The 568713-nt window shown below is 45.6% G+C and overlaps 5 protein-coding genes and 1 pseudogene across 10 annotated transcripts; 1 reads left to right on the forward strand and 5 right to left on the reverse strand.

Annotated features, from left to right (window-relative positions):
• Window positions 1–10975: 10975 nt before the first annotated feature.
• LOC310852875 (small ribosomal subunit protein eS25 pseudogene) lies at window positions 10976–46218 on the reverse strand (annotated as a pseudogene). Its single transcript, XR_014568567.1, has 2 exons — window positions 45755–46218; window positions 10976–10990 (listed from the first exon to the last, which is right to left on the reverse strand). The product of XR_014568567.1 is annotated as a small ribosomal subunit protein eS25 pseudogene (transcript).
• Window positions 44172–79125, reverse strand: ANXA3 (annexin A3). The gene is made up of 13 exons (XM_083756827.1): window positions 78978–79125; window positions 75015–75052; window positions 71376–71463; window positions 65874–65968; window positions 62933–63046; window positions 61328–61418; window positions 56227–56306; window positions 54532–54588; window positions 53529–53622; window positions 53293–53388; window positions 49235–49293; window positions 47398–47520; window positions 44172–44577 (listed from the first exon to the last, which is right to left on the reverse strand). Exons 2-13 carry the CDS (start codon window positions 75027–75029, stop codon window positions 44518–44520), a joined length of 972 nt encoding a protein of 323 aa, XP_083612953.1. The 5' UTR covers window positions 75030–75052; window positions 78978–79125; the 3' UTR covers window positions 44172–44517.
• A 2388-nt stretch (window positions 79126–81513) lies between these two features.
• Window positions 81514–437689, reverse strand: FRAS1 (Fraser extracellular matrix complex subunit 1). The gene is made up of 73 exons (XM_083756149.1): window positions 436294–437689; window positions 421535–421566; window positions 296395–296502; window positions 294612–294704; window positions 290083–290236; window positions 288406–288539; window positions 282342–282425; window positions 280221–280322; window positions 279943–280134; window positions 272176–272265; window positions 268484–268631; window positions 266906–267049; window positions 264082–264216; window positions 249934–250077; window positions 243140–243280; window positions 237944–238084; window positions 234037–234210; window positions 231209–231349; window positions 228708–228851; window positions 210051–210203; window positions 209320–209466; window positions 207194–207340; window positions 203491–203631; window positions 199263–199406; window positions 195204–195344; window positions 194081–194351; window positions 191733–191817; window positions 187292–187618; window positions 175624–175774; window positions 168566–168744; window positions 166085–166201; window positions 163543–163657; window positions 161834–161971; window positions 156251–156283; window positions 154420–154551; window positions 152676–152801; window positions 151083–151330; window positions 144102–144253; window positions 142702–142864; window positions 142255–142387; window positions 141854–142044; window positions 141281–141434; window positions 139194–139457; window positions 137722–137910; window positions 137031–137150; window positions 136140–136319; window positions 134719–134843; window positions 133944–134084; window positions 133297–133524; window positions 132659–132772; window positions 127713–127863; window positions 124912–125071; window positions 122389–122551; window positions 120731–120977; window positions 118821–119165; window positions 117090–117250; window positions 115117–115264; window positions 112372–112577; window positions 111282–111438; window positions 110211–110411; window positions 108770–108957; window positions 108387–108662; window positions 106942–107174; window positions 104831–104991; window positions 103529–103743; window positions 98255–98405; window positions 95608–95715; window positions 94650–94809; window positions 93120–93236; window positions 90372–90538; window positions 89252–89457; window positions 87259–87405; window positions 81514–85258 (listed from the first exon to the last, which is right to left on the reverse strand). The coding sequence occupies exons 1-73, from the start codon at window positions 436367–436369 to the stop codon at window positions 84662–84664; spliced, it is 11991 nt and encodes a 3996-aa protein (XP_083612275.1). The 5' UTR covers window positions 436370–437689; the 3' UTR covers window positions 81514–84661.
• Window positions 437690–480445: 42756 nt separating this feature from the next.
• Window positions 480446–499396, reverse strand: MRPL1 (mitochondrial ribosomal protein L1). The gene is made up of 9 exons (XM_083756799.1): window positions 499282–499396; window positions 495915–496020; window positions 494517–494772; window positions 493765–493848; window positions 492517–492588; window positions 489593–489704; window positions 487590–487690; window positions 484810–484891; window positions 480446–480900 (listed from the first exon to the last, which is right to left on the reverse strand). Exons 1-9 carry the CDS (start codon window positions 499316–499318, stop codon window positions 480734–480736), a joined length of 1017 nt encoding a protein of 338 aa, XP_083612925.1. The 5' UTR covers window positions 499319–499396; the 3' UTR covers window positions 480446–480733.
• Window positions 499397–506695: 7299 nt separating this feature from the next.
• Window positions 506696–549875, forward strand: CNOT6L (CCR4-NOT transcription complex subunit 6 like). Of its 5 annotated transcripts, none has more exons than XM_083756589.1 (13): window positions 508741–509136; window positions 513384–513426; window positions 535056–535177; window positions 536229–536415; window positions 537065–537150; window positions 537797–537886; window positions 539274–539342; window positions 540870–541027; window positions 541585–541739; window positions 541985–542136; window positions 543350–543577; window positions 544964–545166; window positions 546324–549875. In XM_083756589.1, the coding sequence occupies exons 1-13, from the start codon at window positions 509058–509060 to the stop codon at window positions 546534–546536; spliced, it is 1785 nt and encodes a 594-aa protein (XP_083612715.1). In that variant the 5' UTR covers window positions 508741–509057; the 3' UTR covers window positions 546537–549875. The 5 variants fall into 5 exon arrangements, with proteins under 5 accessions (XP_083612717.1, XP_083612716.1, XP_083612715.1 ...); XM_083756593.1 differs by lacking the exon at window positions 508741–509136 and adding an exon at window positions 509200–509318 and having other exon boundaries at window positions 513384–513466; XM_083756591.1 differs by lacking the exons at window positions 508741–509136; window positions 513384–513426 and adding an exon at window positions 506696–507032.
• Window positions 549876–552646: 2771 nt separating this feature from the next.
• LOC310852882 (C-X-C motif chemokine 13-like) lies at window positions 552647–562212 on the reverse strand. Its single transcript, XM_083757018.1, has 4 exons — window positions 562090–562212; window positions 555791–555929; window positions 555622–555705; window positions 552647–552934 (listed from the first exon to the last, which is right to left on the reverse strand). The coding sequence occupies exons 1-4, from the start codon at window positions 562154–562156 to the stop codon at window positions 552925–552927; spliced, it is 300 nt and encodes a 99-aa protein (XP_083613144.1). The 5' UTR covers window positions 562157–562212; the 3' UTR covers window positions 552647–552924.
• Between the last annotated feature and the right edge of the window lie 6501 nt (window positions 562213–568713).

The raw sequence follows: 568713 nt of genomic DNA on the forward strand, positions 1-568713 counted from the left end.
TAGCTGTCATAGCTTCCCCCTCCCACACCCTCCCAAAGAATCCTGGGAACTGTAGTTTGGTGAGATCACGTGCTCCCATCATGAAACAACAGCTCCCTGTGTTCTCTGGAGAGAAAGAATGACTACTGAACAACCATGTAGGATGCAAATTATGCACTACTAGTGCTGTGTATGGCAGCTGTTACAAGCTTGCCAATTTGAGCATCAGGTCCATTTTCTTTGTATCAGAAGAAAACTTTCCTTTCCACCATTAGCAGCGATGATACGCGTAAAACACAGTTTACCAAGGGATGCTACGCACAACATAAAAGGTAAAGGGACCCCTGACCATTAGGTCCAGTCGTGACCGACTCTGGGGTTGCGGAGCTCATCTCGCTTTATTGGCCAAGGGAGCTGGCATACTCCGGGTCATGTGGCCAGCATGACTAAGCCGCTTCTGGCGAACCAGAGCAGCGCACGGAAACTTATTTATTTGTATCATGCCCATCTGGCTGGGTTTCCTCAGCCACACTGGGCAGCTCCCAGCGGAATTGTAAAAGCACGACAAAAAAACAAAACATTAAAAACTTCCCTGTAGATGTCTTCTAAAAGTCAGATAGTTGTTTACTTCCTTGACATCTGATGGGAGGGCGTTCCACAGGGCAGGCGCCACTACCGAGAAGGCCCTCTGCTTGGTTCCCTGTAAGCTCACTTCTTGCAGTGAGGGAACCACCAGAAGGCCCTCGGAGCTGGACCTCCGCGTCCGGGCTGAATGATGAGGGTGGAGACGCTCCTTCATGTATATTGAGTATTCAAAGTCTGCTGCAAAAGAAACGTGATTTAGGGACCCTGAGACACTCCCCAACATTTTCTCCACGGGGAAATCATCCTACAAAGGTTATCCTGAACACCCACTGCTGTGGGGGTGGAGGAAAAGCATGCATTACAAGTCATGCTTTCCTATGATTCAAAGCTTCCTCTCCCTTTGATGTGGCTCAGTCATGAATGAACGAGAATTAATAAGCAATCAAGGGAGATCATCTCATCCGTTTGGATGGTCAGTTTCTGTACACCTGCAGAGAGGTAGGGAAACTGGTTTGCCCCGTCTGTCTGTGGGTGGGATGTGTACAAGCGGGGGAGTTACCAGAAGAGTTTGCAGTCAGCTGGAAAGAATTGCAGAACAATTTCTGGAGAAAAGCTGTTCCTTTCGGATAATCACAGTGAGCTGCTTTCCTTGCAAATATGGTACTCCTTTGTCATTCGAGCTCAGCCTATGTATTTCCTACAATGAACAGCTTCATTATTCTCTTACCTACATTTGTCCCTTTCTGTGACTGCAACAGGTAAAGCCTGCTCTCCAACCGAGACTAACTAACCAAATATTGCTCACTCTGCAGACGAAAAGGTTTAAATAGGTAATTGACCTTGTTATTACTTTCCAGCCCCTAAGAAGCAAACCATGGGCAAAGTACAGTGGTACCTCAGGTTAAGAACTTAATTCATTCCGGAGGTCCGTTCTTAACCTGAAACTGTTCTTAACCTGAAGCACCACTTTAGTTAATGGGGCCTCCCACTGCTGCTGCACCGCCAGAGCACAATTTCTGTTCTCATCCTGAAGCAAAGTTCTTAACCCGAGGTGCTATTTCTGGGTTAGCAGAGTCTGTAACCTGAAGCATCGGTGTTATGTACTGAGTTGAAGAGGATCCAAAATGCAGCAGTCTGATTGGTCCTAGAACAATAGAATCCAAAATGCAGCAGTCTGATTGGTCCTAGAACAATAGGATTCAGAATGCAGCAGTCTGATTGGTCCTAGAACAATAGGATCCAAAATGCAGCAGTCTGACTGGTCCAAGAACAATAGGATCCAAAATGCAGCAGTCTGACTGGTCCTAGAACAATGCAGCAGTATGATTGGTCTGCAGGAGCCACCCAATCCAGCTCCAGATGGAAGTGAATCCACAACCTGATTGGCCTACAGGAGAATTCCGGAATTAGCCAATCACGTGAAGCCCATTGTGTAAATAATGTATATAAAGCAGATACTTTGGGGAAACATTCATTCCTCCTCAGCACTATGAGCTGAATAAAGAGCATGAAATCCACTCTCGACTCTGAGTATATTTCAGTCTGTAACCCGAGGTACCACTGTATATGGAAGTAAGGAAGTCACTAGGGGGGAAGCCCTGGTCTTCACCCCTAAATGCCTGACTCCAGACAGCAAACACCACCAATCCATTTAATATAATTCCGGTATTAAAAACAGAGCTTGAATTAATTAAGAACAGAGCTCATGTCATTTGGCTGCCTCCACTCTGGTGAGCTCTTCTGCTTCTGGTTCTTTAATTTCTTTTAATAAAATCAATCAATTGCTTTGCTAATCATTTTAAAATGGAGCAATTAAGCAGCTGGTGCTCCTTGCCCAACCTGCTGCCCTCCAGCTGCTCAGAACTACAGCTCCTATCGGAAAGGACCAGAGCTCAGTGGTAGAACATCTGCTTTGCATGCAGAAGGTCTTGGGTTCAATCCATGGGACCTCCAAGAAGAGCTGGGAAAGGCTCCTGGAGAGCTACTGCCAGTCAGTGCAAGCACTACTGAAGTAGATAGGACATGGTCTGTCTCAATATAAGTCAGCTGTGTTCCACCCCGGTCAGCATAGCTGTTTTGGCTGCGGCTGATGGGAGTTGAAGTCAGAACATCTGGAGAACATCGGGTTGGGCAATGCTCAGCCAAAACTGCCCTTTAATTGTCTGGCTTCCATTATAATCAAATGGGCACAATATAGAGGTCATAATATTATGCTAGAAGATTGGGAAAGGTTATGGAAAATTGACCTAAAATTTACAGATTGTTCTTTGTTGAAAGAAAATTATATGAAGATGATGTATAGATGGTATATAACACCAGTGCAGCTAGGAAGAATGTAGAAAACCAATTCATTTTTTTAAAAATATTTTTATTGCTTTTGAGAAATACAGAAAAAAGAATAAAGAGTAGTTATGAGAAAATAGAATAGAAAAATAACAAATTTCCATATTCTTTTTCCATCCATTCTAAAGGACTTCCCCACATCCTCCAAACCCTGCGTTCCCTGTCTTATAAAGCATCAGCAATTTGTTAACTTATTTCAAAGCTTATTGTATCTTCCATTTTATCATGTTCCCTAATTTCAATTTTACTGTAACCCAATTCTTATATGCTTTGTATTAAACACAATAAAGTTGTTTCATTATTTTACCTCTAAATTCTTGTGTCTTAATTTTCATTTCATTAACTTACATTTGCTGAAGCTAGAGTTTCCTGAAAAGTGCATTTTTTAACATTCATACAGCTTATAGTGTTTTTTCAAATAGTCCTTAAACTTTTCCCAGTCCTCCTCAATTGTTTCTTCTCCCACGTCTCGGATTCTGCCAGTCATTTCAGCCAATTCCATATAGTCCATCAACTGCGATTGCCATTCCTCCAGGGTGGGTAAATCTTGTGTCTTCCAATATTTTGCGATCAGGATCCTTGCTGCTGTGGTAGCATACATGAAAAAGGTTCTGTCCTTCTTAAGCACTCTCTGGTCCACCATGCCCAGAAGGAAGGCCTCTGGTTTCTTAGGTAAGGTAAATCTCAGTACCTTTTTTAGTTCATTATGGATCATTTCCCAGAAGGCCTTCACTTTCGGGCAGGTCCACCAGAGATGAAAGAATGTCCCTTCCGCCTCTCCACATTTCCAACATTTGTTGTCAGACAGATGATATATCTTAGCTAGCTTGACTGGGGTCATGTACCACCGGTATACCATTTTCATAATATTTTCCTTCAAGGCAGTGCATGCCGTAAATTTCAAACCGGTGTTCCATAACCTTTCCCAGTCTACAAACATAATGTTATGCCCCACATCCTGAGCCCATTTTATCATAGCGGATTTGACTGTCTCGTCCTGTGTATTCCACTTAAGCAGCAAGTTATACAGTCTCGAAAGTAGTTTACTTTTAGGCTCTAACAATTCAGTCTCTAGTTTCGATTTTTCCACCTGGAATCCAACTTTTTTGTCTATTTTAAATACCTCTTGAATTTGCGCATAGTGCAGCCAGTCTCGTACCTTAGTTTTCAATTTCTCCAAGCTTAGCAACCTCCAATTGTCTCCAATTTTTTCAATTATTTCCCAATATTTAGGCCAATGGGCCTCCATATTAAGTCTCTTACGTGCCTTGGCCTCCACCGGTGAGAGCCACCTCGGAGTCTTACTCTCCAATAAGTCTTTATATTTTGTCCAGACCCTCCAAATTGCTCTTCTGACAATATGGTTTTTAAACAATTTGTGCACTTTAACCTTATCATACCACAAATATGCATGCCACCCAAACGCATTGTCAAACCCTTCCAGATCTAGGACGTCAGTGTTCTCCAATAAAATCCAATCTTTCAACCAGCAGAAGGCTGCAGATTCATAATATAGCCTCAAGTCTGGCAGGGCAAATCCCCCTCTTTCTTTCGCATCAGTTAATATTTTAAACTTTATTCGGGGCTTTTTGCCCTGCCAAACAAACTTAGAAATATCCTTCTGCCACTTTCCAAAACATTCCACCTTGTCCACGATCTGTAGGGCCTGAAACAAAAATAACATTTTCGGCAATACGTTCATCTTTACAGCAGCTATTCGGCCTAACAAGGAAAGTTTCAATCTTGACCATATTTCCAAATCTCTTTTGATTTCTGACCAACATTTCTCATAGTTATCTTTAAACAAATTCAAATTTTTGGAGGTCAGGTACACCCCTAGGTATTTTACTTTTTTAACCACATTCAACTCCGTTTCTTTAGAGAACTCATCTGTTTCTGTAACTGTCAAATTTTTTGCTAAAACCTTGGTTTTTTGCTTATTTAACTTAAACCCCGCCACCCGACCAAAGTCAGAAATTAATTCTAGCACTCTTTTAGTACTGGAGACTGGTTCCTGAAGTGTTAATACCAAGTCATCTGCAAATGCTTTCAATAGAATGTAGAAAACCAATTCAAACGTGTGTTGGAAGTGTAAAGAAAAGGAAGGGACCTTTTACCATATGTGGTGAGACTGTATATCAAAAGGTTTTGGGGAAGACTCTCCTCCTGCAAGAGAGGGGAGTGGTTGCGGTCAAGATCCGGACTACGCCTCAAGCAGGGCGCATTAGCCCCCTGCCTCCCACTCACCTGGCTGGCGCCCACGCCCACGGCCAGACACCCAACCAGGTGCCTGCGAGGTGGCGTGTTTAAATTGCTGTGGAGCCATCTTCCCGGCCTCACTCTTTGTCGTCCCATTGCGAGTCACCCATCCTCCACTCCCTTAAAGCTCAGGGTCTCAGTTTTCTTTTGGCCTTGCTATGGACCTTAGGTTGGTCGCCCTGGTTGTCCGGGGGGGGGGGGCTGGTAGGAATTTTTCCATTTGGCATTAGGCTTCTTGGTTTTTTCGCCTACCTCGTAGCAATCGTCACAACTTTCGTGGTATTGGTGGGTAGGTTAGGCATTGGAATAATGTGTTGTGGTGTGTCGAAGGGCTAGGTGTGGCCATCGCCTACGCCTTCAATTTTTGGGTATTCCGTTAAAGGAATCCAGCGGTCGTGTATTCTGTCCGATGCCTGCGTGGCGGGAGGCCATGGCACGACCCTCGGTGACATGAGGAGAGAGCTTATAGTTGGATTAGCATCAACAGGCTCCACCTACTGGTGAATAAACCCCCCTGTTTTAGACTCACCCCTCTCTGAGGGGGTGGAGTCAGCTGACGTAATCCAATGCCTAAGCCAATACCTTTTCACTTGCTGTAATCAATAAAGTTGTGGCCTTTTCTTGCCCATTAACCTTATATCATGTGTCCTTGTGTTTTCATTCCACTATGCGGAGATCGGGTCCTCGAACCGCAAATGATATACAATGAATTGAAGAATATGTTCCATCTAACATTTGTTTAAAAACCTGAAGCATTTTTGTTAGGGATTGTAGGAAAAGACCTGCCAAGGAAATTGAAAAATATTTTCATGTATGCGACAACCGCGGCAAGAGTCTTAATAGCACAAGGATGGAAGAACGAGGAAATCCCGACTTGTGGCAAGAAAAACTGATGGATTATGCAGAATTGGCAAAACTGACACACAAACTACGGGACAAGGATAACTGTGACTTTAAAGATGAATGGGAACCCTTTGAAAAGTACCTAAAGAAGCAACAAAATGAACTGGACTCCTTGGCAGGTTTTGAATAAACACTCACAAACTTTTATTGACAATAGCTAGTTAGATAAATTAAGGATATATACAGTTTTGTAACATGCAGAGAAAAACATTTGTTGATAAACCAGAGAGAGGAGCTGAGGGAAGTCCGGGGGGGGGGAGAGGGGAGGGGGGGCTATTTTATGGGGAGGGGGAAAGGGGGGAATTAAGGATGATATGTTTTTTGATAAAATGTCTTGTTGAAATTCCATATATATATATATATATATATATATATATATGTAAACTTAGCTGGCCTCCATTATTTCTCACTTTTGCCCCTGTAGCCCAGCTCACATATTTACCTCACTGCATCCCATTCAGACTCTCAATCTCCTGTGAAGAGCCAATAAGACAAGTTTAAGGCTGCTTGCGAACACACAAACACCAGCTGAGTCATTGCTATGCTTGTGTTTACTTCAAGAGGAACAATTGCACATTGTTCCCCTCTTTTTTTGTAAAGGCACATTGTAACCATTCGCCACCCACCAGAGATCTATGGGGCAGACTCACGGCTTGAACGCTGGCACAGTGGGGAGTAATGCAGAAGACTCAGCAAGGTAGGGGTGACTTTTTGACTAAGCTGGGGATGCAGGTAAAACGCCCACATTTCCAGAGCACCTTCACATCCTTTGTCAGCAAGAAAGCAGCTACAGTACACGTGTTTTTGGCATCGGAGGAGATACACAACGTTACTGAGTCTATTGAGCTTTCTGGGTTCCCTTAATTACCCCCTTTCCTGCTTAAAATGCAGATAGGTTGTTCTTTTTCTCAATTTGGATTGAGGCCAGTTTTGGAAAAATGCATCAAATTGTAGCATGTCCTAAGAAATTGCAGGATACAGTGGTACCTCGGGTTAAGTACTTTATTAATTCGTTCTGGAGGTCCGTTCTTAACCTGAAACTGTTCTTAACCTGAAGCACCACTTTAGCTAATGGGGCCTCTTGCTGCAGCCACGCCACCGGAGCACGATTTCTGTTCTCATCCTGAAGCAAAGTTCTTAACCTGAGGTACTATTTCTGGGTTAGCGCAGTCCATAACCTGAAGCGTATGTAACCCAAGGTACCACTGTAGATACAGGATACAAATTGTGGCTAATGTCATGTGCATGCCTCTTCCAACACATTTGATGCCGAGTCACAGCCTTAGAAAGAATTGCGTGCTCCACAAGGGCAGAAAAGGAGATGTTTGAAAGACAGGTGGAATGGTGCTGAGATTTGAGTGGCTTGTAACTCATACTGTTAATCAACTTGTAACACCAGCTTTAGATGGATTCCGTCAGCAATGTGGTACCCTTGGGGACAATGGCACTCTTCAGGTCTTTCCCTGGTTCCAATGAAGCCTCTGAGCTACCCCCCCCCACCTCTTGATCACATACCCTCCAACATTGATCAGATGAAAATAGGGACATTTCTCCCTCCCTCCCAACTGACCCTCCTCGACCCCACATTTTGGGGGGTTCCTACCGCAAAACATTTCCTATCAGCAGAAGGGTGAGTGCCACCAGCACTCTCTTTGGCAATCACTCGTAGCCGAGTAAGATTGTCTTCCATAAACACAGTTTTAACAGTGAGTCTGTAAGTGACTGTGGAGGCCAATTCTGGATCCACACATCCTTCCACAGTGGGGAGATTGGTTTCTGGGCGGGAGTTGATCATGATGTGGATTTGCCAAGTGTACCTTCCTCCTAGCATGTTTCTCCCTTGCGTCCTGAGTTCGAGCGTCTTCAAAGCCCATGACACCTTTGGTAAAGGCTGTTCTCCAATTGGAGCTCTCGCAGGCCAGTGTTTCCCAGTTGTCAGTGTTTATACTACATTTTTTTAGATTTGCCTTGAGACAGTCTTTAAACCTCTTTTGTTGACCACCAGCATTACTCTTTCCATTTTTAAGTTCAGAATAGAATAGTTGCTTTGGAAGACGATCATCAGGCATCCACACAACATGACCAGTCCAACCAAGTTGATGTTGAAGAAGCATTGCTTTGACACTGGTGATCTTTGCTTCTTCCAGTACATGGGCATTAGTTCGCCTGTCTTCCCAAGTGATGTGTAAACTTTTCAGCGACACTGTTGATGGAATCTTTCAAGGAGTTGGAGATGGAGATGGCATTATGCTTTCCATTTTTAAGTTTGGAATAGAGCAGTTCACCAGCACTACACCAAAGGGACACAAAAAACACACCCTCCAAAGACTCCTTGCGTTCCAATCCGCTCTCTCTTTCTTCCTGCCCAGGGCAGCCATGCCCTCTGCCTGCCTGGCATGTCACACAGGGCTGGATCTAAGCAGCCTCTCCTCCTCCTTGCCTCTGCAAGCTGCCCAAGTGAGGAGGCTGGCAGCGACAGCTATGGCGAGGCCATGGAGAGGCAACAGAATGCTCCTTTGTAGCTGCCACTGCCACCACAGCTGAGGATAAGTGCCAGCTCCTCCTTCACCCTGAGCTTGGCAGCACTGGTGGGGTAAATAGGGACATTCCAGGATCACATCAGAAGCTGGGATAGCTTTCATAATTCTGGGACTGTCCCTGGAAGATAGGGACACTTGAAGGGTATGTGATCCCCGGAGGGGATCATTGCATGGAGCTGAAGGGGGAAGACAGGAAAAGCGACAGTTTCATGCACTTCCTCATTCATCTCTGTGTGCTCTTCAAGGCTCGTATGAATTCTACTGGATCTAACATTTACCTAGGTGATCCCTTTCTCTTCCTGCCTCTGTAGGTGGGGTGTGGAGAGAAAAGAAACCCCAGGAGGTGGTCCCATAGCCCATGGATAGGCAAACTGAGGCCTGGGGGCCAGATCTGGCCCACTCACCTTCTAAATCCGGCCCGTGGATGCCCGGGAATCAGCGTGTTTTTACATGAGTAGAATGTGTCCTTTTATTTAAAATGTATCTCTGGGTTATTTGTGGGGCATAGGAATTCGTTCATTCTTTTTCCAAAATATAGTCCAGCCCCCCACAAGGTCTGAGGGACAGTGGACCGGCCCCCTGATGAAAAAGTTTGCTGACCCCTGATTAGTCCAAATATGCCCCATGGGTCTAAACATTTCGGCAGCTCCTGCATTAGCGCCACTTGGCTGGAGCATGTGATATGCCTAGCTGCAAGAGGGCCAGGGAAGTTTTGACTCTGGAGCATGGATCCAGGTGTGGGCCAATGCATAGGCCTGAATCTAAGCCACTGCCAGCCCCCATAGGCCTTCCTGCTTATCCCCACAGGTGCCCAAGCCAGCCTGTTAATAGCAACTCCCCCAATCTACCACTCACAACGAGCCACTTCCCCCTGCCTTATGTTTCATGCATAGCACTGCATCTTCCACTGTACACAAACAGGCACACGGATTCTCGCAGGGGGATTCCTGTTTCCACGCTTCACATTTCCAGTTCCAATTAATAACAGAAAGGGAAGACCACATCCATCTCCTCTCTTCCTCTTTGTCACAGTGCCAGTCGAGGCCAGCCAATAAGCGGTCAATACTGATCCTGAGTTTTAATTACCTAGAGGCAGCTGGCTCACAACTTTAAAACTTTAAAAACAACTGCAGGAAAAGAACCTCCGTCTGGTTCTGGCCAGCTTCATTCCCGCCTGCCAAGTCAGCAAAGTCTGCGTCCGAATGTGATGCAAACCTCGGTTATTTTTCATTTCTTTTGCAAGCAAGGCTCTGGGTGAAAAGGGTTGCTCATCTTTCCCTTGACTAAGGAGGAGTTTGCTTGAAAAACTGTTAGGCGTTCATTTGTGAGCCAACGGAGTCGAGTGCCTCTAAGTACAAGAGAGAAAAGAAGTGCTTAAATTGGCTTCTGAATTTCAACGTCCCGCTACAGTTATGAGAAACACAGTACAGGATAAATCCTCCAGAAATCGGAGGCAGTACGCCTTCAATTGTGCCTTGCACGTTGTCTTCCCAGAGGCATCAGGGAAAGATGGCTTTGGAACTAGTAGTGGGGAAATGCAAACCATTTTGTGATGTTCTTAGGGTCCTTTGCTGTCAGGGCTGGAGTCAGACGCAGGTCAGCAGGAAGAAACAGAGTCAGTTACTGTATTTTTCGCTCCATAAGACGCAGCTTTTCCCTCCTAAAAAGTAAGGGGAAATGTGTGTGCATCTTATGGAGCGAATGCAGGGGGAAGGCAGGTGGGGAAAGCCCCCAAGAGCTGCACACAAGCTCCGTGTGGCTCTTGCGGGCTTTTCCCCAGGAGGGAGAAGGGACTGACTGGCCGCGTCAGCCCTTCTCCCTCCTTGGGGAAAAGCCCCCAAGAGCCACACACACACTCCATGCGGCTTGTGAAAGGGAGCGCTGAGCAGAACCTAGGATGCATGCAGGCTTTGCTCAGCACTCCCTTTAAATAATATTTTTTTTCTTGAATCCCCCCTCTAAAAACTAGGTGCGCCTTATGGTCAGGTGCACCTTATGGAGTGAAAAATACGGTAACTCTTTCTTCAAGGAAACAGCACACAACTCAGCAAAACTTCCCGGTGGGTCTTGCCCCATAATGCACTTGCCCCATAATGCCCCATAATGCACTTGCCCCATAATGCCCCATAATGCACTTGCCCCATAATGCCAGGACTGAAGGTCCCTGCCCTTCTAAGGCTCCTCCTCTCCCGGATGTTTCCCAAAAGCCTCAAACTGCTTCTGTACACCTCTGGTCTCTTTTCTACCCTCCACATTATTCTGCATGTTCTAGGAGACCAACAGGGAGGGAAGATTGTCACAGCAGGAGAGGGAGACTCCCAGGAATCTTCAATAGTCTACTGGGGGCCCCAACCTCTGCTTCAACTGCAGAGTCTTAACTGCTCCCTGTCACACACTCTTCCTGCTCACTAAACCCTGTTTCCCCTTCAGCATCCAGCACCTCCTTCCAGTCTTCCCCTCTGGCCTCTCCTCAGTGTCCCACCACCAATGCCCAGGTTCTGAACCTTACTTCTCTGGGATTTCACTTGGTGGTTCCGCGCCACTCATCATTGTCCACCCACCCCCTGACACTTGCAAGGGACCTGTCCCTGGGGTTCTCAACCCCCCCAGCTACTTCCCTGAGTCCTGACTTCCCCTTAAGAAAGGGGATAGGGAGCCTTTTCTAAAGCAAAGGCCACCTTTTCACCTGGAAAATCTTCCAGGGGCTGCATGCCAACAATTGATGAGGCCAGAGTCAAAAGTAGGTGGACCAAGAAATGCAATTTTTATGTGTGGGCAATAAGCTCATTTCCATGCACACCCATCCATTCCTATCCTCCATACACACACAACCAAGAGACATTGTCAGAGGTCCAGGACATATTGCAGCAAAGGAAGAAGATGAGGAAGTAGGGGTCGTGAGGGGCGTGGCCTGAAGGGAGTGGGTGTGACCTGGGGAGAGGGCATCATCAGGGCCAGATTGAGAGGCATAGAGGGCTTCATGGTCCTGAGTTTCTCTACCTGTGCATTGAAGCATCCTCTGCCACCACTGACTGACTTAGGCAGTCTCCTCCAGAACTTATTTTATTCTGGGCATCATGAACTGTGTTCATGGAATCATCAGGTCAGTGATACATGTTCTTGTGAAACATTGACCTCTTATAAGCACTATTGCCAGCTCCTCAAAAGATTCCATCAACAGTGTCTCTGTAAATTTTTACACATTACTTGGGAAGACACGTGAACTAATGTCAGTGTTCATCAGTGTTGAAGCAATGATTCTTCAACATCAAGTTCGTTGGACTGGTCATGTTGTGCAGATGCCTGGTTATTGTCTTCCAAAGCAATTACTCTATTCCAAACTTAAAAATGGAAAGTGTAGTGCTGGTGGTCAACAAAAGAGGTTTAAAGACTCAAGGCAAATCTTTAAAAATGTAGTATAAACACTGACACTGGCCTGTGAGCGCTCCCGCTGGAGAACAGCCTTTACCAAAGGTGTCATGGGCTTTGAAGACGCTCGAACTCAGGACGAAAGGGAGAAACGTGCTAAGAGGAAGGCATGTTTGGCAAACCCTCACTGTGATCGACTCCCACCCGGAAACCTATGTCCCCACTCTGTGGAAGAACGTGTGGATCCAGAATTGGCCTCCACAGTCACTTACGGACTCAGTGCTAAAAGCCTGTTTTGGAAGACAATCTTACTCGGCTACGACTGATCACCAAAGAAGAAGAAGACATGTTCATGAAGTCAAGGGATACATTAAATTAGACTGAGGTCCACAAGTTGCCAACCCCTGGTATCAGCGCTGAGCTCTTTTGTTCCACTACCGTCTCCTGTTTAAAAAGCAGTGGTGAGGCATACCACAAAAACCACGATGGCTCTGTCGTACCACTTTGAGCGCTCCGAAAAAAGAGGAAAACAACTATCATCTGTCACCAGCTGTAAGTCTGGGCTTGATGTTATCCTGTGGAGGAGGAAGGAAATGGCAGAAAAGGAAATGCCCTTGTCAACTTTTGCAAAAGAAGCCTGGCACAAATTTACTTGGGGGGTTTTCAGATTGCCTCGATGCGGATGTGCCTGAACTTCCATCCAATTGTGCCTAGGAGACTATTTGGGCCCAGTCCACTGAATCCCTATTTTAAATCCTTGGGGCTCAGCCCTAGAACTTGTTAAACGAGAGACCAAAGGAGAGAGTATTTTGGAGCATGTGCAAAAGGTCTTCCTCTCAACATCACAAGCCTCCAAAGAGTCATGAGTAATAAAGAGCAAAGTATCTTGGTCAGAGATCAAGGCTTTGGAGAAATGTTTATGCTCCAGCACTGTTTATTTAATCGTGTGTTTCTTTATGCTCTGAGGACACACCAAGAGCGCATGAGAGAAATGCAAAATAAAACACTTGGAGGTAGGGATGTCGCAGAATTCCAACAAAAACCAAAATGGGATCAGCAATTGGCAAGGCTCACTTATTTGTCCCATGTCTGGAATGGGTATCAACCCATCCAATGTGATCTTTGCTGCTGTTGATTTCAATCCACAAATCATATGCAGCTGATAACCTATTTGCATTGTGTTTCCTTTCTGCAGAAATGAATGGAATAACGGAATTACAACATAACTTACGTAATTAATTACATATTTTAGGTAAGTTATGTAATTTGGCCACAGAGGACACCAAGATGAGTCACTTTGGTTTCGGTGGAAGGTGAATCGCAGCAGAATAGTGCAACAAATATAGGACAGAATGCAAAACGATGCCTTCTTACATAAACCCCTAAATGGAAGGAAAATAAATTTTCAAAAATATTTGAACATAGTATATTATTTTGTGGTTCTCTGCCGGGTACCTAGCTTCTTATTTTGGAGCTGGATATCATGGCTGCAGTGGTGTAACTAGGTAATTTTAGAACCTGGGACTCGGCTATATTAGTAAGGAAACAGCGTTTTGAATGCATTTATAAACATGCAACAGCAGAAGGCTACAGAGAGTAAAAAGAATTTCTATGCGATTTTCCATAGTGTGTGTGGGTTTTTTTGTGTGTTTTTTTGTTATAATGACTTAATTTCTGACTTATTTATAGCGGTTTTGTCCTGTGTGTAGATCCACCATCGGACAGAGGGTATGTCCCTATTCTGCAGGAAGAATTTAAGCATATGTCATAAATCTGTAGCAGGTGTCAGCCAGCCAGACCCAATGTCCACTGCTGAGTTGTGGATGTTTCCAGAACGCATCAGCATTTCAAAATTGAGTTCATTGAAACTGATTTGGCGTTTGTATGCTCATCTTTAAGCTACCGTATTTTTCGCTCTATAAGACGCACCAGACCACAAGACGCACCTAGTTTTTGGAGGAGGAAAACAAGAAAAAAATATTCTGAATCTCAGAAGCCAGAACTGCAAGAGGGATTGCTGCGCAGTGAAAACAGCAATCCCTCTTGCTGTTCTGGCTTCTGGGATAGCTGCGCAGCCTGCATTCGCTCCATAACACACACACACATTTCCCCTTATTTTTTAGGAGGGAAAAGTGAGTCTTATAGAGCAAAAAATACGGTATCTCTCACACAAGAACTTGCTCCCATGGAAGTCAGTGATGGCCCAAACTCCAGCTGGTGCAGAATTCTGCAGCCAGGTTGCTCACTGGGCCAAGATGGTTTGAGCATATTACACCCATCCTGGCATGACTGCACAGACTGCCAAAGAGTTTCCAGGCCAGTTCAAAGAGCTGGTTTTGACCTATAAAGCCTTAAATGGCTCAGGACCACAAAAACCTCAAGGTCCGCCTCTCTCCATAGGAACCTACGCAGACCCTGCAATCATCATCTAAGGTCCTTCTTCATGTGCCTTCTTCATGAGAGGTCCAGAAGGTGGCCACACGAGCAGGGCCATCTTTAGCAGATGTGGCACTGGGGTGCAAATATCCACTAAGCGCCCCCAAATTACCACTGATGGGGGGGCAGCGAAGCTGCGCACTGCTAGCCATGGAGGGGGGTGTGCAACTCTCCCCCATGCCGCTGTGGGACAGCAATCCCTGCAGAGGCTTGGGAGGGATAAAATAAAAATATTTTATTATTATTAAACATTTCAACACAGCAATTTATCAAAAACATGTATGCTACAACAGCAGCAAGGATACTTATTGCCAAATGCTGGAAAACCCAAGACTTGCCCACACTGGAAGAGTGGCAGATGCAACTGATGGACTATATGGAACTGGCCGAGATGACTGGCAGAATCCAAGACCTGGGAGAAGAACTGGTGGAGGAGGACTGGAAGAAATTTAAGGATTATTTACAAAAACATTGTAAATTGTATGAATGCTAAGAAAGATGTAAGATTGGTAGTAACAGGGCCCCAATAAATTAGTAATAAGAAAGACAAATTTGAATGTAATTGGAAAAAAAGATAAATTTCGGATAAACAATATTTTACAATTAAGTTTTAACAAAAGAGTTGTTAAATTTTAAAATTTGAGAGTTTAACACTGGGAAATTTTATTATATAAACTAAATTAAGTTAATAATTTGCTGTCAAAATTCATGCGTTTAGAAAGCAGGAACAAGAGGTGCGAGGAAGTCCAAGGAAGTGTATGAAATGTGGATATTTGAAAATGTTATGTTATTATGTGCTTTTTATTGTTAAATAAAACCTAATAAATAATAATAATAATAAATTATCAAAAACATATCAACCTCATTCCCCCCCCCCCATAAATTTCCCTCCCCCCTCCCTGAAGAGAACCCACCCTCCCACCTCCTCCCGGACTTCCCTCAGCTCCTCTCTCTGGTTTTTAAATACGGTACATGTTACTCTCTGCATGTTCCCAAATTGTAATGATCCTTAATTTATCTCTCTATATGTTACCAATGATACGTTTGTGTCTGTTTATTCAAAAACTGCCAAGGAGATCGGTTCATTTTGTTGTTTCTTTAAGTACTTTGTAAAAGGTTCCCATTCTTCTTTAAAACCTCAGTTGTCCTTGTCACGTAATTTATGCGTCAGTTTTACCAGTTCCACATAGTCCATCAGTTTCCCTTGCCACTACTCTTTTGTCGGGATTTCTTCATTCTTCCATCCTTGTGCTATTAAGACTCTTGCCACGGTTGTCGCATACATGAATACAGTGGTGCCCCACAAGACGAATGCCTCGCAAGATGAAAAACCCGCTAGACGAAAGGGTTTTCCGTTTTTCGATGCGCTTCGCAAGACGAATTTCCCAATGGGCTTGCAATTTTTTTTCACTCCCCCCCTTTTTCTAAGCCGCTAAGCCGCTAATAGCCTTTTAGCCGCTAAGCCGCTAAGCCTTTAATAGCCGCTAAGCCACTAAGCCACTAATAGCGCTAATCCGCTAATAGGGTTGCTTCACAAGACGAAAAAACCGCTAGACAAAGAGACTCGCGGAATGGATTATTTTCGTCTTGCGAGGCACCACTGTATATTCTTCAGTTTCCTTGGCAGGTTTTTTCTCTACAATCCCTAACAAAAATGCTTCAGGCTTTTTTACAAATGTTAATTGGAACATTTTCTTCAGTTTGTTATATATCATTTCCCAAATTTTTAAAATTTCACTACAATCCCACCACATATGATAAAAAGTTCCTTCTTTTTCCTTACATTTCCAACGTATATCGGAGTCAGTTTTATACATTCTTGCTATCTGAACTGGTGTTATATACTGGGCATAGCTTCCATCCTAAGCATCTGCAGGGATCACTCTCCTCCTATGGAGGCTTGGGAGGGAAGCTGCACACCCACCAACCATATGTTGACAGGGCGCAGCTGATGGGCGTGCACATAGGCGCCGACTCCATGGGGCCTGAGGGGGCCCGAGCCCCCTCAAAAATTTGTTTTGGGGGGCTCTGCCCCCCCAATAATTTAAGAAAATTATTAGTTATATTATGCTTTGTAAAATCACAAAATTATGTTGGTATTTTTTATTTTCCTTGTTTGACGATAGTTACCTTTTAAAATACATTCAGTAATGAGTTAAAACAAAGCCACTCCCGATCTAGAGAGGGGGTGGGGTTGTGGGCTCTCGACCCATCAACAATCTTGCGGGGCTGGCGTCAGCCCTGCGAGAAGCGGGGATTCCCCCTAGCTCATTAATATTCACTGCCCACGGCGGCAGCCAATCGGCTGCCGCAAAGGGCGGGCCCTCACAGGTTCACTTAAGGTCGGGGCAGCCCGGGGCTCGCCCCTTTCGTTCCCCCAGCAGCAGCGGTTTGGAGGTCTTGGGCCCCCCCTTTTTATAAGTCGGTATGGGCCCCCGCCCCCCCCAATATTTTTTATAAGTCGGCGCCCCTGGGCGTGCAGGGAAAGGGGAGGCCGCCAGCAAAGCCACACAGCTCCCCCACTCACTAGGGCGCCCCTGAGAGGCCGGTGCCCTGGCGCAACGGACCACTAAGCCGTATGGGAAAGACGGCTCTGCACACGAGAAGGGGCCTTTCCTGTGCTGGCTCCCCACTTGTGGATTGCTCTCCCCAGGGATTAACGTCATTGAGTTGCTTTGACAGGTTAATGGAAATCAATTCGTTTTCAAATTGTTTTGCTTTTCCTTTAAAACCCTCTAGCCTCTCTCCGCCTCTCTCTCCCCTCCCTTTTACGTTAGGAATCCTGAGACTCATTCTGCTGTGTCTGCAGACTCAGACGTGTGTTGTTATGGGCTTTGGGTACACCATGTATTTTTCTTTCCCACTACTTCTGGATTTCTCATGTGGAGACAGGGAAAAGCTGGCTCTAGGCAGCATATCATAACTGTGGTATTGGGAGTTTTTTGCCAGCTATTTCTGAGATGATTTGCAGATGGATTCCGGCTCCCTCCTTTTCTGGGTTCCTCCAGACCAGCCAATTTATCTTAAACTTATGTATGTGTATTAAGTGTGATTGATGATGCATCTGGTGATTTTTCAGTTTTACATTTTTTATTGATTTGTTTATTGATTTAGCCTACTTTTGCATTTGTATTTGTTATACTTTGTGTGTGTGTGTGTGTGTGTGTGTGTGTGTTGCATTAACCATTTCACTTATTTGGGGGCCTTTGAGCCAAAAAACCTGGTACTGTATATAAATAAACCAATGAATGGATGAATGCCTTAAGTAATCATGCTGATTTGTTTGCACAAAGCTTATGCAGAGGTTAGATTATATGCAGTCTTGAGAATTCATTCTGGTTTGTTTGGAAGGTGGTCCCACGACAGTAAGCATTCATTCTGATTTGCTTGTGGGGTGTCTGTCTTCCTGTTAACCATTTGTTTGTTCTATACTTTTCAATTCATTTTCCCATCACTTTTGTAACTGCAAAAAATCTGTTGCACTAAGCCGACAGAGTGCTTTCAATCACTTTAGTTGTGCAAATCTAAATTCCCCACCATGCACTTGGCTCCCTCATGCAAAATGCACTTGGTTTCTTCATAACAGCACAGGCAAATCCTCTTCAAGTTCTACTTTGCTGACGAGGGACCTAATTCTCTACATCTAATCCCAGTACCAGATAAGTGCTTCAGATGTATTCGGATCCTAAACCCTAAGCCAGGGGTAGGCAACCTAAGGTCCAGGTTCCGGATCTGGCCTAATCGCCTTCTAAATCCGGCCCACGGATGGTCTGGGAATCAGCGTGTTTTTACATGCTTAGAATGTGTCCTTTTATTTAAAATGCATCCCTGGGTTGTTTGTGGGGCCTGTCTGGTGTTTTAACATTTAATTTTAAATAAAAGAATGTGTGCTTTTATTTAAAATGCATCTCTGGGTTATTTGTGGGGCATAGGAATTCGTTCATATTTCCCCCCCTCAAAATATAGTCTGGCCCCCCACAAGGTCTGAGGGAGAGTGGACCGGCCCTCTACTGAAAAAGTTTGCTGACCCCTGCCCTAAGCCTCTGGAGAATGTTACCATAGCTCTGAGCTGTAGGACAAATGCCATGCAGTATCTTCCTGTTAACATGCAATTGCACCAACAGACATGTGGGATTGGCCTCACTTGTGCATTTGCACAGAGCCAACCTCTCTGCTGCCTCATCTCTCCAGGGAGGCTAAAATGGTGGCCCTGCCCCACCCAAAGTGTCTCTTTTGGATGGAACCCTAAGCTCCTCACCTTGCAGTTCAAAAGCATACCCAGAATAGTCCCGCAGAAACAGAGAATTATGGAATTGTGGAATCAGAGTTGGAAGGGACCCTGCGGATCATCTAGTCCAACCCCCTGGAATGCAGGGATATGTAGTTGTCCCATGCAGGGATCAAACCTGCAATCTTGGCGTGATCAGCAGCACACTCTAACCCAGGGGTCAGCAACCTTCTTCAGCCGTAGGCCAGCCCACCGTCCCTCAGACCATGTGGGGGGCTGGACTATATTTTTTTTACGGGGGGGGGGGGGTAATGAACGAATTCCTATGGCCTACAAAAAACCCAGAGATGCATTTTAAATAAAAGGACACATTCTACTCATGTAAAAACACGCTGATTCCCAGACCATCCGTGGGCTGGACTGAGAAGGCGATTGGGCCGGATCTGGCCCATGGGCCTTTGGTTGCCTACCCCTGCTCTAACCAACCGAGCTATCCAGCCTGAAGACTGACCACAGCTGAGGGTAGCTAATGCTTACTGTTACAGAATGAAAAAGGTATTTATTTCAACTTCTAACCAAAATGATAGATAGATAGATAGATAGATAGATAGATAGATAGATAGATGATAGATAGATGATAGATGATAGATGATAGATGATAGATAGAGATAGATAGATGATAGATAGATAGATAGATAGATAGATAGATAGATAGATAGATAGATAGATGATAGATAGATAGATGATAGATAGATAGATAGATAGATAGATAGATAGATAGATAGATCGATAGATAGATAGATAGATGATAGATAGATAGATGATAGATAGATGATAGATGATAGATAGATAGATGATAGATAGATAGATAGATAGATAGATAGATGATAGATGATGATAGATAGATGTTACCAGAAGTCTGGTAAGCAGCATGGATTAGGCTAGATGAGGTTTCTTTCATTTTCTTTTTTAATACTGATGTGACTGTTCTGATCTACAAGTCAAGCTAACAAACAGTCCCTGAAACAATGAATAAAGGCTCCTTGTGTGTTTTCACACTCCGTTGTGTTGGAGATTGTTCTCCCAGAGCTTTTCTTCTGAGCTTCCTTCCCTTCTCCATCCCGTCCTGGTACCTTACTTCTGTTGAATACACACAGGCACAGGGGCGGGGGGACCTCCCTGTTATCTCTGCCAGCTGCTGGTTCCTTTGCCTCTGAGCTCATCAGCTGACCCGTTGCTAAACGCTGCCTTATCACGGTCAAAACCAAGAAGGAAGGGGGGGGGAGAGACAATTAAGAAAACATGGATGACGTTTTTCGTTTTCCCACAATCTTTCGTCAATGCAGGCCCCGTAGATTTCTGCTGTCACCATAATGCCACCATTTCCCCTTCTAAAACATCAAGCCAGCTTTGGAACTTTGGAGTTAATAAAAAGCCAGGAAAGTCACGTAGAGTATCTCTGAAGGATGGGGAAAAAAATTTGCATCCAGCTCCGACCTTCAAGGGTTTTGGACCATCAGTACAAATCACTCTGAAATGTGCTGTGAATGGAAAACCTTTTAGAGATTGCAAAAACTCACCGGGGAGGCCAAACATAATAGAAGGCCAAACTGCACAAACCTCAGGCAGAATACGTTATCCTTTCCACATGCTTCCACTCTGTCCCGTTCCACAGCTCCTTTGCTTAATATAGATTTTCTTTTTAATTTTTTTTTGTGCATAAGCATTAAGAGACTAGCTCAGACCCTCCAAGCGTCCATATTTTCCAGGGAAGTCCTTGATTTAGAGAAGCTGTCCCGATTTCTGATTTGATCCCGGAATGTCCCACTTTTCTTTAGGATGTCCCTATTTTCACTGGAGAAAAGTTGGAGCATATGGAGTTATCCGACGCCTGAACCATCTGAATGCAATTCTGTATAGGGAAGTTATTTTAATGTTTCATTAAGTTTTTATATATGTTGGAAGCTGTCCAGAATGGCTGGGGCAACCCAATAAGCTGTGTGGGGTATGTTGTAAACAAAAATCTGCCCTTTTCCCCTTATGGGGTATCCAAGAGCCCATATAGAGTCTTTATGTAGGTTCTCTATTGGTAGGAGAAAATAACAGAGGCCAGCCAGAGAATATTGAGAAGCAAAGCAGCTAGTATGCCTGATCTTTATAGATCTGTTGCAACAGGGTGCTCCCCTCACACACAGGAAAGGAGGAGGAACTAGAACAAAGGTGTGCCTCCCCTTATATAGACTGTCAGAGCTGCCTCTAGGTCCCAGCTCACAGAGGACCAACGCCCGGTTGATGTAATGTACAAAAGTCTTTATTGAAGTTTAGTTTCCATTTCAAACCCCAGAGCGTGCAGCCCTACGTCTTGACTCTAGATCGGCGAAGTCCCCTCTGAGTCACTATCCCTTCCGCACCAGTTTAAGATCCTAGCCCGGCTCCACCTCCTGCGCTGTTCCTTCCTCCTCTGGGTCCTTCTGCCCCCTGGGGTTTCCTCCTTCCTGGACTCTTCTGACGCTGACCCCCCTGAGTCTTGCCCTTCCTTCCGGCGGGCTTTAGGACCTGGCTCCCTATCCGGGCTACCTGCTGTGCCGCTCGCCTGTACATTTGAACTTGGCGCGCGCGCCCAGCCTGTGACTTTCCTCTTGACCGTTTCCCCGCTCTCCGATGGAGGCGTGGCCAATCCTGACTCATCTCCTCTCGCTGGTGGTGAGAACACTGGTCCTGATGCCTGGGACTCCTCCCCCCCCCCCACTGCGCTCTGGTGGGGAAGCTGGTCCTGATTTCCAACTGCTGCTCAGGGAGTCCCCGCTGGCCCCTTCCTTCTGGGGTTTCCCCCTTGGCACCCCCCTTGCCCTGGCCATCGGCGCTCCTTTCTGTGAATCTTCCGATTCGCTGGAGAGACTCGTGGAATCTCTCTGACCACTGTCACTGCCTACACCCCCCTCGGATTCCTCCTCACTCTCCATTTGCTCCATCTCCTGTGTCTCTGCTCCTGAACCCCTGACATAGACGTTTTGAAATTCCCTGCCCTGGAGCTCAAGACCACCCCCAGAAACACCATACATTCATCACAGAAGGGGTGTAACCTAAGACCACCCCCCAGATACATCATATGTACATCACAGAAAAGGCGGTCTAAAACAGAAATTTGAATGTTGTTTTTCTCCTGTCGTTGTTTATCTCCTGTCTCGCAGGTTACTTGATTGGATACCCTGCTTACTAGATTGGATTGCCTGGGGAGCCTGGCCAGTCTTTTGTAATGATAAATACGTAGTTCTTGGGCCATGTCACAGGCTCACACCCTATTTAAACACAGACATACCCTTAAGGCAGGATTTGTGAAGGAAAAGACAGTGGGGAGGCTTTTCCATTTTCCTTTGACCTTGCAGAGAAAACATTTGGTCAGTTTGGGAATCAAAAATGGTTCCAGGTCGGTCTTCCTGTGCTGATCTATGTCTGTGCTTGGTTGGTACACTTATGAACATTTAACATATATCTAAGACCTCAAAATTCCTATCACAGGTATAAATAGTAAAATTATCATTATGGAATGGGATGTCCCTATTTTCATCGGAGAAATGTTGGAGGGTATGCTAGCTCTGTGCTAGACTATGCTGCTCAGTACCTGAGACAAAATGATGGCCAGTTTTGATATTCAGCGCATCAGGTACTTGAGTGATTGACTGGCTAGGGGAGCATTGCTGGAACTTAATATGCACAGATGCAAAAAGGGGTCCCCTGCACCTTTCGTATTTGTGCAGAAGTGCAAGGAGCCAGGTCCCTGCCCCAAGGAGTCTCCAGTTTTATTTTAGGGCTTGATTTTGTAGTTTTTATCTTGTGATTTTAATTGCGCATTGTAACCTGCCCCGAGACAATTTGGGGAAGGGCAGGCTATAAATACAGATAATAACAAAACGAATGCATTTAAAATTCAACAGAGGCTAGATCAGACATTCAGACCAGGGGTGTAGCAATGGGGGGAGGGCAGCAGCGGCCTTCACCCTGGGCACAAATTCAGAAGGGCACAACTGAGCCACAGCAGTCCCAAAAGTGCCACGAGACTGGGAGGGAACTGGTTCTTCTTCCTGGCCCAGAAGTTTGCATCATGTACAGCATGCATGTCTCTTGGGCGACTGGGTGGGCTGTGAGTGGAGAGCGAGCAACCAGCGAGCCCCTTCCATGTCGGGGCACAGCCCCCCTTGCTTCCCACCCCCTTTGGCACCTCCAGGGGCATAGCTAGATACTCCAGCACCCGGAAGGGTGGGGGCAGGGCCATGGTGATCTGCCCAGGGGGGCACCATGGCAAGCTGCCCATGGAGTCCGCCTGGCAGTCGCAAGCCCCATGCTGCCATTTCAGGCAGCACCGGGGCCCCGAGCCACCGCATCACTCCCAGGAGACGCGTGGCTCAGGCACGCTGTGGGTCAGGCCCCACGGCCTGTGTACCATTTTGTCACCCTCTCAGGGATGACACCGGGGCGGACCGCACCCCCTGCACCCCCCTTTCCTATGCCCCTGGGCACTTCAGGACAGTGTGCCAAAATATCTGCCTTTTTGCAATAAGGAAAGCAATGGCAAAATGCACTGGAAACTGTGGGACAACACTTGCTTTGATGCAATGTTGTCTAACCTCCCTGAAGACAAAGCAGGATAAATGCTCATTGAAGAGCCAACACTAAACTCCCAAATGAAGGTGAGCATTCAATAAACAAGACATCTGGAAGTGGCTTAAGATGCCATCCGATGCTAATGTCTGCCACTGCTGTTGATCTCATTCACACCTGAGCAGTCAGGCATACCTACCCATTTCCCCTCCATCCTGCCCCACTGAGACAGATACCACCGGCCAGGTCCTTCCATGTTATTTCACAGCCTTCCTCAAACTGGTATCCTACAGGTACTGTAGCTTGCATCTCTCATCAGCTTCAGCCAGCATGGCCAAAGGTCAGGGATGATGGGAGTTGTAGTCCAACAGCAACTTCAGGGTACCAGGTCCTAACCAACTTTCAGGTCAATGCTTGGACAGAAACTATGACTTGATAAATTCCTAATTTGGGGCAAGCATCACTTTGGACGGAAACATATGCTGACTTTGAATGCAACCCAAATCGCAGGGACATGATGTGGTCACTTGGATGTTACTTTTTTAAAACCCACATTGAACCTCCCATGCTAACTTCTGTATCGCTTGCATCCACTTCTGCAGCCTCTGTGAAATTAAGGTCTCTATCTCTCCCCCCTCCTCCCCTTGATAAGGATGCTCAGTCGACTGATCTCTATCCAGCGTAACAGAAATAGCTACTCTGAATTAGTGGACGCAGGCCCCTCGGCTCAATTCAAAACTGGGTCAGCAATTATTGCAAGCATTATTGGAGAACACTAGGCATGCCGAGAGAAGCATAGGGCTGGATTAAATGAGCCAGGTCTCCTAGCAGAAGACCATCCGAGGACTTATGCAGCACCTGCAAAATTCTGTAGTATCTGCTGGCACAATGGGCATTTCCCCCCCCCCATCCTCCCCGCCATTCCCCTTGCACCCCATCAATTGGCTTGGGGAGGTTCAGAAGAACCCACAGAACAGCACACAGGGAGAGTAGAGGGGAGATCGTTCCATCAGGAAGACATAAATGTATGTTGAATTGCATTGGATTCGTAATTGTTCTCATGTGTTTTTATTGTTGGTTGTTGTTTGTTACAGCGAGACATTCTACAAGAAGTGATTCACAAATGCCTGGAATCAAATACAGTGGTACCTCGGGTTAAGTACTTAATTCGTTCTGGAGGTCTGTTCTTATCCTGGAACTGTTCTTAACCTGAAGCACCACTTTAGCTAATAGCTGCGCTGCCAGAGCACGATTTCTGTTCTCATCCTGAAGCAAAGTTCTTAACCTGAGGTACTATTTCTGGGTTAGTGGAGTCTGTAACCTGTAGCGTCTGTAACCTGAAGCATATGTAACCCGAGGTACCACTGTAAATAAACATATGGGTGGTGCCGTTTTGGCTACATGGGCAAATTAAATGAATGGGTGCTGCTGTTTTGGCTACCTAAGCAGCAGCACTCGCAGCGTGAATGTCGTGAATAAAGGGAATGATGATCGATTTTGAACTCTCAGCACAGTCTGTACATACACAGAACTTTGTCTGACATATCAAGCTGTGAAAAATAACATTTCGGGGGTCGGGCATGACCTTCAGTTAGTCAAAGAGCTGAGCAAGGAAGCCAAATACATATTCCGAACCAGGGGAGTGCAAACGTGGGCAGCCTTGCTGAGCTGAACCCAGAACTTTGCTCTGTTGCTTTAACACAGGTTTGACTGGAATGCCCAGAACTGCAGCTCTAAAGAGTGCTAATTAAAGCTGATTGAGTGTCAAACAAACAACAAACAACAGTGAAATCTGAATCATAGAGCAGCTGGGGCTCTTCAAAGTAGCAGCATTAGATCAGCAAGGAGAAAGAATTCTAATACAAGTGGAACTTCTCTTTGGCCTCAGATATTAAACTCAAGCATCTAAAATCAACCGCAGTGTGTCTATCCTGTGGAATCGTGCATCCAATTCAATCTTAATTTGGATTCAGTGTTGGCCAAGGGAGGATTAGGATGTTCCCTTAATGTGGCAAAGTCAGCAGTTTTTGCTCTTTTTTCCTTCCAAACTAAGCGGGGTGGGGCATAGCTGTCAACTTACAGATTTGAAACTAGCACAGGTATGTTCAACTTCTGAGCCCCTCTGAGCCAAAGGCAGAAAGCCCAGCCAGCAGCCAAACAAAGCCTCAAGTGGTGGTTCCCACAGTGCAGCAACCCGACAAAGGGGATGCAGCAAGGAAAACCACCATCAGCTCTCCGCTGGGAAGCGCTGAGCAAAGGCGAGTCCCCAGGCAATGCAGCTGATTTGATCAGCACAAGGCATGCAAGCTCCACCCCCCAGTCGTTCTTAGACTCCTTATTGGGTGAGCAACGCAGCCAAGCAACACAACTGGAGCCTCCCTCCTCCCTGGCTGGCCGGCAGGGAGGGAGGGAGAGGAGCTGCTTCCTTTGAAACCTGGGAAATTTAAGGGACATCATCAATAAGGGACAGCAGCGGGACATGGTGGTGGGATAAGGGACTTTCCCGCCAAATAAGGGACGGTTGACAGCTATGGGGTGGGGAGGGAATTAAAACGGTGTGCTTCCCACTTGCATGTGATTGGCTATTATGATAACAGGACTAGATGGGCTGTTAGCCTGACCCAGCCTCCAACTTCTGCCTTTAAACTCCAAATGCCAGCCGCAACAACAACTCTATAAGGTAGGGCAGGCAGAGGAAGAGTGTGTGTGTGTGTGTGTGTGTGTGAGAGAGAGAGAGAGAGAGAGAGAGAGAGAGAGAGAGAGAGACTGACTGGCCACAAACAGATGTAAAATGGAGAGGACCGCAGACTAAGCAGATCCCCGGAGTGCTCTAAATAGCCAGGAAAGTCATTAGCATATTTCAGAAAAAAAGAAGACATGCACTCTCATTTCTGTTCCTGGGCAGCTGACGAAACTGGACTCTCGGTTAACTACACTGCTGCCACTCCATGTTGAAATCTTGCAGCTGCAGGGTTGGAACGACAACATGGCCAGCTGCCCTGGCTACTCCTAGACACCCCACCCCGGCCCATGACCAATGGCTTTTGAGGCCACAGTGATATCAGGTGCCAGGGGAGGGGGGAGGAAGGAATCTAGGGCCACAGCTGGATGTTTTGTGGTGATGAGGCCTAAGGGGTATGCCCCGGGGTGGGGGAGAGGCTTCAAGTGAATGCAAAAGGGCAAAAACTTAGAAATAACCAAAGAAAAGAGGGGGCTGTAACTGCAAGTAGTCTAATGGCTAAGTTAAAGTTATTTCGCCTGCAATCCAATACAGTGGTACCTCGGGTTACAGGCGCTTCAGGTTACAGACGTGTCAGGTTACAGACTCCGCTAACCCAGAAATAGTACCTCAGGTTAAGAACAGTTTCAGGTTAAGAACGGACCTCCAGAACGAATTAAGTTCTGCACAGTCGTACCTTGGATTCTAAATGCCTTGCAAGATGAATGTTTTGGCTCCCAAACGCTGCAAACCCGGAAGTGAGTGTTCCAGTTTGCAAACGTTCTTTGGAACCTGTTGTGGCTTCCGCAGCTTCTGATTGGCTACAGCAGTTTCCTGCAGCCAATCAGAAGCTATGCCTTGGTTCCCAAACAGTCGAAAGGACTTCCGGAACAGATTCCATTTGACTTCCAAGGCACCTTGCAGTGAGCCTCATCAAATTTAGTGGGGGCTTACTTCTGAGTAGACCCATCTAGGACTGCAATGTTATAGCAGTAAATGCAATGAAACTGGTAAAAGTAAAAGCAAAAGCCCAGCCCTCTTTTAAAGCCATCACTGTCTCCTTTGGGAGAAAGTTCCATCGTTTAATGTGTGAAGTATCACTTTCTTTTATCTACCCTGAATCTTCCCGCATTCAGCTTACTGGATGTTCACAGATTCAAGTGTTACTAGAGAGGGAGAAAAGGCTTTTATCTGCCAACGTTTTCTGCGCCCTGCATAATCTATAAACGTCTATCATGTCCTCTCCTACTTAGAACGCTGTCAATTGTGTGCACCAGGCGAAGGGAAACTGGAGTCTGACTTGGGAGAGCAGAGCAGTGATTTGGGGGGATCTGCACCAGGAAAGAGGCAGGGGAAGCTTCAGAGCTGGAGTGGGGAGCACAGGAGGGGGCAGAGGAAGAAGTAGGTCAGGCAAGTGAAGGGCCCCCACCCTCTCCTGTACCTTTGTCTCCCAGAACCAGGAGAGGGTTGAAGAGGGAGGAGCAGAGGCAGCTTCCACACAGGAGTAGTCATCTTCCAACAGGGCCTGCAAGACAAAGCTGTTCCAACAGGCCTTTGGCCAAGGCACAGTCTGACCCCCTCCTTTGGTAATCCTCATGGAACTCTAGCCCAATGGTTGCCATTAATTTGATTTTGAATTGATTTTAGAATGAGTTGACTTTATAATGCATTTCAATTAATTGATTGTGATTTTATGTAAATTGTGTTACTTTTATTGTTGTTAGCTGCTCTGAGCCTGGCTTCAGCTGGAGAGGGCGAGATATAAATAAAAATTTATTATTATTATTATTATTATTATTATTATTATTATTATTATTATCCAGCTGTGTGCATGCAGCCCATCAGGGGAAGCCAGTGTGGTGTAGTGGTTAAGAGCGGTGGACTCGTAATCTGGTGAACCAGGTTTGCTTCCCCGCTCCGCCACATGCAGCTGCTGGGTGACCTTGGGCCAGTCACACTCCTCTGAAGTCTCTCAGCCCCACTCACCTCCGAGAGTGTTTGTTGTGGGGAAGGAAGGGGAAGGAGAATGTTAGCCACTTTGAGACTCCTTAGAGTATTGATAAAGCGGGATACCAAGTCCAAACTCTTCTTCTTCTACACAAGATCTACCCACCCGGGAAGAATGGCAGACGAAGGTGATGGAATATATGGAATTGGCTGAGATGACTGGCAGAATCTGGGACCAAGGAGAAGAGTTGGTGGAAGAAGATTGGAAAAAATGTAAAGTATATCTTCAAAAATATTGTAAAATTAAGGATTGTTAGAAAGAGGTTGGAAAAAGAAAATTATGTGGTTTTGGTAAAAATGATATAAAGGATTAAGTAACAATGAATTGATGAAAGAGAGAACGTAAAATTACAATATATTAAAACAAATTATTAAGATAAAAACAAGGTGGGAAGGATTTGCTGAAATAACAATTTGAACTAGAATACAAAAATGGGAGGTGTGAGGAGGTCAAGGAAATAAGTAAAGGAAGAAAGTTTTGTAAAAGTTTAATCTGTTCTTTTTCTTTTTTAAATGATTGTATTTTTTCTGTCTTTTTTCTTTTTCTTTTTTCTTTTTGTAATCTTCAAAATTCTGAATAAAATATTATTAAAAAAAACACCACAAACTCTTCTTCTTCTAAATGCACTGGTAGAGAGGTAGACTCTGCACATCAAATAGGAATGCAAACAGTTGCTAACATACTGTAAACTTGGGTGTGGACGTGCCCTTAATTTAATGGCAACAGGACTGCCTTCTGTTTGTTTTTCATCTTAAAGGCAGCAGAAAGCAACTAAGGCAAGGAGACCTTTTCTGTGTCATCAAAATTGTTGCTTTGGAATTGCTTTGACCTCTCCGGTCTGCGAGGAAGTTAGCAGCAGGGATGCAAAAGGCCGTTGCTTTGCAACTGAGCTGGCGGGAAAGGAGGAAGAGAAAGGGCAAAGGGCAGAGCAAGCCAGACCACAGAAGAGGGGAAAACAGGAAACCTGGGGCATGACGGGCAGCCCAAAAGGAAAGCCACAGCTGTTTCCTTGCAAAGCTCTTTACACAGATCCTGTAAAGAGACCCCAAATTTTGGCAGAGTCGTCTTCCCCTCCAATACTGATGGGCACAAACATTTGCATCATGGGCTGTTACAGAGTTTTTGGGAGGTTGGAATTGGTAGAAGTGCCAGAGTTATCATTTCTGATTTGCCTTGCTGATCATTTGTTGTCACGCATGTGTGTTTGCACATGCATGCGCTGCAAGAACTTCATAGCATCATAACTTGTCATCCAGGAAGCAGAAGGGAGTCCTATCAACCACTTATGACTGGATAAACCTCTTGTTCTTCTAGCATGCCTGGAACTGAAAATTGCAGGCAGGAGGGGTTTCAAGCAGGCCAGAATGCACACAACTTATTGCTGTTTGTGTGTGTGTGTAAGTTTTTTTAATAAGATCTAAGCAGAGGGGTTGGCTAATGTGTTTTTGAACTCTAGCTCCCACCATCCCCAGCCAAGTTGACCAATGGCCAAGGATGCTGGGAGTGTAAGGCAACGGCTTAGCCACTGTGACGTTAACTTATGAGAGTGCTGGAGGTGAAATAGTTAAACAGGTTACCCAATCAGAACCCAGGGGGTGGAGTCAGAGGGACTATAATACCAGCTCTGGGAGGGGCAAAGGGAGGAGTTCATTGGGAGGTTGGTTGGAGTGGGAGTGAATTGGGATAGAGTCTGTGGGCAGGTTGAGTTAGTGTAGTGAAATAAGCAGAGTCAGGAACAGCTAGGGGCTAGGAAGACAAGTAAATATCTGAGAGGTGGTTTGGTGAGTGAGAGCAGGTAGCGGAAGTTATAGGTCTGGATAGGCACCCCATGATCGTAATTGACCGATACCGTTTATGAAACCACCTGCTTGTTAAACTGCAATAAATAAACAGAAGTTTATGTTCCAATTTAACCCTGACTGGACAGAGAGAGAGAGAGAGAGAGAGAGAGAGTTATTCCTATCTGACACTTATTTGTCTAGACCCAAACTGCACTCTCCCCCTGTTTTGTGGTGGGAGGCAGGGATAAGGAATCCATTACCTTCCAGATGTTGCTGGACAACAACTTCCATCATGCCTGGCCATTGGCAACAAACAGAGTTATCTGGACACAAAATTCAGGTGCTCTTGAAAAATCCATTTGGAGGCAGCCTATTTCTGAATACCTGATGCTGGGGGCAAAAATCAGAGCAGAAAGACTTTTGCCTTCAAGTCTTCCTGGTGGTTTCCCAAGAATTAGGCTGGATCTACACACAAGGGGGGGAAACGCTATAAATAAGTCAGAAATTAAATCATTATAACAAAACAGGGGGAAAATGGCATAGACAAAGTTTTGGGTTCTACAGCACTATCTGGCGTTGCATGTTTATAACCGTTATAACATTACAGTGGTACCTCAGGTTAAGTACTTAATTCGTTCCGGAGGTCCGTTCTTAACCTGAAACTGTTCTTAACCTGAAGCACCACTTTAGCTAATGGGGCCTCCTGCTGCCGCCGTGCCGCCGGAGCACAATTTCTGTTCTCATCCTGAAGCAAAGTTCTTAACCTGAAGCACTATTTCTGGGTTAGCAGAGTCTGTAACATAAAGCGTATGTAACCTGAAGCGTATGTAACCCAAGGCACCACTGTATAACATGAGCAATGTAGCTGAGTCCTTAAACAGATCAAACACATTATTGTTCTTAATGGTTGCACATGGTCCACAAAGTGACGGCTCTGTTTGCTGCCCTCCTCAAACAGTGTCCTGGCTTGCTTCCTCCAACAAATGAATCTGGATGCCCATCGTTGCCATAAGAAATTGCTCAGCTGAAGCAACAGCTTCCACGTTGCAACTTAGCAACACCCTAAGCTGCAAAGCCACAACTTTATAAATGTACATTCAGGTATATTTACCAATCTACTGGGCAATGAAATTGCTGACGATGGGCAGCACTGAAGACTTTGTTTCTGCTTCAGCAGCATTTGGCTTGAACGATCCTCATAAATCACTCAAAGCAAAGAGCTCTTTAAAAGGTTTATGGAGTGAGTGCAGAGCAAAGGCCTCGCTGTTCCGTATCAAAACTCCATAAACAGAAGTTTTCCACAAGCTGGTTTGAGAATTACCAATAGTCCAAGGTGTCAAATATTCCGTCTTACTTCCTTTTAGACCGCACTAGACATTATGGCAGGGACACAGGTGGCGCTCTGTGGTTAAACCACAGAGCCTAGGACTTGCTGATCAGAAGGTTGGCAGTTCGAATCCCCACAACAGGGTGAGCTCCCATTGCTCGGTCCCAGCTCCTGCCAACCTAGCAGTTTGAAAGCACGTCAAAGTGCAAGTAGATAAATAGGTACCACTCTGGCAGGAAGGTAAACAGTATTTCCATGCACTGCTCTGGTTCGCCAGAAGCGGCTTAGTCATGCTGGCCACATGACCTGGAAGCTGTACGCAGGCTCCTTCGGCCAATAAAGCGAGATGAGCGCCGTAACTCCAGAGTCGGCCATGACTGGACGTAATGGTCAGGGGTCCCTTTACCTTTACCTAGACACTATGGCAAATGTGCAGCTGCCTCTTTAGGATTGCCAACTTTTCACTTACAAAATTCAGGTAACTGGGCAGTTTCTGCATGTGATTTAGAGGGAAGTGAGGGGCAGATGGGGTTTGTCCACCTGGGAAGGGAGCCCATCTAGGAGAAGGGAAACTATGATCCTAAACCTCTACTGCCTTGCAAGATATTTTTGGGAGGAGAAAGGGCTAAGGAGTAAACCCTGCACAAATCTAAAGTGGAGTCCCTAAAACAGCTGGATGGCATCTTGTACTCCTCCTTCCAGAAAGTCCTGAAACCAAGCTGGTGCCAAACTTTTTGCTCTGCTTTCCTTTGGGCAACATCAGTGGGACCAAGGAGGTGGGGGGTGGGTCTTGTCTTCCAGACACACTGCCCAGGCTCCCTTTGTTGTTGCTTTAACTATTTATTTTGTGCTATTCTCCTGTATTTTTAATCTTGTGAACCACCTTTGGATGAAGGGCGGTAGATAAATTTAATAAATAAAAATAAATAATGGTTAGGGTGTCAGACTACAACCTGGGAGACCAGGGTTCAAATTTCCACTCAGCCATTAAGCTCACTGGGTGACCTAGAGCCAGACAGGATCTCTCAGTCTAGCCTACCTCACAGGGTGGTCCTGAGGATAATATGGAGGAGGGAAGAAAGATAGTTTATTTGGAGGAAAGGTAGGATATATATCAGGAGTCAGCAAACTTTTTCAGTAGGGAGCCGGTCCACTGTCCCTCAGACCTTGTGGGGGGCTGGACTATATTTTTTTGGGAGGAAATGAACAAATTCCTATGCCCCACAAATAACCCAGAGATGCATTTTAAATAAAAGAACACATTCTACTCATGTAAAAACACACTGATTCTCAGACCATCCATGGGCCGGATTTAGAAGGCAATTGGGCTGAATCCAGCCTGTGGGCCTTTGTTTGCCTACCCTCGATATATACATAAGAGACAACATGCATGAATGTGAGATACAGTTTAAGCACACACAATAAGGGAAACAATTTGAAATAAGTCTTTTTAAATAATAATAATCTTGCACTATGGTTGTGGCTTTTACACACACCAACAACTGGCTCTGTTTAAGAAAACATTTGGATCGTTTCTTCATCTGATAAGCTGGAACAGCTCCTTCACCTCCCCTGCTAGTATCTAGTAACACAAAACCACCCAGTTGTGGGGGTGCTGACAAGAGGTGGGGCTGAGCAAGGGCTGCTGGAAGACAGATAGCTGCTGGGAACAGCTCCCTCCATCTCGCCTCAGCTGGTGACCCCCAAACAGAAACTCTGCAAACAACAGCTGGAGGGGAAGTGCTCAGTTCCTGCCCATCAGGTCCATGCCTAGAACAGGCAGGCCAGTCTCCTTGCTAAGAGGGAGAGGGAGGGAGGGAGGCCGGCTGGGAAACAACGTAAGAACAAAATAAGACCCGTCTTGTTCAGCATCCTTTTCTCACAGTGGTCGACCAGATGATGATGAAGAAGAAGAAGAAGAAGAAGAAGAAGAAGAAGAAGAAGAAGAGGAGGAGGAGTTCGGACTTGATTTCCCTCTTTATCACTACCCTAAGGAGTCTCACTGGAAGGACAGGTTGTGAAGTTGAGGCTCCAATACTTTGGCCACCTCGTGAGAAGAGAAGACTCCCTGGAAAAGACCCTGATGTTGGGAAAGATGGAGGGCACAAGGAGAAGGGGACGACAGAGGACGAGATGGTTGGACAGTGTTGAAGAAGCTACCAGCATGAGTTTGACCAAACTGCGGGAGGCAGTGGAAGACAGGAGTGCCTGGCATTGGGGTCACAAAGAGTCGGTCACGACTAAACAACAACAAATGTGTCACAGCAGCCTGCTGAATCTGGGGAAGAACATTAGAGCCACCAGAGTGGTCTTGGAACAGGAAGCCCTGGGTTTGAACAGGAGGAGGAGGAGGAGTTTGGATTTGATATCCTGCTTTATCATTTCCCTAAGGAGTCTCAAAGCGGCTAACAATCTCCTTTCCCTTCCTCCCCCACAACAAACGCTCTGTGAGGTGAGTGGGGCTGAGAGACTTCAGAGAAGTATGACTGGCCCAAGGTCACCCAGCAGCTGCATGTGGAGGAGCGGGGAAGCGAACCCGGTTCACCAGATTACGAGTCCACCGCTCTTAACCACTACACCACACAGGCCTGTGGGGAACCTGCTAGCAGGATTCAAGCACTTGTGCAATCTCCCCTCCTGTGGCTTCCAGCAGCTGATATTCAGAAGCATTGTGGTCCCTGATCATGGCGTCAGAGCATAGCCGTCATAGTTAGTAGCCACTGACATCCTTCTCCTCCATGAATTTGTTCAATCCTCTTTTAAAGCCATCAAAGTAGCCATCACTGCCCCGCGGGAGAGTGAGCTTCACCGTTTAACTAAGCACTGCGTGAAGATGTACTTTATAATAATAATAATATTTTTTTATTTATACCCCGCCCTTCTCGGTTCAAAAACTGGGCTCAGGGCAGCTAACAACAAATTTAAAACACTTAATTGTAAAAGCAGCATAAAATACAGTATAAAAACATGAATAACAATGAAATTCAAAGTTCAGAAATCAATTTAGGGGAAATCCATCTAATAAGCATTAGATAATCCCCAGGGCTAGCTGGCTGAATTGGGCCAGCGAGGAGGCCAGGGGAGAATTAGCTGTGGGGTCTCAGAGCGGGTAATCTTCATAAAAGGGGAGGGGGAGGGAAGAGAAGGGAAATAAAAGATCAGGCTGAATTCAAATTAAAGGCCAGGCGGAATATCTCTGTCTTACAGGCCCGGCGGAAGACGGTTAAATCCTGAAGGGCCCTAGTCTCATGGGACTGAGCATTCCACCAGGTAGGAGCCATCACTGAAAAGGCCCTGGCCCTGGTGGAGGATAGTCTGATTTCCTTAGGGCCCGGGACCTCTAAACTATGGTTATTCATGGACTTTAAGGTCCTCTGCAGGGCACACCAGGAGATGCGGTCCCGTAAATACTTTATCTGCTGTGAATCTTGCAACATTCAGCCTCATCGGATGTCTGCAAATTCCAGTGTTACGAGAAGAGCTTTTCTCTCGGCCCTTTCTCAACGCTGTGCATAATTTCATAAACTTCTGTTGTGTCACCTCAAACTCGTCTTTTCTCTAAACTGAAAAGTCCCAAACGCTGCAACCGTTCTTCATAAGGCAGTTGTCCCATTCCCTAGATCATTTGGGTTGCCTTTTCCAAACCCAAGAAGGGTCTGGATCAGCCCAATGGCCCATCTGGTTCAGCATCTTGTTGTCACAGCGACCGACCAGGTGTGTATGAAGGAAATCCCCAAAGCATTGTTCCTGAGCTCTGCTCCTACCCCTTGCTTGTCTGGCTGGAGAACAGAGAGGGGTGTGTGTAAAACTAGCAGCCTATGCAAATGTAAAATTTACATCCCTTGCCCCACCCACTTTTGTCTCTGCACCGCCCACTAGGGGCGTGTGTAAAAGGTTGCTCAGAAAGCAATGTGACACTCAAGTTAAAAAGTGTTCTGCACCGCCAGCCACTACAACAACAACAACAATTTATTTATACCTCGCCCTCCCCAGTCACACCAGGTATAAAAACAATTGATTAAAATACAACTTAAAAACAAGATTAAAATACAACATTAAAATGCAGCCTCATTTCAGTAGAAACTCAAATCAAAAACTTTTTGGGGATGAAAACGTGAAATCTTTCACCAAGGCCAACTATCCAGACTGGTCCTACGTGGGCCAGAAAAAAAGCAAGGGAAGTCCCCAAATAGGGGTTCCATCACAGAAGGAGAAAGGAAAGAGGGGGAAGGGATCAAGTTGATTCCAAGCCAAAGGAATGGAATCTTTTGGCTGGTATTGACTGTCAGTATAAGCCAGGGGGACTATATTGAGGAAGGACAAGGTACTATTAGTTTTTGTCCTGGTTTCAATTATTTTGCTGGACTGCGTATTTTAAATGTGTTCATATTCTGGTGATAGAATATAAGACTTTTTGTGGGGAGTGTCTCAAAAAGAGGATAAATGTATGGAATGAAATGAATGACACTAAACGATACGAAATGAAAACTTGGCCCAGTCACCATGCAGGAACTCCTGTCTTTCAATTTGGTATGTTTAGCCGATTTGCCTAAAAATCCAGTGCTGTAACGACAGTGAGAGAGTCGCCTCACCTGCTTATCTTGGGAAAAATATTCCCTGTGAAAAGCAGGACTGGCTGGATGGGAGAGGGAAAAAAGTCACACACACCCCATCTCCAACAAAAAAATAATAATCTAGGAAAGTAATTAAGATTTCATGTGCATCTGCTGCAATGCTCCACTTGTTTTGACTTCATTAACCGTCAGGGGATTTTGCTGCAGAAGTGAGCCTGCGCCTCTGAGCAAATGTAACTAATCCAGGGATTTCTGTAACAATGAGTGGGTGGAATTTCAACGCAGACTCTTGTATCTGAGGCATGAAAAAGACTCTTTTGTAGGTCGCTCCTTGTCAGCCGAGGGACTTTACACTGAAAGGAAGAATGCAGGGTGGGTGGGGGTGGAGAATGGGATAATTCCAGCCCGGCTACTGCGGTGAAAAACCCCTTTTTGTCGCCTGAAGTGCCAGATTCCAACTACTGCAAGGGAAAGTTGGCTTTATGACATGAACCCAGCGCAATCCGCCCGGCTCTCCCCTCACCCACCACACTGCCGCTCCCGGTATAGTAGCTCATTAAGCAATTCGCTGAGTAGCCCTTTTCTCTTCCCCGCTGGCAGAGAAGGCTGCGTTCAGATGGCCATCGCTGGGCGGACGCAAGCGGCGCTGCTAGCGCAAGGTTGCGCAAGCCACAAAAGGAGTTGCTTTCCTTGGCAGATCTCCGAATCCCGACTTATTAAGGCTCTGCCAACCACTTTTGTCCTTGACAAGTGACTCTCTCCGCCGCCAACACTGGCGTCTCTGTGTGAGCCTCTTCTGTAGGGTCTGGTGCTTTCCAGGACAATCTGGCCCAGCGAGAAAAAGCTGTGCTGTCCTTGGGCGAAGACCGTGGTCGCCCTTCAGGAGAACACCCCGAGCTGTTCGGTGGAACGGGAGGAAGGAGAAAATCGGAACGGATGGTTTCCCCCGCAACAGATACAACCATAAAGCAAAGCTCTGGCAATATGCTGACCTTCAAAGAATGTGTGGGGACAAGATAGATCTCAGCATGGTTTGCAATGGTTTTGGCATCCACTGGTTTAAAGTAAAGGTAAAGGGACCCCTGACCATTAGTTACAGTTGTGATCAACTCTGAGGTTGCGGCGCTCATCTCGCTTTATTGGCCGAGGGAGCTGGCTTACAGCTTCCGGGTCATGTGACCAGCATGACTAAGCCGCTTCTGGTGAACCAGAGCAGTGCATGGAAATGCCATTTACCTTCCCGCCAGAGCGGTACCTATTTATCTACTTGCACTTTGAGGTGCTTTCAAACTGCTAGGTTGGCAGGAGCAGGGACCAAGCAACGGGAGCTCATCCCGTTGCGGGGATTCGAATCGCTGACCTTCTGATCAGCAAGTCCTACGCTCTGTGACTTAACCCACAGTGTCACCCGCGTCCCTTCTATCCACTGATTTAACCACCACCAAAATAGGGGCTTCTGTAGCCTTTCCCATAAAACCAGGGTACTAAGAAACTCAGAATGGGTGGGGGAACAGGGGTGGGTTTTTGTGAAAAATGAAACTTTTCAAACTAGGCTAGAGCAGGGGTCAGCAATTTTTTTCAGCAGGGGGCTGGTCCACTGTCCCTCAGACCTTGTGGAGGGCCGGAATATATTTTGAAAAGAAAAAAAAAATGAACAAATTCCTATGCCCCACAAATAATCCAGAGATGCATTTTAAATAGAAGCACACATTCTACGCATGTAAAAACACACTGATTCCCAGACCGTCTGCGGGCCGGAGTTAGAAGGCGATTGGGCTGGGTCTGGCCCCTGGGCCTTAGTTTGCCTACTCATGGGCTAGAGTTTCGGCAAGTGCCCCCCCCCCCCCCCGCCGTCCACCAAGCACAACTCAAACATTTGTGTTCATTTCCCTAGTGCAAAATGTAACAGCCATATTGCTTTCTGATGTATGCTTTTTAGACATCTTGCCATTCCTTTGCCAATTGCACCAGCAAGCAATTTTTCGTACACATTAGTTGGCTGGGGGACTGCCTTGCAAAATTCAGAGGTGCATGAAGGTTGGAGGAATGCTGTTTTCCAGTTCACATATTGGTTCAGAAAGTGCAAGTTCACCAGATCCCTCTTTAGATGTAGGTTGAAGCAGCTTTCTTGCCCATCCCTGATGGTGACCTCCTGCGGCCCCAAACGCAAACAATAAACACCTGTCTGAAAGCAACCTTTGTCCTAATAGCTGAACTGACTCTCCTGCTGTAGACAAAGCATTTCTCCATATAGGAGTTGCTGGGGGATGACACCTCTACACCTCCATTTCCCCTGCATTTGGGCTTCCCCGAGGTATTGGGCTGGCCACAGGTGGAAGCAGAATACTGGGTTAGATTGATTTCTGGCCTAATACAGGACAGCTTTTCTTATATCCTTAACTCAAGGTCTCTGGAAAACTCAGAAGGCAGGCCTGAAAGCAATGGCTATTCCCTTTTTAGTTGCAACCAGCTCAGGAGGTATACTGTCTTGAACCATGGAAGTTTCATTTAGCTGCCATGGCTAATGGCCACTGAGTGATGTGAAATCCTAGAGCTTGTCAAGTCCCATTCAGAAGCACCTGAGCTAGTCAGAACATGGCAGCCAAAACTGTAAGAGAGGGGTTGGGAAAAGCTCAGGGCCAGTGGCCAAATGCAGCCCTGCAGGGCTCAAGTTTTCCCCCCAGACCATGTCCTACTTGAGCACTTTTGCCTGGCTGGAATGTGTCCTTAAACTCTGACCATGCTTCTTGGCTGCCGGAACGGAAGATGATGGGGGGGGTGCATATAGGAACATCCAAGGTTGTTGGGGTTTTTTTTGCATGGTTGGAAAATTCCTGTTGATGGCATTCTACCATTGTACTGTTGAGAGTGTATTAACTTATGGTCTCTCTGTGTGGTTTGGGAGCTGCACGGTCAGGGGAAAAACAATGCTGTCCAGGGTTGTAAAGACTGCGGAGAGAATAATTGGGTGCACTCTTCCCACCTTGGATCAAATCTACGCTTCCAGGTGCCATAAGAAAACTGCAGAGATAGTGCAGGATAGTGCACACCCCGGAAATGATCTCTTTCAGCTTCTGCCTTCTGGAAGAAGGTACGGGGTTATAAAGACTAGGACTAGCCGCCTAAGAAACAGTTTCTAGCCAAATGCGATTTTGATTTTAAATGTAGTGTAAGGTAGTCTCTATGGGAGTATATTGTATTTAATTATGGGGTATCAGAGTTTTTAGGGGGCTAACCAGGCTGGGATAGCTTGTTGGTTTTTGAATGTCTGATGTAGATTTTTTTCAATTTCGTTGTTCTGTATGGGGCAATGACAATAAAAATTATCGTATCAGAATGCAGGCTGCTGTACAGGCCACCTCCATTGCCCCACCCACATTTGCACCTGGCCCCGCCTACTGTCATGGATTGGTTGGACACCGAGTAATGGTGGGAGGAACCAGCTGGGGAACCCCAATGGGAAGAAGGCTCAGAGCCCGGGGATTGGTGGTGGGACGATGATGAGTGGTCAGAGGGAGAAGAAGCTTTGAAAGTTGGAGAGTGACAGGGCTTAGTGAGCTGGGGAAGTCTGTGGCAGAGAGAAGTCCAGAATCAGGATCGGAAACTGAAGCAAGGGAGGAGGGAGGCCAAGAGGCAGAGATGAGTCCGGGAGCCATGTGTGGCTCCCTCTTCTGCTGTGACAAACTTCCCTCCCTGCCTGTCTCCCAGCACCAGAAGAGGCATAAAAAAGGCAGAGAGGACTTAGACAGGTGGGCAGGTTCAGCAACTGGTTCACGGGGGCAAGACCTGAGTTGCTGTGCCCATTAGGCCTGACATTCCTGTGCAGATCCTGTAAAGGTAAAGGGACCCCTGACCATTAGGTCCAGTCGTGACCGACTCTGGGGTTGCGGCACTCATCTCGCTTTATTGGCCGAGGGAGCCGGCGTTTGTCCACAGACAGCTTCCGGGTCATGTGGCCAGCATGACTAAGCCGCTTCTGGTGAACCAGAGCAGCACACGGAAACGCCGTTTACCTTCCCGCTGGAGCGGTACCTATTTATCTACTTGCACTGTGTGCTTTCCAACTGCTAGGTTGGCAGGAGCTGGGACCGAACAATGGTAGCTCACCCCGTCACGGGGATTCGAACCGCCTTCTGATCGGCAAGTGCTAGGCTCTGTGGTTTAACGCACAGCGCCACCCGTGTCCCTTGTGCAGATCCTACTTTGGAGTTAACTCGAACATTCTCTGCATGGTTTACTGCTCGCCCGCCCCTGGCATGTGGCCCCCAAAAGGCTGCCCATGAGGGAATATGGCCCTGATGATGAGTTGAGCAAAGACATTTATATGAGTGGCACTTGCTGACCACCCTCCCACCCGCAGCTGCTTTTGTTCCTATCAAGGATGCTCCCCCATTCAAAGCCGTGCTCCAGTGTGCTGCTTCCGTCGGTGTTATTAGGGCCATTCATAAAGGGAAATCTCGCACTGATCTATTCCCAGCGCTCTGTCCTAATCAGGGCAACGTCTTAATTGACATTGCCTTGCAAGCCCCAAAAGAGAAGAATCTTGCAGAAAAGCAACACCGCCGAGGTTGGCTGCTTTGAGGTCCCTGCAGCACACAATCTAGGCCAAGCTTTCGCCAACTTTGTGGCCTCTGGCTATTTTGAACTACAGCTTCCATCAGCCCCTGCTAGCCCAGACCACCTCATTATCTGATGGGCTACAAGTTCTGAAATCTCTGGCAGAGGAAACCTCATGCCTTGCACCCCTACCCACAAGAAGCCGGCAGGATAAGGAACCGGCATAGATCGAGCCAGCCCTGGAGCGAAGAGCTCATCTCAAGCATGCCCGTTTCAGTAGAATCCCTGGGAAAGTGTAACATGTAGCCCAGCCACACCACTGGAGTGTTTTTGTTGGCATTTGACTGTCTTGAGAGACAATGGAGTGTGCTTCCAAGGGTGAAGTCAAACTACTGTGTTAGCAGCAGCAAAGTGACCTCCTCAGGGTGCAAGCCTGGGAAGTGTGTAGAGAGGTCCTAGACTGGTGGTCCACTCTTGGCCTGCTGGATGTGGTTGAAAGGAAGGCAGAGCAATATGTAAGGCTGGCCAGTCGAAGCCGTTTCTCAGGTGTGGCCACTGTCGTACGCTGACAGCTTCTAGGAGCCACAGGTAGGAGCTGAGTGCAAGGTGTGGACCAAAGGTGGACAAACTAGCCTAGGAGGAGCATGATGTGTGCCTCACCAGAGGTACGACCCCTCCCCAAACACCCCTCTAAAGTGGTAGTCTAAGAAAAACTTCATTGCTACAAATACTTTTTGCTTAATATAGCAGAGGAGCCTGAAAACAGGGTTAAGCCACAAGCATGCTGCCACCTGGTGGCAACTCATGAAAGGAACATCTGATTGCTGCCAACAAATTTCATTTAGCGTTAGGAAGAGAGAGAATGCTGTTTTGCCACTGCTAAGGCTTGCTCTGATTCCCCCAGCCTGGAATGATAATTTGGGAGTGGGCGGGCAGGGAAAACAGTGCCGTGGGGGGTGGGGAGAAAAGAAACAGCTTGCAAAATGTGAAAGAAACTGGCTGCAACAGTAAGACAACCCCCCCCCATCCTTCGCGCTCCTTGGTGGTGACAAGTGAGATCTAACCCAAAGGTCTGGCGGCCACAGCTGCAAGAGGAGGAAGTTGGAAGTGCGAAACAGAGAAGAAGAAAAAGGAGAAGCAGTTTAGCTGCGGTATAGCAGCAACTTCTGTTTTTCCTCTACAGTTTGCAGAGGACCAGGGGAGGGGGGAATTTGGACTGTGTCTTTATCTTGGACCAAAGTGTACGCAGCCCCCACAAGCACACATGGGGTGTATAACTCAACAGGAAAGACTCCTGTGCCCCAGCCATAGCTGTCAACCATCCCTTATTTGGCAGGAAAGTCCCTTATCCCAGTGTCGTGTGCCGCTGCTGTCCCTTATTCATGATGTACCTTAAATTTCCCGGGTTTCAAAGGAAGCAGCTCCTCTCCCTCCCTGCCGGCCAGGGAGGTGGGAGGCTCCAACTGTGTTGCTTGGCTGCGTTGTTCACCCAATAAGGAGTCTAAGAACGACTGGGGGGTGGAGCTTGCATGCCTTGTGCCGATCAAATCGGCCGTGTTGCCTGGGGACTCGCCTTTGCTCAGCGCTTCCCAGCGAAGAGGTGACGGTGGTTTTCCTTGCTGCATCCCCTTTGCCGGGTTGCTGCGCTGTGGGAACCACTGCTTGAGGCTTCGTTTGGCTGCTGGTTGACTAAAAACCCTTATTTTGGCTGTTGATCCCTTATTTTCGAGGCTGCTGGTCCCTTATTTTCAAATCTGTAAGTTGACAGCTATGGTTCCAGCCCCAACTGAAATGAATCGGGAGCAGAACAAGCTTCCTCCTGGATTTTGCTCCAGGCCACTCAACACTCTCCTTAGCTCTTCTTTAACCTTGCTTGTTTCCGGCAGGTATTTCTACTTTAATTGCAGGCATTATTGTCCCTGTTTAGAGTTGGTGGCCATTCAAACCTGCAACTCATTGCCCTCTGGCCTACAAGATCTTCTTGCATCACCCCTAGGTATGTGAGGGTCTCTTCTCTGTGTGTGATTTCTTATCGTAAGGTAGAAAGCACTCTGCACAAGCTCAGTGGCACCTTTAAAACTACAGTGGTACCTTGGGTTAAGAACTTAATTCATTCTGGAGGTCCGTTCTTAACCTGAAATTGTTCTTAACCTGAGGTACCACTTTGGCTAATGGGGCCGCCGCCACTGCATGATTTCTGTTCTCATCCTGAAGCAAAGTTCTTAACCCAAGGTACTATTTCTGGGTTAGTGGAGTCTGTAACCTGAAGCGTATGTAAACTGAAGCGTCTGTAACCTGAGGTACCACTGTACAGGTGTTTCAGATCTGAAACCTTGGCACCAGGAATAGGTTAAGGAAAGAGGACTAAGCACGGGCTTCTGCAAAGATAACCCTAATTCTGACGAACTTGTCTGAAAAAGCCTGTGATAATGAGGTCTGGAATACTCTATGTGTATCAAGAAGATCCATTTCCTTCCCAACTTTTCTCCTCCTAACAATATCTGGGTTCAGCATCCTGAATCACAGAACTGTAGAGTTGGAAGGGACCCCGAGGGTCACCTAGTCCAACCCCCTGCAATGCAGGAATCTCAGCCAAAGTAGCCATGACAGATGGCCACCCAACCTCTGCTTAAAAAGCCCCAAGGAAGGACAACCTCCACAACCTTCAGAGGGAGACTGTTGCACAGCTGAACAGCTCTTATTGCCAGAAAGTTCTTAATGATGTTTAGCTGGAATCTCATTCCTTGTAACGTGAAACCATTGGTTTCAGTCATGCCCTCGAGGGCAGGAGAAAAGAAGCCTGTTCCATCTTCCATGTGACAGCCCTTTAGATATTTGAAGATGGCAATCACATCTCCCTCTTAGTCTCCTCTTTTTCTGGCTAAACATACCCAACTCCCTCAACCATTCCTCACAAGGCTTGGTTTCCAAATGCTTTATCATCTTGGCTACTCTCTTCTGCACGCATTCCAGCTTCTCCTGGTATGCCCCGTGAGGACCTTACGGTCCGCAAATAATAATATCTTGGAGGTCCTGGGCCTCAAGGAGGTTAAACTGGCCTCAACCAGGACCAAGGCCGTTTTGGCTTTGGCCCCAGCCTGGTGGAATGCCCTATCGCAGGAGACCAGGGCCCTGAGGGACTTGATATCCTTCTGCAGTGCCTGCAAGACTGAGCTGTTCCGCCTGGCCTTCGGTCCAGGCCCAGTTTGACCCCCCCATCTATGGGACCCTGTAAGTTATCTTTGGCCCTTTTATCGGCTCATGTGGAACCAACATGGATAGCCAGCCCTGATGAATACTTGAGGTTCCCGACCCCTATGGTTGTAATTTCATGGGCAGTCATTTAATTTTATCCTGATTCTAATTTTTAAGCTGTATTTTAATCAATTGTTTGATTGTGTTTTAATGTACAATGGTACATCAGGTTAAGAACTTAATTCGTTCTGGAGGTCTGTTCTTAATCTGAAACTGTCTTTAACCTGAAGCACCACTTTAGCTAATGGGGCCTCCTGCTGTTTCTGCACAATTTCTGTTCTCATCCTGAAGCAAAGTTCTTAACCTGTAACCTGAAGCGTCTGTAACCTGAAGCGTATGTAACCCGAGTACCACTGTACTTGACATTTGATGATAGCCACCCTGAGCCCGGTCTTGGGCGGGGTATAAATAAAAATTTACTTACTTACTTACTCAAAATGTGTTGCCAGTTGGCAGTGGGCCACTTCCTTATTGCCAGCTTTCCTCTCTCCCTCTCCCCAAGAATCTAACTTATAATAAAGTCAGTGTCAGCTACATCGATTCTGCAATACAGCTTGAAAACCACAATGGCTGCACGATGCTTTAGAAAAAACAGCAGCATGTGCTGATAAGCTAGATCTTCGCATATAAAAGCAATAATAATATGGGGGTAAAGGAATTTTTTTTGGCAGGGGGAAGCTGTATTCAAATTGTGAGAGAGAGCGCTAGATACTGGATATATACAGCTCATTGATTTATATCTTTCATATATCTAGGCAGATTCCAACCTCATGGGCATCAACGATTTCTTTAGTGCCAGCAGATCTGGCCCGTACAATTTCGGGCGCAGGTTTCATCCGACGGCGCAGCGTGTGTGGCGGCAAATGTCATCGATTGCCTGGAGGGAGGTGCTAAAATAAGCATCTGCTTGTTACGGAGCCTAATTGAGAAAGCGATAAAGAAAACGCAGTGGCAATTTTGCACTCGTTTAAACATTCAGAAACTCCGCAGAAAAGGACTGCAGAGCAAAGCAGGAAACTCCAGGGCTCGGCGTTTCTGCCCGGACTTCATCCCCATCAGTCATCTCCACCACAGATCCTGAGCAATGTGGCCTCATAATCTCCAGAAGTGTCAGACTGCAAAGGGGGTAAAACAAAAACCAGTCAGGAAGCCACATTAAAGAGGCACGCTTCAATCTCTTCACATGGTAAATCCATTTATAGACAAAAGCAGCACTGCGCTGCAGTTATGGCTGCCGGGCCACATCACCCGTTAAACTAACTACCGTATTTTTTGCCCTATAGGACGCACTTTTTCCCCTCCAAAAATGAAGGGGAAATCTGGGTGCGTCCTATGGGGCAAATGCAGGCTTTCGCTGAAGCTTGGAGAGCGAGAGGGGTTGGTGCGCACCGACCCCTCTCACTCTCCAGGCTTCAGGAAGACATCTGCAGCCTAGGCAGCCCTGTGGGAGTTCCCGCAGGGCTGTCTAGGCTGCAGATAGTAGCCTGCTTCCTGGAGCAGAGCGCATCGCGCGCCAGACAGATATCCGCAGCGTGGGGAGCCCTGCAGGAGTTCCCCGCAGGGCTCCCCATGCTGCGGATAGCAGCCTGCTGCCCGGAGCGTGGGGCACCCTGGAGCAGAGCGCCCCTCGCGCCGGCAGACATCGGCCAGCCCCACAAGCTCGGGGGACAGCAGTGAGGCGCAGCGCCGCCATCCCGCTGTTCCTCAACCTGGTTTGGTTTCCCCGACCTGCTTTGGGGGGGGAATAAAGGGGGGGAAATTCCTTTATTTCCCCCCCAAAAAACTATGTGAGTCCTATGGGACGGAGCGTCCTATGGGACGAAAAATACAGTATGCCATAGAGCAAGACCCAGGCCATGGGAGGACCATTAAACTGCGCAAAGGCTTTCCTGTCTAGCAAGAGAACGTTGCTGCTATAGAGAGAGTGCTGGCGAAAGGAAACCTTTAAAAAAGACATCTGGATCCCCCATAAAACCACCACGTTAACAGCTGAGCTTGTTTTCCACTCAACATGATAGCCCGGGGAGGCCCTCATTATCAGCAGACATCTGGGCAGAGAGCTTGTCTCCGCAGTCTGTCTATCCGCAGGCTCAAGGAAGCCTCAGCTTTTCCACTCACGGGCATCTGCATATGCAAACATGGTTGCTCTCACACAGATTTCCACCACCTGTAATATTTACTTTTGAGTTTTATTTTTTATTTTTGTAGTGGTGGTTACAGTTTTAAAGCATCTTCATTCCCCCCACCCAGGAGTTCAAATTATTTTATTTTAGTTATTTACAGAGTCTAAACACCTCCCAAGAACCTTTTATATGTCCTTCTCAGCAGCTGGTGCATCTCCCCCCTTGGTGTTTCGGGTGTAGACGACCTGGGCTCTGTGCTTGGACACCAGTTTGATTAGGCCTTTGCTGAGAAGTTCCTGTAGCCAAGGAGCCTCGAATCTTCAGCCTTTCAGAGACCACAGCAGGTGTGATGAGTTTGTAGTTTGGCACCTACTTGCACAGCTTGTTGTAAGTAGCTTTGTCAAACAGAACAAGGTTGTTCAACTTTCCCTTACTTTCTCTTACTTTCCCTTTGGACCACTTCTTCTTCTTGGCTTTTCCACTGGACTTGTTGACGGGGTCCTTGTCCTTCTTGGCCAACTTGCCCGCGTCCTTCTTCTTCTTATCGTCCTTTGGCGTCATGGTGCAGTCGGAGCAGCTACCGTCGCTGCTTCTCCCTCAGCGACTTCCAGCCAGAAGAGCATCTTCATTTTTTTTTTGATATGCAGAAAATGCATAGAGGACACAGGGCTCTGGCGACCTTTCCTAGTGGCGCAGATCAGCATGACAAGCTAGACTGGCTGAAAGTCCCTCTTTTGCACAAAGACTGAAAAGCCCCTCTTTTGCATCTGGGGGGGGGGGCGCAAGAGGCTAGCTTCTGGGTGACCGAAAATAAAGCTTCAGACGCTCCAGTTCCTGTGAGTGGGAAAGCTTCTGCAGAGCTGCCTGCCACGATTTCGTATGTGACGTTTTCACATCACTGAGGACCAGAAACTTGCTTTAAAAAAAAATGATAGCAAAGGTTCTCAGGGATTCTATGCTCACGGCCCAGTTCAGGAAAGTACTTAAACATTTAGCAGTGTGTTCACTTATGCTGTCTCAGAAGAGCACTCAGCATCTTGAGCGAAGTCATGTTTTGGCCAGTCATTTCACCTTCTCACAAACCTCTCCAATAGGCAGCATTGCTCAAGCCCAGAAAAGCGTGAAAATGTTTAAAGCCTGCAGCACAACCCCTGGTTGCCAGCTAGAGTTTGGTAGGTTTACGGGACTCGGGTGGCACTGTGGTCTAACACCACTGAGCCTCTTGGGCTTGCTGATCAAAAGGTCGGCGGCTCGAATCCCCGTGATGGAGTGAGCTCCCGTTGCTCTGTCCCAGCTCCTGCAAACCTAGCAGTTCGAAAGCACACCAGTGCAAGTAGATAAATAGGTACTGCTGTGGCAGGAAGGTAAACGGCATTTCCGTGTGCTCTGGTTTCCATCACGGTGTTCCGTTGCGCCAGAAGCAGTTTAGTCCTGCTGGCACATGACCCGGAAAGCTGTCTATGGACAAACACTGGCTCCCTCAGCCTGAAAGCGAGATGAGTGCCACAACCCCATAGTCGCCTTTGACTGGACTTAACTGTCCAGGGGTCCTTTATCTTTACCTTAGGTTTACACATGCTATCAGGGCTGAGAGAGGACTGGTCTACTGTGTCATAGAACCCATCTGTGAAGAATTAAGAGAGCCCGGGTGACGTTTAGGGATCTGCCCCAAGTAACAGAGGACAGAAGTTCCATAGCTTCCATCTGTCTCTGCTTCCCCACAGTGTCTTTCACTCCAAGACCAAAGAAGTGGATTCACACACAGAGAGAGAAAGAGATCTGGAATATAGCTGAAGCGATTGAGGTACTCACTTTAATAGCAGAATACAAGGAGACGCCGTACAGTTTCTTATATTCAGCTCGAATATCCAAGAGGTCAATCTCTGACCTGGATGCCAGAATTCTGTTCAGTGTGAATTCATCTGTCCCAGCCCCCTATCAACAAGGAAAGGGATCATCATCGTCATTATGATTATTTATAAATTTTGTATACCGCCCAGAGTAGTTTCAACACAATATAAAAACACAAAAACACATAATAAAAGTAAAAACCCAAAAGAACCCAGTAACTCCCCCTTCCATTTAAAAAAATTGTTTCATTTGCGTTTCAGAGCTACAGACCCTGTACTTTGAAAAGCACACACACAATTCACGTGTTTTGCAAAAAATGGCAGAAAACGTCCCTCTAATTCAGGGATGCCCTGCCATCCTCCAGATATTGTTGGACGTCATATCCCATCATGCTGGCTGGGGCTGATGGGAATTGGAGTCCAACGGAGAGCCCTATAGAGGCTCCTCCCCCCTACCTTTGTTTGGCAAGGCTGCTCCATAGCAACACCACCTATACAATCCTCACCAGCGCAGAGCTTTTTCCCTTGAAAGATTCAGTGCTACGCTGCCAAGGTTCCGAATTCAGAGAGGTATTGTCCTTGCGGTGTAGGACCGGCCGAGACCATTGCACATGTCTTGTTCTACTGTCCATTTTATGAAGTAAAAGGTAAAGGGACCCCTGACCATTAGGTCCAGTCGTGACCAACTCTGGGGTTGTGACGCTCATCTCGCTTTATTGGCCAAGGGCTAAGCCGCTTCTGGCGAACCAGAGCAGCGCACGGAAACGCCGTTTACCTTCCTGCCGGAGTGGTACCTATCTACTTGCACTTTGATATACTTTCAAACTGCTAGGTTGGCAGGAGCAGGGACCAAGCAACGGGAGCTCACCCCGTTGCGGGGATTCAAACTGCCGACCTTCTGATCTCTGTGGTTTAACCCATTTTATGAAGTAATCAACGACAAATGTTTGTGCCTCAATCTGAAGGAGAGGCTAAACTGTTCTGATTCCTACAGGGTTTCTCTTTTTATTGAATAGCTGCGGAAATGGCAGTATGGAGAAAGGAGCAGAATATGGGAGCAATGCCATGAAACTATGCAGTGCTGGATTTATGTATAAGCTAAACAAGCTATAGCTTAGGGCCCCACTACCTTGGCCCCCCCATTTTTTCCACTATTAATATACTTCTTCTTAATTGTATTTCAGTTCAACAATTACGTTGATAAAATACACATTTTGTTATGTGCAAATGGCTATTACAGTGGTACCTCGGGATGCAAACGGGATCCGTTCTGGAGCCCTGTTCACATCCTGAATATAACGTAAGATGCGACAGTGCGTCTGCGCATGCTCGGGTAATGTTTCGCTGCTTCTGCGCATGTGCGTGACATCATTTTGACCATCTGCGCATGTGGCGAAACCTGGAAGTAACGCACTCCATTACTTCTGGGTCGCTGCGGAGCGCGACCCGAAAGTGCTCAACCTGAGGTGTATTTATCCCGAGATATGTATGTCCATAAATTACCATATAATATTCTACACAAAAAACGGCGAGAATTTGTTGTTGACAAAGGAAAGCTGGACACATAAAGCGCCCCATTACCTTCAGTAGCTTAGGGCCTCATCAAACCTAAATCCGGCCCTGAAACAATGTTGTCATAAGACCTGAGTGGTACTTTTTAACCTTATAGTTTCATCTCAAAGCATCTCCTTCTGTGAACAGATGCCAATTGTATGTTTCGACCCAAATATTCCTGTTTCCTTTGTATGCTGATAAAGGTTGAACGACAGATTTAAGAAGGTAGCATCTTGTGTCCTTACCTTCAAAGACTTGTGCAGCCTTTCAGCAAAGAATGCTGGAGTGTTGTTTGCACATTTGACTATCAAAAAGAAAGAAAGAAGAGGGTTAGCAGTTGACTCCATTATTGCATTTTCTCTGCTGGAACAGCTATGGAGGAGTGCCAAGGTTGTGCAGAAAAGTGAAATTGGTGGGCAACCACAGCGTTTGCAAAACATCCAACCCTTATTCAGAACAGATGCATGTTAATGCATTCTGTTCGGTGCTTGTTTACAATGCCTTTGTCAGTATTTTTTCTTACTGCTGCCCCCTCGTGGGTAATTATGTTAACTGCATTTGCACATAGTGATGTATGGAAGTGAGAGCTGGACCATAAAGAAGGCTGATCACCGAAGAATTGATGCTTTTGAATTATGGTGCTGGAGGAGACTCTTGAGAGTCCCATGGACTGCAAGAAGATCAAACCTATCCATTCTGAAGGAAATCAGCCCTGAGTGCTCACTGGAAGGACAGATCCTGAAGCTGAGGCTCCAATACTTTGGCCACCTCATGAGAATAGAAGACTCCCTGGAAAAGACCCTGATGTTGGAAAAGATGGAGGGCACAAGGAGAAGGGGACGACAGAGGACGAGATGGTTGGACAGTGTTCTTGAAGCTACCAGCATGAGTTTGACCAAACTGCGGGAGGCAGTGGAAGATAGGAGTGCCTGGCATGCTCTGGTCCATGGGGTCACGAAGAGTCGGACACGACTAAATGACTAAACAACAAAGCATTTGCACAACTCTGAAGACTTCCTTTAGAACAGGTCAAGCCGTCTCCCAAACTCCATGAAAATGCAATGGAAGCTTCCATTTTCTTGCAAGTACTAAACTGCATTTGGGGAGCTTCTGAATGTGCTCCCCCCAATTTTTTTTTAAAAAAATTGACACAATTGCACCATTTTAATTTTTTTTTAAAAAAATCTGCTTGAATGCTTTTGGGGATTTTTGTTTTTTGAGCTCTGAATTAACATGCTGTGGCAAAACTGAGCAGGTTTATTCATTTATTGGTGTGGGGGGAGAGAGATGAAGATAACAAAACTTACCCATTGCATCAGAACATTTACAGTTAGCAAAAGGGCTTTAATTTTAGGATTCAGAACTCAAAATATGCCACCCACCTAGGTTTGGGTGTCAAGCATTTTCTTTTGTTCTGCCCTTGTTAAAAAAGAAATTCACTGTAAAACACACATGCAATAACAGAAATAGAAGCACAGTTAAGTGCTGCAGTACTAAAAGCTCTAGGCCTTTCCCCTTCCCTCTGATGAAAATTTTATTATTTATACCTTACCTATCGGACTGGGTTGCCCCAGGTATTCTGGGCAGCTTCCAACATATACAAAAACATAATTAAACATCTATATCTATTTTTTAATAACTATTTCTTAATTTTCTAAAAAGATAGCATCAATATATACAATATATATAAAAAAGAAAAAAAAATCATAAAGAATTAAACCAGAATTAAAAGCTCCAGGCCTTGATCATAGCCATCAATAAATATAAAAGTCAGTTGCCTGATATTCCATCACGGCCATCAGAATAGCATGGTTGGTAGAGTATGAGACTCTCAAGGGTCGTGGGTTCGAACCCCACGCTGGGCAAAAGATTCCTGCATTGCAGGGGGTTGGACTAGAATCAGTGTTTCCCAACCTTGGGCCTCCAGCTGTTTTTGGACTACAATTCCCATCATCCCTGACCACTGGTCTTGCTAGCCAGGGATGGTGGGAGTTGTAGTTCAAAAACAGCTGGAGGCCCAAGGTTGGGAAACACTGGACTAGATGGCACTCATGGTCCCTTCCAACTCTTTTTATGCTTCTGTGCTTCTGTATGACTAATCGCCAGGTGCATTTTAGTGCTATGGGCAGAGGTTAGGCTGGCCTCAACTAGAGCCAGGGCCTTCTCGGCTGCGGCTCCAATCTGGTGGAACGCTCTGTCACAAGAGACTAGGGCCCTGCGGGACCTGACATCCTTCCGCAGGGCCTGCAAGACAGAGTTGTTCCACCAGGTCTTTGGCCAGGGCGCAGCCTGACTCCCTCCTCTGGCAACCTGCTTAGAATCTTGCTTAATTAGTTGCCATTAATTTGATTTTAATTGATTTTTATAATGAAATATTTTTAGAATGTGTTTTTTAGAATCTGATTGTTTGATTGTTGATTGTTGTTAGCCGCCCTGAGCCCGGCTTCGGCTGGGGAGGGCGGGATATAAATAAAATTTATTATTATTATTATTATTATTATTATTAATCTTATTTGACCGAGCATGGGGATCAACAGGCACCAGGAACAAAAGTGAGGGAGACCTCAAAAGGCGCAAACATCACATTTGTGGAAATGTACCCCAAAGTAGGCTTATAGTGCCTGCCACTTTTTGAATTAAGTCGCTCTTCCTCAGAGGCAACTTACTCCGAACTGGCTGGCATTTCCTGTGGCCGATGGGAGGTAAAGGTAAAGGGACCCCTGTCCGTTAAGTCCAGTCGTGGACGACTCTGGTGTTGCGGTGCTCATCTCGCTTTATTGGCCGAGGGAGCCGGCATACAGCTTCCGGGTCATGTGGCCAGCATGACTAAGCCGCTTCTGGCAGAGTGGTACCTATTTATCTACTTGCACTCTGACGTGCTCTCGAACTCCTAGGTTAGCAGGAGCAGGGACTGAGCAACGGACGCTGACCCCGCCGTGGGGATTTGAACCACCGACCTTCTGATCGACAAGTCCTAGGCTCTGTGGTTTAACCCACAGCGCCACCCATGTCCCCGTGGCTGATGGGAATCATAGTCCAAAACAAAGGCACTAGGTTGGGGAAGGCAGACTCACACTGTGAGCTGACTAACACAGTGGACACTCGGGTTGCGAACGTTATCTGTGCGGGAGGCACATTCGCAACCCGTGTCTGCGCATGCACGGGTCACGATTCGGCGCTTCTGCACATGCGCAAAGTGCGATTTAGCGCTTCTGTGCATGTGCAAGTGCTGAAACCCAGAAGTAACCATTCCGGTACTTCCGGGTTCGGCACAGTGCGCAACCTGAAATCGCGCAACCTGAAGTGTCTGTAACCCGAGGTATGACTGTAGTTACCGTATTTTTTGCACCATAACACTCACTTTTTTCTTCCTAAAAAGTAAGGGGAAATGTCTGTGCGTGTTATGGAGCAAATGCCTATGGATGGCGGGGGGATCTGCTGTAGTCATGAGCAGAGGATCCATGGTTCCCCTTCCTTCCCTCCTCCGTGGCTCGCTTTGAAACAGCAAAGCGGGAGAAGAGCCGCTGAGTGGGGAGGAGAGAGGGACAGAGAGCCTGCTTCTTTAAAGGAGCAAAGCGGGAGGGGAGAGGAGCCGCTTACACTCGTGTAAGCGGCTCCTGTCTGGTTGGTTCCTTTAAAGCAAGCAGGCTCTCTGTCCCTCTCTCCTCCTCACTCAGCTCGCTACATAGCAGCAAGGTTTTTCAGCTAGCTAAGCCGGGGATGAGCGGGGAGGAGGGAGAAAAGCAGAGTCTGCTTGCTTTAAAGGAGCAAAGCGGGAGAGGAGAGGAGCCTTCTCCCCTTATACCCCTCTTCTTCATTATTAGTAGCATCCTTCTCCACCCACCCCACGCGTGCTCCTTGTCCCTTGAGTGCTTTTCCTTCCCTCCCCACTTAAAACGTGGTTACAAAGCACGGATCCACATGGATCCTCAGGATTTTTGCACTGGGTCACCCCAAATTCACCATCAGATCACATAGCATGTCCATGGCTACATCTTGCACCAAAAAAATCACGCACCCACTGTTGCCTGGTGCCACAGTGGTGCAAAAAGTGGTTACAAAGCATGGATCCACATGGATCCTCAGGATTTTTGCATTGGGCTACTCCAAACTCACTGTCAGATCACATGTCTGTGGCCACAGCATGAACCACAAAAATCATATATCCACTGTTTCGTTTAGAATATTTTTTTTCTTGTTTTCCTCCTCTGAAAACTACGTGCGTGTTATGGTCTGGTGCGTGTTATAGAGCGAAAAATACGGTATATCTCACACAGACACATTTCCCTCAAGTCCTCCTTACCTATGGCCAGCAGCAGGTCTTCAAAACTTCCTGAGGTTTCGCTCTGGATGCTGTCTTCCAGTTTCTTCCCACTGATATTTCTGTATTCTTCAAAGGCTTAGGAACGACAAGAGATAAGAACGCCAGCGCTGTTAAGGGGCACCTCCAGGCGGTAGAAAAATTCGCAAGACTTGCCTATTTGCCTCCCTTTACTGAACAGCAGAGAAAAAGAGAGGACCCTCAGAATGGTTTCTTACTTAGTTTCAGCTGAGGGAAACTGCTGAAGCACAGAACCTCAATGAATTTGCCCTCGTCGGTCCCCCACCTCTTCTCGCCTGCGTTGTACAGGATCTAGAAGAAGAAGAAGAAGACTAGAGATTAAAAGCTTGCCTGTATTCTTTGCCTGGTCTCTGTTGCATTCTAAACACTTCCAAGATAGCTTAGCAAAGGAGGAAGCCTGAGGCTCATGCACCTTTAGTTGCTGAGGGAATTTCAGCCCCTTCTGCAACTATTAAAAGTGCAGAAGCCCTCAGGAACCAGGAAGACGTTTTTTTAAAAAAATAAGAAATGGGGAAAATATATAATTTACCTTAAAAACCAATGTAAACAATTAAAATTATTAGTCAAGTTGGAATAACACTTATAGTTTCTCCCCTGGTCTCCTTGCGAGTGAAAAATACGGTATTTCAATTAATTGATTGTGATTTTATGTAAACTGTGTTATTGTTACTGTTGTTAGCCGCTCTGAGCCCAGCTTTGGCTGGGGAGGGCGGAATATAAATAAAATATTATTATTATTATTATTATTATTATTATTCACTTCTTTCCAACTCTCCAGTGTCCTTTTGGAGATGCAGACATCCCACTGCCCCCCCCCCAAATGCTTCTTCAGAAGGATGGAGCAAGCCCAGCCCTGCACAGCTTACGATACAACATGATACGATAATCTTTATTGTCATTGTCCCATACAGAACAACGAAATTGAAAAAATCTACATCAGATTTTCAAAAACCAACAAGCCAGCTACCCCAGCTATCCCAGCATGGTTAGCCCCCTAAAAACTCTGATACCCCATAATTAAATACAATATACTCCCACAGAGACTACCTTAGACTGTGTTTAAAACCAAAATCGCATTTGGATAGAAACTGTTTCTCAGGCGGCTTGCTGGCTCAGAAACTCTAAGAAACGTTTTTAAGCAGCTCAGAAACTTCCTGATTGGCCAAACCTACAGCCGACACCTTTCTGAATTGCTATTACCTGAGCATCCTTCTTTGCTACCTGCTCATCCGGTCTTTGGTTCTCATCTCTTCGGCCCTGTGAACACATTGAGAGAAGTTTTAAAAGCTAAGTAAAATAAGAGCACTCGTCACATTAAACAGCATTTGGTGCCAGCCCTGTGTCACAAGCAAATGGGCGATGGAGAACAAACATGACAAGGTTTCTGTCAGGGAACTGACATTGGAGCCGAGTGGAGCGCCAAGGCTCCCTAATGATGCCAGAGAGGGAAGCAGCAAGGTGAGAGAGAGAACTTCCGCTGGGGAAGGAAACCGAGGTGACACCAGGAAGAAAGGAGGGGCTGAGAGTACTTTGGAGGGGAGCCTCCGAGACTCTTCCAGTGAAGTCAGTGAGGAAAGTGCAGGACCACCACTTGGCACACCCACTCTGCGCAGAAGGCTTCCGCACAGAGAAGCGACGAGGAGATTATCTGTTAAGGAATTCTTATGTTGGAGGAAGTTTAGGAAACGCCCATTGACGGATTCTGCCAGTGATTGAGACAGTCGCATTTTTAGGGCTGTCAAACCGGGAAAAGGTCCAGCTACGTAGCCAGCTCGGAGCAGTTTGGAATTTACGCTCAAGCAACCCCAATTCCCACTACAGTTTCCTTTGCAGGAGGGCACAAGACTTAGGGCCCTCCTGTAGCAATGGATTTACGTGCAAGTGGCGCTGTGGGTTAAACCACAGAGCCTAGGACTTGCTGATCAGAAGGTCGGCGGTTCGAATCCCTGCAACAGGGTGAGCTCCTGTTGCTCGGTCCCTGCTCCTGCCAACCTAGCAGTTCGAAAGCACATCAAAGTGCAAGTAGATCAATAGGTACCACTCCGGCGGGAAGGTAAACGACATTTCCGTGCACTGCTCTGGTTCGCCAGAAGTGGCTTAGTCATGCTGGCCACATGACCCGGAAGCTGTACGCCGGCTCCCTCAGCCAGTAAAGCGAGATGAGCACTGCAACCCCAGAGTCGGCCACGACTGGACCTAATGGTCAGGGGTCGCTTTACCTTTACGTTGAGCATGTTAGCCTGTGGTCCAGTCTCCCATGGGTGATGCCCCCACCCCAGGCAACAGATTTGGGGGCAGGAGAAGGGTCAGCTGAAGCTAAGGGCTGTGGTAGAACATCTGCTTTGAATGCAGAAGAAGGGGTGGAATTTGGTAATATGGCACCCTGGGCAGGAAATTTGTTGCCCACCACTAAATATTTCTTCTTTTCATAATAATTCATTTGGGTACTGTTGCTTTTGATGGATCTTTATATGGTACCCATTTAAATATAGGTTTTATAATCATCATTATTTTGTGCCCCTTTGGCTTGGCACCCCGTGTGAGGGAACTCCGTGTAAGGTGGACCAATGGTTTGACTCAAGGCAGTTTGCTACGCTCTGAACTGTGTAAGAGCCAGAGTGACCAGTTATATTAAGCCAATGCAGCTGTGGAGTTCAACATTTATCTCATGCACAGCCTTCTTCTGAATGTGCTGTCATTATCAGAACTCAGAGCTGGAGATCAACAGCATTTCGACCCAACATTTGCCATAGGGCCTGTTGAAAGAGAGGTGTAGAATCCCCAAAAGAAAGAAATACCACAAATAAGCTAACGGATTTGGGAATCTTGTAATCCCAACCTGGCCGTAAAGGGGCAAGGCACAGATAACAAGAGAATTGCTGGACTCTCTCTTACATCGGCCAGAGTTAACAGGGCTTGTCGGAAGTCGCCAGATGTGTCGGAGCTGATGTCATCCCCGAGGCTCTTCTTATAAACTGGAAAGAAAAAGCCTATAAGTAAAATTTCAGGAACAGTAAGAAATGCCATGTGTACGACAATTCCCAGGCTGTAGATGCGGGTGGCACTGTGGGTTAAACCACAGAGCCTAGGACTTGCCGATCAGAAGGTCGGCGGTTCGAATCCCCGTGACGGAGTGAGCTCCCGTTGCTCAGTCCCAGCTCCTGCCAACCTAGCAGTTCGAAAGCACACCAAAAAGTTCAAGTAGATAAATAGCGGGAAGGTAAACGGTGTTTCCGTGTGCTGCTCTGGTTTGCCAGAAGCGGCTTAGTCATGCTGGCCACATGACCCGGAAGCTGTACGCTGCCTCCCTTGGCCAATAAAGTGAGATGAGCGCAGCAACCCCAGAGTCGGTCACGACTGGACCTAATGGTCAGGGGTCCCTTTACCTCCTAGACCACATCTTTAGCCTCGCAAAGGCCACAGAAGTGCCAATCTGAGTCCTCTTGATTCCACAACTCTAATTTTGGCCCACAGGCAAAGAGAGGCTGCCCCACACAACTGAAGCCTTCTTTTCCATAATTTCAAGTATTTATTTTTTTAAAATGCTTCCCATCTCACAAAAAATCAGCAACAAGTTTACCCAAACTGGTTCCAACCAAGTTTCTCCTAACAGTTTAAGGAAGGGCCAGACAGCTGCTATGCCTCAATAGCCTAAATCTGAAAGATGCCTTTTGCCTGACAATGGCCTTGGAGCATGGAGGAAATTTCTAGAAAGGCCTTAATGGCTGAACTTTATTCTTGGAAGCTACGGACCACAGGCTAACATGTGTCCTTCTGGAGAAGCTGCAAGGTATCCTGGAGCTGGATAATGAAGGTGCTAGATGTGGGAGGAAATTCCACAATTTAAGGGCTGCCACAGAGAATGGCCTCTCCCAGGCCACCCCACTCACCCTAAACCTCTGGAGAACCGGCAAGGATCTTTAGTGGCTGGAATGGACCTGCTTAAATCACCCTGCTGTCATCCCAGTTAGATAATATTCTGCTAAAGGCAGATGTTAAGTCAACCCTTTTTTTCAGTTGAAGAAAGGTACGGCTTTGCCTTAGAGTCAGTCCCAAGGGGCAGATTATGGGCCAACTTCAAAGCCATTAAGGGAGCATAGAGTCTACCGTCAAAAGTTCTTAACACCCAGTGCAGTGCAGTGTTTAAAGCAGTGGTGTTGAAACTTTTTTCAAAGAGGGCCGGATTTGATGAAGTGAAATAAACTGCCACAGGGGCCGGATTATACTGACTGGCTGGCCAGATTAGTGTCAGCTTCGCCTTTGAGCCGGTGCCAACGACTGGGCTCAACTTCTTCAGCCCCGACTGGGCCAGGCGAGCTGGGAAGGCACTTCCAGAGAACTTCCACTGCGGGAAGCAGGTCTAAGTGCAATGGACTCACAACTTTGAGCTGTGAGCACCAAACTCAGTTCCAAAGTCCAAACGGAGCACAGCAGAGTATGAACTACACAAACGACAGCTCTGAAGCATAACTTATTTATTCTTTTACAGCTACTGCAAACTAAAATAAACTAGTAACTAAAGACTAATGACTACCGGAGGCTACTGGACTGCATGAGTGTTACAGTTGCTTAAGCAGTCATCTTATCTCTACACAGATAACACTCAGGCTCCCACAGACTCAGGCTGGAGCGGAAGAAGCGACGAGCAAATTCCACCCCCTCCTTTCTGAAAACATTGTCAGGAGAATTGGGATTAAATTTATAAATAAGAAAATGCACGATAAGGAAAGTGATGTAATATGATAATGACTGTGATTTGGTTTTTTGAAATATTGATATTGGAAACTGCTACAGATAATTACTACGAAGAGACTCGAGGAAGTCAAATACTATGTTTATGAAGATGGATGGTACTTAATTGTAATTAATTAAGTGGCAGTATGCTGTATTGTATGTTTTTATTTTTTTCCTTTTTTCTATCTTTTTTCTCTTTTCTCTTTTGTTTGTCACTGTTAATTCTTTTGTATTATGCTTATTTGCTGAAAACAATAAATATTATTTGGAAAAAAAGAAAACATTGTCAGGAGATTCTTGCAATGGGAGGGGTGAAATATCCACAATTAGGCCCCCGAAACGAACTTTGGACATGCCTGGTTTAGAGTGTAATACTAGGACCTGGGAAAGCGGGGTTCAATTCTGACTTGGCCTTAAGCTCACTGGGTGGTCTTGGGCAAGCTGCTGTCTCTCAGCCTAACCTTCCTCGCAGGGTTGTTGTGGGATTCACTGAGGAGCGAGGAAAACTTTGTGCTTGCTTTCCTTGAAGAAAAAAGGTGAGATAGGGACGCAGTAAATGAATAAACATAAATTTGTACTTCTCAGCTGGCTGGCTTAACGCAAGGCGGTGGTCAAGTAGCAAACCGCCTCTTCTGAAACTTGCCTGCTCATCCCCCAACACACACACTCCTCCTTAATTGACATTTCTCAAGCTTGGGTCCCCAGCTTTTGTTGGACTACAACTCCCATCATCCCTAGCTAGCAGGACCAGTGGTCAGGGATTATGGGAGTTATAGTTTAGCAGCTGGGGATCCAAGCTTGCGAAACACTGCCTTAATTCAAGAGATACACTTCCTATTGCTGTGTTGTTGTTTAGTCGTTTAGTCGTGTCCGACTCTTCGTGACCCCATGGACCAGAGCACGCCAGGCACTCCTGTCTTCCGCTGCCTCCTGCAGTTTGGTCAAACTCATGCTGGTAGCTTTGAGAACACTGTCCAACCATCTCATCCTCTGTCGTCCCCTTCTCCTTGTGCCTTCCATCTTTACCAACATCAGGGTCTTTTCCAGGGAGTCTTCTCTTCTCATGAGGTGGCCAAAGTATTGGAGCCTCAGCTTCAGGATCTGTCCTTCCAGTGAGCACTCAGGGCTGATTTCCTTCATTCTGATAGGTTTGACCTTCTTGCAGTCCATGGGACTCTCAAGAGTCTCCTCCAGCACCAGAATTCAAAAGCATCAATTCTTCGGCCATCAGCCTTCTTTATGGTCCAGCTCTCACTTCCATACATCACTACTGGGAAAACCATAGCTTTTACTATACGGACCTTTGTCAGCAAGGTAATGTCTCTACTTTTTAAGAGGCTTTCTAGGTTTGTCATTGCTTTTCTCCCAAGGAGCAGGCGTCTTTTAATTTTGTGGCTGCTGTCACCATCTGCAGTGATCATGGAGCCCAAGAAAGTAGCTGGACAGCTGGACAGAATTCTGAGGGCCAAATGGAAAGGGCTGGAGGGCCAGAGATTCCCCCCGCCTGCTTTTAGAGGACATTGCCAAGCAATTAACCACAATCGCTCGCTTGCAATGCCAGCGGGCCTCCAAGAAGTCCATCACGGCTCAATAAACGTGCTTTCCAAACTTGTGTTATTTGCCTGGCTCAGCTTGCAGGGCTCCCTATTAGAATACAACGTGCTCAAGCATGCAGCTAAATGCACTCCTAGTGAAAAGCTTTACCCACTTCACCAGGAAAACAGCCATAAATCTTCCAGATATTAATCAAAGCCATGGGCCTCGCTGCTACCCCCAGAGCTGTACCGGCTCCAAGTATAGACTCCGCTGGGCTGGCTGCATTAAACTGTCCAATCCATCATGCTCAGCTTCTCTACAGCTCAGCAATTCATCTTTCTGAAACACAGCAGAAGAGGATCCTTTCCAGGAAAGGACCTCTAAGAACCGAAGCAATCTGGCAATGGGTTGCAAGGAGGAAGACCTGCCAAGCATCCCAGCAAGCAGAAAAGTGGCCAGCTGATGTTAGCCCAAACTGAGTAAAGGGGATGAGGGTTTAATACAGTGGTTCTCAACCTGTGGGTCCCCAGATGTTATTGGACTACAACTCCCATCATCCCTGAGCTCTGGCCTTGCTAGCTAGGGGTGATGGGAGTTGTAGTTCAACAACATCTGGGGACCCACAGATTGAGAAAGGCTGGTTTAATAGCTACTCGCTTGTTCCATTGGTTTCATGACAATTACAGGTACAAACCAGTTGACTATAGACACAGACTTGGATTGGACAAATATATTGATATCCGGAAAGCATTAATACACAATGTGGTGGGTTATTGGTAACCATATTTAGATTAGGATAATAATGTCACTTATATCTATATAATAACCTATAGCATTTAAATTTGACTTTACTTAATGTGTTACATTGCCCTTTTGGCCTTTCTTCTTTTCTCTCTGTTTCCCTTTCTTCACATTCTCTTTTCTTTCTTTATAAATGAATACATAAATAAATGAATATTCAGAACAGGTTGCTGGAGAAGACCCCACAGAATCTGTATATGTAGTTGAACTTAAGAGAATCAAGCCAGGCGAGGATACAAACACTATCAAGAAAAGGGATCTGACTGCCCCAAAACTTTGCACAAAGGGTATTGAAAGTGTGATCACGTCTGAACGCCCTTGACAGCATCAAAAAGCACAAAAGCCATCCTGGAGGCCCATTCAAAAGGATGTCTGGAAGGGCCCCAACTACATAAGTACTAGAGGACTGGAGAGGAGTTTGGCCCCCATTCTTAAAGTGGCTAATTGACACCATGGAGCCGGGTTTAATGAATCTTGCGATATATATTTTCAAAGGGCAAAGCAGCTAAGATTTATAAGGGCCTGACACATTACTCCAGGCTGTTTAAGAGATTGCTCAGATACCTCAGGATAACTTTGCCAGATTTACTCCTGAGATTTATAACATTATTGACTCATCAGAGGACCAAGTCAGTCAGCTTCCAAGAAGCCTCTGTTTGCAGGGAAAGACGATGCTCAAAATCTTGGTGGCTAAAGGAGACGACATTCCAATGCAACAGACTAGCTTCTGCCTGCTTCATCCTCTCCACGCCAGCCCAGAATTGCACTCCTCAGCTATCCAGCAAGAAAAGGTCTTCTCCCCACCCAACCTCTTGCAATGACTGAAGAAACCTCTTTGACCGATCTCCAGCTAGTATTGTCTGCCGGAAAAGTAGCATTACAGCACCTGCCTGACTAGAATCCCTTCACTCAAAGTCATTGTTACCTGTGTAATATGCCTGGGCTACTTCTTTCATTTGCTTGCTAGTCCTTGAGGCCAGGATCTCGATCAGAGCCTGCTCATCCGTTCCAGCACTCTAGAAGCAAAAAGAAGAGGAAGAGGATTTGTTTAGCCTGGAAAAGAGGAGACTGAGAGGAGATCGTGTGGCCATCTTTAAATATCTCAAGGGCTTTCAGATGGAGCAAGCTTGTTATCTCCTGCTCCTTGAGGGTAGGAACTGAACCAACGGCTTCAAGCTACAAGAAAGAAGATTCCAACTCAACATTCGGAAAGACTTTCTGACAGTAAGAGCTGTCCATCAATGGAATTGTCTCCCTCGGGAGATGGTGGACTCTCCTTCCTTGAAGGTTTTTAAGCAGAGGTTGGAATGCCATCTGTCATGGATGCTTTAGCTGAGATTCCTGCATTCCGGGGGGCTGGACTAGATCATAGAATCATAGAGTTGGAAGAGACCACAAGGGCCATCGAGTCCAACCCCCTGCCAAGCAGGAAACACCATCAGAGCACTCCTGACATATGGTTGTCAAGCCTCTGCTTAAAGACCTCCAAAGAAGGAGACTCCACCACACTCCTTGGCAGCAAATTCCACTGTCGAACAGCTCTCACTGTCAGGAAGTTCTTCCTAATGTTTAGGTGGAATCTAACTCTTGGGGTCCCTTCCAACTAAGATGCTATGATTTAGGCACTTTCAACTGTAGGTTTCCATTGTAGGGCCTCCTTGGGGATCTAGCATTTAGCAAGCTTCTGAAGAGCCAAAAGACAAAATGTCAACAGAGGTGATAACATCCTGAAGATTCATGGCAGCAGAAGAGAGATGGACTGAAGACAATTCAGCCAAGAACTCCTGAGCTCCTAAGTGACACCAACACAAGGGCTTTAAGTGAGCGCTTAACTTTTTCACCGAAGCCACAGGGGGCTTATCATTCCCTTGACTGCACCTATCGGGATTAGTTAACACCGCTGGCGAACAGTCAGTGGTGTGAGCTAACAGTTTAAATGGGTGCCGAAAGCATCGACCAATGAATTGATCGATCCATTAACTGCTGGTCCAAAGTATGGATTTTGGAACTGAGCTGCCCTCTGAATGGATTGATGGCATTGAGAAAGATATTTACAGCACATAGCGTCCCAGTTCATTGGCACAAATGTGATGGTTTTTGTTGGGACAGAATGTCATGCCTGAATCAGAACATCTGTGTGTCCTCTGGGGCCAAAATCCAGAGAAGAAGCATGCATACACCAGAGGCAACTGTATGGAGAGGTGGAGCTGTGCTTGCTCTTCCTCTGCTGAAGAGGCTAGCTGCTGCTCAGTTTTATGGAGCGGCTTGTCTCCTCCGTCAAGTGACAACTGCTGCAAGGGAAATGGCAGGCAGAGGTCTAGCTTTGAAAGTGGCTGCAACCTCCACTTGCCTTTTTCTGAATCCCAAACCACATGCGAAGACAACTTCATTTAAAATGAGACATTCTCGCAATGCGGCATGGCCATCTTTTAATTTCCTCAAAACAGCAGCGGAAGCAAAAATATATGGCAAGCGAAATTTCCCAAACGAGTAAATAACAGAAGGCGCAGCGCTGTCGTTGTACACTTACTTTCATGGATTTCTTCAGTTGTTTAGCATCAAACACTGCCGGAGGCGTTACAAGAGCCACCATTATACGCTCCAAATTGCCAGAGAGATCCCCCTTCAAAGCCTCTTTCATATCCTTTTCAAAAAGAGAAAGAAACAGAGCTGTCAATGTTTCTCGCTGTCAAAAATCCTATCCAGACTCCAAGGACGGTCTGCCCTTTACAACAGAGATAAACCGTCCACTGAATCTCTCTTTTAATTGTAGTTTCATTCTCAGTGAGGACAAAACCCCATGCCTGGGCAAGGCCACTTCACACAGCAAATTAGGCAGCCGAAATTTGTTTTAATTCTGGTTTTAAATCTGGGCTGCACATGGTTTCATTCCATCACTGTTGCAAGCATGGCTTGTTTGTTTTGATGTCTTTCATCACTGATGCTAACATTTACATGCTGCGTTTTTAAGAATATGCTTTGTTTGCAAGGTGCTCAGCAAATATTTACTGATGGGTGGCTATGTCAATTTAAAATAATGAGAGCAGAAAGAAAATAAACACACATGGGAGAGTGCAGTGCGCAAGGAATGACTGCTCCTCCATCCAAAAGATCCTTGCAGCTGGAAAACTAGGAGAAGGTTGTCTAAATGGAAGAAAGAGAGAGAGGGAGGGAGGGAGGGGAGAGAGAGAGAGAGAGGGAAGGGGAGGGAGGGAGGGAGGGAGGGGAATCCATCATGTGTCACCTACAGCCTGAAGTGATCCAGCCATGCAAATTGATAATTAGATCTCTGCCTCATCCTGGACTGAAGAGACCTGACCTCCTTGTCAGGAGCTCAGCCTACTCTCGAGTAGGACCTTGGCAGAGACACATGCCCGATTGGCATGTTCTCTCCCTCCTGGTTGATCATTCGGGAGCTTCATTAGCTTTCTTCAGCCTGAACATCACAGCGACCAATGCCAACCGACACAGGCACACTTAGGGATCCACAGAGTCTTCACAGTTTGTGCAACAGACCTCAGCAACTCAGCATTTTGGCTAATCTACTTTATTTACATATGAACACACACGGAGCACTGCAACACGGCTCCCTCTCTCTAGCATCAGACAGCAAAGGGAAAAAGACAAAGGACAATAGTCCTACTTCACGGAACACAGTAACACAAACATCCTGTCTTCGTCACTTCCCACCTTGTGGAATCAAAACATACACCGTCATGTGACAGACAACAATCCCATGACAGCAATCATGGAGCAGGAATTCTAACACGCCTAACCTCCCAGGGATCCTCCCTAATCCACCCTGACTGCTGATAGCATATGGCAGGCTTCCTCAACCTCGGCCCTCCAGATGTTTTTGGCCTACAACTCCCATGATCCCTGGCTAGCAGGACCAGTGGTCAGGGATGATGGGAACTGTAGTCTCAAAACATCTGAAGGGCCGAGGCTGAGGAAGCCTGGCATATGGCTTCATAGTTCCCCACCCATGTGTCCTGCTGGGCACAACACTTCAGCCCTACTTTCAACTGCCCCCTATTGCCACCTCCTTCACCACCCTGTTTCTGTCCAGTCCTTAAGGAATTCAGGATGCTATAAACAGGCTGGATCTCAAGGTAGCTTTGCAAGAACAACCAACGTTAGTCTGAGATGACACCATCTGCAGCAAGCTTCATGGCTGAGTGGGGCGTCTTGAAGCCCAGTCTCCTGCTTCTTACATTTGATAAGAACATAAGAAGAGGTGTGCTGGATCAGGCCAGGCTATCTAGCCCAGCATCCTGCCTTACAGTGGCCAACCAGATGCCTATACCATATGTCTGAAAGCAGGATTCCTGTATAATGGCCTTCTCCCCTCCTGTGGTTCCCAGAATCATTACTGCATCCGACTTCTTGGCTGGACGCCATTGGTTTCCCTCCCCTCCTTGAATTCATCCAATCCCCCTTTTTAAGCCATCCAAGTGGGTGGCCATAACTGTCTCTTGTGGCAGTGAGTTCCACAGTTTCCTGGGAACGTTTATATAATTTAGCAGAGTTTAAACGATCCCCTGTTTAAGTTTATGCAGCGACAAGCGGGTTGCTAACTCATTTGAGTCCTACCAATAATTATACCTTCCTCGTTGATAATCCCTTTCTGTCCCTCTTAAAGAAAACACACATGAATCTGCATCATATTAATATAAAATTCTTTACTATCGGATTCATTCAGGTTTACAGAGTTGTTCCTGAAGGCAGGCTTAGGTTACATAACAGATAGACTATATACTAGATCAGGGGTCAGCAAACTTTTTCAGCAGGGGGCTGGTCCACTGTCCCTCAGACCATGTGGTGGGCCGGACTATATTTTTGAAAAAAAATAATGAACAAATTTCTATGCCCCACAAATAACCCAGAGATGCATTTTAAATAAAAGGACACATTCTACTCATGTAAAAACACGCTGATTCCCAGACCGTCCATAGGCCAGATTGAGAAGGCGATTGAGCCGGATCTGGCCCCCGAGCCTTAGTTTACCTACCCATGTACTAGACAGTATTGAGTAATGAGAAGACTGCATCTGAGCAGTTACCAGTTAACACTCCTTGCAGCAACCGACCTGTCTGTCCTGAATCTTCCAACATTCAGCTTGCACAGAATCTGTAGTGTTATGGGAAAGCATGATAAACTTTTCCCTATCGGCTTTCTTCTATAATTCTATACAAAACCTACAAAATCAGGACTTGAGGACTTCTTGGATCATTCTTTTTCTAGTTCCTTCCCTTTGACCTTACTGCCTTGGGTGACCCTGCTGGGAGTAAGAGATTCCCGACAGCTTCGCTCACAAGGGTCATAGGAACGTGCAAGCCCACTCACCACCACAAGGTGGTGATCCAGCAAGTGAGCAGTCGCATTTAATGGTGTCATCACAAGAGAACACCCTCCCCCCCTTATTCCTGATGGGATTCTTTTGCAGCCTAGAGATCATCTCCGAATCATACCTTTCCCGCAGCTGCCCTGTACTCCTTCGCAATCAGCTGCCGCTGAGCATTCGATCTTCCCGTGAGGATGTCGATCAGGGTTTTTTCATCAGTGCCTAAAATGCAAAACAGAACCGATTAAAAAAAAAAAGTCTAAAAAGTGGTTCAACTCCCAGGCTAAAAAAAATCAGAATAATCACATTCAAATGATGGGTTTAAACCCACTGCAATCTGCTACTCCCTACAACATATTTTACTGATTTGTTATTACATTTATAGCCTACCCTAAATGAAGTTGCATTTTAATGTTTTAATGTTGTATTTTAATCTTGTTTTTTAAGCTGTATTTCAATCAATTGTTTTATATTTGGTGTTAGCCATCCTGAGTGGGGAGGGCGGGGTATAATTAAATTATTATTATTGTTGTTGTTGTTTAGTCATTTAGTCGTGTCCGACTCTTCATGACCCCATGGACCAGAGCACAACAGACACTTCTGTCTTCCACTGCCTCCCGCAGTTTGGTCAAACTCATGCTGGTAGCTTCAAGAACACTGTCCAACCATCTCGTCCCCTTCTCCTTGTGCCCTTCATCTTTCCCAATATCAGGGAGTCTTCTCTTCTCATGAGGTGGCCAAAGTATTGGAGCCTCAGCTTCCGGATCTGTCCTTCCAGTGAGCACTCAGGGCTGATTTCCTTCAGAATGGAGAGGTTTGACCTTCTTGCAGTCCATGGGACTCTCAAGAGTCTCCTCCAGCACCATAATTCAAAAGCATCAATTCTTCGGCCATCAGCCTTCTTTATGGTCCAGCTCTCACTTCCATACATCACTACTGGGAAAACCATAGCTTTTACTATACGGAACTTTGTTGGCAAGGGGATGTCTCTACTTTTTAAGATGCTGTCTAGGTTTGTTAATAATAATAATAATAATAATAATAATAATAATAATAATAATTACCTTTTCTCCATGGAGCTCAAAGTAGCACACATACTGTAGCTCTCCTTCCTCTTTCATTTTAGCCTCACAACAACCCAGTAAGGTAGGTTAGGCCAAGAGACTATGCCTGGCTCAGGGTCACCCAGCGAGCTTCAGGGCTGAGTGAGGATCTTGTCTCCCAGGTCCTAGTCCAACACTCTAACCACTACACCTCGCTTCCCTGTTCGTGCCAGGAGTGTTGTAGAAATTGGCCTACTGCACACAGGTGGAGTTTGCCCTTCTTTCTTCCATCCATTTGCTCTGGCCCCGCTCAGAAGCCATGTGGCCCTTGAAGGATTACCTAGGAGGGAATGTGGCTCTCGGGCTCACAAAGGCTCCGCGTTCCTGCTTTATGCCCAAGAAAAAGGAAAACCCTGGTCCTAATCTTGTGCACTACTCAGGACTGGCTGCTGCCAGGCTGGGTGTCAGGAGCAGGTCAGCAAAAACTTAAAAAGTGCCAGTGAAGTTAACTCTTATCCAAAGGAACAAAACAGCTGGAGTGAGGCTTGAGGGAGATTTATAGAAATGGGGTGGCAGGATGAGAAGGAGCTGGAAGGCCAGAGTGGGGACCCTCAGGAAGAAGAAGAGCTTCTGGATCATTTAACTCCTGTCAGGGAGCATTGTGAACAGACTGAGAAATGTTTGAAAGCTCAGGAACGTTTAGAGGAGTGCAATGCTCAAATGTCATCTAAGTCCCCATACGGAGGACAAGTGTACAGAGAACTCTTTGACTTCTTGCATGCAAGAGACCATTGTGTGGCTCATAAACTCTTCAGCAAATTGAAATAAATATAATATAATATTTAATTATATAAGCCTGTGTCCTCCTCATGCATAGCCGCTGAAAACCTGAGTCTGTTCAGTTTGAGTAAACCTGCAGCTCTGCACCCGTGATATGAAAGTGAATGCAACTAGCTCTCTGGGAATTCTGAGAGAATTTAAGAATTGCCAGCAGGAAACATCTATGTTATGTAGGAGATTTGCAGCTGCTTGACGAAGTGTTTCTGTAGACTTCAGATATTAAAGATATTTCCTGTCAAATGTGAAGGGGGGAAAGAAACAAAACAGCTCAGGAGGCCAGCCTGCTGAGCACAGCAACTCTTCCAAGTAGGTCTTGCCGCAATGAGTCAGTTGTGAGGACTGAAGGTTCCCACTGTCCCACAGTTGCCTAAGTCTCCTCCTCCCTCAGGACCTTCCGGAGCAATCTGAGACTCTGTTGCTTTGTCTTCCTTTGCTCCACTCTCTTCATCCCTCTTCTGGTTCTTGGAAACCAGTGGGGACGGGAGCTGGTTGTAGCAGGAGGGGAGACACCCATGCCACTTCACCAGCCAGACTCATCTCTGCGTCTTGGCTCCCCTCCTCTCCAGCCTCCACTTCTACCTCTGAGTCTAGACTGCTCTCTGCCACAGCCTCTTCCTGCTCACTAAACCCTGTTACTGCTCCAGCTTCTGACATCTCCTCCTCCCAGTCTTCTCCCTCTTCCCCCATCTGACCACTCATCATCCCCTGGCTCTGAGGCATCTTCTCTTGGGGGTTCCCTGGCTGTTTCCTCCCACCATCCCTCTGCATCCAGCCATGACAGCTGCCACAAGCCCCTCAATGGCACAGTATGGCAACCCCTGCAGAAATGTGCATTGGAAGAGCACCCACCAGTCCTTTTGTGATACTCTATAGGCTGGACGACTTTAAAAGATAAATCAACGAATTCACAGAGGAGAGTTCCGTCGATAGCTATTAGCTATCAGAAGCAGATCACAAAATAATGAATTTGGGTTTTCTGGAAGGGATAAGACCAGGACATGAGATTTAATTAATTTATGACTAATTATTGGATGCAGAAATGCCAACTGGAGGGAGGGGGGAACTGAAGCTATCACCGAGTGGGAAATTAAGTGCAGAGCTTTAATTAAACGTGTTGTGTTAACTTATTGGATCAATGGCACAGAAGGGAAAAAGGGGAAACCGTGGGAAAATGAATTGTTTAGATAACTTTGTTCTCATTCTTGTACAAGCAACTCTGATTAGGCTAGAATGAATGGAATTAAATTCAAGAACTGCAGGTCATCATTTCTGTGGACCACAGGAGAGTTTTAATTGCTAAGCTGGCATGGAATAATTAGCTGTTCGTTTGCAACTGAGTCAAACTCACTGAAATCAATAGCCTCAATTTTCATGTTCACCAATTTCAATGTGGGCGTGCTCTGAATATGACTAAAACTGGGAAGGGCCATAGTTCAGTGGTAGAGCATCTGATCTGCATGTACAAAGTCCTGGGTTCAATCTCCAGGTAGGGCTGGTGGACCACCTTGTCTAAAATCCCGAAGAGCTGCTGCTGTCCAGTGTAAGCAACACTGAATCTGATGCCCCAATGGTCAGACTCAGTATAAGGCAACTTTCTTTGACTCACAGCTGTCCATGGAGGCACAGGTCAATTCTGTGTCCAGGGCAGCTGTCTAGTTATCTCCTGCTTGGACTACTGCAATGCGCTCTACATGGGGCTACCTTTGAAGGTGACCCAGAAACTACAACTAATCCAGAATGCGGCAGCTAGACTGGTGACTGGAAGCGGCCGCCGAGACCACATAACACCAGTCCTGAAAGACCTACATTAGCTCCCAGTATGTTTCCAAGCACAATTCAAAGTGTTGGTGCTGACCTTTAAAGCCCTAAACAGCCTTGGCCCTGTATACCTGAAGGAATGTCTCCACCCCCATCGTTCAGCCTGGATACTGGGGTCCAGCTTCGAGGGCCTTCTGGTGGTTCCCTCACTGCGAGATGTGAGGATACAAGGAACCAGGCAGAGGGCCTTCTCAGTAGTGGCACCTGGCCTGTGGAACGCCCTCCCATCAAGGAAATAAACAACTACCTGACTTTTAGAAAACATCTAAAGGCAGCCCTGTTTAGGGAAGTTTTTAATGTTTGATGTTTTATCGTATTTTAAATATTTTGTTGGAAGCAGCCCAGAGTGGCTGGGGAAACCCAGCCATATGGGTGGAGAATAAATAAATAAATAAATAAATAAATAAATAACTGAAGTTTGCGATAATTTGCGTTTTAGTGTCATTTTGTTTCACAGGCTATGCAAACAAATTGTCAGCTGCTATGACTAATGTTTACGTACCTGATACATATGTGTGTGTGTTTTAAAAATTAATAGCGCTGAAAGGGTTTTTGAAAGGTCATATAGCAAAAGTGAGGGGCAGGTGGGGCTCATCAACTTGGGAATGTATCCCATGTAGGAGAAGGAAACCTCTGACACTAAATCTCTGCTGCCTTGTGGGATATCTTTGAGAGAACAAAAATGTGAAAGAGTAAACCTGCAGAAATCCATAAGACGGTTGGATGGCACCTTGCCAGCGTGGTGTATTGGTTAAGAGCGGTGGACTCGTAATCTGGTGAACTGGGTTCACTTCCCCACTCCTCCACTTGCAGCTGCTGGGTGACCTTTGGCTAGTCACACTTCTCTGAAGTCTCTCAGCCCCACTCACCTCACAGAGTGTTTGTTGTGGGGGAGGAAGGGAAAGGAGATTGTTAGCTGCTTTGAGACTCCTTAGGGTAGTGATAAAGCGGGATATCAAATCCAACCTCTTCCTTCTGGAAACTCCTGCAGTCAAGCTGGTGCCAAATAATTTGCTCTGTGTTCCTTCCATCAAGAGGGGGCGGGTCTTGTTGTCTGGGCAGCCCAGGCCCTCCATCCACACTGCCTAAGCTTGCATCCCAGAGAGGTTGCTTTGCTGCTGCTAATGCAATGGGTTGACTTCCCCCCTGGAGGAACACTCCATTGCCTCTTGAGACAGAGGGAGGCCAATGACTGTTAACAGATTTCCCAACAGATACAGAAAGTTTTTACTCCTGCTCGGGGGGGGGGGGGCAATTTGCATCAGGCTCTTCACATGAGTGGGTGGCGCTGTGGTCTAAGCCACAGAGCCTAGGGCTTGCTGATCAGAAGGTTGGTGGTTCGAATCCCTGCGATGGGGTGATCTCCCATTGCTCGGTCCCTGCTCCTGCCAACCTAGCAGTTCGAAAGCATGTCAAAGTGCAAGTAGATAAATAGGTACCACTCTGGTGGTAAGGTAAACGGTGTTTCTGTGCGCTGCTCTGGTTCGCCAGAAGCAGCTTAGTAATGCTGGCCACACGACCCGTAAACTGTACGCCGGCTCCCTCGACCTGTAAAGCGAGATGAGTGCCGCAACCCCAGAGTCGGCCACGACGGGACTTAACAGTCAGGGGTCCCTTTACCTTTACCTGCTTCACATGAGCTATGTGGATGGACTCTACTGGAGACAGAAGGGTCAACTAGGGAAGCCCTCAGGCTGATCCGAAAGTTAATCTGGGATTATCAGTGGTTGCTTTGCACAGTATCCTGCGGGTGACTGCAGGCATCAAAACCACAAAATCTGGTGCAGCGCTAAGACAACATGAAGCAGGCTGAGCCAGATGCAGAAGGTGGTGTTTATACAGAAATCCTAGGGTGAGGCAACATATGACCAGGTCTTCTTCCTGCCTGCCTGAAACAGAGAAGGACGCAGAGGACCGAGACCACTTACCTATTCCCCGAATTGCTTTCCGAATTGCTTCAGCATCTCTTGATGCATTAAAGCCAGGAGCATCCCGAATCGTTCCCCTAGTGCCAACCTAAAATAGGGAGAGCAGGGGGAAAGGAAGTGTCTATTATTATTATTATTATTATTATTATTATTATTATTATTATTCCAAAAATGGAAAACGAGCAAGGTCCCAGCTAAAGAAGAATGGCAACTTAAACTGATGGAATATGCGCAGCTTGTGGATCTAACATATAGAATAAGAGAACAAGAAGAACATACATTTAAAGAAGATTGGAAAATGTTTATCGAATATATGGGGGGAAATTGTGTACACTTGAAAACGTTGGCAGCATTAAGATAAATTCAACAGTGTAAATAAGTTTTGATGAATATAATAAAGGAGAACCATGGGGCAGGGTCCAGGATGCTCAGATTACTGCCACCAGACCTCCCCTTTCATGATGTAACAGTGATGAAGTTTGGTGGGTGTAACATGGGGGTTAGCAGCTAATAAAAGTTGGGGTCTTCTTTTGTTCAGGGCTTCCATCTTGTTCCACCTTGTGGCAGGTGGGAGTCCTGTCACGACAGTCTTCAATAAAGACCAAGCCTACTGGCTGCTGTTTTACTCTGGTATTCCTGGCTGGTGTCCTTGTTTTTTTGTCCAAGGGAGCCCTCAGATTTCTCCGTTAACATTATCAAGACATTAGCTCCTCTAAACAGAGCTATAAAAGTACCTTAATATACAAGTTAAGACATTAAACAATAAAATTTATAAGCTAAAATTATCACATGGCCACTGATATATTAAAAAATAAGGTTAATTAGTACAATGTGCAATTATATTCGGAGTTTGGTGATAAAGATAGAATATAGATTGATGTAGATAGGGTCAAATAAATTCATCTCCTTTACAGCTACCTTGGCTATATAATTTGCTCTAATTTTCCTAGTGGCATTTGCAAAGAGTGCTACATGCTAGGTCACATACTTATATGTGACTGTGAGGAGATATAAAATCATGTCAGAGGGGTTCTGGCCAGGGGACCTTGTCATTATAGGTGCTAAAAATCCTTCTCTTGCTTCATTATATAAGGGGCAGCACAAGATATAATGCATAAGGTCCTCTACTTCAGGACATCCTCTAATGCAGACACGTTTGTTTGTTGGTATGCCTCTGTGTCTCCCATCTCTATAAGCAGAGTTTACTGTATTTAACCGTGACTGTGTAAAAGCCTTCCGAAGTTGCACAAAAGTCAATTCATTAAAATAAGATGTATGTTCATAAGCCTCTCTAAGTTTAAAATAGACAGTATTTTCCACTCTATAAGACGCACCAGACCACAAGACGCACCTAGTTTTTGGAGGAGGAAAACAAGAAAAAAAATATTCTGTATCTCAGAAGCCAGAACAGCAAGAGGGATCGCTGCGCAGTGAAAGCAGCAATCCCTCTTGCTGTTCTGGCTTCTGGGATAGCTGTGCAGCCTGCACTCACTCCATAAGACGCACACACATTTCCCCTTACTTTTTAGGAGGGAAAAAGTGAGTCTTATAGAGCAAAAAATACGGTAATGGGGCAGCAAACAAATCAATTTCCTGGCCTTTTGCTTATAAGATCTGATCTAACCAGAGGAGGCCAGAGGAAATTCACTTGGGTGTGGATAAGGGGAAAACACACACACACACACACACACACCACAGGAACTTATGAGCTCAGCCATTCAGGAATGTTGTCTTAGTTCATCCACTGGAAATGAAGAAATAAAAGCGAAGCAGTTTTCCTGATGCCAAAATCCTGCCTGCGTGGGGCTCTGAACATGCTCAAATTCAGCCACAGTCAAGAACAATGAAAGGCACATGCAGCTTGCACATTCCTGAGATTGCTGGTGCAGCAGTGCGCGCTGTGCGTGCTAGGCTGAGAGGAAGAGCTGGAAATGTGCAAAGGGAAAGCCAATCCTTCACATCATGGAGACAAAGTGCGGTTGAAGCCAGGTAGACAGTGAGCCAGGGAAGTCTTGCATGTGGGCATTACTCTGCTTTGTACACATTTGCTGGCTCCAGGATGTTTGCTGAAGTGTAGACATGAGCTGCTGTCTCCATCTTCTGCTTCCTTCCTGTTTCTGTAACAGACTAAACTGCCTGTGGCTCTTCAGTTCCCGCACAGCAGCCTTATCCTACTTGGCGCCTGCTAGCAGGGGCTGATGGGAGTTGTAGTCCAAAGCTGAGGGAACACACCTGGTTGAGGGACCCTGCTGTGATAACCTTGACAGAACCACAGCCTCACTGTATCTAAAGTGCATGGATGTCGTAGCCACATCCCAAATGTATTTGGAAATCCTTCCAGAAAAACTGGCCAGGCCAGTTTTTCAGGTCACGTTCCAGCCCTATCACCTCAGCAGGGCCCACATACTTGACAACCCCCCCCCCCCATTTTAATTTTCCACAGTGCCCCAGAGTGTTGCCACGTTGGTCATTCTGGAACATTCTGGGAAATTAAAATGGCAGCTCATAGTTGCAGGATGTTGCTCTCGGGTAAAGACACCTAGAGAGGGCACATCAATGTTACCAGAGAGTGCCTCTCCTCAAACCTAGAGACAGTTCCTGAACCTGATTTTTCTGTCACCCTGGGAGCCACTTCTCAAATTTCTTCCATGGCGATATTTTGCCCAGAGAGAGAACTCGGATGTGGGAAACATTTGCTACAAAGCCAAGGCTCTCGCTAGCATTGAGGAAGAAGGCCCATCTTTCATAGCTTATTCTCTTCTCCCTAAAAGAAAAGTGACAGCTTTGGAGCTACAAGATTAAATGTGGGGTTCCCCACCCCCCACCTCTGGGATGAGGAGTGACTCTTTGCAAGTTAACGTAGGACTCCTGCTAACGAGAGGAAAATGGAATAAATTTCCAGAAAAATGAACGAATGAGTGAGCAAATGAATGAATAGTAGTGCAATCATCACATTAGAAAAACCGTAACAGTTTAACCACATGAGTCTGAATCCATCTTTCAGTTAATTACCCTTGACTGAGAGGTTTGTTACAAATTCGACAAAGAAAGGAAGTAGAGCAAAAATTTTCATAATCGGCAAGATGATAGTCTGAGGTTGGAGGAATACAGACCTTAGAAAGGACTACAGCTCAGTGATAGAACACATGCTTTTTAGGCAGGAGGTATTAACTGAGTCATGTTCATTAATTTCAATGGGTCTAACTCTGAGTAAAAGTTAGTTGAATACCACACCTGTCTGAAAATACACCCTATCTAGAACTAGAGAGGTGCTGCCACTCAGTGTGAACATTACTGAGATAGAAAGACTAATGGATTTGACTTTGGTGCAAGGCAGCTCCCAATGTTTCAGAATTTGCTTTTAGATGATGCCCTTCTCAGAAGAGGCTGGCTGGCTGGCTGGCTGGCTGGCTGGGATACTACCAGACCTTAAGCAAAGCTGTGATCTCCATACTAAACAAATAATTTCATTATCCGGCAATAGTTTTTCAAAATGGCACATGAGCAAAACAGGCAGAAGTGTGCCATGCAAAGGACTCAGACTTTCTGTTTTCTCTCTCTAAAGTTCAGTCTCCAAGCAAACAGAGATGATCCCAAATGCACAAGAGTAAGGTATGTGGACGACATGATTTTACTCACCCAAACAGAAGCCATTATGATCTTCTCTCAGAATGACTCTGGAAGAATAACCAGATGTTAACAGAATGCAACACTGGGCATGTTATTATAAAATGCACTAACACAAGTAAAGATGCATGTTCTTGTAAAAACTCATCTTTTCCACTGGGCTTTCTCTGACTCCTATGATCAGACCTGGATTAATGTGTATGAAACTCCTGAATCTCTTTTATTTGCTCTTACCTGTTTTTATACAGTTGGGTATTTTTAGGGTCTATTTTTAACTTAAAGAACATTGTTTTTATATTGCACATAGTGAGCACTACTTAAGAGATTTTTTGAAATATTAAAGGGCTTAAAAATGCTATAAAATAAAATGAAGACAATTAGCAGTCCGTTCTTTCCAATACATTCCTGCGGTTGCTGCTGAGGGTATCCAAACCCCGTTCTGCACCTTTTAAGATTCACAATAACTCTACATCTATAAATCTATAGTGAGGCCTGCACACACACTGTGAAACTGGCAACAAAAACCAGCTCCCTCTGACTGTTGCGGTCAGTTAGCTATGTCTTCCTGCACTCCGTTCCACCACAACTGTTTTAGGCACCATTTTGCCTGAATGAAGCAAAACATTGTTTGTTTCCAAACCATAGTATCAGGTCCTGATTTGAGAAGAGAACTACAGTTTGTACAAGCCACAGTTTGCTACATTTGGACACAACATCAACAACCCTCCCAACTGCTGCTTCATGTTTGCAAAGTGTCCATTCCCATTCATTCCCGCCCCCACCCCCCCAAATAAACAGGCTTCTGAAAAACTCTCCATTCTGGCCTGAGTCACAGGCGACAGGGAATGAATAGCAGAGGGAATACACTGTATATCTAACATCCTCCCACCCATGGTTTATTTTATCTTTTTACCCAGAGAACTTTGGAAACTGTCCAAGCTCAAATACGCAACACAGGAAAAGGCGTATTGACTCAGATCCTTAAACAGAGATGTTCGTTTGCCACAAGTACACAGGGCTTAAAGCATAAAGTTAGCTCAGTGTTTTGCTTGGGAGAAATTTGCCCCACCCAACCTGAAGTTATGGAAACAAGGGTTGCAGAGGAGTAAAAGCAGAACCTTCCTCTGCTTCTCAAATTCAGGCTTAGTGAAGAAAGGACACACCAGGGGCAACGAGGGAAAAGCCATCTCTTCAAATGTGGTTCTTCCCCAGTATCATATAAAGCACAGGTGGGGTTCTGGGTTTAGATAACCAATTGGGTATGCATGCAAGGCATGCACCTCTCCAAGCAGGGCTCACTTCAGCACCTGATAAAATATGCTGCTTTGAGGCAAACTCTAGGCAGTTCCAGATTACTGTTATTTTTTTAAAGTGATTCTGTCACATGCCAACAAATTAAGGTTGCACACAATCAAAGGCACTGCTGATCAACAAATCTGCTTTTAAAAAAAAATTGAAAAGGAAAGTAGCAATGCAATTTACTAGAAAATACGGGATAGCCATTGCTTCATACAGTGCTGTCTAACCTTCCCACAAACAGATCAGAATTAAAGGAGTCTAACCAGCCCAGACACCATGTGCAAACGACTCAGGAAGAGTGAAAATCAAGAGAATCATAGAATTGTAAATCTGGAAGGGACCCTGAGGATCAGCTAGTCCAACCCCCTGCAACGCAGGAATTTGCAACTGTCCCATATGGGGATTGAACCTGCAACCTTGGCGTTGTCAGCACCACGCTCTAACCGATTGAGCCAGCCACTGCTTAGCATACAGGTCATTTGGAAGCAACCTGTGGAGGTAAGCAGGGCAATGAGGGTTCAGCAGCCCTTATCAATTCACTTCTTTTCTTCCTGCACTGAAGTATAGCCTGTGTAGATGACTCAAGCTGGCTTCAGACTGTCATGGGGTTATTAAGAGTTTATCAGCCTCCACTATCTCTCGGGGCTCATACAGATTGTTGGTTTTTCAAGAGACCAAGGTGTAAGGCACAAAGGCTCAAGTCCTGCACAGTCATATAGCAGGTTTCCCAGGGAGTTTTACCAGGTGTTGATCAACACAGTCTCTGGACAAACTTAAGAGCATATTAGCAGGGAAAGTTAGGATTACTCCGCCCATACAGAATTCCATCTGTTCCAACACACACTCTCCAAAAGCGGCTAGTTGAAAGAAGGCGTGGTTAAAACTGCCACCATCACACTTCTAACCACGGCATCATATTATATACCAAGATATCCTGCCAAGGTTTCATTAACGTAGGGTTGCCATACTTCAAAAAGTGAAAACCGGGACACAAACATTGTAAAGCCTTTTTTGGCAAAGTTGTTGAGGTTTTTTTCCTTCTGCAAAATCTCCAAAAAGGTAGTTATGAGCTATTTTAAAGGAAATTCGCCAAAATATGCACTTCCAACATACATTGCCATATGTCCAGATTTCCCCAGACATTTCAGTGATTTCCACCCAGACACTGTTTTCAACAGCCAAATCCTAGCTATGTCCAGGAAATTCTGGACATGTGGAAGCTCCAATTAATGTCCATTATGGATAACAGCCACAGATAGACTGATGCTCCATGAACTTCTCTAATCCTTAAACCAAATCAACTGTCCAGATTTTTTTACATGGTATAGTCCTCTCAGGACCACCCTGTTCCAAACTGCAGGTGTGTGCAAGTGTGTGTACAGTCATACCTTGGGTTGAAGTAGCTTTGGGTTAAGCATTTTCGGGTTGCGCTTGTGCATGTGCAGATGCTCAAAATGACATCACATGCATGCGCAGAAGCAGTGAATTGCAACCTGCACATGCACAGACGCACGGGCGTGGGTTGTATTCGCTTCAAGATGTGAACGGGGCTCCGGAATGGATCCCGTTCGCATCCATAGGTACCACTGTATTATATATTATGAAGCTCTACCACATTCCCTGCACACAGAAACCTTCTCCCACAAATGCTTGCTTTCCATGAACAGAGAGGCCTTTGATCTGAGCCAGATCACAAGAATGCAGTTCCACTCAGCTTTACCTTGGAACTGTTACAGTCACAACTGGAGTGCTGCTAACATGTGAAAGAGCTTCATTCACCCATGATTCCATCCCTATGAGTCATCATGCCCTTTCCCTGCACATTAGCAACACACAATAGGAAATATATCCTGCACCCAGTGGCGTAGCGTGGGGGGTGCAGGGGGGCCGGCCGCACCGGGTGCAACTTCTGGGGGTTAGGGTGCGCAAATCCACGGGTTAGGGGGCACAAATCCACGGGTTAGGGGGTGCAAATTACTTGCCTTGCCCTGGGTGCTGACAACCCACGCTATGCCACTGCCTGCACCTCAGAGAGTTTCAAGAAAGCTCTAACAAAAATGGGCGTGGGGAGGGAGAGGAATCCCAAACCCATATTGGGCAATATCTATATTAGGACTGAGGCTGTTGTATCAAACCAGGCCAGAGATGGAAACCCATCGGAAGTCCTAAACCAGGCTTGTCGGAATGGGGGTGGGAGTTTCTCCCGCTGCACCCCCCGAAGATTCTCCAGGCAACAGGAGTGTGAACTTGGCCCCGCGACCGTGGATGCCTGGAGTCGTGAGTGCCATGGCCCTGGCACGGAATTTTGTGGGTGCTCAGCTTGGGCATCCAGGGCCCCGGGGAACTGACACCTATGTTCCCCATCGAACGTTGCCTGGCATAGGTGCCGGCTCCCTGGGCCCCTGGGTGCCCAAGCACCCACAAAATTCAGGAGCTGGCACTCCTGGTGGGGCAAAACTGCTGCCCCAAGCGCGCAACGCGCACCGTTTCCAATAATCCCAGGAAGAAGCCGCGACGGCGCGCCAAGAAGGCGCGGCTGGGGCGCCTCGGGCTACGGCACCGGGCGAAGCGCGAGAGGTGCGGCACGAAAGCGCGCCCCGCACGCCTCAATGGGGTCCCCCCGGAGCCTGAGAGGTGGGGTAGAAAGTCAGGCGTCCCTTGCTCTCGATGACTTACCCGCCAACACCAGCCAGACGCGCCCTAGGAGCCGCGAGTTTGCAAAGGGGAAAAAGCGCCCCGGGAGTGTAGCCGCTGCCGAGGGAAAGTTGCGCTCCGCCCTCGCTCAGCCCCACCTGCTGGGCCACGACGCCGGGGATGGAGGCAGGGCTCACGGCCGGCCCATCCCAGCTCGCTGTCGGGTTATTTCTCGTCACTCTTGGTCTCGCTGCAACCCCGGAAGAGCCGGGAGGCTCGAACTGCGGCGACGCTCCTGCGCTTTGCTAAGAGTTTTGAGGCAGGCAGGCATCCCACAGGGAAAGCTCTCCGCTTTAGCACGACGGCTCTCTGCCTTTCTCTGGGCTGCATGGCTGCTGTATGAGCATCCCATGTATTTGCTCAGTGCGCGGGGGCTTGGCCAAAAAGGAAAGGGGCGCCAAAGCCAAGGGGAATTAAAAAATAAAGGGCGTGTTTACGCAGCTGCAGAGTTGTTTTTCCATTAAGTGAGGAAAGTGATAGGGGAACGCGCTGGAAAGCGTGGTATGGCAATTGCTTGACACCACGTCGTCTAATCTCCCCCTAAAGAAATCTGAATGCTCCATAGTACCGCAAAGTTTGTGCAAACTTATGGGGGGGGGGGGTGTTCAACAAATGGGTCGTCTGGAAGCGACCTGCGGACTGCAGGCTACTTTCCAGCCATGCAACATGCCAGAGGTGTCTTAACTCCTCACCACCCAGGCACACAAGAAGAATTATCACAGAAGATTGTTGCAGGCAGGAAAAGATGGCATGGAGCAGTGCTGAAGAGAGGGGAGGCCCGAGGAGAATCATAGAATCATAGAGTTGGAAGAGACCACAAGGGCCATCGAGTCCAACCCCCTGCCAAGCAGGAAACACCATCAGAGCACTCCTGACATATGGTTGTCAAGCCTCTGCTTAAAGACCTCCAAAGGAGGAGACTCCACCACACTCCTTGGCATCAAATTCCATGTCGAACAGCTCTTACTGTCAGGAAGTTCTTCCTAATGTTTAGGTGGAATCTTCTTTCTTGTAGTTTGGCTCTGGGCCAGACGTTTGGCTCTGGGGCCTGAAGTTCCCCACTCTGCTTTATGATACTGCAAAGGTACAACCCTCCTCTTTGTAGCCTTGGCGAACACACTGGGCTGCTTTTCTCCCCTGTCTTCCGTTGCCAGCTTACAATATAAAAACACAAGAATATGCTGACGATTGAAGACGGAGATTGAAACTAACAGACTATGCAGAACTGGACAAATTAACTGGGAAAATAAGATATCTTAAGGACCAAAAATTCATCGAAGACTGGGGGAAATTTGTAGAATACCTGAAAAACACATGTGACGTTCAAACAACGTTAGTGGGATTTCAAGAAGCACTGTGAAAGCTGAGATGTATTGTTAAAAAGAAATAAGAGTAGTGGGAGGGAAGATTAATGACAATGCTAAGAAAGGAATGCGTAACTAAGAGGCAGAGATGGATGATTGACAGAGAAGCTGAGGGAAGTCCAAAAAGAGAGAATTTGTTTATCAAAGATTGGATAAAATTGTATATTTGTGTTGTAAATCAATAAAAATTATTTAAAAAAACAACAACACAATAATATATAACATGGTAATGGTGTTGAACAAAATCTGGTCTTGTTCCCTTATGGTCTTGTACACAAGAGCCCCTATAGAGTCCTTGTAGGTTCTCTGTCGGTAGGAGAAAATAACAGAGGCCAACCAGAGAATATTGAGAAGCAAAGCAATTAGTAAGCCTGATCTTATATAGACATTTTGGAGATTCCCTGTGTGGTACACTCTGTGGCAGGTAGAGGGAAGGGCTCTGATACAGTCAAACACGGTCAATCACTGTAAAAGGTGTGAGGGGAGAAAAAGGGTGATATAGACTCCCCCAGAAAAACTATCAGAAAAGGCAATCAGATAAGACATTATCAGACAGGAGATAAACAAAGCACTCAGATTTCTGTTGTAGACCGCCTTTTCTATGATGTAGGTATGATGTATATGGGGGGCGGTCTTGGGCTATACCTCTTCTGTGATGTATGTATGATGTTTCTGGGGGTGGTCTTGAGCTCCAGAGTAGGGAATTTCAAAATGTCTATATAAGGGGAGGCACACTTTTGTTCTGGAACCTCCTCCACTCTCCTGTGTGTGAAGGGAGCACCTTGTTGCAACAGATCAATAAAGATCAGGCTTACAAGCTGCTTTGCTTCTGAATATTCTCTGGTTGGCCTCTTATTTTCTCCTACCGATGGAGAACCTACGAAGGGCACTATAAGGGCTCTTGTGTACAAGACCATAAGGGAACAAGACCAGATTTTGTTTTACAACAATGGACAAAACAATACCACCCCATCTCTCACCCCTGAGAAAGGCCACAGATCGGCCTGTGAGAAAAGGAAGGTTTTTGCCTGGCACCTATGCTGGTGTCTGCATTGCTCTTTACATCTCTGAAATGTTGGTTGAAGGTGAATGTGATGAAATCTGCCTGGCCGATCTGGGTAGGTCTGTGCCACCAATTAAGATTGAAAGGCAAGTTCAGTTGAAAAGTAACCAAACGTGGTTTTTATTAGCAAAACAAAAACCCAGCAACAATGCAGAGAAAAGGGTATCATGGAAATAAAAACCATTCGTCCCGTAACAAAATGACCAATGCTCCAGAATACATAAAAAGGCGAGTTTCAAGAAAATGGGTTGACAGCACCAAATGAGATTTACTCAGAGCAACTTAAAAGAACTTTCTCTCGGAATGGGGGAAGTATGCATATCGAAAGGGGGTAGGACTTGTATGCCTGCAGGCCTCAAGACTTGAACATTTGGTGACAAACAGCAATATGCAATATCCATGTTCCAGCAGTTGTACAATTTAGGAGAACGTATGTGTGCTTATTGTCTCTTGTTTCAACAGCCTTGCAATCATTATTCGTATAGCAACACCAATGTGCAGGATGCTCTGTACTACTACTGAGATGGATTTTCCATGGTTCCCCTACAGTTTTGCCAACGCCATGCATACACAATGTGGGCATTCCAGGACTAAGTAACTTGGCACGAGTTCTTGCCTGCCATGCCAGAGTAACTCTCCTGCAGTATCATTTTTGTTACCGTTTTATACTACCTTTCCAAGGAGCCCAGAATGCCACTCCGGGGGGGGGGGGAGTCATCCCATTTTAACCCTCACAACCACCCTGTGAGGTAGGATAGGCCTAAAGACTTGCCCTAGATCAACCAATTAGCTTGGCTTCTGAGCAGAGACTCATTGTGGTGTAGTGGTTAAGAGCGGTAGACTCATAATCTGGTGAACTGGGTTTGCTTCCCCGCTCCTCCACATGCAGCTGCACACTTCTCTGAAGTCTCTCAGCCCCACTCACCTCACAGAGTTTTTGTTGTGGGGGAGGAAGGGAAAGGAGAATGTTAGCCGCTTTGAGACTCCTTAGGGTAGTGATAAAGTGAGATATCAAATCCAAACTACTCCTCCTTCTCCTCCTCCTCCTCCTCTTCTTCTTCAAACCCAGGGCTGCCTGTTCCAAGACCACTCTGGCGGCTCTCATGTTCTTCCCCAGATTCAGCAGGCTGCTGTGGGCCCAGAGGTTTCAATGTATGCAATGAACTCCGCCACCCACATTCACTTCGATGGAGGGCAGGGTTCGTTGGTCTCAATGAATACAGCTCACAAAGGCAGGGGCTACGTGCATTCAGTGGTGTTGCGTATCAGGCTCTGAAGTGGGGCAACAGGCTAGACCTTGTACACAACATCCTGGTAGCGAAAGCTCCAGTCCCAATATGTATGATGGTTTTATGTCAACGCAAATGGCCTTTCTCCACCAAGGGTCAACCCACTCATGTGAATCGTCCAACAGAATGTTCACTTCACTGTTCGACAAGCCCTGGGGAAAGTCTTCAGTCCAGGGCACACAGGGGAACAATCTGAACACAGGTCAAAGCATTCACAAGACTTCTTCAAAGCATCACGGATGTTGCTTAATTATGAATGGCAGAAACTGTGAATAAACGGGCCAGTGTGTGTCTGAGGGAAATCCAATACTGCCTGTTGGCATCGATCAAAACATATACAAAGTGATTGCATGAATCAAACGAAGTAAAGCAACGATTACAGGTCTTTTGACACTTTCAAGTGTGCATCTACAGAAAATATATTGGCAATCTCAGCCAGGTGAAATATTCCACCACGGTCCGTCAGCTTCATAATTGTCCCCAAACCAGCCGCTATGATGAGACTGTCACAGCAGATTTGCAGCAGACCAAACAGTAATGAGATTAGGCACACTGCGTACAATGCATTTAGACCCAACATTTCTGAAATCAGAGTGGCTCTTCTTCAATATCCACAAATATTTGCTCATCTCCTATGGAGGTCACTGTATTTAGGTATGTGCAATCTGATCTTCTGTATGCTTACTCAGGAACAAGTTCTTTGTTGTCAGTGGTATGTATATCCAAGTAGGTATGCTTAGGCACTAACAGCAGAACGTAATTGTTCTACAATCTATTCCAGGCACTGAAGTTCCAATGCATTTGTGAAGCTCCCTCATGAAATGATTTCCCCATTCATGTCAAGGGAGGGAGCCAACCCACAAACATACACTCCTTTCCGTTTGCACATTGGCTCACCCCACTGAAACAATTGAGAAAGCCTGCTCTGCTTCGATTTCTGGGTGTCCAGTGGAACACTCGTGGAATTCTGGACTGGAGAAAATTCAGAAATGTATGACAATTCGGACATTTGAGAAATTAACATTAAGTGTTTCTACGGAGGAAGAAACCACTTCTTCTACTTAAGTGGAATATTACCCAGCACATTTTTGGCACTAAATAAACAATGGGAGATAGCCTGCTATTCTGAATACAACTTAGTTGGGCATCACCAAATATATATGGCAGTGGTAGTTCTAGTATTAGTGGTGATCAGATCTTACTTTTGCTCAAAGAGAATGCATTATACATTTGGCTTAACATGTTACCTGCACCATGACAGCAGGAAGGAAGGAAGGAAGGAAGGAGAGAGAGAGAGAAAGGATAATTAGCAACTAAAATGAACTTTAAAAGCTGAGACTTCTGTCATGTGCGACTGGCTCAAAGAGAAGCCCTTAAATCACTGCCCGCTTTCACTTTCACTCAGGAGTTGGAGAACCGGTGTGTAGATATGGTTGAACCTGAGTTCCAATGTGACTGATGCAATAGTGGCTGCGAGAGGAAGCAGTGGACCACAACAATTACCTGTTGCTTCTTCCACCTCCAAAGAAGCCTTTGCATTCGGCACCCTTCTAGTGTTTAATCAACCCCACTGTGCAGTGGAAGATACAGGAAACTGAGCACTGGAGGCTGGATGGGTGTGTGAATGGAATGCTGTCATCCAAGAGACTCAATTCAGCGCCTCAGCGCAGGTCTGCTTCTCAGTGAGGTAGCTCCGTTGCGGAGTGGAAGCGTGCAAAGACGTGTCGCTTGTTCACCGCTCAAGCAAACAATGACCAAAAAGGTATCACTCTTCCCTTTCTCTCCCCACCACCCACAAAGACCGCTACAAAAATATCAGGGATGGTTTCTTTTTTTAAAAAAACCAACAAACCATAGTTTTCCCCCACCCCCACCCCGGCTCCAATTTCCTTTGTACAATTTATAAAAAAGATATTACAAAAAGGAAAAAGGAAAGTTGTGCACGGGCTACTAGACTTCTGTTCCGTCGTGTAAATTGTTGTGGACTTTCACCGCCAAGTTCACCTTCTTAACCTTTGCCCCTTGGGCCTTGTAGGCCCCATCGCTTTCACAGAGTACGTTCAGGTTCTTCACGGTGCAATACTGTCTGTTGACGTTCTTCTCGACGCCCTCCGTGTTCCTCTTGGCGGCCTCCACTTTGGTGTTGAGAGGATACTGCTCCACGGCGTCCCTCACCGCCTTTTTCTTTTTCCTGTGCTTCCGACACTTCCTGGTCATGAAGCAGAAGACCAAGAGAACCAGCAGGAGGAGCATAATGGCCGCGAAGGCGCTGCCGATGGACGCCCCTGTCTGCGACAGGGAAGCGGCGGCCACTGCCTCTTGCTGCTCCAGGTTGAGAGACTTCATGTTTGTGCCATTCTTGACCTGGTCTCCTTCATTGTCGTAGATCAAGGAGTCATCTAGAATCAGGCCACCCTTAGGGCCTGCAAGGTCCCGGCGGCTGCGTCGCAGCTGCTGCGCCAGAGAACGTGGCACCCGGGGACCCGCGATGGTCTCAGGGCCGATGACGTAGATCACTTGGAGGTACCATTGATGCCCGGTTTCCACCTGTTTGAAAAGCACAAGGAGCACACAAAAATAAACTTTAAAAAAATGTTTTCACTAGATGCTTCAGTGAAAACCCTCACTGCTCAGCCCCCAAACCTAACTTTTCAGTTACTGGATAAAGGGAATTAATAGTTATTTGTTTATTCCTTATGTTTTGATAGCACCCCCTTGAAAGGCACTTCCAGTGATAAAGATACAACAAGGAGCACTCAACTGTAAATGGAAAGGAGGGAGCAGTAGAATTCCAAAAACAGAACTATAATTCCAGACAATTGCCCTTCGTAAGCATATTACTAGACAGCATCTTAAAAAGCAGAGACATCACCTTGCCAACAAAGGTCCGTATAGTTAAAGCTATGGTTTTCCCAGTAGTGATGTATGGAAGTGAGAGCTGGACCATAAAGAAGGCTGATCACCAAAGAATTGATGCTTTTGAATTCTGGTGTTGGAGGAGACACTTGAGAGTCCCATGGACTGCAAGAAGATCAAACCTCTCCATTCTGAAGGAAATCAGCCCTGAGTGCTCACTGGAAGGACAGATCCTGAAGCTGAGGCTCCAATACTTTGGCCACCTCATGGAAGGGGAAGATTCCCTGGAAAAGACCCTGATGTTGGGAAAGATGGAGGGCACAAGGAGAAGGGGACGACAGAGGACGAGATGGTTGGACAGTGTTATCGAAGCTGCCAGCATGAGTTTGACCAAACTGCGGGAGGCAGTGGAAGACAGGAGTGCCTGGCGTGCTCTGGTCCATGGGGTCATGAAGAGTCAGACACGACTAAACGACTAAACACAAAGCATATTACCCAGGAACCTTCCCCCAAAGGCATCTATGAGAAGCGGTTGTCTGACAGTCATGCTCCCTTACATAAGCGTATTCAAGAAACAGATGCCAAACTTTAGAAAGGTTCCCTTTCATTTTCAGATTAATTTTATATACATAAAATTTGGTTTCTCAAATTACAGTTTTATAATCACATATCCAACATACAACATAAAGACAAGATTCCATAGAATCTCCTGGACTTCCCTCCTCCCCTTTGTGGGTCCTGTTGTTAATCATTTCCTCCTGCATCTTTTATAATAATCCAAATTGTTCACCTCTTCATTATATCCAAAATTCACCATTAAACTACGAGTGTTATTCCAATCCAACCAATATTTTTAACTGTTTACAATGGTTTTTAAGGTAAATTATAAATTCCCCCCATTCTTTATTAAAATTTTGGTTTTCCTGATTTCAGATTCTTCCGGTCATGTTTGCCATTTCAGCATAATCCATCAACTTAATCTGCCATTCTTCTCTGGTCGGGACTTTATCTTCTTTCCATCTCTGGGCCCAGAGAAAAGGACAGATGCTGAAGCTGAGGCTCCAATACTTTGGCCACCTCATGAGAGGAGAAGACTCCTTGGAAAAGACCCTGATGTTGGGAAAGATTGAGGGCACAAGAAGAAGGGGACGACAGAGGACGAGATGGTTGGACAGTGTTCTCGAAGCTACTAACATGATTTTGACTGCGGGACGCAGTGGAAGACAGGAGTGCCTGGTGTGCTCTGGTCCATGGGGTCACGAAGAGTCGGACATGACTAAATGACTAAACAGGAACAACAGGTATAAACCCATTTAACAGAGGATTGACGCTACTCCCTTGGGCAGATGAACCACCTGCCCATAGTGCCATCTCGTCTCATCTAAGAAAGATGGCAGTGCCTATGAGCACACACCAGCCTTTTTCAACCTGCTGCCCTCTAGATCTTTGGAACAACAACTTGCATCAGCTCTACCCTTGCTGCGATGACTGGGGCTGATGCGAGTTGCTTTGCAAAACATCTCAAGGGCATCATTTTGAGCAAAGTTGGCATACCCAGATCCCCCGCTCCCCCTCAATTTCCACACACCGAACAATGAGAAGGCATAGATTCTAGTGTTCCATTGCACAATCAATTTGTAGAATTAAAACCATGACATTTGCCTGGGACATTTGCCTTGTATCCCCCTCACCTTGTAGAGGGCATCCACCTTCATGATGAAGCCGTCCACGCCAGGCATGCTGCTGACCAGGTGGAAATCCGGCAGCTCAGAAGCAAAACAGGCATCGAAAGGTACATCATGGAAGTATTTGTCAGTCGCTTCTGGCTGAGTCCTGTCCTGGAATTGGAAGGGAGCAGTAGCCCATGATTAGAAGGTAAATGGAGACAACATGCTCTTAAGAGAGCAGGCCTACACAGAAATGCATCATTGTCCAAAGATGGCTCCCTGGAGAAGCAGGCAGCAGGTTGGCCAAAGGGGAGAGGTACACAACTACTGTGTGCTGATCCGTATCTTTTTTCCTCCTAGCTAATTGTCCCAATCTATTAAGTTCAGTTTGTTTAACTCAAGTTCTAGTCCAACAGGACTTTTGACACTTGTGTAACTACTGTCAGTCTGCATTTCTTGGTGCAGAAAATATTGATCTAATGTCTAGAGATCTTTCCTGTTCTAATTAATTCAAGAGGGTTCTGAAAGTTTCTTTGTGTGAAAGAAACAAGCAGAAGGGTCATGATGTTTGGGTTATTCCTTCAGAGAAGCTGAGTACAGCAGGTTTAAACTGGTTCTCTAATCTCTTTCTTTCAAGGTCATGCAGACTATAATAGTAAGGCCAGAAGGAGCCTGAGTTTCACTTTCTCTTTCTCTCTCTTTTCATTCTGGTGTGGTGTTCTCTACATAGCATACTCAGTGTTAAAGTTTAGACATTGTAAGATACTCTAAGTTTAAGTTAAGACTGCTGCAACTGGATTTCTTATGGCCATTGCCAATCCTGGATGTATTGGACTTGTGACCATTATGCTCATTTGCCTTCAGTAGCAGTGAAGCTCTGCTGGATGAAATATAATTGCCTCTGGTCTATTTTTTTTTTAATCCTGCAACGTGTTTAAGTTGTTACTCTGCTAACTATACAGTACATTGGAATCTACTCTGAATCAATATTGAGTAGAATTTCAATGACAACTACAATACTAAAACCAACAGAACGACTGTCTGGGGAGAGAGGAACAATGATCAGTGTGGTGTTTCTTCTTAATTCACCACACTTCCCGCTTCTCTCATGGAACTAACAGTAATTTGCATCTATTTAGGACCACTGGCCAACCGAGCCCAGTGCTGTCTGTTCTTGATTGGCAGCAGTTCTTTGGGGTCTCAAGTAAAAGGGCCCTTCTCAGCTCTGTTACCTGAAATTAGAATCACAGAATTGCAGAGATGGAAGAGACCATGAGGGTCAATTCCCTGCAACACAATAATTTTTTTGCCCAAATGGGGCTCAAACCCATGACCCTGAAATTAAGAGTCTCATCTTTCAACCTTTTTTCCCCAACTTCAGATGCCCTCCAGATATTTTGGACTACAATGCCCATTGTGCTGGCTCTGGCTGATGGGTGTTGTAGTCCAGGTGGGCAAAGTCTGGTCTAATTCACCTTTGAGATCGCTTCCAGCTCTATGATTCTATTGACATTTTGCTGTCTTTTAATAATGTCCACCTGAGGCAAATTTGACCTTGCCTGATGCTGGGGGCCAGCCTTGGGTTTTAGCAAGACGTTGCACTGCACTGTAGTAACATATACAGTGGTACCTTGGGTTAAGTACTTAATTCGTTCCGGAGGTCCGTACTTAACCTGAAACTGTTCTTAACCTGAAGCACCACTTTAGCTAATGGGGCCTTCTGCTGCTGTCGCGCCACCAGAGCACAATTTCTGTTCTCAGCCTGAAGCAAAGTTCTTAACCCAAGGTACTATTTCTGGGTTAGCGGAGTCTGTAACCTGAAGCATCTGTAACCTGAAGCGTCTGTAACCCGAGGTACCACTGTAACTTGGTAAATGTATCTTCAGAGGATCCCTTCTGGATATCCTTTCTGTCCCCCTGCCAGACGTGTGGTACAATGGCTGTCCACATCTACCCTAAGCCCAGGGTGGTTGCCCTTCAAAGCCTTTCCCCAAGATGCTAGAGTTACACAATGTACCAGCAGCAGAAATCTGTGCTTCAGGTGTTTGCTGGGTTGGATGCAGCCATACTGAGGACCCTCGTTGTAGATGGTCCCTGTCGGGTCAAAGAAAGGCACATAGCCATCGTTCCCTGTGCAGAGATAGACTTTTTCCAGCTGCAATTTGTAGGCAGAGTTGAGATTCTGCTCAGGATTCCACATCACGCGGCCGTAAAGGATTTGGCCTGAGGAAAGAAAACACACAGGACTCAGGCTGAGTCAATATTTGTATTTATATATAGAGAGAGAGAGAGAGAGAGACCAGGAGTTTGTGTTATGAAAGAGGAAGAAACACTTTTCTCTATGCCATGTATAATTTTATAAACTCCCCCCTTTTCATCTATTTATTTTTGACAAAGTAATAATCAGAAATAAATAAGAATAAAAATGTGCACCTGAAATATACTCAGAGTCGCAAAGTGATTTCATGCTCTTTATTCAGCTCATAGTGGTGAGGAGGAATGAATGAATGTCCCCTCAAAGTATCTGCTTTATATACATTATTTACACAATGGGCTGCACATGATTGGCTAATTCTGGAATTCTACTGTAAGCCAATCAGGTTGTGGATTCACTTATATCTGGAGCATGATTGGGTGGTTCCTGCCAACCAATCATATTGCTGCATTGTTCTAGGACCAATCAGACTGCTGCATTCTGAATCCTATTGTTCTAGGACCAATCAGACTGCTGCAATTTGGATCCTATTGTTCTAGGACCAATCAGACTGCTGCAGTTTGGATCCTATTCAACTCAGTACATAACAGCACCCCACCAACAAGACCATTCCATTGCAACTATCCAACCTCCCAAAATTTCAACCCCCCTTTGAGCCCTTTCCTATTTAACAGTACAAATTCTACAAACACCCTTTTCCATGTCTCCTCAAAATCATGTCTCCTGCATATTCCCCCATCTTAACCTTAACAGCGCATGCTAATTTATAAACCTTAATCGTGTCACCTCTTACCAACCCAGGCTCCATTTCATTTAGACAACAGCTTTTTATCACTGCCTCTCCTTTTTCTGCAGTTTCTGCTGGGCAACAGGCGATGCCAGGAAACCGCAAGCCAATCCAGCCAGGAAACGTAAACCCTACCCTTTGAAAAAGCTCCTTTGTAGTCCATCTCTGCCATGGACATTTCCGATTTGGTTGGGTCCATCAAAAACACCTTCTCGTTGTTGCAGAGCTGAAACTCTGTGTTCAGGGAATACACCACGGGGACCGGCCGGTTAGTTTGCTGGAAGGCAATTGGGATCAGAAATCTAAACGGGAGAGAGGAAACAAGAGAGAAATGGCCTGTGAGACAATTTCAGAATGAGGGCAGAGTGGAAGGCACACATTTCCCCAGGTCTGCCCTGTCCTACTCCCCTTTGCAGCCCCACAATCAGGGCTGGATTTAGGTTTGATGAGGCCCTAAGCTACTGAAGGTAAGGGGGCCCTTTATATGTCCAGCTGTCCTTTGTCAACAACAAATTGTCACTGTTTTTTGTGTTGCATGTATGCTATATGGTAATTTATGGACCTAATGGGTATCTAAAACCATTTGCACATGTTGCCATGCAACCAGTCCAGGCAGAATGCTGTTGTTGTTGTTTAGTCGTTTAGTCGTGTCTGACTCTTCGTGACCCCATGGACCAGAGCATGCCAGCCACTCCTGTCTTCCACTGCCTCCTGCAGTTTGGTCAAACTCATGCTGGTAGCTTCGAGAACACTGTCCAACCATCTCGTCCTCTGTCATCCCCTTCTCCTTGTGCCCTCCATCTTTCCCAACATCAGGGTCTTTTCCAGGGAGTCTACTCTTCTCATGAGGTGGCCAAAGTATTGGAGCCTCAGCTTCAGGATCTGTCCTTCCAGTGAGCACTCAGGGCTGATTTCCATGAGCAAACCAGTGATATTTCAGGAAGCAGGCTAGCAGGCGGGGCCCATTACTTACATCATAGGAGCCTACACAACACAAAACACTGTTGCTGTATGTAGGTTTTTGGGTTTTTTTAATCTTATATTTTGGAAATTTACATTCATTTGTTTTTTCCTTTACAGTGGTACCTCGGGTTAAGAACTTACCGTAATTCATTCTGGAGGCCCGTTCTTAACCTGAAACTGTTCTTAACCTGAGGTACCACTTTAGCTAATGGGGTCTCCTGCTGCTGCCGTGCCACTGCCGTGCGATTTCTGTTCTCATCCTGAAGCAAAGTTCTTAACCCGAAGTACTATTTGTGGGTTAGCAGAGTCTGTAAGCTGAAGTGTCTGTAAGCTGAAGTGTCTGTAACCCAAGGTACCACTGTAATTTTCTTGGGGGGGGGCCCAAGAGAGTGGGGACCTAAGCTATAGCTTGTTTGGCTTATACGTAAATCCGGCACTGCCCACAATGACCGCTGTCAACTTGGACAACTGACACCGTGACACCGATTGCCCTGTGCACTTTTGCCTCTGGGTCTATCAACAACCTGAATGTGGCCCCCACCCTGTTGCCCAAGAGGCAATACGGCCCTGAAATTGAAAGAGGCTAGTTGTTCTTAATATAGCTCATGCCTCCTACAAATTGCATGTCCGTCCCCCCGAAAATAAAGCCTATTGCCCCAGAGCAGGGCTATTGATGCCCCCTCCTGCTCCACTGGATGGGTTGTTTATTGGATTTGGCCAGCACTAATAAAGTGAGAATATCTAGCATTATTACTCTTCTGGGAAAGAGAGCATAAAATTCAAACCGTTTTCTCCCCTGCCCCGAATGCTTTCAGTTTGACTGCTGGTGTGCTGGTGGCGTTAAGCATCGGCTCCATCTTTGGAAATAATCCAAAGAAGTCTTTTTGAAGCGCAGCACAAAGGAAAGGCTGTGATCCAAAGATCACAGATTTGAGCCTGCTGTTAGCCTGCACAGTGCCAGATTTCACACGCCGTGTCGGACTATCGGCCAGATGCATTTGTAGGAATGCTGTCAGAAGCTTTGTTTGCAAAGACGGCTGTGCCAATATTTCCTCTTGGAGCAGGGAAAAAGAGCATTGCACATCTCAGGAATTGCTATTATTCTTGAGTCTTGGAAAAAAGGGTTTAAACACGTCTCCCTCTTAAATTTCCCCTTTTGTGCTTCTCGTTTCTCTGAATGAACCAGCCAAGTTTTGCTTGTTTTTTGCACTAGCGATTTGTCACTACCTGGACACATAAAAGACGCAGCATTCAAATAATAAATCTGTAAACAACCAGTGAAATCAAGCTGCCCAAGAGGCCATGAAATCTCCTTCCTTCAAATGTTTCCTTTAAACTGTTTACTGTTTATTATGTACTAGCAAAGCGCCTGTCACTAGAAGTGGGGATGTATTTGCTAGGATGCCTTAATGGTGCAGTGTGCTTTGCAAGAAAAGGCTTGTTGAATAACACCCACCCAACCACGATTGTCAAGAACGAGTTTTGCTTGCCGCACGTTCAGCCTCTTGATCACCCTCTGCTATTGTCTCTGAGTCTGGACTGCTCTCTGCCACAGCCTCTCTCTGTTCACTAAACCCTGCTGCCTCTTCGGCTTCTGACTCCTCCTCAACCCAGTCTGTCTCCTCTTCTCCTTTTGACCACTCATCAATCCCCTGGCTCTGAGCCTTCTTCCCCTGGAAGTTCTGCAGATGGTGCCTCCAACCACTGCTCTGAATCCAGCCAGTCCACTCAATGGCCAAAGAAGAACGTGGCACGGTTGGGAGAGTAGAATGGGAGGAATCGCCTTCTGCATGTAGGAAAAGGTGTGCAGGTATCTGTGTGTTCATCCCTCCCTCTCTCTCTCTCTCTCTCTCTCTCTTTACTGATGGATATTCCCAGGCATGGTAAATCAAGCCACAAATAAAATGAGCATCTCCTTACTTTTCTGGAGCATGAGCAGTGCAGGGTAAAGGCTTGTCTCCTGGATCAACCCATGATTGCGTGGGCTGCACTGTGCATGGTATTAAGTAGATGGTGTATTCTCCCGAGTAATCCTTCCTGGAAGCAGAGAGGAAGCACCATAGTTACTGTATTGATTTGCATTGCTATTTATACCCCGAAGTCCTTTGTTTAAGGGCCTGGTGAGCTTGGCCAGGTGAACAAAAGAAACACAGAAATGGAACAGCCTTCTGGGCAAACAATTTACCAGCAGCGTTTGAACCACATATAGGACAGAATATAGGTAATTGGCTGCAGCTTGATCTCTAGAAAAAAACTTTAAGTAGGGCCTGGTTCTTTGACCAGAACAACTATGGATGGCTTTGGGCATCAAGAGGATTTGTGTATCCTGTTGCTACACTTTTGGGTAGCATCTAAAGTGGCAACTCACTGCAGAGAAATGTACGTCTTCCCATGGGTTGGATAGGTGTGTTGACACTTCAGGAATTAGATCAAACACCAAAAGAAGATGAAGAAGTCTCTCTCACATGCAATCTTCCAGGTAATGCTCGTAAGAGATTCCGCCTCCTGATGCTCTCTGCTACAGATTTATTTTCTTTAGTGCACATTTTCTCACTTTGTAGATGCTGCAAAAAAGACCTCTTTGCACTTCCCCGCACAAGCGGCGGGAGCAAAGTGTAACCACTGCACGACCTGATTGGCTGAAATAGTTAAGGAGTAGTACCAATTTTTGTGTTTGTGGGATAGAATTCTTAAGAAAATAATGTGGCTGTCATACTATTCAGCCATCTTTAGTTTCCCAGACCTGAGAATAACTCCATGGCAGGGGGCTAGGTGGGGTGGAACAGGTCCAAATTCACCAGTTTTATTGATGTCAATTAATTTCTAGCTCACCATCCCTTGAAATTAAAGAGAAAGTTCGAATCTTAGGTCCTATGTCTTCTCTGCTCTGCAACTTTGGTCCAGCAGGCAGTTGCAGAGTGTGGAAAGGACAGCAAATCAGAGAAAGTTGCTCTCGTGGAAGAAGAGCTGAACAACAGCCCTCTCAAGTACAAACATGCAGAGAGTGGGTCCTTAATCCCACGGGAAACCTATTGCCATGAGCAGACTCAGCCATATTTCCGACTAACCTCCAACCCGGAAATGTCAGTGAGGCAGTTAGGTGTGCAGAACCCTCAACTGCCTTTCAAAACCACCATTCCTCTTTTGCCAGGAGCAGCCTTTATTTTCTGCCTCAGCCTTTGCTTTTCTCCAGCAGGATTCCCAAAGCCCTTGTCCCCCAAATTCCTAATAACTGGCAAAGCCCACCCTCTGTCCCACACAGTCCCTCCAAAGTCCTAGTGCTATGCATCAACTCATTCCAGGATCATTCCCCTGCTGCCTTCAATGTTATGTCCCCCTGGTTCTGCAAATTCACCCTGACAGAAACCTAGCATCAAACTGAAGAAATCCTGGGGAGCAGTAGGATGGCAGCAGCTTCAGTAGCAGGGTTTTTTTTTTTTTTTGTCTTACCTGCTGTAGGAGCTGGTTGCTCTCCAGAGCTGATAAGGGGAATCGAAAGTCTGGCCACTCCACAAAAGCTGCAGGTCAAACTCCATCCCTCCCAAATGATCAGGAGTCATGATGAAAGACTTTGCATCTGGCAAAGTGTGGTGTTCCATCACAAAGTGCCCTGCATAGAGAGGGGAAAACGGATGTTCTCCTTGATGACAATAGTAGCATTAGCATCATTTTGCTTAATCTAAGGGTCTTAAGGATTTAGCTTCTGAGCCATCTATGAATACCAGGGCTTAGCCCTGGGACAAGTAAAGGCAAATGGGGAAAGGTGTGCCTTAGAGGTTGTAGGGTGCCATCAGGAACAATGCTGTATTGTTTTTTAACACTCGATTGGGAGCCGCCCAGAGTGGCTGGGGAAACTCGGCCAGATGGGTGGGATATAAATAATAAATTATTATTATTATATATGTGGGTGGTGCTGTGGTCTAATCCACTGAGCCTCTTGGGCTTGCCAATCGGAAGGTCGGCGGTTCGAATCCGGGCGATGGGGTGAGCTCCAGTTGCTCTGTCCCAGCTCCTGCCAACCTAGCAGTTCGAAAGCAGGCCAGTGCAAGTAGATAAATAGGTACCGCTGTGTAGGGAAGGGAAATGGCGTTTCCGTGCACTCTGGTTTCCGTCACGGTGTTCTGTTGCACCAGAAGCGGTTTAGTCATGTTGGCCACATGACCCGGAAAGCTGCCTGTGGACAATCGCCAGCTCGCTCAGCCTGAAGCGAAATGAGCGCCACGACACGATAATCGCCTTTGACTGGACTTAACTGTCCAGGGGTCCTTTACCTTTTTCCCTTAGGGTGCCATCATCCTGCAACAACCAGCATCTGCCCATATCTGGGATGAGGCATAAGAGTCAGGGATTCTAGAAAGTGTGACCTTCATCCAAACAGGTTTCCTTGCAGAAATCAAGAGCTGTTTACCTCGGAACTTGGCATGAGTCTTGAACTCAATGACTAGCCGACCATCCTCTCGAATGTAGATCCTTATTATCTGTAGCCTAGCAGAAAGGACGCTGTCGGTCTGAATGCCTGGAGGAAACAAGAGAATCAGCTGCCTCCTTCACAAAGGGATAAAGGAGCATTAATCAAAGTGCACTGGTCCTCCTGTCACAATCCAGCGACAGAAAGAAGAGAGCTAAGCCAGTTTTTAGAGTTGTACTTTGTTCATTTTTCCAAGAACATGAACAAATACAACAATAATAACAAGTACGGTTCTTGTGTCCAACAAATCATAAGTATAAAAGAATGGGAAACAAAGAAAAGGAAAGGGGGGAGGGGACCAGGATCTGGTGAGACCAATCCTATCTAACTTAGAAAGCTTCTGCAGAGGTTTTCATGAGTAGCTGGGAGATTTTCCCTCTCAGTGGACTCATTTACAAACAAGAGAAAAGAAAACCAGCAATTGCATGTCGAGGTCCCCAGGGCCACCCCAATAACTCACACATCACACAGAATTTTTTGTTTAAGATTTTTGGCATAATTTTGACCACAACTTTATTAAAATACAAATTTGTGAGTGGTTGCTTAGGCATTGGTTGCGACTATCTGCCCCCACCATGGGGGACAGACTGACATTCCGCACGATGCGAAAGTCAGAATAGGGGAATACACTTGGGGGTTACGCGGAGCAGGGAACCTGCCCTCACCCCAAATGCAACCAGGAGCTCATTGCTATGGCCTGAGCCCCCTTGACAGAGTGGACAAGCAATAGTTAGCCCCCAATTCCTTTAACGGAATCCCTTGCAGCAGCAGCATTAGAGGGGCAGGCACAGCCAATCCATGCCCCTCAACCAACCAAACCATAAACCAATGCCTAACTGCAACCTTACAAGTTGTGACGATTTGCTACGCAGTAGGCAAAAACCAAATGGCACCAGCCAATCATCCAGATGGACAAAATTCCTACCGGGCCCCTGCCCCAAGAGCAGACGACCCCATGACAGGCATAGCAAGGTCAAACAACCCTAATTCTAGGGAGGGTGGGACGGGCAATCCGATGCACGGGCGAAAAGAGGAAGCCCTAGCCTCGTGCAAGGAGTTTTAGCATTTCTGGCTGTCAATCAACAAATGGCAACATTTTCTTCCCAACAACAAGGGAAGCCCCAATCGCATCAGTGGCCAACGATCAGTTAGCCCGCCCCCAACTTCGGAGTGTCCCGGTGGCCCCCACCGCAACACGTGTTCTCCATGAAGGAGAACACGCTGTGTCAAAGGTCCCAGGTTCCTTATGACCCCTAGCACTGAAGACTGAGAGGATCAGAGACGAAATACAAGGGCTTCAAACATCCAATGTAGGGTCTGATAGATCTTACTGCATTCAGCAGGAAGCATACTAAGTGTGTATGAAAAAGTGTTGGGCCCAGTCACAGAGGCAAAAGACCCAAAGAGGGAGACTTGGGACCCACTTGTTTGGTAATTGTGGAATCTTGTCAAAAAGAATATCCCAGAATTGGTCAACATTAGGATACTGCTACCACATGTGGAGAAAGGTCCCCCTAGTTGAACAACCACGCCAACAGTTGGGCAACATCTCCTCCTTCACGTAGATCAGTTTAACTGGTGTCAGATGCCATCTATGAGTTACTGCTGCCTCCCATATTTTTTCAGATGTGGTTTTAAAAGGGGATGGTGTCAAGTCGAGTCAAGGGTGGTGGTGTCTCCCAAATCTCACTACCAAGCCAGCTTCAGGCCATTAAAGTCCCCCTAAGCATTGGGTTTTTCATTTGATTTAATATTTGTTTTCCTTTTTTCCAATAACAAAAGTTGAGCTCAAAGCGGCTCACAATCATCACCATAGCATTGTTTTCAAAAAAGAATGAGTAAGCACACTTTGCTATATTTTTGGGGGGTGGGGGTGGGTAAATGATATTTATTGAGTTTTCCATTTTAAAAATCCAATCACACCGCATTATATATTCCAAATTATACAAATTATCCAATAATCAAAGAGTCCAAATATTGTGCCAAATTATAAAATTTTGGGTGGGCTTCCCGTGCTCCGAGCTCGAAGTCCCCCTGCACTTTGCTATTCTTAAGCCTGACAAGGGTCACTTATTTATTTGGGCTGCAATCCTAAGTCTCATTAAATACAATGACTTCTGCATACTGTTTGTTGACAAGGCTTATCTCCAGCCTTGGAGTTCAAGGTAGCCAGTGTGGAGAGCCAATGTGGTGTAGTGGTTAAGAGCGGTAGTCTCGTAATCTGGGGAACCGGGTTCGCGTCTCCGCTCCTCCACATGCAGCTGCTGGGTGACCTTGGGCCAGTCACACTTCTCTGAAGTCTCTCAGCCCCACTCACCTCACAGAGTGTTTGTTGTGGGGGAGGAAGGGAAAGGAGAATGTTAGCTGCTTTGAGACTCCTTAAAGGGAGTGAAAGGCGGGATATCAAATCCAAACTTCTCTTCTTCTTCTTCTTCTTCTAGCAACGTAGGGGTCCCAGATCCATCTAGACTCTGACCTATATCCTGCTTAGCCCTACAAGGTTCCTGCCCCACATGCTTTCAAATCATGGGACCAGGCACACCGGCAACGTTGCTTCATAGCACACTTTTGCGCCACAACCACTCACCTGTTCTCCAGAGGACTGTGTCATAGAAGAAGGAAAACTCCATCTCAGTGTGATGTTCCAGAGAGGCCCATCCTCTAGGCGCGGTCACATAAATGTAGGAGACGTAGAGAGGGACATGGACTGTCAGGAAGGACTGAGCTGAATCGCGAACCTATCAGTGAACACAGAGTGAAAATGTTTGCATTTTTCCCCATCCAGGCTTTCCTCCAAAGGAGCTCAGGGCAGCAGATATGATCCACCCAGTTCTTCCTCAGGGCAACCTAGTGAAAAGAGGGCTTGACTGTGGCTAGAGCATGAGGCTCTTAATCTCAAGGTCATGGATTTGAGACACACGTTGGGCAAAAAGATTCTTGCATTGCAGGGGGCTGCATTAGATAACCCCCATCATCCTTTCCAACTACAATTCTACAAGACCAAGAGAGTGACTGGCCTAAGATCAACCAAAGAAGTGAATAGGGGAGACAAGGCTTATCTCCAGCCTTGGAGTTCAAGGTAGCAACATAGGGGTCCCAGATCCATCTAGACTCTGACCAGACCTATATCCTGCTTAGCACTACAAGGTTCCTGCACCACATGCTTTTTAATCATGGGACCAGGCACCAGATATGAACCCCATCAAAGTCCAGCACTCTGTCAAGGGGGTTTGGTGACCTGTGGCTCTCGAGGTATTGCTGGACTACAGCTCCCATCATCCTTGACCATCAGTCAGCTGACTGGGGCTGATGGGTTGGCGTCCACGATCATATGAAGAGTCACAGGTCAGATGAAGTTGATGGACTATGCAGAATTGGATAAATTAACAGGGAGGATTCGAAAGCTGGATTCTTAGAAGACTGGAGTAAATATACAAAATATATGAAAAGTAATTTTAATGAACAGATTACGCTAGCAGGATTGCAAGAAGTTTTGTAAGGAGGGCTATTTGAAATATTGCAAGAAAGACTATGAGGAGATTTAATAGTTAATGATAATTAAGAGTAATAGAGAAATTAAGAAATGCAGAATAAGTGATAAAGAACGGAAAATCATCAGAGGTGTTGACGGAAGTCTAAAATATTTTGTAAGATAAGAAATTATGTCATGTGTCTGTTGGAAATGATATGCCAAAAAAACCAATAAAAATATGTGTGTGTGTGTGTATACCGTATTTTTCGCTCTATAAGACGCACCAGACCACAAGACGCACCTAGTTTTTGGAGGAGGAAAACAAGGAAAAAAATATTCTGAATCTCAGAAGCCAGAACACCGCTGCGCAGTGAAAGCAGCAATCCCTCTTGCTGTTCTGGCTTCTGGGATAGCTGCGCAGCCTGCATTCGCTCCATAAGACACACACACATTTCCCCTTACTTTTTAGGAGGGAAAAAGTGAGTCTTATAGAGCAAAAAATATGGTATGTTGTTGTTTAGTCGTTTAGTCGTGTCTGACTTTTCGTAACCCCATGAACCAGAGCACACCAGGCACTCCTGTCTTCATACACACACACACACACACACACACACAAAGAGTCACAGTCCCCCTGCTGTAACTTCTATACCACACTGGTATTACTAATTCACCACATTTACTATTAATTATGATTGATAGTCTTGAAAAAAACACCAGTGTTCCTTGACTTCATCATCAAACCAGGTTGCTACCTTTGGACACAGACATACCTTTAGGTAGCAGAGCCCCAAGGCCACACAAACTGAAGGCAAAGGCGTTTGACCCACATCTTACTGCTCCAGAGCTCTGCAATCCTTGGTTCCCATTGAGCTGAGGCGGCAAAAGAGAGAGATCCCCGGCCGCGCCAGTGTGATAACGCGCAAGCCACACACCCCTAGGCCAGCCAATTGGCTGGCCAGGGGATGACGCGGCCGGGGATCCCCTCAATCGTGCGGAGGCTGAGAGCCAGCCTCCGTGCATGTGGAGAGGGCGTGAAGTGGTTTTCTCATGGTTTAGTTTTATGCAATTTATAAATCACTCGCAACTAAAAAAATAAATAAATAGAGTCCCAAAGCAATTTAAAACCAAAGGACTACAATAAAAGTCACATAAACATGATTAAAATCTGATTTAATCTGGCACTCAAAGATCTTTTGGAAAGAGAAAGAAAGCAGCAAGGACCATGTTCCGTCTACACAATGCTTTAGGCTGAAACTAACATTCAAAGGCAAGTGTGATTATCCATTTTAGTACAATTCCTGCGCATATGACAGCATCGAGCCACCTCTTCCTTTACGGAGAAGCCCTAAAAGAAATCTGAAAATCCACTTATTTTACTGCTGATTAATAAAGCAAGCATGGCCAGACACCCAGGTGCCCTTTTTATCTTCATCTCATAACGATTTCTATAATTGAGGTGACAGGTGAATAGGTTTCTGTGGCTATTAGCATCACCAAGTAACTATGGTTTCATTCTTCTCCAGTATCGCTGAAAGTCTCCTAATTTAAGGCCAGGGTAGAGGCCATGTCTCTCTTTTCATGCTCTCTACAGAGCCTGAAATGGAGACAAATGATCCCAGGGTATAGCCTGAAGGTGTATGATGCCACCACCTTGCTGAAGCTAAGCAGGGCTAGCTCTGGTCAGCGTCCAGATGGGAGACCTCGTGGAAGCCACAGGCATGCCACTTTGATGCCACAACAGGAGAAAGGTGGGAAAATGCAGGAAAATACATACCTAATAAATAAGCATGCATCCTACGACTACTTAAATTCCAAAGCCCTGTCCCACACTGTTCAGGGGAGCCCCTCTGACCCTCAAGAAAATGTCACCAGTTGCAAACCAGTTGAGATTGCTTCTACTTGGGGTGTTCCCGAGCTAGTACATTTCCAAGCACAATTCAAAGTGTTGGTGATGACCTTTAAAGCCCTAAATGGCCTTGGTCCTGTATATCTGAAGGAGCGTCTCCACCCCCATTGTTCTGCCCAGACACTGAGGTCCAGTGCCAAGGGCCTTCTGGCGGTTTCCTCACTGCAAGAAGCCAGGTTACAGGGAACCAGGCAGAGGGCCTTCTCGGTAGTGGCACCCGCCTTGTGGAAAACCCTCCCACCAGCTGTCAAAGAGAACAACAACTACCAGACTTTTAGAAGACATCTGAAGGCAGCCCTGTTTAGGGAAGCTTTTAATGTTTGATGCACTCCTGTATTTTAATATTTTGTTGGAAGCTGCCCAGAGTGGCTGGGGAAGCCCAGCCAGATGGGCGGGGTATAAATTATTATTATTATTATTATTATTATTATTATTATTATTATTATTATTATCGTTAGTGGAAACAACCTCCAGCAAAAGCAGAGTTTGTATTCAGTGGCCAGGACTTGAATACAAGCCAGGACGGCAAAGGATGGAGCAGCTCCTGATTCTTCTTCTAAAGATTTCAAGTAATTTCCAGGGGGGCAGCCCCACTGAGTTGTCAAAAGAGTAGGCCTGTTCTGGATCTGGCTCATGAACTGGTTCCAAGTCATCACCCCTGCCTGTTTAGTAGGGTCCAGCGGCACATTTACAAATCGAAGGGACTCTTGTGGGCACTTCAGAAGGCTAGTTTCCCAGAAGAACAACCAATGATATTTACTGATGACTTTGTAACTTATAAAGTAGCACTATATGTGTTGGCAGCTAAGAAGATCAGGAGAAAAGAACTAGATAAAATAGTGGTCAATTGCAAAGGTGATTCGGACATTTAAGCTGGCACATTCTACCTGAGAACCCCTTGCTATTCTATTGTATGCAACAAATAATTTTTAGGAGAAGTGATCTTGGTTTATTGTATCTGCAGTGCCTGATGTTTTTATGGTTTTTATGCTTATTGTTGCTTTTCTTTTTGTTCCCGTTGTGAATGATGCCATGGCCTTTGGCTAGTGGAAGAAGAAGAAGAAGAAGAAGAAGAAGAAGAAGAAGAAGAAGAAGAAGAAGAAGAAGAAGAGTAGTTTGGATTTGATATCCCGCCTTTCACTCCCTTTCAGGAGTCTCAAAGCGGCTAACATTCTCCTTTCCCTTCCTCCCCCACAACAAACACTCTCTGAGGTGAGTGGGGCTGAGAGACGTCAGAGAAGTGTGACTGGCCCAAGGTCACCCAGCAGCTGCATGTGGAGGAGCGGAGACACGAACCCGGTTCCCCAGATTATGAGACTACCGCTCTTAACCACTACACCACACTGGCTCTCATAAAGTTTATGACGATGATAAACTGGTGATATTCCGAACTGACAACCTTGCCCCGAAACTGGCAAAATATCTACACCACTTCCCCCAAACCAAACAGATAAAAAAGCAGGCAGACGCCTAAAAAAGGAGGGGGTGGGAAAACCTTCCAGAAACTCATTAAAAAAATAAAATTTGGGAGGGGCAGAGGGTCTTAACAGGTCCTCAAGTTGGGGGGGGGGGTGTCCTGGTGTCCACAGGAATCATACAGTAGCCGCCAGAATAGTTCTAGCCAGCAAATAGAAAGACAAGACAGTACCCTCTAAATAATAATAATAATAATAATAATAATAATAATAATAATAATAATAATAATATTAATTTATTATTTGTACCCCGCCCATCTGGCTGGGTTTCCCCAGCCACTCTGGGCGGCTTCCAACAAAGATTAAGAATACATTAAAATGTCACACATTAAAAACTTCCCTGAACTTCCCTAAAGAAGAATGGATTTATAAACTAAATGAATACACAGAGTTGACAAAATTCACAGCAATTATAAGATCTCAAACAAATCAGAATTTAAAACCAGAATGGAAATGCTTCAAAGAATACATGGGAAAATAAAATGCTGCTCTAAAAAGAATATGTTAATATGCATAGATTAAACATGTAAAGGGGATGTGTGAATATAAATATATGGTTAGCGAGTACAGATTAAGTATGTAAGTATGTAAAGGTGAAAATAAAATCAGAAATGGTTGCAAGAGATGAAGACGAAGGTTTTTAGAAATGCAATGAAATAATTAAATTAAAAATTAAGGAAGTCGAGCAGTGGTGGAGGGAGGTCAAGGGGGGGTAAGATGTCTTAGTTTGTATATGTAGCATGTGTGTTTCTATGTGTATTTGTGGTATCTGTATGTCTTTGTTCATGTATTCCCCCCCATAAAATATTTTTATTTATAAATAAATAAATAAATAAATAAATAAATAAATAAAATTTGGGAGGGGCAGAGGGCCTTAACAGGCCCCCAAGTGTGTGGGGGGGAGAAGGTGTCCTGGTGTCCACAGGAATCATACTGGGGACCCCAGCATTCAATCCAAAAAACCCAATAGGAGATTTTCCTGACTGGCCCCCAGCTGGACAGCATTACCTGGAAGTCTGCAGTGACCGATCCTCCACAGACGTCAATTAATTCTGTCATGTCATAGTACGCGTCAAAAGTCCAGATGCAGCTCTTCAGGTTCAGGTGCTTGTACAGCTGGATGGTCTTTGGCTCTCTCACACTGGGGTCAAACTGGTACGGTCGATCGTACCCGGGTCCCAGAACGATGCTATTGTAGGTCACTTCATCTAGGAATCCAGCTTCTGTGATGGAAACCAGGGGATATATCAAGGTTTCGTTATGTTACGCATTGGTTATACATCAGATCTGCTGTGAAATACATTTCATGTGGGATATATCCAGCCAACATGATTAACTCTAATTAATGCATGAAGGGGTTAAGACCAGAGAGCAAGCTGTCCTGCCAGGCTTAGCTAGGCCACACCCCCTCACCTTGGGAGGAAGGTCTATCAAACTCTTTGTTCTCCTACTTACCACCTTTATTCCACCATGTGGACCTCTCCATTAAGGATGTCTAAGGTGGATGCTTCAAGCTTAGACCGCATGGCTTTAAGAAGCCACTTTTGTGTTTCTATACCTATAATTTAGAAACACGTAGCTTTGGGGAGCTAACCTCAGTTTTACTGCCTGACTTTTCTTGCTGCTGTATGGAAAAGCACATGAATCTAACATGTGAAGATTTAAGTAAACCATTTTCAGCTTACCAAACATGTGGTCTCTTTCTATGCTAAGGGAAGTGGGTAACTTTGGAAGAAACTCAGAAGGGGATAATTTAAAGGTCCAACAGCCTACATTTCCACTTTGCTGCAAGTATTTTTCCCTTCCAATCTCTGCTGGGGCTCTCTCACCATAGAATACTTGCACCAATCTAGGCACCCGGGGGGGAATTCTCCTTTTACTTTACCTACCTTTTATTTCCTTTCTACTTTACCAAAAACCAACATTTCATGCATAAATAGGCCGATAATATCTGCTATTTACAGCATCAGGGTCAAACTGCTCATTGAACACATAGAATGTTTGTTTCAGCATCCAGTCCTGCAAGAAGCTGACCTGCAACCCTTTGCAAGAATGAGGGCAGACGAGGACGATTGCCTATTTCTCTGCCTGCATCTTTGTGCAAATGCCACAGGGTCTGGAGACGTAGGGCTCAAGATACATCACAGGCCAAGCCCCCTATGCCCATTGATCTATGCCCACCTGGAGGTGGTCTTCAGGGCCTCTCTACAGGGACTCCTGCCATCAAGGACCAGACCTGCAGGATGCCAGCAGCGAAACTGCTGCTGCACGAATGCACACATTAAGTGGCAGCAGCCCGTAATTGATTACCTGAGATGCCCTTAAGATCTTGGATGCTGACCAGGTTGGAACAGACATGCTGGTGCCTGTAGATGGATTCCGACAGGAGGAAGTGCAAGTTGTGCAGAGGCATCGTGGAGATGAGAGGGAGCATTCCGTCCTGGTGTGGAATCTGCACTGAGATATGGATTCTGGAAAACCACAAAGCAGCAAGAGTTGAAGTGGGGAGAAGGGAGAGGATGCACTGGGTAAAAGACACACGTATTGCATGAACACAACAAAATGCAAATTGCACTGCCTTGCAGCACAGGACCCTGTTTTAATCCCTGGAAGGACTGGGAATGTTTCATTCCTGAAAGCCCGGGGAGCAGCCGCCTTTGCTGTTGTTTAGTTGTTTAGTCATGTCCGACTCTTCGTGACCCCATGGACCAGAGCATGTCAGGCACTCCTGTCTTCCACTGCCTCCCGCAGTTTGGTCAGACTCATGTTTGTAGCTTTGAGAACACTGTCCAACCATCTCGTCCTCTGTCATCCCCTTCTCCTTGTGCCCTCCATCTTTCCCAGCATCAGGGTCTTTTCCAGGGAGTCTTCTCTTCTCATGAAGTGGCCAAAGTCTTGGAGCCTCAGCCTCAGGATCTGTCCTTCCAGTGAGCACTCAGGGCTGATTTCCTTCAGAATGGAGAGGTCTGATCTTCTTGCAGTCCATGGGACTCTCAAGAGTCTCCTCCAGCACCATAATTCAAAAGCATCAATTCTTCGGCAATCAGCCTTCTTTATGGTCCAGCTCTCACTTCCATACATCACTACTGGGAAAACCATAGTTTTAACTATACGGACCTTTGTCGGCAAGGTGATGTCTCTGCTTTTTAAAGTATCCGTCTAGCAGAGTAGAAAAAACTTTGCTGGATGGACCAATGGCCTGTCTTGGCATAAGGCAACTTTCCAAGTTCATCATTTCACACATGTCTACTCAGAGGCAAGTCCCACCAAGCTTGATGTGTCTTATCCCAGGTAAATGGGTAGAGGGTTGTAGCCTCGAAATTAGTGGCCAGCATCCAGAATTGCACACACTTCAGACCTGCACATGCAATCAACATTGTTCAGCCTGCTGGTTCACTGCCAAATGTAAGAGAGGACCTACATTCAGTTAGCAGCAGGATATTGAGGTGTGGAGGAGCTATTTGAATCCAAGACTCATTCCTAATATAGCAATGCATGAGGGGCTGAAATCTAAACAGCTCCCAATCCCCCCCCCCCAGCTTGCTGATCCTTTCAAAAACAGATTCACTCACTAAGCTAGTTAAGAAATATTTTCACTGATACTTTATTAGCAAAACCTTTTGGTCTATTTTCAGTTTTCAGCCACAAATCCTTTCATTAGCAATACCCTAAATGGTGAAGTGTTTGGAAATTTTTTAAATGTAGACCCCTGGAAATGGATTACAAATGTGTTAACTCTCCCAACACCACCCCAAGTGGCATTATATGCTTGCTGTTTCATCTTTTGATCTTCCCTTCATTTTAAAAAAATGCAGTAAAAGTTCCAAATAAAGAAAGCAGCGACCATTTATGCCTTGCATTCCTTTCTTTCTTCGGGTCAAGGAGAAAAGTTCTGGGTCAAAGAAAGAACCGATTTATATTCAGAACAGACCTCCTCAAATCAAGGGGCTGAGATTTTAATAGTTCTGCTCTGAGTATGACTAATGTTGGATATCATCCTTTATCTTTCTTTTTTCTGAGAATCATTTGGGAGCATTTCTAAAATTAGCATCCCATACTATCTGTACATTTGTCCCCTTGTTCAAATTTAGCTCAAAATAATCCCCTAATACTTTTTCCATTTTTTAAAAAATGGTCCTCTAATAGATCTTCATTTAATCTTCATCTGAAAGTGGTTTGTTTCTCATACTGCATTTCTAAAATTAATGGATTATGATCTGATATTGTTCTTGGCCTTATTTCTATTTTCCTCACCTTTAACTCTAATTCTTTGGATAGCCAAATTCCAACTATCCTTGCACTGGTTTTATACACATTTGAATAAAAAGTGAACTCTCTGTCTAATAAATGTTGGTTTCTCCAAATATCTATTAAATTCAAATTCTCTACCATTTCCCTGAAAGTTTTTGGAAGCCCTCTACCTGTTGGGATGTTCCTTGTGCTTAACATCCAGATACTTCAAAGTGGCAACGAAGGACTGCGCTTGAAACCCCCGGGCTGTTCCAGCCACTATTGGCGTGTGGCAGATGGCGCTGTCTGTCCCAATGGTGACTATGTTGCTTCTCAGTGGGGTGCCGGCGTGGCCAACCTTGTCCACGGCTTTGGCCACGCAGCGAACGTGGAATCGCCGGCTGAAGTAAATGCTGTCCAGCACCTGGGAAGGAAGGAAGGAGAGAGAGAGAGAGAGAGAGAGAGAGAGAGAGAGAGAGAGGGAGGAAGGAAGGAAGGAGAAATGATTCTCAGTGTGGCCTAAACAACTGATAGCCTTATATATATATTTAAATGCTTCAATATATTAATAGAACATTATTACTTTTCTGTCCATCCACATTTAAAGAGGCTTAACTATGCCACATGGGATGCGGGTGGCACTGTGGTCTAAACCACAGAGCCTAGGGCTTGCCGATCAGAAGGTCAGTGGTTCAAATCCCCGCGATGGGGTGAGCTCCCGTTGCTTGGTCCCTGCTCCTGCCAACCTAGCAGTTCAAAAGCATGTCAAGTGCATGTAGATAAATAGGTACTGCTCCGGCGGGAAGGTAAACGGCATTTCCATGCACTGCTCTGGTTCGCCAGAAGCAGCTTAGTCATGCTGGCCACATGACCTGGAAGCTGTATGCTGGCTCCCTCGGCCAATAAAGCGAGATGAGCGCCACAACCCCAGAGTCGGTCACTACTGGACCTAATGGTCAGGGGTCACTTTACCTTTAACTATGCCACGCACATATTAAAACAGTAATACAGAAGTATAAGGCGATGGAAACAAAGCAGAGAAAGATCAGGAAGCCAGCTAGGACACTCTCTGCTCTGATCACCAGCCTCTCCCGTTAGAAAGATCAAAGGTAGCAGGTCAAGGGAGAAAAGCTCTTGCTTGTCAAAGGCAGCCTTTTGCCAACTTGGCAGCGAGGGCCAGTGATCTGTGGGGGACTGTACCAGCCAGGAGGCAAGACTAGAGGCAGGAGAAGCTTCAGAGCTGGAGGGGGAGCACAGGAGGGGTAGGAGGAAGAGGAAGAGGCAGGTCAGGCAAGTGAAGGTCCAGGTGCTTCCCCTCCATCTCCTGCTCCACTGTCTCCCAGAACCAGGAGCGGACTGAAAAGGGAGGAGCAGAGGAAGCTTTCACGCAGGCATAGTCTCTGGCTGTGTGTATGCAGCCCAACAGGGGAAAGTACATAAACTGATGAGTGGTCCCCTGTTGCTGTAACTGCTCCATAGAACGTGGACCTGGGAATAGCTGCCTAGCCGCTAGAATGACATGTGTAGGTATCCAGAGCTATAGAATCGACTGCGTTATCTTTGAAAATAAAAAGTTAACTATTTGCCGCTTGCATTCCTTTGTCTGCAAAGCCCTCTTGACAGTCTCTGCACATACCATGTGATTGACACTGGTGAAGGGAGTGTTGTCTGTAATCGTTTCAAAGGGAGATCTGGCTCCATTCCCGTCCGTGGGCGTAGCCACTTCCCAACTGAACTGTATGGAGGACTGGTTTATCCCAGCGTCGCCGCAGCGCTCTTTCATCACCGAGTACTTGGGGAAGTGAGGGTCGCAAGGCGTCACGCAGACCAACGGGTAGCCCGGAGAGGGAGACTTCTTAGCTCCTTCTTTGGCTTCTTCTTCTACGTGATCATACTCGGACAGTGTAACCACCTGCAGGGACACAATATAAGGCTTGGGACTCCAGGGAAGGGACCGTGCAACTGCAGCTAACGGTGAATCCCAAATAACTCAGGGATCCGCAGGTTAAAGCCACTTACAATAGGAGGGGCTGGCAAAATGAGGCTGCCAGCTGCTTCCTGGTCCAGAATGGTGACGATTGTAGTGGTGATCTCCCCCAGGACAGCTTCAACAGGGTCGTCTGGCCCTAACACCAGGGAAAAGGACTCGTGCCACTCCCTGTCTTCATTGGACATGATCTCTACCTTAAATACGATGTGGTCCACTCCTGCACAAACAGACACAAGAGAGAGGGTTGAGTCAAACCAGCTTGTAATCTGACAGGACTTTTAAATGCTTCCATAAAGCAATGCCGAGGTCAGATCCACTAAATCATTGTGATTAACAACACACACACACACACACCAGTTTTTATCGTAACCCCTTTGGCCCTAATGATGTGGCCCAGGAGCCTTTAGAAAACTAAAAACTACAAAATATAGCATGCCATCTGATGGATTGCTTGGCAGATTTACTAACAGATGTCATGTGAGGATTAATGGCGCCTGTCCGACTTTAATAAAAATCTGTGATCCAAAATATACCTCCCATATTATTGCTGGAGGGCATGTCTGCTTTGATTCTTTACGATACGCACAGAACTCTTGGCCTTGCAAGATTTTCTGTAAGGCCTTTAAGAGTTGCTGAAAAGCCTCACACTAGACGGAGGGGGAACTGGGCCGCGAATGGGAGCAGAAGGGGCCTCGGGAGGCTGAAAACATGGGAGCCAAGGGAACTGTAAGCTGGGGAGCAAAGGAAGGTTGTGGGGATAAGCAAAAACATGGGCCTCAGGAACAGAAAACCACGGGGACAACCAGCCACCATTCAAAGCAATCTTAGTTCCCACTGACTTCAAGAGGACAGCTTTGAGCACAGTGATACCCAAGTGAAATGAATGGACCTTTAATTTCAGCAGGAATATATCCCATGTGTTCTGCAGGGGCTTGGGAGCTGGACAGCCCTGGGATGAAGGAAGCGGACTGGGCAGAGCTAAGGGAACGGAAGCGCTTTAAGGAAGGAGAGTCTTGTATGTCTCCTTCCAGCAACTCTTGCAACCAAGCTGGTGCCAAACATATTGCTCTGCTTTCCTTTGGACCACATCAGCAAGGCTGAGAGGAGGGTCCTGTTGTCTGGGCAGCTCAGGATCTCAATACAAATGGCCCAGGCTTGCACCCCAGGGAGGTCACTTCACTTTGGAGGTGCTATTGCAGCAAAAACAATGTGGGAGGCAGAAGTTACGAGTTACTGGTCTCTGCAGCCACAGCAGGCGCTGTGAATCTCCAGTGGGTTGACTTCACCCCTGGAGGCGCACTCCATTGTCTCTCGAGACAGACAGATGCCAGCAATTCTGTTCCATGTCTTTCGGATATTAGCCTCTCCGGACCGCCCCACCCACAATGGCCTTCAAAGAAAAGACATAAGCAAGCTTATTTTTTGCCTCCAAACAATTATTGCAGAACTCGAAGACTTTCTGTGCTTTACCAGGACTGAACTTGAGGACTCGACTCTTTGGGTAGTAATCAATCCCAGACTGAGCAGAGCCGTCCCGGGTGCTGCAGCGAACTTTGGAGGTCCTGTTCTGGTCCCCTCTCCGCAGCACCTTGACATTCAAGAAAGCAACCCCTTCAGGCCCAGGAGGTTCACGGACTTGGTAAGCAGCTTCCTCAAACTCGATGGTGGGAGCTAGAGAAACAGAAGAAAAATAGAAGCTGCTTGTTTGTGTCTCCAGATGTGCAGAACACTTTGAGTTAGGTTTATACAATTAAAACTATGCATGTGTCTGCTGGAACTATGTAACCAGAATATTGGAGCCAAGTGCTGTATATATAATAACCGTGGCTAGGTTTCTACATGTTCAATTATGGGGAAACTCCCATAAACTAACTAAATATGACTTAGTTAGGAAAATCTGGGAGCAGACAAGCCCAATTAAGTTGAGAGCGCTGTTGAAAAGCAGAGATAAATACTCAGACATTATGCACAAGAGGAATGTGGTGACCCAGTAGATAAAAAAGGAATTATAAATATCTGGGAAAGGGATGGGTTATATGGTTTTTTAAAGTGCACTCAGACTGTAAATAAATACATAAGAAGTTAACTGCGGGTAAGATTTCTTATGAATTGCAGTTAAATGTTACTACTTATCAACTCTTGTGAGCCATTTGTTCTACAAATTGCATTTAAAGGCCAATAGCTATTTGTAAATGTTTGCAAGCTATTTTTAAGTACATTGATTGTTAGGCACTTAAATATGACCTTTTAACCTCTGTGCCCTGGCTCCCGCCCAAGAACAATGATACAGGCACTTTCTTGTTCGTGAAGAAGCAGAGTTTTATTTTAGCAGACTGACGGTGCAAACTCGGCAGCAGGAGGAAAGCAGGAAATTAGCACAGATGCCCCGAGGCTCCAGCAATGCGGCAAGGCTCAAACCAACTAGGGAGAGAGGAGCTTCAGGGTTTCCCAAGCACAATTTAGGGACAAGGCCAGGGGTCAACTGGTCCAGTGGGTCCGAAAACAAGTAAAGGCTGGTGCATGCAGGCCTGCTCCTCTTACCATCTTCATCATTGGAGATAATAATGGAGGCCATATTATTCTTGCCAACTGTAGCCCCACTCCAGTGGTTTCCAAGAGGGTTGCTCAGGTATATCTGAAACTTCTCCTCCGGTTCAAAGGCAGAGTCATCATTAATAAAGATAGTGCAGTTCTTTACCTAGAGCCAAGGATGCCAAGAGTTAAGGACAAGGAGGTAGGTAACCCGGCTAACCTGTTTATTAAAAACACAAATATGCTGCCTCTCCTGCAAAACGTTCATGGCAGCTCCCAGCACAATAATAAAAAAATACAAGAAATCAGTAATAAGTAGGAATATCTGGAAAAAGGAAGACTGGGATAGCAGATAAAATAGCTAATATGCCCAGAACGCTAGCATTGACGGTTAGGCAGGTCAGGTTTTCGCATGCTGCAAACCATTTAGAGAATGCTTTAAAATATGAAGTGGTATATACCGTGCTTTTTTGGGGGGGAGACGCAGGGGTACGCATACCCCTAAACATTTTGTGAATCTAATGGGAGAAGAAACTAATTTTTTTAATTAAAAAAAAATAGTTTCTTCTCTAGCATGGTGAACCGTCAGTTCCATTGAATAGCACTGTGAACCTTCAGTTCCGTTGCTACCCCCAATGGCGGCTTCATTTCCTTTCCCGGTGTTTCCCGAGTCTTAGACAGAAGCGAGCGTTTAATGTGTGAAGCAGTGTGGAATGTGGATGTGTGGAATCAGGAAGATGTTAGTGCACAGAACCCCATGCCAATCTGGAAGTTACTGTGAGCTGTCAGCTATGTAATATGAGGTAATGCATGTTCTTTGTACTTTTGTCAATTTAGTGTATTTATCCCCCCCCCCCCCCGATTTGAACTATAAAATGGTGATTTTCTTGAGTCAAAATGAGAGTACCCTGAAACATTTCTTTTTAGGAAAAACCACTGGGTATATAAATAACCGAAGTAAATAAATGAAAAAGAAAGCACTTTGCAGTGCAGTGAAAGGGAGTGGTAAAGGTTGGCATTCCTAGGCAGGGAATTTCACAAATCGGATGTGTCCACCAATTCATTGGCTGTTGTTTCATTGTGAGCTACATCCACTCACCTTCTCCCCTTTCAGAAAAGTGACACGTGACTCCTCCGTGTTTCTCCTTTCCTCAAAGTCCTCCATGGCTTTCGCTGTCTGGCCCTGGGTGTAGCACCTGACAGACGACTCATAGCTTAAGTCTCCGGTGCGGATGATGGGAATGTGGACGATGCCCTCCTTCTCTTTCACAGGGTACAATTCTTTACTAAATTTCATGTTCGGCACTGCGGAGGGAAGAAGAGGAATCACTCAAACTTCTGCAGGCCTGGCAGAATCCGAGACCAGGGAAAAGAGTCGGCGGAAGAAGACTGGAAGAAGTTTAAAGACTATTTGCAGAAATATTGTAAAATTAAGGAATGCTAGAATGATGCTGGACAGAAATTAAGTAGTTTTCAGCTGTAATGCTTAAGAGATATGGAAAATAAGGTTCTGAAATAAGTAAAAGAACTAATGGTGAGGATTTGCTGAACAAACAATTTGAATTGGAATATAAGAAAGGGAGGTATGAGGAGGTCTGGAAAATAAGTTAAAAGAAAATAAGTAGATGGAAACTCTTTGTGTTTTTAAATTGTTTTTATTTCTGTATTTTTGTATTTTTGTTTTTTCTGTTTTTTCTGTTTTACAATGTATTATTTTTGAAAACTTTAATAAATATCTTATATATATATATAAACTTCTGCAGGCCTACAGTATGCTGAAAAATAAGGGCATAATTCCTCAGAAGCTGCAAGTTCAGGAATGCGTGACTCCTGTTCTAATTAGGTCACAGGGGGTCTTGATGCCTTGAACAGGGGACAGTGGGGTCCAGGCTTTCTGCCACCAGGGTAGGTTGTAGACAAGAGGGAACAGGCAAAAGGTAAAAAGGTAAAGGACCCCTGGATGGTGAAGTCCAGTCAAAGGCGACTATGGGGTTGTGGTGCTCATCTCACATTCAGGCTGAGGGAGCCAGTGTTTGTCCACAAACAGCTTTCCAGGTCATGTGGCCAGCATGACTAAACCGCTTCTAATGCAACGGAACACCGTGACGAAAACCAGAGCGCACGGAAACGCCGTTTACCTTCCCACCGGAGCGGTACCTATTTATCTACTTGCACTGGCATGCTTTCAAACTTTGGCAGAAGCTGGGACAGAGCAATGGGAGCTCACCCCATTGCGGGGATTTGAACCGCCGACCTTCTGATCGGCAAGCCCAAGAAGCTCAGTGGTTTAGACCACAGCGCCACCTGCCTCCCTAAGAGGGAATAGCTGACCTTATGAATGCTACTTTGCAGTGCTTCATCTTCCCATGACCGGAGTATGTGGTACAGATTTCAGGCCCGGTAAGATGAGGCAATCTGAGAACCTACAAGGTGACCACTGGATAGTCAGGGTGACCACTGGATCAGACCAACAGCCTATCTAGTCCATCATCCTGTTTCCCAGATACCTCTGGGAAGCCCAGAAGCAGGGCAAGAGCACAATCACCCTCTCTCATCATGTTCCTCGGAAACCAGCTTTCAGGTGTGAAATGGCATCCAGGTCTGAATGCCTGTGAACCTGGAAGGACTGTATAGCCAGCATGACCAATAGCCACTGATATTCTGATCCTTCCTGCATTCATCTTTATCCTCTTTTAAAACCATGTCAGCTATTGGCAGCCATCCCCACATCCCACGATGGTGAATTCCATAAATTGACTATCCACTGCTCGAGAACCGGAGCAAGTTGCTGCTCAGTGTAAGCTGCACTGCTGCATACTGCCTTGAAAATCTTGCTTGGAGCTATGGAACCACATTAAGGGCAATTCCAGTGCTCAAAATTGAGTACTGGCATTGCCTTCACTTCATATACAGTGGTACCTCGGGTTACAGACGCTTCAGGTTACATATGCTTCAGGTTACAGACTCCACTAACCCAGAAATAGTGCTTCAGGTTAAGAACTTTGCTTCAGGATGAGAACAGAAATTGTGCTCTGGTGGCACGGCAGCAGCAGGAGGCCCCATTAGCTAAAGTGGTGCTTCAGGTTAAGAACAGTTTCAGGTTAAGTACGGACCTCCAGAATGAATTAAGTACTTAACCTGAAGTACCACTGTTTCTAATTTTTATTTAGTCTCTAACAATATTATCATCATATACATTTTTTTAACAAAGTTTATTCTTAATTTCCAACCACTTCTTTCCTGATGTTCGTTTTTTACTTTTTATTAGCTGTTTTATAACACACACATGTTTATTATCTAAACCCTGCGACCGTTAAATCTTTAGTAATCCACTGCTTATATTTCAAATCCTGCCCACGACATCATATATTGGTGTTAATTTGATTAGATAATCCATCTGGGATCTCCATTCCTCCTTAAACACTTTGTCATTATGTCCTCTTAATTCGGCAGTTAATTTCGCCATTTCAGCATATTCCATCAGTTTCAGAAGCCATTCCAATGGGCTTATTCACTTCCAGTTGCAGACAATAAAGAAACAAATTCTGCATGTGGTGTATTCAAACACACTACGAGTAAGAAGCCAGTGTGCATGTACACATTTTTAAATGCCCATCAGCCCTAAGCTTGCCAAGAAAGTTGTCTTACTGAAGCTTAGTTACATAGCTTAGTCGGTAGAGCATGAGACTCTTAATCTCAGGGTTGTGGGTTTGAGACCCACATTGGGCAAACGATTCCTGCATTGCAGGGGGTTGAAACAGATGACCTTTGTAGTCCCTTCAAACTATACAATTCTATGATTCTATGAGCCCCAGCCACACTAAAATTATGTTGACCCTCTTACCATCCTGGAAGGTGTCATTAATGGCCACCATTGCTTGAAAAGGCTTGGCCAGCTCTGCTCCTTGAGGCGAGCTCAAGTAGACGACAAACGTCTCCACCCCTTCGATGACTGGGTACTGTGCATCATCCAGAATTGTCAAGGTGCAGTACTAGAGGAGATGAGAGGAATAAAAAGGCCTACTTTCTTAATATATAAAACCGACCAAACAGGCAGTGCCAGATTTATGTATAAGCTAAACAAGCTATAGCTTACGGTCTCACTCTCTTGGGGGCCCCCCCAAAATTTAAAGGAAAAAAAACTGGATGTACATTTCCAAAATATAAGATAAATTATATATAAAGGTAAAAGTAGACCGTTAGGTCCAGTCACAGATGACTCTGTGGTTGCGGTGCTCATCTCACTTTACTGGCCGAGGTACAGCTTCCAGTGTACAGCATACAGCTTCTGGGTCATGTGGCCAAGCATGACTAAGCCACTTCTGGCGAACCAGAGCAGCGCACAAAAACGCCATTTACCTTCCCGCCGGAGCAGTACCTATTTATCTACTTGCACTTTGACGTGCTTTCGAACTGCTAGGTTGGCAGGAAAAGTATATATACTTCTTCTTAATTGTATTTCATTATTAATATACTTCTTAATTGTATTTCAGTCCAACAATTACTTTGATAAAATACATATTTTGTTATTTTGTTATTTGCAAATGGACTCTTAGGTCCATAAATTACCATATAGCATATATTCAACACAAAAAACAGCGACTATTTGTTGTTGACAAAGGACAGCCGGACATATAAAGGGCCCCATTACCTTCTGCAAACAGGTATGTGTGAGAAGGAATGCCAGAGGATATGAGAGGAGTCGATGGTGTTGAGCTTTTCTGTCACAAATGGCACCTGCTTTCATTTGTGCATCGCTGCTTATCTCAGATGCACGAAGAAACAGCCAAAAACATCCGCACTGTTAGGTGTACCTGAGCAAAGTTCTGTGCATGTCTTTCCCAGACATCTGATACCTGGGGCACAGTTTATTTTCTGGATTATGTAACAGGAACCACGCTGAGCCAGATGTTCTCAGATGACAACTTTCAGGAAGAATTTGGGGGAAGCCAACCAGGGGCTCAAACACAATAATTTTTGATAGAGGAGGGAACTCACCCTCACTGTCTGAAGTTCCTTCCAGCAGCTGCTGGCTGGTGGTCACCATTTCCCCTTGCCAAAAACAATGATAAATGACCACACAGCATTATTCCTCCAGACGTATCTGGGTGCAAAAAAAGGGGGCCCCCGGGGAAGGAGTTCTGAGTGGCGGTGGCAAGTTTTAGTGTGGATTTAGGCTCATCATAACCACCCACCAATGTCTCTAGTTTGGTACTGCACTTTCTAGGTACAATTAAAAATGGTTTCATTCCCATTTTCCAAAACACCAAGCAAACCAAACTGCAGCTATCCTTCAAAATCTGAATTTCTCTGAATTTTGTCATGCAGTTATCCAACCAAAAAATGTCTGCAGAAATGTTAGGAGAATATGGGCATTAAAATGTATATATTAGTGAAAATAAATGTATTATATTAAGGGACATTACTTGTAAAAATGTGCATGTTGAGCAAAAATAAATCACATGTATATTGCTAGAAATGCTCACTAAAATGCTGGCAAATTTTTGTAATGACATTTTTCTTTTTAAATCACAAACTGATGCAAAAATGTGATGATCTGAACTTCAGGCTGGGAAAAATGAGAAAGTCAGAGAAACCAAAACTGACAGTTCCATCCGTCCCTAATTACCATTTCCCCCCTCCCTGATTTAACGTCTAGTTTGGCTCTTTGTTTGATCTGCACCATTTCTGTACAGACTAGACAAGTAAAACACACAAGAAGCATGACACAAATGTGTTTGAATGCTCCTTATGAGACAATGCTTAGTTTGGTTCCAGGTACTAATTGCTCGGTAATAGCAAAAAATGTAGCGATACCTCTTCAGTTCTTCCTGGGCGAAATTCCACTTTCTTGGAGCTGGGTATGTAGTCGACACCTGGAGTTGCCGATGGCGGATCCGATGTCCGAGTGGCGCACCATACGGACGTGGGGGTCGAGAGGTCAGGGCCGTGCCTAGTTACGGGGATTTCAATGATTCCTGCAAGGAAGGGAGAGAAGGGAGGAGTTTGTGGGAAAAGGTGACTATGCTTTATCTTACCATGATGGAGGACACCCACCTGCCCATCACTTGATGTCACCATGACAACAGGTGATAGAACTTCAAAGGATGGAATTTGGAGCACACTCTTAGGGTGCTCTCGATTCCTCCTTTCTTCCTTTGCAGGTGTGACTTGCTTTTAAGCCGCACCTGCAAAGGGTTTTTCTCCTTGGCAGCCCAGCTTGAATCCAAGCACTTGTTTCCTATGCAGAAGATGTCCGGTTCACTCCTCAGCATCTCTAGGTAGGCCTTGCCTGTAGGCCTACAGAGTCACTGCCAGTCAGACAATACTGAGCTAGAAGAACCAATGGGCCAAGGCAGCTTCCTATGCCTCAATTTGCTGGCCCTTGAAGAAATAGCTCCTAGGAAGGTAGCCTAAAAGTCAATGAACACAAAGATTCCTGCATTGCAAGGTTTTGTACTTCAGTAGATGAACCGTGGGGTCCCTTCCAACTCTACAATTCTATAAAAGAAACCATGGTTTCTCTGGTTAATTAAACAACCTTTGGCCCTTTAAACTGGATGGGAGGTTATTGTTACTGTTATTATGTTTTTTGTGTTTTTATTTTGCACACCACCCTGTGATTATTGGATGAATTGAGGTATCAATGAAATAAGAGCTGAGCAGAACTTGAACTCGCATCTCCCCCCATTAAAGTGGGCAGATGCCAAACAGATAGATTCTTGGAAGTGGGGACATTTGGTGCCTTCTTTAGCTATACAGTGGTACCTCAGTTTTCGAATGTCTTCATCGATGAACATTTTGGTTTACTAATGCCGTAAACCTGGAAGTAAATGCTTTGGTTTTCGAACACGCATTGGAAGTCAAACATGCCACGTGGTTTCTGCTGAGTGCAAGATCTGGAGGCTTGGCTGTTGGCTGTTGAGTCCGTGGTTTTCAAATGTTTCAGAACGTCAACGGTTTTCCAGAATGGATTGCGTTCGAAAACCAAGGTACCACTGTAGACTTATGCACTCTTTGAAAATAAACTTGAGCCCCATAAGAAGAGAGCAAGGGTAAAATAATCATAGCTCAGGAATGGCAGATGAAGATGATGGACTTTTGGGAGCTAGTCGACCTGACCGGAAGAGTCCGTGACCAGAAGGAGGAGGAGTACCAGGAGGAATGGAAGAAATTTAAAGACTATTTAGCTAAATATGTTAAGATAACTTAAATAGAATTACTTGCAAGTATCAGATTGGCCTAGGATTTAAATATGTGATGTTATAGAATAATATGTTTAAATTTAAAATGAAAAGAAGGAAGAGGTTAATTGACTAAGTAAATTTTATGTGAAAATAGTTTTGGAAAACCGCTACAATGATATATATGGAAACTCAGCCAGTGGGATTCAAGGAAGTCACCCAACAATGTTAACAAAAGTGGAACTATTACAGTTAGGATCTATGTTTGCTTGTTTGTTTGTTTTTTGATGTTTTCTTTCTGTATTTGTTGATATGTTTGTTATAAATTTGGAAAATTAATAAATAAATAATCCTAGTCTCTCACCTGCATCCTCGCTGACTGTAAAAGTAGCCGTTCCAAGGGACACTGTCGAGGCATCGTTGGGACCACTGATCATGACCTTCGCTGAAGCGATGCTCCCTATGCGCGCATTCTCCGACGCGTCGGCAAGCGCGATTTCAAATTCCTCCTCCTCTTCGTACTCACTGTCGTCAATCAGCTTCACGTCGCAGGTGGTCATGGTGACGCCAGGCCCCAGCACCACGCGGTTTTCATTGGACATCCCCCTGGACTTGAAGTCCGATCCAGACTCTAAGGCATGTGCACTGCTCCCTTTGGCACTTTTGGGGACTGTGTAGCAAACTGCAGACACGGTGCTGCTGGAGTCGCCTGTAATGCACAGCACAGAGTTATACAAAAGTTGCTCTCCAGGACAACTGGTTCAGAGAATCGCAGAGTTGTACAGGTGGAAGGGACCACGTGGGTCATCTAATCCAACCCCCTGAAATGCACAACTCTTTCGCCCAACATGGGGCTTGAACACACAACCGTAAGATTAAGTGTCTCCTGTGTGGCATAATGCTTAGAGGGTTAGACCCTGGAGACCAGGGATGGAATCCCCACTCTGCCATGAAGCTCACTGTGTGGCCTTGGGCCAGTCACCATCTCTGAGTCTAACCTACCTCACCGGGTTGTTGTGAGGATGTAATGGGGAGGGAAAACCTGTACACCACCTTAGTCTCAATGGAAGATAAAGGTGGCATATAAATGTAATAAATAAATAAATATAAACTTTCTACTTTTATATTACTTATATTATTTCTACTTTTATATATACAGAGTTTAGACCCTTAAGTGCAGACTTAGTTTTGCTTAAAAATTTGCTCATGAACTGAAACAAGATCCTACATTTTTGCTTCACACTGTTGTCTGCTGGTTGTCCGTTTGGGTTGATATATGACTTTAATGCAAATTTAGATTCCCTTTTAGGATTTCTACTGCTAGGCTTCAGTATAAAACATTAGTGAATTTTCCTGTCACAGTGTAACACTACATTTATTTCTGAGATATATACTTTGGCCAGATATAAAGGTAAAGGGACCCCTGACCAATAGGTCCAGTCGTGACCGACTCTGGGGTTGTAGCACTCATCTCGCTTTATTGGCCGAGGGAGCCGGCGTACAGCTTCCGGGTCATGTGGCCAGCATGACTAAGCCGCTTCTGGCAAACCAGAGCAGCGCACGGAAACACCGTTTACCTTCCTGCCGGAGCGGTACCTGTTTATCTACTTGCACTTTGACGTGCTTTTGAACTGCTAGGTTGGCAGGAGCAGGGACCGAGCAACGGGAGCTCACCCCATTGTGGGGATTCGAACCGCCGACCTTCTGATCAGCAAGTCCTAGGCTCTGTGGTTTAACCCACAGCACCACCCACGTCCCTAATATACTGAACTGTTAATGGAGGGGCTTGGAATGCTGCTGCTGCTGTGTTTCAAAGTCTGCAACCTTAAAAAGTAAAGGTAAAGGGACCCCTGACAGTTAAATCCAGTCGCAGACGACTCTGGGGTTGTGGCGCTCATTTCGCTTTACAGGCCAAAGGAGCCTATGTTTGTCCACAGACGGTTTTCCGGGTCATGTGGCCAGCATGACTAAGCAGCTTCTGGCTTAACGGAACACCAAAACCAGAGCAGCGCACGGAAACGCCGTTTACCTTCCCACCGGAGCGGTACCTATTTATCTACTTGCACTGGTAAGCTTTTGAACTGCTAGGTTGGCAGGAGCAGGGACCGAGCAACGGGAGCTCACCCCATTGCGGGGATTCAAACCGCCAACCTTCTGATCAGGCTCAGTGGTTTAGACCACAGTGCCACCAGCGTCCCTTAGGATTGTATTATTTACTTGAAGTCAGTTTGCACCGGCTTCCCACCCCCTGCTCTAAGCCGTAATGCAACACACCTTTCCTTTCAATGGGGGCAGAGAGGATGCCAGCACTCTCGCTGATGTGGTAGACTTTCTTGTCAAACTGCAAGGAAGGCTCATCTTCCGCATCGTTGATGAAGACTTTGGCCTCGGTGATGTCCCCCAGCAAGGCATAGGCTGGCATGCTGAGCTCCACGGTGAAGCTCTCCGTGTTCTCAAAGATATTGTCGTCGTTTATCAGGATAGTGCAGGATTTTGTGTCCTCCTGTTCTTCAAACTGAACCTGTGTGGAGCAAGGTTGTGCATTGACTACGTGCAGAGAGGTATAAAAGGCTGAAGCAGACCTTAACTGGAAAACAGGCCTGCTGCTGCTGTTTTATGAGTTCCACGGCAGTGAGGCATTATTTGGGAACGGTCATTATTGACTCAAAAGTGAGGAGGAATTAAAGAACCTTTTAATGAGGGTGAAAGAGGAAAGCTCAAAATATGGTCTGAAGCTCAACATCAAAAAAACGAAGTTCATGGCCACTGGTCCCATCACCTCATGGCCAATAGAAGGGGAAGAAATGGAGGCAGTGAGAGATTTTACTTTCTTGGGCTCCATGATCACTGCAGATGGTGACAGCAGCCACGAAATTAACACCTGCTTCTCGGGAGAAAAGCAATGACAAACCTAGATAGCATCTTAAAAAGCAGAGACATCACCTTGCCAACAGAGGTCCGTATAGTTAAAGCTATGGTTTTCCCAGTAGTGATGTATGGAAGTGAGAGCTGGACCATAAAGAAGGCTGATCACTGAAGAATTGATGCTTTTGAATTATGGTGCTGGAGGAGACTCTTGAGAGTCTCATGGACTGCAAGAAGATCAAACCGATCCATTCTTAAGGAAATCAGCCCTGAGTGCTCACTGGAAGGACAGATCCTGAAGCGGAGGCTCCAAGACTTTGGCCACCTCATGAGAAGAGAAGACTCCCTGGAAAAGACCCTGATGTTGGGAAAGATGGAGGGCACCAGGAGAAGGGGACGACAGAGGACAAGATAGTTGGACAGTGTTCTCAAAGGTACCAGCATGAGTTTGACCAAACTGCGGGAGGCAGTGGAAGACAGGAGTGCCTGGCGTGCTCTGGTTCATGGGGTCACGAAGAGTCGGACACGACTAAACAACAACAACTTTATTGACTTACAGTTGGCCTGGTCTTGACACCGGACAAGAGCCACCAAGCCCAGACTGGCGATGCCCAGTTTAGGTGACGGCTCATGTCTTACTACTCACTGCCACATTTTTCACAGCTGGGTGAAAGGAAAAGGTTCAGCCCACGAAGCTTCTCTGGGCTTGTTACCATGCCCACCTAACACTTCACCCTTTGGGTAAGACATTGTAGAGCAGGGATCAGCAAACTTTTTCAGCAGGGGGCCGGTCCACTGTCCCTCAGACCTTGTGGAGGGACGGACTATATTTTTTAGCGGGGAATGAACGAATTCCTATGCCCCACAAATAACCCAGAGATGCATTTTAAATAAAAGCACACATTCTACTCATGTAAAAACATGCTCATTCCCGGACCATCTGCAAGCCGGATTTAGAAGGCGATTGGGCCAGATCCGGCCCCCGGCCTTAGTTTGCCTACCCATGGTGTAGAGCATTCCACTGTGGATTTTTTCCCCAGGGTGTGCAGCATTTTTCCTGAACCCACCTGGCCTGCGTATTCCACATAGTCCTGTTCTCCTGGCCGTGAAGCTGAGCTGGAAGTGGCAGTTCCCTGCTCCGTACGGCACAGAACAATAGCATATTGTTTGAGGTTACCCGTCCTCTTCACTGTGACACTGATGGAGCCTGCCTTTTCACTGACATTGTAGCTGGAAAGAGAGAGAGAAAGAATGAGTTTTCCCTCCCTTCCATGTAACCAAGGAGATGCAGGCCAGAGGCTGTGAAGTGCACAGTAACCAGTGGGGCTGAATACTGCTAAATTGTGAATTCATGTCCCACTGATTTCAGGGGGCTGAAGTCGATCGCTACATTCAGTTTGTATCGGTTTAATTAATTTCAGTGCATTTGCTTCCTCTCGTTCAGCGAAGAATGTGCAATCTGCCTTAATTAGGGTGATTCGCCATAATTGAATTGGTGCGATCTGACGCCGGGGAAAAAAATAAGTAAATAAAAGCGCCACGACAAAATTCTTCTTGTCAGAAATCTAGTTAGTACCAATCTGGTTGAACAATGCACCCTGTAGTGTGTTGCTCGTTATCAGCTAATCACATGTAAATATTATCTGTTGTAATCTGATCTGTGCGCTGCCTTGAGTTCCCCTTGGGAGATTAAGCAGGATAACAAAATATGCAAGTAAATAAAATAAATGAGTAAATACAGAGGCTGAAGTAAGACAGATCCTGCTGGTTCGTCCAAGTCAGCAAATAGAAAGTTGACACTGTTAACGGAAAAATCCGAGGCTCCCTTGGACAAAAACAAAGACACCAACCAGGATTACTTGGAGCAAAACAGCAGCCTGTAGGCTTGGCCTTTATTGAACTGTTGCAACAGGGTGTTCCCCTCACTTGCAGGAGAGAGGAAAGACACAGAAAAATGGTGTGCCAGACCTTATAAAGACTTTTGAAATTGCCACCCTGTAGATCAAGACCACCCCCAGAAACATCATGCATACATCACAGAAAGGAGGGGTTGAGGGAGGAGTTGTGGTGGTAACCTGAGTGTCCTGTCACCTGGCTGGTTCCCCCTTTCCCCCTCCCCATGAGTACTTTCCAGGTGACAGAGGGGAGTTTGCAGTTTCCTGCCCCCAGAGGGAAGAGCTGATTATTGTCCTGTGCTGAATCCACTCCCATATGCAAGTTCTTTGTGATCTTGATGGTCTTCTGTCTAGGACCATCAGGGTTGGCATAGCAACTGGGCAGGGCTCCTGTGGATGTGCTGGTATGCTCAAGAGATTATGCCTGCCCTGTATCAAGCCTTCCCCATTTTGTAGTCCTTCCTTCATGGAGTAAAATAAAAGTGGAACAGTGCAAATCCGATGTATGGTTGATTTTCTATGAATTTATAACAGAAGCGTAGCGTATGTAGTGTGTGAGTGTGTGTGAAGTTTGTACAAACTGAATGATGGGGGGGGGTCCTGCGACAACCCCATTCCCCCCCCCATCCACAACACACATGCAGACCCACCAGTCTTTGTCTGGGGCAGGTGGCACAATGGTTCAGTGCATCTGGTTGTTAACCGGAATGTTGGTGGTTTGAGCCCAGCCAGGCAGCCCATCCTGCCTGCCCACCCGGTACCCCTGCCGCTTTCCCTTCTTCTTGTCAATGACACACCTATTTTTCTGTCCCTGTACCTCATACATATGTTCCCCTCCCCAAGCTACTTGCTTAGTTCTTCAACTCTACAGTCTCCTCGGGTTGCCAAGATTCCTCCACCACCCCTTTCTGTTTCTTAACCCACTGCACAAGGGCTATTTATTCCACACACTCCCTATCTCCTGGGTCTTCTTGCTGTTCAGCTTCCAGTTCCCAGGTCTCTCTGGCACCTTTGCCCGGGTCCCTGATTTCTGATAACATCACAAAGCTGACCTCCGGAAGTTTTCCCTCCTGTTTAAAGTGACCTCACCCCCTCCCTCCTGTTTATCTACCGTATTTTTCACTCTATAAGACACACTCTTTCCCCTCCAAAAATTAAGGGGAAATGTGTGTGTGTCTTATGGAGCGAATGCAGGCTCCATGGCTTCAGCGAAAGCAACGCGAAGTCTCCGGAGAGCAGCGGGAGCGCTCCTGCTTCGCTCCAGAGGCTTTGGGAGGCTATCCCTGAAGCCAGGAGAGCAAGAGGGGTCGGTGCGCACCGATCCCTCTTGCTCTCCTGGCTTTGCTTCGCTGAAGGGGCGCTGCGCAGAGAGGGAGAGAATTTTTTTTCTTGTTCTCCCCCTCTAAAACTAGGTTGGGTGCATCCTATAGAGCGAAAAATACTCTATGCTCTATTTTAAATATTTATAGATTGCTTTTCTATTAAAACAACACCCAAAGTGGCTTACAAACAATTAAAACGACAATCCTCAAAGGCAAGCAAGCTTCTGTTTGTGAACATTCCATGACATCACAGCAGCAAGGACTTCAGCTAATGGCTGAAGCAGATTAAAGTTGACAGGCAGCTGCTAGAATCTTTAGCATTCTGAAGTGTAGCATACCTTAATTTTCTGTGCTGCTCAGCTGAGTAGCTTACCTGGTGTGCTGAAAGCTGATAAGAGACCACTGGATATGGAAGGTATTGTCAGTGACCACACTGGGTTTGCTGTCCTTTACAAGAAACTGAAAACTGTCTTCTGTCTCTTGAGTCTGCTCCTCGTGTAGCACGTACTCGATCAATCCCAAGTTCACTTCCTCTGTTGGGAAGAGACGCCTCAATGAACTAATCTTCGAACTTAACAATTTTTGCATACGTAGATACCAGCCTCCCCCAACTTGGTTTCCCTCAAGATGTTTTTTTTAAAATGTTTTTTGTTAAGTTTTCTTTAACACAAACAAAACAAAATAAATACACTAATGTTCTACAACCTTATGTACACTTATTTTCCCAACGCTCTATCGAGCACGGACTTCCCTCCCTCCCTCCCTTCAGAGGTTTTCATATTAATTTTTCCCTTTTTCACAGATTCTTAACATCATCCTATTCATGCCATAAGATTTATTTTAATACTACTACAGTCTTTAAACTTCTACAAGTATTACGTACATACTCCACAAATTTACTCCATTCACTTCTGAACTTTGTTTCCTCTTGGTTACGGATTCTGTGGGTCAGTTTTGCTAATTCCACATATTCAACCATTTTTGTCTGCCACTCCATTGATGTTAGTATTTCCTGAGTTTTCCATTTTGGGGCTCCTAAGATTCTGGCAGCAGTCGTAGCATACATAAATAATCTCTGATCTGCTTTTCTTATTTCATCTCCTACCAACCCCAGCAGAAATGCTTCTGGGTTTTTTGGGAAAGTATATTTAAACAATTTTTTTCAATTCGTTGTAAATCATATCCCAAATTGTTTTCATTTTCTCACATGTCCACCACATGTGATAAAATTCTCCATCCTTCATTCTACATTTCCAACATACTTTACTGCTCATTCTGTACATTTTTGCTAGCTTGACAGGTGTTAAATACCAGCGGTACATCATTTTCATTATGTTTTCTTTTAAAGTAGTACACGCCGTAAATTTTAAGCCTCCGTTCCACAGTTTCACCCAAGCATCATATTCGATGTTATATCCAAAATCTATTGCCCATTTTATAATTACTTTATAATTACTTCTTTTGTGTTCCATTCCAGTAAAAAGTTATACATTTTCGATAACCCTGCAGATGTTGTTGAGACTCCCATTCCTGCTTTAGTAGAGCATGCTTTTGAATTATGGTGCTGGAAGAGACTCTTGAGAGTCCCGTGGATTGCAAGAAGATCAAGCCTATCCATTCTGAAGGAAATCAGCCCTGAGTGCTCACTGGAAGGACAGATCCTGAAGCTGAGACTCCAAGACTTTGGCCACCTCATGAGAAGAGAAGACTCCCTGGAAAAGACCCTGATGTTGGGAAAGATGGAGGGCACAAGGAGAAGGGGACGACAGAGGAAGAGATGGTTGGACAGTGTTCTTGAAGCTACCAGCATGAGTTTGACCAAACTGCGGGAGGCAGTGGAAGACAGGAATGCCTGGCGTGCTCTGGTCCACGGGGTCACGAAGAGTCGGACGCGACTAAACAACAACAAAAGATTCTTGATCTTAGGGTCGTGGGTTTGAGCCCCAAGTTGGGCAAAAGATTCCAGCATTGCAAGGGGTTGGACTAGATATCCCTTGAAGTTCCTTCCAACTCTATGATTCTATCAGTCCCAGCCACCATGACCTATTTATTTGCTTATTTAATTTATATACTGCCCTATAGCCGGGGGTTTCAGGGTGGTTTACTGAATAAAATCAAGACAAAAAACCACAAAATACATAATAAAAATAAAAACCCAATAGCCCCCCAAGAATATTTTAAAAGGAAATAGGACGTATATCAGATCAACCAAAGGCCTGGTTAAAAAGGAACGTTTTTGCCTAATAGTGTATAATGAAGGTGCCAGGCAAACTTCCCTAGGGAGAGCATTCCACAGACAGGCAGCCACTGGAGAGAAGGCCTGTCAAGAGACGATGGGAGCTGGAGTTGAACAACATCTGGAGGGTAGTAGACTGAGGAAGTGATATAAGTCATAAGGATATCCTGGTTTCTGGATGTGGCTTGCAAATTGATATAAAATGTTTGAATAAAGCCAGAACGACACAAAGAACTACAAAACAGCCCTGATGGATGTCGCTTGGAGATGGCTCTGAGATTTCTCAGCCTCCTCATTCATTCATTTACTCAATTAGCATTCCCTTTCAAAAAATGCATGCAATGATGGCAGCACGGCCTTCAGTCCTTCCCTGCAAAATTCAGAAGCCCCACTGTGTTGTTCCAATTTGTGGAATGTGGACGGGACTTAAAACCGAACACATGTTGAACTGGCGCAAACCAAATTTAGACCGATTGGTTCTTCCCTGGCCTCCAACATACCGAAACGTAATAATGGTAAAGGTAAAGGTAAAGGTAAAGGGATCCCTGACCATTAGGCCGACTCTGGGGTTGCGGCGCTCATCTCTCTTTACTGCCCAAGGGAGCCGGCGTCATGTGGCCAGCATGACTAAACTGCTTCTGGCGAACCAGAACAGCACATGGAAACGCCGTTTACCTTCCCGCCGGAGTGGTACCTATTTATCTACTTGCACTTTGACGTGCTTTCGAACTGCTAGGTTGGCAGGAGCAGGGACCGAGCAACGGGAGCTCACCCTGTGTCGGGGAATCAAACCGCTGACCTTCTGACTGGCAAGTCCTAGGCTCTGTGGTTTAACCCACAGCGCCAACCACATCCCCCCCGAAAAGTAATACAGTGCAGTTAAAACTATGATGAAGCACATAAAAGGGCAAATGTCTTTCCTAGCATTGCTTTCCTACCTTGAGTAAATGTAGTCACTGAGACTCCTGGCTGCAACTTCTTCTCCACATAACCGTGCTCTGGCCCAGCTGTTATCTCGTAGATCAGCTGTTTGTCGTCTGTATCGGGATCCATAGTCAACAGCTCTTTCTTGGTGATCAGATTTTTCGGCTGGATTGAAGACACAAAGCCAGTGTTTATACACTTATACAGATATCAACAGTTCCTGGGTCTGAGCCAGAAAGCTGGAACTAAGAGTTTATTCCAATGGATAAAGGTTATTCCCTTGGGCTACATTCGTAAATCTGAATGTCCGTCCCTTAAGAACTGGCTCCGAAATCTAACCTTCTCTGAAGGCACCAGAGGAAGAGGTGAGCTGCTTTGGAAGAAGAGGGAGGGAAAAGGAGGGCAAGGAAACTTGAAAGGAGTTATGGAAAATCAAGGCTCCACTATGGGGTCAGTTAAGCAGTTTGATTGTTTATCTATTTATCCAGTTATTCTTACCCTGTTGCTCAGCCAAGATGATTAATCAGTTCAAACCCACTTGGCTGCTGTGATTCCTGTATCTAGGAACACAGAAAGCTGGGACCACTGAGTCCATCTAGTTCAGTGTTGTCTACACGGATTGGCAGCAGCTCTCTAGGGTTTCAGGCAAGGAATCTTTCACATCCCTACCTGAAGACATTGAAGATGCCATTTCCCTATTTCCACAGCAGAACATGTGATGGGAGGAAGCAGAAAGCAGGGTCCAAGGCTGGTATCAGTTTTATTGGAGAAGGAAAACTCTGGTCCTTAACCTCTGCTGCTTTGTGGCCATACTCACTTGTGAGAAAGGCTTCGGGAGTAAACCTGCAAGGAAAAATCAGTACCCACTGCCTTGTGGGATATCTTCGGGAGAAGAGAAGGCTAAGGAATAAATCCATCACAAATTTGGAGTGGAGTCCCTAAAATGGTTGGATGGCGCTCCGTATGCCTCCTTCTAGCAACCCCCTGCAGCCAAGCTGGTGCCAAACTCTGCTTCCCTTTGGACCTCAAAAGGAAGGCTGAGAGGGAGGGGGGGTCTTGTTGTCTGGGCAGCCCAAGACGTCCATACACACTGCCCAGGCTTGCACCCCAGGAAGTTCACTTTGCTGCTGCTAATGCAGCAAAAACAACGTTGGAGGCAGCATTTACGAGTTACCACTCTCTGCAGCCACAGTAAAGGTAAAGGACTCCTGGACGGTTAAGTCCAGTCAAAGGCGACTATGGGGTGTGGCACTCGTCTCGCTTCAGGCCAAGGGAGACGAGAAGAAGAGGAGTTTGGATTTCATATCCCGCTTTATCACTACCCAAAGGAGTCTCAAAGCGGCTAACATTCTCCTTTCCCTTCCTCCCCCACAACAAACACTCTGTGAGGTGAGTGGGGCTGAGAGACTTCAAAGAAGTGTGACTGGCCCAAGTTCACCCAGCAGCTGCATGTGGAGGAGAAGGGAAGTGAACCCGGTTCCCCAGATTACGAGACTACTGCTCTTAACCACTACACAACACCAGCTCTCCAGTGTGGGAGCCAGCGTTTGTCCACAGACAGCTTTCCAGGTCATGTGTCCAGCAGGACGAAACCACTTCTGGCACAAATGAACACTGCGACAAGTGCCAGAGCGCATGGAAATGCCGTTTACCTTCCCGCTGCAGTGGCACCTATTTATCTACTTGCACTGGTGTGCTTTTGAACTGCAAGGTTGGCAGAAGCTAGGTACTGTAGTTTGACTTCACTTCCAGAGGCACACTCCATTGTCTCTCGAGACAGACGGATGCCAACTGGCAAACCTGTTAAATGTTCCTAAGGCTAACTGTATATTGCTATTGGTGCAGGTTTTAGTTATTTATTATTTCTTGTATTTATATCTCACCTTTCCCCCCCCCCCCACCCCAGGAGATCTAGGTGGCATACGTTATTTCCCTCCCTCCTCATTTAATCCTCACATAAACCCTGTGAGGTAGGTTAGGCTGAGAGTCCTATTCTGGCCCAAGGTCACCCAGTGAGCTTTCATGGCTGAGTGGGGATTTGAACCCTGGTCTCCCAAGGTTCTGGTCAGACACACTAACCTCTACACCAAACTGGCTCTTGAAGTCGAAACAAAATAAATAAAATAAAATAATAATAATAATAAAAATTCCTTCCAGTAGAACCTTAAGAGACCATCTGATGGATGCAATACCACACAAGATCTGTACATGGATTGCTTCCACCACAGAATCCAAACGGATGTGACCAGAAAACACCACCGCTTACAACAAAATCTAAAATACCAATAACTAACTTAAAGGTAAAGGTAAAGGGACCAAAGGGATTTTGCAAGGGGTGGGTGGGTAGCAGAAGAAGCCATGGCTATTAAAGTGGTAAAGGTAAAGGTAAAGGGACCCCTGAGCATTAGGTCCAGTCATGGCCGACTCTGGGGTTGAGGCGCCCATCTCGCTTTATTGGCCGAGGGAGCCGGCGTACAGCTTCCGGGTCATGTGGCCAGCATGACTAAACCGCTTCTGGAGAACCAGAGCAGCACACGGAAACGTCGTTTACCTTCCCGCCAGAGCGGTACCTATTTATCTACTTACACTTTGATGTGCTTTCAAACTGGTAGGTTGACAGGAGCTGGGACCAAGCAACGGGAGCTCACCCCATTGTGGGGATTCGAACCGCCGACCTTCTGATCGGCAAGTCCTAGGCTCTGTGGTTTAACCCACAGCGCCACCCGCGCTTAGTTGGTCTCTAAGGTGCTACTGGAAAGAATTTTTTATATTTTTTATTTTATTTTGTTTCGACTACGGCAGACCAACACGGCCACCTACCTGTAACTGGCTCTTGAAAGTTTGAACTAACAGCAAGTAAGGCGGGAAACAGATGTTAGCACCAACACCTATCAACACAGCAGAACTTTGAATTTATTTATTTTTAAAAAGCACCTGCCTTCATTTCCACACCTTTTAATTGGTGATGGAAGAATTGCTTGATTAATCACAGCAATTAATCAAGAAGCGCTTCAGGAACGCAAATGCCAATAGCAGCAGAGTAAGACATCGGAGTGTGCAGGTCTACGGAGTGGGTGGGAAGGAACTGTGCTGTCAGGGACCTTAGTCCTGCAGTTTAAGATGGATGGCTTTGTTTAGCCACAGCTGCTGATGCAACAAGCAGCGGAGCACTGCTCCATCCATCATCGCGGCTGGCAGCATTAAGGAAGAAACACAACTCCCCCTCTGCTTAAAGCACTCTTAACTCCAGAACCACCACCCCCGTTTTTTCAGTCAATACCACATGGCAAGGTTTATAGATTTCATGCCCCAGAAGATCTGGGCAATGAGGCACAGCTGTAAGGACAACCTGTGGGCATTTAATCATCAGCGATGCTGGAGAGTAAGCAAGGAGGCGAGATGCTTCTCCAGCAAGCGTTTCAACCCACGTAACATTTGGTGTGGAAAAGCTCCATGCCAGGCCTGAAATAAAAGAGGAGCTCTTCTCTGGTGAGTCGGGAAAAGGTATCTTCCGTTTGGAGAGGGGGGTTGTCAAAATGCAAAGTGCCCCCACTTGAAAAAAGAAGTGCACACACTCCCATTTTCAGTTGACTGCAGAGTGAGTTTGGGGCTTGTTCAGAATGGGATTTGCCCAAGAACTTGGGTGCTACGGACTCCACTGGGCCAGGCAGCAACCCCAACCCCACAATAAAGAAGAAGAAGAAGAGTTTGGATTTGTTATACCGCTTTATCACAACCCTAAGGAGTCTCAAAGCGGCTAACATTCTCCTCTCCCTTCCTCCCCCACAACAAACACTCTGTGAGATGAGTGAGGATGAGAGACTTCAAAGAAGTGTGACTAGCCCAAGGTCACCCAGCAGCTGCATGTGGAGGAGTGGGGAATCGGACCCAGTTCACCAGATTACGAGTCCACTGCTCTTAACCACTAAACCACACTGGCTCTCAAAGGTGGGGAGGTCTCACAGTGCCAGCCTGGTCTCTAACAGGTGTGTCGTTCACAGCTGGAATTATGGCGTTTGCCATTTTTAATCTATCTAACAGATTCATATCCTGGCTTTCCACCATTTAGATCTTCAAAGCAATTTGCAAGCATGTTTGAATACAGTCTCGGTGGAGGGCTAGGGCGGCGTATCCCATTTCACAGCCTGAGGCAAAACAGGAAGGTGCCTCCCTGCCTCTGCTAGAGCCTTCCTTATATGGGTTCTGCAGCAGCGTCCACAAAGTGATAACAGCAGGTTCAAGAAGATCTCACGGAGCTCTTGTGAGAACTTGCAGAGCGCTGCATTCTGGGTTTCTACCACCCAAGGCGGCTGCTTCAGCCCATCGCATGGGTGTGCCTGCCCTGGCAAGGGCTGCCTTTCCACATAAAATCATAGAATTGTGGAGTTTAAAGGACCACGAGGGTCATCTAGTCCAACCCCAATGCAACTGAGCTATCCAGCCTAGAGCATCTTCCACGTAGAACAAAGGAACAGAATCTCTCGCCCTTCTCCTGATGTCTATGAAGACTCTAGTTGTCTTCAACATCACTGGCCATTTCCTGACCTTTCCATAGTTAAACCAGGCTCAAGGCAGCCCACAGCATCAGAAAATTAACGCCCTTCACTCTTAACAATTGCAAAAATGTAAACAAACTGCAAATGCAATAGCCTAATAAACAATAGCCTAATGAAAAGATCTAAATAAATATAGAATAAATTTAAGCAACCTCCACATACTTCATATTATGGTTTAACAGGGAGGGCAAATCCAGAAGCGGGGCAGGTAAGAATATCTGGGTCAGGAGGACAGGGCTCAAGCCCAAGTAGTCTTCAAATTATATTGCCAATGCAACTTTCAAGACCTGGAAAAGTTGCCCATTTTCTGTTCTGCACCTCTGACACCTATCCAGTAGCCTTTCCCAATTTTCTCCATGCACCAAAACGTGTGACTTGAAAACAAAGCAAACGTGAAAATCTACCTTGCCATCCATGTACTCCAGCCACTGCAGGCCCAAGTTTGTGACAATTCTCGGGGTGCCATCATCCACAGGAAGAATTTCCACTCTGAACAACTGGGGCACAGCAGTCACAAGCTGAGAAAACATTTGTGCTGTTATTTCGTAAAATGTATATACCGTTTGAACGTAACCCCCGCCCTCCCTCTCGAAATATCCAGGAAATATTTCACGGGATTGATTACACCGTTTCTGCTACTTGCATTGCGTTCTGAGGGCAGAATTAGACTGACTAACCCATAATAGTTACACTGGCAGCAGAATCAGATGGTACAACTCTTGCTGGACTGTTTCATTTCAGACTGTTGGTAGGGAGAGCACACATTTGAACAGTCCCCTACGAAATCAAGGAAAACTAAGGCACAGTCTCACAGCCAGCTGAAAACTTACAGGACAGGGAGAAAAGTTCATATCTAAGTCCCCTCCCCTTAACATGTTAGCTTTCTGTGGATATGGAGGGCTCTACCCATCACCTGCCACCCAAAGGGAAGCGCTGAAATTTGCGCTTCTCAACCTGAAGTTGTACAAGCTACATACGATGCTACCGCATGTCAGGGTGGACTCAGACTGAGCTCTAAACCCAGCACAGTTTCCCCACCAACCTCTTTCCCATCCTCCTCCACGACGAAAAAGGGATTGGATCCGTCGGACGCAGTGAAGGTGAAGCGGTCCTCCGGAGAGTTGCTCCCGTCGTGACTATAACTGATCCGGTTCTGGAAGACATCCTCCATTGTGAAGGTGTGGGTCTGGCGATAGCGGTGCCCGTCGCTGGTCCGTTCGATCAGGCCATGCCGTGGCGGCTGCACGATCGTGAATGTGATGGATCTGGCCTGCGAGCAAGAAGGGAATGTGTAAAGGGGACCTGAAGAGCTGGGATCAAGGTAAGTGGAGACTATGCATGTGTGAAAACTCTTCCGCTGCTCCTCCCTTTTCAACCCCCTCCTGGTTCTGGGAGACAGTGGTTCAGGAGAGTGTGGGGACCTTCACTTGCCTGACTTGCCTCTTCCTCCTCTTCCTCCAACCCCTCCTTGCTCAGCCCTCCAGCTCTGGAACACCCCCTGCCTCTGACTCTTGCCTCCCGTCTGGTACAGGGCCCCCCACAAATCACTGCTCCCCTCTCCCGAGTCAGACTCCTTCCCTCCCTTTTCCTGGGGCACACTAGACCCTGACACAGGACAGTTCTTATTCCAAATGGATTCTGCAGAATTCTGCAGTGCTTCAAGGAGGAAAGACACAGAAAGGGCTTCACCTCTGTGTCCATGTCTGTGGCTTTAAGCTCAAACTCTGTGATGGTCTTCCTCACTCCTTCTTGCACCCTCATCCCAGGGCTCTGAACAACAGGCAAAGAGTCGTCTACCGGGTTAATGGTGATGTCAAAATTCTGGCTCACCTACAGGGGAAAACAGATGAAGCGAAAATAAAAACCAGATTCCCATCTAGTGCGACTTGCATGGACAAACTCTGCCTGAGCATTTGCGGCGCTCTTGAAATTTTGCAGGCGGAATTCAGTTGCATACTGGCAAATTCAGGTTCCATTTTGTTGTGTAGTCGTTTAGTCGTGTCCGACTCTTTGTGACCCCATGGACCAGAGCACGCCAGGCCCTCCTATCTTCCACTGCCTCCTGCAGTTTGGTCAAACTCATGCTGGTAGCTTCGAGGACACTGTCCAACCATCTCGTCCTCTGTCGTCCCCTTCTCCTTGTGCCCTCCATCTTTCCCAACATCAGGGTCTTCAGGGTCTTTTCAGGTTCCATACTTAAGTGGATTTGGCAATCTCTTACACAACTTGCCAACTTCCCCCTTTCCCCATAAAATTTGACTAAGTTACGGGGAAATGCCCTGGAAAGTGTGGCTTAAATGACTGCTTTGCACAACGTTGACCAACCTTCCTACAAAAAAATCAGAGTGTATGCTCAATAAACAACTGGCTTTGTATAACCTCCCTGCAAAGTTTGTGCAAACAAATATGGATGAACGCCTGCCTGCAGCTGACTTTTGCCAACAACAAAAGGAAATCCACTCACCTCGTGTGTGCCATCGGAAACAGAGAAGGCAAACGTGTCAGAATGTTTCTCCTCCTCGCTGGTATGGATGTACTGGATGTTGCGGGAGACCAGGTCTGCCTGTCTGAAGGAGCTAATCCTTCTGCCTAGAGTAGCAGGAAATGGCAGGGAAAAGAAAACAGCAGCAAGCTGATGATTCTGCAGTCTTATGGACTAGAAACTTCCCTTAGAGAAACAAAACTGTTTAGGGCTACCCTACTCATGAATTGCGATTGGGTAGATGAGTCACCTACCCCACAATCAACCCAAAGAATAATGCAGAGTAGTTACATTTGTACAACTCAAGCACAAAATTCGTCTGTCGTTCGGGACATAACCCTGGGCATATCAGTGTCCAAGGTGGGAAATCCAAACAACACCCCTTCCCGCAGGAATTGCTTCCACTTCGTATGTGTGCACACACGCAAAAGCAGTGGAGAAGGGTTGGTATAGCACAAAGAGAAGGAACAGTTCTCCAAAGGCTGTCCAATTTTTATTCTGTCTCTGCCCAGCCCATGTTAAGTATAATTGTATACTGAAATGGAAAATAACTCTGCAATGGGCCTGCATGCATACTGCGATGCATGGCATGGAAATTTCCACTGAAGCTAAAGAAGAGCTGAGAAGAGAGCCTAACAGAATAATAATAATAATAATAATAATAATAATAATAATAATAATAATTTTATTTATACCCTGCCCTCCCCAGCCAGGGCCGGGCTCAGGGCGCCTAACACCAAATTCTGTGGTGCTGTATTATGGGACTGTATCTCTGTGCCTCATTCACAAGGTATCAGGATGTATTACAAGTCTATGCATATGCTAATCTGTTGGCTTCCATCTTGGGTGGGGTGACTTTTTGTTCTCAAGCTACTGGAGAGAATGGATGTGCTAATCTCTTCTCTAGGAAAACAGCCTCGGGCTAATGGAGGCTGGAATGAAGAAGAGAGAGAGCTTTGATTTTTAGCTCTGGGTGGAAGATGTTAATAATCTAATATATTTTACCTATGCTGGGATCAGTATAAGACATCATGCATCTATCTGAACGTAACTTTATTGTTTAAAACAACAACAACAACAACAACAACAACAACAACAACAATTTATACCACATCCATCTGGTATAAATGTTTGTTTTGGGTCAACCTCTGTTAGTAAAGCTTTTGAACTGTATTTTCCAGACTAGAGAATTTCTTATTTCAAAGAGTCAGCTTTAATTCACTCAACTGCTTCTAAACACACAATATTAATAATCTCAGTATCCCAGATGGTTAATCCCAGATTGGTTAATGTTCCTTCATCAGGGGAAAATTTTGCCCACCCCTGCCTTTAAAGACCACAGTTAAGTCTTGTCAAGCACTTGGCTTGATATTGCTCCAAAAAAACAGTGAACGTTTGCAAACCTGGTGTTGCAGAGTGCTCTAGGTGCCCCAGCTGGGGTTGCTTAGTAATCCTGTACAGGAGATTACTTGGCTCGCTGTCCTGATCCACAGCGGACAACTCGAGAGTGGTGATCTTCTTCACAGAGTTCTCGTCCAAGGCCAGTCCTGTGTTGACAATGACGGATGGTGGCAACCGATCTTCTGGGAGAATCAGAGGCAAAAGGGTAAGACCAACAGCTTCCTTGCTTCCGTTTTCCTGCCTCTCGTGAATATTCTAAACTAGGCTGCTACCCGGTTAATGAAATCTTAGCCAATTGGCCATATGCGTTTTAGCATATCAATCAGTTAAATTTGCATACATTTGGCATCATCTGAGAACTGAGGAAAAGGAAAAGGGGACTACATCTTCTAAGATGGTGTTTGTCATCTCCACTTTTTACATAAAGGTAAAGGGATCCCTGACCATTAGGTCCAGTCGTGGCCAACTCTGGGGTTGCGGCGCTCATGTCGCTTTATTGGCCGAGGGAGCTGGCATACAGCTTCCGGGTCATGTGGCCAGCATGACTAAGCTGCTTCTGGCGAACAGAGCAGCGCACGGAAACGCCGTTTACCTTCCCACCGGTGTGGTACCTATTTATCTACTTGCACTTTGACGTGCTTTCAAACTCCTAGGTTGGCAGGAGCAGGGACCGAGCAATGGGAGCTCACCCCGTCGCGGGGATGGTAATGGGGAAGCAGGGCCCCATTACTTTCAAGAGCTTAGGGCCTCATCAAACCTAAATCTGGCCCTGCTTCCCCCTCTGCTGAAACCATGTTCCCTCCTTAATTTCCTTGTTTCCAGTTAACAACAGCTGAGTTGCCTTCCTCGCCAAAGAGAAAACAAGGGTTTGCAACAGAATCCCTTGGCCTTACCCATTACCCGAAGCGTAAACGCCTGGTCCGCCATTTTGTTTCCTTCCGCATCAGCCACATCAAAAACGAAAGCAAATATCCCACCGGGATGCCCTTTCTCGTGGCTGTACTCCACCTGTCCTGTGGGGAGATAAAATGAGAATGAGCTTCTGTTACTGTCTTCTTTTCCCAAAAAAAAAAAATTTATTGGTTTTCCACATTTATTACAAAAAAGACATTACAAAACACACAACAAAGAAAAACACTTTACAATACAGTAAGCTAAACACAGAAAAAGAATTATTTCTTCAGATATCTAATTCTCATAACATTAATAACTGACTTCCTCGCATCCCCTCTAACTGAATTTCATTCTATCACCTGTATGGCAGTTCTCCAAATTCATATTTCTAATAATATTGACTCCTAACATGTGTCACTGTCTTCTTGGTGTCTGTGACTAGCGGAGCCACCCAAACAACAGGAAGTCAACGTAATTTTGGGCAGGGTACATTATGCTGGTGTAAACGATCCTTATTCCAAACTCCACTGAGGAGCTAGCCAACTACCCACCTAGCCAGCACAAGCCTGGCAGAGGGAAAACAAACCTTTTTAGAAATCCAGTTTTGTACTAAAGCATCAATCCAGGAATGTGAGACTCAACACATACACTATGGAACTCTCCTGTGGAACAGGGACTGGGAGTGCTCACCTTTATTTATATCTGCCTGTGTGAAGCTTCTCACTGGTCCTTTAGCAGAGATCTGATCAAGTGAATCTCTTTTATGGATACGCAGAATTCCAAGCACAGGGTCTTTCTTCATGATGTATCTGATAGCCAGGTCATCCGAATCGGAGTCTGTGGCCTTCAAGTGCTGGTCTGTAAGGACTGCCACAGAGCCTAAGTGGCAAAAGAAAGTCAAACACCTGCTATTGCTCCTTGCAGAATCATTCTGAATATAATCAACATCTCTGTGGTATAACCACATTCATCCTAGATAAACAGGGATAACATCCCAAAAACATTCAGATAATTCAGAAGTTCAGATAAACAGAATTGTTGTTTTAGATGAGGTGGAAGGGTGACTTGAATGAAGGGCCACAAATGGGAAGGGAGAACTAATGTTTGTGAAAGTTTAAAAGTCTAAAGGGTATTTGATGTGAATTGTGTGTGCTAATTCTTATTTGCTATTGCCCCTTCCCCTTTTTTGCCTCCACTTTCTCTACTGAAATTTACATTGGCTGCATTTGAACATTGCAATAAGCTTAGGGTAGTTTACTTGCTTATATAGGGTCACATGCATTGAAATGATAATAATAGGTGTTGAGCTGTACACAAAATCATTTTAAATTTGCAGTTTAAGCGATGGGCAAATCAGATCAGAAGTAGAGGCCAAATGATGCCGAAGAACAAAATAGGGGAGAGGCAAGGTGTTACCAGAGTTATAGGTAAACTTCAGAGAAGATCTTGCACAGGGCCTAAGTCATGGGAGCATTCTGAAGGCAGAAAATGGCCAACTGTGCAAGAAAGCATTGCAGGCTTAAAACTTGTTGTTGTTGTTGTTGTTGTTGTTGTTGTTGTTTAGTCGTTTAGTTGTGTCCAACTCTTCATGACCCCATGGACCAGAGCACGCCAGGCACTCCTGTCTTCCACTGCCTCCCACAGTTTGGTCAAACTCATGCTAGTAGCTTCGACAACACTATCCAACCATCTTGTCCTCTATCGTCCCCTTCTCCTTGTGCCCTCAATCGTTTCCCAACATCAGGGTCTTTCCCAGGGAGTCTTCTCTTCTCATGAGGTGGCCAAAGTATTGGAGCCTCAGCTTCAGGATCTGTCCTTCCAGTGAACTTAAAACTACTTGAATAATTATTCCTTCTTCCCAAGGGGACCCTGAGAATTGCAGCTCTGGGAAAATGAGCTAAGAAGGAACTCAAAGAATCTCTCAGCCAGACTACAGTTCCTATTTGGCTCTATGAATAAGCTTTTGCTGTTAAAATGATATAAAACCATAATACACATGTAGTGAGTTATAGTGAACTTGGATACTGGATTTTTCTTCACACACAGAATGTATTGCATTAAAAAAAAAAGTTTTTATACAGAGAGTTAAGTTCTGATTGTTCAGTTGGCTGTCAGCATTACTACCACTGCCACAAAAAGTGCAGCTGATGCCCACCCCTTACCGGCAGAAAGTTGCAAGCCCCTGTTCACAACTAATCTGGGTGGCTCCGACTTGGACAACTCAATGGAAAACTCCACCTTCCCAGTCTGCGTGTAGAGGCCGTCGGAGAGTGAAAATCTGAACTCATCAGACTGGACACTGGAACTGCCCAGTGTGTAAATGATTAGTTCTTCCAGGACATCTTGGTAGGTAAAGGTGGAGCCCTCGGACAGGGTTTGACCATTCTCCAAGGGATCCAGATGAGACTGTCTCTTGCGGAGATAACCTGAGAATAAGGTGAACACACCTTTTATCATATGTGATGGTCGTGTAAGGTAATAAAAGCATTCTGGGAAATGATATATAATAGATTTTTTAAAATGTTTAAATTAAATTTTGTAACAAAAAAACAAAACAAAAACAGAGGCTTTTCTACTAGGAATTGTAGGTGCTGATATTTCAAGGGAGCAGAAAATACTCTTTATGTATGTGACGACGGCCACACAGATGCTGTTAGCCCAGAGATGGAAAGAAAATAAAGTCCCTATCAGAGAAGAGTGGCAAATCAAATTGTTGGACTATGCCGAAATGGCAAAACTGACGAAAAGCTCAGGAACCAAGAAGACCAAAATTTCAACAAAGAATGGGGAAAATTTATAACTTATCTTGAAGACCACTGTAAGCAGATGAAAACATTAGCAGGGTTGCAATAACACTTGTAATGTAGCAAGTACTATGGAGTTAACAGAGTTATATAAAACGTGGACTATTGAAAAAGATGCAGTAGAAAAGGTGTAATAAATAGGACCCATGAAGGGGAAGTTGGGAAGATCAGAGATTCGGAAGAATCTTTTAATTGTGGATGTGTGTTGCAATAATTTTATATTCGTAAAATCAAATAACAATTATTTCAAAAAGAAGAAGAGGGAATAAGGTGAACACAACTGAGTTAGGTTCTGCAGACTACATCCTTCCCACTTTCCTATGTCCCAATTGTGCTTCCTATCACCCGTGCTATTCTAGAAAAAGAGGTTCCGGAATGCACCGTGAAGGCCTCTCTCTTTCTCTTAGAAGGACAATGGCACCCCCCTGAGAGGTGCCGGAACTGAGTTCTGGCGTGTTTCCCTTGAAAAAAAAGCTCTGCCTACCATTGTTACTCATTCCTCAATCAATGTTTGACTAACCTATGGAATTAGCTACCAGAATATGAGGCAACAGTCACTAAGAACTTAGCAGCCTTCTGAATCAAGGATGCTTTTGGAAAAACCTGGGTTTCATTTAGCTTGGGCTTTGGCCATCTGAATGAATAAGGTGAGACTCTTAAGCCAGCCTTTCTCAACCTGTGGGTCCCCACATGTTGTTGAACTACAACTCCCATCACCCCTAGCTAGCAAGGCCAGAGCTCAGGAATGATAGGAGTTGTAGTCCAACAACATCTGGCGACCACTAGTTGAGAACCGCTGCTCTAAGCCATGGGTAGGCACACTAAGGCCCTTCTCACCTTCTCAATCCGGCCCGCGGATGGTCTGGGAATCAGTGTGTTTTTACATGAGCAGAATGTGTCCTTTTGTTTAAAATGCATCTCTGGGTTATTTGCGAGGCATAGGAATTTGTTCACCCCCCCCCAAAAAAAAATATAGACCAGCCCCCCACAAGGTCTGAGGGACAGTGGACCAGCTCCCTGCTGAAAAAGTTTGCTGACCCTTGCTAAGCCAAGGTTTTGGGGGTTAAAAATAGGAAGAGCTCGGCTGGATCAGACCAAAAGCCTATCTAGTCCAGCTTTCTGTTCTCACAATGGCCAACCTGATGGCGATAAGAAGGCCAAAAGCAGCTACTGGAATTCAGAAACGTATAGTCTCCATGATTTGGTCTAATCTCCCTTTAAAGGCATCCAAATTGGCGGCTGTCAACAGCATATCTTACAGCAGTCAATGCCATAGCTTAACTGTCTTCTATGTAAAGAAATACTTCCTTTTGTCTATTTTGAATCTTGCACTAGCCTGGATGGCTCCAAGTTCTAGCGTCATCGGACCATTTGCTTGCTGGGAAAACCCTAAAAAAATAATTCGAAGTGCACTTGCTCAGCAATATCAGAAACTTGTCTCTTACCATAAGTGGGTTTCTTGGTCACTACAAAGACCAGTTGGTTGTCCGGAGTGTCCTGGTCTTTCATGATCAAGGATGAATTTGTGATCACCACCCCTGTGCTTTCCTGCACTTTGACAGGCTCCACCTCCATTTCCGGGGGTTCATCATTTAGACGCTACAATAACACAAAGACGTTCGTGGAAGACAGTGCAATCACGCAATGCCACAAATATAAGGGGGTCGGGGATAAGAAATGCAACTAGAAGCTGCAACATCTGATTCAAAATCGGTTTTGCAAATGTAAACACATACGAACAGCTTCGGCTGAATCTGGAACTCTGTTTGTGTGTCCAGGTTTGTTGGGTAAATCTGATTGGCAACTTAATTCTAAGTTTCTAGAACATTAAGGTATCACAAACAGCACAAAACATATCAGCAATTTGAATTAATGTCCCATATTAATATTTGTGGGGTTTCATACATTCAAGCAGGCAAAACTAATCACAGGAGAGGTTTCAGATTTCTAGTGGATAATGCATGCATCCTCTCTAAGCTCAATAGGTTTTATGAATCAAACCCAACAAGTGAGCTCACCTTGATGGTGATATTGACGCTGCTGGTTTCCGATTGGCTGAAGCCATCGCTGACATAAAAGCTAAAGGTGTCCGTGGATGGCTCAATATTTTCATGGACGCTTTGAAAGTAATAGATATGGTTCTCTACCACATCTTGAATTGAGAACGAGAGGTCTGAGCTTGCAGTGTGTCCAGGACCAAGTCGCCTACCTGCAAACACAGCATTGCCAATATGAAATAATACTTTATTTTATTTTAAAATAGTACCACACTTTCAGTCAGAAAGAGAAGACAAATGATTTTTTTTGTTGCTGCTGTTTTTCAAAGATTAAGTAGGATGCACTGCGGAACCTCATCTGCCAGTGTTTATTTTAAGATTCAAAGGAACCACCTTTCCGTTTTTGAGGGTTCCAAACTTACCTGTTTTGGTGTTTTCAATGTACCCATATCTTGGGAAAGATGCGATTGTCACCACTAAGCTTTCCTGGGCAAGATCGGAGTCAATGGTTAGGGAGTGGTGAGCTCTAAGTGGTACCCTCCCTCCTTCATCCACCTGAAAACACAAAAGCAAAACTGAGGTTTACATCTGAAGTTTGCTCTAACATGTGCAAATTTTAATAACATGGGGGAAAGGGCTGGAAACAGGAAAATCTCCCCTCTTCGCCATCAGCTCCTTCCTAGAGGACTGAATCAAGACCAGGCAGTGGTCGATGGGAAATATCTTGCCGCATGAGACCCTGAATAGTCGCTATCTTCTAAGTCCCATTCAGAATTTAAAATGGAGGGTGTTTGCAGTCCAGTCTGTGACAAGCAATGCTCCTCTTACAACTTGGAACCTGCACCCCCAAGTCCCAGCTTTTTACGCACCACAATATGGTCGGCAAAAGTGATGACTGGAGGCTTGCTCTGGCCAGCCGTGATAGTGATGGTGAACATCTGGCTGTCAAGCCGATTCCCGTCCTCGTCGAAAACAGCAAAGTGGAAAATGTCGGTGACTGGCTGACTGAAGGCCTCAAACTCTGTGAGGTATCTGCACAGGAAAGGCGAGAGGAGTTAAGACACAGTGACAGGCAGATGAAAGGCTTTTACATCGTATGCTTAAGAACCTTTCTGCAACAATTTAATCTTCGCCACCGTCTTATCTGCTTGGAGGGAAGGAGAAAAGGACTCGCACTTCCTTGTTACTGGGTGAGACAAACCAACTGGGAAAGCTATGGTCTAACAACTCCAGAAGAAGAGGCAGAAACAACCAAGAACTGGATTAGAGGCAGGAGACATGTTGTTTTCCAGATGAACTACAATTCCCATCATCCCTCACCACTGTCCATGCTGACTAAGGCTGATGGAGGTTTGAAGAGCCACAGGTTCCCCATAGCTAAATTAAGTTTTATATAGCAGGACTGGGGAAACCTGTGGAAGGCAAATATAACATTATATTTGAATCTGACTCACATCAGCATAGTCAGTGGCCAGAGGGGGAATTGGAAGCTTTCACTTCAGCTTTTTTAAGAAGCCACAGTTTCCCATTACATCTGAGTTCCATAAACTGTGGCTTGTTAGAACAGTACAGGATCAAACTGTATTCTGAGCCCAGTGCATTCTGAAACCATAGTTTAAACAAACCACAGTTTTCAGAGCCCAGATGCAATGGAGAACGATGGTTTATTTCAAAGTGGCAGTGAACATTTCTAATTTCATTCTCATGGCTTTTTGGGGAATACATGAGCCCAAAGCATATTTATGATTTCCCATTATGCCTATAGAGGCCCCTGTCTTCAACTCACTGGAAAAAAATATTGCTTTTCTTCTGTGCTAAATTATACTGTACATCATACAATGTTAGAGGTAGTGTTGAGAAGGATTTGGAGTCCCAAAACGCTGTCTGCCTTAGGAGACAGGCACTTTAGCAAATAATTTCACTAGCCATATTCCCCTTAGTTATCTTTTTTCCCCAAGTCCAAAAGCACTCAACAACTTAACACTTTCTTTAAACGGAAAGCTTCTCCATTTTCTCTTCCTGCTTCACATTTGTGCTGGGAGAATAATTTTTATAAGCTTTGTTTGTGAAGCGCTTATTTGCAGTAGTAATTCAGTCCACAAAACATGAAAAGATCAGCACTCAATCATTAGACATTCGGCGAGACAGGCTATAAAAGTATTGTTGATGTTCAGTGCCTGTCCTCCCTGTAGGTGGCACTGTGGATTTCTGAATGAGCAGGGAGGGTTTAGGGTGCCCGGAAGAATTTCGCAAATCTCCCCAGGATTACCTGATTCTTTTATTGTTGATGTCTTCCATTGTGAAATTATAGACTTCAGAAAACTCCTGAGAATGTTGTCCGGGTATTATCCGCACCAGAGTTCCATACATGGGAAGGGAAATTAACTGAATCCTTATCTTGGAATCAGGAGAGTTATTATCCTAAGGAGAGAAGTGAGACGAAAAAGAGCACGAGTTAAGTCGGGCTAAAATGAGGGGAACAAGACCAGGTGGAGAGCAGAACTCTTGTCATTTAGAGTATACATGATTTCTCTCCCTCCTCATTTAAACAACCCTGTGAGGTAGGTTAGGCTGAGAGACAGTGACTGGCCCAAGGTCACCCAGTGAGCTTCACAGCTGAGTGGGGATTCGAACCCTGATCTCCCAGGTCTTAGTCCAACACTCTAACCACTACACCACACTGGCTTCAACCACTTGTGACGTTTCACTGTGCTCATTCTGAAACTTTGCTTTTGGTGCTTTGCACCAGAAGCCAGAACTAGCAGAAGCAGAAGAAACAGTGCAAATATTAAATGTTACGGCTTCAATTAGGCAAAATCAGAGACATTGTACAATGTCCCCCTCTGATTTGAATAATTTCATGCAAAAGTTAACTTATTCAAGGATTGGGCTGCCTGGGCATGAAACAGTCTAGCACAGTGTAAAAACATTCCTGCCTGTAACTGATAGTACATCTCCCAAGTTAGGTAAAGCTAAAGGGACCCCTGACCATTAGGTCCAGTCGTGGCCGACTCTGGGGTTGCGGCGCTCATCTCGCTTTATTGGCCGAGGGAGCCGGTGTACAGCTTCCGGGTCATGTGGCCAGCATGACTAAGCTGCTTCTGGCGAACCAGAGCAGCGCATGGAAACGCCGTTTACCTTCCCGCTGGAGTGGTACCTATTTATCTACTTGCACTTTGACGTGCTTTCAAACTGCTAGGTTGGCAGGAGCAGGGACCGAGCAACCCCCTCATGGGGCTCACCCCCTCGTGGGGATTCGAACCGCCGACCTTCTGATCGGCAAGCCCTAGGCTCTGTGGTTTAGACCACAGCGCCACCAAAATGCAAAGTCTGAGCAGCCCTAAAATTCATTGGATTCTAGGTCTTTGATGCTTAGTTAATAAATTTGCTAGAGGTTGTGGACTCTCCTTCCTTGAGGGTTTTTAAGCAGTGGTTGGATGGCCATCTCTCATGGATGCTTTGTGGGGGTTGGTCTAGATGACCCTCAGGATCCCCTCCCAAGTGTACAATTCTATGATTCTATAAATTGATTCAAATTAGGTTGATCACTGGGGGGCGAGGGAATGCCCTTGATCAGGAAGCAGACTTTTGAAGATGAAAAAAAGCTAATATTTTTTATTGCAAGTACCGACAATTCCAATAGTGGCACTTATGGGGTGGGGCCCCCAACCCCTGTTTCAAAATGAATGAATGAATGCTTTCCTCTTCAGAACTAATGTTCTATTCACAAGCAAAGTTATGCAGATTAGTCAATTAGTCAATTAACGATTAAAACTCATGCACTGAATCAACAAGCTGCATACCAAGCCTTTGCAGCTCAGAATTCCTTAACACACCCGCCACCCTCCTTTTTGGTTTTGTAGTTTTTTCCAAATCAAAGTTATTTTTATTAAGGATTTTGCCAGTAACCTCAACGCGCCAGCTGCAGGCCCAGTTTAGTTTGTCATCTAAATCCTTAAAGAACAGGATGAGGAGATATTTTAGGTGGAAACAGTATTAAAATAGGACCAGCAGCATGAATAGTATGTCCTGCATTCTGACCGTTATACATATACATATATATTTAAACATTGTGTTAAGCAACAGTCCTGAATATTCAAAATGCCAACAGAGTCTTCCAAGTTGGAGCGTCACATGGGATGAGCATAGTGGAGGAACTGGAAACTCAAGTCTTATATACTGTATGCTGTAAGCCGCCCAGAGTGGTTGGGTATAAATAAGAACATTATTTATTATTGTAAGCTTTTCTCTTTAGACCTTCATGGGCTAAATCCATGAAATCCAGACACACATACATACAACTCACAGTATGTATACAAAGACCTCACCTTCTGAAAGAGGAGTGGGACAGTTGCCATTCCCCCCCACCCCAGATTTTGGTAATGGAGAAATGGGAAAATTTGGCAGAGACTCTTAACCCAGTGGTGTAGCATGGGTTGCCAGTGCCCAGGGCCACATGGAGGGGGTGGCTCGGTGGGAGGGAGGGAAATGGATGGAGTACACATGTGATTTCAACTCCCTTATGGCACCCCACATCACCCAGGAGACTGGAAACACAGAGATAAGAAAAGAAGAGTTGTTCTGTTGTCTAGAGAGGTCACTTCCTGGTTCACAAGGAGAAGCCGTTTTCAATGAGCCCAGCGACGGATGGGCACAGTTGTATTGAGGCAACTCCAGCTGTTGAAATTCTGCGCCCCCAACCATTTCGCACTCTGGGCAACCACCCCTGGGCCCTCCATGCTACGCCACTGTCATAACCTCAGGGTTGTGGGTTTGAGCCCCACCTTGAGCAAAAAGATTCCTTCCTTGCATTGGCTTGGACGAGATGACCCCCCCCCCCCCACAATCCCTTCCAAACCTACAATTCTATAATTTGGAGGAGGGTGCTAAACCACCCTGATTCAGGGATGTAGGGGTGGCGAGAGTTTGTGGTAGAGCTCATGCCTTGCACACAGAAGCTCATGGAGATGCAGGATGCAACCCTTGCCAACTCCAGTCAAAACCGTCAAGTTATGGGTGACAAGATGGAAGACCTTTCTCCACGTGAGCCTTTGGAGAGAAACTGCCAGACACAGCAGACAATACTATGAGAGATGATCAGACCCGATGTCAGGCAGCTTCCTGTGAGCTTGTGTTCCTTCCCAGGTGAGCCTACCTTTTGCTCAACACTTCAGCACAAGAGTGACCTGGTGAAGTGGCAATTCCAAGGTGCTTTTGAAAGAACAGGTATGTCAGGCCCTACCCCAAGGAGCTCATACACAAGAAAACTGGGGAAACAGGAGGTGTGAGCAGAATAGGTGATTTTTTTTCATCGACACATACTGTATTTTCCCGTGTATAACATGCCCCCGTGTATAAGATGACCCCTATTTTCTGGGACTCCAAATTAATTAAGGAAATGGGGGGAGATTGCCCACATTTGTTAAGCTTTGGGGGGGGGGATTTGCTCAGAGTTGCCAACAATCATTCACCTGCCTGGCCATCGCTGCCAATCGCCCGCCCAATTGCTGCAGCAGCAGCCAATCAACAGCAGGCCTTGGCGCAGCCATCAATCACCCACCGATTCACCAATCATAGAATCATAGAGTTGGAAGAGACCACAAGGGCCATCGAGTCCAACCCCCTGCCAAGCAGGAAACACCATCAGAGCACTCCTGACATATGGTTGTCAAGCCTCTGCTTAAAGACCTCCAAAGAAGGAGACTCCACCACACTCCTTGGCAGCAAATTCCACTGTCAAACAGCTCTCACTGTCAGGAAGTTCCTCCTAATGTTTAGGTGGAATCTTTTTTCTTGTAGTTTGGAACCATTGCTCCGTGTCCGCTTCTCTGGAACAGCAGAAAACAACCTTTCTCCCTCCTCTATCTCCTGCTCGCGGTTGCCACCAATCGCCCATCCCCCCTCTGCACTATCCTTGTATAAGACAACCCCAAATTTAAACATTTTTTATAATTAAAAAACTATTGTCTTATACACGGGAAAAAAATGCTACTTTGGCTTAGGTCCCATCTGCACTATACATTTGAATCAGGATCATGCCACTTTAAGTAGTCATGGCTTTCCCCAAAGAGCAACTTGTTAAGGATGGTGAGGGTTGTTAGGAGAGACCCTATTCCCCCTCACAGAACTACAATTCCCAGAGTTCCTGTGAAAGCTGTGCCAGATTAAACCCTGTGGAGACCCCTAGGCAGTTGAAATAATTTTTTTTTGGGGGGGGGGGAGGCCCTCATGCGCGTGCTTTGGTGGGATAACATTGAACTAAGGATGCTTGATTGTAATTTTGCTCCAAGATCAAATCAATATTATTTTGATCTGTTGTCACAGGGTCTGTGCCTCCTCTGCCTATTTGGTAAACCAGTGCTGTGTAAAAGGGGGGTTGATTATTAAACCACTCTGGGAATTAGTTGGGGCCGATGGGATCTGAAAGGGAACCAGAGTTAAATCTGTGTCTGTTTAGGTCTACAACCAAGATCAAACTGCTCCATACCAGGCTAGGCATGCTTTCTACCGCCTCCATGGTGGGCCCTCAAACGAAAGAGGCTTAATAGCACCTGACTCTGGGATTAGCTTAATTTTCGTTTTACCTTTGCACTCCACCTCTACCTTCATGTAACAGGCACGGTCCCAAACACCTGGTTAGAAATAAAGAACTCATTCTTCCCCCCACTCGTACGCCTTTTTGGCAGCCGCAAGCAGGACACGGCAGAAAAGGTTGAAACTTCTGCCAAGGGAGAACATTGAGAGGGATGTCGGCGGTTTATGTTACAGCGGTCTCCCTCACACTTTTACGGCTTTGGAATGCAGCCGCTGGCTCCGGGTCAGCTTTTGTCTCCAAATAATAAAACGCGAAGAGAGGCCAGGCTACGTGCCAGGGCTGCGCTAGAAGCTCCTTGAAACGCCGGGGAGAGCGGGCCAAGAGTCACATTTCTCAAGAAACCGCCCTTCACACTTTAACACAATTGTAGGAAGTGTTTCCTCTGCAAGTACACAGGCCCAGGGAGTGTCAAGGAGGCTCAAGCTAATGGCAGGCCCTGAGCCTGGGAAGACATCAAGGACCCTGAGCATCTTCACTGAGGCGTTGCTAAAGGAAGGGAACTGCAAGAAGAATTAGCCAAATGTGCAGAAGACAAACCAGTCATATGGCAAATCCTGCCCTGCACAATAACTTCTGGGTCAAGCTTGGTTCTTTAAGGCATTCAAGTTTGCCACATACCTTCCAACATTTCTCCAGTGAAAATAAAAAGGTAAAGGGACCCCTGACCATTAGGTCCAGTCGTGACTGACTCTGGGGTTGCGGCACTCATCTCGCTTTACTGGCAGAGGGAGCCGGTGTACAGCTTCCAAGTCATGTGGCCAGCATGACTAAGACGCTTCTGGGGAACCAGAGCAGCGCACGGAAACGCTGTTTACCTTCCCGCTGGAGTGGTACCTATTTATCTACTTGCATTTTGATGTGCTTTTGAATTGCTAGGTTGGCAGGAGCAGGGACGGAGCAACGGGAGCTCACCCCATCGCGGGGATTCACACCGCCAACCTTCTGATCGGCAAGTCCTAGGCTCTGAGGTTTAACCCACAGCACCAGTGAAAATAGGGATGTCCTATTATTATTATTGGGACACGGGTGGCGAGATGAGCGCCACCACCCCAGAGTCGGTCACGACTGGACCTAATGGTCAGGGGTCCCTTTACCTTTACCTTTATTATTATTATTATTTCACTATTTATGACCCACCCATCTGACTGGGTTGCCCCCGCCACTCTGAGCAGCTTCCAATACATATTAAAAACATAATAAAACATTAAATATATATTTTTTTAAAAAACCTTCCCTATACAGGATTGACTTCACATGGCTTGGGATTAACTCCATACCCTCCAACATTTCTCGACTGAAAATAGAAAAGAGGGACATTCCGAGATCAAATCACAAACCAGGATGGCTTCTGTAAATCCGGGACTGTCCCTGGAAAATTGGGACAATTGGAGGGTCTGTTGCTGCTGTTTCTTTTCATATCCTCGGACTGTTTTGGCTCCCCAACAGCAAGTGTTCAAAAAAGGACTGAGGAGGTCGTAGTTCAAATCACTGCTCAGTCATGAAACTCACTAGAGTGATCTGGGCCTTTCACTCTCCTTTATTTATTGCAACTTTCCTCCAAGGAGGTCCAAGGTGGTGTGTGTAGCTCTTCATGCCCTCTCCCCAATTTTTCTTCACAACAACCCTGTGAGGTAGGTTAGGCTGAGGGTTTCTGACTGGCCCAAGGTCATTCAGCGAGCTTCACGGGGGAGATTGGACCCGAACCCTGAACTTCCAGGCCCTAGTCCAACACTCTAACCACTAAACCATGCTGGCTTTCTGGGCCTTATCTGCCTCACAAGGTTGACATAAAGATAAAAGAAAGAAAGAAAAAGTGAGCAGTCCTTTGAAACTTGTGAAAGTCATTCCATGTATTACAACTAGGCACCAATGGACATTTTCCTCCTTCTAACGTTTTTAAAACAAACATAGGGAAATGGACAGAAACCATCTAAAACCATCTATAAGTACTCCACAAATGTATGAACTTTGGAACTCCCTGCCTATTGATATCATCCAGGCTCCTTCACTGTACAGTGGTACCTCGGGTTAAGTACTTAATTCATTCCGAAGGTCTGTTCTTAACCTGAAACTGTTATTAACCTGACGTACCGCTTTAGCTAATGGGACCTCCCGCTGCGCCACCAGAGCACGATTTCTGTTCTCATCCTGAGGAAAAGTTCTTAACCCAAGGTACTATTTCTGGGTTAGCGGAGTCTGTAACCTGAAGCGTCTGTAACCCGAGGTACCACTGTGCTCCTTTTGCCACCTGCTAAAAATGTTGCTGCTTAGACAAGCCTACGGAGATGCTTTGGAAGTGGAGGCAATTTAATTTTTTTTTATTATCTTAGCTTTTGTTATGTTTTAAAGTATGGCTCTAAATTTTCTTGATTTTTTTCCTCCTCATCCACGCAATCCAACAGAGCCTGTCTTTGCATGCAGTGGAAGTCCCTAACTCACTGAGGGTTTGAGACCCATCAGCTACCCTCACCTGGTTTACCTGGCCAATCAAAGCTGTTCCCAGGTTGTGGATGCTGTCAAATGTGGACAGGTTGAGGACAAACTACCCCAAATGTGTTCCCCACCAGAGGTACTACCCCTCCCCTAACACCCCAAAAGGCTGACAGGCTGGTACATTATCGAGGCTAAGAGGCTGGAAACAAATGGTGCACTTACTATATAGGCAAAGTGGGATCGGGTGATGATCACAGAGCTTTTAGCAGCCACCGTGATGGCGAGTGAGCAGCCAGGATCCAGCCTGGGGCCTTCGTTGTCGATCAGGGCTACTTCAACTTTCAGTACGGCCATTGCTGTGGTGATGCCATCAGTCACTGAAATCTCCATAGTGTCTTCCGCTGAGGACGAACCATCGTGGATATACTGCAGAGCGTTCCTGGTGACCTCCTCATACGTGAAGGTATCTCCTTCTCAGAAAGAAAGGTTGAAATCAGGAGTTTTCCGTGTACAACATGGTGAGAACTTGGGAAACAGCCTTACTAGAAAAATTAACCAATAAACTGAAACTGACACGGGGACAAATAGAAGAAGATGCCTTCAACCCGGTATGGCTCCCCAACAAGACAATGGCCCAACAAGACAATGACAAAAATCCACCAACAGCATACAAATCAATATGGCTAACCTGATCCAAAACACCCACCCACCCCACTCACACATGAAAACAAAGACCACCACAGCCAACCACAAATGAACAACCACACCCTAGGCCAACCCCAACCTCTCTCACCACCAAAGGAACGCAGGTGAACAGCAAAGAACCTGCACAAGCAACACTGACACCAAACCCTACATATAGTAAGTAAAATAGAAACATCGCCACCCAACCCCACCCCACTCATATTTTCCCCCATCCACCTCTTTCCCCCTATTCTTCCTAATGTCTCAACAAATGAACCCGATTTGTAAAAAAAAAGTGTTATGCAGAAAAAAAATACAAGATGCCTTTGTAAATCAAGAAAATCTTTAATAAAAATACATTAAAAAAGAAGAAGGAAGGAAGGAAGGGAAGGAAGGAAGTTGCCTAATAAATAAATTAAATCCAAACCCCTCCCCAAAAAAACAACATGGTGAGAACTGTGGCGCAACGGTTTGTTTTGTCACAAATACACAGGCACCGAAAAGAGAGACCTCCCAAGAAACGCGAACCCCTTTCTTTAACGATGTTCATGACCCAAATCACGACCTTGTTATGCCAGCCGCTCAATCTTCTCAGTGGAGGAATTACGTTAAGTGCAGTTGTACCTCGGAAGTCAAATGGAATCTGTTCCGGAGGTTTGTTCGACTTTCAAAACATTCGAAAATAAGACCCGGCTTCCGATTGGCTGCAAGAAGCTCCTGCAGCCAATTGGAAGCCGCAGAAGCCCCGTCGGACATTCAGGTTCCAAAGAACGTTCAGAAACCAGAACACTCACTTCTGGGTTTGTGACGTCCGGGAGCCAAAGCGTTCGAGTCGCAAGGCATTCGTCAACCAAGGTACAACTATAATAGGTTGGAATATTGACTATTCATTGGATAGAACAAACACCATTAGATATACTGCCAGATAAGTTGAATGGTTCTTGTATTTGTTTTATTTAAAAAGCAATAAAATTTGTTTTAAAAATACACAAGCCAGGCCACTGTGACACACAGGGGATGTCTACATTCCAAGAAAAATAAGCACACACAGTTTGATGTACATGCCACACATTTTTCCTTACAGATAGATGTGTCTTAGTCTACAAAAAAATAATAATCACACATGCCTACCTGCACTCAGGCGGCTTGGGAACGTGGAGGTGTGCTTGAAGAGATCTCCATGATGAGGAGGATTCACCAATTCAAAGAAAAGGTCTTCAGAAGTTGTGTCCACATCGCTCACTGTCAGCTGTATCCCTGAGGGATCCAAGTAGGGGAAGCAAAATGCATTTATTTGGGTTTTTATCCTCTCAGAAAAGCTGGAGTATTTTAGTATGAGCAGCTTACAAAGGGAGAAGAATGAAGCATGTGACACAAAAACAACACTATAAACAGGCACATCCTCGACCAATGCTAAAAGCACAGAAACCAAAGCACTTACAGTTCCTAGATAATTTGACTAGATTCTGAAAGTTGTCAAAACAACAGAGAATGTGTGCAAATGAACGCTATCAAACGGTGATTTTTGCATCTTGCCCAGTTGATGTTCACTGTCTCCATGCGTTACTGGAAAATGTGACTATTTCCCACATTGGCCAATGAATGTGCATAGGTGAATATAACATGCTTAGGAAACAGGCAGTGTAAGAAATGCTATGTTCATGATCAAGAATGTTGAAAAATTTCGGCAGACATAGAGGTGAAAAATGCTAATATCAGCTTACTCGTCCCATGTGCAGAACAGAAGTCAGTCAGCAAATACGGTCGTACCTCGGTTTTCGAACAGAGTAGTTGCAGAACATTTTGGCTCCTGAACGCTGCAAACCCAGAAGTGACTGTTCCGGTTTGTGAACTATTTTTGGAAGCCGAACATCTGACGGGGCTTCCGTGGCTTCTGATTGGCTGCAGGAACTTCCTGCAGCCAACCAGGAGCTGCGATTTAGTTTTTGAACATTTAGGAAGTCGAATGGACTTCCGGAACAGATTCCGGTCGACTTCCAAGGTACAACTGTATTATCTGTATTTGTTGTTGCTTCCAGACCACAAATGATATATAATTGCTTAAGCCCCACCCCCCACCCCTATTTCCATTGCACTGAAATGAATGGGGTGGAATAACCTAAGAACGACATAACTTCATGATAAGTTCGCCACAGTGGACAGCAAGATAAATGATTTTGCTTTTGGAGGAACTGCAAGAGAAGGAAACAGGGCTACACATGGGGAATAATAATAATAATAATAATAATAATAATAATAATAATAATAATAAAATTTATTTATATCCTGCCCTCCCCAGCCGAAGCCAGGCTCAGAGCGGCTAACAACAGTAAAATAATGCAACATTCTAAAATCATTTCATTATAAAATTAATTCAAATCAGATTAATGGCAACCATTGGGCTAGAGTTCTGAGAGGATTGCCAAAGGAGGGGGGTCAGACTGTGCCTTGGCCAAAGGCCTGGTGGAACAGCTCCGTCTTGCAGGCCCTGCAAAAAGATGTCAAGTCCTGCAGGGCCCTAGTCTCTTGTGACAGAGCGTTCCACCAGATCGGGGCCACAGCCGAAAAAGCCCTGGCTCTGGTTCAGCATTTGTGTTTCACAGGGTGAGAAAGAAGGGCTTTGCACCTTTATACAGTATGCATGTGTGCTTGGGCCCAGGGTCTTTTGCCTTACCATCCCCACTACTGACTCCCTGTTGCTACTCAGCTTCAAAAAAAAAAAAAAAAAAGTGTCCCCAGATTCATTGAAAAAATCTGGTAACCATAGACCAGCTAATTTATGGAAAGATCCTAAGTGGACTGCAATGTGTGTGAATTGCAACTGGGCTGCGGGCTGCAGCTTGAGTCTTCTGGATTTCTTGCTCCTTCTTCTTACCGATAGTGGCTCTGCCTCCTTGGCTGACCTCAAGGACTGGAGCAGTGATCTGGAATAACGGCGATCCATCATCAGTGGAGAGCAAGTGGATAGTAAATGTCATCTCGGGGCTTGTATGTTCTCCATCTGAGACTGAAGGGAAAACCATTTAAATGAATTTGCCTTATATATAAGAACCAGCCCTAACCACACACACACACACACACCCCAATTCTCCCCTGCCTACTTGCAAGTGAAGTAAACACTTGCTTGGCAGGGGGTTGGACTCGATGGCCCTTGTGGTCTCTTCCAACTCTATGATTCTAAATGACTCGCTGCAATTCAAAGTGCCAGTTTTGACCTATAGTGTTACAAATGGCTTAGGATTGGGGTATTTGAAATATGGCATCTTTTATGAATCTATGTACCTATATGCACCCTCAAAGATCAGGTCGGTGGCTACTAGGAATGGTCTTTTCGGTAGTAGTAGAACATCCTCTCCAAACATATTTGCTGTTTCACTGTCTTTTAAAAACCTGGTTTACAATACGGTCACACCTTGGATCCTGAATGCCCCAGAACTTTGACGTTTTGGCTCCCGAACGCCGCAAATCCGGAAGTGCGTGTTCCGGTTTGTGACCGTTCTTTGGAACCCGAATGTCTGCCGTGGGTTACGCGGGTTCTGATTGGCTGCAGGAGCTTCCTGCAGCCAATCAGAAGCCATGCATTGGTTTCCAAATGTTTTGGAAGTTGAATGGACTTCCAGAACAGATTCCATTCGACTTCCGAGGTACGACTGTAGTTTCATTCACCAAACCCCTCTGGTGGGTTTTAATTGCCGTTGGGTTTGGTTGGATATGATATACTGCTCCTTTTGGTGTTGCATATTTGTTGATATGTAGTTGTTTTTTACTTTGTTCCCCCCCCCCCTCAATATTGCTGCCTTGGACATTAACCTAACGTTAAGGCACAATTTTGTTAAAATCATCTTCATCTTCATCTTCATCTTCATCATCACCATCATCACCACCACCACCACCATCATCATCTAGGATGTGTGTCTCTAAAAATCTACCCTCTCCCCCTTTGTCCTTCATAATAAGTGTTTTTGCTAGTCTGTGACAACTAATTTACTTTTATGTAAAGTGTAGGTAAAGGGTTATAATATCTTCAGTAAAATTTATCATTGGTTTTCAACCTCCTCAACCCCCCCCCCCAAAAAGAAAAACTGTCTTCATCATCTGCAGGAAATTAACTAATTCACACTTTTATAGAAAATGCAATCCTCTTCTTTTTTTTTTTTAAAAAAAGCTATAATAGCTTCAGTAACTGTTCCGCCCCCTAAAAATAACTGTCTTCCATTATCTCCAGGAAAGTTGCCTATACGTATTAGGTCAAAGCTTTACTTTCTTATTCTGGAAATCTATTATTTCCTGGCAGAACCCAGCTCTAGAATCCTGAGGCCCACTAAACAGCTGCAAAGCACTGTGATAGAATGAGGACATTTGACAGCAGCAAGGTAAATGAGAAGGGTGTGCTTAAGAGCTTTCTCCTGCCTACTGCATGTCCCTGCATCTTCCTCTCCCTAGTTGGAAGTGTGTGGAGAAAAGCAGTTGGGGGGAAACAACAGGAGGAGGAAGGGTTAAGCACCCCCTCACACGATCGCTTCTCCCTGCTAATTTCCTTTCACATCCCTTGATCTTTTTTTTTCTTGCTAAGATTGCTAATCATGCTGTTTCACCTTCATCGCAAGCTAGGATTTAATCACTGTTATTTTTAAACTAGCAGGTATTAACAACATATTAAACAAGCTCGCAACACGTTAGAAAATGAACCGCAGGGCGATGTGTACCTGTAAAACGAAAGCTGACGGATTCTGGAAGGCCTAGAGGAAATTAAACACAAAAAGAGAACGTAATTGTTTTCAGCGTGTGGCAAAATACAATGTCGCCTGACCTGACCTACAAAACCACTTCAGCTAGTGAGGCCGATGAGATTTGGTGGGGTGAGGTCCAGAAACAAACTCCGTCCATTTTGAAATAATGAGCATATTAAGAATTTGAGCCAATAGCCCCTTGGATTTCAGCTCATCTTGTAAATAAACAGCTCGCTCCAAGTTGGTCTACCTCCTTTCAGAAGCACTGAACATCTGAGGTCAGTGGGAGAAGGCTCATCAGGCCTACAGTAGGCACTAAAACTCCAGAAAAAATTGTGGGAACTCTTACTACCTGCAGCGTTTGAGCCTAAGCCTTAAATATGCCTGTAAAGCACACATGCACCTCTCAAAGAACTGTAGTTTACCCATCACAAAGTACATTTCCAAGCATTCTTAGCAAACAACTGTGCCCAGAATTCTTTAAAGAGAGAATGTGCTTAAAATGCATGGTGTGTATGCCTCTCTTAGATCTAGTTGAAGGATAGCTGACCTGTGGCCCTCCATTTGTTGCTGGATTACAACTCTCATCAGCCCTGACTATCAGCCACGAGGGGTGGGTCTGATGGGAGTTGGAGTCCAATATCTGAAGGTCCACAGGCTAGCAACTCTTGAGCTAGCTCTGTGCCCTTCAACCTTAGGTTGAAGGTTAAGCTGGCTGGGGAGGTTGGGAGCTGTAGCTTGACAACATCCGGGACCCTCTCAGGTTGAAGAACATTGATGCGGCGGAAATATTTTGAAGCATTTCATCTGAAGGCAAACCCAAGAGTCCTTTCGTTAAGAGTGTATTTAGCGTGGGTGTCCTATTCAAGGTCCTATATCTAAAAACGGTCAAGCTGATTGTGTCTCTTAAACTGCCACATGGGCAAAGGATAGGCCCTGTAGCTTCAATCTCAGGCATTTGCAGAGAGAGAAGCAATAGCTGGACAAAAGAAATGGCTTCTGCACTATGGGACACGGGTGGCACTGTGGGTTAAACCACAGAGCCTAGGACTTGCCAATCAGAAGGTCGACGGTTCGAATCCCTGCAACGGGGTGAGCTCCCATTGCTTGGTCCCTGCTCCTGCCAACCTAGCAGTTCGAAAGCACGTCAAAGTACAAGTAGATAAATAGGTACCACTCCGGCGGGAAGGTAAATGGCGTTTCCTTGCGCTGCTCTGGTTCGCCAGAAGTGGCTTAGTTATGCTGGCCACATGACTTGGAAGCTGTACGCCGGCTCCCTTAGCCAATAAAGCAACCCCAGAGTCGGTCACGACTGGACCTAATGGTCAGGGGTCCTTTTACCTTTACCTTTATCTTTATGGTGCTGCACTAGGTAAAGGTAAAAGGTAAAGGACCCCTGGACAGTTAAGTCCAGTCAAAGGTGACTGTGGGGTTGCGGCGCTCATCTAACTTTCAGGTTGAGGGAGCCAGCGTTTGTCCACAGACAGCTTTCCGGGTCATGGGGCCAGCAGGACTAAACTGCTACTGGCACATGGAGGACCGTGGTGAGTGCCAGAGCGCATGGAAATGCCGTTTACTTTCCTGCCACAGTGGTATCTATTTATCTACTTGCACTAGTATGCTTTTGAACTGCTAGGTTGGCAAGAGCTGGGACAGAGCAATGGGAGCTCACCCTTTTGCAGGGATTCGAACCACTGACCTTCCGATCAGCAAGTCCAAGAGGCTCAGTGGTTTAGACCACAGCGCCAGCTGCATCCCGCTGCACTAGACGATTTATATACCTGTTGATAACATGTTTCTAAAAATGGGATCCAAATATTGCTGATTTCTTCCAGAAAGTTCAGTTGGTTAGAGCTTGGTGATGAACGCCAAGGTTGCAGGTTCGATCCCCGCATGGGAGAGCTGTATATCCCTGCTTTGCAGGGGGGTGGACTAGGGGATTGGTCCCCAGGGTCCCTTCCAACTCTACAATTTTGTAGAGTGCAACCTAAGACATCCAGCACTAGCAGAGACTAAAGTTGCTTCCAGATAACCTGTTTATTGAGCATTTCCTCCGATTTGCCACATGAAGCTTAGAGGATGTTGCAGTGAGTGTAATCCCATACTTAATCGTGAATTTTCCCTTCACTTTCCATATTGCAAAAAGTCTGATTGCGATGGTGAGACGGGACTGTTGCACAAGAGCAACTGACTGTGCCAGTATCCCACCCGACTCTCATGCGTAAATAGCAATAGTCCAGAAGCACCCTAAGGCTTCAATTCTACCTACTCAAATTTACGCTGCGGTCTAAACCACAGAGCCTAGGGCTTGCCAATCAGAAGGTCGGCGGTTCGAATCCCCGTAACAGGGTGAGCTCCCGTTGTTCGGTCCCTTCTCCTGCCAGCTAGCAGTTTGAAAGCACGTCAAAGTGCAAGTAGATAAATAGGTACCGCTCCAGCGGGAAGGTAAACAGCATTTCCATGTGCTGCTCTGATTTTGCCAGAAGCGGTTTAGTCAAGCTGGCCACATGACCCGGAAGCTGTCTGCGGACAAACGCCAGCTCCCTCGGCCAGTAAAGCGAGATGTGCGCCATAACCCCAGAGTCATTCACGACTGGACTTAACTGTCAGGGGTCCCTTTACCTTTACCTAAGCCCCATTTAGTTCAACAGGAGTAGACACAATTAGGACTGCAACCTTATTCAATCAAGGCTGCAATCCCTATATTGAAAACAAGTCTAGATATAGATGTTATGGATATAATACCAAGGCATTTTTTTCTCCTCTTCCTACCAGCTCTTGCAGACTGAAAGCTCTGCTTGTGATTTTGTAACATTTTGGTTAGCCCTAAAAGGCATTGCTGCAGATTTACAAGGCAAAAATCTCTCTTTCTCTCGCTGTATGTACTATCAGGGTTTTCACGAGGGACCTCTTCGAAACTGAAACATTTTTGGCCATGGACTGCAAAGCTCCAAAACCATTCTGGGATTGGAATAGGCCTTCTAAATGAACATTCATTTATACTTGTCATTTGCCTCTTCCTTGGGACCGGTAAGAACAATTTAAAAGCATATTTTAAAGAAACGAGATATTTAAAAAACGGTAACAACATAATAAATCCACTCATGGCCAGCTTAAGTATGGGAACCAAATCCCAAAGTTAAAAAAGGCTGAAAAAATGCTCAGATGTGTGCTATTGTATGGTTTCAATTCTAGACGTGTGCTATTGAACAGCTTCCATTCGTTGTCACTGGGGCTTGAGCAGAAGAACTTGCTAGTGAATGGTAAAGGTAAAAGTAAAGGGACCCCTGACCATGAGGTCCCGTCATGACCGACTCTGGGGTTGCGGCGCTCATCTCGCTTTACTGGCCGAGGGAGCCGGCATACAGCTTCCGGGTCATGTGGCCAGCATGACTAAGCCGCTTCTGGCAAACCACAGCAGCGCACGGAAACACCGTTTACCTTCCCGCTGGAGTGGTACCTATTTATCTACTTGCGCTTTGACATGCTTTTGAACTGCTAGGTGGGCAGGAGTAGGGACCGAGCAACGGGAGCTCACCCCGTTGCGGGGATTCGAACAGCCGACCTTCCGATCGGCAAGTCCTAGGCTCTGTGGTTTAACCCACAGCGCCGTACTCCACCTAGAATCATAGAATCACAGAATTGTAGAGTTGGAATGGACCCCCAAGGTCATCTAGTCCAACACTCTGCAATGCAGGAGAAGAAGGGTTTGGGTTTGATATCCCGCCTTTCACTCCCTTTAAGGAGTCTCAAAGTGGCTAACAATCTCCTTTCCCTTCCTCCCTCACAACAAACACTCTGTGAGGTGAGTGGGGCTCAGAGACTTGAGAGAAGTGTGACTGGCCCAAGGTCACCCAGCAGCTGCATGTGGAGGAGCAGAGATGCGAACCCGGTCCCCCAGATTACGAGACTATGCTCTTAACCACTACACCACACTGGCTCTCAATGAAGGATTCTTTTTGCCCAATGTGGGGCTTGAACCCACGGCGCTGAGACTACGAGCCTCATGCTCTTCCGATTGACCAGTCATCTGATCACAGCCTTCCCCACTATGGTGAGATGTCTTGTATTCCCATCTGAAATATAGTGGTTACTTCTAAATTTGCATGTATATGCAAATTTTATGCAGATCCGTGCTTTCTCTTTTGACCACACCAAGCCTCATTTTTTTCCTATCCGTAAATGGACATTTTCTCATTTCAGGCCCATTGGGAGAATTGGGTTGTTTGTTTGCTTTGTGCTTTCAAAAATGGCAGCTGTTTGCATTGTAATATACCCCCGAGATCTATGTCTCGATGTCCTGCGCTACAAATTATTTGACAGTGTGCCAGGGAGTTTCATGAACTGATAATTTTATGTCCTGGTAAAATCCAATGATTTAGTAATATAATTGCTTTTAGATTTCATTGCCTTGGAACACGCAGTCCAACAAATGAGAGACTGTATATATCATCAGAACTGCCACATATCATTTGGAAAGGCATTATAACGAGCTGATCGCATTGCAGATGGGAAGGATGCTGTTCTAACAAAATGGAAGGAACGTTCGGGACAAGAGGTGCCCATGGTTAATATAATTCCCTTTAAAAATGGAATTTCTCATGCAGAGAACATCAGAACAAGCTCCTCCACCCAGCTTGGACTTCCAATCTCTCTCACAAAGGAAAATTCACAACATGTATCTACGTATCTTTCCTTATCAGAATTCTGTGAAAGGAGCAGCTATGGAAAGAGAGATTTGTGTGTAAGAGACTTTGATGCTGAGCAGGTCTTTGAGCCTGCATAAACCCCATATTCAACCCATATTCTGGTTCTCTTAGGGAAGCTATCCCAAATCTGGAGCCCCCAAAATACTTTGGATTACAATTATGAGGAACGGCTAAGGGAGCTGGGCATGTTTAGCCTGGAGAAGAGGAGGTTAAGGGGCGATATGATAGCCATGTTCAAATATATTAAAGGATGTCACATAGAGGAGGGAGAAAGGTTGTTGTTGCCTAACCGAATGTTACATGGGGGAAAATGGAATCACCGTAATCCCAATAAAAGCTGCTTCAGGAGAGTACGGTTTGGAAGGGGGCAGTCGCAGTTTGTACCTTTTCCTGCTCCAAATCTTTCATCCCAAAGCTGCTTCCACCCAACCCAAGCACATCTGCAAAGGTAAGCAGCCCATTGAAACTCATGGAAAGAGTGATTTTGGAGAGGTAACAGGTAGAGAGAGACCAGCTTCTCTGCTCCAATTTGCAATCTCACATCTCTCAATCTCTCTTTTTTAAAAGCAGCCTGGGCTTCGAAATGTACAAGGAGGACTATACAACTTTAGGCTGTAAGTGTGGACTACATGCTTAAATGCGCTGCAGTGCTGTCATATGATAAGCTAGCATGCCAAGAACAAAGATTTGTCTTTTCTCACCTTAGCATCTACTGAAGGGGCATCTATTGAAGCCCTGGTCTATACTGCAAGCTATGGCACTGAATGATGACTACAGGAATGTGCAATGTAGAGATTCCCCCAAGCAGATATCTGCCTGCCCGTGCTACCCAATTCAACTAACTTCTTACCGGCAAAGGAGAATTCCATCAGCTCTCTGATATGAGGGGCTGCAGTAGGTGGGCGGTACACGATTTTGCCATGGTTAATGTCAGCCTGTGTAAAGTACTTTACCGGGGACAGTGGCTTATCCCTGTGCTCCACAATGCCTGCAGAGAGAGGGAGAGTTTCGTTTTCAACACACAGCATATGTTACGTTTCTACAAACATATCTTGTTACCAGATACAGTGCTGATGTCTTTCCTGTATTTCATCCAACGACCACCCAATGAATTGTCAGTTTGTATGAGACTTGAACCAGGAACTCTCTGGTCTATACATTGCCACCTCTAGTGATGAATACAGACGTCACCGATATCAGTTCGATATCAGGAGCTTGTAATTGTAACTCAGCTACAAGGGGAATAGTATGTTCCATGAGTTCTTCTCCAGCTCAGATTTCAATCTCACACAGAGAAGAAGAACCACACTTCCCACTCTCTCCCATCTGCCCAGCCAGTCCTTAACATCCAATATCTCTTGGGAAAACTCCATTTCCCAGGTTACTTGGGCCTGATGTGTTTGCGCAGCGGTGTGAAAACCCCCCTTTCTAATAAGACTGAAGAGAGCCTAATGGGCATCTCTGCAGTTCCTAAGAGAACAAAATATTTCCCTAACCTCAACCTTGACTTGAGAAGGGCTGACTCATCACAGGGGTGATGCCAGCCCTCCAGCTCAATATGCCACTATTTCACTATGCCAGCTCTCCAGCTCAATAAATCTAGTTCCGTAAACTCCACGGGAGACAGAATTCACATTAGGCCTTTTGTCACTCCTCATAACACTTCTGCTGCTCTCTGCACACAACCCACCCCCTTTGCTTGACACTTCCATGCTGTTTATATAGCAGTCACTGCAGCTGGGGCAGGCTGCTCATCCCTGGCGCCTTGCCAGGAGTCATTTCCGAAATGCCAAGACTGTGCCCTGCAGAGTCTTCAGCCTTGCACAATTCTTCCGAAGCATCACGCCAGGTGCCAGAAGGGGGGCCTTGTTTCAGATTGGCTCTGCTTAACCGTAACACATTTTACAGAAAAATAACTCTGCTTAATCTAAGCCAATCTGATTCGAGCCTAGGAATTTCACCATAAATAAAGGTAAAGGGACCCCTGACCATTAGGTCTAGCCAGGCCGACTCTGGGGTTGCGGCACTCATCTCGCTTTATTGGCCGAGGGACCCGGCGTACAGTTTCCGGGTCATGTGGCCAGGAGGACTAAGCCGCTTCTGGAGAACCAGAGCAGCGCACAGACATGCCATTTACCTTCCCGCCGGAGTGGTACCTATTTATCTACTTGCACTTTGATGTGCTTTCGAACTGCTAGGTTGGCAGGAGCTGGGACCAAGCAACGGGAGCTCACCCCATTGTGTTAATTCATACTGCCGACTTTCTGATCGGCAAGCCCTAGGCTCTGTGGTTTAACCCACAGCACTACCCGTGTCCCATAAACAGTGGGTTGCAAAAACAGAGAAAAAGAAGCAATAGTCTCATCCTTAGGATTCACCTGAAGACAGCTCTTTGGTTTTCCCTGAGCTGGCTTAGCTATAAACATTATTCTAGGCAAGTCCTGATTCATTGCTTCTATCCCCCACAATCCATCCCCTCCTTGATGCTTTTTTTTGCCAGTCTCCAGGTTTCAACTGTCAATAAAATAACACAACAGCTCCTTTACTAGGTTATCTTGCCTTGATTTGGTGGCAAAGGTACAGTCACATTGTACACGACTTTCTCAGTTGGGCTCTCCGAGTTGACAAAGGAGAGATGATGGGGTTCTATCGGGGTCACACGATCTTCCAGAGCCTGAAAGAAATTAAGAAGTGACAAGCTGAGACCAAGATGTTTTGGAGAGTTACCCCCCGCTAAAAAACCCCATGAGGGACAAATTAAGGGAGCAGCTGATATACGACAGAGGTAGGGAGTTATATGTCAGTGTTGGGATTGAGTGACTTCAAAACAGAAACCTCATCTATCTGAAAGCATGATGAAGCTAGAATTCTGCCAAACTTCACTTGACCTCCCTATGTAAGTTATTTAAAGCAGTTTTGACATGGCACTGAGCACCTTCTTTCCTGCAGGCAGCAGCCAATCTATTCAGGAAGAATTTAGGAAAGCATCACACAGATTGGATCATGATGATGCAGGAAACCATTTTATGAAGGATAGATTGAAAAGCACGGTCCCTCTGCGCGTGGGCACACACACACACACACACACACACACACACACTGCCAGAGAGCAGGGAGAATCCCATCAGTAAAGCATAATATGTCATTAAATCCTCAAATTCCATAGCAAGCAATTTGCCGTAAAACCCCAGAAATGTTCTGAACAACCAATACTGCTATCATTATTTTTTTGCTTTATAAAAGGATCAAAATCAAGTCACCATAGCATGGCGCAAATAGTCATTCCCACACAGCTGAAAGCTGAATTGGACAAAATGCTTTTATCTTCAGCTCTTGAAGAGGAACTCTAGATGAGTGACTCGGTGTCAGGGACTGGACTGAGGATGAATGGTGGGAGTCACACACACACTCTTTTCCTGAACCTTGCCAAGGGCAGGACAGTACTGATTTAGAACAGTGGTTTGCAGAGGGGCATAGTCCAGAGGGGAAAAGCTGGGAAATACTGGGTGAGGAACAGCCAGAAGAGGAAACACCTGGAGAGGGACAGCTGGCAGATTCGGTGTCCTTGGACAGCATTCCTGACCCCCCTTTGCCCAAGACTAGATGGACTTTGAGAGTGATAGAAAGCCACTTTTGCCCTTCGGATGAGGTGGAGTTGCGGGCTTCACGGCCCCAGTCCTGCGCGATTGGGGGGATTCCCGGCCGTGTCACCTCCTGACCAGTTAATTGGCTGGCTCTGGGGGTGTGGCCTGTCTTATTTAAAGCAGGATGCGACCGGGGATCTCCCTCTTTGCCGCTTACCAGCTGTTCCTGCTTTTCCCACCCTCCCGCCCTTTAAGGTTTTCGTTCCTTGACCTTGCTATGGACCTTGGTTGGTCGCCGTTGAGGACCCTGGTAGGAATTTTTCCACTTGGCAAATTGGCACCAGCCACTTGGTTTTCGCCTACCTTGTAGCAAATGGTCACAACTTTCTTGGTATTGGCGGTTAGGCATTGATCTGCTTATTTACTACCACGACTTCCCTGAAGCCTGACATTCGGGCACTCCTGGAAGTGCCAGCCAGACCCCATGGAGCTGTTTTTCATAGAACCTGGTGCACTATCAACACCGACTCTGCAGGTAGTGTTATTATACTAATCTTTGGCCCAAGCCCATCTCTCAGAGCCACTTTGGCTTTCAGCTGCTAGCTCCACCCATTTTGCATAATAAGGCAAAATGTCTCATGGGAAACGAGCACTTCAACACGTACAACAATAGCCTCTTGGTGTATAAGTCTGCTGGCCACAGACAGGAGTGCTCCTTGGCCAAATGGTTGTAGCCCAACTGTTTGAGCATCAGCTTTGCATGGATAAGGTCTCAGGTTCAATTCCTGGCATCTCCAGGTGGGGCTGGGAGAGTCTCCAGTCTGAAACCCTGGAGAGACAAGTCAGTGTAAGACCTGGATTTCCCAAACAGAGGTTTTTGGACTACAGTTCCCATTATCCCTGACCACGGGTCCAGCTAGTTAGAGACGATGGGGGTTGTAGTCCAACAACAGCTGGAGACCCAAGTTTGGGAAACCCTGATGCTGGTAATTGTTGTTGTTGTTTAGTTGTTAAGTCGTGTCCGACTCTTTGTGACTCCATGGACCAGAGCATGCCAGGCACTCCTGTCTTCCACTGCCTCCCGCAGTTTGGTCAAACTCATGCTGGTAGCTTCAAGAACACTGTCCAACCAGTGCAGACAATAGTGAGTTAGATAGACCACTAGTCTGACTCAATATAAGGCAGTCTTTTTAGATGATTAATCCACATGGGGTCTGCAATGGGACAGGCAGGGGAAGAAACAATATTTTGCAGCCATTCACTTTAAGTAACCTGAAAATCAGTTTAGGATTGTGTGGAGTTAAGCTACACGACCAGGGATTTGTTTTCATATTTCCTGCACTAACAGTGCAGTCTTATGAATATATCTACTCAGAAGCCCCCTGGAGTTCAATGGTGACCAGATACCAGATTGCAGCTTTAGTTGCAGAATATTCTTTACCAATGGATAAAAAAACAAACAGGAAATACAGAGGAGTGACTTCTTTTCACTGTTTATTGCCTTGGGTTGGACTTACAGTCATGTGGAAAGAAGAGCCCAAGGAGATCATGGGGGAATCTGGAGTGTGTGGCAGGATGGCAATGTTGAGCAAGTGCGTCTCCAGGTGGGCTTGTGGGGCGACAGCACTAAAGACCTGTAAATGTGGCAACACAGAAATGAATGAGGATTTTTTTTACACATCATAACAAAGAGGTGCAGCGGCTGCCTTCTAAGGTTTATTGCGTAATCTGCGCATCTCCAAAAATTGCCTTAAAAAAACCAAAAGCCCTCTGCCTGGTTTCCTACAGGCTAAACACTCATTCTGTGCAGGAAGAACATACAAATAGACCAAGTCTTTTCTCAACAAACACCATTGTTGTGTTGTGTTGTTGCACTCTTCAAAAGATTATTAGGGGTCCCTTGATGACATCAATTACAGTCATACCTCAGGTTAAATGTGCTTCAGGTTGAGCGTTTTCAGGTTACGCTCCGCGGCGACCCGGAAGTAACGGAGCGCGTTACTTCCGGGTTTCACCACTCACGCATGCGCAGACACTCAAAATGACGTCACACGCATGTGCGGAAGCGGCGAATTGAGACCCGCGCATGCACAGTCGTGGGTTGCGTTCGCTTCAAGATGCGAACGGGGCTCCGGAACGGATCCCGTTCACATCCAAGGGTACCACTGTATGAATGTCCCTGCGAGTCAGCTTACCAATTTTCTTCTGCGAAGCACATCCAAAAGGGAGCATTGGGATGCTCCAGAACACACTCTCCATTCATGTAAGGCAACCATGAGGTCCCAAAGGCTAGGCCAGAGTGCCATTCATGAACTGAGAATGCACCTGAGAATGTGCCACAGAATGGCGGACATGCATTCTGGTGAGCAGGAATCCCATGGAAGACCAGAAGTTGATGTGCAAACTATGCTCTGAATTCAGAAAGATTGAGAACCACTGAGAAGTGATATAATAATAATAATAATAATATTGCAGCTCAGAATTTCCAACTGCATTCTCTTGAGCAAGAGAATGGGCTCAGAATGTTGCAGCATGGAATGTCTATGGGGACATGGAGAGTTTCCCTCTTGCGGATGGGAACAGAGAGCCCATGTATTCTGCTCAGTTTTCTGGACTGCAGCCAAATGTTTTATCAATGGAACCATGGGAAACGGCAACATTAAAAAAAATATTCCAACAAGTAAATAATAAATCCATAAATTGACTTGTGGGATCCGTTTTTATTAGAGGTCACTGGAAGCGCAGTTCCCTGAGCGCTAACAAAAAAATAATTCATCTGCATTTCCTCCGCAGCGCCAACCCCATTCATCAGGAAGCCGGCAGATGGATTATTGTTTTGCGGTAGGATAGAGCTAGCTGTGGCTTCTCTCCCCTGGCACAATTTACCGTACAATTATGGCCCCAGCAGCAAGGTGCTACAGCAAGGAAAACAGCACCCCTCAGTCATGCAAAATGCATGCAAGTTAACAGCGACACAGCCATTAAATTAAAGATTAGCTTGTTCAACATCCGGCACTTCAACACTTCCTCATTATCACTTATGTTAATTACCTCAGAAATTACTTTAATTGCCTCCCGAGTGCTACCGTAACTGCTTCTATGCGGTGAGGCAAACGTAGAAAACATGGCACACAAGCATTTGAGTTAGCTTAGCCTTTCAGGAGAGTGTTAAACCTAATGAGAGGGGCCTTGTTGAGAAACACAACTTGGCATTTTTTAAAAAAAATAATTAATCGTATCTTGGGAAAGAGGCCTGATAGTAACACAGTTCTATGCCTGCAGGGACTAGGGCTGGGCGATATATCAATATAACATCCAAATCCATATTGTGATATTGGTTTCATAATTTTTGACCTGGCGATATATTGCGAATATCATGATGTGCGTGTGTATGTGTGCTATGTAAAAAGCACAATGTGGGGGAAACCGCAAAGCCAGCCAGTGCCTCTGCGTAGCTCCATCCCTATTTCAAACATTGTGATATATCAGTATATGCAGAGGTAGGCAAACTAGGGCCCGGGGGCTTGATCCGGCCCAAACACCTTCTAAATCTGGCCCGTGGACGGTCTGGGAATCAGTGTGTTTTTACATGAGTAGAATGTGTGCTTTTATTTAAAATGCATCTCTGGGTTATTTGCGGGGCCTGCCTGGTGTTTTTACATGAGTAGAATGTGTGCTTTTATTTAAAATGCATCTCTGGGTTATTTGTGGGGCATAGGAATTCGTTCTTTCTTTTTTCAAAATATAGTCCGGCCCCCCACAAGGTCTGAGGGACGGTGGACTGAAAAAGGTTGCTGACTCCTGAGTATATGGCAAGGTTAGGTTGGTGATGCACCACAATGCTCAAAACCAGATCTATCGCCCAGCCCTAGCAGGGATCTTTGCCAACAACTATGAGGAATCTGACAAGTGCGACTGATGCCATGGCTGGCAAGCGGTCAGGAAAGCAGTTCTGTGAGGGATTAAATAAGCAAGGAGTTTGGTGATGCATAACATGCCTGGAAGCGAAAGGAGTCGCTCTCTGTCTCGGATCCAGAGTGCCTGTACCAGATCACGCCTTCGTTGATGTCTCGCTGTGTGAATGAGGTGGTTGGTGTGGCTCCTCTTCCGTCAGGCAGAGGCTGCCATACTGGCCCGGGGTCATCTGCTGGCATCGGGACCAGGAACACCACTTCACCTGAGGAAGAAGAGATAAAGAGGGAGATGGCCTTTCTGTTAGATTTCTGTTATGCCACTGTGCAGTTTTTGGAGTCACAAGACTCTGTTTACATTCCAGACTGTTGGAAGCACTATTTCTGGGTTAGTGGAGTCTGTAACCTGAAGCATATGTAACCTGAAGCGTATGTAACCCGAGGTACCATTGTAGTTAGAAATAAACATAGCAATGTAGCACATATTTCCAGCTCCTTCTGCTGTCTGCGTAAAGAGGAACGTGCCTAAAGCCTCAATAAAGGCTTAGGTCTTTAATCACCATCAGAGGAGGAGAGCCCGATGGATTTCGGCATCGGGACCAGAAACACAAATTCACCTGAGGAAGGAGAGATAGAGAGGGAGATGGCCTTTCTGTTAGATTTCTGTTATGCCACTGTGCGGTTTTTGGAGTCACAAGACTCTGTTTACATTCCAGACTGTTGGAAGTCTCACGGGAGACGGGAAACGGAAAACGGATGTTGATGTTACTGGTTTCCTGTTTCTTTGTTCCGGTTGTTCTCTGCCTCTCACAGAGAGCAGATGCATATTCTTTTCTGTCCTGCGTAGTTAGAAATAAACGTAGCGATGTAGCACATGTTTCCAGCTCTTTCTGCTGTCTGGGTACTCTGCGTAAAGAGGAACGTGCCTGAAGCCTCATTAAAGGCTTAGGTCGTTAATCATCATCAGAGGAGGAGAGCCTAATGGAACCTGCAGCTTTTTGCTAAAGGTTGGAAGTATATGGTGGTACCAGCGTTGCAGTCTTTTGAGCACCAGGCAAGTGCATTATGTGCCATAGCGTTTTGTGTTGTTGCCGTTGTCAACAAAGAAGAAAAAAAGAACGCAGAACTATATTGATACAAAATCTTATACCGCTTGTTCTTCTCCCGTTGAAAAGTTAGTTCCACTTATTTTAATGGATGAAAAGGAATTAAAAAGCACAACGTTATCATAGCTCAGTTGGTAGAGCATGAGATTCTTAATCTCAGGGTTGTGGGTTCGAGCTGGACTAGATGACCCTTGGGGTTCCTTCCAATTCTATGTGCACTCTATATATTCCCCTCATTCTAAAGGCTGGTGTATAATGCACATCTTTCTATACATTTCTTTGTTTTCTAACAAGTCAGTTTAGTTAACCGCTCTGGCATTTTAAGGGGTTTTTGTTGCCTCTCTGTCTACTTTTAAGTTTTTATACTATTTCCTATTGCCTCTCGGTCTGCAAACGGCTATGATTGCAATGGGTTTTTGTGTTTCATCTGAATAATATTTTTTATGTTCACTGCCCTGGAATCCATTGAATGGAAGGGGGAGTTTGGAAATATTTCAAACAACCGAGAAAAGGAGAAAAGCGCCCGCAGGACATGTTCCTGCCTTGCAAGGAACGCCGGCTGAAGCATCCTACATTAATCCTTTGTAACATGCACATCTAACAAATATACTGATCTCTACAAAAACACCAGATGTTACTTATGCTCTCTCTTCCAATGAAAGAGGACTTTTCGAAGGCAGTCCCAGGGAAGCGAGACGATAGTTAAGCAAATCCAAGGGCAGCTTAAGACAATGCAGATGAACAGTAGCAGATGAATAGGCAATAATTGCAAGCCCCACACATTTGAATATGGGAGGTGGGGGGACAATAGGACACCAAAAGGGCAACTATCTTCAGGCCCTGTTGGTGGGCTTCCCAGAAGCAGCTAACCCAACTGGCCACTGTAGGACAGGACAGGGGGGAAAAGGTCAACCTTTTCATTTGATCCCGCAGAGCTCCTCTTACATTCTTGTCATTGCGGGATGGAGATGCGAAACACCTTCTGCTCATGATGTGGGAAAACATGACCAGCCAAAGGCATAAAGAAAGGTGCATTCGCTCTGCAATTCTTCCCCACAAGGTTGTGGAGCAGCCTGGTTACCTGGCTGAGAGCTGGATTTAACAAAATAAAAAAAAATCCCTCCAGTAGCACCTTAAGAGACCAAGCAATTTTGTTATTGGTATGAGCTTTTGTGGGCATGCGCACTTCTTCAGATACAGGTATCTGAAGAAACAGGGATTGTGTGTACGCACATTTCTTCAGGTATCTGAAGAAGTGTACATGCACATGAAAGCTCATACCAATAAGAAACTTAGTTGGTCTCTAAGGTGCTACTGAGTAGGACGCAGGTGGCACTGTGGGTTAAACCACAGAGCCTAGGACTTGTCGATCAGAAGGTCAACGGTTCAAATCCCCGCAATGGGCTGAGCTCCTGCCAACCTAGCAATTCAAAAGCACATCAAAAGTGCAAGTAGATAAATAGGTACTGCTCCGGCGGGAAGGTAAACGGCGTTTCCATGCACTGTTCTGGTTCGCCAGAAGTGGCTTAGTCATGCTGGCCACATGACCCGGAAGCTGTACGCCGGCTCCCTCGGCCAATAAAGTGAGATGAGCGCCGCAACCCCAGAGTTGGTCACGACTGGACCTAATGGTCAGGGGTCCCTTTACCTTTACCTTAAGGTGCTACTGGAAGGATTTTTTAAAATTTGGTTCTGACTATGGCAGACCAACACGGTTACCTACCTATAGTTGGATTTAAGTTCCATGAAATCAGGCAGTAAAGGGGAAAGGTTAAGGCTGAGGGTTGACCAGGTGTTGGGGGAGGCAGATCTCACCTGACCTCTGAGTGAAGAGGCTATAGCATCATTCCCTCTATTTCCAAAGTTCAGGGGATGTGAGTCATGGGTTATGTAGACAAAATGGCATCACCTGAACACTGGAGGGAGGTATCAGCAGACCCTGCAGATTTGCGGAAGTACATAGAATCATAGAATTGAGGAGTTGGCCTACTTGGGAGAAGGCCTAGTTGAGGAATAGGAATGGGTGGCCTAACTGCACAGAACCTCTCAGCCTCTGCCAGGCCTTTGCTGGAATGAATAGCTCTTCTCTCAGCCAGCTGTTGTACTTACAGCCTCGGCTCCCCCCTGTCTATATTTACAGCACTTGTGTCTGGTCCTAACCAGGCCCACTTCAGCTCTGAGGTTGCCTTCAGAGAGCACCTGCTTGGCATGCAGAAGGTACCAGCCGCTTTAGATAGGGCAGGGAGAGAACGCTGCCTGAAATCGCAGGCAGCCACGACCAGTCCGTGTTGACATTACTGAGCTAGGTGGACCCAAGAAGGCAGCTTCCATGCCACATTTCCTGCTTCTACACTAATAATAACAGAAATAATAATAATATTTGTATGCTGTGCATCTGACTAGGTTCCCCAAGACACTCTGGGCAGCTCCCAACAGAGTTTTGAAAACACAATAAAACATCAGACATTAAAAAGCTTCCCTATACAGGGCTGTCTTCAGATAAGTCAGATAATTGTTTATTTCATATGTTTATGACATATGATGGGAGGGCGTTCCACAGGGCAGGCGCCACTACCAAAAAGGCCCTCTGCCTGGTTCCCTATAGCTTCACTTCTTGAGGGAGGGAACTGCCAGAAGGCCCTCGGAGCTGGAGCTCAATGTCCTGGCTGAACGTTGGTGGTTGAGATGCTCCTTCACGAATACAGGGTATACAGTGGTACCTCGGGTTAAGTACTTACCGTATTTTTCGCTCTATAACACGCACCCGACCATAACACGCACGTAGTTTTTAGAGGAGGAAAATCCGTAGGCATGCCACCCATAGGTATTCCCTCCATAACACGCACAGACATTTCCCCTTACTTTTTAGGAGGAAAAAAGTGAGTGTTATGGTGCAAAAAATACGGTAATTCATTCCGGAGGTCAGTTCTTAACCTGAAACTGTTCTTAACCTGAAGCACCACTTTAGCTAATGGGGCCTCCTGCTGCCACTGCGCCACCGGAGCCCAATTTCTGTTCTTATCCTGAAGCAAAGTTCTTAACCTGAAGCACTATTTCTGGGTTGGCGGAGTGTGTAACCTGAAGCGTATGTAACCTGGAGAGTATGTAACCAAAGGTACCACTGTACTAGTATGCTAAGCCCTTGCTTTGTCCTCAGCTGGCTCGGACCTCAGGAAGCAGAACCGACCTTTCAGATGCTCCTGCTGAGGCTCTTCCATTTTGTATTTATGAGGCCGGAGAGGGCTCAGCAACACTGGAAGCTTTGTAAAACCTGCACTCCTCCAGCATTATTACAGACGTTGGGACAACTCCCAACAGAAATCCTATCACGCTGACAATAATATTGGGATTCAATATTAGCACCGCTGCCTGCAGCTGTCCTCTGGGTTGCTGATGGGACGCAGCCACTGAGGCCTGTAATCTATTTTGACACCAGAGTTACAGATTCCATTATGCTGACAGTTTGGAGGCCGCTGTCTGGCGGCCCGTGTTTGTGCTCCTGACAGATCGAGTCCCATCGGGGCTTCCGCGATGTCTATTTAATATCTAACTGCTGAATTATTTAAAATGCATACATCTCAATTAAATAAACCCACACACCAAGCCAATCTGGCATGTAATTGATACTTCCTCTGTCCTTCCAGCCTTTGAGAAATCACACTGCGGTAGCTAAATTTAGCTCGAATCATTGCCGGGGATGTGGGAGGGACATTGACCGATGGTAATAATGATGATCTCTCTCTTTCTCTATTGTAAGACTTGGGGGAGTTGGGAAAGAGAAGCTTACTGGAGCCAGAAGTGTTGTTGGTTGCCTTAATGGTCGTCGTGTAGTGGGCAAATATCTCCCTTGTTAGATAAATAACATAAAACGACAAGGAAATAGAAGACTCCACTGAAAGGGCTGTAACTCAGCAAAAGAGCACATGTTTTCCATGTGGACAGTCTCAAGGTTCAGTCTCCAGCTTCTCCAAATAGATCATGGAAAAACTTTTATCTTAAGTTTAAAGGTTTTTCCATGCCCTACCAGAGAGGAATGGGAGATCAAGTTGATGGATTATGCCAAAATGGCTAAAATGACCGGAAGAATCAGAAATCAGGAAGACCAAAATTTTAATAAGGAATGAGGGGAATTTATCATTCATCTTAAAAACCATTGTAAACAGTTAAAATCGTTAGCAGGATTGGAATAATACTTGTAGTTAAATGGTGAATTTTGGACAAAATAGAGAGGTATAAGATTTGGATTATTATAAAATATGCAGGAAGAAATGATTAGCAATAGGACCCACAAAGGGGAGGAGGGAAGTCTGGGAGATTTTCTGGAATCTTGTTTCTACCTTTATCTGAAACTCTGGAGAGCCACTTCCATGGTATGGACCAGAGATGGGCAACATTTTTGGTCCTGCGGGTCGCCTGCAGTATTGTTTTAGAAAAAGCATGCCCTCGCTATCTGTCTTTCTGTCTGTCTCTCACTCATACACAGGAATGTTTCTCCTAAGATGGTACCTTGCTGCCATATTTGGCATAAAAACAATGCAAGTGGGTGGTGTTAAGTTTTGCTCAGGGTAGATCTATTGAGTCTAAAACTGGTTACACAGCCCAGCGTTCAAATTTCTACAGCATCATGAAGCTTTCAGGTTAGGCCAACTGAATTCTCTCTCACAGGGTTGTTGTGAGGTTAAAGTAAAGGTAAAGGGACCCCTGACCGTTAGGTCCAGTCACAGACGACTCTGGGGTTGCAGCGATCATCTCGCTCTACAGGCCGAGGGAGCCGGCGTTTGTCCACAGACAGCTTCCGGGTCATGTGGCCAGCATGACTAAGCTGCTTCTGGCGAACCAGAGCAGCACATGGAAACACTGTTTACCTTCCCGCCGGAGTGGTACCTATTTATCTACTTGCACTTTGACGTGCTTTCAAACTGCTAGGTTGGCAGGAGCTGGGACCGACCAACGGGAGCTCACCCCGTCATGGGGATTCGAACCACCAACCTTCTGATTGGCAAGCCCTAGGCTCTGTAGTTTAGACCACAATGCCATGTGCACCACTCTCAGCTCACAGGGTTGTTGTGAGGTTAAAGAAGCACACCATCCTGAGCTCTGTTGAAAAGAGGTGGGGATACCAATGTAAACTTCAACAAACCATCTTCAGATGCTTCACATTAGATGCTTCACATCTAATATAAATGGGCCATCTCTAGAGACCTCCCAACATGCTGGGGAATGGGGGCATCTGGGGGGATGTCTATAGGCCACACATTATTTTTTTAAAAAAACCTGCTTTCTGTGCTTCTCTAAAGTTTATTTATTTAAGTTCTAAAAAGAATGTATCACAGGAAAAAAGTAAAACCTAAGTATTTGTGATAACTTCCAAGTTCAGGAGTTTTCATCTACTTACTCCTGTCGTGAAGCGATAACTTCCCTTGTTTGTGTCATCAATTAGTTGTCGAGGAGATAATTGGGACGATACAAGGAGAGGAATTATAACTTCAGAAAGAGAACAGGCTCTGGGAAAATAAGAACCCCTGAGGATAAGATTGCTGTCTTTTACAATAATGCTTCTCGTTCATACTAATTAGCAGAGAGACCCCATCAACAGCGTAAGGCCTCTGCTAAAGTCACTTCGACTGCGGCGGTTTTATACGTGAGCTCTCTCTCTGCCAGCCGTTGCTTTAAACGGCATCTGGTTTGTTATAGACACACACTTATATATATATACAGCAAGAAAGCTGTCAGGATAAACTGGCTCCGTAAGCAGACATGGAGCTGTTTCCTGGATTTTGGGTTTTTAACTGAGAAACCTAAGGCAGAGGTGAAGAAATCTGCAGGAATATCAAAGGAAGCTTCAGTGAAAAAGGTTAGTGAAAATTCTCAGGCACCTCCTGCAGACCTCTGCGTTGCCACCTAACTTTATCTAAAACGAAGTTCAAGGCCAATGTTCTGCTCAAGCAAGGTAGCCCTGGCAATTTCAGGAAAAGGGAAGGTGATTTTCTGTAAGGTTCGCTAGATTCTTCAGGGCGGTTTCATACGCCTGCTGCTTACCGTATCGTGGCTGATCTCTAATTGTGTAGACGATCGCGGAATCGCTGACCCCTGGCACCTCAGCTTGCAGAATTCTGTTGGTGATTTGCAGCATCCCTCCCTCCGGGACCCACACCATCGAGCTGGCAACTAATCGCGGCAGCCCATTGCTCTGCAAAGAGGACAGAAAGCGACCACAGTCATTAAACGCTGACCAAGAGGAAACACATTTCGAAGACATGAATAAGGCTGACCATCTTAGGTAGTATTACAGTCATACCTTGGTTACAGCCGCTTCAGGTTGCATTTTTTCGCGTTGCGGACCGCCAAAACCCAGAAGTACCAGAACGGGTTACTTCCGGGTTTTGGTGGTCGCGCATGCGCAGAAGCACTAAATTCCACTTTGCACATGCGCAGAAGCACTGAATCGCAACCCGCGGGTGCACAGACGTGGGTTGCGAATGCTGCGGGTTGTGAACATGCATCCTGCACGGATCACGTTCACAACCCGAGTGTCCACTGTATTAGAAGTTTAACTGAAAACCTGAACCAGCCACCACTTACTTTTTTCTCAGGGATGCGGAACCCTTTCTCAATCCAAGGGCCACATTCCCTTCTCAGCAACCTTCCGGGGGCCAGAAAAGTGGGTGGGGCAACAGATGTAAATTTTTCCTTTGTAAAATAGGCTGGGTCCTGCATACACTCTCACACATCTGTGTATCCTCCTCCCAGACAAGCAAGGGCTAGGATCAGAGTTCAATGACGTATTCCATCCAAGTAAAGATGTTTCGGGTGCGAAGCAGAACCACTGAGGGGTGTGGCTTGGAGAGAGGGGGTGTGGCCAAGTGTCCTGAGGGCCAGACAGAGATGGAGGGCCATGTTCAGCTCCCTGAGCCTTAGTTTCCTCACCCCTGCAGTAAGGTGTCAGGAGACTTGATTTGGGGAGGCCAGGGATTTGGGGAAAGAGCACAACCACCTTAAATATTGAGGAACAATCTTAGTAGGAACATCTCAGGGGTCTCTGGAAGTGGGATGGTGGCCCCTGTGTGCTCATTAAAATAGGGAAGGTAAGTACTAGCTAAAGTCTGCTGCTGTTTGATTTTTTAAAAAAGCTCTTGTTTTAAAATGTTTCAAAATGTTATATGTTAGTTTAGATTTTGTATTTGCATTTATGGGGTTAGGGGCTTTTGTTGGGGGGATATATTTTTATTAGTTTGTAGCTTTGTTAATTGTCTTAATTATTTTTATAATGTATTTTGTGCTTTTACGTTGTGACTTTGTGTTGTGAATCGCCCTGAGACATAGGGCTGTATATAATTTTTTAAATAACAATAACAAAATATTAATAAATTAACAATAACAATAACTTTATAGTAATATAATATAATGAATATGTAATAATAATAATCTTAAGCAGAACATTAAAAAAATTTCTTTTGCTGCAGAATCCACTGCACTTAAGAGAAGCTTAGTAGCAGGCATTTCATACGGAGAGCGGACCTCTTGAAAAGGTGAAGAAGATTATCAGAATTATTACATCAAGGGAGAAACTAGAGAGTCTGGATGTGCTTTGAAGTCCTTTAAGCATGTAGGATCAAAAAACTGCTTTGCTTAAGCATCAAGGAATACACTTAAGTATATATGTATTTTTAAAATTTCAAGGAGTTTCTAGATTGAATCCGCCTTATATTCACTTCAACTATATGTGGAAGCAGTCCTGAGGGCCAGGAAGAGAGGTTTGGAGGGCCAACTTGGGCCTGAGGGTCCTCACATACAACTGTAGGCTCTCTCCTCAGTCAAACTGGAACGTGTCAAAGAGGAGGGCAACCAAAATGGTCAAAGGCCTGGAAACGATGCCTTATGAGGAACGGCTAAGGGAGCTGGGCATGTTTAGCCTGGAGAAGAGGAGGTTAAGGGGTGATATGATAGCCATGTTCAAATATATAAAAGGATGTCACATAGAGGAGGGAGAAAGGTTGTTTTCTGCTGCTCCAGAGAAGCGGACACGGAGCAATGGATCCAAACTACAAGAAAGAAGATTCCACCTAAACATTAGGAAGAACTTCCTGACAGTAAGAGCTGTTCGACAGTGGAATTTGCTGCCAAGGAGTGTGGTGGAGTCTCCTTCTTTGGAGGTCTTTAAGCAGAGGCTTGACAACCATATGTCAGGAGTGCTCTGATGGTGTTTCCTGCTTGGCAGGGGGTTGGACTCGATGGCCCTTGTGGTCTCTTCCAACTCTATGATTCTATGATTCTATGTACATTGCCATTGCTCCCCTCCACAAATCCACAAATCTAAAAGGGGCTGGGATTTCATCAGTGGAATGCTGGAGAGCTTGCTTTTATTCCTCCTAAATGGACAAAAAGAATAATTCGTCCCCCCTCCTGCCCTTACCTAATCATTTCTCCAGTCATTTTTGAAACAACATTCCTTCTTGGCAGACTTTGATGCTTTAATCCAACAAATAAATAAAAGTGAAGGAGGCTCTTATTATTGTTGTTCATTTCATTTCTATACTGCTTTCTGTTTTTAAGAACGGAATCCCAAAGCAGTTTACAACACATTAAAACATCAAATAAAACAATATAGAATTTTAAAAAAAATGCTGAGAAAAGTCAAATATGAAATATAAATTAACTGGAAACTAAAATATTATCTTTAAGATTTCAAAATAAAACGTTACAAAGGAGGTCAACTACAGAATGCACATTGAACGCAGCAAACTTAACAACAACAATTATCCTAAACGTTTCAAAAGAAAAGGAAGTCAAATGTAAAACACCCATTTTAAACAGCACAATTAACAAGAGAACAAACTAGTATCATAAGCATAGAACAGATCTGCTGCCGTCAAAGCTGCTAACCCTCCAAACTTATTACTTTTGATTCACCAGTTCTAAGCCAGCTTTGTAAAAAAATCTGGCAGGATTTGCTGTCAGCAATTTACAATGGAAGTATTTGAACTCAGCACCAAAACAACCAAAATCCTGCACCGAGAAAATTGGTGTTCTCTATAAACAGGTTGCACATTGATTCCTTCATGTCCAGCTTGATGCTGCCTTTACAGCAGATGTCTTCAACCTTTTCAGAGCTGAGAACAATTTTGAAGTTCTGAGCAAGTGATGTGGGTGAAATCGCTCCGCTAGTTTCTTGCCCTCCTTCTCCAGATCAGCCCTCTCCACTGTTAAGTTGTGGGTGAACATATCAGACAACACAGCAATTCTTCAAACAACTCTTGTTTATTCACAGGCCAGAACAGAACTGAACTGAAGGGTTCAGCCAGCCTACATATATAGAGCTCCACTAGAACGCAACAGTAACCATTTTCTGTAACTATCCAATCACTGAACGTCACTTTCAATCCCTTATTTGCATATGTGGACCTGAACTATCTACAGTATTGCCCTGCTGGCCCAGGGTGAGAACTTCAGTACATAACATCCACCCCCATCCTTTGAGGCAAGATGGCATTTTGATCCCCTGCTTCTTCTTTCCCCAGAAGCAAACATAGCCTAGCTTGCTCCAGAACAAAGCTTTGCTCAAACTTTTACAAGCCCTAAGCAGGCTGTGAGCTGTAGAATCAGAGGATCACGAAACAGCGCCCAGGACAGCTGGTTTTCATCTCTGTCTCAGATCCTTGAAAATCACAAGCCCAGGCCACTGCCATTTCCGAAATTGCCACCAGTGCTCAATGCAGTGAAAAAGCAACAATTCCTCAGATAGACCAGATGTTCTCATTTGGCACAGCAGTATTAGTTACCCTAATTTAAAAAGATCAGTCTGAGGACGGGGGTAAAGCACTGAAACCGCTGAGAGGAGATACTGTAAAAGGCACCCAAATGTCTCAGACGTTTCCACAATAGATAATGAAGCAAGGGAACTCAGCAAGAAGAACAGAACTACAGTCAAACCTCAGCTCCCGAATGCCTCCGTTTTGGAACGTTTCGGCTCCTGAACGGCGAAAACCTGGAAGTAAATACTCTGGTTTCCGAACATTTTTCGGAAGTCGAATGTCCAATGTGGCTTCTGCTTGAGTGCAAGAAGCACATGCAACCAATCGGAAGCCGCACCTCGGTTGTCGAACATTTCAGAAGCCGAACGGGCTTCCGGAACGGATTATGTTTGACAGCCGAGGTTTGACTGCATGATGAAAAATGTATTTTAAAAAACACTCCATCTGACATCAAATTGCAGTTCAAGGATGCGCAGAATCAGGACTGTCGCCAGAATCTACACCTCTGAGGGTCTCTGGAGAGCTTTGGAGACACCAACCTACATGAGGATTGTGTGTCCTGGATAAAGAAAATACTTCCTGATGCCATTATACAAGCTGGCCATTTCAAGAGGATGCGCAGAGCACTCCATCCAAAGTAAAAGAAAATGGTGAGACATCATTGCTCGCTTTAAAGGTAAAGGGACCCCTGACCATTAGGTCCAGTTGTGACCAACTCTGGGGTTGCGGCGCTCATCTCGCTTTATTGGCCGAGGGAGCTGGCGTACAGCTTCCGGGTCATGTGGCCAGCATGACTAAGCCGCTTCTGGCAAACCAGAACAGTACACAGAAACGCCATTTACCTTCCCGCTGGAGTGGTACCTATTTATCTACTTGCACTTTGACGCACTTTCAAACTGCTAGGTTGGCAGGAGCAGGTACTGAGCAATGGGAGCTCACCCCGTCGTGGGGATTCGAACCTCCAACCTTCTGATCAGCAAGTCCTAGGCTCTGTGGTTTAACCCACAGTGCCACCCGCATCCCTTTGTTTCCTTTAGCTCCTCCATAATTAAAAATGACTTAATTCAAAAGTTCAGAACACTGAGAACTGTAACAGAAAATTCAACAATAAACATCTACCAGGATCTCTGCACAAGAACGCTGCAACGCAGCTGTGAACTTAAAATTTGCACGACGGTGGTCCACGAAGCAGGCGTAAGGTACCGATGGGGCTGCCATTCAAACTCCCAATAACTTATGAAGGAGTAACTAAAGACGCTTTCACACAACAGGAGGTTTTTTTAAAGAAACCACTGAATCAACTGGGACTGCAACCAAATGAAGACAAACAGCTGGGAGAAGTAGGCAGTGGAGAGGAAAATTCAAAGGAGGAGACTGACAGCAAATAAAAAAGGAAGAAAAGCAAGACGAAAAAGACAGCTGCAAAAAAACTCAACAATAACAGCAAAAACAGCACACAGATGGCTTCTTGTCTGCCTACTGAAATTACCATCTATAACACACCTTCCAACATTTTTGCCCCCAAAATTGGGACGTAAGGAGGGGAGTACCTTCCCTTCTATTGCTCATCAGCAGGGTCGTGCCACAGCGCTGGACCCTCAGCATTTTGGTGCAACCCTGCTGACAAGCGCCAAACTGAAAAAGGGACATCCTGGGATGCAAAGAGAAGCCGGGATTGGCTTCTGGGGTAATAATGATAAAAATAAAAATTTATTTATATCCCGCCCTTCCCGGTTCAGAAAACCGGGCTCAGGGCGACTAACAACAAATTTAAAACACTTAATTGATGCAACAAAAACAGCATAAAATACAATATAAAACGTGAAGAACAATAAATTCAGAATTCAAAAATCAATTTGGGGGGAAATCCATCCAATAAACATTAGATGATCACCAGGGCTAACTATTTGGGCCTGCGAGGAGACCAGGGGAGAATTAGCTGTGGGATCCCAGAGTGGGTAATCTTCATAAAAAGGTAACAGGATGTCCCACTTAAAACGGGACAGTTGTGGGGTATTGTCAAGCATGCAAAGTCCTCCCCTCCCCTGGTAACTTCATAGGAAGAATCACAAGCCGTTTGTGTTTCATGGTCCTTTTATTTCAGTCATCTGGTTGCAAAGCAAGAACCCACGTCTCTCCACAAGGAGAGGGGCTGGCTACTCTGAGCCCTTCCCCTTCCTTCCCCAGCAACATTCTGGGCACCAATGGGAAGTTCCACTCCTCTGTATTCTCTGTTCTCTAATATGCAGAGACCTATGAGACCGAGGGGAGGGGGGTCACCCTTCTCTCTAGGGAGCTCTCTGCTGGCTGTTCCCTCCCTTCTCCCTCTTCTTTCACTATTTTATAGCTAGGTAACTCCTGCAAAGGCTGTGGAACGTTCTGTCTCCTACAGAAACCACTGGGGCGAAGGGGGGCAAATCTTCCTCCTCTTCAGAGAGAAGCTGATCTGACAGAGGATTCACTTCCAAATATTCCTGTTTAGACCTTTCCCTGACAGGTTCGACCAAAAGCTATAATCTCTAACCAAAAAGGGCAAGAATTGGCTTTATACTATGGGTTCCCGGCCCAAGTTTTGGTCACTGGGGAACCCTCTCCGACATTTCCCATTGACTGGAGCAGTGGTGTCGCAACGGGGGGACACAGTGTGCCCCGGGTGTGATGTCTGGGGTGTGTGAAAAGAAGGCACCCCGTGGGGGCTTGCGGTGGTGCGAGCAGCAGCCACGAACGGAGGATCCTGGCACAGGCGGCAAACCATGATGTACAGTGCTCTGGTCAGACCTCACCTGGAGTACTGTGTCCAGTTCTGGGCACCACAGTTCAAGAAGGACACTGACAAACTGGAATGTGTCCAGAGGAGGGCAACCAAAATGGTCAAAGGCCTGGAAACGATGCCTTATGAGGAACAGCTAAGGGAGCTGGGCATGTTTAGCCTGGAGAAGAGGAGGTTAAGGGGTGATATGATAGCCATGTACAAATATATAAAAAGATGTCACATAGAGGAGGGAGAAAGGTTGTTTTCTGCTGCTCCAGAGAAGCGGACACGGAGCAATGGATCCAAACTGCAAGAAAGAAGATTCCACCTAAACATTTGGAAGAGCTTCCTGACAGTAAGAGCTGTTCGACATTGGAATTTGCTGCCAAGGAGTGTGGTGGAGTCTCCTTCTTTGGAGGTCTTTAAGCAGAGGCTTGACAACCATATGTCAGGAGTGCTCTGATGGTGTTTCCTGCTTGGCAGGGGGTTGGACTCGATGGCCCTTGTGGTCTCTTCCAACTCTATGATTCTATGATTCTATTCTATGTGTGGCGTCACATGCATGCGCTGTACATAATGACACTGCACATGCCATGAGCGGAGGATCCTGGCACCGTCCATCTGGTGCTGGAGCGGCGGCACTGGTAAACCACTATGTACAGCACATGTGTGGCATTGCCTTCGTTCACCCCTGGACTGGAGCACCAAGCAAGGCTGCCCACTATCTCCCCTGCTTTTCCCCTGACTATGGGACCCTTAACTTGGGTACTGAAAACAGAATTTGATTTAAAAGGTTCTGAGTTATTTGGAGAAACCTATCCCATCAATATGTTGGCAGATGACGTTGCTCCATTCCTTTCTGATCCTGAAACCTCATTACCTGCTGCTATGCACCAATTGTCTTTCACATAACTTGTATATTTACTCCAATCTTTCAAGAATTTCTGGTCCCGCTAGTTTCAAATTCTCCCTGTCATTTTATTCTGCATACTCCAAAACATCTATTACATTTTATGCAAACAAGAGACCTCAGCTACATCATAAGACCCTTTACAGGGCCAAGAAAGAATGGTGTATAAAAACTTTGGTCACCTGAAGGATATCCTTTTCATTTTACAAGGTCCCATGGTTAAAAAGGGATAATGGAGGTCAAGACTTTATGTGTTCCCTTATCAGAAAATGGACAAGACACTAGAAGGCATTATTAATCCCTTTCTAAAATCAAAAAGAGATTTGACCATATGGAAAAAATGGAGACTGAAGTTCTTTACATGCTCTGGGGTATTTTCCCGACATGCAACAAATGAAGGGCCATTTTTGTTCGCCTCTGGAAAAAGAACTCTGCACGTGACCCAAGCTGTTTCAAAAACAACAACAAAAGTGAGGAGGGGAGCCCTGCTTGTGTTTTGCAAAGATTTTGGAAGTGCAGCTCTTCTAACAACTGAATTGCTTTCAGACCCAAGCAGCTGAAAAAATTCCTTGCAGCAGAAAATCATCCAGCACAGATTAAACACTCTCAGTTTCTGTCATCACATTTTCTTTGTTAATGCCTTTACGATAATGTGTTTTTATATGGCTTTTTAAAAAAGGTATTTTTTAAAAAATAAAAAGATATATTAAACTGTAAGCTGAAATTCTTCAAATGCCCTTTCAAATCAGGGCATACCACACTGAAATTGTTCATTCTAATAAGGTGCATGTTCACAGATAAGCAGCGTGCATAACAGGAGGCCTCCAGCTAGGGTTATACCAGCATCCGTAACAGCTCTTGGATAACAACCAAGAAGAAGAGGAGGAGGGAGGGAGGGAGAGGAGAAAGAAAGAAAGAAAGAAATCTTCTTTTATGTATGTCTAGACGCCGCTTCTCCAAAAATAAACCTGGCATCTGGTTTGTCTCCCAAGGCTATTGTGGAAAGGTGATAATTAGACTAAGGCAGAAACTGGGTTCTTGCCAGCCCTACCTCACACTAAATCCTCTAGGGGGTTTCCGCAGCTCTCAAACCAGCGGTATCTTTTGCTCTCTTTTTCCCCCAAACGCTTGCAAAGTGGGATTCAAAAAATAATGAGACAAGGGAGTGTGAAATTGCCTAATAAAGCAAATTATATTCCGCAATCCACCTTCATCATTGTTTGTTAACAAAACCTGCGTGATCAACAGAAGGCGGGGGAACAGTGTTTTCAACGCCTTAGAATCAAACACCCACCAGTTTTTTGTCCTGTGGGGAACCTGAAATGTGAAAGGCTAGAGATTTATACTATCTGAAGAGAAACCAGAGGATACGAAACTGAGATACGAAAACTAGGAGCTAAATGGCACCTTTAGCCTAGGTTAAGGGCGCAACAACGGAATGTCTAGGTGCACTTTTTCTATAACAAGGATACAAAGCTGAAAAGGAACAAACTGCACCTGAAATATTATGTTCGTTTTTCACATGGTCTAGTGCATGGGTAGGCAAACTAAGGCCCAGCGGCAGGATCCGGCCCAATCGCCTTCTAAATCCGGCCCGCGGACGGTCTGGGAATCAGCGTGTTTTTACATGAGTAGAATGTGTGCTTTTATTTAAAATGCATCTCTGGGTTATGTCTGTGGGGCATAGGAATTCGTTCATTATTTTCCCTTCAAAATATAGTCTGCCCCCCCCCACGTTCTGAGGGACAGTGGACCGCCCCCCTGCTGAAAAAGTTTGCTGACCCCTGGTCTAGTCCTTCCGCTGCCCACCCCCCTGATATTCTTAAGAGGGTCTCTTTTCCAGTCTCCAGGGAGTAGTTGGAAATGGGGATGCAGAAAAAGGGTCTCCTTTCGTTCCACTCTGCAGTGTTAATCTGAAATATTAGGCGCAAGTACTGCACCCAGAGATCAGAAACTGCTCGTGTTAATGAAATTCCCTGTCGCAAAATGTTATGTACTGAGTTGAATAGGATCCAAAATGCAGCAGTCTGATTGGTACTAGAACAAGAGGATTCAGAATACAGCAGTCTGATTGGTCTGCAGGAGCCACCCAATCCAGCTCCAGGTGGAAGTAAATCCGCAACCTTATTGGCCTGCAGGAGAATCCCAGAATTAGCCAATCACGTGGGGCCTATTGTGCAAATAATGTATATAAAGCAGACCTTTCGGGGGAACTTCCATTCCTCAGTACTCTGAGCTGAACAAAGAGCATGGAATTCACACTCGACTCCGAGTATATTTCACAAAATGTGCTTAGAACAATGGGAGTTTCGAACACCGAGGGCACGGCTTCAGATACACTCAATGGCTCCAGTTACATGTCACAGTAAACCATGGCTTGTGTCACTTTCTTGCCTGTAAATGTTTGACTAGTACAGATGAATCCAACCTATTTCTGGAGGGAGTCACCGCTGGTCCCACAAAAGACTGGTGCCATAAAGCCACAAAGCAAAAAAAAAAATAAAAAAATTGTGGCTAGGAATATTTCCTTTTGCAAGGAAATTAAAAGCGGAACTGGAAATCATATTTTAACTTAGCCTGATCTTTTATTCCCCTTCCTTCCCAAAAACTATATACCCTTCTCACGGTTTAAAAGGCCACTGATTGCTTAATTAGTCAAAGGCATTGTTCCACTGCTGGAGGGGCTGAAAGAGAATCTTCCCAGGTCAGCGCTGGGTCTGCAGAATCCAAATCCCCCTCATTCTCTCCCCCAATAAAAACAGGTCCCAAAACTGCAACAGTGGTTCAAAAAGTGTGTACAGTGAGAAATTGCTACTCTCCGACTCAAAACACTAGAACTTGACACCATCCCACAAGACTGAGCAGCAGATTCTGGACAAACAGAAGGACACACATCTAAATGCAAATCACAATTACAAATTGTATGGAATTTGCTGCCACCAGCTAGCTTAGGTGGGTTTTTGAAAGCATTAGGCAGAATAAGCAGCAAGTTCTGAAAGATAAAATTGGAGATTCCCTACTCGAAAGCAGCATACCGCTAGTTTTCAGAATATCAGGGAGTTCCCAAAGGTTCTCTGGCTAGCCACTGCTGGAGACAAGAGCGAAGTTTTGAGGAAGAACATGGGCACTTCTCATTGTCAAGTACATTGGGCTCTGCTGCGTTGCAGCATGCCCAAATTGCACAAGAATCGCTATGTGCCATTAAGGGCTTTTCAAACATATGCAGAGCGAGAACAATCCATGCCTCTTACACATGCGAGGCCTCTTGAGCTCAGGGTTTGGCAGACGATGAAAGCCGAGCCCCGTCTTGAATTGCTTGCTAGCAAGCCACAAAGCCCAACGGACAAGTTACTACAAACCAGCACCAGTTGTGCGTGCAATGGGGGGTTCCCCAACACACACACACCCCTTTTTTCTTTGCATGGGTTTCTGTTCAACAAGGTGATCGTAAGTCTTATTACCTGAAGTCCAAATGACAGCCAGAAACACCAGAAACAAAGAGCCACAAGGCAGACTGCAGCCACCTCCCCTAAAATATGGCAACATTTCTCCTCTAGCTAAAATTGGAATGATGAAATAAAGGCCTGAAAGATGCCTAAATGCCATTTACCGATGCTACCCCAATTTTTCAATACCATTAAGCTCCTTAGCAGGAATGCATTTGACCACAGATGATCAAATGCAAAATTCAATCCATGGAGAAAGCTAGTTCTTTAAGATTAGGTTGGAATCATTTGGTGGCGCTATGGGTTAAACCACAGAGCCTAGGATTTGCCGATCAGAAGGTCGGTGGTTTGAATCCCCGCAACGGGGTGAGCTCCCGTTGCTCGGTCCCTGCTCCTGCCAACCTAGCAGTTCAAAAGGACGTCAAAATGCAAGTAGATAAATAGGTACCGCTCCGGCAGGAAGGTAAACGGCGTTTCCGTGCGCTGCTCTGGTTCGCCAGAAGCGGCTTAGTCATGCTGGCCACATGACCCGGAAGCTGTACGCTGCCTCCCTCGGCCAATAAAGCGAGTTGAGCGCCCCAACCCCAGAGTCGGCCACAACTGGACCTAATGGTCAGGGGTCCCTTTACCTTTTTATCCCCCCCCCCCGACACGCTAGTCTTCTACATGCATGGAGATATAAGATTATCTAGATCTAGATACACACCATGTTCTGGCTGCTCCCCTATAGTGTGGAACAAGCGCCACTTAACCCAACAGGATTTAATTCTGAGTAAACGGGCACAGAGTTACACAGCGCATTTATGGCACAGGAACACTCTATGGGGATTTCCATCATGGCACCTACCTTCGGCGTAATTTTGATGTGGAAGAGTATATTCTGAAAGTGATACCCGTCGCTTGCCTGCAGAACCGCCGTGTCTTCCGAACTGTCGGATCCATCGTGGATGTAATGCACAAATCCCTGCAAGAGGTCATCAAGGTGGAAAAGATTCGTCGCCAGCGAGGTGTCCCCAGAAAGCTTGGCTAGCTGCCCGTGTTTTGGAGGATCTAAAACAGCCAGTGTGACACTCTCAGGATTATCACTGTCTCGAATATCAAGCAAAAGGTTGGTGATAGCTCCAGCTTCTCCTTGGCCAAGAATGAGGGCTTCGTTCCTTAGAACGTAGGGAGCCTGAAATGTAAAGACAGCGTTCAGTTCCTTGCTTGCATGAGTAGGCAAACTAAAGCTTTGGGGCAGGATATGGCCCAATCGCGTTCTAAATCCGGCCCATGGACAGAATCCAGGAATCAGCATGTTTTTAGAAACCAGAAGCATTATTACTTGGCATTGTAGGAGATGATATAAAAAGAAAGGATTGTAAATTATTTTTATATGCAGTGACGGCAGCAAAAATATTATTGGCACAAAATTGGAAGCAAGAAGAACTACCGACAAAAGAAGAATGGAGGATGAAACTGATGGACTATGCAGAATTAGATAAATTAAGAGGAAGAATTTGAAATCTGCGGGACCAGAGATTCAAAGAAGACTGGCATAAATTTACGGACTATTTGGAAAGTAATTGTGATGATCAGATTACGCTTGTAGGTTTGCAAGAAGCTTTATAAGGTGGACTATTTGAAATATTGCAAAAAAAAAAAAGTAATGAGGGGGACTGTTAGTTAAGATAATTAAAGGCAATAGGAATTTAAGAAATGCAGAATAAGTGATAAGAACGGAGGATCATCAGAGGGGCTGTTGGAAGTCCAAAAAGATTGTATGTATGTTTTTACATGAGTAGAATGCGTCCTTTGATTTAAAATGCATCTCTGGTTTATTTTTGGGACCTGCCTGGTGTTTTTAAATGAGTAGAATGTGTGCTTTTATTTAAAATGCATCTCTGGGTTATTTGTGGGGCATAGGAATTCGTTCATTATTATTTTTTCAAAATATAGCCCGGCCCCCCACAAGGTCTGAGGGACAGTGGACTGGCCCCCTGCTGAAAAAGTTTGCTGACTCCTGGTCTATGGTTTAAACCCACTGCCACAAAATCACAGCTGTACCAACAACCGCTCATTTCCATGGCCTGTGTAAATTTGCGAGCGCAGATGCACTTACCTGTTTTACATAATAATAATAATAATTTGGGCGGCTCCCATAAAAACCAAAAATACAGTAAAATATCACACGTTAAAAACTTCCCTGAACAGGACTGCCTTAAGATGTCTTCTGAATGTCAAGTAGTTGTTTATCGCTTTGACATCTGCTGGAAGGGCGTTCCACAGGGCGGGGGCCACTACCGAGAAGGCCCTCTGTCTGGTTCCCTGTAGCTTTGCTTCTCGCAATGAGGGAACCGCCAGAAGGCCCTTCCACAGGGAGGAAAAGGGAAGCACTCTTTCAGTTACTAACTAATTCTGTTCTGAGGGAAGGGAAAGAAAGCAACTTAAGGGGTGTCAGGTGAAGTCCCGCCACTGACTGAGTTGGGAAGGAGGCAGGAGAATGGACAGGGCCACTGCAGGCTACAGGTGAGGAGCCATCGTGTGTTTTTAAAAATGTTTCCCTACATAAAAATAAAATCCTGCAAGTAGAAAGCTAGCAGAGCAGTGAAAAGCCTTGACCAGGACATCCCCCCCCCCCTTGATGTGCTGGTTTTGTTTGTTTGTTACTTTTCAAAATGTATTTGCTTTCATCTGTTTAGACAGTTTTATATTCCATGCAATTGTTTTGCTTCAAGTGCCGGGGTACTAAGGACAGAATTGCAAGGGGGACTTGAATATAGTTGAGACCCGAGAAAGGATCTCTGCCACTCTACTGAAAGCCTTGAGATCTGAGAGGTCATCTGTCTTGGATGCTCTGGTTGAGATTCCTGCAGTGTAGGGGGTTGGACTAGAGGAAGAGAACAGCTGAGATACCTCAGTCAGCAGAGCTCAGAATTGTGGGTTTGAACCCCACATTGGGCAAAAGATTCCTGCATCGCAGGGAGGTTGGACTAGATGAACCTAGTGGTCCCTTCTAACTCTACAATTCCATGATTCTACTAACTCATATAAAGTTAGGATATTGGTTGATTTTGCTCAGTATTGGCAGCATCTAACAGTGTATGTTAGCAAGCAAGTTGTCTGCCTAACTTAGGTGCCGGTGTTTCAGCCGGAGAGCTGTGTTGGTTACTTTCCTACCCAATACTGAACGTTAAACAAGGCACTGAGAGCCCTGGAATCTAAGAGGCTACCAAAGGAAAGAATTAAAAGGAGCTAATAAACACTTCTTGAAAAGGCTGATGAATCAGGCTTCTTCAGCTAGATAGCAAGGGTCATCAGCGCAAAGTCTCATTTGGACTGGTGGAAATAACACATTACTGTATGAAGGACACACGTTGAGCTTATTGCTAACGATTGGTGATGCACGTATCTTCTGAAGGGGAAGGGAGAGGCTTAGTTTAGAACCATGAAATTGGAGCTGAAGAGAAGGGAAAATAGCGCTAAATCCAGAAGGCAGGACAGAGCAAGAATATTGGGGATGGGAGCCATGCAGAACATTTAAATCTTATGTACCAGAATCATCTGGTGTTAAAGACAACGGAGGACACAGCCAATTCATTTCAATTCAGGTCTTGTTTTTGTTTTGCTTACTATCCTTTTACCGTATTTTTTGCCCTATAGGACGCACCATCCCATAAGGCGCACCTAGTTTTTTGGGGGGGAAATAAAGGGAAAAAAATTATTTCCCCCCCCCCAGGCGCGGGGCTGAGGCGGCCCGAGCTTCCCCCGACCCCAGCCCCCAAACAGGCAGCTCTCTGCAAGCCGTGGGAGCCCAGCGCTGGCTCCCGCTGCTTGCGGAGAGGTCCGCGAAGCCTGGAGAGCGAGAGGGGTTGGTGTGCACCGACCCCTCTCACTCTCCAGGCTTCAGCAAAAGCCTGCATGCGCCCCATAGGACGCACACACATTTCCCCTTCATTTTTGGAGGGGGAAAAGTGCGTCCTATAGCGCGAAAAATACGGTACATTGCTCGTTTACATTACGTTAACATGTTTTCACTGTTTTCATCCGCTCTGCATACTTTGAAGAAAGGTGTAGAAAGCTATTTACACCAGGCCAAGCTATTTGTTCATGTAGACCTGTATTGTCTACCTTGACTGGAAGCAGTTCCCCAAAACATCAGGAAGAAAGAATTTTCCAGCTACCTGATCCTTTTAACTGGTGGTGCCACATATTGAACCTGACACCCTATGCATGCGACAACCACTGAGCCATGCATCACACTCTAATGATGGGATTATTAGTGGAGTTCTTCTTGCTTACCTTCATGAAGGCTAGAGACATGGGTTGTTGTTTATGGCTTTTAAAAACACAACACCTCGTTTCTCAGGATGTGAAATCCTGATAGCCAACACTTAAGTTTCTGCACAACTCTAAGGTGATGTGGTAGAGTTACGGAATACATGTCATTCTTGGTGGAGGGGGAAAGGAATACTTACTGTATTTTTCGCTCTATAAGACGCATATTTTCCCCTCCAAAAATTAAGGGGAAATGTGTGTGCGTCCTATGGAGCGAATGCAGGCTCCATGGCTTCGGTGATAGCAATGCGAAGCCTCAGAAGCGTAGTGGGAGCACTCGTGCCACACTCCGGAGGCTTCGGGTTGCCTTCACTGAAGCCTGGAGAGCGACAGGGTTCGGTGCGCACCGACCCCTCTCGCTCTCCAGGCTTCAAAGATAGCCACCTGAAGCCTCTGAAGTGGAGCGGGAACTCCCGCTGCGCTCTGGAGGCTTCGGGTTGCCATCACTTAAGGTGAAGGCAATGTGGGAGAGGAAGAGCTACACAGCACCCCTTCAGCGAAGCGGGAGGAGAAATGGAAGGGGCTCCGTTTCTCCTGCAGCTTCGCTGAAGGGGCGATGCGCAGAGAGGGGGAGAATATTTTTTTTTGTTCTCCCCCTCTAAAACAAGGTGCATCCTATGGTCAGGTGCGTCCTATAGAGCGAAAAATACAGTAAAAAGTGGGGAAACTGGGATGAGGGGGGGAAAGGAGATGATCACTAGTCTGGCTCTGTTCTGTGATTAAATCAGTTTCACCCTGGCCTACTGCCCCAAAGGACTAACCATCCATATAAAATGGACAAGGAGCAGGAAGTAATGCAACAATGGAAGATGACTAAACTTCCTAAATGCCTGGAAAGGTTGGTGTGCAGGAAGGCTAACCATCAAATGGGAAGCTTTGTGGCCTGGAGACAAACCGGGAATCAAATATAGATCTGGACACGTATTTTCCCTTCACATTTTTGAAAAACTTATATACAGATCATAGCTTACCTTTGTTGATTGTGCTTGAACAGTGAACGTTTCTGGTTCAGAGAAGTACTGTTGATGGCTGATCTTTAGGGAAAACTGCCCATTCCTACATGAACACCCAAAGAAAGTTATATAAATAGATGTTGCTTTTTGATAGGAATACGGGTGCACAGCATGATTCATCAACTACAGCAGAGGAGTTGTACAAAAAAAAAATATTTAATGCTCAAAAAAGGTGCTAAACCTTTTTGATCGGTGATAATAGCAGACTAGACTATATCAACCTTGGAAGCGTTCATTCTGATCTGTCAGTGCGGAGGTTATATGACATTGCCAGAGAGTGGTTGCTATTCTGCACTTTACAGAGCAATTTCCCATCACATTTCTTACTGGACTTTTTGCAGCTAGAAAAAGGATGGGATGATTGCCCTTGAAAGTGAGAGGTAACAGCCAAATTTTGCTGGAATAAACAGCCCATCTGGAAGAGCCCCTTGTGACCACAGCGAAAAATGGCTCTGCCATAGCGCCTTCAAGGCTGCATGCGTACACTGAGATTTCACCAGGCACTGCTGTCGTATTTTCAAGCCTCCCGCCTCAAAAAGAAATGAGTCTTGAGGACCAGAAACTTGCATGTTCTTAAATAAAAACTGTGATTCTCAGACCATTGCAGTCTGTACTTAGTTTAGTCTCAGTTACTGCACTTGTGCCCCAATCATATATCTGGTGGTATCACTTCAATTCTAATCTTTCCCTTCCTATTATTATTATTATTATTATTATTATTATTATTATTATTATTAAATCTGTATACAGCCATATACCCATAGATCTCAGGGCAGTTCACAACATAAAGTTACTATATAAAAATCACAAAATACGTTGTAAAAATAACAAAGACAACCTGATAATCCACCCTTCTACAACACATCTAAAAGGGCATTGGATATCAATCAGCCAAAGGCCTGGTTAAAGAGGTACGTTTTCGCCCGATGCCTCAAGGTGTATAATAAAGGCACCAGGCGAATCTCCCTGGGGAGAACACACCACAAGTGGGGAGCCACCAAAGAAAAGGCCCATTCTTGTGTTGCAAGCCTCTGGACCTCTCTTGGAAGAGGCACACAAAGAAGGGCATCAGAAGATGATCTCAGGGTCCAAGTAGGTTCATATGGAGAGAGGTGGTCCTTGAGGTATTGCAACTCCTACCCCACCCATCCACACAGATGTAGAGCAACTTTCCCATGCTATTCGGAAGCACCCTTGGGTAACTTCCTTGCACTCAGCGGCGTAGCACCCGGGGCAAGTAATTTGCGCCCCTAACCCAGTGGGCTCGACGGCTCCTTGGCGACGGCACCTACATGCTCTTTCTTCCCTGGCGAGAGCCCCGCGTCCTGGCAGCGGCGGTGGCATGTGCGTGTGTGTGGCTGGACTGGCTCTGGGGATTTAATCCACCGGGAAAGCCGCTCTTCCTCACCTTGCCGCTGGGAGAGCAGGGGCTCCGTCTGCGGCACGCTGCCCCCCTTTGCCGCCTCCTCCTCCACCGCCTCCTCCTTCCCTTCCCCGCCCTCTCCTCTTTCCCCTCCCCTCCCCCTGGCGGGCTCAGCACTCAGGGAGCCGCCGCTAGTAGAGGCAGCGGCCGCGGCAGCGGCAACACAGCCACCTCCACTCCACTCTCCCAAGCAGCAGCAGCGAGGCTTCTCTTTCCCCCGCGCTCTCCCGGAGCTGCCTCTTTTCTTTCCTTCTTCCCCTTTCTCCAAGGCTTTTCGCTTTCTCTCCTTAATTGATTCCCCCTCCACACCGCGGCGTTTCCTGGATGCTTCCCCCCCCCTTCCCCTCTCTCTCCTCCTCGCTCTGCTTGCCTTGCCCTGCCCTGCCCTGCCTGAGGGCGCCCTGAGGAGACTCCGCTCTCCTTTTTGACCAGGCGAGGTGGAAAAAAGGGGGGAAAGTCTCTTCCCGCCCCCTCGCCAGACTCCTTGCTCGGCTCGGCTCACTACCCAGAAGGGCAGTGGAGAGAGAGCTGCAATTACCATAAAGCTCCTCTCCCTCTGCTTCGCCAAGCTGTCAAAGCCCGGCAGCAGCGGCAACGGCAGCAGCAGGCGCAGCCAGACCCCCGCCAGCCAGCCCGCCCGCCCGCCCGGCTTCGTCTCCTTTTTTTGCCCGCGGCAGGAGGCTTTGCTCTCCCCCTTCCGCGACCTCCTCGCCAAGCCGAGCGAGCACGGGCTCCCTAACCCGTGGATTTAAGTAGGGGCAGAGAGCTGCTAGTGCGAGCGCGCCCCCCATGTTGCGCCCAGTGCGGCCGGGCCCCCCTGCACCCCCCACGCTACGCCACTGCTTGCACTGACAGCAAGAGATGTAAGCAAGCAGCAAATCACCTGGATTTCTTCTTATCATGCATGAAACGAACTCTCTGCCCCTTCACATCTTCCATGGTGAAACGGTCGCCCTGGCTCAACTCTGTCTCTTTCCCATCTGCCACAATCAGCAGTCTGCCGTTGGTGGGAGGGTCAACCACATGAAACAAGAAACCTTTTCCATCGCCAACGGGGCCTTCCAACTCCAGGGTGGAGAGGTCAATGGGCTTCACCTCACCAATTCCTACCTGGAGTGAACCATTTGCCCTGAGAACGGGAGTCTGCATGACAGCTGAACCGAAAAAACAAACAAAACAAAACACAGTTAATATGTAGACCTCGGCCTTTATTTCGCTGAAGATTTCTATATACCTTTTACAGTGCAGCTAACAGAAGTTGCAAAACTGACCACAATGCTTCCCCTGCCCATCTGCAACACAAAAAAATACACAACGCCTTATGTCCCATTTTTAAAAGAAAAAAATCCAGCAGTTTTCTAGATCTCTCTTCTGCCTTAAGTGAAATACATAGGTTCGTTGCAGTAGAGAACACCAGAAAAGAGAAAGTTGGATGTTTTTATAGTAGCAAAGCCACTAATTTTAGGTAATATACTAGGAAGTTATAGGTCTGAGAGTTCTGGTGCCTTTTATCAGAGATCCTCTTGCCCACACTTCTGTATATATACAACACACATATATTGAACTACAATTCCTATGGTTCAATAAGGTTGAGAAAGAGAAATGGATCTGACTGTTAAATCAGATTACCTGTGGTGTAGATTGATTGATTGATTGATTGATTATTATTACATTTCTATCCCACCTTTCCTTCAAGTCACTCAAGGTGTCATACGTGGTCCCGCTTTTTATCGCAACAACAACCCTGTGAGGTAGGTTGGGCTGTGAGACTATGACTGGCCCAAGGTCACCCAGCGAGCTGGATGGCTGAGTGAGGATTTGAACCTTGGCTCTCTCAGGTCCTATTTCAATGCTCTAACCACTACACCGCACTGTCTCTGATCACCAGCCCTCCTCACAACCCATGAGGTTCACTGTTACCTCATATGAACAGATGGGAAACTGTAAGTGAGAGAGTGACCCGTACTACCCGGGTGCCAAGGGGAGCGTTATGGGAAAATACTCACTTTCACACTCTCTGCTCCAGGGATTTCCATAGAAACCATGGCTGCAGTCAGAGACACAGCGGCTTTCCTGCAAAAACGTAGTGGAGTCGCAAACTCGGCACCGACTTGATTTGTCGCATTCCAAACATCCTTTGGGGCAGGCTAGCACGAAAAGGAAAGGAACAAGACTTTCAAATAAAGAACAAATGCTACCACTGCCGTTTTCTAGTCTCGGAAAACAAGGCCACAACTGTGTTATTGCTTTATTAATGGTCAACGAAACAAGAGTCCAAGCACAAACGGCTTGTTGAGCCAACATTGCCCTGAGCGTGGGGGGGTGAAGGGCTATGTAACAAACAGGACTCTCAGACTATAAAATCTTCTCATTCATTTCAGGAAGCACACATTCCTTTACATGTGGACACCAGTGTCTGGGCACATGAGCGCATGAATACACACACACACAAAGTTTGAGATCACACTTGATTGTGCCTCAGGAGCTCCTAAATCTGTGGTTGGCTTCGCAGTTAAGCTCACTAAGCAGCTATTGTTTTAAAGAATTACATTGTCTTAAATATGAAGAATGCCAAGGGACACATCTCCACGCTTTAACAAAAAGGGAGCCTGCTTGTTCAACATTTTAAAATTTTCTCCAGTTACTGTCGCTTCCAGATAATCTGTTTATTGAGCCTTCTTCCTGATTTCTTTGCACAGTGTTTGTGGTGAGGTTATACAACGCTACCAGTTTATTGAGGATTCACTCTGATTTACTTGTGAAGCTAAATGATGTTGCATCAAGCAATTGTTACCCCACAGCCTCCAGTGCATATCCCTGTCACTTTCTTTACTGCAACCCCCCCCCTCCCCAAAACACATTCTTTTTTGGAAACAGGTTTGTTGCTCAGGAGTGTCACTTTTGCCAGTATGCCACAGAATCCCACTCACAAAATAATGCCCCAAAGAAATTATTATGAAGGCCTGGGTGACCTGGAGGGTTTGGATGAGAAGGCAAAAATGTTTAGGCAGGATTATCAAACAGTAGAATGCTGATCTATTGGGTTAATTGTTTTGCGAGATTCACCCATCTCTCGATTGTAAAAGCCTCAAGGCACTTTACAAAAGAAGCATGAGCAGCTTGGACACCTGCAGCCAAGAGGCCGTCTGGTGTGAGCAAAGTTCAGTTGAGTAAGAACTTCCAAAAGCCAGGTATAAATCCACTTAAAGCAGATTCTTTGTCAGGCTTCCTCATCCTCGGCACTCCAGATGTTTTTGGCCTACAACTCCCATGATTCCTAGCTAGCAGGACCAGTGGTCAGGGATGATGGGAATTGTAGTCTCAAAACATCTGGAGGGCTGAGGTTGAGGAAGCCTGATCTATGCCAGCTGGCAGCAATTCCTAGAAATCTTCCAGGGATTGAGGCCCAGCCCTTCACGGTCTAGGACCCTCGTACCTACAGGACCGCCTCTCCCAGTATGCCCCACGGAGGACCTTAAGGTCCATAAACAGCAACACCCTAGAGGTCCCGGGCCCTAAGGAAGTCAGATTAGCCTCAACCAGGCCAGGGCCTTTTCAACACTGGCTCTGGCCTGGTGGGACACTCTGCCTCATGAGACCAGGGCCCTGCAGGATCTGATTTCTTTCCGCAGGGCCTGTAAGACAGAGTTGTTCCGCCTGGCCTTTGGCTTGGAATCAACTTGATCCCCTTCCCCTCTTTCCTTTCTCCTTCTGTGATGGAACTCTTATTTGGGGACTTCCCTGGCTTTTTTCTGGCCCACGAAGGACCAGTCTGGATAGTTGGCCTTGGTGAAGATTTGACGTTTTCATCCCCAAAAAGTTCTTGATTTGAGTTTCTATTGAAATGAGGCTGCATTTTAATGTTGTATTTTAATCTTGTTTTTAAGTTGATTCTTAATCAATTGTTTTATATCTGGTGTTAGCCGCCCTGAGCCCGGTTTTGGCTGGGGAGGGCGGGGTAGAAATTTATTTTTATTTTTTATTTTTTTATTATTATTACTATTATTATTATTATTATTATTACTACTACAGTGGTGCCCCGCAAGACGAACGCCTCGCAAGACGAAAAACCCGCTAGACGAAAGGGTTTTCCGTTTTGGAGGCGCTTCGCAAAACGAATTTCCCTATGGGCTTGCTTCGCAAGAAGAAAGCCCATAGGGAAATCTCCGGGGACCTCTTTTAAATGCTAGCGGTGGGGAGCAAAGCCTTCCCCCCCCCTCCGGCCTTCAGAAGAGGTCCAGGAAGGCCGGCGGGGGCCGAAAGGCTTTGCTCCCCACCGCCAGCATTTTAAAAGCAGTCCGGGATAGCAGGGAAGCGCTTCCCGCTATCCCGGATGGCTTTTGAAGGCAGGCGGCGGGGGGGGGAGCAAAGATTTTCGCCCCCCACCGGCCTTCCTGGACCTCTTCTGAAGGCCGGAGGGGGGGGGAAGGCTTTGTCCCCCCTGCCTGCCTTCCCGGGGGCTTTTAAATCGTCCCGGGACAGCGGATAATTCCTCCACTGTCCCGGGGCGATTTTAAAATGCTGGCGGGCAGCAGCGCTGCCGCCCGCCAGCATTTTAAGATCACCCCAGACAGCGGAGAAGTCCTTCACTGTCCCGGGGTTTTTAAAATGCTGGCGGGCGGCAGCGCTGCTGCCCGCGAAGCCTTCGCTGCCGCCCACCAGCATTTTAAAAACCCCGGGACAGCGGAGGACTTCTCCGCTGTCTGGGGTGATCTTAAAATGCTGGCGGGCGGCAGCGCTGCTGCCCGCCAGCATTTTAAAATCGCCCCGGGAAGTCTCCGCTGTCCCGGGGGCTTTTAAAATGCTGGGGGACGGCAGCGAATGCTTCGCTGCCGCCGGCCAGCATTTTAAGACCGCCCCGGGACAGCGGAGAAGTCTCCGCTGTCCCGGGAAGGCAGGCGGGGGGGGGGAGCAAAGACTTTCGCCCCCCACCGGCCTTCAGAAGAGGTCGGGGGACAGACTGTCCCCGGACCTGGTCTGAAGGAGGTTTCCATAGGAACGCATTAATTGATTTTCAATGCATTCCTATGGGAAACCGTGCTTCGCAAGACGAAAAACTCGCAAGACGAAAAGACTTGCGGAACGAATTAATTTCGTCTTGCAAGGCACCACTGTACTACTACCATGGAGCAGAGAGTGGGGGCTGCTTCAGGTGACAGAACTGGGGAGCGGGGAGCAGAGGTTGGCTGTTGGAGGACAAATATGATGGTGGACACTGTCCTGCTGCTAGTGTTGAAGTAGTTTTCTTATGTGGAATGGGAGGGGAGGGGGGCTATCTCCTTCCTTAGAGGTTTAAAAGAAGAGGTTGGATGGCCATCTGTCATGGATCCTTTAGTTGAGATTCCTGCATTGCAGGGGGTTGGACTAGATGACCATCGGGGTCCCTTCCAACCCTAAAATTCTATGATTCTATCGTATTCTTTGCTGATGCAGCAAAATGTCTTGGGCTGCCCTGCTGTAAGCCACACATATTCAGAGAACGAGTTCTCATCCTGAGATGAGTACAAAGTAAGATAAAGGATCAGAAGCTCTGCTACGGCTCTTCATGTCCTAAAGGTAAAGGTAAAGGAACCCCTGACCATTAGGTGCAGTCATGGCTGACTCTGGGGTTGCAGTGCTCATCTCGCTTTATTGGCCGAGGGAGCCGGCGTACAGCTTCCAATTCATGTGGCTAGCATGACTAAGCCGCTTCTGGCGAACCAGAGCAGCGCACAGAAATGCCGTTTACCTTCCTGCCGGAGCGGTATCCATTTATCTACTTGCACTTTGACATGCTTTCAAACTGCTAGGTTGGCAGGAGCAGGGACCGAGCAACAGGAGCTCACCCCGTTGCGGGGATTCGAACCGCCGACCTTCTGATCGGCAAGTCCTAGGCTCTGTGGTTTAACCCACAGCGCCACCCAGTTTTCAGAGACCAACAACATCAACAGGTTTGTTTAAGTGAAGCACATAAGCTGGAATATTATTTTATCCAGCCCATGGATTCTCGAGTCCTCTTTTTGCTCAGGCTGCTTACCTGTGAACTCAAGTGTGTTTTAAGCTTTAATCCCCTCATTGATATTCACCTGAGCACCTTTGCTCTCCGTGGTCTGCATAAAACTGCTTCCCACATGTCGAGACGCACTGGGATCCCATGAGGAGAAACGGGGATTCACAGAGGGCACATTCACTCGGGGCACGGCACTGCAGGCAGCGGTCATCATCACATCCTAGAAAACACGCGCAAATAACTTAGGAACGAATTCCTCTAGACCTAAACGCAGGGCACAGTTCTGTATCTCGTGATCTGATTACACCCTGACCAAGGCAGCATACACAGTCAGCTCATTTTGTCCTTACAATACACTCGCAGGGCATGGCATATCCAAGGTCACACAGTGAACTCTATAGCTGAGCAAGATTTTTTGTTTTTTATATAATTTTTATTACATTTCTGTTTTACAATTTAGAATATTCATTTAAGCAACCTTAAAATATCAAAAACCTCCCTTCTTCTCTATCCATGGTTCATTTTGCATGACATAAACCCCTGGATATTTTATATAAACCAAACCATTCAGTATTCCATTATTACATCCATCAAAACTTATTTACACTGTTGAATTTATCTTAATGCTGCCAACGTTTTCAAGTGTACACAATCCCCCCTATTTTTTTTTTAAATCCAATCTTCTTTAAACCTATGTTCTTCTTGTTCTCTTATTCTGTGTGTTAGGCCTGCAAGCTGCACATATTCCATCAGTTTAAGTTGCCATTCTTCTTTAGTTGGGACCACGCTCGTCTTCCATTTTGGGGCTAACAAAACACGGGCCGCAGTAGTGGCATACATAAATAACCTTTTTTGACACCTGGGAAGCTGAACAAGAATTTGCACTTGGATTGTCTACATCGAAGCGCAACATTCTAGCTACTGCGGGGTGTACAAATGTGCGTATGTATGTGCATGCATAGACACACACAGAGAGAGACAAAAATATTGAGTATAATAGATGCTACCGGATGATTAGAGCTGGCAGGACAGAAGCCACTCAACACAAGCAGACAGCGCTGAGTTCCTAGCTCAAGTGTAGGTGGACATTGCCTCAGGGTCCCAGTTTTTGGCCTTAGGAGAACTCATTCAGGCAATGCACCAGCTGGGCATGTTTAGCCTGGAGAAGAGGAGGTTAAGGGGTGATATGATAGCCATGTTCAAATATAGAAAAGGATGTCACATAGAGGAGGGAGAAAGGTTGTTTTCTGCTGCTCCAGAGAAGCGGACACGGAGCAATGGTTCCAAACTACAAGAAAGAAGATTCCACCTAAACATTAGGAAGAACTTCCTGACAGTAAGAGCTGTTTGACAGTGGAATTTGCTGCCAAGGAGTGTGGTGGAGTCTCCTTCTTTGGAGGTCTTTAAGCAGAGGCTTGACAACCATATGTCAGGAGTGCTCTGATGGTGTTTCCTGCTTGGCAGGGGGTTGGACTCGATGGCCCTTGTGGTCTCTTCCAACTCTATGATTCTATGATTCCTGTCATCCTTGGGGTGTGACATTCCTGCAGTCTCTCCTGCTCCACAACTATGCAGGAGCATGTGGCTGCAGAACAGGCTGCAGGCCCTTTAAATAGTGCAAACAGGTCTCCCAAGGTGGAGCCACTGTAAGGTCCAGACATGTCAACTTTTTAAGGCTTCAGATGACTCTTAAGCCTTTGCTGAGAGAGCATCTTCCCAAGTGCAGATATAAGGTCCTACTGGGAGCTGTCCAGGGTGCTGATCTGCCTGGACCTAGACAGGGCTTTGTATCCATTACCACTTTCCTTCAAGATCCCAAGCCTCAGAAGAACATTATAGATATATGCCAGCTTAAATGCCGTTGTAGGTCTTGAGGCGACAGCGCAAATTTGCGGCGAAGGTTTTCTGAGTAACGGGCTCTTTACTGTGCCTGTATGTCCTAAATCACAACAGACAGGCACTGTAAACCCAAAACGCTGTAAGCATAGCAGGGATCACATTGACAGGTCTCATTTGAAGGCAGAACTGGCACTCCGAATAGGATATCTCTGTCACTACAGTCAGATGGTGTCAGGCCCAGAATTCACAGATTCAGACCATGAATCTGTAGGCTGAGGTGTGTCAGGAGGGGATTCACTCAGGAGAGCCCACCACCAAGCTCAAGCCAAAGTGAGGAATTACTGAAACATCAGTAGGTTGAAACAGGTCATATAGCAAGCTCTGAACTATAGGAAAGCTTCCAAGCTTGACTTTCTCTCTGGTATCAGTGAGAACAGAAACCTGTTGTTGCTGCAGTTGATGCTCCCAGTTCTGGCCACCAAGCAAATCTGTCCCACTTCTCATTTGTATTAGTATTATGTATTTCATATGTACCCCACTTTCCTCCAAGGAGCTCAAGGAAGCATACATGGTTCTCCCCCTCCCCATTCTAGACTCACAACATCCCTGTGAAGTAGATCAGATTGAAAGACTAACCCAAGGCCACCCAGTCAGCCTCATGGATGTGCAGAGATATGAATCTGGGTATTCCAGGTCCTGTGGAACACAGGTGGCGCTGTGGGTTAAACCACAGAGCCTAGGGCTTGCCGATCAGAAACTCAGTGGTTCGAATCCCCACAACGGGGTGAGCTCCCATTGCTCAGTCCCAGCTCCTGCCAACCTAGCCATTTGAAATCACTTCAAAAAAAGTGCAGCTCCGGCGGGAAGGTAAATGGCATTTCCGTGCGCTGCTCTGCTTCGCCAGAAGCGGCTTAGTCATGCTGGCCACATGACCCGGAAGCTGTACGCCGGCTCCCTCGGCCAATAAAGCGAGATGAGCGCCGCAACCCCAGAGTCGGCCATGACTAGACCTAATGGTCAGGGGTCCCTTTACCTTTTACCTATTCCAGGTCCTAGCTCAGCACTCTCACCAACACACCCAACTGGCCGACTTTGGTCCATCTCACTTTGCCTTGGGGAGGCCCTTAATCCAGGCTTGCCTTCTCCTTGTAACCTGTTCCCTGACTTGGCAGCAACCTCATTTGGCAAGTAGAGGCACCAGGGCAGGAACGGAGAACCCAGGTCCACAGGTTAGCAAGATTTCACCCAACCCTCTTAAGGCTCCCCACCTCTGCACTAGTGAATCAGGTAATCTAATCCCTTGGCACTGCCACTCACTACATTGATACTGCCTCCTTATATTGTGCACATGCATGCACCACATACACCGAGAACCTCAGTCCCAGTGGCCAAATCCAGCCCACCAGACCTCTCTGTTTGGTCCTTGTGTCTCTACTCCATCCCACAGGGCACAAGAGTGACTTTGGCTGACCGGGAAGCCTCCTTGAATTGTGATAATGCCTCTTCCTTGCCTGGAAGAAGGATGGGGTGGAAACCTCTGACTTCTGCCTTACAGCAATGCAGCCTACTCTACACAAATAAGAGTCAAAGGATCATAGAACTGTACAGTTGAAAGGAATCCCAAGTCCCAATCCCTAGTCCAACCCCCTGGAATGCAGGGGGAAAGGTCTGCCCACTTTCGCACCTGGCCCCGCCCACTACAAATATGCGGCCCTCAAAAAGTTGCCAATGGTGGAATGCTGCCCTTGGGTTGTAAAAGATCTCTCACCCCAGTCATGGACTGCTACATTCCCGTGAAGGAATGTGGACAGCACAGCAACTGTTTGGCATGCCCTTCTCACCAATGAGGGACGTGGGTAGTGCTGTGGCTTAAACCACAGAGCCTAGGGCTTGCCGATGGAAAGGTTGGTGGTTCGATTCCCCGCGATGGGGTGAGCTCCCGTTGCTCGGTCCCTGCTCCTGCCAACCTAGCAGTTCAAAAGCACGTCAAAGTGCAAGTAGATAAATAGGTACCGCTCCGGCTGGAAGGTAAACGGCGTTTCCGTGCGCTGCTCTGGTTCACCAGAAGTGGCTTAGTCATGCTGGCCACATGACCTGGAAGCTGTACGCCCGCTCCCTCGGCCAGTAAAGCGAGATGAGCGCCACAACCCCAGAGTCGTCCGCGACTGGACCTAATGGTCAGGGTTCCCTTTACCTTAACCTTTTTTCTCACCAATAGCATGAGCTCGCCCCCTTCTCCTTGTGTCCTTTACCGCCCAGTCCAAAGCAAAATCTCGACTGGTCTTGCAAAGTGGCAGAGGACCCACCCCACTGACTTGTCTCAAATGGGGGCACAAGACACCATCTGTCCAGCAAGGAATTAGTGAACTTCCATAGCAGTATCTGACAGAGGTCGTTTGTGGAGGGCGTCCTCGAGAAAGGAAATCAAGTACACTCACCCTGCAGGCAAAGAAGCAGAGACTTACTTTGGCAAGTGTCGGATTCCTTGTAGAAAGCAGGAGGGCATCGCTCCACACAGGAACCTTCGTGGAGAATGTATCCCTCCATGCACTGCAAGCAATCGGTGCTCTGGGGACCACTACAAGCGTTGCAGCTCCAGTCACACTCTGGAATACAAAGAAGGAAGAAAATACACACACATCCTAAGCAAAGCCCACGGTCTGCTCGGCTTCCACCCACCCATTTTAACATACCAAACGGTACTGACTGCAGATGCATTGAAGGGCAAAGAAAGAACAGCGGAACAGAGGCAAGGCAGGAGAGAAAATGCCTAAGGAGATGTTCTTAGAATAACACAGATCTTTCTCTGGGGTTTAACATTTCCCAATTATGTCAAACATGGACACAGGAGGCTGCTTTTCAAAGGTCCAGTCAGGCAGTCGCAACGGCTGCTCCCTCGAGGTCCTTGCAGTTGCTGTCGGCTGACACTGCTCCATGGCGTCTCCTGCCACGGTTAAACCGTAAATCTCTTATCTTCCACTCCTGCGGACTTCTGGGATTTCCCCGCAAGCGCTGCTAATTAAGCAGGCCGAATCAATGACGAAGGTGACATTGCCCTGAAGTCAAAAGGAATTTTGGAAGAGAGCGTGGCAAAGTTAATAACAGGGAGGCAGGGACATCTCAGCCGCGCTGCTCCAGGCAGCTGCTGGGTACCTCCTGGGAGACGCATGCAATAACTGTGAGAGAACCACGCTACTGTGAAAAGAGCTGAGCATTTATTCAGCACCAACAGAGCGCCATGTGCTATACATCAGGTGTGGGCTTAAGAACCTAGGAACAGCTCTGTTTGATCCAACCAAAGTCCAGCATCCTGTTCTCAGGGAGGCCAACCAGAAGGTTATGGGATGCCTGTAAGCAGGACCAAAGAACAACAGCCCTCTCTACACCTGCGGTTCCCATCAAAGGCTTACTGCCTCCATCTAGCAGTCAGAACTATTGGATCTAATCTGCTCTTAACTAGGCAGAGGGCCTTCTTGGTAGTGGCGCCCACTATGTGGAACGCCCCCCCCCCATCAGATGTCAAGGAAATAAACAAATATCTGACTTTTAGAAGACATCTGAAGGCAGCCCTGTTCAGGGAAGTTTTTAATGCTTGAAGTTTTATTCTGTTTTTAGTGTTCCATTGGGAGCCACCCAGAGTGGCTGAGGAAACCCAGCCAGATGGGTGGGGTATAAATAATAAAATTATTGTTATCATTTACTAGAACCTAAGGATCTATTAACCAGGGCCATGTGTACAATTGTGAAAGTAATGTGGTTAGAATAAAAGACAAGGTGGCTCTGAGCATTCTGAGATTAGGATTTTGTTTTCAGCACCAGAACTCAGCTGAACTCAACCTCCAGTCCTTTCACATAGAAGTCTGTTCCTGGATAACTTGCTTCATTCCAGCAGATTAATTTCAGAAGAAAAAGCTGCTTTCTTGCTGCTTAAACCTTGGGTGATCTACTGCTAATCGCCCAGAGATGTTGTCAGGAGACCCCAGCCTACCTTTCGCAAACCCCTGCTGTGCAATACAGAGAAGTGAAGTGGACTACAATCCCCAGGATGCGATATTGGTGAAGGAAATGGCGATGGAGGTGTGGAACGGGAGAGAAGCTAGCACAGGATATAGCAATCACAAAAGTCCTAGAGGAACAGGGTGGCATGGCCCTGCCATAGAGATAGAAGCTGTCCTAGTCAGGTGTTACACAGACCCAGAGAGGATGATGAGGGAGCCCTGCTGAGTCTAAGAATAGCCCCTTCTCCAAGCTTAAGAAGGGGGGCTGTTGTAAAAGGAAACCAGGAAAGCACTGGCACTCTAGTTTTCCAGACCTCAAGGTGAGCCAAGGTGCAAAAAACATATGTGCAGTAAGAAGTTGGAGCTGTCCTTGGGTGCCCTGGGAAGAGAAACTTGAGCAGAGCAGAAACGGTGAGAGTGGGCATAAGAGAAGGAGAGAGGGGACATGGGGACACTTTACAAATTGACGTTGCCCCTTAGCTGCAGCATTTAGAACTATTTGTCATGTTAGATGGCTGGCATCACGCTGCAAGTCTGTGCAACACCATCCCACTTCCTGGAAGGCACTCTCAGTGGTGCTGAAACAACGTCTGCATAGCTCCTCTCCATGGTAAGTAGTTCTGGGTGCTGCAGCTAGATCAGAGATCACTTGTCAAGGGGGCGAGGGGGCTCTTTTAACCAGTGCCAAAGCAAAAGTATTTCTCCCATGGAATCTACACCCTCCAGTCACATGAAACATCAGCTCAGTACTCCTTTTGAAAATCCTGAGCTCCTTCTCCAATATACATCAGGAAAAAATACAGCCCGCGAACTCCGGAAGATTTATTTTACATTCTAGGTTAGCTTGGGAACCAGGGTAGGATTTTAGGATTATAGATGGATGCCAATTTTGGTTTCTTTCCGTTTCTCCCTTTTTCAGCCTTAAGTTCAGCTCTCTGCATTTCTCCATCGGTTTGCGTCTTTTTAAAAGCCACCATGAAAATTCACCAGCATTTTAGTGCAAATTTCTCCTGATCTATTTGTACCCTGATATGCACATTTTTGCAAACAATTTCCCCAATGTAATGCATTTTTGCATGCTATTTTCACTAGTTTGCACTCTAATGCATGCTTCCCCCAATACACACATTTCTGAACATCTTGTTCGGTTCTGCATCACAAAATTCAGAGAAATGCAAATTTCAAAGAGAAACCTGTTTCGGTTCCTGTGTTGTTTCAGGAAGTGCAAATTAGGACGTTTCATATTGAAATGGGAACTGAACTGAATTTCTTCCCCACCCCTAATTAGGATAATAGTAAAAATTAGCAGGTTGCTGTATTCTGTCTGGGGCCAAGGGGGGGAGAGCTGTCCTTCTTGACTCCCCCCTGATTTCACTGCCAAACAGTTTGCAGTGAATTTTGAATTCCACACATCTCTATATGATCATATCCTGCTGTGACATGAAATGAGTCTAGAGCCTTTTACGAGTCCTGGGATCAAGTTCCTTAGCTTTAACTTTCTTCCACCTTGGATAGTTAAAAAGAGTCCCAGTGTTTCAGGTTAGTTAATTATACAGCAAGCCTTCTGAGGGTGAGGCACAGTGATCTTTGATGGTGGTGCATTTGCAATGTAGCTTTATACAAATTTAATAAATAATAATAACGAAGGTGTGAAAAGGGAAAGAAGAAAATATTCACATTGGGCCTGATTTTCTTGCTCAGAAAACACAAATGTGGAACCGGCAGGATGTGCTGAAGGCTTGTTCCTTCAAAGTTCTCTCTTGAAATATGTATGTTCAGCCTTGCAATATTTATAAATCAGAGAAAACTCCAGCAAATATACAAAATCTTATATAAATGTTAAAGGGGAGGAGGAGGGATTTAGCAAATTAAGCTCACCCATCAATCGACTGAACCGCTAGCTGAGCAAATGGCAAATCTTGACCCTCGGAAGAGAGTTTGATGGCTCACTTACTCAATCATTTACGAGAGAAGGATTTGCAGTAATCTTGTTTTTCACTGGGAGCAGAATCCCATGAAAGCAGATAACCAGGGGAGCGAGGGGAGCAGCAAAGATAGGAAGGATGGGGTTTGGAAGGAGAGAGTGAAGAAGGCTTCGCTGTGACTTAAACTAGACTCTTAACCATTGTTACTGTGATCCAAGACGAGAGCATCTCTCTGTTTCTTTCACCTTTGCAGGTCTTGGTGGAAAAGTCCAGGTAATACTGTGGAGCGCAGCTGTCATCCTGGCATTCGCCAAAGAGCAGGACATGGGACGGGTCTTTGCAGGATGTGCAACGGGTCCCCGAATCACAGCTCAGGCACTGACTACTGCAAGCTGTAGAGGAAGATAAAAAGCAGGATGACTGATTGCAGTTATTTTTAACGGCTGGAGCACAATCGCCGCTAAGAACACGAGCTGGGAGGTCTCCGGTTTAAAGCAAGCTTCAGCCACCAGCCTGAGACAAGCCATTATCTCTCGGCCTACCCATCTGCAATATGGGAACAATAAGTGTCTGAAATGCTAGAACAATGATGATTGACTGAGCTATTGTACTTAGAGCACTTTGAACACTTCAAACAGCTACAAAACTATACAAAGTGAGGGAAAGTGGCTAGGGAGAGGTTGGGTGGACACAGGCAGAGAAAGAGTTATTCAATCCTGCAGTGCTACAAACTCCAACCATCCTGCCCAACGCTGAGTCCAGACCACAAATAACTTTCCCAATGGGTCAACAGCTATTCATACACACACACACACACACACACACACACACACGTTTCCCCTCCTCCATGACACAGAAGTAAATAACACATTCAGGAAGAGAGGTATGTACTTCTCTGTAATTTTTGTGAGTCGTCTACTGAAACCCTTCCTCAGTTGCCTTTTCCCTGGGAAATTCAGCCACAAGAGAGACAAATTCTTCAATGAAGTCACCTGGGCTTTAGCACAACCCTACCCAAAGAGGTCCAACTCACACCCACACAGCAATTCTTTCGGCGCCAGGCTAAAACATTTTTCTTTAATTTGCCCAGGTGTTTCAAATGCTCTCTATACTCCTAAGCCTGCATAAGGGCCCAATCTGCTCTTTTTTGTCATTTATTTTTGTTGTTATTGTGCTATGATGTAAATAACTTATTATATGTCTATTTCACTGCCCTGGAATCCAAGTCAGATGAAAGGTGCCGTACAAAGCTTTTAAATCAATAAATATTGAACCATTTATTGTTGCCTCCTTTCCATCGTCTCCCTCCAAGGTGGTTCAAATGTTCATGCAGCTCTCTTATGAGGCGAGAATGTAGAAAAGGGACTGCTTCTTTGATTAAAACAGCCCACATATCAGAAACTCCCTGCATGAAGAAAGCTAGCACATCAGGGGAAAGTCCTGACATTAAATAGTCCAGGTGGACTATGCTACATTACCTTGCTAAATGTTTGAATAGATTCCCATTGAAGAGCCAAGAAGGGAACTATTAGAGTTAATGCAGCTCTAGGGTTTTTATGTCTGGGTATTTTTTGCCCCTTAAGGGCACACAAATCTTCATCCACCGAGACAACACCTCCCCACAACCCTCCATCTAAAATCTCTTATATACCTAATTTTCTATGCTGCGGCATCTGACTCATTTTGTGTCACAAGCCTTAATTAATTCACATTTGCAACACATCTAAGAAGCTGTGTGGATTAACAGAGTGAAGAAGTAGCTAATAATTAGATGTTTGATGAGGCACATTTGCAAACCTCAAAATATACCAGTGACACATTATTCAAAATGACAAAGAAAAGGCAAAATAAATTTGCAATGTAAGCTAGTTAAGACAGAGCTGTCTTTACACTGCATGTCTTATTAACATTACTTATTAACATGAAGTGTTGTTTTTTAAAATGCAAACCTGTTTTGTGAAGTGTCTTAAATATAAATGTTAAGTTAATTCCCCCATTTCAGCTATTTCTCCCTGCCCCTTAAAAACTCTTCCCCCACCCCAGTTAGGGAGGCTATTTCAAGGCTGATATGCTTGGATCTGAATCACAGCAACTTAGAACCATAGAATTTTAGAGTTGAAATGGGTCCCGTGGATTATCTAATCCAGGCATGGCCAAACTTGGCCCTCCAGCTGTTTTGGGACTACAATTCCCATCACCCCTGACCACTGGTCCTGTTAGCTAGGGATGATGGGAGTTGTAGTCCCAAAAACAGCTGGAGGGCCAAGCTTGGCCATGCCTGATAACCCCCTGCAATGTTGATTTAAATAATATTTCCGTTTTTTCTTTGTTTAAGCAACAAACAGATAAAGCAAGAAGCAGAAAGACGTACGTTTGCAATGCTGGTTCTCATCCCTGTAGAACCCGAGGAAGCAGGCCGAGACGCACGTGCCGATGTGAGAGAGAACAAGGTTCGAATCGCAGGAGGTGCAGGAGGAAGGCCCCTCGCCTCGGCAAGTTCTACACGAAGCGTCACACTCTGGAGAGGAAAGACATTGTGGAAACGTACATCTGTGAGAAGCAGCCTCTCTGCAAACAGGCCATTAACAGCATCACCATAACTCTGTGCATCAGGGAGAAAAGTGTGTTGGGTTTAGAGCGGAGGAGGCTGCATTCAAATCCTGGTTCAGCCATGAAGCTCACTGGGCAACCCAGGTATAATAATAATAATAATAATAATAATAATAATAATAATAATAATTTTTTATTTATACGCCCATCTGACTGGGTTTCCCCAGCCACTCTGGGCAGCTTTCAACAGAATATTAAAATACAATAACCTATTAAACATTAAAAGCTTCCCTAAACAGGGCTGCCTTCAGAAGTCTTCTAAAAGTCTGGTAGTTGTTTTTCCCTTTGACATCTGGTGGGAGGGTGTTCCACAAGGCAGGCGCCACTACCGAGAAGACCCTCTGCCTGGTTCCCTGTAACTTGGCTTCTTACAGCGAGGGAACTGCCAGAAGGCCCTTGGCACTGGACTTCAGAGTCCAGGCAGAACGATGGGCATGGAGATGCTCCTTCAGGTATACAGGGTTGAAGGCATTTTTTCCAGATGCTACTCACTTTGACACTCCCCGCCAGCCTTGTAATATCCCATGGGGCACTCAGGCAAGCAGCGCTCTCTCAGGAGCAAATGATGGAGGTTTTGGCACTTCAAGCAGATGCTTCCCGTGTCCTGGAGATCTGCCACGCACTGTGCACACGAAGGGTGGCAATCTGCAGAAAGGAGAAGATAACGGTGGCATGAACGTGAGATAGGTCTATGAGACCGCTGCCCAAAGCACAGCACAGTCATAGGAATGTACGAAGAGCCGACTGGATCAGGCCAACAGCTCACCTGGTCCAGCATCCTGTTTTCACAGTGGCTGAGCAAATGCCTGCAGGAAACCCGTAAGCAGGATCTGAGCACAAGAGCAACTCTCCCCACCTGTGGTTCTAGCAACTGGGATATCAGGCTATGACCATCACAATGTTTCAGAAGCTTCTGCCATACGCTTTGGTCTTGCCGTGTTGATCTTGGCCTGTTTAAATAGCTAAATGGATACTTTTCTCCAAGGGATGAAAATCTGGGATGTTTATGGATAGCTATAGCAAGGACGTGGGTGACGAGTGAAAAGTGGGTGATGCTGTGGTCTAAACCACAGAGCCTAGGGCTTGCCGATGGGAAGGTCGGCAGTTCAAATCCCCACTACGGGGTGAGCTCCCATTGCTCAGTCCCAGCTCCTGCCAACGTAGCAGTTCAAAAGCATGTCAAAGTGCAAGTAGATAAATAGGTACCGCTCCGGGGGGAAGGTAAATGGCATTTCCATGTGCTGCTCTGGTTCACCAGAAGTGGCTTAGTCATGCTGGCCACATGACCCGGAAGCTGTTTGCTGACAAATGCTAGCTCCCGCGGCCTATAGAGCGAGATGAGCACACAACCCCAGAGTCGTCCGCGACTGGACCTAACAGTCAGGGGTACCTTTACCTTATAGCAAGGAGAGAATCATTCAGTGGAAACGGGAGGCGGGGGGGTATTAGATTGGAGGGGGTGAGTAGATATTCATGTAAAAAATAGTTATTAAAGATGCATTGACTTGATTAATTGAATTTCTATATTTGTTTGTGCATTGTAAACATGGAAGAAGAAGAAAGAGGCAGATTGCCTGTTCAGTGTAGAAGTAGCATCAGACTGGGCTCTTAGGCTGTTGAAGTAGACAATTAACAGCAATTGCCAGACTCAGTGTGGCTTCTCTTCCCTGCTTCCCTTATGTTCATCCTGCTTTTATTATCAAGCATTGAGGTGTTGAACACATTTCCTTCCCCTCCCAAGGCTTGTGCCTTGCTTCAATGCCTTGGAGATTCCTGTTCTGCCTTCCCTAACGAGCACAGAAAACGTTTGGCCTGAGAGGGCTGCTTGGATGCTCAGTTGCCTTTTTGGATTTCTCCTTGCCAAAACCACTCTGTCACTTGGAAACTATTTCTAAAAGCACGGCAAATGTCCAGGGTTGGTACCGATATGAGATAAGGCGGTGAAACTGCCTTCAGGTGCCACATTTCCTTCAAAGCAAGCTAAGTCTGAGCCTCCTATAATACTAAATCAAGTATGCTTTATTAAACCAAGGCTTAGCATTATGTGTGCACCGTGCCCAGCACCTAGAAGAAGAAGAAGAAGAAGAGAGGAGAAGGAGGAGGAGTTTGGATTTGATATCCCGCTTTATCACTACTTGAAGGAGTCTCAAAGCAGCTAACATTCTCCTTTCCCTTCCTCCCCCACAACAAACACTCTGTGAGGTGAGTGGGGCTGAGAGACTTCAAAGAAGTGTGACTGGCCCAAGGTCACCCAGCAGCTGCATGTGGAGGAGCAGGGAAGCAAACCCGGTTCACCAGATTACGAGTCCACCGCTCTTAACCACTACACCACACTGGCTCTCATGGTTTGCTTACTACCAACAAACCAGGATCTGAAGCCATGGTTTGCTGTTGACTTACAAACCCTGGTTTGTTTTAACTATAGCTTGCCATTATGCGTGAACTGATTGATTTGCAAAGCCCTTAACAACTTGGGTCCACGATACCTTAAAGTCCACCTGAGCCTTAATATCAGAGCTTAAATGCTAAGGTTTGTTGGAGGAATGCTGTTAACTCTCCAACGTGTGAATGAGGCCCACTTGCCATCTAAAGAAATCAAGCACTCTATATGGCTGGTCCAGCAATGTGGAATGCCCCCCCCCATTGGAAACCCACCAAACACCCTCTTTTTTATTTTTAGACAGCTTCTGAAGACTTTCTGGTATCAACCAGCTTTTTGGGCTGGATGCGTTTCACGCGAGTGGCGAGCTTCTTATACCGTTTTCTGCTTTTATATTTTTCTTGTGTTTATATTTGCTGTTGGCCACATAAGACATTTCCTACACAGGCTAGATGTATATAAACATTTTTTATAAATAAAACAGAAACTTAAAAGTGGGAAGATTTTCCGTTCTTCACTAAAATGTTAAAAACTATTTTAAAAACAGTGGCAAAAGCCCATCTAAGTACCCGCAGCCAGGAACACGAATCAGCTGATGATGCCATTTAAAATGTAGGAGTTTTCAGCGGGTAAGAGTCTGATAGGGTAAAGGCGCAGAGCCCTTTAGGAAGAGAGTGCCATAAGGATGGTGCCACAAGATTTATTAGGGCAGAGATAGACAGGCCTTCTCCATTCGAAGGAAGCAGCCTGAACACAAGTTCTCTTGTCCTGAGAAAAGATGCCTTGAAATACAGTTAACGTGGAACTGAAAAAAACTGTTTATGTTTTTACAGCTGCAAGGATGCTGGTTGCCCAGAGCTGGAAAGACGACAAGATACCCACTAAGGCAAAGTGGCCGATGAAATTACTGGACTGTACAGAGATGGCAAGATTAACTGGGAAAAATCAGAAAACAGGAGGATCAAAATTTATAAAATTTATGGGGAATTTATAAAAATTTCTAATATAATATTTCTAATTGCATTGCATTTATATATAGCAAAGGGAAGTCTATAGCAATTAGGTATATTTTAATCTAGTCAACTATGTAATAGGCTTATGTTAAAAAACGAATATGGATTTTGAATTTGATGTTTGTAATTCTTTTTCGGTTTTGGAATAAACTTTTTTTAAAAAAAACTTCAACAGAGAGAGAATGGGACAAATATATATTGTATTTGAAAGACCACTGTAAACACTCAAAACGCTTTGGCAGGCTTTAAATTACTCCTGCAATGATACATAGATTTTGGATACAATGGAGGACTGTTAATTAAGATGGACTTATAATATGTAGTTGAAAAAGTTATTTAAAGAACCCACGGAGGGGAGGAGGGGAGTCCTAGGATTCAGAAGAATCTTGTGTAAAATTCTAATATTTGCAAGAACATTATTTGTGTGAATGAATTTGTAAAACCAAATTTAAAAATGAAATACGATTAATATGTGCTCAACCCACTTAGAAGGTCCATGACCACTCTTTTTGTATGTTTACCAGCGAGAGCCAGAAGTGAGAGAGGGCCATTTGGGTTTTCTGCCACTGGCACTGGCATTCTGCACATGTCCGAACCTGCAGTGCCACCATGTCCCCACAATGACCATGTTTTCAGAAAAGCACTGGGCATGCTGTCCGCCTCCAGCCACCTATCAGCCTGGAGAGGATGGAGTTCACAGCAGGGAGAGGCAGACTCAGCCCCCCTCCTACTTTGCCAGCAACCCGTCAACAAGTTGCTCATGACCTTCCCTTGAACCAAAGGAGTTTCAGAAAGAAGTCTTTTGTGCACAATGCAGGGACAATGGAAGGGATCCTGGAAGCCAAATTATTCCTCATTACGGTGATTCAGAAAATTATATGGGAAATGATGGCTGTCTTGAAAGCAATGCAATCAAGCTGCTGCCTTCGAAGTACCATGCATAGCTTGCTGCCAGGTTTCCGGCTGGAAGTTAACCTTTCCATCCGTTTCCAAAACTTCCACTACAAGTGAATGAAAAGATATTGGGATTCTGCAACCCAGACCTGGCACTCCAAAGGAACCGAAGAGAATCAAGGAGCTCAAATTCCAACGGCAATAGATTGGCAATGAATGAACAAAGCAAAGGACCTTTGGGAGATACCATAACCCAGCATGCAACCCAAAGTTAGCACATCTTTAAACCACACTGATTCCAATAGGAGAAATCTAAGAGCATGTTTAATGTGCAGTAATCAAAATGTGTTGGGAGTGCTTAATATTAGGCTCAGCCTTGCCCTGTGTTCCTAGCCTGATCCTGTAGAGCTTGGAAACAGGAGCCACTGAGATCAGACACTGGCTTCCTTTGCCACAAAGGCTTGCTGGCTGCAGGGTAGAACCTACAGACATTTCTAGCCAGGAGATTCATAACAGCCCTGACATGTCCTCGCCTGGGAAATCAAGTGATAGAGGAGGGTCAATCAGGAGCTACCAGCAAGTAGAAAAGCTTGGTGCCAGCTTCCTCAGTTTGGCCAATGTCTTGCTGGGAGAAGCCATGTGGTTCTACCTGTATGCATACAACCATTTCCCTGAACACCAGATAGATTAAGATGCTTCCTTGCTCTCAAGTCAGAACCCTTTATTATTTGCAGCAAATTCAGTAGCCTAAGGCAGCCTTTCCGAACCTGGTGCGCTGAAGATCTATTGGACTACAACTCCCATCAGCCCCAGCCAGCTCTGACTAAGCTAGAGCTGATGGGAGTTGTAGTCCAAAACAGAATGCACTAGGTGTCAGGAGCAGGTGCTGGGAATAAATCACACAGAGCAAGTAAAATTAACTCTCTCTCTTTTAAAAGAAAAAACAAGGTCAACCCCAGAGCACCAGGCCTAATGGGCACAGCAACTCTTCTTGGCAAGTCTTGCCCCTATGAGGCAGTTGTGGAGCTGAATTTTCACACTTTCCCACAGCTGCCTAAATCTCCCTCCCCATGGTCCTTCCCAAGCAATCTGAGACTACACCAGCCAGCCTCTGTTTCTCCCTCTTCATACCTCTTCTAAGAGACCCGCGGGGGAAGCAGGGGCTTGTCACAGCAGGAGAGGGAGACTTCTAGGATTTTTCAGCAGCCAGACTCATCTCTGCCTCTTGGCCTCCCTCCTCTCATGCTGCTGCTTCTTGCTCTGATTCTAGACTTCCCTCTGCCACAAACTCTCCCTACTCACTAAAGCCTGTTGCCTCTTCAGCTTCTGATGCTTCCTCCTTCTCCCTCTGACCATTCATCATCATCCCACCACCAATCCCTGGGCTCTGAGCCTTCTTCCCTTGCTGGTGCCTCGGTTGGTGCCTGCAGCTTCCATCATCCCTGGTCACTGGTCATGTTGCCTGGGGCTGATGGGACTTATATCGTGCACCATATAGCATGCACCTACTAGTTTCTCCGAGGGACGCGGGTGGCGCTGTGGGTGGCACTGTCGGCCAATAAAGCGAGATGAGCGCCACAACACCAAAGTCAGCCACGACTGGACCTAATGGTCAGAGGTCCCTTTACCTTTACTAGTTTCTCCAGGTAAAATCCACTGCAACACAAATAAAGAATTGGTATTTTGACTTAGTCTCTGACATGCTCCCACACACCTCCCAAACATTAAACCAGGACAACTTTCGCTTCCATGCCATTGCACAGACGTATGTCTGTACAATTTGTTTGCTTTTGCCTCTGTGTGAGGACACAGTTCCCATAAGTGAGTCTTTCCTTCCTGGGGGGAGCATAGATCTCTCTCTATCCTGCAGCACTGCTTTGACCACGGGGACATCAAAGGACATGCGTTCACGCTATTGATCTCTCTCAGAGGGGAAGAAAAATGAGAGAAAAGGAGGCGCTTGTAGTGAATTTGATGGACCATGGGGAACCAGGGATGGAGGGATGAAGGGAAAGAGGTACTTTATACTGTAGAAACTTGTTTGGATTTTTCACAGCCATTTCCCTTTGAGCTAGAGAATAAAAAAAATCCATCCAATAAACATTAGATGATCACCAGGGCTAGCTGGCTGAATTAGTCCTATTTGGTCCAGTGAGGAGACCAGGGGAGAATTAGCTGTGGGATCCCAGAGCGGGTAATCTTCATAAAAAGGGGAGGGGGAGGGAAGGAAGGAAGTGGAATAAGTTCAAATTGAAAGCCAGGCAGAATAGCTCTGATTGAATAGGCCCTGCACCTCTTCCGCAAGCCAGCATATGGTTCAGTCTTTTACAAAACGATAATAACTCATTGAGGATGAGTCAACACTCTGTCCTCCCTCAACAAAAAAGGAAGGGGTGGAGACCTAAATAAATTGTGCTCAGGTTGCTTCTCCATTAAATTCCCTGGCAAATGCTTAGGCCACAATCTTCCAGAAATTTCATCGGGTCTACCATGAATAAAGTGGAACGCGGGTGGTCCTGTGGGTTAAACCACAGAGCCTAGGACTTGCTGATCGAAAGGTTGGCGGTTCGAATCCCCGCGATGGAGTGAGCTCCTGTTGCTTGGTCCCTGCTTCTGCCAACCTAGCAGTTCGAAAGCACGTCAAAGTGCAAGTAGATAAATAGGTACCGCTCTGGCGGGAAGGTAAACGGCGTTTCCATGCGCTGCTCTGGTTCTCCAGAAGCGGCTTAGTCATGCTGGCCACCCGGAAGCTGTACGCCGGCTGCCTCGGCCAATAAAGCGAGATGAGCGCCACAACCCCAGAGTCATCCATGACTGGACCTAATGGTCAGGGGTCCCTTTACCTTTACCTTACCATGACTAAAACTTAGTCAAATGCCATCCCACTAAGAGCGCACAAGATATGACTTGTGCAATGTTTCTCCACATGTTACAAAGTTCTGTTTGGATTCTTAAAAATGGAGGTGTCTGGAATATATGTAAGGAGGCAGGCAAATGAGGAGTGGCAGAATGACACTGGTGGGGCAGTGTCCCACTTGCGTTAATGAACTAGCCCATGCTATGCAATTTGTCTTGGTTTCCCTTCTGCAACTATTACCATTCCTCAGCAATTCCCACCCTCAAGTTTTTCAGAAACATCCTGCCAATTAAATTTACTTGCGCTAATTGGTTCACGTAGCCCAGAGTCTCCTTTAAACCTGAGGAACTGCCACCCACTCTGAAAGATAATGATAGTTGCCTTTCTCGCAGCCGTAACGCTCTCTCTTTGCCACCGGCTTCCTCGCTGCAATTAATTTGCAATTGGCAAACAATTTCCCTTCAAGGTACAGAAAAGAGTCATATTTGGCTTTGAGTTCCCTTGAAGTCCCAAATACATCGTTCCACCTCAAGGGTCTGAAGGAAAATTCTCGATTAACAAGCAGCATTGATGGATGGGAAGATAGCTACAAAAACATTATTATGAAAGCAGAGTTCTTGTGAGGGGTTTTTCCCCCCTCTCAAGAAAAAAAGAACCTTATAATAGTTTCTGTGGTATAATTTAATGCTTTCGGTTGCATGGTTTCATGTGACAGCTACTTGTTAACCCATGATTAATAACCTCTGAAGGCAAATTCACATGGTGACATTTCAATAAGTGTTGAAGAGATTGAGGTGCGGCAAGAGCACAGACAGAGACAAGCCATTCATTACATGAGAAAAAAGCAACTTTCCTTGGCAAGCCAAGTCAAACCCTTCGAGCTCACAAGGAACCAAATAATATATGCAAATTATGCCGCTTGTGGCAATATATGATTATTCTAATCGATCAGGTTTCAGTAATTAGGCGGCAGGAACAAATGACCGAACTTTATGAACTGCGAGGGAAGAAGAGGTGAAAGTTACACTCAGGTCACGCAAATCAACAAATCTCTTGACAGGTGTTTGCTTCAAGGCTAATATAACCATTATGCTACATATAGAATAATAGTCCCAGGAAGCTATCAGTTATATGAGCCAATTGCCTGAACACCTCATTTTGCTTTTCATTCGTTCGTTCGTTCGTTCGTTCGTTTATTTATTTATTTATTTATTTATTTATTTATTTATTTATTTTTATTAAACTTGTGTTTCTGAGCTCCCAGACCATTCTTTTTAATTAAATATCACTTTGCCACAAGCCGCCTCTCCTTTCCCTTTCTTCCTTAGTCTACTGCCTGAGCTTATCTGCCTTTTTCTTTTTCTCCATCTCAAGAATCCCTTCTTTGAGTCAGACTTTTCTTCTGCCTCTTTCTCATTTGATTATTCACTGCTGCCCAAGTCTGTCTCTCGCCCAGGTTCAGGGAGAGGGGACCAAAGGAATACTATCAGTCGCCACCCAAATAAGAGCCTAGACACTGAATTCTGCACCAACTGCACTTTCGGGACTGTCTTCAAAGGAAGCCTCCCCCCAAAACGAATTATGCACATAGCGTGAATGTGTAGTTTTCTGCTGCCCATCCTTTTTGGGTCACAGCCTCTTGGTGCCACAAACTCATCCTCAGCGCCCCCTACTCTACCCTATAAAAAGCATTATTCAGAATAGAGGTTTGCAAGGAAGAGAACGATACAGTACAATTCAAAGCAGTAACCATTCATTGCACCTTTATTCAAAATCCAATTAAAACTGTTTAGTTGAATTGATTCAACAAAATTTATGAACTTCATCCAGTGATACCAGCTATTCAAAGCCTGATTGTTATTTACCCCTCCAGCACCCCTCTGCCTTCCTCTCTCCTCCTAGCACTCTGCTAGGTAATTCCCCCAAGGGGTGGTACCACCCACTTTGGGAACCAACGTTCTAGGTTCATCAAGGCCAGCATCCTAGTTTGTGGCCATCTTTGTCATCTTGGATCTCCTGTTTCCCCCAGCTGTTGGCTGCCAAAACTGTTCACTGGGCAGCTGATGATGGCCTGTGCTATAAACCACAGGTGGGAAACCTGTAGCCCTCAAAATGTTTGGGGAACACAACTCTCCACCATCCCAGGACAAATTGGCCATGCTGCCTGGGGCTTATCTGACTCCATATTCCAGCTCAGTTTGAGATATTTTTTTTATTTTGATCCTCATGAAAATTTATTCACATTTTTTATTAACTTGTTTATTGATACATATTCATAGATATATGAAAAAATACATACAAATTACAAAGTATCTTTTTATAATATACTAAGATAAGACAGCCACTTGGGTCTAAAAGACAACAAAGTCAGAAGAATAAAAAACAAGGAAGGGAGAGACCTGAAAGGAAGAGAAAGGGGAAAAAACTACAGAAAGATAGAAAAGAGAAAAAGGACTTCTGGCTCTCTGTCCTGCAGCTACATATAATATTCATTCCTTAAAATCCAACCATTCTACCTACTATAAACCAGTATTTTTAAAAATCTTCAAATCCCTATATTACAAGTGAAAGAGAAAAGTCACCAGCATTTTAAGTGCTAATTTCTCCTAAAAATCACATTTTTGTATGCATTTCCTCCAAATGTAATGTATAAAGGTAAAGGACACCTGACAGTTAAGTCCAGTCACGAACAACTCTGAGGTTGTGGTGCTCATCTTGCTTTACTGGCCGAGGGAGCTGACGTTTGTCTGCAGACAGTTTTTCTTTTTCTTTTTTTAAAGATTTTTATTAAAGTTTCAAATATTTTATAAAAACAAAACTAAACAATACAATAATACAAACAAACAAAAATAAAAACAAGTATAATTTCAATCACTTATTTTCTTATAACTTACTTCCCCGACTTCCTCATACCTCCCCTTTCTGTATTCCAATTTCTAATTTATTAATTCAGCAAATCCTTTCCCTTATTTTTCATTCAATTTTTAGTCTCTCTTTTCTTTTTTGCTTATCCATTACAGCTGGAAACCACATAATTTCTAAACCAACATCATTCTAACATTCATTAATTTTACAATATTTCTTAAGATAGTCCTTGAATTTCTTCCAATCTTCTTCTTTGTCTTTTGTTTTTCCAGGTCATGTGTTTTGTTTTTCCAGGTCATGTGGCCAGCATGACTAAGCCGCTTCTGGCGAAACCAGAGCAGCGCACGGAAAAGCTGTTTACCTTCCCGCCAGAATGGTACCTATTTATCTACTTGCACGTTGACGTGCTTTCGAACTGCTAGGTTGGCAGGAGCAGGGACCGAGCAACGGGAGCTCACCCCGTCACGGGGATTCGAACCGCCGACCTTCTGATTGGCAAGCCCTAGTCTCGGTGGTTTTGACCACAGTGCCACCCGCGTCCCAATGTAATGCATACGGGTGTGTTATTTTCATGAACGTATGTACTCCCCCTCCTCCCCAGTACACTTCGCTTGGCTAGAGAATGGCATTGCAAAATTCAGAGACGTGCATATTTCAAAATGTGGTTGTGTTTCAGTTCATGTAGCATTTTGGAAATTGCAAATTAGGAAGCTTTGAATTTATTTGAACCCAAATCCTCCTGCATCCCTAATCCTGCCCCTCCATAACTCATCTTTTTCCGTAGGTCAACGCAGCTCAAACTATGCAGTCTGTCCTCATAAGGAAGGTACGCCATCCCTTTCATTGTATTCATTGTACAGTGGTACCTCGGGTTAAGTACTTAATCCGTTCCGGAGGTCCGTTCTTAACCTGAAACTGTTCTTAACCTGAAGCACCACTTTAGCTAATGGGGCCTCCCGCTGCCACCGCACCGCCACCACTTGATTTCTGTTCTCATCCTGAAGCAAAGTTCTTAACCCGAGGTACTATTTTTGGGTTAGCGGAGTCTGTAACCTGAAGCGTATGTAACCTGAAGTACCACTGTATTGCCTGCCCTTTCTTTTTCTACAGATACAAACTACAGCTGCTGCACCCTCCATGGCTATATGAAGGACAACGTCAGTCATTCTGGCAGCTCTGGCCCTCTTTCCTCAGAGTCTCGCCTGCAAAGCCAACCACTTGTAGAAAACTCGGGAGTGATTTGCTGATAAGCGTTGCTGAAAATACTTGTGGAGAATTTGGGGGGAGGGTGTTCCTTACTGAGGAGTCAAGGATGGGAGACTGGAGGAAGGGGCAGATAGAAACCAGGCTGGATTATGCCAAATGATAAGTCTATCTTTCATAATAAAGCTGCAGACAAGCAGAAGTGTGTGTGCTGTGGGGTGGGGGAGAGGGGGGACATAAAATAGTTTCCCTCTCTCTCACAAGCCAACATTTCCTGATTAAATGAAGATGCCTTTCAGGCCCAGGTAATGGTGGTGACATCATAGGACACACAGAAGGCAGGACACAAGTGGTGCTTGGGCTTTCCATCCCCTGTAACCTTTGTTGCAGGGCCAGCCCTACCACTGGGCATTGGTGCTCTACATCCCTTGTCAAGCTTGGTTGCAAGACCAGCCCTACTGTCGTGGTCCGGTTCATGGGCGATCGAAGTCCCAGCTGGGGACGTCGGGACCGGGGGCAAGATGGTGGGGTGGGAGCAGGAATGGGAGGCCAGAAGCCAGGAGTCAGAAAGCCAAGAGTCTGAGGGTCAGAGAGCCGGGAGTCAAGAAGCCAAGGGTCTGAGGGTCAGGAAGCAAGGAGTCATGAAGTCAGGGGTCTGAGGATCAAGAAGCAAGGGGTCACAAAGTCAAGGGTCCAAGGATCAAGAAGGAAGGAGTCACAAAGTCAGGTGTCCGAGGATCAAGAAGCAAGGAGTCAAGCAGTTAAACGCAGCAAGGCAGGGAACATGTTCCTGTGGCAAAGAGCCGAAGGGAAATGTTGACCTTATATCCCTTCCCGGCTCTTGCCACCAGGTGCTGTGAGTTTCCAATCGGCCTCAACCGGAGAGGCCGTGCCTTGCCTCTTCAGAACAAACTTAGGAAGGCCCCAGTCCTGCAAGGTCCTATTGGTCACAGGGCCTGGCTCCTACACGCACACCTGACACCTACCATTAGGCAGAGAGAGCACCTCCTCTATTCTCTTCCCCCAGGATGTTCTCATTCTCCTGAGCCACTGCCCTTGTGGCAATCGTAGAATCATAGAATTGAGAAGTTGGATGAGAGCATGAGGGTAATCGAGCCCAACCCCCTACAATGCTGGAATCTCAGCTAAAGCATCCATGAGAGGTGGCCACCCAACTTCTGCTTAAAAACCTCCAAGGAAGGAGAGTTCACCACCTCCAGAGGGAGTGCATTCCACTGCCTAACAGCTCTTATCGTCAGAAAGTTCTCACAAATGTTTAGTCAGAGTCTCCTTGCTTGCAACGTGAAGTCATTGGTTCAGGTCCTACCCTCCAGAGCAGGAGAAGTCAAGCTTACTCCATCTTCCATGTGACAGCCCTTCAGATAGACAGCTATCCTATCTCTTCTCAGTCTCCTCTTTTCCAGGCTAAACATACCCAGCTCCTTCAACCGTTCCTCATAAGGCTTGGTTTCCAGACTCTTGGTCGCCCTCCTCTGCACATGTTCCATGTTTGAAAAAGGCTGCTGTACACATAGCGCCTGCCCTCAAAACAGGAATGGACAGACAGACTTACGAGTAGTCATTCTCTGCACCTCCTTGGTGGGTAGGCGGGGAAACTTGTTGGAGCAGCTTTGCGGGTCCATGCACCCTTGAAATCCTTGTTGATCGTTTTTGCTCATGAACATTGGGCCCTTGCTCCTAAACAGAACTTATTCCCTCGAACCCTTCACCTTGAAAAAGCTCCTGAATGCTATTCAGTTCTTTCCGAGTCTGTACAGTGGAACCTCGGATTAAGAACTTAATTCGTTCTGGAGGTCCGTTCTTAACCCGAAACTGTTCTTAACCTGAAGCACCACTTTAGCTAATGGGACCTCCCGCTGCCGCCACAGCATGATTTCTGTTCTCATCCTGAAGTAAAGTTCTTAACCCGAGGTACTATTTCTGGGTTGGCGGAGTCTGTAACCTGAAGCGTCTGTAACCCGAGGTACCACTGTGCCATTATTCTGTTCCGATGAAGTGTTACTTCCTTACTTATAAGTAACCTTGAGCCACCCATGCCTGCAATTTATTCTTAGTCTGGTTTGGTCCTCAGTATTGTCCACTGACAAGAATCAGCTAACCTAGGGCTTCAGGTAGCTGCTATCCTTCAGCTGGTGATATCGGGAATGGACGCAAATGCCTTCTGCATGCAAGTTGTGGCCTCCACCGCCAAGCCATGGCCCCCTCCCCAACTACAGGCCCTTCCCTCCTTTAGATCCTCTATTGAAAAAGTTGCAGAATTAATCTGGGTACAAATACTTCGCCCTTGTTTTATCTACCCCGATCTCTTCATTCCTAGCCTCGGCTGCAAGGAGAAGAAGCAATAACTCTGTTGTGGGTGGAAAACAAATAAGCCGTGAAAAAAATTACTTCTCGAGATCAAAGAAATAAGTCTTTTGGCTCAAAAGACGCAGGAGAACTGTTGCGAAGGGGAGTCGGAATGATGAACTAGAGAATGATACCATTTAAATCTTTTCACATTCCCCCCTTTTTTCGGATCCATTATCTTTCTTGGAAGCTTCGAGTGCTGGCATAAGCTCAGCAACTGTTATCTTTCCTTTGATAAGCTAAAAAAAAAAAATGGCCGCGGTAAAGCTCTGAAGTGACTGGAACGGTTCCCAGGCAGTGTTTATGCTTGTCCTCCCGATAGATTAAAATGTGATTAATCTCCCTTAAATAGGTAAGTGCAATTAGCAACTTCTGGCAGAGGTTTCACAGGGGTGCACAGTGCCCACTGGGCCCAACCCACTAGGAAAGATATCCTGCACGAGCCCCGATGAAACAGTGAAGCTCTTGAGCAGCTGGCGTTTGGGGCCACAGTGGATTCTTCCTACGTAGTGGCGTAGCGTGGGTTGTCAGCACCCGGGGCAAGGCAAGTAATTTGTCCCCCCTAACCCTGGGCAAGGCAAGTAATTTGTGCCCCCTAACCCCTAACCTGCCGCCGCTGCCAGCTTCTTCTTGCTGCTGCCTGGTCTGGTGTGGTTCTCTCCCATGCTCAGCGCTGCGCTGGGCGGCCGCTGCACTTTCCCTCCCCCAGATAGTCCCTCGCTCTCTCTCCGCACCGCACGCCTGGCACCCACCCCCTCCACAGTGGGCGGCGACCCGGCGGCTCGGATCGGATTCGCAGAGCCAGCACTGCAGTGAGAGAGAGTGAGTGAGCCAGGTAGGGGCAGAGAGCTGCGAGTGCGAGCGCCCCCCCCAGATGTTGCGCCCGGTGCGGCCGGCCCGCCCTGCACCCCCCACGCTACGCCACTGTTCCTACGTAAGAATCAACCCCTTTATTTCCAGTGCTCAGAGTGCGAGTGCTGTTGCTTACGGTGCAAAAAAGGCATCACACACAAACACACCGCGGCAGCAGCCTTTGGGGAACTGCAATGCTTGCAGAAGTACAATAAAATATATATCTTAATATTGGAGGGGAGCAGAAAGAGATTAATGAGGATTGTGCATGCTCAGTGGCCACAGAATCCTGAATGGCCGTTGTGGAGGTGGTGATGTGGAATGGAAAATCGGGAGGAGAAAATAATTAAAATACATCAGAACACATTCAGCAACAAGAATAAAGTTGCAACTGATGTGCCGGCTGAGACCCTACTTGCCTGCCTGTGCCCTATCTGGCCAGAGTGGGGCATGCTCTGGTTATCTCCCACTTGGACTACTGCAATGCGCTCTCTGTGGGGCTACCCTTGAAGGCGAGAGCCAGTGTGGTGTAATGGTTAGAGTGTTGGACTAGGACCTAGGAGAGCAGGGTTCGAATCCCCACTAAGCCAGGAAGCTCACTGGGTGACCTTGGACCAGTCACCCTCTCTTAGCTTAACCTACCTCACAGGGTTGCTGTGAGGGTGAAATGGGGAGGAGAACCATGTACAGTGGTACCTCAGGTTACAGACATTTCAGGTTACAGACGCTTCAGGTTACAGACTCCGCTAACCCAGAAATAGTACCTCGGGTTAAGAACTTTGCTTCAGGATGAGCACAGAAATCGTGCGGTGGCAGCGAGAGGCCCATTAGCTAAAGTGGTACCTCAGGATAAGAACAGTTTCAGGTTAAGAACGGACCTCCGGAACGAATTAAGTTCTTAACCTGAGGTACCACTGTACACCACACCTTGAGATAATGGTGGTATATAAATGTAACAAAGAAGAAGACTTGTGAACTACAATTAATTCAGACTGGTGACTGCAAGTAGTCACCGGGACCAAATAACCCTGGTCCTAAAAGATCTACATCGGTTCCCAGCACGTTTCCAAGCACCACATTGTTGGTGCTGACCTTTAAAGCCCTAAATGGCCTTGGCCTTGTATTCCTGAGGTAGCGTCTCCGCCTCCATCATCCAGCCCAGACACTGAGGTCCAGCTATGAGGTCCTTCTGGTCTTCCCTCATTGTGAAAAGGATCCAGGGAACCAGGCACAGGGCCTTCTTGGTAGTAGCGCCTGCCCTCCCATCAGATGTCAAACAGATAGACAACTATATAACTTTTAGAAGGTATCTGAAGGCAGCCCTGTATAGGGAAGTTTTTAATGTTTGATGTTTTACTGTGGTTTTATAATTTTTGGGGAAGCCGCCCAGAGTGGTTGGGGCAACCCAGTCAGACAGACGGCATACAAATAATAAATTATTACAGTGGTACCTCGGGTTACAGACGCTTCAGGTTACAGACTCCGCTAACCCAGAAATAGTACCTCAGGTTAAGAACTTTGCTTCAGGATGAGAACAGAAATTGTGTGGTAGCGGTGCAGCGGCAGCTAAAGTGGTACCTCAGGTGAAGAACAGTTTCAGGTTAAGAACGGACCTCCAGAACGAATTAAGTTCTTAACCCAAGGTACCACTGTATTATAAATATTATTAGTAGCACAGATTGCCCTGATAAAAGCCCAATGATCAGCACTGCTTGCACCTTAAGGCCGATCCACACCATAGATTTAAAGCCCTCAGAACTGCAGTATATCACTTCAAAATGTTAGATCTGTCTTTCACCACCCTTCTCTCTTGGCATAGACTTCATACATCACTCAACGCTCTGCCAATATACCACTGAGGATCCCTTTCTGAAAGTCCTGGCATTTCATTTTTCTCTCAATATAACGAAAAACTCACGCTTGATTCAGACCTAATCAAATTCATCTCACAGGAGACTGGTGGCAATAGACTCAGCCGTACATTTTTAAAATGGTATTTATTTGGGTTTGCAGTTCAGCCTATCCCATTAAAAACTCTTTTTAAGGTGGGGGGGGGGAGTGTTTGAAAACCATTCATGCAAAGGAGGCCAGTTAAAAATTAAATAAAAACTACGACCAAGCGCATTAGTATTAACCAAAATGCAACCCAAATAAAATGGCCTTTCAGAGTTTCCGAAAGAAATTCACAGCTGAGCTATTCAATAACGTTAGGAAAATTGCAAAGCACACACTTCCCCAGTCTCTACTATTTGCTAGTTAGGGAAGTGCCAATATGTTGGCATATAAACATTTTTGGCACGGGTTTTCTGGGAGAAAAATATCTCCTGACATACACACTTTTGCTTATCTTGTTTGTAGCCCTCAGCACCTCTCCAAATTTGCTTGCTCTTATCTGCTGCTTCAGGACTATTTTGGGTTGTTTTACCTCCTACTTCCTGGAGAGGTGTTCCGAGTCAATCAGGGATCAGACCTCAATCACTACGACATTACGGCACTGCACAACCCATCAGATCTGACTATGTAACAAAGCCAATTCAGAACAAGAGCAGGAAGAATCGCCTTCACTCTGAACAGGCTTCTTGACAAGGCCAAGTAGCCAAATCAGATTGGAGTAAACATTGAAGGGGAAGATTTTTTCCTCAGGGAAAGGTCTCCTCAAGAGAGGGAGGCATTTGGCTGGGTTGTAAACAAGTTTGAGGAAAACATGCACATCTCTTTTGGTCTCAGAACCCCACACCAGTAGGCTTCACATCACAAGATCCCTGAGTGTAGAAAACTGGCATGTCAGAGAGAAAGTTCTAACTTTGACCCACGAGGGAGAAACTAAATATTCCAGTCTACTTTGCCTGCACAAGCATATATAGTCTGAATGGAAGCAGTGCCATGGGAATTTCACCATGTGCTTTTCCCCTCAATGCCTAAAATGGCTCTGACACTAGGACTTTGGGAAGCCGCCAGAGATTCTAGCACAGAGAAGGCCTCCTAACACACCGTTTTCGACTTTACCATGTTAACTCGATAGGAGGCTTCACGTCAACTTGCCCATGGCCATGGCTGATGGCTCTGCAAAAATGCACCCCTTTGCAAGCTTATTACGAGGTCTTGCTGAATACCCATCACAGAGACCATGAGGCCTGGGAATTGCCCTGTGGTGAGCTGGTTCAGGACTTGCCAATCTACAAATTACACCAAGAGGTGCATCCCTTGCTATACACCATGGCAAGGAGAGGGCCAGCCTGGTCAAATCCAACGGGATAAGATGAGAAGGTGCAGAAAGCTTGCTTCCCCATCTCCCGGCATGAAAAGACATTGTTCCAGTTGCCAGTTACCTGGCACTGCAGAGTAGAAGGAAGGTATACTCTGGCTTCTGCAACCAGCCATGTGGCCCTTATGCCCTTGGGAGACAGAACCCCCTGCCACCCAGGAAGAACACCATGGCAAAGAGATGATCAATCTGGCCCCATCTGTTAGGCAAAGGAGCAGCAGCAGGGAGCTTGCGGCCCACCCAGCCCGCAATACCTGCCAGAAAGAACAACCGGCTTCAACCGGCAGAACAGAAAGGAGGCACACTTTGTTCCCTTTAATTGGGCGTGTGCGCGCACACACACACAAAATTTACAATCTGTTGGAAGCTACCTTGATGATCAATGGGTCAAAAGTCAGGATATAAATCTGCTAAACATAAACAAATAAATCAAAACACTGTAATCTAATGTTTAGATTGGGCTGGCAGTGTGCTAGGTGTTGTCTTCATGGGTCAGCTGAATGGCATGGCTGTTGCTTGCTGATTTTTTAAAAGGCAACCTTCATGGTGCAGTGCCCAGAGCGTAGGTCAAGGGAACCTGGATGCAAACCGACATTCAGCCACAAAGCTTTAGTGAGGAGCCTCGGACGAGACACAACATCCAAGACTAATGCACTGCAGGGAGCTGTTAATAATAATGATGTATTATTATTATTATTATTATTATTATTATTATTATTATTGCAGTAGTATCCTGCCATTTTCCCAAGCTGGCATTCAAGGCAGCTTACAACCTTACAAAATGCAAAGTAGCTTAAAACAAACTAGTTAAAAGCAAAACAAAAAAATTCCTTCCAGTAGCACCTTAAAGACCAACTAAGTCAGTTCTTGGTAAAAGCAATAACTAAAATACATCAGAACACATTCAGATCAGTGACAAAAATGCAGTTTGCCCTGATAGCAGCCCAGGTCCACACCATATATTTAAAGCACATCCTCTGCATATTTAAAGCACGTGACTTTCCCTCCCCCAAAGAATCCTGGGAACTGTAGTTTCGCTCTCACAGAACCGTAATTCCCATCAACCTTAACCAACTACATTTCCAATATATATATATTTGGCGGGGTGTCATATGCTTTAAATGCTCATTGAATGTGCTTTACATGTATGGCATTGATCTCCTCTCTGTTTTCAAGGGCCTCTCTCTGAATAGGAAGGTCTCAGTCTGCTGGCAGAAGGGTAACATAAAGGGAGCCGATCTAAGCTCTTTTCGGAGGTGATTCCACAATATGGGGGCAGCCATTGAAAAGGCTCTGCCTCATGTGCCACCACCACCCAGGTTTCTGATATTGATGGGACAGAGAAAAGGTTCACCCAACACCCTGAACTCCCTTGGGAAAGACATAGCATGAATGTGGAAGACAATGAAGCAAGAAACAGAGCTGGAGACTGTAATGTTCCTCTTGCACTTACCAACACAGTAGCCCACCAGATTGAGGTATTGTTCCGCCTTGCAGGGAGTCCTGCACCTTCCTTTGGCCTGAGTGGCGTGAGGGTGGCAGGTGGCACAGTCCGCATCTGACGGCCCATGGCATGTCTTGCAAGTGGGATGGCACACTGGGTGGCAGCAAAGAAGACAGAGAGCTCTGCTAAGACAACCCACGTCTTCGACAAAGGCAAAGAAACATTGACTTCATGGCTGGCAAAGAAGTACGTGACTAGGAACACATGTGTGTCTAATGCACACATACCGACGTACATGTACAAAGAGCGAAAAGGAGCAGATGTTTCCCTGAGCTGCAGCATTGATGAGGGAGTTCTGCCGCGGAAGTGTGACATTCAAGTGCATTCTGTGCAATGGATGTACGTCACATACAAAAGCGAGAACAGCAGCTGTTCGTGGAAAGGCGAGTTGTCCTACCGGGAAGCATCTGGGGCTATTGTCAGGGCAGGATTAACTCTCATGCAAAGAGGGCTACAGAGCTGGGTCTCGGCCATATCCTAGCTACCTGGAGCTTCTTCTGTTCAGCTCCTTGTGCCACAGATCGAAATGCAACCATCTGTTGCGTACATATGGGCTCAGATCTTCTACATACCCGTAAGAGAGAGCGCCGGCTGCATGAAGAACTCTCCTGCGGCCAGATAATAACTAACTTCAATAGACTCTTCCCCCTGTATCTCATTGCAATGTTTCCTCCTCCATAAACTTCAGAGCCTGTAACAGGCTCTAAATGAAAAACAATAACCCAATACACTGCAACAAGAGGTTTATCTCGCCTGTCGGCTCGTGGCAAATAAGACTGTCCTCAGGCCACCCGAAACATCGGCGGCGTATTTCCCACAAATGTTTCCCATTAATAAAATAAAAAGAGCAGCTCTTTTGTTATCTGCACAGCTACGAGGCAGGCATTCCTCTGGACTTGTACTCACAAACTCAAGCCTGAAATTAAATGGGATCTTAATGGAAGATTAAGGTCCACATTAATCTTTGGTGTTTCAAACAAACATAAAGCAAGGAAGAGTCAAGGCTACCAACGTCGTCCCCAACACCCTTCCAGGCTGTTTTATTTATTTAGGAGGACAAACATATATATATATATATATATATATATATATGCAGGTTTTGGTGTCCTCGGGTGTCTTCCCGTGTAAAAGTTGGGGTGTCTAGGCGACGTTTCGACGAGGTCTCACTCGTCATCTTCAGGCTGGTGCTTTCGGCTTCTTGTTACTGGAACAGAGCGGGATCTCAATGTTTGAGTTCCTATAAATACTGTAGAGGGGGTGTGGTGTCTAGCCTCCAATGTTCTGGGCAGAGAGGAAGTTCCCAGGCTAGTGTGCCTTTTCTTCTTTTGTTCCTTAATTACTTGAGAGATACCTTGAGTGATTTCTTGAGTGATATCCTGAGTACCACTTAGGTGGGTCATTAGGTGTGGATTAGTTGCTAAAGTCTTTGTGTCTTGACCTCTTGAACTTTGTGAAGAGTTTTCCTGAGAAGATGGCTGTATTGCACTCCCCCTCTACAGTATTTATAGGAACTCAAACATTGAGATCCCGCTCTGTTCCAGTAACAAGAAGCCGAAAGCACCAGCCTGAAGATGACGAGTGAGACCTCGTCGAAACGTCGCCTAGACACCCCAACTTTTACACGGGAAGACACCCGAGGACACCAAAACCTGCATTCCTGTACCCGTGAAAATCTACGAAAGCAAATATATATATATATATATATATATATATATATATATATATATATATATGCTTTCGTAGGTATATATATATACACACACACAAAAAAAAAACAAACAAACAAGCATTTGATTCATTTCCCCCAAGATGCTCTGGAATGTTTTCTAGATATCTATATAGTTATAACCAAGTGGAGTGGGAAGGACATAAGAACATGGGAGGGTTTGCTGGATAAGGTCAGATGCTCATTATGGGAAGCTCATAGCCAGGATCTGAGCACAAGTCCCCCTGTGGTTTCCAACCAATGCCATTCAGAAGCATTCCTGCCTCCATCTGATAGCCTTCTCCTCCACGAAAGCCTTAAATCTAATAATAAATATAATCAATTTTTAAAAAATAAAAACGCATGCAATGCCTGCATGGCTACCCCGTCCACAGAGCAATGCTCCCTCATTCTGCACAAACCAATTTTGGGTTTTTCCCTATTTCCCCATTTATATTGGTTTCCTGGAGACTGTGTATATCTCACAATCCAGGAAGGGATAAGAACCCCACAGCAAAAGGGATGTCCTGATGAACCAAGCTGTTACTCATACAGACAGCCCACGGCACCCATTGATTTTACACTGTGGCAGCAGATGACACCGTTGTCTCTAAAATAAAATATGGGAAGGAGGCGTTTTCCCCCCCTTGGTAATATTTTTTGTTAAGGCATTACAACCGAGTTGCGATCAAATGTGCTGATGGCAGGCATGCAATAAGCAAGGTGTTCAGCATTGCGGACTCACGATAACACCTCGCCTCCTGTTGATACCATCCATCCAGACATTCAGAGACACACCGGCCTTCATGAAAGCTTCGTGGGGGTGAGCATGTGGTGCAATTCTCTGGCGATTTCTCCAGGCAGGATAAGCAGGAGGAGTGGCACTCTGCAGCAAAGGAAAAGATGGGAGAGAAGGACAGGAACGTGAGCGCAGCCAACCGCATTTGCCTCGTTTTGTTTTGCTGACAGCACCTTCTCGCATGATGCTTGGAAAGGACGCTGCACAACCTTCCCCTCTGCTACGATTTCTGCTCACCCTCTCGAAAAGGTGGGCGGGGTTTGTGCCACCACGCGGGCTTCCTGGGATCGGGGAGCCAACCACCTTGCTACAGGGTGGCCTTCGCCCCGCCCCCATCTCAGCAGGCCACTGAGCTGCTGGGTGGAGCTGGGCGAGGGCCAGGGAAGGGGCCGATGCTCTTCGGCATAATAATAATAATAATAATAATAATAATAATAATAATAATAATTTACTTGTACGCCGCCCATCTGGCTGGGTTTCCCCATCCACTCTGGGCAGCTTCCAACAAATGTTAAAAATACATCAAAATGTCACATATTAAAAACTTCCCTGAACAGGGCTGTCTTCAGATGTTTTCTAAATGTCAGGTAGTTGTTTTATCTCTTTGACGTCTGATGGGAGGGTGTTCCACAGGGCAGGCACCACTACCGAGAAGGCCCTCTGCCTGGTTCCCTGTAGCTTTGCTTCTCGCAGAGATGGAACTGCCAGAAGGCCCTCAGCAATGGACCTCAGTGTGTGGGCAGAACAATGGAGGTGGAGATGCTCCTTCAGGTATACTGGGCCGAGGCAGTTTAGGGCTTTAAAGGTCAACACCAACACTTTGAATTGTGCTCAGAAATGTGCTGGGAGCTAGTGTAGGTCTTTCAAGACCGGTATTATATGGTCTTGGCGGCCGCTCCCAGTCACCAGTCTAGCTGCCGCATTCTGGATTAGTTGTAGTTTCCGGGTCACCTTCAAAGGTAGCCCCACATAGAGCGCATTGCAGTAGTTCACTTGTTTTCTTTCCAGTTTCACCCACCCAACCCTCCCTAAATATAACATGGTCTTCTTTTGCAGACTAACCTCTTGCTTCCTAGGTCAGCAGGCGCTGCTATGGTCATAAGATGGTTGCTGCATTCAGAACCGGGAAGGAATTTCCCTGCATTGGCAGGTTTCGCCTTCCCCGTAGCAATTCATCACAACTTTGGCACTTTTAGGCCTTGGTCGGTATTCTATAATCTATCTGCGAGTCGAGGGCAGCATATTGTTGCACCCCCATGCAGTGGTGTTTGCGGGGGATGTTAAAGGGTTGATTGCGGGAGTTGCTGGCCCTAGAGCGGCAGCATATAGGTCAATACCCATATATTCTTGTCCTGTCTCATTTTGAGGGTGCGGTAGGCTCTGGGGAGAGGGTTTAGCACATGGGCTTGCAAAGCTAATGAGAAGCAACACAGAAGGTTTCAGCTTCAATTCCCGGCTTCTACAAGTAGGACTCCTGTCTGAAATCTGGCAGAGCTGCTACCACTCAGTGTAGACAAGATAGAGCAACGGTCCAATTCAGCATAAGATAGCTTCACATGGTCCATCTCCAAGAGGCAGTTGTCCAGCCTCTGCTGGACTGCCAGGGAAGGAGAAACCTCCACACTTGTGGTTTCCACGTCAAGCTGCTCATATCATCAAGAAATTCCTAACACTCAACCCATGGGTAGGCAAACTAAGGCCCAAGGGCCAGATCCGGCCCAATTGCCTTCTCAATTCGGCCTGTGGACGGTCTGGGAATCAGCGTGCTTTTACATGAGTGGAATGTGTCCTTTTATTTAAAATGCATCTCTGGGTTATTTGTGGGGCCTGCCTGGTGTATTTACATGAGTAGAATGTGTGCTCCTATTTAAAATGCGCTTCTGGGTTATTTGCAGGGTATAAGAATTCGTTCTCCACCCCCCAAAAAAAATATAGTCCGGCCCCTCACAAGGTCTGAGGGACAGTGGACCAGCCCCCTTCTGAAAAAGTTTGCTGACCCATGACTCAACCCAAATCTGCAATGGCCTGCAATGTCCACAATCGTCTGCCCTGGACCAGTTTTCTCCAATTCGGTTTTGAAAGTGAACGCAAACCCTGAGACAACAGGTTCTCTCTGCTGCCACTTTCTGAAATATCTATATCGTAAGCAAAGTTATTTTCCGTGGAGCGTTTTATTGGGGGGGGGATACAAATGCTGACCTGGAGATTTTGAGAAGGAATCTGATGCAGCCTTGTTAAGAGAAGACCCTTGAGCGCAACAAAAGTGCTCAGAACTACCTTTGGAACAGGCCCTCTCCCAATAAATGTCAACACAAAGTAAAACAGCGAGCAAAACAACCTTTTACTAGTCCATCATTTCTAGACAATTTATTCAACCAGATGGGAGGAGGGAGACATCTAGGTCAGCATAATCTCCCTGCTTTGAAGATGGCCCACAGCTGCATCTATCTAGACTGTTTGGTTTTCTTTTAGGAAATAATTTGGGGATTTTTGAATAGTTGAGTGCTTTGTTGGGGTTGCTGTCCTACTGCCCTTCTGGTTTCCCTTCACCCCCACCCTCCAGGCCCCCCCATAAATCCAAAATATCTCTCCCCAGAATATCCCCCAAACCTCTAGAGCAGATCTGAGGGCCATGCAGGAAGCTGGAGGGGAGAGAAAAGGAAGGAAAAGCCCCATGTGCGGTATGTTGGGTCTAGCCCTGTGACTTTTTTTAAAGCATGAACCAATGAAGATAAGATTCCTTCATTATTATCCTGGGAGTTTCCTTCACTCACCTTTGCATATCCCATCACTATGGAGGTAGAAATGGTCTTTGCATCGGGGTAGACAGACACCCACAGATGTCCCCTCGACCATCATTTCAGGTTGCAGCCCCTCCTCTGGCTTCATGCACTTTGTACAGTGCGAATGTTCAGGGCCAAGGCACTCGCGGCAAGACGAATGGCATCCTGCAAAACAGCAAAGCCACTGTGAAATCTCAAGAAAAACTGGGCTGTATCTGTGGAAGAACGAGCAGCAAACACTCCTTCCGGAGAAAGGAAAATGGAGCATATACGGATATATGTATGTGAATGTATATATGAAAGATATTTCATCAAAGAGACACAGGGCCGGCCCTACTATTTGACAGAGCGAGGCAGCTGCCTCAGGTGACAAATGCTGAGGGACAGGGAGCAGTGTTGAGGTACCATCCAGTCTGCTCTGGCCCTCCTAAGTTACTCTGTAGCTTATTTTGTTGTTTTCAGATTTTAGTTTATTTTATGAGCAGCAAAACAATACAGTTTTATCAAAGCCATAAAGACTGTGAACAGCCTCTTCTGATTCAGGATGATCCAAGGGTAAAATTATAGGTAAAATTCCGGACTAAAACAATAGACAGACATGCAGTGAGGAAAATCAAGAGGGGAACAAAGGAAGATGGTTATAACAAATAAAACCAGTACCTCGTAGACATATATGACCAAGGGCCTGGAAACCAAGCCTTATGAGGAAAGTTTGAGGGTATTGGGTATGTTTAGCCTGGATAGGAGGAGACTGAGAGGAGATGTGATAGCCATCTTCAAATATCTCAAGGGCTATCACATGGAAGATGGAACAAGTTTGTTTTCTCCTGCCCCGAAAAGTAGGGCAGGGAGAAAATGAGAGATTTGCGTGTTGAGGTCCCCAAGCCACCCCCCTCACAACGCACACTTAATTTTTGTTTAAGGTTTTTGGCATAATTTTGGCCACAACTTTATTTAAATACAAAACCGTGAGTGGTTGTTTAGGCATTGGTTAAGACTATCTGTCCCCCCGCCTGGGGACAGAACTGACTTCCGGGCACCACCGAAAGACAGTGCAGGGGAAAGCAAGTCGGGGAGAAATGGAGCTGAGACACAGACCCTCAATTCTCATCCGCATGCTCCCTGAAGGCTTGCCGGCCCTAGTCCCATTCCAGGGATTGGACGAAAAGATGGCAAGCCCCAGGATTCCTTTAACGGAATTCCCTTTCTGCAGCAACCATGGAGGGGCAGGCCCAGCCTATCCTAACCCCTCCTCCACCAATTTATAACCAATGCCTAACCGCAACCTTACAAGTTGTGACGATTTGCTACGCAGTAGGCAAAAACCAAATGGCCCAGCCAATCAGCCAGATGGACAAAATTCCTACCAAGCCCCTGCCCCAACGGCAGATGACCCCATGACAGGCATAGCAAGGTCAATGCAACAACCCCTTACTCAAGGGCGGGTGGGTGGGTGATCCGTTGCACACAGCAAAGAGAAAGCTCCAGGCTGCATGCAGAGTATTTAAACATTTTACCCCTCCCACCAAAATTGCAACATAACTTTTACCCCAGCAACCCAGTGAACCAATCACTGCCCCAGGCCATCTTTAGAGACCCTGCCTGGTAACAGAGGGGTGGCTCAGCAGACCCCACCGCAACACGTGCTCTCCATGAAGGAGAACACGCTTTGTGGACTGGCAGCAGCAGCCCTGGAGCTGAGGTTGTCAGCCCAGACCTCCCCCTGCCACAACCGCGCCACCACTGCCTCGCACCCTTCCTGAGTGCAGTCCTCCTGCCGGCTAGAGCGCCGGTGGCGGATAACTCATTCCGAATCTGACCAGACACAGGTTAGAGCTCAACGTCGAGCCTACCAAGTGGCGATAGCGACGGCGAAGAAGACTTTCTTCACCGCCTCTATTGCATCTGCAGAAAACAGCAGCAGGAGACTCTTTCAGGTGGTTCACAATTTAGCGGAACCACCTGTAACATCGGGGCCCAGTACGGGCCACATGTTCTCCTGCAATGATTTTGCAAATTTTTTTGCAGATAAAATCGCTCAGATTCGGGAATAAGTAGACTCCACCGTGGGAGCAGGGCCGGGGCGGGAGAGTGCTAGAGTCCTGTCTGGTCAAGTTGTGTGGGATCAATTCCAATCTGTTACCTCCGAGGATGTGGACAGGCTGCTTGGACGAGTGAAGCCAACCACCTGTCTCCTGGATCCTTGCCCATCCTGGCTTATAAAAGCTAGCCGGGAAGGACTGGGCGATGGGCTTCGTGGGGTGGTGAATGCTTCCCTCTATGAGGGAGCCTTCCCAGACCCGCTGAAAGAGGCGGTTATTAAACCGCTTCTTAAAAAACCATCTTTAGATGCGGCCACGATGGCCAATTATCGCCCAGTCTCAAACCTTCCATTCTTGGGCAAGGTGATTGAGCGAGTGGTTGCTGAACAACTCCAGGCACGCCTGGAAGAAGCGGACCATTTGGATCCCTTCCAGTCGGGATTCAGGCCTCATCATGGGACTGAAACTGCCTTGGTCGCACTGGTTGATGATCTCCGGCGGGCTAGGGACAAAGGTGAGAGCTGTTTCCTAGTTCTGCTGGATCTCTCAGCGGCGTTTGATACCATCGACCATGACATCCTTCTGGACCGTCTTGAGGGGCTGGGAGCTGGGGGCACTGTCATACAGTGGTTCCGCTCCTTCCTCCTGGGCCGTGTTCAGAAAGTGGTGGTGGGGGATGAATGTTCAGACCCCTGGGCTCTCACTTGTGGGGTGCCCCAGGGTTCTGTCCTCTCCCCCATGCTTTTCAACATTTACATGCAGCCTCTGGGAGAGATCATCAGGAGGTTTGGGCTGGGTGTTCATCAGTATGCAGATGATACCCAGCTCTACCTCTCTTTTAAATCAGAACCAGTGAAGGCGGTGAAGGTCCTGTGTGAGTGTCTGGAAGCGGTTGGAGGATGGATGGCGGCTAACAGATTGAGGTTGAATCCTGACAAGACAGAAGTACTGTTTTGGGGGGACAGGAGACAGGCAGGTGTGGAGGATTCCCTGGTCCTGAATGGGGTAACTGTGCCCCTGAAGGACCAGGTGCGCAGCCTGGGAGTCATTTTGGACTCACAGCTGTCCATGGAGGCACAGGTCAAATCTGTGGCCAGGGCAGTTGTTTACCAGCTCCATTTGGTACGTAGGCTGAGACCCTATCTGCCTGCGGACTGTCTCGCCAGAGTGGTGCATGCTCTGGTTATCTCCCGCTTGGACTACTGCAATGCGCTCTACGTGGGGCTACCTTTGAAGGTGACCCGGAAACTACAACTAATCCAGAATGCGGCAGCTAGACTGGTGACTGGGGGCGGCCGCCGAGACCATATAACACCGGTCTTGAAAGACCTACATTGGCTGCCAGTACGTTTCCGAGCACAATTCAAAGTGTTGGTGCTGACCTTTAAAGCCCTAAACGGCCTTGGTCCAGTATACCTGAAGGAGCGTCTCCACCCCCATCATTCTGCCCAGACGCTGAGGTCCAGCGCCGAGGGCCTTCTGGCGGTTCCCTCATTGCGAGAAGCAAAGCTACAGGGAACCAGGCAGAGGGCCTTCTCGGTAGTGGCGCCCGCCCTGTGGAACGCCCTTCCAGAAGATGTCAAAGCGATAAACAACTACGTGACATTCAGAAGACATCTTAAGGCAGCCCTGTTCAGGGAAGTTTTTAACGTGTGATATTTTACTGTATTTTTGGTTTCTATGGAAGCCGCCCAGAGTGGCTGGGGAGGCCCAACCAGATGGGCGGGGTATAAATAAATTATTATTATTATTATTATTATTATTATTATTATTATTATTATTATAGTCCTGTTGAGATCGGGTTGCAGGCTTTCCTTTCCTATTAGGCCTGCAACTAGAAGCAACATTTCTCTTACCTTTGCAGATGGTGTGGTCCTGATAAAAGCCCTTTCCACATGCAGAAAGGCACTGACCCCGGCGCAGGACTAGGGGAAAGGAACAGGACGCACACTGAGTAGACAAAGGTCCGACACAGCTGGCGCAGGAGCGGTGGCAAGCTGGTAAAGAAGGAACAGAGGAAGTTTGTAAGCGGGACATACTTGACTCTCATTCCACCCAGCCACACTGTTTCCTTCCCGTATATTTTCTTCCACATTTCAGAACATAAGGAGAACCCTGCTGGATGAGGCCTAGCTCACCAGATACCTGTGGAAAACCCACAAAAAAAGGGGTAGGGTACAGCAACAACTTTCCCCTCCTGAGGTTTCCAGCAACCGACATTCAGAGGCATTAAATGTAAAGGTAAAGGACCCCTGATAGTTAAGTCGAGTCGCAGGCGACTCTGGGGTTGCAACGCTCATCTTGCTTTACAGGCCGAGGGAGCCGGCGTTTGTCCGCAGACAGTTTTTCTGGGTCATGTGGCCAGCATGACTAAGCTGCTTCTGGCGAAACCAGCGGAGTGCACGGAAATGCCATTTACCTTCCAGCCGAAGTGGTACCTATTTATCTACTTGCACTGGCATGCTTTCGAACTGCTAGGTTGGCAGGAGCAGGGACCGAGCAACAGGAACTCACCCCGTTGTGGGGATTCGAACCGCTGACCTTCTGATCGGCAAGCCCAAGAGGCTCAGTGGTTTAGACCACAGCACCACCCACGTACTTACTGAATACTGTTTCTTCTATTGACCGCATTAGTGAATTTATTCATGTAAAGCAATTTCTGGTGCTTTAAATGATCACTTTCTGGTAGTTGGAATTGTTGAGCTTCCTAAGGACTCTTTGAACTCCTGCTCTATCCACCTGAGGCCAGTTGACCTTATTTGTTTTAGTTCCAGCTAGGGAAACTAATTCATGTTTTGGGAAAACGCATACAAAAAAGTGTACAGTGTTACATATAATGATGCAGTCAATTTGTGCAAACTTTTTATGTATTCCCCCCCCCCCCAAAAAAAAATCTGCCCACAAATGGGACAGATCAGACCAGTGACTGTCAGCCAACATGAAACAGAACAGATCTGTGCATTCCCTGTTGTTGTTGTTGTTGTTGTTGTTGTTGTTGTTGTTGTTGTTGTTGTTATCTGTTAACTTTTAGAAGACATCTGAAGGCAGCCCTGTTTAGTGAAGCTTTTAATGTTTAATAGGTTATTGTATTTTAGTGTTCTGTTGGAAGCCGCCCAGAGTGGTTGGGGAAACCCAGCCAGATGGGCGGGGTATAAATAAATTATATTATTATTATTATTATTATTATTATTATTATTATTAATTTGATTTATTTATTCAAAGATCCCAAGGCAGTGTACATTAAGAACATAATTTATGCTGCATAATGCTAAAAACACAATACACAGCATCATAATAAAATAATCATAACAACAGCCCTCCCACCCAAATTTAACAGACCATAAATGATTTAATGCCCAAAGTCCTGAGCGAATAGGAATGTTTTCACCTGGCCTAAAAATATGTAATCATGGCTCTGGGGAGAGCATTCCATAGATGGGGAGCCACCACGGAAAAGGCCCATCCTTGTCTCTCAGCAGCTCCTATAAAAGGAAGCGTCTGCTGGCAGACGAGTTAGGAACTTGTGCTTGGAGTTTGATAGTCCTGATTTCACTGGCCTGTTTTGTTCTGGTATGGGATGCTTTGGCTCTGCATATCACTGCTTGAAAAGTAATCTTTATAGTCAAGGCTTGACAGCTCTCTCTCCCCTCCAGCCCCCCCCCACCCCGTTTTTGTAATAGCAGAAAAGCAGCAAAACCAGAAGCTTTAGTGAATTCCGACCAGACTGCTGGGACACCTTCAGCTTGGTGGACCTCAAAGCTGAGCATGCCTGCTCTACAGATTCAGGAAAATTAAAAGCAAAGGTTTGACCTTCCACAAATAGCATTGCCTTGAATCCAGTGTGTGTGTGTGTGTGTGTGTGTGTGTGTGTGTGTGTGTGTGTGTGTTTGGAACTTTTAACATACAAATGATTTCCTTTCCTCTTAACCGCTCTATGAAGTAGGTCACTGGTGTTCCCCACAGGACTGAGAGAGTGAACGAGTTGCCTAAAGGAAAGGAGAAGGGAGGGGACGAGACCTGGATCATGGGATAGCTAGAGGCTAAATTGACTGATTGTCAAGAGAATCTGCAAATGGAGGAATCTTTTTCTAACCACAGGAAGTTATTTGTAGAGCCAGCCATGCCATTAGAGAGGATGATGTATCCATCTCAGATGCTGGGGGGGGGGGGCAGTGGCAGTAAGGTGTCAAAGAAAATAATGCTAATAAATTATTATTATTATTATTATTATTATTATTATTATTATTATTATTATTATTATTATTATATTACAGACGCTTCAGGTTACAGACTCTGCTAACCTAGAAATAGTACCTTGGGTTAAGAACTTTGCTTCAGGATGAGAACAGAAATTTTGCGGTATAAGTGCAGCGGCAGCTAAAGTGGTACCTCAGGTGAAGAACAGTTTCAGGTTAAGAACGGACCTCCAGAACGAATTAAGTTCTTAACCCGAGGTACCACTGTAGTTGTTTATTTCCTTGACATCTGACGGGAGGGCATGACTACCAAGAAGGCCCTCTGCCTGTTTCCCTGTAACCTCAGTTCTCGCAGTGAGGGAACCGCCAGAAGGCTCTCAGAGTCCGGGCAGAGCAATGGGGGTGGAGATGCTCCTTCAGGTATACTGGTCCGAGGCCGTTTAGGGCTTTAAAGGTCAGCACTGTGTGCACCACATGGCCTGCTAAGTTAGCCCTCAGGTGCCAGTGTTTAGATAAGACTCAACGGCCAGGCAACTTCTGAACATAGAACAGAACGGGGTGCCATTTTGTTCTTCACCTCAGGCAAATCAGTCAAACACTACTCTGAGCTTCTGTCCTTGCAATCGGGAGGGGATGCCCACATTTCAATCTCTCTGTTTGAAAACATCACAGAGCCTTTACTCTGGTGCATTTAAATGTTCTTTCATCAGCAGTTCTGGAAGGGAGTTTCCAAAAAAAGGAAGATAAGAAAAAAGAAATCCCCTACTGTCAACTTAAACGCCTCTGTGAATAACAAAGAGGCAGAATCGATAGATCACGTTCTTCTGCTTTGTTCCTTTTATCATGATATATGTAAGATTTTTACTGAACCCTTTTTATGTGAATTCCCAGGACGATCAAATGCATTTTTATGCTTTCTTAATTCTTTCGGCTCACAATGCATTCTCCTCTTCCAGGGTGGCTAAATATTGTGTTGCTGCAGGTAAAACTCTCCAGGGACTGATTTTAGTAAGCTTATTACGCTGTTCTCTGTGCCCAGCATTTTATAGTACAGTCACTAATAACGTTACTGTTATGGGTCTCTAGTTTGTTTCTTTGGAACTATTTTACATACTTGTGCAAAGTCTCTTTTTTGAATGCCGGCCATTCACCGTAACGAAGAAACTGAGTGACCGACAACTGATCAAGCGACAAACACAAGTGTAAATCATTATTTCCATTGTACACTTTTTGAGTGGAATATTCCTTCACTTTCAAGCCAAAAGAACGGCCTGATCTGATGCATGTTTGCTCATAAGTCGGCCCCGCACTGCGTTCAAAGGGACTTGCACCCAGGTAAGCATGCAGCTGATGGCAGCCTAAATTGCCGAGCTGTCAGAAATCTGAGAAGCCCTATTCCACAGTGAGCTGTTGGATTGACATAAAAGTCAGAAAGGCTGGGAACACCAATGAAAGAACACTAAAAGGAATCACCTAAATGTCTGTGTCTGAGTGACTGCTCTCGTTTCCCCCAGAAAGGTGGTCCAGTTTGGATTTGACAGCTGTTTATACTGCATAGCTATAAAGCCTTTAGCATCTTCCTGCAATTTAGAAATGGCTCAAGTATTTATTTATTTTTTAAAAAAGCAAAGGCTCACTTTTTAATTATTATTATCCATTTCTAAAATGTATTCCCTACCCTTCAGTGCTCATTAGCATCCTCAGGACAGCTTACAACAGCAAACAATAAAAATACAATCATACAGAACAACAATATAACGCAACAGCTGTGTGCATGAATAAATCTCAAACAGAATCAGATCAGTAACTTTAACATCTCCCAGCGGTCACTGGAAAGGTTACTGCAAACAGTGCTTTGTGTGTGTGTGTGTGTGTGTGTGTGTGTGTGTGTGTGTATCTGTATCAATAGATAAACATACACAAAAACATCATTACATTTTCCTGCTGACAGTGCCATGTAAACACAGTGTAAGGTAGTCTCTATGGGAGTATACTGTATTATGGGGTATCAGAGGTTTTTGTTTGTTTGTTTTTGGGGGGGGACGCGGGTGGCGCTGTGGGTTAAACCACAGAGCCTAGGACTTGCCGATCAGAAGGTTGGCGGTTTGAATCCCCGCGACGGGGTGAGCTCCCATTGCTCGGTCCCTGCTCCTGCCAACCTAGCAGTTCGAAAGCACATCAAAAGTGCAAGTAGATAAATAGGTACCGCTCCGGCAGGAAGGTAAACGGCGATTCCGTGCGCTGTTCTGGTTTCGCCAGAAGCGGCTTAGTCATGCTGGCCACATGACCTGGAAGCTGTACGCCGGCTCCCTTGGCCAATAAAGCGAGATGAGCGCCACAACTCCAGAGTCGGCCACGACTGGACCTAATGGTCAGGGGTCCTTTACTTTATCAGAGTTTTTAGGGGGCTAACCAGGGTGGATTGGCTGGAATAGCAGGCTTGTTGGTTTTTGAATGTCTGATGTAGATTTTTTTCAATTCCGTTGTTCTGTATGGGACAATGACAATAAAGATTATCGCATTGTATCGTATCGTAATTCTAATCTTTACATTCAGACAGAGAGGCACAAATAAAGCCTGCAACATGACGTCCGCATTGCATCTGCAAGACTGGGGGCACTTAATGCCCCCGTGCTTAGGTTGTGGGACTCCTTTACAAGGAAGCAAACACCACCAATGCTTTGCTTCAGACGCCCATTTTGAGACTATTCTTGTTTACGTAGGGCTTTTCTGACACAGGGCTCAACCGCCGTCGATTGTTTTTAATGGATGGGCTGCCTTCACCGCCTGGGCTCTTTGATGACCGTGCAGGATGCAAACCTATAAATGAAATAAATAATGAAAAGCAAGCCTCACCTCTGCATCTTTGAGAACTGTCTGCGTAGTAGCCGCTGGGGCATTCCGACACGCAGTCCCCGCCGTGCAAAAGTCCGCCCGGAGGACAGGCTGAGCAACTGGGCCGGTCTGAGTAACATTTACTGCAGGTCTCATTGCAAGCTAACGAAGGCAAGAATACGAGTCATGAGTTGCAACAGGCAAAGGGAGGGAAAAGGCAAGAAAAGTCGTATCGCGTTTCGTGTACATAGTCTCAACGCTGCAGAATTTTCAGGGGTTTTTAAAAGCCCCCCTTTTCCAAAATGTTCCCCGCCCCCCTCTTAAATAAGGCCAGGGCATCCTCTCAGGGCCTTATTTTAAGAAGGGGAAATTCAAATATGGTGTCAATTCCGTCTACTTGTTACAACAGGTCTTTAAAGGTAAAAGTAAAGGGACCCCTGACCATTAGGTCCAGCCGTGGACGACTCTGGGGTTGCGGCGCTCATCTCGCTTTATTGGCCAAGGGAGCTGGCATACAGCTTCCGGGTCATGTGGCCAGCATGACTAAGCCGCTTCTGGCTAACCAGAGCAGTGAACAGAAACGCCGTTTACCTTCCCGCCGAAGTGGTACCTATTTATCTACTTGCACTTTGACATGCTTTCGAACTGCTAGTTTGGCAGGAGCAGGGACTGAGGAACGGGAGCTCACCCCGTCGCAGGGATTCAAACCACCGACCTTCTGATCAGCAAGTCCTAGGCTCTGTGGTTTAACCCCACCAACAGGTCTTTAGATGGTTCTTAATAATGCTGCTATTGTTAGTTTTTTACACTGTGTGTGGCTTTTAAAATTTATTAATGATACCATAAGCCATTTTGGGTGGGCTATATGACCAAAGAAGGGTCATATAAATTATTTTATAAATATTTATACTATTAATAAAGCACAAGAGCCACATACCATAAATTTCAGGGTGTTTTCCAAAGGGGAGTGTAAGGGTATCAGGGGGTTGCTCGAGAGCAATCAGGCAAATGCCTCCCTGGTCTGGTAAAGCCTTGTTATTGGTGCCAAAAAAACCCAACATTCACTATGCACAGTGCCTCTATTCCGTGTCTTGCTCATTCACTGGCAGAATCTGAGAGTGGGCGGTCCTTAAACCTTCCCCAGCAGAGTAGTTTCTTGACGCCCAGTCTGTGCTTCCCCTCTCTGCGCGGAAGCCTGCTGCGCAAGGAGGGCGTGGGTAACGGAGGACCTCTCTTCTCCCCTCTTTGCCCAGGCAACGTGTCCAGGTACCACCTCGCCTCCTCCAAGCCCTGCAACTCATCTCCACTGGAGGCATGATTACCGTATTTTTCACTCTATAAGACGCACCAGACCACAAGATGCACCTAGTTTTTGGAGGAGAAAAACAAGAAAAAAAAATATTCTGAATCTCAGAAGCCAGAACGGCAAGAGGGATTGCTGCGCAGTGAAAGCAGCAATCCCTCTAGCTGTTCTGGCTTCTGTGATAGCTGCGCAGCCTGCATTCGCTCCATAAGACGCACACACATTTTCCCTTACGTTTTAGGAGGGGGAAAGTGAGTCTTATAGAGCAAAAAATACGGTACTCTCCTCCGCTGAGGAAGTGCTGCTTCCCACAGTCTTTGGGGGCTGTCTGTAATCCATTTGGTTTTCCCCTTCTCGCCCCTGAGTCGATGGCAGTTCCCTGACAGGGAGGTAAAGCGGGGCTCACCAAGTTGGGTACATCCAGTTAACCACATGTAAACCTCCTTGTTTGGCTGGCTGCCGAGAACTGCCATGACCCCTCCCCCCCAAAAAAGGAGGGAGTCAAGCATATTGAAGGTCATGCGTAGGGTTGGAAAGGACCCAAAAAAATCATCTGGTCCAACCGCCTGCAATGCAGGAATCTCAACGAAAGCATCCATGAAAGATGGCCTTCCAACCTCTGCTTAAAAACCTCCAAGGAAGTAATCATTTAAACATTTCCATTGTTTCTGGATTATATTTTCTGGTTTTTGTCTTATCAAATCATTTTTAATTTATGTATGTAGACAAGGATTAAATGTAAGGTACTGGTTGTGTTTAGAACAGATTTATGAAAGATTTAGAAAACCTATTGATTAGAATATTAGTGTGAGATTGTATGGGGAAACTATGGAATAACAGATACAGTCTTGCTTAAAATGCATATAGGAAGTGCAGTGAAAGCGATGGAAGTCGATCAATGAAATTTTATAATTATTTTCATATTGAGATATTTGTAGAATAAACTTGGAAGCAATTCTTTCAACTTTTCTTCTTTTTTCTTTCCTTCTATTTTCTCTTTTGTTCCTTTTTTCATATATATGTGCTTATTTGAAATATATATGTATGTATGTATTTGCAATATTTTGCTTATATTTTGTAACAATTATGTTAAATATATATATATATATATATATATATATATATATATATATATGCAGGTTTTGGTGTCCTCGGGTGTCTTCCCGTGTAAAAGTTGGGGTGTCTAGGCGACGTTTCGACGAGGTCTCACTCGTCATCTTCAGGCTGGTGCTTTCGGCTTCTTGTTACTGGAACAGAGCGGGATCTCAATGTTTGAGTTCCTATAAATATCCATTGGCAATTAACACATTTGAGAGATTCTGTAACTCAGTTGTCAAGTGGTCTTTGTCAGCCAGGCGTTTGGTTCTGGAGATGAGAGTCTTGGCTACAGAGTTTATTTGTGCAGGGTGGTGGTGTGATTGTGCATGTAAGTAGCGGTTGGTGTGTGTTTTTTTCTGGTAGATAGTGTGTCCTAGGGAGCCATCAGGTTTTTTGTAGATTAGGACGTCAAGGAAGGGAAGTTGGTTGTTGGCTTCTATTTCCATAGTGAATTGTATTTTGGGGTGTAAATTGCCAATGGATATTTATAGGAACTCAAACATTGAGATCCCGCTCTGTTCCAGTAACAAGAAGCCGAAAGCACCAGCCTGAAGATGACGAGTGAGACCTCGTCGAAACGTCGCCTAGACACCCCAACTTTTACACGGGAAGACACCCGAGGACACCAAAACCTGCATTCCTGTACCCGTGAAAATCTACGAAAGCATATATATATATATATATATATATATATATATATATATAAACTCCAAGGAAGGACAGTCTACCACCTTCCAAGGGAGACTGTTTCACTGTCAACAGCTCTTACCATCAGAAAGTTCTTCCTAACATTTAATTTGGGCTTGTTGCTCCAGAGGTTTTATAGGCACGTGCCAAGGGCTATCTGATTAGCCCTGGAGAGTAAAACATTTTTAAGGACCAAACGCAGCTGGCCAACCCAAACCAACCCTATTAAATAGCTGCAAAACAGCAGGAGCAGGTTGCAATATATACTAATGGAGAAGCGAAAGGCATTTGGCATAGGGCACACCTCTATTTCAAGGGCTTTCAGGGGACCCCCTTGGGTCTGAAGGCGCCCTCTATTGGAAGGACTGCCCAGTCCGAATCCAACTGAAAGATAAAGACCCCCCTCAGAAGGGAGAGCAGGGGGCAAGGAGGTTTGCAGCAGTCTATCAACAAGTAAGGTAAAGGTATAGGAGCCCTGGACGGTTAGGTCCAGTCAAAGGTGACTATGGGGTTGTGGCGCTCATCTTGCTTTCAGGTTGAGTGAGCCAGTGATTGTCCAGAGACAGCTTTCCAGGTCATGTGGCCAGCAGGACTAAACCGCTTCTGGTGCAACGAAACACCGTGACGTAAACCACAGTGCATGGAAACGCTGTTTCCCTTCCCGCCACAGCGGTACCTATTTATCTACTTGCACTGGTATGCTTTCGAAATGCTAGGTTGGCAGGAGCTGGGACAGAGCAACAGGAGCTTACCCCATCATGGGGATTCAAACCGCCAACCTTCCGATTGGCAAGCTCAAGAGGCTCAGTGGTTTAGACCACAGCACCACCCACTAATAATAATAATAATAATAATAATTTATTTATTTATACCCCACCCATCTGGCTGAGTTTCCCCAGCCACTCTGGGCGGCTGCCAATCAAGTGTTAAAAACAATACAGCATTACGGAAACCAGAGTGCACAGAAATGCCGTTTATCTTCCTGCTACAGCGGTACCTATTTATCTACTTTCACTGGTGTGCTTTCAAGCTGCTAGGTTGGCAGGAGCTGGGACAGAGCAATGGGAGCTCTCTCCACCACAGGCATTTGAACCACCAACCTTCTGATCAGCAAGAGGCTCAGTGGTTTAGACCACAGCGCCACCCGCATCCCTCTGTCAACAGGTAACACCTGGAGAGCAGACTGAGCAAGCACTCAGATCACCTGGTCAGCCTCCCCAACTATGGGGAGATGTGCCATCTTTCCATTTAAATCATAGCACTTTTTTCTCAATTTGCATCTAGGCATATAAATCAACATATGCAATGCAATGCAAATTGGTGCCTTCCCTTTTTGACAATGCGTAAGAGACCACCCTGTGAAGAGTGCTCCACCCTTCCTCGCTGGATATTTTTTGGTTTTGCCCTGCGATCTCTGCCCACCCCCAGCTGCTTTCCTTCCAGCCAGAGTTGAAAGAGTTAAAGAAGCCAGCCCAGTGAAGAAGTTGGCAACTGTGGTTTTTGCCAGCAATCTCTGCAACTGCAACAATCCCTCTCGCTTTCTACTTCTGCCCCAGGGATAGGTAGTCCTGAAACCCAAGACGCCTGTGTGCAAGGAATCCTTGCTTAGACAGACCATAATCATAACATTATCTGGGTGAAAGGGTTGGTTTCTCGGCTGAGGACAGACATGCCCGATAGCATACATTGCCGGTATTAAAAACGCCACTCCTTTTTAAAGAGGATTTGGTTGTTATAGATAATCAGATGCTGAAAGATTGGAGGTTCTCTTGACTGTCAAGTAGCAATGAAAGCATAAAGGAACATATTTCCAAGTTGCACAAGACCACTCGTGGGGAAGGTTCAGGAATAGACCTTGCCAACAGTTAACTTCCAGTTGTGCAATTTTTCAGCATTATGGGGACTAAAGGCTGCTGTTGGTGTAACTAAAAAAACACAGAGAAGGGAAATGTGGAAGGAAAGCAGAGAATAAAGAAGAGTGGAGGGAAAATACTGTTACAAAAGTCGGGGGCCAGTCTCTGCTGAGTGATGGCACGAGCCCATGGGGTCCCAGACACTCACACAGGGTTGAATTGAATAGGCGGCAGAGACCGTTGCGCTTTAAGAAATATGGTTTCTTCACCTATTTACACCTTCAGTCTGAAGGAGGGAGTCCAGGTCTTATAGCAGAAGCTGCCTGCAGTCAGTCTCTTCCAAAGATGGATCTCAGCTCTTCCTACTGCCTCTTCTTCCCAGAAACTCTTTTTCTGTCCCCTCAAACATACACCCCATCGCCTTGGTAAGAGGTCACTCTACAATAGCTCACCCAGGGCCAGATTTAGGTTTGATGAGGCCCTAAGTTACTGAAGATAATGGGGCCCTTTATATGTCCAGCTGTCCTTTGTCAACAACAAATTGTCGCTGTTTTGTGTGTGTTGAATATATGGCCATTTGCGCATAACAAAGTATGTATTTCATCAAAGTAATTGTTAAACTGAAATACTATTAAGAAGTTTATTAATAGTGAAATACAATTAAGAAGAAGTATATTAATAGTGAAATAATTGCTAAGCACTAGCTTAAAATGATTGGGGTCCATTACTTTCATCATAGGAGCTTACACAACACAAAACACTGTTGATGTATGTAGGTTTTATTTTATTTGTTTTTTATCTTATATTTTGGAAATGTGCATCTAGGATTTTTTTGTCCTTGAAATTGGGGGGTGGGGCAAGAGAGTGGGGCCCTAACCTATAGCTTGTTTAGCTTATAGGTAAATCCTGCACTGGCTTCATCAACACCTTTTGTCATGTTAAGAGGTTTGCTCTTCACCCAGCCAACTGGACTGATTTGCATAAGCCAGCCCAGGAATTTCCTATCTGGCACAATTCTGCCCTTTAATCCATATTAATCAAATGCCCATTAATTGAAGGTAAAGGTAAAGGGACCCCTGACCATTAGGTCCAGTCGTGGCCGACTCTGGGGTTGCGGCGCTCATCTCGCTTTATTGGCTGAGGGAGCCGGCGTATAACTTCCAGGTCATGTGGCCAGCATGACTAAGCCGCTTCTGGCGAACCAGAGCAGTGCACGGAAACGCCATTTACCTTCCCGCCGGAGCGGTACCTATTGATCTACTTGCACTTTGATGGGCTTTCAAACTGCTAGGTTGGCAGGAGCAGGGTCCCAGCAATGGGAGCTCACCCCGTCACGGGGATTCGAACCGCCGACCTTCTGATTGGCAAGTCCTAGGCTCTGTGGTTTAACCCACAGCACCACCCGCGTCCCATATTAATTGAAACCCTGACATTAATTTCTGGAGTTCAGGGAGATTTCCCCCACCCCTTAAACCTATACCAATACAATGTTGGAGAACTCCTCATAGCTTGGATAAAGAGTTTCACTGAGGGAATGGCATTTCCCTGACTGTCACTTTGCATGTGGAGGCGCTGAAGAGAACTGAGGGTGTGTCCTCATTGTCGTGAATCCACTGGCTCTCTCCATATGTGGACGCTGCCACCAGCGATGTCAGCTGATGAGCAGGACAGACATGGTTTAGGTAAAATGTCCAGGCAGCCCAGAAAGGAACCCCAGGCAATTTCCCACCCCTGCTCTAAAGGAAGCAACCCCCCCCCCCGGGGACTCCTACCAAAACGTGAAACACAAAAATGGATACCAGTTTCACTCGAAGAACTCTGCAGAAGGAAAAAAAAACAAATGAAGGCCACTAGACAGCTTGAAGCTTTTTTACCTTTGCAAACACCATCCTGGATGTAGAACCCCGGGCCACAACTCGCAACACAGGAACCTTCCCATAACACGTCGGACGGGTCTTTGCAGGTGAAGCAATTGTTAGCGTTTGGGCCCCAGCAAGTAGCGCAGGATTCATGGCAAGCTGAAGTCAAGAAAAAAGTTTGCAGGTCAGAGGATAACGGAGTTGCCTCATCCAGTCACTGAGCATCAGAAACCTCCCTTATAGGATTGCGAACTTCTCATCTGGCCCTTGTAGCAAAGGTTTATAAACAGCAGCATGTCCCACAGACATGTGAAAATGTTCGTCCCCATTCAGTGGAAAGATTCCCTGGCTATTTTCTGCACGTCAAGCTAATAGGTGCTATGGAGGATGATCAAACAGGGAAACCAAATCACCTGTTTTGGTACAGACCAAAACCTTATTGGTGTATGTTCAATCTCATGTCTCACCTGCAGCTGGTCTATGCTGAGCATTAACCATGAGCTCACTTCGCTGAAGCAGTTTTAGTGCAACTAATGTCATACACACACCAAGAGGAAAATCAGGGTTTTTGAGTTACATCAGCTGTGTAGGTGTCAACATGCTCAGCAAAACTAAGGCTTGCAGAAGAAGAAAAAGAACTCTTTAGAGGTATGAAATAAAGAAGACAAAAGGATCACCCCAAATAGCCCAACGGGGACTGAGAATACTCAGTGGCCACGGAATGGTGAGTGTTTTGTTGTGAGGTAGGAAATCAGAAAATGGAGAGGAAGGGGTTTCATGGGAACTGACTGGAGTATCCTGGAAGAGGCATGGCTGGAACACTGAGCAGGACCACCCCCACTGCAATGTTTTTGAAGTGTAAGTGGGTTCCCATGAGGCAAGGCACAATGATAACAGCAAGAACCTTTGTTGAACTATCTCACGGGGCAAAGCAACTGCTTATATACATTTCTGAAAGCCTGGGCCACTCCCACTCCCAACGTGATTGGCTGTCTAGACTTCCAAGCTGCAAATCACGACTCAGAGTTCAAGGGCCAATGGCAGAGGCCCAAATCCTGAAATGTTCTGTGACTAGACATCATGTATCGAATCAGAACACAGGAGCTCAGAATCCTTAGTCCAGACTCAAGCTCATGCAAACGCAGACCACTGAATACATAACAGTTTTGTTGTTTACATTATTATTATTATTAACATGCAAGCCTGGTAGACTTTCATTTCTCATACCCTTTTGGAGAGGTGAGCCATCGTGGAGCTAAAAGCCAGCTTGCAGCAGCAACAGATATGTGTCTATTTTCTGGGAGAGGCGGCAGCTTGCGCTCAATTGTGTACAATGAAATAAAGGAAAGTTATGGACATCGGATCTACAAGAAGACACGCATAGGGAGCACAGCGGGTGGAAGGAGACAACATGCTGCTATGATCTGTACAGAACAAGACAGATTTATATCTGGCATTCAGTACGGCTGTGGCATGTTAAGTCATGTGCAGCCAGCGCTTACACAAACACCACAAAATCTCTTTAGTTTTAGGTATTTTTGCTTTTAAAAAATTGATTACACCCAAGTTTTGTCCTGAAGAGGTTCTTAACTTTTATTGTTCCTCAACAAGGCATGTCTTTGCTTGCTAAACAGACAGGAATGAACCCCTGGTGACATTTGCTCCTGACTTGTCCGGGGGGGGGGCACGAATGGGTATATAAAACAAGCCCAGAGGGTGAGAATCGTACATTGGCAATTTGCAGGGCTGGTAATTCGCTAGCGTACCTTTAGGCATTTTATAAAGGTATAAATTATACAAACTGGGTCAGGGTCAGGGTAGAACATAGCTACCATTATGATATGGCAGGGCTCATTTTATGATCGGAGGGCATGGGTTGCTGGTGTATTGTTAAAGCTAAGCAGATCTCAGCCTGGTTAGTCTCTGGACGTGGGGCCTCCTGGGAGCACCACGTAAGGCTCTTTAATCTTCCCATAGGAAAAAGATATCAGGGATCAAAGCACAATTCAGAAATAAGATTAGCAAGCAGCTCTTACATGCAGCTGTTTAAATCTCAGCTCATAGGATAGAGCCTAGGTAAAGGTCAAGGGACCCCTGACCATTAGGTCCAGTCGTGGACGACTCTGGGGTTGCAGCGCTCATCTTGCTTTATTGGCAAAGGGAGCCGGCGTACAGCTTCCGGGTCATGTGGCCAGCATGACTAAGCTGCTTCTGGCGAACCAGAGCAGCACACGGAAACGCCGTTTACCTTCCTGCCAGAGCGGTACCTATTTATCTACTTGCACTTTGATGTGCTTTTGAACTGCTAGGTTGGCAGGAGCAGGGACCGAGCAACGGGAGCTCACCCGTTGCGGGGATTCGAACTGCCGACCTTCTGATCGGCAAGTCCTAGGCTCTGTGGTTTAACTTACAGCGCCACCCGTGTCCCCAGGATAGAGCCTAGTCACTAACAGAAACAAATTATTCAAGAGAGGTTGATCACTAGGGCAAGGTAAGGGGGCAAAAGACCCTCTACCATGTTTTCCTGCACCCTAAAATCCAGTCCTGAAACAGGCATTGCAGGGGTTGGAACAGATCACCTCCAGGTCCCTTCCAAATCTGCAATTCTACGATTCTATATTCACAGTCTTCCTATCACACAGAGACTCCCTGGTGTCTTTTCTGTCTCTATCTCTTGGCAGAAGCAGACCTGAATAATCACAGGCACATCTAGGTGCTGGATGCTGCCAACTTTTCTCCTTGTTCTCGAATATCTGATGCTTGTGTCTGAGAATGGCTGAAATGCCCAAAGGAGAAGGACGGGGAGAAAAGCCAAAGTAAGTAAGACTCTGCCTGCATTGGCTGCTTGGCTCTACCTCCAATTCGTTGCATTAAATGATGCCCTGCATTGAAATCAGAAGTATTTAAACTCAAGGGTCACATTTCAGTGGTAAAGGTAAAGGTAAAGGTACCCCTGCCCGTACGGGCCAGTCTTGACAGACTCTGGGGTTGTGCGCCCATCTCACTTAAGAGGCCAGGGGCCAGCGCTGTCCGGAGACACTTCCGGGTCACGTGGCCAGCGTGACATCGCTGCTCTGGCGAGCCAGAACCGCACACGGAAACGCCGTTTACCTTCCCGCTGGTAAGCGGTCCCTATTTATCTACTTGCACCCGGAGGTGCTTTCGAACTGCTAGGTTGGCAGGTGCTGGGACCGAGCAGCGGGAGCGCACCCCGCCGCAGGGATTCGAACCGCCGACCTTTCGATCGGCAAGTCCTAGGCGCTGAGGCTTTAACCCACAGTGCCACCTGCGTCCCTCATTTCAGTGGTGGGCAGGGCCAAAGAAGAAAAAGTGGGTGGAGCAATAAATGTAAATTTTACCTTTGTACAGCTGGCTAGTTTCTACACAAACACACACACACACACACACACACACACACACAGACACACAGCCCTCTGCCCAGGATAGCAAGAGGAATAATCAGAGTTCAGGGACACATTACATATCTGTCAGCTGCCCCAGAAAAAAACAGGACACCCCATTTTTCCTCATGAGAGGGCAGTGGTCAAAATGGCCACTAAAATCTTGTGTAATTTTGGGCTGCACTTTTTCTGGGAATGGCGACCCAAAATGTGCATTTTGGGGCACTGTGCAAGATTTGGGGTGGTAGCAATCTTGCATGTTCCCCCGAAACATGCATTTTGGGGTGCTGTGCCTGGGGAAACCACTTTTTGGGAGCCGTGATCTCATGCAAGAGTGTGGCCATGGAAGGTGGTGTTTGGGTTTTGGGCTGTTTCCTATTGCAAGGTATGATGGGAGTTATAGTCCAACAACATCTGGGGACCCACAGGAGGAGAACTGCTGCTTTAGACAGTTCAGTTCCTTGGAGCAGAGATGTCGACTTCTACTTATTCTACTTCATAAAGTGCCACGTAGATGGTTTAATAATTACCCTTTTTGGAACACAAGCTGGGATCCTACCATATCACATCGCAAGGGAACAAGTGTCCTCATGTCACTATCAGAAGGATCCATAAACAGACAAAAGGATTGTGAGAGGATGTATCTAACACCCATTATTAGCCACAATGATGATCTCACACATAAAACTCCAGAGCTGGCTCACCTCCAGAGAAGGAAGAGAGGAGGTGTCTGTCTCAATTTGCAGGCCAAATGAGGACAGCGAGGTAATTAGGAAACAAGCCTACTCAAATTGCCTTGTTTCTCAGATCCATTCCCCTCACTACCCTTTTGGTCCACTCCTTATTGGACGGTTTTAAAAGCAGAAATCGTTGCAAGGCTCTTGCCTAGCTGGGATCAGGACATCTATATTTAGTGCTGCGTGGACGGCGCAGATCAAACAGGAAAGGTCCACAGGATCGATATCTCCCTTGGGATTGCCTTGCATAACACACACTCCTAAGTTACAGATAGGTAGCCGTGTTGGTCTGCCATAGTCAAAACAAAAAAAATTCCTTCCAGTAGCACCTTAAAGACCAACTAAGTCAGTTCTTGGTATGAGCTTTCATGTGCATGCACACTTCTTCATGAAAGCTCATACCAAGAACTGACTTAGTTGGTCTTTAAGGTGCTACTGGAAGGAATTTTTTTTGTTTTGTACACACTCCTAAGGTGACTGAGGAAGCATGTGAACAGGTACAGAGAGTCTCAGCTCAGGACTGAATCCCCATCCATCTCTCAATGATTGGTGGCTCATCCTCTGTGCTGGCTGACAGTGGTGTTGGAGGGTTCAGAGCAACTAAGGAGAAGGAAAAGTTCTGCTAACCCAAGCAGGTCTACAGGGGAGGAGATACAGAAAGAAGCTACAGCACCAACTGCAACCTTTCCGAATTCCACTGCGAGGTCTATTTAGAGCATCGCCGTTGAGAAGCATCCAACCTAATCAGCACAATAGTTTTGGGAAACACGGATCATTAATCTGCCCTAAAAGCCAATCACGGTCTTTTCTAAAGAGAAAAGGCACTGAAAATCTGATCAGTGCATCAAGTGCAAATTCTCCACACACACACACACACACACACACACACATTCCCAAATACAATAGCAGCTGTTGTGCAATTTGAGCTGCTGTTCAAGCGTGCAGCTTGAGTTCCTGCGCCCACGAGGAAAGCCGTCGAGGCAATTTATCCTAGGCTGCTTTTAAAGAAATAAATAAATCCTAGCAACTATCGATTGCTCCCCCCCGCCCCCCGCCCACACTTCACTCTGCAATGTCTCTTTTTTCATTTGTCTGGGTGGTTCTGAAGACTCACGGAAGGGAGACTAACTAAAGGGAAACAGAGCCAAGCCTCAAGACATAGGGGCTTCTGTGGTCTCCAACTCTTCCTTCCAAAAGAGAGAGAGAAGATTCTTCAGCTGCAGAGGAAAAAGAGGTGACCACTAGTGTTCTGGCATTTTTTGCAAAACAGAAAATGACAGCCCGGCCCGCCCACCCACCTCTTCTGCCTAGCAAAGAAAGAGCATCTCTCCAGAAGTGCGCTCCAGAATTGTTAGAGTCATTGAAAAGAAGGCAACCCTCTATATTTCTCACCCAAGACAGAACTGGAGTTAGTTTTTCCTATGGATTTTAACCTGTGCTGAAACCAAGCATGGTGAATCAAAGAGAAACGATGGAAGCAAGAAGAAATTCCGACGAAAGAAGAATGGCAGACAAAATTAATGGACTATGCAGAACTGGACAAAATGACAGGAAGGATTCGAAACCTGCAGGACCAGAGATTTACAGAAGATTGGAAGAAGTATATGAATTAATTGAAGAGCAACTGTAATCACCAAATTACGCTAGTAGGACTACAGTGGTGCCTCGCAAGACGAAATTAATTCGTTCCGCAGGTTTTTTCGTCTTGCGAGTTTTTCGTCTTGCGAAGCACGGTTTCCCATAGGAATGCATTGAAAATCAATCAATGCGTTCCTATGGAAACTGCCTTCAGACCAGGTCCGGGGACAGTCTGTCCCCCGACCTCTTCTGAAGGCTGGGGGGGGGACAAGGGCTTTTCTTCCCTCCCACCCCCAGCATTTTAAAAAACCCCGGGACCTCTTCTGAAGGCCGGCGGGGGGCAAAAGTCTTTGCTCCCCCCTGCCTGCCTTCCCGGGAGAGTGGACAAACGCAGGACCTCTTCTGAAGGCTGGCGGGGGGCAAAAGTCTTTGTCCCCCCTGCCTGCCTTCCCGGGGGCTTTTAAATTGCCCTGGGACAGCGGAGAAGTCCTCCGCTGTCCCGGGGGTTTTTAAAATGCTGGCGGGCGGCAGGGAAGGCAGGCAGGGGGGAGCAAAGACTTTTGCCCCCCGCCAGCCTTCAGAAGAGGGACCTTCTTTGCTCCCCCCGCCTGCCTTCAAAAGCTGTCCGGGATAGCGGGAAGCGCTTCCCTGCTATCCCGGACTGCTTTTAAAATGCTGGTGGTGGGGAGCAAAGCCTTTCGGCCCCCGCCGGCCTTCCTGGACCTCTTCTGAAGGCCGGAAGGGGGGAAAGGCTTTGCTCCCCACCGCCAGCATTTAAAAGAGGTCCCCGGAGATTTCCCTATGGGCTTTCTTCTTGCGAAGCAAGCCCATAGGGAAATTCGTCTTGCAAAGCAACTCGCAAATGGAAAACCCTTTCGTCTTGCGGGTTTTCCGTCTTGCGAGGCATTCGTCTTGCGGGGCATACTGTGCAAGAAGTTTTGTAAGGAGAAATATACAAAGTGTTACAAAGTAGAAAAAGGTAGAGATATTGGTTATGAGTTTGAAATATAATAGGGAAAATAAGAAATGCATACTAAGAGATTAGATTGGAAAATTTTCAGACAGGACTGATGGAAGTCAAAAAAACTGAATAAGATGTAAAAGTATGTTTAATAACTGTTGAAAATGATATGTTAAAAAAAGAATCAAAGAGAACCGAGCTTCCAGACTCGTAACTCTCTCTCTCTCTCTTTCTCTCTCTCTCTCTCTCTCTCTTAGTCTGGGAGGAAACCCTGCTTCAGGCCCCTGTGTTGGCAGCCCTGCTGACCACCCTGTTCAAAACGTTGTTTTGTTACCAACAACTGCATGGAGCCTGAACCATTAGCTGAGGTACAGCGGGCTGCATGGGCCTATATGGGGAAAGCTACCCTCTGAGACAGGCAGTTCCCCATGCCCTAATCCGCTCCCCCTGTCACCCATAGTTCCAACAAGCATTAATTGTGCAGTTAATGTCCCTTACAGATTTCCAATTTCCGCTTTTTAATGCATTTATCGTTCTTTAAAAGAAGTGTCTGTCAAGGAAGAAAGAGCCATAGCAAATTAGTTTGCGCACAGATCTTCATTCTGGAAGAAAGCATGTCATGGGGTGAGCGGGGAAGGAATGATTAAAGGAACATGGTTGCTTCGTGATGAAACGGGGAAAGAAAAGTTGGAAATGGATAATAACTGGCAGGTCTTCCATTCAACTCTGAACATGCCCACAGACTCAAACCTGCCTCTCCCATCTGAAATTGCCCTCCAGCTGCTCACGGACTTGATCCCACTCTCATGCCTCATCCTTTGCATTGGGGGGGGGGGGTGCAATTATATTGGCTGAGTGTCATTAACCTTAGGTGAGGGAGTTCACATGGGTAATGATGAACCTAGAGTTAAAACCCAAAAAAGAACAGGCTCTCTGCAGACAGAACCAGTACATTTCCGAGCACAATTCAAAGTGTTGGTGCTGACCTTTAAAGCCCTAAGCGGCCCCAGTCCAGTATACCTGAAGGAGTGTCTCCACCCCCATCATTCTACCCGGACACTGAGGTCCAGCACTGAGGGCCTTCTGGCAGATCCCTCACTGTGAGAAGCCAAGTTACAGGGAACCAGGCAGAGGGCCTTCTCGGTAGTGGCTCCCGCCCTGTGGAATGCCCTCCCACCAGATGTCAAAGAGAACAACAACTACCAAACTTTTAGAAGACATCTGAACGCAGCCCTGTTTAGGGAAGTTTTTAATGTTTGATGCTTTACTGTATTTTAATATTTGGTTGGAAGCTTCCCAGAGTGGCTGGGGAAGCCCAGCCAGATGGGCAGGGTATAAAAAATTATTGTTATTATAACCACAAAAGACTAATAATAATAATTAATAATAATAATAAATTTTATTTATACCCCGCCCTCCCCGGCCAGAGCCAGGCTCAGGGCAGCTAACACCAGTAAAATTACAATAGAAACATAATTGGGGGGCAATTTAAAATACAGGTTAAAATACCATTTAAAATGCAGCCTCATTTTAAAAGTAGCCCAAAGATCAAAACTGTAAGGGAAGGGAAACATAAGGGTCAGACTGAGTCCAAACCAAAATCCTGGTGGAACAGCTCTGTCTTGCAGGCCCTGCGGAAAGATGTCAAGTCCCGCAGGGCCCTAGTCTCTTGTGACAGAGCGTTCCACCAAGTCGGGGCCAGTACTGAAAAGGCCCTGGCCCTAATGAATCCAAACCCAACAACAAGGAACACAAGTACAGGCAATCGTCGCTTTGTGCAGGAGTTACATTGCAGAGCCCTTGTAAAAAGTTCCACCCCGCCCCTGTTCCACCCTTTCAGTGGCATTTTCGGGTCACTTCTGAGTTCAGCGCGATGCGTGTGCATCAATCAGATGCGCGTCAATCGGCTGTTGCCGGAACACATAAACTCCGAATTCTAGCCCCCATGGGTCACAATACTATTCAGAAATGATCCCACTCAGTGGTTCTCAAACTTGCTCCCACCTGGACCACTTGAAAATTGCTTTGTGAATCACTCAAAGATTTTTCTTCCCATTTTTTAGTGATCATAGTGCTTGGGACCTTGCCTTGCCTTGCCAGTAGCTGTGGCTTTAATCCTCTGAAGAATGCAGGGCTTCCTTCCGCCATTCTTCACACACACAGAGCTACACAGAGCCCCACCACAGATCACCTGAATGAAGTTGTTTCCAGAGGCCATCACAGATACGACCTTGCTGCAATCCTGATACAGTGGATGCTCGGATTGTGAACGTGATCCATGCGGGATGCACATTTGCAACCTGCAGTGCTCGCAACCTGCATCTGTGCGTCTGCGCACGCTCAGGTTGCGATTCCGCACTTCTGTGCATGCGTGACCGCCAAAACCCAGAAGAAACCCATTACGTTACTTCCGGGTTTCGGCGGTCCGTAACCCAAAAAAACGCAACTTGAAGTGGTTATAACCTGAGGTATGACTGTATTGTACTTAGTTTCAATTATTCTTTCATTATCTCATTGATATAATATTTTTTCCAGTGCTGCTTTTTTAAAGGCTCCTTGTACATTTCTAGTAAACATTAAAAAAAAAAACAAGTAATACACATTTCTAATACATTCAAACCTTGGTTCTCTAACAGAATTGGTTCCGGAAATTCGTTCGGCTTCCGAAAATGTTTGAAAACCAAGGTGCGGCTTCTGAGTGGCTTCAGGAGCCTCCTGCACTCAATCGGAAGCTGCGTTGGACGTTCAGGTTCCAAAGAACGTTCACAAACCGGAACACTCATTTCTGGGTATGCGGCGTTCGGGAGCCAAAACGTTTGAGTCGCAAGGCGTTCGAGAACCAAGGTACAATAGTATAGATTTTTAATTTTTAAAAAACCCAAATAAATAGATCAAACGATGTAGTGGCAAATTACTGTGGTGTGCATGTAACCGTGTGGGAAACCTGTTTTTTATTGAGTCAGAGCACTGGTACTATCTGAACCAACTGGCAGAAGGGAAAGCAGTGACCAAGCTGAGAGAGGAATCTCACCACTCGGATGCTTTCCCAGATTTCTGACTGCATGGCTAGGAAAATTCTTTTCACCACCTCGTGGGACTTAATGGATAGCCATCGTCTCACGAGGTTTCAGCACTGAGCATCAGAGAAAAGTGATCGCTGGGGAAGTTATCCATTTGTAGACACTCTGTACGAGGGTACAGAGAGGGGCTTAATGTCAGCTTAATCTGTCTTCTTCCCGCTAATGCCTCGAGCCAAAAACACACACGTGGTGAGGGAAGTGGATAGCCTACTGAGTTATGAACAAGTTCTGAAACCCAGCACTTTCTTCCGTGGGTTCTCTCCACCCCCCCTCTTCTTTTTATGCAGAAAAGTGCAGTCAGGCAGAACTAAAACAAATTGCTTGAACTCCTTGGAGGGAAAGAGAGAAGAAATTTTCCCAGCAACTTTCTCCCGCCGACATGCATGAGTGCAAATGCGGATGAAATGCGGGATGAGTGAGCTGCAAAAGCGGTAATAAGGTGAAACGAATAGCCATATTTGGCTGCGGGGGGGGGGCTCGCCAATTAAGAGTCGCTGAAGAGAGCCAAGCAAGAGGGAAAATGTAAAACTCAGTAGGAGTAGACCGGAAGGAAAGCCCTCTCTGCTCAGCCACATGGGAAAGACCACCTTTTCAATCTATGAGTGCAAGACTATGTTTGTTTCGCTCACATCCATTAGTTCACTGGGCAAGTGCAAAATTCAGATTTTGCCATCAATACAGTGGTACCTCGGGTTACATATGCTTTAGGTTACATACGCTTCAGGTTACAGACTCCGCTAACCCAGAAATAGTAGCTCAGGTTAAGAACTTTGCTTCAGGATAAGAACAGAAATCGGGCTCCGGCGGCACAGCAGCAGCAGGAGGCCCCATTAGCTAAAGTGGTGCTTCAGGTTAAGAACAGTTTCAGGTTAAGTACGGACCTACGGAACGTATTAAGTACTTAACCCGAGGTACAACTGTATTTGCAAATTCTAAAGGAACATTGATTTGTGCACTGTGCATATTCTAAGTGGGGACTTTTTTTTATTGAATGCCATCGTTAGAAAATCCCAGCTTCCTTTCCCCAGATGGAATAAATTTCTAGACCTTGTGATTCTAAAAACCTTGGACCCAGAGGCAGCACATTTCTCACGCAAGGCAAAACGACAACATGAAGAGGACTTTCGGTAGCAGCCTGGCTATGAAACTAGTTTTGCAAGAAGGCTACTTTCAAAAGGATTTGGGAGACCACAGCTCCCACCTTGCGAAGTATCAGCCAATGTAAACTCCTTCCAGGTCTCATTTCGGTCTCAGTGTGTGTGCATATGCGTGATTTGGCCCAGGGGCTGTCTAATTCTGACCCCCTTTGTAAGAACTATTTGGTAACCCATTTGCAAATTATCAAGCCACACATGCACAGCATGTAAGAACAGTGCCTCTCAAGCTTTCAATCCTCCAGCCAGAGCTTCAGGAGGCTGAAAATTACAGAGATCCATTGGTCCTAAAAATGGTGGCAGACAGTGTGGCATAATCAGCTGGCAAGTACTGGCATCATGCAGCTACCATATTAACATGCAGATTGCCAGCTGCTTCCTACTCAGAATTCCATCTTGCATAAAGATGGAGAACCACTTAGAAGCACGAGGGGAACCTCCTGCAGTCATATTGCCTGCTGAAAGTGTGCTATTATTAAAGGCAGCATGTTGCAAATGGTTCAAGGGGGTCAGAAGTGAATCTATTAATTTTTTCACTGGAAGGACATCAGGGTTTGCAGGACACTGTCAGACAAAGACTCTCCTCCCTGAAAGAGAGGGGAGTGGTTGTGGGCGGGAGCCTGAACACCGCCCCTAGCAGGGGGCGTAGCCCCTGCCTCCAGCTCACCTGGCTGGCGCTCACACCCCCCCCCCCGGTGGCCGTCCAGCCAGGTGCCGTGGGGGGGCGTGTCCAGCAGCCTTGATGCTGCAGCGTCAGCCTTTCCCCAGCCTCATTTCTCTTGGTCGTCCTGTGCGAGTCACCCACCCTCCACTCCCATTGAGTTAGGGCTTAGGTCATTGGCCTTGCTATGGACCTTAGGTTGGTCGCCCCAGTTGCACGGGGGGCCTGGTAGGAGTTTTTCCATTTGGCATTAGGCTTTTTGGTTTTTTCGCCTACCTCGTAGCAATCGTCACAACTTTTGTGGTATTGGTGGGTAGGTTAGGCATTGGAATAATGTGCTGTGGTGTGTCGAAGTGCTAGGTGTGGCCATCGCCTATGCCTTCAATGTTTAGGGGTATTCCGTTAAAGGAATCTGGCGGTCGTGTATTCTGTCCGATGCCTGCTTGGCGGGAGGCCATGGCACAACCCTCGGTGACAGCAGGGGTGAGCCTATAGTTGGATTAGCATCAACAGGTGATGAACCCCTGGTGAATAAACCCACTTGTTTCACGATCCAATGCCTAAGCCAATACCTTTTCATTGCTGTAATCAATAAAGTTGTGGCCTTTTCTAGCCAACGGCATGATGACCATAAAACTCCATTATTTCAGGGAATGCGGCTCTTCCTTCTACAGTGCACTTCTACAGTGGTACCTCTGGATGCGAACAGGATCCGTTCCAGAGCCCTGTTCGCATCCTGAGTAGAGCGTAACCCACGACTGCGCGTCTGCACGTCTCGAGATTCGCCGCTACTGTGCATGCGCGCGACGTCATTTTGAGTGTCTGCGCATGCACGAGTGGCGAAACCCGGAAGTAACAGGCTCCGTTACTTCTGGGTCATCGCGGAGCGTAACTTGAAAACAGCTCAACCTGAAGCACATTTAACCTGAGGCATGACTGTACTTGTGATTTTTCACAATGTGACCATTTTTTTAAAATGGATTTGTGGCCTAAATTAAGCTAGGGTTTCCCAGCGACTGGGAAATCAAGCTTACTTGGGAGTAAGCCCCAGTGAAGTCAGTGGAGTTTTCTTCTGAGTAGACATGTTTGAACTGCTCAAATTAAATTAGAAGAATCCAACAAGGGGTGGATTGAGCTGGGCTTGGCTGCCAATGTTTCATGTTCTCTCCCACTTCTCTCAAAATGTCCTGCCCAGACCCTGCTCACTGCCTCTGTGCCCTCATCTCCCCCTATTCCCCTCTGTCAGCCTTTGCCAAAACACATTCTAAATTCCTAAGACGCCTGGATCATGGAAAGAAAATGAGTTATGCCTTTTCAAGCCTACGCAAGTGCGCTCTGTTCGCAGAATGCTTTCTACCCACATAATATATGATTTCTCAGCAAAATGCAATTTGAGCCAATTGTTAACAATGTGGTAATTAGGCCAAATATGACCTTTTAAATGAGACTGGGAAAATACCTAAAAAGCAACTGATCTCTCTCTCTCTCTCTCTCTCTCTCTCTCACACACACACACACACACACACCTACACCCACACCAATTTTTCTAGAGGCTGATTTCAACCATCACGAAATAACGTGCTTTTTATTAGATCAGTACACAATGGGTGGTATTCAATTTATTCAAAGTTAGCTCATTGAAATTAATGAACATGAGTAAGTTAGGTCCATTAATTTAAAAAGGTCTGTTCTGAGCATAATTTACAGTCTAATCCTGTGCATGTATACTCAGAATTAAGTACCATTGAGTCCAATGGGTTTTACTCCCAGGGAAGTATATGAACATAGGATTGCAGACTTAGCATGGATTAGCATGGCCAGGGTATTGTTTAGGGGTTTTTTGTTGGGGTACATGTGTTGCTTTTATTAACTTTCTTGTATCATTATTTTAGATGTTATGATTTATGTGGAAATTCTTTCAATGTGGTTGTGTATTATTTGATATTTTATTACGTTATGTCTGCAATTGTCTATTTTTCCGTTGTAAGCTGCCCTGAGCATGGTTTTAACTGTAGAAAGGCAGCTTACAAATAAAATTATGTGTGTATCAATGTACCCTAACATTCTTCAGTTATTTTGTTTCCACTTAGTTATGGTAATTGGCAGCCAAGATACAAAATCTTCCATTGTTCTTGTTATTTTTTTAAACCTTATTTGTTTGTATCAGTTTAATAACAGCAGCTGCTGTTCGACATTTTTGTTTTGTATTGTTATCAAGCATCTCTTTTACATAAAATACTAGCAGCCTTGTACTCAGTATTGCTCGAGCATTCTAAAGCTCAGTCCGCCATTTTGATTCAAAATGGCACCCAACTGTATCCAAAAACAGACGGAAAACATCTCTTTGATCTCCGGAAGCCACCATACACCTTGTGGCTGAAATATTTTTAGAGGTGTTCAAATGCATAGAGGAAATACAACTCTCCAAAACATATAGTAGAGAAAAAATCATTCAGAGATTGGAGGGCATTTGAGACCAGCTCCACAACAAACGTGCTATCTATTGTTGGGCCATACTGGCTGTCCTTACCAGATGAAGGAGAATACACAAAGAACTCATGTCATCAAACATGGGTATCTATCTATCTTACCTGTGCATTGGAGGGGTCCTGGAAAGAATCCTTCACCACATGATGCCACACACTGGCCATCCTTCAACTGCAGCGAATCTTTGCATGCTGTACACACAAACCCGTCAGTGCAATTAGAGCATGTCTTCTTGCAGGCTGGCCAAGACAGGAAAGAAAAAAGAGTTTCTTACAGAACAGGAATCTGCAACTGGTAGCCTTGGGGCCATATCTGCACACTTTGGAGACAGCCCTTCCACTCGATACGATACAATAATCTTTATTGTCATTGTCCCATACAGAACAACGAAATCTACGTAAGACATTCAAAATCCAACAAGCCTGCTATCCCAGCTATCCCAACCTGGTTAGCCCCCTAAAAACTCTGATACCCCATTTTTAAATACAGTATACTCCCATAGAGACTCCTTACACTGCATTTAAAACCAAAATCGCATTTGGATAAACTGTTTCTCAGGGGGCTAGTCCTAGTCTTTATAACCCTGTACCTTCTTCCAGCTGAAAGAGATCATTTCCGGCGTGCGCACTATCCTGCGCTATCTCTGCTGCTTTTTTTATGGCGCCTGGAAGCATAGATTTGATCCAAGGTGGGAAGAGTGCACCCAATTATTCTCTCTGCAGTCTTCACAACCCTGAACAGCATTGTTTTTCCCCTGACCGTGCAGCTCCCAAACCACACACACAGACCATAAGTTAATACACTCTCAACAGTACAATGGTAAAATGTCATCAACAGGTCCTTTGAGGGCCTACAGTACTCCTTGATGTGGCCTTTCAGGTGCTTATGAAGGATCTAAATCATCATACGGGTATCGGTAAACTTGGTAGAAGGATCTGCTATGGATGATGATGAGTGGTTCCTCATCATCCTGGGGAAAAGTGACAAGAGGGGTGCCACAGGGTTCTGTCTCAGGCCCAGTGTCGTTCAACAACTTTATGAACAATTTGGATAAATGAGTTGATGGATGCTCATCAAATTTGCAGATGACACCAAACTAGGAGGGGTAGCCAGTGCTGCAGAAGACAGAATCAGGATTCAAGATGGCCTTCACAGATTGGAGAACTGGGCCAAAATGAATGAAGGGAATTTCAATAGGGACAAATGCAAGGTTCTGCACTTAGACAAGAAGAACCAGCTGCACAAATGTAAGATGGGGAATACCTGGATTGCCAGTAAAGGTAAAGGGACCCCTGACCGTTAGGTCCAGTTGTGGATGACTGGGGTTGCGGCACTCATCTCACTTTACTGGCTGAGGGAGCCAGAGTACAGCTTCCGGGTCATGTAGCCAGCATGACTAAGCCGCTTCTGGTGAACCAAAGCAGCGCATGGAAATGCTGTTTACCTTCCCAACGGAGCAGTACCTATTTATCTACTTGCACTTTGTGCTCTTGAACTGCTAAGTTGGCAAGAGCAGGGACTGAGCAACGGGAGCTCACCCTGTCATGGGGATTCGAACCACCGACCTTCTGATCGGCAAGTCTTAGGGACAGTGGTTTAGACCACAGTGCCACCCGCGTCCCATGGTTTGCCAGTAGTACATGTGAAAAGGATTCAGGGGTCTTAGTAGATCACAAGCTCAACATGAGACAACAGTGTGATGCAGCCGCTATTCCTGGTTGCATCAGCAGAGTTTTAGTGTCTATTTGGTGTTGGTCAGACCGCACATGGAGTGAGTCCTGTGTCTAGTTCTTTGGACCACAATTTAAGAAGGATATTGACAAGATGGAACGCATGCAGTGGAAAGCAACCAAGATGATCAAGGATCTGGAAACCAAGCCTTATGAGGAATGGTTGAGGGAGCTGGGTATGTTGGATGTGAGAGCTCACCAGCTGCGTGATAGCAGCACATTGTTTACATCATGTGATGTTTCTGATTTTACTGAGCGTGAGACAGGATGTCCTACGCTGTTCTCAAGGTTGTGTACTCAGTGTAACTTGATACCTTCCTGTTGTTGCTGCAAAGGAGGAGTGAGTGAGTTGTACGGAGGATGCTGAGCTTCATGGCATGAATGAGTACCTGAGCTCCTTCAAGGTGGCTCAGTATGTGGTGCGTGAAGAGGAAATGGGGGAGGAAGAGGAGGTTGAACGTTGCAAGGGAGGGAAAAACATGATGGCCATCTGTCAGGGATGCTTTAGCTGAGATTCCTGCATTGCAGTGGGTTGGACTAGATGATACTTGGGTCCCTTCCAACTTTACAAGTCTACGATTCTGTGATGTTTCTGACCAACTGAAAACCACAAAGGCATCCCTCTTGTTGAAAAGCACACACTGACAAACTTTGAAAGTCATCACAACTCTGGGCATGCTGTTAGCATCCTTTTTCCTGACAAAGGGAAGCCACAATTGACAGATTCATCCTTCCTTACCTGGAATCATCTGCAAGGAAGAAGAGCAGGTTATTAAGTCATTATTTTATTTGTAGGGAAAAGTTGATAAGTAAGTCTGCCTTCCATTATCCAGAAAAGCACCCCACAGAGAGTTACAGGCATAAAAAAAACCATGAAAATGTTTTATTTTTCTGCAGCTAAGTATAATATTTGAAATACAGTGGATGCTCGGGTTGCGAATGTGATCCGTGTGGGAGGCACATTCACAACCCGCAGTGTCCGCAATCCGCAGTGGCGCGTCTGCACACATGCGGGTTGTGATTTGGTGCGTCTGCGCATGTGCAAAGCATGATTTAGCGCTTCTGTGCATCCGCCGAAACTCGGAAGTAACCCGTTCCAGTACTTCCAGGTTTTGGCGGTCTGCAATCCGAAAAAAACCGCAACCTGAAGCGGATGTAACCTGAGGTATGACTGTATTGTAAATAATAAATAGATTACCTAAGCAAAGTCCAGCATCCTGATAATACCCGGATCCACAGCTGGCCACACAGCGCCCAGCCTGCAGCAGCTTGGTTGTGTCATGGCAGACGTCGCAGAGGTCAAAAGACTGTGAGCAGGTCACACAATCCGCATGGCACCGACCTGTTGTTGGTGAAGAAGAGGCGACTCCGTTTCAGTATAGTTGAGTGTAAAAGTCAGAGGGCAAAGATTTTATCAGGCCTCTTCTCCCTCTACTGTCATTTGGGGGCAGCCATTTTATCAGTGGGAGAGATAGGGATCAAGGTAAAGGTAAAGGGACCCCTGACCATTAGGTCCAGTTGTGGCCTACTCTGGGGTTGCGGCACTCATCTCACTTTATTGGCCGAGGGAGCCGGCGTACAGCTTCTGGGTCATGTGGCCAGCATGACTAAGCCGCTTCTGGCGAACCAGAGCAGTGCACGGAAACGCCGTTTACCTTCCCGCCGTTTACCTTCCCTACCTATTTGTCTACTTGCACTTTGACGTGCTTTCGAACTGCTAGGTTGGCAAGAACAGGGACCGAGCAATGGGAGCTCACCGCATCGCTGGGATTCGAACCGCCGACCTTCTGATTGGCAAGTCCTAGGCTCTGTGATTTAACCCACAGCACCACCCGCTAGAAATTGGGGGCTGAGTTTTTTAATTCTCCCCCTTCCCTCCTTGCCCCTGTGTTGTATTTTTGTTTGTTTGTTTCTTAGAATGTAACCTTGTGGGTAAGGAGTGTCTTGTTTTGATTTCATGTAAGTTGTTCTGGGAGCTTTGCTGGCTGAAGAGTGGAGTACAAATGCTATTATTATTATTATTATTATTATTATTATTATTATTATTATGCCACCCACTCTGGGTGGCTCCCAACAAAATGTTAAAAACACAATCAAACATCAAACATTAAAAGTAAGTGATTGTGGAGGCCAATTCTGGATCCACCCATCCTTCCACAGTGGGGACATCCGTTTCCGGACAGGAGTTGATCACGGTGTGGATTTGCCAAGTGTGCCTTCCTCTTAGCACATTTCTCCCTTGCGTCCTGAGTTTGAGCGTCTTCAAAGTCCATGACACCTTTGGTAAAGGCTGTTCTCCAACTGGAGCACTCGCAGGCCTGTGTTTCCCAGTTGTTGGTGTTTATACTACATTTTTTTAAAATTTGCCTTGAGAGAGTCTTTAAACCTCTTTTGTTGACCACCAGCATTACGCTTTCCATTTTTAAGTTCGGAATAGAGTAGTTGCTTTGGAAGACAATAATCAGGCATCTGCACAACATGACAAGTCCAACGACGTTATTGTTGAAGAATCATTGCTTCAACACTGGTGATCTTTGCTTCATCCAGTACACTGATATTAGTTTGCCTGTCTTCACACACACACACACACACACACACACCCTTTTGTGTTGGAATCTTTGTAAGGCACCTTTTCCCGCTGAAGAGCAGGGCAAAGACTCTTCAAATAAACAAGACAAACGAGTAAACAAACACAGGATACCTGCCCCCGAGCCTTCAGGGACAAGGAGGGGTGAGACATTTGAAAAGAAACAAAGTTCAACGGTCATAAAAATACCTGGCTCGCAAGGAGGGCAGCATTGTCCTGCCACGGCAACGGCTACACTGCCTGTGGGGCAAGTCGGACAGGACGGAGAGGACCAAATCACATTGGAATCCTGGCACTCGCATTCGCGGCACAGACCCTCTTTCCATTTTTCTCCGCTCTGCATGAGAAAACGATAACAGCTACGGACTATTGCATCTTTTCAGCACTGTGTTATTTATTAAATTTTGTGGTAAGTGGAACAAGAGCCAAAAGGGGATGGAGCATGGGTAGGCAAACTAAGACCTGGGGGCCGGATCTGACCCAATCGCCTTCTAAATCCGGCCCACGGACGGTCCAGGAATCAGCGTGTTTTTACATGAGTAGAATGTGTCATTTTATTTAAAATACATCTCTGGCTTATTTGTGGGGCATAGGAATTCGTTCACTCCCCCCCCCAAAAAAATATAGTCCAGCCCCCCCCCCCCAACAAGGTCTGAGGGACAGTGGACTGGCCCCCTGCTGAAAAGGTTTGCTGACTCCTGATGGAGCAACAACTGTCAATTTTACCTTTGCACAGTAAGGTGATTTCTAAACACACAGCTGCAGCTCCCAAAGGGGTTTCACAGTCAACCCCTCTTCACAGGGAACTCTGGGAGTTGTAGTTCTGAGAGGGGTGGGGGGTCTCCTCACAGCTCTCAGCACCCTTAGCAAACTACAGCTCCCAGAGGAGGGCTAGGGGAAGACGTGACTGTTTAAAGCAGCATCGTTGTGCTTTAAATGTGTGGTGTGAATGAGGCCACACATGTGCGCATCAAATGTACATGTGTACATGTCTTCGGATATAAAAACAGGCATCCCATTCCTTGACAAATGGCTAAACTAGCCTTGGAAAGGGAATGCTTTGAAATGCACCGGCAAATGCTTTGATGCAGGCTTAGATGTTACAGTTCAGACAACATTGATCTTTTTCCCCTGCCTGTATTGATTACACTGTTAGGAGCCATTCAATTGTACAAATGTAGCAGCTAATATCATCATTCAATTGCCAGGATAAGGAAAGCCCTCAAAATCTGATCGCATCAAATTATGATAAAACAGCTAAACATTTGGGACCAAGAGTGCTGTAAAACATTATCGAATGAGGTAATTCCATTCCAATAAAGCTGGCAATTGACAGAGAACATTTCAAGATTGTTTCCAAGGATCCTGAAAGTGCCTTTCTGTTGTGCAACCTCTCTCTCTCTCTCTCTCTCGACTTGAAACACACTGTGATCAGACGGCAATTGAGCAGGATAGTTTTGCTGTTGGGCAAAGGGCTGGAATAAATTTCCTTTGGGTACTTCTGTGATATATAATATTATGAATTTGGCAATCCTGGCTACTGTGGATCAATCTTGATTTTTGCCCAGGGTGGCTGGGGCAACCCCGTCAGATGGGTGGCATTGGGCAGCAATCATCACCTGATTGACAGTCCAGGAGGCCTGACAAAACATGATGGACTAGTTGAAGTGCAGGAAAAATCAATAGTCTCTCAGGGGTGGCACTCACAATTAATCATGGTAGTAGCCCAGCATGCTTATTTGTTCCTAAGGTGCCTATTGATTGCTGTTTTGGCTGCAAGCTGTTAGCAGCCTGCCTACCATTTTCTATCCTCCATCAGGCCATGGTTCTATCTTCAATCAATCAAAATTTTATTACGGTCATAGACCAGCATACGTAGGTGGGGATACAATCATTTAAAGGTTGTGAAATGCTTTGGAAAGCTAAAATTATTACCATCTTTTTCGCCCTATAGGACGCACTTTTTCCCCTCCAAAAATGAAGGGGAAATGTGTGTGCGTCCTATGGGGCGAATGCAGGCTTCAGGAGAGCCGCAGCGCCAGCCCCACAAGGTCGGGGGACAGCGGGGAGGCGGAACGCCGCCATCCTGCTGTCTCCCGATGTGGTTTGGAGGCTGACAGCGGGGAGACGCGTGCTTCTCCCCGCCGCCAGCCCCGCAAGCTCCAGGGACAGCAGGGAGGTGCAGCTCGTCCTCCCACTGTCCCCGGACCTGGTCTGCAGGCGGGCGGCGGGGAGAAGAGCGCTTCTCCCCGCTGCCGGCCCCACAAGCGCCTGGGGGGGGAATAAAATTTTTTTTCTTTATTTCCCCCCCAAAAAACTTGGTGCGTCCTATGGGCCGGTGCGTCCTATGGGGTGAAAAATACGGTAAACCAGAAGGTACATATAAAAGATAAGAAGCTAAAAGAAGGTGTAGGGGCATTAAACAAATGTGGAAAAGCATAAAAGGTTATCATATAAAAGGCTATGGCTATCAATTTACAAAGCACTTGGATATGAGTGTTCATTAAATCTAGTTTGTGGTGCAGCTCAAGGATCTAGCATCATTCCAGGGATACATTCATTGCAGCGAGGAAATGGCAGGTGCCGCCAAAAAATGGTGGAGAATATTGGGAGTGGGGAATTCTGCACATTGGCCTACTTCTAGGGGAGCAAGAAAAACCTCAGACATTTTCTCAGGAAAACTGAGAGTTCTCTGTTTAGCTCCAGTTTCCAATGCCCTTTCACCCAGAGGAAACTAAAAACCGGAGCGAAAGGTTCCTGGAATGTCTCTCATTACAGAGGAATGGGGCAAGAACCTCAGGACTGATTGATAGACACAGCCAGTTCCCAACATCCCAGCACACTGAAGCATGGCCAAGAAACAGATCCCTGGCAATTGAGACAAGAGCTGGCTTGACTCTCACTGCAGACAAGGGCTAGCTTGGTATGCAATGGCTCCCCGTGAGTTCTCCAGAGCAAAGATACAGTGCCTTCCTATGCACTTTTGCTCCAAAGTTGCCCCACGGCAGTCAGTGGGGTTTACTGCCAGGTTATTTGCACACAGAACTGATTGCTGAAAAGGGCAAAGGACCACAGAAGCTGCGAGTCATGCTAGCTGGACACCCCATTCTGTTCCTCGATTCAGATACGTCAACAAGGAAAGTTTGTACAGTGGTACCTCGGGATAAGTACTTAATTCCTTCCGGCGGTCCATACTTAACCTGAAACTGTTCGTAACCTGAAGCACCACTTTAGCTAATGGGGCCTCCTGCTGCTGCCGTGCCACCGGAGCACAATTTCTGTTCTCATCCTGAAGCAAAGTTCTTAACCTGAAGCACTATTTCTGGGTTAGCGGAGTCTGTAACCTGAAGTGTATGTAACCTGAAGCGTGTGTAACCCGAAGTACCACTGTGCAGTGGTACCTCTGGTTGCAAACGGGAACCGTTCCGGAGGCCCGTTCACAACCTGAACAGAACACAATCTGCGTCTGCACACACGCGGGTAACGGTTCACCGCTTCTGCACACACGTGTGACATCATTTTGCGCATCTGCGCATGCGCGAGCGGCAAAACCCGGAAGTAACCTGTTCCGTTACTTCCGGGTCACCGCGGGACGCAACCGGAAAGCGCTCAACCTGAAGTAACATGAGGTGTGACTGTATCCTTTCCAGCACTCAGTAGCTTAAGTGCTAGAATATTGCTTTTTAAAAAAGAAAAAACAACAGATTCCTAGGATGCAGAAACGCATCTTTCAGCTAAGTAGATATGTGCAAGGTATAAATCTACAGGGCTCAGGTTACACAGCCTGTGATTCTACACTGATGGCTCCCATTTGGGTGAATATCATTCTTCAATCCATCACCCAAACAGTTCTATGTGCCCCAAGTTTTCAGGCTACTTACATATTTGGTACGCCCTTGGTGTACACAGGGCCTGCCTCTGGAAATACATTCAGGACAGCACTTGCCTTCTAAATGAACTAATTCTTCACCCTGTGGAGAAAGAGGCAGCCCCAGCATGATACCCAGAATTAGCATTTTTTTTAAAAAAAATACAATGCTGAAAGAAGACAGTGGGAGCCCGAACTTTTTTTGAACTGGAATGCAGTCTTTAAGATCCTATTTCCCTTTATCACTCCTGGAGCTCATTCCATCACTCTTGGTTCTCTCCCAAAAGATATGTGTGCTTAAATACCTTTGTGGCTGCAGAACAATTCCCGCAAGCTCCCAGTCCAAATGCCACAAAACTGGCAAGGGATCAAAAGGGGGATCCAGTTTCATGGATTGAATCCAGCCCGCATGACTATCACAATCGGCTTGCTTGATTACTTTGTCGTCCATCGCAAAAGTTTCCTCCAAAGAGCTCAAGAGTGCTGGGTAGGGCAATGGTTCCTTTTTAGCCTCACAAACCCAACCCCCCTGTGAGGTAGCCCAGGTATATTTTAGGCTGCTGAGAGAGCGCAAACTGCATGATTGCCACTGAGCCGCAAAGGCAAACGGTGACTCGAACCCAGGCCTCCCTGGTCAAGCCAAGGAGATAAAGGTAATGAACATGGCTCTACTGCTTCTCAGTTTATCCTTACAACAACCCTGTGAGGTAGGTTAGGATGGGAGAAGGTAGCTGGCCCAAGGTTACCCAGTGATTTTCACCGATGTGGGGGGATTTGAACCCGGGTCTCCCAGTTCCTAATCTGACACTCTCTCTTTTTCTCCCAATAAATTTTTATTATTTTCTTTACACATTCATTCTTACAGTACATTAATCAACCTATAAACCTTATGCTCTGCCGAGCTTGCGACTTCCCTCCCTCCCTTCAGTTGGTATCCCTTATCACATCCTGTCGCGCATTTATCTTTTTACACCTAAATCATCCTGTCCACATTGTAGGAGTTACTTCAATCCTGCTAGTGTCTTTAAGCTTTTACAGTTGTCCTTTAAATACACAATAAATTTACTCCAATTTTTCTGGAATCTTTGATTGTCCAGATCCTGAATCCTGCCAGTCAGTTTGGCTAACTCCACATAGTCCATCATTTTCGTCTGCCACTCCGCAATGGTAGGAACTTCTTGTGATTTCCAGTTTGGGGCCAACAAAGTCCTTGCCGCAGCTGTGGCATACATGAATAATCTTTGATCTTTTGTCTTAATCTCCTTTCCCATCAGGCCAAGCAAAAAAAAGCCCCTGGCTTTTTAGGGAAAGTATATTTTAATATTTTCTTAAGTTCGTTGTAAATCGACTCCCAAAATGTCTTAACTTTATCACAAATCCACCACATGTGATAATATTCACCATGCACCTCTTTGCACTTCCAACATTTTTTATCCCTCATCCTATACATTTTTGCCAATTTTGCCGGCGTTAAATACCACCTATAAATCATCTTCATTAAAATTTCTTTCAGAGCCATACATGACATAAATTTTATACTTTCATTCCATAATTTTATCCAATTCGATGTTATGCCCAAAATCTATAGCCCACCTAATCTGACACTCTCACCTCTAAACCACACAGGCTCGGTGGATATACCCATGGGCAGATATATGTGTGTATCCGTGACTGGATCTAAATTCTCAGCCACGTGCGCTAGCCGTATCCCACAAAAGTCATCTTCACGATGCATATAAAAATGCAGTAATATTCTAGGTGCCGAAATCCCAATGGAGCAGAAAATACTCTTTATGCATGCGACCGCCGCTGTGCAAATGTTATTGGCCCAGAGTTGGAAAGAAGATAAAGTCCCGACCAGAGAAGAATGGCAGATTAAGTTGATGGCTTGTGCCGAAATGGCAAAAATGACTGGAAGGATAGGACTCGAATCGATGGCTTCAAGTTGCAAGAAAAGAGATTCCAACTATACATTCAGAAAAAGCTTCTGACTGCAGGAGCTGTTTGGCAGTGGAACAGACTTCCTTGGGAGACGATGGACTCTCATTCCTTGGAAGTTTTTAAGCAGCAGTTGGGTGGCCATGTGTCATAGATGCTTTAGCTGAGATCCTGGCATTGCAGGGGGTTGGACTAGATGACCCCTGGCTCCCTTCCAACTGTACAATTCTATGAATCTACGGTTTCTCTGAAGGCAACATTTTGTTGACCCTTCACGGGGAAAGCTTTGATCAATGTTTGATCACCTCTGGGAAATGTGCTTCTAGGAAAGGGAGGTTAAACTATTTATACATCTGTTGCAAAATTATGCGGTGTGGAAAGAGCTCTTGTCACAGTACATATTGTTAACATTCCCGGTTGGTGCTGTTACCTTCCCCAGCAAGAGCCCACTTCATATAAAAAGCAAGGGCAAATATGTCTGGGGTGGGGTCCTCCCTGCCAAAAAATGCCCGCCTGCCTGCCAAGATTCAGAGCTGGGCAGGATTGTTTAAGATAACGGTCTCATTTTTCGCTGCCCAGCTTACAATGCAACGCCAGGGGCCACAGTGGTGGCAGCGAGGCTGTTGAAATGAAAGCCTCTTCAAAGGTCTACACAATAGTTTGTGCCTCGTGTGATCCCCGTGGCGACGCTATGTTCTGAAAAGGAAAAAATGAAGAAAGAAAGCACTTGTTCTCTAACGTTTTCTCCTCAGAACATCGTGGCCTCCCGTTCTGTTGGGTGGAGACCCTCTTAAGAGCAGTCCTACAGGATCAGACCTGGGGTGGCATTCAGCTAAGCCCTACTCAGGGGTTTTATAAATCGGTCTCTTGGTTCCATATATAGCGGGCATTGCAATAAATAGTGGTACAGGTCCTCTACACAAGGTTGCCCACCAACAGTCTCTCCTTGTACTGTACTTTGCCATACCAACCATCCACCACTGCCGAGGGCATCGATTGGAATCGTAATTCTGTAAAAGCGATTCTTAGTACGGCAAGTGGGAGCTTTGTCAAATAACTAGCATCTCCACGCCACCATCCACTAAGGTCCAACTCCGAGGACCTTCTGACAGTTCCCTCACTGTGAGAAGTGAGATTAGAGGGAACCAGGCCGACAATAGAAGAATGGAGACTGAAGCTGACTGACTATGCAGAATTGGACAGATTAACCGGAAAAATTAGATATCTTCAAGACCAAAAGTTCATCGAGGACTGGGGGAAATTTGTTGAATATCTGAAAAGAACATGTGATGTGCAAACAACACTGGTGGGATTTCAAGAAGCACTGTGAAAGCAGAGATATATTGTTAAAAACAAATAGGAGTGGGAGGGAAGTTTAATGGCAATATAAACAAAGGAATGCGTAAACTGAGAAGTAATTATGGATGATAGTCAGAGAAGCCGAAGGAAGTCTAAAAAGAATCAAATTTGTGAAATTTGTGAAATTTGACATAATTGTATATTTGTGTTGGAAAATAATAAAAATTATTTTAAAGAAAATAGAGGGAACCAGGCCGAGGGCCTTCTAGGTAGCGGTGCCTGCCCTGTGGAACGCCCTCCCATCAGATGTGAAACAGATAAACAACTATTTGACTTTTAGATTATATCTGAAGGCATCCCTATATCAGGATGCTTTTAATCTGTGATGTTCTGTTGTGTTGTTGCTGTTGCTGTTGCAATTCTGTATATTATGTTGGAAGCCATCCAAAGTGGCAACCCAATCAGATGGGCGGCGTATAAGTACTGTATTTTTCTGTGTGTAAGACAATGCTTTTCACTTTATAAAAAGGCAAAAACTGGGTGTCATCTTATACACAGATAGTGAATGCAGAGGGGTGATGTGCGATTAATGACAGCAGCAAACAGGAGACTGGCAGTGGCAATTGGGCAGGTGATTGGTGGCTACGGCAAGGGCTGCTGGCGATTGCCTGTGGCTGCGGCAGTTGGGCAGGTGATTGGCGGCTGTGGTAAGAGGGTGGGTGGGCTGTTGGTGGTGGCAAGCGGGCAGACAATTGGCGGCTGCAGCGAAGTGTGTGATTGGCAGTGGCGGGCAGGTGGGTGAGTGATTGGTGGAAGTGGTCTTAATTTTGAATTTTTAAAAATAGGGGTTGTCTTATACATGGGGCGTCTTATACACGAAAAAATATGGTAGTTGTTATTATTTATTAATTACTATTATTATTATTATTATTATTATTATTATTATTAGTTGGGCCTGAACTCCTTTTATACAAAGCTACTGTGGAAATATGAACCTTGAATGGTTCACATTAGCGTTGCTCATCCCACACAATGCGCTGTCGCCGCTTCTCAAACGCAGCTGCAGCTGTTCATTGTGAGGGAACAGGCGTATTAACCCGCGCCTCGAAAAGAAACAGAAGCCCCCACCGTGCTGAGGAAAAGATCTTAAACGCCCACAGTGACACCCTTTTAAAAATATCCCAGACTGCCTAGGATATTGCTCTCTCTCTCTCAAAACAGCAGAGCTGAGATGGGAGCTATCAAGAGAGGATTGTGGGATTTCCCGGGGCAGTTCGATGCCTGCCAACAAACTTCACCCTTCTCCCAGTCATCTGGTAATAAATAAATAAATGCAAGCCTACATTTGTCGGAGAACTTAAGAGACAGCCACCTGAAACTCGCTGCTTGTCGATAGGCTCATCCCAACCAGTTTGCTGGAAGCGTGTGAAATTAATTTCTTTTCTTGCATAGTCTCCATAATCCTGTCCCTGCCTACGCCAGTGGCCTCGTTGCAGCTTAAACAGAGTTATGTGACCAGAAAAGTTATTTCTTCCCCAACGAAGGATGAAACCCGCGGAGACCTGGCTTCAATTTAGCTCCGGTTTACTGATGCAAATGTCCTAAATACAGAACTAGCCTGGGAAGATTCGGGAGGGTTTTGAAAGCAGGCGGAAGGGGAGAGAGAAGCTACCTGCTGCTTTTGTTGCCGACTTTATAAAATATTTCGGTGGAATGGCACCGATGACACCTCTGGGGGCTGCTGAGCTAGAATACATCACTGATAATAAGCCGCGGAGTGTACACTCTGGACTAAAAAATACATAGCTATCCATCTAAAGTTAATCCAAATTCCACATCCAAAAGAGCCGAGTTCGGCTGCCCCTGTAAATAATGCAAATTTGTGAAATGTCTCTTACTTTGCATAATTGATGCTGTGAATCCTTACACACACACTCAAACACCCAGACTATCTAGCATCACTTAATCAGCTTATCATGAAGCGAGGGCAAGAAAGCTGGCAAGAGGGTATGGACCCCCTGCCCAGATGTCAGGAGCAACTGCAGCTAGGCCTGGGACCCCATAGCTCTTGTGCACAGCTGCCCCATAAGCTGCCAGGGTTGGGTATGTTGGGCTTCTGTGGCAGGAGTGGGGAGAAAGTGGGCAGTCCCACTGTTGAGAGCACACAGCAGATAGTTAACTCTTTATTGTCCAAGATAACACTAATAATAATAATAATAATAATAATAATAATAATAAATTAATTAATTATTTGTACCCCACCCATCTGGCTGGGTTTCCCCAGCCACTCTGGGCAGCTTCCAATAAAGATTAAAAATACATTAAAATGTCACACATTAAAAACTTCCCTGAACAGGGCTGCCTTCAGATGTTTTCTAAATGTCAGGTAGTTGTTTATCTCTTTGACATCTGATGTGAGGGCTTTCCACAGGGCGGGTGCCACTACCAAGAAGGCCCTCTGCCTGGTTCCCTGTAACCTCACTTCTCACAATGAGGGAACGGCCAGAAGGCCCTGAGAGCTGGACCACTTGCCATTGTTTTTACAGCTCTGGATATCTGTGAATACCAACCTAGTGGCTAGGCAGCTATTTCCAAGTCCGTGCTCAATGGAGCAGTTGCAGCAACAGGGGACCACCCACGTTCCACCAGCCAGAGACTGTGCCTGCATGGAAATGTCCTCTGCCCTTCCACTTTCAGTACCCTTCCTGGTCCTGGGTTACTGTTGTGCTGGAGAAGGGTGGGGAATATTTCACTTGCCTGGCCTGCCTCGTCTTCCAACCCCTCCTGCACTCCACCCTCCAGCTCTGAAGTTTCCCTTGCCTCTTACTCTTGCCTCTTGACTGATTGTCAGAGACTGGCAGGATGAGGAAGAGTGGTGGGTGCCACCTGCCCTAGAGCCCCTCCCCCCAGGGATGACACCGAAGACAACTTAGACCCTGGATCATGGTGAAGGGACACCAGAGAGCAGTCTGGGTAATGGACGAGGTGGGAGATGCTAGAAGCAGGAGCTTGGGTGTCAAAAGAAAGAGACCCTTCTAAGACAGGCTGAGAGTTGTAGCAATGATGGAGTGTACACCTTTCCGATTGGGGGAATGATATATGGTTGGCTGATATTGCAGAGGGCTTGAGGCATTGGTTACAGGTGTGAGGGTATTTGGCGGCGAGCCTTTGGGCTCTTGTGGTGGTTCGGCATTGTTTGACCTTGTGATGGGAGGAGAGGTGTGGCCATCACCTGCCCCTCCAAGTTTAAGGGTATTCCGTTAAAGGAATTTGGGGGTGTGGATCTTGTCCAAAGCCCAGGGAAGGGCTAGGGCCATGACACGACACCGACGGGAACATCAGGGGGAGCTCGAGTTGGTCACATCGATGGGGCTCCCCCTTCCGGTGGTTTACCCTTACCAGACTCCCTGCGCATCAGACAGGAGTCAGATATAGTCGGGTCCATTCAATGCCTAAGCCAATACCACTCACATTCTGTAATCAATAAAGTTGTGGCCAAATTTGCCCAATAACATTTACCTAATATCTGTGTCCTTGTGTGTGTTATTTCTCAGCGAGGGGGTGGCTTCGGGGTCTCGACACGCAATTATAGTGTGAGTGGAGACTCAAACAGAGAGGAGTCAGAAATTGCCCCTGCTACCCGGCAGTGGGACAGACCCAGTCCTGCTGGCTTACCTCCCCCTCTGACACCCCGACCGAGGAGAGGCCTGCACATTGCTGAGCAACAGGCCAGACATGCCCAGAGGAGGAACTCACCCCCACTTGACGCAGCCTTCGTCTGCTTTGGAAGAATCCAGAGTGTGGGGCTAGAGGGGAAGTGTAGGGCCAGTGGTCAATTTCAGCAACGTATCCTTCTAGATTAGGCAGAGTCAGAGGAACTCTGTTGTGTTGCCATTTTCTGTGACTAAAATCTAATTGCATTTCATGCCTCACGTTCTTCCCGCCCTGTGGATGACCTGCGCTTGCCTGACAATCCCTTGACACTGGTCCGTTCCCCACAAATCAGTCGTCCCCTCTCCAGAGCCAGACTCAGCACCTCTTCCCCACACCGCACACTTGTCAGTATCTTTCCAGTCCTCAGTACCCACCCCAAATAAACCATAATCGGGGAATATTTGTGGAACATTTGAAAAATCATGCTATGCAACTAAGTGCATTGGTAGGGTTTACTTAAATCAAGCAGTTAAAAGTACTAGCAAGATTAATTGTAGAACAGTTCAAAAATGGAATGAAGTGGAAAAGCCAATGTTAAAAATTTAAACAAGAGAAGAAACCGCAAAAGGGGGGGAGGGAAGTCTGATATGTATTGATATTGGAAGTATGAGACTTTAAGATGTGTATTCGTAAATTATTGAAAACTGAAAATAGAATTTATAATGGTTTTATCTAAACAAATAAAACACAACCCCCAGATTCCCAGCTTGCATTTCTGCTTTTCCGGTTGGGGTTTTTAGTTTTTAGTTAGTGTTTCTGGGAATCTTCTATGTAAATAAATAATAGAACTAGATAGATAAGGTTGCTCAAAACGAGGTCATTTTCTTACCGGGGCACACTCCACCTTGGCACACCCTCCGTGCCAGCAAGAGACTCGCCCTCCGTCACACATGCAGAACTCGCATCCGGTACCGTTCCACATCTCGTCGTGGTACCTTACGACGCCGTCATGGACACAGCTCCCCTTGGAGGGGACGCATTCCTCGCAGCAAACTCCAGGACGCTGTATTCTGCTCTCCCCCTAGGAACACGCAATTCAGATGCCTCGTGAAAAGAGAGAACAGCAAACTGCCGGGATTCTCCCAGGATTCCAAGCTCGGGAATTACCTTCTCGCAGGTCACAGGTGTGCAGGTCTGCCTCAGACACCTGGGCTCCCCTCTGTCGCAGACGCAGGTTGTGCAGGCATCTTTCTGCCACTGCTCGCCGTGCTGTGCAAAAGAAATAAATGTAAGTACTCCATTCAGGTTAACTGCTGATGTCCACACGGGGTTGAGAACACCAGAAAATAGCCTTATGAAGACTGGGCATCCACAAAATGGTGGCTGGCTGTTGGGAGGAGAAAAATGAAAAACTGGGTGGTAGGAGGAACCAAATAGAGTATCCTGAGCAGGCACACATAGAATAATAGAATTGTAGGGAAGAGAACATGAGGGTCATCTAGTCCAAGCCCCTGGAACATGTGTAGAGGAGGATGAGCAAGGTGATCAAGGATCTGGAAATGAAATGTATTCTAAAGAGGAAAGTCTTTAGTGTTTTATGATGCAGGGAATCTGCATTATTTTTATGGGACACTTTGATTTTTAAATGAACTGATGGGGTACACCAGCCACCCAAAAACAACAAGCATTTGCTTGGGTTGCTGCTAAGGAGGGCGATACTCGATGTGCCGACTCGAAAAGGGGGTGGGAAGAGAAAAAGGGGTTCTGCCTTCTGCACTTCTGGGGCATTAACCATACTCTGGTTTTTGCTAGCTGTGGATGCAAGCTCCTTCTCAGACCTTCCTAGTTTACAACTTGATTCTTTTTTAAGGAAACACTTTGCATAAATGGTCTTATGTGTCTTAATTTTTAAATAAAATGCTATCAGCTGCGGGGGGGGGGGGACGAAGAGACTGAGAGGAGATACAATGTTGTTGTTGTTTAATCGTTTAGTCGTGTCCGATTCTTCATGACCCCCTGGACCAGAGCATGCCAGGCACTCCTGTCTTCCACTGCCTCCCGCAGTTTCATCAGACTCATGCTGCTAGCTTCGAGAACACTGTCCAACCATCTCGTCCTCTATCGGCCCCTTCTCCTTGCACCCTCCATCTTTCCCAACATCAGGGTCTTTTCCAGGGAGTCTTCTCTTCTCATGAGGTAGCCAAAGTATTGGAGCCTCAGCTTCAGGATCTGTCCTTCCAGTGAGCACTCAGGGCTGATTTCCTTCAGAATGATCTTCTTGCAGTCCATGGGACTCTCAAGAGTCTCCTCCAGCACCATAATTCAAAAGCATCAATTCTTCGGCAATCAGCCTTCTTTATGGTCCAGGAGATATGATAGCCATCTTCAAATATCTCAAGGGTGGTCCCATGGAAGAGGGAACAAGCTTGTTTCTCCTGCTCCGGAGGGTAAGACTCAAACCAATGGCTTCAAAGTTGCAGGAAAGGAGATTCCAACTCAACATCAGGAAAAAATTCCTGGCAGTAAAAATTCCTGTTTGACTGTGGGATGGACTCCTTCAGAAGGTGGTAGACTCTCCTTCCTTGGAGGTTTCTAGGCAGAGCTTGGGTGGCCATTTGCCATGGATGCTTTAGCTGCGATTCCTGCATTGCAGGGGGTTGGACTAGATGACCCGTGGGGTCCCTTCCAATTCTATGATTCTATGAATGCAGGAATCTTTCACCCAACTCGAGGTTCAAGCCCACGACCCTGATATGAAGAGCCTGGTGCTCTCCCAACTGCGCTATCCCAGCTTGACAACTTAAAATGTTTTGTCACATGCCCTGCTCACATAACTCTGTAACGCATCAAATGCATTCCTGATTTTTTTTTATTAAAAAAAAACCAAAATAAAAATGCAAAGCTCTGTCCTGGATCGCCAGTGCCTGTTATCTCCCACCCGCCCTCGCCCTCCTCTTGCACACCACTTTTCAAACTATGTTAACAGGAACGGCCTTATCTACACTGGCCTGTGAACTGAGTTGTCTCTCGCCAGCACATTCCTTTCTACTTCTTAATCCCCTTCATTTCTCAGGCTTCCCAGGAAGAAGAAAGCAGCAGGTTGTAAAAAGAAGAAGAAGAAGAAGAAGAAGAAGAAGAAGAAGAAGAAGAAGAAGAAGAAGAAGAAGAAAGGGGGGAAAGAAGTCGTTCATGCTGGCAAAAGCCTCGAGTGCCGGGAGAGGAGCAGAAATGTGTCATATGCAGCCCACACCAAGTCGATTCCTGCCTTTCATCAAAGGGTTTCCTTACCTCATATGCTCCCCCAGGTGCAGAGCAGGATTTCGGAGTGCATTGTGGGCAACACCTCCCAGCAGGTACAACCACACTTTCATCCTGAGCAGTGGGGAAAGGGTGGGTGGAAAGAAAGAAATTGAATATAATAAGAGAGACACCAGACCTGGGAATTATAGGGACAGAACGACCCAGACCGTATGGGAATTTATTCGTGTATGCAACCACGGCGGCAAGAATGTTACTTGCCTCCCAAAAAATGGACAAGAAGAAGAAGTCCCAGCAAAAGAAGAATGGATACAAACATTTATGGAATAAGCAGAAAAGGTGAAACTTACTGGGAAAATAAGAAAATCAAGATAGCAAACTCCTTATAAAAGAATGAAAATGGTTTGTTGAATATTTGCAAAGAAATGTAAACAGATAAGAACATTGGCAGGATTATTGTAATAATCTGCAGTTTTATAAGGGTATATATTTAAAGTAGACGAATAGATGATAAAATTAAGTGAATTTGGATATGCAGAAAATATTAGAAAATAAACTGAAGGAACCGCAGAAAGAGGGGGGAGTTTTGAAATGCTAAAATGATTATAAAATTATTGAAATGTATGAAATTGAAATAAATAAAATCAATTTTGAGAGAGAGAGAGAGAGAGAGAAAGAAAAAGAAGGAAGGAAAGAAAGAAAGAAAGAAAGAAAGAAAGAAAGAAAGAAAGAAAGAAAGAGTCAGACACTATATCAATAAGGAAATGTTTCACCTGGCAGGTCATGGAGCAGAGCAAATAACAAGAGCTCTCAAATCAATAAGCCCTCTTGATTTCGGACCTTCACCCCTGAGATCTAATGCCCTCCATAGACCCCAAAAGATGAGGCAAAGAGGGGGCTAGATCTCCCCTTAACTTTGCCCCAGGTAGCTAAGCCCCTTTCCCCCAGGATGATCAGGTAAAATGACTGCAGCTGTAGGCATGGCTAACTGGTAAAGGCAAAAGATAGATACAGCCTATTTTCTAGCACCCAACAACCAATTATGCCACCCTGCTTGCTGGGCCTGGGGAGCCCAGCAAGGGAGAAAGGAAGTGAACTGCACTGAGCATTAAATACGTGGCAAGAGAGATCCAGGCAGAGACAAGAGTTGAGGCTGAGGGCGAAGAGGCCACTCTGTTCTGTTGTTCTACAATATTAATGAACTGTGTCTCGGGATCCCTTTTGCATTTAATTTTTGATTCTGCACGCTGCATCACCTTGACATATCCTCCTCCAGCCCTTTCAAAGCACATCCAAGGGTCCCTGATTTCACCCATTGGAGACTCCAAGGGAACAGCTGAAGCTTTGAGGCTTCAAGTCCAACTCTGAGATCTCTCAAATCTTGATGGGAGCCACTGATTCCATGGACAAAAGTGAAGGCGCTGAAGGACCAGGTCCGCAGCCTGGGAGTCATTTTGGACTCGCAGCTGTCCATGGAGGCGCAGGTCAATTCTGTGTCCAGGGCAGCTGTATACCAGCTCCATCTGGTATGCAGGCTGAGACTCTACCTGCCCACAGACTGTCTCGCCAGAGTGGTGCATGCTCTGGTTATCTCTCGCTTGGACTACTGCAATGTGCTCTATGTGGGGCTACCTTTGAAGGTGACCCAGAAACTACAACTAATCCAGAATCTAAAGGCATCTAAAGACATCTAAAGGCAGCCCTGTTTAGGGAGGCTTTTAATGTTTAATACGTTACTGTGTTTTAGTGTTTGCTGGAAGCCGCCCAGAGTGGTTGGGCAAACCCAGCCAGATGGGCGTGGTATAAATAATAAATTATTATTATTATTATCCTCAGATGATGGGGAGCCCATAGCACCCCATTCTACACTGTGCTGGCTTGAGGGTGGTCATTCTTGTCCATGTCTGAGGATGACTCCCTTGCAGGCTCTCCTACTGCACAACCGCACAGCAGCAAATGGATGCAGAATAGGCTACAGGCCCCGGAAAAATTGCTCATGGCTCTCCCAAGGGCAGTAGCTACTTTTTACTACTATTATTTATTTAATCATTTTTCAATACAAACAACAACCGCAAAAGACACATACAACAAAAACCATAATAACACTAATAACACAATTTGACAAATCAGATTTGAATACACTAATATACCTATGACTACACCTTTTTAACAATATTTTCCCAACTCTCTCTCCTCCCCCTACTTCCCACCACTATCCGCCTTATCGCTTAAATATTCCTTCCAGATTTCTTCATATTTATCCATTCTAAATTTGCATCGACATGCGATTCGTTCGTATGTAGCTAATCTGTCCATATTATCAATCCATGTGCTCAATGGAATCTTCTTGCAGCTCTTCCAATCCATCAAAACAAGTTTTTTTGCTTCTACTATAGCACAGTACATCTATTTTTTTGGCCCCTTGTAATCTCCCACATTTCTGGAATATAATTTAGAATTGAATTCAATTTGTAGGGGCAGCAACTACTTGAAAGAGAGCCCTGCCATCTTTGTCCCCATCTTGTGCAACTCAGCCCAAAAGGGTACACTCGGGAACTGCCCAAGGTCCCGTGAACCGTGTTGCCTTGTGCTGAGCCAGAAGAGTCTCTGGCAGTCATTGCCGCTTGCCCTGGGCACCCCAAGCCCCAGCAAAACAGGGTAGCTGTCGTCCCTTGAAGAGGAGACAGGCCCAGTCTTTGCTGGCCCCCAAGGGACGCGGGTGGTGCTGTGGGTTAAACCACAGAGCCTAGGACTTGTTGATCAGAAGGTCAGCAGTTCGAATCCCCACGACGGGGTGGGCTCCTGTTGCTCGTTCCCTGCTCCTGCCAACCTAGCAGTTTGAAAGCATGTCAAAGTGCAAGTAGATAAATAGGTACCGCTCCAGCAGGAAGCTAAACGGCGTTTCCGTGTGCTGCTCTGGTTCACCAGAAGCGGCTTAGTCATGCTGGCCACATGACCCGGAAACTGTACGCCGGCTCCCTTGGCCAATAAAGCGAGATGAGCACCGCAACCCCAGAGTCAGTCACGACTGGACCTAATGGTTAGGGGTCCCTTTACCTTTACCTTTACCTTTACCTTTAACCTCTAGGAGGCAATGGAAATCTTTCACTTTGGGAGAAGGAATGAAGACGTGGTGTTGCCTTACTGATGGACACTTTGCCAGTACGGGAATGAAAAATGAGAGAGACAAATGAGCAGGGTAGGAGCCTCACCGTTAAGGTTAATGCATTTTCCATTAGAGCCTCATCTTAGGAAATCTATCAAATATTCTCAAAATTAGCTAAAGGGGGAATTGGGTTGCTGTTGCTGCGTTAACCCCAGAGGCCCGCAGGTCTGATTATTCACACCCTCCTTGTCTCACCGGTACATCTCTTCCACATTCTAATGACTGGCTGATTAAATAATAGTGTGATCAGTGGCGAAGATGTGGGGTGAGATGAAAATGTTCAAGAATCTCCCATCAACTTGTCCTGAAGCTCATTTCTTTCGAATCTTCGTGTTTTGCGATTCATCCGAGCCAGTGCAGAGCATTTTTGCATGCTGCCTGAAAGCAGTTTTATGCTCTCGTCAGAAAAAGAACTGGCATTAATCTGTTAGAGGAAATAGGTTGGTTACATCTTTATGAACTACTCCTCTGACATGACAATACCCTCTGAAAAAAAAAAGGTATTTGGCTGTTAACTGCCGTTAAATGTTACTGCGTTATAAATTCTTCTAAAATTGGGAGGGGGGGTGAATCTAATAAAGGAACCGGGTATTACTAATGTGAACACCTGGCTGCTTCCGACGCAGGTGAGAAGATGTGAAGAGAGAAAATAAATTTATGAGGATGAAGATTGTTTGCTGAATGCCTTCCCCGGCCAAGGTTTCAGCTGCTAACCTGGATGACTAAGCCCACATATCAAGGGCGCTGTTCAGTGAATGTAAAAAAGGAATGTGCAGAGCAGCAAAAAATAAAATAAAAGCAGCAACCTCCTGACACCAACTGTAATTTGGAGGGTGGTACTCAGCAATGAAGAATGGAAACAGGGCTCTCTACAAATGAGATGGGAGGAAATGTAGCCGCCTTATTTCTTGGCAGGAACATTTCGTATTGATCTGAATAAAGGCAACACTCTGCCCCACCAAATCCAGCTTGGATGAAATCTGAGTGCAGCCTAGGATTGTGCTCTTACAGGCAGCAAAGTTAAAATGGGTATACATGGCATGAGACAACTCAGGCCAATGGAATAAAAGCAGGTTGGAGACCCTACAATTTCAAAAGACCAGGGGGCGATCACCTATGTGAAGGTTGGATTATTTAAAACCAACAGAAAGGCTGATATGGATGCAGGAAGGAAACAACAGAGAACGCTGGAGAGAACTTGAAGAGGTGCTTCTCCAAAAAAGGACATGAGATGCTGAAGGAGGAAGAAGGCAGAGAAGATTTAAGACATCTCTTTTTGGGGTGTGGCCTATATTCAGGGGAAGCTTATATTTGGACCCAAAGGGATGTGGGTGGCGCTGTGGTCTAAACCACTGAGCCTCTTGGGCTTGCCAATCAGAAGGTTGGCAGTTCAAATCCCCGTAACGGGGTAAGCTCCCGTTGCTCTGTCCCAGCTCCTGCCAACCTAGCAGTTCAAAAGCACACCAGTGCAAGTAGATAAATAGGTACCACTCCAGCAGGAAAGTAAACAACATTTCTGTGCGCTCTTGCACTTGTTACACTGTTCCATTGTACCAGAAGCGGTTTAGTCATGCTGACCACATGACCTGGAAAGATGTCTGTGGACAAACGCCAGCTCCTTTGGCCTGAATGAAAGATGAGCACCGCAACCCCATAGTCGCCTTTGACTGGACTTAACCATCACGGGGTCCTTTACCTTTTACTTAAATTTGGACCCAATCAGAATATACTTTTTTGAAGAAGAAGAAAGTCACATTGTCAGAAAGACTCTGTTTTCCAGAAATGGTGACCATAGCCATGGGTCACTGAGGAAGCAGTCCCTAATAATTGTTTCCCATAACAGGCTACAAAATTCACAGGATGCTTTAGGGAAGGCATAGCTCTTAAAGTGGTACGAAAGTGCTTTAAATGTATAGTGTGGGTGTGACTTTAGTCTCTCCAAAGCTTAAGTACGCAAGTGTCTCTGTCTGTTCCTACACAAGTATCTTCTTACTCCACCCTCATTTTGGCTTTTCTAATCCAAGCCTCATTGAACCTACTGTCAGGAGTTCAGCCTACACTCGAGTAGGACCCTGGCAGAGACACATGCCCGACTGGCATGTTCTCTCCCTCCTGGTCGATCGTTCAGGAGCTTCAAAGGCTTTCTTCAAAAGCGACCAATGCCAAGAGACATTGGCAAACTTAGGGATCCGCAGAGTCTTCGCAACTTGCGTGACAAACCTCAGCAACTCAGCATTTTGGCTAATCTACTTTATTTACATATAAACACAGACAGAGCACTGCAACATGGCTCCCTCTCTCTCTAGCATCAGACAGCAAAGAGAAAAAGAACAAAGGACAATAGTCCCACTTCACGGAACACAGTAACACAAACATCCTGTCTCCGTCACTTCCCACTTTGTGGAGTCAAAACATATACTGTCATGTGAAAGACAAAAATCCCATGACTGCAATCATGGGGCAGGAATTCTAACACCTGCCTCTGCTTAGGGTGAATTGGTTCCATGTCCTCTAGAACCACGGTGGGGGCACCTTACTGTTATCAATAGTAATAGGACTGCAAACATTTTCTTGCTTGAAGAGGAGATTTAGCATCACATTGCAAGCAATGTAATGCATGTCATAATGCAGTCAAACTAAACTACATGACGTCGACATGAAGCCAAGTCAGAGTTAAGGCAATAACAGTTTTGCGCCATTCCTCTCCGAAACTGGGGAGTCATTTTGCAGGGTTGCAAAAGTTTTCATGAAATGCCTGCCCCCCTTTTTTTAAAGCTCAGCTCCAGTTAGTTACAGCAAAGGAAACAGATAAAGTTAAGACAATGCCTTGCTTTTTCACCTGAATGGCAAAGTCGAACATGAAAATAAATAATAACCATTTAAAAGAAAAGGTTGAATAAAATGCAGAGAAGTCTTGCACGATCTTACCTCTTTACACAATATAGGATGACAAACTACGGTGAAACACTGCGCACTCCCGTTCCGACAGACACATCTGGCACACTTGCTGGGCTGCCAATCCTCACCATCCAGGTACGTTTGAGCATCAAAAGAACAAGGCTCTAAAAGGCATTGAAGACCATTGTTTTTTTCCTAGGTTCACGGAACATTCTAGAGCAGGGCTGGTGAATCTCTGGCCTCCAGATGTTCATAAAGTCTGGGTCCCATCAGGCCCAGACAGCATGCTGAACAGCCAGCAATTGTTCAGAAACATCTGGAAGGCCAAAGGATTCCTACCCCTATTCTAGAGTCTGTGAGGTTATACTCTTCGTTTTTCAAAGAGCAATCTCACAACATCAGGCATATCTGTAACACTTCGTAGTTATGTTGTCCTCTGAATCTGTCCCTTGTGGTCAAGAAGGGACGCAGAAGCACATGGAAAGTCTTCTGCTTCAAATGAGACATGTGTGTTCCTCTGGTGTATCCCTATTTCCCCCCTTTCCCAAGAGCAAAATAATCTCGGAAGAATGGAAAGATGCCTTTCGCCATGAGTATCACATTGAAGGGCGAAGGAGGAGAATAGGTTGTTGTTTTCATTTTGATTATATATTTTGTGACTTTCTATTTTGATGTTGTTCTGTGAACCGCCCTGAGACCTCCAGGTATACCAGGTATAGTGTGGTATAATAATAATAATAATAATAATAATAATAATAATAATAATAATAGAAGATTGTGCCTCCATTCCCAGTTTTCATGCTCTAAATTGTAAATCTGCATAGAATTGATGCACACACAACTGAACAAGCATGGAATTCTGCGTGATCTTGAAAGTTCCCTCATTCAAGGTATCGTGTAAATGCATATCAGAGATCACACAAGAAGCCAGAAAGTTGGTCTTAAATGATGCCTAAATGTGTGTTGCGGTCAATCCTTGCTGCTACATGTCTCCTCCGAAAGGCACATGAGTGGGGACATGCAAAGAAAGAGAGAGCCCATGTGGTGTAGTGGTTAGAGTGTTGGACTAGGACCTGGGAGACCAGGGTTTGAATCCCCAAGTAGCTATGAAGCTCACTAGGTGACCTACTTCACAGGGTTGCTGTGAGGATAAAATGGAGGGGAGAACTATGTACTCCACCTTGAGTTCCTTGGAGGAAAGGGATATAGATATTTTAATAATGAAAGAGGCAGCAGTGAGTCACTGAGAGGACAGCCCAGCACAAAACAGGTTGCGGTGGAAAAAGGTGAGCCTAGGTTGGCATTTTCAGGACACCAAAGTTAAGCCAAGAGGACACTATCAGCACTTAAATAATAATGAATCTTTGCCCTATTAAAATGGGGGGGGGGTTGTTTGTTAATATATTAGATATTTTTGTGTTTTTATATTGTAAACCACCCTCTGATCTCTGGATGAAGGGCAGTATAATAAGAAAATAATAATAATAATAATAATAATAATAATAATAATAATAATAATAATAATATATTTGGTTTAGCAATCGAATGGATGGATAGCTGGAGCACCAGATTTCCCTCCCCTATTTAAAAGTGGCTGTATAAATCCTGCAATAAGCAACAGCTTAGATTACATTTGGCTAAACTGCGGCGACAGCAGCAAGTCTGCTTACGTTTTCAAGACGTTTTCATCACCCTTAACTCACTCACCTCCGCTTCCAGCACACCGTGGGCAGCACTCTCCTTGCCTGGGGGGGCCCACTCCCTCGCAGGAGAGGGCAGGGCAAGCCTTGGGGGTGCAGGTGATTTCCCCATTGGCACAAGCGCAGGTCGTACATTCAGAGCCAGCCCATTCCGTGCCATGCTACAGGGGGAAACAGAGCGGGGAAAACAGGTAACTGTCAATTGTTGGCAACAGAAGAAGCTGTGGGACTTTGCTGGATTATATTTACCCGTCTCCTAGAATCATAGAATCATAGAGTTGGAAGAGACCACAAGGGCCATCGAGTCCAACTCCCTGCCAAGCAGGAAACACCAAATGCTAATCCCATCATGAATGAGATGCCAAGGAAACCAGATCATTGGACTCTAAAGTGAGCCCTGCTAGATCAAAGACCAATAGTCCATTCGGGTCAGCATCCTTTTCTCCTAGGGGCTAACCAGAAGCATATGGGAAGCAGGACATGATGCAGAAAACTCTCCCCACCTGTGATTTCCAGCAATTGGTATTCAGAGGCACATTGCCCACCTCCCAAAAGGCAGAGGTACTATACAGCTGGCCATTATGGCTAGTAGGTGCTGAAGGTTTCACCCTCCACGAATTTGCCTCGTCCTGTTTTAAATCCATCCAAGCCACCATAGCATCTTCTATTCTGTACATACAGTGGTACCTCAGGTTACAGACGCTTCAGGTTATAGACTCCACTAACTCAGAAATAGTAGTGGTACCTCGGGTTAGGGACGCGGGTGGCGCTGTGGGTTAAACCACAGAGCCTAGGACTTGCCGATCAGAAGGTCGGCGGTTCGAATCCCCGTGACGGGGTGAGCTCCAATTGCTCGGTCCCTGCTCCTGCCAACCTAGCAGTTTGAAAGCACATCAAAGTGCAAGGTACCGCTGTGGCGGGAAGGTAAATGGAGTTTCCGTGCGCTGCTCTGGTTTGCCAGAAGCAGCTTAGTCATGCTGACTGCATGACCTCGGAAGCTGTACGCCGGCTCCCTTGGCCAATAAAGTGAGATGAGCGCTGCAACCCCAGAGTCGGTCACGACTGGACCTAATGGTCAGGGGTCCCTTTACCTTTACCTTTACCTCGGGTTAAGAACTTAATTCGTTCCGGAGGTCTGTTTTTAACCTGAAACTGTTCTTAACCTGAAGCACCACTTTAGCTAATGGGGCCTCCTGCAGCCGCCGGAGCGTGATTTCTGTTCTCATCCTGAAGCAAAGTTCTTTAACCTGAGGTAATATTTCTGGGTTATGTAACCTGAAGCGTATGTAACCTGAAGCGTATGTAACCCAAGGTACCACTGTACCTCGGGTTAAGAACTTTGCTTCAGGATGAGAACAGAAATTGTGTGGTAGCGGTGCAGCGGCAGCTAAACTGGTATCTCAGGTTAAGAACAGTTTCAGGTTAAGAACAGACCTCCAGAACGAATTAAGTTCTTAACCCACTGTATTTTTAAGTGTGTCCCACTTCCCCAGGCAGTATTAAAACCTCAGGTACCCAGACTTAGGTTTCCTTTTTTTGGAAAAAAGAGATTGCTGGAGATTAAAGGTGTCTCTGTAATATTTGCAATGGAGGGGCTTGGCTCGTACAAGCAGGAAACCCCAGTGCCCCACCTCAGATTTCCAGATAGGGGCAATTCTGAGCGTGCAGCTCCTACCTCACTCGCTCTCAGTCTGTTTCCCAGTCTGTCTTACATCATCCTTAGTTGGCGGGGGGGGGGGATATATCATCTACCTCCCACCCTGCTCAGATGGGTTTCAAACCCCTGGGACTGATAGTCACTGTGACTCTACCACAGAAGAGGACACTGCTTTGCATAAAGTGTACATGTTCTAATATATTAAATATATACAGTGGTACCTCAGGTTACATACGCTTCAGGTTACAGACTCCGCTAACCCAGAAATAGTGCTTCAGGTTAAGAACTTTGCTTCAGGATGAGAACAGAAATCGTGTTCCAGCGGCGCGGCAGCAGCAGGAGGCCCCATTCGCTAAAGTGGTGCTTCAGGTTAAGAACAGTTTCAGGTTAAGAACGGACTTCCGGAACAAATTAAGTACTTAACCCAAAGTACCACTGTAGATGCAAATTTAGAAATACCCTGATTCTCAGATGTTTCTGCTATTCCTTGGCCACTGGTTCTGATAAGGAACATTTTCCTAACCACTAAGCCAGAAGTCACTAAACTCCCTACCAAAAGTAAGGCCAGATCTGCATGGCAGGCTCGACCAGAACTCATAACATCATCGCCCTTCCTCCTAGCCCTGGGTTGAAAATAAAGCCAGGCTCATATATTTTAATGTTTGCATTTGCTGCAATAATACTCTCGGACATACATTATAACTGGAACCATTATTGCCTTGCTTTAAAACTAAGGAGGACATTTAAATCTTTATATTCTGCCATGTTTCTCCATTTTATGTCCCCATTTAGCCAGCTGGCAAAGAAGGCCCCTGCGAGACCCTTTAGATCTCAACTTTCTCTGTTGGCGAAGCAAGCAGAGGAAAAGTTATACAAGCAGCAAAGTGGGCAGAGACCAAAAGCGTAGAGCTGTAGCTGGTGAAATCACTGTCTGAGCAGAACAGCTTCCGCTCATGCAATGGGAATTCCATTCCTCTCCTTCCCCCCGATGTGCCCTCCATCACACTCCCCAAAAACTGATGTGCTCCAGAACAGACTGGTGGGTGCAGGGCGGCTGCTGAGGGATAGGAATATTTTGTTTACAGAAGTCGTTCTGCCCGCACAATGATGTAGACCAACCCTCTGCAACGCAGGAATCGTTTGCCCTATGGGGGGCTTCAGACTCTTGAAATTGAGAGTCTCATGCTCAACTGACTGAGCCATCTCAACTGCAGCCTTTGTGGGATTCAGCCCATAAAAACTGTGCTTTCTGAGCCACACGAGAGGTCCATCCATGCCCAGTATTCTGGGCAATGGCTGGCAGCCAGATTCATTTAGCTTTCACAGCCACCTGCCCTGTTGGACCGCAGATGGGGAAGCTGTGATCTAACAACACCTGGGGGTCCAAAACTCCCATCTTCCCAGACCACTGAACATTCTGGTGGGGGCTTGATTCCCAACAATGCACTGGAAGGAGACATGTTCCCCATTGCTGTGTGGCATCTATTCTCTGTGAAAAGTCCACCCTGTTGATTCTTTTTTTTCTAATGGAAAGACAGGAAATACTAGAAGAACAACACTCTAATAATAGTCTAATCTAGAGTGGTGGCTGGTCCCTGTTTATCCCTAGCAAATAAAACTTGGAGATACGCTGCCTCTGCACATGAGACACCATAGTTGTCAACTTACAGATTTGAAAATAAGGGACCAGCAGCCTCGAAAATAAGGGATCAGCAGCCAAAATAAGGGATTTTCCAAGCACACGTATGTTCAACTTCTGAGCCCCTCCGAGCCAAAGGCAGAAAGCCCAGCCAGCAGCCAAACGAAGCCTCAAGCGGTGGTTCCCACAGCACAGCAACCCGGCAAAGGGGATGCAGCAAGGAAAACCACCGTCACCTCTCCGCTGGTAAGCGCTGAGCAAAGGCGAGTCCCCAGGCAACGCGGCCGATTTGATCGGCACAAGGCATGCAAGCTCCACCCCCCAGTCGTTCTTAGACTCCTTATTGGGTGAGCAACACAGCCAAGCAACACAATTGGAACCTCCCTCCTCCCTGGCCGGCAGGGAGGGAGGGAGGGAGGGAGAGGAGCTGCTTCCTTTGAAACCTGGGAAATTTAAGGGACATCATCAATAAGGGACAGCAGCGGAACACGGTGCTGGGATAAGGGAGTTTCCCGCCAAATTAGGGACGGTTGACAGCTATGGGGTTCTATTTTCTGCTAGCATGGTGAAGACTCGTTGACAGGCCTACTATTTGGAGAAATGGCTGCTTTCTGAAGAGATGTCTGCTGGCAGTCCTACGCTACTCCTTGCGAGCCCCAAATTTTCAACAAATGGGAGAACTACAATCAGCAAACGAATGAGATGATTAATGGTTCTTCCCCTATACTTATGCAATAAGCGAGCTCCTGAAAACGAACATACTCATATTCTCGCAGCGAAAATGCCAAGCTTGTGAAAATGACCCAGTTGGCACCGAGAGTGCGCAAATTCTTATTTTTTTTTCCCCATTCCTCTTCTCATCTTTGGGTATCTGCCCAAAAGTTAATTTGCAGCAATAACTTTGGTTAGGCCATGTGTGAAGCCGCCTAAGACGGCTCTGACCTAGTTCCCCGAATGGAAGAACTGGAGAAAAATCTAAGGCAGCCAAAGAATTGGCCGAGCGGATCAATGCAACGCATTGTGGATATTAAGAAAGCCCGGCCATCAAGCGACCGGACTTCTCTCAGCCCGGCATACCAGACAAGCAGCTAGATCTCACTCAGATTGTGTTTCCAACATGAAGTTCTCTGAATGTCTCTCTGCAGCTGCAAGGCAAGGTCCCAGGAGGGAACGAGACAAGAGTGATTTCCAAGAAGAAAAGCCAACTGCAAGTTGAAAGGGATACAAAAGAAATGCTCACCTCGTGGACCCGTCCTTCATGCTCACAAAATCCCTCCGTTTGCGAAACACACTCAGGGCAGCAAGCGTTGGCAGGTGTTTGTAGCACTTCCCCCTGAACGAGAAAAAGCCATTCAGTGGGTGTCACAAATCCATCTGTCTAGAAAAGCCCATTCCTGGTATTCCAACACACAGTCTCAACAATATAGGCCTCCTCTGTCCAGAATGGAAAGGTGTAATAATAATAATAATAATAATAATAATAATAATAATAATAGTTTTATATTTATACCCCGCCCATGTGGCTGAGTTTCCCCAGCCACTCTGGGCGGCTCCCAATCGAGTGTTTCTAATCCTAGCATCCATAAGGGTATTATTATTATTATTATTATTATTATTATTATTATTATTTTGTGGGGAGCTGTGGTTAATCTAACAAAAGAATGCAAATAGAAACTGAGCAGGGAGTAAGTCTCTTGTGCACTGTAGAGACCATATAACACAGGTCCTGAAAGACTTACACTGGCTCCCAGTACATTTCCGAGCACAATTCAATGTGTTGGCGCTGAACTTTAAAGCCCTAAACGGCCTCATTCCGGTATACCTGAAGGAGCGTCTCCACCTTCATCATTCAGCCCAGACACTGAGGTCCAGCTCCAAAGGCCTTCTGGAACTTCCCTCACTGTGAGAAATGAAGTTACAGGGAATCAGGCAGAGGGCCTTCTCGGTAGTGGCACCCTCCCACCAGATGTCAAGGAAATAAACAACTATCTGACTGTTAGATGACATCTGAAGGCAACCCTGTTTAGGGAAGTTTTTGATGTTTGATCTTTTATTGTGTTTTTAATATTCTGTTGGGAGCTGCCCAGATGGGCAGGGTATAAATAATAAGTTGTTGTTGTTGATGATGATGATGATGATGTGGGTGCCATAGGAGGTACCACTGGGCACCTGCCACATTGATAACCCCTGTAATAAACTAAAAAGCATAGAATCGTAGAGTTGGAAGGGACCACAAGAATCATCTAGTCCAATTCCTTGCAATGCAGGAATCTTTTGCCCAATGTGGGGCTCAAACCCACAACCCTGAGATTAAGAGTCTCATGCTCTACTGACTGAGCCACACTTTCAAACAAAGAAGAGACAATGGGAATATGTCTTAGATGGAGTTAAACCACTGGTCCATAGAGTTCAGTGCTGTCTGCACTGATTGGCACTGAATTGTACGTTTCCAAGCACAATTCAAAGCGTTGGTGCTGACCTTTAAAGCCCTAAATGGCCTCGGTCCTGTATACCTGAAGGAGCGTCTCCACCCCCATCGTTCAGCCCAGACACTGAGATCCAGCACCGAGGGCCTTCTGGCAGTTCCCTCATTGCGAGAAGTGAGGTTACAAGGAACCAGACAGAGGGCCTTCTCGGTGGTGGCACCTGCCCTGTGGCGCCCTCCCATCAGATGTGAAGGAAATAAGCAGCTATCTTCTTTTTAAAAGACATCTGAAGGCTGCCCTGTTTAGGGAAGTTTTTGATATTTAATGCTGCATTGTTTTTAACACTTGATTGGAAGCCACCCAGAGTGGCTGGGGAAACTCAGCCAGATGGGCGGGGTATAAATGATAAATAATAATAATAATTATTATTATTATTATTATTATTATTATTATTATTATTATTATTATTATTATTGGCGGCGGCAGCACTCCAGGGTTACAGGCAGAAATCCTTCCCAGTCCTATAAGGAGATGCCAGAAAGTGAACTTGCCACGACCACTCCATTTCTCCACACGGACGTCATTCCGCCGCCTTACCTTCCCGAAGTTGCAGCGAGGGTTTTTGCAAACGACGGCTTTGCACAGGACAATGTCGCCATGGCAACTGCACTCCCGGCAGGAGTCTGGCTTCCAAGCGGTGTTGTTCTGCAAACAAGTCATAAGCTCGGAATTAAAATTGCATTAAAAAGCATGAAGACTGCACGCAATTACGGGGCAGCAAAGAGTTCAAACGAATTAAAAAGGGAAAGGGCCCTTAAACATTGCAGAGGCAAACTTGGCAAGCCAAGTCTATCTGCTACACGCCGATTAGTACCCATGGCTGTAACAAGTCCAAAGCTATTCATTCCGTACTTCCAAAACATGTAATCAAAAGGCTTGGGCCTGCGATGAAAAGCAATCAATTCCAGCTGCAAAATAATTGATCCACCTAAGACCCAGTAGCTACAATCTGATTAGAGCTTCTCTTCCATCCAGCGACGGCTTCTATAAACAGACTCGGGCTGGGAATTTAACAGCCTCCAAAGGAGCTTTTGACGCTCCATTCATATTAAAATTAATGTGCTAGGAAAATTACCTGGGGTGTCAAACAGCTTCTATGTGTGGGGAGAGGCGGAAAAGATCCGGAGTCCTCTGGTTGGAGAGGAGGCAGGGAATGTATGTAAGAAGAGGGGAAAGTTCCTGAGCTGGTGGAGCAAGGAAATGTAGTCTTTGGTAAAATGATTTTTTGTAGGAGCGGCTTGGGAAAATTAAGGAGCCGAGGGGAAAAAACAGCATCCCCCCCCCCTTTTCTCTTTGCACTCGATATACCCGAAAAGTGACTCCATTTTTGTGTGTGCACTTCCAACTACCCTCTCGAAATTTCGGGACAGGGTGTTGCGTGGCGATTCCCGCTTCCCCCCAGTTGGAATAAAGACACAGGACACCATTAGTTTAGGTTAATGGGCAAAAATTGGCCACAACTTGATTGGTTACAGGTAAGAGCGGTATTGGCTTGGGCATTGGTCCTATCAGAGCATCCGGCTTCAGCCTGTTAGCATGAAAACCGGAAAGGGTTAACACCAGCAGGGGGAGCCCTGCGATGCACATCAACTAGGAATTCCCCCGGGGTCACCGCTCGGGGGGGCGCTTTAGTCCCCGGCCTCCATAGGTTTCGGACGAGGCAACGCCCCCCGGAATCCTTTACTGGACTACCCTTCAATATCTGGGGGAGATGATGGCGCTCCTCCCCCCCCAACACATCTACATAATAATACCCCTACCAATGCCTAAACGCCAAAACCAAAGACGTTGTGATGATTTGCTACGAGGTAGGCAAGAAACCAAATGGCTGGTGCCAATTCGCCAAGTGGAAATCAGCTGCATGGTCGAAAAGGGGAGATCCCGGGGCCACGCCGGCCTTAAATGACCCAGGCCACGCCCCCGGAGCCAGCCGATTGGCTGGCTCTGGGGATGATGCGGCCTGAGGATTCCCCTGAAAGCCAGCCTTCGCGCGAGTGTTGGGGTTTTGAGCCCGCAGCAACACCACCTCCTCCTGATGTCGGAAGTGGCTTTGTCTTAAGCCCAATTAAAAAGGGGATGGGCATTTTACAGCATCTGGTCAAACTAAAGTCCTATACACCCAGACAGTTCAGATCATGTCTGCAAACAAGGACCCCCAGTCTGAGCTCTAACGTTAGACTGCAGGTATCCAACCACCAACCAACACATTGAGTGATCCGAGTGTGAACCAATGGTATGTTCTGACATTTCTGTGTCACCTTTCCATGTTCTACTTGAGCTAACTAGAAGTTTCATGCAAACTCAGCCCCAATGTGCTTTTGAAAAATGAAAAGCAGTTTCAAGAAGGGAAATCCACCCACATACACGTCATTTCTCTGCTCTAAGCAACCCTCTTTCATTTTTTTGGTTAAATATTTTTTATTAACTTTCCAATAAAAAACGTCCGATTAACATACCGTATCGAATCATAATCCAATTAAAATAAAAAACTAAAATAAAAAGTCCAAATTATCATCCAAATTATAATTGTTATTTTTTTAAAATAAAAAATTAATAAAAAATAAGCAACCCTCTTTCAAAGCTGCATTTAAATAAATAAAAAAAGGGACACTGGGGGCACTTGCACACATTTGCTATTTTCAGGTGGGTTGCGTGGCGAGTTTCCGCCCTCTGCAGCAGAAATAAAGACACAGGACACCATGAATAAGGTTAATGGGCGAAATAGACCACTACTTTATTGATTACAGGAATGAGCGGTACTGGCTTAGGTATTGGTCCTATCGACTATCCGGCTTAAGCCCGATTGCATGAAGACCAGAAAGGGTTAACCACCAAGAGGGGGAGTCTCCTGCTGAGGCACATCAACTAGGAGTTCCCCCGGGGTCACCGTTCGGGGGCGTGCCTTAGGCCCACACCTCCATAGGCTTCGGACAGGGCCACGACCCCCGGAGCCCTTTACCTGGCTACCCTAGACTGTGGGGGGAGGCAATGGCGCTCCCTCCCCCATCATCTATTTAACCCTACCCTTACCAATGCCTAACTGCCAATACCAGGAAGTTGTGACGAGTTGCTACAAGGTAGGCGAAAAACCAAATGGCTGGAGCCATTTTGCCAACTGGAAAAAATTCCTACCAGGCCCCTTGACGGCAACCAACCGAAGTCTATAGCAATGTCCAAGAAGCCTGCCTAAAGGGAGGGGGATGGGAAACCAAGTAGGTGAAGCGGTGAAAGAGGACGAGCCTCGGCCGCGCCAGCCCTAAATATGTCAGGCCACGCCTCCCCAGTCAGCTGATTGGCTGCCTGGGGAGATGACGCGGCCGAGGATTCCCTAGATCTCAGGGGGCCTGTGCTCAGCCCCCGTGCACGTGGGGGTGGGCGTGAAGCCCGCAACCCCATCTCCCCAGGTTGGAAGTGGCTATTCAGTCACAAGCCAGCAAATTCACAATATGCAACAGAAGTTAATTTGGGAGCTCTGGCACAACAACCCTGCTTTATCCCACCACCCTGTAAAAACACGTCAGATAACATTTGCTTGATGCAAAATTGTCTAACGCCCCAGAAAACAAATCAGAATGAATGCTCAGTAAACAGGTCGTTTAGAAGCAACCTGGGAATCAGTTATATGGATTTGCATGTAGTTAGCTTCCATGGAAGGCGAATATATCAAGCTCAGAGCTCAGACTTCGTTGCTACTGACACATCCGTTTCCTCCAATGCAGTGTCCACTTCATAGCGTAGCATTGTAGTGTTGGAAGGGACCGTGGGGGTCATCTAGTCCAACCCCCTGCAATGCAAGAATCTTTTGCCCAACGTGGCGCTCAAACCCAGGACTCTGAGATTTAAAACCTCACTTCCAGAGGGAGATGTTTCCCTGTGTTAAACGTCACCCTTTTAGTCACACTGATATGCAGCTATAAGATCGGAGACTTCATTCCTTCTCAGTGAAACAGTACATGAAATCGAGTCCTCTCTAATAAAGCTGATGAGAATATTAAAGCTAAGTACTGCCACAGATCGGTGCAAATTTACAGTCCTGGAGCTCAGGAAATAAATGATACGGGAGAGGAGCCGTCATTTTTGCTCTGATAACATAACTGACCCAACGTGCAGCGGCAGGAACAGTAACAGGGGTACCCTGAGGAAACTGTCTTCCTGGGGCTGATTTACTATACAGCTGCAGAATCAATTGAGGCCAAGTTATATGGGTGTCAACCTCTGCCTAACTCTCACGCTGTATTTAATCCATTCCTGTGCCTTAAAAAAAAAAAAAAGGAGGGGTGGTGGTGGTGGGATAAAGCTGTTCCGTGTCAGACACAAGGCTTTTTCCAAAGATACCTGGAGCACACATACCTGCCCCCTTTGGAAGAATGATGCTCTGGTTTTGCGCCAGGATTGATGACCTTACCTGGCTGTTCATTGCGTTCCTTTCCTTGCTCATCCCAGCAGTAAAGGGGTGGGCAGGATGTCAACACAAGCAACCAGGGAGCTGAAGAAAGGCGCAAGGAGATTTCAGAAGTTGTTACAAAGACTCCTGCAGCCGGGTGCAGAGGGCGATTGCACTGTCTGTAAGGAAGGTGACAGCTTTTTTTAGAGGATGGCAATCTTGGGCCTCCAGCACCCAGGTTCTGTTAGGGCACCAGTAGCAGTGGTGGGGCAGAACTTCAGAGGTGTCCTCCCAACACCAGTGTTCGCGAAAGCTTATCAAGATGGGGCAGGTCAGGGTTGTGTGCGCACTATCTCAATACATGGTCCATGTCTTGAGTTAGCGCACACACCGTATCTGAATGTTCTGGGGTATGTGGCGTTCATACGGAGCCCCCAGTCGTCTCACGGACTATTGACCCGTACACCACTAATCCGCTGCCACCAACCAGGTCCTCCCTGGTAAAATTACTTCAGTCTCGGTCAGCTTCTCAATTAATAAATAAGAGTGTATTTTATTTCAGACACAAACAAAAAAATTACAGCATTCCAAACGTTGTTGCTCTTTACTTTCTTAGCCTTATTTTCCTCTCTCTATCTCTTCTACCTCCCCCACACTCAAGAACCCACTGCCCTAACTGTCTCTCTATTACCAACTGCCTTTCCCAACCAGCCAACCCACGAAATCCAAACAACTCCCAACGAACTCCCCCAGAACTCCTCCCAGAACTGGTTTTAGAGACCCACTGACTCCACCCCCTGGGTCCTGTCTGTGCAACCTATTTAACTATTTCCCCTCCAGCACTCTCTCATATATGTTAACATCACAGGGTAAGGGTACCACTGGCACTGGGTTGCCATAGCAACGTCAGCAAAGTCAAGCGTATGACTTGCTTAGCCATTCGCCCTCCCATTGGCTCAGGAATGTGTAATGGTCTCTAGAGCCAACTTGCTTGCATTAAGCCCTGTTGCAAATCCTGATGCTGTCCCATTTTCTGTCAGGGTCTGACACAGAATCCGTGAGAGTCAGGGGAAGAGGCTGTAGGTTAGCATGGTGATAGTGTTAGCAAATATCTCTGTCCATATGCATCTTTACTTCAAAGACCAGAAAAACTGGAGTGTCTTGTGTCTGGAGACAATGCTAGGATACTTGCAGACCACGCTAGACTAGGTGGACCCCTAAGTAAGTAACAGGATTACTTAACACAAAATAGTTCATCCTTAAGTCAGGGGTAGAGAACCTTCTTTCTGCTTAGGGCCACATACCATGAGGCGTAATCTATTAGGGACCGCATGGTGGAAGTGGGTGAAGTCAAAGCTGGTGACAGGCAGAGTTTTCTAGAGTAACTCATTGGAAACAAAGAATGGCTTGCTTCAGTTTTCACCGTGGGTACCTCAGCTTCGAATTCCCAATCCTACTCAAGAATAAGCCCCACTAGGTTTGATGCAGTAACTCTCAAATAAATACAGAAAGCAACTCCTATTAGGGCTGGGCGATATTTCAACATATTGTCCAAAACCAGTTTGAAGTCCATGTTGAGAAACTGATTTTTTGCCCTGGCGATAAATTGCAAATCATGATGTGTGTGCATGTGCTATGCAAAAATCACAATATGGGGAAAACCATGAAGCCAGCCAATGCTTCTCTTGATTCCTGCAGCCCCTGTTAACTCTCCCCCCTGTCTTTTGCAGGGGGCAACGAATCACATGAGCAAGCGCTGGTAAAAATCATGATACAGAGAAAACCGTGAAACCAGCCAATGCTTCTACATAGCTCCATCCTTATTTCAAACATCGTGATATTTGTGATTTTTAGCTGGTGATATATTGCAATGTTGAAAACCAGATATCACTCAGCTCTAACTCCCATTGACTCCAACCATCTGCCATGTTGGCTGAAGCTGACGGGTGTCTAACAACATCTGGAAAGTTGCTGATGAGCCACCACTGATAGTCAAGGTGTCCCTATGTTGGATGTATCTGTTGCAATGATCCTCAAGCTAGATGGTTACTAACTCCCAGTCCCAACTGCAAAGCTAGATACCTTAGTAGAGCAGGGATTGCCCTAGATTATTCTGGTGGCCTCCACATGACTAACCAAGGTAGACATCTGATGCATGCAACAGCTGCTTTCTCTTCCAATTTATCCTATGTTTCATGGGGCTGTATGAAAGCATTCATGCAGTGCCTAAAATATAACTAGAGGCCAGCTCCTGGGATATGCTGGAATATGAACGCTGGGCATCTGTTTGATGGTATCTCTTTCACGGCATAGTGGAGGTGGGGGGAGAGGCACTGGTCAATAGTTGACGCAAATGGGGGGGTTGTTCATTCCTGATTTGTTGGTCAGCATCTGTGGGTACAGATGAATGATTTGCACAAGGCAGGTGTGACCCCTGTGTCTGTCCATTTTGGGTCACCACCATCATAAAGGGAAAGCGGTGGAAGTCATCGTCGCAAATCATCTTGTGCGTTTACTTGGGAGGACTGCTTCTGATTATCACCATCAATGGGGACCAGGGCCATAGCTCAGCAGAACAGCATCTGCCTTGAAGATGCCAAGGGTTCACAGTTTAATCTTTGGCATTTCCAAATAAGAACATATGAACATACGACAGTGGAGGCAGAACATAGCTGGCAGTCACCAACAGCCCCTTCCTCCATGAATTTGTATTATGAACACTGGGAGAGACCATCATCTGAACCCTGGAGATCTACTGCCAGTCAATGCAAACACCACTAAGCTAGAAAGATGCAATGGTCGTGTTAGGAATGAGCCAGCTCCTAGCGGAACTTTACAGCCTGCTGCAGAACAGAGAGTCTTAGATTTGACGCAGGCTGAGCAAATAACTCAGCAGTCAGTAGTGACTCCTTGACATTGGAATGCCGGTTGCCAAGGGAACAACTGAGAGCGGGCTGGAACACAGCCAAAGCTCTCAGGAAGCTCAAACAGGCACAAACAGACACATAGACAGTCTGTCAGAACAGGAAGAGGCTGCAGCTTATCCAATAAGTCCAAAGAGCCAGCAAACGGGAGGGCTGCTAGATAGGAAGCAAAACAAGAGATGTAAGGGGCAACAGTTCAATATTTTGCAAGAACCGGAAGAAATCTTCAGAAGGGTCATCTTGAGTGATAATGCTGGCGGCTGCGTTAGAGCCATCTGGAGCTATCTGTTTGTTTTTGCAATAAATCCTCCTTTTTAATTATCTTCGCTTACTGTGTTATCAAGCTGGGAACCTGGACTCCTGACTGGTAGCTTCCTATGTTCTTCCTCCATAGCAGATATCCCTTGTGGCTTTTACAGATTTCCAGTTTCCGGTACATAGACAATCATGCTTATGGTGAACATGTTCGTAGGTGACCGTGTCTTGATTTTAATCTTCATATAGCACTTTGTAGATTTTCATTGCTTCAACAACAAAGATGTTCAGGCTGTTGTCATATGCAGAATTCAGAGTCTACCAATACAAGCACTCACAAAATCGCACGCCCCCCCCCCCAAGTCGATGTACTCTTCGTCCTGCACATGCCATCAACCGGCACACAAATGCCTCCATGTACTCCATGTTGCATCTAGAAGCAACGTTCTTTACCCTCCGGCATTTGACAAAAGTCTCCCTTTGCCATACATTATTGAGTTCAGCCAACTAAAACGTTTGGCTTTTTAGCCGTTTGGAAGCAGATCAAGGAAGAATAGCTAAAGCAGGTGCCAGAAACAGAGAATCAGCACATCCACACAGAAATTTTCCACTCTTGTGGTTCAGCATAATCCAGGAACACACGAACCATTCCTAACAAGAGGTCAGCTACCTTTTTTCTCTCTCCAGAGCAGGTCATTTTGTGCCAAATGTTACACCGCCATTTCTGCTTTTACTATATTGAAGTAGCGTTTGAATCTTTTATGCAAGCCGCCCAGAGACGGAGCAGCACTGTGATGCTTATATATGTGCAATATTTCATGGCAAACAAATCAGGCCCATTGGACAAACCACTCTTAGCTCTGGTTCCTTCACATCAGTGACCTCTTTCATAGTGAGAGTGGTCACTGCGATGCGTGGGGAAGGGTTAGGAATTGTAGAGTTGGATGGGACCCAGAAGATCATCTAGTCCAGGCATGTCCAAGAGTTTGATCATGATCCACCAGTCAATCACGGGGCATCCCTGGTCATTTGTATGATTGCACCCCAAAAAAACCCCTCAACTTTGGCTCCCCCCAAAAAGCTCAACAAGTTTTGGTCAATCCAATGGGTAGATCACTGCAAGTTTTTTTTATAGTGGGAGTAGATCACAGTCTCTTGGGAGTTGGACATGCCTGATCTAGTCCAACCCATTGCAATGCAGGAATATGCAGCTGTTCCATACGGGGATCGATCCTGCAATACATACAATATCAGTGAATATTGTATTGGGTCACCCATGCACCATAAAAATCATGGTCATGAAAATAATTATGAGATCTATTCCGCACCATAAAACGGAACACTCAATGGAAACATGATCAATTAACGTTGTGTCAGGCCTCCTGCACACTGCCTAGAGACAACTGCAGTTAAGCAACATGGTAGCACAGTTGGCGGAGCAGGAGGTTCTTAATCTCATGGTCATGCGTTCTAGCCCCATGCTGAGTGAAAGTTTCCTGCAATGCAGAGGGTTGATTCTCATCTTCCCTTCCAACACTCTTTTTCTATGAAATTATATAAATAAATAAATAATGTTGCAATCATTATGATGCAATCACCTGCCAACAATAATATAAGCACCAGCTGTTCCATGGCAAATGGATAGGCCAAATGGCACAAAAAGCCCTAGGGCTAAAACTGCTGAAGTGATACAACTCTTGTCAGACTTGAGGAATCCTCTTCCCACCCCCCACAATGGCACCAAGTGGCAGGGAGGGAACAAGAAAGCTCTTACTTATTACCGTATTTTTCGCCCTATAGGACGCACTTTTCCCCCTCCAAAAATGAAGCGAATGGGGCGAATGCAGGCTTTCGCTGAAGCCTTGAGAGCGAGAGGCGTCGGTGCGCACCGACCCTCTTGCTCTCCAGGCTTCAGGAAGCTATCCGCAAGCCTTGCGTGCCTGGCGGGAGGTCCCGCCGGGCGAGCAAGGCTTGGGCGGCAGCCTGCAGCCTGAAGCAGGGGGCGAGCTGCGGAGCCCGCCCCCTGCTTCGGGCAGATGTCGGCAAGCCTCTCGCGCCCTGCAGGAGGTCCCACCGGGCGCGCAAGGCTTGGGGCGGCAGCCTGTTCTGGGGGCTGGGGTTGGGGGAAGCTCAGGCTTCCCCCGCGCCAGCCCCCGTGCCTGGGTGGAAAATATTTTTTCCCCTATATTCCCCCTCCAAAAAAACCTAGGTGCGTCCTATGGGGCGAAAAATACGGTATTTATTCAGTCATTGCAAGAAAAGAATTGCGGTCGTTCCTCCATAATGGAGTTGCTCTCACTGAGCTCCGTCCCTCTCCCTCTCTAGCAACAGCACCTGCTTCTACGGCATCTGTCCATGGACAATTGTCTCTTTGCTCTTTGTTCTAGCACCCTTAACAAACGCCCCATTTGGGGAGAAGGGGCGTCAGGTATGCTATCCAATGACATGTCAGCTAGCCGGTCTGTCTCCCCTCCTCCTTCTCCTAACACAGCATAACTCGGCTGTTTGCCTGTCTCTGAGCTGCTATCTTCCTCCAAGCCCTGCTGTAATTCGAGACTGCCTTCCTCCTCTCTGGCAGCTACAGAAGAAGGGCAGGAGAGACCTCCACCATTCCTCCTCCTCTTATTTTTATTATTTATACCCCGCCCATCTGGCTGGGTTTCCCCAGCCACTCCAGGCAGCTCCCAACAGAACACTAAAAACAGAATAAAACTTCAAACATTAAAACTTCCCTAAACAGGGCTGCCTTCAGATGCCTTCTAAAAGTCAGACAGTTGTTTACTTCTTTGACATCTGGTGGAAGGGTGTTCCACAGGGTGGGTGCCACTACCGAGAAGGCCCTCTGCCTGATTCCCTGTAACCTCGCTTCTCGCAGTGAGGTTACCGCCAAAAGGCCCTCGGTGCTGGACCTCAGTGTCTGGGCTGAATGATGGGGGTGGAGACAATCCCTGACACCTATGCATGACAATCCAGAATCCAGGCAGCTCTATGGAGCAGCTGAAGCAACTGGAGACCATTCCCTCTCCACCAGCTTAGCTACCTTCCCTCGATGTAATGCACACATGCAGCCAGGGACTACACCATGTGGAAACTTCCTCTGCTCCTCCCTTTTCAGTCCTCTCCTGGTTCTGGGAGACAGTGGTACGGGAGAGAGTGGGGAGGCACCCAGCCCTTTCACTTGCCTGACCTGCCACTTCCTCCTCTACTACCAAACCCTCTTGTGCGTCACCCTCCAACTCTGAAGTGTCTCCTGTCTCTGACTCTTGCCTCTTGGCTAGTACAGGTCCCCACAAATCACTGGCCCCCTCTCCCGAGCCAGATTCTGACCCCCTTCCCTCAGTGCACACTCCTGGCAGTCTGTGATGGCCTGGGAATCTGATTCAGAGGCTGAACCGGAGGAATCCCAGCCTGCACAGGAGTCCCCGCCTCCAGGGCCGGCTGAACTGGGGCAGGGCCTTGATTCTGAAGTGCCTGCACCTGTGCCGAATCCTAAGGAGCAGGCACCAGGTGAGTCCACTCTGGCTCCAGAGGTGGTTGAGGACTCAGTGCCTACAGGTGAGTCTCCCCCTGGGCCCAGTAACCCTTCGGCCTCTCCTGAACTGCAAAGGCTCAGGGCAGAGAGGCGAAGGGAACTGGTTTCTCCCAGGAGGAGTGCTCGCCTTAAGGCCAGGAGAGGCGGGTCTCCTGGGGGCCGGGACCGCCCCTGGCCTCAGAGAAGATAAAGGCCAGTCAGCCCGGTCCCAGGTTGCGGGAGCAACGTTGTTGTTGAGTACCTGTACCTGCCCAGACCCAGACCTGACCCTCCAGTGTTCCTGTCCCCGCCCTGCTTCCGGCTTCGGACTTCGCCCCGCTCCTTGTGAACTGTTTCCAGGCTAGTGACCCAGGACCGGACTTTGACTACGCCAACGGTAACCTTCCCCCCGGGGCCAGCACACAGTCCCTTGCCAACTGTTGCCTTAGTGCCCAGCTTGTGTGCTTTCTGGAGACACCTGATTGGCCGCTGTGGAGTGACAGGATGCTCGGCTGCTAGATGCATGCTTGGTCCAATGCAGCTATTCTTGCGCTATTCCGCGGCCATTTGCAGTCACCAAATTCATCCCTCCTGGGCAAAGCTGCCTTTCTGTTGCACCTCTTGCAAGGGCAGGCTGCCGGTTGGTTGGCACCAGCTTTTTCCGCATCGCTGAGCCTGCTCTGGCCGCTGGCCATGATTGGCATGTGACAGTGGCATCTTCACTCCAGGGAATGGAGACAATGCAGCGCACGAAAGCAAGGGGGGAAATTAGCTGCCAGTTTTGTTGGGAATGACATATTGACAAAGTACTTAGCCTGTGTTATCCACTTCAGCATTCAATGGCACGCACAGAGAGAGAGAGAGAGAACGAGAGAGGCGGTTTCATCCTCTTTCACAGTGCAAGAGTCCACAATTGGATTCACTTCAAGTGCGGCATTCCGTCAGAGAGTATCGGAGAAAAGCCAGTATCGGATGTCTCCAGATGAAGGATACTGGACTTGCTTTGTGAGAAAAGCTCGAGGCAGAGAACGCAGAGCAATTATAACTTCTGGTACAATTACCAGAAGCCTTCCCTTGCTCTCTGCCAAGCGAGGAGACTTGGCAGCTTAATAATATGACTTTCCATTTTTTGCACTTCCACTCCAATTAGCTGACAATACCAGGCAATTGGCAGGATCAACCAAAGTCCCTAAGGGACCCTGAGAACCGCAGAGGTGGGATTACAGAGATACAGAACTGCTGGAACAGAAGAGAATTAAGGGCCGCCTGGTAGTGAGCGGAGGAGGGAGTTTTATACCCTTTGCGCCAGGATCGGAGGCGCTGGTGTGATGTCCTTTCCCCTGGAAAGGTTGGTGAGCTTGCTAGTAAGGGACTGGTATACAGTAGGGACTGGTATACAGTAGGTATACATTTGGTGCCCCCCAGAATTTGGCACCCAGGTGCACCACACCCTTGCACCCCCCAGGTAAAGACGGCCCTGAGTCAGAGACCCAGGACACAGGGTTGCCGCCAAGATCTAGGCGACACAGAATCGCACAAAACGGGGGGGGGGGGGGACTATGCCAATATCCTCAAATTGCATCATTCATACAGGTCACAAATATTTTTTTTTCTTGGCACAAAATTCCAATGGCAGAATTTATTTATCTTTAGCAGGCAGTATACCCAGCCCTGCTGTGCAAAGATAGTCTTATTACTAACTACTTCTTTTTCCAAGGGTGAAGACTTCGCTTTATCACTGGAGCAAATGACGTTTTCAGAAAAAGAATGCTCATTAGCATTTTTCTTTGCTTATCACCCAAACGCCTAAATGTTCCTTTTAAAAAAATGTGGAGGTCTTATGCCAAACATACATGGATCAGAGCTTCAGAGCTTTAGTACAAAGGCTGAACGAAACCATTATGGCTAATGCTGCGGATTTTGAAAAGAGGAGCATGCTGAGTGTTTTCATACAAAATGCTTATGCATATTCCATTTGAGAAATAATTAGAAAGCTTTCCCCCTTTTCTCTGAGGTGTGTGTATATGTGTCTATATATCATTTACATTTGATCTCTTCTATAATGAGTAATAACAATTTTTATGTTGCGTTATTACTACACAGTAAAATCAAGGGCTTAACATGGACATAAAATCTCAACTAAGGGTACAAAAGGGAAAGATAAGCATTTGGAGATTCTTCTCCCCCCATTCATTTGCCAGATCCTACTTGGTTACCGTATTTTTTGCTCCATAAGACATACTTTTTTCCTCCTAAAAAGTAAGGGGAAATGTCTGTGTGTCTTATGGAGCAAATGCGTGGTCCCTGAAGCTGAATTGCCCAGGGGCAAAAAGCAGATTGTGCTTTTTTTTTTTTTTTTTTTTTAGAAAGAGGGAAGGGAGTGTTGAAACAAAGCCGCTGAGCAGCTAACTGACAAGTGATCGGGAGGGAGATAAGGGACACTATCGATAAAGGAGGCTGCCTGGGAGGGGGGAGGTAAAAGCCCATGGATCCTCAGGATTTTTGCATTGGGCTACCCCAAACTCACCATCAAATCACATGTCTGTGGCCACAGCATGAACCACAAAAATCATACATCCACTGTTTCGTTCAGAATTTTTTTTTTTCTTGTTTTCCTCCTCTAAAAACTAGGTGCGTCTTATGGTCGGGTGCATCTTATGGAGCAAAAAATACGGTAAATCAGAATATCAGGCCACTTTTGTTTTATAATCTGAGAGCCAGCAAGGTGGAGAGGTCAGACACAGAAACCAAATGTAACTTTATACCGCCCAAATCAATCTCCAGTTAGCCACCCTTCAACAACAGCTCCCTTTTATTTTTATTTGCGATTTTTATTTTAATCTGGAGGCTGTGTGAGTTTTTGTCTAATCAGCTACTCTGGATTCATAAAGTGATAGGCCGGGGTTTTGTACTAAGGGAGATGAATTGTGGGTGGGTTGAACAATGGAATGCTGTTTAAATATGGTTTTTTATTTCATTATTACTATATTGTTATGAGTAGGTTTCTGTTTTGTACGTCGTGTTGAGGTTCTTTCGACTGTAAAGTGAGTAAGAAATTTTCTAACTTTTCTGCTGGAAGGGTTGTGAGAATAAAGTAGCTTTTTTCCCCCTATCTCTGGTGGGAATGCCCAGAGGTTGCCTTATTCTAAAATGAAATTTATTAGGGGATACTAAAGATTATTACAGCACATATTTGAATTTCTCCCCTCAATATATGGACAGATACTATGGAGACATTCTGCCAAGAGGAGTTTTTGAAACAGATGCAGTTACCTGCCAAGATCTCTACGGCACAGTGGTGGAAATGGTTTTTAAAAATTGGACTATATCCTTACAGTATAAAACTCTCTGGAATTTATTTTTATTGCAGAAAAAAATAATACGGAAATTGTGGGTCTCTAAGGGGCAGAAAGATCCTGATCACTTCTATTCATTATGGTGGTATTTAAATTTCATATAGTTTCATTTCAGGTCTACAGGTATCTCTCCCCAGGCAGCCTAGAGAAATATGGTTGTCATGATTTTAGACTGGCTGTCGTTCTTTAAAACAGCTTAAGATTTGTATGCTTTGCCTTTAGTTGGATATATTACTGAATTTTTGTTATTGTTTGCAGTCATATCTTGGATCCCAAACACCACAAATCCAGAAATTATAGTTCCAGTTTGTGAATGTTCTTTTGGTACTCAAACATCTGACAGGACTTCCGTGGCTTCTGATTGGTTTCAGGAGCTTCCTGCAGCCAATCAGAAGCCGCGATTTGGTTTTCGAATGTTTTGGATGTTGAATGGACTTCCGGAACGGTTTCTGTTCAACTTCCAAGGTATGACTGTACTTGTTTCTGTGGTCCCATAATAATTTGAAAGCTAATGTAAATACTTTTTTAAAAAAAATAAAAATTAAATAAGTAAATGTAGGTCTGCCATAACTTGCATTGATATCATGGATGCCACGCAAGGTCACATGAGTATGTTGTTGTTGTTTAGTCGTTTAGTTGTGTCCGACTCTTCGTGCACCATGGACCAGAGCATGCCAGGCACTGCTGTCTCCCGCAGTTTGGTCAAACTCATGCTGGTAGCTTCGAGAACACTATCCAACCATCTCATTCTCTGTCGCCCCCTTCTCCTTGTGCCCTCCATCTTTCCCAACATCAGGGTCTTTTCCAGGGAGTCTTCTCTTCTCATGGGGAGGCCAAAGTATTGGAGCCTCAGCTTCAGGATCTGTCCTTCCAGTGAGCACTCAGGGCTGATTTCCTTCAGAATGGATAGGTTTGATCTTCTTGCAGTCCATGGGACTCTCAAGAGTCTCCTTCAGCACCATAATTCAAAAGCATCAACATGTGAGTATAATGGCTTAAAAAAACAAATGGATCAGGCCAAAGGCCCACGTAGTTCTACATCCTGTTCTTAGAGTGGCCAACTAGATGTCGTGGGAAGCCAGAAATCACAACTTAAGTGCAAGAACACTCTCCACACTTGTAATTGTACGATTCAGAGACATTTCACCTAAAACCCTGAAGGCACAACACAGCCATCATGGCTAGAAATCACTGACAGACTTCACCACCATGAATTTGCCTGACCCTCTTTTAAAGTCAGCCACGTTTCTGGCCATCATTTCATCTTGTGGCAGCGAGTTCCATAGTCCGGAGGCGAGTGGTGTGAAGAAAAGTGGTGCAACCAAAGGGGAAGTGAACCCAGACAGACGGCATTTTTACAGTCAATTCTTGGACTTGTAGTTTGAGGGCCGGACAGACACAGCGTGTCCATGCAATTAGCTGTTTTGTGAATGGCTTTTTTAAAAAAAAGAAACAGTGGGTGCAGAGACCCCAATATTTATTGGAACTACATGGGCGTAAAGGGCAGAAGTTCCCTGTCAGTTATCTTCAGATTCCAGTACAGCACCTGCCTCCCTATGAGGGGAAGGTTATGGGTGAAGATGTTTCTGAAATGCCCCTACCAGCAGATGGCACTACCCCCGATACCCCAAACACAAAGGGGGTTGCAGTCTATTTACTGTGCCTACTTACTTTTTTCAGTTGCAAAATTGCGAATACTTGCGTGAAAGGTGTCTCATACAGTTTGGTCCCAAGAGAGACCAAAAGCTGTGTGCCACCCGACACATCCTTACATTAGGGGTCACCAATCTTGTGGGGCCACTGAGCACATTCAGGATTTTGAGAAAGTGTCATGGCCGCCAAGCACAAAATGGCCGCTCTGTGGTATGTGTTGTAACCGGAAAAGGCATCTGTGAGGGCGTGGCGTAATGCAAAATGGCTGGCACATCTAAAAGAGCAAAGGAAGAGACAAGAGTGCAAAATGGTGGGGCCATCCCTGCCTGGACAAATCTCATGTATGTAGGGTTTTGGAGGGGATATTTACAGTCATACCTTGGGTTAAATATGCTTCAGGTTGAGCATTTTCAGGTTACGCTCCGCGGCAACCCGGAAGTAACGGAACACGTTACTTCTGGGTTTCGCCACTCGGACATGGCCAGACGCTCAAAATGACGTCATGCACAGGCGCGGAAGCAACGAATCGCAACCCGTGCATGCGCAGATGCGGGTTGAATTTTGTTCTGGATGTGAACAGGGCTCTGGAACGGATCCCGTTCGCATCCAGAGGTACCACTGTACTTAGACATTTCACACACGGCATAGGAGGTACTGCCAGGGCAGGTGCTGGTATAGTGATTCCTGCCAAACGCTCCCAAAAACAAGAAGTCCCAGAGGTCCTTGGCTGTAGCTGGCAAATGCAGTCTTGTTGTTGTCGTTTAGTCGTGACTCTTCGTGACCCCATGAACCAGAGCCCGCCAGGCACTCCTGTCTTCCACTGCTTCCCGCAGTTTGATCGAACTCATGCTGGTAGCTTCAAGAACACTGTCCTACCATCTCGTCCTCTGTCGTCCCCTTCTCCTTGTGCCCTCCATCTTTCCCAACATCAGGGTCTTTTCCAGGGAGTCTTCTCTTCTCATGAGGTGGCCAGAGTATTGGAACCTCAGCTTCACGATCTGTCCTTTCAGTGAGCACTCAGGGCTGATTTCCTTCAGAATGGATAGGTTTGATCTTCTTGCAGTCCATGGGACTCTCAAGAGTCTCCTCCAGCACCATAATTCAAAAGCATCAATTCTTTGGCAATCTATACACCGGCAAATGCCATCTATACACCGGCAAAAGAAACCAGTAAGACGCCACGTATGTCTGGCAGCCCTGTAATAACTGGGGATATTGGCATCCCAAAGACAGTGGGTCAGGACTGTGGATGGGATTTAGAGATGCCAGAACGTGTCAGAGGAAATGAAGCAAGACTTGTGGCCTCCAGAGTGCATAGAAGAAGTGACAATCACTCTCGGACGCCAGAAACAAGAATTTAAAGGTCAGTTGCAAATGTAAACAGCAGCCAGCTAGCTACATTTTCATAAAATAGGGGAGTCCTACTAGAACACGAAACTCAGAACCACCAATCTAACTGATTTAGAAGTCCTCCCAGCCTACTTATTATGTAAATGGACTTGAAGTGTCCTTAGCAAAAAATTAAAATGCAACCACAACAAAAAATAAAAAGGTGGAGAACGTTTGTTTTTTAACCTTCCACCCACTTTGTAAAACTGGAGCAGTTTCCAGCTCCGCCTTCTGCCTTCCCTCCCTAAGATTATGGGGAAATTTAAGGCCCGCCAGGCTGGTTTATAGCCTGTCACTGAGAATGACTTGTAGTAATTACTCGATTCTTCGCCTGAAATGAAAGGACCTCATTCTTGGATTCCTGCCTAGCATGGAGTGAGGCACTTCACTTTCTAGAGAGACAGATGTTGAACGGGAACCGAACACACAAGAAACCTTGACAAATTAATGTTGATAGAGAGGTATGAATAAATCAAACAAAAGGTAATCGCTAAATAAATCTGCAGGAACATGTCATTTAATTCCGTAGAATTAAGAGGAATCAAGGTGCACTGAACATCGAAGAAGCCTGTGGACAAGGAGTTAGTTTAATATAACAATCCTTTTTGGCTCAAAGCAAGGCGCTGTTCCAGAAAACACAAGGGGTGGTAAATTACACTGGCAATCCAACCTCTGTACTGGCTCCTCGCTGTCTTTGGAGTACAATTCAAGGAGCTGGTTTTAAACTATAAAGTTTCAAGTGGCTTGGGTCAGCCATATTTTGTACATATTAAATTTGTCCACATCCCAGTTCCCCCAGTGGCTATGGCCTGACTATGACAGAGGGGCTTCTCAATGATGGCGGCCTGGAACAAGCTCCCTGTGCAGATCCAAGAAGGTCTAAGAGCAGGCTTCCTCAACCTCGGCCCTCCAGATGTTTTTGGCCTACAACTCCCATGATCCCTAGCTAGCAGGACCAGTGGTCAGGGATGATGGGAACTGTAGTCTCAAAACATCTGGAGGGCCGAAGTTGAGGAAGCCTGTCTAAGAGGAAGGGTATAAGAATATTGTCCTGTCATGGGCCCCTTAGCTCCATCAGGATCTGGCATGGCTTGGCAACCACAGATGGACCAGGAGAAGGAGGAGGGGGCAGATGGGTTCCTGGAAGGCTGGCATTTATGGAAGGAGGAAAGAGGTCTTCTTCTTGTGACTTTAGATGTCAGAGCTGCTGGGTCTCTCCTCCACCCTTCCTGTGGAGCACAGAGGCTCATCGGGGAGAAGGGAGGACTTTGATCAGCCAGAGCGAGGGGCTGAGAAGACAAAGGTGGCAGCAAAGTGAGATCCACAGGGTAGCGCACAGTCTTAACCAGGTGCCACCTTCGTAGATGAGATCTGTAGATCCACTGAGATGCAGCACATGTATGCATGTATTGTAGGGCAAGAGGGTCTCATGCATGAGTTCAGCCTATCTTTAAAAGCTTCTCAAATACAGCCACAACACATGGATGTTCCAACCAGTGCTAGTGAGCTCTGTATTACAAGTATCACATTTATCTGTATGGATATTCGATCAAAAAATATTTGCTGGAAAAGATTCACCTTCGAAACAGTTGTTTCAGTCTGGGCCTACTGTCCTGTTCGGCTTGTTTGCTGGTTGCTACTGAATTCTTCACCACAATACTTTTGGACATTATCCATTGAAAGGCATCCTGCCTGCGACATGGTGTTCCCTCCCAGAAATTCATTACACTGACTACTTCTTGGTTATGGACTGATATATATAGATCTAGATCTAGATATATATTATTTTAAAGTTGATGACTTCTAAATTTTGGATGACTTTCTAACCACTAATACATTTACTATATTTATTGCCACGTGTTGCGGCTGTATTTGAGCAGATTATTCTGTATTGCAACACAGGGGTTTGTTTTTGTCACTATCTTTAAAAGCTTGGCAGGAAGGACGTGTCAACTGTTGGGACACCTTCATAGCTTCTGTTCAGTTATGAACCTCTTGCCTAGCTCATGGACCTTGGAATCTTGGCTTCTGGACCTTGTAACTGCTATTGAGCCTGTACTGCTGTTAGCCTGACTAATGATCTCTTTTTATTTAGATTAGTTTGGGTTTTATTCTATGGTTTGGTTTCTTTATTGTATTCTATGCTGAAAACATTCCATTAAAAAACAGGAAAAACCTGAGGCGGGGGAGATCTCTTCCTTACTTGCAAGGAAGAGTCAGTGTTGTGTTTTGGGATCGGAGTCTGACACATCCCACTTTTCCTTCATAAGAAGAGGCCTGCTGGGTCAGGACAATGGCACATCTTGTACAATGTCCTGTTATCACAGTCAGGGCTGGCCCAAGGCAATTTGCCACCTGAGGCAAACCACAAAGTGTCACCCTCCTCCCCTCCAAGGAAGAAGGGGTGAGTGAAGATCTACATCAGGAACAAGGGGGGAATGAAGAGCTAAATTTGGATCTGCTGCCCCTGAGGATCTTGCCGTCTGTCACAGTCCAGTTCACGGGCTATCGAAGTCCCGGCCGGGGACGTCAGGACCGGAGGCAAGATGGCAGGATAGGAGCAGGAATGGGGGCCCAGAAGCCCGGAGTCAGGAAGCCAAGAGTCCGAGGGTCAAAGAGCCGGGAGTCAAGAAGCCAAAGGTCCGGGGGTAAGGAAGCAAGGAGTCACGAAGTCAGGGGTCCGAGGATCAAGAAGCAAGGCAGGAAGCATGTTGCTGTGGCAAAGAGCCGAAGGGAAATGCTGACCTTATATCCCTTCCTGGCTCTTGCCACCAGATGCTGTGAGTTACCAATCGGCCTCACCTGTGGGGCCACGCCTTGCCTCTCCAGAACAAGGGAAGGCCCCAGTCCTGTAAAGTCCTATTGGGCCTGACACCGTCCGAGGAAGTCTCTCACCTTGCTTCATGGGTGTGCCAGCCCTGATCACAGTAGCCAACAAGATGCCTATGGGACTCTTGCAAACAGGCTACTCAGAAAAGGGTTAGCTTATTCTATACTCACAACAACCCTGTAAGGCAGCTTAGAATAAGAGAGAGGTTTGCCCAAAGGACCATGCGATGAAATTTTTTACTATACTTTTGTACTTTGCTGTGGATACACAGCACATTGAAGAGGTTCCATATATTTTCAATATAGCACAACTAAATTTCTGATGAGTCACAGGCAGCTGTTTCATAAGAAGACTTCCAAGTTTGAAAGGAAAAATGAGTTACTTCACTGCAGCGAAGTGGGAAACTTACTCAATAAAGTAGTGGGTAGCAGGGAATCTGGGTGAATTGTCAGAACACATTCTGGCAGATCCAGCAGGATGATTGATCAGTCTGCAGATGTCACGGCACACGGAGGTTTGCGAGCAAGATTACTTTTTCTTTTTAGCGACTAAGCCTTGCTTCCCTGCATTTGTAGACCATCATCACTTCTCCCTCAACCTGAGACACAGCTGAAAGACCGCTGAACCTACCCCGAAAGGGCATTCGGGGAAAGCACAAGGTTATTTCCACACATACACTCCAATGGTCTACACATTTTCTCCTACATAAAAAAGTGGCTGCAACTTCACTGTCGTGAGCCCCATGAACTGTGTGAGTGCATTGTGGCAACATGCACAGGTGCAATGCATCCTTGAGGGATGCCTGCAATATACAGAGCTCCTTCCGTCACACACTCACCTACCATTATGGTGTGGGGGATCCCCTGGTCCTGAATGGGGTAACTGTGCCAGGAGCACAGCCTTGGGGTCATTTTGGACTCAGTTGTCCATGGGGGCCTGTGCCAACTCTGTGTCCAGGGCGGCTGTCTGCCAGCTCCATCTATTGCACTGGCTGAGACCCACCCTGTCTCACCAGAGTGGTACAATTCAAAGTGTTGGTGCTGATCTTTAAAGCCCTAAACGGCCTTGGCCCAGTATACCTCAAGGAGCGTCTCTACCTCCATCATTCTGCCTGGACACTGAGGTCCAGCTCCGAGGGCCTTCTGGCGGTTCCCTCACTGCGAGAAGCAAAGCTACAGGGAACCAGGCAGAGGGCCTTCTCGGTAGTGGCACCCGCCCTGTGGAACGCCCTCCCACCAGATGTCAAAGAGATAAACAACTACCTGACATTTAGAAGACATCTGAAGGCAGCCCTGATCAGGGAAGTTTTTAATGTGTGACATTTTGATGTATTTTTAATCCTTGTTTTAATCCGCCCAGAGTAGCTGGGGAAACCGAGCCAGATGGGCGGGGTACAAATAAATTATTATTATTATTATTATTATTATTATTATTATTATTATTATTATCCATGATCCTAGGGGTCACTTCCAACTCTACAATTCTATGGTTATATAATTCTGTGGCTGTAGGTTCCCCATCCCTGGTGTAGACAGTACTTAGCTAGATGGACCAACGAGTCTGACTCAGTATGTAGCCTTACTGGAGTTCACCAATTGGGTCTGCGTTGCTCCCGGACAGGAGGAAGGAAGTCAAATGACACCGAGGGTTGATTCAAAGAGTTCTTTATTTCTGCTCTCCGGAACAGCAGAAAGGCACCTACGTGGTGTGTCCACAGCAAGTCCAAAGAAATGAGAAATTTCATGCAGTATATATATCCTCCAGGCACCCTCTCCCTCCTTCCCCAGGAATCCAACCACATCAGCCTATACCCGCAGGTTGACATCACATATGTTCCTGCTCTGGTATTCTTAACCATAAAAGGGTATTCCTTCCTGTACTTCTGACCATGGAAGGGTATTCCTGTTCCTACTCTTATCTTGGAGCAAGAGGTCACCAACTCCAAGAACACACTCTGGCGCTGTTCCCGGACTAGGTCTGTGCATCAGGACATAAGATAAGACCTAGACATGTCATCCCTACTCCACTGAAACAGCCAAGGTCATCCTTGCCGTCGTGAACTGATAAAGGGGAAGGCTCTGAGCACTTGTTTATACAGCCGGGTTTTTTGACTCAGAGCTCAAGTTAATGGATTTTCGCTAAGGAAAAATAGGGATTTTTGTGCCCGTTTCAAACTGCCTGCACAGTCAGTTTGGGGTTTGGGAAACCTATTCCTTCAAGTAGAAGGCACATTCCTAGCTTCCTCTACATGAAGAGAATAATCCCAGTTTGGGCATAAACTCTGTAGCCGTTGATTCTTCACGTCCGGTGCCGTTCACTGCACAACCCATTTCCCTCAAAGGCTTCACTCCATGTGCACAAATTGGTTCCTTTGGTCAAAAAGCGAAAAGGTTGTCAAGATGATTTGCGGCCATCATTGGATTCCAAAGGCTACGGAACAGCAGGCCGCTACTGTCTATCGAACCAGCGCTTGAAAAACCATCACAGCTTCCAAATAGGTTGAGCTATAAAAACAGCCTTAATCCCGCGCATAAATTACCCTTGAATTACTACAGTCGGCGGAGGAGAGGGAGACAGGAGGGACTTTGGCTGGGAAAGGGCCGTTTCGCTACAAGTTCTAGGAAAGCTAGACGGAGTTGCTTTGGGAGCAAATTAACTCCTGTTCCAGGAAGAAAAGCCCTTGGTACACTTGCACTGACGGCATGATTAAAGCAGGCACTCCAGTGAGACAGATACTTTAACTTTAAATTCATCCTGTGTCACACTGCAGTGAACAGCCAGGCAACGCTTGAAATCTCAGCTGCAGCTGGCCAAGCCACAAGGTCTGTTGATGGCATAAAACCTTTCATCCCATCTCTCGACTTAAAAAAAAAAAAAAAATGAATCATCAACAACAAAATTGTCTATTAAAACAAGCAATACAGCTCCAGTCAACAAGCTGAAAGAGGGCTCCAGAAATTCAGCAAAATCGCTGCACATCCTATCTGGGTCGATTAGATGCCTTCCTGCCTTGCTTGAGAGCTCTCCAGATGCATCTAGCTGTCCACTCTTGGAAACAAGATGCTGGAGTTGCTTTTGGTTTGATCCAGCAAGACTCTTCCTTTTTCACTACAAAAAAAATTCCTTCCAGTAGCACCTTAAAGACCAACTAAGTTAGTTCTTGGTATGAGCTTTCGTGTGCATGCACACTTCTTCAGATACAGTGTGTATCTGAAGAAGTGTGCATGCACACGAAAGCTCATACCAAGAACTAACTTAGTTGGTCTTTAAGGTGCTACTGGAAGGAATTTTTTTTGTTTTGACTATGGCAGACCAACACGGCTACCTATCTGTAACTGGAACTATTTTTCACTACAGTCCTCCTTCTACTGCCAGCTTATGCGCTAAAGCAAACTTTTATGTCTTCACTTTTAATCCAAGTTTCCTAAGTACCAGATTAATAAACTGGTTCTCTTGTTCCTCGGGAGGCAAAAAGAAAAAAAGGAGAAAAAAAGATTGCAAAAATCTTGCAGAGTCATTAATCTTTGCGAACAAAGACTTCATTACTGAATGAAAATGATTAGCAGGGTTGGAAGCAAATAGGCTTTTGTGAGCTCTCTTGGCGTCTTCCAGGCCTGTTGCAAAAGCTCGCCCCTGCCCCGCCAAGTCCCCCTGGTTTATTCATGGCTGTCAAGACCTTAACTATAATTTTACACTCAGCCACATCGAAATAAACGACACTAAAGTTCTGCAATAGCCCAGCATTTGCCAGAAATTAGTAAATGAACCGCAATTGCTACAATTGGGAACCTGTGCAGCAGGTCTAAATCTACACTGAGGAACAAGGTGTTTCCATTTTTATTCTTCAGAAGGAGGAAGGTGGACTTTGGTTTTGTGTGCTTGATGTCAACCCACCGAGCTCTGGAGTCAGACATCTACTTGGGAGTGTCTACAGAAATCTTTTTTGAGATGCCCTAACTGAAGATTCTGCAAAGCCTGACCTTGAAGTTGGCACAAAACTCTGGACGTTTTTGAGTTGGCACTGTCCTTCTATGGCATGGGTAGGCAAACTAAGGCCCAGGGGCCAGATCCGGCCCAACTGCCTTCTAAATCCGGCCCACGGACAGTGTTTTTACATGAGTAGAATGTGTGCTTTTATTTAAAATGCATCTCTAGGTTATTTGTGGTGCCTGCCTGGTGTTTTTACATGAGTAGAATGTATCCTTTTATGTAAAATGCATCTCTAGGTTATTTGTGGGGCACAGGAATTTGTTCATTTTTTCTTCAAAATATATTCCAGCCCCCCACAAGGTCTGAGGGACAGTGGACCGGCCCCCAGCTGAAAAAGTTTGCTGACCCCTGTTCTATGGTTTTTGGTGCGGCTTCAAAACACACCTTTTCCCCCAAGCCTTTGGGGAAAATTGATTCGGTAAAGCCAGTTGTAATTGAGGAGGTCTGTCTGCTGCAGTGATAAGGTTTGCTTTTAATGTTGCCATATTTTCACAGAATCATGGCATTGTAGAGTTGGAAGGGACACCACGGGTCATCAAGTCCAACCCCCTACAATGCAGGAATCTCAGCTAAATTTTATTGCTTTATAGCAAACCACCCAGGGACCTTAATGAAGAGTGGCTTATAAATTGAAATAACATGAACAAGAACAATAATGATTGGCGGCTGGGGTGGAGTTCCTATATCCCATGATGCCCATTGCCCAAGTTATGCCCATTAATCTCAGGTGTACGGCAGGTAAAGATACGACTCCTTGCTGAAAGTGGAGTTTGCAGGCACCAAATATCACCTAATTACCTGCACCTGCAAAGCCCTGTGTTTTTGGCTGCACCCAGCCGGTAAAATGGCTTCCTCCCCTTGTTCCTCCTTGCTCTGTTCCACTGCCACTGAGAAGGGCTGGACAGCTCATAATTTGCCAGGTTAAAGGCTGACAACCCTGATCGCCCTTTAGCAGCCTCTGATAACAACAAACACAAGCTGGTTTTTCTTTTCCACATATTGCTTCCTGGACTCTTGTTTTACAGAAAGCGCTTGGTTTGACACTTCAGCTGTGTTCTTCAGACCGAAGAGACAATGAAAATTACCACAGGAGCTGGGCATTTATTGTTGTGGTTTCATTTTCTTTCTTTCTTTTGTCTGAAGACCTTTTGTCAAACAAATCTCTACCCACACAGTTTCTCTGAAACCGGTACCCTCACGGGTCATAATTTTCTACCCCTGCAATTTCTCCGGATTCCAGCATGCTGTCCTACACACTGAGTCATTGTGCCAGTCCATATTCCCAAGGGATGGAACTAAATTAATTAAGTTGAACTATGAAAAAAGATGGGCCCTCTCTCTGTCTCCCTCCCCTGTCCAACATCTGAGGGAAGCTGAAAAGCACTGCAAAGGCTTTCGGATAGCAAGGGCAAAAGGGCTGAGAAGTAGGGCTCCCTCTGACTTTTTGCCAGCTCTGTCCCACGGCATTGACGTGACCTTGGGATTTCTGCCTTTGTCACCTTTGAACCCCAGCTAGCAATCTCCCCCTACCCTGGCACCGAAAAGCCAGCCATCTCCTTAAACAGTGATTTCTTCGTTCCTCACAGCTCACATATTTAAATGGGTAGAATGGAACGTATTGTGAGTAATTTGAAACCGTCCGTGTCTTCTCAGTCATACCATCCAATTGTGATTAGCGTTCCTCTGGTCTACTTTTCATTTGTTTCACAAAAGATATTTCTCATTCAGCCCCTTCTAAGTGAGATCAGCGGGACGCGGGTGGCGCTGCGGGTAAAACCTCAGTGCCTAGGACTTGCCGATCGTATGGTCGGCGGTTCGAATCCCCGCGGCGGGGTGAGCTCCCGTTGCTCAGTCCCAGCTCCTGCCCACCTAGCAGTTCGAAAGCACTCTTAAGTGCAAGTAGATAAATAGGTACCACTTTATAGCGGGAAGGTAAACAGCTCGCCAGCTGCAGCTTCATCACGCTGGCCACATGACCCGGAAGTGTCTTCGGACGGCGCTGGCTCACTGCCTCTAGAGCGAGATGAGCATGCAACCCTAGAGTCGGACATGACTGGCCCGTACGGGCAGGGGTACCTTTACCTTTAAGTGAGATCAGGGATGCTATCCTGTCCTCAGTAGTTGCTTTAGCTGCAGGGGGGGAAAGAGTATTAGATCTGGGTCGAGGACTCATGGGTGAAATAATGTGATGGGCCTGGATCCGCCAAGGTTACCCGTAGCGGAAGCCGAGAACCAGAAGGAGGGCCAGACCTGTCCTTAGGCAGAGGGAGCAATTGTCTCTCATATATATAGATAATTTTCTATTTTACAATTTAAAATACTCATTTAAACATCCTTAAAATATCAATGACTTCCCTTCTTCTCTTTCCATGGTTCATTTTGCATATCTTAAATCCCTGCATATTTTACATAAACTAAACCATTCATTATTGCATCCATCAAAACTTGTTTACACTGTTGAATTTATCTTAATGCTGCCAGCGTTTTCAAGCATACACAATTTTTCCCGTATATTCAATAAACATTTTCCAATCTTCTCTAAACGTATGTTCTCCTTCTTGTCTTATTCTGTGTGTTAGGTCCGCAAGCTGCACATATTCCGTCAACTTAAATTGCCATTCTTCCTTAGTTGGGACCTCGCTCATTTTCCATTTTTGGGCTCACAAAACACGGGCCACAGTAGTGCCATACATAAATAACCTTTTGTGACACCTGGGAATTTCAGTCTGAATTATCCCCAATTCAAAGGACTCTGTTTTTTTTGGGGGGGGGTGCTTTTAAACTATTTTTTAAAAAATCATTATGGATCATTTCCCAATACAGTGGTACCTTGGGTTACAGACGCTTTAGGTTACAGACCCAGAAATAGTACCTCGGGTTAAGAACTTTGCTTCAGGATGAGAAAAGAAATCACCCAGCGGCGGCGCGGCGGCAGTCGGAGGCCCCATTAGCTAAAGTGGTACCTCAGGTTAAGAACAGTTTCAGGTTAAGAACGGACCTACGGAACAAATTAAGTTTGTAACCAGAGGTACCATTGTATTAATGTTTAATTGTGTTTTAGTTGTTTTTCCCTATGTTCTTAGTTGTTCTTATTTTATCTGTAGTTAGGGGGAAATATAGGGTATGAATGAATATATATTAATAATAGGACACAGGGGAGATGGAGGAGAGAAAGGTGAGGAGAATTGCTACCAAACGCACACACAACGTTAGCTTCCAATTAGTTGAGGGTGGTCCGTTGAAGTGAATGAGGCATGGCCCTGCCAACCTCAGTTTGCCCTCACCTGTCTGCCTTCTTATGGAGGGCTGTGAGGTGGGTGGCAGCAAATCTAAACCTGACTAACACCACCTACTGCTGACCTCCTGCATGACACCCTAGTAATAGCTACCACTGCTTCAAATATTTATGCGGCTAACAGAAGGAAAACCATAGCTATGGTTTTCCCAGTAGTGATGTATGGAAGTGAGAGCTGGACCATAAAGAAGGCTGATCGCCAAAGAATTGATGCTTTTGAATTATGGTGCTGGAGGAGACTCTTGAGAGTCCCATGGACTGCAAGAAGATCAAACCTATCCATTCTGAAGGAAATCAGCCCTGAGTGCTCACTGGAAGGACAGATCATGAAACTGAGGCTCCAATACTTTGGCCACCTCATGAGAAGAGAAGACTCCCTGGAAAAGACCCTGATGTTGGGAAAGATTGAGGGCACAAGGAGAAGGGGGTGACAGAGAATGAGATGGTTGGACAGTGTTCTCGAAGCGACCAGCATGAGTATGACGAAACTGCGGGAGGCAGTGGAAGACAGGAATGCCTGGCGTGCTCTGGTCCATGGGGTCACGAAGAGACACGACTAAACAACTAAACAACAACAATAACAGAAGGAAGCAGTTTCTTCAGAGCAGGAGCCGACATGGTTTCAAATGAATCACTATCAGCTTTGCTTTAAAAAATGCAGGGGTGGGGGTTATATTTTAAACAGTTTGAAGTTAGCGTACACATTAAAGGAAGATTTATAAAAGGCAGCGAGAAAAACAAAACTTACTGGAGGGGAATCCTTAAAACAATATGTAATGCAGTAACGAGGGAAACAGATGTAGCAGATTAATATGTTTAATATTGTAAAAAAAAAAAACACACACACACACAACGGTGCATCATATTAAAAAAATCCTAAAATGAAAACATTTTGTATAAGGAACACAATAAAAGCTGAAAGGCCACATTTATCATCAAAATCTTGCTTTAGCTTAAACAAATGAAAAAGACTAAGTGGAATATTAAGAAAAAAATGTGAATGTACGTACTGGCAATCCTTGTTTTGTGTGGGGGTTATGTTCCGGACCCATCTGCCCCATGCTACCCCTTTTCGTGATGTTATTATGGTGTTTTGGGGCTACTTCCAGGTTTGGCGCATGCATGTGCGAAGGATCGCACATCGTTCAGACGCCCCTAAATCACCCATTGCCTGTACTGTAGTTTTTGGAGTGAGATTTTCTCATGGGCTGCTAGCTGCAAGAGGCCTTGTATCTAGTTCTCCATGCTGGGCTCCCCAACATTAGAAGATTATTCCTTTTGCTGCTGGCATGTTCACAACTGAAACCTAGCAAGATAGGGAGCTGCCTTATGCCAAACCATTGCTCCATCTAACTCAGTACTGTCTGCACTGACTGCAAGCAGCTTTCCGGGGTTCAAGGATGGGACATTCCCAGTCCTAGCTGGAGATGCTGGGAATGGAAGCAGGAAGTTTATGAATGGAGAGCAGATGCTCTACCACTGAGAGTTTTGCAGCAGGCACAACACTTCTCTGGTTTAATGGCTGTTAGTCCCAAGCATATCAACAACCTCAGATATGCAGATGACACAACCTTGATGGAAGAAAGTGAGGAAGAATTAAAGAACCTTTTAGTGAGGGTGAAAGAGGAGAGCACAAAATATGGTCAACATCAAAAAAACACAAAGATCATGGCCACTGGGCCCATCACCTCCTGGCAAATAGAAGGGGAAGAAATGGAGGCAGTGAGAGATTTTACTTTCTTGGGCTCCATGATCACTGCAGATGGTGACAGCAGTCACGAAATTAAAAGACACCTGCTTCTTGGGAGAAAAGCAATGACAAACCTAGACAGCATCTTAAAAAGCAGAGACATCACCTTGCCAACAAAGGTCCATATAGTTAAAGCTATGGTTTTCCCAGTAGTGATGTATGGAAGTGAGAGCTGGACCATAAAGAAGGCTGATCGCCAAAGAATTGATGCTTTTGAATTATGGTGCTGGAGAAGACTCTTGAGAGCCCCATGGACTGCCAGAAGATCAAACGTATCCATTCTTAAGGAAATCAGCTTTGAGTGCTCACTGGAAGGATAGATCCTGAAGCCGAGGTTCCAATACTTTGGCCAACTCATGAGAAGAGAAGACTCCCTGGAAAAGACCCTGATGTTGGGAAAGATGGAGGGCACAAGGAGAAGGGGACGACAGAGGACGAGATGGTTGGATAGTGTTCTCGAAGCTACCAGCATGAGTTTGACCAAACTGCGGGAGGCAGTGGAGGACAGGAGTGCCTGGCTTGCTCTGGTCCAGGGGTTCACGTAGAGTCGGTGTGATGGCCTGGGATTCCGATTCAGAGGCTGAACCAGAGGAATCCCAGCCTGCACAGGAGTCCCCGCCTCCAGGACCGGCTGAACTGGGGCAAGGCCTAGATTCTGAGGAGCCTGCACCTGTGTCAGATCCTCAGGAGCAGGCACCAGGTGAAACCATTCTGGCCCCAGAGGTGCTTGATGACTCAGTGTCTACAGGTGAGCCTCCCCCGGGGCCCAGTAACCCTTCGGCCTCTCCTGAACTGCAGAGGCTTAGGGCAGAGAGGCGAAGGGAACTGGTTGCTCCCAGGAGGAGTGCTCGCCTTAAGGCCAGGGGAGGCGGGGCTCCTGGGGGCCGGGACCGCCCCTGGCCTTAGAGAAGATAAAGGTCAGTCAGCTCGGTCCCAGGTTGCGGGAGCAACGTCGTTGTGGAGTATCTGCTCTTACCCGGACCTAGACCAGAACTGCCAGTGTTCCTGTTCCTCGCCCGGCTTCCTGCTTCTGACCTTCCAGCGTTCCTGTTCCCGCCCAGCTCCCAGCTTCGGACCTTCCAGTGTTCCTGGTCCCTGCCCGGCTCCCTGTTTTGGACCTCGCCTCACATCTTGTGAACTCTGACTACGGTAACAGTACCTTCCCCCCGGGACCAGCACAGTCGGACATGACTAAACGACTAAACAACAACAACAACAAAGTCCCAAGCAGAGCACAGACACTTATTTATCCTAACCCTGATCTGGGCATGTGGGTCTGAATACTGCATAGCATGCCAAACAACTGAACAACAGGAATGAAAATGCTGTAACTACATCAAAGTGCAAGTAGATAAATAGGTACCACTCTGGCGGGAAGGTAAACGGCGTTTCCGTGCGCTACTCTGGTTCTCCAGAAGTGGCTTAGTCAAGCTGGCCACATGGCCCGGAAGCTGTACGCCGGCTCCCTCGACCAATAAAGCAAGATGAGCGGTGCAACCCCAGAGTCGGCCACGACTGGACCTAATGGTCAGGGGTCCCTTTACCTTTACTTAATAATAATAATAATAATAATAATAATAATAATGGTGAATATTTTTCCATGGGACTACATTTTCTCCACCTGAAAATGTCAAAAGCAAAAAGGATAATGAACAGCTAATCCATTCAATGATTGCAGACAAAGGAAGCTGAAGGAAAATGAAAGAAAGCAGCCCTTGACTAGTTAAATACAGGACCCTGTGAGCTGACTGTAATTCAACACACCCTGAAAGCACATACACTGCCTTGTTAATATTTGATTTAGGGATTACATCTGTCCTGCTGTTATCTGCCTTATCAGCAGATTCTGCCATGCAGGAAAACTCTAAGGGTATCACTCCCGCCTCCCTCCCTCCCTCCCTCCCTCCCTCCCATACACACTCATACAATTTCCCCTTGAAATATGCCTGACAGCTCTTTGCATCCTCCCTATCTGCTTTCCAAGAAAGAGGAGGAGAAAAGGTGAGAGCCTCACATGCCGTAAAAATAAAAATTTAAAGGCCAAGCCAAACATCTCTCGGGTGTTAACATTTTCAGATCGGCACAGATCATTGAAAACGGAAAATTGCCCTCTCCCAGTCTGGCTCTGTGTATTCAAAAACAAGTAGAGGACTTGGTGCCGTGCAAAACTTAGCGTTGCAGATGCAAGTTTGAAAGGGAAATGCCATGTGGGAAATGCCATGTTAAATCACAGGAGTTAGAGGGGAAATTGTTGGGCTTTATTCCCAGTGTACAACTGCAATGGGTTCAGGCATCAGGCATGGTTTGGCACTATGCGGTCAAGCTGTGGAAGACCCCCGGAGTTCACACAGTCCGTCGCCCCATCTCACACTGTGGTTCTTTTCCTCCTTTCCTGATCTAAGGCTAAACCAAGGTTTGCCATTTCTTCCTAACGGGTAAGCAATGCTCACCTTGTAAACCAGGGTTACCAACCAGGATCAAAGTGCGGTGGGGCAAGAAAACCAGGTCATTTCTACAGTGTAAGCGGGGAGAGGAAGAAGAGAGGATGGGAGCCAAAGGATCCCTTAAGGCAGTGGTTCTCAACCTGTGGGTTCCCAGATGTTGTTGGACTACAAGTCGCATCATCCCTGAGCTCTGGCCTTGCTAGCTAGGGGTGATGGGAGTTGTAGTTCAACAACATCTGGGGACCCACAGCTTGAGAAAGGCTGCCTTAAGGCTTATTGGTGTGGTTCCAAACCATGTCTTGGCTTTATATGTCTGAATTACCACATTTTTTGATGGGGACGATGAACATCAAGAGTTTTGTGAGTGGCTGAGAAAAATCCTCCAACACTGAGAGCCAAATTCAACTTTACAATCCTCCAACAAAACGACACAGTGAACTCCGGTTCAGAGTTCCAACCAGCCAAACCCCTTCCCAGGATACTCCATTCCACCACCAGCCCTATTCTTCTGCCCATCAGGAGGCTATGAATGAGACCAGAAGAGAGGCAGCAGCACTTTGCCCCCTAGCTGATTTGCCAATCCAAGTTGTCTTCCCACGTTATTAAGCTCACAGTTACGGCACAGAACATGACAGATAACTAGGTTTCTGCTGACGAAGTTTAGAATTGTGACCTAGGGATGGCCAGCGTTTGGACTGGAAACCTCCCATATGGTTAGATGACTTGGGGGGGGGGGGGGTCTTCCGTTCCAATTACAGTGGTACCTTGGTTCTCGAATGTAATCCATTCCGGAAGACAGTTCCAGTTCTGAAACGTTCGAAAACCAAGGCACAAAGGGCAGCGTGCAAATTTAATTGAGAAAATTGAGAAATACTCAGCGGAAACCATTCGACCTCTGAGGCGCGTTCAAAAACAGAAGCATTTACTTCCAGGTTTTCGGCGTTCGAAAACCGAAATGTTCGTCAACGGAGACGTTCGAAAACCAAGGTGGCACTGTACTTCTAAAAAAAAATTAAAATGGTCAAATCTCTTCTGTACAAAGGCAAAAGAAATAAGCATTTTATGATGCCTGGCCTTGTCTTAGCAAGCATTTCCTTCTCAAAATATTATGGCATAAAACCACTGTATGCCACTTGCCAGCAGGTATTTCAATCCCAAAATATTGATGTTTTCTGATTTGTACTGGAAACTGGGCAATCCAATTCCTAAGACAAGGCAGCTGTGTGTGTGTGTTGGCTTGCTTTAATAAATCCTGTTAGCTTTGCTGTTTTTATTATACATATTTTATTGATGCTTCTATTGCTCTTGCCCTTTTACTGTTTGTATTTATTCTATTTTATTTTTCAAAAACTGCTTGGTATAAATCCATAAAACAAAAAATATTCCCTGAAAACAAGTACAGGAGCTGGGTTTGTATTTCCACTTGCAGCCTATTTGATGGCTCTATTCATGTTTACGCTTTACAAAAGCATTCAAATTTCAGAACCTTTTGTCCAGGAGAGTTGGACAAGTATCTTCAAAAGAATGGCCTTTCTTTACAGACAGAACTGATTCACAAGACAGAGAAACCCAAACTATGGATTGCAGAGACCACACAAACGTGCTCGTGGCTTGTGAGGAAAGAGCTCATCATGTCATGGAAACCAAGTCAGGGGCTCAGTTCAGATATCACATGAAAGCATGGCTAAGGAAGCTTAACTATGATGGTAAATAGAGTTGATGGACTATGCCAAAATGGCAAAATTAACTTGGAAGCTCAGGGATCAAGAAAACAAGAAATTTTAAAAAGAATGGGACATGTTTTATAATGTACATACAAAATCATTGTAAACAGATCAAAACTTTGTTGTTGTTTAGTGGTTTAGTCGTGTCCGGCTCTTCGTGACCCCATGGACCAGAGCACCCCAGGCACTCCTGTCTTCCACTGCCTCCCGCAGTTTGGTCAAACTCATGCTGGTAGCTTTGAGAACACTATCCAACCATCTTGTCCTCTGTCGTCCCCTTCTCCTTGTGCCCTCCATCTTTCCCAAGATCAGGGTCTTTTCCAGGGAGTCTTCTCTTCTCATGAGGTGGCCAAAGTATTGGAGTCTCAGCTTCAGGATCTGTCCTTCCAGTGAGCACTCAGGGCTGATTTCCTTCAGAATGGAGAGGTTTGATCTTCTTGCAGTCCATGGGACTCTCAAGAGTCTCCTCCAGCACCATAATTCAAAAGCATCAATTCTTTGGCGATCAGCCTTCTTTATGGTCCAGCTCTCACTTCCATACATCCCTACTGGGAAAACCATAGCTTTAACTATACGGACCTTTGTTGGCAAGGTGATGATCCATGAAGGGGGTCAAAACATTAGCAGGATTTTAAACACATTTGTAATGTAACTGAACGTCTAGATAATTTAGGATGATGAAAAAGTGGAGAAGTGCTGATAGGTAGTTGAAAATAGAATCAACGGGACCCATGGAAGGGATAGGGGGAAGTCAGGAGATTCAGAGTAATCTCGATAATCAGATTGGGAATTGTGGTACAGAATTTTTTTAAAATACCAAGAAGCAAAGTGGATGCAAACTTCCTCTGCAGAAGCCTACACATTTGTGTGCTCCTATTAATCTGTAGTTTAGCTTACTGTTCAGAACGCCATCTGGCTCGACAAAGCATGCTTTGTAATCAGCTAGCAAGCCCATGGTTTGAAAGATAATGGTTTGCAAATCACGGTTTGCAGATGAAAAAGGGAAGGGAGCAAAAAGCTCTATGCCATGGTCTGCCTGACAATTTGGGATGTCAAATCATGACCTGGATTTGAAACTATGGTTTGACTTGACCTGCTAAGTGAGTGATTAATATTACTTAAAAACAAAAGAACTTCGGCACGAAGCAAGCTACTTATGCAAGCTTTAAGCATTCGTTTTATTTAAAGTAAAAGCACCATCATTCTGGTGCAAAAGGTACTGGAGCTTCGCTATGGTTTCATAAAAAAATATGAGCTGATGGCTGATTCATGCTGTTTTATTGCCACTGTTCCAAACTTTATAGCATTGAAGAGATTAATAAATTATAAGCGTTTGCTTCTTTCTTTATTAAAAGGTGCATCTGAGAAAACCCATCTACTCCACAGAATGGACTTTTCAAAAATTTGAAAAGCTCAATTTTATTGAACTCCGTGTTTGCAAAAAAATAAATGCAGAAAGAGATGGGGAAGAACACAGTTTCATAACAGCCTTAATTCTCAAATGATACAGAGCTTTACACAAACAAGCACTGAACAACAGAGCCCTCTCCTAGCAGAATAAATCAGGAACAAAATACCACTATGCAGTTTATATGGCAAGTACATAATAGTGATGAGAGCAGGAAGAAAGAGAGAGAGAGAGAATAGGGAAAATAACATGTTTAGCTAAGCTCCTGCAAATGGACCAAATGGCCCTTATATCTTCTCTGTACTCAAGTCTTTAAACTGGGGTGCTTTTTATTTCAATTCACTTTATTCTTTTACTCTGCCATTATATTGATCAACAGGCTCCGTGACTATAAAATATTTAACGTGGCACACAAGATGTTCGAACAAAGTAGCAGGAGGACATAAAAAGCACTTTCATTTCACACACACCCCATCCCAAGTGGTTAGAGCAAGCAGAGAAAGCAATTCAAAGCAACACCTGGGGGAGTTTAAAAACACCTGTGGAAAGCCCTGCTGGAGCCACTTAAGATCTGGCCTCCTAAAGAGGTGTAAATTAATGCAGCCTGGTGCATTTTTTTTCAAAAGCAGGCCTTAGGGGTTGCACAAAATCATTGTGTCACACTCAGGGCAATCTAATAAAGCAATGTTTTTGCTCTGTGGTCCATTCAGCCCCAGTGTTAGAAATTCGGCAGGTGCAGAAGGATATAGAAGAAGAAGAAAAAGAAAAAAGAAATAGAAAAAGAGATAGAAGATGATTTTATTTACAATAAAAAGGACCTTCCAACCACACTCATTGTACTATTTTGAGATTAATTTTTTTACACAGTTTCCTGAAAATATTTTTCTCCTTTTTGATTCTCGTTTCCTCCAATAGTACCTTCTGTTACAAGACTCATTCTATCTGCCATAAAGCTTTTGTTATCACAGTAACCTTTGAAATATTATTTGATTACTATCCATTCCTAATTAACATCTTGTATCGAGTTTCCTCTCCTCTGAAATGTAATGGATGTATTTTAATATTTCTGTATAATAAAGGTTGGTTTAAATAAAAAGGAAAGGGAGGGGAGAATCGGCAGGTGCTAATTTTGTGACTGGTGCCCATAAAAACTTTTCAGACTTCACCAGCCCCAACGGTTTGGTGACTCCTAAAGGAATTGTCATATGAAAATGAAAATATTTTTGCACTACTGGAACACAGGGAGCTTTCCTTGGTCCATCTACCTCAGTATGATCTGCTGAGGTAGATTTGGCAGCATCTCTCCGCAGTTTCAGAGAGGACTATTTTCACTCTTTGTCTGCATTTGCAAAGCCTATTTTCTGTCCCAGAGCAACAGCCGTCCCTTCAGATGGACATTGGTCTGGATCCAGCAAGACCAATCCTACATCATCATAATCATCATCAAACCTTTTATTGGCATCACATACAAACATCCAAAACAAATCAATACAGAATTACCACTTCCCCAGTGGCACAAAACATTTGCTAAAAGAAAGGAGGCAGAGCAGTCTATCATCACCCAATCCTACATATAGTTACAGTGGTACCTCTGATTGCGAACAGGATCCGTTCCGGAGCCCCGTTCGCAACCTGAAAGGAACGCAACCCACGTCTGTGAGGGTCACAATTCACCGCTTCTGCACATGCGTGTGATGTCATTTTGAGCATCTGCGCATGCGCGAGCGGTGAAACCTGGAAGTAACCCTTCCTGGTACTTCCAGGTCGCTGCAGGATGCAACCTGAAAAAGCTCAACCTGAAGCAAACGCAACGCGAGGTATTCCTGCAGGTACATGCAGAGGACTGTAGCTGGGAGGTGTCAATAGACAGAAGAATCGGCTCAGCAGAGATATGGGTGCAGGCAACCAAGTTGAATCAATAAAGTCCATCACATCCTGTCCATTTTGAGATGAGGCATGTTGTGCAGTCACCTGGGTGGAATGGCAGAAAGGCTTTCTGTTGTTTGTTCAGAATTATAAAAGTGTGAGGCGTTTCTCGTCCATTTAGACTCAAACGCCAGACAGCTCTTATGTCATTAAAAAAGAAACAGTACCAGGATGTCTGTCTGTCTCTCTGAGACTCCTTTTCTGGCCCCTTTGTCATTAAGGGAACAGATGCACCCAGAACTTAGGTGCACATGAAGTTACTATTTTATGCGTATTTATTTTATTTTATTTTATTTATTTTATTGGCCAACAAAGGTCCGTATAGTTGAAGCTATGGTTTTCCCAGTAGTGATGTATGGAAGTGAGAGCTGCACCATAAAGAAGGCTGATCGCCAAAGAATTGATGCTTTTGAATTATGGTGCTGGAGGAGACTCTTGAGAGTCCCATGGACTGCAAGAAAATCAAACCTATCCATTCTTAAGGAAATCAGCCCTGAGTGCTCACTGGAAGGACAGATCCTGAAGCTGAGGCTCCAATACTTTGGCCTCCCCATGAGAAGAGAAGACTCCCTGGAAAAGACCCTGATACTGGCACAAGGAGAAGGGGACGACAGAGGACGAGATGGTTGGACAGTGTTCTCGAAGCTACAAACATGAGTCTGACCAAACTGCGGGAGGCAGTGAAAGACAGGAGTGCCTGGCGTGCTCTAGTCCATGGGGTCACGAAGAGTCGGACATGACTAAACGACTAAACAACAACAAATGTATCATTTGCTTGTTAAAAACATAAACAGAACTCGAAGCAGTTGAACATTAAAATTACTGATAAAAAGCAGTTATAAAAAAGTATTTAAAACTATTCAAAAGGCGCTTAAAATAAACAGTAGCTAAAAAGATGTAAATGTAACTTCTGCATGTCTAAATAGGCTGGCCTAAACAAAAATGTTTTAAGCAGGCCCCTGATATATGGGGTAAGGCAGCCCCGTCGATAAACTGGCCCCAAGCTGTTAAAGACCTTTATATACCAATATTTACACATTGACTGCACAAAGCAATGGGGCAGATTGCTCAACTTTACCCATACATAAGCAAATGTTTTGTGTGTTTCTAATTTGGAACAATCCATTTTCCTCTGCCTACAGGTGCTCTGAAAGCGCAAGTGTTCCAAAAATAGCATCGGTGATGGCAACGCATCTGTTGCCAACGGCCAGGTTCTGCGCATGACACCTTCCCTGGGATCCAAAGAACCGAACGGCTACATTGAGCAAATACATTATTCCTCAACAGGTACCTCAGCAATGTTCCGCTTGCCCCTTCTTGCCTGAAACAATCGTGGTCAGCGACTACTTTGCCAGGGACCAATCTGAAGAGCTGGTTTCAGATGGCAGGCCAGGTCTTCCCCCGCTGTTGGCACTAGAGGCTGGCATAGCTAGAAACCCAACAAGGCTCGCATTCCAGCAGAAAGCCTTCAGAGGGTTAGCTCTTCTCTACCTTGGTGCCATGACCTGCTCTCACCTGTCCTTTTCAAGTACAGCAAAAAGAAAGAACAGCAAGGTCTACTTGCCTTGCAATCTACTTAGGAACACAGGAAATTGCCTTAAAGTGAAGCAGAGAACCACTGCTTCTCCTAGCTCAGTACAGTGGTACCTCGGGTTACAGATGCTTCAGGTTACAGGCGCTTCAGGTTACAGACTCCACTAAGCCAAAAATAGTACCTCAGATTAAGAACTTTGTTTCAGGATGAGAACAGAAATCGCATGGAGGCAGCAGGAGGCCCCATTAGCTAAAGTGGTGCTTCAGGTTAAGAACAGTTTCAGTTTAAGAACGGACCTCCAGAACGAATTAAGTTCTTAACCCAAGGTACCACTGTATTCTGACTGGCAGAAGTTCCTTCCTTCTGGGAAGTGCTGGGCATAAACTTCAAGAGATTGTAGGCAAAGGGGCAGTGGTAGTACTGGGAGGGGGCTGGCACTGGCAGCATCATGTGCAAATGCCACACCGACCCTGGAGCCAGCAATTGCCTCCCATTCAAAATAAGCTGCAAGCAAGTCCCATGACTTATACTCCCTCCATACAACCAGTGTGGTGTAGTGGTTAAGAGCGGTGGACTCGTAATCTGGGGAACCGGGTTCGCTTCCCCGCTCCTCCACATGCAGCTGCTGGGTGACCTTGAGCTAGTCACACTTCTCTGAAGTCTCTCAGCCCCACTCACCTCACAGAGTGTTTGTTGTGGGGGAGGAAGGGAAAGGAGAATGTTAGCCGCTTTGGGACTCCTCAAAGGGAGTGAAAGGCGGGATATCAAATCCAAACTCTTCTTCTTCTTCTCTCTTGAGTGCTGTGCAGATGGTATTCTCCAAGGGGTTAGTTGCTGATCTTTGCCATAACAGGATTTGCACCTCTTACTCTTAACGTATATATGCCTCGCCTCCCCAGAGGGCCTCTCATTACAAAAGACTTGTTGTTTCCACAGCACACCCCTCTTCTGAGTGAAGAAGAGATCCCAGCCATCATTATTCAGGAGAACACACCGACAACAATTTGCTGGAAATGATTTCAGCAGGCAGATGCCTCCGTGGCTTCTCTGCCAGGTAATTGAATGAAAAATGTAATTCCCGGAGCCATAACAAGTCTGGATTTATCGCTTCACTGTATAGATCATTGTCAGCACTGTACATGCTTTGTCATCTCCCCAAGTAACACAAGCAAAAAGCAGCTGAGGTCAACTTTCTGAAAGCACCCTCGCTGCCTCCCCTCTGCAGGCTTCGGCGGCCCGAGTCGAGTCTCCTTGCTGGTGCCAGAAATATTCAACTTGAAAGCATTAGCTCTTCAAATTGCCTCCTAAGCCTAACTCCTTCCCTCTTGGAGGGGTGAGCCACACCTCCTCATGTGCAAATAGCCCCTTGTAGTCCCTTCCTGTTGTAAAGGAGCTGTGCTGGGCCCGGGGGTAACCCTTGAAACATGGTCCAGGACTGGTCCAGAATCAAGAGGTTCCACTAGAAGTGACTGCAACAGGGCCATGGCAGGATATGAGGCAGGAAACCAGGCAAGGACGGGTACAGGATCTCAGGTAGGATCTGGCACACAGCAATGTTGCCCCTGCAACCTAGGGTGGGGTCCATCAGCCTTTTATCTTTGTTGGGGTAACGGCTGGTCTTGCTCCCCTGGCGACACACCTCCTTGCTTCGCCCAAAGGCGAGAACTCCTCCTGCGAGTACTCAGGTCTTTCATTCTCTCAGACCTGAGTCTCTGCAGCTTGGGAGACGTCGGTGGGTTACTAGACCCAGGGGCCGCCTCAGCCTCCCCTGACCCAGCCGGTAGTTGAGCAGCTGTAAGTGATGGCCCAGCTGAAGGCAACAAGGTAATCCCCACATCTGGAGCCAAGGCAGGCTCAGGCCCCTGACTCGGCCCAGCTGGTGTTTGTTGCAGGGGAACCTGTGCAGACTGGGACCCTTCGGGACCAGGCCCCAGACCTGGTTCAGATGCTGCCTGAGGCAAAGGATCCGGTGCAGACTGAGACTCCTCTGGTTCCGAGTCCGAGCCCGAGTCCCAGGCTTTCACAGTAGCCTTGTGAAGGGGGTGGCTTGAGCTGGAGAAGAGGAAGGAGGGGAATGCTTGCCCCTTTCCGTTTGTCCCCGCCCCAAATTTTGCCCGTGTGTGGTTCCAAAGGTTATCAAAGGTCCTTAGCATGAATGAAGGTAGAAACCAAGGGGGGTGTTCCATGAGAAAACAGACTAGTATGGGAACAGGTTAAAGATTCCCATCCTTTCTCCAATCAATCCGATTTAATATGGTGGCCCACACAAGCCTGATGAGGAATGGTTCTGGGTATGCTTAACCTAGAAAAGAGGGAACTGAGAGGAGATATGATGGCCATCTTCAAATATCTCAAGAGCTGTCACATGGAAGGTGGTAATATCCAAGGCAAAACAATGACCAAATACAATGATCCGATATCAATATACACTCCTTATATAATATGAAATATATGAAATCACATAAACAGAAAACTTATGAATCTCTGAAAGTCACAAAATATGCACTCTTAATGGATTCTCTTGAAAACATAAAACCAAACAAACATAAGTCTCTGAAGAGTGCGTATTTTGTGACTTTCAGAGTGTATATTGATATCGTATCATTGTATTTGGTCATTGCGTTGCCTTGGATATTACTGAGATGGAAGATGGAGCAAGCTTGTTTTCTCCTGCTCTGGATTCAAGTTCCAAAAAAATGAGATCAGGAAGGACTTCCTGAGAGTCAGAGCTGTTTGACAGTGGAAAGGTCTCCCTTGGGAGACGGTGGACTCTCCTTCCTTGGAGGTTTTTAAGGCAGAGGTTGGGTGGCCAACTGTCATGGATGCTTTAATTGAGTTTCCCGCATCACAGTGGGTTGGACTAGATGACCCTTGGGAGTCTCTGCCAACTTTACAAGTTGATGATTCTATGAACTGTGCTCCTCACAGCACTTTGCACAGAAAAAGGGCCACGGGGAATTACTTACACGTGGCTGCAATGTAACACACCTCTTGCTCCTCAAATGGAACAATATCTCCTGTCGCACTGCATGAGAATCTGTTCACTAGGCTTCCCTAGTGAAAAATTAAAAAATAATTTCATAAATTGCATAGCTGTAATGGTTCTAGGGGTTCCTCGTGCGTAAGTTGCCGCCACTCCTGGCTAGGTTGCCTGGTTGAACCCTTTCTGTCTGGACAGCCCTTCACTTTGTGGCTGTTTCAGTCGCTGGCAGAATCCGTCAGTGGGCGTTTCTTGAACTTCTTCCAGCAAAGAAGTTTTTTGACACCAAGTCTCCTCCTACTCTCCCTGCGCGGAAGTCTTCTGCACAGGGAGGGTGTGGGCAGCGGAGCACCCATGCTCTCTCCGCTGGTCTCCGGTGAAGAGTCCTGGAGCCTCCTCTCCTATTCCCCCATCTGCCCCCCTTCTCCACTGGTGTTACGCCGATTTCCTTCCCCAGCAGATGGGCTGCCTCTCTCCCTACTGGGACCCTCTCCAGCATCCCTCTGGAGCCTTCCCTCCACCTGTAGCTCCAATGGCAGTTCCCTGACAATAGCATATCTTTGTTTCTCAATCTGATCCTTTTACATGGTTTCATATGTATTGTGGCATTATTTTTAGTGCCCTTGTTTTTAGAGATTATAGTTTAGTAATTATTTATTGTAATGTTTAAGAGTGAATTCTTGTTTAATTATTTGCTGGTGTTTTGAAAGTTGCATACTATTATATTCTAAGAGGTGACTGAATATTATTTTATTTAATAGAAGTTGCTTATTTAAAAGTTATTTTTTATTACGACTTTTTTTCCTACTGGATCAGTTTATTACATGGTGTGTGATCTTTGTTGTCTATTTTGTTGTTGTAAACTTCTTTGTGTGTCGTAATATAGATATGCTACCTTCCTTTCATAGTGATGTATGGAAGTGAGAGCTGGACCATAAAGAAGGCTGATCGCCAAAGAATTGATGCTTTTGAATTCTGGTGCTGGAGGAGACTCTTGAGAGTCCCATGGACTGCTAGAAGATCAAACCTCTCCATTCTGAAGGAAATCAGCCCTGAGTGCTCACTGGAAGGACAGATCCTGAAGCTGAGGCTCCAATACTTCGGCCTCCTCATGAGAAGAGAAGACTCCCTGGGAAAGACCCTGATGTTGGGAAAGATTGAGGGCACAAGGAGAAGGGGACGACAGAGGACAAGATGGTTGGGCAGTGTTCTCGAAGCTACCAGCATGAGTTTGACCAAACTGCGGGAGGCAGTGGAAGACAGGAGTGCCTGGCATGCTCTGGTCCATGGGGTCACGAAGAGTCGGACACGACTTAACGACTAAACAACAACACTTTGCTTTCAAACAGATAGATCTGTAAGAGCAAGCTAACTGGATCAGGCCAATGGCTGGATCTCATCCAGCATCCTGTTATCACTGTGGCCAAGCAGATGCTTGTGGGAGGTCTGTAATAGCAGCATACAAAAAATTAGGACACATTATTAAAATGACAATAAATAATAACAATGCACAACATCTTACTTTGCTTTTGCGATTTTGGCACCTCTTTTGGAGCCTTCCTAATAAAGAGTTGAGATTCCAAGGAATGCCATGCACATTCCTCCTTCTGACCTGACATGAAATTACAGTTCACGTAAAAGTGCTTTGTGAAAGAATAAAGATCAAGTTTGCGCTGGGGAACTCCCTTGGCCGTTGGCTGAAGCAGATATAGTGTCATGAAATATTCACCAACACTCCCAACTGCTCAGGGAGGGGAGCAGCCAGCAAGGAGATTCTGGCAATCGATGCCGCAGCTATGAGCGAATGGAATGTCAGTTTAGATAGAAGGAAAAAACCTTGTATCAGGCCTAGAAATTTGAATGACTGACAGTGGACCAAGCGAAATGAGACAGAAAGGAGGTCCAGATACCAGATGGTCAGGGAGGAAGAGGAATAGGAAGCCAAGTGGCAAACGTGGGCATATTTGGAAGTAGTGAGTGGCTTATTATAATAATAATTTATTATTTATACCCCGCCCATCTGGCTGGGCTTCCCCAGCCACTCTGGGCAGCTGGGGAATAATAATAGTAATAGTAATAGTAATAATAATTATTACTATTATTATTTCCCACCTTTTCCCCTGGTGACACTCAAGGTGTTGTAAGCCAAAAAATTAGCTTATCTCCTGAGTTTATGCCAATAAAACTCAGAGACGCAGGAAGTTAGGAATCCAATGTTGTTTATTGCAAAGCAATAGGTTACAGTTGGATCGTTCCGCAAAACTGTAACCCCATCTGGTGGTCCAGGCAGTGGTATTTATAAAATTTCAAACAAAGCATTTCAATTTCCACTAATCATATATACATTATGACCTCATTTCATTTTTAATAAAGGTAGAGGTAAAGGGACCCCTGACCATTAGGTCCAGTCGTGGCCGACTCTGGGGTTGCGGTGCTCATCTCGCTTTACAGGGGTACCTCGGGTTACATACGCTTCAGGTTACATACGCTTCAGGTTACAGACTCCGCTAACCCAGAAATAGTGCTTCAGGTTAAGAACTTTGCTTCAGGATAAGAACAGAAATCATGCGGCGGCAGTGGGGCGGCGGCAGCAGGAGGCCCCATTTGCTAAAGTGGTGCTTCAGGTTAAGAACAGCTTCAGGTTAAGAATGGACCTCCAGAACGAATTAAGTACTTAACCCGGGGTACCAATGTATTGGCCAAGGGAGCCAGCATATAGCTTCCGGGTCATGTGGCCAGCATGACTAAGCCGCTTCTGGCGAAGCAGAGCAGCGCACGGAAATGCCGTTTACCTTCCTGCCGGAACGATACCTATTTATCTACTTGCACTTTGACATGCTTTCGAACTGCTAGGTTGGAAGGAGCAGGGACCAAGCAAGGGGAGCTCACCCCGTCGCAGGGATTCGAACTGCCAAACTTCTGATCGTCAAGTCCTGGGCTCTGTGGTTTAACCCACCGCGCCACCCACGTCCCACATTTTTAATACACGTGTGCAATACGCACTGGCAATTTCTGCTGATGAAGTTCTGATTCCCACCGTGTTGTGTTACATTGTGTTAGTGTGCATGTTGGGAACCTGTGTTACGTGTAGCCATTTGCACCATGTAGCAACTTGTGTTCTAGCTTTGTACCTTTGTGATTCACATATTAGCTGTATTTCCGCCCCAATGCAGGGCAGCAACTTGCAAAATCATCAGTTCCCTAAAGTAACAGGCTACCATAACTTCTCTATTAGAAGCTCACTCAAGGATTTACAGGGGTACACATTATCACATTTATTGTGGCCCTTTGGGCCACTACCACAAAGGCAGCTTACAGCAAAAACAGAAACAGCTAAAACAATATAAGCAACCGTTGAAAAACGATTAAACATTAGTAGAATTAAAATCCACACGTGTAAAAGATCACATACGGATCGTTACAATAAAAACAGCCCAGCACCAGCCCTTTCGTTTGAAGCAGACAGCTCCCAAAAGCCTGTTGTCCTCACCTGCCAGCAGAAGGGCAGCAAGGAGGGAGCTGGTCTAGCTTCTCCAGGGAGTTTCAAAGTCTGGGAGCAGCCACCGAGAAGGCCCTGTCCCGCATCCCCACCAGGTGCCCCAGACTTGGAGCTTTCATTTAAACACAAAACCAAAAAACCCTAACTAATAGTCAATAGCTCAGTTAGTCGGATTATAGTGCTGATAAGGGCAAGGTTGCAGGTTCGATTCCCGTATGGGACAGCTGCAGATTCCTGCATTGCAGGGGGTCAGATCAAATGATCCTTGGGGTCTCATCTAGCTCAACAATCCTATTATTCTAACCCTTCTAAAAAGAAGGGTATGGAGCAAAATACAGACACAGCGGTACCTTGGTTCTCAAACGCATTGGAACCCAAACACTGCAAACCCGGAAGTAACGGTTCCGGTTTGCAAACTTTTTTTCAGAAGCCGAACGTGCTCCGTTTTGAGTGTTACACTGAGGTCTGTCTGTTTTTGCTATTTATTTTGCGTTTTTGTGGCTCTTTTTGTTTTTGTGACTGTGTGGAACCCAGTTCAGCTACTGATTGATTGACTGGATTGTGTGACTGCAGCACATTGTCTATTGTTTTCATTTTATGGATAGATAGATAGATAGATAGATAGATAGATAGTAAAATCCATGTTAAATTGCTGTTTTGGGGGTTGTTTTTAAAAGTCTGGAACGGATTTATCCCTTTTGCGTTACTTTCTATGGGAAAGCGAGCCTTGGTTTTGGAAAGCTTTGGGTTTGGAATGGACTTCCGGAATGGATTAAGTTTGAGAACCAAGGTAAGGGTAAAGGTAAAGGGACCCCTGACCATTAGGTCCAGTCACGGACGACTCTGGGATTGCAACGCTCATCTCGCTTTATTGGCCAAGGGAGCCAGTGTACAGCTTCCGGGTCATGTGGCCAGCATCACTAAGCCGCTTCTGGCGAACCAGAGCAGTGCATGGAAACGGCTTACCTTCCCACTGGAGCGGTACCTATTTATCTACTTGCACCTCGTGTTTTCGAACTGCTAGGTTGGCAGGAGCTGGGACCGAACAACGGGAGCTCACCCCGTTGCGGGGATTCGAACTGCTGACCTTCCAATCAGCAAGCCCTAGGCTCTGTGATTTATCCCACAGCGCCACCCGCATCCCTGAGAACCAAGGTACCACTATATAACTAGTGATTTCCTTGAAATGAGAATGGTGTGGCTCCTTGGTATATTTTTCCTGGTACTGAGGAATGTTCCCTGGTTCTCATATCCTGCCTTTGCATGGAAAACATAAGATTGTTGAGGGTGGCAGACTCTCCAAACTTGTGTTATGCCACACTCACCCTGACAGCCATCTTTGTTATACCACACACACACCCTCCCTGGGAAACATTTTTGTCTAGTGCCCCAGCACTCTCAAAATTCAAAACATGCCCATTGGCCCAAAAAAGGTTGGCAGCTCCTGATATACATTTTCACCTCACCATTTTCTGCTTTGTTAACACTCCTTATTGTCATGTTTTAAAGCCTTATAAGAAGGCATTTAAAGCTGTGCATTTGAATTTTTTATTTATTCCATGTATTTAAAAGATTTATAATCTGCTTTTGGAGCACCTGCTCCACATTTAATCTCACTTTCGTATTCTGGCACCCAAAGAACAGGTTTATGGCTTTACTCTGTGAGGTGAAAATGCTGCTGAGTAATTCTCATAAATCTAAGCCCTCACCAGATACTCAGCCACAGCCTAAAAGGGAGCAATCCTTCTATAAGACCCTATATATGTTGAAAAACAAGCATCCTATTATTTTTTTTAACCGTTGTTCAATTCGTTTCAGCTTCTGATGAGGTGGGTTGTAATCTACAAAAGCTCACATGCTTAAAATAAGATATGTTCATCCTCATGTAAAACCTGACAGACCGAGCTTTTTCCTATTTTAATAAACATTCGCAGACTCACACGACTCCGCACTTGAGCTACATAAACAGTGCTGATGCTGCTTTGCTGTTCATCTAATCTCCCTTTTGCACACCTAAAAGCATAATTCTCCATTCCATTTTCCTAAGTGATGGGTGATACTGACACAGCAACATTTTCCGGGGAAGGAAATTACAATATCTCGTTTGGCTGATGTCGCACAGAACTCCAGCTAAAGTAAATAGGTGTGTCACGGTAATGAAAAACAGCTGTCTATGGCTGCAATCCTAAAGGCGCTTAAAGGTAAAAGGTAAAGGACCCCTCACAATTAAGTCCAGTTGTGGACGACTCTGGGGTTGTGACGCTCATCTCGCTTTACTGGCCTAGGGAGGTGGCATTTGTCTGCAGACAGTTTTTCCAGGTCATGTGGCCAGCATGACTAAGCCGCTTCTGGCAAAACCAGAGCAGCGCACAGAAACACTGTTTACCTTCCCGCCGGAGTGGTACCTATTTACCTACTTGCACTGGTGTGCTTTTGAACTCCTAGGTTGACAGGAGCTGGGACTGAGCAAGGGAGCTCACCCCGTCATGGGGATTTGAACTGCCGACCTTCTGAGTGGCAAGCTCAGTGGTTTAGACCACAGTGCCACCCACGCCACCTGGGAGTAAGTCCCATTGAACTCAGCCGGGCCTGTTTACAAGGAGACGTGCACAGAATTGTGCTATATGATTCCAGCACCGATTTTAACACTGAGCAATTATTTCGGGCAGCAAAAATTCCAAAATGGTTGCAATATTTGTACTTCTGGACTTTTTACCTTTTGTGTTTCGAATGAATCAACTGCTGACCCACAGTGGAGGGTGGTTGTTGTTTTTAATCACACTTGAATAAATTAATAATAATAATATGCAATGTGTTTTTACTTTTAGTGAATGTAATTGTAATACAGGCTACTCAGAAGCAGCCATTGCGTCTTCTGTTGGTTGCAAACATAAAAGGTTAGGAATCTCACCACTGTGGGAGTTCAAAAGTTCTGCAACTGAAAAGGGGAGAAGAGCAAGATTGCCCTGGAAGCTTCTAAATCTGGTACCACTTTGGATCTCTTACAAATACCACCTCTCATCTGTTCACGGTTCCACAAATACTGGACGGCATCATCCTGCACAACTATATTGGTGGTGGTGTCAGGCTACATTGCAGGGAGAGGAAGGTATTTTTATTATTAACAGAGAGATGGCACAAGGATTAGCTCTCGGTATTTGGCTGTCTATTTTGAGGGAATGGCTTGCATCCACTTCTGATGCCCTCCTACTGTAATTCATTCATCTGCTAAGGATGGAAAAGATAACGACAAATACATCCAGGTATTAGGGATTTACTATATGGACAAAGGTCCGTATAGTTAAAGCTATGGTTTTCCCAGTAGTGATGTATGGAAGTGAAAGCTGGACCATAAAGAAGGCTGATCGCCGAAGAATTGATGCTTTTGAATTATGGTGCTGAAGGAGACTCTTGAGAGTCCCATGGACTGCAAGAAGATCAAACCTCTCCATTCTGAAGGAAATCAGCCCTGAGTGCTCACTGGAAGGACAGATCCTGAAGCTGAGGCTCCAATACTTTGGCCACCTCATGAGAAGAGAAGACTCCCTGGAAAAGACCCTGATGTTGGGAAAGATTGAGGGCACAAGTAGAAGGGGATGACAGAGGATGAGATGGTTGGACAGTGTTCACGAAGCTACCAGCATGAGTTTGACCAAACTGTGCCTGACATGCTCTGGTCTATGGGGTCATGAAGAGTCAGACACGACTAAACAACAAACAACAATTAGGGTTAAACTGGTGCGATCAGCAACAAAATGTTGCAGTGTGGAGAGCTTCTGCATGAAGGTTCCAGCCATTTCGTTCCATTACACTTCGCTCCATCCCGGTTTTCTGTTTCCTTACTTACGTTATTTTATTTCAGAAAATGTCCACACCGCTTGATTGTACAAAACCTCAAAGCAGGGTTGTGTTTTTCCCCTTCTCCCATCAGTTGGCATAGCATGGCCCCTGAACACAGTCACTCCTCATGGTGGCAATTTTCAGGGTCTCCCTCAATCATAGAATCATAGAGTTGGAAGAGACCACAAGGGCCATCGAGTCCAACCGCCTGCCAAGCAGGAAACACCATCAGAGCACTCCTGACATATGGTTGTCAAGCCTCTGCTTAAAGACCTCCAAAGAAGGAGACTCCACCACGCTCCATGGCAGCAAATTTCACTGTTGAACAGCTCTTACTGTCAGGAAGTTCTTCCTAATGTTTAGGTGGAATCTTCTTTCTTGTAGTTTGGAACCATTGCTCCGTGTCCGCTTCTCTGGAGCAGCAGAAAACAACCTTTCTCCCTCCTCTATGTGACATCCTTTTATATATTTGAACATGGCTATCATATCACCCCTTAACCTCCTCTTCTCCAGGCTAAACATGCCCAGCTCCCTTAGCTGTTCCTCATAAGGCATCGTTTCCAGGCCTTTGACCATTTTGGTTGCCCTCTATATATAGTCCCCCCCTATATATTTTGTATAGTTCTATAAACCCCAAAATCTGCAGATACCACTCTCTTCTAGCCTCATAAGCAATGACACTCAGAGCCTGAACATCAGAAACAGAGGGAATAATTAGATGTGGCATGTGAACTCTGTGACTGAAATATTATTTAATTCACAAAATTTACGTACCGCTTATTTACACGAAATAATAAAACCATCAATGAAAACGGTTAAAATCCATTTGAAAGTTTTAAAATAGTTAAAATTAACAACGAAAGAGAAAACACCCCACCACTCCATCAGATGCTGAAAATATAGCTCTCCGCCTTTTTAAAAAAGAACATGAAACAGCTCACCAGAATACCAAGAAGCCCAAGAAAAGATAAAACCATCTTATTAACTAACTGATTATTATGCATTTAGCTCCTTTATATTTCCAGACATAGCCACCTTTATATAGGTCAGTGGTTCTCAAACTTTTTTTCTCTGGGCTACATTTTCAGAATAAGTATTTGCCTGTGCCACACCAAATTTTTTTATTGATAAGAACTACATTAGGAAACAGAAAGAAACAACTCCTAGTAGTGCTTGATTTATAACCTAGAATGCAGCTACCGTATTTTTTGCTCTATAAGACACCCCAGACCACAAGACGCACCTAGTTTTTGGAGGAGGAAAATAAGAAAAAAAATATTCTGAATCTCAGAAGCCAGAACAGCAAGAGGGGTCGCTGCGCAGTGAAAGCAGCAATCCCTCTTGCTGTTCTGGCTTCTGGGATAGCTGTGCAGCCTGTACTCACTCCATAAGACGCACACACATTTCCCCTTACTTCTTAGGAGACAACAATTGGTTCTTATAGAGCAAAAAATACGGTACTTTTTAACCTGATCATGGGATGTCCAGGAAGTATTAAACAATGCAGTTAAATCTGAACAGAAATCATTCGCAAAATGTAATGATTTGTCCTCGAATCATTCCATCACCCCTCTTGCCACCCTCTCCTGCCACACCCTTAGAGAACCTCTGAGCCCCCAAGACCATAAATCCTTTACTGCTTCAGGGCAATGACTCAAAACAGAAAGGTTGCCTTAATACAACACCGCTGACCTCTCCCAGCACGGCAATATTTTATTTTTCCTTGTTTCCAGGTATATTTTCTCTTTCTTCTGAAAGGGAGGAGCGTGAACGAACAAGGGGGGCGCGAGTTGCAAAGAAAGAAAAGCAAGGGGATCAGGAGACCTCTCTGTGATTTATGGTTCCCTCGTACCACCCCTATCTCAAAGTCCTGTTTAATATACGAAGCGGAGAGCTTCCTACGCAAAGGCCTTGATTTGTTTTAATGACTTGCAGATTTGCACGCTCAGCATTTCTGAGGCAAATGAGTGTGTCCAGACCGCCTTCCCTCCTTCGCCCCCCTCATATCTCCTTAAACCCCAAGCAACTAGCCCTTTAATTAGGCCAAGGTGAAGTTTTTTAAAAAGAGAGAGGAGGAAGAGGAACGGTGCGTGCGAGGCTTATGTTTATATCTCCCCCATTTCAGGGGGCCGTTACCATCCATTCACTTGTCAAAGAGGCTTTGTTATCATGTGGTCAAGGCGCCGCCTTAAAATTCCCCCAAGAGAAAATGCAAGATGAGCCATTTATCTGCTCAAGGGAGATTTGGTAATGAAATGGACCAGGTCAGAAGTCATCTTAACAAGGTGCAAGGATCATTATTCTAGGATCAGTGCTGTTTTTTAGAAAAAGAGGCACCAGAACTCATCGTGAACACCATACGCTCCAACATTTCTCCAACAAAAATACAGTGGTACCTCAGGTTACAGATGCTTCAGGTTACAGACTCCACTAACCCAGAAATAGCACCTCAGGTTAAGAACTTTGCTTCAGGATGAGAACAGGAATGGTGCGGCAGCAGCAGGAGGCCCCATTAGGTAAAGTGGTGCTTCACGTTAAGTACAGTTTCAGGTTAAGAACGGACCTCCGGAACAAATCAAGTTCTTAACCTGAGGTACCACTGTAGGGACATCCTATTCAAGGAAGATGGTGATGATGAACGTTGAAAAAACTTCCCTATACAGGGCTGTCTTCAGATGTACAATCCAAGATATGACTGTAAAGTACAAAACCTCAAAGCAGTCTTCACGTTATATAGTTACTTGCCTCCTTGGCTTAGGGATCAAATAACTGACACCTCCCTTGCTCTCTGTTAATGGCAATGGTGCCCACCTGAGAGGGGCCGGAATTGAGTTCCGGCTTTAAAAAAAGCCCTGTCTATTATTATTATTTATTAAATTTATATACCACCCATCCAAAGATCACAGGGAGGTTTACAACGTAAAAATACAAAATGTAAACACAAAACGCATAACGTAATAACAAAAAAAAACCCTAAACAATTCACCCTCCCAGAAACACCTTTAAAAGGCCATACATTGTTTAATCAGCCAAAGAAAGACCTGGTTATAGAGGAATATTTTCACCTGGCGCATAAAAGATGTGTAACGAAGGCGCCAGGGGAGGCTCCTTGGAAAGAGCATTTTGCAAACAGAGGGCCACTGCAGAAAAGGCCCTGTTCTCGTGTTGCCACCCTTGGGACATCTTGTGGAGGGGGCATAGAAAGGAGGGCCTCAGATTATAATTGCAGGGTCCGGGTTGCTTCACATGGGGTGAGGTGGTCCGATGAACTTCCTCTGCAAAGGTGATCTTTCAAGAGAAGTGGCCTTCTTGGGAGTGGCCCCTAGTTTGAGGAATCCCATCCCCGGAGAGGATCATGTGGCACCACATTTAATGTCATTATGACACCAGCAAAATACCTTTTTATATTGGCAGGCCTTTATACTTACAGGCAGAGAGAGCAGAGAAATGTAATTCAATTCATATTAAAAGACAAATCTACCTGATTCACACCAAGACACCAAAACACAGCCATGCTTCAAAATTCACACTGACTTGACTTTCTCCAGCCAAGTAACAGGTGCAAAAATGCACAGATTAGTGAAAATAACATACAAAAATAGATTATATCCAGGAATATTGCTTTGCCAAAATGTGTGTATTGAGCAAGTTGCAGACAAAACCTGTGTGTATCATGAGAAATTCACCACTAAAATGCTGGTAAATGTTCATGAGGACTGTACAAAAAAAATTGCTAGCGTATTTAGTCCAATGCACCACTGAATCTAATGCGCACCTCAATTTTCAGAACCTCGAAACCAAAAAAAGTATTTGCAGGCGAATGTAAATGTGCCATTGAATCTAAGGCACACCTTAATTTTCGCAACGTAATTTGGCCCAAAAAAGGGAGCATTAGATTCGAGTAAATACGGTAACTGATCTGGAAATGTGGAAAACTGAATTTAAGATTGGACAAATGAGAAATTGAGAGAAACCAAAATTGATAGGTGTGTCTTAAGATCTGGTTTTCTTTTATCCCTGTTTTACTTCTGGAGCATTTTTAGGCTGTTGATATGATTTTTGTTTTCCCTACTTTTATACTTATTACAGTCATACCTCATGTTACGTTTGCTTCATGGTACGTTTTTTCAGGTTGCGTCCCGCGGTGACCTGGAAGGACCGGAAAGGGTTACTTCCAGGTTTCGTTGCTCGCGCATGCTCAGAAGCGCTAAATCGTGCTTCGCACATGCACAGATATGGCACTTCAGGTTACGGGCTTTTCATGTTGCGAACAGGCCTCCGGAACGGATCCCGTTCGCAACCAGAGATACAGTGGTGCCTCGCAAGACGAAATTAATCCGCTCTGTGAGGCTCTTCGTATAGCGGTTTCTTCATCTTGCAAAGCAAGCTCATTGACAGCTTAGCGGATTAGCGCTATTAGCGGTTTAGCGGCTTTTAGCGATCAGCTGTTAAGCGGCTTATCAGCGGATCAGCTGATAAGCGGCTTAGCGGCTTAGGAAAAGGGGGGAAGGGGGAAAAACCCGCAGGAACTCGCAAGACATTTTCATTTTGCGAAGCAAGCCCATAGGGAAATTTGTTTTGCGAAGCGCCTCCAAAACGGAAAACCCTTTCGTCTATCGGGTTTTCCGTCTTGCGAGGCGTTCGTCTTGCGGGGCACCACTGTACCACTGTACTTGAATGCTGCTTTTTAGAATTCTGTGCTTGCGTGTCATGGCTTTATTGTTTGTATTGTATGTCGCCCGACAGGTTGGCTGGCTAATAAAAACATCAACAGGAAGACAATCTGAGCATCCTACACTGGAAGCCAGACAGCAAATCATGCACTCTGCCCTCTCTTATGCCTGGACCCCAGTTTCAACTCACTCTAGCTACAAATGTCCAGGTTTCTCTCTGCAATTCAGACTGCAAACTGGCTCCAGAAAAACTACCCGTATTTTTCGCTCTATAGGACGCACCCGACCATAGGACGTACCTTGTTTTAGAGGGGGAGAACAAGAAGGGAAAAAATCTCCCCCTCCCTGCGCAGCACCCCTTCAGCAAAGCGGCAGGAGGCGCTGCACAGAGAGGGGGAGAATTTTTTTTGTCATGTTCTCCCCCTCTAAAACAAGGTGCGTTCAGTTGCCTTCAGTGAAGGCAACCCAAAGCCTCTGGAGCGCGGTGGGAGTTCCCGCTGTGCTCCGGAGGCTTCACATTCCTTTTTACCTGCTCTTTGGGGCTGGCGGTGGGAAGCACTGCTTTCCCCCACCCCCAGCCTCAAAGAGCAGGTCAGAGCTGGTGGGGGAAGTCCGGGTTCTCTCCCCCCCCCCCCAGCCCCATGGACCACACTTTTGCTCCATAAGATGCACAGACATTTCCCCTTAGATTTTAAGAGGGGGAAAGTGCGTCCTATGGAGCGAAAAATACAGTATTTCTTTGCCTTTTCCCCCTCCCCGCTCCCAGTTGGAAGGGAGGGGGTCCACCTTCCCAGATTCTAATGGGTATTGCATACCAAAAGCTGGAGGGAGATTCACAGCTATCAGAAAGCAATCTCCTTTTATTACTTCCCATTGATGAAACATCAGCTATCTTGGATTATTGGAGCCAAGCAGACATGGTGTTTTCATAATGTAAATAGCAACTGCAAGGGAGGGGGGAGCAGGAGTGGCACTGGGGGCGACGTTTAACCCTTTCCCTGCCTTCTGTGATTCCTCACAAAGACTGCCCCTCCCTCCCAAGCTGGGATACGCATAGGGACAAACCTTCCATCAGTGCTGGATGGGATCTGCGCAATTAATTCCCTCATGGGCCATTTTTTAATCTTCTCACATAACACTGCAATTAGTCAACCCAGCGCAGCCGAGCGGCTATTTCAAAAGGTGCCAGGATAGAGCTGTGGGCAAGAAGAAAGGTTACTTGGGCATGCAGCATTAGTGCTAATGGCTCCTGGAAGATTAGGCTCCTAAAAAGCTTACTCTGCTATTAATACTTTTTGAAAACTTAATAAGATCTCACTGGCACATCACGGGATCTGTGGAAATTTAAACTGCGCACTGCACATTACAGAGAGCATCTCTGGCTGGTTTTTTTGTGCAATTCAAAAACAGCTGCTCTGTTGCTGTTTAATATTCCCTTCAAAAGTATTTCTACACACACGGCTGCAAACCCCCCCCCCCCGCAAAATCAAGTAAATAAATAAAAATACTTAACTGACCAATAGCGTCGCAGATACCTCGGTTCTTCCCCCCACCCGCAACATAAATCCTGGCTACGCCCATGTAGACACACACCTATCTTTATACACGTTTCACTCTGGGCAGCTTCTAACAAAAATACAAGAAGAAGAAGAAGAAGAAGAAGAAGAAGAAGAAGAAGAAGAAGAAGAAGAAGAAGAGCATTAAAAGCTTCATGAAACATTTTTTTAAAAAAAAACAAAAATGAAAGAAGCATAGCTGCAAATACAGTGGTGCCTCGCAAGACGAAATTAATTCGTTCCGCAAGTTTTTTCTTCTTGTGAGTTTTTACCGTATTTACTCGAATCTAGGAATGCATTGAAAATCAATCAATGCGTTCCTATGGAGACTGTCTTCCGCTCTGTCCCCGGACCTGTTTTAAAGCAAGGGAAGGGGCAGCAGGAGAATCGCTTCTCCCCGTTGCCGCCCCTTGGTTCAAAAGGGGTCCGGGGAGAGAGGGGAAGGCGCGGCGCTTCCCCTCTGTCCCCAGAGATTGTGGGGCTGGCAACGGGGAGAAGCGATCTTCTCCCCACCGCCCTTGCTTCAAAAGAGGTCCGGGGACAGCGGGGAAGCGCAGTGCGTCCCCGGAGCTTGCGGGGCAAGCTTCGTTTTGCGAAGCAAGCCCATAGGGAGATGCATCTTGCGAAGCGGCTAAGAAAACAAAAAACTCTTTCGTCTAGCGAGTTTTTCATCTTCCAAGGCGTTCGTCTTGCGGGGCACCACTGTAGAATATTTCAATGTCAAAAACCACTACGTTTCATGAGCTGTGCCCAAACAGGCCCATATAACTGGTCACGCAAGCATGGGTAATATTGTCACCTGGAAATATGAAAAAACAAGGTTGCACAGGTTAAATCTTTGACTGTCTTTTATGCCTGCAAACTATTTTTTTCCCTAGCATTTATTTATTTATTTACTTGTTGCTTACTAAATTTTTATATGTACCGTCCTTCCTCCAGGAACCCATGGGGCAGTTTACTGTATAAAAACACAAAAATACACAACATAATAACAAGCAAGCAGTGTTACTCCTGCTCACAAAAACTCCCATCCCTTCTCCTATAGACTTACAGGAGCGGGAGGAAGGCACATTTTAGATATTTTAAAAGGGAGGTTAAGAAGAGTTCTCTGTCAAATCTGCACAGCATCGTATAACCCACACTGCAGAACACTTAGGAGAGAGCGTGGTTTTACGAATCAGCCCCAATTTGTAATGGCACTTTTATATTCCTTTGCTAGTAGGAGACGATTTCGATCTCAACTCACATTCGTGGAACTTATTAATGGGATGCTACACTTGATTTTATTTTTTATTTTTGACTGAAGATATGCCAATACGTGTAAGTCAACGCTAAGGACTTTTTCTTTCACTCATCATACTAATTCCATCATCCTGTTCATTACGCCAGACATTCTGCACACAAAGTAGCTGAATAAAGAGAAAACGAGGCTCGGAATTAACAGGACAAACTGGTTCCACCAAGAGGAGACCCTCCAAAAATCTTTTAGCACCGGCACAATCTTTTAATCAAGGTCTTTTGATTCTACAACCAGGCTTCATCACACAACAAACAGGTCATTCATCTCTCTCAAGCTAACTCCTGCACCCCATTCAAGGAAATGAATTGGGCCCACTTCAAAGCTCATTGAGGATAATAGGATTCTTCTCCGTGGTTGTGGGAAGGTTTTGGGTCCAAGCCAAAAAGATGCAACCATCTCGACTCCTTTATATGATTACCCTGATCCAAGTATATTCTACACATACCCGACGTTTCCTTCAATGAGTTCTGAGCATCTTACACATGGTTTCCAGTGGGCCTCCTTTGTTGTTGTTGTTGTTTAGTTGTGTCGGACTCTTCGTGACCCCATGGACCAGAACACGCCAGGCACTCCTCTCTTCCACTGCCTCCCACAGTTTGGTCAAACTCATGTTGGTAGCTTCAAGAACACTGTCCAACCATCTCGTCTTCTTCTCCTTGTGCCCTCTATCTTTCCCAACATCAGGGTCTTTTCCAGGGAGTCTTCTCTTCTCATGAGGTGGCCAAAGTATTGGAGCCTCAGCTTCACGATCTGTCCTTCCAGTGAGTACTCAGGGCTGATTTCCTTCAGAATAGAGAGGTTTGATCTTCTTGCAGTCCATGGGACTCTCAAGAGTCTCCTCCAACACCATAATTCAAAAGCATCAGTTCTTCAGCGATCAACCTTCTTTATGCTCCAGCTCTCACTTCCATGCATCACTACTGGGAAAACCATAGCTTTAACTAAGGAGATTTATTGGAGTAAATCAACTTAGCTTCTGCAGTGGACGACTGCTTGGGGCCTCAGAGCTCAAACACCCTACAATATACACAGATCTGCTGCACGGGAGTTGAGGTGGGGGGGATGGGACATTTCCATTCCCTCCAAAGGAAGGTATGCATCAATTGGTCTTTTCTACTGAAATGTGTGGAGAAGCCCTTCCAGATAGGCGATCTGTTTTTCCAAAACATTATGGTGCCTGAGGTAAAATGGCAAATGGCGCCGTCCTTCCCATCGCCCTCAAGTACCCAAGGATGGCCAGGTTATTTTGGCCTCTGAGGCAGAAAATCCACAAGTGGAACAAAAACAACAACCAGTGTTCGCAGTGTTGAAAACCAGATATCGCCCAGAGCTAGTGAAAATAAATATTTGGCGATCCCTTCAGAGAGCTACCATTCCCAGAGTTCCCTAGGAAGAGGGATTGATGGTTAAACCACACTGGAACTATAGCTTTGTGATGGGAAAAGGGGACTCTTAACAACACTTTACAGACTACAATTCCCAATATTCTTTGTGGGCAGCTGTAATGGTTATATGGGGTTGCTCGTGTGTAAGTTGCTGCCATTCCTGGCTAGGTAGCCTAGTTAAACCTTTCCTGGCTGGACAGCCCTTCACTTCGTGGCTGTTCAGTCGCTAGCAGAATCCGTCAGTGGGTGTTTCTTGAATTTCTTCCAGCAAAGAAATTCTTTGACGCCAAGTCTACACCTACTTTCCCTGCGCGGAAGTCTTCTGCGCAGGGTGGGTGTGGGTAGCGGAGGACCTGTGCTCTCCCCGCTGGTCTCCAGCGAAGAGTCCTGGAGCCCTCTCCCCGATTCCCCCATCCGCCCTCCTTTATCCCTGGTGTTACGCTGAATTCCTTCCCCAGCTGCTGAGTCCCCTCTCTCCCTGCTTGGCCCTTCTCCGGCATTGCCTCCACTCCTGTCTCCGATGTCAGTTCCCTGACAGCAGCCATGACTGTTTAAAGTGGCATCATAGCGCTTTAAATGTCTGGTATGGATGTGGCCAGACATACTTTCATACAGCATTCCAATTCCCTCTTTCCAAAATGGCTTCTTCGTGGCCACCAGTGAGTCTTCACTGGACTGGAAACTTAACTTAGATTTTTTTTCAGAGAAAATACTACATTTGCAGGACAATCACCAAGCGTGGGGCATGTGCAGTCCTTCAGAATGTAATGGATTCCAGCTCCCACAAGCCCCATGGCCACCCAGGTTGTTTCTACCATCTCCCTATTGCATTTTGTTTTCAGAATTAATTTCCTGAATCTCACCCAACTATGAGGATGGTGGAGAGAAAGAAAGAATTGCATTTGTTATCTACTGGGCAGTCTCCTACACTGGACCTCATGAATCTCTTTTTCTGAAACATTCATTCAGTAGAATTTCATGAATTTTAATTGGGATTTATTTATTTATTTTAATTGCTCCCTCTTAGTTGAAACTCATTTATTAGAGCATCCTTAGATTTATGCCACATGCAAGGGTACCATTTCAATACTAAACTCATAACAGTGTTTATACTCTGTCTCATGGAACTGTGATCATAAACTAGTAATGAAATGGATGCAACGTCATCTGATTTTATTGTAATAAATGCATGTGCTTTAATTGTTCCAAAGTACGAGCTGTTTGTATATTCAGAGCATCATCATTAACTCTGATTAAGCAGCTTAAAATCCATTTATTTGTGTGTGTTTTTTCCTCCTGCACCCCCCACCACAGAAAAACAATGCATGCATTTTCTCAGAAGCAGTTGCAAAACAATCTGCAGATTGATTGTGCCTGTTCATTCATGTCCACAGCTTGCCAAAGAATTTCTCCATACTCATACGACATTCCAAGTGGTGCTCTCTACCTAAACCGACTGAGAGAAATTTAAGATCAGGCAACCTACTCGGCTCCTACAGATCCCAACGGAACCCAATCCAGATTAATGCTGGCACTCCTGTTTTGTTCACATGCACATATCTATGTATTCTGAAATCTGGCTCAACCTTTCCCAATTGAGCGAACTGTATTGTTTACGCCGGAAGGCCATAACAACACCATCTGAAAATATACAACTCATATAAACATAAAATGGAATTCTATGAAATATATGGATCGGAAAACAGACATTAAAAACCCACCGCGACAATCAATTTCAGAATGGTATTCCATCCGATATTACTTATCATCTTGGGATCAGAAAGCCCATCATACACGGCATACTACAATTCACTTTATAACATTTTTCCCCCCATAGGCCTCTGCCAAGGAGGCTGGAAAATAAGGAGTAACGAATGTGTCCAAACCATTAAACAGGAAGAAATATATTCTGTTAGCTCTCAGATAACACTGATAGTACGGTTACAATAATTAGTAGCAGTAATTTACACAGTCAGCGTGAACATGATAGAGCCCAATTCGTAGCCTGCATATATTTTACAGGGTTCTTATCCTGCAACTATCTTTAAATGCTAAGTTTCTTTGGACCCGATTCTTATTCGACGGCATTTTAGGCCACTACACAAATATAAAAAAACCTTATAGGAGAGGCGGCAATAATTTGGAAAGGATCTGGGTGCCAATTCCCCTCCACCTTCCAGTCAGTCCTCTCTGATATTCCCACACTTCTTCCTATAAGATCCTATGCACTTTAATATGAGCTAAGAACCACCTGGATCAGGCCAATGGTCCATGTAGTTCAGCATGCTGCTCTCACAGTGGCTACCGAACTCTCAAGCAGGACCCAAGCATCTTTCTGGGAATTCTCCTTGAGATACCAGGATTTGAACCTGGAACCTTCTGCATGCAAGACACTCTACCACTAAGCTACCGTCTTCCCAAAACTTTGCTCCATCCCGCATTCCTGTTCCTCCCAGATTCTAGTTTAAATTTTTAAAGATTATGCAGCATGGAATAGGTTCCTGTTGCTGCTTCACTGAATCTTCCCTCCACCCCTTCCGGTAAGGCAGCCTTTCTCAACATGTGGGTCCCCAGATGTTGTTGAACTACAACTCCCATCACTCCTAGCTAGCAAGGCCAGAGCTCAGGGATGATGGGAGTTGTAGTCCAACAACATCTGGGGACTCACAGGTTGAGAACTGCTGCATAAGGACCCTGGATGGTTCAAGTCCAGTCAAAGGTGACTATGGCGTCGCAGTGCTCATCTCACTTCCAGGCCGAGGGAGCTGGCGTTTGTCCACAGACAGGTTTCCGGGTCATGTGGCCAGCATGACTAAACCGCTTCTGACACAACGGGACACCATGACAAATGCCAGAGTGCATGGAAACGCCGTTTACCTTCCCACCACAGCGGTACATATTTATCTACTTGCGCTGGTGGGCTTTCGAACTGCTAGGTTGGCAGGAGCTGGGACAGAGCAATGGGAGCTCAACCCGTCGCAGGGATTCGAACTGCCATCCTTCTCTTCGGCAAGCCCAAGAGGCTCAGTGGTTTAGACCACAGCGCCACCCACATCCCAGTATCCCTTCCTATACAAGACACTAGGAAAAGCAAAGGTGATGTGATCATACAGTATACAGCCAGTGTGGCATACTGGTCACAGAGTTGAACCTGGGAGACTAAGATTCAAATGTGCACTCAGCCACAAAACTCACTGAGTGGCCTTGAGCCAGCCATTGTCTCTCACCCTAAGTTCCCTGCCAGGAGTAGGTCAGAAATAAAACACCTAGTATCAGTGAAGTTAACTATTTATTCCAAGAAACCAAAACAGCACAGACCTAGTGATCCCAGCAACTCTTCCCAGTAGGTCTTGCCCCGAAGAAGCAGTTCTGAGGACTGAAGGTCCTCGCCTTCCCACCACTCCCTAAGACTCCTCCTCTCCCTGGTTCTTCCACAACAACAGCAAGCTGAGGCTCTGTCTAGTCTAGTCTCTGTCTACTCTCTCTTTGCTCTGCCCTCTTCATTCCTCTATGGGAGACCAGGGAGGAGAGGAGCTGGTCGCAGCAGGAAAGGAAGGCTCCCTGGTTTCTTTCAGCAGCCCACCTCATCTCCGTCTCCTGGTCCCCCTCCTCTCCAGCCTCTGATTCTGGACTGCTCTCTGCCACAGCCTCTTCCTGCTCACTAAAGCCTGTTGCTTCCTCAGCTTCCAACGTCTCCTCCTCCCAGTCTGGTCCCTCTTCTCCCTCTCACCACTCATTGTCCAGTCCCACCACCACTCCCCTGACTCTTGAGTCTTCTTCCCCTGGGTGTTCCCCAGCTGGTGCCTCCCACCATTCCTCTGTGTCCAGCCAGTCCACAACACTACCTCACTGTGATGGCCTGGGACTCGGGCTCGGACTTGGAACCAGAGGAGACTCAGTCTGCACCAGATCCTTTGCCTCAGGCATCATCTGAACCAAGTCTGGGGCTTGATCCTGAAGAGTCCCAGTCTGCACAGGTTCCCCTGCAACAAACACCAGCTGGGCCGAGTCAGGGGCCTGAGCCTGCCCTGGCTCCAGATGCAGGGATTACCTTGTTGCCTTCAGCTGGGCCATCACTTACAGCTGCTCCACTACTGGTTGGGTCAGGGGAGGCTGAGGCGGCCCCTGGGTCTAGTAACCCACCGATGTCTCCTGAGCTGCAGAGACTGAGGTCTGAGCCAGTGTGGTGTAGTGGTTAAGAGCGGTAGATTCATAATTTGGGGAACCGGATTCACTTCCCCGCTCCTCCACATGCTGGGTGACCTTGGGCTAGTCACACTTTTCTGAAGTCTCTCAACCTCACTCACCTCCCAGAGTGTTCATTGTGGGGGAGGAAGGGAAAGGATGTTAGCCGCTTTGAGACTGCTTCGGGTAGTGGTAAAGCGGGATATCAAATCCAAACTCTTCTTCTTCTTCTTCTTCTTCTTCTTCTTCAAGAAGGAGAGACCTGAGTACTCGCAGGAGGAGTGCTCACCTTCGGGCGAAACAGGGAGGTGAGTTGCTGAAGGATCAGGACCGGCTGCTATCCCGACAAAGATAAAAGGCTGTCGGACCCTGCCCCAGGTTGCGGGAGCAGCATTGCTGTATGCTAGATCCTGCACCTATCCTTGCCTGGTTTCCTGCCTTGGCCCTGTCAGACTGTTTCCCAGCGGAGACTTTGGATTCTGGACCGGTCTTGGACCGTGTTTCATGGGTTACCCCCGGGCCCAGCACACTCGCAAGGTTGTTTGTGAGAACAACATAGGGAAGGGGGAAACCATGTATGCTACCTTCAGCTCCTTGAAGGAAAGATCAGATAGCAGTGGAAGCAAAAAGGAGGCAAATAAATGAAGCACATGCCTGGTGAGGGTCCTCCTTTGTAAATAAGTCCATTAACCTAGTTCAGAACACACCTGCATTAAAACAGCTGGTTGGAGGCAGCCCTAGGTGAATCTGAAAGCAGCCGTCCTGTTGGATGTCTGCACTTCCAACCAGGTACATAGCCAGGTAACCTGAATGCTCAATCATAATCTTTCTCTCCCACCTCGCTGCAAAATTTTCAACAGCTCCCGAGCAAAGTCATGATGATTAATTTCATCCCATAAATTTCCCCCTCGCCTTGTCTGCATTTAGCTTTCTTAACATCAGGAGGAACTGCTCTGGCCCGATCAAATAAGGCAACGGTGTGTGCTGACTAAGAAGAATCGGGAGCAGACGAGCCAAAAGAAGATTATTCTCCATTCCGACTATGTGGCAGTTTTTAAAAGGTGGAGGATTTTTTTTTTTAGTTATATATTAAAAAAATCACCCTAAATGAAAGTGTAGCTTTGAAGGATTTAGAGAAAGGGGAATTTTAAAAAGGGAGAAAAAGCTTTCCTAAGGTGAAATTCTACCTCTATCATTCTTATCGGTTCTTCCTCCTTGCTGGGAGAAAAGTGTGTTTCCTTGAACTTCATGCACTCTGTTCAGCGGTCTTGTTCTACAGGGTGGGGCAAAACTAGGGGGAGCATTCTTGTGCCTTCGTAAAGCTCCTTTAAGGAGAGTCAGGGGCTTCTGTTTGCCATAGGAAGGGCCTATTCTTACAGGAAAGTTAGCTGCCCTGGTGGCAAGCGCCTCCCTCTCTGCAAAGGATCTGGCTTTCAGCTCACGTTTTGAAATATTTGCACAAGTTAGGTGCAAACTCCTAGGAATTCAGAAGTAATTTTCCAGCCCTGGTAATTTATGCCATCACCTGCCAGGAATGCCCTTCAGTGTTTCACATCAACCTAACAGGAAGTTGAGAACGAATGAATTGCAAATCAGACCTCTTTGGTTTTTTCCGCACGCACAAAAATGGACAAGCACCATTTGCCTCCACTGGCGTTTAGAAAATGGGAGCCTGGACTATATTTGTATTGACAAATGATTTATCGGTGCACAGTCAACATTGCTATCTGATTTCTCCTTGGAGCTGAATTAATATTGTTTATCTTGGGCAACCTCGAGTCCTGCACATTCATTTCTTCTTATCTTGCGGATGAGGGCCGGTCCTGCTCCACAGGTCTGTCTCCCTTCCTCTCAAACTTAACTTTGCTAGAGAAGTGGAGAGATTAGTGCTCTTCGGGAGAGAACACTGGGATCTTCTCCAAACAAAACATTTACATTTTTGCTTATCTGAATCATCGGTGCCAATGCCTGACCTTGAAATATGTTTCTGTGCCTTGTATACTACAGTCGTACCTTGGTTTTCGAATTAAATCCGTTCTGGGAGTCCATTGGAATCCCAGAACAGTTCTAAAACCAAGGTGTGGCTTCTGATTGGCTGCAGGAGCGTCCCACAGCCAATCTGAAGCCATGCCGGATGTTCGGCTTCAAAAAATCATTGGAAAACCGGAACAATCGCTTCCGGTTTTCAATTATTCGGGAGCCGAAACATTTGGGTTCAAAGGTGTTCGGCTTCCGAAGTTTCACTGTAGTTAGATGGGGAGATTTTATAGGAATTCTGCTTCTCCCCTATGATGGCGACAAACAGAAAACAGCCCAGCCTACCACACAGCTGTGAAAGGCAAAAGAGCCTTCCTTGCACCTGGAGTTTTATCCTTGCTCAATGTGATTAGCAGTACCGGTAACTTAGGAGGGCCAGAGCAGACTGCATTGTACCTCAACACTACTCCTGTCCTTCAGTATTTGTCACCTGAGGCAACTGCCTCGCTCTGTCAAATAGTAGGGCCGGCCCTGTCTCTCTTTGATGAAATCTCTTTCATATATACATTCACATACATATATCCGTATCTTGGAATCTGACGCTAGGAGTCATTTTATCTTTACTCAGATATTCAAGAGTGCCTAAAATAGTTGGGCTAAGCCGAAATCCCTGCAGCCCTGGCATTTTTGGATCATGTATATAAGCCCTTGTGAACTGCTTCAAAGGTGCAACCATTGCTTTTGAGATCTCTCCCACTACAGGAAAAGCATCAGACATCAGACCCGAGGAATGCTACCAAAGGACCACGGTTAATGAGAGAGCCAAGGGCAGGGGGTCTCATTTCCTGTCCTCAGTCGTAAGATGTTAAGGTTGATAAGCAGGTTGACGCTAAACAGAAATATAATTAAAAAGTAGAATCCAGGTGCCGCAAACCAGTAGGAGCTTCTTATTGGGGGGAGAAGGGGAACAGCTGCCATAACCTACAGCATCAAAAGCTGGGGAAGAAGTGCCTTTGCTTTTATAATTAAGTGTAATTCTAAGGTACAGAAGTGAGCAGAGACATCTTTGGCTGGTTGACATCCGATGCCCTTCTAAATGTGTTGTGGCAGGGAGGAGGGATTATACGTTTGGCTTTGTTCTTATTTTTATTATGTGTTTTCCGTTTTCTGTTTTGTAATGTTATGCTGTGAGCCTCAGAACCTAACCCCCATATGGTGTTGACCTTTAAAGCCCTAAACGGCCTCGGCCCAGTATACCTGAAGGAACATCTCCACCCCCATCGTTCTGCCCGGACGCTGAGGTCCAGTGCCAAGGGCCTTCTGGCAGTTCTCTCATTGCGAGAAGCAAAGCTACAGGGTACCAGGCAGAGGGCCTTCTCGGTAGTGGCACCCGCCCTGTGGAACGCCCTCCCATCAGATATCAAAGAGATAAACAACTACAGTGGTACCTCAGGTTACATACGCTTCAGATTACATATGCTTCAGGTCACAGACTCCGCTAACCCAGACATAGTGCAGCAGGAGGCCCCATTAGCTAAAGTGGTGCTACAGGTTAAGAACAGTTTCAGGTTAAGAAAGGACCTCCGGAACGAATTAAGTACTTAACCTGAGGTACCACTGTACCTGACATTTAGAAGACATCTGAAGGCAACCCTGTTCAGGGAAGTTTTTAATGTGTGACTTTTTAATGTATTTTTAATCTTTGTTGGAAGCCGCCCAGACTGGCTGGGGAAGCCCAGCCAGATGGGCAGGGTACAAATAATAAATTATTATTATTATTATTATTATTATTATTATTATTATTATTATTATTATTATTAATGTGGAGTTGCCTGTAAATGCATTTAACTGATAAATACCCACACACACAAAGGACAACCTCAAACTATTGCCAAGAGACATCTTTTGATTCAAATGTTTCTCATCATAAGAAACAGTCCTACATTTTTGGATATAGGGTCCCAGAATATGCCATTGCAGTTTTGGAGTTTGGGGACCAGTATAGCTTGCCTATGAATTTGTTTTGATTGCTACCTATTCAGATAGTAGATTTTTAAGTGACCAGCTTAATTTCTAAAAGCATCAAAAGAGCAAAACCAGAGATGAGGCAGCTACAGTTCTCGTCCTTCTCACCGTAACCCTTAAACAGATCAAGATGTGATCTATCTACTCTGTTTTTCCATCCAAGCTCCATATATCATTGGCTGCTGTTGATCAGGATGATGAAAAGACACAGGTGAGTCCACCTAAATGCCACAGCGAAAGAGCGAGGAGCTCAATATGCGGATGCTATTTTTGGCAGAAGCCCCGCGTTGAATGTCACTTCTAGTTATCCGGCACTTTGGCTGTAGCGCTGTCTAGAGCTCAGCTTGGTAAAAACCTCCGATTAATTCCCGCTGGGAAATCCTAGGGTATGTGGAAGCACAAGGAAATAACTTGCTGGGTAGCTCAGAATGCAAACATTTACGCTTAGATGTGGTGACACCATACCTTTGAAAAACATGGCTTCCCTCAAGGAATCCTGGGAAGTATAGTTCATCCCTCAAAGAACTACAATTCCCTGCACCCTTAACAAACTACGGCCCCCAGGGTTCTTTTGTGGAAGCTATGTGCTTTAAACAGGGATGCAGGTGGTGCTGTGGGTTAAACCACGGAGCCTAGGACTTGCCGATCAGAATGTCGGCAGTTCGAATCCCCGCAACAGGGTGAGCTCCCGTTGCTCGGTCCCTGCTCCTGCCAACCTAGCAGTTTGAAAGCATGTCAAAGTGCAAGTAGATAAATAGGTACAGCTCCGGCGGGAAGGTAAACGGCATTTCCGTGTGCTGCTGTGGTTTGCCAGAAGTGGCTTAGCCATGCTGGCCACATGACCCGGAAGCTGTCTGCGGACAAACGCTGGCTCCCTCGGCCAATAAAGAGAGATGAGTGCAGGCCACCTTGAGCTCCTTGTATAAAAAGGTAGATATGCAATAAACAATAAAATAAAGTTGTAGCCGACCAGATAAGCAACTCTTTCTCTCCCCATCTGCAGTCTCCTTTTCTAACTTGGTTACTAAATAATTGCAATTGTTGGAAGTGCTGAAAAATTTGACGAACGATGACATTTTACTGGTAACACTTAAGAGTTCAAGAGGCTTAGAGCGAAATGTCAGACGATTCTGACATTTATTACTAAAACTCAAAGGTAACAGAATGCCCTGCCAAATGTCATGTATATATTTATATTTATAAAAACACCTTTAAACTGCTTTTCAGCCCGAACACAGATTCCCCAAGACAGTTTACAAAGCAGTGAACGAAACACCATCAAGAAGCAGAAGCTAAAAACTGCAACTTTAGGATCAAAAGCATTTAGAATAAGAATGTTTTCATTGCCTACCTAAACATTATCAGGGATGGAGCTAGTCTAACCTTGGTGGGGGAATTCAACAACCAGGGTTATGCCACAGAAAAAGATCTTCCCCACATTCCAACAAACTGATCCTCTTTTGGTGGTATGATATTTTTAGCATTTTTACTATTATTTTGATTTCAATTTAATACCTGCTCTTCACCATCAGATCCCAGGGAGGGTTACAACCATTTAAAAACTCAATATCTGAAACAGTTTAAACAAATTTCACTCACAGGAATAGTGTGGAGCTACAACATGCAGGTGGCGCTGTGGGTTAAAGCCTCAGCGCCTAGGACTTGCCGATCGAAAGGTCGGCGGTTCGAATCCCTGCGGCGGGGTGCGCTCCCGCTGCTCGGTCCCAGCGCCTGCCAACCTAGCAGTTCGAAAACACCTCCGGGTGCAAGTAGATAAATAGGGACCGCTTACCAGTGGGAAGGTAAACGGCGTTTCCGTGTGCGGCTCTGGCTCGCCAGAGCAGTGATGTCACGCTGGCCACGTGACCCGGAAGTGTCTCTGGACAGCGCTGGCCCCTGGCCTCTTGAGTGAGATGGGCGCACAACCCCAAAGTCTGTCAAGACTGGCCCGTACGGGCAGGGGTACCTTTACCTTTACCTTACAACATGGCAGTTATCGTGCCATAGGTGTAAAAGAAGGCCTTAAGTGTAAACACTACTGACAGACACATTTCTGACATTTCCCTCTTAAAATCTTAAGAATTACTGGTAAATGTCTACATTCACTATAAAATATTAAAAATAAAAAATCAGCCCTCTGGTGTTTCTGACAAAAGTGATTTGGCAAGTTCTGATGAGGTTCCAAAACGCACATCTAAACAGGCCATCTTCAGAGTATCTTCTGGAAATAATCAGTGTTCTGTCTTTCAATGCATACTTGAAACAAGTTTGATCACGTCTCAGTTTTATGTTTGCAGAACGCTTGGTCTGCAGATATGAGGGGTGGGGAACAAGGCAGGGTGACCAGATAAAAAAAAGAGGGCAGAGTCCCTGCACTTTTAACAGTTATGTAGAGGGAATTTTCATAAGCACAGGCTTGCACAACTTTGCCTGCTGAAATGCTTTCTTCCACACAACTATTAAAAGTGCAGGAATCCTGCCCTCTTTTTCACCAGGTGGTATCTATACTGCAAAATCCAGAGACAGCTAGGTGAGCCTCAGAAGTACAGAGATGAACGGGATAAGCTTGCAATCCAAAATACAGAGCCTCCAAATGTCCCTAATTTCCAGGGACAGTTCCAGCTTTACAGAAGCCATCCTGGTTTCTGATTTGATCCTGGAATGTTCCACTTTTCCTTAGGATGTCCATATTTTCATCATAGAAATGTTGCAGGCAGTGGCGTAGCGTGGGTTGTCAGCACCCGGGGCAAGGCAAGTAATTTGCGCCCCCTAATCCGTGGATTTGTGCCCCCTAACCCGTGGATTTGCGCCCCTAACCCTAACCCCCAGATGTTGCGCCCGGTGCGGCGGCCCCCCCCCTGCACCCCCCACGCTATGCCACTGGTTGCAGGTTATTGAGTTATGTGGCCCACCCCACCCAGCCAAGGAGATCAGTAACTATACAACCTTTAGAAGACATCTGAAGACAGCCCTGTATAGGGAAGTTAAAAAAAAATGTTTAATGTGTTATTATGTCTTTATATGCCTGTTGTCTTTGTCCATGAAGTTTTCTTGGCAGGGATACTGGAGTAGCTTGCCAGTTCCTACTCCAGGTGGATCATGTTTGGTCAAAACTCTCCACTATGACCTGTCCGTCTTGGGTGGCCCTGCACGGCATAGCTCATAGCTTCTCTGAGTTATTCAAGCCCCTTCGCCACGGCAAGGCAGTGATGCAGATGACATGATCTTGATGGCAGAAAGTGAGGAGGAATTAAAGAACCTTTTAATGAGGGTGAAAGAGGAGAGTGCAAAATATGGTCTGAAGCTCAACATCAAAAAAACGAAGATCATGGCCACTGGGCCCATCACCTCCTGGCAAATAGAAGGGGAAGAAATGGAGGCAGTGAGAGATTGTACTTTCTTGGGCTCCATGATCACTGCAGATGGTGACAGCAGTCACAAAATTAAAAGACGCCTGCTCCTTGGGAGAAAGGCGATGGCAAACCTAGACAGCATCTTAAAAAGCAGAGACATCGCCTTGCCAACAAAGGTCCGTATAGTTAAAGCTATGGGTTTCCCAGTAGTGATATATGGAAGTGAGAGCTGGACCATAAAGAAGGCTGGTCACCGAAGAATTGATTTTTTTGAATTGTGATGCTGGAGGAGACTCTTGAGAGTCCCATGGACTGCAAGGAGATCAAACCTCTCCATTCTGAAGGAAATCAGCCCTGAGTGCTCACTGGAAGGACAGATCCTGAAGATAGATAGATGATAGATAGATAGATAGATAGATAGATAGATAGATAGATAGATAGATAGATAGATAAATTTATTGTCATTGTCCGTATATACACAGTATACACAACAATGAAAATCAAACACCCGAGACCGGATTCACATACACATTCGCACGTATCTCCAACACTCTCATCCTATTCAGACATAATCTATTAGAACATAACATAATCCAGAATATAACATAACCTATTAGAAGCATAGCATAACCTAAAACCTATCTCATTCCTTACTACTCACTGCTTGCTATTTCTTACAACTGGCCCTGAGATCATTATTTAGTGCAATCAGAGCTCTTGGATAGAAACTATTCAGAAGGCGTGTGGTTCATGAAGCTGAGGCTCCAAGACTTTGGCCACCTCATGAGAAGAGAAGACTCCCTGGAAAAGAGCCTGATGTTGAGAAAGATGGAGGGCACGAGGAGAAGGGGTCGACAGAGGTCGAGATAGTTGGACAGTGTTCTCAAAGCTACCAGCATGAGTTTGACCAAACTGTGGGAGGCAGTGGAAGACAGGAGTGCCTGGTGTGCTCTGGTCCATGGGGCCACAAAGAGTCGGACACGACTAAACGACTAAACAACAACATGTCTATATATACCATATGTTGGCAGCTGCCCAGTCAGGTGGGGGGGGGTGTAAATAGAAGGAGGAGGAGGAGGAGGAGGAAATAGGACATCCCTATTTTTATTAGAGAAAAGTTGCAGGGTATGTAAATTCCCTTACTCACTAGGGGGTAAGTGCCACTGAACACAGCAGGGCTTACTTCTGAGCAGTGGCGTAGCATGGGGGTGCAGGGGGGCCAGCCGCACCGGGCGCAACATTTGGGGGGGGCGCTCACACTCGCAGCTCTCTGCCCCTACCTGGCTCACTCACTCACTCTCTCTCACTGCAGTGCTGGCTGTGCAAATCCGATCTGAGCTGCCGGGTTGCCGCCCACCATGGAGGGGGGGAGTGCCAGGCGTGCGTTGCGGTGCGGAGCATGGAGAGTGCGAGGGAGGGACTATCTGGGGGAGGGACAGTGCAGCGGCCGCCCAGCGCAGCGCTGAGCATGGGAGAGAACCACACCTGACCAGCCCAGGCAGCAGCAAGAAGAAGCTGGCAGCGACGGCAGGTTAGGGGTTAGGGGTGCAAATTACTTGCCTTGCCCCGGGTGCTGACAACCCATGCTACGCCGCTGCTTCTGAGCAAGCATGAAAAGAATCAGGGCTTGAGTAAACACGCCATAGAATTGGGCCATCTCGAAGCCTTTAATGGCATGCTGAGGTTTCCCTGGTTGCCAAGGGGCTGAGTGTGGCCAGCTATTGCTGCCACAGGATGCAATCAGAAGATATAAATGCTCCAACTCTCTGATGAATGGTTAGGAAAACAATTCGGAAGGTCTGTTTATTGTAGAGATTTCAAGTGTTGGCTTAAAAACAAAAAGCAGCTTGGAGAGCCACACTTCCTGGTCACCTTTCAACCCCTCCAGCTGCACTCAAACCACTTTTGACATCTTCAACAATGGCTGGCAAAGGATGATTTAGTGTTTCGCTAACTAATTAGCTGATCTGCATGTGGCATCTGTTTGGGGTTCTTTCTAACAGCTGGCCCTGAAAGCAATCCATACCTCTGATATATAGCAAAATGGATGGTGCAGAGAAGGTTAATTACAAGCCCTTCTTCTGGCTTTAAGTATGGATTTTAGCAAAATCTCCTGGTTGCTTTTTTCTTTTTCTTTCTTTTTTTAAGCCATCCATCTACTTATCCAAGCCCACATATCACATTTGAGCAATTTTGGGATGAGCCATAACTGACTTCAATTTGCTGTAAGCTCATAATAGTGCGAGCAAGGCTGACGCAGGACATTTTAAGGAGCGTTGTTATTAAAACTAATTTGTGCCTCCTTTCCACACCTCAAGGCAGTTAACCGAGAAGAAGAAAAACTCAAAGATTGCATCAAAAGCAGCAGAAGAGAAGTCACGATAACAACAATGCAATGACAAGCAGAAAACAAAATAATGACCTTCTGGAATTAAAAACAATCTGTATTGTTTACAAAAAGAAATGAGAGACTAATAGCTTTGCACCATCCCAGAACCTTCAAGCAACAGGAGAAAAGGCCCTACCAAATTATGCTTCGTTCTGACCAAACGGCTACCTTAACAAAGGCCCAGTTTGGACGATCTTAAGCAGAGGTGTACATGGGCCTTTTGGTGGCACACTCAGCCATTTTGCAGTGCGAGCAATCATACCAGGGAGTCTCTAATAGGGCTGGGCGATATATCAACATATCACCCTAAACTGGTTTGAAGTCCATACTGTGATATCAGTTTCATAATTTTTAACCTGGCAATATATATCGCAAATCTTGTTCTACGTTAGGGCTGGGTGATATATCATCCAAAACTGTTTTGAAGTCCATATAGTGATATTGGTTTCCTAATTTTTGATCTGGCACTATATTGCGAATCATGATATGCAAAGATCACAATGCGAGATAAATCGTGACACCAGCCAATGCCTCTACACAGTTCCATCCTTATATCAGACATGGTGATATATTGGTATATCACAATGTTTAGTTGGTGATATATCACAATGTTGGGAGCCAGATATCACCCAGCCCTAGTCTCTAACTGACCATAGTTTCCATTTCATCCAAACCTAGAAACTATGGTTACCAGCTTCAGGATAAACTAGGATGTTAAATCAGCTTAATTCTTATTCTGTCTTGTTCCAAAGAAGTGGAGCACTAACCCAGGGGTCAGCAATTTTTTTCAGCAGGGGGCCGGTCCACTGCCCCTCAGACTTTGTGGGGGGCCGGACTATATTTTTTTGGGGGGGGGGGGAATGAACGAATTCCTATGCTCCACAAATAACCCAGAGGTGCATTTTAAATAAAAGGACATCTTCTACTCATGTAAAAGCACGCTGATTCCCGGACCGTCCGCAGGCCAGATTGAGAAGGCAATTGGGCCGCATCCGGGCCTTAGTTTGCCTACCCATGCACTAAACTGTGAAAAATAGCTGGTATAAATATACCATTCCTGTATTCCCGTTTTTCCTCCCATGATACATTATTTTTGCAACCAAGTCAGAGAACCAAACTAGCAGACAGTGATGCTTTCTGGAAGAAGCTGTTACCGCTGTCTGCAAACGCCGAATCAAACTTGCGTCTAATAAGCCAATAATAAGTCAACTATGGAAGCAACATTTATCTAACAAGAGACACCTGATTTATTCTGTTCACGGAGAATTATGCAGCATTCCCATTTTAATTCTCAAAGATCAACCAATGCAAACATCATGGAGATAGTCAGCTAAGGGTAAATTTCATTGAAATAGCAAACACTTAGTGGATTGAATGTCAGGAGCAAAAAGAAACGCAGATTTCCTTTTTTAAAAAATGACTAAATAAATTCGTGGAAGTTAGACCAACCAATGGATAATTTAGTGATCGTCCCATCCAGACAGCCAGGCCGTATATCCACAGCAATGAGCAGAGGAGGAATGACTGCTGGGATTAGTGCAGAGAGAATAAAAGCCATGGTGCATCTGCAGCAGCACAACCGGACACCTTAATCTGCCCCAGCTGCAACAAAACATGTCTCTCCTGTACCAGTCTCTCCAGCCACAGCAGGCGACGCAACCTTCCAAAAGTTTGACTTCACCCCCCGAAGGTGCACGCCTCCATTGTCGCCCAAGACAGACAGATGTCAATAAGTGGGAAATGCCTCGGCCCAGTATACCTGAAGGAGCGTCTCCACCCCCATCATTCAGCCTGGACACTAAGCTCTAGCGCCAAAGGCCTTCTGATGGTTCCCTCACTGCGAGAAGTGAGATTACAGGGAATCAGGGAGAGGGCCTTCTCGGTAGTGGCACCCTCTCATCAGATGTCAAGGAACTAAACAACTATCTGACTTTTAGAAGACATCCAAAGGCAGCCCTGTTTAGGGAAGTTTTTAATGTTTGATGCTTTATCATGTTTTTAATATTCTGTTGGGAGCTGCCCAGAGTGGCTGGGGGAACCCAGCCAGATGGGCGGAGTATAAATAAATTAGTAGTAGTAGTAGTAATAAATATTGTGATTTTTAATGGATAGTGTAATTTGTGCGTTTTAGGGCTGCAAATGCACACACACTGGAGGCATACTCCATTGTCTCTCAAGACAGGCGGGTGCCAACAACATCTTTTAAATTTGAGTCTCTCTCTACATATATTAGGATATAAACATCTGTGCCCTTCCTTGTCCTCTGTTTTGGGATCAAGGCAGCTTCCTGTGTTCCTATGGATTGCATATTGAGCAGTACCTGACCTCCAGACAACAGTCGCTGTTTCTTTAACCAGGAAGGAGACATAGCTGTCAATTTTTCTCTTTTCTTGTGAGGAATCCTATTTGGAATAAGGGAATTTCCCTTAAAAGAAGGGAAACGTTGACAGCTATGGGAAGGCGAAGGGAAGGGGCACACACCCACAGAGCAGAAGGGAGATTTCCCCACACTGTAAAGTTTCCACATTGCATGGGATTGGCATAGATGTCTCTCTGAGTCCCTTCCAACTTTACAATTTTATTCTTTGCCACTGCAGAATTCGTCTCCTCCAGCCTTATTCCGTTCTGGCCTCTTAAGCCCAGCAGTTGCTGTTAACTACGAGGCGGCCTGGAATCAACTTCCAAGTCTGTTCTCTCTGCTCCGCGAACCGGTTCACAAGGAGCCCAATGATTCCTGAAGAAGAGGAGATTTCAATCGAAAGGAAATTGCTTCCTTTCCTCGTCTACCACCAACCCCCATCTTCATTCCACCCTCCTCCCTTAATGATCACCAAGCTAGAGACTTCCAGAGGCTTTTCTTATGAGATTCTGGCCTCCTTGTGTTTCAATTGCCGGTTTATTGAAAACATCTTGCGCAAGGTGACCTTGGGAGCACCAGCTACCCAGCAAAGCTGCTTCGATAAATGCGGCTGCATGCAAGTAGCAAGAAGGCACCAGGGATTTCTCCAAACCCAGCTAACTTTCCAGCGGGCTTCCATTCCGTTCTCGCCTCCCCTCTTTGGATATTTTCACAAGGTCATACAGGAGGAATGTAGCCCTGGGGAGTTCATGTGTCCTGCTGCTCCTCAATTAAAAAAAAAAAGTCCTCTTTATGAAGGGCTGGTTTAAAGATAGACTCATAGAATAGTAGAGTTGGAAGGGACCTTGAGGATCATCTAGTCCAACCCCCTGCAATGCCGGAATATGCATGTTAAGTTGTGGGTTGACATAGCAGACGACACAGCGGTTTCTCCAAAGCAGCTCTTTATTTTGAAAGCTGGAACAGAACTAAGCTGAGGAGCTCAGCCAGCCTGCTTATATAGAGCTCCAGAACAATGTAACTGCTGCCATTTTCTAAAACTATCCAATCACTGAACGTCACTTTTCGATCCTTCATTTGCATACAAAACTATCCAATCACTGAACGTCACTTTTCGATCCTTCATTTGCATAACTATCTACAGTATCCCCCTGCTGGCCCAGGGTGAGAACTTCAGTACATAACAATGCAGCTGTCTCATAGGGAGATCAAACCTGCAACCTTGGTCTTATCAGCGCCACCAACTGAGCTATCCCAAGCAGGAAACTGGGGGTGTGCACATACCATACATATAATTGTCCAAAAATGCAAGAAGGGCCAGTGTGGTGTAGTGGTTAAGAGCGGTAGACTCGTAATCTGGGGAACCGGGTTCGTTTCCCCGCTCCTCCACTTGCAGCTGCTGGGTGACCTTGGGCTAGTCACACTTCTCTGAAGTCTCTCAGCCCCACTCACCTCACAGAGTGTTTGTTGTGGGGGAGGAAGGGAAAGGAGATTGTGAGCTGCTTTGAGACTCCTTTGGGTAGTGATAAAGTGGGATATCAAATCCAAACTCTTCTTCTTTACACTCACCAGAAGCTCGAGCTGCCCTCGCCGGTCCTGGAAGGAGCCTTTAAAAAAGTCCCATATGTTCAGAGACTTTGTGCCTGTTCAGTGGGGGATATAGGAAGCCCAGAGCACTTGTTTTTTAGATGTCCCTTTTATGAAGAGGCACGTAGTGAGACCACTGATCCCCTGCTGGTGAGGCTCGCTGACCTCCCAGAAAAGCAAAAATTCGACCTTTTCCAGTTAGGCAAAGATCAGAAGACGACCCAAATGGTTGCCAGATTCTGTGTACAGATCTGTAGGCACAGACCATCCCCCGACTCAAACTAGTTCATCAAGAAAATCCCCAAACTCGTTGCCATGGGTGACTCTGGGTCATCTCTCTGGGGTAGTTTATCTTAAAGTTTTAAGTGTCTATACGCTTATCACATTTATAAATTTTAAATTTATGTTGTACGTTGTTTTTATTGTTTGTTTTCCTTCTGGGATTGTACCCCCAAGTGTGTTTTATAAGCTGGTCTCCGACTGTAATAAATTATCTATCTATCTATAATTAATTGATACATTACCCGCCCTTCATTAGCAGGCCCCAGGGAAGGTTGCCAGAATTCAGAATATAAAAACAATTAAAACAGATTGCACTCGTGGCAATAAGGTGGGCCCTGAAAGCACATTCCAGAGAATGCTGGGAACTGTAGATTACCCATAATAAAGCTACAGTATTTTGGCCTTATAATCAAGTGTCAGGAAACCAAGCCTGATGAGGAACGGTTGAAGGAGCTGGATATGTTTAGCCCGGAAAAGAGGAGAATGAGGAGAGAGAGGATAGCCACGTTCAAACATCTCAAGGGATGTCACATGGAAGATGGAGCAAGCTTGTTTTCTCCTGCTCCTGAAGGGTCGGACTCGAACCAATGGCTTCAGGTTACAAGAAGGAGATTCCAACTAAACATCAGGAAGAATTTCCTGACGGTAGGAGCAGTTCGACAGTGGAACAGATGGACTCGCCTTCCTTGGAGCTTTTTACGCAAAGGTTGGGTGGTCATCTGTCATGGCTGCTTTTTATCAGAGATTCCTGCATTGCAGGGGGTTGGACTAAATGACCCTTGGGGTCCCTTCCAACTCTTTCAAGTTGATGATTCTACTATTTGTCTGCATCATCACCAAGGAGAGGTATTCAAGGTGGAGCCACCAGCCAGTAGCTGCCCAAAGACTGTAGTGTGCTGTCACAGTTTGGTCCCACCCTTACTATATGGCCCACATGGACGGCCATTTTAATTCAGCAATACTTCACACAGCATATAGAATGTAAGCTCCTCAGGGCAGGGGACCGAGGTTTTTCTCTAGGTTGCTGTGTAAAGGGTTGTGAACATCAGCGGTAATCCTGGGCTCTGCCTCGCATCAGCTCCAGTTGGTGCAAGTCAATAGTCGGGTACAACAATATCTGGAGGGCATGAGATTTCCCCATCCCTGATTGGCACATTGCTGGCACACTGCATGAACAATAATACAAATTTAATCTCGTTTTCTCACAAGGGAGCAGGCAAGCGAACAGCACTGGCTACAAGTTCAGGAGTCCTTCCTTCCCACTCGGACCAATATTGCCTCCCTTTCTTTGAAGTGAAGGGTTGTCTCACAGAATACACACACACACACACACACACACACACACAATGAGAAGACATGACGTCAAGGAGCTGCGTGGGAATCGAGAGAAAGGCACAAGATGGATGGCTTTGAATTTCTGCACCCGAAGCCAACTACAAACCTGACACAGCAGGGAGAAGAAAAAAGAGCTGGCTGTCTGGCTTCTTCTTTTTCTTTTCTTCTTCCCTGGCCAGAAATCAGAGAGCATCAGAAACTCTGAGCAACGCTGTTGTCCATTAACAGAACCTGGACTACGCAACAACGCCTTCCAAATCTGGCTGAAGGGACCGAGCAGTGAGCCTTAGCTGGAACATTAAAAGCTTTTCACTGCTCCCTCAGCACTCAGTTGCCTTTTGGCAAACCTGAAAAGACAACTCGTGAGATGTTTGGGGAAATCAAATGAAAACAGAGGTTCCCTGTGCTGTGTGAACGAGCACGAAGGCTTCTTTGACTGATGACGATCATCAATCATCATCACCAGACTTTATAATATACTGCACAACAAAGGCGTGCGTTGCCATTTTTAATATAACTTCAGGAAAATGGAAAGGAAAAATTATTGGCTGATATTTGACAGATGTTTTTACACAGGTTGTGGAGTATCTGGGGACGGATAGTACCTCTGGTGGGGGGGGCACATCACACTCCTCCTGGGATAGTTCATCCACCATTGGTCCCCATCCTGCACTCAGCTCTCACCTGTGGCTCCTGGAAGCTATCAGCATGTGACAGCAGCCGATCCCCAGGTATTGCTTTGACTGGTCGGATAAACCAGGTGAGGGTACCCAATGGGTCTCAAACACATAGCGAGTTAGGGATTTGCAAAGATAGGCGATGGTGGATTGAGCGGACGAGACCAATTGTGGCTCCAACAGTCACGAAGGCAGTTTCTGCACGTGCTGTATAGGAAAGTGAGGGGCAGATGAGTGTCATCAATCTGGGAGAAGGAAAACTCTGGTCCTAAACTTATTCTGCTTTGCAGGTTATCTGAGAAGAACAGGCTCGGGAGTAAACCCTACACAAATCTGGAGTGGAGTCCCTCTTTTTTTTTTAATTTGAATTTTATTTATTTGTTAACATTCTTATATTACATAGGTAAACGTTGTCATATTACATTACAGGACTTACTATAATACAAATTCCAACATGTATACAAAAATTATATACAAATTTTATATACAGTGGTACCTCAGGTTACATACGCTTCAGGTTACATACGCTTCAGGTTACAGACTCCGTTAACCCAGAAATAGTTCTTCTGGTTAAGAACTTTGCTTCAGGATGAGAACAGAGATCGTGCTCTGGTGGTGCGGCGGCAGCAGAAGGCCCCATTAGCTAAAGTGGTGCTTCAGGTTAAGAACAGTTTCAGGTTAAGAACAGACCTCCAGAACAAATTAAGTACTTAACCCGAGGTACCACTGTGCCTAGAAAGAAAATGAAACAAAAAAAGAAAGAACAAAAAGAAAGAAAAAATTCCTGCAAAATCATATACATACCAACACACTAGACTTCCTGTCTTTCCCGTTGTATATTCCTTTTTTACAAATCAATGTACTCTTATTATTGTATATTTCTTTACATATTATTTAATACATTCCTACATCAATATGTGCTCTTAGTCTTATTTCTCAACTCCGTCTCACTCCAATGTCAATCAAATGCTAACTGTCTTAGGGAATCCACTCTATGCTAGAATATGGAGTGGAGTCCCTAAGACAGTTGGACAACGCCTTGTACACCGCCTTCTGGCAACTCCTGCAGCCAAAGCTGGTGCCAAACGTATGGCTCTGCTTTTGTTTGGTCCACATCAGCAAGGCCAAGAGGGGGTCTTGTCGTCTGAGCAGCCCAGAACCTCTATACATTGGCTCCCAGTACGTTTCCGAGCACAATTCAAAGTGTTGGTGTTGACCTTTAAAGCCCTAAACAGCCTCGGCCCAGTAGACCTGAAGGAGCGTCTCCACCCCCATCATTCTGCCCAGACACTGAGGCCCAGCGCCGAAGACCTTCTGGCAGTTCCCTCACTGTGAGAAGCAATGCTACAGGGAACCAGGCAGAGGGCCTTCTCAGTGGTGGCACCCGCCCTGTGGAACGCCCTCCCATCAGATGTCAAAGAGATAAACAACTACCAAACTTTTAGAAGACATCTGAAGGCAGCCCTGTTTAGGGAAGTTTTTAATGACTGACGCTTTAATGTATTTTTAATCTTTGTTGGAAGCTGCCCAGAGTGGCTGGGGAAACCCAGCCAGATGGGCGGGGTACAAATAATAAATTATTATTATTATATACACACTGCCCAGGTTTGCACCACGGGGAGGTCACTCTGGTTCTGCTAACACAGTGGTTTTGCTTCCTCCCCCCGGAGGCACACTCCACGGTCTCTCGAGATAGACAGATGCCACCAACTGCTATTTTACAAATAAAAATAATTAAACATCCTTCAGCAATGTTCACTTTGGAAATCTAATCATGATTCATAACTCTCTCTTCCATGGTTGTCTTGGTATTAAACCAGATGCAAGCTGGTATATAATTTTCCCGGAGAAAACGATCAACCTCGCTGAGGAAGAGATGGAGACGGGGACTCGAGTATAATTGGAAATTCACCTCTTGTTTTTACAGCTGTTGTAGCTAAGCTCTGTTGCCTTCATTGGAAGATGGCAGAGGGGGGAGCACGCTGGCAACAGTGCCATGACAACTCTGACTGTATTTAATACTCAATCCATAAATAAATAAAAACTTAATGCAGCTACGGAAGGGCAAAAAGATTCAATTACCAGGATTAAGATTATTATTATTATTTTTAGATGGCCAACCAAGAATAACAAGAGCTTAAGAGATGAGTCCTACCAGATCAGAGTGTCATCGTTTCCTTTATAAAGCTTTCCATTTTTATAGGGAAAGAGTTTGCTGCCAGGCGGGTAGGCGGAAGGAATACAATATCTATAAAAACACACAGCAAAAATCCATTCCAGAATCAAGCCACTTAAGAAACGCAAGAGCCCTATTTTTCAGGGAAGAGTCATTTCTCTGAGGAGCTGTCCAGTGCAAATTCATGGGGGATGCATAGCATCGCCCACAAGCCCTACTTTGAAGGGCTGTCTAGTTTAAGCCCATTTTAAAGATAAAGAACAGTAAGAAGGCAGAGCAAGAGGAACCTTCAAGTTGCCCATGAACAGTGATCGCCTAGGCAGCAAACTGAGTGGGCACACAGGTCACACAGCTTTCCCTGCTATGGTGAGAATAAAAGGTAAAGGTAAAGGGACGCTCATCTTGCTTTAATGGCCGAGGGAGCCGGTGTACAGCTTCCGGGTCATGTGGCCAGCATGACTAAGCCTCCTCTGGTGAACCAGAGCAGCACACGGAAACGCCGTTTAACTTCCTGCCGGAGCAGTACCTATTTATCTACTTACACTTCGTGCTTTTGAACTGCTAGGTTGGCAGGAGCTGGGGCAACGGGAGCTCGAGCATCATGGAGATTCAAACTGCTGACCTTCTGATCAGCAAGTCCTAGGCTCTGTGGTTTAACCCAAAGCGCCACCTGCGTCCCGTGGAAGTTGTACTTCCCCTCAAAAAAAACCAAAACCATTAGGGCTGTCCATGGAAACTGGCAGCAAATTCAGAACAGAGGAAAAGTACTTTGTACAATGCTTCTCTAAAGTATGGGATTCACTGCCACAAGACATTTAAAGGGGTCTCCAAGCAGTGGTGCTGCTTGGGTTTTGAGGGGACTCTGGGTACGCAAAGTCATTAAAGGTATGAAAGCAAGCCAGGCATAAAATTTCACTTACCGGTAATTCTAGACAAGAAGCTGCAGCGAAAGTACAAATAAAGGTATCACAATACATTTGTTGTGGTCAATTTTGTGTTGCAGTTGGAGTGGACAATATTGCTTAACACAAGATATCAACACTACACTGTAAATAAATGAATACAGATGCAAGTCATTACATCTACATGTGATGCTCTTATGAAAACAGAAAGAGTAAAAGAGAAAACAAAAATAACACCATCTCAAAAAAGCATACTGCATGATATCATGATAGGAGGGACATATGATGAATCGACGATAACCTGTTCATTGATAAGTAATGCTATAGCGGTTGATTATTTAAGAGTCAATACTCTAAATGAAATGAACCTTTTTTAGCCTTCTTGAAAGCAAAGTCTTTAATCAAATAACCGAAATCCAACCAAATGAAATCAGTGCTAATCCTTGCGACATAGAAGACTGATCTTCTATGCTGCGTACCATATAAGAGCACAAATGTTTTAAAATCAATTTCAGCTTTGATTAAGTTTAAGTGGAGGTGCCAAACCTTCAGCCTACAAGCCAATGTTGGCTTGCCAGGGGATCCAGTTTGGTCCACAAGAGGAATACTGTATCACTCTAAGCAACCATGACTACTTATGGTGGAATAAGAGTGCTTTAAATGAATAGTGCAGTTCTAGGGATGTCTAGGGATGCAAGTGGCACTGTGGGTTAAACCACAGAGCCTACGGCTTGCCGATCAGAAGGTTGGCGGTTCAAATCCCTGTGACGGGATGAACTCCTGTTGTTCGGTCCCTGCTCCTGCCAACCTAGCAGTTCAACAGCACGAAGTGCAAGTAGATAAATAGGTAGCACTCCGGCGGGAAGGTAAATGGCATTTCCATGCACTGCTCTGGTTCACCAGAAGCAGCTTAGTCATGCTGGCCACATCACCTGGAAGCTGTATGCCGGCTCCCTCGGCCATTAAAGCAAGATGAGCGCCGCAACCCCAGAGTCGTCCGCTACTGGACCTAACGGTCGGGGGTCTCTTTACCTTTACCTTTAGGGATGTCAGAGAATTCCAACAAAAATTGAAAAGGGAGCAGAAGATGCTATAGTTTGTGTGTTCTGTGGTTTGGAACAGAAATCACCCAAATATTTGCATCACCATTGTTTTTAAATCCACACACAGTATGTAATCAATGACCCTTTTTTTCACATGGTTTTCACGTTTTCCTTAATCTAAACGAATGCAGGTTGCATAACTGAGGAAGATTGTTATGTAACTTACAGCAGGCAGAGAGATGAACTATTGGTATTTGGTGCAAACTGAACTGCAGCAGAAGAGAAACAGCGCTGGTTGTGACAAATGCAGGTTGAAAGGGAACCCGCTGCCTCCTTAAATCTCTACCTCTTGTCTTTATCCAGAAAAAGTATGTACTCCAGAAGTGTATTGAGAGTGGACATGAATGCAAAGTATGTCATTATTGTATACAATACAGAAAGACGACGGTGAGGAAGATCTAAACTTGGCTTTATAGAAAGAGAGCCTTATTCTCCAAATACAAATGATCCCTGTCATGATATATAGGGCTGGCTTTAGTGTCTGAAATTCTCCGATTCTGGCTGACCAAGCAGCACTCCTGGAAATGAGTGCAAAATCCTTACTGCTATAATTCACAGTCTATCTTGAAATAGAGAAACAAGGTTGGATGGTTAACGATCAACCAAGACAGAAGCATAAGATGAAACAGGATAATAAATTCTAAATAAATGGAAAGCAAACTGCCTGAAAAACTCTGCTTGTTACCTTCTCGTGCCTCCAGGGGAAAATTTAGCAAAACATTCTACTTACTAGGTACAGTTCTGCATCCAAATTATCCTCCTTTTTTCATTTTTTGTAGTGACATTACGCTCAGAATAAATGAGTTACTGCATGCTTGTCCTTGATTGCTCCAGACTGAATCACACACAAAACAATCTACCCTGCATGCACTTTTTTGTTGCTGAATTTACACAGAAGTAGGTTTACAGTGTTGGTTTCTGCTTCCTTCACTGAGCAGCGAAGTGCTTGTCACAAGACAATGTTTACATTCCACAGTCAAGTGCTGTTGGGTTTTCTCACGGGACAGGAGACTGGATGTGACGTACACTGGTTTCCTGTTTTTCACTGTTCTTTGCAGTTCAGTGGTGTGATTCTCTCCGTGCTTTAGAGGAGAGAGGATGCCTTTCTCTGCTCCGGCAGAGGGAAAATGTTTTTCTGTAAATTACCAGCTTTGAAGTGTAAATAAAGTAATATAGAGCATGTTGGCACGTACTTTTCATCATTCCGCTGTGCACTGGACACTGCTTATCTCCAACATTTGGTTCCGGGCCCAGAAAAACGCAGTGTTTTGAGAATGGACTCCAGAAATCGGGCTCCTGGCAAAGGAACAAAGGAGCAAAGAATTGGAGTGCCGGCAAAGGATCGGAATGCAGAGGGCCGGATCGGACGATATCTCTGCGCGTCAAGATGATTTGATGAGGTATGTGCTACAGCTCCGGGCAGCCTGCCAGCTTCTAATTAATGGCTTTATGGCTGGACTTTGAACTTTTATAGCCGGTTTTGCCGTGGCACAGGCAAAAGGCTAGAAGGATAAATTTTTCCTATGCTGGGGGAAATCGAAAGTAAAGCAGCTGCAGCAGTGTCGCAGCATGAATTTAAGACAGCAGAGAGAACTTTCACTTTTGAACTTGCCTTTGGAATGCGGTTTGAAGCAGCTGCAGATAAGCAAAGCAGTTAAGCAGAAAGGCACAGGTTCAAAGGCAGAGGCTGTTTTGAATTTGCTTTTGGAATGAAGCAGCTGTACACAGACGCAGCTTGTATAAAGCAGCTTGATTTAAAGCAGCAGAGATGACGCAGAAGGCTAATGCCAGAGTCATGATGGCTAGCTGCAGAAGGCTGGATGAGGCAAGTGGGGAATTTGATGCCAATCAGCCAAATGCTCAACTCACAGTAGCCAGTGATACTGCCATGATTCTGAATGAAGCAGATCGCCGGGGTGCTAGCTGCATGGGCAAGGGGGAGACTTCACAGACGTCATCCCATAGTGCAGTGGAACCACCAGATGGCGCCAAAGCTTTGAAGGCAGTGAAATGCTACACGTGTGGACGTCTAGGTCATATGAAGAGGGAATGCAGATATCCCAGGGCCAAGACAGAGCAGCGCAGCGAAAGCTCATCGCGTGGAAAAGGCCGAGGCAAAGGCAAAGGTCCGGTGTCCAGGACAACGCAGCACAAGGCAATGGTCTCACGCTTCACTCCAAAGGTTGCAGAGGTCCAGAAGACGTCTAGTTCTTTCTTCGTTGTTGATTCAGCGGCGACCCACCACATGTGCAACGATAAGCGACTGTTCGTGTCTTTTACACCGCAGGAAGGTGCGATTCACCAGGCGGATGACCACACAATTCCCAGTAAAGGCTACGGAACTGTTGTTCTTCACAGTTTGGACTTATCGATACAGGATGTGCTTTATGTGCCAGAAGCCAAGCATAATCTGCTCAGCGTTGGACAGCTGAATGAGCGGAAAATTGACGTTTCCTTTAAGAACAAAAGGTGCATCATCACAAAGAAAAATGATTATGTATTGCATGCTGAATATGTTGATCGTTTGTATGTTTTGTATTTTGATGATGTTGTGCAGGATGACACTTGTTGCATTGCAGGTTCTAACAAAAGTTTGCATGCAGAATGTATTCATGATTTTCATCGAAAATTTGGTCATTTGCATTTTGAGGCAGTATCTAAAATGCCTGCCTTGGTTGAAGGTATGACTATTAAACCCTGCAGGTACCACATGAAGTGCAAGGCATGCGCAGCAAACAAGGTAAAAATGGCTGCGAAAGGTAAGGTGTCTAGTAGGCAAGCTACAGAACCATACCAGGTTGTTCATGCTGATTTGGTTGGACCACTAGCGCCCTCTTTGGGTGGAAACAGGTACTTCATGGTTCTCATTGATGCATTTTCCAGGTATATTTATGTGTACAATCTCAAGCAGAAATCAGAGGCTTTTCCAAGGTTCAAGGAATTCTGTGCTTGGTTGGGAAATGTGCATGGTAAGAAGGTAAAGACTCTTTTCAGTGATCGCGGGGGAGAATTCACTTCTCAGCAGTTTGAAGCTTTTCTGACTGAGAAAGGAATTCAACACGATTTGTCTAGTCCTCGCTCGCCATGGCAGAATGGACTTGCAGAACGAGCAAATCAGACATTGCTTCAAGGGTTAAAAACCTTGCTGCATGATGCCAATCTTCCAGAGAGTTATTGGGCCGAAGCTCTCTCATGTTTCACTTACAGTTATAATCGCAGGTTATCTTCAGCGATTGGTTGTACCCCCTATGAGAAGATGTTTGGCAAGAAGCCATACATCAAACACATGAAAATTTTTGGTTCTGACATGTGGGTTCACTCACCACAAAGCTCCAAGTTAGACAAGCGTGGATTGCATGGTATCTTTCTAGGTTATCAGAAAGGGTCTTACAGAATAATGATGACTGACTCTAAGGCAATTAAGCTCACAAGAAGTGTTGAGTACAATGCCAAGTGGGGGGAGAATGTGGGAATTTTCCAATGTTATCCTGATGACAGTGATGAAACTGAGGATAGTCAAAAGCAACCGCAACAACCCACACCCACTGATGAAGGTTCTGATTCAGAGTCTGAAACTGAATCGGGTGATTCAGAGGATTTCAAGAGTGCGAAAGCCTCTATGCGACCCTCTGAAAGCTCTGATCAAGAATTGGAGGAACCATTGTTCACAATAGGTCACTTTTCTCCTAAGAAGGAAGAGGAGAGTGTTGAAGACTTAAGGCTAATTCGCAGGTCACAGAGAGCCACAAAAGGCAGACCTCCAAAGAGATTTGCTGATGAGTTTGCTAAGATAGCAGTAACAGCTGTTAAAAGCTCCAAGAAGGTGTTTGAACCTTCAAGTTTCCAAGAAATCCAGGATTTGGATTCAAAGGAAGCTGAGCCATGGTTAAATGCCATGAAGGCTGAGCTTGATTCCTTGGAAAGGAACAAAACATGGGACCTTGTTCCAGTAGTTCCAGGAATGAAACTGCTTGGAAGCAAATGGGTCTTCAAAGCGAAGACAGATCAAAATGGCAAGATAGTCAGACACAAAGCCAGATTGGTAGCCAGAGGTTTTGCACAGGTACCAGGTGAAGACTATCACGAGACCTACTCACCCACCGTGAGGTATGAGAGCATTAGGCTTATGCTCAAGCTAGCTGCAGAAGAGAATCTACACATTAGTCACCATGATGTGAATACAGCTTTTCTGTACGGATCTCTAGGTGAATCACTTTATATGCTTCCACCTGATGGCGTACAGGTAAAACAGGGATTTGTTTGTGCTCTGAAGAAGTCCCTTTATGGTCTCAAACAAAGTGCACGGTGTTGGCACACAAAACTCACTGAAGTATTGTTTTCTCTAGGTTTTAAGCAAGGGAAAGCTGATCCATGCGTATTTGTCAAAGAGGAGGGGCAAAAGAAACTGTATTGTTTGTTTTATGTTGATGATCTTTTATTCTTTTGGGAAGATGTCACAATGTACAATAACGCCCTAGCTCAACTGAAAGAGCACTTTGACATGAAAGATCTTGGTGAGGTAAACAACTACCTATCTCTGGAAATAGAGAGAGATCAAGATGGTAACATTCTAATACACCAGTCACGTAAAATTGCTGATGTGTTAAGCAAACTAAACCTGATGGATGCTAACCCTGTGGACACACCGATGATAACAGGTTATCAGGTAGATGACACTGAAGAAGCATTTTCTGATACTACACTGTACAGAAGTGTGCTAGGCAAGCTAAACTTCATTGCCAGATGTTCAAGACCTGACATTGCTGTTAGCTGTAATTTGCTAAGCAGACAAGTCAACAATCCTACTGTTAAGGATTGGAAAGCTCTGAAACGCATAGCGCGGTATTTGAAAGGCACTATGCATTACAGACTGAGATTTAACAATCAGAAGTCTGGTGGTCTTGAGATATTTGCAGATGCAAGTTTTGGAAGTGACACTACAGACAGGAAAAGTACGTCTGGAGTTTGCTATAAGTACAATCAGGGTCTATTTGATTGGTCATGCAAGAAGCAAACAACAGTTAGCTTAAGTACTTGTGAAGCTGAACTGAATGCACTGTCTTATTCACTTAAGGATTGTGAATGGTTGTTACAATTGTGCAAAGACATGAAAATTCCTGTCAAATGTCCAATCCAGGTTTACCAGGACAACAAAGCATGTTTGGCTTTGCTGAATTCTGAAGGTTGTAAGCAAAGCACGAAGCACTTGCAATTGAAGTTGCAACATGCTAGGGAACGTATTCAGAAGGGACTCGTAACTGTGTCCTATATGCCAGGTAATGAAATTCCTGCTGATGTATTGTCCAAGATTGTATCAAGGGATCAACACTGTACCTATGTGCAGAAGTTGGGTTTGTGCTGATATTGTACGAACACGCTGCCCAGTGATGTTCACAGAAAGGGGGAGGATGTTGGTTTCTGCTTCCTTCACTGAGCAGCGAAGTGCTTGTCACAAGACAATGTTTACATTCCACAGTCAAGTGCTGTTGGGTTTTCTCACGGGACAGGAGACTGGATGTGACGTACACTGGTTTCCTGTTTTTCACTGTTCTTTGCAGTTCAGTGGTGTGATTCTCTCCGTGCTTTAGAGGAGAGAGGATGCCTTTCTCTGCTCCGGCAGAGGGAAAATGTTTTTCTGTAAATTACCAGCTTTGAAGTGTAAATAAAGTAATATAGAGCATGTTGGCACGTACTTTTCATCATTCCGCTGTGCACTGGACACTGCTTATCTCCAACATACAGCACAGTTTCCCTAGGCCGAAAAAAATATAAACAATGTCCCAACATTTCACCTTTTACAAAAAATAAAATAAAATAATCTGTACACAAAAGGTGCCTGGGACACAATAATCTTTCAAGTGTAACATAATGGGTAATCTTTTCCTAACAAGGAAAGTGCCCATATAGAGTTTTATTTTAAATAACCAAAAACAGTCTGGGTCAAAAAGAAATCTCAAACCCACTCATTTATTATTATTATTATTATTATTATTATTATTATTATTATTATTATTGCCATTGGGGTTGTTTTATTTTTGTTGTCCCAACCAACAAAAATTGATCCAGAAAAGCAGGCTTAAGTAACCTTCATCTGTTTGTGGACATTTTACCACCACGATGTTGAATCTGCCTTCAAGTAGTAAAATGTTCCTAAAAGGTTTTTTTTGGGTTATTGGCACTTCCTGGTTCACTACCACTGATCCACAGTGAAGGTGAGCTACAGAACCCTTGAATTCTGCATTCTATGGCTCTCGGCTAGTGATCCTGGCTCCGGGTCAAAAATGGTGACTCGCAAAGTGCCACACTAAGGTAGGGACGCAGGTGGCGCTGTGGTCTAAACCACTGAGCCTCTTGGGTTTGCCGATCAGAAGGTCGGCGGTTCGAATCCCCATGACGGAGTGAGTTTCTGTTGCTCTGTCCCAGCTAGTGCCAACCTAGCAGTTTGAAAACACAGCAGGACAAGTAGATAAATATGTACCACTGTGGTGGGAAGGTAACCAGCATTTCCATGTGCTCTGGTTTCCATCACAGTGTCCCGTTGTGCCGGAAGCGGTTTAGTCATGCTGGCCACATGACCTGGAAAGCTGTCTGTGGACAAATGCCGGCTCCCTCGGCCTGAAAGTGAGATGAGCGCTGCAACCCCATAGTCACCTTTGAATAGACTTAACTGTCCAGAGGTCCTTTACCTTTACCTTACACTAAGGTGTTCCAAAGAATTCAAATCAATTATGTTTGCCAGTGTTCTGGAGAAAGAGGCTACTAATGAGATTTACCGTATTTTTTGCTCTATAAGACTCACTTTTTCCCTCCTAAAATGTAAGGGGAAATGTGTGTGTGTCTTATGGAGCGAATGCAGGCTGCGCAGCTATCCTAGAAGCCGGAACAGCAAGAGGGGTTGCTGCTTTCACTGCATAGCGATCCCTCTTGCTGTTCTGGCTTCTGAGATTCAGAATTTTTTCCTCTTGTTTTCCTCCTCCAAAAACTAGGCGCGTCTTGTGGTCTGGTGCGTCTTATAGAGCGAAAAATACGGTAATTTCTATTTAACACCCACCCACCACCACCCTATAATAATGTCCTAGGACCAGAAGCTAAATTCATGAACCTAATACATACCCTCCAACATTTCTTTGATGAAAATAGGGGTGTCCTATTCCATAATAATATTAATTTTGCTATTTGTAGGACGTTCCTGTTTTAGAAACCCATTTTTCTATTTATAGGATGTTCCTATTTTAGAAACCCATCTGACTGGGTTGTTCCAGACACTCTGGGTGGCTTCCAACATATATAAAAACATAATAAAACAAGAGACTTTTTTTAAAAAAAAAAGCTTCCCTATACAGGGCTGCCTTTGAATATCTTCTAAAAGGTTACTTATCTCCTTGACTTGGGGATCACATAACTGCATACCCTCCATAATTTCTCTTTTGAAAATAGGGACGTCCTAAAGAAAAGTGGGATATTCCGGGATCAAATCAGAAATTGGGGTGGCTTCTGTAAATCCAGGACTATCCCTGGAAAATAGAGACACTTGGATCATCAGCTACTGTGCTATTTTCTCCACCAGATAAGGGGCAAGGAAGGTTCTGCTCATACTGCAAAATAACTTGGACTGAGTAAGTGTTTTCAAGGTCTGTGGTTTGATGGAGAGATAGTGAGGTGCTGGGGTGCCACAAAGTGGTTGACTAGGGAAGAAGCTTTTGAATTCTGGTGCTGGAGGAGACTCTTGAGAGTCCAATGGACTTCAAGAAGATCAAACCAATCCATTCTTAAGGAAATCAGCCCTGAATGATCACTGGAAGGACAGATCCTGAAGCTGAGGCTCCAATACTTTGGCCACCTCATGAGAAGAGAAGACTCCCTGGAAAAGACCCTGATGTTGGGAAAGATGGAGGGCCCAAGGAGAAGGGGACGACAGAGGACGAGATGGTTGAACAGTGTTCTCGAAGCTACCAGCATGAGTTTGACCAAACTGCGGGAGGCAGTGGAAGACAGGAGTGCCTGGTGTGCTCTAGTCCATGGGGTCATGAAGAGTCAGACACGACTAAAAGACTAAACAACAACAGGGAAGAAGAAGCCAAGATTATATATATTTCCTACATAGGATGTGGACCAATTCTTTTACAGACCCTTTTGGACATTGTCCTGTAGTGCATTACTGAATAACGCCTGGCTAACTGGGAATCTGGTTTGAGCCTCCCTACTAAATCCCCAAAGGGAATTCTCTCCCACAAATTTACTCAGTGTGCTGACCCATTGATTGATTATCACGTTAATTTTGGGCCTTGGGTCTTAGGCGGCTGTTGGTTTTGTGCATTTTAACTTGCCAGCCTGCCTATTTTAAAACCATTACTTGAGGCACCCAAGCAAGAATTTACTTAATGCCTCTATTAACGTGGAAGACGCTGAAATATTTATAGCACTTACCAAGTTATTCGCCGTTTTGTTCATGGGAATGTAAGGACACCAGATATCTGATCGCAGGATATTCTGGGTTTACAGTGGTGCCTCGCAAGACGAAATTAATTCGTTCCACAAGCTTTTTCGTCTTGCAAGTTTTTCGTCTTGCGAAGCACGGTTTCCCATAGGAATGCATTGAAAATCAATCAATGTGTTCCTATGGAAACCGCCTTCAGACCAGGTCCGGGGACAGTCTGTCCCCCGACCTCTTCTGAAGGCTGAGGGGGGGGACAAGGGCTTTTCTTCCCACCCCCAGCATTTTAAAAAACCCCGGGACAGCAGAGGACTTTTCCGCTGTCCCGGGGTTTTTTTAAATGCTGGCGGGCGGCAGCGCTGGACCTCTTCTGAAGGCCGGCGGGGGGCAAAAGTCTTTGCTCCCCCCTGCCTGCCTTCAAAAGCCGTCCGGGAGAGCGGAGAAACGCGCTGCGTCCAGGACCTCTTCTGAAGGCCGGCGGGGGGCAAAGGTTTTTGCTCCCCCCCCCCCCGTCTGCCTTCAAAAGCCGTCCGGGATAGCGGGAAGAGCTTCCCTGCTATCCCGGACCGCTTTTAAAATGCTGGCGGTGGGGAGCAAAGCCTTTCGGCCCCCGCCGGCCTTCCTTGACCTCTTCTGAAGGCCGGCGGGGGGGGAAGGCTTTGCTCCCCACCGCCAGCATTTAAAAGAGGTCCCCGGAGATTTCCCTATGGGCTTTCTTCTTGCGAAGCAAGCCCATAGGGAAATTCGTCTTGCGAAGCAACTTGCAAACGGAAAACCCTTTCGTCTTGCGGGTTTTCCGTCTTGCGAGGCGTTTGTCTTGCGGGGCACCACTGTACTTTGTTACCGGAAAAATCTGAGGGCTCCCTTGGACAAAAAGTATAGACACCAACCAGAGTAAATTGGAGCAAATCAGCATCCTGTAGGCTTGGCCTTTATTGACTGTTGCAACAGGGTGCTCCCCTCACTTGCAGGTGAGAGGAAAGACACAGAAAAATGGTGTGCAAGACCTTATAAAAACTTTTGAAATTCCCATCCTGTAGCCCACCCCCAGAAACATCATGCATACATTACAGAAAGAAGGGGTTGAGGGAGGAGTTGTGGTGGTAACCAGAGTGTCCTGTCACCTGGCTGGTTCCTTTCTCCTCATCCCCATGAGTCATTTTCGGAAGACAAAAGGTAGTTGCAGTTTCCTGCCCCCTGAGGGAAGATCTGATCATTGTCCTTTGTTCCAGTCCATGCTGAATCCACTCCCATATGCAAGTTCTTTGTGATCTTGATTGTCTTCTGTCTAGGACCATCAGGGTTGGCATAGCAACTGGGCAGGGCTCCTGTGGATGTGCTGGGCTGGCCTGTATCAAACCTTCCCCATTTTGTAGTCCTTCCTTCATGGAGTAAAATAAAAGTGGAACAGTGCAAATCTGATGTATGGTTGATTTTCTATGAATTTATAACATGAGTGTAGCGTATGTACTGTGTGAGTGTGAATGTGTGTGAAGTTTGTACAAACTGAATGATTGGGGGGGTTTCCTGCTACAACCTATAAAGCTGGTAGCACTCTTGAACAGGATTCGTGACTCACTTGGGGGTCGCGACCCACAAATTAGGAAGTGGTAGTATACATAATTCTAAGCTAGATAGGCCAATGATCTGACTCAGTATGGAAGCTTCCTATGATCCTACGAACTGGCCACATTTTGGCCTGAAATATCAGTAATCAACCAACTCTGGTTCATCTGTCTAGAATTCAAGTGAGTCAACTGTTTACCTTGAAGGAGTGAGGATTTCCTTTGCTTCTGCTTAACTCTGCCCCAACGCCGCCACCAGGAGAACAACTAGGAACAAAGGACCTATGCAAGACCCGCCCACACGGTCCACGGTCAAGGAGATTTATCCCAAAGTAGATTATGTAGTTACAGCTACAAGTACAACGGAGTAGTAATAGTACCACTCTAATCTGTCTCGGTCAGATCACATCTGGAATACTGTGTATAGTTCTAGGCACCACAATTTAAGAAGGATGTTGACAAGCTGGAACGTTTGCAGAGGAGGGTGACCCAGTTGATCAAGAGACTGGAATGGTCAAGGGAACTGGATATGTTTACCCTGGTAAAGTGGAGACTGAGAGGAGATATGGATCAGGGGAACACTATGGATGTAGTGTATTTTGATTTCAGTAAGGCATTGGACAAAGTCTCCTATGATATTCTTGTGGAGAAGCTAGTAAAATATGGACTGGATGAGATACCTTTTAGGCAAATTTGTAGATGGTTGACTGACTGAACCCAACAAAGGCAACCAAGATGATCAAGGGTCTGGAAACCAAGCCTTATGAGGAGTGGTTGAAGGAAATGGGTAGGTTTAGCCTGGTAAAGAGGAGATTGAGAGGAGATGTGATAGCCATCTTCAAATATCTCAAGGGCTGTCACATGGAAGATTGGAGCCAATGGATTCAAGTTACAAGAAAGGAGATTCTGACTAAACATCAGGAAAAGCTTTCTCACAGTAAGAGTAATTCGACAGTGGACTCTCCTTCCTTGGAGGTTTCTAAGCAGAGGTTGGATGGATGACTGCCATGGATGCTTTAGTTGAGATTCTATGAATCCGATTCAAAGTCCCAATTCCCACTAAAGGAATCTGAGCTAAAATTCAGAGACCCAAGCTAAGTAAGGATGTTGGCTGCAGCTTCAACCACTTACCATTTTGACTATGTTTTGAGCACTTAGTGTTGTGAGGCAGTAAACCTACAGCAGTGTTTCGCAACCTTGGGTCTCCTGCTGTTTTTGGACTACAGTTCCCATCATCCCTGGCCACTGGTCTTGCTAGCAAGGGATGATGGGAATTGTAGTCCAAAAACAGCTAGAGATCCAAGGTTGGGAAACACTGGTCTAGAGCAAGCATTCCAAATGTTGTTGGACTACAACTCCCATCAACCCTCACCATGCTGGCTGGAGACTGATGGGCGCTGGAATTTACCAGCTGGTTTTCTAAACCTTCTGTGGAGACGACGATGAGTGCTGAGATCACTTTTAACTCCTAGCCTTATCACTGACCCTCCAAGTCTCCCTATTTTCCAGGGACAGTCCCAGATTTACATAAATTTTGGGATTTGATCCCAAAATGTCCTATTTCTCCTTAGGACATCCCTATTTTCATCAGATAAATGTTGGAGAATAAGAAGTTAACTGATCCCTGAGCTATCTGAAGGCAGCCCTGTAAAGGGAAGTTCTCTCTTTTTAAAATGTATTTTTATTGAACAATTTTAGCAAAACAAATTATCAATCGATATATCCAATTACATTTCCCCCCCCCTTTTTTATTCCCTTCCATCCCTCCCTCTCCCACCCTCCAAAGACTTTCCTCAGCTCCCCTCTCTTATTTGTTTGCACATATTATTCTCTCTGTGTTAAAACGTTGTACATATCATACCTTGGAAGAATGGCAGATGCAAGTCATAGACTATATGGAACTGGCAGAAATGACCGGCAGAATCCGAGATCAAGGAGAAGAACAGGTGGAAGAGGATTGGAAGAAGTTTAAAGTTTATCTACAAAAATATTGTAAAATGTATGAATGCTAAGGGCATTGTAAATGAAATGAAGGGGTTCTGGTGATTAAGATAAATAAGAGTATAAAGGGAAGGACAAAGGTTGAACTTGAATATTAAATGATTTTGCTGAATTAATTTATAAAGTGGAATACAAGAAAGGAAGGTGGGTGGAAGTAAGGAAAATAAGATTTGGAAGGGTATTGATTTGAAAGAGTGTGTTTTTTATACTAAATCTTTTTTATGTTTTTTCTTTTTTTCTATTTTTCTGTGTGTATTTTTGATGTTTGTTGTTTGTGATTTTAGTTAGTCTTTTATTGGTTGTTAACTTTTGTAAAATCTAATAAAATATGATTTTTTTAAAAAAAGTTGTACATATCATTACCTTATCAATCCTATGTTCTACTAATAAATTTGTGGATGTTTATTCAAAACCTGCCAAGGAATCCAAGTCCTTTTGTTGTCTTTTTAAATAGTTTGTAAAAAGTTCCCATTCTTCCTTAAAGTCACGGTTGTCCTTCTCTCGTAGTTTCTATGTTAACTTTGCCAATTCCGCATAGCTCATCAGTTTTTCTCGCCATTGTTCTTTCGTTGGGACTTCCTCATTCTTCCATCCTTCCGCTAACAAGACTCTTGCCGCTGTTGTAGCATACATGAATAAGTTCTTTGTTTTCCTTGGCAAGTCTTGTCCTAAATTCCCTAACAGAAATGCTTCTGGGTTTTTTTTACAAATGTCATTTTGAACATTTTTTTCAATTCATTATATATCATCTCCCAAAAATTATTGACTTCTCTCCATTCCCACCACATATGATACAAAGTGTATAGGGAAGTTCTCTATTGTTTTATTTTGTTTTTATATATGTTGGAAGCTGCCCAGAGCAGCTGGGGCAACCCAGTCAGATAGGTGGAACATAAATAGTAAATAATAATAACAATAATAACAACAACAACAATAACAATAACGATGATGATGATGTCCTATTATTGAATAGGACATCCCTATTTTCATTGGAGGAATGTTGCAGGGCATGCTATCATGACTGAGAAAGGGTTCCCCCCCCTTCCTTTTTCTTTAAGTAGCACACTTCCTTTTTATCCTTTCTTGCTTTAGGGCACGCAGGAAGCTGGGCAACTGACATTCCAACAGACCCGACCTTTAAACTTAGCAGCTGACAAGTGTTCAGCCCTGCCGATACATCTGCAGAAAGCAAAGAATTAAAAGGACCTTTTAAAAGAGACTCACAGCGTTCGCCAAAGGATGTGAAAACACTGCAGTGCCCAAGGGGAAGGGACACAGTTGGAATAAACCTCTAATGTCTTCTGGAGCATGTTACATTTATCCAATTTCCTTGCCCTTCCTGTGAAATAGCAGCAGGTCAAAAGTGCCATGGGGGGGTTGTCTGTGTGTGTGTGTGTTTTAAAAAGTGGAGGTAGTACCAGAGCAGTCAGCGTTTCCCAAAACTATTCAGCTTGCTCCTGCCCTTGAGCAAAAAATGAATATTAGACAAGAACAGCCTGAGGTTGAAGCTCACCTGATCTTAGCACTGCATCTCTACAGAGGGAAATGGAATGGAGCCTTGATAAAGACTTGCTTTATATCAAAAACCATCAAAAAGTTAAGACTGGAGGCTGTGGCAACTCCCTCTAGACTTCTGCAAAACTAAATAAGTTTTTGGATGATTCTGATGTCCTAGGAGTAGACTTGCCAGTTTATTTCCAGGCACTGGCAGAGGAAGAGGAGTGCGGGGGGAGCGCACCGCCCCCGGCAGCACAATCCCAGTGGGGTGCCATCCTGGCTGCCCCCCCTGCCTGTGCTGGGCACCACGCCCCCTCAGGCAGCGCACCACGCCCCCAGGACACACACCACGCCCCCAGGACACACACCACTGTTTTCAGGCATGATTCAAAGTGCTAGATTTGACGCACTAGCTGCATTCACACCTAGCACCAAGCCATGGTTTGTTGTGACAAATCACAGGTCACCTGATAGATGAGCAGAGAAACCATAGCTTGTTTCTCCAAAGTTTACCTTGCGTTCTAGCTGCTCTTGTCTTGCGCCTCTTTTGCTTGATGAGTGTCTGGATTATGTGGCCTTACATACCACGGTTAAGACTGTTTGGTTTGGACATAATGCCAAACCATAATTAAAACAAGCCACAATTAATAAGCTGACAGCAAACCACAGCTTTACAATATGATTGATTAGCGGAGGGGGAAAACATGTTAGTTTGCTGGGCTGGGTTCACATATTCAAACAAACCATAGTTAGGCTACACAAACCATGCCTCACTATTATGTCTCAACCAGACCATAAAGTCCTCAAAAAACTGGGTTCTGGGTTCCTTAGCTCTCATATGAACCTCCCCAAAGTTTAAGAACAACCAGAGAGGCGCTACTTCTACTTTATTCAGAGTTTTGATTGGTTTCTAAAATAAGCAGACTCTGAAGATTTGAAAACCCCTGCACAGGCTCCTTCTCTTAGGAAATTCCAAAGAATGCTGAAAACATCCCATTTTCAGCTGTATTTGTGGTCTTTCCCCTTCTATTGTTTACTATCTACTAGGGTGGCCATTTACACATAGCCAGAAAATGTGAAAATGCATCACCAAAAAAATGAAAGGATGAAAGAGGGTTTCAATTTGCCTGTGCTAATGTTTACGGATAGGTGCAAAATTAGAAATAATTGTTCTAATTTAGATAGAAATACAAAATATCTCATCACAGGCCCCCTCTTTTCTTACAGCAAAGCTCCTTTTCTTTTTTCTCGGTGCATATTTATAATCTACATCAAACTAAAGCAAATACTAAAACAAGTTCACGGCATGTAATGCCTTAAGAGAGAATATTATGAAAATGATATACAGGTGGTACATGACACCAGTCAAGCTTGCAAAAATATGTCATTTGCCTGATAATAAATGCTGGAAATGTAAAGAGACTGAAGGTACATTCTTTCACCTTTGGTGGACGTGCCCAAGGATTAAGGCTTTCTGGGAGATGATCTATAATGAAATGAAAAAGGTATTTAAATATACCTTTCTGAAGAAACCAGAGGCCTTTCTCCTGGGCATGGTCGGCCAATCAGTGTTAAAGGAGGATAGAATTTTTTTTATGTATGCTACAACAGCAGCAAGAATACTTATCGCAAAGTATTGGAAGACACAAGATCTACCCACCCGGGAAGAATGGCAGATGAAAGTGATGGATTACATGGAACTGGCGGAAATGACTGGCAGAATCCGAGACCAGGGAGAAGAGTTGGTAGAAGAAGATTGGAAGAAATTTAAAGACTATCTACAGAAACATTGTAAAATTAAGGAATGTTAGAAGGATGCTGGAATGAAGTTATGTGGTTTCAGCAGTAATGCTATAAAGGATTAAGTAAAAATGGATTGTTAACAGGTGAGAATGTAAAGTTACAATATATTAAGATAAAAACAAAGATGGAAAGGATTTGCTGAAATAACTAATTGAACTAGAACACAAAAAGGGAGGTGTGAGGAGGTCAAGGAAACAAGCAAATGAAAGATAAGACATGGAAAGATTGACTTGTTTTTAATTGTTTTTATTTTTCTGTATTTTGTATTTTTGTTTTCTTTTTTTGTTTTTGTAATTTTTTTGAAACTTCAATAAATATTATTTAAAAAACAACAACGAATACTCTCTGTCTAGCAATGCCTGGGTTGTATGTACAAACTTTGCAACGCAGCTTACGGATCCTTTTAAAAAAGCCATGCACTCAACGTTGATATAATACCATATTCCCAGAAGTGCAATTAGAGACCTCCCACTTCTATCATAATTATTATAAGATGCTGTTTTGCACAATTTCATTCCCAACTAGAGCTTTTCTGTGGCTGCTATTATCATCCAGAAGGCAAGACAAGCCTACTCAGTGGGATCTTGTTTGCCAGAAATTTAATATGCAAGCAAGAGATAATGGATCACCTTTTCCTTTTTTAGAACCAAAATAAATTCCTCCAGCATCTGCTTGCATAATGACAGGGTGAAAAATCTCCCCTCTTTTTGTTAAACTTTACGCCGCGCACATCAGTCATCTTGGCATTAATGGCCTTGTGCTTCAGATGACGATCGCTTGGTATTTTTCTGTGTCACAAATGTCCTCATCAGTCTGGGCTCTTGGAAACAGTGGGAAAGACGTGTTATGGTCCCACGCCCACTTCTCTGAGCAACAAAAAGTTCCGGGATGAAGCAGCTCACCCAAGTTTGGAGGTCTTTGGCTACCAGTCATGATGGCTTCGCATATCAGAGACTGTGAGAACAGAATGATGGTCGAGATATGCCTTTGAGCGAGGGGGCCACTAGGGGGCGCATCGGAAGATGGCTGACAATAACATCTCTCCGACCCACACAAGGTACTTTGGAGGCTATGATGGGGGTAATTAGCATCCCTAACCCCCCCAGGATGTGGGGGGGACAGCCCTTGCCTGCTGTGCCCTATACCACCCCCAAATTTGTGGGGATGGGGGCACTAGGCACAAAGCCCTCCTGTGGGATTTCGGCACTCCTGGACGCCGTCCCTGATTCGCGCCACTAGCTGCAAGAACTTCAAAAGAAACAATTTGGATGAAGGAATGCACATATCTCAAGGAAGAAGGGGGAGTAAAGACTGCTAACAGAAGAGATCTCTGATAAAACAAGACAAGAATAAAATATGAGAAGATACGCTAAGACACGGTACGGCAAATGACTGATGGGGGAGGGGGAAAACTTTACTTTCTTTTCTTATGTGATTAAACAAGAATCCCCTCCCCTTATGAGTCAGAAATGTCGTTTTAAGGACTTAAGCTGTGGATTTAAGGCTGTGTGGAGATAAACTTTCGAACCAAAGCATGTTTTAAGAAGAGCGTGGAATGTATAAGAGCTTTGGAGTGACGCAGTTAAAAATGCCGTCGCCATATTGGGAAGCTCTGTCAGAGGTCTTGAGTCTGGGAGGAGAAAGAGAGAAAGAAGGCTGTTTATATATTGTGGATTAAACTCCTCAGTGGGACTTAAGAGCGACAGTTCTGCAAGATTATGATGGAAAGAGCGATGTTATCTATGAAGGAGATGATATATGGAAACCATCTTGATTTGAGGATTAGAAGAACGGAAAATTATTACTATTGGTGTTTATCGGCTTAAGGAGACTATCAGAAGAGATCATAAAGAAAAAAGAGAAAATATATGAACAAGATGTGATGTGGAAACAGCAATATAAGATGGGATAGAATTATGAACTCTGTTTGGACTGATTTGGACTGATTTGGACTGATTTGGACATTAACGCAGCAGCAAGAAGAAGATCAGAATTCCCCTTCGGATCTTGAAATATGGGTCCCCCAACAAAATTCAAAATTTGGCTTTGTAATTCGGAATTTATGTAATGTGATTTAATTTGATGTGATTGGCCAGTTAATAAAAATTATTTTAAAAAAAGAGAAATATGCCTTTGAGCTGATTTAGTGAAGCTTTGCTTATGCAGCTTATAGGCATTTTGGGATATTTGAGTGTACAGTCGTACCTTGGTTGACAAACGCCTTGCGACTCAAACGTTTCAGCTCCCAAACGCCGCAAACCCAGAAGTGAGTGTTCTGGTTTGCGAACTATTTTGGGTAGCCAAACGTCCGACGGAGCTTCCAACTGGCTGCAGGAGCTTCCAGTGTGAGCCAGTGTGGTGTAGTGGTTAAGAGCAGTTAAGAGCGGTATTGAAGCATCCTGGTCTCCGGTAACACCTCAGCAGTTGCCACAGTCTGATAGCATCCATGCCACGCCGCATTGAGGCAGTAATTGATGCAAAAGGGGCCCAAACCAAGTACTGAGTACATGTGCATGCTTCTACTTCTCAGAGGTCCAATATTAGTCTATTTGCAATCCTTGTTTTGCTGATTTCATTTAATATTCTAATTTTCTGAGATTGTTAATTTGGGGTTTTCATCAGCTGTACGCCATGATCATTACAATTATAACAAATAGAGGCTTGACATATCTCGCTTTGCATGTCATGAGTCTATCTCATATATTAGTTTCACCTTTTAAGTTGAATTACTCAACTAAATTAACTTCTCCACGATATTCTAATTTTCCGAGTTTCACCTGTATAACGGCTGAAGGCCTGGGTAAGGAGGAATTTCACTTGGCACCTAAAGATATGTAACGAAGGCACCAGGCGAGTCTCTCTGGGGAGAGCATTCCACGGACAGGGAGCCACTACCGAAAAGGCCTTTCCTCACGTTGTTGATTAGACAAATCCATGGAGGACAAGACAATGAATGGCTCTTTGCCGCAATGGCTATGTGCTACTGATGGAAGTGGTATGCCTCTGAGTAACAGTTGCTGTGAATCTCAAGAAGGGAAGAGTACTAATGTGCTCAGATTCCGCCTCCGGGTTTCCAGTTGGCATCAAATTTGGGGGGCAACTAATCCCAGACTTAACCCTGTGTAAGCAATTCCGTCTTCAGGCCGCCCTGAATCTCTTGCTCAGGAAAGACTCTGCTTGGGGGATTCCTAAAGGAATCTGGTTGGCCGACTTTGGGAAAACGGATGCTGGCGTCAATGGTTTGATCCAGCACGGCTCTTCTTTTCGTCTGACCTGAAGCGCATTTGGAATGCTCCGACTGTGAAAGGGATGTACTCCCTTTTTTCTTTTTTAATGAGATTTCTCCCCCCGCCCTTGCTATTTTTGTTGCTGTCCTGCTGCTTAATTGATTGTTTGGAGTTTGACTTTTTTTAATTAGTTTGAATATTGTTAACCGTCTCCAAGTGCCTGTGGCCCACAAGGCAGGATGCAACGGCTTTAATTAATTAATAAGTAACACGTCGTTCACTGCTGCAGATTAATGCATGATGGGGGTAGGAGGTGGGGAGAGGGGGGGGGGTCAGCAGCCCCTATGTTAGCTGAGAATCATAGAACTGTAGAATCACAGAATTTTTGAGTTAGAAGGGACCCAAGGGTCATCTAGTCCAACCTCCTGCAATGCAAGAATACAGTGGTACCTCTGGTTAAGAACTTAATCCGTTCCAGAGGTCCGTTCTTAACCTGAAACTGTTCTTAACCTGAAGCACCACTTTAGTTAATGGGGCTTGTTTTCTGATTTCTGTTCTCATCCTGAAGCAAAGTTCTTAACCTGAAGTGCTATTTCTGGGTTAGCGGAGTCTGTAACCTGAAGCGTCTGTAACCCGAGGTACCACTGTATGCCGCTGTCCCAAATGGGCCTTGGCATTATCAGCGCTATGCTCTAACCAACTGAAACAGGATGCTAGACAGGATAGGACCCTGGCATCTACGTGCCATGAACTGAGCTAGCAAACAGCATCTTTGTACAGTGGTACCTCGGGTTACAGACGCTTCAAGTTACAGGCGCTTCAGGTTACAGACTCCGCTAAACTAGAATAAGTACCTCAGGTTAAGAACTTTGCTTCAGGATGAGAACAGAAATTTTGTGGCAGCGGCGCAGCAGCAGCAGGAGGCCCCATTAGCTAAAGTGGTATCTCAGGTTAAGAACAGTTTCAGGTTAAGAACAGACCTCCGGAACAAATTAAGTTCTTAACCCGAGGTACCACTGTATCCTACACATTCCATTTTCCCAAACTATCTTTGGGGAAGGAAATCATTCAAGAAGAAGAAGAAGAAAAGGAAATGACTCAAAACATCCCTGCCATTTAAAAAAAAAAATTAAAAAATCCTGACTTTCACAGTCTCCTACTTGAAAAAAAATTAAATTAAATTAAATTATGCAGCTTTCCCTTTCCCCTTCCTATATATACAAACCGCCTGCGAAGTGTGATGGACCCCATGCACTAAACTCAAGCACTTGCAGCAGCTGAAATTCAATATTCCTCCTCCCACTCGGTATAATTTTAATTAGTTCACAGCACGACACGCTGCCTCCCTCCCTCTCGGGTCAACCGCAGAGAAGCAAGCGACTTCTAAAAATTCCCAATCATCACCAGGCACACAAGTGTATTCCCACTTCAGTTTATTTCCTTGGCTGGCTGCAATTAAGCGAGAGGCCAAAAATAAAAGATATCAGCCTGTAAAAACTTACTTTTGGGCTGCTAGAGTTCAATAGGGCAGAAATACAAGCCAGATATGTCTTATGTCTGTCTTTCCCTTCCTTCCTTCCTTCCTTCCTTCCTTCCTTCCTTCCGTCCTCTCCCCAATTCAGTTTCTGGTTTCCAAGCACGGTCTCTCTGCTTATTAGGACCACACTTATCTTTTAAAATATATATATTTGCCTCGTCACATTTTTAAACAGGGTGATACTTGCTTAGCCGTTGGTCCCCAAAAATGTGGAAAACCTTATAAAAGCAGCCTTGCACAGCCTTCTTCTCCTTTTATTTAAGCTTCACAACAGCATCCATTTATAATGCGAACTCCATAGTTCCATCGATCTTTTTTAAAAGAATGTCATTTATTTTTAAAAGCATGTTTTGAAGCTATATGAATATCAAAAAACCAGAAAGCAGAAAAAAGGCTTGACAATACATGGGGAAACCTCAGAAACTGGGGTCTAGGGTAGCAGCTGCTAAGATTTCAATTGATCGGCAGGGATTGCCTGATAATTGCCCAGCATAGCTCCTTGTTCGCAGGAAAGATAGTGAAAAATATTGTGGAAAGAGCAAGAAATTGTTGCAGCAAGGAATGCTACTGTTCACAAGATCCAGACACCCTATTCTATCCACTCCTTGTCCAATCTTCTTAACTTCCTCTAAACATTAGTCACTGTTCCACACCGTACCCCACACAGCCCAGGGGGTAAAGATTTTCTTGTACTTTTCTTGTAAATAACAGTGTTTTTCCAAGCCATCTTGGTTGCATAAGCAAATGGCAAACTTGGCCTGAACGCCAGGGCGGAGGGCCTTCTCGGTAGTGGCACCTGCCCTGTGGAATGTCCTCCCACCAGATGTCAAGGAAATAAACAACTATCTGACTTTTAGAAGACGCCTGAAGGCAGCCCTGTTTAGGGAAGTTTTTAATGCTGGATGTTTTATTGTGTTTTTAATATTCTGTTGGGAGCCACACAGAGTGGCTGGGGAAAGCCAGCCAGGTGGGCAGGGTATAAATATTATAATAATAATAATAATAATAATAATAATAATAACAACAACAACAACAACAACAGGAATGAAATGCATGTTGATTAATTCATAGAGATAGCATGTATACGAATTAATCAACATGCCTATCATTCGCCTTTATTTCTGAGTTATGCAGCAGAATTCATGCTGCAACCACCGGAAAGGTCCTATTTGCACGGCACTCTCCCTTTTGCGGCACGCCTAAGTCACCAAAACGTTTGGGCATTTGATATGGGAAGAACATGTAAAATGTTTTCAGAGCATGCACTGTGAATGCCTTCCCTTGCCATAAAGCCACATCTCACATTTCTGGCATTAAGGAGAATGTTGGGGATAACATAGAATCATATTATCATAAAATCACAGAGTTGGAAGGAACACCAAGATTCATCTATTCCAACCCCCTGCAATGCAGGAATCTCAGCTAAAGCAGCCATGACAGATGGCCATCCCAACTCTGCTTAAAAAACTCCAAGGAAGGAGAGTCTACCACCTCTCGTGGGAGTCCATTCCACTATCAAACTGCTCTTACTGTCAGGAAGCTCTTCCTGATATTTAGTCAAAATCCCCTTTCTTGTAATGTGAATCCATTGGTTTGAGTCCTACCCTTCAGAGCAGGAGAAAACAAGCTTGCTCCATCTTCCATGTGACAGCCCCTGAGATATTTGAAGATGGCTGTCATATCTCCTCTCAGTCCCCTCTTTACCAGGCTAAACCTACCCAGTTCCCTCAACCACTCCTCCTAAGGCTTGGTTTCCAGACCCTTGGTCATCTTGATCTCCTTCGTTGGGTTCAGTTAGTCAACCATCTACAAATCTGCCTAAAGGGTATCTCATCCAGTCCATATTTTATTAGCTTCTCCACAAGAGTATCATAGGGGACTTTGTCCAATGCCTTACTGAAATCAAGAAACACTACATCCACAGCATTCCCCTGATCCACCAAGCCTGTAACTCTATTTTATAAAAGAAATGAGATTCATCTGGCTCTAGCCTGTGCCCAGACAAAACTGATTGAAACCTATTGCCATTTGCACATTATTTCTCAAACAGTGGGCTGCGATCCACCAGAGAAGAAGAAGCGTTTGGATTTGATATCCCGCTTTATCACTACCCTAAGGAGTCTCAAAGTGGCTAACATTCTCCTTTCCCTTCCTTCCCCACAACAAACACTCTGTGAGGTGAGTGGGGCTGAGAGACTTCAGAGAAGTGTAACTGGCCCAAGGTCACCCAGCAGCTGAATGTGGAGGAGTGGAGACGCGAACCCGGTTCACCAGATTACAAGTCTACTGCTCTTAACCACCACACCACACTGGCTCACATAGAGGTCCTTGAGCCAATTCCAGATTCTCCACAGTACCACTGTTACAGACCCAATTTGGGGTGGACCTGGCTTGTGGCCTTTAAACAACAGCTCTGCTGTGTATGCCAAGGATGATTGGGCCTGAGAGACACAGCGCGGAATCTTTTCTTTGCAAAAGGCAAATGCAAGGATACCGGGGAAAACAACCAGACCAAAAACGAAAGTTCAAAGCTTTATTACCCAATCAAGTATTACAGAGCTTAGGATTTTGTCTCCCTTGCAAAGAGAAGCTCTGGGAAAGGCGAACAGAGATCGGAGGAAAGGAATTGTCCCACTAACACACTAACCGTTTGCCTGATCCACTGGAAATAGAGAGGAAGGGAGTAAAAGAAAACTCTTACGAGAAGAAGAAGGGAGATCAAAAAGATCAGGAAAGAAAGTAGCAGTTTAGAGGGGGTGAGGGATAAGGTACAAATAGAGTATGACAGGAGAATGGGGGCATGGCTGTGAGGGCTGTCAAAATGAGCTCCTGAACTTCAAAATTCACTCTTAGAAGCCCAGGAGGGAGGGAGGCATTAGAAGAGAGAGAAAATATTGCATTTCCCACTCGTTGTTCTAAAATAGTGAAGCGTTGCTCTTTTATGGCATTCACTCTCTTGTCATATAAAACGGAATTATTATGCAGCTTTAAAACATGTGCCTTAATCCGCAAAGTGATTTGTTTCCAATTAAATAGACAAAATTATCCTTAAACCCTCTGGGGATTTTCCCTTCGGTTTGTACTTTCCATCTCTTTTCCTTCGTGTCATCAAAACAGAGAAGATCCCACCAGTTGTGGCAATTTATAATCTTTTCTTCTCCTCCTCCTCGACAGAAACGGCACATTGCTCAAAAAATATTTTATCCTGGATCCCTTATTCCTTTAACGTTTTTATGTAAACCAGCATATTACAGAACACAAAAATCCATGTGGAATGAAGAGCACGTCTTGTTGGCAAGCCCTTTAATTGTAGTAACTTCTTCATTGCGAACAATTCATGGAACAATTTCATAGAACAGTTTTGCCCTGGTGAATACAGCTTTGAAAAGCCAAATATGATCACATGACTGGCCTCCATGTCTAGGTTGGTATCCTAAGATTTGTGGTCTGCTCAATGTGAAGTCAAGACATTTTCCAATGGCCCAGTTCCAACATTGCATTTCCAAAGTACCACCCTGGAGGAAAAGGATCCACAAAGTGGAATTAGGAAGGAAGAGGACAAATATAGCTACCCACCATTTATTTCTCTATTGGTTTGTTAACATGTTAACATTTGTTTCCCACCTTTCCACCCAATGATGATTCAGGCACCTAACCAAAATACAGTGGTACCTCAGGTTAAGAACTTAATTCGTTCCGGAGGTTTGTTCTTAACCTGAAACTGTTCTTAACCTGAAACACCACTTTAGCTAATGGGGCCTCCCACTGCGCTGCCGGAGCACGATTTCTGTTCTCATCCTGAAGCAAAGTTCCTAACCTGAGGTACTATTTCTGGGTTAGCGGAGTCTGTAACCTGAAGCGTTTGTAACCTGAGGTACCACTGTACACCAAAAAAGCACTAAATGGTTAAGAAACAAGGTAAGTAAATGCCTCAGGCGACAAACTAAAACAGAGATGGGAACCTGTGGCCCTCCAGATGTTGCTGGATGCCCCTGTCAGTAATAACACATTTCAAAGATAGGAGTTAACTCTTTATTAGCAAAAACACAACCTCCACAGACTTAGCTGAGTGTCAAGTGTCCTGAGCAAAGCAGCTCGTTCTTCTTTGGTCTTCCTCTGTGAAAATCAGTTGCCGAGACCAAAAGTCCCTGCCTCCTCACAGCCGTCAAAAGTCCCCTCCTCTCCAGGGCTTCTTCCAAGCAATCAGAGACTGTGCCTGAATGCAGCCTGCCACTGCTCTGTCCATTTCAGCCCTCTTCTGGTTCTGGGAGACAGAGGGGGAGGGGAGCTCATTGCAGCAGGAGGGGAAGACACCTGTGCCTCTTCTCCAGCCTGACCCATCTCTGCCTCTTGACCCACCCTCCTCTCCTGCTGCGGCTTCTGCCTCTGATTCTGGACTGCTCTCTGCCACAGAATCTCCCTTCTCACCAAGCCCTGTTACCTCTTCAGCTTCCGACACCTCCTCTTCACGGTTTGCCCTCTCTTCTCCCTCCGGCCACTCATCATTGTCCCACCACCACTCTCTGGGCTCTGAGAGTTGGGGTTTCCTTGGTGGTTCTCCAGCTGATTCCTCCTGCCATTCCTCTTCGTCCAAGCACTCCATGACATTGGACTGCAACTGCCACCATCCCTGACCATCGGCCCTGCAGGGAGTTGGAGTCCAACAACATCGGGAGGACCACTGGTTCCCCACCCCTGCTTCAGGAAAATAAAAACATATGGACATAAGCAGAGCCGGCTGGATCAGCCCAGTGGTCCATCTGGTCTAGCATCCTGTTCTCACAGTGGCCAATCAGATGCCTGTGCAACACCCCAAGCAGGACTTGAATGCAACAGTGTGCTCCCCACTCATTGGTTCAACTAGTATATAGAGCAGCCTTTCTCAACCTGTGGGTCCCTAGATGTTGTTGGACTACAACTCCCATCACCCCTAGCTAGCAAAGCCAGAGCTCAGGGATGATAGCAGTTGTGGTCCAACAACATCTGGGGACCCACAGGTTGAGAAGTGCTGATAGATTGGGTTATTGCCTCTGACAGTGGGGGCAGAACATCACCATCATGGCTAGTAGCCACTGATAGCTTACTCCTCTATGAATTGGTCCAATCCTCTTTTACAGCTATCCAAGTTGGAGGCCTAGTGATGTATGGAAGTGAGAGCTGGACCATAAAGAAGGCTGATCGCCGAAGAATTGATCCTTTTGAATTCTGGTGCTGGAGGAGACTCTTGAGAGTCCCATGGACTGCAAGAAGATCAAACCGATCCATTCTGAAGGAAATCAGCCCTGAGAGCTCACTGGAAGGACAGATCCTGAAACTGAGGCTCCAATACTTCGGCCACTTCATGAGAAGAGAAGACTCCCTGGAAAAGACCCTGATGCTGGGAAAGATGGAGGGCACAAGGAGAAGGGGACGACAGAGGACAAAATGGTTAGACTGTGTTCTTGAAGGTACCAGCATGAGTTTGACCAAACTGCGGGAGGCAGTGAAAGACAGGAGTGCCTGGCATGCTCTGGTCCATGGGGTCACGAAGAGTTGGACACAACTAAACGACTAAACAAAAGTTGGAGCCCATCCAAGTGGGAGCAAATGGGAGCCATCCATTTTAAGCAGTCCAACAGACTGATTGGGGTTTCGTCCGAAACTTGCAGACTCACCCAAAAGTTCATTCGTTCCCTTAACTTTCTCTTTCTCTCTAAGCCCCGGTGAGACTAATCCTGCTAACCTGCCAGAAAGGAGGAAGGAAGCGGCTCGCATTAGCAACGACGACACAGGCTGCCAGCTTTCTGCAAGGCAAACAAAGAGGTGGGAAATCCAAGCCCAGTTTTTAAGAGAAAAGCTGAAAAGGTCAAACGCCTTTGGAGGCCTCGCCTCAGAAGGAAAAAAGAGCCTGAACACAAGTTGACCCCCTGGTATTTAAATGAGGAGCTAACTAAGTCAGGTGAGACGCGGGGTGAGCTCAGCCGTAAACATTTGTGTCACAGTGTGCTCCTTGTGTCTAGTTACAAATTCAGAGACCGGAGGGGGGGGAACACTCGCAAAAGAAGCACATCCGTTCAAAAGCCCAGGTGCTGCTTCAGTGGGCAAGGAACAGAGACCAGCCATTAGATTGACCTACAAGGACCTCTGGTTTTGTTTTGTTTTTTCCCTTGCCCACAATAACACTCTCAGCAGTGCAGCCAGGGTTTTCCTAGAGGCAGGGCTGTGCTTGAGCAGTCTCAAAGAATTCAGAAGTGTGTGCCAAGACAAGATGCATTCCGTGATCTGCGTAAAACCATGCAAGAATCCGTGCCTTGGCTTATCTCGCTACAGTCATGCAGAAAGGCACAGCGGCAGAAGCCCTGGAAACCCTGCTCAGCCATCTCACGCCTTCTGATGTTTCACCAGCCGCCTCATAAGGACTAGAAGCTTCGAAATGAAAAGCATGTTTCTCAGGGTGCCAAATCTCACCATCAGTCATGAACTCCACCTATTGCATAAAGGTAAAGGTACCCCTGCCCGTACGGGCCAGTCGTGTCCGACTCTAGGGTTGTGCGCTCATCTCACTTAAGAGGCCGGGAGCCAGCGCTGTCCACAGACACTTCCGGGTCACATGGCCAGCGTGACAAGCTGCATCTGGCGAGCCAGCGCAGCACACGGAAACGCCATTTACCTTCCCGCTAGAAAGCGGTACCTATTTATCTACTTCCACTTAGGGGTGCTTTCAAACTGCTAGGTGGGCAGGAGCTGGGACCAAAAGATGGGAGCTCACCCCGCCGCAGGGATTCGAACCGCCGACCATGCGATCGGCAAGTCCTAGGCACTGAGGATTTACCCACAGCGCCACCCATTGCATAGGAACTATGAAATGCGCATAGATAGAGCATGCAGAATCCACAGATGTCCCAGACCTCTTGACCAGTACAGTGGATGCTCGGGTTGCAAACGTGATCCGTGAAGGATGCACGTTCGCAACCCACATCTGCGCACGAGTGGGTTGCGATTTGACGCTTCTGCGCATGCACGGCCACCAAAACCCGGGAGTAACTCGTTCCGGTATTTCCGGGTTTCAGCAGTCCACAATCTGATAAAACACAACCTGAAGCGGCTGTAACCCAAGGTATGTCTGTATACAGAAGTGGTTGCTTTACTTCAAAAGGGCATGAGCACAGTTGCACCCGGGAACACTTTGAAAAGAAGAAGCAGCTCTACAAAGGATCCATGAAAGTGGCAAGAATTTCCCATCACCACGTTAATTTCACAAAAGAGCAGGAGGGGTGGGTGGGAAATGGCAATGGGGCCGGCTGGAAGGATACCTGTCAGGTTGCATTCAAGCCTAGTGATGGGCTAGCATGTAAAAGTCTCCCACCTGGTGCAAGGGGGCAGCGTGACCGCTAAAGTGGGGAAAGAAAGACTTGCGAGCATATCATTAACTGAAGTAGAGATCAGATGCCCCAGTGAATTTAATCATCAACTGCAAGATTTCAAGGCACAGCAACTTTTTAAATGCCTGTTACACAGCTTCCCCCTAGGAGGAGAAGGAGAAGGAGAAGAAGGAAAAGGAGAAGGAGAAGGAGGAGGAGGAGGAGGAGGAGGAGGAGGAGAAGGAAATAAAGGAGAAGAAGGAGAAGGACACCGAGGGCCTTCTGGCGGTTCCCTCGCTGTGAGAAGCCAAGTTACAGGGAACCAGGCAGAGGGCCTTCTTGGTAGTGGCACCCGCCCTGTGGAACACCCTCCCACCAGATGTCAAAGAGAAAAACAACTACCAGACCTTTAGAAGACATTCTCTTTCGGGAAGCTTTTAATGTTTAATAGGTTATTGTATTTTAGTGTTCTGTTGGAGGCTGCCCAGAGTGGCTGGGTCCGTTCTTAACCTGAAACTGTTCTTAACCTGAAGCACCACTTTAGCTAATGGGGCCTCCTGCTGCCGGTGCGCCGCCGGAGCACGATTTCTGTTCTCATCCTAAAGCAAAGTTCTTAACCTGAGGTACTATTTCTGGCTTAGCGGAGTCTGTAACCTGAAGCGTATGTAACCTGAAGCGTATGTAACCCGAGGTACCACTGTATTATTATTATTATTATTATTATTATTATTATTATTATTAGACCACCTATCTGACTGGGTTGCCCAAGCCACCCTGAGCGGCTTCCAACACATATGAAAACACAATAAAACATCAGACATTCAAAACTTCTTGATACAGGGTTGCCTTCACATGTCTTCTAAAAGTTGTAGTTCTTTACCTCCTTGATATCTGATGGGAGGGCATTCCACAAGGTGGGTGCCACTACCAAGAAGGCCCTCTGCCTGGTTCCCTGTCGCTTCACTTCTCGCAGTGAGGGAACCACCAGAAGGCCCTTGGAGCTGGACCTCAATGTCCGGGCTGAACAATGGGGGTGGAGACGCTCCTTCAAGTATACAGGGCTGAAGCTGCTTAGGGCTTTAAAGGTCAGCACCAACACCTTGAATTGTGCTGAGAAACATATTGGGAGCCAATGTAGATCTTTCGGGACTGGTGTTCTATGGTCCCGGCAGCCGCTCCCAGTCACCAGTCTAGCTGCTGCATTCTGAATGCTCTCCTTCCAGAATGGGGCAGGCTGAAGGAGCTCCGAGCAGTGGATTCGTTGCCTTCCTTCAGACACCCTTCAGCCGTTCCACTGCATGGCAGAGCAGGGACTGCTGCCTAGCCATGAGCCAGACTAACAAAAGACAGTCTTTCCGTCAAGCTGGAAAGCCTCGTGATCCTTTGCCGCTGCCGTGAAATGTGGCACCATTCACAAAAGGCTGGCAGCCTTCGCTGCAAGTGCCAGCCAAGCTTCTCTGGGCGAGATGCACCTCATTACCACAAAAGCAACAAGGGAGGCACTGGAAATCAGGAGCCATGATCACCATGCAAATCAGACCTTGACACCTGGACAGCCTTTGCTCGGCTCCCAGACTGCGAGGCTGTAATAACAACAGATGGCAAGACGAGCAGGAAAGGGCCGCATCAGAAACAGCGGCTGCTGCCCCTGGCTTTGCAAGTTTTCATTCAATCGCAACTGTGTGCGGGCTTAAGTTCACAATTTGAGGCAGCCTGGGATAGTGGTTAGGGCATTGGCTTAGCCTCCTGGGAGACTCGGGTGCACATCTGCTCTCGACCACAAAGCTCATGAGGTAACTGGGCCAGTCACCCTCCCGTCTCAGCCCTACCCTACCTCACAGGGTTGTTGAGAGGGGAAATGAAGGCATGCACGGCCTTGATGAGTTTGCAGGCAAGTGTCCCAGAAGTGATTTCGGCATCCGAGCTGAGTGAATCGATGGCTGGCATGCGTTGCTTGCTCCAACAGTCTCATGGACGGCAGCCTTTTTAGATTCAATGGTTGTGCTAGTTGAAGGAAGGTTGAAATGAAGGGGGGGGGTTCCTTTTTTTTAAGCAGAGAAGAAACTGGGAATGTTCAGGGAGGCAGGAGAGGATATATTGTTTAATAATATCCTTTCCAACTTGTGTTAACAAGTTCTATGATTTAGCAGAGTAACATTCCCCTTTTTAAGCTTATACAGAGGATAGGTTTGCTAGGCTTGCTTAAGCTTCTAAAATAAGTTTCCTGGTAATTCCCCTCTATTCCCTCCTAAAAAGAATAGACGCAACACAGTCTTGTATAAAAGGTATAAAATAGTTTACTCACACATTCTGTTCACAGATGGATCCCAGAAGGCAAACTTAAGTTACCAAATATATGCACTTGGGATCTATCCCATAAAGAGATAGTTCTTTTGTCCTCTCTTGGCTGGAGGCCAAGAGAGCATCTCAGGCTAAGGAGATGTTGCTTCTTCAAAGAATGGAGTCAGAGAGAGAGATGGCTGTTTGCATTGTACTATTTTGTTACCTGCACAGGTAAGGCAACGCCCACCTCTGGTCACATGTAGAGGAAGTTTGTCCCAGCAAAGGGCAAACAGGAAGTTTATCTACTGGCTTGACTAACACCCCTCTCTAGGAATGTTGTATTTGACTGCTCTGTGTTTCACATCCCACAGAAACGACCCCAAAACTGCCATGCAATAAAATGATGAGAGATCTTTAAAAATAAAAATATAAAGTCCCCCCCCCACACACACACACCTTTCTCCTGAGCCCTCATAAGAATTCTGTGCTTACTCCCTGAAAACCATTTCAAACCTGAAGCCAATATCCTTCCGTCTTTTTCACGGACACTGTGATTATTCTGTGCCACTGTGAACTTCAGCCTCTTGAACCATCCCATTTCAACTGCCACATCCTCTGGTAATTAAGGTCATTCTCTCTCCCCCACTCCCAATCTGCTGGATCTGCAGGAAGAAATAATTATCCTGTCTGATCTTGTTTTCCTTCAAGCCCAGTTCTAGTTTCACCTGCTCGGCTTTTCCATCTCGATCAGGGAGTCGGCAAGGGGGAGTACACAGAAAACAAGAAAAATCCAGAAAACCCACAGACCTCACGAAATTCAAGATCAGCGGCACGTAGGTGTAGTTTGAGGGTGGGTGGGAAGATTTTGAGCACAGCAATCAAACTGGAAATGCTTAATGCTTTGATAAAGCGTATTTTATTCCCAATGTTCATAGCTGTGTGTATTTCCCTCACCATCCTCACCATCATTATCATTCAGAGTTCGGTGCAACAACCAAAAAGCAGAAGCAATAATTATGCTAAAATGCACTCGCATATATTTGCTTCTTTCCCATGGTTTATCTTGGACCAAAAGCTATGCAGGAGCAGGACTCTCTACCATTGGCCACAGGAAGTCCTGTTTAGAACCACATTTAAGGCCTAGAAACTTTGTGCATGTGTGAAAACTGGGATTATCAGAATTAAAACCATGTCCTCAAATAATAATAATTTATTATTTATACCCCGCCCATCTGGCTGGGTTTCTCCAGCCACTCTGGGCAGCTTCCAACAGAATATTAAAATACAATAACCTATTCAACATTAAAAGCTTCCCTAAACAGGGCTGCCTTCAGATGTCTTCTAAAAGTCTGGTAGTTGTTGGTCTCTTTGACATCTAGTGGGAGGGCGTTCCACAGGGCGGGTGCCACTACTGAGAAGGCCCTCTGCCTGGTTCCCTGTACCTTGGCTTCTCGCAGCGGGGGAACCGCCAGAAGGCCCTCGGAACTGGACCTCATTGTCTGGGCAGAACGATGGAGGTGGAGACGCTCCTTCAGGTATACTGGACCGAGGCCATTTAGGGCTTTAAATGTCAGCACCAACACTTTGAATTGTGCTCGGAAACGTACTGGGAGCCAGTGTAGGTAATAACTAGGTAAACCATAGAATCATATGCAAAAGAAGAAATCACCTCCATCGCTCTGTACACACCTGTCTCTGATCCTGCTGTCCATTGGCATGTGGCCTCTAGGAGCTTCACTGTAAGGGAATGTGGCCCTTAGGCTGTCCAAGGTTTGGCCCGCCTGCTAGGAGTAGCAGCCAGAAAGCCTTTCCTTCACCTATCTGAACCATAAAATCAAACTTCTTCTGTGTCTCCCCTCAACCAGAAATTTGGAACATGGCAACCAGGAAAGGGTCTTTTCAACAATGCCTCCCTCTCACTTGCAGAATTTTCTAACTAGAGAGAATTGTAGAGTTGGACTCCTGGGGGTCATCTAGTCCAACGCCCTGCAATGCAGGAATCTCAGCTAAAGCATCCATGACAGATGGCCACCCAACCCCTTTTTAAAGGCCTCCAAGGAAGGAGAGTCCACAACTCCCCCATAGGAGTCCATTCCACGGTCAAACAGCTCTTACTGCCACAAAGTTCTTCCCGAAGTTTAGTCGAAATCTCCTTTTTTGTAACTTGAAGCCACGGGTTCAAATCCTGCCCTCCAGAGCAAAAGAAAACAAGCGTGTTCCTTCTCCCCATTTTATCTGCACAGCAACCCTGCATATTAGGCTAGGCAGGAGAATGAGTGACTTTCCCAGCCAGCTTCATGGCCTGGTGGGGATTTGAATCCCGTGGATCACCCTGGTCTCCCAGGTCCTGTCATTTTACTTCCAGGTGATCAGGTTGTAGGACTGCGGTGTCGTGGTCCAGTCTACGGACGATCGAAGTTGCGGCTGAGGACGTTGGGACCGGGGGCAAGATGGCAGGGTGGGAGCAGGAATGAGAGTCCAGAAGCCAGGGGTCCCAGGGTCAGGAAGCAAGGAGTCACGAAGTCAAGGGTCCAAGGATCAGGAAGCAAGGAGCCAAACGCAGCAAGGCAGGAAACGTGTTCCTGTGGCAAAGAGCCGAAGGGAAATGCTGACCTTCTATCCCTTCCCGGCTCTTGCCACCAGGTGCAGTGAGTTACCAAGCGGCCTCACTGTGCGGCCGCGCCTTGCCTCTCCAGAACAAACTTAGGAAGGCCCCAGTCCTGAAACCCCTACTGGTCACAGGGCCCGGCTCCTGCACGCACTCCTGATATGTGGAAATTATAATGCATGTTATGCATTCACAGAGGTGCCTTTTTTATTAGATCACATGCAGGTAACTCGCAACTTGCATGAATTTACTTGTGTGCGTTTGGAAAAATAAAATAAAAACTGGAAAGAGGGCAGAGAATCGTGCGGGGGAGGGGCGAACCTTTGGCAATCCTTCCCAAGGCACACCCCTGGAACGCAAGCCCTGAGGACGTTGAGAGTAGCCAGCACTCCAGGGATAAACTGGAGTCAAAGATTCTGGAGCTTAACCTCAGCAAAAATTAAGCCCTGAAGAGTCGCCCATGCAGCTGAATTCTACCGTATCCTCACACAATGAGTCTCCCACCATCACTATTGCGACCAGGCATTTGACCTTTCCTGCCTTTTGTCTTCCTTCAACTATAAAGCGGTGAATCTTCGAGGGAAACGCAGGCCACCTTCAGAAGTCTCAAGAAGGGCCATGCAGCTTTGAGAACGCGGCGAGGGACAAGTTTGATTAATCCATGCGACATGCGGCCATCCCTCTGCACAAACGCAGCCGTCGCCAGGCTTCAAAGCCTCCGGAGGGAGAGGTTTTTGCAGGCAGGCAGGGAGCCCCATGCGTGTCCGGTCAATGAATCGCCAGCAACATCTCCCTGGGCGCCATCGTTCAAAGAAGAGACGGAATCATTTGAAAATCAAACAGCGGGGGCTAAGAAGCTACAGAGCACCGGTACCCAAAGTGGGTGGGCTCCCTATGGGGCACTGAGAGGCCAAGGGGAGGGAGGTGTGAAAATGACCTATCCCGACTTTGAAAAGCTGGTATCGCTGGATTGTTTTGTTGAATCAATTAAAGCAAGTCGTTTCAACTGGATTTTGAATAAATGCCCAATTAATCGAATTTTATTGTGCTGTTATCTTCCATAGTGAGCAATGCAACCGGCTACTCTAAACGACACTTCAGGCAGTGTTAGAAACTCAGATATATAAGCTCCATCACCAAATGGAACCTTAAACCAGGGTTACGGTCGCCACCAATGAATATCTAGGTGTCTTTTTTTTTCTTTTTTCTTTTGCAGCAAAATTTATTACTATTTTTCATTCCATTTCTATACCGCTTTATATTTTAAATAACATCAAACAAAACAATCCAGAAAAGAACAAATGCAAGCTTCAAGGAAAATATTTCAGAACCTTCTCTAAGTGACATTTTGCTTTCCCCATATATACCGTATTTTTCGCCCCATAGGACGCACCGGCCCATAGGACGCACCAAGTTTTTTTGGGGGGAAATAAAGAAAAAAAATTATTTTCCCCCCCCAGGTGCTTGTGGGGCCGGCAGCAGGGAGAAGCGCTCTTCTCCCCGCCGCCCGCCTGCAGACCAGGTCCGGGGACAGCGGGAAGATGCGCTGCGCCTCCCCGCTGTCCCCGGAGCTTGCGGGGCTGGCGGCCAGGAGAGGCACGCGTCTCCCCGCCGTCAGCCTCCAAACCACATCGGGAGACAGCGGGATGGCGGCGTTCCGCCTCCCCTCTGTCCCCCGACCTTGTGGGACTGGCGCTGCGGCTCTCCTGAAGCCTGGAGAGTGAGAGGGGTCGGTGCGCACCGACCCCTCTTGCTCTCCAGGCTTCAGCGAAAGCCTGCATTCGCCCCATAGGACGCACACGCATTTCCCCTTTATTTTTGGAGGGGGAAAAGTGCGTCCTATAGGGCGAAAAATACGGTATATTTTTACCTACTTAATTTATAGAGCTGCCCCATAGCAGAAGGACGCTAGGAAGCCATTGGGGTAAAGTGGTGAGTGTGTCAAACTAGGACCTGTGAGATCAGAGTTCAAATCCCCACTCAGTCGTGACGCCTCTTTACCTACCTCACAGGGTCGTCGTAAGGATTAACTGAAGAAGGGGTGAAACGTGTACTCATTGGAGAATTACATGAAATAAATAAGCTCTTCAAGCTTACCTGCTTAAGAAAGATGGAGTCAGCCAGGTAGAGATGCCAATTGCCAACCTGGCATCCAGAGATGTCCACGTGGTCGCCATTTTTCCTATGCAAAGCGCGCCTAGCACCTGGCTAATTTCTATCACTCCCTATAGGGGGCATTGGGCAGGAGTTTGAACCAAGAATGTAGTGGCCCCAGCAGCATCCAGCGCATCTACAGGAAGCAGAGAAGGTCACCATTCTGGGTGGCTTTAAAAGAGGATCGGACAAATTTGTGGGGGACAAAGCTATCCACGGTTAGTAGCCATAATGGCTCTGCTCTGCTTTCATGGTCAGAAGCAGTGACGCTGCTAAATAGCAGCCGAGGGAGTGTCAGGCTTCAGGAATTGGCTTCCTCCCTTGTGGCAGTAAATAAGCAGAACAAAGGAAAATGAGCCTTCTTACCAGTTAGAAACTTTAATAATCACAGCAAGAGAACAAATAATAATTAATAATAATTTTTTATTTATTTATACCCTATCCTTCCCAGTTCAGAAAACTGGGCTCAGGGGAGCTAACAACAAATTTAAAACACTTAATTGCAAAAGCAGCATAAAATACAGTATAAAAACATGAATAACAATAAAATTCAAAGATGGAAATCCATCTAATAAGCATTAGATAGTCCCCAGGGCTAGCTGGCTGAATTAGTCCTACTTGGGCCAGCGAGGAGGCCAGGGGAGAATTAGCTGTGGGGTCTCAGAGTGGGTAATCTTCATAAAAGGGGAGAGGGAGGGAAGAGAAGGGAAATAAAAGATCAGGCTGAATTCAAATTAAAGGCCAGGCGGAATTGCTCTGTCTTACAGGCCCGATGGAAGGAGGTTAAATCCTGTAGGGCCCTAGTCTCATGGGACAGAGCATCTCCCAGAATGGCGGTGCTCCCAATTAAGGACTCCACCCTCTTCCATCCCTATTAATCTACACCACTCCTACGTCTTGTAATCTGAGCTTGTACCCTCTGTGCTTTCTGTTCTGCCACTTTCTGAGCTCTCCGTGACTTTGGAGACGGGGTGTGTGTGAATGCTGTCCAGAGACTGTGAATCTGTTAACCCTCTCTCTTCCCGTGTTTCTTCTCCTAGCTGTTCCCCATCCAGCATTTCACAGCTTCTGCCTTCTGAACTATGCCCCTCTGCAAACCGCTGTTCCAAATCTATAGTGTCCTCCTGCTCCTGGGAAGATTCAGGATCTGGAGGAGGGGCTGGCTTCCACCATTCCTCCTCAGTGCAGCAGAGAGACTGCAGGAGGGGAGAGCGCTCTTGTGCTCGGGTCCTGCAAAGGTGGTTTTAAGGTAGTGTGACTGGCTTGGCCGCACTAGGTGCTGCACTGCTGGTGGGGCTACAATAATGGAGTAGAACGGAGCGAGAGAGGTGGGGCAAGATTTTCAGCATCACACAGGGCACCACTAAAATTTAAGAGCCCAAATCTGCCACTGGGGTCCTGCTTGCAGGCTTCCCATAAGCATCTGTGAGTAACAGGATGCTGCACAAGATGGGCTGGGGGCCGGATCCTGCGGGTCTCTTCTTATGTAATGCAAAAACAAGCAAATGCATTATCCCCTATGGGATTTTCAAGATTCAGAGTGCCTCTTTTTTTCTCTTTTCTTGCACAAAGCTTAGGAAGAGTTCCTTCTCCCCACCCACCCCCATGAAGTTCACTGGGGTGGGGGAAGGGAACGCTTTTGCATAAAATATTGTTTTTCAGCATTTACCATTGTACACAGCCGTTAAGTGCTTAGGAAGCAGGATACAATAGCACATAATCAATCCTTTCTGTAATGCGCTTCCTTCAAAGCCTGGTGAAGACAAAGAGGAATGTCGCTGACTGAAAAGGAAAGTAGCTGACTTAGACACCTATTTATCTATTTTATTTTTTATTTTTTTAAAAAAATAATGAGCTGAATGCCTCAGAGGTGCAGGAGGGAAGAGACGCTAAGGAGGAGAAAGACGAAGGGAAGCTCGCGGATCCAAAAGGTAGTGTGATGGCCTGGGATTCCGATTCAGAGGATGAACCAGAGGAATCCCAGCCTGCACAGGAGTCCCCGCCTCCAGGGCCGGCTGAACTGGGGCAAGGCCTAGATGCTGAAGAGCCTGCACCTGTGGCAGAGCACCAGGAGCTGGCCCCAGGTGAAACCCTTCTGGCCCCAGAGGGGCTTGAGGACTCAGTGGCTACAGGTGAGCCTCCTCCAGGGCCCAGTAACCCTTCGGCCTCTCCTGATCTGCAGAGGCTTAGGGCAGAGAGGCGAAGGGAACTGGTTGTTCCCAGGAGGAGTGCTCGCCTTAAGGCCAGAGGAGGCGGGGCTCCTGGGGGCCGGGACCGCCCCTGGCCTTAGAAGAGGATAAAAGCCCAGTCAGCCCGGTCCCAGGTTGCGGGAGCAACGTCGTTGTTGGCTTTGGACCTTCCTGTGCTCCTGACCCCTGCTCGGCCTCCTGTTCCTGACCATCCGGTGCTCCTGTTCCCTGCTCGGCCTCCTGTTCCTGACCATCCGGGGCTCCTGTTCCCTGCTCGGCCTCCTGTTCCAGCGTTCCTGTTCCCCGCCCGGCTCTCCGCCTCGGACCTCGCCCCTCTTCGTGTGGACTCTGCTTACGCCCGTGGTACTTTACCCCTGGGACCAGCACAGGTAGAATTGCTTTGCTCAGGAAGCAATGATTAAGGTGAGTACTTCTGTATCACACAGAATCACAGAACTGTAGTCAGAAGGGGCCTGTGAGGGTCATCTAGTCCAACCCCTGCAATGCAGGAATCTCAACTAGATCATGTCAGGAGTTCAGCCTACACTTGAGTAGGACCCTGGTAGAGACACATGCCCAACTGGCATGTTCTCTCCCTCCTAATCTTTCGTTCGGGAGCTTCAAAAGCTTTCTTCAGCCGGAACATCACAGCGAGCGATGCCACCAGACATCGGCACACTTAGGGATCCGCAGAGTTTGCGCATCATGCGCTTGACGGACCTCAGCAACTCAGCATTTTGGCTAATCTACTTTATTTACATATAAATACACACGGAGCACTGCAACATGGCTGCCTCCCTCTCTAGCATCAGACAGCAAAGAGAAAAAGAACAAAGGACAATAGTCCCACTTTACGGAACACAGTAACACAGACACCCTGTTTCCGTCACTTCCCACTCTGTGGAGTCAAAACATACACCGTCATGTGACAGACAACAATCCTATGACTGCAGCCACGGGGCTGGAATTCTAACAGATCATACATGGCAGGTGGCCATACAACCTCTGCATAAAAACATCGAAGGAAGGACAGTCCACCATCTCTCATGGGAGTCTGTTCCACCCCAAGAAAAAAGAAACTACTAGGGTTGTCTGGAAAGGTTGCCAGCATTTTTAATTTTAAAAATGTTCTGCTCCTGTGCTTTTTGCATGACACAGATGACATAAGTGAAGCTTTCCACACTTATCACTATGCCAAGAATACCTTCCTGTGCTTAGTTTCATCCGTGTCAGGCTGCTGAAAAGGGGACAGTGGCAGAGCCTATTAAAAAATATGGCAACTAAAAATATATATATGAATATGCCCTTTAGCATATAGAAAAAGCAACCGACAAGATCCACTCCAGTGACCCAGTTACTTGCCAAGCTTACAATATCTGACAGCAGCCCATGCATTAGTGATCACTAATATTGCTTCCCTTCCACGGCTCACCCCTTGCACCCAGACCTTTCCGGCTGCTTTTATTGAATGAAAACGCAGATTCAGCAAGGAATTCATTTCTATCGGTTACTTGCTGCTGGCAGCATGAAGAGTTGTCAAGATTCTGAAATCTTCAAGAGATCACTTACCGCATTTTTCACTCTATAGGATGCACCCAACCATAGGACGCCCCTAGTTTTAGAGGGGAAGAACAAGGGGAGGAAATTCTCCCCCTCTCTGCACAGCGCCACTTCAGCGAAGCGGTAGGAGAAATGGAGCCCCTTCCATTTCTCCTCCCGCTTTGCTGAAGGGGCGCTGCGCAGAGAGGGAAAGCTGCACAGCGCCTCTCCAGTGAAGCGAAGCCAGGAGAGCAAGAGGGATCGGTGCGGGAGCGCTCCCACTGTGCTTCAGAGGCTTCGTGTTGCTATCGCTGAAGCCATGGAGCCTGCATTCGCTCCTAAGACACACACACATTTCCCCTTAATTTTTGGAGGGGGAAAAGTTCGTCTTAGAGAGCGAAAAATACGGTAGATGCTGCTTTTGACCTAAGGAACGCATTCACCCACAAATATCATGGATGCAGAGGAATGGTTGGACAACGATGAGCAGTGAGAGGGAGAAAACTGGGAGGAGGAGGTGTCAGGAACTGAACAGGTAACGAGGCTTAGAGAGCGGGGAGAGTCTGTTGCAGAGAAGTCCATAATCAGAAGAAGAAGCTGAAGGCAGTGATGAGTCATGGATGCCTCCCCCTCCTGTTCCCCTCTTGCCTCCCAGAACCAGAAGAGGCATGAAAAAGGTGGAGGGGAGATTTGCGATGTGCAGGCACAGTCTCCGATTGCTTGGGGAAAGCCCTGGAGAGGAGGGGGCTTAGTCATCTGTGAGGAAGCAGAGGTCTTCAACAACTACTCCATGGGGACAAGACCTACCAGAGATGAGTGCTGTGCTGATAGCACAGACACTCTTGTGTCCATCATGTTTTCTGCTAATAAAGAGTTAACTCTAACTTGCATGGTGTGATTTACTGTTAGCTCGCCGATGTCAAAGGTCAAACCCTCTGGGGTGAAGGAATACTGGGTGTGGCCGTCACCTCCACTCTCACAGACCCTCTTGCACAAACGAAGACAGTTGCTTGATCTGGGGGGCAGGAATGTGAGAAGGCACCGATTTCTCTCTTGCCCCATGTTCGTCACATCACGCAGAACTGTTTCCATTCTGCTGCGGTTCAGCTTCCACCCAAAACTGTGTCATTCGTCTTCTTTTGCCACTGTCCACTATGGCAACATTTTTTTTGCAACCCGTGTAATTGAAGATGTCGTCCTTACATTATGCCACACCATTTATTTCAACGCGAGGGAAACCGTGCAAACCCGGGGAATGCCAAAATCAATTATGTGTTGTTTACGGACTCAAAACAACAACAACTGATAGTGTTCACATTTTCTGGATTGGAATGGGACAAATAAGCAAACATCAGCCATTTCCACTGCTATGGGAATTGTACTGCTGTGCAGTGGCGTAGCGTGGGGGGTGCAGGGTGGGCCGGCCACACCGGGCGCAACATCTGTGGGTTAGGGTTAGGGGGCACAAATCCACGGGTTAGGGGGTGCAAATCCATGGGTTAGGGGGCGCAAATTACTTGCCTTGTCCCGGGTGCTAACAACCCACGCTACACCACTGATGCTGTGGATCCCATGGGTGATGTGTACCTCCATCAAGCACTGAGCTTGTCTCACTCCAGCACTGCATAGACTTCCTTTGCCACTGCCACCAAGACCTTTGGGAGTACTTGAGGGGCCAGATCACACTGCTCAACTGGGGTTAACAACGCCACATTGCCCACTCCCTTTTTAGGCTCAGCTGATTGTTTCCAAGCAAAACATTTCTTGTTAAACACAATCTTTGACCTGGTTACAGCCAGCAAGCAGCAACATGCAAGGAAATACCTATGCAAGAACAGCAGCGGTGATCTCTTTATATATTTGGTCTTGACTGTTGATGTTCTTCTCATCATAAAGGCATTTTTTAATTATTTGGTCTTGGAGAAGTGGTGCAGTTGGACTAGGACAAGGGTCAGCAAACTTTTTCAGCAGGGGGCCGGTCCACTGTCCCTCAGACCTTGTGGGGGGCCGGATTATATTTTGGAGGGGGGAAATGAATGAATTCCTATGCCCCACAAATAACCCAGAGATGCATTTTAAATAAAAGCACACGTTCTACTTATGTAAAAACATGCTGGTTCTCAGACTATGCGCGGGCTGGATTTAGAAGGCGATTGGGCCGGATCCAGCCCCAGGGCCTTAGTTTGCCTACCCATGGACTAGGATCTTGGAGACCAGGGTTCAAATCCCCACTAAGCTATGAAGCTCACTGGGTAACCTTGGGCCAGTCATTGCCTCTCAGCCTAACCTACCTCACAGGGTTGTTGTGAGAATTATTATTATTATTAGGAGGCTCACAAAAATTAAAACACACAAGGGAGCAGCTGTAAGAAATGTTTAACGGCAAGTGAAGTGACGACAACTAGAGACTAATAAGAATTGATGCAGCGATGTGAACATATTACGCAAAGGGGGAGGGAAACCTGACCTTTTAGAAATTGTATTAAAATAAATTAATTTGGTTTGATTTGTAATAATTTGGAAGGGGGGGGAATTGGCGGAAGGAGCAAAAATTAAAAACACAGATTAAGATGCAACTAGCCAAGCTACAGCTCTTCCTGCCATTATTTGGTTCAGAATGAGGCAGATGTTCAGTCCCCTCACCCACAGCCATGAGAACTTTCCTTCCTCAGTACATCCCACGACATCTGCGGAGATACATGGAGAGGAACCAGCAGTCTATCATAAGCGGAGGGCTAAGAATCAGTCACTTAGGCTGTGCCACATGCTGAAAGGGAAGCTCTGTACGTGCCTGGCATTCTCACTGTCTTTGCTACCTACGAAAACCTACAAGCCTGGTGAAAAAAAGTCCTGCAAATATCAGCCGCACGTCAACAGGCAGGGGTGACATCCTGATGTCTCATTTCCGCGTGTTCTGAGCACCAGTATATTACAGTACTTATCGAGCCAAAATGTGGAGGGGAGAATTATCTGCCGCACAATTTATTAGAGTTGATGGAGTGTAGGCAGATTTCTCAATAGCCTTTAAAACATCGTGATGCTCCACAGTATATTTTTAATGGAAACAAATGCATGCAATCTGCTCCGGCTTTCCTCCGAGCCGTCCGCCAAAGACAACGGGCCGTAAATCAATTTCATCTCATCCCCTCTCTCTAGCTTTGCAACAGGACGGCTTTAAAGGGACAATGTCAAAGTTGGGAGGGAAGAGGAATTTTAACTCTAAGAGGGTTAGACGCAGGGAGCAACTGGCAGGATACGGATGGAGGGAAGCAAATCGCGTTTGCACCATGGCACTGAATTGAGAGCTAAATCTCAGTTAGCAAGGTCAGACCCAGACCAATGGGGGCCACTTCACACCTCACAAGGTAGGGGATAAAAGAAGGAGTTGCAGAGAAACCACGGAGTCCATGCATGCCGGAAATAATTGGAACTACATCTCTAGGAGGGCTGGGCAATATCTGGTTTTCAACTTCTTGATATATTACCAGCTAAACATCGTGATATACTGATATATCACAATGTCTGAAATAAGGGTGGAACTATGTAGAGGCGGGACGTGGGTGGCACTGTGGGTTAAACCACAGAGCCTAGGACTTGCTGATCAGAAGGTTGGCAGATCAAATCCCCATGACAGGGTGAGCTCCCGTTGCTCGGTCCCTGATCCTGCCAACCTAGTAGTTAGAAAGCACATCAAAGTGCAAGTAGATAAACAGGTACCAAGTAGATAAATAGGTACCGCTCCGGCGGGAAGGTAAATGGCGTTTCCGTGCACTGCTCTAGTTCACCAGAAGTGGCTTAGTCATGCTGGCCACATGACCCAGATGCTGTACGCCGGCTCCCTTGGCCAATAAAGCGAGATGAGCGCTGCAACCCCAGAGTCAGCCATGACTGGACCTAATTGTCAGGGGTCCCTTTACCTTTACCTCTATGCAGAGGCATTGCCTGGCTTCACAGTTTTTTCCCACATTGTGATTTTTGCATACACACACATCATGATTCACAATATACGTCCGGTCAAAAATTATGAAACCAATATCTTGATATGGGCTGGAAACCAGTTTGGGATGATATATCGCCCAGCCTTGACACACACCATGATTTGCGATATATTGCCAGGTCAAAATCGCATACTGGTGGAATTCACAATGCGTTGTTAAAGTAGCTAAAGGAGCTATCGTACAACAAAACTTACTCCCAAATATATCAGCATTCTGCCAAAGAGGTAAGCAATGGGAAAATACAATGCAAAGTTTTGGGAAACACTTGGGTTAATGAAACATTGTCTAACCTCTCCACAAACAAATCAATCTAAATAGTCCTGAAACAGGTCAACTTGAAACAACAATAGAATCTCTCACTGCTTTCCTCCCATTGAAGACTGATGGGAGCATTTTTTGTTAAGCACACCATGCAATGAAATGTTAAAAAAGACCCACAGTTGAGACAAAAATTGGTCCAGCAATATTAAGGGCAGTTCACCCTTCTAAGGCAGAGATTAAAAATCAGACCGTACCCATCTCTCAGGCACTTGCAACCTAATCCCACATGCCACACTCTACATAGGGGAAAAGTTTACATACATTTCCTGACACAGCTAATACTTTCTCTTACAGCATGCCTAAGCCGACAAAGATCATTACTCTTAAAAAAAAAAAAAAACCACTCAGCAACAATTTATATCATAAAACCAAGGCTTTAAGAGTATTAGATGAAAATTGTCTCCCGTACTCACTGCTTCAGCCATGGACAAAAACACAGCTGGCTGAAAAAGGGAAATTTAATAAAGTTTCGGAAATCTCAAGCATGTTCTGTACCTCAGGGCTGACAAAACACAGCCCTATATGCAGTGGAATCCTATGCCTGATTCAGCGTCTACCCAAAATCAAGCCCCATTCAGTTTAATGGGACTTACTCCCAGGTATGTGCATAAAGAGTTGCAGGGGGTTTTTATGTCACACACAAACACAAATGCATAGAATAGTTAAACACAATTCTGTAACGTTTTTAAAAAAGTTTACTTACAACCAAAGTATAAAAGGATCATGTAACAAATATAAGAGTTATCTTTCAGATCAATAAACAGTGCAATTCTTATCCATAAGTTTTCCTGGGTTCGAAGGAGTAAGTGCGTTTAGGGTTGCAGTCAAAAGCCATGCCTCATGGTGTTTTTTTTTAATGATTTTGCAGCTTCGTAAAAATGTAACATTGCAATACCTGTAACTGTTGCAATGAAGGGATAGCATTGGGGAAAGAAGCAGACAGGCCTTTTGCAAAATCTGCAAATTCTCCCTCCCCAAGCCCTCTCCCCCTCCAGCCACTTCTAGCCACCTTCTGCCCTATGGGAGCCACCTCAAAAACAGTAGCAGAGGATGCCATCGCAATAGATATGGGGGCCTAAGACCCCTCCAGTCCCACCATCGTCTGAGCGCTGTGCTTTCATTCTTCCAGGTGAGAATTTGCTTCAAGGACAAAGCCCCTTCCATGCCATAAAATGAAATCTAATTCAAGCACAGCTAGTCACAAATAACATTAAATCTGACCTACCTGAAATGATGAGCCTCGGTGGACGCATACACCTGAAAGACCAGAAAGAAAATTGTGTTAGGCAGACATAAAAACCAACTTGTTAAATTAGGAAGTGCTGGAGAGAGAGAGGGGGGAGCACTTTTAACAGTCCCTACAACAAAGTAAAGGGACGCCAGTGGCGCTATGCTCTAAACCACAGAGCCTAGGGCTTGCCAATCAAAAGGTTGGCGGTTCGAATCCCCGCAACAGGGTGAGCTCCCGTTGCTCGGTCCCAGCTCCTGCCAACCTAGCAGTTCAAAAGCATACCAGTGCAAGTAGATAAATAGGTACCATTCTGGCGGAAAGGTAAATGGCGTTTCCGTGCGTTGCTCTGGTTCACCAGAAGCTGCTTAGTCATGCTGGCCACAGACCCGGAAGCTGTATGCCGGCTCCCTCGGCCAATAAAGCAAGATGAGCACCGCAACCCCAAAGTCGGCCACGACTGGACCTAATGGTCAGGGGTCCCTTTACCTTTACAACAAAGTAGCCTGTTTTCCATAAGCAGCACAGTTTCTCCAACTATACTTAGTGTCTGGACTCGCAGCGGTTCTCAACCTGTGGGTCCCCAGATGTTTGTTGGACTACAACTCCCATCATCCCTGAGCTAGCTAGGGGTGATGGGAGTTGTAGTTCAACAACATCTGGGGACCCACAGGTTGAGAAAGGCTGGGAGGGAGCAAACTCACAACAGGAGCATCTGAACCTTCAGATGCCAACGGGACACAAGGCAAAAGTCCAACCTCAGGCCAGTGCCGGATTTAGGGTGCTGCAGGCAGTCCCCCTCCACAGGTCACCGAACCAGGGTGGATAAAAATCAATGATTTAAAAAAAAAAATCAAAAAATCAGATTTTTTAAATTTAAATTGGATTTTTAAAATAAAATGCTTTTGGAGGAAAAATCTTTCTAAAGATAGTTTTCTATTTACTAGTAAGTTACATTATAGTCCAAAGGCTATTCATCAGGAAATAAGGGTTTCTTTTAAGTTTTTCATGCGTGCTAAAACTCAGTCTAAGTTTTTTTTAAAAAAAATCGTTTAACCACATCAGTTAACAAACATGAATACATATGCTTTAATGTTATTGTTTCCTCTGCCCTCCATATTCCTTTTTCCTTTTGTGTGGTTTTAATTGGGTTCTGAGCTTGCAAGCAGGGACAGTTTTATACAGTATTATTATTTTTTCCTTTACATATAAGGTGCTATTTTTAAATGAGGAAGATAAAAGTAAGAAAAAGAAAATAGACAATTATATATAGTATATCACTATAACAGTTGTTAACAGTTACCATTTAAATTGTTTCAACCTACTGTATTTTGTATAAATGAGCTCCAGATTTCATTATACTTGTCCATGCAAAGTCTGAACTTTTAATAGCTTCCTAGCCCTTTGAAAAAGTTGGGTGCTTTGTAAGTGAGAAAGAAGCACAGCAGAAATGAGTTTATCCTTTAACAGCTTGTCTTCCACCAACTTCAAACCTGGAAGAGTGCTTGTTTCTGTTGAAAGGAGCCTAGGAAACCACAGATGTTCCTAAAATAAGTTATCATCCGTTCTAAAATGTATCTCAGCAGCTGCAGGGCGTGAAATGGTACACTGCAACAAACTATGCACGGCACATTGGTATGAATACACAGAACATGCTAGAAAGGATGTCGCTGGCCCAAACGCGAGAATTTTAGCTTCTGGAGATATTAGGGGTTTGGGGCAGGACCTGAACTCAGATCCAAGGGAACACATGACAAGAATTTTAGAAATTCACACAGGGTATCATAGGGGCAAAGTAGAGCCAGCGACAGATTGTGCCGGCCAAAATAGAGGCAGAGGATTAAAATAAGTACAGTATTTGTGCTATTAACATCCCATCTAGTTTGACCCTTCCTTAGGAGGGACCAGAAAATAGAAGCTGAGCTGATAAATAGGACAGTTGGAGCATATGCAATACGAAGTCTGGCCACGTCCCTCTCAATCCGATTCAGGGCACAATCTAGCGCTCTGGAGTGCCCCATCCCAGGTGGGACAAATAGGGACCAATTGATCCTGATTGAGAGTCCTAGCACTCTTTGATTTGGGTTGAACCCCTAACTAATCACAGATGTTGCACAAGTATTGGAATTCCGCCTTGGCCCGCGAGAGCAAACTAGACAACTCTTCCCCATTCTTGAGCAAAGGGCATATTTTGTTTTGACAGCGGTCTCCTGGGAGACAGGTACAGTTTCGTTGGCAAAAGACTACACTTCCCATCATCCACTGAAATTCTGAAGGGAGGGAGCGGGAGGGAGCCAGAGAAGGAGGTGGGGCTATAAATGGCCGTGCCGAAGCATGAGCCGAGTTCTGTCAATGGGAACAATGACGCTTCGGGTGAAGCCTCGTGACCCCATTTGACAGCCCCATATTGCTCTGGGTGGACCCAATCCAGCACTGTCTCAACCTGTTCTGGTCAAATTCTGGGTCAAACTTTGGGGTTCGAAGTTTGGGGTCCAGGATTTGGCATGAGCCAGTAAGGTAAAAGGTAAAGGACCCCTGGACGGTTAACTCCAGTCAAAGGTGACTATGGGGTTGTGGCGCTCATCTTGCTTTCAGGCCGAGGGAGCCGGTGTTTGTCCACAGACAGCTTTCCGGGTCATGTGGCCAGCAGGACTAAACCGCTTCTGGCACAACAGAACACCGTGACGGAAACCAGAGCACATGGAAACACCGTTTATCTTTCCGCCGCAGCAGTACCTATTTATCTACTTGCACTGGCGTGCTTTCAAACTGCTATGACCCATGTACCTATGGGACCGCCTCTCCTGGTATGCCCCGCGGAGGACCTTAAGGTCCACAAATGACAACATTTTGGAGGTCCCAAGTCGCAAGGTGTTTAGATTGGTCTCAACTAGGGCCAGGGCCTTTTCAGTACTGGCCCTGACTTGGTGGAACGCTCTGTCACAAGAGACTAGGGCCCTGCATGACTTGACATCTTTCCGCAGTGGCTGCAAGACAGAGCTGTTCCATCTGGCCTTTGGTTTGGACTCAGTCTGACCCTTACGTTTCCCTCCCCTTATGGTATTGATCTATGGGCTATTATTAAAATGAGGCTGCATTTTAAATTGTATTTTAACCTGCATTTTAAATTGTGGGTTTTTTCCCTCCCCTATTACGTTTTTATTGTAATTTCACTGGTGTTAGCCGCCCTGAGTCTGGCTCTGGCCGGGGAGGGCGGAGTATAAATAAAGATATATTACTATTACTATTATTATTATTATTATTATTATTATTATTATTATTAGGTTGGCAGGAGCTGGGACAGAGCAACATGAGCTCACCCTTTTGCGAGGATTCGGACCGCCAACCTTCTGATTGGCAAGCCCAAGAGGCAGAGTGGTTTAGACCACAGCTCCACCCACCTCCCCATAAGCCAGTGCACAGCCCTGGCACACTATCCACAGAGGGCTAAAAGGGGCACTGGAGCCCCTCTGGTCTACCCTCCTGCTCAACATAGGATCTGAAACCCAGGTTGTGACTACAGCATCCTTGACAGATGGCAGCTGAGTCCCTGCTTAAACTCCTCTGACAAAGAGAGCCCAGCGCAGCATGCAAGTGTTGCAACCTGAAAAACATTTCCCCTCTTGAAACCGCGGGCAAGCATTTCACTGTATCTCAAAGTAAAATGTAGCAAGGATTAAATCACACACTCCTTGAGCTTGCAAGCTCTTGCTTAGAATAAGTCACAGCTGACACTCATGCAAAACTCACAGGGGTTGCTGCTGTTGCTTTTTCATCTGCTACAATATTTTTTTTTAATGCACTTTCTACAAATGAGACTTACAGGGAGGACTATGAATTATTGCGAAAAGGGACTAAGAAGGAGTTTATTTAGGATTTGGCTTTTATAGCAATACCTAGTAAAATAAAATGGAAAATCAGAAAGAAGGTTAGAAAACCATTAGTCAAAGTTGACGGAAGTCCTAGGCTGTGATAGCCAAAGGTTTGTTATATTGTATAAGATAGGATATTATGTTTGGAAAACATGTGCAAACACCAATAAAAATTATTTGAGAGAGAGAGAGAGAGAGACTTACAGGGAGGACATTCTTTGCCACCCTGTCACCTTCCAGATGTTTTGGACTACAACTTCCATGAGCCCCAGCTGCTAGTTGGGACTGATGGGAGTTGTAGTCCAGTGCACCAGGCTGAGAAGGCCTGGGTAGGAAATAAAGCCTCTTGGATTTCTAAGAGAGTAAAGCAATGCTTTTATGGAAATCACGATGCACCACACACGCTTTTATTCTCGAAGCTTTTCTTTCTTTCTTTCTTTCTTTCTTTCTTTCTTTCTTTCTTTCTTTCTTAAGAAAACGAGAAGTGCCTTCGAAAGCGCCTAAAGGGAATTGCAAAAAACGTCAAGCCAGACACTGGCCATTTGTTTGGTGAAAAGTGATGCCTCTCTCATCTTCGAGGCGCAAGTGGCTCTGCTGCAGGATGCAATCGCTTGGCGTTCTGAAGGACACGAGGATTTGGTTCAATGCCGCCTGGGGACGCGGAGACAAAGGAAGGGTTTATGGCCAGCGCTGCAGTTGGTCTCCCCAAGGAGGCAGCAACAGCCACTTCTGCACCGCACCTGCCAGACCGTTAATAAAAGTGTCAAGGCCAAGGCCTTCGCAGGAAGCTGATTGCCTGCTTCCAACGCTACGAAATCCAAAGTAAGAGGGCAGTTTTGAAAAGCAGAAGACGGCCCTACGAGAACATGCTATAAGAAAGCAAAGTCCAGAATGCAGCAGGGAACAAGGCATTCAACGCCCACAGAACCAAAGATCACCAGGGGCCTCTGATTATCACAACAAAGTTTCCCACAGTTTATTCCTGCCAAAATGGACCAATCCATAGGGGACCCCCAGCGGTCATCTAGTCCAACCCACTGCAATGCAGGAATCTAAACTAAAGCATCCATGATGGATGGCCATACAATCCTGGGCAGATTTGTGTTTTATTTTCTGCTAAGAAGCCACCCACGTTATGTTAACTCTGCTGCCCTAATTGCAAAATAAGTCGTAGTTGCTGTTGTCAACAGCACCCTTCACTCATCCTTCTTCCAAAGAGTTCAAGACATATAGCTGCTCTCCCGTTATCTTCACAACCATCTGACAAGGTAGGCTGGAACAAGAAAGTCTCAGGGTGGTTTAACTCGAAAGAGTCAACTCCTCTTCGCGGGAACACCCGGAGAACCGGAGCTCTGGGCGGAGAATCTGGGGTCTGCAAGCAACTCTTAGCGATCTTAACAAACTACAGTTGCATGTCGAGGTCCCCAAGCCACCCCCTAAATAAATCACAATTCACACAGAATTTTTGTTTAAGGTTTTTGGCATAATTTTGGCCACAACTTTATTAAAATACATAATGTGAGTGGTTGCTTAGGCATTGGTTACGACTATCTGTCCCCGCCCAGGGACAGAACTGACTTCCGAAAGCCACTAAGGGAAAACAACATCGGGGAGAGAATGGGGCTGGGCACCATATTGTCACCCCTCCCTGCATGCTCCCAGGAGCTTGCACAGCCCTAGCCCCTTGCTGGAGATACGGACAAAAGCATGGCAAACCCCTGGATTCCTTTAACGGAATTCCCTTGCAGCAGCAGCAGCAGCATTGGAGGGGCAGGCACAACCAACTCTTACCCCTCCACCAACCAAAATTAACCAGTGCCTAACCGCAACCTTACAAGTTGTGACGATTTGCTACGCAGTAGGCAAAAACCAAATGGCAGCAGCCAATCTGCCAAATGGACAAAATTCCTACCGGGCCCCTGCCCCAAGAGCAGACGACCCCATGACAGGCATAGCAAGGTCAAGCGCAACAGCCCTAAATTAGGGAGGGTGGGCAGGCAACCCGATGCACGCAGCAAAAGAGACTGAAAAAAGCTGCGTGCCAAGAATATATAACCTTTGGGCCAACCCTCTAAATGGTAACATCAAAATCTCCCCAACAACCCAAACTGGCCCAATCACAGTCATGGCCATCCAAACGGTCCCGCCCAGTAACCAAGAGGGGGGGAAGCCAGTGCTGCTTAAAAAGCAGAGACATCACCTTGCCAACAAAGGTCCGTGTAGTAAAAGCTATGGTTTTCCCAGTAGTGATGTATGGAAGTGAGAGCTGGACCATAAAGAAGGCTGATCGCCGAAGAATGGATGCTTTTCAATTATGGTGCTGGAGGAGACTCTTGAGAGTCCCATGGACAGCAAGAAGATCAAACCTATCCATTCTGAAGGAAATCAGCCCTGAGTGCTCACTGGAAGGACAGATCCTGAAGCTGAGGCTCTAATACTTTGGCCACCTCATGAGAAAAGAAGACTCCCTGGAAAAGACCTTGATGTTGGGAAAGATGGAGGGCACAAGGAGAAGGGGACGACAGAGGATGAGATGGTTCAACCGTGTTCTCGAAGCTTCCAGCATGGGTTTGACCAAATGCGGGAGGCAGTAGAAGACAGGAGGGCCTGGCATGCTCTGGTCCAGGGGGTCACGAAGAGTCGGACACGACTAAACGACTAAACAACAACAACAACAAGGGCTGCTTAAAGCAGCATCACAACACTTCAAATTCATGCTGTGGGACTTCAACTGTTGGCAACCCCCACCCACCCACCCCCAAAAAAGTAACTGGTGCAGCCAGCCAGACGCAAAGAGCATGTGGATAGAGGGGAAGAGAAAATTTAATTTGGAAAGCTGCCTACTCTTTTGCCGGGGATTGTGAGCAGAGAGCCAGGAGTTCATTATTCCAAACTAATCCATCACGGCAAATGCCCACTTCGGACAGCGGAAGGAGCGAGAAAAACTGCCCTGTGTACAATCTTTAATCACCCTTATTGCAGGATGAAATAGTTGCCGTTTGTTGAAGGGTAACTAATAGGAACATAGGAAACTGCCTTATCCTGAGTTGGATCGTGGCACCAATTGAGTTCAGTGTTGTCTACACTGGTGGGCAGGGCCTCAGTCTGCAAAGTTTCAGTCCGGAGGCTCTTCCCAGATCTTCTGCATACAAACATAAACACACACTCTGCCCCTGGAATACAGAACCTCCCTAAAGAGGTCCGCTCACACAGAGTCAGGTCACTGGTCCAACTAGCTCCATTCTGTCCACACTGGCTGGCGGCAACACTCTACTGTTTTAGACAGGAGACATTCCCAGCATCAGCATCAGCATCATCATCATCATCATCATACCACCCATCTGGCTGGGTTTCCCCAGCAACTCCGGGCAGCTTCCAACAAATTGCTATTATTATTAATAATAATAACATCAATAACACTCTGGGCGTCTCCCAACAGAATATTAAAAACACAATAAAACATCAAACATTAAAAACTTTCCTAAACAAGGCTGTTGTCAGATGTCTTCTAAAAGTCAGGTAGTTGTTTATTTCCTTGACATCTGGTAGGAGGGCATTCCACAGGGCAGGCGCCACCACTGAGAAGGCCCTCTGCCTGGTTCCCTGTAACTTGGCTTCTCGCAGCGAGGGAACTGCCAGAAGGCCCTTGGAGCTGGACCTCAGTGTCCGGGCAGAACGATGGGGGTGGAGACGCCCCTTCAGGTATACTGGACCGAGGCCGTTTAGGGCGTTAATGGTCAGCACCAACACTTTGAATTGTCCTTGGAAATTCATTGGGAGCCAATGTAGGTCTTTCAGTGTTATATGGTCTCGGCGGCCACTCTCAGTCACCAGTCTATCTGTCAAGGATTTAGAAGTGCGAAGGATAGAGCCTGGGGCTTTCTGTGTGCAAAGGATGTGCTCAATCCCTGAGCTAAGACACAGAATCCTAGAGCTGGAAGGGACCACAGCGGTCATCTAGTCCAACCCCCTGCAATGCAGGAATCATTTGCCCAATTTGGGGCTGGAACCCACAACCCTGGGATTGAGAGTTCTCCTGTTCAATAGACTGAGCTATCCCTCATCCTGCATGCACCCTGCCTCCAGGCCCAGCTCCAGGTATTATTTTATTTTATTTGTTAAATCTGCATCCAAAGACCTCTGGGCAGTTTGCGGCATAAAAACACAAAGCACAGAACAGAAAGAAAGAACGAACAAACCCTCCCCCAAACACATTTAAAAGGGCATCGGATATTAATCAATCAAAGGCCTAGTTGAAGAGGAACATTTTCACCTGGCACCTAAAGATATGTAATGAAGGCACCAGGCAAGCCTCCCTGGGGAGAGTGTTCCACAAACGGGGAGCCACTGCAGAAAAGGCCCAGTTCTCATGTTCTCACCCTCCAGACCTCTCGCGGAGGAGACACATAAAGAAGGGCTAGGTCAGCTCGTAGGGGGAGAGGCAATCCTTGCATTGCAATCCTGAGCCATTTAAGGCCGTATAGGTCAAAACCAGCACTTTGACTTGGGCCCAGAAACTAATTGGCAGCAAGTGCAGTCTAGCCAGGATCAGTGCCACTGGTGGATGAAGGGTCCCTTGTGTCAGATCCTGCTGCATCAACTTTTATTATTTTACTTCTGCTTGCTTCCCCCTCCCCTCCCACTTGTTTTATCTTGATTTGATTCCTGCCTCTTTACATTTATATCCCACTTTTCTTCCAATATGCAGGCGGTCTCCCATCCAGACCCAGACCTGCTTAGCTTCAGCAAAATGCGTAGTCGCATATGCTCCTCTGCCTTCAGAACATCACCTGGAATTACCCTGAGATTTTGCTAAATTGAAGGGCAGCATATAGAGAGTTAAAAAGGACCCCTCTTAAGTAGGAAAGCAAAAACAGTCAACTCAGATTGCAATTAAACTTAAGTGGGGTGGAAGTCATTTGTCTGCACAAACATTTGTTTTCAGGGCATCCGATGTGTGTTCAAGCCACCTCTGCCACATTGCCTATTTTCACCAGCGAGAGATATTTATGGCGTAACATTTATAGAGGGCATTTCAAGTATTCTGGGACTCTCCCAGATTCCAAGGACTGAACCTGGGAACCAGGCAGAGGGCCTTCTTGGTAGTGGCACCCTCCCTGTGGAACGCCCTCCCATCAGATGTCAAGGAAATAAACCACTATCTGACTTTTAGAAGACATCTGAAGGCAGCTCTGTTTAGGGAAGTTTTTAGTGTTTGATGTTTATTGTGCTTTTAATATTCTGTTGGGAGACGCCCAGAGTGGCTGGGGAAACCCAACCAGATGGGCGGGGTATAAGTAATACATTTTTATTTTTATTTTTCTGCATGCAGAGCAGATGTTCTCTGCCACTGAGAAACAGCCCTTCCCTTAAAGCTTCACATTCATGAGCTCTCTTCAGATGACTGCTCCTTATATATTGCACACACAGAAGGAGGAATCATGCCTATCGGTTCTGCTCTCCATCTGTTCAGACAAACCCATGGAAAGAGCCCATGCACAGCTTGTACATACAGCTTGCCTGTGTGCACAATGTCTGAACACACAATCAGGAGGAAAGCCTGCAAAAAAACAAAAAAAACCCATCCACATACCATATTTTTCGCTCTATAAGACGCACCTAGTTTTTGGAGGAGGAAAACAAGAAAAAAATATATTCTGAATCTCAGAAGCTAGAACAGCAAGAGGGATCGCTGCACAGCGAAAGCAGCAATCCCTCTTGCTGTTCTGGCTTCTGGGATAGCTGCGCAGCCTGCATTCAATCCATAAGACGCACACACATTTCCCCTTACTTTTGGGGAGGGAAAACGTGAGTCATATAGAGCAAAAAATACGGTATTTTGTCTGCTGGGTTCACAGGTTTAGCTAAACAGAGGGAGGTCCGGGAGGTGGAAATAGCAGGCAAGAACTCTGCTCCCTAATCCATGGACTGGTCAGCTGAACAATATTTTGTTAGTGAAGGTTAGCAAAAGAATAGGGATGCACAGAGCTTTTGGTGGACATTGAGCTAAAGCAACGTATCCCTTCAGGACACCTGAACTCTGTGGTTATGTGAACACCAGTGGTTTAAAACCCAGTGAGGTTGTTTCCTTCCCACTGCATTTCAAGTTGCAATTGCACATCCCAGAGAGGGGAGGGAATGCCTTCACCTGTTGCACATTACCTGTTTGGCTTCCCCCTCTCCTCTGCATTCACACACTGTTCGTGAAGGTGTAATCTGAGCTTGATGTGCAGCAGCTCTCTCAAATGTACGCACCTCTGCTTAACCGCAAAGTGGACGTGGTTTTGGTTAAAGCTGGTTTGGGGCGAAATGCATCTAACAGCAGCATTCCTCAAGAAACTACGGGATAGCTCTTCACTGTGGATAAAGTTGTGCGAGCTCACTGGGGCCAGAATAAACGCTAATGTGTACCCAAACTGCATTTTCCCCAAAGCAGCTTCTAGGAGCTCACAACAGTGTGAAAGTGGCAGCCTTGTCCTTTCGTTGATCCTCATATAGACTGCCACTGTGGAGAGAGGTTTGATTTTTTTTTAAGTTTTTAGTTTTCGGCATTAATAGCTAAAAGACTGGTTCTCCGTGAACCTTTTTTAAATAGATCTATCCTCTATGAACTAAAAACCCTGCAAGTTAGTGAAAATCATCAGATTCTGTGGAAACGTGTTCCACAAGTTAATTATAATTTGCACAGTGGCTCCCTTCATCTCTAACCTCCAGCCAATCGCTTTGTTTGAAGAGCCTGAATTCTGGTGAAAGTGAGTAAGCGAAGAAGGGAACATCGATTTAAAAAGTTCTACTGGGGGCTCTCACTTGGATGAAAACTAAGCAGGCATAAGACCCCAAAATTGTTGAGCTTTTTTTAAGACGCTCTCAGATGTATACCACCTCTGCCCAAAGTAAGTTTTTGGGCTTTTAAAAACTTTTTATAGCATTTTTATTAGTAGTATTATTTTAATCACGCTACTTGCCATACGTCAGGGTTTTCCCGGACATTTTGCCGACTCAACAAAAATCATAGGGAGCTGCCATGTACCAAGATTAATACTGTGGTACCTTGGTTCTCAAACTTAATCTGTTCCGAAAGTCCGTTCCAAAACCAAATCGTTCCAAAACCAAGGTGCGCTTTCCCATAGAAAGTAATGCAAAATGGATCGATCCATTCCAGACTTTTAAAAACAACCCCTCAAACAGCAATTTAACATGAATTTTCCTATCTAACGAGACCACGGATCCATAAAATGAAAGCAATAAACAAAGTACTGCAATCACACAATCAAACAATCAGTAGCTGAACTGGGTTCCACACAGTCACAAAAACAAAAAGAGCCGCGAAAACAAAAACGCAAAATAAATAGCAAAAAGAGATAGACCTCAGCGTTAGAAGTCAAATCAGAAGTGTAAACTCAAAACAGAGTACTTTCGACTTCCGAAAAAGTCTACAAACTGGAACACTTACTTCTGGGTTTGCAGTGTTTGGGTTCCAAGTTGTTTGAGTACCAAGGCGTCTGAGAACCAAGGTACCACTGTACTGTCCACACTGACTGACAGCAGCTCTCCAGCATTTTTTTCCCTACCTGGTGACTGAACTTGGGACCTTCTGCTTGCAAGGCAGATGCTATACCTCTGAGCTACAACCCTCTCCCTGCTACTTTGATGGCCGGTCCATGCTCGCATCATCTCCGACTGTGGCACCAAGCAAGGACTTTGTGAGCCACCCCAGGAGTAATCACCACAGACCAAAGGCCCGTATGCCCTAAAGTCAATTCCAAGAAGCAGCGGAGGCATCTCACGCGTTCAGCAGAGAATCGCCGATTTCAGAGAAATCAAAGAACTATTTTTCGCTCTATAAGACGCACCAGACCACACGACGCACCTAGTTTTTGAAGGAGGAAAACAAGAAAAAAAATATTCAGAAGCCAGAACAGCAAGAGGGATCGCTGCGCAGTGAAAGCAGCAATCCCTCTTGCTGTTCTGGCTTCTGGGATAGCTGCACAGCCTGCATTCGCTCCATAAGACGCACACACATTTCCCCTTACTTTTTAGGAGGGAAAAAGTGAGTCTTGTAGAGCAAAAAATACGGTAATTGGGTGAAGTAAAGAGAAATCAGGCACGCACCCAGATCAAGCAAGCATCTGCTTGGCAGCAAAGCACGAGGCTGGGATCAGAAATGTGGCTGTTATGGGTGAAATGACTCTTGGAGTAAGAGGGGGAGGAACTTGAGCATGAGAACAGGTAAAAGAGTTTTTATGCACAATTAAACTCTCCAGGCCTTATGTCATCCAGCCACTTTTTCCACTCCAGGCTGCTCCGAGACGGCAATAAATCTTACTGTTCCCTGCATGCGCTCCAGGAACAGGCGGGACCGGTGGGTAGTCCATGCCGAAGTAATGTCAGCCGTAATGTTCACCGCACACTGCCTTGATGGATTGTTTTCCAAACAAACAAGGCGTCTAAAAATTGATATTGGCAGGCCTAATGCAGGCGGCAAGACCTCCCGACACACGGGCATATTTTGCACACCGTCGAGTGCGGAACTGGTGTTAAAATAGTAGAAGGACTAGTAAATAGGGAGTCACGTTTTCACTTCACATTTCTGGTTTCTAATGTACATGTAGCAAAAAAACCTCTTCAGCGTAACAGCAACTGCCAGGGGCAAAGATGTCTCAGCTCTCGGAGCTTTCACACAAACATCTTTGAGCTTCTCATGTTTGAATGTCGTTACTGCCAGGCAGAAGGCATAAAGGAGCTGGTTTTAAACAGCCAATTGTGGGTTAAAGGTAAAGGGACCCCTGACCATTAGGTCCAGTCGTGGCCGACTCTGGGGTTGCGGTGCTCATCTCGCTTTATTGGCTGAGGCAGCCGGCATACAGCTTTCGGGTCTTGTGGCCAGCATGACTAAGCCGCTTCTGGCAAACCAGAGCAGCGCACAGAAACGCCATTTACCTTCTCACCGGAGTGGTACCTATTTATCTACTTGCACTTTGACATGCTTTCGAACTGCTAGGATGGCAGGAGCAGGGACTGAGCAACGGGAGCTCACCCCGTCGCAGGGATTCGAACTGCCAACCTTCTGATCAGCAAGTCCTAGGCTCTGTGGTTTAACCCACAGCGCCACACATCCATTAAAGTTGCACCGGAAGCTAGGGACCCTCCATAGCTTAATGTACAAACGCAGCCTGGATATGCTCAGTTGGCTAGAGCGTGGTGCAGATATCGCCAATGCTGCAGGTTCGATCCCCGTTTGGGACAGCTGCATATTCCTGCATTGCAGGGGGTTGGACTAGATGACCCTTGGATCCCTTCCAACTCGATTCTACAATTCCATGATTCTATCTCTTGGGAAGGACTGCATCTCAGTGGAGCAACATCCCAGTGCATGCAAGATGTCTCAGGTTCAACCCCCTTGCATCTCGAGGTAAGGCTGGGAGAGACTCCTACCTGAAACCCTGGTGAGCTGCTGCCAGCCAGTGCAGACAACACTAAGCTGGATGGTCTGACTCAGGGTAAAGGATCTTCCTAGGTTCACAATGCTGGCGCAGGACATATTTTGGCAAGACTGAAGAGCAATTTGGAAATCAGAGGGCATGGAAAGCATTCTGCTTTTCAAGGTGTGCCACCTAAAGGCAGAACTTCAGAAGGGGGTACTGAGTGTTGAAATAAGTAGCTCAAAGATGTTCAGGGCACGCTGTTGTAAAAAAAAAAAAAAGAACAACCACGCATTTGGCAAGTTTGCTGCCACGCTCTTTACATTGCCTGTGCAAAAACTATAAGGGAGGGTGCCCAGGCTTGATCCAATTGATTAAATGCTCTTTGCAGACACTAGATCAGGCACCCCCAAACTTGGCCCTCCAGATGTTTTGGGATTACAACTCCCATCATCCCTAGCTAATAGGACCAGTGGGAATTGTAGTCCCACTGGGAAGTGATGATGGGAATTGTAGTCCCAAAACAGCTGGAGGGCCAAGTTTGGGGGTGCCTGTAATAGATAGTTCCATAAGGGAGACTGGGGTGCAATTTCTGGTGGCTGCCGGGCTAAGCAGACCTCGAAGGGGTGTGGTTCAGCGGTAGAGCACCTGCGCTGCATGCAAAAAGGTCTCCGGTGCACTCTCCCTAGTGACTACAGATACAATCATAGCATTGTAAAGCTGGAAGGGCCCCCGAGGGTCATCTAGACCAACCCCCGGCAATGCAGAAATCTCAACTAGATCATACATAACAGACGCCATCCAGCCTCAGCTTTAAAACCTCCAGCACTTCTCATGAGAGTCAAACCGCTCTCATCTCTAGGGAGCCTGTCATAAAACAATCCTGAAGTAGACAGAACAAGGGTCTGACTCAGGATAAACCAGCTCCATTTGTATGACGGAGCCACCGATTTGTGGAAGAAGACCTGCTCTGCGCACAGAAGGTAGCGGGTTCAATTCCCGCCATTCCCAGATAGGGCTGGAATAAGAATTCCTGCCTGAAATCCCAGAGAGGTGCTGCAAGTCAGTGTAGACAATATCAGGCTAAAGGAACTGGTGATAAGGCATCTTCCTAAGCGCTTTAGTCTGACCCTACAATGCACTTCTTGTGCTCTTAAGCCAAGAAGAGTTGCAGGCTCTGGGCAACTTAACACAGAGACTTAGCAGCATTTTTTGCTCTTGGGAGAGTCCCCTAAGCATTCTTCCTCAAGAGGATCACAGAGATTCTCAGGCGGTGGTGGTGGTCGGGCTTGTTGCTTAAAAAAATAATAAAATAAAATAAAAAAGCAAGACGGTGCCAGCCCCATAGATCATCCCCAGCCCAACTTCAGCAGGGAAACCTCGCCGCAGAATCTCATTAAGCGGCCCAACTTCTCTCTGTAAAGCGAAATCAATGAAGTCCAGAGCTGAAGCTTTTACTCACCTTCAGCCTGATGGGGCAAAACTGCAAAGGCAGCCAAGACGAGCAGGAGACGCATCCACTCCGCCAGGAAATCCATAGTGAAGCAGAGGTTATATTTTAAAAGGAAAAAAATTGTTTCTTTTTTCTTAAGCCCCAAAGGAGCTTCTCTCAGCAGGAGCTTCGTGCAGCATCCGAAGGCAGCTTTTAGGGGGGGTATCAAAGCCTTTTTCTATCCCAGGAAGAAAACTAACAGCAGGTACACACACACACGCTTTTGGTTCCAGGGGGTGGGGAAAAGTCCCCTGGTTTTTTGGGGTTCGTGGAGATGGCAGGTGGAGCCCCAGCCTTGCGCTCCAGTCTCGGTGGAGAGGAAGAGCCTCTCTCCGCGCTCTGGCGACCCCAGAGCGTATTTACAGTGCGGGCGAGCCGTAGGGCAGAGAGCAGCCGTAAATCACCCGGCGGTGGGTCACCTTTGCGCCCAGGGACGGATCCGGGGGAAAGAGCAGGACGAGAACCGCCACCGCCGCCGCGCGTCTCTCCGGAGAGCTGCCGCCCTCTCCAAGTTGTCCCCTTGCCCGGCAAAGTTCCCCCCGGCGGAGCGATTGGTCGACAAACACCCAAGACCTCTCGCCCCTCTCCTCGTCCTCTAATTCCTGCTCGCTCTCTCTCTCTCTCTCTCTCTCTCTCTGAGTCCCACCCTCCTTTTCAAAGTCCACTTTGGGGCGCCGCCGCCGCACCACCCACAAAGGCGCCTCGGATCTTGCGGATCCTCCGCCTGGCGCGCCACGCGCCCTTGGTCGGGCACAGCGCCAAAGCGCGCCCCCTTCCCACCCCGCCCGGATCTTTCTTCCACTCCTCGCCCTCTTTTGGGGGGGCTCCTCGAGGAAACTTTGCAGGTCCCCTCCAGCAGAAGCAGATCTCCTCTCACGCCGCTTCTCCTGCGAAGGCAGCAAGGGGAGGCTGCCTGGCTGGTTGGGGAGAGGGGGAGAGAAAGAGGGGCGTTTCTCCAGAAAGAAAACACAGCAGGCGTTTTTTTTTTTTTAAGCGGGGCTTTCCCTCCCCTCCCTCCGCCTCGCCGCGCGCGTGAGATGGTAGAATTTCTCCCTCTTTAGCGTAGCAGATCCGCGCAAAAATAGGTGATTTTAAAAAACGCTCCCCCTGCAATACGTCCTGGGAGCAGAGAGGATAATTTCAGTCTGCAGGTGATTTGCAAAAGAGATACCACAAGGCACACATGCAGGCAGGCAGCCGCAAAGACTCTCCAAGGCGCTTGTAGTAGAAATCCACTCTCCATAGGAGGGAGAGGGGCAAGGTCCGTCCTTCTCTTCCTCTCTCCTGGCTTTCTTTCTTTCTTCCTTTCTTTTTTAAAAGAGGTTCTCCTCCACCTCCCTCTCCCATGCAGTGCGAAAATGGACCCAGGGAAAAGGGGCTGTGGTGGTATTGCTGGCAAAGATTCCTGAGAAAGTCACGTGGGGAAGAAAGAGTGGGGGGGGGAGGAAAAGAGCAACCTGATCCCCTTATTCATGCTGCAGAAGTTTATGTTCCTATATGCTTGTCTGCTTTTGTCTTGAGATCGGGTGGAAATTGGACAGAGAGAAAGGAGAGGGGGGGGAAGGAAGAGGGCAAGGCACATCTGTTCATGGGGGGCACACCCACCCCTGCGCCACCCAAGACGAACTGCTGCCGCCGCCATGGTTTTAAAAAGTTTAGCATTGCATGATTTCTTTCCTGCCTGGCGAAGCGGCACCACCCAGGCTGAAATCACCTCCATCAACATTCCTGCATTGCAGGGGTGGGGCTGGATGACCCTCGGGGTCCCTTCAGTTCAGTGATTCATGCCCTTCATCCCCCTACTCCCTCCTCCCCCCCCCCACACTTTTGTGAATTTGTATTACAACCATTCATGCTTTCCTTGCACCCACTGAGAGCTATCTCAGATGAAAAAGCTCTCTTGGTCCATACTGCCTTGTGGCCAGAGATGGAGATGCTGTCCTGTCCCCCTGATGATCTTGGTCAGGGGTCAGCAAACTTTTTCAGCAGGGGGCCAGTTCACTGTCCCCCAGACCTTGTAGGGGGCCGGACTATATTTTTTTTGGGAGGAATGAACGAATTCCTATGCCCCAAAAATAACCCAGAGATGCATTTTAAATAAAAGGACACATTCTACTCATGTAAAAACACTCTGATTCCTGGACCGTCTGCGGGCCATTTAAAAGATGATTGGGCTGGATCCAGCCCCCAGGCCTTAGTTTGCCTACCCATGATCTTGGTGACAGCCAAGCACTGTGTAACACCGCAGCCCCTGTGATCTGTCCGCCGAACATCCCCATCGCCATTTCCTCTTCCATCCAGTGAAACAGACAAGGTGAAAGGAAGATTTTTCTTCGTCCATTCATCCATCTGGTCTCTGGTGAAAGTAGTTGAGTCCCTGGTCCTGTCCTTCAGTGGAGGGATTTCATTTTCCCATAAATGGTTGTGCGTAGCAAAACCTGAGCTACAAGGACAACACAACAGGCAGGACATCAGGGAAACTGACACGGCTGTCTTGCATACTTGGATTCAGCTCTGTGGAAGAGGGCCCTGGGTATAAAGATGTTGTTGGCATCATTAAGAAGATGGACCAAAGACTATACATGTATGCTACGACAGCTGCCAGAGTTTGATAGCCCAAAAGTGGAAGACACAGGAGATAACCGACTGTAAAGGAGTGGCAGACAAAGTTGGTCGAGTACGCGGAATTAGCAAAGCTGACACATAGGATTCGCAGTCAGGAGGAAACAAAGTACCAAAAAGCATGGAATAAACTTATGGTCTATATAACTGTAGAAATTTGAAGACGTTAGCAGGACTGAAATAAATCTTATGTCATGGTTTAGTTTTCTATTAATGAAACTGTGAATTAAGGATTGGAATAAGAAAACCTGCGGAAGGGAAGGAGGGAAGTCAACGGCTCTATGGAGCATAAAGTAAGACAGATGTGAAAAGACCTGAAATATTTGTTTGTTTGTGTTGGTGTATTTAAAATGAAAACTTAATAAAAAGCATATTCCAAAAAAGAAAAGAAAAGATGTTGTTGGCATCTGTCTGTTCCGAGGCACAATGGAAGAGTATGCAATGGTGGGTGCAAGGACAGTCTCAGATAATGATGTGCTCTCCCAAGTCCACGTTCCCAGCATGTTCGCACTCCTGTCTCGGTGACATCTGCGCTGGCTTGGTCAGGTCCACAGAATGGAAGATGGCAGGATCCCCAAGGATGCTTCTGGCACCAGGCCTGTTGGCACACCAATTCTGTGTCACAAAGACCATCTTCAAACGTGACATGAAGGCTGGCAGCATCAACCCCACAGCGTGGGAATCCCTTGCAGACGAACACAGCACCTGGAGACAGGCAGTCAGGTTGTGTATCCGGAGCAGTGACCAGAGGAGGAATGACCACTGGGAGGAGCGCAGAGAGAACAAAGTCCAAGGTGCTGTCAGCATCGCCCTTAAGCCAGTGTCACCAACTGGACTCATCCACTCAGCCCCGACTGGGCTAGGTGAGCTGGGTAGCCCTTCCAGAGACCACCTCCTGCACAGGAACAGGTCAAAGTGCTGTGGACTCACAGCTTAGAGTTGTGAGCACCGGATTCACTTCCACAAGAAGACAGTCGTCGCACAGCAGAGTAAGCAGAGCATAAACGACTCGGAGAGCAGCTCTGTAGAATATCTTCTTTATTCTATATACAACTATTATACACAAACTATATAAATGAGGTCTAAACTGAAATGCTGAACTGCACTGTTGCAGCTGCTCTTAGCAGCAACCTTATCTATACACACGATCTCTCTCTAACACTCAGTCTCTCTCTCCCCGACACTTTGATGTGAGGCTGGAGCGGAATAAGTAGAGAGCAGAAATCGCCCCCTCCTCTCTGGAGAATCAGCAGAGCACATCAGCAGATTCTTGGATATGGGAGGGGTGAAATCTCAGGTGCATCTGTAGCAGCACAACCGGACGCCTTCATCTACCCCAGCTGCAACAAAACATGTCTCTCCTGTATCAGTCTCTACAGCCACAGCAAGAGCAGTTTGACTTCTAGCTCTATGAGCCTCCTATTCTCTCATGTGGGTACCAGTGCAGATTGTGCATGAGCTGTGTGGCTTACATCAGAGGTGGTTTTGGGGTAGAGTGACCTGGGCACCGTGCTGCAGGAGGCACCAAAACAACGCTGTAGAACAGAGCATAAGAGGCGCACTGCAGGGAGTGCCAAATTTTACTGCCACACAGGGCGTGACTGAAATTTGAGAGTCTAAAGTCCACCAATGCTCTCTGAGCCCAGAGGCCAAATGCAGCCTCCAGGCCCCACCCCCACTCTCCTCTGGCCACACCTCCTTAACAGCCCTGCTTTGCGCCCTTTCTGGAATGTTTTCCTCTGCCAGGAATGTCCCCAGGAGCTCTGATACTGTAGCTTGCTTGTCCAGATAAAAGACAGAGAAAGGCATTTGAGTGTGTGGACTAGTCTTCCATACAAATGTAAAAAATGTGGAATGGATTTAGCTTAAACATGGAAGCTAAGACAAGGCTGATTCTAACATTCTACAAACAATAATCCAGGATGCTTTAAGGCAGACTGGATTTTCCTGGCATTACCCCTTTTCTCCCCCTTAAAAACAATAAAACACATTGCTTTATTATGAAATAAAAGTATTTCCTTACATAACCTAGGTCTTGAAGTTGCTGTTTACAGTAGCAAAATGAAGGCTGGTTTAAAGCTACTATCAAAGTTACAAAAATACAAAATGTAAGTTCAAACATGCCCATGAGGTCAGCTTGGAAGAATCATGAAGAAAGAGAGGGATGCCCAGGCAGGAAGGAAGAATGTCGTGATATACAGCTTCCTGCCAAGGCAGGAAAAGGAAGTGATCTCACAGAGTTCTCTCTAGCAAATTTACAGGAAACCTCTGTGAGCCTCAGCCTCCTCATGTGCCCATCTGGCAAGGCATGAATTGTTGGTTTGACTGCAATAATGTCCTACAAAATTTACATCCATTGCCCTGCCCACTCTGGACTCTGGCCCCACCCACCAATTTGCATGCAGCAACCGGGAGGTCGCTCAGAGAGGTTGTGGGAAATTTATCTCTTAGATCAGCTGAGGATCTTGGAACTTTGAAATGCCAGGCATAGCTCTAATGGCTTTAGCCCAAGCGTAGCAGAGTTTTCCTGCACAGCGAAGAAGCTAGTTGAGGTGGAAATGACTAGTCAGCTAGACTCAGAATAACTATTTACAGGATTTATTAAAAGGAAAAATAAAACCAGCAGAGTTTCTGCATACAAAACAAAGCAAAATAAATCCTTTCTTTCTCTCTCTCTCTTAACCATACACAGCACTTCTTCTCCTAACACACCCACCTAACACAAACTGTGCTAGCATTCCTAGATAACAGAGTTGAGTGCTGGTCGTTAACCAATCAGAGTAAGTAGCTTCTAGGTCAAGCAGACCTTGGCTTTCTTCCAAGAGTAAATTGACACTGCCTTGAGTTAATTGTGTGAAGCCAGAATCTGTAAGTTTTCGTGAGAATCAATTAACAGAAACTGAACACCCCCTCACAGATTCTGCCTGGACAATTAACATCAAATAACACCTATGTAGGAGATTATTTTTCCAGCAAACCTAAACCCTTGCACATTTGCTTGTTCTTTATCTTTGCCAATGGTTTAGTTAATACATCTGCTACATTTTCTTCACTTGGTACATAAGTACATGTGATTATATTGTCTTGTACACAGCAACGTACATTTTGGTATTTTACAGAGATATGTTTGGAACGTGATTTGAAACCCTCTGTTTTACTTAAGGTTATACAAGCCTGATTATCAATGTAAACTTGTATTGGTTCTCCACAATTTACATTTAAATCTGCTAACAAATGCTTGAAATAAATCACCTCGTTGCACAATTCACTCAATGCGGCGTACTCGGATTCCGTTGATGACACACTTACAACGTCTTGCTTGCGTGACCGCCAGCTGATTAGAGCTCCACCGACCATTATGACTAGTCCTGTGACAGATTTTCTATCTGGCAAATTTCCCCAGTCACTATCACAGAAGCAACTCAACATTTCATCCTCTGAAGAATTTAATTGTAACATATAGCCAATTGTCTGTTTGAGGTATCTCAGAACTTGTTTTACCCCTTTCCAGGCATTTAGTGTGGGTTTTGAGACCAATCTACTCAATATGCCTACTGCATAGCTAATATCAGGTCTGGACCACTGTGCTAGATACAATAAACTTCCAATTACAGAATGATATATATCAGGATGTTCAAATTCAGGACTCTCATCTATATGAAGTGTTTTTATGAAACCTGGATCCATAGGCACCACTGCCCCTTTGCAATCCTGCATCCTGTATGTAGTCAGTAGTTGTTTAACTTTGTTCTGCTGACTAATTAGGCAGCTGCCATCTTGGGCCCAGCACACTTCCAACCCTAGATATGTCCTCACCGGGCCTAAGTCCTTCATTTTGAACTTACTGGACAATTGCTTGGCAAACCTTTTAGTTTGTTTATCTGTTTTGCAAGCATACAATACATCATCTACATAAATCAGACAAAACTCTTGATCACTGCCTGTACCACATACATAAACACAATTGTCAGCTGTACTCTGCTTGAAACCAAATGACACTAAGGCCTCATGGAAACATTTGTTCCAAGATCTTGCCGCCTGTTTGAGACCATATAAAGCTTTGTTTAATTTCAACACTCTATTGGAACCTGTCTGATAACCAGGCGGTTCGGCTAGGTACAGGTCTTCTGATATTGATGCATGTAAATATGCAGTCTGGATATCAAAATGGTTTAACAGGAGTTTTCTCTTTGCCCCAAGCGTTAGAATCAGCCTTACACTGTCCCCCTTAGCAGTAGGGGAAAAAGTCTCGTCATAATCTTTTCCAGGCCTCTGAGAGTATCCTTGAGCCACTAAACGAGCTTTGTATTTGTACTCTCCTGTCACCAGAGGTTTAAGTTTGTACACCCACCTGCAGCCTACAATCTTTGCCCCCTCAGGCGCTGCTACTGGTGTAAAGACCTTGTGCTCATTCAGAGAGGACATCTCTTCCTCCATTGCCTGTTTCCAGAGCTCTGTCTCCTCTTTTGGTAACTTTAACACTTCTTGAAAACTCTTGGGCTCTGCAATTACACTAAACACATTTGCAGTATCTGGAGAAAAACGCACCGGAGGCACTCCTTTGTTTTGTCTTTTAGACCTTCTGGGAGAAAATTTTTCTTCTGACCCACTTTCCTCCTCAGAACTACGACCTCTCTTTTGTTGCTTAGCAACTGGTCTCTGGCTAATTCCACTTTCCTGAGAGCTCTTATCTGAACTTTCCTCCCCCTCAGACTCTGATTCTCTATGTTTACCTTCAGAGTCATGAAGCTCCTGGGAAGGTTCAAACCAAACCTCAGTATTGGCATGTAGTCTCTCCCAGCCACTATGTTCACAAAAACTGGCATTCCTGGAGATCACAATGCCATTTGTCCCTTCAGCAAAGCGGAAACCTTTTCCCAGCTCCTGGTAGCCCACAAACACTAACTGTTTGGTCTTAGGATCTCCCTTCTTTCTCATTTGTTTTGGAATTAATACCCAGGCTTTTGATCCAAACACATGCAAATGGTCAATTTTGGGTTTTTTCTGAAACAATTTAAAGTACGGAGTTGTACCTATTGTTTGATGAAAGAGCCTATTTTGGAGATAACACGCGGTGAGCATGCTCTCCCCCCAATAAGACATGGGCAAATCAGCATCATCAAGCATGGCAAACATCATATTTTGTAAAGATCTGTGTTTTCGCTCTGCAACGCCATTCTCCTCTGGGGAAAAAGTGTTCGTTTTTCTATGCCCAATGCCACGCTTTTGTAACCAATCTCTAAAAGCATTTGACATAAATTCACCACCTCTGTCCGTCTGAATCCTTCTGAGTTTAATGGACAGAAATCTTTCCACAGATGCCACCCAGCCTTTAAACTTAGTGAACACATCACCCTTATTCTTCATGGGAAAAACCCAAGAGTAACGCGTGGCGTCATCTACAATTGTTAATGAAAAACGCGATCCACCCCTGCTTACAGGAAATGGACCAATTACGTCCATGTGAACCAGCTGTAGCGGTGACTCACTAACTCTGTCACTTCTGGCGTAAGAGACTCTGTGGGTTTTAACCTTTTTACAAACATTACAATCAAGGTACTTGTTACAACTCTTTAAATTACTCCCATCAGCCAATTCAGACATTTTTAGTACACTTTTCCAGCCAGCATGCCCCATTTTCCTATGCAATAAGTGCACACAGTTGTCATGTATAGCTTTGTTATTCACTGCAGGCTGAGATTTACTGACTACTGCTGCAACTTGAGATCCTGCTTTAAGCCAAAACAAGCCTCCCTCTGACTTAGCAGTGCCTAAAATCTCACCAGCCTTTTTAATAATGCAACTGTCTCCTTCAAAATACACTTTAAACCCAGCTTTTAGCAAACAATCTACAGACATCAAATTGCTCCTTAATGAAGGCACACAAAGTACATTTTGCAGGCATTCACGAAGACAAGGAACAAAAACTGCACCCCCCGAAATCACTTCGGAAGTACTTCCGTCTGCTAGAGCCACCTGGCTGCGCTGTGCTGAGTTCTTGGAAACAAACAATTCATCTGAATTTACGATGTGCCGAGACGCGCCCGAATCAACCACCCAGACAGCTTGTTTCTCATCAGCAATCTTGACCTCGGCGGTCACCAGCTGAGCCGACTGTTTTTTTTGAAGAATTTCCTTTTACGCTGCTGCTGCTGCTGCTCATCTCGTCTCTGCTCTTGCACCGGCCACTGAGACTTGACCAACTCCGGACATTGTCGTTTTAGATGCGCTGAAGACCCACATTGGAAACAACGCCTAACAGCAAATGCTGACTCCTCACCGGTACGCTGCTTTTGCTTCACCTCTGGCACGGCATGAGAACTCCTTCCAAACCGCCCGCCTGTAGAAGCCTCTGCAGCAAACGACCTTTCTTGCCTCTTCTGCCATTCTTCAATCAAACGCCCAGTAACATAACTGACTGATAAATCACGCTCCTGTATGCCTTCTAGAGACAAAACTAAATTATCCCAGCTTTCCGGGAGAGAACTCAAAATAATAGCCACCTTCTCCTGCTGGTCTAACACACAGTCTCTTTCCTGTAGCGCAGCAAACTTTAACTGTAAACTGTGTAGGTGTTCCTGCATTGTAACCCCAGGCTGTAACATTGCCTTGTACAATGCCTTGCGAATGAACAGCTTGGAAACCGCTGTCTCACGCACATGGAGTTCTTTAAGTGCTTGCCACACACCTCTAGCTGTCTTGATTCCCCTCACATACGGCAACTGGGAATCTTCCAGGCCCAAGACAATTGTGGCCCTTGCTCTTTGGTCTTTATCGAGGTCTTCATCATCAGGCTTCGCAGGAAACTTACTCACCACTTGCCAGAGACGATCCCTCTGCAGCACTGCCTGCATGCGTTCCGACCACAGCAAGTAATTGGAGTCATTCAGACGCTCAAAAGCCATCTGAACTGGTTGTGAGGCCATCTTGAGAGCGATGTCCCTGGAACCCGGAACCAGCTACTCACGACCACCGAGAGAGAAAACAGGAACCACAGCACCCAGCACAAGCACGCTGCAGCTGTTGTCCTTGTGTCCACTGCGTTACCAGTTCACAGCAGTCAGGAACCAGCCAGTGTCCATCTGCTGCACCAACAGGAACAACAACTTCTGGAACTACTGGAACCAACACCGTTGATGCTGACACCACCACAACTCAGGCTGGCAGCACAATACCCATAACCTCTTGGAACTTTGAAGTGCCAGGCATAGCTCTAATGGCTTTAGCCCAAGCGTAGCAGAGTTTTCCTGCACAGCGAAGAAGCTAGTTGAGGTGGAAATGACTAGTCAGCTAGACTCAGAATAACTATTTACAGGATTTATTAAAAGGAAAAATAAAACCAGCAGAGTTTCTGCATACAAAACAAAGCAAAATAAATCCTTTCTTTCTCTCTCTCTCTTAACCATACACAGCACTTCTTCTCCTAACACACCCACCTAACACAAACTGTGCTAGCATTCCTAGATAACAGAGTTGAGTGCTGGTCGTTAACCAATCAGAGTAAGTAGCTTCTAGGTCAAGCAGACCTTGGCTTTCTTCCAAGAGTAAATTGACACTGCCTTGAGTTAATTGTGTGAAGCCAGAATCTGTAAGTTTTCGTGAGAATCAATTAACAGAAACTGAACAGAGGAATCCTCCCATGCATTTGTCACAGACTCTCAGTGCACTGGGAGGGGTGTCCTAAAGCAGGGGTAGTCAACCTGGTGCCCTCACGGTGTTGTCGGACTACAACTCCCATTGGATGTGATGGCCGGGGCTGATAGCAACTGTAGTTCAACAAATATCTGGGGGGAACCAAGTGGGCGACCCTTGTTCTAGGTTTATGAAGTGTCAGAACCTTTTGCCGAAGGTAGTTTTTAATGTTTCATGTTTTATTATGCTTTTATATTTGTTGGAAGCTGCCCAGAGGGGAAACCTAGTCAGATGGGCAGTGAATACATAAAACCATCCTGTAATGGTTCTAGGGGTTGCTTGTGCGTAAGTTGCCGCCACTCTTGGCTTGGTGGCCTGGTTGAACCCTTTCTGACTGGACAGCCCTTCACTTCGCGGCTGTCTCAGTCGCTGGCAGAATCCATCAGTGGGCTTTTTTGAATCTCTTCCAGCAAAGAAGTTCTTTGACGCCAAGTCCCCTCCTACTCTCCTTGCGCGGAAGTCTTCTGCGCAGGGAGGGAGTGGGCAGCGGAGGACCCGTGCTCTCCCCGCTGGTTTCTGGCGAAGAGTCTTGGAGCCTCCTCTCCAAATCCCCTCTCTGCCCCCCCCCTTCTCCACTGGTGTTACGCTGATTACCTTCCCCAGCAGATGGGCTGCCTCTCTCCCTACTGGGACCCTCTCCGGCATCCCTCTGCAGCCTTCCCTCTGCCTCCAGCTCTGATGGCAGTTCCCTGACACATCCTAATCATTTAACTGTGTGATGGCTTACATGCAGGAAGAATGCAGCCGGGGTGCCAAGCCTCTGTTTCCTTTTTATTCTTATGTGGGGGGTTTAAAATGTATTTCGTGTTCTCATTTTGTGTTTTCATGTTATGCACTACCCTGAGATCTTCGGATGAAGAGCGGTATACAAATTTAATAAATAATAGTACAGTGGTACCTCAGGTCGGTGGTTCGAATCCCCGCGGCGGAGTGAGCTCCCGTCTTTCGGTCCCAGCTCCTGCCCACCTAGCAGTTCGAAAGCACGTCAAAGTGCAAGTAGATAAATAGGTACCGCTTTACAGCGGGAAGGTAAACAGTGCTTCCGTGTGCTGCGCTGGTGCTGGCTCGCCAGAGCAGCTTCGTCACGCTGGCCACGTGACTCGGAAGTGTCTTCGGACAGCGCTGCTTCCCGGCCTCTTAAGTGAGATGAGTGCACAACCCCAGAGTCGGACATGTATTAAATAATATGTAAAGAAATATACAATAATAAGAGTACATTGATTTGTAAAAAAGGAATATACAACGGGAAAGACAGGAAGTCTAGTGTGTTGGTATGTATATGATTTTGCAGGAATTTTTTCTTTCTTTTTGTTCTTTCTTTTTTTGTTTCATTTTCTTTCTAGGTACAGTGGTACCTCGGGTTAAGTACTTAATTTGTTCTGGAGGTCTGTTCTTAACCTGAAACTGTTCTTAACCTGAAGCACCACTTTAGCTAATGGGGCCTTCTGCTGCCGCCGTACCGCCAGAGCACGATCTCTGTTCTCATCCTGAAGCAAAGTTCTTAACCTGAAGCACTATTTCTGGGTTAGCGGAGTCTGTAACCTGAAGCGTATGTAACCTGAAGTGTATGTAATCCGAGGTACCAATGTAATGCTTTGGAGACGAGAGGGCTAAAGAGCGCTTTGCCTGTGTCTTGATTCCGTGAAGGAAAACACAGCTGAAGTGGAGGTTGGGTCCTTGAGATGAAGAGACAGATTCATTCCCAGCTGCTGTCAGGGACTGGAATGAGGAGGAGTGGTGGAGACCACACTCCACTCCTCCTGCACTTCCCAGACAAGAGGGAGACAATATAGATAAATTTACAACAGTGGTTTGCAGAAGGTCGTAGTTCAGAGGCTGCAGAGGGGAGAAGGTGGAAAATATTGGGTGAGGAGCAGGAAGAAGAAGAAGAAGAAGAAGAAGAAGAAGAAGAAGAAGAAGAAGAAGAAGAAGGAGAAGGAAGAAAGAAGAAGAGAGACAGCTGATAGACTCAGTGTCTTTATAAAGCATTCCAGACACCCCTTCTTCCAGAACCCGACAGGCATGGAAAGTAGGAGAACAGAAAGCTCAGAGGCAGAAAGCACAGATCAGCCAATGTAGGGATGGCATATAATTGGAGAGACAGAAGGGGTGGGACTTTACTCAGAGCAACGCCATTACTTTCCAAAGCCTCTCTCTGTGAATATTGAATAAAAGACTTGGTAAGAACTCTTCTTGTTTATCTAATTCTTGGCTGCCCACGGTGGGAGGGATAGGATTCCCTGCAGCCTGACAGCTGCCTACTCATAAAATACAGGGACATTGTTGACATTTCCATTCCACCTTAAGGAACAGACATGGGATTGTTACGTGTCACATGTCTGTTTACATTCCAGTACAGCTAGCTGGGAACTTCCGTTGTGTATAGTTTTTGTTTTTAGCTGTTCTCTCTGAGACGACATGAGAGAGAGAGACGACATGTTTCTTTGTCCTGATTTATGATTAATAAATCTGTAGTTGTATAGTATGCTTCCACAAGCCTCACGCCTATTCTGTGTGCGCAGTTCTATCTGCTGATAGTGTGCCCTGGCTGAGTAAGCCCGGGTCGCTGATTTATGTCGGGCAGAGGTGATGGTCTTCGCAGCGGGACGGCTGGAAGGGAATGGCCCAGCCAGGGTTAGCCAGCTGACCTCCCGGCCCTCTACATGCCAACAGACATGTCTTGTTTCGTCTTAAGAACACAAGAACAGCTTGTTGAACCAGGCCAATGGTCCATCTAGTCCATCATCCTGTTCTCACAGTGGCCAACCAGGTGCCTGTGGGACACCTCCAAGCAGGACCTGGGTGCCAGTGAAAGCTGACCCATTACAGTGAATGAGCCCAAGCTCATTAGGCAGCCCTCATTTACTTAGCTTCCTACTTGCAACCAGTTCATGCGAGATGCACCGGCCACCACTTTCCTCCTTAGCAACCATGTTGCCCTAGTAGCAGGGAGGAGAATGGGAAAAGAACAAGAATTATTTGGCTCTGCCTGCCATGGGCTCTGGCACTGCATCCTCTTGGCCTCTCTGCCGTTCCTCCTGACGCCACTGCCGAGTGCAACAACAGATCCCAGCAACCGGCCTTCGGAGGCATGCTGGCTCTCAATGAGCCCAGCGATGATGGCTTGTAGCCATCAAAAGTCCCCTGTGAATTTCTCTAGTCCTCCTTTGAAGTCACTCAAGTGGGCAGCCATCACCATATCTGGGGGGAGCGAGTTCCATAGTTTTAACTGTGCACCGGGTAGACACGTTCTTCCTCTTGTCTGTCCTGAATCTTCCAGCTTCATTGGAGGACCCCCAGAGACCTACTGTTAGGAGAGAGGAAGAGAAAGGTCTCCTGGTCCACTTAACATGAGAACCTAAGATGAGCCTTGCTGGATCAGGCCAAGGGCCCATCTAGTCCAGCATCCTGTCCCTGGTGTGATGGCCTGGGACTTGGGCTCGGACTTGGAACCAGAGGTGTCTCAGTCTGCAATGGATCCTTTGCCTCAGGCATCATCTGAACCAAGTCTGGGGCCTGATCCTGAAGAGTCCCAGTCTGCATAGTTTCCCCTGCAACAAACACCAGCTGGGCCGAGTCAGGGGCCTGAGCCTGCCCTGGCTCCAGATGCAAGGATTACCTTGTTGCCTTCAGCTGGGCCATCACTTACAGCTGCTCCACTACTGGTTGGGGCAGGGGAGGCTGAGGCGGCCCCTGCGTCTAGTAACCCACCGACATCTCCTGAGCTGCAGAGACTAATGTCTGAGAGAAGGAGAGACCTGAGTACTCACAGGAGGAGTGCTCGCCTTCAGTGGGACAGGGAGGTGAGTCACCAGGGGATCAGGACTGGCCGTTACCCCGACAAAGATAAAAGGCTGTCGGACCCTGCCCCAGGTTGTGGGAGCAACATTGCTGTTTGCCAGAACCTGCCTAAGACCCTGTGCTTGACCTTGCCTGGTTTCCTGCCTCGTGTCCTGCCTTGGCCCTGTTGGACTGACTCCTCATGGAACCCTTGGATTTGGGACCAGACCTGGACTGTGTTGCTTGGGTTACCCTCGGGCCCAGCACAGTAGCCCTCTTCTCCATGAATTGGTCCAGGCCTCTTTTAAAGCCATCCAGGTTGGTTGTCTTCACTGGGAACAGTTTTAACTCATGTGTTGCGTGAAGAAGCTCTTTCTGTTACCTGTCCTGACTCCTCCAACGTCCATCAGAGGTTCACGAGTTCCAGAGTTACGATAAATTTCTCGACCGCACTTTCTCCGACACGCACATAATCTTACAAACCTCTATCGTGTCCCCCGTCATAAAGTCATACCTGGGTCCTGCCCACTCACGAAAGCACACCATCCCATAAACCTTTGCCTTGAGCAAAATGTGGTCCTGGCGATTCACGGCTATGAATTCGCATGGGGTTTCCTTGTTTGGGTTGGGGGCCCCCTAGGTGCTATGGTAACAGAAGTAATAATTAACTGTGCCCTGCTCGGTTCGTTAGCATTAAAGCTTGCAGGGGTGGCCTTCTCGCTTTGATCTCGCCCTCCTCGGCCCTTGAAAATGCTTCGCTGCTGCTGCTCCTACCCTGCCCTCAATGCCAGGGAGCGGAATATGTCGGGGCAGAGATGGCTTGCAGACCCACCTCTCTTTTGGGGAAGAGGATTTTGCCGTCTCAAGTTTTAATCAACAAATTAATTATTTTCCCTCTTGGCGCTGTGGGGCTTTAATAAAAAGCTGTTTCTCTTGTACAGAGGCTTACACTTTTGATATTAAGACTATGGTCATTAGCTCTCCAGGGAGAGCCGAGAAGTGAATTTTTTTGTTCCTTTTAAAAATGCATCTAAGCACTAACGTCAGGGAGAGAGAATCGTGTTGGCCTGGCATAATGGTCTCCTGGAGGGGCATACACGCCACTTAATGGAAAATAAATGTCAGGGCAGAAGCAGGGCATCTATTATCAAGGCAGGGGGTGCTGATCCGATGCCAGGCTTAGATTCTCCAAAGCCTTGCTTTCATTTACATCAAGTGAATGACTGGCACAGGGTTGCTCGCTTTTATTCAGATTCCAGCACTGATAGAAAAAATGGTACCCAACTCTCTCAAGCTATTCCACTTCAGAGCATACAGAACAACTCCTCCTCAGCCAATCCTCAGCAGATGACTCCTCCTCGGCCAATCCTCTGTGCCCGACTCAACTCCTTTTGCTCTGATTGGCTGCAATCAGCACAACGGGTGAGAAGACATCTTTTCAGAGGCTGAAAAGCTCCCATTTCATGCTGATGGGGACCCTGCTGTAGCAGGAGTACAGTGGTACCTTGGATTAAGAACTTAATTCATTCCGGAGGTCCGTTCTTAACCTGAAACTGTTCTTAACCTGAAGTACCACTTTACCTAATGGGGCCTCCTGCTGCTGCCGCGTTGCCAGAGCATGATTCTGTTCTCCTCCTGAAGCAAAGTTCTTAACCCGAGGTACTATTTCTGGGTTAGCGGAGTCTGTAACCTGAAGCGTATGTAACCCAAGGTACCACTGTAATGGGACTTTAGAACACTACACCTTTGCTTAAATTAAAACATTGTTTTCATCATTTCAGCAAACAGACACCCCAGGAAACCAGGGTTCAGATCTCCACTCAGCCATGAGGTTATGGACTCACCTTTCCTGGAGGTTTTTAAGCAGAGATTGGATGGCCATCTGCCACGGATGCTTTAGCAGAGATTCCTGCATTGCAGGGTTTGGACCTCAGGGTCACTTTCAACTCTACAATTCTATGAAGCCTGCTTTGGACCTGTCATTCTCTCTCTGCCTAAGCTACCTTACAGGGCTGTTGGGAGGATAAAATGGAGACGGGGTGGACTGTGTGAAGATGCGATCAGCAACCTTTTTCAGCCGTGGGCCGGTCCACCGTCCCTCAGACCATGTGGTGGGCCAGACTATATTGGGGGGGATGAACAAATTCCTATGCCCCACAAATAACCTAGAGATGCATTTTAAATAAAAGGACACATTCTACTCATGTAAAAACACCAGGCAGGCCACACAAATAACCCAGAGGTGCATTTTAAATAAAAGGACACATTCTACTCATGTAAAAACACAAGGCAGGCCCCGCAAATTACTCAGAGATGCATTTTAAATAAAAGGACACATTCTTCTCATGTAAAAACATGCTGGTAACTGGACCGTCCGCCGGCCGGATTGAGAAGGCGATTGGGCCGCATCCGGCCTCCGGGCCTTAGTTTGTCTTCCCCTGGTGTATGCCACCTTGAGCTCTTGGGAGAAAGCATGGAATATAATTGTAAGAACAGGAGCACACCTGGTGTAGGATAAATGGGACTATGTAGACAGCCTCAGTCAGTGTAAGACCAATTCTGGCTTCTTACGACGTCCCAAGACACTTTCTTTAACATCTCTCAGTTAAGGACAGCAAGCTCACCTGTATGCAGTACTCTGAAGTATTAAATAGTCCTCTAGCAATTATATTATTATTATTATTATTATTATTATTATTATTATTATTATTATTATTAGTTAAGGATGGCCTGGGAAAGTCTGGAGGGGAAGAAGATTAGCCAGCAGGGGAAGAAAAAATCCTTCCTTTCAATGGTCCATTTAGGTCAAGGTGAGGAGCATTCGCAGCCTGAGGGCCACCTTCCCTCCTGTGCAGGTGTCTGGGGGCCACATGCTGATGATGAGTCAGCTCAGAGGCAAAAGTGGACAGGACAGAGCCACAAATGTGAATCCTAACTCTGTCCGGTAGGCTAGCTCCAACCCACACCTCTCTACCCTCCTTCCAGGCCAGCAAGATGTGTTATTAGAGTTCCAAAGCAAATTTCAGCCAGGCAAAAACATTTGAGGAGGGTGAAAAGCAAGGCCAGGGAGGTGCGGGATCATAGAAACAGAGTTGGAAGGCACCCTGAGACTCAGCTAGTCCAAGCTCGACCATATGGGGATCGAACCCACGACCTTGGCGTTATCGGCACCACACTCTAACCGGCTGAGCTATCCAGGCTGAGCTTCAGGAGAACCTCAAGCAGCAGGTAGAGCAGGTATCTTCAACCTTTTCAGACTCGCTTTTAACCCATTTGGAAACTCCTTTCTTAATGAAAGTTAAGTAGTGCCACCTTGGATCAGATCAGAACCTACTAGCAGGCTCCAACCCACTAGTTGAAAGACCAGTGAGGCAGAGTGTCCTCTAAGGGCTGTATTTGGTCCACAGGCAAGAAGTTCCCCACTCTTGATTGAGATCAACTGTACATATCTCTGTTTCCTAGAATCAGGATTCCCGAGGGGCCTTCTTGCGGGGCTTTATTTTGGAGTGCGGGGTGTGTGAATTCCATCCCTGTTTATTGTGGCACATCTCTCAAGAGCATCACAAAGAAGGATGCGGCATGGATCCCCGTTGCAAATGACAATTTGCATGATGAGTTGCAGCGCTTTAAATGAGCCATTATTCATTAGCAACCAGCAGAAGATATTCAAGGCATAAAGGCAAGCGCCGAGGCAACTTAGCACAGTAATAAAGAGCAGGACCCATTTTTAAAACATTAAAGTTAATTAATGCGATGCGCACTAGTTTAGAACACCGTAGGAACAATTACAGTCAAAAGAGGTGTCGGAGGCTGATTTTCCTCCTGTTCAGAAACTCATGGAAATGTTGGAATAATTAAAAGTGGTTCACTATAAGGAGACATCTTTTCTTACGCTTTGCACTTCCATCTGTAACATCAACACAGGCCCCACACACCCACACCCTGGTCAAACGCTGAATGATAGCAATATTTGCCTCCAGTTGACCTGATTTTTTGCAGGGAGATTAGACCATGTTGAGGATTTAACAAGCATTCATTCCTATTTATTTGCAGGTTCAGGGGGTGTTGAATGATGTTGCCTCAAAGCAAGAGTCTTCCCACATTTTAAGGTGCCTCACTTTCCTTACAACAAAAGATCTGGTCTTTGGGGGAAGCAAGTTTGTTGTGCAAGACAATCCCAATCAGCTGTAATTGCACAACTTGGGTCTGCCAGTATGTGACTTGAATCCCACACATAAATAGCGAGAGTCTTGAAGTCCCCTCGTTGAGTTCAATGGGACTTCTTTTCAGGTAAGTGACTATTATGTACTAACCTTAGATCCTAGAACAATAGGCAAGTAGGATCCTAGAATGCAACAACTGATTGGCTTTCAGGAGAAGACCAATCAGGCTCCTGGAAGAAGTTAATCAGCCTATTAGGCTGGTAGGATTGTAGAATGCAACAACTGATTGGCCTGCAGGAAAAGACCAATCAGGCTCCAGGAGGGAAGCAGAATCAGCCAATCAGGCGGGACTTATTGAGTAAAAAAATTTTTTTAAAAGCCTGAGCTTTGGGGGGCAATTCAATCACTGTTTTACAAGCTGCAATAAAGAGCATGAAATTGTTACAGGACTCCGAGTATATTTCAGTGACCATACTAGGAGTACAGACTCAGTCTCATGTTTGGTTGCTTGATCAAGGGGTTTAGCAGAAGATCAGAATGAACTGAAGGCAAAAAGAAAAATCCTCACGTTACCCAGGGGCTCCTTTTTCTTACTTCTGCTTTAGTCTCAAAATAAGAGACTGTGTAAATAACATGGCAGTTGCAGCCACGGAAGCTAATGGAGGTCTGTTAGTTGGGTACAACCCACAGGCAGTAACACAGAGTTTTGAAATTCACTGACTTGTCTTTATAATCAAGAATTTTATATGTAGTGGACATGTACACTGGTAAAGGCTTTATGGGAAATGATATACAATGAATTAAAGAAAATGTTTAAAATACCTTTGTTAAAAAACCAGAAGCTTTTTTGATAGGTATAATAATAGGCGAAGAGACACCAAGAAAGGATAAAATATTTTTATGTATGCAACGATGGCAGCGAGAATGTTACTAGCCCAAAGATGGAAGGAAGGAGAAGTACCAACAAAAGAAGAATGGCAGTCGAAACTGATGGAGTATGCAGAGATGGCGAAACTGACGGGGAAGATCAGAAACCAAGAAGATCAAGTATTTTTAAAAGACTGGCGCAAATTCTTAATTTATTTTAAAGACCACTGTAAACAGTTAAAATCATTGGCAGGGATGCAATGACATTTGTAATGTGGAATTAACTATGGATATATAGCAGATGGATAATGGTAAAAGATGCAGAGAATCTAATCTTAAATATGGAACTCATGGAGGAAGGGAAGGAGGTACGAAGGTTCCAAAGAACCTTTTACTTAAATGTTTGAAATGGTTAAAGTTAAAATGTATGTTGTTGTTGCTGTTGTTGTTTAGTCGTGTCCGATTCTTCGTGACCCCATGGACCAGAGCACGCCAGGCACTCCTGTCTTCCACTGCCTCCCGCAGTTTGGTCAAACTCATGCTGGTAGCTTCAAGAACACTGTCCAACCATCTCAGCCTCTGTCATCCCCTTCTCCTTGTGCCCTCCATCTTTCCCAGCATCAGGGTCTTTCCCAGGGAGTCTTCTCTTCTCATGAGGTGGCCAAAGTATTAGAACCTCAGCTTCAGGATCTGTCCTTCCAGTGAGCACTCAGGGCTGATTTCCTTCAGAATGGAGAGGTCTGATCTTCTTGCAGTCCATGGGACTCTTTAAAATGTATAAAATTGTGTAAAACCAATAATATATATATATATATATATATATATATATATATATATATATATACCAATAAAATTCATATATATATATATATATATATATATATATATATATATATATGCTTTCGTAGATTTTCACGGGTACAGGAATGCAGGTTTTGGTGTCCTCGGGTGTCTTCCCGTGTAAAAGTTGGGGTGTCTAGGCGACGTTTCGACGAGGTCTCACTCGTCATCTTCAGGCTGGTGCTTTCGGCTTCTTGTTACTGTTCCAGTTACTGTTACTGTTCCAGTTCTTGTTACTGTTCTATGCTTTCGTAGATTTTCACGGGTACAGGAATGCAGGTTTTGGTGTCCTCGGGTGTCTTCCCGTGTAAAAGTTGGGGTGTCTAGGCGACGTTTCGACGAGGTCTCACTCGTCATCTTCAGGCTGGTGCTTTCGGCTTCTTGTTACTGGAACAGAGCGGGATCTCAATGTTTGAGTTCCTATAAATACTGTAGAGGGGGTGTGGTGTCTAGCCTCCAATGTTCTGGGCAGAGAGGAAGTTCCCAGGTTAGTGTGCCTTTTCTTCTTTTGTTCCTTAATTACTTGAGAGATACCTTGAGTGATTTCTTGAGTGATATCCTGAGTACCACTTAGGTGGGTCATTAGGTGTGGATTAGTTGCTAAAGTCTTTGTGTCTTGACCTCTTGAACTTTGTGAAGAGTTTTCCTGAGAAGATGGCTGTATTGCACTTAGTTGTGCTTTGGCTTGGCTTCGTGTATAGGGGCGAGCTGTGGTTTTGTGGCTTGTGTCAGCCAGATCTGTGTAGGGATTGCAGGGGGGTGCAGCATCCGGAGGTGCCACCATGGATTGGCTACTGGATGGTGTCAGTAATTCATCTGTGGAGAGGGTCTGGGTTTGGGTCTGGTGTGGTTGATTGGTGTTGGCGTTCTGTGTGCCTCTGGATCTGGTGTCAGTTTTTGTGGGGAGGGCTAATTTCCAGATGTCTGGCAAGCGGGATGTGTCGTCACGCTTGTTCATGTTGTGAGGGTGTTTCTCTATCTCGATGGCTTCCATGATTATTCTCTTGTGGTGATGTTCCGTGTTAAAGAGCAATTTGGAATCTGCAAAATTAATTTCGTGTCCTGTTTCTTTCATGTGTTGGAAAAGAGAGGAAGTTTTTTCTTCTTTTTTGACGGCATTCTTGTGTTCTGCGATACGTGCATTTATTCGTCTGTTTGTTTGTCCAATGTACGTGGCTGGGCAGACTTTGCAGGGTATTTCATAGATCCCTTGGTTTTCCAACTGGATTTTATCCTTGGGGTTTCTGAGGATATTGGCTATTTTTTGGTTGGTGCAAAAGGCTGTTTTGATATTGTGTTTATGGAGGATTTTGCTAATTTTATCTGTAGTGCCCTTGATATAAGGAAGGAGGGCCATGCCATTGTTTTCTTCTGTGTCTTGGTTTTTGGGGGGTGTTTCCTTTTGGATTAGCTTCGTAATCCTGTTTTGCTGGTATCCATTGGCAATTAACACATTTGAGAGATTCTGTAACTCAGTTGTCAAGTGGTCTTTGTCAGCCAGGCGTTTGGTTCTGGAGATGAGAGTCTTGGCTACGGAGTTTATTTGTGCAGGGTGGTGGTGTGATTGTGCATGTAAGTAGCGGTTGGTGTGTGTTTTTTTCTGGTAGATAGTGTGTCCTAGGGAGCCATCAGGTTTTTTGTAGATTAGGACGTCAAGGAAGGGAAGTTGGTTGTTGGCTTCTATTTCCATAGTGAATTGTATTTTGGGGTGTAAGTTGTTGAGATGTGTGAGGAAGCTATCCAGTTTTTCCTTCCCGTGTGGCCAAATTACAAAGGTGTCGTCAACATATCTGAGCCAAAGTTTGGGTTTGTGTTCTGACTTGTCTAAAGCATTGGTTTCAAAGTGTTCCATGTACAGGTTTGCGATGACCGGTGAGAGGGGTGATCCCATAGGTGCTCCTTCTATCTGTTTGTATCTTTGTCCATTGTGGATGAAGTACGTGTTGGTTAGGCAGTGGTTGGTCAGGTCCAAGATGTATTCGGGGGGATTGTATTTGTTTTGAATAGCTGTCAAGGCTTCATTAATGGGCACTTGTGTGAAGAGAGATACAACATCGAAGCTCACAAGTAGGTCATTAGGATGTAGGTTTTGCTTCTTTATTGTTTCTATGAACTGGAAGGAGTTTGGTACGTGTGAAGAGATGGATTCTGCATAGGGCTGAAGTTGCTTGGCGAGAAATTTAGCGAGATTTTGTAGAGGTGAGCCTATGGAGCTGACTATTGGTCTGAGTGGTGTTCCTTCTTTGTGTATCTTGGGGAGGCCGTAGAGTTTGGGGCATCTGGATGATTTTTCTCTGGGGATGATTCTTAGCTGGATTTCTTCACTGATAGGAGAGGCTTTTATTTTGGATTTGGTGGTTTTTTCCAGATAGGTGGTGGGATCTGTTTTTATAGGTTTGTAGGCAGGATCTTGGAGTAGCTTTGATAGTTTTGCTTGGTAGTCCGATGTGTTCATCACCACTGTGGCATTACCTTTGTCTGCTGGGAGAATGATTATGTTGTTGTCTTTCCTCAGGTTGGTGAGTGCTTTCTGTTCTTCTTTGTGTAAATTGCTTCTGGGTGGTTTGCTGGAGCAGAGGATGTTGGTGACTTCAAGTCTGATTTTATTGGCTTCATCTGGGTTGAATTTGGTTAGGCTAGCTTCGACTCCGCATATGATGTTTTCCGTGGGGATGCGTCTCGGGGCGACTGCAAAGTTGAAACCTTTGGAGAGAACTTTGGTTTCAGTTGTGGTGAGGATCCTATCTGATATGTTATGTACTGTTTGTTTCATGGGTTGCTGTGGAGGGTGGCCGGGCTTCTGGCGTTTCTCTAGTTTGTGGAGTTTGTTGGTGTGTGTGTCAGAAACCCCAAGGATAAAATCCAGTTGGAAAACCAAGGGATCTATGAAATACCCTGCAAAGTCTGCCCAGCCACGTACATTGGACAAACAAACAGACGAATAAATGCACGTATCGCAGAACACAAGAATGCCGTCAAAAAAGAAGAAAAAACTTCCTCTCTTTTCCAACACATGAAAGAAACAGGACACGAAATTAATTTTGCAGATTCCAAATTGCTCTTTAACACGGAACATCACCACAAGAGAATAATCATGGAAGCCATCGAGATAGAGAAACACCCTCACAACATGAACAAGCGTGACGACACATCCCGCTTGCCAGACATCTGGAAATTAGCCCTCCCCACAAAAACTGACACCAGATCCAGAGGCACACAGAACGCCAACACCAATCAACCACACCAGACCCAAACCCAGACCCTCTCCACAGATGAATTACTGACACCATCCAGTAGCCAATCCATGGTGGCACCTCCGGATGCTGCACCCCCCTGCAATCCCTACACAGATCTGGCTGACACAAGCCACAAAACCACAGCTCGCCCCTATACACGAAGCCAAGCCAAAGCACAACTAAGTGCAATACAGCCATCTTCTCAGGAAAACTCTTCACAAAGTTCAAGAGGTCAAGACACAAAGACTTTAGCAACTAATCCACACCTAATGACCCACCTAAGTGGTACTCAGGATATCACTCAAGAAATCACTCAAGGTATCTCTCAAGTAATTAAGGAACAAAAGAAGAAAAGGCACACTAGCCTGGGAACTTCCTCTCTGCCCAGAACATTGGAGGCTAGACACCACACCCCCTCTACAGTATTTATAGGAACTCAAACATTGAGATCCCGCTCTGTTCCAGTAACAAGAAGCCGAAAGCACCAGCCTGAAGATGACGAGTGAGACCTCGTCGAAACGTCGCCTAGACACCCCAACTTTTACACGGGAAGACACCCGAGGACACCAAAACCTGCATATATATATATATATATATATGAATTTCTTATTCAGAATACCAGTCTAGAATCAATAAACTCCAAAATAAATGGTTGCATCCATATATATATTGGCCTTGTTGTTTAAACCTCTCTCCTGCTCCAGCCATTTGAAATCAAAACAGGAATTTGTTTCTAAATGGGAGGTTTTCAAAGAATATCTGAAAAATAAATATAGTAGTTTAAATTCTGTTGCAGCATTCGAGGAACTTCAGTAATAGTTGCAAGGCAGATATAAGAAATTAGATTTATTGAGAATAAGTTTAATTATGAAAAAAAATGTGTATTGGCAATAAGTAGTATGAATTTGAAATATGGAATAGACGGGAGGTTGGGTCTTTAGTGTTAAGACCAATAGATGTTTTATTGTTTGCTAAGAAAATTATGTGTCTATGGTTATTTTTGTAATTTGTGTGTAATTTGGTATTTGGGTTTTTGTTGTTGCTGTTGTTGTTTGTTCTTGTTGTATAAATAAAAAACTTTATTTAAAAAAAAGAAGGAAAGAAATCTCTGCTTTCGATTTCCATTTCTGCCCCTGCAGGTTTCCTTCCCTTCCCCTCCAACACGTTCTCACCATCTTCCCACCTGTCTCAATTGTCTTTCTCCTTGCTTGATATCTTTCTCCCAGCAGGTCCTCACAAACTTCTTCTCTCTTTTTTTTTGGCAATTGCTGATGCTTCGACAGCTGCAAAGTGACAAGACACAAGATCCATCTGCTCGCCTAGGAGCAGAAGACAAATGTACCTGGTATCTCTTGCCGGCTTCACGCTGCTATGGAGACAGCAAGAGTTTCTTTTCTCAGCGCCGCTAACAAAATATATAGAAAGCGGCAAGGCGCAGATAAGGGCCTTGACCTGCTCAGCTATACATTGCAAAAAAGCAAATGAGACGCTTGTGGGTTCGACGAAATGAAACTTGCCTGTTAACAATGGAGGTAAGCAGAGCGCAGAGGCAGATACAAGCGTAGGTTAAGCTCTTGCCTGGCTCCTGTTCATCCCAAATGGGCTTAGCACGAGCGCAAGCGTCTGAGATGCTCTCAGAGGGTCCCTTCCCGGGGCATGCTCTTCTCCTTGACCATCTCCACTCCCATCGTTCATCCGGGACATTGAGGTCCACCTCTGAGGGCCTTCTAGCAGTTCCTTCATTGCGAGAGGTGAGGTTACAGGGAACCAGGCAGAGGGCCTTCTTGGTAATAATAATAATTTATTATTTATACCCTGCCCATCTGGCTGGGCTTCCCCAGCCACTCTGGGCGGCTTCCAACCAAATATTAAAATACAGTAATACATCAAACATTAAAAGCTTCCCTAAACAGGGCTGCCTTCAGATGTCTTCTAAAAGTCTGGTAGTTGTTTATTTCCTTGACATCTGAAGGGTTCCACAGGGAGGGCGCCACTACCGAGAGACCCTCTGCCTGGTTCCCTGTAACTTGGCTTCTCACAGTGAGGGAACCGCCAGAAGGCCCTCGGCGCTGGACCTCAGTGTCCAGGCAGAACGATGGGGGTGGAGACACTCCTTCAGATATACTGGACCGAGGCCGTTTAGGGCTTTAAAGGTCAGCACTAACACTTTGAATTATGCTCGGAAAAGTACCTGTGGAACACCCTCCCATCAGATGTCAGGAAGATAAACAATTATACAACTTTCTATAACACCTGAAGATAGTGCTTAATTGGGAAGTTTTTAATACTTGACGTTCAGTTGTGGTGTTTATGGGGCAACCCAGTCAGATGGATGGGGTATAAGAAATAAATCTTCATCCTCATCATCATCATCTCTCTGGGCTGAACCTGCGCAACCATTTTAGGGTTTTTTCCTGTTTCTCATTTTAACTTCAGCCCTCCACATTTCCATTTGAGTTTGCAATTATTTTTTTAAAGTCTTCACAAAAACTCACCAACAATTTACTGCAAATTCATCCCAATACACACATTTTTGTGTGCAATTTTGCCTGATGGCCACCTTTTTGCAAAGCAACTTTCCCTAATCCAGTGCATTTTTCTATGTTATTTCTCACGAGTCTATGCATTCTTATGCACACTTTAGCGCATACATTTCTGTACACATTGCTCAGCGGGATAACTGCATTGGAACATTCGGAAAAGTGCAAACTTCGAAGGATGTTTCGCTGGTCAGGGATGTTCGCTTTTGCCTGCAGACTGAATCAAATCTCTCCCCCTATCCCTAGTGCAGAACTGTGGTTTCAGCTTCCCTAAGAGCCACTTGCTGCATTAGTTTTCCCCCTGCGTATCTTCGAACAAAAAGTCCTTGTCGGCCACAGGGAAGAATGGCCGGCGCATGTCTCTCCACTGACAAACGTGTCGCTTAAGACTCACCTGACAAGGCCCTCAATGGCAAAGATGTTCGGCTTTAATAGCAACAGGCTGCTAAACCGGAAGGCAAACAGCAGCTCCTTTAGAAATTTAGCAAAACCCTCTTTTGTTTGGGTGTTTTCCTTGGCACATCACAGTAATTCAAGATCAGCTTTGTGTCTGCCGTGGCCACAAGAGCCAATTGTGCCTGCCCTAATTCATGGGTTTTGGAAGGAGAGCAAAACAAACCTGTGGCAGAAAATGGCACCCCCGGCTTTCCATTGTTTTTCCAGATGTACGTCCCCAGGATTCTTGCCCTGGCAGCATCTAATCACAGGTTTGGCCATTATTAATGCCTGTGTGTTTCTTATATAGTTCCAATGTATGTTATCAGGAAGCATGGCAGATTAGCAGTGCCTTTAATTACAAGACAGACAGAAAGGTGTTCAATTGGGATTAACTTGTACAAGTGATCACCGTTTATGAGTCAGTGCCATGATCTGGTTTCCTTTCTGGGCTTCCAATATCAAAAGTGTTGTTCTCACATTCCCCGCCTCACCGGCCTGTGGGAAGTTCTGCTATGATGAAAATAGGGACAGGCAAACTAATGCCAGTGTACTGGAAGAAGCAAAGATCACCAGTGTCGAAGCAATGATTCTTCAACATCAACTTCGTTGGACTGGTCATGTTGTTCGGATGCCTGATTATCGTCTTCCAAAGCAACTACTCTATTCCAAACTTAAAAATGGAAAACGTAATGCTGGGGGTCAGCAAAAGAGGTTTAAATACTGTCTCAAGGCAAATCTTTAAAAATGTAGTATAAACACCAAGAATTGGGAAACAGTTTTCTGCAAGTGCTCCAATTGGAGAACAGCCTTTACCAAAGGTGTCATGGGCTTTGAAGGCACTCGAACTCAGGATGCAAGGGAGAAACGTGGTAAGAGGAAGGCACGCTTGGTAAATCCACACCGTGATCAACTCCCACCCAGAAACTTATGTCTCCACTGTGGAAGGACGTGTGGATCCAGAACTGGCCTCCACAGTCACTTATGGACTCACTGTTAAGACCGTGTTCATGGAAGACAATCTTACTCGGCTATGAGTGATCGCCAGAGAAGAAGAATACTAATACTAATATTTATTCTTTCTATCCCAGCCATCTGACTGGGTTTCCCCAGCCACTCTGGACAGCTTCCAACATATAGAAAAACATAATCAAACATTAAACATTAAAAACTACCTTCAGCAGAAGGTCCTACAGTTCTCATCAGCTGCGGCAATTGCATCCAATTGTTGGGGGGATGGGAGTTGTAGTCTGACAACATCTGGAGGGCACCAGGTTGGCTGCTCCTGCTTTAGGACTCGATGGCCCTTGTGGTCTCTTCCAACTCTATGATTCTATGATTCTATGAAAAAGCTTCCCTATACAAGGCTGCCTTATGATGTCTTCTAGAGGTTGTGTAATTACTTATCTCCTTGGCTTGGGGGATCACATAACTGTGATGGCCTGGGAGTCCGATTCAGAGGCTGAACCGGAGGAACCCCAGCCTGCACAGGAGTCCCCGCCTCCAGGGCCGGCTGAACTGGGGCAGGGCCTTGGATCTGAAGCACCTGCACCTGTGCCGGATCCTCAGGAGCAGGCACCAGGTGAATCCACTCTGGCTCCAGAGGTGATTGAGGACACAGTGCCTACAGGTGCGCCTCTCCCAGCCCTGTCAGGGGAAGGTGAGTCTCCCCCTGGGTCCAGTAACCCTCCAGCCTCTCCTGAGCTGCAGAGGCTCAGGGCAGAGAGGCGGAGGGAACTGGTTTCTCCCAGGAGGAGTGCTCACCTTAAGGCCAGGAGAGGCGGGTCTCCTGGGGGCCGGGACCATGCCTGGCCTCAAAGAAGATAAAGGCCAGTCAGCCCGGTCCCAGGTTGCGGGAACAACGTCGTTGAAGAGCTGTTTCGGCCAGCACCCAGACCTGCACCTTCAGAGTTGCTGTTTTTGCCCGGCTCCTTGCTTCAGACCCCGCTCCAACCTTGGAGGACAATCTACAGACCCTCGACCCAGGACCCTGACCTCGCCTCTCGGTAACCTTTCCCCCCGGGACCAACACAATAACTCCATAACCTCCAGCATTTCTCTAATCGAAATAGGGACCTCCTACCATCCTCTCCAAGGGACGCGGGTGGTGCTGTGGGTTAACCCACAGAGCCTAGGACTTGCCGATCAGAAGGTCGGCGGTTCGAATCCCCGCAACAGGGTGAGCTCCCATTGCTCGGTCCCTGCTCCTGCCAACCTAGCAGTTCGAAAGCACGTCAAAGTGCAAGTAGACAAATAGGTACCACTCCGGCGGGAAGGTAAATGGCGTTTCTGTGCGCTGCTCTGGTTCGCCAGAAGTGGCTTAGTCATGCTGGCCACATGACCTGGAAGCTGTACGCCGGCTCCCTCAGCCAATAAAGCGAGATGAGCGCCGCAACCCCAGAGTCGGCCACAACTGGACCTAATGGTCAGGGGTCCCTTTACTTTTACCATCCTCTCCAACATTTCTCTGATGAAAATGGGGACATCCTATCAATAATAATAATAATAATAATAATAATAATAATAATAATAATATCCTGGGTTGCCCCAGCCACTCTGCGCAGCTTCCAACATATATAAAAACATAATAAACATTAAACATTAAACATTAAACAAAAAACCTTCCCTATATGACATTTCTCCAGTGAAAAGAGGGACGTCCTAAGGGAAAGTAGGACATTCCGGAATCAAATTAGAAACTGGGATGACTTCTGTAAATCCAGCACTGTCCCTGGAAAATAGGGACACGTGGAGGGTCTGCAGCGATGACTGGACAAATTAATGGAAGATAAGGCGATCAATAGCTACTAGTCATGATTGTTATATGTCATTCCCACGGTTGGAGACCATATGCCTTGGAGCACCAGTTGTTGGAAATCACGAACAGGGAGGAAGCAGTTGTGCTCATGTTCTGTTTGCGGGTTTCCCAGCGTCATCTTGTTGGCCCCTGTGAGGACACGATTCCGGATTACATGGGCCTTTGGCCTGATCCAGCTACCTAGCCAGGACTTTCTGTTTGCAAAATATATGCTCTACCCAGCAGTGGGGGAAGAAAACGATTCATTGTAAACGTACCTGATTTGCACTTTCGGAATCAACCTGCAAACTGAAACACAGAAATTCTCTGCTCTCTGAATTTTGCAATATAGTTCAAACAAAACACACGTACAGAAATGAACGTAGGAGGCAAATCAGAACCTTGGCTGGCAGTCTTTGTTCCAATGCAGTGCGTAATAAACTGCTGCCCTTGGCCATCACCTTCAATAATGCAGTCAAATGATCTAAACATTTGCATGCCACATCTGCTATATGGCGATTTCTAAATCTTCTGAAATGGGCCACCTTCCTCGTGAGTAATTACTGGAAAGCGCTTCCATTACAAGGTTATTAGTATGGATTGGACGTGTCGGGGAATGAAATTTAACGGTGACAGTGCAGAAGGGCTTCGATGGCCACTCCAGCCGCCACCCCCCACTGCCATTTCAACATATTGCATTTGGCTGATATGACGAGCCAGGAGACTGAACATCTGATGCCGCAAAGACAGACTGTGGCTTATCGAAAACTGAAGCACAACAGGCATAGGCTCAGTCTGGTTGCAATCAAACATGGTTTATTGTGGCATCGTGGTTCTGCCACTGAGTGCAGAGGAAAAGGGACACAGAAGTGTTTGGAAGATAGCTGTTCCTTAGGTTATCGTCAATATTATTTAATCAGTTGCCATGATTTACACCAAACCTCGTTTTCCCTCTCAAATACACATAGGATTGCTAGACCTCTAGGACTGACCTGAAATCTCCAGGTTTTCCTGGCCTTCTTCCAAGTGGTATGTGGACAGGCTGAATCTCTTTGGGCTGGGTGTCCATCAATATGCTGATGACACCCAGCTCTACCTGTCTTTCAAATCAGAACCAGTGAAGGTGATGAAGGTCCTGTGTGAGTGTCTGGAGGTGGTTGGAGGATAGATGGCAGTTAACAGATTGAGGTTGAATCCTGACAAGACAGAAGTACTGTTTTGGGGGGAGAGGAGGCAGGCAGGTGTGGAGGATTCCCTGGTCCTGAATAGGGTCAATTCTGTGGCCAGGGCAGCTGTTTACCAGCTCCATCTGGTACGCGAGCTGAAACCCTACCTGCCCACGGACTGTCTCGCCAGAGTGGTGCATGCTCTAGTTATCTCTCGCTTGGACTACTGCAATGCACTCTATGTTGGGCTACCTTTGAGGGTGACCCGGAAACTACAACTAATCCAGAATGTGGCAGCTAGACTGGTGACTGGGACCACATAACACCGGTCTTGAAAGACCTCACTGGCTCCCAGTATGTCTCCAAGCACAATTCAAAGTTTTGGTGCTGACCTTGAAAGCCTTCAACAGCCTCGGCCTGGTATACCTGAAGGAGCGTCTCCACCCCCACAGTGGCGTAGCGTGGGGGTGCAGGGGGGACCGGCCGCACCGGCCGCAACATCCTGGGGGGGCGCGCTCCCACTCACAGCTCTCTGCCCCTACCTGGCTCACTCTCTCTCACTGCAGTGCTGGCTGTGCAAATCCGATCCAAGCCGCCGGGTCGCCGCCCACTGTGGAGGGGGTGGGTGCCAGGCGTGCGGTGCGGAGAGAGAGCGAGGGACTATCTGGGGGAGGGACAGTGCAGCGGCCGCCCAGCGCAGCGCTGAGCGCGGGAGAGAACCACACCAGCCCAGCCCAGGCAGCAGCAAGAAGAAGCTGGCAGCGGTGGCAGGTTAGGGGTTAGGGGGCGCAAATTACTTGCCTTGCCCCGGGTGCTGACAACCCACGCTATGCCACTGCACCCCCATCATTCTGCCCAGACGCTGAGGTCCAGTGCTGAGGGCCTTCTGGCGGTTCCCTCACCGTGAGAAGTCAAGTTACAGGGAACCAGGCAGAGGGTCTTCTTGGTAGTGGCGCTTGCCCTGTGGAATGCCCTCCCACCAGATGTCAAAGAGAAAAACAACTACCAGACTTTTAGAAGACATCTGAAGGCAGCCCTGTTTAGGGAAGCTTTTAATGTTTAATAGATTATTGTATTTTAATATTCTGTTGGAAGCCGCCCAGAGTGGCTGGGGAGGCCCAGCTAGATGGGCGGGGTATAAATAGTAAATTATTATTATTATTAATAATATTATTATTATTATAGTATTAGTATACCACTCTATACCTGAAGATCTCAGGGTGGTTCACGTTAGGTCTGTGAGGACTGTCCAAATTATAGCATAGACATTCTGTGAGGTCTGCTCTTGTCCGCATCCCTCTCCCAATTAACCTCCGTTTCCAGGGCTCACCATCATGACATCACTAGGTGCCACACCTAGATCTCAGGTACGGACTCTGAAATCTCAGGATCTGGGATGCTTCTGACCTGGCAACCCCAGACAGACATATGCTTTAGAAGTCTTTCAAATCTTTATATGATATAAAAGAGGAAATGTGCTGCCACAGCCGGGGGACTTCTCCTACAGAAAAATTGTACATCTCTCATAAACAAGAAAAGGGACAATACATCACAGTGTTCCCCAGCCTGGTGCCCTCCAAAGATTTTCGGACACAATTCCAGCCCCAGCCAACACGGCAGTTCTGGCTGTGGCTGGTGGGATTTTTAGTTTAAAACTTCTAGAGGGTGGCAGGTTGGCCAAGGCAGATACGCTGTATTGGGTTTGTGGTGGCGAAGTCTCTGGCAGGAGGGAGAATACACTGCAACATTTTGTCGCAGGGCTTGCTCGTAGGGTCTTTATGTGGCAAAGTTGCTTTCAATAAACTGGAGCCAGCCCTGAAGACATGGATTACAGCTCTCTCGGACTACCTGGATCAATAAACTATCAGCAGCAAACAATGTAAGATCAACACATAAAAACCGCTAGTTATTTATTTTTTAAACGTCAAACAGGTAGGCTATAACTTTCAATGAGGCAGAACTCCTAGTCCCACAAAAATGGCTTTGTTCAGCACTTTGGGAAGAGCTGGTCAAAGGCAATCATTCCCCTTTTGTCTCTCGTACAATTCTTTCCCCGCATTACTACCAGCCATTAATTAATCTGTGAAGTTTCCCTTACTCAGTATTTTTTAAAAAAACTTAATTATTTTGGCAAAGGAATCTTCAAAAGAAAAACCTGTTCTCTCTTGAGATCTGCAAGCTGTATATAAGCCTGTCAAAATCCGGGTGCAATCTACCCCCTGAGCTGTTCCTGAGGGTTAACTGTGCAGCAAGGTCTGAGTCCAGTCCGAGGTCGAGGGTGCGGTATGGAGGCTGTCCATCAAAGTTGAAGCTGAGTCCAAGGCAGGGAGTCAGGTGAGGTCAGGAGCTCCGGCAGGACAGGGTGCAGGCAGGAACAGGCTACCAACAATGTTGCTCCCGCAACTTGGGACTGGGGCTGACTGGCTTTTATCTGCCCCGAGGCATAGGGCAGCCCCGGTCCACAGGTGACTCGCCTCTCCTGGCCTGGAGGTGAGCACTCCTCCTGTGGGAACTTAGTTCCCTCTGCCTCTCAGCCCTGAGCCTCTGCAGCTCAGGAGAGGCTGGAGGGTTACCGACCCAGAGGCAACCGCAGCTTCCCCTGACGGGGCTGAGAGTGGAGCACCTGCAGGCAATGGGTCCTCCATCCCCTCAGGAGCCAGAGCAGACTCAGCTGGTGCCTGCACCTGAGGATCCAGCACAGGTGAGGACCCTTCAGGCCCAAGCCCCAGCCTTGGCTCAGCTGGTTCTGGAGGCGGGGACTCCTGTGCAGGCTGGGATTCCTCAGGTTCAGCCTCCGAGTCTGAATCCCAGGCCATCACACCCCCTTTCTAACACACACACACACACCTTGAGCTGAAAGAGTGGAGAGAAGGGGAAGAGAAGGCACAGAGAGAAGGGAGGGCAGTGATATGCAATGCTTCAAGCTCCACCCCTTTTGGCTCTGGCCCCACCCACCAGTCTGGCATGCAGCCCCATGTCATCTGACCTGTGGGCCATCTGCATCCTCATACTATAAGCCCAAGAGGACACATCTATCTGGAAGCTAGAAAGGAACTTTATTGTCTCTTTTAAACGGGAACAGAAGAACCCAAAGAAAGTCATGACTCCATCCTGGTCCAATTGGCCAAACTGTATAATGACACTATCCACGCAGCCCCTTTCTTCTATAGTAGTGAATTTCTCCTTTGGGGAGAAATAAGATGGGGGACTTGGGAATCCTATTGTATTTCAGTTTGCTTATTACCTCTTCCCTCCCAATCCATTTTCCTTTTGTGCCATGTCTTCATTTTAGATTGTGAGGACAGGGGCTGTGTGGTTTAACTGTAGCCATCTGTAAGGTAATCTGGGAACAGGATTAAAAAAATATTTAATGACTGTTTTGCTGGTAACGAGTGGGATTCTCAAGGCAAAAAGAGAGAGCAGCCTGACTGTTATAAGCGGGCTGCCATACATCTGAATTATTATTATTTTTGGAGTTTTCGCAAAAAAAGCTCAACAACTTTAGTGTCCAGATTTCCACTTCTTGAAATATGGCAACCCTAGTACAGACAATAGGTTGTTCTCTTGCAGAATCTTCTGAGCGAATGTTATGAATGAATGTTCATGCTTAACCTCGTGAACGTTGCAAGAAGCAGCTGTCATGGGGCATCAATCTCAATTGTTTGGAGGGAAGAAAATGAAGCCATATATATGGCGCATGCCAGCGTTGGATAGTATTTCCTTTATGAATTTGGGGTATGGAATGTGTGGCATGCTGAGAGAGTTTTCTTAGAATGCCTTCTAAGAAATGCCTCGACCTGACCCATCAAGACTGGACATTTTGAGGGGTGAAATCCCCCAAAAGGATGTTACCTTTTTTCTGTATGCCACAACAGCTGCGAGAATATTACTAGCAAAGAATTGGAAGAAACAAGATTTACCAACTATCGAAGAATGGCAGATGAAGATGATAAACTATATGGAACTTGCCGAACTGACTGGGAGACTCCGGGACCAGAGAGAAGAGATGGTGGAAGAAGATTGGAAGAAGTTTAAAGAATATTTGAAAAAAATATGTTAATATTTAAATCTTAGAATAGCTTTGGAAGTGGACATAGGCTGTAGGGTTAGAAGTAGAAGATAGTGTATTTTAAAATAGCATTATATGTAAGGGATAAAATGTGAAGATTTTTGTGGTAAAAGTAAGTGTGATTTAAAAAATGATATATGTAAACTGCTAAAGATGAGGTAAAATGAAAATCAGATATGGGGGACTTGGGGAAGCTCAGCTAACGATGTTTAGAAAAAATAAGGATAAGACAAGAATTTGTTCGTATTGTTTGTTTTTTCCGTTTGTGTTGTTTATTTGTGCTATAAAAGGAATAAAAACATTTGAAAAGAAAAAGAAAGACTGGACATTTTGAAGGGAGCAGCAGCCAATTTAGGACTTTAGCTATTAAGTCTGAGTAAGGTGGCCATGTGGCCTGCTTTTCAGAAGTGAGTCCTCTGTTAGAAGCCCTTTGCTAGGCAGTCCTCTCCCCAGTCCAAGTCCTTGCTTGGTTGGCAAGTCCAATTTAAATATAAATAACCTTAGAAAGAAGAGGAAGGGCCCCCCAAAAATTATTACATTTGTATACCACCCTATGCCCATAGATCACAGGGCAGTTCACCACATAAAATTACAATACATAAAAAAACACAAAACACATAATAAAAATAAGAACAAAAACAAAGCAATAATTCCCTCTTCTGCAACACATTCAAACTGGCAACGGATGTACCGTATTTTTCGCTCTTTAAGATGCACCAGACAACAAGACGCACGTAGTTTTTGGAGGAGGAAAACAAGAAAAAAATATTCTGAATCTCAGAAGCCAGAACAACAAGAGGGATTGCTGCACAGCGAAAGCAGCAATCCCTCTTGCTGTTCTGGCTTCTGGGATAGCTGCGCAGCCTGCATTCGCTCCATAAGATACACACACATTTCCCCTTACTTTTTAGGAGGGAAAAAGTGAGTCTTATAGAGCAAAAAATACGGTAAATCAGACAAAGGCCTGGTTAAAGAGGAACATTTTTGCATCCCTGAGGAGAGCATTCCACAAGTGGGGAGCCACCATGGAACAGGCCCTGTTCACTTGTTGCCACCCTCTGGACCTCTCATGGAGAAGGCACACAAAGAAGGGCCTCAGAGGATGCTCTCAGGGTTGGGATCAGTTGATATGGAGAGAGGCGGTCCTTGGGTATTGTGGACCTCCACCACTGCCCACCAACATTGTCTGGCAGCAGTTCTCTGGGGTTTCAGGCAGGGGACCCAATGGTCTCTCCCTGCCTGACTTGGGGATGCTGGGAGGTCAACCTGGGATCTCCTGCCTGAGCTCAAATGCTCTGCTGCTGAGATACGGCCCTGCCAAACCTTAGACAGAGGCAGGCACACAAGTCACAGTCTTCCATACAACAGTGTGACATAAAGGTAAAGGGGACCCCTGACCATTAGGTCCAGTTGTGACTGACTCTGGGGTTGCGGCGCTCATCTTGCTTTATTGGCCGAGGGAGGGAGCCGATATACAGCTTCTGGGTCATGTGGCCAGCAGGACTAAGCCGCTTCTGGCAGACCAGAGCAGCGCACAGAAACACTGTTTACCTTCCTGCCGGAGTGGTACCTATTTATCTACTTGCACTTTGACGTGCTTTCGAACCGCTAGGTTGGCAGGAGCAGGGAGCTCACCCCGTCGCAGGGATTTGAACCGCCAGCCTTCTGATCTGCAAGTCCTAGGCTCTGTGGTTTAACCCACATCGCTGAATACCCATTGTTGAATATCTGAAAAGAACATGTGATGTGCAAACAACACAGGTGGGATTTCAAGAAGCACTGTGAAAACAGAGATATATTGTTAAAAAAAAAAAAACAAATAGGAGTGGGAGGGAAGTTTAATGGCAATATAAACAGAGAAATGCGTAAACTGAGAAATAATTATGGATGATTGTCAGAGAAGCCGAAGGAAGTCTAAAAAGAATCAAATTTGTGAAAATTTGTGAAAATTTGGCATAATTGTATTTTTGTGTTGGAAAATAATAAAAATTATTCAAAGAAAAAAAAACCCACATCGCCACCAGCATCCCACAATGTGATATGCTGTGTTTCAAATGGAATGAGAGCCAGTATGTCTAAACCTGCATCTGTATGTGTGCATTAGCATTTAGAAATGCTATGCTCACCTGTATCTCCTTTCGCGATCTTTTTTGATGATGCCTTCCAATCGATAGTTGGTTAGAGCGTGCTGCTGATAACACCAGTGTTGTAAGTTTGCTACAGCTGGAGTTTGGGGGTTGGACTAGATGATCCTTAGGGTCCCGATTCCGATTTTTTGGAGATGCGTAAATGGGAGAGTATGAGAGCCAGAGTCAGTGGCAATTTTTACACAGCCGGAGTCTGGTTTGGCCTAAGGAAGTTTCCTGCATTAATAACATTGCTTATCGTTTGAAACGGAGCAAGGCTTGATTGGTATTCTAAGAATCCAGGCTGCGGCATGACAAAACATATAAATTATGTCCCTGAGTTAGGGAAGGAAAGCGAAAAGATGTCCCATTTATTGAAAAATGGTTTTTGCGTGTTGCTTTATGGAATGAGAAGCCAACAATCTATTCTTCTTATTTCCTGATACTTCTCAGTATCATTCTCCCACCCACCCCAACCATAAGTTTAGTTAGAATGCCACGCTTCGAATTAACTCAGGGTGTCTCCAGACTGTCACTATTTTGCAGGGAGGAATTTAAATGCATACTGCAAATGTAAGTTTGCATAATTAAAATAAATTAAATCATCTGTCACTCTGGTGCAACAAATCCACTTTTCTCCTGGGGGGACAGTTTTTCTTGCAGTTGGGAAAGTGATGGGAAAATGTCCTGAAAAGTGTGAATGAATGGCTTAACGGAAAGCGAATCAGGATGAATGGTCATTGTTGTATAGCGGCCTTGCAAACAGATTGCAATGAATGCTCCATAAAGACGAGACATAATCTAGCAACCAAGTGCAAACTGTGTGCAAGCTAATCAAGATGAACGCTGAATAAACAGGGTGTCTGGAGGAGTCCTTAAGCTATATTAAAAATCATTCTGAAAGCTATGGTAGTCTCATCCCCCTGAGATTATTTCCTCCCCAAGACCTATTTACATAAATTCCTGTTTTGCCCCGTTAAAAATAAAAACGACGTTCTGCATCTGCTATGCAAGATTTCACTCTTTGACGGATCGCTAGGAACTTGGAACAAGTGTTTGCAGTTTTAGACGATGCATGACCTTAGCTGTTGTAATCCGATTCTCTCCTTTTTAAAAACAGTATTAATAGATTGGAAGCCCCAACTATGGCGCAGCTTTGACAGGCACAGATTTAGAGGCTGCTAAACATTTGACAAACGGGGAGAGGCTTTCCTCCCTAGTGAGCAAATCCTTCGACTCGGAACCAACGCCTGAATAGGGCAGCCCAACTCCTGACATGTTGCTTTGCAGACTCCGCGCCTCTCCGTAGCTACAGCCGTGTGCCCTTCTCATTTTCCCCGGGGGAAATCTCCACTAGCAACCCTTTTCCATGTGCAGACTCTGATGGAGAGACTTCAGAAGGAGGGATCAGATAAGCGCCAAGCATTATATTGCAGCCGGCTGCTCTTTGATGTGATTCGAGTTTGTATCTGGCTGTCGTCAGCTGCACCATTTCCCTCTCCACAAGTTTTTGCTGGTGTTGGTGTTGGTGCTGGTGCTGTGCAATTTGTAAGATTTGCCTTGAGAGAGTCTTTGAACCTCTTTTGCTGACCACCAGCATTACTCTGGATAATAACACAGTGAAGGAGGATATAAGCAGAGGTAGCAACCGTTGTTCTGCCAAGGGAAAATTTTCAGTTTTCCCCATGGCTACCTCAGATTAGAATTCCTAGTGCTGAGCTACACTATCTTGACATGGTTACTCTCAGATAAGTGTGTGTGTGTGTGTGTGTGTGTGTGTGTGTGTGTATAAAAAACACACACAAGAAGATGGGTTACAATGATAAAATATATAAATTGACCATAAAAAAGAAGTTGTTAAAAAACATTAAAAACAATTCCATATATAAAACCAGTGCTTTTTTTTCTTTTAAAAAAAATGTTAGGGGTACTGTACTCTCATTTTCCTACTCATATTGAAATAAAAGGTAAAGGTAAAGGTACCCCTGCCCGTACGGGCCAGTCTTGACAGACTCTAGGGTTGTGCACCCATCTCACTTAAGAGGCCGGGGGCCAGCGCTGTCCGGAGACACTTCCGGGTCACGTGGCCAGCGTGACAAGCTGCATCTGGTGAGCCAGTGCAGCACTCGGAAACGCCGTTTACCTTCCCGCTGGTAAGCGGTCCCTATTTATCTACTTGCACCCGGAGGTGCTTTCGAACTGCTAGGTTGGCAGGCGCTGGGACTGAGCAACGGGAGCGCACCCCGCCGCGGGGATTCGAACCGCCGACCTTTCGATTGGCAAGCCCTAGGCGCTGAGGCTTTTACCCACAGCGCCACCCGCGTCCCCATATTGAAATACTGCCCCTCATTGAGGCCAAACTTAGATTCACAAAATATTTAGGGGTATTTGTACCCCTGTGTCCCCCCAGAAAAAAGCACTATATAAAACAACGTGTGCTTCCTTCAGCAGTTTCCTTCAGAGACTACGCAAACACTTAAAAACAAATTCCATGGATAAAAGCAGATTTTAATGTGTGGTCCTCCCTGCTACCGTTTTATTGTTACAATAACCCTGCAAGGTAGGTTAGGCTGAGCATTATTAAGTCAGCACCTGGAGCCTTGAAGACTAGAAATTTGAATTACAAAGGAAATCTGGCATGAGGGATAAATTCCGCAGCCAGGATCAAATGATCCACTGTGAACATGTAGATTGGAAATATAGTTCACACTCAAAGGCTGCTTTCCTCGGCAGAAGCACCTCCATCCATAGCCACTGGATTAGCTTTAATTATTCTGATAAATGCTAATAAATCACTGTTGTCATCTTCACTTTCAGAGCCGCAGTGAATTCTGGCTGCTTAAAGACCCATGAAAGGAAAGGGGTTTGTGCTGTGTGGGGAATGAGCACCCTCTGGTGGCAGCAGTGTTTTATACCTTTGTTCCACACCAAAATAAAGGTAGTCATTCCTGGACCAATAATGCAATTGCATGGGGATTTTTTTCCAGTAGGAAATTATATTTGGACACCCAGATTTAGCAAGAAAGCTGTGGCTCTTCAGATTGTGCCAGCGTGCGATGCAATGCTTTTCCGGTTCACCTTGAACAAGTAAACCGCAGTCAAAATGGAGAATGTTGGACTCAAAACTTGGAATGGTTAAATTTGTTGCTCGTTGGTGGGGAAAGCGACTGACCAAACAAAAAAGTGACTAGCAGCTAGTGTGATCCTGTGTTGACCCAGCACTTTGGGAAAAAAGCAAAGTCCACGGTAGGGATCCTTAAGAATGAGGTTGTGAGATCACGCCATCGTTTATGATTGTCAGGGGCCTTCCTGGAAGGTGCTTTGGCAATTGTAAAGGTTGCATGAAAACGCCTCTGGGAAGCTGGACCTGCAGCTGTGGGAAGCAGAGGACAGTGGCATAGCGTGGATTGCTGGTGCCCAGGGCAGGCAAGTTGCCGACGCTGCTGGAGTGTCCTCCCTGGAACCAAATAAGACCCAGGGGAGCCCAGCCAACCAGCTGCCTTGTCGCTTGGTGGACAAATGCCCCTTACGCCTGCAGAGAGGAGCACCAGGCCATGCTAGGTTCACCCCTTGCTCAGTTTCTTCCATCTGCATTTGCTTAAACTAACTAGGGAGAAGGCTTCAATACGATGCACAACAAGGTTGCTGAGGGACCTGGCATGGAGGGGAGTCCCAAGGACCAGCTGGTGGTTTGTGTAGAGGAGACCGTCCTCTCCCCCTCTTTAGGAAAAGAGAGTGGCACATTCCACCTGGCCCGTCCTCTGCACCCTAAGCTAGCCAGTGGCCTGCAGATGGACACAGCTGTCTCACTGCATTGACAAGGCATTGACGCAAGATTCAGCTGATGTCAGATTCGGCACACGGAATGGAGGCCACCATCTTGTTTGTTGCCTCAGGCGGCAGAATGCCTTGAGCCGGCCCTGCTATCCCGGCAGAAGCTTTTTGAACCTGTTGTGTTGATTGAAAGAGGTAGGGGCGCTCAGTCTTTTGCCCTGAATAGTCACAGAGCGGCTCGCATTCCCCCGGGCTCTTGGCCACCTATCTCTAGGGCAGGGATGTCCAACAGGTTGATCCTCGGGAGGTCGCAGTTGATTGCGGGCTCATTTTCCTTTGCTTTTGCCTAAGAGCACCCGGTCCTGGCCCCCCTCCCCTGCCTGGATGTTCTCCTGAACTCTGAAGATGGAGTTTTTGCTGTGCGGCAAAATGGTTCCACAGTGCTGTTTTAGTGAGAAACTCTTCCACCAAAACAGAACCTTTATAAAAATTGGAACCTTTATAAAAACTTTGACCTGAACCCCTTAAAAGGGGGCTAGATCACTGCCAGATTTTAATGTTTTTAAGTTGTATTCATTCAACTTGTTTTTATTACTGCTTGTTAGCTGCCCTGAGCCCGGCTGAGGGAGGCGGCGTACAGCTTCTGGGTCATGTGGCCAGCATGACTAAGCTGCTTCTGGCAAACCAGAGCAGCACACGGAAACGCCGTTTACCTTCCCGCCGGAGCGGTACCTACTTATCTACTTGCACTTTGACATGCTTTCGAACCGCTAGGTTGGCAGGAGCAGGGACCGAGCAATGGGAGCTCACCCCGTCGCGGGGATTCGAACCGCCGACCTTCTGATCGGCAAGTCCTAGGCTCTGTGGTTTAACCCACAGCGCCACCCGCATCAAGGACGTACCTATTTTCATTGGAGAAATATTGGAGGTTCTGCAGAACCCGAGCCCGATCTCCTTTTGATAAAAGTAACATTGACAGCGATAGCTTTTCATCTCAAAATTGTTTTCAATGTAGGAATCACTCTTTCTTTGTAGAATGCCATGTTAACATTTGAAACTTTAAAAAAGACCGTTCCAATTTATACCCTGGATTTAGCCCAGCAGGAAAGGCAAAAAACAAACCCAAGCATTTCATCCATGCTGTTCTGAGTGCCACGGTCTACTCATTCATCACAGCCAGGAAATGTAGCAGACTGATCATAGCTTATCCTGTTGTGAGTATTGACTGATATAGAAAATAGGGGCGATTGGCCTTTGCTGCCCCACAATATCACCATTGACTCTGGAGAATCGTATTGTTGATGCTGCTGTTTAAAAGCAAATGCCGAAGTTTGTTTGCCATAATCTGAGGCCAGAAACAAGACGAATTGCGCAGGTGAGATAAGCTGGAGAGCTCTTCACGAGGGTGCAGAAACTGCAAGCATCTCAGGCCAAGCTCACCTGGCTAGTTTTCAGCGCGTGCTAAAAACCTTGTTTATGCAAGGCTGCCCAGACATGTCATTTTAACACATAACTGCTGGCTTTTACTAATATTGGGGTGCATGGGGGGAGGTCATTTTTTTAAAACATCAGATTTTATTGATATTTTTAGTGTCTCTCTCATTTTATGTAAACTACATAGCGGTTTGGTCAATTAAACTGTATACACATCCTGTTAAATATATAAATATTTTGGAAGCAGTTAATGTGTACTTTGTCTCTGTTACGTTGACTGGTTGCTGCAATTTTCTTTGTTTCGAAGATGGCATGCTCCTAATAAAAAAGGAATTAAAAGTTTTCCTTCTTCTAAAAGCCTAGGCAACTAATTGCGCATGGGGGCAGCGGCTATAAACTCTTTCCTAGAGATTCTCACCACTTATTGTCCTCTTGGCCCTAGAGTATGGAAGACAATCTTACTCAGCTATGAGTGATCACCAAAGAGAGGAAAAGAGGTGTCAAATCTTTTTTCAAAGAGGGCCAGATTTGATGAAGTGAAGGGCCGTGACCTTTTTTTTAGGATTGAAGTTGTTGAGCTTTTTTTAGGGTTGAAATAGTTGAGCTTTCTTTAGGATTGATGTTGGTTTTTTTTTAAGATTTTACCCCAGGAAACAGACTGCCACAGCGCCCAAATTAAACCAACCGGCAGGCCAGATTAGGCCCCTAAAATGGACTTTGGATATGCCTGCCCTAGAGACTTCCAACATTTTTGCAGACAGGTCTTTGACTAGTCAAGGTGTTTTTAAACTGGCTACAAGCAATGACAAACCTAGACAGCATCTTAAAAAGCAGAGACATCACCTTGCCGACAAAGGTCTGTATTGTAAAAGCTATGGTTTTCCCAGTACAGAGGTACCTCAGTTACATATGCTTCAGGTTACATACGCTTCATGTTACAGACTCCGCTAACCCAGAAATAGTGCTTCAGGTTAAGAACTTTGCTTCAGGATGAGAACAGAAATCGTGCTCTGGCGGCGCAGCGGCAGCAGGAGGCCCCATTAGCTAAAGTGGTGCTTCAGGTTAAGAACAGTTTCAGGTTAAATACGGACCTCCAGAATGAATTAAGTACTTAACCCGAGGTAGTGATGTATGGAAGTGAGAGCTGGACCATAAAGAAGGCTGATTGCCGAAGAATTGATGCTTTTGAATTATGGTACTGGAGGAGACTCTTGAGAGTCCCATGGACTGTAAGAAGATCAAACCTCTCCATTCTGAAGGAAATCACCCCTGAGTGCTCACTGGAAGGACAAATCCTGAAGCTGAGGCTCCAATACTTTGGCCACCTGATGAGAAGACTCCCTGGAAAAGATCCTGATGTTGGGGAAGATTGAGGGCGCAAGGAGAAGGGGACAACAGAGGATGAGATTGTGGGACAGTGTTCTCGAAGCTACCAGCATGAGTCTGACCAAACTGGGGGAAGCAGTGGAAGACAGGAGTGCCTGTCGTGCTCTGGTTCATGGGGTCACGAAGAGTCGGACACGACTAAACGACTCAACAACATAGACATAGCCAGGATTTATGTTATGGGGGTAGGAGTTATGCTAGGGGGTGGGGCAGAACCGAGCTATATCTGACACAGTTAATTAAGCATTTTTATTTACTTGATGGGGGGGGCAGCTGTCCTTCCTCTGCCCACCCCCACGCTGGCTATGCCCATGGCTGCAAATTCATGCTTCATTCTGTATTGTTTCAGCTCTTGAGTGGCTTTTGTTTTCATTTGCTCCTCTACTTTAATATTACATTTTTATCGTTGGTTTTTAAATTGTGTTCTTCTTGCTAACCAACCCAAGTACCAAGCATGTGAACCAACTACAGGACTCATGTCCTGCTTGTGGGCTTTCATAGACATCAGGTTGGCCACTGCGAGGACAGGAAGCCAGACCAGATAAGCCTTTGGTCTGATCCAGCACAGATCTTCATATGCTCCTCTGCTTCGTGACAGCGCAATATATATTTTTTTTACCTCTGGAACCAGTTCTTGTAAGGATTTAAGAGAACCAGACACGTCAAAGCAGAGGAACCAAGATTGAGAAACTGGTTTGTCCAATGACACCCAATTTGTGGACCTGGGATGGGATCTGAATTCAGGTCTCCAAGTGACTTCAAGATCATGCTGGATCTTAGCACCTAGCACTGTCCTAGGAATTTATGCAGGATGAGGGCGTTTAGACAGACACTTGCGTGAAATCTGTCATGGTCAATGTGTCAATGTGCCAAGTTAAGAAACGAAAAGACAGACCAACTGATGAGGCCACTACGGAAGAATCCAGTGGTTTTTTAAAAAACAAACATGTTTTTTGGAATGATGCAATCAGTTCTTATGTTGATTACACAAATGACTGGAGTAACAAGGGAAAGAACAGATTTTGCACACCTTGACTTGGGGGGTCACATAACTTCATACCCTCCAACATTTCTCCAATGAAAATAGGGATGTCCTAAAGAAGAGCAGGACATTCAGGGATCAAATCAGAAACCAATACGGCTTCTGTAAATCTTCTGTAAATCTCCTCCAAAGACATACACACACACACACAAATTGAACAATGACTGTTCATTTATAGTCAAAGGCAATAGGGCAGTACAACTGCTCATATGAACTGAGAGAGGTGCTGCTATGCAAGACATTTTCATAAAACAATTGGCTCCCCAAATATCGGGTTGGACTCTCAACAAAAACTTTTTAAATACATCTTATTGCCAATTGCTTATGCCCTGACGGGAGGACAGCTGGGAGGTCTTGCAGATTAGGACGCTGTCACAGAGTTGCTTCCATAAAAGGGTTTTGTACAGAGAGAAGGATAAAGACATGTGTGCAACACTCAAGTTAGCTGGACTTCTGCCTTTCTTCTTCTTCGTCATCATCACTGTCATCGTCTTTCACCTTCTCCTCCACTTTCTCTTTCACAGTTCTTTTGGGGAGAAAGCGCTCTACTTTTAAATCCAAGCTTTCGCTTGTTGAACTGCAAATGCTCAAGTGTGTCACAAACGGGCCTAGGAAAAAAAAGAAAAGGGGGAGGAAAAATCCAGTTTATCACTTTGGTGCTCTTGCTGACAAGTCAAACAGCATGCGCTGCGAGATCTAGAACACTGATCACACTGTCCTCAAGTTATTAAAAGTGTTGTAGAAAATAGTACAGGGTCAGGCCTAGCCAAAAGTAAAGCACTTTTAAGGCTCTTAAATTTCAGTGCGAGAGATTTAGGAATGTACTAAACTTGCCTATGGAAAATGGACGTCATGTATCGGTTCTCAGCTTGGGCTGAGAAACTTAGCTTTGACCTAAATGCTGTAATGAAATGTGTAAAAATAAAAGTTTGCTGCCGTCAACCGAATTGATATCTGATAGATTGAGCTCTTTCACCTCCACATCTGGCGACAAGAGAAGACCCTGCTTTCATGCTGGGATTGTGAATGTGGCAATCTCCATTACTTCTGTAAACACGGTTATTTACTGTATCTAGTGGCATTGATTGTTGAGCTGGTGTTGTGGAGCAGCTTAAGAGTGTGAGCTGGAAAGCCCCACAATTTCAAAGCTTAGCTCAAGAGAAAAAGGGAAGCAGCAACAGGAGACACAATTTCTATGGGGCACTGAAAATGAATTAAAAACACATTTGTGTTGGGGCGCAGTGATCAGCAGTCTGAAAAGGGGAGTAACTTGCTCAAATTTTCCATCTGCAACAGGGGTAGCTAACCTCTGAGGCAGGGTGAACATGAGAACAAGATTGGGCCCACAAAAGCCTTTCAAAGTGGCCTGCCAGCCCAAAATTTCCTTCCCATAGCAGGTTGGGAGGAAAGCCTCTTCTACACTCCCCATGCAAATTAATGGGAGAGATTGTGCTTACCATTAACTTGCATGGGGAGGTGCACCCACAATAACGGTGAGGATGGGATTATACCCACCCACCAAAAGGCCCTGTTACTCCATGGATCTCTGACTGATGGGAGTGGATAGGATTCTTTCCCCACCCCCCCACCAGCCATTTTCAGGGCGCTGTGGGTTAAACCACAGAGCCTAGGACTTGCTGATCAGAAGGTCAGTGGTTTGAATCCCCGTGACTGGGTAAGCTCCCGTTGCTCAGTCCCTGCTCCTGCCAACGTAGCAGTTCAAAAGCATGGCAAAGTGCAAGTAGATAAGTAGGTACCGCTCCAGTGGGAAGGTAAACAGCGTTTCTGTGCACTGCTCTGGTTCGCCAGAAGCAGCTTAGTCATGCTGGCCACATGAGCCGGAAGCTGTACACCGGCTCCCTCAGCCAGTAAAGCGAGATGAGTGCCGCAACCCCAGAGTCGGCCATGACTGGACCTAATGGTCAGGGGTCCTTTTAACTTTACCTTTAACCTCTTGCATCTCCCCCCCCCCACCTCCTGCCCCCGCCAGCTCTCAAAACTCAGGCCCACCTTGAATGTAGCCCTGAGGATAAAAAACGGTTAGCTACCCCTGAGCTGCAATATTGGGGGGGGGGGGGAGAAATTCTCACCGGCCTTTCAACGTTATTGCTGTTGGATATTCTCTCTCTGTGTGAGAGAGAATCATTTGTTCCAGAAACAAAGAGGAACAGAGGATAAGTTTCAAGAAGCAGCAGAAGGCCGAGATTGTTTTGTCTATGCAAGGACTTTTTCTGCGAGGACTGTTCTTTGGAAATGCGCAGCGTGACAGGAAGCATTGATAACAACGGTTCTGTGTAACTTGTTGTGAGTCTCTTGCTTGCAGTGAGAGAAGCAGAGAGAGTGCGTCTTGGACTTTTGTTAGACTCTGACCACGGCAGAGGTGAATGTCTGTATATATTGGCTACCAATATGCTTCAATGCCTGTCAAGTAAACCTCTATACTCGACTGAATCTTTATGGTGTCCATGAGTGTTTATTGCCTACTTTGTGTACCTTCAACCCCGAAGATGCTTCCAAGGAAGGAGATGCACTGAGATGCAACTCTGCTGAGGATAGATCCTGGCACACACAGGCAGTGAAAGTGATGCCGGACCCAATCCTTCTAAATCATCCATCAGAGGTTGATGGATTGATCCAACAATTGCAAATATCCCTGAGATAATGTGTGTGGAGTGCTCTGAGCACTCTTTAAAAGGTAAAGGGACCCCTGACCTTTAGGTCCAGTTGTGGCCGACTCTAGGGTTGCGGAGCTCATCTCGCTTTATTGGCCGAGGGAACTGGCATACAGCTTCTGGGTCATGTGGCCAGCATGACTAAGCCGCTTCTGGCAAACCAAAGCAGCACACGGAAACGCCTTTTACCTTCCCGCCGGAGTGGTACCTATTTATCTACTTGACGTGCTTTCGAACTGCTAGATTGGCAGGAGCAGGGACCGAGCAACGGGAGTTCACCCCGTCGCGGGGATTCGAACCGCTGACCTTCTGATCAGCAAGTCCTAGGCTCTGTGGTTTAAACCACAGCACCACCTGCATGTTAATGTTTGTTATGTGACTTCTACTCAAGGAGGTGTAAGGCAGAGAACAGAATGGCTGCCAGTCCCTGCCTGGTTTATCTTTATTCTTGGTGCCTATCCTGTATTACCTGGAGAAGGGCAAAGGAACAGCAGGCAGAAATATCAAGGACAATGGAGTATAGAGGCCCCGTATAAATGTCACACCCAACCATGGATTTTGTTAGTGCATGAGCTCGGAGCTTCCACCCTCCTTCTCCGTGCATGGCAGGAGGAGACATGACTGTTCATATTTTAGAATAAACTGTTTGTTGTCGTGTCTGAACCCGGCAAAAATAGTGGTTTGTTCACACCACAGTTTCTTAACAGGCCAGAATACCAAACCACCCTCCCTTGATGCACCATGGTTTGAAAAAAACCACCGTTTGCCAAGTTCAGATGAACAAAATAATAATAATTGCCATTTCTTCTAAAACACGAACAGAAGCTTTAAATCTCTTTCCTTTGCATGCAAGGGGGAAGAGGACACCAGGCTCCAGCGGATTCCTGGACAGATCAATGCCCCATGGTGGGTTGCTCCCTCTGAACTGGATCAAAGGCTATGCTGGTTGAAATTTTTAGAGATGCTACTGGGTCCCAGGACCACCCAGCTTTCTCACACAAGGCCAATGAGAAGATATTTGATAAGGCAGCCAAGTGGAGGTTGCAGCTTTAGTCATTACAGGCAGTGTTGAGGGTGCAAGGGCTGAATGACAACCGTCCAATTAGCATTTATACAGTGTTTCTCGTTTCATCCAGTACAGTGACTTTAAAGTCCCATATTGCAGGTGTGCGCAAGGGCACCCCCTCTAAATTCATAGCCAAGCTGAGGTTGGGACTGGGGATTCCAGCCTAAAGTGTATGTCCTTAACTGCCAACACCATTTCTTTTTAAAAGGACTTCCCTAAGGCAAAACCAAACTGCTTAAATCATAGAAGAGTTGGAAGGGACTCTGAGGATCATTGCAGGAATGCGCAGCTGTCCCATACAGGGACTGAATATATATCAGCACTTGCAAATTTAGGGACATACCCCACCTTAAAATTTTCAGATAATAATTCGTTCTTTTTTTAAAAAAGAGACCAATATCAAAATTTGCACTGGGATTCCATAGGAATCTGCAAAAAGATGGTGCTTGACGTTTCAAAAGCTGCCAGGATTAGGCTGGAGCCAGGAAAACGTCACACACCATTCCAAGAGGATGAGAAAATAGCTTCCCAAAGATTCCTTCTGAAAGGAAAGAAGCAGGTTTACTAGTGTTAATGATATCCTTTAAGTACATCTCTCTTGACACAGCGCTGCCTGTTAAGTGTTCCTTATTGCTGGGCTTGTCTGTGTAGGTTTTTAAAAAAATAATAATAAAGTCATTTCCCCTCCTCGGTGGTAGAAAGGTGCTCCCTTTATTCATCTGTGTAATATAATTAGCTTTTAGTGTCAATTAAGGGACTAAAAGAAAAGAGCAGCTTACCATAGCTCAAAGGTTTGTATTTACAAACGTCTTTAATAACTGCATCCAGATTGGCAACGATCTGATCATTAGGCATATCCAGCTGAAAGAAGTTAATGCAAAATTAATGAAGCAGAAAACATTAAACGCTCCCGGATTAATAAAAACTGCAGCGGCTGGGGTAAATATTTAATCAGAGTTCTGGGCTTTTGTTTTTTAATAAAAGGGGGGGGACATTTTCCTCTCTATTAAAGATGCAAAGTGCCATAAATGCCATTAGCGTCATTAGCTTAAAGATATTCTGCTGTGAAAAAAAGAGATATATTTGTACTCCAACTCAACCACTGTAAATATATAGGTGTATATACCCCCTGCTTAGGCAGCCTGCTATGGGATTGGCTCTCAATATGTAAGTCCTCAGATAAAATCAAATCTGTAAGGTTTAATATGCAACAAGCAGCCTGGGAACCTAGGGCAAACATCATCTCCTTGGGAGTAAAGGTGAGGACAGGAAGGCAAACTGGTCACACAGAAGCTGTGGTCTGAAGTAAATCAGTCTTAATTAAAATACGGATTGAGAGAAAATTACATACTGCACAAAGATCAGCCACAGATTGTAAAATTCTCATCTGCAAGCAAAACTGTTTGTGAACATTCCATAGCATCTCATCAACAAAGGGCTGAGGGCTGACTTTGAGCATCAGAGGTGGCGAAACCACCAGCCCTCCAGGTTTTGATGAACTACATCTCCCATCAGCCCCAGCAGGCATGTAGCCAATGGCCTAGGATGACTAGGGTTGTAATTCCGCAACTTCTGGAGGGCCAAAGTTCCCCCACACCTATCCTACACAAATATTGGGGCAGTATTGTTCAGGAAGAGGTTGAGGCTGGCAGTCTGAATTGGCCCTGGGAGACTTTGCAGGGCGGTCTGCAACATGGAAAACACAAAAACCCACAACACACTTAGCAAACGCAAGCAATACCTCTCTCCCAGACACTTGAAAAGGTTGTAAGGCTGATTTAGTACAGAAGACTTTCCCAATGTAGAGCAGGGCTTCCCAAATTTGGGTATCCACAGCTGGTTTTTTTGGACTACAACTCCCATCATTCCTAGCTAGCAGGACCAGTGGTCAGGGATGATGGGAACGGTAGTCCAAATAACAGCTGGAGACCCAAGTTTGGGAACCACTGATGTAGAGGAAGAGTGAGGGGAGACCAAGAGCATAAGAAGAGCTCTGCTGGATTGGAAAAAGGCCTAGCTAGTCCAGCATCCCATTCACACAGTGGCCAATTTGATGCCTATGGGAAACCCGAAAGCAGGAGCCTTTTCCCACTGGTGATTCACAGCAACTGGTATTCAAAGCCTCTGACAGTGGAGTGCCTTTAGGGATTAAATGGGAGGTACGTCATCCTAGCCCAGCTACTAAATAAATATTTCTACAAAAAAAATGCTTTCTGGTAGGCACATAGGAGAGTTTCCCCTGTGCCCTAGGCCACTAAGAAGCAGCAAAGAGGGAGAACAGCTCTCTCTCTTCCCTCATTTCAGACTCACATACGTGGCCACACTGACAATCTCGTCTTGGAAACTCTGAAGACTTTCCCATATTGTTCCAACTACAGTGGAACCTCACGTTACGGATGGGATCTTTTCTGGAGGCCGGTCCGCAACATGGAACAGACACAGGCCGAAGCACAGTGTCTGTGCATGCGCACGTCACGAGTTAGCGCTTCTGTGCATGCATGCGGCATGATTTAGCGCTTCTGCGCATGTGTGAGCAGCAAAACCTGGAAGTAACCATTTCTGGTACTTCCGGGTTGCCGCAGTACCCAACATGAAAACACGTAACCTGAAGCAGACACAACATGAGGTATGACTGTATATTTCTGGCATTCACCAGATCCACGGGTGGCCAAGCAGATCTGAACACAAAAAAGTTTTTAATATACAGAACGTATTTTAGAAATGCAAGCAGCTGACTCTGTCTTCCTGTGAGTGGAAGTGCCTCTTCTAAGCTGACAGGTCACAAAGCACCAGTACACTGTCAAACAAAGTACAGTGGTACCTCAGGTTACATATGCTTCAAGTTACATACGCTTCAGGTTACAGACTCTGCTAACCCAGAAATAGTGCTTCAGGTTAAGAACTTTGCTTCAGGATGAGAACAGAAATCGTGCTCCGGTGGCGCGGTGGTAGCAGGAGGCCCCATTAGCTAAAGTGGTGCTTCAGGTTAAGAACAGTTTCAGGTTAAGAACGGACCTCCGGAACGAATTAAGTACTTAACCCGAGGTACCACTGTATGTGTCTTGCTCCAGAATTGCTTTTTATTCGTGTGTAGCTTTATTAAATTAGAAGGCATATGATTAAATTAGAAGGCATATGATTAAAGTCAAAGAGGCAAATCCACTTAGATAACTGAGTCACCACCCCCCGCTGCCCAGGGGACTATCCCATAATCTGAGAAATACTGACCTATTCAGTATACAGTTTGCTCCGACCCTGGGCTTTTAGGATAGGGCAGGCTATTAACGTATATTATCAAGGGGCTGCTCCTTGCTAACGTGATGTAAACCTTGCTTTCTGGTGTATTCAGAAAAGAAACCTCTTACGTTAGCAGAGGGTAATGATTTGCAGACTTTTCCCCCCAACTGACTGTCCTGTGGGATGACCCATTTCGAAGTGTTCCTGAAATGCAACGGAGCAACGAAGAACGAAAGCTGTGTACCTGTGCGTACTTTCGGTAAATGATTAACAACGGCTTGAATTTGGCCGGACAGTTGCCAAAATCCCTTGTGAAACTTACCATTCCGATGGGAGTGTGGATGATGTTACCGTTCTCTACTTCATATTCGTGGCACACTTTAAAGAACTCGAGCATCTGGAGAATGTCGTAACTGAGAGAACCTGGTTCAAAATGGGGAAAGAGGGGGGGGGGAGAGAGGTGTCAAGACAAATGCTGCAGGACAAACAAGAGCTGTGTGTCAACAGGCGTTCTTTGGTGAGGCCCAGAAGCGCGTCACATGCCACAGTGGGGACCTGTGTGCAAAGTATCATTAGCAAAGGTAAAGGGACCCCTGACCATTAGGTCCAGTCGTGGCTGACTTTGGGGTTGCGGCGCTCATCTCGCTTTATTGGCTGAGGGAGCCGGCGTACAGCTTCCGGGTCATGTGGCCCGCATGACTAAGCCACTTCTGGCGAACCAGAGCAGCGCACGGAAACGCCATTTACCTTCCCACCAGAGCAGTACCTATTTATCTACTTGCACTTTGACATGCTTTCGAACTGCTAGGTTGGCAGGAGCAGGGACCGAGCAACGGGAGCTCACCCCGTCGCAGGGATTCGAACCACCGGCCTTCTGATCGGCAAGTCCTAGGCTCTGTGGTTTAACCCACAGCACCACCCATGGCCCTTAGAGTATCATTCCCTGGTGCTAAATAATAATAATAACAATAATAGTAATAATAATAATAATAATAATAATTTATTATTTATACCCCGCCCATCTGGCTGGGCCTCCCCAGCCACTCTGGGCGGCTTCCATAGAAACCAAAAATACACTAAAATATCACACGTTAAAAACTTCCCTGAACAGGGCTGCCTTAAGATGTCTTCTGAATGTCAGGTAGTTGTTTATCGATTTGACATCTGCTGGAAGGGCGTTCCACGGGGCGGGCGCCACTACCGAGAAGGCCCTCTGTCTGGTTCCCTGTAGTTTTGCTTCTCGCAATGAGGGAACCGCCAGAAGGCCCTCGGCGCTGGACCTCAGCATCTGGGCAGAATGATGGAGGTGGAGATGCTCCTTCAGGTATACTGGACCGAGGCCGCTTAGGGCTTTAAAGGTCAGCACCAACACTTTGAATTGTGCTTGGAAATGAATGTGAGGAATGTAAAAGAATGTGAGGAATCCTATCTGCACGGCAAAGCCTTGCTATGGCCAACATTTGCAAGTTGAGCAGGTTCCCAATCTAGGTAACAGGGGGAGGAACTAGCGTTCATGTTTACAATCTGCAAAATCTTGCAATGCAGCCCAACAGCTGACCTCCACTTCTTCTCGTCTGATCCCTAGAGGACAAGGGCTCCACTGAGGAAGGGAGGTATCCTGCACCCTTGATCCCTTTTACAATCACTCCTTGCTCTGCAGGATTCTCTCAGCACCCTGACGCTACAGCAGCTAATCACCATTAAGGATTAGGGTTGCTTTCAACTAAATCACAGAGAAACTTCCACACAAGTGCAGTGGAAATTCCCCGTTCCCGCCACATCCCCTGTGTTAAGCCTTTTGCGGGAAGAGTCCTGTGACTCCTAAAAGGCTTAACAAATGGAGGCCGAGGCCTTTAGGCTTCCAGATCTTGCTGAACTACAACTCCCATGGTTAGGGGTGGTGGGAGTTGCAGTTCTGGAGGGCCACAGATTCCTTGCCCCTGGCCTGGCTCCTGTGCAACAACTGCATATCCGATTGTTGTCACTGTTACAATTTGTATAATGCCCTTTATCAAAATATCCCAGGGCAGTGTACAACCTTAAAAACACTTTACAGAACATCAATGATAAAAACGTGGTAAGAACATAATAAAAAGCATGCTGACAGACAGCTTAATAAATCAGCCTATCGATGTGGCTTGTGGAACGTCATCGGGTGTGTCTGCAGCTGATTTCACACCTGCTTTATGGGATGTGTTGAATGTTGAAAATGCTTCCTACAGAAAAACCCCAGACATAAATTACTGGAAAGGAAGGTTAAACTCACGTAAGTGTCTACAGTGTTGTAGCCTTACACAGCATGCTCACTAAAATTTTGACCCTCACCATTTCTGGTCCTTGGGAACCTTTGCTTCAGCATCCCCCTTAGAGGAGTAATCTTGGATGACATTGTCGGCACGCCAACATAAAAATCTGCCTTGATCTCACCATCCAATATCTGGTGGGGAAAGAAGAAAAGATTGTTATGATTTATGTCCCTTTTAGAAATTAAGTCTAGCAAAAGTCAATACAGTGGTATCTCGGGTTACATTCCTTCAGGTTACATACGCTTCAGGTTACAGACTCCGCTAACCCAGAAATATTATCTCGGGTTAAGAACTTTGCTTCAGGATGAGAACAGAAATCGTGCTCCGGCGGTGCGGCGGCAGCGGGAGGCCCCATTAGCTAAAGTGGTGCTTCAGGTTAAGAGCAGTTTCAGGTTAAGAATGGACCTCCAGAATGAATTAAGTACTTAACCCAAGGTACCACTGTAATAAAAAACCGAACACCCAGTTTGCCTCCTTACTTCCTTGCTAGGCCTAAGAAGAGCAAGGAGCGGAGGGGAGAAGAGATGAACCTGTGGTCCTCCAGGGGATTTCAACTTCCACCAGCCCCAGCCAACATGGGCAATAGTCAGGGATGATGGGAGCTGTGGTCTAGCAACGTGGGATGGGCCACAAGCTTCTCATCCTTGCACAAAGGTAACAAGGACGAAAATGTGGGAGCTGCATCCTCTTTAAAACAGGATAATGATAGCACCAGGCCATGCACAACAGCCCTTTCCCATGCTAGTTCTGTTCAGCTGCTGTGACTTAGATAGACCTACATTTCCTTCCTTGTTTTTTGCTACTCCTATACCAATGTCCTTCATGAGATGGTCTCCCAGTGAGGATTCACTTACCCCTCCCATGAAAGCAATGATGCAAATCTATCGCTTAAAGTTCAAAGCTTAGCATCAAGGCCAGAAGTCATAACATTCAGAAGGTGACGATAACTTTTTCAACGGCTACAAACGGCAGCAAGAACGTGTTTCTTACACATAAAGTAGTAAGGGTTTGGTCTACTTAATCAGACACGCAAGAAACCCGTGTTGGAGACAAATATTTAATGATTTGCCAAGATGGCAATCTAACATATAAGCTTCAATAATGCTTAGACAATGCTAGTGCAAAAAGAAGGGCATTTATTTTCATTTGAAAGCAGGAGGGCTGCTTTTTCTTTGCTGCTGCATAAATGACCACAATGTTCATGATCATTCTGCAGCTGAGGCAAATATTTACTTTGTGCACTCTCAGTTCTAGGACAAAAAAAAAAAAAAAAAAGTGAAGCGGAACGGCCTCTATTTTCTGTCTCATAATGTGTAGCTTGTAGGGAATATTACAGTACATTCCCACTCCAACCAGGGACAGCATTTGCTGAAATCCAAAGACAGCAAGTTTCTCCATGTGCAAACTGCAGCACAACTGGATAATAATTTTCAAGACATAACAATATCGTAGCATGTCAAGGTCCTACTCTGGTATGAACCAAAGAGGCTAAAGCAATCTGTATATATAAATATTTTAAATTCTATTTTTTTGGTTCGCAGGAGGCATCCTCATTCTGGAAAAACACCCAACCAAGAAATCAAAATGCTGAATCATTTGTTCTAATCTAACCTCTGAAACAGAGAGATGCAACTATTCAGCTGAGAACACAGTTTAATAATTGGGTTTTTTTGTTTTTTATTATTATTATTATTATTATTATTATTATTATTATTATTATTATTATTTTATGATTAATACTCTGCCCATTGGCCTGGGGTTTCCCTAGCCACTCTGGGTGGTTTCCAGAACATATAAAAACATGGTAAACAAACGTCAAGCATTAACAACTTCCTAATACAGGGCTTCTAAAAGATATCTTCTAAAAGTTGTATAGTTATTTATCTCCTTGATATCTGCTGGGAGGGCGTTCCACAGGGTGGGTGCCATTGCTGAGTATGTCCTCTGCTTGGTTCCCTTTAACTTCACTCCTCAGAACGCGGGAACCACCAAAAGGCCCTTGGAGGTGGACCTCAGTGTCTGGGCAAATATTGGGTAACCCGCCCTGGCATACATGCATCAATTTGAGCCAATAATTAGAAAATTACAACTACATCTTCATTTCAGTTGGCAGAATCCCTTAAAAGAAACATATGCACATACACACAAAACCCAGAAGAGGTACATTTTAAGGGAATTTATAACAGGCTTTAAAATTCTGTTGTGCAACAACTTCAGGAGACCCCTGATGCCACTATATCTCTGCACTTATAAGGAATCTGAAAATATACTTTAGATTCTAACCTTCTGAAGTTGTGGGATCCTGTTTGCCTTCCTAGTACCTCCAGAATTTCAGCAGCCTTGAGTGGCACCACAAACAATGACAAGGGTAGCTATACTGGGGGGGGGGATGTGATCCCCAAAAATGGAGCAGGAAGTGACATAATACAGTGGTACCTCGGGTTACATACGCTTCAGGTTACAGACTCTGCTAACCCAGAAATAGTACCTTGGGCTAAGAACTTTGCTTCAGGATAAGAACAGAAATCGTGCTCCGGCAGTGCAGCGGCAGTGGGAGGCCCCATTAGCTAATGTGGTGTTTCAGGTTAAGAACAGTTTCAAGAACAGACCTCCGGAACGAATTAAGTTCTTAACCCGAGGTACCACTGTACATGTATCTCAGTAGGTTCTGGCAGTGGACTCTTTTGAAGGGCTGCAACCAGGCTGCTTGTAATAATAATACTAATACTAATAAAACTACTACTACTACTAATAATAATAATAATTTTATTTATACTCTGCCCATCTGAATGGGTTTCCCCAGTGCTAGTATTCTCCCGCAAGACAAGAAACAAATGATCAAAAGTGAGAAAGATTAAAAGAACTGATTTCAGATTACGTAGATGCTTTCTACTTTTCTTTAGGTCTTCTCACAGTACTTAATTAACGCCATCTGTTAATTACCGGCTTGATTAATTCAGTCCCTCCTGCAAATGTAGCTCCATTTTCTCTTGCTAGAGCAGCTTGCTCTGCATCCTGTAAGGAAACGAAAGTTCAGAATGAAGACAATAGGAGCACTAGATATTTTCCCATACAGCTGGCGTTTCTTCAAGGCTTTCTTAGGCAGGTGAAGGTGCTGCTAGGTAGGAAATGCAGACCCCCCTCCCCTCTGGCCAAGTTATAGGTGTGTTTTGACTGGGTGACCCCAATGAGCGCACCAGACGTTGGATGGGCACAATGAACATCTTGAGCATGCATTAATGCTTTAAAAAGTGCCCTGGATGGCCAGACAAAGGTCAAGTTAATTGAGCATATTTTGCAGGAATCACAGCACCCAACAGAACCAGGATGATCTGCTGGCTATTTGACAGGTCCACTAGCAGGCTGTGGTTTTCCTTCTGCCCAGCCCCACTTAATAGGGCTGTTGTAAGGGGTTATGGATGAACACCAGTTCCTCCTCCTGTTACCTAGATTGGGAACCTGCTCAACTTGCAAATGTTGGCCATAGCAAGGCTTTGCCGTGCAGACAGGATTCCTCATATTCTTTTGGCACCAGGGAGTGATACTCTAAGGGCCATGGGTGGTGCTGTGGGTTAAACCACAAAGCCTAGGACTTGCTGATCAGAAGGTCAGCGGTTCAAATCTCCACAACGGGGTGAGCTCCTTTTGATCGGTCCCTGCTCCTGCCAACCTAGCAGTTCAATAGCATGTCAAAGTGCAAGTAGATCAATAGGTACCACTCCGGCGCGAAGGTTAACGGCGTTTCCGTGCGCTGCTCTGGTTCGCCAGAAGCTGCTTAGACATGCTGGCCACATGACCCAGAAGCTGTACGCCGGCTCCAGTCGGCCAATAAAGCGAGATGAGCGCCGCAAACCCAGAGTCGGTCACGACTGGACCTAATGGCAAGGGGTCCCTTTACCTTTAAGGGGTTATGGATGTGAAGTGCTTTGAACATTCTCTGATATCACTTCACCCATTCCAAGATCAAGCTCTGGCTCAAGTGTTCTCAGGAACATCATAATCTAGAACACACTGTACCAAACACACATCATGGATGTATACATTTAGAAAACCTTCTGGATGTATCCAAAACGGTGAGATATCTGCTAGATTCTGCAAGAGTGGCATCGAGGCCACTGCCTCAAAACACTTGCCTGACTAACCTATACATACAAGCTCAAGGAGGCATTGCAGCAACATGCTGTAACTCACCGCTGTGAATACTACGACCTTATGGATGTCATCTGTGAAATGGTGAGGCAGACGAACTGTGCCAACGAATGGTTCCAAAGGTTTCTGAAAGGTGCCAAAGCAAACAAGCAAAATTGAAAAGCCTCACATTATTGAATTCAGCAAAATAAATTTACTTAGTTGACAAAGGCAAGTTGATCCAAAATTCAGATATGTGCTCTGTATTTCTTTTCACGTGCACAGAAACATTAAGATTTTTAAAAACTATTTAAAATATACATAAAATGCACGTTAGTCAATAGTCAACTGTTCAACTAGCTTCTATGAGCCGAAGGAAGCCCCTAAAATATCCCTATAATCCTTTTCAAAGATCACCACCACGAGCCAAACATTCTGCAGTGTGTTGCAGAAAATATTCTGGATGACTAGAGGCTTCCACCTCGTCTTTGCTTCTCCTTCCGTTAGCATTTTTGCATCGATAATTGCATTGACACAAATTTAGAGAAAGGTCTCCCCAGTGGAATGAAGGCCCAGGGCAGAGAGGGGCAGAACTCGCAACTCAGTGCAAGCTTATAAAATACAAGTGAAGATATTTCAGCTAAAAATTTTGGGAGCCCTTCTTCGGGCATCATGTCTGAATGAACAACTTAGAAAAATTGCACTGAATGTTTTAAAAAATAAACTAACTTTCAAAGTCCCTGAAATACTGTAATTTCAGTTATAAAGGAAAGTGGCCACTAATACTTGCAAACTATGAGCCTTTTCCAGCGTACCTTCTTCTCCATTGCCATGTCCAGGGTCATATCAATGTATACATGCTGCTTGGGGGAAGTGAAGTCCAGTTGCTGAAACGTCTTCAGCATCTCTAAAGCCACTTCTGCCTCATAAACTGGCCTTTGATAGCACCACGTCAAATAAACATCGTCCTTTGGCTCACTTGGCAAGGGAAATGTGTAAGGGTTCTTTTTTTTCTTGGGCTCTGATTCTGCGGTCTTCTTTTTGGCGTCCCTTCTGGGTTTTTTCTCTTTTCTTTAAGGAAATGGAAGTGATAAATGAAACAGCCCAGCTCAATACACTTACCATAAAAATACATGTTTCTGGTGGCTGGAAGTTGGAACTAAAACAGGAGAGCTGCCTCAATCTGTGGCAAAACATTTCAAGGTGCCTATTATCTTGGGGAAAGTTTAAAAATAAAGTATCTTATCTGAATTAGGATACTTTATTTTTAAACTTTCCCCAAGATAATAGGTTCTCTTTCTTCATTCACACCCAGAAATAAAACCAATTGTCTAGCACTAATCTTCAGCTAGCAGATTGGGACCCGCAAATGTGTCACATCGTTCTCTTATTTTGTTGAGAAGAAAATCTATATCCTTTTTTTTAAAAAAAAAAAATATTATTTAATCATTTTTTCAATACAAACATCAATCGCAAAAGATACATACAACAAAAACCATAATAACAATAATAACACAATTTAACAATTCAGATTTGAATACACTGATTTACCTATGACTACTCCTTTTTTTTTACTTGGGACGCAGGTGGCGCTGTGGGTTAAAGCCTCAGCGCCTAGGACTTGCCGATCAAAAGGTCGGCGGTTCGAATCCCTGCGGCGGGGTGCGCTCCCGCTGCTCGGTCCCAGCGCCTGCCAACCTAGCAGTTCGAAAGCACCTCCGGGTGCAAGTAGATAAATAGGGACCGCTTACCAGCGGGAAGGTAAACGGCGTTTCCGTGTGTGGCTCTGGCTCGCCAGAGCAGCGATGTCACGCTGGCCACGTGACCCGGAAGTGTCTCCGGACAGCGCTGGCCCCTGGCCTCTTGAGTGAGATGGGCGCACAACCCCAGAGTCTGTCAAGACTGGCCCGTACGGGCAGGGGTACCTTTACCTTTTTTACTCCTTTTTAACAATATTTTCCCACCTCTCCCTTCCACTGCTCTGCAATGTAATAAGGACCCTAACTACAATACAAACAACAATTAAAAGAACAGATATGAAAACAATTTTTAAAAATTAAATGACAAGTATGGGGAGATCTTGGGGACCGAGTCCTGCCGCAGAAACAGGCTGGTGCTTGCCTGAACCTATTCAGTGTTGCTATTTATACTTTGATTTCAAGTGTCTTGTCTTTTATTACTAAGTTTAAAAGAAATAAAAGTTATTTACTTACTTTGCAGCATAGTGTCTATTGGAAATCAGCAAACGGGCAAAACTGGGAAGCACTGCAGAATGCTGACGAATTCTGGGGAAAATACGGCTAGGACAATGAGCTGAAACTGTTTAAAGACGGGGGGGGGGGGGAGAGAGAAACCATGCTAATGAGAGCCAGGAATCAGCAAAGCTGCAAACGAAGTTATGTGACAGAACTGGCATTAATAGGCCTTTGCATTTAGTGATTCCAAGGATATATGATTTCTTACCCTCCTTGCACCGTAAGATCCCACTGCAGGTTATAACAATATAATTACACAATTATAACAACAAATAAAACAGTTCCAAACAAAAGTACAGTATAGATTAAATGTGGCACCAAAAGGCCTATGTAAGGTTCAAGACCGAGCACGCTTGAGCTGCCTACATACTTCTCTCCACCACTAGTTTGGGAAGGAGTGCACACACATTAGTCAGAATTTATATTTATACTGCATCTATCCGGTCATTTCTTACTATATGCTGCATTTTGATGAGCTTTGAAGTAAACTAAGAAAAAGAACAACCTAACTGCGTTTTGGGACACAGGTGGCGCTGTGGGTTAAACCACAGAGCCTAGGACTTGCCGATCAGAAGGTCGGTGGTTCGAATCCCCACGATGGGGTGAGCTCCCGTTGCTCAGTCCCTGCTCCTGCCAACCTTGCAGTTCAAAAGCACGTCAAAGTGCAAGTAGATAAATAGGTACCGCTCCGGTGGGAAGGTAAATGGTGTTTCCGTTTGCTGCTCTGGTTTGCCAGAAGCGGCTTAGTTATGCTGGCCACATGACCTAGAAGTTGTACACCGGCTCCCTCGGCCAATAAAGCAAGACGAGCGCCGCAACCCCAGAGTCGGCCACAACTGGACCTAACGGTCAGGGGACCCTTTACCTTTAACTTCATTTTAAGCTGGTAATATGTACACAGCCTTACTTGGAAGTAAAATTTGTTGAAATCAATGGTTTATGCTTCCAACTAGAGAGATTTCTGGTACAGTTCTCACTTACAGTGGTGCCCCGCAAGACGAATGCCTCGCAAGACGAAAAACCTGCTAGACAAAAGGGTTTGCCGTTTTTCGAGGCGCTTCGCAAGACAAATTTCCCTATGGGCTTGCTTCGCAGGACGAAAATGTCTTGCGAGTCTTGCGATTTTTTAGCTTTTTCTCCCTTTTTCTAAGACGCTAATAGCCGCTTAGCCTTTAATAGCAGCTAAGCCGCTAATAGCGCTAATCCGCTAAGCGGCTAATAGGGGTGCTTCGCAAGACGAAAAAACCGCTAGACGAAGAGACTCGCGGAACGGATTATTTTCGTCTTGCGAGGCACCACTGTATTTCTCTGGTCTTCACCGCTCCTGATTGCAGATGGGTGCTCACATATCTGAACATTCATTCATTAAAACATGCCTCCACACAGAAAACGAAATGTCATGTTTGAGGCTATGTTAGAACACATTCTTCCCTAGTCTTCTTTCTGAAAGGAACTTTTTGTGTAGAGGAGCATTCAGTCTGCTGCCAGAAATGATAAAGCCAAAAGGTTTATTATTTCATTGAGAGTTATGTTAGAATCTAGAGAATAACTGTTTTTACTCCAGTCATCAAAATCCATTTGGCTGCTTAGATAGAATGAGTTGATATGGGATGTTTTCCAGGTTAAAGAAGTAACTCTAGCGCTGGGGAGCTCAACCCAACTACCTGAGGGGTGGTTACATTGAGTACACCTATTAGGAATATGGCATGTAAAGTGTGGTATTTAACTCATGCACCATTCTAACTCATGTTCGTATTTTAATGAAACTTATTGATGCTAAAGTTATCAGCCCCAGTTCCGGTGTGGGACCCTTCCAAGTTCAGTGCAAGTTATGGGCCACCACATATAAAAATCATGATTGATTCACCAACTTTAGTCCTTTTAGGTAAGTGACTAAACACAGTGTGCAGCAATTAACACTACCACTCATATGGTATAATGCCACCATAGGGTTCTCAAGAACAAACTACAGTACCTTAATAGTAAAGGTAAAGGGACCCCTGACCATTAGGTCCAGTCATGGCCGACTCTGGGGTTGCAACGCTCATCTCGCTTTATTGGCCAAGGGAGCCGGCGTACAGCTTCCGGGTCATGTGACCAGCATGACTAAGCCGCTTCTGGCGAACCAGAGCAGCGCACGGAAACGCCATTTACCTTCCCGCTGGAGAGGTACCTATTTATCAACTTGCACTTTGACATGCTTTCAAACTGCTAGGTTAGCAGGAGCAGGGACCGAGCAACGGAAGCTGACCCCGTCGCAGGGATTCAAACCGCCGACCTCTGATCAGCAAGTCCTAGGCTCTGTGGTTTAACCCGCGTCCCACCTTAATAGTACATTCCATTAATTTAGGGAAGAGAAACCAAAACCTGCCTCTGGAAGAAGAAGAAAAATCCCAGCAAAACAAAGAGCATCTCATTACGTATTTTTATGTTGTGAACCACCTTGTGATCTCCGGTTGAGCGGCAGTATGCAAATTTAATAAATGACATGAAATGAAAATTCCATTACTATACTGATCCTCACACACATCTTTCCCTACAAGCCTTTCATAAACTTTTGCATGCTTTAAAGCAGTGTGGCCAACCTTTCTTTTGTTTTCTCTTATTGTAAACCGCTTCGAGGTTGGTTGGTTGGTCAATTGAGCAGTGTATAAATCTGATCAACTAAAATAAATAAATAAATGCATTCCATTTTTAAAAAACAATTTTCAATCTTGTACATTTCAATAATTTTACAATCATTTTAAACATTTCAAAACCCTCTTTCTGTGGTTCTTTAAATTTATTTTTGAAAATATTTTCTGCGTATCCAAATTACAACTATATTTGCTCATTTGTTCATCTGCTTGAAACATACTGTATACTCTTATAAAACTGCAGGTTGTTTCAATAATCCTGCCAATGTCCTTATCTGTTTACAGCTTATTTGTAAATAAATGCAATCCAAGCCCTTATTGCTGGAGATAAATGATTCTCTGCCGCCTTTTCTGGCAGCCCTGGCAGTGCAATCCTATATACGTCTACTTAGAAGTAAGTTCCATTTGAGTTCTCTGGGGTTTTGCTTACAAGTGGAGGAGCAGAGGACTCTGCTAACTACGGCGTCTTCTGTCTTAAAACCTCGCAAAAGGTAGACCGAGCACACACAAAAACCAACTCAAAAACAAGGCACGTTTTCCAGGACCGGGAAGCGGGGACGCCTCTGAACCCGCGTGCGCCGAGCTCAATGGGAGCCGGCTCTCGGGAAAAGAGACCCTCGGCCCTAAAATATTTCGAGGAGGGGCTGGGGGGGACACAGAAAGCAGCCGCCCCACTTCTCCGCTCTCACCTGTCCTCCAGCAGCATCTTATCACGGGCGCCGCCATCTTGCCGGGCGGACGGAGGAAGTCGAAGTGTGCAACGGCAAACCGTCCCCGGTTGCCTCGCGAAGCCGGGCAAGGAAGGTTCCGCCCCTGAGGCGACGGGATTAAAGTTCCTCTTCTTATTCAATGCATTTATAGCCCCACCTTTCTCCCCAAGTGGGGATTCAAGGTGGCTTACAAACAATGTAAAGACACCCATTACAAAAGACAGAGATATAAAGGAGCTTAGTTCAAAGCAATAACCAAAATGCACCAGGGCACAGAGCAATAATAATGCAGAGGTACCTCGGGTTACATATGCTTCAGGTTATAGACTACTCTAACCCTGTTCTTAACCTGAAGCACCACTTTAGCTAATAGGGCCTCCAGCTGCCGCTGCACCGCCAGAGCACAATTTCTGTTCTCATCCTGAAGCAAAGTTCTTAACCCAAAGTACTATTTCTGAGTTAGCGGAGTCTGTAAACTGAAGCGTATGTAACCTGAAGCAAATGTAACCCGAGGTACCACTGTACTGGCCTGCAAGCGCTCCAGTTGGAGAACAGCCTTTACCAAAGGTGTCATGGACTTTGATGCTCGAACTCAGGATGCAAGGGAGAAATGTGCTATGAGGAAGGCACGCTTGGCAAATCCACACCATGATCAACTCCTGCCCGGAAACCTCTGTCCCCACTGTGGAAGGACGTGTGGATCCAAAATTGGCCTCCACAGTCACTTACGGACTCATTGTTAAAACTGTGTTTAGGGAAGAAAATCTTACTCGGCTACAGGTGATCCCGAAGAAAAGAAGAAGAAGAAGAAGAACCATTAAAGCTGGTCTTGACTTTTCCGGAGAAGGAAATTGACAAGGTAAGGAGGTGGGGAGAGCAGCAATGCAACATCGTCTAGACTCCTCAGTCGGTAAACCGTGTAGCTCTTAAATGTAGGTTCGAGCACCACTTAGGGCAAAAGATTCCTGCATTGCAGGTGACTGAACTAGATGACCCTCATGGTCCCTTCCAACTCTACAGTTCAATGATTCTTCAGAAATACCATCAGAATGGATGCTCCGTTAACAGGTCTGGCCCACCTATGGGGCAAGGTGATGAGGTTGCCTCAGGTGGCAGGATTCCCTGGCGCAGCAGATCTCGATGTCCCTCTTTGTTTCCCCTTCACCTTGTTCCTGATGTAGACATTCACATCTTTTCAGTGGTGGAAACTATTTTACAATCCCATCAATTTTTTCAATTACATTTTTTCAATTAGTGCTAAAATGCTTTCCTGGCTATAATAATTATTTTTTAACCGGTATTTAAATATTAGTGAAATATTGCTGAAATGAAAGAATGTTATAGCACTATAACTCTTTAAAGCTAATTAAGAAAAAAACAGCAACACTGCAACATGTTCTTTTTCCTAATTAAACGCTTCCACTCTACGCTTATGGTCCATTAAAAAATAATTAGCAAACTATTGCTTAAACCAAAGTGATATGTGTAATGCTGCAATACTAAAAGCAGTCTTACCGATGGCCATCATTCTAGATTAAGATGTTGGTCTGACGCAGGTGAAATATATATTTTTTTATAAATTGTCCAGGAGCACCTTAGAGACCAACTAAGTTTGTTCTTGGTATAAGCTTTTGTGTGCATGTTATCTGAAGAAGTGTGCATCCACATGAAAGCTTATACCAAGAATAAACTTAGTTGGTCTCTTAGGTGCTACTGGACATTTATTTTATTTTATTTTTATATTTGGTGGCCATCATGTTAGAGATGGGGTTTCACCCAATTAAACACTTTTGATCTACGCTTCCGGTCCACAACAAGTGTTTTGGTTTTTGACTTTTCATGAGTAAGAATGGGCAATCACACTTAAATGAGTAAGTACTTAGAGAGGTGTGTAGCTGGGTAGATCCAACTATCATCTATTTATCATGGCTTGGGAGTTATTGGGATAGCTCAGTTGGTAGAAAACAAGACTCTTAATCTCAGGGTTGTGGATTCAAGCCCCACACTGGGGGCATTGCAAGGGGTTGGACTAGATGACCCTCGTGGTCCCTTCCAACTCTACAATTCTGTGATTCTGTAGAATCAGACCACCACTTCCCCACCCACAACAAATATGCTGCAACTGCTGTTACAGAAAGAATATGATGATGATGATGGTGGTGGTGGTGGTGGTGTTTATTTATATCCCACCTTTTCCCATCACAGGCAGCTTACAACTCAAGGCAGCTTACAACTAAAATAGAAACAGCTACAAACATAAGGGGAAAAGCAATCCTTAAAAAACACACACACAATTAAACATCAATAGATTAAACTTTTAAAAATTCATCTCTTTATCCTAATTTTAATCGAAAGGGGGAAATATTAAAACATTTTTTCTGCCTGTTGCACAAAAGGTCCTTCAAGGCAGTTAACAATGTTAAAAATAAAAACTATTAAGAACAGCAAACTTGAAGCGGTCCAACATTTAGGGATCCTCAGGGACTCCAGAAGTTTTGATAACAGATACACCATCTCTGACACTACAATAGCATGGAGTCCGTCATACTATTGGGAGCTTTTTGTACAGGAATCTTTTCAGTTCATCCCCCATGTTGTCAGAAGTGTTCAATTGAACAGTCCAAAGCTTGCTGGTCCCACAGCGACACTAGAAGGGCAACATTTAGGAAAACCCCCGATAATGTGGGAGGTCAATTGCAATTCCACTTGTATCTTACAGTGGAAGACAGTTTCAGCTCCAGGTTTTGGAGAACTCTTAGGCAAGACACACTCCATGGTCCCTCACCTCGATGAGCCTACCTCTGCATTGCGGCAGATACAACCAGCTCATGCCAATGCTCCCCTCCGCTGGAAAGTAGACCCACATCAGAGGCCCAGCTACGCTGTTCCTTGGTGCTGGCCCTGGCAGAAGAGAAATGTTTGTTATTTATCAGGAGCCACCTGTCTGGAAGCAGCCCTGTGTACACTTTGGCTTTAAAGCACATTCAAAGCACATTTCCCCCCTCAAAGAATTCTGGGCGCTATAGCTTGTTTAGGATTGCTGAGTTTTGTAACTCTGCAAGAGGGAAACAACAGTGCCAGGTCACTCCTCCTGAAATGAAAAGGAGGTGAATCATCAAGCTTGCGATTTCACAAGGGATTCTTGACCTTTTGAGTTTAGTTCAACCTCCGCATTACTCCTTCGGAGCCTCAGAGGCTGGCAAGGATTCAGGGCGTTCCATCCCAAGACTGCGGTTTTATAATCCGCCTGTGCTCTTATTACAGGAACAGAGCCCGCACGGTTGGGCTAAATCAAAGCTTTTAGTTCACCTGCTGAGCAAAACACTAGGGACTTGCTTTAAGCATTCATTATTCTGTTTCCTTTTTTAATTAGCTCAGCTTTGGTCTCGGGTCAAGTAAGTTTAAATGGGATCATGTACTCCAAATTTAACTACTTGTGTTTTCTTAATACTACACTAATTGCATGTGGGAACAAAATGGGACAACCATGGAGAGGGGACGGTTATCTGATCTGGAGCAGGCCATTTGTGTGTGAAGGCATATCTAGTCCAGGGTTGTGAACCTGGCACCCATGGGAGATGTGGCACCCATGAAGTCTTGCACTGGTACCCTTGGGCAGGTACCCCCAGACTCTGAGCTTTCAGATAAAAATATAAAGTAAGTCTCTAGCCCTCCTATGAAGAAAGTTATAGGGCAAAATGTGCAGGTATCTTATGAGTGAATTCTGTGAAATGAGCATGAGTATTGTGTGGCCACTTTGTATATTTTCCTGGAGCTAAGGAATGTTCCCTGTTGCTATTAGACAGCAAAAGTGTGTGTGTGTGTAAAATCAATAATGTGTATAATCTCCACCATCAGAACAAGCAGGACATAGCTGACTTTCCATAGTAACTATTAGGTTTTCAGGGGTGGCTGTCTCTAATTTTGTGTTACGCCACACTCCCCATGGAAGCCACTTTGTTACACCATGCCCTCCACAGCATACCCTCCGAGGGACGCAGGTGGCGCTGCGGTCTAAACCACTGTGCCTCTTAGGCTCGCCAATCAGAATGTCAGCGGTTCGAATCCCCACAACGGGATAAGTTCTGATTGCTTTGTCCCAGCTCCTGCCAACCTAGCACTTCAAAAGCACACCAGTGCAAGTAGATAAATAGGTACCATTGTGGCGGGAAGGTAAATGGCATTTCCGTGCATTCTGGTTTCCGTCACGGTGTCCCGTTGTGCCAGAAGTGGTTTAATCATGCAGGCCACATGACCCGGAAACCTGTCTGCGGGGGGAGATTGTGGCCCCCAAAATACACAGTTTCTTCATGGCAGCTTCCCCAAAACACGTTCTGGGGCACTGTGTGAGATTGCGGCCCCGAAAAAGGGGCCTGATATACTGCATCTCTTTTTCCTTGCCCTCTTTCGCACTCTTCAGGTGCGTACTTTAATGCTTGGGGGGGTGATGAAGGCAGACAAAGAGCTATAACCTGAGATATAAAAGTGTGATACGGAAATTAGAGGCCACGAGCAAGAAAGGTCAGGGTAAAACCACACACAAAATCAGAGTAATGACTGTAAGAGCAGATTCAAAGTCGCTTACTTAGAAGAAGGCGGATCTGTATCAAGTGTTGGTGGGGGCGAGGAGAGTTGGTTGTATAGATCCACTCAAGTTTCATCTGAATTCCACCGTTAATTATCTGTCTGCATGATGACACCGAGGGAAAAAGCAAAGCAAAACCACAGCCCTGCGTGAGTCACTTCCTCCTTCCATCATTCCCAAAACATCATCTTAATAGCAGCTGCTCATACCTCGTAGGTTATAATTATTTGAAGCGTTCCAACTGATACCAAAAGGCAACTCGTCAGATTGTAGTTTGGCCTGAATAACTTCATCTGTTGCTGCTCCAGATAAGATCTAAGAGGACTTGTGGAGAAGCTAGTAAAATGCTGGTTAGACGATGTTACTGTTCAGTGGATTCGCAGCTGGTTGACTGATCAACCCCCCCAAAGTGCTCACTGAAATCCCCACATTTTATTTAAATTATACAAATGTTTTTCACCCTCCGTTAGAGTTAACCGGCATTTCTTTCTCCTATACGCTCACAGCATTTTCAACAATCAAGGACACTTTCGCCTCAGTCAGAAAAGAATATGTTTTAAATAGGTTTTCGTTGTTTATCACTTGCTGTTTTGCCAGCCCAGGGCTCCTTTGGGAGGAAAGTCGGGAAGTAGATTTAATACGTAAAGGGAAAGTTTCACGCACACACACACACCCTACACACACCAAGAAAATTGTCAATGAGTATGCATCAACAAAAGCATAATGTCCAGATCAAGGGAAGTAATAGTGCCACTCTATTCTGTTTTAGTCAGACCACCCATGGAGTACTGTGTCCAGTTCTAGGTGCCACAATTTAAGAACGATATTGACAACCTAGAACGTATGCGGAGGAGGGCAACCAAGATGATCAAGGGTCTGGGAACCAAGCCTTATGAGGAATGGTTGAGGGAGCTGGGCATGTTTAGCCTGGAAAAGAGGAGACTGAGAGGAGATAGGATCGCTATCTTCAAATATCTCAAGGGCTACCATATGGAAGATGTAGCAAGCTTGCTTTCTCCAGCTCTGGAGAGTAGGACTCAAACCAATGGCTTTAAAAAGGAGATTCCGACCAAACATCAGGAAGAACCTGTGAAAGATTCTTAAACTGCATAATATGACAAATAGGGTTTTTGTACATAAATAGGGGTTCTTATTTGCTCATACTAGAAGCCTCTGAATCGTGACAGAGAAGGTGTGCCTGGTTATATACAGAAATAATAAATCTTGGGAGATGGAAACAAAAACCTGATGGAATGGAGATAATCAGTGATACTTATCTAAGGATGTAGACTCTGTAAAGGAGAGAGAGGATGTAACTCTGTATGTGAGAGGGCATACAAACAGAATATATATATATATATATGCAGGTTTTGGTGTCCTCGGGTGTCTTCCCGTGTAAAAGTTGGGGTGTCTAGGCGACGTTTCGACGAGGTCTCACTCGTCATCTTCAGGCTGGTGCTTTCGGCTTCTGGTGGCTCTTCGGACTTCTAGTTTCTCGTAGGTTCTTGTCAGCTGGAAGGTTTCCTCCCCGTAGAGGTAAGATATTTGCTTTCGTAGATTTTCACGGGTACAGGAATGCAGGTTTTGGTGTCCTCGGGTGTCTTCCCGTGTAAAAGTTGGGGTGTCTAGGCGACGTTTCGACGAGGTCTCACTCGTCATCTTCAGGCTGGTGCTTTCAGCCGAAAGCACCAGCCTGAAGATGACGAGTGAGACCTCGTCGAAACGTCGCCTAGACACCCCAACTTTTACACGGGAAGACACCCGAGGACACCAAAACCTGCATTCCTGTACCCGTGAAAATCTACGAAAGCATATATATATATATATATATAACATTAGAGAAGCAGCCTACACCACAGACTCATCAGAGGGGTTTAGTAATTCTGCACCCCATTAGTAGTTTCATACTGGAAACATTATTCTGAATTCTGAAGATGTTTACAGCAATGTAATGAAAGCCAAAATGCTGCAGATCTAGGGGCTACAGATTGGTACATGTTGTTCACTGTGGCAAAAACAAATCATAACTTAACTGTGCTTTAGTATTATGACAGGAATGTTTGCAAAAATAAAAAAGCCTTCATTCGCATGCATGCATAATTTCCCGTTAAGTCTGTAACAGAAGGGTCATGGCAACAGAATGTTTTTCCAGAGAAAAACATTACTGGGAAGTGGAGGCCCATAGGAACCAAAAGTAGGATTAGAGGCTGACCTTGAATCTTCTGCCGTTTAAAAAATGCAAATTTGCACTTTCTCTTCAGAAAGGCTACTGTGTCATTGGACTCAATGGTAGGAACAGTTATGGGGTTCGGACAGAGCAAGTGAATGGGAAACGTACAAAAGGAGGGATATTCCTAAACAGATCATCTTGGATTCCACTGTTAATTATCTGTCTGCATGATGACACCGAGGGAAAAACCCTTGAAGCCTTTCTTTATATGATATTCACAGAAAAAGTAAATCACACACTTTTATAATCCATTGTCCCGAAAAACTTTATTTCGCCTTCTCCACAAGATCTGTAACCAGAGAGATTCTGAGCCCCCAATAATTCCACCATGGTTTGAATATGAGATTGTTAAGGAAGGTTGGAGAAATCAAGCATTTCAGAGATGGCTGGGGATTAGTGCAGATTAATTTCATCAAGTAATTGTGCTTTTAGTGGGCGCACAGTATGAGAGGCAGAAGAGGGATGTAAAAAACACCCCCCTAGATTTCAATAACCTTCTGGTCTGCGTTTCAAAGGTTTGTATTATCACAACTACTGCTTTCAAGAAAGGCTTGCAGAGACCTTGGCATTCTCATTAGTGACGGGAAAGGAGCCTTGTCGCCTAAACAACAGGGAGACAGCTTAACATGTTTTGGTAAACTAACCCCGGAAATGCGTTAAAGGTCCTTGATACAGCAGAGTTCCCAGTTGCTCATTTCCCCACCTCCCAGATGGACGGTGATAATTCAGTCCATGCTTTATGAACAGTAAAATTGACGGAAAGTTTTGATAGAAAGGTCCAGCCTCCTTTTTTCTTTCTTTCTTTTTTTTTTTGGAGGTGCTAGGCATTGAGGGGGAAGGCTCCAGAGTGAAAGGGAGAGCTCTCTGACACACAGCTTTAGAGTGGACCTGTACCTGGAAACCACAGCCCAAAAGGTAAGTGGGGATGAGCTTGGAGATGTCCTTTGGTAGAATATGACTCTCAATCTCAGGGTTTGGGCAAAAAAAATCCTGCATTGCATTGACTTCATGACCTTCGTGGTTCCTTCCAACTCTGCAATTCTGTGATTTCCTTCCCTGCTCTTCCCTGCCTTGCTTTGCCTACGCTAAGGATTTCATGTCATTTCCATTAAGCTTTGTATATCCATAAATGGAGTAATGAATTTATGTTACATTCAGGAGCCAGGGTGTGTTATATGCAAACTTGTGAGTGTAAGCTTTGCTCCTTCTTCCTCTGGGTTGCTACTAAGCAAAAGTGAATTTGACTGGAAGCCAGTGAACATTGGTGCATCGGCCAAGATTTGGACCAGTGTTGAGTGGATCTCCAGATTAACACCACTGAATTATGCTAATGTCAGAATGGTCCTTCCAAAGCACTAATGTGTTTGTGTGGTCCACTATGCTGTGAACACATCCATTTATAATGCAAGTATAGAAAATAAAATACTGTAGTTCTTCCTCTGTTGCAAAATAGTGAACAATAGAATGTGCATGCCATAGGTATTAGTCAAATCAGTGATTTAAGGGTTGCCAGGCCGTGAGAATTTGTGGGGGGGGGGGGGCTTGTTTTAAAGAAGATATATTACCTTTGACTGAATTGTTCACAACCAGTCTCTGAACATAATTTGGGCTTCCAGTTCACAAAGGCAATACCTTTAAGGAAACCTGATACTTATGCCTTAAGGCCAGATCACATAACATATACATTGTTTACCTCACTTGCTGACCTGCAGCTAAATGTGTGAGCTGCTTCCATTGGAAAAACTGTATGTGCGGCAGAGATATTTTTATGAGCTAAAGGAGCAGATGCTCAGGGCGGCAGATTGAATGGGGTGGCAACAACTGTTCCTAGTAATCGTGCGGATTAGAAACTCGTGCAGTGTGAGTGCAACTGGGGGGAAATCTTGCTTCCCCCATAGTCGCAGCCTTGGATTCAAACAGAAATCAAACATCACTCTTGCCTTTTTCCGTTTCCATCTTGCTGCTTTGCTTCTGGCTCACATCACTCCAAACTCAGAACCCTTTCCTTTGATTCCTTAGCAGCCCATCATCTCAGCAGGAAGCTAGCTTGGCTATTCCAAAAAATTAGAAGCCAAGGCATACAGCCTAACACCCTGCCCCACCCCACCCCAAACAACCCCACATAGCAGTATTTTTGTGTTCTTGTATCGTAAACCACCACCCTGTGCTCCTCGGAGAGGGCAGTTTAGAAATCCAACAACTGAAATACAGTAAATGGAACTTCTGGCAAGGATAAATCCGAATTGAATTAGAAGGGGGCCAAGGCATTCACCAAAGGAACTCTCATAACAATATTTTTGTGTTCTCATATTGTAAACCCCCTTGTGCTCCTTGGAGGGAGGGCAGTACTGTATAGAAATCCCACAAGTGAAAACAAATGAAACTCCTGGAAAAGGCGGGGAGGGAAATACAGGGCTGCGTTCTGGCCTCGTCCTCCGCACTGGGCAGCCACACGCAAACAAACCCCGCGCGTGTGGAAGCGCCCTTGCGCGAGGGCAACGCGCGTGTCGCGAGCGAAAAGCCTCGAATCTGGGTCGCGTGCGCGCGCGAGAGAGGAGGGCTCGTCGGGACGCCTTAGCCGAAGAAGAAAGAGGCGGGAAGAAGAAGCGGCGGCGGCGGCGGCGCCTGGTCCGTCCCTCCTCGCCGTGTCATCCAGGCCCCTCCTCCGTTATTAATCCCTCTTATTGAAGGGGGGAGGGTGGAAAGAAGAGGCGGCCCGGGACTGCCCGCTTCCCCACACGCAGTCCATACCGTCCTGTCAGCGGCGCCGCCGCCGCCTGCCCGCGCTTTCCCTCTTCCCCCGCCACAGACACGCGCGCACGTCTGTATTCCTCTAGGAGAGACACCCGGGCGCGCCTCTCTCTCTCTCTCGTCCGCCTCAGCGCCAGGCCCGCGACTCCTCCGCGCTTGGCTCGGCCCGGCCCGGCCGCCGCCTCCTGCATGTCTTTGCTGCCCTCAGCCCCGCCGCCTGAGCAGCCGCCTCAGCCCCCTCGACAGACGCCCAGGCTGCTGGATGCAGGTGAGCCGCCCGAGGGGGGAGACAAGGCCGCGCGCGTCCCGCCCATAGACAGACCCACCGGGTGGCTGACGGGTGGGGGGAACTGAGGCGGCGGCGACGACCGAGAGGGAGGCCTTGTTTGTTTCCGAGGCGGACTGTGGTGGAAATGGCCGCTTCTTCCCCGCGGCCTCGGCCCGGTGGAGGTGAGGAGCCGCGCGAGAGAGGCCCCGGCGCCCCCTCAGGCGACGGAGAGCCTGCCCTTCCTGACACGCGGGGATTGGGGTGGTGGTTGTTGTGGCGGAGACGGTCGGGGCGCGTACGTGTGGAAGTGGAAGCGGGGAGACGGAGGAGCGTGTGAACGGGCGGCGCACCCGCGCGCGGGTCGGACCCTGGCCGGAGTCGGTGGCGCAGGAATCCACGGGACTTAGCTCCCAAGTGGGTTGTAGTCACGGCATGGTGGCGAAAGGCTGCCGGGTTGTGTCCGTGGCGGTTGCACGGAAAGTGACGGGAGTGTCGTGCTTCGAGGAGGAGGGGTGGCCAGCGTGGCCGACCCAGGCAGTTGTGCTTTTAAGTGCGTGTTTGGGTGTGTGTGTGTACACATATGCTTCCCTGGATAGCTCAGTTTGGTTAGAAAGCGGTGTTGTGGACACCAAGGTCGCAGGTTCCTACTGGAGGGCTGCTGTAGCAATAATAATAATAATAATAATAATAATAATAATAATAATAATAATTTATTTATACCCAGCCCATCTGGCTGAGTTTCCCCCGCCACTCTGGGCAGCTCCGAATCGAGTGTTAAAACAATATATTCCTGCATTGCAGGGGGTTGGACTAGATGATCCTCAGGGTCCTTCCACAACTCCTACGATTCCATCTGTTGTAACCGCTTACTGCATTTTAACGTGGCAGTTTTGGTTCCTAATCTCTTCTAGCTCACAGGCACTCCTGAAACGATTAACTGCGCCTGAAATTGCAGGGCACTGAGCACACACACACAAACCAAACCCCGACTTGGAAGCTGCCTGCTTCCAATACTATAAACTTATGAATGTAAGGGTTTAGCTCATGTTTGTCCTTGGGTGACTTCACTGTTGTAAGCCTTCTCTGGCTGGAGAGGAGGGATAGAAACACTTAGAAATAAATATGTGGCTCAGTCGGTAGAGCATGAGACTCTTAATCTCAGGGTTGTGGGTTCTTGCCCCACGGGCAAAAGATTCCTGCATTGCAGGGGGTTGGACTAAATGACTCTCTTGGTCCTTTCCAGCTCTTCAGTTCTAAATATGTTGGTGATACTCTGAGGATAACTATTAGATTGTGAGTAGGGATTGCGATGTGATTTTATATTGGAGTGGGCCTGCTAGGACAATTTTCCATGTAACATGGCCATAAATTATGCTCATCAGAATTATAGGCTGAATGCAGCTTTCTGACACGTGTATTTTCAATTATTGTCTGTCACATAATTTTCATCTTTGGGTGACCATTTAAAAAAGCCTTAATATGTGAAGGGGCCCAAATAAATATGTTGTATGTGTTCTAGATTGAAACACAACCTGATCCAGGTAGGGTTAATTGTTAGGGTGTTGGAGCTGGACCAAGAAGAGCTGGGTTTGAGTCACTTCATAACCATAAAGCTTCCTGCCAGTTGCACTTCACTTAGTGTTGTTGTAAAATGGGATAATAACATCTCCCTCCGCCTGCATACCAACCTGAGATCCTTGGAGGAATGGTGGAAATGTGAGCTTTAGATAGCTGGTGTCCATTATGTTTTCTATTGGCATGTAATATTGTGTTGTGAGATGCTCTGGAATAAGGAAATCAGGGGGATTTGACAACTGTGCTCTTTAAGAAGTACATGTGTTCAGAGGAAATCTGGACAGTTTATATGGACTGTTCCCTAACAGCAAGAACACTGTGAATTTACACATCAAGTCTGGGCTCAATCCTACATCCATTTACCTGGTGTAATCCCACTGAACCCCAGTGGGATTTACTTCTGATTAGATTTGGATAGGATTGCACTGTAAAATGGTGTGAGTAAGGAGGGGCTGTAATGTACTTGGTGTGTTGAAACTTCTGTGTTTTGTTCCCCGCCTTTGCAAGGTTAGTGTTTCTGCTGTCTTGAAAAGAACGTTTAAAAAACTCCCCAGATTCATTAAATTGAGTAAACATATACACAGAGCTTTAAAAATGTATACATATAGAAGGCATGGCCCCTGAATGAACATTTGGTTTGCTGATGCATATGTCTATCTACAGCACTGCAAAAGGAGAGGGGAAGCCAGGCTCATTCTACAGGAGAGAAACCCATGGCTGCTCCTTTTCAGTCTGCGTGCACTCTTAATGTGAGAACTTTCAAAATGTAATAGTCACTCTAAATGTTAATATTTGATTTGCATCTTCCTTACTGCTTCAGAACTGTTGCTCTCTTCCACCTTTCTTTGGATCATGTTCATGTACAGCAGCCATGCTGTCCAGTCAAGGTGTCGTATTTCACATGTCGTATTAGAGCAAAGAGAAAATGTTTCACGATATTTTCAAGATCAGAGTGAGGTGGAAAACTGCACTAATCCCCTCTTCCCCAATATACTATTTGGACTGTCTCACCAGAGTGGTGCATGCTCTGGTTATCTCCCGCTTGGACTACTGCAATGCACTCTACGTGGGGCTACCTTTGAAGGTGACTCGGAAACTACAACTAATCCAGAATGCGGCAGCTAGACTGGTGACTGGGAGTGGCCGCCGAGACCATATAACACCGGTCTTGAAAGACCTACATTGGCTCCCAGTATGTTTCTGAGCACAATTCAAAGTGTTGGTGCTGACCTTTAAAGCCCTAAACGGCCTCGGTCCAGTATACCTGAAGGAGCATCTCCACCCCCATCATTCTGCCCGGACGCTGAGGTCCAGCACCGAGGGCCTTCTGGCGGTTCCCTCATTGTGAGAAGCAAAGCTACAGGGAACCAGACAGAGGGCCTTCTCGGTAGTGGTGCCCACCCTGTGGAACGCCCTTCCAGCAGATGTCAAAGCAATAAACAACTACCTGACATTCAGAAGACATCTTAAGGCAGCCCTGTTCAGGGAAGTTTTTAACGTGTGATTTTACTGTATTTTTGGTTTTTATGGAAGCCGCCCAGAGTGGCTGGGGAGGCCCAGCCAGATGGGCGGGGTATAAATAATAAATTATTATTATTATTATTATTATTATTATTATTATTATTATTATTACTAGTAGGACTCAGGCAAAGGATCTGAAGTGGCAGTCCCCATGTGGACTAGTGCTTTCATGCATGCTGAATCTGGGTATGTGACACATGAGAAAGCCACCACTGATAGGCCTTATCTAGCATATTTGGCAATGTAGTTGTGTTTTAATTCTAGATTAATCCTTCAGTTTTTATAAATGGATCTCTGTAGTCTCAGGAGTTTTGATTTTAGTATCTGTACTTTAAGACAGGTTTATTTTCACATTTTATTACCGTAATTTATGTCCTGTTAGACTATTATTATAATAATTCATTAAATTTCTATACCATCCTTCATCCAAAGATCACAAGACAGTTCACAATCTAAAAATACAAAAATACCTACCATAATAACAAACAAAAACAATACCCCATATGCTTCAGATAGAAGCCTTAGGGTAGCATATTACAAAGTCAAGAGAGAGTTATTGCATCTGTATGATATGTGTGTTTGCACACATACCTGTTGTGTTTGCACACTTACCTATTGTCACGCACAGTTTTGTACTGATAGCTTATTATGTAAAATTACCTAGCATATTTGACAGGTACAGACAAATACATAGCATGTGAAGAGCATGACAAAACCAATATATGCTTTATAAGTGTTCACTAGTGTATTCTGACTGTCCATAAAATACTGGAAACAGCTTTAAGGCACACAGTGATTTCAGAAGAAGTTGGAAATGAAATTTAGAATGAAGCTCCAATGGGAAGAGATCTGTCTTTTGTTTATGGTGTTCTACAAGGTGTAATGAACACTAAAGTTGCGAAAGTTAATAAGTTTCCAATGTTGAGTGGAAAGATTTGTTTCAGCATGGCAAAATTGTGAGTTTGAGCGCCTTCCTTTAATTACATAGCTATCTTTATGCTTCTGAATAGACCCTTGGATTTCAGTAAATAGTATGGTTGCTAAACATACTTTTGTAAAAAGTTTGTCAGAATGGGATCAGGTTTAGTATGTGGTAGACAAACTTTCATGTAAGTGGACTGAATTCCCTTTGTTTATCTAATTTTCTCTAGAGCTAATTATTGGAAGAAGCATTGGATTGGCCTTGTCTTTAAAGTGAGGAAAAACACCAAGAGAAAAACACTCAAAACTAGCCGTGAGCTTAGAATTTAATGTTGTTGCTCTGACTCTTGTTCCACTAAAAACTTGGTGGGTTTGCTGTTTTCCATAACCATGGTGAAATAATCTGTGCAAACAAGAATTAATGCAACAGACACTGCTAAATGTACAGAATGACCTGTGAAAATAAGTTTAACTGAAGAATCTGTATTCTATTTAAACATATTACCAAGCCTAGTCACTTCAGTCAGCATTGTGCCTAGTTCCTGACAAATAGGAAGTGAAGCTGATTAAAGAATGGATACTGCTTGATCTGATTTCACCATTTGCTCCACTTCTACCCCGCCCAACAGATGTAAATAAGTTACAGCATGTCAACCTTTTTACTGAAATAAGACTTTACAAGTGGAACTATTTTTAAAAAATAATAATGCAGGCAGCTTGACCTAAAATTCCTGTGTTAGCATTTAAACTTTTGGCAATCTTCTACATTGATTAGGCACATTAACTTCAGGCAAGCTAAAATCAACTCTGACAATTATAATGGCGTCCTTTGTGTATTCAGTGTTTGCTGATCTCAAGTGAGTGGGTCTCCGGCATAGTGAGCATATTCATATGCAACAGGTGCTTCTGAGGAACCTATCCTTTTTCACAGAACAGGCATTACTCACATTCAGGCTGTACACCAGCTGCAGACTGGCATCTAGCATATTCAGCTAACTTTGTTTGAAATGCAGTATGGATATATAAAAACATGCAAAATAGCTCCTTATTTGAACATGCTGGATTTCTTGAAAAACCTCTGGCACTCGACCTTTCAACTCCTATTTTCAAGCAATTTCACTATCATCTTTTGTTCATCAATATTAGCTTGTCCTAGCTCTGGGGTAGCCAACGCTCTGACATCCAGATGTTGTTGAACTCCCAACTGCCATCAGCTTCAGCTGGTATAGCCAAAGGTCAGAGATTATGGGAATTGTGGGGACGCGGGTGGCGCTGTGGGTAAAACCTCAGCGCCTAGGACTTGCTGATCATATGGTCGGCGGTTCGAATCCCTGCGGTGGGGTGCGCTCCCATCGTTCGGTCCCAGCGCCTGCCAACCTACCAACCTAGCAGTTCGAAAGCACCCCCGGGTGCAAGTAGATACGGTAAATAGGGACCGCTTACCAGCGGGAAGGTAAACGGCGTTCCGTGTGCTGCGCTGGCTCGCCAGATGCAGCTTGTCACGCTGGCCACGTGACCTGGAAGTGTCTGCGGACAGCGCTGGCTCCCGGCCTATAGAGTGAGATGAGCGCACAACCCTAGAGTCTGGCAAGACTGGCCCGCATGGGCAGGGGTACCTTTACCTTTACCTTACATTGGTACCCTTGCTCTAGCTAGGCAAGGATGTATGAACAGGGTGCTCAGCGGTTGTACCTTCTTAGTCTAGTTTTGTATAGCATTTTTGCTTCTCTTAAGGAAGAAAATAGAGTTTGAATGTATTATGTAGACGTCACAGCATCAGGAAAAATAAGGGTTCACAGTATTTTTCTGATGAGTGACAAAGTTGTCTGGATTAATCCATCCACATCTTACTCATAGGCCAGAGACAGAAACTTCTGTGCCTTACATATAGACTGATGCATAGATTTTCCCTTCACTGTTGCCACGATGGGGAAAAAATAATATAATCTTCCTAGCAAATAGCTTATTGGCACAGAAACTTTCTTAGATGTCGTGTTAACCGCCTTGTATTCTTATGGGTTTTATGGATCCCTGAGTGTCTGAATTCATAAACTTGGTACGAACTTTTAGGTTACACTTACCAGGATAGTCACAATCCTGTGGTTTCACTATTATTTCATGGTGATTAAACAAATGACATCTTTTAATGACATACTTGTTGGATATTGAAACAAAATGGGAGAACAGGATAGAGTACAGTGGTACCTCAGGTTACATACGCTTCAGGTTACAGACTCCGCTAACCCAGAAATAGTGCTTCAGGTTAAGAACTTTGCTTCAGGATGAGAACAGAAATCGTGCTCCGGTGGCGCGGCAGCAGCAGCAGGCCCCATTAGCTGAAGTGGTGCTTCAGGTTAAGAACAGTTTCAGGTTAAGTACGGACCTCCAGAACAAATTAAGTACTTAACCCGAGGTACCACTGTATTGGAAGTACTATGCTGGATTTTATTTACCTGCAGCTGGTTATGCAGTGATAATTGTGGGTATGGTCTACGGATAAAATTAAGCAAAGGCAAGGTTTATAAGGGTCGCATTTAATATATTGCAATGGCTTGAATTTTTAATCTCTCACTGCATGGCTTGATTTCCCAATACACCGTTTCCTCAGCGTTTTTCCCTGAGAGAGCTATATTCCAAGAATTGTTTTGTTTGCCTTTTCTGTGTTGTACAAGGTTAAGACCTTTAAGCAAAGCTAGTACACGTTTAATAGTAACCTCATTTGGAAGCAAAGCTTCAGTTCCTTCTTAAGTCTGATCAAGTTCAGTGGCATGCAAAGTACTTCACCAGAGGACGTGATTGATCGGGTGTAATTCAGATAAACACAAGCTAAGCTCGGTTGTGAATAGGATTTGGCAGTTAGTGTCCTTCCTTGACAAATAATGTAATGCAAAATAAGAAGGCCAAACGTTCACCAGTCCAACAAATGGTATGAGCTATGCTTTACTAGTGGAATAACATGTGCGTGCCCCAATTGATACTCATGCAAAAGTGTGTTTAATGGCACAGTCTTACTATAAAAATGGAAATCTCATCACTGCCCATTTAACATAGCATAATTATGCAGCAATATTAAGCTACTGAAAAGGAAAACATCTGCTTTTGGCACTTTAGTAGAGGCATAAGTTTGAGGGCTAATTAGAAATGATGCTTATAAGATGTGAGAGAGCTTTGAAGGCTGTCATGGGTGTTACATTTTGTTAACTTCTTACAGTGTAAATGTATTAGTCGATTTTCTTAGGGATTGGGAGCTCATAAGCCATGCTGTGTATCTATCCATAATAGAATACACCAGGTTTCCAGCTCTTTATTCTAACCACCAGTTTGCAAATGGTTTCCAAAAAGAACTGAACAGAGGGTTTGCTTTGTAGGAAATGTAACATCGGTGCTGTTTAGAATTAATACTTCTGGGAAAGTAGTTGTTGCATTTTTTTAGGTTTTGTAATTTTCCAGGCAAAACTATTCCATGTCAGGCCATTTGTAAGTACCATGTTTTTGGTAAAGAAAGTGAGAACAATTGAATTAAAAAATGTCAAAACTAGAAACACCCTCCATAAAGTTAGTGGGTCATTGCAGTGTACTACCGAGGAGTAAGAAATACCATCTCTAGTACATTCAGATGGGATTTCTGTTAGACTGGTTTTTGACCGCTGACACTTTGGACTGGTAGTCTGTGTCTCTTCATGCTTAATGCTTCAGAGCTAGGACTTGGTTATAGTAGTGGTGGTTGGTTGAACTAAGTTCAGTGTTTTTAATAAAACTTGGAATGATCTGATTAACTTTTTAAAAAAGTGTGTAAGCATATAAAATATATTCTCAGCCTTTTGGCTAAGAAATCATTTTCTGTTAAGATAAAGTCATACATATATTTTTATGTATTAATCAGCATATCAATTTATTAGTGTTAGTTTTCTTTGTTTACCACTATAAATATTTCTCAGCATTTATAGATAATTGCTGTAATGCAAGATAGCTGATGAAATTATTAATCCCTTAGACTAGAACCACTGCGTTTGTTTGTTTGTTTGTTTGTTTGTTTGTTTGTTAAATTTGTATGCTGCCCTTCATCCAGAGATCTCAGGGTAGTTCACAGCATAAAAATGTAAAATAAAAACACTAAATACATGATTAAAAACAAAGCAAACCTATAATTCTCCCACCAAAAAAAACCACACCACACTTAAAAGAACATAGAATATTAATCAGCCTGGTTGAAGAAGAACATTTTTGCCTGGTGCCTAAAGGTGAAGGTGTCAGGTAAGCTTTCCTGGGGGGAGAACATTCCACAAGCAGGGAGCCACTGCAGAAAAGGCCCTTTCTTGTATGACCATTCTCAGGGCCGTCTTTAGCATATGTGGCGCCGTGGTGCAAAGATCCCCTCAGTGTCCCCAAATTTAGTTTTTTTGGGGGGCCTCCCAATGCAGGTGAAACTCTAAAAATTTGAATATTGTGGAGAAGTTCATTTATTTCAATAATTCAACTTAAAAGGTGAAACTAATATATGAGATAGACTCATGACATGCAAAGCAAAATATGTCAAGCCTTTATTTGTTATAATTGTGATGATTATGGCGTACAGCTGATGAAAACCCCAAATTAACAATCTCAGAAAATTAGAATATTGTGAAAAGGTACAGTAGCTATTCAATCCATAACACCTACAATGGGTTCCTGAGCCTAGACAGAGGTCTAGTTCAGTAGGAAGCACAATCATGGGGAAGGCTGCTGACCTGACAGTTGTGCAGAAAGCCATCATTGAGACCCTCCAAAAGGAGGGAAAGCCTCAAAAGGTAATTGCAGAAGAAGCTGGATGTTCCCAAAGTGCTGTATCGAAGCACATTAATGGAAAGTTATGCAGAAGGGAAAAGTGTGGAAGAAAAAGGTTCACAAGCAGCAGGGATGACCGCAGCCTGGAGAGGATTGTCAGGAAAAGACCATTCAAACGTGTTGGGGACTTTCACAAGGAGTGGACTGAGGCTGGAGTTAGTGCATCAAGAGCCACCACACACAGACGGATCCTGGAGATGGGCTTCAAATATCGTATTCCTCTTGTCAAGCCGCTCCTGAACAACAATGTCAGAAGCGTCTTACCTGGGCTAAAGAAAAAAAGAACTGGTCTGTTGCTCAGTGGTCCTAAGTCCTCTTTTCTGATGAGAGCAACTTTTGCATCTCATTTGGAAACCAAGGACCCAGAGTCTGGAGGAAGAATGGGGAGGCACACAATGCCAGGTGCTTGAAGTCCAGTGTGAAGTTTCCACAGTCTGTGTTGATTTGGGGAGCCATGTCATCAGCTGGTGTTGGTCCACTGTGCTTCATTAAGTCCAGGGTCAACACAGCCAGGAGATTTTGGAGCACTTCATGCTTCCTTCCACAAACGAGCTTTATGGGGATGCTGACTTCATTTTCCAGCAGGACTTGGCACCTGCCCACACTGCCAAAAGTACCAAAACCTGGTTCAATGCCCATGGGATTACTGTGCTTGATTGGCCAGCAAACTCGCCTGACCTGAACCCCATAGAGACGCTATGGGGCATTGCCAAGAGAAAGATGAGAGACATGAGACCGAGCAATGCAGAAAAGCTGAAGGCTGCAGTTGAAGCATCCTGGTCTCCGGTAACACCTCAGCAGTTGCCACAGTCTGATAGCATCCATGCCACGCCACACTGAGGCAGTAATTGATGCAAAAGGGGCCCAAACCAAGTACTGAATGCATATGCATGCTTCTACTTCCCAGAGGTCCAATATTGCTCTATTTGCAATCCTTGTTTTGCTGATTTCATTTAATATTCCAATTTTCTGATATTGTTAATTTGGGGTTTTCATCAGCTGTACGCCATAATCATCACAATTATAACAAATAAAGGCTTGGCATATCTCGCTTTGCATGTCATGAGTCTATCTCATATATTAGTTTCACCTTTTAAGTTGAATTACTGAAATAAATGAACTTTTCCACGATATTCTAATTTTTCAAGTTTCACCTGTATACATGTGCAGTGCTCCTCTCAATGTAGCTTAGATGTTCAGCAGCTTGTAGATAGAAACAGCAGTTCCATGTAAATAGTTTGTAAAGCAAGTTAAAACCTGTTAATAGGCAGGCTTGCTGGATCTGATCCAAGTTCTCTAGTGGATTTATGACTGTGTGGTATGAATTATTACACACTTGTGTGAGAATTTCTATCACATGATGATACTGCCTCAAGTGCCTTCGCAACTGCTTTACAGTTGAATAAAGTTTAGCTTGTTTCTCTGCCTATACATAGTTTTATTTAAAAAAGGGAAGCCAAACCTCTTGCTTTGCAGACTTTCACTAGAGCAAATTAGTGAATGAAGACTTGCTTGCATATACAAGGCTTTATTTCTTGGAGCAAGTACTTGGGTTTCAAGGCTGCCTTCATTCTATAGAAATCTGAGTAAACAAAAAACAAATGGAAGAGCTGCTCAGTCTCTTCAGCTGTGTGGATTCAGTGTCTCACATTTGCTTTTAAGTTAGATGAGAAAATAGAACTGTAAATTGAAGCTGTAAAATAAAGGGATCTGATAAACAAGCAAATTGTTTGGCAATTTAATGTGAGGGGTTGTAACCCTGCACATGTTTTATTAAAGCAAAAATGGTAGATATATTTGAAGGTCTAATTTCATAACATATTAAAATGGTTGTCCAAGCTGCATTTTCACAATCTTTGCTACAATTGAAGTGTGCAGCTTGTTTGTATCTCAATGTTGCACAACTATGTGTCCTGGAATTGAATTTACAGAAGTATTTGTGTCTTTGAAACTGAAGCCATCAGGTGATGCAACCTGTTGTTGACTAAGGTCTTGATTTATAGACCAGCTGGTTGCCATCTATGTGACCTCTTTCCTTACAGCTCTTGATCAGACCTCAACTAATAGTGGGTTTGCAGTCAGTCCAAATAGATTTGGAGGCCTCTCTGAATTTCAGTTTGATAAACCAACCCCTGACAGCCCTGATGACCTCGGGGAAAAGTTGGTGTTCCCAGAGAAAAATGCATGGTTGAGTGTCTCTTTGTCCTCCTCCCTCCAGCCAAAAGACTTTGGATACATCTAAATAGCTACAATACAGGACTCTGCATGTTTGATTAATTGATGCCTGATTAATGTTGTTATCAAGAATAGGCAAATTATGGTAAAGCATTATTGGTAATTCTTTTATTTGAAGTTGTTGCAGCTAACCCTCAGTTCAGGGGTCTGAGTTGGCCTGCTAAGTAATATTTTCTCTTCCCCCTACCACCACTCCAAGATTCTACCTACTTAAAATGACACAGTGCTGGAGTGGGCAGAGCCCAGTAGCCTCATATTGCCCCCCTACCCAATCATCAGATTAACCATTCAATAGGAGGCTGTATGCCTGCGTGTGTCCACACATGCAGTGTGAGATGCCCACAACAATTTTTAGCTGTACCCACTGCTGGCATGCAGTTCTGAGAGATTTAGCCAAGGGCAAAAGTGGCCCTCTGGACAAAAATGTTAGCCACCCCTGCTTTAGATGATGATGGAGATACAGAATTATCAGTTCCCACTATTGGAAATGTGACTTGACAAGTTCTTGTCCTCCTCCTCCTTCTTTGGAACGCTGGGATTTTACTTTTCTTGTTGTTTGGTCTATTTGTAAATGCAAAGTGTGGCTAATTCTGGAGATTCAATAATCGGCACAAGAGGCATTCCCCACCCAGCAGAATGTTCCACTTTGTGTGAGACTTCTTTTGCATCCTTTTGTTGTGGAAACGTAACAAATTTGCCCCTTTTAAGGATAAATTAAGACTAAAAAATTAAGTGGTAGAATGGAGTGCTGAGGGCCAGATCTCAGCTGATACACCTTATCCTTGCCTCAGGTTTTGGCTAGCACACATTTTAAATAGACAAGCTGCGCCAATTAAGGCTCTGATATCACAGGTTATTTTCCCCAAGTATTAAGCGCACCCCTGTACTCTGCCAGCTTGAGTCTATATGAGGAAAACAGTATATCAAGAGTTGCTAAATATATTCCAGTATTGATTGTGGTTCTCCTCTGGGCAAGTATAGCCATTTTCAAATTTCGTCTTTGAGTGAAAATTGCCTCCAGGTGATCATTCAGGGAAATTTTGTAAATTGCTCTTTTTTTCTTTCTTTCTTTACACATAACTTTCATAGCATGTGAGACGCACCGGGTTAATAACTTATTTGCAAGATTTATGTTAATAGTTGTGCTGACTGCAGGCGGGGGGGGCGGGGTGAAGGAAGAGAGCAATTACTAGCAAACTTGAGCTCTGTACTGAAGTTTCTATTTATTTGTGGTATGCTGGCTTTTTTACTTGTGTTAGAAGAATTCTCAGAAACATAACCTTGGTATTTTTTATAATAAAAACAACTAACCTTTTTGTAGTAAGGGCCATATTTACCCTTGGCCAAGCCTTTGTGGGTGCCGCTGCTGGGTATGGCCACCTCACAAGGTACATGCAGACACACACCCATACCCCTTGGCTGATCCATGCAGATTAGTTGAGGTGGTGGAGGAGCTATTACCCCCTCCCAGCTTATCAAATGATCAATTGGATCATTGGGAAAGGGTTGATTTGCATCTCTGTTCAGGTGCTGGGAGAAGCTTAAATGTCTGCTCCAGTGTCACATCTACTCTTTTAATTTTATTTTTGCTGCCACCAGAATCAGTGGGGTCTTAGGGAGGCTGGGGGGGGGGATATTGGGGATAGGGCCAGATGTGCAACTTTGGCTTAACATGTTAAAAGAACAGCCAATGTGTAACTTCACAGAATGCGATAGAATGAAAGTTGCTTTCAGTAAACCACAAGGCAATTTTTTTTTTAAAAAAATTAGATATTCTAAAAGGGACTGGGCAGATCTTCAGGTCAATGTATTTATTTAACCTGTAAAACAAAGCTTTTTAAAATGAACAGTTAGAGCCCATAAATTAAACTAGGTGCTCCAGATTAGATGACAGAAACAACATTCTTAATTGTGCCCATATTCCAACTTTTCAGCTGCTCCATCTTAAGGTTTATTTTGTTGGTATTGAGTCAGGTCTGGTGGTTAAGGAGCTTGTGCACAATAATCATTAATGTCAACAGTAGTTTCTAGCCCTTATTTACTGGAAAAGAGCATGTAACCCAGACCAAATTCTCTACAGAGTCATGTGCTTTCCCAAGGATTATTTTTGTGTTATTTATAATACTTGCTGTAAATGGTTCAAGGCACATTTTGTAGAAAACATACAGGGGAACCTGCATCAAAGGATTGCGTGTGTGGGAAGGGGGAATTGCAGTGTCCACCACAGTATATGTAGCCATATGGCTGGCATAAAATCAGATTGTGTTTACCTGGCATGTTGTTCATACGTTTGACTAATGTTTTAACATGGACTAGCCATTGTAGCCGGGGGTGGGATGGTGGATTCTCTGTCATAATCACTGCCCTGCTGACTTCTGCCAACCAGGGGGGAAGGTAGCAAATTTTCTACCCATTTCATTGTGCCAACTCCAGGTTGGCACAGCACAGGGGTCTATTTTGTGTCCCTCACCAAAGCTGGCTTAGGATCCAGTAGTTTCATAATCGTTTTTTGCTTTATTTATCTATATTTCACCTTTTTATGACAAGGTCTTTGTAAAGTGGCTTTCAAAAGTTGGCTTTAAACGAGCACAAGACAGGCAATGTCGTTTTGTGCTGGGTTATGTTCCTGACTCACGTGCGCATCGGCAGAGTGCTCATAAGTCCATTACGCCCCTTTTCCAGCCACTTCCGGGTTGCAGCCATGCACTCATGCATGGTCACACACATCTTGGACAAGCGTAAACACACAACATCTATGAACCAATTCCGCCAACAAAAAATAATTCAAGGACAGCCTTAAAAGCGTTCTTTTTTAAAGTCTTTAAGTTATTAAAACAATGTCTGACTCCTAACCAGAAGGTTGGTGGCTTGTGCCCGCCCAGGGACTGCTGGGGGAGGGATTCCTGCATTTCAGGGATTGAACTAGATGACCCTCAAGGTCTATTCAAACACTACAATTCTGATTCTATATGGAAATAGATTATGTAATTCCAAAGAGAGAGCAGGGCCTCAGCAGGACCATCCCTCAGGTACCAGGAAACCGTATAGATCCGGAAGTATTTGTGTGCAAACCATTTAAATAGCTGACACTGCCACCTCACTAAAGCATCAAGAGCAGCATGTGGTGCAAACCTTTTTTTTTCATGCGTAATTTTTATTAGTTTACATAAATCAAAATACAAGACAGACTATAATATTCCACTTAATATCACACATATTTTAAAAGTGACTTCCTTCAACCTTTCCACAAATCATCCGTATTAATAAAGGCAAATAATTCCGCATTTCTTATTTTGTAGTGCCGTTAATCATTCTAGTTCATCTGTTTTTCTTTAGACATTACCCTTTGCTTCTTACAGAGCTCCCTTAAAACCCACTAGTGTTATCTGTCCATCGCTTAAGTTTTCCAGATATTTCGTAAAACTTTCCCAATCTTTTACAAACCTCTGGTCTTTTATATATCTGATTTTCCCTGTCATCTTATCCATCTCCACATAATCTAGTAATTTTGATCTCCAATCCTCAATTGTCGGCAAACCCTCTAATTTCCAATTTTTAGCTAACAGGACCCTTGCTGCCGTTGTTGCGTACTGAAACAGCTTGTAGTCTTTCCTTTTTATCTCCCTTCCTACCAATCCCAGCAGGAATGCCTCGGGTTTTTTAACAAAAGTATAGCTTAAAATTTTCTTCATTTCATTATACACACTCTCCCAGAACCCTTTAACCTTTTGGCATTCCCACCACATATGGTAGAAGGTCCTCTCTCTTTCCTTGCACTTCCAGCATTTATTACAGGATCCGTACATTCTGGCTAATTTAACGGGAGTCATATACCAACGGTAGAACATTTTCATTAGATTCTCCTTAAGTGTCACACAAGCCGTAAACTTGAGATGTTGTTTCCATAGTTTTTCCCATTCTTCGAAGTAGATGTTACGGCCAAAGTCTTTGGCCCAGTGTGTCATTACCGACTTGACTTCCTCATCAATTAGATTCCAGTCCAGTAACTGATTGTACATTTTAGACAAAGTTTTTATATTATTTTAGCATGTGGTGCAAACCTAACCAGCTACTGATCTGATCATGACAGCAGAGTAATTGAAGGCTCCTCCAACCACCATTGTCTTGGTCTAACCCAGTGGTGGCCAAACTTGGCCCTCCAGCTGTTTCAGGACTACAATTCCCATCATCCCTGACCACTGGTCCTGTTAGCAGGGATGATGGGAGTTGTAGTCCCAAAACAGCTTTCCCTGAGACTTGTAGTTCTGTATCTGACGATCCAGGACAGAAGAGTTAAGCACTTGTGTCTCTTTTCTGATGCAAAGAAAAAGGGTTTTTCCCCGCTTCATGTTGCAAGGCGAGTTGAAAAGTGGGCTGCTTTGGTGGTACCATTCCACAGTGTCAATAACCTTTGAAATGGAGGGGCAGGCAGGATATGGCTGTTGCCCGTGCACTAGAGGAACGGCCAGCTGAAATTTCTCAGAATAATCATGCCCAAATGGGGCAGCTTCACATAAGATTTTTCCTACATGCTTTTTTTTTTACTTTTCTTTAGGAAAATTGTATATATACTGTATAAAACTGCAACGGGTTACATGCAGATATGGATTAATCTATACAGTAGCTCTTCTATTCAGTGTGAGGAATGGAAAGAAAGAAGATGGGAACTGTTCTCAAAATGTGTTTCCGTCATGAAGTGGGTGGGGAAAGCTTAGCAAACTTGTGACAGGTGGAAGAATGATGTGTAGATTGCAACGGAGTATAATCCCAATTAGCATTGCTTGCTGGGGCTAATGAGATTTGGGAGTCTAGTAACATCTGAAGGGTCACAGGTTTTCCATCCCTCCATCCATAAAATATTGTGTATTTTATGCTTGACTTGTGTGTGAATCATAGGTTCTCCTGACTTGCTAACTAACCCCTAGTTGTTTCCTACTGGCTTTTGTACTCTGCATCTCTAAGCACACATACATAGTAGTGGGTTCATAGAAACTGAAGCATTTTAATTACCTGTAGGGATTTTTAGGAGTCAGGTGTAAAAGCAAAAATAATTAAATGTATAGTATATATTAAAGCCTGTCATCTGCTCTAGTTTGCAAAACATGTGGTGTATGCTAGCAAGGACAAGATGTATCACCAGAACCTGTAGGCATCAACATAATCTACTTCATGTGATCTGTGTACTATATTAGGACTTGAACAAACAGAAACTTAATGCATTACTTTTTATGCCATGAGTATTAATATCTATACCAAGAAAAGCATGCATAATATAGAAGTCCTGCCTAGTGCCAGCTTCGTAAGCATATTGCAATGGAAAAAAACCATTCACCCAGCCATTCCCTCGTGAGATGCCTGCAACACACACATGAACCGTGCCAATTGTCATTCTGAAAGCTGTTGCTCCACCTCTTGCAAGATGAGTGTGGGGCAACCATAGCGCAAAACCAATTACCAGAACCTGGCCAAAAACCCAGAACCTGTTAGTATTTCTTTCATAGGGAAGTAGTCTTCTGAAAGCAGAATATCTTGAATGGAAGTTTAGTTTAAACCAGTGGGTGCCAAACTTTCCCCTCATGGGCCACTTGAAAATCACTGAGGGTCTTGGTGGACTACTTAAGGGTCATTCCACACCAAATTTGGACCAAAAAATCTTTAAAAATTAGAGATTATCTCATATTATTATTATGAGATCTCATATTATTATTATTATTATTATTATTATTATTATTATTATTATTATATGTATGTACACGCACAAAAATTTTGAACAAAATCTGAGACATGAGAGCACAATCAAGTATTAAAATCAGGTGATTTGGCGTGGAATGACCCTTAACTATTTTTCTGTTTGTTGTAGCAATTGCGATTCCATAGTGTTCAAGTTGTAATACAGCTGGCAACCACTTCGTATGTGACTGATGGATACATGACTGCTGACACATGCTTTTGACCCGAGAAGGTGGCAGGGTGAGGGTAGAATGGGCTTATGCACGACTGCTGGTGTGTGCTTGTGTACCCACAACACAGCCCCCATGCAAACTGGGGGTTGCCTGTAGAATAAAATTCAATATAAGAAATAAAGGAAACGATAAAAAGGCAATGTGAATATGTAATGTGATGGATATGCCATCTCCTGTCTTCAACCACATCCACAGAAACATCATGTCCCACCTGATTGAGGTTTGGGGGGCAGAGTCTAGAAACCCTAGGTATAAACTTTAGTTACTTGGAGACATTACTCAGCACCAAACCACATTTTTCATTCAGTATTGAGACGACAGGAGACAATGCCAGTTTTCCGATGTATCATGCACAAATTCCTGAAACCCTTGTTTGTCATGTTCACATCCTGCCTTTCTAGGTGTAAGCATTAAAATTTTAATTTGTGAAGAAGACCCTTTTATATAATTTCTGCAGTTGGCACTGAGAAAAACACCTTGTAAATTTCTCTTAGGCTTCAGACAATTCTCATTGAGATGTTTGCCTATATTTTGGTGTATAACCTTTAATTTAGTAGCAAACACTGTGCCTTTTTTTATAAGGCAAAGAAGGAAACGGAAATTATGGCTGTGTCTCAATTAAGGTGGAAGTTTTTAGATGGCAAATTTCTGAGTTGCATTTACAACCATGACAGCCTATCTCTACAAAGTCTCAAACACCCTGAGATCTTTTGTGAACAGTTGGGCAAAATATTTTTATGTTTATTATCTAAGTGACTTAACAAGATGCTGACCTTTATTAAATAAACCTAGAGTTCAAATAACAATAATCAACCAGCTAAACATAAAATCCAATATTCAGTCAGATGAAAGAGGAAAATAACATCCTAAATCTACCCTCTGGTGCAGTTTGGCAGTCTGCAATAGCCAGTGTTTTGACTCAGCTATATTTTGTTATAATTTATATGGGTCCTTAACACAGATTTTAGAGCCAACACCTGCCCTGAGGTCTTGCTTAGCCTTAGATCAAAGCAACTGGCCTTCATCCACTGCTATTTTCTCAGCTGCTAGACATTTCTGTAGCTGCCCCAGGAAAAGGGGCATGGATGTCAGTATGGTGGTGTATAAATTATGCATTCCTTTATTCTGCAAGTATCCCACAGTTGCAGAAATCAGTTTTTAAAGAGGAAATGGTTGTGTGAATTGGCCTTTGATCACTCTTCTTTATAAGTGTTTGTCTGGTAGATTCATAAAGGATGTTTGGGGATACCCAGTCTCAAATCTTCCATTCTTGGGCAAGGTGATAGAGCGAGCGGTTGCCGAACAACTCCAGGCACGCCTGGAAGAAGCGGACCATTTGGATCCCTTCCAGTCAGGATTCAGGCCTCATCATGGGACTGAAACTGCCTTGGTCGCACTGGTTGATTATCTCCGGCGGGCTAGGGACAAAGGTGAGAGCTGTTTCCTAGTTCTGCTGGATCTCTCAGCGGCGTTTGATACCATCGACCATAACATCCTTCTGGACTGTCTTGAGGGGCTGGGAGCTGGGGGCACTGTCCTACAGTGGTTCCGCTCCTTCCTCCTGGGCCGTGTTCAGAAAGTGGTGGTGGGGGATGAATGTTCAGACCCCTGGGCTCTCACTTGTGGGGTGCCTCAGGGTTCTGTCCTCTCCCCCATGCTTTTCAACATTTACATGCAGCCTCTGGGAGAGATCATCAGGAGGTTTGGGCTGGGTGTTCATCAGTATGCAGATGATACCCAGCTCTACCTCTCTTTTAAATCAGAACCAGTGAGGGCAGTGAAGGTCCTGTGTGAGTGTCTGGAGGCGGTTGGAGGATGGATGGCGGCTAACAGATTGAGGTTGAATCCTGACAAGACAGAAGTACTGTTTCTGGGGGACAGGAGGCGGGCAGGTGTGGAGGATTCCCTGGTCCTGAATGGGGTAACTGTGCCCCTGAAGGACCAGGTGCGCAGCCTGGGAGTCATTTTGGACTCACAGCTGTCCATGGAGGCACAGGTCAAATCTGTGTCCAGGGCAGCTGTTTACCAGCTCCATCTGGTACGTAGGCTGAGACCCTATCTGCCTGCGGACTGTCTCGCCAGAGTGGTGCATGCTCTGGTTATCTCCCACTTGGACTACTGCAATGCACTCTACGTGGGGCTACCTTTGAAGGTGACTCGGAAACTACAACTAATCCAGAATGCGGCAGCTAGACTGGTGACTGGGAGCGGCCGCCGAGACCATATAACACCGGTCTTGAAAGACCTACATTGGCTCCCAGTATGTTTCCGAGCACAATTCAAAGTGTTGGTGCTGACCTTTAAAGCCCTAAACGGCCTCGGTCCAGTATACCTGAAGGAGCGTCTCCACTCCCATCATTCTGCCCGGACGCTGAGGTCCAGCGCCGAGGGCCTTCTGGCGGTTCCCTCATTGCGAGAAGCAAAGTTACAGGGAACCAGGCAGAGGGCCTTCTCGGTAGTGGCGCCCACCCTGTGGAACGCCCTTCCAGCAGATGTCAAAGCGATAAACAACTACCTGACATTCAGAAGACATCTTAAGGCAGCCCTGTTCAGGGAAGTTTTTAATGTGTGATATTTTACTGTATTTTTGGTTTTTATGGAAGCCGCCCAGAGTGGCTGGGGAGGCCCAGCCAGATGGGCGGGGTATAAATAATAAATTATTATTATTATTATTACCATCGTGTAAATCATTTGGCAGTGTATACAGAGAAAAAAGTTGGCTTCCTCTTTAGAGGCAGGAAACTCCCCTCTCCAGATAATCAAAGCTGCTGACCAGTGTCCAGATAGGAACAGCACAGCTGCTTATAGCGTTCCTCTGGCAAGCCATCAGTCATCTACCACGAATATCTTTGCACAGCAATCTAGCTGGCTCTCCAGGATAAATAAGCCTTGAAAGCAAAAATATCAGTCCACCTTTTTTGGTCAGTTTTCTGAAACTATTTAGAGAATCTGACAGTGTTTACATTGCTTAAAATAAACCTTTTAAACATTAAAAGCCTAGAGTTAAGATTTAGAGGCTAAACTTTAATGGCTAGCTGAACTTCACCTGGGATCTTTCCTTTGTCCTACTTCATTGATGTTTTTGAGAACAGCCTGCAGCTGCTGATTGTGTGAGGAATTGGAGGCATATCTTCTGTTTGGAATGTTCACAGGACATTGCCTCTTTTTTGTTTTGCATACTTATATCTAAGCGGAGCTTGTGTTAGGACTAGAGGCTGCTGCGTGGCCTTTTTGCAATGAGTCCGGCAGCTTTTCTGCTTTGTAGCTTTTCTGTTTTCCTTTCCTCTGCACAGCTCTGAAAATTAACACTTAGTTTCAGTGGGAATGCACTTAAAATCTGATTGTGACTCTGTGAATTCAGAATATTACAAACGTCCTTTGAGTTGTTCCTAAGAAAAAGAAATGTCTAATCCAGGGGTCAGCAAACCTTTTCAGCAGGGGGCCGGTCCACTGTTGCTCAGACCTTGTGGGGGGCAGGAGTATATTTGGGGGGGGGGGTGAACAATTTTTGCCCGCCCGCAAAGAGGCCTGAAGATGCTTCACTTTACCTGTCACAGTTGTCATCCCAATAGCCGCAGCTGGGCTTCTCCAGCCAACCAGGCACCGTGGTGGGATAGCAGGCTGTGTTGGCCAGTGAAGACAGAAGCAGCAGCCCTGGCAGAGGAGCCACAGATGAAGGTAGGGGAACCGGAGCATCGCTGGAGCTTTTACCCACCACCTGCTTCTTCCAGAGAGGCACCGTGGAGAAGACAGAGCCTGCCACCAACCCGCAAGCGGCGGCCGCAGCCACCGCAACTGCCCACCAGAACGCCATGGGAGGAATGAAGGAGGGAGGGAGGCAGGTGGCGGTGAAGAAAGTGCGCAAGGAAGCGGTGTGGAAAAGGGGCACGGAGAAGGAAGGACAGACGGACTGAGGGAGAGGGAGGAGGAGGAAAACGCAGCAGCAACTGGCAGCCAGTGTCACACGCTCCCTTCACAGCACCACCCTGCTGAGGCGGGCAGGCAGGCTAGCATACTCGACGGCACGCAGTGTGGGACAAGATTGCTCCGTCCCTGAGGAGAAAAGCGCCACCGTGTGAGGGAGAGGGAGGGAGAGGAAATGAACATGCGTGCTGGCAATCCCCGGACCGTCTGTGGGCCAGATCTAGAAGGCAGTTGGGCCTGATCCGGCCCGCGGACCTTAGTTTGCCGACCCACGGTCTAATTCAGGCATGTCCAAAATTCGTTTAGGGTTGGCCCTTTGGTTGGCCCCCACGGCCCTTCACTTCATCAAATCTGACCCTCTTTGAAAAAAGTTTGGACACCACTGGTCTAATCGGAACTTGAAGAAACAACATTTTCTGTGTGTTTTTGGATCCTTGCTAACAGAAATTGGATTGCTAATGGGGCTAGAGCCTGTCATTCTTGTATTACTGTAGTTTATTTGTTTAAGGCTGCAATCCTTACCACTTTTCTGGGAGCAAACTACTTGAGACTATTGGAACAATCATAGGCTTGCACTGTAAAACATTTGTATCCCTACTGTCCCATTCTCTCATGGTGAGTTAACATAAAACCAAACCATTAGGCTTTAGAAGAAAACACACAGCAGTGGAACTCTGTAATAATGGAATAAAGCAGTTATTCATCAACAGCCACATCAGCAACTCCAAATGGCAACAGCTCTCTAGGATGGGGAACAGAAATGCTTCTAGTCTTTCTACCCAATATCTTTTAAATTTGAGAAGCCCAGGATAGAATCCCATCGGAGGGGGCTGGGGAGGGATGCAGCAAAATTTGTGCATGAAAAATGGGAGGCGGGGAGAGACATAAATAGAAAGAAAGCTGCCTCCGCCTCTTTGGGGTATGTATGGAATGCATACAAAATAATGAATGAAAAAGCCCAGGAAAAGCAATGAAGCAAAACAGCGACTTTTTATGTAGAAGGAGGAGGAAGGAAGGAAGGAAGGAAGGAAGGAAGGAAGGAAGGAAAAAAGGGAATAAAAGAAGAGAGAGGGTTGGAAAAGGTGCTGGCTCCTCACCTTCCTCATCCAGGGTCTCTCCAACTCCATTGGGTGAAAGGAAGCCAGCCTGCCGTGGGGAGGCAGTGAGCGAGGCCGGGCCAGGGGCAACCAGGCAGTGTAAAAGCCCGTCTCGGGGTGGGGAAGGGCCGGACAGAGGCCAGGCAAGGTGAGGGCTGGGGGGCAGCGGTAGGGCTCTGCCTTGCCTCTACTCTCAAGTCTTTTATTTGGATGTGAGATCTGCAGCTACTAACTTCAGGGGCCACAGGCCAGCCTGCCCTTGTCACACCTTCGTTCTCCCGCTCTGTATGAATGAGTGGTAGTATAGGGACTCGGTGGAGATTGTCTGTTTGTATTTAAAACCCTTGTCACTTTTTCTGAGAGTATTGTGCAGAGACTTACAGCTCAAAGCAGCCACGTTAGTAAGTGTAAAACATTGTGATAATCAGTCCCAGATGGGGCTCCTGTCTCTTTGAATAATTCTGTGAAAGGAGTTCCAGTTACAGATAGGTAGCCGTGTTGGTCTGCCATAGTCAAAACAAAAAAAATTCCTTCCAGTAGCACCTTAAAGACCAACTAAGTCAGTTCTTGGTATGAGCTTTTGTGGTATCTGAAGAAGTGTGCATGCACACGAAAGCTCATACCAAGAACTGACTTAGTTGGTCTTTAAGGTGCTACTGGAAGGAATTTTTTTTGTTTTGTCTGTGAAAGGAGTATTTCAGCATCTGTAGCTTTTCCTCTCTTTGCGTGGCAACACACTATGCTGCCCTTTCAAAATCCTTTTCTCAAACACTGTTAACGGTACAGGAGTCCTTTCCACAATGGATGTGTTTAGAACGATAACAGCTATTTTAAGAAAATGGTTGCTTGTTCTAAGTACAGTTGTGTTTCAGGCTGGAATGCAATTCTTTTGGCGACTTGTATTTCCAAGGATGCCTTTGGAAATTTGTAGCCTGGAGGTTTGTTTTGTCTCCATTAAACACAAATGCCAACTCTTGAGATACATACGTGGGATGCAAGGTCTTTTCAACATGTTTCTGCCAAACTGGATCGCTGTACATTCAGTTCTTCAAACCTTTTTGTGGACATACAGTAACTGACATGTACTCTGAACTAGGACTAACAGCATTATTCACTGGAAGAAAGCAGCATACATCGAGTTACAATGAAAGAACCACCAATAATCTATGAATCTTTTGCTAATTGGAATTTTTTAAAAAATTGTTCTTAAAGATACACCATCTTTTGCAGCAGTCCATCAGGGTGAAATGGAAACTTTCCATAAAAATTTCTACCAGCAGGTCTGGTTCTAAATTTCTCTCTTTCCCTCCCCCCCCCCCTTTCTCTCTCTCTGATTTACAGCTATTAGGTCTAAGGCAGTAATCATGATATTTGCATGGGAATTAGTCCCATTGAAATTAGAGGTACTTCAAAAGAAACATACTTGGTTACATGTAGCTTGCAGAACACAGATTTATTTTAATCAAGGTGGAAGGTGGAGGTATTCAAAGGGCTGTTGTTGACTCCCATCTATCCATAAAGAGCCAGCAGTTTTTAAGGGCAGGAAGGGTGACTAGGGGTTTGCCTGGAGATTTGTAAACTGCAGGGACTAGCTAGCTGCAAGTTCATTTCAAGTCAGTTAGTTACAATAGAGCTTTGGAGCTATCAAGTTCTCTTCGTCTTTCCCATCAGATTATGCGTGGGCAACCTGTGGCTCTGCGCCTAAATACATGTGGGTGGATAGAGCTGGGTGTGGGGGGAATGGTGGAGGGAGTCAGAACAGGTGAAATGAGGGAGGAGGGGGTGAAAGCCTTCTGCAGGTAAGAGGTGCACCTCTGACGAGAGTGAACTTTCCCTGCCCTAGCAGCCTTTTGGGTGATGGTGAAGAGGAAGACTGGGAAAGTGAGAGAAGGTGGCAGAGAGGGAAAAGCCGCTTTGGGGTCTGGCCTGCCCACTGCCAGCATCTGGCCTTGCACAGATTCTCCTCCAAGGGAATGTGACCCTCAACCCTTTCTCCTGACTGGTTAGAGTTCAAAGCCAGGACTGATAAAGTGGGAGGTCTGGATGACCAGGGACAGCTTTCTTTGAAGGTGGAATAGAAGGGAGATTTACGGCCACTGAATACCTTGGTCTGGGGTGGGAGAGGATCCCTCTTCTGCCCTATAGTGTAGCCTGCTGGCTATTATGAAATGAAGTTGAAGATCCTGGATCTCAAAATTCCTAAACACAAGTTAAAGTAAAGGGACCCCTGACCATTAGGTCTAGTCGTGACCGACTCTGGGGTTGCGGCGCTCATCTTGCTTTATTGGCCAAGGGAGCCAGCGTACAGCATCCAGGTCATGTGGCCAGCATGACTAAGCCGCTTCTGGCGAACCAGAGCAGCACACGGAAATGCTGTTTACCTTCCCGCCGGAGCGGTACCTATTTATCTACTTGCACTTTGACATGCTTTTGAACTGCTAGGTTGGCAGGAGCAGGGACCGAGCAATGGGTGCTCACCCCATCACGGGGATTCGAACCACGCCACCCGTGTCCCTAAACACAACTTACTCAGACTCTTTTATCTCATAGTCCACAGTGTCAATCATCATCATCCCCCAAATTGTGCTTTTCTTCACTAACTTGAATTCAGGAAGTAAGAACTTTTCTGTCCACAAAATGTTGGGTCAGTACTCTAAAGGAAAGCATAGTTCACTAGCTTTTTATAATCGTTAGGCTAAGAAACAATTAATTGTGTGATATATTCCAAGGTTTGAGTGTTTTAAGTTAATCAAGATCACATTTGTTAACGGCACACTTTGACTAGGAAAAAAATACCTAGTTACAAGTTTTCCAGAAAAAAATTGTTTTTAGTTCATGAAGAGAAACTGGAAATCATCATTAAATTGCTGCAAAAATAGTATCTCTCTTGGGATATTATGCTGAGGCCAGAAAAATAATTTTATCAACCATAAAAGATTGAATTGTGAGCTTTTTGGGAGAGACATTCATCACTTAAATTCATGTTGCTCATCTTGGGTTTTCTTGTTTGTGTGCTTAGTTCAATTCTTCTCCAGCGTTTGCTTAAAGGCTAAACTAGACATGACAGTTGCAGGCGCTGTGGTCTAAACCACTGAGCCTCTTGGGCTTGCTGATCAGAAGGTTGGCAGTTCAGGGTGTGCTCTCATTGTTCTTTCCCAGCCAACCTAGCAGTTCGAATGCACACCAGTGTAAGTAGATAAATAGGTACCTCTGTGGTGGGAAGGTAAACAGCATTTCCACGCATTCTGACACATGTCACGGTGTCCTGCTGCGCCAGAAGCGGTTTGGTCATGCTTGCCACATGACACAGAAAGCTCTCTGTGGGGAAACGCCGGCTCCCTCGGCCTGAAAAGCAAGATAAGCGGCACACCCCATAGTCGCCTTTGACTGGACTTAACCATCCAGGGGTCCTTTACCTTTACTGCCTCGTGTGGCTAAAACATTTAACTGCTGAAATGATGGCAGAATCCCAGTGTGGGGTGTTGAACATTCCCTGTGCTTGCTGTTTAAGTCTTTGTCTAGCTGTTGTGATTTCTAGTATCTGAGCTAAGATCAGCTGAAAGTGCTTAAAGAGAGAGAGAAAATTTTGAAGCAGCAAACGTGACTGGATGGAGGATTCTGTGCTTCTCATGTATTTGCCCCGTTTTCTTCTCCCAGTTCTGACCTGCATACATAACAGGAATAGTTCTGTTTAAACATGCAGAGTGTCTGCCATCATGTCTAGTTCATTACTCACTGGGAGGGATGCTTGTAACAGACAAGTCTTCTGTCTTACATGTTATACACTAGGGTTCTCTCTCAGTCTGGATAAGAAAAATTTTGGTAGCACATTGTGGTAATCATATGGTTTCTCTTTCAGACTAATAGGGATGCCAAAGGAAAAATATGATCCTCCAGATCCTCGCAGAATTTACACCATCATGTCAGCAGAGGAGGTAGCCAATGGGAAGAAGTCCCATTGGGCAGAATTGGAAATCTCGGGTGAGTTATGAAATGATTTGCCTATCTGTTGGGAGGTGGATCTCTCTGGCCTTAGGCCAGGTATCTATCCGCCTACCTGATAAAACTTGTGAATGGATCAGCAGGTCCTCAGAGGCAAGTTCATCAGTGTGTGAAAATCTTGCCTTCAATCTTGCCTGCAGCCTGAGCGCTTGAAACCATTCACATTATTAAGATGCAAGTGGGCATCCCCTATGAAATGCCTTAGAAAAGGCACTATAAGAGTTAGAGATATGAATCTGAGGTGTTTGGACAGAGAAGTATGTGTGTTTCTATTGCTCTGCCCCCTCTCAGATCTGAAATTGGGGAGGGGGGGACCATCTAATGTTCATTTCAGAAAAAAACATGTTTTCCATTTATCACTTATTTCCAAAAGTGGCTTCAAAGTGGTTTCATGTACAGTTTTCTACAATAAGTTCAAGCAACTTGAAAGTTGCATGGCTCCATTAAAAAATAATAATCATTAATTAATATGAATTCAGAAGGGATTGGGTTAGACTCTTGTTGGTTAATTTGTACATTATTTCCATTTTAGATAGCCTGCATCTGATTTTCTCTTCCTTCGTTTTTATACTTTTGCTGTTATGAGAATCTGTATTATATTATGTATTTTTATTATAATTGCATTTATGCAACTTTTGATTTCTATAATGTGCAGATATTAAGTTATGCATTAACTTATGTATTAAGTTATGTTGTAAAGTACCCAATGGTTTTTTTTATGAACAGCAGCATATAAATGTAGTTAGTTAGTTAATTAATTAATAATTAAAATCCGTGACTACAGAGTTGTTTCCTTCCCACTTTCAAATTGGAGGGAAGCCCTCTTTCTTCTCCCTTCCCTTGGCAAAAAAATCCCTTTTAGCTGCCAAAAAGTTTTTGGCCAAAAAGTCATAGCAGATATCCTGCATTTTATTATGTTTTGTGGTGGGCATGAGAGATAAATCAGCACATTTTTCTTGCAAAACTATCAGTATACTTGTAGAAACAGCTGCCTGAATGCTTAACATTCTCCACGTGCTCTTCATTTTAGGCAGAGTGCGGAGCTTAAGTACGTCTCTATGGTCACTAACACACTTGACTGCTCTCCACCTCAATGACAACTATCTGACTCGCATTCCACCTGATATTGCCAAGCTTCATAATCTGGTTTACTTGGATCTCTCATCCAACAAACTCAGAAGTTTACCAGCAGAACTAGGAAACATGGTATCTCTCAGGTGAGGAGTTTCACTGCCTCTTACAAAATAATTACAGAAAGGTTTTAGGCTGCAACTTTAGCTTTGGTCCAGCTGTTAAATTGATGTTGCGGTTTAACTTGGCTGTTGATGTACACAGTTTCTGTACTGGGTGGCGCTACATGGTATGATACTCAAGTTCTGGTGGCTCATATTGTACCTTGCCCACATGATGCCAAAGATGATGGAGGGGGGTGAGGAAATGAACAATGCTAGGATGTCAGCGTTACATTTTACTACACATTACAGGGGGAGAGAAGAGAACACAGCAGCAGCAGCCACACCCTCACATTTCTCCTAACGTGGTTATGTCATTAGGCTACCTTTCATAATTACACCAATCTTCACCTCTCTCAGAGATGATGGTTAGGGGCTATAGTTCAAAGCCTCTGGAGGGCACCTGGCTTGGTGTGCTGTTCCAGAACACCAAACTGCAGACACTTAACCACTGTAGAGCTAATTTATTTGTGGCCATTAATGTGTGTATTAATGCGCACATATTTCCCCTCCGGCAATGGAGCCACTCCAAGGAATATCAAAACAAAAGTTGACATTTTGCAAGATAAACAGAACATACAATATGTGAATTCTTTTAAAGTTGACCCTGCTAATGTGTTTCTTCTCTCTTTAGGGAATTGCTTTTAAACAACAATTTGTTACGAGTTTTGCCTTATGAACTTGGACGGCTATTCCAGCTGCAAACACTAGGTTTGAAAGGTAACTGAAATATTAAACCATACATGTCCATGATACCTTGTTCTCTATCCTTTCATTCCTTTATCAATTCCTTGTTCCGTCTTTTCACCAAAGAAACCTGTAGGGCTGAAGGACAAAACCTTGTGGAAAGTGTAGGTAATGGGTTTCTTAGCCTACTATTTTGTTTGTTATCTATTCATGAAAAGCTTTAGGAGAAGTCCTGAATTGTCCTTTTGGGTTTTTGCTGTGCCCTTTGTCTTCCTGCTGTGCCAAAGCCCTTGGAATCATAGAATCATAGACTTGTAGAATTTGAAGGGACCCCCAAGGGTCATCCAGTCCAACCCCTGCAATACAGGAACCTCAACTAAAACATCCATAGCAGATGGCCATCCAATCTCTGTTTAAAAATCTCCACTGAAGGAGAGTCACCACCTCCCAAGGGAGCCTGTTCCACTTTCAAACAGCTTTTACTGTCAGAAGGCTCTTCCTAATGTTTAATCAGAATCTCCTTTCTTGTAACTTGAAGCCTGACGCTCTGACCACTGTTTTACTCCTCTGGAATTCAAATACTGCTTTAGGACACCCCTTTCAAATCTACCGTCCTCCCCTCTGACAGAATGAGAAGTTGGGCTCTTAACTGATGTTAAATGTCTCACTTTTATTCTAGGCAATCCTTTATCACAAGATATTCTCAGCCTGTACCAGGACTCAGATGGAACACGGAAGTTACTGAACTACATGCTTGACAATCTAGCGGGTAAGAAGTGTTTGCCTTCACTTTGATAGCAGTGAAAGGCTCGTCTTAAATGACAGGTGGCATTTGTGTTAGAGGGGGAGTTTTCATATTGCAGGCACTCCTAGATGGGTGCAGGGGGTGTGCTATGCATTCCCAACATAGTGTGCCCCTTTCAGTACACTACACAATGCTAATTGGGAGAATTGCCTTTGCCTATTATGACAAAATTGCCACAAATGCAGTATACTTTACTGTAACAAAACATGGTGGGCATTTGGTTATGTGGGATAAAGTAAAGGCATGCACTTGATAACATTAGGATAGAAGCTAAACCCCTGTTCCCTTCCCCCATTGATCCCAACCATTCAAAATCAAGCCTGATCCTACTCCCGCCTGTATAGCTCTGTCTTGGGTCTTGTTTCTTGGTTACACTGCAGGGGGATGTAATATTGGGAGCTGGCTCTATCTAACTTTATACCTAACCACCTGCCCAATGATGTTGAGTGCCAGCTCATCAAGAATCTTGAGTTCAAAGGTCCACATAGTAGCTATTCCCAGATCAGGGATTCATCTCTTACTTGGTGAGGGTTTTCATTCATTCAGTGGAGGAACTGGCCTGTATATATTGATAATTCCTTTTTAAAAGAGACCATTTGTAGCTGGGAAACTTATGTGTGTACACCAGGTCTTCTATACTCAAAACAGCTTTCTGGATCTGGCTTCAGCTAATCTCAGTTGTTCTGGATTGAAGAGCCAAGTGGAAACCATGCTATATCTTTTAATTAAGCCTGCATGGGATGATTGTCACTGGAAAAACCCTTCAATATGGAAGGGCTCAGCAGGCTGGTGGTATGAATTGTTTACCCTGCAACTTATTCCCATCACATGGAATGTTGCATGCCTGTTGAACTTCTTTTGCAGTTGCAGATAATGCTTTGTGATCGTTCAACCTTATGGGCAAAATAATAAACTATTCATACATTTCCCCCCAGCACTTTTGAAGCAGTTTTGGGTGGCAACTCTGCCACTAGGGTATATGTTACACAGGCTTTAGTTGATCCAACAAAGTGATCACACCAAAATGTGACTGTTCCTTTAGGTTCCTGTGTGCATGTTTGAGTGAGAGTGAGAGAGAAGGTGAATGAAATCAGACATAATTATTCCCAAATAAAATTGGTACTACCATTGGAAATCTCAGTGAGATTTTGCTGTTCAGAGCCCACCTATATCTAAAAGTACGAGAAACCTGCACCATCTAAACATTTTCTCTACCCATATCCCACTTTCAGCTTGCAGTTAAATGCTTTCTTTTCTGAACTTCTGTACTACAATACGGAGTGTGACTATTGCAAGTTCTTGAGGGATACTGGGCTTTCTATCATTAATGTTTACTTTCTCAATATTTCAGTTCATCCGGAGCAGCTGCCTCCAAGGCCATGGATTACTTTGAAAGAGCGAGACCAAATTCTGCCCTCCGGTAATTATGTGACTTTCTCTTCTTCCTGTAAATTAAAGATAAGCAAGGAGATATCTTTTTGCACAGCTGCACTCCTCATTTGTCAAGTTTTATTCATCCTTGATGATGATTGAAGAAACCTCACAGCCCACAAAAGAGAGTTTTCCGCCTGCTTTATTTGTGTAACCAAGCAGCTGCCTGGGACAGAAACGGGAAGTTCCTTGAGGGTCTGAAGGCAGCAGTAGGCAAGGAGAGCTCAAAGTTACTGGAACCCCAGAAAGACCCCTGTTTTGTGCTGCTGCAGTAGCTGGAGCCAAAGGGCAGGGGTTGAACTGTCTGCAGTAGTATCAGATGGCCGGTAACATGATACAAATCCACATATTTATCAGTCCTTTTTTAACTACTCAAAATCTGCTCCCAGAAAGGGTCATTGGAACATTTTTCTCCATGGCCTCATAAGGCCACATGCAGAATTGAGGCTTGCAATCTCGTTATCCAGCTGGAGAATGAGGAAGATGTGCTCCTTCCCCCTTGAGCTAACCAGCTGGTTACCAGATCCTGCTTCAAGAGGCCTCATTAGAGTTTGCTGTGGATAGGGCCAGTACCAACATAAGCCTTAATCTCAGTGGAGAAGCTATGGGGCAGGAGCATGTGATCACCATTAAGAGATTGGCAAATGGGCTGCTGCTGAAGTTACTGTCAGTGTAACTGAGTAATAACTGCTTCCGCTTGTAGAGAGAGGACCAATTTGTGTGTTACGAATCTGTTCAAACTTGCTCTGCACATGCGATCAGTGAAATATCAGCAGGCTTCACTTGGAAGAATGTGTGGCTACTTTGTGAGGAGTGCTGAGAAAGTGAAAAGTCATTTTAACAGAAATATCAGTATGGTCATCCTCTGATGTTGTACTGCTCATATGAGCCATTAAAGGTGAAAGGGCCAATTCATAATGTATGAATCTGTCTGTTGAATCTAAGTTTTCACCTGAGGTTCTTAGCTACTTGAATAATTTAATTCGCAATGAGCTGCAGCTTTATCTCATTTAAGAAAAACCTAATAGCCTTTTATGTTATCTGTTCTGGCTGAAGTAATGTGCAAAAATATGTAAACCTGAAAAGTATGCTAGATCATCTCTGCAATGCACTGTATAAGTTTATTTATGCAAATAGTTCCACCTATGCAAAGCAGTTAGCCATGTTATTAAAATAGAGGTTAATGAACTCTAGCTTCTTAAACTAGTACTTGGCATCTGAAAGAAGTTTCTTTTCCTTAATCTTACGATTTAATTACCGTCTTTATGTCGGCCACACAACAACTTAGTTCTCTGGGTGGCTCACAAAAATAAAATACAACATTGAAAATACAAATAAAAGAATTGCAATGTAAAAATTAGAGGAATTCTGGAAGCTTTTGCAAAACTGGCCTTTAAGTCAGAGATACCTACTTAATTCCACTGAAACTCCTTGTTCTAAGGGGTGATAACTTCTGTCAAAAGTGTGTGGTACCTCAACGTTCTCATCACCAAATATTTACTTTCTCTCCTTCCAGCTTCTTTTACAGTCATGTGTTATAATGTGTTGTGTGATAAATACGCCACCCGACAGCTCTATGGCTACTGCCCATCATGGGCATTAAATTGGGAATACAGAAAAAAGGGAATCATGGAAGAAATTGTGAACTGGGATGCAGATATCATTAGTCTTCAGGTAATGATAACAATATAGCCCTTTGATTTTCATCAGGAAATAGTAGGAATAGGGTTCCCTTATTCTCTTCTTAAAATGTTGATAGAAAGTCAAGGGCATCTCTTCCAAGTACTTCTTCATGTTTTCTTCTGTAGCCTTACAGCTTTAATTTTTTTAAAAGTATGTTAAAAACATGTTAAGATGTGAAAATAGCAAAAGATCGCCATTGGCCAAATACTTTTTGCAGGGCCCTTTGTCCATTGTTCATTTTGAATAAAGCATAATAACTTGGCAACCGTGGCTTATGATGACTTGTGGATGTGACTGCTCAGTCCTTCCCAAGCCAATGTAACCCTCCCTGAAACAGGCAAAAATGAGGCAGCCTACATTTCTCAGCACAGTTTTCTGCAATGTTAACAATCATAGAATCCCAGAGTTGGAAGGGACCCAATGGTCATTTAGTCCAATCCCCTACAATGCAAGAATCCTGCCCATAGCCTTCCCTGTATGGATTCAAACCACCAGCCTTCTGGTTAACAGCCAGACACACTTACCCACTGTGTGATATTCCTTTTCAGGAAGTAGAAACTGAGCAATACTTCACCCTCTTTCTGCCAGCATTAAAAGAGCGTGGATATGATGGGTTTTTTTCTCCAAAGTCACGTGCCAAAATCATGTCTGAGCAGGAGCGAAAGCATGTGGATGGTTGTGCAGTATTCTTCAAAACGGAAAAGTAAGAGACTTTCGCTGATGTGACTTTGTTGTTTTATGCCTGTACCTCAGATGTCTCTGATAGTTTGCAAAGCAGCGTCTGTTGTTCCTTTAATGTGGACATGAAATCGACCTTTGTATTTAAAAAATGAGAGGGAGAAGTTTTATATCCTGGCTTTCTAGTAGTCTTTCCCCCCCCCCCCCCTTTACTTTTGTACGTTTTTATATCTGTTGACTGAGTTCTTGGGTATGTTTTACATGTTTCAGGTTCACATTGGTGCAGAAGCACACAGTAGAATTCAACCAAGTGGCAATGGCGAACTCTGAAGGATCAGAAGCTATGTTGAATCGAGTGATGACAAAGGACAACATTGGCGTTGCTGTCGTGTTAGAGGTGCATAAGGAACTGTTTGGGACAGGTGGGTGTCAGGCATTTCCAACACAAACAGGGAGAGGCTTCATAAGGCGTACTAGTTTTTAAACAAGTGAAACTTTCCTGTATAGAAATAATGCCACTTTATAGTACAAATTAAGTGGAGACAGAACAGTACCAGCTCAGTGGACTGCATTGCTGAAGCAACTTCTGAAACAGATCCATTCATCCCTAGGAACAAAAATGCTGTCTTAAATTGAGTATGGTCTATCCCATGTTGTTCTAGCTGCTAAGACTTGTGATAGTGCTCAGTTAGGGGTCTTTCCCATCAGTTATCCGCTCTACAGGATATGTTAGAGTTTGAACCTGGTACAGGCGGCCCCCCACTTGCGCAGGGGCTATGTTCCGGCCCCCTGCATGCGTAAGTGAAATCGTGTGAAGTGGGGAGCACCTTCTCAGCACCCCTTAAACACCCTCTCAGCCAACTCTCTCTTCTATCCATACTGCTGCTGCTGCGCTACTCCACTCCACACATCAGCTGTTAGGCAGGGAGGTGGAGCAGCATAAACAAAGCCTTACTGTGCCTCTGGTCTCTTCAGGGCTCCTTCCCAGATTTGCTATACAAACTCTGGGCAGGGTCTCCTTGCAAGCCACAAGGACTCTCCAGCCATTTCCGGATTTGATTTGAATCATTTAATTATTTGCTGACATCATGCATAAGTGGTTTTTTGCGGGGGGGGGGGGCTGTCTATATTTCCTGCATGCAATGTGTGAGTTTGTCCATGCAGGTGTGGCCTTTGCCACTCCAAAGCACATAGCTCATGCTAGAGCGGTCACTCACTTAGGAAGAATGCGTTCCTTCTTTCTTCAGTCCAACCTCTTTTCTCATAGCATTTTGTTTTTCCTAACACAATTCTCTCTGGAACGCTGCATGGATGCCACTAGGTATGCCGCCTGACTGGGATCAAAGTCACAGTACTATTTGGTCTGAATTGGCACAACCATGTGCATAGCGTACCCTCAACTGCCTTAATTTCTATAATAATTTCTACCAGGCCACCACTGTCACGGGAATTGAGACAAATACAGATACTCTGGCCATGGGGAGGTGCTCTATTGTTCACATAAACCCTCCCAGGCCACGAGTCCAGCAGTATCTGCACAGTGAAGAACATTTCCTTTGCATGTAATTAAATGCTTTTCTGTTTGTTTCTGTATCATGGAAGGAGTTGAATTAACTTAGAATTCATTGCCTTTAGGTATGAAGCCTCTCCATACCGTGGACAACCAGCTGCTTATTATAGCAAACGCCCACATGCATTGGGACCCTGAATATTCAGATGTAAAACTTGTCCAGACAATGATGTTTGTCTCAGAACTGAAAAGTATCCTTGAGAAAGCCTCTAGCCGGCCTGGAAGCCCAATAACAGATAAGAATTCCATCCCTCTGGTGCTGTGTGCAGATCTCAACTCACTGCCGGATTCAGGTATTTAGAAATAGCGGTTTTGCTTTTACTTCAAAGTTAAGACTTACCTTTTTTTATAAAAAATGCATTTATTAAAAGGTTTTATTGGGTAACAGTAGTACATACAAAGTCTCCGTTTTCAAGTCATAGAATCTTTCAAACAAGTCGGTCACATTCAGTGAGACATTACTGTTACAGGCAATATGGAATTGAGGAGGGAAAGAGGGCAGGAAAAGGGGAGACGGTAAAATTCCATTCTTTTATATAGTATATGAGTAAAGCTTTTGTGTGGGACGTGGGTGGCGCTGTGGGTTAAACCACAGAGCCTAGGACTTGCCGATCAGAAGGTTGGCGGTTTGAATCCCCACAACGGGGTGAGCTCCCGTTGCTCAGTCCCTGCTCCTGCCAACCTAGCAGTTCAAAAGCACGTTAAAGTGCAAGTAGATAAATAGGTACCGCTCCGGCGGGAAGGTAAACGGCGTTTCCATGCGCTGCTCTGGTTCGCCAGAAGCGGCTTAGTCATGCTGGTCACATGACCAGGAAGCTGTACGCCGGCTCCCTCGGCCAATAAAGCAAGATGAGCGCCGCAACCCCAAAGTCAGCCACGACTGGACCTAATGGTCAGGGGTCCCTTTACCTTCAAAGCTTTTGTGTTAGCATCACTTAAAACATGTATTTTATTTTTGTTGGTGGTACAAGAGACCAGAGGGCCCAGGGCATGGCTGGTTGCAGTCGGTGGGCTGAAAGTGTGTCTTGTTTGTGTGTTGTGAGGGGAATGTTACTGGATCAGATTAACCATATCGATTTGTATGCTGTGGGCGGAGGGACATAGTATTGAAAGTTAATACTATCTTGTATCAACTTTCCACCAACATTACACCTAGTGGAAAATGATCTTTTTCAATGTCTTGTGTCTCAAGGGGAAATTTTAATGTGAATTGCTGAATTGTTGTCTTGCATTCTAAAATGAGGAGAGGAGGTAATAGGGTAGATTTGGGGGTTGGTAAGGTGAACAAGACCCTCTGTCAAACCAGTATTGTTTGCCCAGGGAAACTGCTATTTATAACCAGATGAATGGTAAATTACAAGAACCACATCACATTTAGTACATAAATAATCACTTCCTTTCTAATTACAAATGCTGTCAGCCTTAATCAACTACTGGTGGTATTTCTCTAACTGCTAAATAGCTTATTTCTTATTTTAAGCAGGTGCTTATATAGCTACTTGGGTGATAATTCTTCCCTCCTGGTCATGAAAACATTTGCAGCGTTAATAATTCCCTGGCTGCTGATGGTGTGCATAGAGCTCCAGAACTGAGTTCATGTTAAGCTACAGGAAAACAGGTGGCACAATTCAGCATTCGCATCCGACAGCAACAGATTGACTGTTTTGTTTTGCAAACAGGTGTCGTGGAATACTTAAGCAATGGAATAGTAGCTGACAACCATAAAGATTTCAAGGAGCTGCGTTACAATGAGTGTCTCATGAACTTCAGTGGCAATGGGAAGAACGGGGCTCCTGAAGGAAGAATCACTCACGGCTTTCAGCTGAAGAGCGCTTACGAAAACAACTTGATGCCTTATACCAATTACACCTTTGATTTCAAAGTAAGTAGAGCTGTGGCAGAAGCAACTAGGAATATATCAGCTGGGTACTGGAACGACAGATATTTACTGTGATTCAAACCAAACACATTTAAACCTATGGGTAGTTGCAGCTTAGACCGTGATTCAGTTGCAAATGTGTTGAAGTGCACAGATGAATGGCCACTGCTGCAATCTGCCTGCCACGATCCCTGTGGTCGTTGCAGGATCACCCTGCTTCATGCCATTTCTGTATGAAGAAGTAGAAGCAAGATTTAGGTTCTGATCCCTGGCTCCGATTCTCCTGTACATGAGAGGCAGGCTGGTGCCTTTTAGCATTGACTGGCAATAATAATAATAATCTGGGCGGCTTCCAGCAAAACACTAAAATACAATAACCTATTAAACATTAAAAGCTTCCCTAAACAGGGCTGCCTTCAGATGTCTTCTAAAAGTTTGGTAGTTATTTTTCTCTTTGACATCTGGTGGGAGGGCGTTCCACGGGGCGGGAGCCACCACCGAGAAGGCCCTCTGCCTGGTTCCCTGTAACTAGGCTTCTCGCAGTGAGGGAACCGCCATAAGTCCCTCAGCGCTGGACCTCAGTGTCCGGGCAGAATGATGGAGGTCAAGACGCTCCTTCAGGTATACTGGACCAAGGCCATTTAAAGGTCAGCACCAACACTGCTCGGTCCCAGCGCCTGCCAACCTAGCAGTTCGAAAGCACCTCCGGGTGCAAGTAGATAAATAGGGACCGCTTACCAGCGGGAAGGTAAACGGCGTTTCCGTGTGCGGCTCTGGCTCGCCAGATGCAGCTTCGTCACGCTGGCCACGTGACCCGGAAGTGTCTCCGGACAGCGCTGGCCCCTGGCCTCTTGAGTGAGATGGGCGCACAACCCTCCTCCTGCTTTTATTGACATGTTGCAACCACCTTTGCCGTTTATAGGATTGGTGGAGCTGCAGCAAGTTCCAGGTCCCGTCCCCCCCAACCATCTTCTAAGCAACCTTGCATTTCTCCCTGGGCTTCAGTTGAGACGCTCCCAAAATCTCTTACTACCTAGCAGTGCAACAGGTGGTGCACAGATTGCACTGGAACAAAAGCAGGCAGCATAGGAGGTTCTTGGTGGCTTGATTTGTTCATAGGATCCTGTTCTGAACTGACTTTTCCTCCTTCCCTTCTGCAGGGTGTAATTGACTACATTTTTTATTCCAACACTCACATGAACGTGCTTGGTGTCCTGGGGCCTTTGGACCCTCAGTGGCTGGTTGAGAACAACATCACCGGGTGCCCCCACCCTCACATCCCTTCAGACCACTTCTCACTCTTGACGCAGCTGGAGCTCCATCCTCTGTTCCTGCCTCCTGTCAATGGCATCCACTTGGCCAGCAGGCGGTAGTGGGGCCCCTGCCCCTTTTGAGGGCTGGGACCCGTTTGTTTGTTTATGGACCTGTACAGTTGTAAATCAAAGTATGTAGGAGTGAAGTATGGCCGACCTTTTAAAAGCTGCTGCTTCAAGCTCCTCTCATTATATGTGTTGATGATACAATTTTGCACTTTTCCCCCCCGGTGCATATTGGTACCATTTGGCACTAGGGCTGGAACCAAAGTTTTTGTTTGTTCCCTTTTTCCAGGTTTTTGCTTTTAAGGTATGCATATATATATATATAAAACCCACACATTTTAAGCTGGCGGGCTCTTGTTTGTTTCATTGGGACGCTGCCTTTGTAAAACGACGTCAAACAGCGGGGTTTGCGAATGCTTTCTTTCACATCTTAGCAAAATGAGCCATACCTCTCTTCCCCCAGCCCACTCTCATATTTTATTTTATTTTAAACAGCATCCTGAAATAGAGTAGGTCTATTTGATGTTTCGGTCCTGTTGGGAAAGGTTTGGTAACTGGAGATAGCACTTGCCGTTGTAAATTATTTGCAGCACAGACTGCTCTCTTATCTCTACTGAAATGTTAAGTTAATTTAGAAAGCCAAAGGTGCTGCAAGACGCAAGACTTCCTGCTGTTTTTGTGCTGTTCCAGTGGAGAATTTGCCTGGGAGCATCTAATTGCATATACCAGGGTCCACTTGTTTGTTGTAATCTTCATTTCTGATCAGTAGGAGTTCGCATCCTGTCCAAGCCCATGAAAACAAATTGGGCTTGTGTGCAACCTATAGATCTCTGACTCCAGTGAGCTCTGTGTATTTCTATAGAAGGAACAAGCTTAGCTGACAATGGGGAAGCTCCAGGTTGCATCATAAGGCCCAACTACTGGCTTACAGCTGTGGATTCTTACCACAAGAGAACCATCTCCCTTGCAAAAAATTATGAAGGATGCCAGCATAATGGATGGGATCAGTTTGACAGTAACCAGCAGAGTAACTCTGGCAATTCAACAGACCGCTTTGGGGAACAGACACTGCATCAACTGGAGGAGAATTTGGGATTGTCAGCAGTTTCCAGGAGGCAGGTGCGGGGTCCTCTATTAAAAATCTGTGGCTGGGATTCTTGGGTTTGATTTTCACAAAGTGAAAATGCATTTCAACCCAATCCACTGGTCCCTTTTTTGTTGTACCTTTTCCATCGTCCTCCCCTTCCCCCAGAAAACCTTTAGGATTATTCAGCTGAAAAGAGCAGATGAGGAAATGCCTCCGAAAGCCATCTTGCAGCTGCCTCCTCTGTGCGTGAGAGCTGGCTTTCCTGGGTGCCCTTTTCCCACGTGAAGGTTGGCCATCTTCCTGACCTAGTCGCCAAATAGTCATCCCATGCTTTTAACTGCTTTTGTTTTCTATCAAGTTTTTTTTTTTTAAGCTGCTGGTTCATTCCCAACAGTTAATTGCTCCCTTTAAGATGTACTTGGAATCTTTTCTTCTGCTTTCCTTCCCCCACATTCTTCCTGGTGGCCATTAATAATAATAAAAAGCTTTTTGCCTTGAAAGAGCAGAGCAGAAAAACCATACATGCCATCTCTTCAGAAAGCCGTGGCTGCAGTTTGCTCAGAGGAGCTGTCAAGCAGCCTCTGTTCATTTCGGTGGAGCTTGTGCAAGGTTTCATGCATGCAGCCTGTGAGAATGAACGGATGTTGCTTCAGCAAAGCCTCTTGAGCAGATGGAGCCTGACTCTGCATTTCAAAAAGCAAAAAGTCCAGTCAACAAGGAAAGGTTGTGTCTGTGTTCCTTTAAGTTTTTCTGTATTCTGCTTCTTTGCTGCTATATACGATTCCTTGAGCTTATATTTTAAACTTTTCATGCACTTTACTGTTTCTAGTCTCAAAATGTGATATTTTTAATAAATGAGAATTTTTTTCCATTATGTGAATGAAAATTTTTAAAGAGCTTATATCTGTCTCATTCATACGCTTAAAAAGGAAGAATTAAAAAACAAAAGCGAAACAGCTGAATCGGTTTGTTGCACAAAACATATACCTTAAGTTACTTTCTTCCCACCTACCCACACTCACTTTGCTAGCTATGTATAGAATGGCAAAGGAAAATTTGGAATCGGGCTAAAGAAGGAAATGCTGCCTCATTTTTGTGCATGACTATGGGGTGTAGAGGAAGGAGTTACTTTGGTGACGACCGCAATTTGCTCTCGGAAGTGCCTACAGCCAACAGTTCCTCAGCGATTGGAACTGGTTGTATTTATGTGAAACTTTCAGGATGGAACTACATTAGGCAACAAATGCAGGACGGCGGCTGCTCAAAAGGGCAGCCTTGGGTCGAATTTTCCCTCTGTGTGCTTGCCAACCTTTCACATCACATCTTTGGTTCCCTCCCTCCAGTGGGAATGGAGAAACATCACACGTCACGAGAGCAGCAAAGAAGGGAGATTGTATTGGATTTGGAAGGGATTTGACACTGAGCTTCTCCTCCCGCCCCCCTTTTTGACAGCCTTCCTGTGTTTCTTACAACATGTAGCTCCATCCAATGTGTAGAACAGCTTATAAAGCACGACAAAGTTATCTCCTTCTCAGAGAGAACATTTCCCCCTCTCCAATATTGGTGCAGGTATCTCTTCTTATATACCTCAAAAGTGTTACTTACACGGCCGTGTATATATGAATTGATAACTCAAATAAAATATAGTACTGGGAAGTAGAATAGCATGAAAAACTTAATTTGGTGGACATTAGCCTTTTCAGTTCTTTTTATTTTTGTAAGGACCCAATCCGCTGGGAAGTCCTCCTGCTCCAGCCCCACTGAAATGTGCAAGAGCTGCCCAACTCCCTGTTCATTTCAGTGGGGCTTGCGCAAAAGACTTCCCTCCTGGAATGTGTTCCAAGTCATCTGCTGTATCTTCACTTGGGAGGTATGCACTAACAATTTTCCTCCTTTTCATATGTGCATGTTAACTAGCAATGTGAGCAATATTTCCTACCATACTTCACTCCCAACTATTTTTTTTGAGATGTTTGTATAAAATGGAGTTTAAAAAAAAAAAATCGCCTGTGATTGTATATGAACTGCAGAGGAGCCGGTTTATTAAATAATAATTATTATTATTAATAAAAACCCAGCAATCTTTTGTAATGCTGTTGGGAGGTTGGGGGTGGGGAATAAAATAAAAATATTGGGAAACATTGCAAACAGTTTAAGTTCCTCTTTTTGTTTAGTTGTAATTAGCCGATGCAGTCGGGGGTTGAGATGGCTTTCCTCTGCTTCAAAGTTGACTTGTATCTTAACCTATGTAACTCTCTTGGTTTTTGTCTCCGTCTTTAAAAAAAACCACCACCTGTTTGATATGTTGCACAATTCTCTTCTTTAAGCAGTTGTTGTTTCATTGGCCATAGAAGCGCCAGGAGGAGGTTTCCGTTGCTGGAAGGACTTTGTGCCTTAAAGTTTTCCACATACCAAAGTGTTGGTTTAAAAGCAGGGACTGGAAATATTTGTTCAGAACAAGGGCTGAATTTTCTTCTGGGGCCACATACCAATGCTAGGTGGATCCAGAGGCAAAAAGTAGGTGGAACAGTGAATGTAATCTTACGTTTGTACAGTCGACTAGTTGCTACACAGACACACACACACACCCCATGCAGGGGAGCAAGAAAAATTAACAGCGTCCGATTGCAAGAGGCGCTCCAATCAGGCAGGAACACTCAAAGACGGTGCAAAGTAGGGCTGGGTATGTTGTGGCTGAGGATACTAGCAAGACAGAACCTCCTCTTTTCAGGAACTCCCCCCATTTGAAGAGACAAGTTCATTAAATCAGGGCTGTTTCTATGGGGACAGCTGGATGCACTGGGCATGTCCACCTAGTCTTAATGAGAATAAGCATTCCCCCCCCCCCCATTTTCAAAAGGAAATATTGCATTGCACGTGCTCAGGTAATCGTAAACACTGCTGTCAGTATGCTGAGATGTAGAAGCTGGTTCATGTTACAGTGTTTCCTCCACAGAAGCCCCTTAAAGGGCTACTGTGACCCTACGTTAGGGTGGAAACAGGAAAGGACGTTGCAGTTGAGCAAATCGCAATGGTTATGTGTGTAAAAACCCCAAGTGTCGGAAGTCCCACTCGTCACACACAGCAACACCTCCATGTGTCCTAAGGCATTGCTGGGAACTAATAAAATGTATACAGGCGTCTCCCCATTGACACACATCTGTGTGGTGCCGGGAAATAAATAAATCAGTTTAAACCGCAGAAAGGCAAAAAAAAAGAACAGGGAAAACTGCAAAAAAAAGAAGGGAATTTACTAGCAACCCAAATGCCATTGTACCGCCCTTAAGAGTCCTGTGGAGGGTTGGCATTTGAGAAAGGCGGTTTGGAGGGAGCGATTGCGGGGGAGTTTTGGCTTTTCAGGTGGTGTTCCCCACTATACACAATTTCACAGTACCCAGGAAGTAGCCCCTGTGTAAGTGGAGAGACGCCTGTATACCGTTAAGTGTTGGCACACAGTATGTTTTCAGAAGAAAAGTTGATCATTGAAATTATCGTGAGCCCCCCAGAAACTTTATTAACAGGCAGAACTGTGAAAAAACTAACCCACCCACCTCCCTGAAGTTCTACTAGTGTGGATTGTAGGCAGATAGGCAGCCTCTGGGATGGTCCATTAATGGCTCTGGGAAAAGGTATTGCTCATTGCCTATTGCTGACCTTTTGAGGTAAAAGTGGCTTGCTTCTCTGCTTCCCATTCTGATTAAACAAGGCATAGGAAGAAGACTAGTATTGTAATCCACTTTCCTGTCAACAGACTTTAAAGGTTTTTTTCCCTTATCTACAAACAGGATCATCAACAAAGAATTTAATTCCTCTTTATCAATAAGCATATTGTGTGAGAAGAAGAAATTCATTCTCTCAGAAATCCCCAGTACTACTTAGATCCACACCCTGTTCAACATTACATTTTTAGGTAGAACTAGCCATACACCTCGCTGAACCTGAGAGATCTGTGTTCATGATGCAAACTATGGATTACCACTGGTCAGAGACGAAGCAGGGAGGGTTCGCATGTTGCTTAGGCTGCCTTGGTGTGCATCTTTAATGCATTAGTATTATGTATTTGACTCTGAATACATCTTAACACTTAAGAGGGGGAAAAACAAACTTGGAACGCATCTGCATGCATGCGTGCAAGCTTCTGAGTTCTTGCTTTGGTAAAATGGGACTGGACAAATTAATTGAAAATAAGCCTGAATGACTTTCAGGCATCATGTCCTTTATTGGTCCTTCTTGCGTATATATTTCAGCCACACCACACTAGAGTTTCATTGCCTTTGGTTCAGAGTTTTCCAGGTATAGCTGGATGGCACCTCTTTGAAACCGAATGCAGAACTTCTGCACCAAAACGTTGTGTTCTTACAATACCATTGACACTTGTATTAGCAGATAGGAATTCATTCCCAACACACATAGCAAGGACCACTGGCACAGATACGGCTTCAGAAGAGGATAACAGGAATGGAGGATTGTCAATGGAATAAGAATAAGGGTATCAATGACTACTAGCCATAATTGCTATGTTCTGCCTGTTGGGGCTAGGTTGTGTCTGAATGTCAGGGAGGGAGAGGGTGATGTTGCATTCATGTCCTGCTTTTGGACTTCTCATGGTCTCAGTGGTCAGCCACTGCAAGAATTAGATGCTGGACTAGATGGGCCTTTGGCCTGATCCAGCAGGATCTTATGTTCCTATTAGGGCAAGAGTTTGGAAACAGCCCTGCAAACAGCCCTGCAAAGAAGACAACAGTGCCTGGGTGTAAGCAGGACTTGGGGCTCAGATTTGGAATTTGTGCTAGACCAGTGTTTCCCAAACTTGGGTCTCCAGTTGCTTTAGGACTACAACTCCCATCATCCCTAGATAGCAGGACCAGTGGTCTGGGATGATGGGAATTGTAGTCCAAAAGCAGCTGGAGACCCAAGTTCAGGAAACCCCGGTCTAGACTCAGGAGTAATGGAAGCTCCCTTAACTAGAAAAGGAGCTCTCTTTCCTTTTGTAATGTAACATCGCCCAATTATCCGAGCTACTTGGCACATTTTGAGTAACATCTCTGCTGATAATGTAGAAATTGCACAGTAGCCGTTCAGTATAATTGTTTAATGGCTGCTAGAAGCATTCGTCTTTCTTAATGCTAATTTGCATTCTTTGTGCTTTATTCCAAATGAGCCAAAGCAGTCACTGATGTCCACCGTTCAACCATCTCAGAAGGGCACAGTGGTTTAAAGTGTGGTTTTGAATATATATATATATATATATATATAATTACAAGATAGAAAGCATGACAACAGGGCAGCACTGCATCACTGTTTCTTCGGGCTCCTTGTGCATTTTTCCACCTTCAGGAAGACTCCCATTTGTGGTCACTGGTTGCTATATGTTGAAATTAGTAAAAGAGAAACTGGTTAAATTTCATTACTTAAGCCACAACAGTCACACATGTTCTTTGGGGTAAGGATAGCACATTCATAAGTGGCCCCCATCAGAAGCGATAAGGAACAAGTGTAGTGTCCTGGCTGTTTGTTGTTGTAGAGGATTTTGGGCACCCTTCACCCCCCCCAAAAAAAGTAAAAATAATACCTCTGAGTGCTCAGATTAAGCTACTTTATAATCCTTACACAATCCAGCAAAGTAAACTAGTTTTGTCCCCGCACTGCAAACGGAGAGCAGAGATTCCTTGCCCTAAGGTCAGCTAGTGAGGGCTGCATACTTATACCATACATTTAAAGGACTTCCACCTTGGGAGCCGCAGTTTGTTGAAATTGTAGCTCTGTCAGGAGTAAGCTGCAATTTCCAGGAATCTTTGGGAGAAGTCATATGACTTCCTTAAGGTGTGTAAGGCTTTAAAAGTAAGATCATGGTAGACGGAACTGCAGGCTTCCTCATTCATAGCACAGTCCCTTTGCTGTTCGTGTTTAGGCTAAACTGGACATAATGGAAAATCAATCGTAACCTTAAAAAAAAAAACCCAAAATCCAGCACCCTACAACCTGCTTCTTGAATGAAAAGTAGCACCTGGAGAGGAACCATTTTCAGAAGAGAAGCACTTTGACCCTTTCCCGTAACCACGTTCCTGCTGCAACCCTCCTCAGCTGCTTTCCCCCAGCAGAATTCCAGGTGTATGCTGAGCTTGAACCCCATGGGAATGGTGCATAGAAGCTGTGAAAAAGCAGGGTGTTGGGTTAAGCATCCCTTGCTGCAGCTCCTCTAAAAGGCACCTTCTCCTACTGCTTTTCAGCAGAAAACCGTGCATGGATTATCTCAGCGATTCATGCCATCTACACAGGGATTTTGTGTTCTCTGCTCTGGGACAGGGGACATAAAGGAATGCTTTTTCAGATTTTTCCTATGATTCAGGTGACTTGGACTATTCAACAATAACACACAGTCATATTTTAAGGGACAGGTGTGAAATGTCCCCATTTCTAGAATTATTTGGGGTGCCTTGGACGATGTGTGTGCCAAGGGTTAGTTTTTCTGGTTATACTGAGAGAGTTTGGGCTGCTTGGCTTGCATTTAACCATGTAGCAAATTTCAGACTTCTGCATGAAAGATGAAGGGAAAAGCTTCAGCTCAGTCGGAGAGCATTCAAATATCCCTGGATTAAGACTCTGGCATTTATAGGTGGGGCTGAGAAAGACTTGGGTCTGAAACCCTGGAGAATCGCTGCAAGTTCTTCTAGATCAGTGTTTCCCAAACTTGAGTTTCCAGCTCTTTTGGGGTTACAAATCCCATCATCCCTAGCTACCAATTGTAGTCTGTTCTAGATTATGGTTACCAGATTTTTTTCAATGAATCTGGGGACAACTTTTTTTTTTAAGCTGAGTAGCAACAGGGAGTCAGTAGTGGGGATGGAGAGGCAAAAGACCCCGGGCCCAAGCACACATGCATATTGTGTAAAGGTGCAAAGCCCTTCTTTTGCACCCTGTGAAACAAATGCACAGGTTTTTTTAAAAAAACTTTGCAATGGTGGGCTGCACGCCCGTGACTCCGGAGCCTTCCCCAATCTCCTTCCCCCTTCCCCCTTTGTTTTGACAGATCAGGGAAGGCTCAGGAATCACAGGCAGGCGGGCATTGCCCAGGAGGGGCCAGCCTGGTAGTGCAGTTGGCTCTGGCTGGCTTCGGGAGCTGCTCACTGCCGTGGCACAGAAAAATGGCGGGCGCCATGGCAGCGAGCAGCTCCTGAAGCCAGCCAGAGCCAACTGTGCTACCACGCTGGCTCCGGGCTGATACATTAAATATTAAAAACTTTCCTAAACAGGGCTGCCTTCAGATGTCTTTTAAAGAGAAGATAGCTGCTTATTTCCTTCACATCTGAAGGGAGGGCGTTCCACAGGGCTGGCGCCACTACTGAGAAGGCCCTCTGTCTGGTTCCCTGTAACCTCACTTCTCGCAATGAGGGAACTGCCAGAAGGCCCTTGGCGCTGGATCTCAGTGTCCGGGGTGAACAATGGGGGTGGAGACACTCCTTCAGGTATACAGGAATTTGTCCCAGGACAGATTTGCAAATCTGGGGACTGTCCCCGGGAACTGAGGAAGTCTGGTAACCCTATTCTAGATGATGCTAAACTAGATTTGTGAATGCCCTGACTTGGTACAGGGCTGGTTCTTGTGCCAGTGAGCAGCTTGATTAAGCGTATAATATCTACATTGGCTGGATGCAGGTGAGAACAATATTAGGACCACTGCTATTTGCCTGTTGCTGGAGTTTTTTCTTGACTATCAAATAAAACTCCACGTTCTGCTCAATCAGGAGGCCCTTATATTTTGGGAGACTTGGGAGCACTTCTGCAATCTGTTGCAGGCAACATATAACACCTGTTTTGCAGAAGGAAAACTGGCGATGCTCACAACCCTCCCTCTATAAAGAGCATAATACCTACAATCTCCCCCCAAACAAGCAAAACTCATACAGAAAGTGAAGCAAGCCCTTCCACCAAGCAGCTAAACAAACAAACAAAAACTTTAAAAAAAAATAATGGAGGGTCTGAGGGCCTTGGTAGGTGTCAAGGGAAGTCACCCAGGGAGCCCCAGCTGTAACTGAATATGCAAAATCATACCTCTTTATCAGCCTCTTCAGCAATTTCTGCACCCACTGGGCAGTAGGTGCCACACAGACCTGCCATTTACTTTTCAGGGTTAATCTGAAACGTAAGGATGAGGTCATTATTAGTGTTCTTCCTCACCCTCTTCAAAATGGTAGGATGTGGGCGTGCTGGCTTCACTTACATTATTTCTGTCCTCCCGCACTGTATTCCCTTGGGAATGACTTGAATGGATTGGATCTGTTTCGGGCCAAAGGCCGTGAAGGTGTGCTTCTGGCATTTGCAACTTCCCATGTGGACTAGGTGACCCTCCATAGCAAGACCTTTGTGAAAACACCATGAGAAATGCTCAGATTCTGGCACGCATAATGTTAATTTCATTCCGTGTTTATGCTTCCTTTACTACAAAGAGTTTAGGGTGACATGGGAGGCCCCCTGCACTGATCCTCCCAGTAGCCCTGCAAAGTATCTTAGGCTGAGATATACTTACAGATAGAGCAGGTCTCTGTGAGCTTCACTGCTGAGCAAGGGTTGAGCCCAGGTTCCCCCAGGCCTAGCAAGGGGTGGACTTGTAGGGCAGAAGGTAAGGGACCCAAAATTAGGTGCAGCCAGAGTCAAACTAACTCTAGCTCTGTCCCCATCCTCCCTGCTGAGCTTCACAAACCACAAGAGCAGCAGATAGTAAGGAAGGAGGAGGCTGATAGGCAGTACAGTGGTAGCTCGGGTTAAGTACTTAATTCATTCCGGAGGTCCGTACTTAACCTGAAACTGTTCTTAACCTGAAGCATCACTTTAGCTAATGGGGCCTCCTGCTGCCGCTGCACCACCGGAGCACGATTTCTGTTCTCATCCTGAAGCAAAGTTCTTAACCCGAGGTACTATTTCTGGGTTAGCGGAGTCTGTAACCTGAAGCGTATGTAACCCGAGGTACCACTCTACTACCCCCCTGGACCATGATTATAAGAAAGAGGTCAGGCAAGTGGCAGGGGCATACAAAGCGGGGCGGAGGGGGCAGGTCACCCCGGGTACCACTCTGGGGGGGTGACAAGATGCCCTGCTGCCTCCCCCCAGCTGTAGCCAAGGGTGCGTGGGTGTGCAGTTAGTATGGGCGCTGCTTGCGCGGCGTCCATATGGGCTGCCGCTCGTGTGTGCCATCCATATGGGCATCCATATGGGCTGCTGTGTGTGCACAGTCCATATGGATGTTGTGTGTGCGCTGCTGGGCAGTTCGCCCCGCCCCGCCCCTTGGCATCCTGCCCCAGGTGCCAGAGGGTTCCTCTGCCACTGACAAGTGGAATTAACAAGTTGGTGGAAGAGGGCCCTATTCACTAACGGAGCAGCCTCCACTGGTCTTAGCCCAATGCTCTTAGCAAATTATGGTTGTAGGGCGTATACGATGGACAGAGGTCCTTAATTGGCAGGAAAGAGATGTGCCGTTTTGCCGTACGTCCCAGCCCGATCCCTAAAGCAATTTGCAGAGCTCCTGCATGTTCCATGCTGGTTCTGCAAGCAAGGGCAGCCATATTTGGCTAGCTGAATAAATGACTGGCAGTGCTCAGAACCCTAAAAAGAGCAAAAGACCTACAGATGTTTCACATGTGAGCTGGAGGGACACTGCAGCTTGCACAGCTGATGCACGGGGAAGCAGAGGCTGCTGCGCTACCCTGCAAGTCAGCTGTTAGTCGGGGAGGCCTCAGCAAAGCCCCACTGTGCCTCCAGCTTGCAAGGACACCCTCCCCAGAGCCTGATGTGGATGTCCTCTTCGGGCTCCAGAGAGGGTCTCCTTGTGAGCCAGGAGGACTCTCCAGGATGCTCCCAATATACGCGATTTCAGTTACATCTGCAAAGGCATAGAGCATAACCCCCACATAAATTGGGATTTGCCTGTACCATAAGCCTGTTGTGCAATGGGATAAATGTCCGTCCTTTTCATACAGGAGTGTGTACCCTAAACCCATTGAGTCCTTCCTTGCTGGGCTTTCCTCTTCATGCACTTAAAGGTAAAGGTAACGGGACCCCTGACCATTAGGTCCAGTCGCGGACGACTCTGGGGTTGCGGCGCTCATCTCGCTTTATTGGCCAAGGGAGCTGGCATACAGCTTATGTGGCCAGCATGACTAAGCCGCTTCTGGCGAACCAGAGCAGCGCCCGGAAATGCCGTTTACCTTCCCGCCAGAGCGGTACCTATTTATCTATTTGCACTGGTGTGCTTTCAAACTGCTAGGTTGGCAGGAGCTGGGACCGAGCAACGGGAGCTCACCCCATCGCAGGGATTCAAACCGCTGACCTTCTGATCGGCAAGTCCTAGGCTCTGTGGTTTAACCCACAGCGCCACCCGCGTCCCTCACTTCATGCACGTAGAAGGGCATAAATGGGAGGCTGGGGTCATGCTTCTTGGCCTCATCTTGACCCTTCTGGTGCCTCAGTCCACATGCCTCCAGCATGTTGCAAGGGTAACGTTTTGCAGCAGGAAGCCTGCTGTAAGCCTATGGACTTCAGAGCATGAGAGAGGCAGACACTCCAGGCAATAAGGGCACATCAAATGCGGCGGGGGGGGGCAGGAAGCGCAGCCCTGCTCTTCCCCCTTGTGTAATTGAAATTGCATGAGGGAAGCGCCCAAATGGGGCTGTGGAAAGAGGAAGGATTGCACCTGCCCCCCCAACCTTTGAAACTTTCACTTGACCCATATTTTGATTGATTTGTGGACCGATTCATTTTCCCAGAGCTGTTATGTTGTTCTGCAGCTGTGCCTTGCGAAATCTGATCTTACCTGCCGAATCAGATCTTACCAGGTGCACAGAAAATCCAAAGTGGTTTTGCTTAAAAAACGAGCTTCAGTTCAGTGGGTAAGATCTGATTTTTGAGAGGCACGGCTGCAGGAAAATGAGAAAAGCCCTCAGAACCAAGGGAATTAAACAATACCCGATACGATCAAAATACGGGTCAAGCAAAAATGTGAATAAGCCCTAAGAACATACAGCTAGGTGCATTGCAGTTCTTTTTATTGTTAAATGACAAATTATGAAAAAAGAAAGAAAGAAAGAAAGAAAGAAAGAAAGAAAGAAAGAAAGAAAATACACATAAGTTAATGTTACATGAGTTATTTATGCTTCTAATAATACCAGTAATAATACTACAACAGTAATAGGACAGTCAACTAAGTATTGACCGGTTAAATATAAATGTAATGACTTTACACAAATGTAATGACTTTACACAAACACACACATAAGTTTCATATCTTGTTTTTCTATCTTATTTAAGATGAAACAATAAAATGTGAAGTCTTCTGTATAATGACGTGAAATTCCATTCTATTTCTATATGTCTCCAAACAGCAAATTGAGATTTATTTGTTCTTCCCCAGCTCCATTTGCGAACAGATCTTTGATTTTGCCTTCCTTCTCTTTCTCATTTTGTGGGTTTATTCATACGTGGCATACTCTGGTGACCCAGGAATTTACTGCCAAGAGGAAGAGGTTTCTCCAGGTTCTGCAAATTTCATCCCCAACCTCTCTACGTTTAATCAAAGGTCAGCGCAAACAGTTGAGTGTCTTTCAGCTCTGCATCATGTACAGTAGAATACTCTGTTATTTCTGGAGTGTTTGGTCATGTGGCGAGAGCCTGTGCGCTTGCCACTGACACATGTATAGATTCTGTTTCTACCTTCCGCTGAAGTTGGTGATGGTTGTGAGCAAACGTAATGGGTGTGATCACAGTTTTCATTCAGCCGCCACCACCACCCAGCTTTGCAGTCACTGGATATGCAAAAATGAATTTTGCAAACAATAATGCAACATGTTTGAGACCCGAGAGATGCGAAGCCTGTTTTGCAAGGACAGGGTATTTGTGGATTTATCTCAGTTAGGAATGGGTGAATTTGCCAGTTTCAGTCTTTCTCAGTTTCTCCTTTTTTCTGCCTTAAATTCAGTTCTCCACATTTCCACATCGGTTTGCAATTTATAAAAAAGTCATCACGAAATTTCACCATCATTTTAGTACACATTTCTCATGGTGCATTTCAATGCAATTCTGCCAAATATACACATCTTTGCCTAATAATTTTTGCATCTCTAATATATATTTTTAGGCACATCTGCAGTACATGCATTTTGGTACACATTGCTTAGCTGGAGAATTGCACTGCAAGATTCAGACAAGTTCAAATTATGAAGGAAAGCTGAGTTTTGGTTCTCATATTAATCCAGCAAGTGCTAATCAGGTAGGTTTGCCTTTAAATGCAAACAGGATCAAATTTCTCCCCTATCTCTAATCTTAGTACTGTCTGTTCTGACTACAAACAAGCCCAAGGTCTCTGGCTGAATCCTTTCCTCAGCTGCATGATTCCTTTTAACGCCAGGGATTGAAGCGGAGACCTTCTACATAAAAACATATGCTCTACTGCTGAGCTCTGCTACCTCCCCCTGGTGCAAGTCATTTCAAACAAAAAGCCATCAAATAAAGTTCACAACGCAAGCAATAAGTTTGCAAACATAGTTGGCTGCACAAAAGGAGGTAGCCAAAAACCAGTACAGTGGTGCCTCGCAAGACGAAATTAATTCGTTCCGCAAGTTTTTTCTTCTTGCAAGTTTTTCGTCTTGCGAAGCACGGTTTCCCATAGGAATGCATTGAAAATCATTCAATGCGTTCCTATGGAGACCGTCCGGGGACAGAGGGGAAGCGCCGCACGCCTTCCCCTCTGTCCCCGGACCTGTTTTAAAGCAAGGAAAGGGGCAGCGGGGAGAATCGCTTCTCCCCGTTGCTGCCCCTTGGTTCAAAAGGGGTCCGGGGACAGAGGGGAAGGCGCGCACGCCTTCCCCTCTGTCCTCGGAGATTGCGGGGCTGGCAACGGGGAGAAGCGATCTTCTCCCCGCCGCCCCTTGCTTCAAAAGAGGTCCGGGGACAGCGGGGAAGACGCGCTGCGTTTCCCCGCTATCCCCGGAGCTTGCGGGGCAAGCTTCGTTTTGCGAAGCAAGCCCATCGGGAGATGCGTCTTGCGAAGCGGCTAAGAAAACGAAAAACTCCTTCGTCTAGCGAGTTTTTCATCTTCCGAGGCGTTCGTCTTGCGGGGTACCACTGTACCCAAAAACTCTCTATCAAGCAGACCGTGACTGTTTATTTATTTTACATTTCAATCCCACCTTTTATTCCAGGTGCTCAAGGTGGCACAGATGGTTCTCTCACTCTCCATTCCAGCCTCACAACAACCCTGTGATGCAGGTTAGGTTGAGAGTGTGTGTGTGTGTGTGTGTGTGTGTGTGTGTGTGTGTGTGATGGGTTCAAGGTCACCCGACGAACTCTGTGGTCGAGTGCAGATCAGAACCCCGGTATCCCAGGTCCTACCAAGACACTGTGTCCACTACCACTGAACTGACTCTTTTATATTACAGTGGTACCTCAGGTTACATACGCTTCAGGTTACAGACTCCGCTAACCCAGAAATATTACCTCGGGTTAAGAACTTTGCTTCAGGATGAGAACAGAAAGCGTGCTCCGGCGGCACAGCAGCAGCAGGAGGCCCCATTAGCTAAAGTGGTGCTTCAGGTTAAGAACAGTTTCAGGTTAAGAACGGACCTCTCCAGAACGAATTAAGTTCTTAACCCGAGGTACCACTGTATTGTTTGATGACTCCCGTTTTTGCACTCTTGTTTCCTGCTGTAAAGGGCCGGATCTGCCATGAGGCGGAGTGAAACAAAAAAGATCCCTTCTGTTGCAAACAGAACAATCTGACAATCCAAAAGCAACACGGTAGGCCAATAATATAATATCACTTTTATATCACTTTTATATCACTACTGTATGTAGCGTACGTTATCTGATTGTAAATTAATTCATTAGTGATATAAAAGTATTGTAATTATATTATTAGCCTACTGTGTTGCTTTTGGATTCTCAGATGGGGCCGAGTGAGGCAGCTGCCTCGGTTGGCAGATGCCGGGAGACGGCAAAGAGTGATGGCAGGAGATTAGAGGGCAGAGTGGTCTATATTCCGCAGCCTGCCCTGTTCCCATTTCCCCAGGCTCTTCCACTGCCCTTTGGAGAGTACAGGATGCTTTCCCACTGCCATAACATCATAGAACGATCGCTCCAATCCTCTGTCCCTTGTCACTTTTCCGATCAACGCAGACACCCGCCCCCCAACTCCCTGCCGAAATCCCTTAATTTCTCACACCACAAATTCTCTGGTTTATTTTTGTCCAGCTTGGAGTCCCTTCGGACAGCAATAATGTGGAAGCCTTGGGGAACAAACCAAAGAATAAATTGGGTTGCTCCAGCTAGACACGCTGAACTTGCACTAATATTTCTCCTTGCAATTGTGGATTCTAGTCCCAAACAGGTGAGTGCTGGAAAGGCAGTTTTCACTGGTTCAGGACACCATTTTCATCTTTAGTTAACACCTTCCAGGGTTGGCTTCTAGCAAAGCCCAGCTTCAGATTCGGAGAAGTGACAGTGCAAAGCTGAAAGCAGACCCAGGCTACTCACCGCAGAGAGGGACTATGTTGCTTGCAAGAAGCACTAAGGCCAGGAACACCACCATCAACGACTTCATTGTGGCCGCACCTTGATATTCACAGAGATTGTGCTTTGTGGGTGGATGAGGGGAACCTTCTCTTTATAACCACCCTGGAAAAGGGAACTTGCAGATACAGCATTAGGTGGGTGCGAGGGAATCCACACAACACATCAACAAATATATTTGTGTGCGTCTGAAAATCCCCCATGCTTTTGTCCTTCCTCAAGTCTAAATAAAGAGATGCAAATGGGAAAGAGTAACCAGGAGCCCGTCCTACCCATTGAGCACAAAACAACCCTTTCCTATGGCCCCATTTCTGCCGATCTCACATTCTCTGGCCAAGCAGCGATTTCCACGTCTCGGCCAATCCCAAGGGTTCCCCTTTGCACCTGCAAAAGCTTTGGGGTGGGCGAGATTCCAATTGGTTTGGAACAGGGCGGGTGCCACTACCAAGAAGGCCCTCTGCCTGGTTCCCTGTAGCTTTGCTTCTCGCAATGAGGGAACCGCCAGAGGTAGCTTCCTCCCGAAATCCTGTAACTTTCGATGCCGCAAATGTTCGTGGTTGGACATGGTTGTGTCCTGCTTTTGTTGCACTGTAGTTCAAGACTTCTCCCTCCAAATGGGAATAACACAGAAAAATTGGGGCAGCGTCGCAGAATAATAATAATAATAATAATAATAATAATAATTTATTTGTACCCCACCCATCTGGCTGGGTTTCCCCAGCCATTCTGGGCGGCTTTCAACAAAGACCAAAAATACACTAAAATGTCACACATTAAAAACTTCCCTGAACAGATGTCTTCTGAATGTCAGGTAGTTGTTTATCTCTTTGACATCTGATGGGAGGGCATTCCACAGGGCGGGCGCCACTACCGAGAAGGCCCTCTGCCTGGTTCCCTGTAGCTTTGCTTCTCGCAATGAGGGAACCGCCAGAAGGCCCTCAGTGCTGGACCTCAGTGTCCGGGCAGAACGATGGGGGTGGAGACGCTCCTTCAGGTATACTAGAGCGAGGCCGTTTAGGGCTTTAAAGGTCAACACCAACATTGTGAATTGTGCTCGGAAACAAGTTAATACAGCGGAATGATGTGCAGACACTCTGATATAAATCCATCAGCAATGTGCTACTATTGCTTCAGTAACATGTTGCAGAGGACAAGCTAAAAAAAGAAACCCAACTCACCAGTCTGTGGCGCCTTTAATAGATGGTGTGGGAAGGAGGGAAAGTTGGTTAGAGACTGTGGCACAGGCGGAGTGGCTCCTGACCCTTTGCCACTGTCTCCAGTCTCAATCAGAGTCACCCATTTCATGCGGAAGCCTTGTGGCATGCTTGTGTGAAGCCAACACGTCCTGTCGCATGCGCACGTAGCCGCCAGAGGACTTTGGGGGAGCCTCAGACCCCATGGCCCCGCATAGATGGCGCGCCTAGCCTGTGGGGTGGGGCTCAAAGCCAGTTTCTCCTCTGTGAAAAAAGACAATCACGGAACCAAGAAATTATACAAAGCAAAAAGAATTACCGTGAAAATCCTTGAAACGTTGAGTAATCGACTATAGAATTGAATTAAATAACAAAAATAAAAAAATAAACTAGAATTAAACAAAAGCTTTATGGGATGCCAGCTACAAAACTTGTTTCACTGAACTAATCAGTTTCCTCAGAAGGAAATTATACGATTTTAAGTGATATCAAACAAGCTCAAGAGCAGGGTTGAAAACGCTTCCTCGAGTTTACAAAAAAGGTATGAAAAGCTCAATGACAAGTTTTAAACGTAGCCCTATTTAAGAGAATCAGGCAGTAGTGATAAGAAATTGAAGTTTTAAGTTGCAAGCAAACTCAAAAAACAGGGCAGAAACTCAAAAAAGTTTTAAACATAGCCCTATTAAGAAACTGAGATTTAACATCAGCAGTCAGGAGCGCTTCAGGCCTGTTTTTGAGTGTCTGCCCTGTTTCTGAGTTTGTTTGAAACTTAAAATCTCAATTTTGGGGGGGTAGTTTCTCTTCTGTGGCATTGGTATTCTGTGGTACCTTCGGCAGCTGGTTAGGCTTCCAAATTCCTGCATTGCAGGGGGTTGAAATAGATAACCCTCAGGGTCCCTTCCAACTCGGCCATGCTATGATTCAAATGTGCCCTGAGCTTGAAAAGACTGGCGACCCTTGACTAAGAGCAACTCCTGAGGTTACAGGTGTCTTCCCGCATAGACCAACTTCTTTACAAGTAGGGTAATTCCTGCTTTTGTCTACGGTACTATTTGCTCAGCGTTTTACAGGAATTGGTCACGATCGGGCACAATAAACCATTCAAGATCTTTCCTCTTTGGTAAGGTTGGCTTTCAATTTGTACAGTGGTACCTCAGGTTAAGAACTTAATTCATTCTGGAGGTCCGTTCTTAACCTGAAACTGTTCTTAACCCGAGGTACCACTTTAGCTAATGGGGCCTCCCGCTGCTGCCACGCTGCCAGGGCACAATTTCTGTTCTCATCCTGAAGCACAGTTCTTAACCTGAGGTACTATTTCTGGGTTAACGGAGTCTATAACCTGAAGCGTCTGTAACCTGAAGTATCTGTAACCCAAGGTACCACTGTAGTTTAATACAACAACTCTACTAATAATAATAATAATAATAATAATAATAATAATAATAATAATAATTTATTGTTTATACCCCGCCCATCTGGCTGGGTTTCCCCAGCCACTCTGGATTGCTGACAACAGATTATTAAAAACACGATAAAACATCAAGTATTAAAAACTTCCCTAAACAGGACTGCCTTCAGATATCTTCTAAAAGTCAGATAGTTGTTTTTTTCCTTGATATCTGATGGGGGAGTTTCATAGGGCAGGCGCCCCTACTGAGAAGGTCCACTGGCCTCTGGCAGCTGCTGGCTTGGGCGCCACCTGCTGTTGACCTCCCTGCCTTCTGCCCCACCAGCCACCACTGACGAGTCTTCTTTCTTCTACATCAGGATGTGTGGAAAGGGGAGGGGCCCGGATACACAACCACACACATGTCACAACTTGTATAGGTCAGTTGGCCCACGACATGTCCAACATGGGCCTGCTATCTGTTGCTACGCCACCACGCTTCAACTGTTGTGACCAGCAAAGCATGTACAACCCCAGGAAAACATCAGGAGTTTCCATGCTTTCCAGTAGTCAGCCTTCTCCAGAGTTCCTGGTTAAGAACTCTCCTTCTCTACTCAGCTGAAATTAAAGTATGAAAATACCTAGGCTAGAATAAATCACAGACATGCAGCTCCGCCACACACTCTCTGGCCAGTTGCAAGAAGGTGGGTAGGTAGGTGTGGGACCAGATAAGGACAGATGGAGCTTGGTGGGCCAGTGTCCCCCCTTAACCTCTGATGCACTAAAGGCCTAATGTCGAATGGTACAGAATTTTGTTTCCTTGCTTTTGAATTATGCTGCTGGAGGAGACTCTTGAGAGTCCCATGGACTGCAAGAAGATCAAACCTCTCCATTCTGAAGGAAATCAGTCCTGAGTGCTCACTGGAAGGACAGGTCGTGAAGCTGAGGCTCCAAGACTTTGGCCACCTCATGAGAAGAGAAGACTCCCTGGAAAAGACCCTGATGTTGGGAAAGATGGATGGCACAAGGAAAAGGGGACAGTAGAGGACGAGATGGTTGGATAGTGTTCTCGAAGCTACCAGCATGAGTTTGACCAAACTGCAGGAGGCAGTGGAAGACAGGAGTGCCTGCCGTGCTCTGGTCCATGGGGTCACGAAGAGTCGGACATTACTAAACAACAACACAGAATTGTACACATGCTATATATATTGCAGATATCAGTTTAAACCACCAGCAGGCTAAAAACTTTGGTAAAGTGCTCACCCAAAGTCTAGATTTTTAAAACCCACATATGTGAAGTTTCCAGAATGCAGACAAAGAGGGGGCCGCTGCTGGATTTCCCCTGAGAGGAAATTCTGTTGGCGGGGTGCCACCACCGAGAATGCATGGCAGGCATCTCTGAATGCAGCTGCGATCAGGAGGCTAACTGCCCACCAAAGTTGCTCAGAATCACAAACTGTGTCAGGAAGTGATAACAATCGCTTAAGTTTGTTGGGTTCTTGGGGGTACCCCCTGCTCTTGGGGTTAATGCAGCAAGGGAATCACCTCAATGTCTGTGCCACTTCTCCTTCTGAGCCCCAGCTGAAAAGCCATTCAAATTTTCCACACATCACATATGGTAACATCCAGTAAACTTCTCTTCTGCTGAAGTTTCCCTTACGGGGGGGGGGGGAGGATGGGAGATTATCCTTACCTTAATCTTTAACTCAAATCTTACTCCCTACAATGGCAGCAGCCAAAGGTATCCATAAGTCATGGGTAGGCAAACTAAGGCCCGGCAGCAGGATCCGGCCCAATCGACTTCTCAATCCGGCCCGCGGACGGTCTGGGAATCAGCGTGTTTTTACATGAGTAGAATGTATGCTTTTATTTAAAATGCATCTCTGGTTTATTTGTGGGGCATAGGAATTCGTTCCTTTTCTTCTTCAAAATATAGTCCAGCCCCCCACAAGGTCTGAGGGACAGTGGACCAGCCCCCTGCTGAAAAAGTTTTCTGACCCCTGCCATAAGTCCTTTCGTTGGTTTATTTGTTACCTGATCTAATGGCTGTAATTGTTTTTTTAACAGCTTTAATTATTATGCTTTTCAGCTGGCTAGTGATGATTAAATTTATTCATGCTTTTTCTCGGCACAGGCAACTCAAAACAACTTTGCGAAAGCAAAACAAAACGTGGATATTCATTAAGGCCAAAGGGAAGAAATGCATTTAAAAAACTCTCCCCACACACACTTTATTTTATTTTTTAAAATAATATTTATTACTTTTCCAACAATTTAAACACTACATAAAAAAAGTTAAACAATACAATACAAAAACAAAAACACTACATAACACTAACACATTAAACTAACAAAACAAAACAAAGACAGTTTAAAACACATCAAACAATTTCAATATCTTATCTTTCATTCACTTGTTTCAACAACCTCCTCACACCTCCCTTTTTGTATTCCACTTCTGTTAATTGTTTCAGCAATTCCTTTCCATCTTCCTCTGTTTTCTGTCCTATAATTATCTTAACATATTCTAACCTTATTTTTTCCTTTAATACACTAATAATCTATTTGTACTTAATTCCTTGCAACATTTCTACTAAAGCCATATAACTTCATTCCAACATTTTTCTAACATTCATTAATTTTACAGTATTTCTGTAAATAATCTTTAAACTTTTTCCAGTCTTCTTCCACCGACTCTTCTCCCTGGTCTCGGATTCTGCCAGTCATTTCCGCCAGTTCCATATAGTCCATCAACTTCATCTGCCATTCTTCCCGGGTGGGTAAATCTTCCAGTACTTCGCGATGAGTATTCTTGCTGCTGTTGTTGCATACATAAAAAAAGTTCTGTCCTTCTTTGGCACCAATTGGCCGACCATGCCCAGGAGAAAGGCCTCTGGTTTCTTCAGGAAGGTATATTTAAATACCTTTTTCAGTTCATTATAAATCATCTCCCAGAATGTCTTAATCCTTGGGCATGTCCACCAAAGGTGGAAGAATGTACCTTCAGTCTTATTCCCACACACACTTTAGCATGCGAACATTCCTTAACAGCCAAAGGCCTGGTTGCAGAGGAATGAAGCAGGAGGCAAAAGGGCACCTCATTTTAAGGGGTGAAAATTGATTTTTGCAAACTTCTTCAGCGAGGGATCTTAAAAGTATGTTTTTGGGTGTGAGGAATTCAAATCTGCGATTATTTTTGTGACGGGACATTTAGCTTGGTAAAGTTGCATTTGATTAGAAAGCACAAACTGTTCTCAGAAAACCAAAGAATTGTAATTTTACCTTCTGAAAATGTCAGGTAATGCTAAACAACAACTTTGAGAACAGCAGCAGCTGGAAGAGATGCGTTCAGGGTGTTTTTTTAAAATAAAAAGTTTTATAAGTTGTGTGTTTTTGTTTCTCATTTTGATCCCTTTACAAGGTTTTGTATGTTTTGTAGTAGTTTATGAATTGTGATTTGCTGCTATTTTTATTGATTATAGACTGGTAATTATTGTGGTTGATAAGTGTGAACTGCTAAATTATTATGTGCTGGTGTTTCATTTTACTGCTTAGTATTAGAATCTGATGGATTGTTGAATATTGCTTTGTTTGATATAAGCTGTTTATTTTAAAGTTATTGTGACTTTTATATTGGATCAGATTGCTACAATTAATGCTTGATATTTTATTGTGTTTTTTGTGTGTTGGAAGCCACCCAGAGTGGCTGGGGTGGGGTATAACTAAATCATCATCATCAACATCAACATTACTCTATTGTATAAATGCAAGTACTTGGCAATCATTTTAAATTTAACCCAAATATCTTTTGCATTCCCAAGTCAGGTTACAACTTCGTAGCACCTCTCATTTTTGGAATTTGAAAGTTGAAAAATTCACAGTGCCTTATGGACACAACCACGACAGGATTTCCCATACTTGTGATCCCCAAAAACTGATGTTCTGAGGCATCTTGTCTTTAATATTGGAAATTATAAAGCAATCACGACAAGTAGTGGCATTGACTCA

The sequence above is a fragment of the Podarcis gaigeae genome (genome assembly GCF_964106915.1).
Source record: "Podarcis gaigeae genome assembly, chromosome: 9".
Lineage (NCBI taxonomy): Eukaryota > Metazoa > Chordata > Lepidosauria > Squamata > Lacertidae > Podarcis > Podarcis gaigeae.

Excerpts from the sequence above, each read along its gene's own strand:
- FRAS1 (XM_083756149.1), bottom strand. The coding sequence starts at position 436,369 with ATGGATTTCCTGGCGGAGTGGATGCGTCTCCTGCTCGTCTTGGCTGCC. Across the intron at positions 294,705-296,394 it reads CTCGCTGCAACTTCGGGAAG|GGGGAAGTGCTACAAACACC; the intron begins GTAAGGCGGCGG and ends TTTCTCGTTCAG. Across the intron at positions 163,658-166,084 it reads GCTCTTCTTTCCACATGACT|GCTCTGGAAGATCGTGTGAC; the intron begins GTAAGTCCAACC and ends AATTTCTTTCAG.
- CNOT6L (XM_083756589.1), top strand. The coding sequence starts at position 509,058 with ATGTCTTTGCTGCCCTCAGCCCCGCCGCCTGAGCAGCCGCCTCAGCCC. Across the intron at positions 541,028-541,584 it reads CAGATATCATTAGTCTTCAG|GAAGTAGAAACTGAGCAATA; the intron begins GTAATGATAACA and ends ATTCCTTTTCAG. Across the intron at positions 541,740-541,984 it reads GTATTCTTCAAAACGGAAAA|GTTCACATTGGTGCAGAAGC; the intron begins GTAAGAGACTTT and ends TACATGTTTCAG.
- LOC310852882 (XM_083757018.1), bottom strand. The coding sequence starts at position 562,156 with ATGAAGTCGTTGATGGTGGTGTTCCTGGCCTTAGTGCTTCTTGCAAGC. Across the intron at positions 555,930-562,089 it reads CAACATAGTCCCTCTCTGCG|GTCTTGCTATGGAGGGTCAC; the intron begins GTGAGTAGCCTG and ends GTTTTCACAAAG. Across the intron at positions 555,706-555,790 it reads TGCGGGAGGACAGAAATAAT|ATTAACCCTGAAAAGTAAAT; the intron begins GTAAGTGAAGCC and ends CTTACGTTTCAG.
- ANXA3 (XM_083756827.1), bottom strand. Across the intron at positions 56,307-61,327 it reads AGCCCAGGCATATTACACAG|TTTATAAGAAGAGCCTCGGG; the intron begins GTAACAATGACT and ends TTTTCTTTCCAG. Across the intron at positions 54,589-56,226 it reads CCCTGTTAACTCTGGCCGAT|GGCCGAAGAGATGAGAACCA; the intron begins GTAAGAGAGAGT and ends ATGTGTTCACAG.
- MRPL1 (XM_083756799.1), bottom strand. The coding sequence starts at position 499,318 with ATGGCGGCGCCCGTGATAAGATGCTGCTGGAGGACAG. Across the intron at positions 496,021-499,281 it reads AAGATGCTGCTGGAGGACAG|TTTCAGCTCATTGTCCTAGC; the intron begins GTGAGAGCGGAG and ends GTCTTTAAACAG. Across the intron at positions 480,901-484,809 it reads ATACAAACCTTTGAGCTATG|GCCCGTTTGTGACACACTTG; the intron begins GTAAGCTGCTCT and ends TTTTTTTCCTAG.